Source organism: Rhinatrema bivittatum, chromosome 8 (assembly GCF_901001135.1).
Source record: "Rhinatrema bivittatum chromosome 8, aRhiBiv1.1, whole genome shotgun sequence".
NCBI classification, from domain to species: domain Eukaryota; kingdom Metazoa; phylum Chordata; class Amphibia; order Gymnophiona; family Rhinatrematidae; genus Rhinatrema; species Rhinatrema bivittatum.
In genome coordinates, this window is record NC_042622.1 from 68624765 (window position 1) to 69112351 (window position 487587).

Here is a 487587-nt window from a genome sequence, read left to right on the forward strand (position 1 = left end):
ATATATTTTAAATCGTCAAAAATCGTTAGAGGCGATATACACTAGGAATTCCCCTGATTTATCGTCAAAAATCGTAAATCGGGGGAAGGGGGAGGGCGGGAAAACCGGCACACTAAAACAACCCTAAAACCCACTCCGACCCTTTAAAATAAATCCCCCACCCTCCCGAACCCCCCCCCCCAAATGTCTTAAATTACCTGGGGTCCAGTGGGGGGGTCCCGCTGTGATCTTCCACTCTCGGGCCACGGGTGCGTTAATAGAAATGGCACCGGCGCTACCTTTGCCCTGTCATATGACAGGTCAAAGGTAGCGCCGGCGCCATTTTGGTTCCTTTCCCCCGACATCACGAGCGCAGGAGATCGCTCCTGGACCCCCGCTGGACCCCCAGGGACTTTTGTCCAGCTTGGGGGGGCCTCCTGACCCCCACAAGACTTGCCAAAAGTCCAGCAGGGGTCCGGAAGTGACCTCCTGCACTCAAATCGTATTTGCCGTATTGCAAAATGGCGCCGGCCATACGGCCAGCGCCATTTTGCAATACGGCAATATGGCCATACGGCCGGTGCCATTTTGCAATACGGCAATATGGCCATACGGCCGGCGCCATTTTCAATTCGGCAATATGGCCATACGGCCGGCGCCATATTTGTATGGCCATATTGCCGTATTGCAAAATGGCACCGGCTATATGGCCATATTGCCGTATTGCAAAATGGCGCTGGCCGTATGGCCGGCGCCATTTTGCAATACGGCAAATACGATTCGAGTGCAGGAGGTCGCTTCCGGACCCCCGCTGGACTTTTGGCAAGTCTTGTGGGGGTCAGGAGGCTCCCCCAAGCTGGCCAAAAGTCCATGGGGGTCCAGCGGGGGTCCGGGAGCGATCTCCTGCGCTCGTGACGTCGGGGGACAGGAACCAAAATGGCGCCGGCGCTACCTTTGCCCTGTCATATGACAGGGCAAAGGTAGCGCTGGCGCCATTTCTATTAACGCACCCGTGGCCCGAGAGTGGAAGATCACAGCGGGACCCCCCCACTGGACCCCAGGTAATTTAAGACATTTGGGGGGGTTCGGGAGGGTGGGGGATTTATTTTAAAGGGTCGGGGTGGGTTTTGGCGCTCTAACATACCCCATTGTTTTCCTAATGGAAGCACTAGAGTGTCTGGATTTCAAGTAAATTATGACAAAACAGCTGCCTTAAACATTAATTTAGGTAAATATTCTCTGGCCTTAACGCAAGCTAATTTCCCATTCAGGTGAGCAAAGCATCCCTAATGTGCCTAGGAATACTAACTCTAGAGAAATAGTACCGGAAGCTAACTTCCTGGGATTGATATGTGCATTGGATCGCAATTTGGAGTTGTGACCCTGCTATATAGTGTGCTGGTTTTCCCGCCCTCCCCCAATTTACGATTTACACGATTTAAAAAAAAACAAAACCGCGACGATCCGATTCCCTCCCCCCCACCCCCCAGCCAAAATCGATCGTTAAGACGATCGATCACACGATTCACATCTCTAGAAATCAGTAGACTTCAAAAATATTATAAGAGATACCGCCCTGCAATTCCAAAATAGTTGTTAACTGATGCCATACTTTCCCCCACATGGGATGAACAAAAGAACAGTAATATAACACATGATCTAACATCCCTGTTTCTTTATTGCAAAACATAATTATGAAACTGAGTAATCAGTTTTATGTAATTTAACTGGTGTCCAGAGTGACTGACGAGTAATAAAAACTAAGGACTATGTCTAAGAAGAGAGAGAACTTCTTAAACATTGCGACCAAAAATAATTCCATTGTTTTTCAGATAGATTCCTTGTATCCATAAATTTTCTCAATCCTTTTACACCCAGAAGAATTAACATTGTTTAATAGTTTATAGAATCTAGCAGCAGAGTGATCTACAGCCATAATGTTCCATTCACTGTAATTGATTCTGGCACCTCTACCACTTTGGAAACTTCTTGAAAATTGTTTGTAAATAGTAAATAATTCATTGCAAATAGTAACATAGTCATGTAAAACCCTATGGGTGGAATATGAGGAGGAGAACTATAGAAATAGTCACGGCGCCACTTTTCCTCTCATGGAAGTCACAAAAAGAGAGCATCTCTTTTCTGTATTGTAATTAGTGATAATCCAAAGGGTTTCCCAATAGGTAGGGGACAAAAATATGTGCCATATAATTGATTGTAAATAATAATCAATGATGATAAATTGTGATTTAAACAATTTACAATAATGAGTGCACTAACTCAAATTATAAAATGAAATAAAGATTATTCTAAGAACTAGCATTAAAGATAACTTCTTTAATTAACAAGTAGAAGTTGTATTCCCTTTTATACCTTCCAGGAACACCTTTAACAATACTTTGGACTAAATCTTCAAAAGGTAAATATACTTCTTTTAACTTTTTTCATCTTATAAATGTTATCTAATTTCTGTTTCTCACTTTCAAAGAACTTCACATTTCAAATATTAAGTTTTCTATTTCTCTTACCTTGCAGATACAAGAGCTGCAGCCTTTGCCCCTCATCATGGTGGAAAAGTATATAATCATCCAATTACTGCAATCAGTGACATTTTGAAAAATGGTGGTGCCAGGCCCAGAGCCCTAGAGGGAGCTCCAGGCCCCAGTGGACCACGAGGACTTGTGAGGTAAGGAAGGATAGGGGTTAGGGGTTGTGCTAACATGGGGGCCAGATCTGGTTGGGGACATTTTTTTTCCTTCCTTTGGGAAGGAAGGGAAGGGGCCAGGAATGGGATATATTTTCTCTTTTTTTCTTACTTTTTTACTATCTGTTTATTTATTTAGGCGTTTTATATACTGTCGTTCCAAAAGAAGATAATAAATGAAGGCGAACCGGGCTCGTCCCGGGACGCCGTGGGTAACATGGGCTCGAGCGGCTGTGAGCATGCGATGCAGCAAAGGGGGGGGGGGGGGGGGATCTAGTTGGCCAATGGTGGCGTAGCAAGTTCAAATTGCTGTGCTGCCATTGGACATTTGAGTAATAACAAAACACGGGTGGGGGAGAGCGGGCAGTTGGGAATTTGGCAGCGGAGTAAGCTGCATGTTTTTTGCTTTGCTGTGCTCAAAATCCCCAACTGCCGTTCTTCGTGGTTTTTTCCGTTTGGCGGTGCATTTTTGTCACATCGTTAATTTAATATGAGGAGAGCCAGGAACAAACCTGCTTCTAAGGCTCAAGGGAGAGTCTCATCCCGTCCTCCGGCGAGGGCTACGCGTGCCGGTCGGGTGCCTGGTTCGACGGACTGCATTCGCCGGTCTCCAGTGAGTTCACGAGGGCCTGGTGGCTGGCCGACCGTGTCGTCCCCCCCCCCTCCCTCTTAACCCCCCTCCCCCCTTTTTCCTCTGACCGATTTGGGTGAAAGCGGGCCTGAGCCGGCCACCCCGCTTCCCCCCCCCCCCCTGCTCAGCCAGCCCGCCCCCTCCCGGGGCCGTTGAGCAGCAGCCATCCTGCAGTTTTTCCTGCACCTGTTTTTAAACCTGCTCTGGGTCCGGGCAGGGCTGTTGAGCCAGGGGTATCTGGTGACCTAGATGCTGACGGTAAGGCAGTGCGCCCAAGGCCGGTCCGGGTGCGCGGCGGGATGTCCTCCCCCTGGCAGTGCAGCCCAAAGCGCGTGGGCAGAGAAGGAGAAGTCACATCCGGCTCCGTCGCGACCCCTTTTTTCTCGGCAGGCGCAGCTTCTCCGTTTCCCCTGTTTCCCCTGGGTTTCTTAGACATGGGCCTGGCCATAGTCATACGGGGTCTGGTGCCAAGGGGTCTGGAACAGGGAAAAAGGGAAATACAAGTTTGCCTGATCCTCTCAGGATAGGTAATGTGCCAGTTAGCAGCCCCCCCATACCTAGGGACCCCCCTCACACCTCCCCGGGATCGGGCTCTTCCAGTACTGCGGCATTAATTGCTGACATTTTAGGCCACATGGCTAGATCCGGGTATGGTTATCTCCCAACAGCAATTGGGACAGGTGCTAGTGTAAGTCAGGGAATTGGTGGTTGGCCTGCCGGGTTAGGGGCCTCTATGGGGGAGCAAGTTTTTCCTTCAGGTTTAGGGTTGCGAGGTGATTGTACGGCAGGCTTTCGAGCGGGTGGCATGCAAAAGGGGATTCTGCAGGGCAGTGGGGTACATAAAGGCAGATTGGGGATAGGTGGGGGACAAGTTAGGGATACGGGTTTTTCCACAGATGAAGCAGACGATGAGATTCCAGGTCCGTCAAGTCGAGAGGCATGGAGGGAGCGCGATGTTTCAGCACAGAGCTTTGCTGCCGGAAGCCAGAAGAAGGAAGTTAGAAGAGATACGGCAGAGGGCGCGAGCGGCGATGCTTCGAGAATGTGGGACAACAGCACCTTAAGAGCTGAGCAAGGTATGGGTACTGCAGAAAGTGCAAGGGCGGGGAAGGGGCATGAGAAGAAGAAGAAGAGGTCTCGCACCAGCACTAGTTCGAGTTCTTCTACCTCTTCTTCGAATTCTAGTGACAAGAGATCGAGTCGGCTGGCGTCTTTAGATGAGGGTCCTAAGTGCGACGTTGGTCACCCGGCATTGGCCTCACTTACAGAATTGTGGGAGGAAGTGCCAACACGCTTAGTTAAACGAATTAGGCGAAGGAAATTTGTAAATATTTTCAAATTATTAGAAGGCAGAAGGGGTGGGAGGAAGGCGCCCAAAAAGGCCAAGAAAAGGAATAAGAAAGATGGTTCAGGGCCCAGAATTGCTAAGAATATAGTCAATTGGGTCCATGGATTTTTACGCTTGGCAAGCGTAGTCAGTCACTTTGATCCTTCCCAGTATGGAGCGCTACTATCATATGCAGACAGTATTTTAGGAGCTTTTAAGGACTACGAAGGTTGGGCATGGCTCAACTATGATGAAAAGTTCCGGGACAAAATGGCTGGGAATAAATTTATGTCCTGGGGTACTCAGGATATACATCTGTGGTTAACACAGATGACCAACAAGGGTATCAGTTCGGGCAGGAGCAGGGTAGCTGGGGTAGGGGTTAGTGCTACTACTGGAAACCTTCCAATGGGCGGTCGTAAGGGTACTTCCTTTCGTCCCGGACCTTTTCGCAAGATTGAGTCAGGTACCAAGAGCGTTGGAGGCGGATCTGACATTTGCTGGAGATTTAACAAGCTTACATGCTTATTTCCCGAATGCAAATTTAGACATGCCTGTGCCACATGCAGGGGAGCTCATTCCACCATTAAGTGCCAACAAGGACAGAGTGCTACGGTTAGCAAAAGTACCAAGTAAACTTTCTTTGCAGTCCAAGGCCGAATCACCCATAGTGCTGGCTGCTTTAGTGGAAGGTCTGAAGTCATATCCTGACAGGAAGGCAGCTTTTATGTTTAAATTTGAGTTTAGTTGTGGTTTTATTATTCCTTACGAAGGCCCGGGTTGGGGAGGGAGAGCGAGGAATTCTAGGTCGGTTTATAGGATGGCTAATGTTGCGCGAGCTAAATTACAAGATGAAATCCAGTTGGGTAGAGTAGCAGGCCCATTTCCCAGCAGACCTTTTGAGCGCATGCATTTATCACCATTGGCGGTCATTCCTAAAAAGATTCCGGGAAAATTCAGATTGATTCTTAATTTGTCTTATGCAGAGGGTTCATCGGTTAATGATTTCATCCCCAAACATGCATGTGCAGTAAAGTATGCATCTTTTGATGAAGTCATTACCTTGGTTCACAAGGCTGGACCTGGTGCTTTGTTAGCCAAGGCCGACATTGAATCCACTTTTAGGTTATTACCTATTCATCCGTCGTGTTTTCCCTTGTTGGGTTTTTATTTTGAGGGATGTTATTTCATAGATCGTTGTTTGCCGATGGGTTGTGCTGTTTCGTGCGCCTTTTTTGAGGCTTTCAGTACTTTCAGTCACTGGGCTACAAAATGTTTTAATGCTTGTGATGATTCTTTGCATTATTTGGACAATTTTTTGTTTGTTGGGCCTTGCGATTCGAGATCTTGTCAGCGGCAGTTGACCGGTTTCATGAGGATGGCCCAGCATTTTGGGGTACCTATTGCTCATGATAAAACGGAAGGGCCTTCTACCAAATTGACTTTCTTAGGCATAGAGTTAGACTATGTTGCAATGGTTTTTCGGTTGCCTTGCGATAAAGTAGAACAGTTAAAAGAATCGATTTAAACTGTCAAGGGATTGGTTAAGGTTACTTTGAGGCAGTTGCCATCTTTAATTGGTTCCCTTAATTTCGCCTGTAGGGTAATACCTATGGGAAGGGCATTCATTCGTCGTTTGTCAGCCAGGACAGTAGGTATACGAGCAGGTCATCATTTTATTAGGGTGACGAAAGCAGTGAAGGATGAATTAGCAATATGGGAGAGTTTTTTTAAATCTTTTAATGGTCTTTGTATGATGCAGGAGGAAAAGATTTCGAACATCAATTTGGAATTATATTCAGATGCTGCGGGTGCAACGGGTATGGGTTTGTACTTTCTTGGGAAGTGGTGTGCCGAGCGGTGGCCAGAGCAATGGGTATCGGAGGGTATAGTGAAAAACATAACTTTCTTAGAACTTTTTCCTATTATTGTTGCATTGACTATTTGGGGCACAGAGTTGTCTAATAAGAAAGTAGTGTGGTGGTGTGACAATTTGGGTGTTGTTCAAGTAGTAAACAAACAAGCAGCAAAATGTCCTAGAGTTTCAGCGTTGTTACGCGAAATGGTGATGTTATGTTTAAGATGGAATGTTACTGTTAAGGCAAGACATGTACCAGGGACTTTGAACCTCATTGCAGACGCTCTCTCGTTTCGAGTGGGATGTCTTCCGGGCAGAGGCTCCTCAAGCGAATTCGCAGGGAGAAATTGTCCCAGAACACCTTTGGAAACTTGGCACCAAGAAAAGTGGAAACTGATCAGACAATCTTTGGCTCCAGCTACATGGAAATCGTACATAGCAGGCAGAGGATCAGTGTCTCGTTTTTTGTTATCATTGGGATGGGCGGGTGGGGAAGTGCGTGAGTGCGAGGTGGTACAGTTCATTATTTGGGCTAAGAAAGCAGGTTACTCATTGGCGTCGGTTAGGAGTCAGTTAGCGGGTTTTGTTTTCTTTCAGAAGCTCGGGGGCTGGGGCAATCCAACCAATAGTTTTTTAGTGAAGAAAATGTTAGAGGGTTGGGGTCGAGTGGCTGGCAACAGCAAAGATAGACGACGGCCCATTCGGTATACGGAATTGATAGGTTTAGCTGAAGGCTTGCGATTGGTGTGTAGTTCGGAATTTGAGACCTTGTTGTTTCATTTAGTATTTTCTTGGGCTTTCTTTGGTGCTTTTAGGATTGGTGAATTGGTTGCTAAATCTAAATCAGACAGAGACGCATCGGGTTTGTTGGTTGATGATGTACGAGTTTATGAGCATCGGGTGACAATACGTATTAGGAAATCCAAGACGGACCAAAAAGGTAAAGGTGCTTGGATTTCATTGATACGAGCGTGCAATGAAATGGTCTGTCCTGTGAGGAATGCGCTTGACTACATACGGGTCAGGCCGGCTATTGAGGGACACTTCTTAGTTCATGATAATGGTTTCCCGCTATGTATCATGTGCCCCATGCTAACTTCATGGAATGCCCCCTAGTCTTTCTATTATCCGAAAGAATAAATAACCTATTCACATCCACCCGTTCTAGACCTCTCATGATTTTAAACACCTCTATCATGTCCCCCCTCAGCCGTGCTGAAAAAGTATGAAAAGCAGAATATAAATCTAAATAAAATAAAATAAAAAAATAATAAAAACAGGGTTCATTTCGCCATCTGTATGACTCAAATTGTTGAACTCACTAAATAAATTAGAGTGACTGACCCTTGCCCTATTGGGATAGATCCTCTCGACATTTTATGTGCTCAGTAGTTTGGAATTACATATGATTTACAGTTATTTCCAGCTATGCTGTGCTATTGATTTTAACATTATTATTCACTAAGGAATGTTTCATAGGGAGATATTGAGGAGTAGGATATTCTAGAGGTGCCAGACTAGTCATCGATGATCTTAAATACTGTGCTTCCTGGATGTCTTAAGTAATTAAAAAATCCCGGAGCCTTGTATGGTATACTTGAGTTGAGATAGCAAGGCTATTCTTGAACATTGCCGATGCATTAACATGAGAGCAGTGGAGTAGATAATCAAATTTCATGTGGTCTGGCAAACCCAGTGGGTAGTGTTTTACCCACAGGATTTTCTACAATAAGCAAAGAAAAACTACATGGATAATTTTTCTTTCTTTATTGCCCCCTCAAAAGTACCTGCACAAATTTGCACTTGCTTTTTAGGTAATGACTTTTTAAAGGCAAAATGTGTGGTTCCGAATATTCATAATTAATGCGTAATTGTCTCATACGAACTCACCTCGTCTCTGGGAATGCCTATAAAATACATGGGTAAAAGTATGCAGTATTCACATTGTTGACATATGTGCGACTTTTACTCATGTAGAAGGTTGACAATAATCAAACAGCCCATTTCCATGGGTAAAATAGTATATTACCCAAGTAATTTCAAGCTGCTTCTCAGCTTCCACAAACTGTCCCTACTCAGGGCCCACTCTCATGTTCATTCAACCTTATTATCTTCTCCTTCTCCTCCTCCTTTAGTCAACTTCCCTTTGGACTGAATCCCCTCAAGGCCACCTCTTTCTACCTGCACACTTTGTTTCTTTCCTAGTTATGTTTATTCCAAGTTATTCTCCTCCTTGTTCTTTGTAAGACATATTATTGTCATTATTTATTGCCTGTTAGAATGTAAACCGGAGTGATAAGTAACTCTGTTACCTGAACCTCGGTATAAAAAAGTTATAAATAAATAAAATAAATGTATCAGTTTGCTTCGGTATTACACAGGGCGGTGGAATGTTTGGGGTGGGATGTTAGACAGTATACATCGCATTCCTTTAGGATTGGAGCAGCCACGACAGCTGCGGAATTGGGGTGGTCGGCCCAAAGGATTCAAGCGCTCAGACGTTGGAAGTCTGAAGTATTTCGGGGATATGTGCGGAAGTAGTTCTGTAGAGAGGCAGGGGAAGAAATTTGTCTGCCTGAAGGTAATTCAATTTTTTGCTTGCAGAAATGGAAGGGATGGCGTTGAATAGTGAATGTGCTTGGATCGTGGGCCATTCTTTTGTTCATCGAGCACAACGGAGAGCTTGGAAGAGGCCTTACGGCGAGAATTTGAATCTTAATCCTAAGGACTTGATTGTGCGTTGGTTCGGAAAAGGGGGAATGCGATGGGGAGAGTTGCGTGACTTCCTACAAGGCAAAATATTAAGATGGGGAGTTCCAAAATTAATTATTATCCATTTGGGGGGCAACGACATTGGCAATGTAGGGAATTAATTAAGATAATACGTAAGGATTTGGCTTTTCTCATGAATCGCATGCCCAACACAAGATTGGGTTGGTCTGATGTTATAATTCGGATCAAACACCGTAATGAGCCTATATGGCGCAATGGTGTCAAGAAATTGAATAGACAAATTGGTAAATGGTTGGTCAGCCAAGGTGGCTTTTGGATTAGGCATCAATGGTCGTGGGAAATCTTGGGAGGTTTCTTTCTAGGTGATGGGGTTCACCTTTCAGAAGTCGGAATTGACTTATTTAATAATGCCTTGGAAGAAGGTCTCAAACAACAAATTTAATAATTAATGGCCACAGTGGGGAAACAAAGGCAAACAGGTTGTCTTTGTTTGTGGCGGAAAACCCGAGCCATATGTTGTAATGTATTGTTTGGAATTGTGAAGGACATTTTGGAGGGGGGGAAAATGCTCGTGTAGTTTGGGGCTGCTACACGAGCCTAAAGAGCAAGGGGGGGGCCGATGCTCAGGCCGCAAGCTTACCCTCGCTGGTGCCGTGGCAGGGTAAGTGATGGGGGGGGTGGCAAAGCTGGCTTACCATTGGGACGCGGTGGTAAGTGAGGAAGGGCCTGCGGTGGAGGTGGCGGGGGGGGGCGGGAATTTACTTTGGATTGATGTTAAGTTGGTGGCTCGGGTTATGTTTAATAAACTGCGGCCTTTTGATTTTAATGCCACATAGTTGTCGTGTGTATTTTGTACAGGGAGAGAGGGGAGATGGGGTGTAATTGCGTAAACGGCTGGTCTCGAGTACCTATGTTACAGTTTACATTATTAGGGTTCATCTTCAATGTGAACAATCATATGTTTTGTGTTAATCTTCACTCTTTGAATTCGACACCATAGAGAATACATATTTTCTAGTTCATAATTATACATCATCATGGTTATCATAGTAGTTCCTATCTAATTTAGTTCATATTAATTCATTTTAGGTCTACATAGCAATGAAAATAGATTCTAATCATACTGGTAATACCTTTATGTCATTTATTATATAATGATTGTTCAACTAGCATTATCTCTTGTATTGTTAATGCAATTATCAGCATTATAGATGTTTACATTAAATCGTAAGCCTTTCTAAACAGCCATGTTTTCAGTTCACGCTTGGGGCCTGCTATGGAAAACATTTGATCTCTTATTAGCATTAGATATGTGTTCCGAGTTGTGGGTACCATTAGGAGACCTTTGTTTTGTGATCTTAGGTTTCTCTTTGGTGCATAGTGTTATACTGTCACTACTAATAAGCATGGACCAATATTGTTGATGATGTTGAATATTAGTAACAACACTTTATAATGGATTCTAGATTGAAAAGGAAGCCAGTGCAGACCTATTAGCAAGGGGATGATGTGTTCGAATTTCCTTATCCCTAGAAGGAACCTTGCTGATGCATTTTGAAGTAACTGTAGTGGTTTTAGTAGACTTGCAAGGAGGCCTAGCAACAGGGAATTACAGTAGTCTAAGTTTGAGAATATAAGTGTCTGTAAGACAGTGCGGAAGTCTTGTATTGTTAACAGTCGATGTAGAATTCTCAACTTGGAGTATCCTTTTTGATTAATTTGCTTATATACTTTTTCATAGTGAAGCTCTCATCAATTTGAATTCCCAAGTCTCAAACTACTGTTGCTGTCTCATGGGTCAGTGAAGAGCAGTGAGACAGGGGTCTCTCAAGACCCTTGAAGTTTGGTGATACTAGGTGGGGGGTGGGGGGGGGGCTGGTATTCTCCAGGCCATTTGTGCCTTTTAAGAAGATGGTGATCCCCTATGTGCATTTTTTGATATATAGGAGGTATATTTAAGGTTTAAGGTTTATTTTATTTATATATCGTCATCTCAGCGGTAGCCTTCACGACGGTTTACATTACAATAAAAAACATAATAAGAAAGTTACAATCGTTTATAAATAAAAATAAAATAAAATTACTAGCTTACAGAAATAGCTTAAAAGATAAGATTACTAAAAGACAGAATAAAACTATACATATTAAACAAATAAAATTTTAAAATATAAATATATAGTTCCAAGATAGACTTAAGATCCCTAGAGATGGTATAAAACTAAACATCTGGCTATTTCTCCACATCATTGTATGCCGTGTTAAACAACCATGTTTTAAGGTCCATTTTGAATTTACTTTTATCTTGCTGCATTCTTAGTTGGACTGGGCGTGAATTCCAAAGTTTTGAGCCTGCGATCGATAGGGCCCTCTCTCTGACTTGACTGAGGTGAGCTGACTTGATTATAGGGATCGATAACAGTACTTTACTAAGCCATGGTATTTTACTGCCAGGAATAATCCCATGGTATTTTCCCCTCTGGGAAAAACACTGCAACCTAGTAAATACAACTCTTTTTTTTATTAAAAAAAAAAAAAAGGGACTGGATGGGTGAGAAATAGGGTGGGCAGGGGACCAGATACCAATGATTAATTTTCCAGGAACCAGCTCTTATACTTCTTCAAAGAAGTCAAGTGATTTTTGCAAACTCTTAAAATTATTCCCCCCAACACTCAAATATACATTCTGAATTAAAATTAAACCTTAAACTACAGAGAGGATTATTTCAAGCTCTTAATACTTTCCACCACACAGATATAGAAACACATTAATAGTTCTCTCCCTCAATTTATGTGATATTTCTTATAAGGAGACTCAAAATATTAATTTAGAAATATTGGGAGCTAACATTTATTTCTCCGATAATTTTGGAGATAGCTCCCTTGAAAATCAGGTTAGTATCTGGAATACAGTACTGAAGGATGCTTTTGAAAAACAACTCTTTTAAAATATCTTATTAACAGGGTCATTTATTAAATCGCGTTAGAGCCTTATTGCTACCTAGTTCGATGCACTCTGTACTTAGCTGCTATCAAGCTAAGTCAAGAGTACAATCTACAAATCTCATCTTTGTGTACCTTTCCTCACCTCAAATCACATCAAATCTTCACTGATGTGCACTGTGCTGTTCGTACCTCTGATTGTGCATGTAAAACTGCCCCCAAACCCTAGACTACCACCAAAACCTCACCTTGAATTACTGGTTGACCCTCCTACAGTGGAATAAATAGTTTCCTTATATAAGAACCTTATAAAGAGTCTCTCTTTTTCTCTCATGTGCCTTGTGGTATCTCAAAAATTTACCTAACCATGCCCCTTTTTTTATTGCAGGCACTATTCCTGCAAAATGATACATCTAGGTCTAAATTAGCTAGTAAGCAATCATTTATTTAATTTATTTATTTAACACTTTTTATACTGACATTCGAAGGACATCACATCGGTTTACATGGAACAATTTGAGAAAAGGAAATTACAAAGAACTCGGTAACTTTACAGAGATAAATATGAAATAAGCCTAGGAGATACAGAACAAATCTACGGGCTGATACAGTAAAGTCCACGGAAGAGCGGGCAAACGCCCGCTCTCCCAGCGCGCACACAAACCACTCTCTTGTGCGCGCGATTCACTATGCAAATTAGGCCCGGCGGTAAAAACAGGCAAATAAAATAAATGATTTTGGACCGGAGTGGCGGCTGTCAGCGGGTTTGACAGCCAACGCTCAATTTTGCCGGCATCAGTTCTCGAGCCCGCTGACAGCCACGGGTTCAGAAACCGGACGCCGGCAAAATTGAGCGTCCGGTTTTTGACCCAAGGGCCGACTTCAAAATTTATTTATTTTTTTTTTACTTTTGGTAACTTTCGGGATCTCCAACTTAATATATCTATGATATTAAGTCGGAGGGTGCACAGAAAAGCAGTTTTTACTGCTTTTCTGTGCACTTTCCCGGTGGCCGAAGAAATTAGGGCCTACCTTTGGGTAGGCCCTAATTTCTGAAAGCAAAATGTGCGGCTTGGCTGCACATTTTGTTTTCTGAATCGCGCGGGAATATCTAATAGGGCCATCAACATGCATTTGCATGTTGCGGGCGCTATTAGGTTCGGGGGGTTGGACGCACTTTTTCAGCCCCTTACTGAATAAGGGGTAATGCTAGCGCGTCGAAAACGCGTGTCCAATAGAGGGTTAACAGTGCTCTCCATCAGAGCGCACTGTACTGTATTGGCTCGCTAGATAGGGAGCGAAGGTGAGAGGAATTAGAACAGATTAACCTGTAAAACTTGATAAGAATATACTCATACTAATAAATACAATAGGTGTAGGGGAAGAGAGAGTGCTGGGTAGCTGGGGGGAGAGGAATTATGGAAAGACCTGTTTGAAGAACCATGTTTTAAGTTTTTTTTTTAATTTTTGTGAACAAGGCTCCAACCGCAGTTCAGGAGGCATGGAATTCCAGTTAGTGGGTCCTGCAATGGTTAGTGCTCTCTCTTTTGTGGCGATAAGACGGGTAAGTTTTGAGGCGGGTGTGTGTAAGGTACCATTGTAGGCGGGTCTGGTGGGTGTATGGTAATGAAGGGAGTCATTAAGCCAGTGTATGTCTCGGTTATGTATTATCTTGTGTAGGATGGTGAGGCTCTTGTAGCGGATTCTGAAAGTGATTGGGATCCAGTGGAGGTCTTTTAGGATGGGGGTAATATGGTCTGTTCTGCGTGTGTTGGTGAGTATTCTGGCTGCGGCATTTTGTAGTATCTGGAGGGGTTTAATGGTAGATGCGGAGAGGCCTAGAAGGAGGGAGTCACAGTAATCCAATTTGGAGAATATCAGGGCTTGAAGGACAGTACGAAAGTCATTAAAGTGGAGCAGGGGTTTAAGTTTTTTTAAGACATGAAGTTTGTAGTAGCATTCCTTCATGGTGGTGTTTATAAATTGTTTTAGGTTCAATTGGCTATCGAGGATGTCTCCTAGGTCTCGAACTTGTTGAGCGATTGGAATTGAGAGGGGAAGAGTGTTGATATTTGTGGCAGTTGAAGTGTCGGGGTTTCATCAGGAACTGATAGTGTTAAGAAAACAAGTATGTCACTATGAAACAAAGTGGATAAAGACCAAGTCAGAAGAATTGGTTATTATTAAGTATCAAATGCAGCATTATCAAACTGAGGTTAAGAAGACAACAAAAGCTTTTCTGAGCTGAAAGCTGACTGCAGCAGAAAACAGGCCCAGACAATTGTTTCAATCAATTCAGCAATCTGCATGTAAACAAACATCTATTAAGACAGATTTGGCTTTAATTACCACAAAAACTTTTGTTACTTTCTTTGTTAATAAAATTGAGAAAATTTCAGCATGATTTTTTCCCCTGTTCAATGTGCAGTACTTGTGGTGATACATCAGATTTCTGAGCCAGAGAATTGTCTTCTTTCAACATAGTACAAGAGATGGGGGCTTTGAAACTGTCGTCCTCTATTAGTAACAATACTTCAGTTTTAGATTTGATGCCCTCTAAACTAGTTAATTCACAAGTTGGGATTAGTGAAGTATCTGACTATCTTAACTAACTCTGGCCTGCTGTAGGGCCATACAACACCTTGTTTGAAAGTCTCAAGGGTACAACACTTATTAAAGAGAATCTTTAGACTCAGCTAATATCAACATTTTTCATCCTATCTCCAATCTACCTTTTGTAATGAAAGTCATTGAAAAAGTAGTGGTAAACCAAGTGAATTATTATTTTTGCAGAAAAATAGTGACCTATACCCAAAATGTTTGGGTTTCCAGAAATACTATAGTACAGAAACATCATTGGCAGCTCAAAATAATTAAATTAGAATAAATTTAGATAGAGGCAAGACCGCACTCATGGTGATCACAGACTACGTCTACGTTGTTTATCAGAGCTGGTGTTTAGAAGGAGTGGCCTTTAACTGGTTTAGGTCTTTTTTTATCTGACTGATCCTTTCAAGTCAACTGATGAAATCAACTCTTAGAGGTTAGAGTTAAATTACGGAGTTCCATAAGGTTCTGTTTTATCTCTGGCTGCATTTCATCTGTATATGGCCCCATTGGCTACGTTGATTCAGGACTTGGGCTATAGCTGCATTATATATGCTGATAATGTGCAAGTTTTAGCATATTTTATTGCAGACAATTTACAAGATTTAGGGAATTTTAACCTATCCCTGAGTAAAATATCAGAATGACGTGGGTCACATAAATGTGAACCCACAGAAATCAGCAGCTATTTAGATGACTAATATAAACCTTTCCTTGAAACTTAACCCTCAGATGAATGGGATGGACATTCCCTTAAAAGAAGTGGTAACTGTTGGGCATTAAAATAGATAGTAAGCTGATGATGTCTAATCAAATTTCTACCTTGACATGCTCTGCCTTGTTTTATCTGAGATTTCAAGAAACAAATAAATAACTGCTTGCCACTGTCATTAACACACAGGATAAGGACATATGTAGTATGACAGTCAACACAGAACAGTCAACATAGACAGTCAACATAGAACATCCAGGCCTGATACTCAGGCCTGGATGTTCTAAAATCGCAGGCCTTGGAGAATCGCGCATACCAGGGGGCGGGGGGGTGGGCCTGTGAAAGCCATAGCGATCGCACCACCGCGGTGTTATCGTTGCCGGCTTTCGCAAACCAATCGCACCACCGTGAAAGGTGGCGCTATTGGGCGTGTTACTGATGGCGATAAGGGTTCTTACCTTTTCTCCGCCAGCGATGTCTCCACCGCGTCTGCCCCGGTGCCGCCCCGACTCCTCCCCTTCCGGTGCTGATGCTGCCCTGACTCAGCCCCGATCTAGGTATCGCGTGCGATCCCGTTAGAAAATGACCCCCTCAATTAGCAAAAACTGTTGAAATCTTTATTATAGAATGTCATCAAACCCATTTAACAAAATGGGTTTGATGACATCATCTCACTTTTCTAACCTGTATTTATTTATTTTATATACTGACATTTGATCTCAATTGAGATATCACATCTGTTTACATTCAGATACTGTAGGTATTTCTCTATCCCCTGAGGCAATGGAGGGTAAAGTGACTTGTACGAGATCACAAGGAGTGACAGCAGGACTCAAACCCTGGTTTCCTGCTTCATAGTCCACTGCTCTAACCACTAGGCTATTCCTCCTCCCCGTATTATAGCCCCATACAAAAAACAAACTAGACATGACAGACATCACAACAAAAAAATTCTACCTCCACAAGGCAGGGGGGAAAAAAGGAAAAGGAAGAAAAAGCAAAAAAATAGAAAAAACTAACATGAAAAATCAAGAAAAATCAAATAAACACATTTACAATAGACTTCACATGACAAAAGTCCCTGGCAACAAATTTGATTTCATTTGGAACCACTCGCTAGCATCCCCAGTACATTGGATCTAATTTGAAAAACAACAAATTTTATGAGATGCTGCTGTACTTCTTATTACCTGCTGTAAGCTTATCTGATTCCTCCGCAGGGCTCCTACATATTCGTCACTCCCACATTACTGGCCTTACCGTTCATCCTTTGGGCTTCTGTCCTTCCCGACGCAGCCCATGTCGCGAAACACGGTCCGTGTCGAGGGACCAAAAAACTGTTTCTCTTCAAGCAACTGTGAATAAACGATGAATATGTTGAAATTAATTCTATGCTAAGTCTTTTCTATTGAATTCTGTAAGACAAGGTTCCATGAACGTAACCAGCACTATACTATCTATTATTGTGTCTTGTACCTATTACTGTATACTGCTCACCACCTCTACTTTTATTAGCTTTTAATAATTGCTATGTTTACATGAGTCAACTTCTATTATTTTGGAGAGAATTTTAATGGTATATGATACATGTAATGGTGCTCTGTAGGAATCCTATTAGCACTTCAGCATTAATTAATGTATATGTATGTAGTTACGAAACTATTATGTTAATGTATATGTATGGGTTTATAACTATGTTATATGTTTATGGCATTGGAAATTGTTATGATTTTGTTGAATGGCAGAATATATAATTTTATTAAAATTAATTCAACATGCAAACAAATTCCTTTGCAAAATTTAAGCACACTATTCCAGCTAACCAATACTCAGTCCTGCTTACCAAACAGCAGACCCAGCTTCTGCTAACAGTACTCCCTCAGGACTGGCACTCAGTTTTTGTCTTCCCCTATATCTTTGCTTCTAAGGAATTATTTTAATCAAAATACTTAAAAAATAATCTCCACTGAATGATTCACACTGCAAGTAGTTTAACAAAGTGTCCCTGTCAAGACAATCTCCCTACTTATCTCTAACAATACTTGTAGTTAATACCTTTTCAAATCAGATACCAGTGATTACTTGTCTAGGAACCAGCTATCACACCTTCTCAGAGCAGACAAGTGACTTTTGCAAAAACTCAAAATTACTTTCCCATCACTCACATATACACTCTGAAATAAATTTAAACCTTAAACTGCATACCGGATTAATTTCAAGCTCACAATTTCCCACCACTGAAAGAACATAAGCAATGTCATACTGGCTCAGACCAAAAGTCCATTAAGTCCAGCATCCTATCTCTGACAGTGGTCAATCTAGGTCACAAGTACCTGGTAGGATTCCAGGGAATAGGTCCAATCCTTCTTGCTCATAACCAGGAATAAGCAGTAGCTTTCTCAAGTCTATATGGCTAGAAGTCATTAATGTACTTTTCCTCCAAGAACTTGTTTAGACCTTGGGAAGATTGCTGCCCATCTGCATACTTCTCCCAGCTGCCTTGGTTGATTCAAGAAGTCACCACAACCCACTTCAGGCCTTAGCTGCTCCCAGGGCTGGATCTAGGGCAAATGGTGCCCTGGGAGATAAGTATCTCTCATTGCCGCCCCACCAAAATTGCCACCCCCATGCTCATGCAGCCAGCCAGGTACTAGAGAGGTTGCAGTCCACTAGCATACTTTTCCCAGCTGTTTCAGAGGATATTCCAACTCCTCTGGCTTCCACCCGCTGCTGAGAAGATAGCATTAACTGAGGTCAGTGTAAGATTTGTGGACCCTTGCTGCTATGGTAAGATTGACACAAAATAAAGGGTAGGCCCTGTGAGGGCCAGCGGAAGCACTAGACGAGCTAGGCCTGAGCCTAGAGTGCTGACCATTAGGGAACACAAGCGGTGGCGGCAAAGTGGAGTGGAGATTTGAGTCCGAGAGGAAGGAGTCAGGGCAGCAACCAGGGGGCAGGTGGTGTGTCAGTACAACGGGGGAGGTGTGACCGGGGCAGGGGGGTGTCGGTGCGACCGGGGTGGGGGGGTGTCGGTGCGACCGGGGTGGGTGGGTGGTGCAAGGCAGAAGGTGCCTAGGGCACCTAATTCCCTTGCACTGGTCCTGGACCCCATGAGCTCTCACCAACAGTGGGAAGAGCTAAGAAAGGAAGAGACTGGATAACCCCTTTCCGCTTGGGTTGAGCCCTCGGGTTCCGGGGAGCGGCAGAACTTAGGTGAAAGTCATTCTTGTAGAAGACCCTAGTTTTTCCTTTTATAAGACTGTTAAAAATATTAACTCAGACAGTTCATCAGATATTGGTAAACCACTTCCCTTTTATTTAGCATGGCAATCCATAATGATAAAGCCAGCTAGTTACAGAGACCTCTGACCCCTAGCAACTCCACCAGGAATCTCCGCTCAACCAACACAGGCCTTCTCACCACTCCCTCCATTAAGGAAGTGCATCGAGTCACCACAAGAGAACGCGACGCATCTATAGCTGGCCCTCACCTCTGGAACAAATTTCCACCCTCTCTCAGAACGGACCCCTCTACACCATCCTTCCAAAAGAACCTCAAAACCTGGCTCTTCCGGAAAGCTTTCCCTCCAGATAAATAATCGTCTCCTCATACCACCCATCCCCTCAGATAAAATTCTCCCCCCCTCCCCCCAATCCTGCCATCCCCCCTCCCTGCCACTGTACATAAGTTAAATCAGAACATATTCTGTTATAAAAGTTATTTCAATATATTTACTATTAAGTTAATTCGTTAAGCAAGTTATAAGTACCTAGTTAGTTAATTAATCTGTTACAATGTACAATGTCATCATAAGGCTTGCCTTTGACATCATGTTATATGTAAACTGATGTGATATGCCAAATCGAATGTCGGTATAGAAAAGCAAATAAATAAATAAATAAATATAATACATAAATGTTTCTACAGAGGCTTGCTGCCATCAAAAATCCAGAGAGCAAAGCCTGGCTATGCAGATATAATGCAGACTTAAATACATCTTTTAACTTCTGCTTTTTACAAATAAGGTAAAGGATTGAGATTTAACCTATAAGGTGAGGGATTGAGAATTGTCCTATAAAATGTCAGTATCTATCTATACTCTCTTAATAATTAATCTCTGTTCATTGGTTAAGAAAAAGCGGAATTGCAGTACTTTGCTGATTAGTATTCATTAAGCACAAGTGCAGTGAGGCTTATGCAATCCTAACGGTCTTCTAATCTGTAAACAACTTTTAGTTAACTGGTTATTTCTTACTTATGCTTACGTGGCTTGCTGCATAGCCTTATTTTTTATTTATTTATTTAAGAGCATTTCTATACCGGTATTCGTGGGTACATCATATCGGTTTACCGATAACTTAACGTATTACAGAGAATAAGGGTGGGGGAAACAAGGGAACTATAGAGGAACCAAAGAACAAGGGGGTGAGGAGGGATAAAATGGAATAATAGGAGAAACTAATATGAACGGGGAAGCTAGAGGAAGGTAACACGGGAAAAAGGGTACTAAAATACACAGGGGAAGAGGATTAAGACAAAAAGTGGCGTAACTAATAAATAACGGATAGATGGTACAGGGGTAACAAGGCTTAGAAAATACTGAAAAATGGGGCAAAAATATATTGAGATACAAGGCGTAAGAAATACTGAAATACAAGATGTAAAATATACTGAAATTCAAGGCATAAAATATACTGAAATACAAGGCATAAAATATACTGAAATACAGGGAGAATAAAGTACAGGATTAAAAATATATAATATAAAATAGGTGAATCTAGTACAAAAGGCAAAAGATAAACTGAAATACATGAGAGAGAATTTACAGGACTAACACTGGATGATATAATATAAGATGAATACAGTAAACTATATAAAATATGATGAATATAGTGAAGTAATGGGTATGAGGATCGGAAGTAAGGGGGGGCCCAGGGGGAAGGGAGGAGAGGAAGCAAGAAGAATAGAGGGAAGGAAGGGGAGGAAATGGACTCTATTCAGGGTATGCCTGTTTGAAAAGCCATGAATTCCAGAGGGACGGGCCTGCCAAGGATAGGGTTCATTCTTTAGTAGAAGAGAGGTATGTAATTTTCGGGGAGGGAGTGAATAGACAACCTTTATAGACGGGGGGACGGTTAGTGGAGAGGAAGCGGAGGGAGTAGTCGAGCTAGTAGATGTTGTGAGCGTGTAGGGTTTTGTGGATAATGGTGAGTGTTTTGTAGAGTATGCGAGAGGAGATAGGGAGCCAATGGAGTTCTTTGAGGATAGGGGTAATGTGGTCGGACTTGCGAGTGTTGGTGAGAATTCTAGCTGCAGTGTTTTGTAGCATTTGGAGGGGTTTAATGGAGGTGAAAGGGAGGCCTAAGAGAAGGGAGTTGCAGTAATCCATTTTAGCAAAAATAGTCGCTTGGAGGATAGTGCGGAAATTGTGGACATGAAGGAGGGGGTTTAAGTTTTTTGAGAACCTGTAGCTTGAAGAAACCATCTTTTAAGGTTGCATTGATATGTTTTTTCAGATGTAGTTGTTGGTCAATAGTGGTGCTGAGATCCCGTACACTGTGCTGGAAGGGGAAAGGGGGGAGGAGGGGATCACTGGTGAGGCGTGATATTATGTTATGGTTAGAGGATACGATGAGTAGCTCTGTTTTAGAAGTGTTTAGGGCTAGGTGAAGATTATTGAGAAGGGTATTAATGGATGAGAGACAGTTATCCCAGATTTTGAGGGATTTGGATAGGGATTCTTGTATAGGGATAAGTATTTGAACATCGTCTGCATAGATAAAGTGTTTGAGGCCAAGTTCAGAGAGGGGCAACAGGTATATATTGAAGAGGGTGCTGGAAAGGGAAGATCCTTGGGGGACACCTTGAGTTAATTGGATGGGTAAGGATTCTGAATTGCCAATTTTGACTATGTAGTCTCTTTTCTCAAGATAAGATTTAAACCAGAGATGGGCAGTGTTAGAGATGCCAATTTCTGATAGCCGGTTCAAAAGGATATTGTGGTTTATGGTGTCAAATGCAGCGAGATGTTGAGTAGGGCAAGAATGTAGGTTTGACCCTGGTCAAACCCTTTAAGAATGGTATCAATAAGGGTAATTAGGAGGGTTTCAGTATTGAAGAACTTGCGGAAGCCGAATTGGGACTGGGAGAGGATATTATGATTTTCTAAGTAGTCTGAGAGTTGGGAATTAACTACCTTTTCCATGACTTTGGCAAGGAAAGGAAGGTTTGAGATGGGCCGGTAATTGGCAGGATCAGCGGGGTTGAGGGAGGGTTTTTTGAGGAGGGGTTTGACTACGGCCTGTTTTAGTGAGTCAGGGACTTTGCCTAGGGAGAGGGAGCAGTTAATTATTTCAGCTAGGGGTTTAGCAATAGCAATTAGGAATGGATAAGAGGGATTTGGTAGGGATAGTGTCAGATGGGTGGGTGGCAGGTTTAGTTTTCTTTAGAATAGATTCTATTTTAGTGGATGAGGTGAGATCAAGTGTTTCTAGTTTGGCACTGTGGTTTTTTGGTAGAGGGTACGTGTGTTTGGTTGTAGGAAAATGGAGCAATAAGTTTTGAATTTTATTGTTGAAGTACTGGGCAAGTTCTTCACTTTTTCTTTTGGACTCCTCATTGGAAATGGGAGGAGGGTTGTTTTCGTGAGATTTGATACAAGTGAGAAAAGGGCTTTGGCATTGTACTGGTAATCATGAATTTTGTTTGCATAGTAGTCATGTTTGGTCATGAGGGTGGAGTTTATGTAGGTATGGAGAGCATTTTTATATATGGCTGAATTTTTGGGGGAGGGGTGTTTATGCCAAGTTCTCTCTTTTAGTCTAAGGTCAAGTTTAGGTTTTTTTAATTCCGGGGTGTATCGAGGTTTCTTAGATTTGTGTGAATGAGATATTTCTTCGCTGATAATGGGGCATAGTGCATCAGCAATATTGTTGGTGAAGTTCTTCCAGGAGGAGAGTGCGGCATTAGGACTGGTAAGGTCTAGTTTATTGAGGTTGTTGGAGAGAGAGGAGGTTAGGTCTTCTTTGGAGCAGGGTTTTTTGAAGTGTATGGTGTTATTGTATGTATGGATGTGTGTGGATGAAGTCTTAATAGAGACAGAAGCTTCAACAAGGGAATGGTCTGACCAAGGAACATAATTATCAAATAAACATGTTTTTATTTCTAATTGACATTCATTTTACTCCATATAGAATCAAATTTTCAACCCCATAAATAATATCGCATAATACACCATATATACATTACCCACCATTCATACTATATTCCACACATACTCATTCATACTTAATACCCATCCATATCTTACAAAATCCACATCACAAAGGGATATTAATCCCCTGACACATACTAAAAAACATTCCGGTGTTCTATTGAAGACATTAGTGCTGTTTTGACTGCCCAAAATTGCCTAAAGATAGCCCTGTATAGGGTGAAACGAGGGTCCTCATCGGGAGTTTAAGGAATCTGGGAGTTCAAGGAACCTTATTGAGGAGTTGACTTCTTGACTAAATACCAGCAGAGTATTTGTTAAACACTATCTTTAGGCAATCGGGATCTTTAGGCAATCGGGATCTTCCCCCGGGGGCGTGGTCATCTGCCACCGGCCCAAGGATCCACTCACAACTACCTCAAACACCAACAGATTGCTAACTCCATGGATCCGGTACAACTCAGTGCTATGCAGGCTATACCGGGCCTGGCCCAGCGCATTGTGGAGCAGCGAGACGCCTTGGAGAAACTTACTTCAGCGTTTCATCAGCTACACACACAGAAGATTCAAGGAACAGCTTCCAACCAAGAAGGTCAGTTACAGGAGGTAACTTTAAAAACTGCTGTACCATTAGCGGCTCCTATCTGCTTTTCCGGTGAAATTCAGAAGGCCCGGGGCTTCTTAAACCATGCTGCATGCACTTTGCCTTACAGCCATCTTTATTTCCAACGGCTCTTTCTAAGACCACCTACATCCTTTCGTACCTGGATGGTAGGGCTTTGTCTTGGGCATCTACCTTGTGGGAGCACAAGGACCCCATTTTGCAGGTCATAGAAGGATTTATGGATTTGTTTAAATCCGTTTTCAACTACTCTGCTCGTACTGCTGTAGCCGGTTCTGCTTTGGTGGAATTGAAGCAAGGCAGCAGATTATTGGCTGAATTTGCTATCGAGTTCAAAAATCTTGCGGCAGAACTTCGCTGGGACCCCAAATGTCTCAAGACACTCTTTTGCAGAGGCCTGGATACCCGTTTAAAAGATGAGCTGGCTGCTCGCAAAACACCTGACTCGCTGGACGAATTAGTAGCCTTGGCCACTCGGAATGATCACCGGCTCCGGGACAAGGTGAAGGAACTCCGGCCCAAGGTGTTACCTAGGTTGAAACAGGCTACTGCCATTTCTTCACCTCGGATGGTTCCAGTAATTCTTACTGCTGAGAAAGATGAACCGATGCAACTTGGTCGTGGACATTTAACTTCCAAAGAGAGAAGACTTCGGAAGAAGCATGGTCTTTGCATGTACTGTGGTCAGCCCGGCCATAATGTCTCTACATGCTCCATTCGTCCGGAAAATGGACGGGCCTAAGTCCTGCAGCAGGACTGTTCTTAGGCCATACCGCGCCCATTCCTCCACCTTCTCTTCCAGTTTCTTGGACTTACAGACCGGTCATGGTTCAGACTCCTGCCCCGATGGACCCAGGGGCAGAAGGCAACTTCAATCTCAGACGTCCAGTGGAAGACGTGAGGAGTCCCTCCATCAATCTGGAAGATCCACTACTGTGTCATCTTTTGAAGTGGTCTATGGACGTTCCCCAACACCGCCACTTCCACTGAAGCTCAGTGACGTCCCAGCAGCTAATTCACTGCTGCTGATATTCATAACTCTTTCCACGTTTCATCTGAAACCACTCATACTTAGCGAATTTTCTTCCAAACCTCAAGATCCACCTGTCATCAATGCAGAAGACGATTTAGAATTCAAAGTCGAAGAGGTCCTGGATGTTCGTAAGAGAGGCAATACTTTTGAATACCTTCTGAAGTGGAAGGTTTTGGCTCCAAAGAAGATCTTGGGAGCCTCAGACCAATATCCTGGACAAAGAGATGCTTCGTCAGTTCCACCTAGTGCATCCTTCAAGATCTAAGCCTGGTACCCGAAGAGGAAATCACCCTTTGAAGGGGGGTACTGTTGCGACCGTCGCTGCTCAACGTCTCCACTCCGCCCTCCTCACCTCTTTGGTGACTCCCTCTTGCTCAAGTGGAAGGTTGGCTACCACGGTGTCTCTCTGCCGTCTTCCTCCAGCGTCCCCGGAGCGGCTCGATGCTGCAATCCGCCATGATTCACAAGGGCCTAAGGGCGCGCGCATGGCGCGGCCCCGACTGATGTACCAGCAGTGGCGTGAACCTCAGGGGCATCCCCCTGAGATGACATCATCAGTACCAGATATATAAGGTCTTAGAAATTGCTAACTAATCGAGTTAGCAAAGGGTTACTCTACCTAAGCTGCTCTGCCTCCTCGGACTTACCAGGGGTACCCGCTCCTCAGGAGCCTTGCTCTCTCTTTGTTTTTCAGGTCACAGTCAGGAACCGGCACTCGCTCCTCGAGGGTCCATGTTCCCGGACTGGTTGCTGAATACTCATTCTGCCTGAAAGTCATCACTGCCTTCTACACCAGTGAGTTATCTTCTCTCTCTCAGAGCTTTCCCTGGAATCAGGTACTCGCTCCTCGAGGGCCTAACCTATTCCAACACCTGGACTATTTCTAGAGACTATTGTGTGAGTGTTACCATCAAGGCTCTGTTCCTGAACTCTACATACCTTGCCTACTCACTATATTCAGTTTCTCTACAGCTCAGTTATCCAGGATCGCTATTCTAGTACCTGAGGGACTACAGCCCTGCCGGGCACTTCCAGCTCACTACTGCCACCTCTGGTGGTTCAATATATTGTTTAATAAAAGAACTAGTGTATGTCTGACTCCATTCTCTGAGTCTGACCGGTGGTCCCTCTCGGGATCCACCCACAACTACCTCAAACACCAACACCACTAACTAGTTCTAAACAAACAGAATGTAACACTGGTTATCCCACTTGCATCTTTGTTGATGCTAACTATTTTCTTAATATGATTAGACTATAAGCTCCACAGAGCAGGGGCTGTTTCTTATGTTTTTGTGCAGATCTGCAGTGAAGGGTAGCAGGTATGTGAGCCCTTAGGGCTGATGGGTAGTTGACATAGCTTTGAGGTCGAACCCCCAAAGTCTAAGCTGGCAGCTGGCAAACATGCACTGTAGTGGGATAGAATGGATGTTCACCTTCACCAGTTATGTCTCCCACAGGTTGAGCTCTTGGATTCTGGTAGCTGGCAGGACTTAGGCGGGTCCCTAGGGCAGTGGTGATAACTAGAGTCCAGAGACATACCAAGGTCAGGGCAGGCAGCAGGCTAAAAGAGTCAGAGAAGGGCTAAGGTCAGGGCAGGCTGCGAGCAAGAGGTCAGTTCCAGGCAGCAGGAAAACGTGATCAAGTCCAGACAAGAGGTTAAAATCTGGAGAGGCAAGCCAAGGGTGGACGAACACACTGAATGAGACAAGTAAGGGAGACAAGGTGAGGCTTGAAGACAAGGCTGGATGAGGCAAGGTTGGAAGGCAAGAACCAGGAATGCAGGAAGTAGCAACACATACTGCAAGCAGGAGACCATTTGCTAAGGCATTTGATGCTCCTCCAGAGGAGCCTTATATGCAGAGGAGGCTGTGATGTCATCAGAGGGCACCACGGCCAAGTTCTCGCTGCAGGACCTTTAGGTGTGCCGGGCACCCATATGCCGAAAGGAGGCTGGGAGGAGCAGCAGTCAGCAGTGTCACATGAGTTTGTGGAGCTGTGTCTGGGCCTTGCTGCTGGTGGTGTCTCTGCCGCATGGGGACTGGCTGCGGCATGCAAGTCACGACAAACTTGTCGGCATCCTGGGGTGAGTCCCGCAGCTCAGGGGGCCTACTTGCGAGTCGTGAATCCTAACAGCTGCTTTGTCAAGTAGCATTATAGAAGTGAATAGCAATAGTAGTAGTAAATCCAACTATGCTGCTTTCATCACATGTTCTGGCGACTAATTTCACAATTTAATAGTGCGCCAAGACAGGCTGAATAAGGCAGGGAGACTGTGCACTGAGTATTGGATGTGACTTATTCTGAGTGTTGGGAGTCAGCAGCATTAGAGGAGCTCTGGCTGTCACATGAGGCAGTCAAATTAACTAACCCTGTCACACCAACTTCTCCCTTTTCCTGCACCTATATATAGAGGGAGCTGCCCATTGTGACTCATTCATGAGTGTCTGCCTCCTCTCTCCCTTTGTTTTAAAATTTGAAAAAGAGCTGGTGGGGCTTTTGGTGCCTCACTGAATCTTCTTCTAACCATATGAGTCCTCTGAAACACTGCATTGCCATCCCCTGGAGGCTGATGTACCACAAGGTGTGCCTTGGGCTTGAAAAGGTTGGAAAACACTGTCTTAGTACTGTTGTAACAGGTAAATAACTGTTCCCTATTTACCCATTTTCCCCACTCATGATTTTATAGATCTCTATCATATCTCTATTCAGCTGTCTCTTCTCCAAGCTGAACAGCCCTAACTTCGTTATCTTTTTATTGTAAGGCAGCTGTTCTATTCTCTTTATCATTTTGGTTGCCCTTCTCTGTAGTTTTTCTAGTCAGGCTAGTTCCGCTATGCATTTAAACTACAAACAGATTTAATTCAAGCTCTCAAAACTATTTTCCACCAATCAAATAGACAAACACAGTAACAAACAAATTCCTTTGCAAAATTTAAGCAACACTATCCCAGCAAACCAATACTCCAGTCCTGCTTGCCCACCAGCAGACAGAGCTGCTTACTGCACACTCTCAGTACTCTCTATGGAAGAGGAATTCATAAATCTATTTCAACATGCTTTAGTCTACTTTAAGAATTCAATGAGTTTGAAAGAGATTGCTGAAGCAGTGACTTGTAATAAATGACAATGGCTCAGTATACTTTTAAATTTAACTTTGTAGAAGGAGTTTTAATAAAATGCAGTTTGATAATGTACCATCATCGCGCCAGTTCCTGTGCTCCCACGAATATCTACTGGTGAGATATACTGTAGGAGCCCTGGGCCATGGCATAGGAAAGCAAAGAGCTTTATAATAAATGGCCCTGGAAAACCAAATTACAACTGCAGCAAATGAATAATATGTAGAAATTATTCTTGGGCTTTGTGAAGATAACAATATTACTGTAGATGTCTGCTAGATACATCTGCAAGCCTGCAGTGCCACCTGGAGATTATATAAGGAAAAACACTGGCTTTGTTTTCATATTGGAAGAGGATGAAGAATGAGGAAGACAGAGAAAAAGAATAATTTATAGTTGTTCATTGGATAAAGGATTTCTCGTCATTGTTTATGACTGAGGGGAGAGGTGGCAAAGCTACAGATTAGCTTTGGAGACCCCATTAAGAAATGTATGCAAAATACTGGGTGAGTTAATAATTTTAGAGAAATACATTTACATTTATGGAGGTCGATATTCAGTGTCATTTAGCCAGATAAGTTTGGGTTCTGCTCTTGACTATTGGTCAGTGCTGAATCTGAAGAGGAGAGGAGCAGCACCGGGGGCTGCGGATACTGTGCCTGGCAGGGCTCACACAGGACTTTTAACTCTGTCACATCACCAGATAATTCTTTTTGCCATACAATTTTAATCGTTCAGTTTTATCCTTGTACGTTATGACCCCTAGTTCTCTGTTATTTAATCTTATGCGCATTGTTCTCTGTTTCACTGTAAAGCTCTTTTAGCTGCATTGCATTTATTGTGAACCGATGAGATGTTCCCAATGTTCATCGGTATATAAAAGTTTCTAAATAAATAAATAAAATAAATAAAAATATAGCCAGTTAAGATGAATGTTATCTGGCCACAGGCGGCTGGATAACTTTAGGATTACTTTTAGGCAGCCCTAAAGATATCTGAATACATTAGCCAGATAACCTTACCCTGCCATGGAATGAATTTGAACCTCCTCTTTTTTTTTTTTCTTTATCCAGCTAAATTTTAGTCAGATAATGAGTTATCCAGCTAAAATCTAACTGTATTATTATCCCAGTATTCAAAAAGTTGGCATTTAGCTGGATAACTTGTGAATTATCCTGCTATATGCCTCTGAATATTGCCTCCAAAGAACTTGCCCCAAAGAGCTTACAATCAGGAAGCCTAACTTTCAAACCTATCCTTGGTGCAGCATTTACCCATGGAGATTTATGTTAGTATTTTATAAACTGTAGTTCTGCTCCAAAAGTACTCATATGTGTTTCAGTATGCACAAATATTTTCAATGCAAGAAAACACATAATTTCTCTATGTATTTTAAAAACATACACATGTATATTTACGGTCCCACTAAAATCATGGAAACAAATCTTTCCATATGTGTTATAAACATCATGAATCAATATGTCTCAACTTTCTTGCCCTCAGTGAATAAAAGGACCCTTTGAAAAATGTAGTGGCATCTCCTCAGGCTAACAGACAGGGTTCTTCTGTATGGTGATTCCTGTACACATATTTAGGTTTTGTTATATGATTTCCAAGCAGGCATATTAGGCTGCATGCAGAGCTCAGTAAGAGAAGACAACATCTAATATCCAGCTTGCTCCAAATAATTGTAAATGAGACAGGAAAAGACAGCATCCAGATGTCTGCTTGGGATTATTACATGCCAAGCATTAGCTCCAGCAAATGTTTCCATACGGTGCTCCTATCAGACTCTGGATCATGAGGTTATGAAAGCAGATGGGCATCTTCAAAGATGATACTCTGGAAATCATGAAAACACACATCAGCAGAGAGAAGATCCAAGAAAGGGCCCTGATTACCACATAACAGTAGGTCTGGATTCATAAAATCTGGGGCCAGGAGCTCTTGCTTAAATAATATTAATAGAACTATACAATATACAGCTATTAAGAAGTAACCTGAAATAATGATTAGGGCGACTTCAGAATTAGTACTAAGCACTGTGGTGTTGATGTTTACATACACCATCTGTGTACATTTATACATAAGAACATAAGAAATGCCATACTGGATCAGACCAAAGGTCCATCAAGCTCAGCATTCTGTCTCTGGCAATGGCCAATCCAGGTCACAAGTACCCAGTAGAATCCCAAAGAATAGATCCCATCTTTCTCGCTCATAACCAGGGGGAGACAGTGGTTTTCCCAAATTGACATGGCTACTAAGCCTTATGGACTTTTCCTCCAGGAACTTGGCTAAACCATTTTAAACCCAGCTACACTTACTGCTTTTACCACACTCCATAGTTTAATTGTGTGTTGAATGAAAAAATACTAACTCCAATTTGTTTTAAATGTGCTATTATCTTCATAGAGTGTCTCCACCATGGCACCAATGTCTGTCTGTTAGGAGATGCTCTGGCATCTTAAAATCAAAACAAGTGTTGTAAGTTGAATAATGGGTGTCAGTTTAGAAACTTTTTAACTCTGAATCATAACTTGAAATGCCTTAAGTCAAGGATTTGCTAAAATATGTTTTATTCAGGTCTCCATACCCTGTGTGAAACAGTATTTTTTGTCTGACCTGAGCAGCCAGGTAGTACAAAAATAAAGTTGGGACTAGAACTGGTACATAACCATACCTATGTGCAAATCACTGAGAAAAAATACAGATCTGTAGAGTCATGAGCTACTGTCACAGCTGCAGCTTAGATGTGGGGTGTGCTTTCCTTCAATTTTTTATTTGATCTATTTATCCTTTACAGTTTGCAAAGTAACACAGTAAATGACAGCAAATAAAGATCAATTGAACTATACAGTCTGCTGAGTTGAGATTCTTAGTCTGATTGTTCTACCACTTTGGGAAAATGAGTATATAAATTCCTATATGCAAGACAACACCATTTTCCCATCCCTTGGTCCATCCCCATCCCTATTCACCTTACCTCTCAAACCTTTAACTACCACTGGCTTCCATGTCTGTCCAAACATGTCCAAATTCTATGACACTACTGATCTCTATTATCTCCAGGGGTAATCAGGTCAGGCTTTGTTGTCATCATTTGATTCTTATAAGACCAATACTTACTCCAACACTGAGCTCCTCTTCCATATCTTATTACCATGGATTTTCTTTTTTATTTATAAGAATGCAATACAAAAGAAAACATAAAGAAAGCAATTAATCCTAGAAATCAAACAATACAATGTCAAAAATAAGAACTTGCAATTCATGAGGCATACTATTGCATTACATTATTTTATTTATGAATAAACAAGCAACTGCTGCAACAGACAAACATTAAACACAGAACTAGACTCAAACCCATTCATCCATCCCTCAAACCCATCTTGGAGCACCATATACCAACTCAATCTAAGTCCATTTCACTAAATATTATATATCTTTCAGTCTTTCCCCAACTTGCACACTCTCTGATAATCTTTAATAACTTTCCTTTGCACATAGAGAGGATCTAATTGCCTCAATTGCATCCAGTCAGTTGTTGATACCATAGAATAATAGGTGGCAATTTCTTTTTCATCTAAAACTTTAGAAGACAAAATGTTGCCAATAATATAGCTATTTGCAGAAACTGCATATACCCTTTAGATAAAGATGTTGACCAGGATGGTTATCCAAATAAAAGCAACTCATCTTGAAAAAGTGATTTAATGGCAATAACCTGATCTATGGTAGATAATACCTCTTCCCCAAAACTAAAATGTTTTGTGCCTAAAACAAAGTTATGACCCATAGTACCTCTTTCTATATTACATTTAATACAAACATCTGTGCTTGCTCCACCCATTTTATTGGCCTGAACCGTATCTATATAACTGTGATGTAATATTTTAAACTGCATTCAGAGTCATAAAAGTGCATCATGTCAATATCCAAATATCTGATCCCAACTCTTTGGGCCAGAATTCCACCAAATGAGATAGCACTTCAGGGGAACTGCACGCTGTACCAATGTGAAAGTTTATTGCTATTTTTCACTTCATATCTTATCATGTTTTCTAATGAATCTGGGCGAAATGAAACAGAAGATTGCTCTTTTAACTGTCAAAAAGCTTGTATATAGGCATACAAATGTTTGGGAGATAAACCATATTGTCTTAATTGTTCAGACGAGTATATTTTATCTTATGCTGCATAATAAAGTTTCCTGCACTCTTGAAAAACCACACTGCTTAATCCTGAAGCAAAGTAAATATTACCAACCAAAAGCACCCCCAGCACTTACAAAGAGATCTCTAGGTCTATATGACATTTTAATAGAAGATAAAATATCACCCTACATGGGATATCTGAATCATTAAGATGTAAAATGCCCATAGATGCAGAATTAGATTCCAACAAACTCATGGTACAATATTTATAATCTTTTATATGCCATTCTCAACAAAAACACATCTGGCATATAATATTATAAAATAAAAAAATATTTAAGCCACCATAATCTTTTCCTCTTGTCAATGTATAATAGCTAATTATAGCGCTCTAAATAAATTGAATAACCAGAGAGTAAAGTCTATCCTTATTGATTGAAATCTACTGAGATCATTATGAAAAAAAAGTGGAATACCAAATGTTTGGAAATAAATACATATTATTCATATTTTTAGCTGTCATCCAAAATGGGAGCATCTGTAATTTATATAACCTAGGCAACAATATCATTTTAAACAAGGCGCATCTACCAAAGATAAAAGCAATTTAGACCATGCTTTTAATTGACCCTGAATACAAGTAAGAGTTGAGCTAATATTTAATTTATATAGGGTAGTGGCCTCACAAGGGATTTGCAACCTTAGGCCTGGATTCATCATTCATCGCTGAATGATGAATCCAGCGAAAACAGGGGGCAGGGGGACGAAGGGGGGGGCGGGCCTGCTAAAGCCCACAGCCTTCGCACTACCGCGGTGTGCCGGCTGCCAGCTTTCGCACCGAATAGCACCACCGTGAAAGATGGTGCTGTTCGGTGCGCTACTGCGACGATAACGTTGGTAATGTTTTCGCCAGCAGCGAAGACACCACCGACTCCACCCCTCCCCACTCCAACTCCTCCCCTCCCCCTAATTTGCATGCTATCGCACGCGAAAAGGGCCTTAAATAGGCAAGATGTGACAGCCTATCTCAAAGAAAAAACTCCCTGCCAACCTAAATGAGTAGATTTTGGAAGAGACATTGCTTTTGATTTGTTGAGGTTAATCTTAAGATCAGCAACCCCACAAAACTCTTAAATAAATTCCAAACTATAGGTAAGGAATTTTGTGGGTTTGTAATAAACAACAACGTATCTTATGTTATTTTACTTCTAACTGTAATCCCTTTAATTGCATGTCTATCAATACCTTCTTGAATTTCATCCAAGGACTGCAGTTTACTCAGTCTGTCTTTTAAAACTGCAGAGATATCCCTAGAGATTTTCTTTGATCATTTCCTCTTTGATATCTATGAGCAATTTTCTCAGCTTGTCACCAATTTGTTTTCCAAGGTTTTTGATTTATCACATGTAGCTCACAATGGTTTCTGATATGTCACAATCTTCTCTTTTAGCATCAGACAGGACTATACAGCATCTAAATTAAAATTTTAAACTTAAGCCAACTCAGTTTGGTATCTTGAGAGGAAGAATTTGCAGATGCCTAAGCAAATCTCGGCAGCATTCCATCAGCCCATGATCTCCCGGTGATGCAGGGCAGCTGAAAATCATTACCAAATTTCTAATAAACCACACGGCAACCAAAATTAGTGACACTGTTGTTCAAAACATTCAGTTTCCCATACTCACTGAAGTGTGGGTTTTAACCATGATCACACCATGCAGGACACTCAGCTTTCTTGGAAACCCAATGCAGCTATTCCACTGCTCATAGGATTGTAACCAGTGCTCCATGCAGGTTAAGCCAGTGCCTTCTTGGAAGCCTGATGCAGATATCTTACTACTGTTTAGAGACATAACCACTGCTCTAAGCAGGTTACCATAATGCTTCTTATATAGTAACTGCCGCTCCGTGCAGATTACCCCAAGCCTTATATTAAGCGTAGGAATATTAGAAAAATTAATATCTTTTACATTGGTAGCAATCTGGGAAATCTGAGAAGACAAATATTCCCTGAGGTCTGCAATCGCCAGCCAGAGTGGATAGCCCATTTGGTCTTTTTCTGTCGTCATTACTATGTTACTATCTTGAAAAGATAAGCATATAAGATCTCAGTACAACCCCTCTCTTCCTCCCCCCAAGTCTGATACTACCGAGCTGTATAATAATATAAATAGTTATCAAAAATAATAAGGCTCTTGCCCAAACATCTAGTATCCTAGGTGCCAGGAGATTTACTGGGTAGTACCTGCTCACCACCAACCTCATGCAATCAACCCAGGTGTTTCTGGGGAGTTGAGGCATACTAGTGCCAATCTGGACACCCAATGGATTGGCTACCCAAGGACAATTTCCATAGTTTTCACTTGAGTAAACACATTTACCTAAGTAAAAACACTGTTTGAAGATTGGCCCCTGTGAAAGCAGCTAAATGTAAGTGCGCTGAATGACAGCACATGTCATTTTTTTTTCAATTTAAAGTTTTATTATAACCATAAAGAACAATAACATTCCTTGTATATCCATACATTAATCAAAAAGTTGGTGACAATAAACGTATAGCATACAAAGTGTTTTGTTTATCAATCTAACAGTCCCATTTTCCACCTTCCCCTCCCTCCCCCCTCCCTAGGTTGTTTGACATGGTTGCGTATTTTTATCCTGTTGTATCTTCATAGCTCAAGACATAATTGTAACAATAAGAACATGTGAATTATAATATACTGTGATATATATAGACATATGCCAGTGCCGACATCATAACATGAATCCTGGATTTATGAACCAATCATTGTCCACTTAAAAAGAATAAAGCAAACTAAAAATAAACAATGTGCTTCTGTGTGTTTTTGTCTGCCGTCACGTCTCGCTAATGCCCAATGATATCCGTTGCTCATACATCTTCCAGATTTTATGGAATTTGTCCAGCATGTCATGTTTCGTGGCCGTCAGTTTATTGAGGTAGTAAACGTGGACTAACTTCCATAGAACTTCTGCCAGTCCTGGCCATTCCACGTTTTTCCATGTTGCGGCAAGAAGTAACCGGGTGGCAATAATCACTTGAGTAGTAAAAGTCTGTTGGTGTCTATCCAAGGGCGGAGTTAGGAATGTAAGCAGCTTTTAATGTCTTTAGAGACTGTTGTCCCTAGTGTGTCTGATACATAATGAAAAACAGAGTCCCACAATTTGGCAACAACAGGGCACTACCACCACATATGAAAAAAAGTCCCATCCCTCCCACAAGCACATGTAATTTTAACCACACCACAAGGGGATCGTGCTGGAGATGGGCACAGGAAAATTCACTCAGGGATTTTGTTTTGAAATCCCTGTGTGTACTTTATGGGGTGTTCTTTGCACCTAAGAGCATAAGAACATAAGAAATTGCCACATGTGCCAGACCAAGGGTCCATTAAGCCCAGCATCCTATTTCCAATAATGGCCAATCCAGCTACAAGTACCTGGCAAGTACCCAAAAACTAAATATATCCCATGCTACTGGCTAGTAATAGCAGTGGTTATTTTCTGTCAGCTTGAATTTACTAAACTATGCACAAGCAATGAGCTTATTGATATACTTCCGAACAAACTAAAAGCCCTGGACAAGAAAGTCGCAAACTCCGCCACAAATTCATGGATCTCCATCAACTCCGATGTAGCAAAGATCAAGTGTCCAACTATCAAAAAAGAAATCAAGACTATTACACTCCAGAGTTAAAAAACATCAAACACCTACTAAGGCAAGCCGAGAAAAAATGGAGAAAAGACCCATCTCCCCACTTAAAAGATAGATACTGAATCATTCTATACATATACAGAACTGATACTGAAAAAGCCAAATGAGACTACTATGCCAAAAAGATTCATGACTACCAATTTAATCCTAAAACCTTATTTGCCTACATCTCAGACTTGACACAACCAACCACCATCATTCCCCCTCAAGAAAACCCTACCAGAACCTGTGAAGAACTCGCCCACTTCTTCAACGACAAAATTACCAAAATAATCACAACCAACCCAAACACTAACAACACTACACCTAAACTACCACACACTTAACCACATCCTCTTGGACTCAATTCGAGACAGTTGCCTCAACCGAAGTCGAAACTATCATCCAAAATCTAAACCCTGCCGCACACCCCCTCGACCCCATTCCTATAAAACTCCTAAAACAAATCCCCAACACCATAGCCAGACCCATAGCAGACATAGTTAGCATCTCACTTGAACAATGCACCTTCCCAGACATGCTCAAATGTGCTGTCATCAAGCCAATCCTCAAAAAACCTCAGCTTGACAAATCTGACCCATCAAACTACAGACCCATCTCCTACCTCCCTTTCATAGCCAAGATCCTCAAAAAAATTGTCTACCACCAACTCACTAAACAGCTGGAAAACTATAACCTACTATCTCCATCCCAACATGGCTTCAGAAAATACTTCAGCACTGAAACGCTTCTTCTCTCCCTCACTGACTACACCCTCAGAGGCCTTGACACTCCTACCTCCTTATCCTACTTGACATCTCTGCTGCATTTGACACCATCAACAATGAAACATTATTAAACAGACTAAACGAAATCGGCCTATGCAACACCACACTAAAATGGTTCAAATCATACCTATCAAACCGATCCTACAAAGTCAGAATAAATACTGCAGAATCCAAACAAATTCCCCTCACACACGGTGTCCCTCAAGGCTCATCCCTCTCATCCACCCTCTTCAACATTTACATCCTACCCCTATGTACACTCCTAACCGGATTAAACCTAGCTCACTTCATATATGCAGATGATGTTCAAATCCTTCTCCCCATAAAAGAGACCATTGCAAAAACCTTAAAAATCTGGGACACCCACCTTCAGAAGATAACACAGCTACTTTCGCAAATGTCACTCAACCTCAACCACAAGAAAACTGAAATTTTACTTATAAATAACAAAGCCATCACAATACTCAACCACAACAGCTCAACACCCGAAACAGACAGAAAAATAGTCACCACAGTCAAAAACCTCGGCGTAGTCATAGATAGTGAACTTAACATGAAAAAACACATCAACTCAATAATAAAAGACGGATTCTTCAAACTTCAGATCCTTAAAAAAGTCAAACCACTTCTCTACATCCACGACTACCGAACAGTCCTCCAAGCACTACTATTTTCCAAACTCGACTATTGCAATGCTCTCCTCCTGGGCCTACCATCCAACTCCCTCAGACCGCTGCAACTGCTTCAAAATGCAGTGGCAAGATCACTCACAAACACCAAAAGATCTGATCATATCTCACCAATTCTCAAAAATCTTCACTGGCTACCCATCCCACACAGAATACAATACAAAGTCCTAACGCTCATCCACAAAGCACTGTACAATGAAAAGTTTGACTGGCTGAGCTCTGCCCTGCATTTTCACACCTCCCAAAGAACACTCCGCTCCACTAACACGGGACTCCTTCCAATACCCTCACCAAAAATGGCACATTTGACCACAACAAGGGATCGCACCACAACGGTAGCAGGACCCTTGCTCTGGAACAGATTACCACTGCAAATCAGGCTGGACCACACGACCCAATCCTTCAAAAAAAACCCTCAAAACATGGCTCTTTAAAAAAGTCTTCCTAACAGCCACTTAATGCCCACCTCCACTAGAACTAATAAGAATCTTCCTCCCCTATCTGTATATTCAACACTATGCGAATCCATCAAATTATCATGGGGCAATTCCTTCTTTAAAATTATTTAAAGTGGAAAGTGGAGGTTTCATATATTTTTTTGATCATCATTAGGTGATTGGTTGCCATGGATACCTTTGCCAAAAAATATATGAAACCTCCACTTTCCACTTTATATAATTTTTAAGAAGGAATTGCCCTGTGAAATTTATAAATAGTTTACACGAGGTTGCCTTTTTTTGACTTATGGAATATTTTGAACCTTTGTTGATGATCTGTTAATTGATTTGGTTTAATCCATCAAATTATACATTTAAATTAATAAACACTATGTTACTCAATTAGTGTTTTACAGTTAAATCAATGTTGATCCTCTCTCAGTTTAAACTTTATCGCTGACAATATCTCCCAAAGAACCTTTCACCCCAATTGACTGCCCTACACATTCTGTATTATACAGTTAATCTATCATACCATATGTTATTCATCAAGGGGTAGATTTTTTTAAAAAGCGCGATCGCGTACTTTTGTTGGCGCAGCTGGCGCCAACAAAAGTACGCTGGATTTTATAAGATACGCGCATAGCCGCACGTATCCTCTAAAATCCTGGATCAGAGCGCGCAAGGCTGCCAATTTTGGGCAGCCTGCGCGCGCCAAGCCACGCAGCCTGCCTCCGTTCCCTCCGAGGCCGCTCTGTAATCGAAGCGGCCTCGGAGGGAACTTCCTTTCGCCCTCCCCTCACCTTCCCCTCCCTTCCCCTACCTAACCCACCCCCCCGGCCCTATCTAACCCCCCCCCCCTTACCTTTGTCCCTAGATTTACGCCTGCGAGAAGCAGATGTAAATCTACGTGCGCCAGCAGACTGCTGGCGCACCGTCTTCCGACCCGGGGGCTGTTCTGGAGGCCTGGACCATGCCCCCGGGCCGGCGCCACGCCCCCAGCCCCGCCCCCGAAACGCCGCGTCATCCGGTCCCGCCCCTGACATGCCCCCTTCAGAAAACCCCGGGACCTACATGCGTCCCGGGGCTCTGCACGCGCCAGCGGCCTATGCAAAATAGGCGCGCAAGGCCCTGCTCGCATAAATCCGGGCGGATTTACGCGAGCAGGGCTTTTAAAATCCGCCCGCAAGTGTTATACAGTTAAATCAAAGTTAATCCTCTTATTATAATCTATATCGTGCCTACTTTTCCTTCTACATTTATGTTCTTACAGATGTTACGAAGTTACAATGTAAAATAAGAAGCCTATTTCTTATAGAATCCTCTGTTACTCTGTAAACCGGTGTGATATGTCAAATTGAACATCGGTATATAAAAACAAATAAATAAATAAAAATAAAATAATAGCAGGTAATGGACTTCTCCTCCAAGAACTTATCCAAACCTTTTTTAAACCTAGCTACACTAACTGTACTAACCACATCCCCAGGCAACAAACTTGAGTTTAATTGTGCATTGAGTGAAAAATAATTTTCTCTGCTTAGTTTTAAATGTGCTACATGCTAACTTCATGGAGTGCCCCCTAGTCCTTCTATTATCCAAAAGAGTAAATAACCGATTCACATTCAATGCTGGTACTTTGTACCAGCAATATGCACACCTGCCTGAATTTTCAAAGTAAACTCTACTGGAAGTTTACCTTTGTATCCACAGGCCTGCAAACTCCCCATGGGTTTGAAAATTACCCTCTGGGTTGTGCTTCCATTCCCTACCTTTTTGGTTTAATCATCTCTGGCCTTGCCTCTGCTTTTGAGGGAGTAAAGAGTAGATTATCAGCAGTGCTCCTCCCAGCCCTGTTCCTATCTGGGGCAAAGAACAGGAGAGCAGATAAGGAACTTTAGGCACTCCAGAAATCATATTGCTTTGCTCAGAGTGAATTCCATTTACCACTACCCTTTGTTTTCTATCACTCAACCACGTTCTAATTCAGTTCACCAGCAAGGGGCTCAGGCTCATCCCCAGGCTGCTCACTTTTGGGTAGATTTTCAAAAGATGCACGTGCAAAAAAAGAGCCCGGGTGCATGTAAAATGGCACATAGGTCAGTAATGCTATTTTAAAAACAGCAACATATGCATGTAATTCAGGGACCATGAGTAAAATTGTGCATACGATAAAGGGGTGGGCCAGGAGCACTGGGACCAACAGTATATACATAAGTTGCTATTTTAAAACTTGTCAAATGACACGCATAAGTCTTTTACATGCATATAATACTTCTGCCCAATATCAGGTGTAAGTGTGTTACCTTTGCCAGTTACGAAGGCTTACTATGACAACTGCCCTCACCCTAGTCTTTCCCTGATGCTGATGATACTTCCGGGCTGCTGACTGCGCAGCTGACCTAGGTGCATGCGCATGATGTGCAGCGCCTCTTGAAGGTCCCATCATGGGAATCCCCTCAGTGAGCACCTCCTGATGACATCATGGGTATTTAAACTCAGCTGTGCTGCTCTTCTTTGCCTCAGCAACAGGTCCCCTGCATTGCAGTTGTGCCTCATGCAGCCTTGCTCTGTCCAGTCTTTCAGCCTTGCCTTGTCCAGCCATCCAGGCTTGCTTTGTCCAGCCTTCCAGACTTGCCTCATCCAGTCTTCCAGCCTTGATTCATCCAGCCTTGTTTTATCCAGCCTTCCAGTCTTACCTTGTCCAGTCTTCCAGACTTGCCTCATCCAGCCTTCCAGCCTTGCTTCATCCAGTCTCCCTTCCAGCCTTGCCTCATCCAGTCATGCCTTGATCCAGCTTTGTCCAGCCTTTCCTCTCTCTACCTTGTCTTGTTCCTATTCCTTCCCTGTCTCTATTGCCTTGACTTGTCCGTGTCCTGACCGATCCCTCTGTGTCTTGTCTGTCTTGACCTGATTCTCCAGGTTTGACCTTGACCTGGATCTTGACCATCCCCTTGCTTGCTGCCTGGACCTGACCTTTCCTTGAAACCTGACTACACCCTGTCTGCTGCCTGCCCTGTTCTGGACTTTGTCTTAGATCACCCTCAGAAATACTTAAGTCCTGCTGGCCGCCAGAACCCAAGGGCTCAACCTGCAGGGGAAGTGGCTGGTACTGGTGAAGCTTCAGCCTGGCACACTTCAAGGCGCATTCTCCAGCTGTCATCATAGGCTTCATGGGCAACCCCACGAGGCAGCATCAACTATGCTGCAGCACTAAGGGCTCACATTCACTCCACTCATCAAAAATTGCTGAAACCATGAGCTCAGCAAATGTGTTTTCAGTTCAAGCCTTTGCCGGATTGGTCTCCCAAATGCAGGAGCCAGAAGGCCAGCTGAATTCCCTGGCTGGTCTCCTGCAAGGTTTCACCAAGCATGCCCAGCAGCAGCTTGACCATGTGACTGGTTTACTTCAGACTCTGGCCCAACAATTGGATGTCATGCAGGTCCAACTACCAACTCCATCTCCAGCACCAGCTCTGGTGAATCCTCCACCAGTGCCCGTTCTGAACTTGGAATCCATAATGCAGCTTCCACCACTTCCAAGATACAGTGTTGATTCCAAAGGATGCAGAAGGTTCCTGAATGTATGCAAAATGCATTTTGAACTTCAAGTGACTCATTTTTCTTCAGACCTTGCCAAGGTAACATATATACTCTCCTTGTTGGATAGCCTTGCCCTTGCCTGGGTTTCTCCCTTGTGGGAATGAGATGATCCTCTCTTTAGGAGGTTGGACAACTATGTGCAACAGTTTTGTCTGATTTTTGATAAGCCCGATAGAGTTTCCTCAGCAGCCACAGAATTACTCCATTTTTGTCAAGGCACTTGCACCATAGGTGACTATGCAATAGAGTTTCATACTTTGCCTCCAAGCTTGACTGGGGAGAAGATTGTCAAAAAGGCCATCTTCTGGCAAGGACTAGCTGGGAGAATAAAAGATGAGTTGGCAGGCCAAGATCTTCCCCATTCTTTGGAAGCTCTCATTGCTCTGAGGTTCCAAGAACAAGCTCAGGAGAAGAAGGCATCTCACCGATCTACTCATTTGAACCCTGACTTCCAGTATCCCATGAAACCTGCCATGGACCCTTTGATGGTTATTGCCTCCAAAGAGCCCATGCAGTTGTGTAGGATCCGGCTCTAGGAAAAAGAGAAACAGCAGCAAAGACAGCATAAATTCTCTCTACTGCGCGGCACAGAAATTTCGCTAACCTTTGCCCAAAAAGCCAGAAAATCCTCGGAATGGGGGCTTAGTGGGCAAGACAGTACTAAGTCACCTAGCTCCCTCCCTACAGACAGTGGTACCGGTATGTCTAACCTTCATTGAACACACCATAAAGACTGAAGCTTTATTTGATTCTGAAGAGAGGAGCAATTTTATTTAGGAGTCACTATTTCGCCAGTATGGCTGGCCCACACAACCTTGACCACCGTGTGCATCATCTCTTCAGTTTATGGCGAACCTTTGCCCTGCTGCCTGACTATGGCCACAGTTCCCATTGCCATGAAGATCAGTTCACACCAGGAAAACATCAAGTTTTATGTACTATCTAAAGCAGTCAACACTATCATTCTGGGGTTGCCTTGACTCAAATGCCATCAACCTTCTATTAACTGGTCTATTTTGCAGATTACTCAGTGGGGTCCCTATTGCCAGGAGCACTGTTCTGCCCAGATCCTGCTTTCAGTCATGGTGACCCTGACCATCTTGCCAGATCTGCCAGGTCCACCATGCCAGTATACAACAATCAACAACCTGCATTATAAATAGCAACCTAGGAATATGTTGCCTTATGGCTCTGCTGACCACCAGGATTCCTGAAGCCCTTTGTCCTGGAGGTAGAAGCCACTGCCATTGAGGCAGGGGCTGTTCTTACTCAACATGATGACTTTGGGACTTATAAGCAATGCGTGTCTTTTGCCAAAATATCATTACCTGCTGAAGAAGGGTATCAACTGGTGAATCTTCCATTTTCATCGAAAATCAAAAAATTCTCAGGATCCTCTGGAACTCATGACGAACTTCCTAGGCCCCCAGATGGTGAAAGGATCCCATTGATGTTCTCCCCAGAAACCGAAGACAAGAGGCCTGGAGAGGAGGCTTAGAAGCAAGGGGAGCGGGGTATTGTTATATTTGGCAGTCGTGGCAGCTTACCACGACTGACTGAATTCACCCTAGTCTTCCCCTGACACCACAGACACTTCTGGGCTGCTAAATGTGCAGCTTCCTTAAGCACGCACACCAGTGAGCACTACCTGATGATGTCATCCTGGGTATTTAAACCCAGCTATGACTGCTCTTCTTTGCTTCAGCTACAGATCCCCTGCATTGCAGTTGAGCACCATCCAGCCTTGCTCCACCCAGGCTTCCAGGCTTTCTTCGTTCATCCTTACCTCATCCAGCCTTCCAGCCTTGCCTCGTTCGGTCTTCCAGCCTTGCCTCATCCAGCCTTCCAGCCTTGCCTTGTCCAGTCTTCCTTCCAGCCTTGTCTCATCCAGCCTTGCCTTGATTCAGCCTTGTCCAGCCTTGCCTCTCTCTGTCTTGTCTTGTTCCTGTTCCTGCCCTCTCTCTTTTGCCTTGTCCTTGTCCGTGTCCTCGGATTCTGCCTTACCTTGTCCATTTTGTCCTGACCTATCCCTCCATGTCTATTCTGTCTTGGCCTGATTCTCCGGGTTTGACCTTTGCCTGGATCTTGACCATCCCCTTGCTTGTCGCCTAGACCTGACTTTGCCTTGAATCTTGACTATGCCCTTTCTGCTCCTTCCCTGACTCTAGGCCTGTTTCTGGACTTTATCTTAGATTACCCTCAGAAGTACTTAAGTCCTACCGGCCACCAGAACTCAAGGGCTCAACCTACAGAGGAGGTGACTGGTACATGTGACGCTCCAGTCTGGCCTGCTTCAAGGCATGTCCTCTAGCTATTGGCATAGGCCTCTTGGGCTCGCCATGAGGCCTAAGAGCTCACACTCATGCCACTTGTAACAAAGTTATTGTAAACATAGAAAAAGTAGAAAAATGTCAGGGTAGAGGGTCTGGTTGCAATGGGGGGACTTCAGGCTGAAGAGCCAGGAGGGTCTTTATGATGGACAGGTCAAATGGTAGACTAATTGATAAAACTGGTTATTTCATTGCCACGCCCATGTTATAAAATGGTCTGACCTACACATATAAAAGCATCAAATTAACACGATTAAAATCTACATGCGTATCCTTGTAAAATTGGAAGTACAAATACATGGCAATAAGAGTTGCATACCCTTATGCGGCTAATTTCCAATTTATTCGGCTAAGTAGTGCCTTTCCTGCAACTTAGATGGACAAATTTGAACTTATTCGGATAAGTAGCGGCATCTATCCCACTATATTCTGATTCTTCCAGCTAAGCAGCAGCAGGTTTGTGTAGCTGGATAAGTCTGAAAAGCACTACTTGTCCATCTAAGTAACATTTTTCAGACTTATCTGGCAACATGTTGCAATTTAGCGCAGCTTGTGGTTGTAGATATGCAAGTATATGTATTCATATTTTACAATCTGTGCATATCATTTGTGTGCAGGTTATAAAATATAGTAGTAAATTACTGTGTGCCCATATACACATACATATGGGTGCAGACGAGCCATTTTGAAAGTTATCCTTATGATGTAGGAGTCTCCTATGTGAGACAGAATCAAAAGCTTTGCTGAAATACAAGTAACTTATATTCAGCGCATGCCAGTGATCTAATTGTAAAGAGACAAACAGCACATCAAAGTTTTCACCCGCAGTCTTTGCATCAATTTTCAAAGTGAAAGTATGCATGTGCTTTAACTTTGAAAATTACCCTTTGCACCTACTTTTTGTGTGGCTGGAATTTTGTTTGAAAAGTGCATGCAATTGCAATATATACTCATACTTTTCCTGATCTAAACACACCCCTGGGAACACCTTCTTCTCTTGCAGCTAAAAGCAAACACATTCAGGGCCGGTTTTAACATTTTTGTTCCCATAGGCAAAGTGCCGCAGCAGGACCCCTGTGAAGCTGTGCCAGCATAAGGCTTCAAAAGAAGCAGAAATAGGCTCCTCTTTGGCCTTGGACTTTTGGCGCCTTCAAAATGTGGCATCCTAGGTAATGGTCTATGTTGCCTGTGTCTAAATCCCAGCTAGCACACAATGTCAAACATATATTTTTCCACCATATTAAGGGTGGGCAATTTTCAGACAGCCAATTAATGTGGATAAAATGCTTTTCACCCACTTAAATCACTTTGAAAATTGCCCAACTAGTCACACAATCAAAATACATTGATCAGATTTGTTTGATGCAATCTCAATTTGGTAAAACCATACTGCCTCAGATCCTGCAGTTACTATTCAAATTGATGGTTTTGTTAAAAGGTCAGATTTAAAGATTGGTTTGCTGCAGTTCCATATTTTAGATTAAAATGATAAATTTATGGTTGCTATTATCATTCATAGTAATGACTATACTGCAAATTATTTTTTAAGCAAAGATTAGGGATGCGCATTCATTTTATTATTTTACATACAGCAATTTGTTATGCATGTAAAATCATATTTGAATAATAATGATTTTATGTATACATGCAAATGCATACAAAAACACATTTTATGTGCATAAGTAATGAACCAAAATGAAATTAAAAAAATGCACACCCTTCAAAAAGATCCATCTGTGGATTTTGAATTAAATATATGTGTATATAGAAACAGACAGACTACTACTTGCTGTATGTGGCCTCAATTTATATACTATATGGGATAGATTTTAAAAAGGAGTGCGCAGGCGTACATGTGCACGCACTACCTGGCGCGCACACTTGTACACCCGATTTTATAACATGCGCGTGCAGGTGCGCGCATGTTATAAAATCCTGGGTTGGCGCGTGCAAGGGGAGCACAATTGTGCACCTTGCTCATGCCGAGCCACTCGGCCTTCCCCCATTCCCTCCTAGGCCACTCCGAAATCGGAGCGGCCTTGGAGGGAACTTCCCTACCCCCCAACCTCCCCCGCCCTTCCCCCCCTACCTTTGTTGACTTCTTTTTTTTATTCCACAACTTACTTCAGCCCTGGGGCTGAAGTAAGTTTCGTGCGCCGGCCAACTGCCAGCGTGCGATCCCTGACACAGCGGCAAATGGCCACTGTGCCTGGAGCCTCCAACCCCACCCTCGCCCCGCCCCCACACCGACCCACCCCGCCCATGCCCACACCCCGCCCCGGCCTTGCCTCGCCCCTTTAGTAAAGCACCGGGACTTACATGCGTCCCGGGGCTTTACGCACGTCGCTGGGCCTTTTGAAAATAGGCCCGGCACGCGCAAGCCCGGTTACACACGTAACCTTTTAAAAATCCATCCCTAAATACCTAGAAAAAGTCACTATTTATGTCATAATGAGATTCTTAAATATTATAGATTTTATATACCATGGATCGCTTAGACCTGGGCCTTTTGTTCTTAGATGTTTCTATGTAACAATAAAGATTTATGCCCCTTTAGATCTTGACACTTCAGCTTTTCCATTACTGCATAAACCTGCATTTCATATTTCCAGGAGCAGAATGTAGGTAATGTATCAGTGTTCCAGCAAGATAAAATGACATTTATAGCAATAGTAAATGAGATACTCAATAATTTTATACATCCTACTGGAAAACCCAATGATTTCTCGAACCAGTGCAGATAAATCATTTTACTGTCCCATAGAATTGTTTTCATCAACAATCGCTCTAATGGAGCAGGAATTTCCCTCTAATATGGTCAACCCATGTTTTAAGTTTGTTAAACTTAGGTATGGTTTCAAAAAAGGTTTCATCCTCATCAGTAAATGTTATTGTTTTAAGATCCCCCTTGTAGCAGCTTAAACAGTAATGCCTGGTTTGGTAGTAGGCAAACAAACTATTTCTAGGTACATCCCAAGTTTCCTGCAACTGTTGATATGTATATATCTGAGCAAGATCTATGAACTGTCCCAGACAGTACGGCCCAAGTCATTTCCATGTCTGAAATATCCCATAATCCATTCCCCCTGGAAAAACTGGACTCCCCACTAAAAGTATAAATGAGGAAATGTTATAAGCATGCGTGTGTGCAGCCCTCTCCACCATCGCCATATTCTTCTAAAAGCAGGGCACCAAAATCCCCATGCTCCCCTTGTGGGTAATTTTACTCTTGCAAAGTGCAAAACGATTTACCAGATGATAAGGTCGAGCCATCTCCTCCAACAAACTGTCAATGTGGAATTTGTTGTTGAGGGTTACCCGATCTTGATTGTAACATACTAAAGAAGTAAATGTTGTAAACTCGCAAATCCGGGAGAGCCAAACCTCCCTGAGTTCTAGTCCTGCACAAAGCTTTGTAGCTTATTCTTGCTCTTCTCTTGTTCCAAAGAAACAATGTTACTAAAGATTTAAAATTTTTTAGTTCCTTTTTGCATTTTCACAAAAGAAGGATTGGCAGATCATATAACAATTTTGGCAGAATTATCATCTTCACATTGACACACCTTACTATTATCAACAATGGATAAGACACCCATTTACCTTACAGGGCAGCTATAGAGTCTACAATGTGTGTGATATTCTTTTTATAAAGCTCTTTCTCTGTACAAGTCACCCAAATCTCCAGATACCACAAGCAATCAACATTCCATTTAAAGGGGAAAGCATCTTACCATTTAGCTGATTGAGATAGATCAATGGGATATGCCTCTGATTTATTTTATTTTATTTTATCTTTAAGTCCAAAAATCTGCTAAATGTTTCTAGTATTGTAATTATATCATTTAGACAATTCCTTGGATTTTTAATAAAGAGTAGCGTCCATAGCGCATCCTTTTAGCCCGGAGCGGCAGCTGTCAGCGGGTTTGACAGCCGACGCTCAACTTTGCCGGTGTCGGTTCTCGAGCCCGCTAACAGCCACAGGCTCAGAAACCGGACGCTGGCAAAATTGAGCGTCCGGTTTTTGGCCTGACAGCCACGGGCCGAATTCACATTTTTTTTTTTTTTAACTTTTTTTACTCTTCGGGACCTCCAACTTAATATCACCATGATATTAATTCGGAGGGTGCACAGAAAAGCAGTTTTTACTGCTTTTCTGTGCACTTTCCCGGTGCCGGCAGAAACTAGCGTCTACCTTTGGGTAGGCGCTAATTTCTTAAAGTAAAATGTGCGGCTTGGCTGCACATTTTACTTTCTGTATCCCGCGCGCATACCTAATAGGGCATTAACATGCATTTGCATGTTGAGGGCGCTATTAGGTGCCGCGGGTTGGACGCACGTTTTCCGCCCCTTACTGAATAAGGGGTAAGGGAAAACGCGCGTCCAAGAGCAGGCTAACAGTGCGCTCCGTCGGAGCGCACTGTACTGTATCGGCCTGAATGTAAGTGTGGACATCAAGGGTTGGTAGTAGTACACTTCTTTGTATTGGCACTGTCTGGCCTCTGCAGATCATCACCCATCCAGAAGGCAGCTTAATTTGTGGTATGTGGTAAGCTCTTCACATCTGTACCTAACCTATATGACCAAAATACCTATTTTTCCCTTGTTATACAAACTTGGGAGGCAGTGCTGCATCATCACTACCATCGGTGCCTCCCTGCTGCCCCCAGCTGTTCAGAAATGAGTAGACAGTGTGGGGTTCTGCTATTCTACTGCCTTTCTATATTCGTTGTATGAATGTATAGCTGTACACGGTGTGAGTCTTCCTCCATGATGGTGACTGTGCCCAAGATCCTTCTCTCACACCTGTTTTGCTGCTCCTTCAACGTTGGGCATTTATTTTCCTTGCCCATATGGCCATACACCCTCCTCTCCCTCACCCCCTCCCTCCCTTCCCCCTTCCCCCTCACACCCTCCCTCCCTTCCCTCTCACCCCCCCCCCCTTCCTCTTCCCCTTCCCCTCACCCCCTCCCTCCCTTCCCCCTTCCCCCTCATCCCCTCCCTCTCCACAGCATGCCCTCACTTAGAATGAACACACCAGGTTGTTAGGGAAATAAATTTGTATTTGCAATTATAAAACCTATGTACAGATATTGTAAAAGAAAATTGAGGGGATGGGAACTGCTATAAACTAAACATATTTACAAAAATAAAAACCCCAGAAAGTTAGGGAGCCAGGGACAGGAGAGTATGGTCACGCCTGATGGACCAGATTCCCCAGGATCGATTCAGCTGGGCCCAGCAGCTGTATCGCCCTGAGGATCTTGTCCGTCCGGCGCTCCAACCTCTCCAGGTGGGCCATGAGGGCCCCTCGTGCCCCACACGCCCCCCTCACATAGGCCCGGAACTCCCTCTGCGGCCTCCCTCTACAGCCTCCCTCACTTGGGCCTCTGCCTGGCCCAAGTGAGGGGGACCGTAGAGGCACCAGAGGGCCACCAAAGCCTACTGGGGCCATGAAAGGCTGGCCCCTGGGTGCCCCCGCGTCCCTAACTCCCCAGGCAGAATGGGGAGGAGACCCTACAGGGGGGGGTTGGGAAGGCCCAGGCTGCGCCTCGCCCTCAGGAAGTGGCAGGCTCCTGCGGTGTCATCTGGCGCCGAGGGGGGGGGGGAGAACGCCACTCCTCCCCTGGAGCGGCTACTGCTGGTTGGGGTGCTGGAGCTGGTCCCACCTCCTCTTCCTCATGTGCTGGAAAAGAAACAAACTGTTCAAACTAAGCAGTACATGTAACTCCAAGCACATGTCTTTAGGGCATGATCTTCTATGGGTGCTGCATGGCCCACCTCTTCTACACATGCTGTGTAACGGTGGTGTGGGAATGGACTGGGCACAGGGTGCTCTAGGACCCGGAGACAGCTCAATGGCTCCTAGCATGCCACCCAGTTGGTGCTGTGGTGGAAATAGTTTGCTTGCTGGGAGCCAGCAGCCACAACTGGTGGTAACTATAGTCGCTGACTTAAGTTTAGGCCTTGGGGTGCCATGGAGTTAGGGGAAGGTGGTTCGGAGGGGTAGGGACGTTACCTCAGAGGCTACTCATATATAGGAGCTGTTCCATACCCCAGCATTTCATAACAGACACATGCATGTGGCCCTTTCTACGATGGGTAGGTCACCCATCGTACAGTATAAGGGATGTCTACTTACCACCAGCCCCAGCACCCACCACATGCAGCCGTTCCAGCCACCTCCTCTTCTTGAGGCGCAGCCAACAGGCCTTCTTCTTCATATCCTCTATGACAACAAATGGAGAGAATACCATGATCTGACTGTGCAGGTCCAGCACTCATGAATGTGAAAATGACTGTTAGATAAACATTTCGGACCACTGAAGAGTATTGAATGAGATAGAGGTCCTTCACAATGGCCTGTCAGATTTTCCTTTGCACCCTCCACCCCAAAACATTCTCCTGCTACACTTTGTTTGTCAGTTTGTTCCCTCCTCCCAGTCCCAAAGTGCTGTAGTACAGTAGGTAACACTTACCCCACGTGGGTGGGAGGCCCTGCCATTATATATGGCCTGGAGTCTCCTCCAGGCCCTCCGCAGCACTGGGAAGTTTGTCCGTTGCCCTCTTTGGGGGAACAGGCGCCGTTCCCGAGCCACCACCAGGGACCCCAACAGCTCGATGTTCCTGGTGGTGAAGTTGGGCTGCCTGCTCCCCCTGGCCGCCATGTTATCGAGTGTTTCGCACATTCTGGCGCACCCATGCGGTCACGTACGCACAGGGGGGTGCACCCATTGCACGGGGCGCGCAAGTGTATTTGCGTGCATAGGTAATGCTACTGCACACAAATACATTTGTGTGCGCCCCCATGCAAACATCTTTGGGCCAAAACTTGCTCGGATTCTGCATAGCGCATGCACAAATGCGCACGCTATGCAAAATTCAAGCGCCCACCTACGCAAACACCGACGCGTGCCAGTAGACACCGACGCGCGCAGGTCTTAAAACCTACCCCTAACTGAGAAGGTTCAAAATACAGATAATTAACATTCTGATGTTTCACTAGACATTTACATGGATATCGTAGTATAAACTGTGCACTAAGGGGCAGATTTTAAGACCTGCGCGTGGGCGTACATATGCGCGTGCTACCCGGCGCGCACACATGTACGCCCAATTTTATAACATGCACGCACACGTCGTCCGTCCTCCCACGGGGTACCGAGTCCTTGGTCGCATAGGGCTCCACCATAGTCCAGGGTCTCAGTCTGCTCCGAGTCTTCGAACCGCCTCTTGGTTGGGACAATTGCTGTGGATCTCTACAACACTGCATTCTCTGTCCTAACCAGCCCAAGGGTCCACGAACATAACAGATAGGACCTGTCATGAAGGCCGGTATATAAAAGAATTAAATAAATAAATAAACAAATAAATAAATATATAATTATATATCTGTTAATTCAATTAATCAAATTCTAAAAACTATTGGATTTTGATTTTCATGGCAATAGCAAATTAAACACAATAGTACAGAATCTTTAGTTTTATATGTCTCTTGGAATATGCAGATTTTTCCTGAATTTCTATTTTGAAGAGAAGTGAGTCCAGTACCTTTATAGTTTGAGAGAGTAATTGTCAAAGCCATTTACTGTAAGGTCCCCCAGGCATGCTGATACTTACTGGTAGGAGTTTAGTCCTGAGGCAGGAAGAGGGATCCCAGCTTAGTGGAGCAAGAACTGGAGGATGAGTCTTGGCACTGGAACTTGGAGCAGGAACTGCAGCAAAGGTTAGATCTGCAGACTGTAGTCAGGACTGGAGCTGGAAACTTGGCAGAATTGGAACAAGGCACTGCAGTTAGAGTTTAAAGCTTGGCAGGCTGGAAATCTGGAAAGGACTGGAACAGAGAGCTACAGTCTGGAGCTTGGCAAACTGGAGACAAAGTAAGGCAGTGAGTGACTGCCGCTGAAGTTTGGGGGCAAGGCAGAGTGGATATGAGGCGAGGCAAGGCAAGGCAACTGGAACAAGAGAAGGCTATACATATTATTTTGCCTACAGATTCTATCCATGCAAAAAGCAGGTGCAAAATCCACTGATACTTTGTAAACATAGCAAGTTTCAAAGTGAAAAAAGTATATGTGTACTTTCCATTTGAAATTTGATGCAAGGTCCACAGGTATAAAGCACCTGCAGACCTTGCACAAAAGCAAACAGTTTGCAAATTTCCTTTTGAATGTTTTGTGGCATCCTGTAGTGCTGACAGACTGGGTCTCAGATCCTGAAATGTTTTGTGGAACCTCCTCAGTCTGTGGTGAATTGTATTCCTCGCTCATTAGTATCACACCATGTCACTGTCATGCCCGCAACACCTCAGCATTACACCAGGGGTGGCTGCGTGCCAAACATTTTAAAGCGACAATGCCAAGAAGTTGCTCAAAATATACTTGAGCAGCCCAGGTTTCCTCTCAGGAAGTGCCTGCCTTCCTGTCTTGGATCTTAAAATAATTTGTAACAGCAGTTTTTGGTAGGAGATTAGTGCAGAGAGATTAAAGTTAAAACCTGTTACTATCTGCCCCTAATGAACACGATGGCTTCACACTGCATTGCTTCACCACCATACAAATGTTTACAGCAATAGAAAGCCTTCCCAGTCTTTTCTATTGGAGGGGTGATGTCTTGCATTGAAATGCAATGTAGTTTATGTTACACTTGCGTCAACTTTTGGGCTGCACACCTTGACAGAAATGCCACATTCGGGCTTGATTTTCAAAGCGCTTTACACATATAAAACCCAAGCAGTTCCTAATTGTGTGGCTTGGTGGCGAAGTTTTGAACTGCTCTATTGCCCCCAAAATAGGAAGGCCCCCTAGTTAAAATGTATTTATTAAAACACAATGGGGTAGATTTGATAACATGCGTGTGTGGCCTGGCGCGCGCTATGCCCAATTTCATAACATGCGCGCGCAAGAGCATGCATGTTATAAAATCCTGGGTCGGCGCCCGCAAGGGGGTGCACAATTGTGCACCTTGCGCATGCCGAGCCACACTGCCTTCCTCCGTTCCCCCTAGCCTGACCTTCCCACCCCTTTACCTAACCTTTCCCTCCCCCCCCCCCCCTTGCCCTACTCTAACCCCCAAACGTTTTATCCTACCTTTTGTGTCTGCCTCCGGGCAGGCGAAAGTTGCACGAACCAGCAGGCTGCCGGCGTACGATCCCTCAACACAGCAGCAATGGTCGCTGTGTTGCCGGCCTCTGGCCCCGCCCATGTCCATGCCCCCACCCCGGACCGCCCTGCCCGTGCCCACGCCCCGCCCCTTTTGAAAAGCCCTGGGACTTACACGCGTCCCAGGGCTTTATGCGTGCCGCCGGTCTTTTTTAAACTAGACCCGGTGCGCGTAACCTTTTGGAAATCCAGCCCAATAAGTATTAGATTACTCAAAGTGGTGCATATAGCCAAACAAGTGGCAAGTTTGGATTTGGATTTTATATTCGCCTTTGCAAATCTGAACACAATGTGAATTACAAATCAGGTACAGCAGGATTTTTACTGTCTCAGAGAGTTTACAACCTAAGGACCTCATTTAATAAATATTTTTCCCATAGACATAGAATGGGAGAAGAGCCTTTGTAAATCAGGTGCTAAGTTTGTGCCTTGGGCAACAGAGGGTGAACTGAGGGGCCGATGCAATATAGTGCGCTCAGCTGAGCGCACAGTGTTTAACCCACTGTTGGACGCAGGTTAAATAGGCGCTAATCCACCCCCTAATGCAATAGGGTGATTAGTGTCTATTTAATGTGCATCCGAAGCGGAGTGACTGAGTTAGCGTTCATCACGTGCAAATGCCTGGAGCAGGCGTTAATAGCTAAGTGCACTGAAAAGAAGTACAGAAAAGCAGAAAAAAATGCTTTTCTGTGCTTCTTTTTTAAAGTAAAAATAAATAAATAAATAACTCGGCAGCCCGCCGAGTTGTGAAGACCGACGCTGTTTTTCATAATTGGCCGTCTGCCAGTAATGAAAATGGCCACCAATAAACTCGACGGCCGTTTTCATTACTGGCAGACAGGCAGATTATGAAAACCGAGGCCGAGTTTACCGGCGTCGGTCTTCATAACTGGTAGCCGTGGCGGGTCGCATTAGCAAGGAGGCGCTAAGGTCGCACAAGTGACCCTAGCACCTCCTTCCTAGCACGACCCTCTAATTTACATATTGCATGGCGCCCCCTTGCGGGTGCCATGTGTGCATTAAGAAAGCGGGCGCTGAAAAGTCAGCGCCCACTTTCCGTGAAGATTATTGCATCGGCCCCTGAGTTAGTGGAATTTGAATCCTGGCTTTCCTGGTTGTCAGTCCTCTGCTGTAACCACTAGGCATAACATAACAATTAAAAACAAAGCCATCCCAATCAACAATCAACACCAGCAGTAGCAGCCACTAATCTGCCCCTTCTAGGATGTTTACTCCTGGGGGAATTCTGCACAAAAAAAATTAAAAATTCTGCGCACAAAAGCTTAAAATTCTGCAAACTTTATATTGGTCAAAATAACACAATTTACATGACAGTCTTTAAGTAATTATCGTATTTGCCGGTGTATAGGACACACTTTTTCCCCCTGAAAATAGATGAAAAATAAGGAGTGTGTCCTATGCGCCGGTAATCAAAATTTACAGCGTCTGGTGGGGGGAGAGAGATGCGGTGGCATCGGGAAGCGATGGTGCACCGCCCAATTGGCCGGTGCTGGGCAAAAGGGGCTTGCCGAAGCTCCTCATAGGAAGAGCATTCCCTGCCTACTTACTGGTACTTAGGAGGGCCCATTACGGTAACTTTAATTGTTATGTTTTGGTACGGTGTAATGTCCTGAATGCTCTAGCATTCCCCGCGCCTTCGCTCCCTGACGCCAGTGTGACACTCCCCCCCCCCCCCCCACCGGACACTGTTAGTAATTTTGATTACCGGTGCATAGGACCTGCAGAATCACTCCCCGAATTGTGTGGCGCGTCACTCCCCCCCCCCCCCCCCCACCGGACGCGGTTGATTTAGTGCCCCAAAATCAAATTATTTTTTTCCTTAAAGATATGTATAAAAAACAGGGTGCATCTTATATGCCACTGCGTCCTACACGCCGGCAAATGCGGTACATTTTAAATTAATACAGAAAAAAGTTATTACTTAGAGATGCTGAATTTTTTATATTTTGAGCAGAATTTCCCTATAAATTTACTCTAAGAGTGTCCCACTCACTCTCCCTACTCCCCTGACCACTTTGTCCTCTCAGGCCCTAACTCTTCTACCTGCCAGAATCTCTCCCCTCCACCTCTAGGCTCAAACCCTTCCACTCTATCGCCAGTCCCAGAGTTTGACCCCATTCTCAGTACTCCCCCTCACACAGGCTCCCTCTGTCCCTCCCTCTCTCACACACATGCTCTCTCTCTCTAGTATACATACACACACCCTCATACAGGCTCCCTCACTCTATCACACACACACATCCCCTCATACAGGGTCCCTCTCTCTTGCATTCACACCCACACAAGCTCCCTTTCTCTCTCACACATACATCCTCACACAGGCTATCTATGTCTTTTTCTCATGCACCCCTTCACTAGGAATGTGCATTCGTTTGAACGAATGCACAATCCGCAACATATAGGTCCCTATTCATTGCATTTGTGGGTCCCCCACGAATGCAACATATCATACGTTTCCATTCTTTTGGTTCGCGTCGCGGTGTTTTAGAAATAGAAGGCCATGTGAGAGTAGGGGCAGAGTGGCCTATCGGGGGATCAGACTTCCCCCGATGGGCCGGACTAGCGGATCACGTGGCCTCCTCTACTCCAGACCATTGAGGGCGCCGGGCCAAAGAAATGAAGAGACTGGCGTGGCCGAAGAAAAGAAGATGGCTGCTGCCAGCCGCCGCCGGAGAAATGAAGACTGGCGCAGTCAGTCGCCGACGGAGAGCAAGCCGGCAGGGCCGAAGAAAACAAATCGGGGCAGCCCGAGACTAGGCCAAAGAAATGAAGATGGCCACTGCCAGCCGCCAATGGAGACAAGCTGTTCAGATGGGGGCCTTTGTGTGTATATGTATTTGAGATCGGAAGGGTGCTTTTGTGTATGTGTATGTGAGAAAGGAATGGTGCTTGTGTGTGTGTGAGAAAGGAATGGTGCTTGTGTGTGAGAAAGGAATGGTGCTTGAGTGTGTGTGTGTGTGTGTGTGAGAAAGGAATGGTGCTTGTGTGTGTGTGAGAAAGGAATGGTGCTTGTGTGTGTGTGTGTGTGTGTGTGTGAGAAAGGAATGGTGCTTTGTGTGTGAGACAGGGAAGGTGTTTCATATATGTGAGATAGGGAGGGTGCTTCTGTATGTGTGTGGTGTATATGTGAGTCAGGGAGGGTGCTTGTGTGTGTGTCAATGTGTGTGTGCGAGAGAGACATGGACATGTTTTTGGCTGGCTTGTGGCATTGAGAGAGGGCATGTGTGTGATTGAGCCTGTTAGTAAGTGATATAGCCCACAATCGCAAAGAATACCAATAGTGTCCAGATTAAGTTTTTCTTTTACCAAGAACCTATACATTGATCATATATGTTAGGCTTAATTGACCTTCATAATAGGTGTCATTATATAGCTTCATTACACTTTAATACTCCACTTTAATACTTCATTACACTTTAATATGGTCCAACACAAAAATAGAAAAAAATTCAAGGACTGTGGTTCTAGTATTGGTGTAAGTGAGATAGAACATGTGTGTGATTGAGAGCTTGTGTGTAAGTGAAATAGAGAAAGCCTGTGTGTAAGTAAGAGAGAGCAAGAGCATTGTGTGATTGAGAGAGACTGGCCAGAGAGGTGATGTGTGTATGTGTGAGAGAGACTGAACAGGGAGATGACTGGTGTGTGTGTGTGTGCGTGTGTGTGTGAGAGAGAGAGAGACTGGTTGGGGAGATGATTGGTGTGTGAGAGACAGAAACTGGTCCTGAGGGTGTGTCTGGTGTGTGCGTGTGTGAGAGACAGAAGAGACTGGTGGATGTGGTCCCTAAGGACTACTGCTGCTTCTGGTGTGGCCTGCAAGGGAAAGGAGTAGGACAACTGCTGGAGAGGGTAAGTAAAGGTGGCTTTTTAAGTTCATCTTTCTTGATTGACTACCATTTTAACTATTGGGTAGTATGTGATGTGTCTACTGTTTGAAATATTTTATTGGTGTTTGGTAAAGCTTTCAAAATTTACATGAGTCTTTAACTATTGGATATGCTATTCATCAGCTGTTTTGAAATTATTTTATTAGTATGATTTTACTATTATGATTAATGGTTTATATATCTTGATTTTATTGATTGTTTCATGAGGAATGGTTAAATTTTTGTTTTTCCATTGTTGCACTGTATAGAGTCTGGCGTGATGCGTTTTACAGTTCAATTGTTGTCTGCACATTTCTATTTATACTTTATGTGGCTTTATTCTGTATTTGGTGAGGGTTTGTGTTTTGCATGCGAAGACTAAGATGAAGCATTCTTTTAATATGTGGTTTTTCTGTAGCGATCTGTAGTAGCTTTAGCTTGGCCTGTTCTATTTTCCTGATAGGAGGTGTATTGATATTTTAGATTCTGGTGTAATATTTGTGGTATTCTTTTTCATAGGTAGGGTTGTTATTCTTTGAGTGTTGGCAGATAGTACTGTGTTGATATGGGAGGATTCATGCCGAAATATATCACAATAGGTATGATATCATATGAATTCCAATTTGCAAAGGTTTCTTGTTGGCATCACAACAGTGCATGAAATTATCACAATAACGTATATATTAATTTTACCTCAGAATGTCACATTTCAGGTAAAATATGTGTTAAATGCATAATTTAAAATTGTGTATGGGGAGGAGGGGGTTGGATGCAGGCTGTAAGGTTTGCCTAGGGTGCCTAATACCCTTGCACCGGTCCTGTGCACAGCAGCAAATCTCCACCCCACCCAGGCATAGTTCATCATGTTTCAGGTCCTAGCAAGCATGTTAGACTCCTTGGTCCATGTTTCAAGATGGGTCAGGTGGACAGTACACCTCAGATGACAGTCGCACCACATGCTGAACCTCGTCTTGTCTTGCCTCCTTGTCTTTCCCCTATCAACACCACAGTGACCTGACTATCTCCGCTCTGCTAGCCTGTGTTGCCCCTATCAACACCACAGTGACCTGACTATCTCCGCTCTGCCAGCCTGTGTTGCTCCTATCAAAACCACAGGGACCAGACTACCTCCGCTCTGCCAGCCTGTGTTGCCCCTATCAAAACCACAGGGACCAGACTACCTCCGCTCTGCCAGCCTGTCTTGCCCCTATCAGCTTTCTGCCATTCTGCCTTGCTGCCATACACCAGATGACTCACTCAGCAACTTGTGGTGTTCTTGCCACTATCATGGTTCCTCAGTGTGTTGGTGCTAGTCTTTCTGCTTGCTATGTTCCCCCTTCATTGTGCTGTAGGATGTTGATGCCACTTGTCTTGCCACTTTGCATGTCATGCTGCCTTTGAGGGTTCATGCATCTGTTATCGGTGCTCTCTTTTGAAGCTGTGGTGTGTTTTTGATACTCTCGCTGCTGCTTTGCACCTCTGTTAAAGCACTCTTGCCACTCCTGGTACCCCTTTGCCCCTTTAAAGTGCCTTAGGCTATTCATGCCACTTTGGTGCCACTTTGCCACAGTCTAAGTACCTTGGAGCTCTTTTCTTGTTCTGATGATTGCTCCCCAGAAGTTTCATCAGAATTGATAAGAAAGCCCCAATTCTGCAGCTAAAATAGGCTGCAAATACTTCCCCCATTGACTTTAATGGGAAATCGGAAAAAGAATCAAACTAATTGGGTTTTTCCCCATGAAACGAATGCACCAAATTTGGGTCCTGGCGAATCGAATAAGAATAGAAACAAATTTTTTCCTTCTGCACATCCCTACCCTTCAAACAGGCTCTCTTTCACACATACGCAATCCCTTCACATAGGCTAGCACCCTCACATACACACAATCCCTTTTTCATACACACCAGCTCCCAATCTCTCACACACATACACACTCCTTCACAATCTCCTCATATAGGCTCTCTCTCTCTCTCTGGCACCCACACTCAAATATCCCCCCTCTCACCCCCCTGCTCTCTCACCCCCCTGCTCTCTCTCACACGTCTCTCTCTGCTCTCTCACCCGCCCCCCTTTCCCTGCGCTCTCACCCCCTTTCCTTGCTCTCTCACCCCCCTGCTCTCTCTCACATCTCTCTCTCTGCTCTCTCACCCTCCCCTCTCTCACCCTCCCCTCTCTCACCCCCTCTCCGTGCGCTCTCACCCCCTTTCCTTGCTCTCTCACCCCCCACTCCCTCTCCTCTCTCACACACACACATTCACTGTCACTGGGACCTTCATCTTCGCCGTGAGCGGAGAACACTCCATTCGCGGCACATGGGGGCCTTCATTTTCGCAGCATAGGGCGCACATCCCACAGCACCATGGGCCTTCATTTTCACTGCGAATGGTGGGCATCCCGTGGCACCGGTGGCCTTCATTTTCACCATGAACAGCGCATGTCCTGCAGCACCGGAGGCCTTCATCTTCACCACTAGTGGAGCACGCCCCACAGTGCACGCCCCACAGAGCACCCCACAGTGCGAAGAAATTGGCAATTCTGCGCAGGGGGGGAATTCTGCGCAAATTCTGCACTCCGCAGTAGCACAGAATTCCCCCAGGATTAGATGTTGTAGTGTACCCAAGATAATACCAGATCCTTAAACCCAGGTCTCAATCCTCCCCCTTATCCCAAGTCCCTACCTATGACTCTGTCCTCTCACTGGAAGAGATTGGAGATTTTGGAGATTTTCTTAGGGAAATCAATGGGAAAAATCAGAACTACAAGCCTATGTATGTAATGGAGTAAAGCCAATACTGTATTAGCCTGTTCCTTATGAAATTAACATTATTATTTCCTTCCCCGCAGGCTTGTTGGGAATCAGATCCCCTTTACAACTGTCCCATGCATTTGTCCCACTAACAATTGCTTACCTATGGGATTTGGGGGCAGGACTGCTAACAGAAATAAGTATTCTTTTAACTCTTTTGCAGTCCTGGTAATCCTTTCAAACCCTATTTACAAGATGCTCTATTACCTTCTTCAATGTGTCTAAATATTTATGCTTCTAGCCTTGTTATGTTTTTCACCATCACCTTGGTAAATACTACCTTTACCTTGTTGCTGAACCCTCACAACATCTAAATCAGAATCAGCCTTCAACTTCAATGAAAAGTCAAAGTCACTTGAGGCAGATGACTCTGTTGCGTCGGAGGTGGACCCTTGGGCTGAGGTGGGATTGCCACAACCCGCAGGCCAGGTCCTACAGGTCCCCACCATCAGCAGGTGGAGTGGGCTGAAGCTAGAGGCCACTGGAGCTTCACCTATACCAGCCCTTGTTCCCCTCGGGTTCAGCATTTGGGTGCCGGGGCTAGCAGGACTTAGGTGAGCCTCGAGGTTAACTAGAGGTGGAAGGTGATTCAGCCGAGAGACAGCAGCCGGTAGATGGCGTAGTCCTATCCTGGACAAGATGCCTCTGCTAGACTCTTACTAGGGACATGGAAATTTGACCACATCACCCCCTCGCTGGTAGCCCTACATTGGCTTCCTCTACAATCCAGAATTCACTATAAAGTATTAACTCTAATTTTCAATATCATCAATAATATTAATTAGTGATGTTCATTCGTCTAGGACTCCCCATTAGTGCACAGTAACATGTTAGCACGCGCTAACCCGAAATTTGGGGTGGCCGAAAAAAAAAGGACCAAACCGCGGGAAACCGAAATTTCCTGCGGCGGGCCGATAGCGAAGGCTGAACCAAAAGGTTCAGCCGAAGCACATCTCTAATATTAATCCATGCTTACTAGGAGTGACACTACAACATTACACACACCACAGAGAGCTCTAAGATCACAAAATAAAGGAATTCTAATGGTGCCTTCTACTCGGAACACACACCTAATGCAAATAAGAGACCGAGGGCCAGATTTTCGAACCTACGCACGGGTGTAGATTTGTGCGTGCAACCCAGCGCGCACAAATCTACACCCGATTTTATAACAGCCCCTCCCCCAGACTGCACCTCCCCGCCCAAATCCCGCCCCCTTTTTCAAGCCCCGGGACATATGCACGTCCCGGGGCTTGCGAGCATCGCCAGGCCTATGCAAAATAGGCTCTGCGTGCACAGGAGGGGTTTTAAAGGGTTACACTCATATATTACGCGCATAACCCTTTTAAAATCCGCCCCCGAATGTTCTCCATAGCGGGCCCCAAGCTGTGGAACTCTTTTCCAGAGTCATTACGTCAAATAACAGAAAGAAAGAGTTTCAAGCGAGAACTGAAAACATGGCTCTTTAGAAATACATATGACTTAACATAAAATACCAATATGCTGATAACTTCAATGTCAGTTCCAGAGATAATGCTAGTGGAGATAGCTATAAACAATGAATGATGTAAAGTGTATTGCTAGTAGAATTAGAATTTATATTTGATCGTGTATTAGAGATATGAATCGGTGCCGGAATCGGTTCTGGTTTCGGGATCGTGGACCCGCGGGAAATGGAATTTCCCGCGGGTCAGGATGGTTTTTGTTTTCGGCTGTCCTGAGCCGAAAAAAAAACACCCCACCCCGACCCTTTAAATCTAATTATTTAGAATCCCCCCATCCTCCCGACCCCCCCAAAACTTTCCTAAAGTATCTGGTGGTCCAGGGGGGGTCCCGGGAGCGATCTCCCACTCTTGGGCAATCGGCTGCCAGTAAACAAAATGGTGCCGATGGCCCTTTGCCCTTACCATGTGAAAGGGGCTATCGGTGCCATTGGCCGGCCCCTATCACATGGTAGGAGCAATGGAGGGCCAGCGCCATCTTAAAAAATAGCACGGGCCATCCATTGCTCCTACCATGTGATAGGGGCCGGCCAATGGCACCGATAGCCCCTGTCACATTGTAACCATCCTTTCCAAACCCAAGGCACACCTATATTAATGAAATATTGACAGGTACACCAGCCTTGGTGGAACATGCAATGTAAACATGGAAAGGACTCATTTGGCCAAAAAAAGAGCTTAGGGAAGCAATTAAAAACCTCACCGGTGTCTCTTCCAAATTCTAAAACATAGGAAGTAAGCGACACATTGGCCTGTCACAGAGGTACAGTGTTCCTTTTTAATTAACAGATGTGCCTATTCATTGCAGGAGGATTCAGCTTTGTTCCTCCAGTCCTTTCCTTAGAATTTTCCCTGCTGTCTCCTTGGCTCTCTGCTACTACAAAATAAAGTATAAATTGCATGTTTTTCATTAACATTTCCTTAGGCTTCAGCCACAATTTGGGCCTGCTTTTGTGTGGAGAGGGATCGTTCCTCAGACATAGTCTTCTCTCCTGTTGCTTTCTGCTTCGCTCTCAGCTGTTTTTTAAGTTAGGCCCATCACCTACTGCCTCAGTTCCTCACACTACAAATGTTCCTGCCCCTCTATTCCTTACTGCCTTTGGACTCCTGCTCCTTCTCTAACCTCAGCTTCTCACCATGCATGGTCTTTTCTTTTACCTCATCCCCTCAGCTCCTCATCACGAGCAGACTCCACTCTAGGGCTCCAACTCCTTTGAGCTATATGTACAGGAGAAGGCAGAAATCCATGTGGTATGGGGAGTCAAAGCTCTGCTACCACTGCTTCAACACTAAAAGTGAGTTGCATAAGGTGCTCAGTGCATGCTATCCTCATCTCACTCAGCCTAGATATAAGAGAGGAGAAGAACTCTAAGGAGGAGGTGCTGTGTTCTCAATGTACGTGTTGCACAAAGCAGGGCTTGGCTGCCCATGGCCTGCATGCTGCCCATTAATTCCTATGTTCCAGGGCTTATGTTGTTTCTAGGAAGGAGAAAGAGATGTGTTCCTACACATATGCTCAGAAAAGTGCTTCTGCAGCTTTGAGAGCTGCTGCTGGTATCTCTTGTTGCAAAGTGCTGGGAGTGGAGGTCAAATATTGGACCTGAGCATCAGGCAGTGATGACTTTTTCATGGCACACCTGATCGGGTCTGAAGGTACACTAGATGGGAAACATTGCTATATGTACCTGACTTAGTCCACAATCTCATATCAGTTTCCAAATTAACATATGCTGGATTTAAAGTGATTTTTGAAAAGTACAGTATGAGATAAAAAAATGGCAAAGAGTTTTAGTTCACTGCAAAACAACCTGAGGCATTTCGCGGATGAACACCAAGGTTCCGCCAGTAAGTGATTATGCAAATACTGTGCACTCAATTATGCCAAGTTGTGGCATGAACACCTTGCACATTTGAATTATGGCACTATAAAATTTGGGGTAAATTTTAAAAGTAGTGCGCGTGGCGTACATGTGAACTACAAACTTTATGTGAAACGGTGTTACTGGAGAAAGTGGGACTACTGATGGAGCATCTGCCTTTGAAGTATGACTCAGAGTATAAGCTAAACATATTTGCTGATGACATATTGCTATTAGTTAAGGAACCTAAACAATGTATTCCTGTAATTCTTACCATTTTTCAACAATATGGTGCGTTTGCTGGTATGTAGAGTCAGGAAATGCAGCAGATTTTAATGAGTCCCAAGACAACTTCAGCGTTGTGAAAAACTTAATTCTTTATTGGCGGCAACTCCATTGCTTCAACAAAACACATATTTTAACCAAGGTCCCCCAACACGGACCCATGTTTCGCCAAACCCGGCTGCATCGGGAGGGACGAATTTAAAGCGGAGTTCATATGCTTAGAAGCTACGCGTTTGAGGAAGTAAATTTAGCAAGGAGAGCCAACGGTTCTCCTTGCTAAAATATGGTTAAAATATGGTTAAAATATGTGTTTTGTTGAAGCAATGGAGTTGCTGCCAATAAAGAATTAAGTTTTTCACAACGCTAAAGTTGTCTTGGGACTCATTAAAATCTGCTGCATTTCCTGACTCTACTGTAATTATATGCTTGAAGTGCAGCATCTTGCTCCAAATTTTGTTTTGTGCGTTTGCTGGTATGGCCATAAGTTACCAAAAATCTGAAATAATAGCTGTCAGTTCTCAGCAACCTGTATCTAGAGATACAAATGTCCCATTTTTGGAAGCAACTAAAGAAATTAAATATTTAGAGATTTATATGACAAAAGATGATAAATTGCTATATGAGAGAAATATTAGCCTTGCACTGGATAAAATTTATGTCCAAATGGACAATTGGCAACATCTGTATTTAAATTAATGGGTAGATGTGTATCATATAAAATGGTGTTATTCCTTAAGATTTTATATGTTCTACAAATGTTACCATGTTGATTACGTAGAAGCAATGAACTCCTTTTACAGAAAAATTTAAAATCTTTTATTTGGATAAACAAGAAGGCATGGATACCTTTGCAGAAGTTGTTTAGGAAGAAGGAATTGGGTGGTGTCAATCTACCTGATGTTTGTATGTATAATGCTGCTTGTCAGTTATGATTTTTGGGAGATTGGATACTGAATACTGAGCGATATATAAATCTTAGTTTAGAAATGGGATTTTTATTACTTTATTATCCCATTAATATAGTGCAAATTGCTGGGAATTGTTTTATCTAAAAATGTAAAATTCAATCCGTTGTTTGCTCCAGTATGTTAGGCCTGGGCATGTCTGAGAAGTAAATGGTTGCTGTCTAGAAATTTCTCTTTAGTAGTCACAAACAGTCACAATCTGGCATTGCATGATTCTGGAGAAGGAGGTTTTTGGCAGTGGGCTGTGTCTGGTCTCTTGTGTTCCTGATCTTATGACTACTGATCTCACAATTGAGTCATTTGAGAACCTAAAGAGAAAATATGGTCTTCATTCTCATCACTGGTATGCATATTTACAAGCAAGATCTTATACTTTGTCACATACATATTCAGAGATTCAGCAGAAAGCAGAAAAAAGCTTTATTCAGGCTTATAGAAAGGTATTAAAGAGTAAAAACAACATAACAGGATGGTATAATTTTTGTAGGGATAATTTATCAGATGATTATATTGTTACTCCAAAGTAGATTTTGGTCCAACTTATTACAAACGTCTGTGCAAGCAACAGATAAGTCTTATTTTTATACACATCTAAAGAAAATAAGTATAGATGAATGTCTGTGAGAAATGCAATTTAAACTATTACATTCTGCCTATATTAATAAAGTTTGATTATTTCAAATGGGACTTACAGAATCTGATATATTTCTTAATTGTGAGAGAGATAAAAGTACATTATAACATGCTTTGTTTGCTAGTCCGAAAATTTTAACTTTTTGGACAACAATTCTGCAGAACATTAATTATATTTTTATGTAAATTTGACAATAAATAAACTATTAGTAGTTTATGAGTGTTGGGATTGTGGACCCTTGTGTTGAGGTGAGGTTGACACAACCTACAGGGAAGGGCCTGTAGATCCTCACCGCCAACTGGCAGAGCAGATGTGCAGAGACTGAATTGGAGCTTCGCCTGTACCAACCCCTTTCCCCTTGGGTTGAGTCTTTGGGTTCTAGGGCCAGTAGGTCCTAAGTGGAAGTTTCTGGGAAGCAGGCAGAAGAGTAGATTCAAGGTCAGATTGAGATTGAAGGCAGGCAGCAGGCAAGGATAACGAGAGTCCAGGCTATGTTCAGCGGCAGGCAGGGATATCAAGAGTCCGGGCTAAGGTCAATTACCAGGAATCCATCTGAGGGTAGGAATGTGGAAGCTGAAGAGGCAGGAGAGACGAAGGCAAGACTGTGCAAGGCTGGAGACCAGGGCAGGCTGAGGAGATGAAGACAAGGCTGGATGAGGCCGAAGAGATGAAGGCAGGCTAGATGAGGTTGTGAGACATGAAGACAGGCTGGATGAGGCTGAAGACATGAAGGAAGGCAGGACTGAGGAGATGAAGACTGCAGCAACTCTCCCTACCTGGAAGATAGTCGACCCATTGCTGAGGCACTGCTGTGTTGTATAGCCAGGGTTTAAACACCTGGCCCTGTGATGTCATCTGAGGGCACCTGCAAGCGCTGCTTCCACCATGGGTCCTTCTTAGACCAGCATGCACCCTGCACATGTGCCTAGAGGGAAGTCCTAGTGGTTTATGGCAGTGACGTCTAGCTGTTAAGAGAGGCGTTAGCGAGACTGGCGGCATGGGATAAGTGAGCAGGCTCATGGGGGCAGCCTGAGAGAAGGCAAACATAACATTGAGATTATGGAAATGGACGATACTAGGGATGTGAATCGTTTTACGACGATTAAAATTATCGTCCGATAATTTTAATATCATCTTAAACCGTTATGAAACACAATACAATAGAGATTCTAACGATTTATCGTTATAAATCATTAGAATCGTGAGCCGGCACACTAAAACCCGCTAAAACCCACCCCCGACCCTTTAAATTAAATCCCCCACCCTCCCGAACCCCCCCCCCAAATAACTTAAATTACCTGGTGGTCCAGCGGCGGTCCGGAACGGCAGCGGTCCGGAACGGGCTCCTGCTATTGAATCTTGTTGTCTTCAGCCGGCGCCATTTTCCAAAATGGCGCCGAAAAATGGCGGCGGCCATAGACCAACAGGATTCGACGGCAGGAGGTCCTTCCGGACCCCCGCTGGACTTTTGGCAAGTCTTGTGGGGGTCAGGAGGCCCCCCCCCAAGCTGGCCAAAAGTTCCTGGAGGTCCAGCGGGGGTCAGGGAGCGATTTCCCGCCGCGAATCGTTTTACGTATGGAAAATGGCGCCGGCAGGAGATCGACTGCAGGAGGTCGTTCAGCGAGGCGCCGGAACCCTCGCTGAACGACCTCCTGCAGTCGATCTCCTGCCGGCGCCATTTTCCGTACGGAAAACGATTCGCGGCGGGAAATCGCTCCCTGACCCCCGCTGGACCTCCAGGAACTTTTGGCCAGCTTGGGGGGGGCCTCCTGACCCCCACAAGACTTGCCAAAAGTCCAGCGGGGGTCCGGAAGGACCTCCTGCCGTCGAATCCTGTTGGTCTATGGCCGCCGCCATTTTTCGGCGCCATTTTGGAAAATGGCGCCGGCTGAAGACAACAAGATTCAATAGCAGGAGCCCGTTCCGGACCGCTGCCGTTCCGGACCGCCGCTGGACCACCAGGTAATTTAAGTTATTTGGGGTGGGGGATTTAATTTAAAGGGTCGGGGTGGGTTTTAGCGGGTTTTAACGATTTTAGCGGGTTTTAACGATTTTAACGATTTATCACGATATTTTACCCCCCCCCCCAAACGGCAACAATACGATTCCTCCCCCTCCCAGCCGAAATCGATCGTTAAGACGATCAAGGACACGATTCACATCTCTAGACGATACCATTCTGGTTGAGCATTGTACTATAATTGATATGTCCTTGTTAATTGCAAGAAATGTATATTATTAAAGTGGATTAGCACAGAAGCACCTGACGTAGAAATGTGTTTTAGATTATTAGCAGAAATTTTCCAAATGGAAAAACATGAGTTATGGAGTTCCTCTCTAATGGAATTTTAAAAATGTATGTTTAAGTGGTGGGTATTTGTTCAGATTATTCCACCTGAGATAAAAGAAACTTTACAACATTTATGTAAAAAGCATAGTTGTAAGCAAAATTAAAGGTTTTACTCAGCTATGTTGGTCTGTATGGTTTGTTGGTCTGTATGGTGTATGTGTGTGTGTGTGTGTGTGTGTGTGTGTGTGTGAGTAGATGATTAGGAAGGTGTATATGGGAACAAACTGGAAATATAACTGGAAGAAGCTTTGGTGCTCTTGTGACATTTATAAGATTGTAGGCAGCTATACACAATTTGTATGTTAACTGATGATAGGAGGACATACAACATGAAAATACTGTCTTGCACTCTGTAATACTTGTGCTGCATTGCACTGAACCTGTACTGCTTGTATCTTACTTTTTTATGTTAATAAACAGTTTATCAAAAAATGTATTTTTCCTTAAGCACAAAGATGATGTCCACATTTTAATTAACTATTTATGATACTCAGAATGCCAAACAGGCAGGAAATTGAAACAAGTTCATACCGATGATGGGAGTAAGTTTATCACACACCAAGACTGAGGATTTCAAGGAATATTACAATATTCATCATGGAAAAACAGTTCCATATTTACCATCCCAAAATAGAATTGCAGAACATACTAATCAAATGCTATTAGAAGCAGCAGCAGATGCTAAGATCTGGACTACCAGTCGAGTTTTCTCCTGAAGCAGTATATATTGCTGCTGATGTAAGAAACTATTGTAACAATAAGTTATTGAAAGAAAAGTCACCAAAAGTAATATGAATGAACAGGTAAAAGGCAATATCAGAAGATGATGATGCTAAGAGCAAACTTACAATCTTTGTTGGTTATTGCAAAAGCAGGAACGATTATCCCTTGTATGATCCCAAAATGAAGATGATTCTAACAGAGATACAAAGTTTCTTGAGTCAAAAAAAGGTGCTAAAATTTTAGAAAATGTGAGGTGACACACTGAGGGAATATGATCAAGTCAATGTTGCGTCCGTCGGTCCTCGACGACTTCACCCCGTTTGCCTCACCTTATTCACGGCTCCTCCCGCTTACCTGGGAAAGATGGCTACCACAGCATCGACAAGCCGACCTCTCTGGCGTCCCCAGAATGGCTATGGTGCAGCCTCCCGCCATTGCTCCTCCCAGGTACCTACTAGGGTGCCCGCGCACGCAACCCACGTCTTTGTACTACCCTTGGTGTGAACCTCTAGGGCGTTCCCTCATGCTAACATCACGCCATCCGGGTATATTATCTTCACAGATTTGCTAGCTCATTGAGTTAGCAAGGACTCGAATCCTATCCTGTCTACGCTACTCTGCCGCTTCCGTGCTGCTGCAGGAAGCTCTCTATCTGCCTTTTGGGGTAATTGCTAACCTGGGTACCCGCTCCTCGGGGGCCCTCTGCTTTATTTCAGATGCCTTAGAGGGAACAGGTACTTGCTCCTCGAGGGCCTGCTCTCCTTGCCTCGGTGCCTGTACCTTCTAAAACATACCTGGTGGAATTGCATACCAACAGCTAACACCTAGTGAGTACTCTAACTCTCAGTCTATCTCATCCACAGTATCTCCTCGCTGGAAGACCTGCTGCGGAACCTCCTGATGTCATCAAGGAGAGAAGGGCTCCCTCTGCCAAGGTCCCTGAGACTACAACCCCAGACTGCCTCACTACTGCCACCTCTGGTGGGGATCTTCAAGCTGTCTAATAAAGAAATTTCCTGTGTTTTGGTGTATGAGTCTAGCCCAGTGCTGTGGCTCCTCATGGGGCTCCTCCCCGTGGGCTTGGTCATCTCCACAACACCCAAGGATCCACAAAACTCATATTATCATAACATTCACTTATTTTCCAAATACAAAGAACATTGGGCATTATTATATTGATGAAATATTGAAAAGCGATGATAAGAAGTCAATTGATAATGAAATAAAGTCACCTCATGAACTTTCATCAATGTCAGAAATGCACGGTGAAAACTCATTAGCACAAAAACAACAAGACAAGCAGGAAATACATCATTCAATACATAAGTTGTGATCCCTCTGATAGACTAGCACAGGAGTGACCAATTCTGGTCATCAAGAGCCATAAAAAAGTTTGTTTTTCAGGATATCTACAATGAATATGCATAAGATAGTTTTCCATATAATGGAGGCATTGTTGTAAATCTGCTGCTTGAGTTAGCAATCTGTTATGGGTTAGACTGCGTAGAGGCAATCTGTTAGAGATCTGATGCTTGATGGGAGGAGCAGTCAGATAGGAGGAGCAATCTGTAGAGAAAGCTCTGTGTAGCGGGCTTCTGGAGAGGGAGGAGTCAGCAATCTTGTAGTGTCTCAGATATCGTCTTGCTAAGGAGTAGCAATCTGTAATGAATCTGATATAGTTGTGGGTGGATCCCTGGGCCGATGGCAGATGACTACGCCCACGGGAGGATACCCTGAGAGGGACCACCGGCTAGGCTGGAGTATGGAGACAGACACACATTAGTTCTTTTATTAAACAGGTTATTAGAAACCACCAGAGGTGGCAGTAGTGAGCTGATATGCCCGGCAGGGCTGTAGACCTTCAGGTACTGGAACAATGATCCCAGGATGGCTGAGCTGTTGAGAAACTGTAGAAAGTGAGTAGGCAGAGTAGGCAGAGTTCATGAACAGAACTAGATGACAAAACTCACGTAAGGTCTCAAGTAAGCTCAGGAGCTGGAAAGGATTAGGCCCTCGAGGAGCGAATACCTGGTTCCAGGGAAAGCTCTGAGAGAGCAATGGTAACTCACAATTGTTTGTAGCAGTGATAGCTTCCAGGCAGTAGAGAATCTTCAGAGTATCCAGCAACATGGAGCCCTCAAGGAGCGAGTGCCAGTTCCTATCTGTAATCTGAAAATAAAGAAAAGAGCGAGGCCCCCGAGGAGTGGTTACCTCTGGTAAGTCCGAGGAGGCAGAGTAGCTTGGCTAGCCTAAGCGAGTACATAGCTATATGCTTATCCTTGCTAACTCAGTTTGTTAGCGTTTTCAAAGACCTTTAAATATTGGAAGCAGATGACGTCATCTCAGGGGGACGCCCCTGAGGTTCGCGCCCTTGCTGGTACAAGAGTCGGTACGCGGGCACGCGCGCCCTAGGCATCAGGACAAGATGGCGGATTTGCAGCATTGAGCCGGTCTGGGTTCGCCGGAGGGAGGTGGCATGGAGACACTGCGGCAGCCAGCGTCCATCAGACCCGGAGGGAGTCGCCACAGAGGTAAAGAGGGCGGAGTCGAGCAGCGACGGTCGCAACAGGCAGTGGGGTAGATTTTTAAAAAGAGCGTGCGGGCATATGTGTGCTGCCTTCCCCTGTTCCCGCCCAGGCTGCTACGAAATCGGAGCGACCTCGGAGGGATCTTCCCTACCCCCCACCCCACCTTCCCTTCCCTTCCCCTCCCCTACCTCCCCCGTCCTTTCCCCCCTACCTTTTCCTTCTTTGTTCTTTTATTTCAAAACTTACTTCAGCCCTGGGGCTGAAGTAAGTTGTGCGCGCCAGCCGACTGCCGGCACGCGATCTCTGACACAGAGGCAAATGGCCACTGTGTAAGAGGCCTCTGGTTCCGCCCCTGCCCCCGGACTGCTCATTTCCCGCCCATTCCCCGCCCCTTTTTGCAAGCCCCGGGACTTATGTGCGTCCCAGGGCTTTACGCCCGGCGCATGTGCAAAACTATCTCATGCATATACATTATGGATATCCTGAAAATCAGGCCTGTTTGTGGCTCTTGAGGATCAGAGCTGGCCATCCTTGGACTAGTATCTAAACCAAAGGCAAGTCTTATTTAATAGTGTGCATCATAAAGTAAAAGAACTAATATGCATTGAAGATGCAATGAAGACCAACTAGCATGATAAGTGGGCAGAGGCTTTGCTGAAGAACTTTCATTTCACAAGATGAAAACTTGGAAACTAGTTCCAAGAAAGGAGGACATGAATGTTAATAAATCAAAATGGGTATTTAAATTAAAGTCCTAAACATGGTATGGTGACAATCCAGTGGGGAATAAAGTTTAAAATCTTGACTTTAATTCATAGAGCATGAAGAAAAGCACTTCCATGCATCTGCTCCCTTTTAAAAATCTATAGTCCGACTAGAAATCTAAGATCTGATGGCCATTACCTTCTCGATCTCCCCACTGCGCAGTCAGTCCAGCTCACTGAAATTCCATAAAAAAAACATTTGCAGTCACCGGCCCTTTACTATGGCGTGCTTTGAAACACCTGAAAATATTTCCTGTGTAAGAGGCTTTTAATTTGTACAAGACCTGCTGCTCACTGTCAGCTTTCTGGTTAGTGTAACATTTGAACACTGCAGTACTTGTTTCTTATCTGATCAACATAGTACTTTGTTAACAAAGGTAGCCCTTTTTATCCTCATGCTGTGAGCTATATAAATATTCCTGCAGGTTTGTAATCTCAGGGTGATTGTGTATGTTTTAATTTAAGCCACTTAGAACATTGGGTGGTGTGGCCTATAAATCCTTTTTAAATTAAATTAAATAAAGCATGACTAGTGACAATTGGTTATGATCAGGGATAAGGAATAGACTATTAAGAAAGATATTCACTGGTAATGAAAATGACAACTCTTAGATTTTTATTGGCTTTAGCAAATGAATAAAATTTAATTATGCGACAATTTAATGTGAAAACAGTGTATCTTCATGGAGAACTACAAGAATTCTATATGGAGATACCTCCAGAGAATGGTGAAGCGAAAAAGACGGCTCACAATTCAAATATCAACAGCGGACTGGATGCAAGTTTACTCAATACAATGTGTTAGACGTTTTGAACCTAGATGTGTTTGGACTAGACTAGTGAAAATATATGAGACTTTTGAGAGCACGGGTGAGCCTGAGGAAAAGTAGAAGATTTGAAGGATTTCTAAGGGCAACACCGGTATATCGCCATTTCACCATTTATAACTGCAGTGTGGAGATTTGGAAACGTTTCAGGACGACAGTGTGGACAACATAAGGCAGTTTCATTTCCTGGATGACAGACATTTTTATGGTGATTTTTTTTTGGTCTTTGGTTATCTGTTTTTAATGTTATGTATATGTGGTTTGGTGTTTTTTGTATGTGCTTTGTCTTTTTGGGTTGTATAAATGTGTATATTTATGTGAGTTTATACATGAGAGGATTGGCTTTGGGGGAAAGCTAATTGATAAATTGACAAATTCACTTCAAGTATAAACATTTTAGTATAAACAATTAGATATTGGATTTTACTCATTTTGATAATGAATAAATTAAATTGATATTTGAATTGTGAGCCAGATTTGGAGACTGTATTATAGATTGACAGTCTGTAGCAGTGCTTTGCTGTCTTTTTGAAGAGAAAAAGATGACAAGAGTCCTCCTAAAACAATCAGGTTATTCATGGCACATGACATTAGACCTAATACAAGGGTTACAGTTAAATAGAATCAGATCAATACATCTATATACTGTAATAGGAACAATATGCTACACTAGCTATTTACATAGATGACATGCTAGTAGCAATAAGTGACAAGTTTCTACAAGAAGTAAAGACTTTTCCAGAGGCCAAGCTTAAACTAAAAGATTTAGGTGAGCCAAGTCAAATTTTAGGCATTGACACACAGAGAAATGCAGATAGAAAAAAAAAAAACAGTGGCGAACATATTTCTTATATCTTCTCATACAAACAATTAAAAATATTTGTTAAAAAAATAATGAATTACTTCCTGTTAGTCACAAGACACCAATATACTATAAGCCAGTATCAAGACCCATTGACCAAACCACTTTAGAAGAATAAGAATCGATTCTGTAAGCAAGGATTTGGACTTATTAAAGAAAATTACCATGGCATGTGACATTCATGCAAGTAGGAGTGTGTTGGAAACATGTAACTATGGCAAGAGCCAATAAATTTGACCCTTGGAATCATGGGAGACTAGGAACCAGTTTTGAGATGGGGGATAGGCAAAATGGTTGAAGCTATTCTTAAAAACAAAATTACTGACCACATAAACAGACATGGTTTAATGGTGGGGAGTCAAAATGGGTTTTGCAGAGAAATCTTACCTTACCAATTGACTAGAATTTTGTGAGGGTGTAAATAAACATGCAGACAAAGGAGAGCTGGTTGACATATTTATTTATTTGATTCATATTCTGCTTTTCAAAGCAGGTATTTCCCTATCCCCAGAGGGCTTACTCTCTAAGGCAATGGAGGGTAGGGATGTGAATTGGGTGCCCAATCGTTCCCGCTTTTGGGATCGTCTGGCAGCAGGAAAATCTCATTTTCCCGCGGATCGCCATTTTATTTTTTAGTGAAAAATCGTTTTTCAGGTTAGTGCGCGCTAACTCATGTTAGCGCGTGCTAACAAAAATAGCAAAAAGTAACAAAAAATAACAAAAATAAACGTTTTTTTGTTAGCGCGCGCTAACATGAGTTAATACATGCTAACCCGAAAAATGATTTTTACAAAAATTCGGGGGGAAAAGTGATCGTTTCTTTTTTTTACCCGATATATTAACGAATGTAGAAATATCATACGATATTTCAATTCGTTAGAAAAACGATTCACATCCCTAAGGGAGGGTAAAGTAAATTACCCAAGGTAACAAGGAGTGAGAATGGTATTTGAACGGTGTCTTCTCTGGTTCATAGCCTGCTATGCTAACCACTAGGCTATTCCCCCATTCCACTCTATAATGAATTTTGATTTTCAGAAGGCATTTGACAAAGTCCCTCATGAGAGTCTCCAGTCAATCAGCAGGGATCAGTCAATCAGCAGGGATCAGAAGCAGTGTCCTTATGTGGATTGGTAACTGGATAAAAGGCAGGAAACTGAGGGTAGGACTAAATGGTCAGTTTTCTGAATGGAGAAAGGTCATTAGTGGAGTGCCCCAATGGTTTGTACTGGGACCTGTGCTAGTTAGCATATTCATAAGTGATCTGTACGACTGAAGAATTGCGGAACTTTCGCACTGTGAGAAGTGACCAGCAGCTCTAGGAATGGGGGACCCCAGAGATCCAGAATCAGCTGAAATGCCTCATCTGACAAGGCCCAATCTCCTGCTGAGAAAGTCTTCCCTTACATTGTCTTTTCCTACATTGTATGAGGCTGAGATCATCTGAAGATGCACTTCTGTCCATTCCATAAGCTGATCTATTTCCTGTGACACTTTCTGGCTCTTGGTTTCTCCCTGCTGATTGATGTAAGCCACAGTGGTTGCATTGTCTGACATTATCTGGACTGATCGAACTTGCAGCCTGTCACTCAACTGCAAACATGCCAACCGCGCTGGCTTCCAGACATAAGAATGTAGGAACATAAGAAATGCCATATTGGGTCAGACCAAAGGTCCATCAAGCTCAGTGTCCTGTTTCCAACAGTGGCCAATCCAAGTCACAAGTACCTGGCAAGTACCCAAACATTAGATAAATCACAAGCTACTATTGCTTATCAATTACCGTAATAGCAGTTTATGGATTTTTCCTCTAGGAACTTATCAAAACCTTTTTTAAACCCAGTTAACACTAACTGTGGTAACCACATCCTCTGGCAATGAATTCCAGAGCTTAACTATGCGCTGAGTGAAAAAGAATTTTCTTCAATTTGTTTTAAATGAGCTACATGCTAACTTCATGGAATGCCCCCTGGTCCTTCTATTATGTGAGAGAGTAAATAACCGATTTACATTAACTTGTTCAAGTCCTTTCATGATTTTGTAGACTTCTATCATATCCCCCCCCCCCCCCTTAGTCGTCTCTTCTCCAAAGTGAACAGCCCTAACTTCTTTAGCCTATCCTCATAGGGCAGACGTTCCATGCCCCTTATCATTTTGGTCGCCCTTCTCTGCACTTTCTCCAGTGCAGCTATATCCTTCTTGAGATGCAGTGACCAGAATTGCACACAGTATTCAAGGTGCGGCCTCACCCTGGAGGGATATAGAGGCATGACATCCTCCGTTTTATTTGCCATTCCCTTCCTTATAATTCCTAACATTGTGTTTGCTTTTTTTGATCGCCTCAGCATATTGAGCCGACGATTTCAATGTATTATCTACTATGACACCTAGATCTCTTTCCTGGGTGGTAACTCTTAAGATAGAACCTAACATTGTGTACCTACAGCAAGGGTTAATTTTCCTTATATGCATCACTTTGCACTTGTCCACATTAAATTTCATCTGCCATTTGGATGCCCAATCTTCCAGTCTTGAAAGGTCCTCCTGCAATTCATCACAATTCGCTTGAGATTTAACTACTCTACATAATTTTTGTCAGCCGCAAATTTGATCACCTCACTCGTCGTACCCCTTTCCAGATCATTTATAAGTATATTAAAAAGCACTGGTCCAAGTACAGATCCCTGAGGCACTCCACTGTTTACCTTTTTCCACTGTGAAAACAGACCATTTAATCCTACTCTCTGTTTCCTGTCTTTTAACCAGCTTTCAGTCCACAAAAGGACATCACCTCCTATCCCATGACATTTAGTTTTCTTAGAAGCCGCTCATGAGGGACTTTGTTGAATGCCTTCTGAAAATCCAAATACACCACAAGTTTATTCACCCCTTCAAAAAAATGTAGAAATTTGTGAGGCATTACTTTCCTTGGTTAACTCCATGTTGATATGTCCCATCAAACCATGTCTATCCAAATGTTTTGTGATTTTATTCTTTAAAGCAGTTTTCACAATTTTTCCTGGCACTGGAGTCAGGCTCACCAGTCTATATTTTCCTGGATCACCCCTGGATCCCTTTTTAAATATAGGGGTTACTTTGGACATCTTCCAATCTTCAGGTACATCAGATTATTTTAATGACAGGTTACAAATTAATTGAAATAGGTCTAAAATTTCATTTTTTAGTTCTTTCAGAACCCTGGGGTGTATACTATCTGGTCTGGGTGATTTACTACTCTTTGGTTTGTCAATCAGGTCTACCACATCTTCCAGGTTCACCATGATTTGGGTCAGTTGATCTGAATCATCACCCATGAAAATCTTCTCCAGAATGGGTATCTCTTCAACATCCTCTTCAGTAAACAGCGAAACAAAGAAATTGTTTAATCTTTCCGTGATGGCTTTATCTTCTCTTAGCACCCCTTTAACCCTTTGATCATCCAATGGTCCAACCAACTCCCTTGCAAGCTTTCTGCTTTGGATATATTTTAAAAGGTTTTTATGTTGAGCTTATGCCTCTGTGGCCAACTTCTTTTCAAATTCTCTCTTAGCCTGTCTTATCAATGTCTTATATTTAACTTGCCATTGCTTATCCTTTATCCTATTTTCTTCTGATGGATCCTTATTCCAATTTTTGAATGAAGATCTTTTGGCTAAAATATCCTCTTTCACCTCACTTTTTAACCCTGCTGGTAATCATTTTGCCTTCCTTCCAACTTTCTTAATACGTGGAAAGATCTGGACATGCTTCTAGGATGGTATTTTTTAATAATGTCCGTGCCTCTTGCACACTTTTTACCTTTGTAGCTACACCTTTCAGATTTTTCTAACTATTTTTCTCATTTTATCAAAGTTTCCCTTTTGAAAGTTTAGCGCTAGAGCCATGGATTTATTTACTGTCCCCCTTCCAGTCATTAATTCAAATTTGACCATATTATGACTACTATTACCAAGTGGCCCCACCACCATTACCTTTCTCACCAAATCCTGCACTCCACTGAGAATTAGATCTAAAATTGCTCCCTCTCTCTTTGGTTCCTGAACCAATTGCTCCATAAAACTGTCATTTATTCCATCCAGGAACTTTACCTTTCTAGCAAACCCTGATATTTCACTTACCCAGTCAATAATGGGGTAATCGAAATCTCCCATTATTACTGCACTACCAGTTTGGTTAGCTTCCCTAATTTCTCTTAGCGTTTAACTGACGTCTCACCATTTTGGCCAGGTGGACGGTAGAATACTCCTATCACTATACTCTTCCCCAACACACAAGGGATTTCTACCCATAAAGATTTGATTGTGCATTTAGTCTCATGCAGGATCTTTATCCTGTTGGACTCTATGCCATCCCGGACATAAAGCACTACCCTGTCACCTATATGCTCCTCTCTGTCATTGTGTTATAATTTGTACCCCGGTTTAGCAGTTAGCACTATCCCATTGTTTATCCTCTTTCCACCATGTCTCTGAGATGCCAATTAAGTCTATGTCATCATTCACTATTATACACTCTAATTCTCCCATCGTACTTCTTGCATTAGCATACAAACATTTCAAAGTGTGTTTTTTGTTATGGGTGATGATTTATCTAATGTTTGGGTACTTGCCAGGTACTTGTGACTTGGATTGGCCACTGTTGGAAACAGGACACTGAGCTTGATGGACCTTTGGTCTGACCCAATATGGCATTTCTTATGTTCCTATATTCTTATGTCTGGAAGCCAGCGTGGTTGGCATGTTTGCAGTTGAGTGACAGGCTGCAAGTTTGATCAGTCCAGATAATGTCAGACAATGCAACCACTGTGGCTTACATCAATCAGCAGGGAGAAACCAAGAGCCAGAAAGTGTCACAGGAAATAGATTATGTTTTTCAGTTGACAGGGACAAATTGGAATCTTTTAGCTCAGGTGAGTTTTTAATTATAGTCACTTTGACTATTTTTCTTATTATTGGAACCTCTCTGTTGGAATGCCCTAACTCTAATGCTTCATAGATACCTCCCTCCGAACCATGGGCTGCTGAAAGACTGTTGGCTTTCCCCTTTGTTCTAGTTTAAAAGCTACTCTATCTACTTTTTAAAGGTTAGTGCCAGCAGCCTAGTTTCACCCTGGTTAAGGTGGAGCCCATCCCTTCAGAAATAACTCCCTCTTCTCCAAAAGGTTCCCCAGTTCCTTACAAAACTGTATCCCTCTTCCTTGCACCATCATCTCATCCATGCATTGAGACTCCAGAGTTCTGCCTGCCTCTGGGGACATGCGAGTGGAACAGGGATCATTTCAGAGAATGCTACCCTGGAGGTTCTAGATTTCAGCTTTCTACCTAAGAGCCTAAATTAGCTTCTAGAACCTCCCTCCCACATTTTCTTATGACGTTGGTGCTCGGATCCTCCCCAGCACTGTCTAAAATCCTATCTAGGTGACACGTGATGTCCATCACCTTCGCACCAGGTAGGCATGTTACCAGGTTATCCGCACGCCTACCAGCCACCCAGCTGTCTAAATTCCTAATAATCGAATCACCAACTATAACGGCTGACTTAACTTAACTCTTCCCTCCAGGGCAGTAGCCCTGGGAGATACATCCTCGGTGCGAGAGGAAAATGAACCACCTGGAGAGCAGGTCCTTGCTACAGAATCATTTCCTGCTGCTGCAGGTTGATGCTCTCTGATCATGAGACCTTCCTCTTCCAAGGCAGCACCAGGGCTGCCAGACTGGAATTGGGACTTGGCTATTATGTCCCTGAAGGTCTCATCTATATACCTCTCTGCCTGCCTCAGCTCCTCCAGGTCTACCACTCTAGCCTCCAGAGATTGGACTCATTCTCTGAGAGACAGGAGCTCTTTGCATCAGATGCACACATACAATTTCTCACCGGTGGGTAAAAAATCATACATGTGACACTTGACGCAAAAGACTAGGAGGCCCCCCCTCTTGCTGCTTGACTGCTGCCTTCATCTTAAATTTGTTCAGGTCCTTGTTAAGTTTTAGGTTGCTATGGGAGTAAGAATGCGTACAATTAGGGTTCTTTTTTTCAGTTTTATTTCAATTTAATATTATTATTCAATTTACATTGAATGCAAAAGAAAGGAAAACTTTCACTTTACAATTCTCAAAATTACAAATCAAAATATAATTATTCCTTGCATTCCTTATTACAAAACAAAATTAAGGGAGATCCAATACTAGAGCAATTTTAATTCAAACATTTTTACTCAAAAAATGAGAGATTGCAAAGTTAATTTTAAATCCAACTATTCAGGAATTGATGTTCTAGGCTCAGTTCTTTGGTTCCGACGAGCTTCCAAAACTGTTTCCAATTGGTCTGGATCATAGTAGACATATCTTGTGCCATCAACTCACATAATACACTTGCAAGGAAACCTGATCACTAATTGTATACCAAAAGTTCTTGCTTGGTTCGCTAAAACCAGAAACTTTTTACATCTGGTCTAAGTATCTTTAGAGACATCCTGATAAATCCAAAGTTGTTGTCCCAGGTATTGAGAGGTTCTATTAGACAAATACAATTTTAGAACTTTGTCTCTATCCGATAGAGCAAATTTAACCAAAAGAGTACCTCTTTTTTCAACCAGAGAGCTATATAAAGACTCAATTAAATCAGTCACATTCAATGAAGCTTCGTCTACTAGTTGATTTTCTTCTTGTCTTTCATTTTTCCATGAGAGAAAATATGTGTTTAATACCGAGGGTAAATTTTCAGATTGCATTTGTAATACCTCCCGAAAATAGTTCTTCAATTGCTCTTTTGGAGAGACTAATTTGCATTTCGGAAAGTTTATAATCCTAAGATTAGTATATCTGGTAACATTTTCTAAATTTTCAATTTTCCTATTTAGCAGAGATTCTCCCTGAATCTCTGCTAAATAGCTGTACTTTTTAAATATGGTTTATCTCTTGTTCTACTTTTTCCAGAGTCTCTGTATGTTGAGTCACAGTTGGATTCAGGTTATATAAAGCTGTTTGCATTTCTTTTATATTCACATTCAAGTTCATTATATTATTTTGTAACGAAACAATTGCTTGCCATAATACATCCAATGTAATAGTTTTAGGTTTCTCAGTCAATGAAAAAGGTGAGAAAGTTACCGGTTGAGGCAAGGATAGCCCATGCAGGTCGCAGGTCCTCAGAAACTGGGCCGGCTTCCTTTCTGCGGCAGAAGTTATTTCTCCGCAGCTAGATACTCGGCTTTCTCCAAAAAAGCCCTCCACCTGAGGGGAGGAGGTTGTCAGTCCTCCTGCCGTTTCTAGCGCCACCATAGCCACCACTAATCCCTCCTCGATCGGGCCTTCCATCGATGCGGTAAGCCTGGGTCTACAGTGGTTGTGACGCTCGTGGGTGGTAAGGGCATAGTTGGAGCCCTGAGACTTAGACTTGTCCCAGGGGCGACGGTGCTTGCTCACCACCAGTCACTCTCACAGGATTCTCCGGGGTCATGGACTCTGCATGTGGGTAGAAGCTCGGTAACGTTGCCTGAACCAGCGTAGGTCTCACAGGGGTCGAGGCTTCCTGCCTGACCCTGCCTTTTCGTTTAGTGTGAGGCATCGTTTGCACAATGCTCAGATAAGAGGAAAAAAGAAACTGCAAGACAAACAGTTTAGGAGCTCCTAACACCAGCTCCTCTCATACCGACGCCATCTTGGATCTCTCCCCCCCCCCCCCCCCCCCCGAATTAGGGTTCTTTAAATGTATTAGTGTATTCACCATATATCTGGTAGTGACCTACAAGGGAATGAGCAAACTCTTGATAAGGTGTGGGGAAGTTCTGAGTTTAAGTTAAAAGGCTGATTTAGCCTTTCACACTTAAAACAACTTTTAAGTGTGAAAGTGACACCTGCCTATAACTTAAGGGATGATCTAGAAGTGGGTGGGAGAGAGGTGGGAGGGTTGGGACATACAATCACAGAGACTTCTGTTTGTTGCCTGCCTTTCTGACTACCTATTTAAAACAAAACACTCAAACACACTAAATAATGTACCCCAATAGTTTACTTCTCCCCAATACTTTTAAGTTTTAAAAATTTCTCCAAGCAGTACTTACTAATAGGGATGTGAATCATTTTTTGACAATTTAAAACAATCGTCAGATATATTTTAAATCGTCAAAAATCGTTAGAGCCGCGATACAATAGCAATTCCCCCGATTTATCGTCAAAAAATTGTAAATCGGGGGAGGGGGGAGGGCGGGAAAACTGGCACACCAAAACAGCCCTAAAACCCACCCTGACCCTTTAAAATAAATCCCCCACCCTCCCAAACCCCCCCAAAATGTTTTAAATTACCTGGGGTCCAGTGGGGGGAGAGCGGGAAAACCGGCACACCAAAACAACCCCTAAACCCACCTCGACCCTTTAAAACCAATCCCTTGCCCTCCCCACCCTCCCGACCCCCCCCCAAATGTTAAATTACCTAGTGGTCCAGTGGGGGGGGGGTGTCCTGGCGTGATCTCCCGCTCTCGGGCCATCGGCGCCATTTTGGCTGCCACTAATATAAATGGTGCCGATGGCCCGATAAAAAAAAAAAACCCACCCGACCCTTTAAACCGACCCCCTTAGCCTCCCCCACCCTCCCAACCCCCCCCCCCAAAACCTTTTAAAATTACCTGGTGGTCCAGGGGGGGCGCGGGGAGCGATCTCCCGCTCTCGGGCCATCGGCTGCCACTCATAAAGATGGCGCCGATGGCCCTTTGCCCTTACCATGTGACAGGGTATCCGTGCCATTGGCCGGCCCCTGTCACATGGTAGGAGCACTGGATGGCCGGCGCCGGCCATCCAGTGCCATCCGGCGCCGGCCATCCAGTGCTCCTACCATGTGACAGGGGCCGGCCAATGGCACGGATACCCTGTCACATGGTAGGAGCACAGTTAGCAGGCACAGTTAGCAGGCACTCCTGGCTGAGATGCCCGAATATGACAGGCAGTGCAAACAGAAAGGCGCTTAGGTTTCTTAGGCATAGGCATCATAATGGCCGACAGTGCATTTAAGCAGCGGCCGGAGACGTGCGATTAGCTTTTTGTTTTTTATGTCCAAAAACACTAGGCATCCAACCTAGGCATTCAAAAATTAGGCGTCCAATACTTAGGCATCTCACACCTAGGCGTTCCAATGCCTAGGCATCCAAAACTTAGGTGTCCTATATCAAGCACTGTAAAAAACAATTTAAGTGCACAATGAAACTTGGGCACACAGGAAGGCACCACTTAACTTAGATGCACGGATTACAAGGCCTGACTAAGCTTCCAAAAACTGGATGCATAACCTGGATGCACAGCTAGACACACAAGGCGAACTGACAATCCTGTAGAGGGCAGCCTAAGAAAAGCGCGTGAAATGCCATTGCAGCCTACCTTGCGACGTGCAGCAAAAAAGCCTCAGAGCAGAGCCTAGTCTATAGAGGCTGCTCAACCCGCTAGGCTGCCCACATCCTCGACCTCCCATGGAGCAGGACGAACATCGGAACAGCGTGCCGAGCACAGAGACTGGAAAAAAAGGAGGAAGCCCTATGCTACAAAAGCCTCCTTTTACATCTCAATAAATATATATACATATATTTTTTTTTTTAACTTATCGGAGTTCAGCACCACTTGGTTGAGTACAGAAACAGTCTCCAGCTGCGGGAGAAGATGGCATATGCTGTCACCGCTGCACTCGGCTTCCTGAACCCGCTGCCTTTCAGCCGCTTAAGCAGCTAAGTCCACACTGGCTGAAAATCCAGCTACCAGACCAAGGCACTTATCTGAGGGACCACTGAAATCACCTCAGGAATTCTCAACTGGGGGAGGAACCTTTTGGCATCATCGAGGAGAGCGGGGCAATGTAATATCCTTAATTCTCCTTTTACAAAATGAAGCAATCCCCAGTAGGGAAATGCACGTCCACCATCTGCTGGAGATGGAGAATACTGGCAGTCTGATGTCACTCCAGGAGTATATGTACTGTGACATCAGTTTGCTCTGTCTCCATCTGCTGGTAGAGGTGCATAACCCACTTGTTCTAGATTCATCTAAGTGTTCGCTAGGAAAATGAGACAATATGGTGTATCATATTAACTGAGATATATCTGCTTGTATCCTAAAATTTGAGATGGTATTTCTAAATTACCTTTACAATTCGCAAATATCAGGAATAAAATAAAGATGCATTGTGTTAAGTTAATTAGCCCTTCAGTACTGTTCTGTGTACTTGCTTGCTTCTTTTTTCTGTGTGAGTTGAGTTGCTGGTTGCTTACATCTCTGTTTTACTTTGTTAAGAAAAGCAGTGCTATTTTACTGCTCTTGCAAGGAAGAAACTCCCCTAGCTTGTTTGTTTTTCCTTACAAGATAGTCTCTTATCTAAACTAACTCAACTGTGCCACAAATCTCTAACAGAAGCTGGAGGTGGTCCAGAGAACGGCGACCAAAATGGTGAGGGGATCGTCGTCAAATGACTTATGAGGAGAGGTTGAAGGACCTAAATAAGTATACCCTGGAAGAGAGGAGGAGCAGAGGAGATATGATACAGACCTTCAGATACTTGAAAGGTTTTAATGATGCATGATCAACCACAAACTTTTTCCGCTGGAAAGAAACCAATAGAACTAGGGGTCACGAAATGAAACTTCCGGGTAGGACGACTCAGAACTAATGTCAGGAAATATTTCTTCATGGAGAGGGTGGTGGATGCCTGGAATGCCCTTCTGGAGGAGGTGGTGAAGACAAAAATGGTGAAAGATTTCAAAAGGGCATGGGATAAACATTGTGGATCCCTAAAGGCATGGGGGAGGGGAATGTAGAAAGAGGCATGGGGGTAACTTCATACTGTTGATGCAACTCAATCATTGCTTGCTGCTTCAATGGCAGGGGGTTAGGAGGAAAAGAGCGATTGGATTCAGACAACAACCAACAAGGACACTGAACTGTAAAGTCTGGGAAAACAAATAAGCATGGGGGTAACTTGCTTGATGCGGCGGTTACTACCTTCAACCAAAAAGCCTAATATTACACTTCTGCTGCAACTCCAACATTGCTCTCTGCTTCAACAGCAGGGGGTGAAAGGAAATTGGACACAAACAGAAACCAACAAGAGCTCATGACTTTGGCGGTCTGAATAACTGATAAATATGGGAAACTGATAACTATGGGAGCTTGCTGGGCAGACTGGATGGGCCATTATGTCCCTTCCTGCCGTCCCTTCCATGTTTCTGTTTCTATATTTGAACTGTGTGGCAATATGGTGTCCTATATGGTTCAGAATGTGAGTCAGGCACTGAGCAGCAGATGAAAAGAGTGGCCCAAGGCACCACCTTCTCCTCCTCTTCTGGCCAAGATTGTCACTGAAAAGGCCGGTATGATGAAGGGGATGCAAGGGTTGAGGATCAATGGGGGTGAGAGGTGGGTTAGGCTGAGAGGGTGGTGAATTGGTTGGGGTGAAGAGGAAGGTGAGAGTGGTGAATAAGCAAGGGAAGATTGTAGGGGGTTTAGAGGGAGAGGTAGAAAATATGAGGCTTGATGGGAATGGCAGGGTAAAATGATTGGCTGAAAGGCGAGGGGAATAGCACAATGAGCAGTCGAGAGAGGAGCTAGGGATGGGCAGGAGGGATGGAGGGTTTATTCCAGTTAGGAGGAAGGCAGAGGGTGATGTTTTAAAACTCCGGAGGGCGTATGAGATTGCGGTTGTGAGTCTGTGTGTCTGCTCTCTCACTTGATTCATTAAGTTCATTGAAAATGTTCTCCTCACTATTCTGTTATTCAACTACTAAGAAAAAATGTTTACTGTTCCCAAAACTCTACTGTTCCCAACTACCATGTTAACTCCATTTGATTGTATGCTAATTGCATATTTTGTACGATAATTGCATATTTTGTAAACCGTTATGATGGCTCTACCGAATAACGATATATAAAACCCTACAAATAAATAAATAAATAGGGGGAGAGCAGGGTAGGGGTGTGTGAAGGGAAGCTAGAGAGGGGATTAATGCTGGGGGTGTATCAGCATGTGTGTGAGAGAGATCTGCACTTGGGATGTGCAGGAAAGGGAATCTGCATTAAGTGGGGTGGGATTGTGGGAGAAGGGATCCCCGTATTTGGCAACTTTTGGTCAGCCCTAACCCCTGCTCAACTCTTAATTTTTGCTGCGACAGTTCCTTTGTTTTTTGCATGACCCTTTAAATGTAACACGGGTCAAATGGAATGATTCCCCAGGAGGTATTAGTTTATCATAGCTTACCACTTTTTCAGTCAGCCGCAATAAAATATTAACATGAAATTGCCTAATAATGACATGCTTTGCATGCATTTGCATTATTCATGCATGAAAAAATCGCACGCAAAGCTGGCCATTGAAATAGAGGAGGAAACCAGAGCAAGGCCATGCAAAATATCACATATGTATGCTGTTTAACCCGTGTTAGAGCACTATCATGGCTTGATGCTTCTCTCACTTATATTGTAAACCCTCTGGGGAAAGGGAAATACCTACAGTACCTGAATGTAATCCACTTTGAAGTGCCAGAAAGTGGAAAATAACGACAAAAAAAGATAAATAAGTGACACTGAAAGAGGACAATTAGTGTAATGGCCTCCAATCAATTACACTCATAGAAATTTGATAGTGACCATTATAATAGGCAGTATTGGCTACATAGCCTTCTTTTGCCTTTTAAATAATCATTGGTCACAGTCCATAATTTGCCGTCAACACAACTTTTAAATATGATTTTTATACACATAAAAGCATAAAACTTATCTGATTTAGAAACTTGCTTTCAAAAGTAATTACACAGCATATCTCCAACAACCATTCAGAAACCCAGAGAGTTCATGGTCATCCTCCATTCCCTTTCATTCCCCATCCCTATTCTGGATCCTCCCTCTGGCCCTTCCTCTCCTCTCATATTTCTTTTCCTTCCCTTCTCCCCTTGTTGATTCCCTTTGCTCATTTCACATCTCTTTTCCTTCTCTCCTCCTCCTGTCGATTTCCTTTTTCCTATCCAAACAACTGATATCAGGGGTAATTCTATAATGGGGTAGGAAGAGGCGGCCACCTCAGGCGGCAAACTTTTGGAGCAGCAAAAACTGCCCCCAAAACACTCCAGCAACCACCTCACCTTGTCACCAAATTTACCAATATGCCTGCAGGTTTCCCAACTCCCGCAGGCCAGAAAAAGAGCCTCACAGTGACACAAGAAAATGACACGCCCACGAGGACAAAAAAAAGATAAAAGTCCCCAAGGGCTGCCAGCGTGTCGCCGGTGGAGTCCAACCCTCCAGCAGCAAAAAATGGAAGAGACCCAGCGGGCTGGTGGCAGCCAAAGATTGGAGAAGGCCAGGTTGGCCGCCAGCAGAGCCAAACCCGCCAGCAGTGAAAAAGGAAGGAACGTCAGTGGCCTGCCAGTGGAGGCCAACCTGCCAGCAGCTGGCATATGTGGAAACTCTGGATTTGACACGGAGACTCCAGAATTCCAAAGGAATTGCTGGGTCTCTGGGTCAAAACTCCGGGTTCAAGCTCCTGCATGGGCCAGATGAGGAATCAGCTGTGCCTGCGCAGATGGAAAGAAGGTGGAGCTTCAGGCCCATGCCAGAAGGAGCAAGGAGAGCGTCAGGTACGCGATGAATCAGAGCAACGCATCGGTGGACCTTCGCCTGAAGAAGGAGCATAGGGCATGTCAAGGCAGGATGAGCTGGAAGCGGCCATGTAGAAGGAAGCAAAGAATGGAAGGCCATGCAAGAGAGGTGTGAAAGTTATTGTGTGTATGTTTGGAACAATTTGTATAAGGGAGTAAGTGTGTAAATGGGCATGTGTATGTGGAAGTGTTAAAAAGTAGGTTTGTGTTTGTGGAAGAGAGAAATATGAGTGGGCATGTGTGCGAGAATATGCATGTGTAAGTGTGTGACAATAAGCACATATGTGTGCGTGTGTGTTAGTGTATGCTCTATCCTCCCCAGTCCCCTTGCCTCCCCCCTCCAATCCACAACATTCTCAGGGCGACTACATATCAAAGTTCCAGATATGTCAGCAGGCTGCCAACGAGGTCCAACTTGCCGCTGGAGAAAAATAGAGGCGGCCCGGCAGCTACCTGCATGAGAAGACAATGAGTCCTCCAGCTGCATGCAGAGCTCATCGGCCCACAGCTGAAAGGTAAAATGTGAGTGAAGTAGAGGGAGAGCGTGTGTGTGTGTGTGTTTTTGTGAGATAGCATGTGTATATGTGTGACAGCATGTGCATTTGGGTAAGAGAGCATGTGTGTGTGTAAGAGCATGCGTGAGAGCATGTGTGTGTGAAAGAACATGTGAGAGCATGTGTGTAAAAAAGCATTATGTAAGAGCACCTGTGTGAGCATACATATATGACAGCATCTATGTATGTGTGTGAAAGAGAATGTTATTTATTTATTTATTTATTTATTTATATTTTCTATACCAGTGTTGGTACATAACTTCACACCAGTTACCAAAGTTTCTTAAATTAATAATAACATAAAATACATAAAAAGAAAAATAAAATACAATAAATTTCATAAAAAACAGGAAAATCAGTCATAAAAATACTAATACATATGTAAAATTAAATTGTAAAATGCTCACATTTAAAACCAAACCAATTTCAGGATGACCGGAAATCAAAAGTTCCCAGGTATGGAAAGTGGGGATTTTTAAAATCTTTCTTAGTTTTAATTATTGGGTGTTATTTGATGTATTTGCTATTTTAAAATATTTTATTGATGTTTCAGAAATTTTGTATAATTTTTATGAGTTTTTAATAGCTGTTATTCTATTCATCAGTTGTTTTTGAAATATTTATTCTTTTTATTAGTATGTTTTTACTATTATGATAATTTATATTCTTTAATTTTATTATTTTGAGGAATAGAATTTCTATTTTTCCATTTTTGTACTGCATAGTGTTTGACTTGTTGTGGTTTCCAGTTCAGTTTTTTGTTTACATGTTTCTGTTTATACTTTATGGTCTCTTTATTCTGTATTTGGTGAGGATTTGTCTGTGTTCTGCATGTGTGACTGAGAAGAGGCACTCTGCTGGCATGTAGCTTCTGTGTAGGGATTTATAGCAGCCTGGCTTGTTCTGTTTTCCTATAAGGAGGTGTATTGCTATTTAGGGCCAGGTGTAATATTTGCATCGTTGCTTTTTCTATTTAGAATTTTTACTGTTTGAGTATTGGCAGTTAGTTCTCTTTTTCCATCAGCTGGAGGGGGGGGGGGGGGGGGGAAACCCAGGAGTCTGGACTGATCCGGGTACGTACAGGGAAAGTTCTCTTTTTAGTATGGAAGGTTTACTGTAATGTAATTGTAATTCAGTTTACTCTGGGCTTTCTGCGGGCAAAGCCCACATCTGCATTACAATAGGCCTAATACCATATGCACTTCAAGTGTGTTTATTGCAGGGTTGTGATTTTTATCTCAAAAGACTATACTTTCAATATCCTCTTTCTTGTAAAATTGTTTATTTTAAATGCAGAATTTTTAATGTGCTGTAGTGAGGGCGGGGGTGAGGACACAAGGCTGTAAAGTTCACCTATGGTGCCAAATGCCCTTGCAGATAGTTTGCCACACATAGACCTCCACCATTCACCCATCTCCCACTTCTGCAGGGGAGAATGCTGAGGGGAAAAGGTGATAGGTAGGTTTTAAGGTTCCTGGGAATGTGGCAGGGTTGCCAACTTCCTAGAAATATTATCAATTCACTATCTGCCACTCCTCTGGGAACTCTGACTCCTGCTTTCCTCTTTTCATAGCATTTGAAATAACTGAAAGGGTGCTGTGTCTTGGGGGGAGGGGGGGGGGAGAAGATGGGGGCGCTATCTCATCCCTCGCCTTAGGCAGCAGATTGCCTTGAGCCGCGCCTGACCGATATTACCCAGACGCATAAAAAAAATTAGAAATCAACTATTTTAGAAAGTAAAAAACAAATTGCATAACTTAATATGCAAATCTACATAAATGTGCCATAGAATACTAGCTTTGCACATCAGAGCTCGACTAATATGCTGAGTCCGTCAATGTTCTGGCGGCGCATTCTCCAGGCGCCATCTTTGTTTAGGGAAGTGCATCAGGTTCACGTTCTGGACCGGATGTGTTATGTTTGGGGCCCACAGAAGTCGCGCGGCCACCATCTTTCTGAGGGGCATCCGGCCGTGGGGCGGGAGCAGCTGTGCTGCCCGCTCGGAGGGGGGCCACACTAACGGCTCTGCCTCTTTCGGTGGCGAGTATCTTGTTGGCCGGAGCCGGGACTGCAGCGAATATAGTTCCTTCAGCTCGCTTCTCTCGGTGGACAGCCTGCCGACGAGCGGGTGGAGCTGTTGACGGAGGTGATTCGGTACTTGGGCCTGCTACTGTGAGTGAGCTCTTCCTGCTATAGCTCGGACTCCTCCGACGCCCTCCCGTTCCAGTTTGTCAAGCGATCGCTGCGTTCAGTACTGCGTTGTTGCGATCTGGGTTTATATATACGCCCAGGTATAGTTGTGAGTTCAGAGATCATCGTATACAATCCTTTCTTCCTTAGGTGAGCAATCATTAAACTAACTTCCAGTAGTTAATCCACATATATATTTTTTTATTTATGTACGTCGCTGCCCTTGTGTTTGCGCTGCAGCAGGTGCACATAGGTATTCAGTGGTACAGGGCACAGCTGATAGTTCATGCGGGGTAAAAGGAGTTTCCTTCCTCAAAGAGTTTTACATCTATATGGGTTGAAGGACAGAACAGCAGATGGTAGACTTGCACAGGAAATATATATTTAAAACAACTAAAACTCAGTTTTAATGTCTTCTCACCTACTAGTTGTATTCTTACTGAATGTCAAATACCCAAAATGAGCAAGGTGCACAACATATATAAGGTATCATTTTGTGTCCTATAAGTAATGCCAAGTTTTGCTGTAAATACCAGTCAGCTTACCTGCACTCAGGTATAATCATACACCCTTAGTTCAAACTCTTTATCTGGCAGTTATACATTTCTCTAATATTTTACAAATATTATAAACATTTTTAAATTTTTAAAAATATTAGAAAAATGTATAACTTATACCTTAGTGCATATAGTCTTACTGATATTTACAGTGAAATTTGGCACTGTTTATATGACATCAAATGTTACATTGTATATGTTGTGCATCTTACTCATGAGTGTTTGATGTTACCTTTGTAGGCACACAAGCGCACTATTTGAATAAATTTCTCAGTGTTTGGCTTCTTAATGAATGTGATACTTTCATTTGACTGCTGTCTTCCTTTCAGATATTGTTGGGATTGGTAAACAGATGCCATGTACTCTGAATGGAGATCACTGCATCTTGCGCTTCAAAATGACCAGGGTCATACAAGTGTCCTGCACAGCTACCCTGAAAGTGTGGGGCGAGATGTGGCCAATGCCGTGGTGCGTCCACTTGGACAAGCCTTAAATACTCCGTCTGCAGCAGGAAATGAGAGCATATTAAAATCTGATAAAGAAGTAAGCATTTATATTCAAGAAGATTTTGTTAGGAACAGTCCACATTCTTGTGGCTATTTTAAAAATAATCTGTGAGTGGATGAAATGTGCCAGATTGGTGACATTGGAAAGTGAAGTCCTCTATTCTAAAGTACAGGCAGCAGTCGTACAAACTTCCCTTAAATGTCAGTTTGTCTGAGTGTTGTTTTAGAAAGAGTAACCTTCAGCCTCTATACTCATTCAGTCTTTGGCTTTACTGCTGAGATTTTCAGCTGTTGTGATTGTGGGAATGTTTATGTGAATATCGATCCAGTAAGATATCTCTATTTACTATTCTTTAGGACACACAAAGGATTTCATATGGTCATGATTTTTAGTAATTAGTGGCTGGAATTCATAGCAGTTTAGAACCAGGGGTTCATTACTCTGTTCTCGGGGCACACCTAGCCAGTCAGGTTTTCAGGATATCCACAAGATAGATTTACATGCATTACCTCCATTGTATGCAGAACTATTTTATGCATATTCTTTGTAGAAATTCTGAAAACTTGACTGGTTAGGTGTGCCCCAAAGTCTGGGTTGAGAACCACTGGTGTAGGGGTGACATTTTTCTAAGCACAAAAGAAGAGTGGGATCAGGGGGTGATTGTATCTGATCTTAAGGTGACCAAGTAGGTGAATAAAACAATGTCAGAATAACCAGAAAGATGCTTGGGTATATAGGGAGAGGAATGGCCAGCAGAAAAAGGTACTTATTTAATCCTCATTTGGAATATTGAGTACAAAAGATATATAAATAGAATGGAGTCTATCCAGAGGGTAGTTACTAAAATGATCAGAGGTCTTCCTTTTAATGCATATAGAGACACTTACAAATCTAAGCATTTAAACCCTAGAGGAAGGATGAAATAGGGGAGATATGATAGAGACATTTCAATACGTCCAAGGTTTCATGCTCAGGATGTGAGCATCTTTCAAAGGAAAGGAGGCTCTAGAATGAAGCTGTAGGATAAGAGTGAAAGGGGGTAGACTCTGGAGTAATCTAAGGAAATATTTCTTTACAGAGAGAGAAGTAGATGCATGGAGGTAGTGGAGACAAGGACAGTATCTGAGTTAAAGAAGGCATGGGACTAATACAGGTTACCTCTGAGAGAGTGGTAGGAATTATAAAGCTGAATTATTTGGGTGGATGGGCAGGCTAGATAGGCCATATAGTCTTTTTTTTTTTTTTTTTTTTTTGCCACCACGTTTCTATGTTTGTGTGACTCAGGACTAAGTTGAAAAAGCATCTACATCTTTCAGAAACAAAAACCCCTCCAGGGAAAATAATGTTGAGAAATGGTGTTGTTTGTTGTTAAACGTTATATAATGTGTTTTCAGGATTCTGTTTAACTTGATTCTGCTTTTTAGGTGAAATGGACCATGGAGGTGATTTGTTATGGATTAACACTCCCATTGGATGGAGAGACAGTAAAATACTGTGTGGATGTGTACACCGACTGGATAATGGCTCTTGTGTCTCCTAAAGATTCCATTCCACAGCCAGTGATTAGGGAACCAAACCTTTACATACAGATCATTCTCAAGCACCTTCAGAATCTCTTTGCACCAAGGTGAATTGTGATTTCTAGAAAACCATAATCCTTTATGTAGTCTGCATCTCGCTTACATTGATATTTTCACCAAGTTTGTCTTTTAAGCATACTTGCAGTTACATGAGTGCTGTCCAGTGTTTTAGGAGGAATAGTGGTGGGGTGGTTATGCAGCTTTCCTGGAGTACGTTTGAAAACCTAGTTATTGGAGGATTGACTGTGATCATATTGAGGCACTTAGTGTATGGATATTTTGGGGGTACCTTAGTTTTTTGGGGTTTGTCTGCCTGTGTATTGGATGCACTACTCACATTTAATCACAGTCTCCAAAGTGCATTATGCAATCTCATCAGTAGCACTGTGTAATCTCAGGTGTAGTATGGAGAAGCCTATTGAGAATTGTTTCAACTTTAGCACACTTGTATTTTCAGCTCTAAACAAAGAAAATGGCATCCACTGTCGTTAATTTATAAAAATATGATCTTTGTTGTACTGTAGCTTGTAAACAAGTGTAGGCATTCTCGGAATACCTAAATTACCACTGTTTACAATGCCCCACTCAACTGAATGAGAGAACGTATAAGCGGTTTACCCAGATTCATGGAACAGGGTTTTATCTCTGGAGTTCACTGCTCCATGAACTGAGCCACACCTCCCGCCTTATGTAGAAATGTGTTACAAAAGTGAGAGGTTTTTCATTTCATTTGTCTTAGGATTTTTGAACCAGTAGTTTTATCTAGTTTGTATTTCATGTAGATGGCTGTAAAAATGAAGCCTGAAGCATTTTTTTGCTGCCGCATCACAATTAATACTACTACTTAACATTTTAATAGCACTGCTAGAAGTATGTAACATTCTAAATATACATAAGATTGGAGCTTGCAACCTAGTTGAGAGACACTAACAAAACTTATATAATTAATGTTATCAAGCAACAGAATAAGTTTTCTCTTTCAGAGATATAAACTGGAAGTTGCAGTCTGGCCACACACAGTTGTACATGTTTTTATTTGCCCTTAAGTGATTTTTATCACAAGAAGATTACTTTGTTTTGTGAAAGTAGGGAAGGTAATTTACAATATACCGGTTTTCAAAGCAAACTTATGCACTTAAGTTCACTTTCCAAACTATCCCTAAGAGTGTGCATAAACTCACCTGCATAAAGTTACACCTGTTTGATACAGGGCGTAGCTTGTGCAGGTTAATTTACACGCATACTTTTTAAAATCAAAAGTATGTGTGTAAATTCCACCTCTGCCTCCCACACAATGCCTTTTTATTTTGTGTGCATAAACACAGAATTGGATTATGCACATAATTTTAAGCTCACAGGCCTTGGGCAATTTTATAACAAGCCATGTATGCACAAAAGCCCATGTTTTATGCGTGTAAATTGCCCTTTAAGAGTCTAACAAAGTACCTGTCAAAAGCAAGAGACTTCGGGCCTATGTATTATGCATTTTTCCCCAAAATGGGAAATTCTTTTAGTACATCAGGCTCTTTGTTCAACAGTATTCTAATTTTAGCAAAGTAGTGTGTAAGTTTCTCAAATCTTGTTCCCTAGGCAAGATCAAGGCCCCAACCAGATTCGACTCTGCATGCAAGTTCTCAGGTCTGTGCAGAAACTGGCTCGGGAGTCTTCCATCATGGCTCGGGAGACTTGGGAAGTGCTACTGCTCTTTCTTCTGCAGATAAACGATACTCTTTTGGCAGCTCCAACTGTGCCAGGTTTGTTTTGTTTTATTTGCAAATCTGAATTGGACATTTGGGGAGAAAAAGGAGGTTGTTCTGCCTGCTGGCAAATTGTCAAAGCATAGACAGGATTGTATTTAACTGGGGACACCAGCATCCTTAATTTATGAAACTCTCTAGAGACATCCCATTACTTTATTGCTATTTGACCACAGAATTTCTCAACCCCTCTGATGCCATGAGAGAAGAATTAGGTTGTACAGAGAGATAAGCACCCACTGTCTCTTTCTCCTGAGTAGCCTTTTACAGAGGGGAAAGGGCCTATCCCGGGCGCGTGAAGTGTCCATATTTCTGTGACCACTATTCACGAAAATGAACAGTACTAAATAGTAGCAGGGTCTAATCTCTAGTTCCCTGTACGTACCCAGATCAGCCCAGACTGCTGGGTTATGCCTCCCTTCCAGAAGATGGAGACAGAGAAAATTTTGAAGGACACCCCTGTAGGTAGGATGTGCACCACCTGCAAGCTCCTTCAGTATTTCTCTGTCTCCAGCAGATGAAGGTGGCAGAACCTGCAGTCCTGGCTAATTGACTCTAAACAAAAAAAAAAAAGTTGCAGTGACAGGATTCCTTTAAATTTGTTTGGCTGAAACAAAGTTTCCAAAAAAAAAAAAAAAAAAAGCTAGGCCTCCCGAGGAGCAGTCATTTCTCCTCAGTGGTAGGCCTGCTTTATACTTTGCCTTTCACTCCAGTGTACTAGGAGCAGCAGCCGCTGAGTGATGGGGGGGATTTACCAGTGGGCCGGTCCCTCCCCCCTGGTCCAGAGACAACCGCAGGTTGTGCTCTGGTGAGGTCAATGCGAATTAAAAAAAAAAAAAAAATCGGAACATGTTGTGTGGTTTTTTGTTTTTTGTTTTTTTTTTTGCAGCTGTGCTGCTCTTTTTCAGCCTCCTGGGCTCTGGGGTTTATTTTCGCAGCCTCCCCTCCTTGTTCAGCGTGGCAATGCTGCGCGCTTTGGCCTACAAATCCTGTGGGGAGCCGGCAGCTCGGCTTTCCAGAGATAGCCTCTGCTCCCGATGTCTTCCCGCGGGCGAAGGCCCACTCCCGATGTCTTCCCGCGGGCGAAGGCCCATCATCAGTGGGGGCAGCTGATGGCAGGGGGAGGCAGGTACATCGGTCCTGTGGTGCGGGTGCCCCGATGCTGACTTATGAGACTCAGGAACAGTGGCCATTTTAGGAGCTTTAGATGCTGATGTAAACAGCTCAGCTGGGGGAGGGGATCTCCCTCAGTTATTTCCATAGGATTTTTGCCCCGGGTCTCCCCATGATTTATTTCCTGCTTTCCATGCTCCTTTGAGTATCCCCCCTCGGGAAAATTTAAAGGACCAGCATCCTTTTTCGGCTGTTTTTATTTTACTGTTACATAATGCTTATTTAGCTAGTATTATGCCCATGGGAGATCCTGAGCCCCCTCCGGGACGGCCTGGGGATGGGCCCCTCTCCTCCTGTGCAGGTTCCTAGGCCGGATTCTCCTGAGGTCTCCCGGATTAGGGTGGTCAGGGAAGGGTCTGGTTCCAGGAACCAGGGGGCGGTGCTGCTGGCGGATCCGCTTCAGGTGGACATGGATGAAGATTCCGAGAGTGTGGCCCCAGTGGAAGGGGATGATCCTCGGGTCCTTAGGCTCTTTCGTAGAGATGAGTTGGAGCCGATGATTCCACGTGTCCTAGCGGAGTTGGGCATACCGGCTGGTCAGACGTCGACACCTCAGGATTAGGGCACGGTGGATCCGGTGCTGTCTGGTCTTCGTCCCCCGGCTAGGAGTTTTCCTTTTCATCCTATGTTGTTCCAGCTAATGTTTTGGCAGTGGGATACTCCGGAAGCCAGCCTTCACGTAGGCAGAGCTATGGAAATATTGTTCCTGCTGCCAGATGACTCTTTTGACCTCCTTAAGGTTCCCAAGGTTGATGCGGCCGTATCCACAGTGACCAAGCATATGACTATTCCTGTGGTTGGGGCGGCTTCCCTTAAGGACCCTCAGGATCGTAAGCTGGAGGTGCTTCTCAAGTGTATCTTCGAAGTGTCGGCTCTGGGGGTTTAAGCAACCGTTTGCAGTAGTTTAATGCAGCATGCGAGTCTCCGGTGGTTACAGCAACTCCTGAGTGCCAGAGAGCTCTCCATGGAGGAGTCGGAGCAGGCTGATCATTTGGAGGCAGCGGTAGTGTATGGGGCGGATGCCTTGTATGATCTCCTTCATACGTCTTCGTATACTATGGCTTCTGTGGTGTCAGCCTGCAGACTTTTATGGCTCTGTAATTGGTCAGCTGATGTTTCCTCCAAGTTGCAGCTGGGTGCTTTTCCGTTTCAGGGGAAATTACTTTTTGGAGATGATTTGGAGCAGCTCATTAAGTCCTTGGGGAACAATAAAGTGTACAAGCTCCTGGAGGGTAGGCCAAAATCTTCCAGAGGTTTCGGCCCTTCCTGGTCGCGTTTTCAGGGGCAGCGCCGTTTATGCCAGTATAAGCCGGCTCCGTTTGGCCAAAGACAGTCGTCCGGCAGGTTGCAGACCTGGTCTCATTCCTTTCGTGGCCATAGAACCGCCCAAGATGGCGGTGCCACAGGGGCAACGGGAGTCAAGTCTTCCTAATGAAATAGCGCTGGCCCACTCCCCTGTTCCGGTCCTTGGGGGGCGGCTGTCCCTGTTTTACGAGGAGTGGGCCTAAATAATGTCGGACCATTGAGTTCTAAACATTATAGAACACGGCTACTCCTTAGATTTTGCTCGTCCCTTACGCAATCTATTTTTGGTGTTGCCCTGCGGGTCTCTGGAGAAAAGGCGCCAGGTGTCTCTCATGCTTCGCTGGTTGTTGGACCCTGGGGGCGGTAGTTCCGGTTCCTCTGAACGAACTTCGAACCGGCAGGTATTCGATTTATTTTCTGGTTCCGAAGAAGGAAGGGTCCTTCTGTCCGATTTTAGATCTGAAGAAGGTCAACAGTTCTCAGAGTGCCCCGTTTTCGTATGGAGATGCTACGTTCCGTAATCACCTCCGTCAGAGCAGGGGAGATTTTAGCATCCCTCGATTTTGACGGAAGCGTACCTACACATTGCAGTTTGGAAGGACCATCAGCAGTATCTCCGGTTTATGGTCCTCGGCAAGCATTACCAGTTTCAGGCACTTCCCTTCGGGCTGGCGACCGCTCTGCGCACATTTACCAAGGTGAAGGTGGTCGTGATGGCGGCTTTCTGTCGCCAGGGGATCCTGGTCCATCCCTACTTGGACGACTGGCTCATTCGAGCAAAGTTAAAGGAACTATGCGAGGCGGCGGTCGCTAGGGTTGAGCAGACACTTCACGCTATGGGTTGGATCATCAATGCAGACAATAGTCAGTTGTCCCCCACCCAGGTCCTGGTTTTTTTGGGGGCGAGATTCAATACTCTGATTGGGAAAGTCTTCCTGATGCAGGATCGGATAGATAAACTCATGTCGCAAGTTCGTCGTCTCTTGTCCCTGCCAGTTCCCAGGGCGTGGGACTATTTACAGGTTCTTGGTTCTATGGCGTCTACTCTGGAGTTGGTCCCGTGGGCTTTCACTCATATGAGGCTGTTGCAAAGGGCTTTGCTCTCATGTTGGGATCCCAAGTTGGAAGCTTTTCAAGTTCCCTTACCCCTCCAGGAACCGGCCAGTTCCAGCCTAGCTTGGTGGCTGACCCACGAACACTTGTCCCGGGGGATGGATCTGGAGGTCCCTCAGTGGACTATTGTTATGACGGATGCCAGTCTTTCCAGCTGGGGGGCAGTTTGCCAATCTCAGGTAGCCCAAGGCCAATGGATGCAGCAGGAAGTGCAATGGTCCATCAGTTGTCTCGAGACTAGGGCAGTCCGCTTGGCCCTGCAGAAGTTCTTGCCTCTGGTTCATCGTCGGTGAGAGTGCTCTCCGACAACGCGATGACTGTAGCATATATCAACTGGCAGGGAGGCACATAGTCACCCCGTAGCGGCAGAGGCGGACGAGCTCATGGCCTGGGCAGGAAACTCATCTGCTCAGGATAGTGGCTTCAACATTTCCGGGGTAGACAACGTACAGGCGGATTTTCTGAGCCATCAGAGATTGGATCCTGGAGAATGGGAGCTGTCTGACGAGGCGTTCGCGTTGATATCTCATCGCTGGGGGATTCCCTGTTTGGATCTACTTGCGACTCGAGAGAATGCCAAGGCGCCGTGCTTCTTCAGTCGCAGAAGAGAGCACGGAGCGGAAGATGTGGATGTTCTTTTCCTCCCATGGCCTCGCGACATTCTGCTTTACGCATTCCCTCCTTGGCCTCTGGTAGGCAAGGTCTTGAGAAGGATAGAAGCCCGTGCTGGTGGCTCCAGAATGGGCACGAAGGCTGTGGTTTGCGGATCTCCTCAACCTTGCAGTGGACGGGCCGCTCCGTCTGGGTCATCTTCCGAATCTCCTGCAGCAGGGTCCAGTATTTTATGACCAGGTGGATCGCTTTTGTCTAACGGCTTGGCTTATGAGAGGCGGCAGTTGAGAAAGAAGGGGTATCCGGATTAGGTGATTTCCACTCTTTTACGGGCTCGCAAAACTTCCACCTCTCTTACGTGTCCGAGTCTGGAAGGTTTTTGACTCTTGGTGTAGTAGGTCGAATGTTTCCCCTAGGTGGGCCTCGATAGTCCACATTCTAGTCTTCTTGCAAGAGGGTTTGGCAAAAGGGCTAGCTTTCAGTTCTCTCCAGGTTCAAGTGACGGCATTGGGATGTTTACATGGAAAGGTGGACAGTGTGTCCATAGCGGTTCATCCGGATGTGGTTCGTTTCCTTTGGGGTGCTAAGCATTTGCATCCACCACATCAAGCTGTTTGTCCATGCTGGAGTTTGAATTTGGTCCTTAGGACGTTGTGTGAATCTCCTTTTGAACCGCTCAGGTGTGTCACTCTGAAGGACCTTACACTCAAAACAGTGTTTTTGGTAGTTATCTGCTCGGCTTGGAGAATTTCGGAAATTCAGGCCCTATCTTGTTGCGAAGCTTTTCTTAGGTTTTCCGATTTTGGCGTTTCTCTTAGAACCGTGCCATTCTTTCTGCCTAAGGTTATTTCTGCTTTTCATGTGAACCAGTCCGTTGAGTTGCTTGTTTCCCGGATTTGGATCAGAATTCTCCACATGCTCGTGAATTGAAGTGTTTGGATGTCAGGCGGGCGCTGATGCCATTACTTGGAGGTCACTAATGATTTTCGCCTGTCGGATCACCTTTTTGTCTTGTGGAGCGGTCCCAGGAAAGGGCATAAAGAAACATAGAAGTGACGGCAGAAGAAGACCAAACGGCCCATCCAGTCTGCTCAGCAAGCTTTTGCACTTTTGTTTTTTTCTCATACTTATCTGTTACTCTTGGCCCTTAGTAATCTTTTGGTTCTATTTCTCTTCCACCACTGCCATTAATGTAGAGAGCAGTGTTGGAACTGCATCTAAGTGAAATATGTAGCTTAATTAGTTAGGGGTAGTAACCGCCGCAATAAGCAAGCTACACCCATGCTTATTTGTTTACCCAGACTATGTAATTCAATCCTTGTTGGTTGTTGTCTGTATATAGATCCACTTTTTTTCATCCCCCCCTGCCGTTAAAACAGAGAGCTATGCTGGATATGCATTGAAAGTGAAGTATCAGGCTTATTTGGTTTGGGGTAGTAACCGCCGTAACAAGCAAGCTACTCTCTGCTTTTTTGTGAATGCAAATTCTTTTTTCCACATTTCCTCTTGCCGTTGAAGCTTAGAGCAATGCTGGAGTCGCATTAACAGAGTGTAAGGTTATTGAATAAGGGTATTATCTCCAGGTAGTAGCCGTCATTCCCGCGAGCCACCCACTTTTCATTCACTTCCTCTAGACCAGGGGTGGGCAGTTCCGGTCCTCGAGGGCACAAACCAGTCTGGTTTTCAGGATATCCCTAATGAATATGCATGAGAGAGATTTGCATGCACTCTGCCTCAGTTGTATGCAAATCTATGTCATGCATATTCATTAGGATATCCTAAAACCTCGACAGGTTTGTGGCCCTCGAGGACTGGAATTGCCCACCCCTGCTCTAGACGTTATGGATCCACAGTGTTTATCCCATGTGCCTTTGAAGTCCTTCACAGTTCTGGTCTTCACCACTTCCTCCGAAAGGGCATTCCAGGCATCCACCACCCTCTCCGTGAAGAAATACTTCCTGACATTGGTTCTGAGTCTTCCTCCCTGGAGTTTTAAATCGTGACCCCTGGTTCTGCTGATTTTTTTCCAACGGAAAAGGTTTGTCGTTATCTTTGGATCATTAAAACCTTTCAAGTATCTGAAAGTCTGTATCATATCACCTCTGCTCCTCTTTTCCTCCAGGGTGTACAGATTTAGATTCTTCAATCTCTCCTCATAAGTCATTTGATAAAGACCATCCACCTTTTTGGTCTCCCTTCTCTGGACCGCCTCCATCCTGTCCCTTAGGAGATACGGTCTCCAGAACTGAACACAGTATTCCAGGTGAGGCCTCACCAAGGACCTGTACAAGGGGATAATCACTTCCCTTTTCTTACTTGATATTCCTCTCTCTATGCAGCCCAGCATTCTTCTGGCTTTAGCTATCGCCTTGTCACATTGTTTCGCCGGCTTCAGATCGTTAGACGCTATCACCCCAAGGTGTCTCTCCTGCTCCGTGCACATCAGCCCTTCACATCCCCCCCCATCGAATACAATTCTTTTGGATTTCCACACCCCATATGCATGACTCTACACTTCTTGGCATTGAATCTCAGTTGCCATATCTTAGACTACTCTTCCAGCTTCCTTAAATCCCGTCTCATTCTCTCCACTCCTTCCGGCGTGTCCACTCTGTTGCAGATCTTAGTGTCATCCACAAACAGACAAACCTTACCTTGTATCTCGTCCGCTATGTCGCTCACATAGATATTGAACAGGACCGGTCCCAACACCGATCCTTGCGGCGCGCCGCTTAACACCACTCTCTTCAGAGTAAATTCCATTTATCATCCCACATTGTCATCTGTCTGTCAACCAGTTTGCAATCCAGGCCACCACCTTGGCACTCACTCCTAAGCTTCTCATTTTCTTCACCAGCCTCTTGTGCGGGACCATATCAAAAGCCTTGCTGAAATCCAAGTAGATGACATCGAGCGCTCTTCCTTGATCCAATTCCCTAGTCACCCAGTCGAAAAAGTCAATCAGGTTTGTCTGACAGGATCTTTCCCTGGGGAATCCATGCTGCCTCTAGTCCCTCAATTCTCCTGACTGTAGATAGTTCACTATTCTTTCTTTCAGCAGCGACTCCATTCACTTTTCCCACCATTGAGGTGAGGCTAACCAGCCTGTAGTTACCAGCCTCCTCTCTGCTCCCACTCTTGTGAAGCGGGACCACCACCGCTCTTCTCCAATCACTCGGCACCAATCCCGTTTCTAGGGATCTATTGAACAGGTCACACAGCGGACCCGCCAGCACATCTCTGAGCTCCCTCAGTATCCTGGGATGAACCTCATCAGGCCCCATGGCTTTGTCCACTTTCAGTTTCCCCAGCTCTTCCCACACATTCTCCACTGTAAACTGAGTTACATCTACTCCACTCCCTTCCAGTTTCTTGTTAACTAGCGACGGTCCTTCTCCTGGGTCCTCTTTAGTGAACATCGAACTGAAGTATTCATTTAATATTTCTGCCATTTCTTCGTCTCTCTCTACACATTGATCCTTTTCACCTATACAATTTCACTATACCATTTTGAACTTTTCTCCTTTCTCTGATGTAGCTGAAAAATGTTTTGTCACCTCTCTTTACCTCTTTGGCAATCCTTTCTTCCGCTTGACTTTTTGCCGTCTTGATTACTTTCTTCGTCTCCCTCAGTTGTACCAGATATTCTTCTTTGTGCTCCTCCCTTTGGGATCCTTTATATTTCTTGAATGCTGTTTTTAGCTTTTATTTTGTCAGACACCTCCTTTGAGAACCAGATAGGTTTCATTTTTTCTTTTGCTTTTCTTTACTTTTCTAACATATAGATTAGTTGCCTTGGTCAAGCTGGGTAGAGCAGGACACTTTCTGGAACTTTACTTGTCCTTAGCTATTAATTGATCCCACAGCACTTTATGCCCAATATTAGTATCTAAATAGAGATTATTAGTGACAGCTAAATACAAATAAGAGAGGGATACTAATTAAATGCTAGAATGTTGTTTTTTTTTGGTGTTTTTTTTTTTTCTCTTGAATCTTCCAAGCTTTCAAGGCTACTATTGCCCCGTGATTGAAGGATGCTATTGCTTCAGCATACATATGTCATGGGCGAGCAGTTCCTGAGGTCTTAAGGCTCATTCGCTCTGTTCTCAGGCGGCGTCCTGGGCGGAAAGTCAGTTGATTTCCCCTGAGCAGATCTGTAGGGTGGCAACCTGGAAATCTTTGCATACCTTTGCTCGGCATTACCGTTTGGATGTTCGGGCTCCTGACTCGGAGAGTTTTGGCAGTGGTGTGCTTCGAGCAGGGCTTTCTAGGTCCCACCCCATGTAAAGCGGCTTGGGTACATCCCAGCAGTCTGGGCTGATCCGGGTACGTACAGGGAAAGGAAAATTGGTTCTTACCTGCTAATTTTCATTCCTGTAGTACCACGGATCAGCCCAGACACCTGCCCAGTTTTTTTGATTCCGCTCGACAGATTATCGTTTTTTTTCCTGTCATACTATAGCAGGATGAAGATTTCACATTTTTTACATAGTTGAGTCTCCTAAATTTGGTTTAACCATTTAAATTTTTGGATTCCTGTTACCACTTTAATTCTGCTTTGATATTTTTTATACTGAAGGGGCTGCAGGTGGCGCATCCTACTTACAGGGGTGTCCTTCAAGTTTTTCTCTGTCTCCATCTGCTGGAAGGGAGGCATAACCCAGAAGTCTGGGCTGTTCCGTGGTACTACAGGAAAGAAAATTAGCACATAAGAACCTGTTTTCCTATGCTGGTGCTAAGCCAGGATCTAAAGATTAAAAGAGCATTAAAAGTCAGGAGAAAGCCTTGAATTTGAGAGTTTGAATGCCGGCTAAATCACTTCCACTTTGTGACTTTGGACAGCTCATTGTGCCTAACTTAACCAGTTCATGATTTACATAGTCCTGGGGGAATTCTGCGCTACTGCGGAGCGCAGAATTTGCTCAGAATTTCCCCCCTGCACAGAATTGCCAAACTCTGCGCAGAAAATGTCAGAGGAGACCCCAGCATGCCGCGAATGGAGCACGCCATTTGCGGTGAAGGCGGCCCCCTGCACACCATTCGTGGCGAAGGAGGCACCCTCATGCCTTGGCACCCGCTCCACTTGTGGCAAAGATGAAGGTCCCGGTGAGAGTGGATATATGTATGTGTGTATGAGGAGGGGGAGGGGTGTGAGAGAGCAAGAGCAGGGGGGACGGAGAGAGAGAGAGCAGGGGAGGTGAGAGAGTGTGTGTGTGTGTGGGGGGGGTGCTTGAGTGTGAGTGCCAGAGAGAGCCTATATGAGGAGGTTGTAAAGGAGTCTGTATGTGTGTGAGAGATTGGGAGCTGGTGTGTAGGAAAAAGGGATCCTGTGTATGTGAAGGTGCTAGCCTGTGTGAAGGGATTGTGTATGTGTGAGAGGGAGCCTGTGTGAAGGGTCATGAGAGAGAGACATAGGTAGCCTGTGTGAGGATGTATGTGTGAGAGAGAAAGAGAGAGGGCCCTGTATGAGGGTCTGTGTATGTGCACTAGAAGAGGGAGGAACAGAGGGAGCCTATGTGAGGGGCAGTACTGAGAATGGGGTCAAACTCTGGGAGTGGCAATAGTGTGGAAGGGATTGAGCCTAGAAATGGAGGTGAGGTAGAGGAGTTGGGGCCTGAGAGGGCAAAGTGGCCAGGGGAGTAGGGGGAGAGAGTGGAAGGGACACTCTTACAGTGAATTTCTAGGGAAATTCTCAAAATATTTAAAATTCTGCATCTTTAAATAATTACATTTTAAATTAATACAGAAAAAAGTTATTACTTAAAGACTGTCATGTAAATTGTGTTATTTTGACCAATATAAAGTTTGCAGAATTTTAAGTTTTTGTGTGCAGAATTTTACATTTTTTTGCACAGAATTCCACCAGAGTTACTTACACAATAGAATTGTTCTTTTGCCCTTTGAAGTCATCCTTTTGCCAGTAAGGTGCTACTTGTAAGACATGCCCTCTAAAAATCCTGTATAGCTAAAATGTATATTGACCAGTCCACCAACAGGAACCTACCAGACTATATTACTTCTGGATTGTAAGACCTCATAGCTATTGGATGTTAACAAACTTCAGTCAGTATAAACATAAAATAAGTACAGCTTTTATTGTTTATATATGAGATATAATAGTGAATGATCCAAACAGCACTAGATTGCTGCTCAGCTATTTGAAAAATATTAGGCATGAGGTCTCTCTCCATTTTTATTGCATATCTTGATCTTGACAGTGATGGATCAGTGGAACCATGTTACCTGCATGAGCTGAGTGCCAGATTAATGTTGTATATGTCTGCTGTATGTTAATTGAGATTTGTATTTATCATAACACTAATTTATTGGAGAAAATCAATACTAAAAAATATTGACTGCATAAACATACTTGAAAGTAGGACCCTATTCCCTGATTTGTGAGCTGTGATTTTTCTCCAGAATGGTTCTGTTTAAAAGTCTGCCCCCCTGTTGGCTGCTGTGTGAATGGACTTTGCTGGGCTCAGGTGTTGCTGGAGAGCAAATTGGGCAGACTAGATGGGCCTTAAGGTCCATGTCTACCATTAGATTCAGTGTTTCTGAGAGGGAATATACAGCATGTTTTGGCATGTTATTTATTATGTTAAAAAATTCTCTCCCAAAAAATGCACAGCGTTGTCACTTTATAGATTTAGACAAGCATGGTTAAGTAGATTCAGTTTGCAGTTTTGTTTAAGAAAAGATATATATATATATATATATTTTTTTTTTTTTTTTTTTTTTTGTTAATGTTTAGGAGGCATTGCGGAGAGCCTGGCAGATAAGCTGATTGGTGTCTTGTTTGAGGTTTGGTTCCTGGCTTGCACCCGGTGTTTCCCCACACCGCCCTACTGGAAAACAGCTAAGGAAATGGTGGCCAATTGGAGGCATCACCCTGCCGTGGTAGATCAGTGGAGCAAAGTGATCTGTGCCCTGACATCTAGGTAGGTGAAAACCATGCAAGAGAAGGCCATATGAAAAGTGCCAGCACTGTAGACTTACTAAAACCTTTTTTTTTTTTTTTGTAATAACAGAAGGCATAGTGAGTTTATGAATGCCATCTTGGTTCTGAAACAATACCCAAGACTTCATAATTTCACAAACTCAAAAATACCTTTGGACAATAGTTACTACTGTTGCCCTAAATAGAAGCAACTACTACTTCCAGAAGATTTGCTGTTATGGGAGAATCATATTGAAGTTAGCTAACTTATATTTTTTTTACTGTGGATCGTATTCTTCATAAGGCTGGTAAACATGTCCTGTTCAGTGTCTGCAGATAGAATGGTGGGGTAATTGGAAATCTAATCAGAAATGCATCCAGTATCTCTCTCCTTACCAGACCCTATTTTCCCTTGAAAGGAAAGAAGAGGAACTCAGTAGTGCATAAATGAAGCTTAAGCTTCTGTATTTATTGGTTTTTCATAGCAGTCCTGCTTCTGCTACCCTTACTGGTGTCTCTGTTTCCTTGTTATGTGGAGGAGAGGAACATGCAAGGCACAGTTGACCCTGAGATATTAAGGGCCAGTTTTCTTCCTTTGTATGCTTTTACCAATTCGGAAAGAGAATTCTGATTTTTAAAGTTTCTGGATAGGTTTTACTTTTTACCTTTTTGACATTTTTTATAACAATATAAATCCTTGTCATGTTTCCTTAAATTATAAAACCAGCGGTATTAGAAATAGTCTTTAAATTATCAGTGTTCTGTTTCTTGGCACTGTGCCTTCCTTTGCTAATCTTATAAACAAGATTAAATTGTTTTAATCTAATATTCCTCTTCTGTGATTCAAAACAAGTCTCTGTATTTTAAAACTGGCACCCCTGGTAATTGCTTTTTTTTTCTATTTATACCAGAATTATAGCTTTGGTGTCTCATGATGGTGCTTGCAGATGGCAAGCTCAGCAGTGTCATGGTTTACTTTGATGCATGAAGGTGACTATGTTGAAAGAGATGTCAAATGCTTGAATACTTATTTAGCCCTGAAAAGAAATGAGAAAACAAAAGTTGGCATATGCAGATTTTTATTTTATTTTAAGTGGTTTTGTGACACCAACTTGATTACTTATAAAACAATGGCCTATACCTGCTGATTTATTCATTCTCCAAGCTGTAGTGCAGGAATGTGTCCGGGAGCTTGGAGGTGCTCCTAGCGTGCAGGTTGCTAGCTGACTGCTGATGGCTTCCTAATTGTCTTCTGTTTCCTAGATTGGTGCGTTTCACCTATGGTCCTTCATTTCCTCCATTTAAAGTTCCTGACGAGGATGCTGGACTGATTCCTGCAGAGATGGATAACGAATGCATCACACAGACCTGGTTCCGATTTCTTCATATGCTGAGGTATTGCATGTGGGGCTTTTTCCAGGCTCCCAAAACTCCAGGAGTGCTGCAAGGGCACTGGGAATATTTTTCACTAAATGAGAGCGGGGGTGGGGGGGAATGGAGGGACGACTTAGAGTTGGATCACACTGGCTGCATTCTGATTGGCTGATTTGTTGATTTTAATGTTTTATTTTAATTTTAATTTTTATGTTGATTGTTCACAAAACCCTACTGTTCCCAACTACTATGTTAACTCCATTTGATTGTAAGATAATTGCATATGTTGGATGATAATTGCAGATTTGTAAACCGTTATGATGGCTCTACCGAATAACGGTATATAAAACCCAACAAACAAACAAACAAATAAATAAATAAATAATGTGCACAGCACTATGCTGGAAAGCAAGTACCGGTAAATCAACTGGTCACTGTTTCACTTTAGCTCTTTACATGCATCGGGCATTCAGCAGTGCACACGCATAACTTCTTAGGTAGAACCTTCCTGGAGTGGGTTTGTATTTGCTTTCTCCTTACTGCAGAGGTAAACAAAAACTGCTAAATTGGTGGTGAAAGTGGATAGAGGCGCCCCCTCCTGATATTAATCCATGGAGAGAATTACTTACAACATAAAAAAAAACCCAGTGAAAAACCCCTCAAACCACAAAATTGAAGAGAGAAAAATCCCATTTGGTAAATCCCCACTCAACACAGAAGTGATTTTTTTGTGTGTGTGTATATAGATAGATACACAATACCTCAAAAAAAATTTATTGTTGTGTGGATATACTCACTGGGATTATTTTGTGATATTTAAGATATTTGTGATGTTTAAGAGCAAAGTAACGTAAGATTTGATACAGAGATTTATGTTTTATGTGTCATTGTTTTGTGAGTCTCCACTTTTGTGCTTGTTCTTTTTGTATGCCACTTAGATTTACATTAAGGGGCAGATTTTCAAAGGGGTACGCGCATAAGATACGTGCGTAACCCCCGAAAAGCTGCACCTTCCACACCCTGTGCGCGCCGAGCCTAAGTCCCGGGGCTTTCCTGGGGGGCGTGTTGTGGCAGACGCATCATCGGGGGCGTTCGGGGGGTGTGGCCGCAGCCACCGTACTGGAACATGGTGCGCCGGCAGCCGGCCCGCACGTGCAAGTTATGCCTGCCTTGGGCAGGCGTAACTTTTGAAATAAAGGCAAGGGGGAATTAGTTAGGGCCGGGGGGCGGGTTAGTTAGGGAAAGGGAAGGTGGGTGGTGCAGGAAAGAAAGTTCCCTCTGAGGCCGCTCCAATTTCGGAGCGGCCTCGGAGGGAATGGAGGCAGGCTGCGCGGCTCGGCACGTGCAGGCTGCCGATTTGGTGCAGCCTTGCGCGCGCCGACCCTGGATTTTAAAAGATACGCGTGGTTACGCGCGTATCTATTAAAATCCGGCGTACTCTTGTTTGCGCCGGGTGCGGGAACAAAAGTACGCGCTTGCGTACTTTTTAAAAATCTACCCCTTAGTGATTCACACATTTTAATAAAGTTTAAAGATATTTTCCTCCACCTAGCTGTGGATTTGTGGACTTTTAATACACATTTAGTAACTCTAACATTTACATTTTGTGGTGGCATTTTTACCGCCCTCTCCCCTCATCCAAAAGAAGTGGATGCCTTTTGTTGGTGGTGACTGGGGAGTGGTAGAATGTGAGAGTAATGACCCCCACCTGTCACTCACCTGGTACGTTTTTGTGCCTTTGGATAACAACTTGTTATTCAAACGGATTTTAAGATGAGAGGGAAGTTTCTGAATAATTATTTTGGGAGAGTTCGCCATTCATTGTGGTATGCTTTATATTAAAACAGAATTGAGAGGCCAATTCTCTTTGAGAATCTGTAGCAAGCCAGTGCTGTGGAGAGTCTAGTTTGCAGGTGCAAAGTATGTGGTGTAAAACTGCTAATTATATCCCCAATGATATCCCTTTCCATTTCAAAGGATCCCCTTTCTTTGGATAAACACAATTTCCAAATGGAGAAGCCCTCTGAAAATTGGCCCCTAATAAGTAAGGATGCCTAGCATTCTGCCTCTGTATACAAAGTTCCCTCTAGATGGCACATGATAACTTTTATGAGATGTGGTATAGTTATTTTCATTCTTCAAAACTTTAAAAATGATCTACGACAGCTAAAACTGATGACTTGTCCTAGGGAAGACAATTGTCTGAGCGACTAATGCAGGTAAAAAGCGATAATCAGACCATTGTCCTTTGTCAACATGACTTTTCAGTGCGGCTAAAAGTCCGTGTGTCGTTTCACAAAGTACTAAGATTAGCCACATTGAGAGGTTGTTAGATCAGAGTGGGAAGACTACGTCTGTAGAATGCACTTTCAAATCTATGCATGCGCTTTGCAAACAAAATTTTGCTTGCCTACAAAGCAGGTGCAAATGACCACGGGTTCTTTGTGCCTATGGAGGTTTTGAAAGTGAAACACCTCGTACACTTTCCTTTTGAAAATTGGTACAAAACATAGGTAAAATGTTTGCACGGACTTTGAAATTTAAGGGTAGTTTGAAAATTTCCCCCTCTATTTTATACAAAAGGCACATTTTTGCTACAGGAAAAAGGATAGGGATAAGAAAAGGAAAATGAATAAAAGTCCCATTGTTTGACACTCAACTCGCCCACATCTAGCAACAAAGCTTTAAAAAAAAATAAAAATTAATATTGCTTCTGAGAAGGTTTAAACCGAATGCTAATCAAAATTCGGGAGCACAGTAGCTGTTCTGTGCTCGATTCACTCTTACATTACCACTTCCTCTCCTTTCCTTGCAAGAGATTGGAAGGGAGATGGTTGGATTAGGGAGCCAGAGTAGCTTTGCTCTGCTCTGATCTGTTCTCTGTGCACTCCTGCATCACTTCCTCCCCATCTGTACCCGTTGGGCTACTGCATGCAACAGGAAGCAGGGGGCACTCAGATAACAAGAATATTAGATTTACCGACATGGACAATTCCCTGTGCATACTGGATAATGGAGCTTTTGCTGTGTTAGAGGTGTCAAAAATCTTAAGTTTTTCTTTGCATAATTGCTTTACTTTGGTATGTGGTTAAATGTTCACTGAACAAAATTCCAGATGATTATGTTAATAATTTAACTTTTATTAATGTTATTTAGCTTTTTGCTTTGTTTAAAATTATTTCATTATTGATGTTTAAATGTATTAGACTAAGGAATTTTACTTCCTGCTCATTCTGTTTCATTGTAAACCGGTTTGATATGCATTTTATGCAGGAAAATCGGTATAAAAAAACTTAAAATAAATAAATAAATAAATAAATAAATGATTAGTTCCTTATAATTCTAGATATGTTTATTTACACCAGATCTCTATTTTTTATGATCCAATTACCTCATTGATTCCTAATGATTTGTTATGTGTCAGTATTTTTTAAACCAGTGAGGTAATTAGAATGTGGGCAAGCATTTTTGGCTTCGTGTCCTTAAAGTGAATTGACATCGCATTCAGAGCATGTTTGGTGCACGTCTTGTGCCCAGTCCAGAAATAAGTGTTGCTTAGGAGAGTGATAATGCACATCATGAAAGGGATAATGAGTCCTGCATATTTTAAGGAAGCTAATGTTATATTGTATGATGTAAAAAAAGGCCCATTTTCAAAAAAGAGAATACAGAATAGGTTTACATGACTTACTGTACCTATGTGGAAGGGGGGGGGGGTGTGTGTGCAGATAAACATTAAATGGAACTAGTTTTATTTGCCAAATAAACTTGTAACTTGTCCATACTTTTTTCTAAGTTTTATATTTGGATGAATTGAGCTGTATACTTTAGGAGAAAGCCAGGCCACTTTTTTTAAGCCTTCCATGTATTGTCTCCTCTCCCCTTGTCCCGTATCCCACTGGAGTAGGGTGGGTGGACTTCCTGTTTCTTTCTTAAATTACTAGAACTCACTTTGCATGCATCCTAATAAGGGAGTAGTCTGGTCTCCCTACCTTCCTTTTGCTTTTCTGATGTATAAGGCCCTGTTGGGCAGTTTTTACAGACCAGGTTCCAATATATTAGACAGGATGTTCAAGCTACCTCAACCAGGGTTCTCCTTTCCTGTACACCCTCAGAAGCTTGAAATCCAGTCTCTTAGCAGAACTTCGAACATGCCAGCCTTTACATAATAGATCAGGAAGGCCTTTCAAACCTGCAGCAAGATTGCTGAAGTTTGGAGAGTGAGAGGGAGGGAGGCTAGATGAGGAGATAGCTTAAAAACAGTCCTGGAGATGAAGAGGCTATTTGAAGACCCAGAAAAGACACATTTCCTTTTGCTTCTTATTATTTTAAGATGCTGCTGGTTTTTTTTTTTTTTGTTGTTTTTTTTTTTAATGGTGTTTGCCCCAGGTGTAAGGAAAAACAGAGTTCAAACAGATGTAGCCTAAGGTTCAAACTTTGGTTGCTGAATTTTGTTTTATATATCAGACTGTATCTGGGTCTTAATATTTAATTAAATCCCTTAGAATCTGCCTGCTGTTGGCAGGGTTGAACTTAGCATCTTTCAACTTTATTTTACTGATGTAAGCAATAGTGTGTAAGCCTTTGTGATGCTGAATTTAAAGTTGTAGAACTATTTTTTTTTAAACTTCGCAACTTTCTCTCCCTTGTTCTGTATGTTTGTTCCATGAGTCATGCTGACTTTTGTTTAAAGGCCTCTGTCTTTTTTTTTTCTTTCTGGTGTGTGGCCTTCTTGCCTTTAAAATCCACAGGAAGAGAGATTAAAACACCATGCTACCCTTTTAAAAGTACATCAGGGTGTTGTTTTTACAACTTTCCAAGTGCCTTGCAGGCCTGCAGATAGGTTTATTTACATTCCATAAGAAAACAGCCTCATAGCCCAATCAGGAAGTCAGACCGAGCAGTGAACTGTATCGCCAGCACAAGTCCTTGGGAGTTAAAAATAAAAGGCAGTGCTTCTGGTTGAAGCAGGGTGAGAATCTGCTTTTTGATTGCACTCCTGTGCCATCTTATAGAGCTGAATATTTCTAAGTGGGGAAAACCTTTTCTACAATTCTCTCCTGATAGAGTGCAAACATCCTGCTCAGCCAATCATTTATAGTTGGTGATGAGACTCCAAATTTCTGGCTTGGGATCCCAGGAAACATTAAAACTAACCGATTATTTTTTTTTCTCATAGTGATTTTCACTTTTAAAGGGAACATTGAAAACACCTCATTTGGCTGTTTTGAAATACTGTTTTTAATCTCTTTAAGAATGCCTCTTCTTTCTTTCCTTTTTTTTTTTTTTTTTTTAAATTAGAGTTGGAGGTCTGTGGTGGGTGAAAGCAATTATTTAAACTCAGTTCTTCCAAGTTTTCTGATACGTATATACCTCACTCAGTATTTTTTCTGGCTCTCTGTCCCTCTGATCCTTAAGCTCTTTTTATTGTCCTTCTTGTGTTCATGTTTTTTTTTTGTCTGATTTCCTACTTATTGTCTCCTTTTCTCATCTGATTCACCTTACTACCACTGGTCAAACATCCCTGTCTACTTTTTATTTCCTTTCATCTGAATTTGATGGACTCTGTCTAATTCTGTTTCTTCCTGCTTTTCATTTGCTCTGGACCAACATGTCAGCACTTCCAGCAATCCACAGTAACCATTTCTTCTGCTGAATGCACTCGTACTACAATATATAGCCAGCCTGTATACACCACCTTGGAGAAAAGCGTGTCTGCCAAAATTAGAGAAAATGCCAATTAGTTACTGTTAAATTCATAGATGCGTCAATTAGCAGGTCAACTTATTTGTGTTTTATCTCTTTCTCAGTGTATACTCTGTAGTGTTCTGTGAAATTCCTAGCAATTTTAACATTCTTGAAAATTTCTCTTTTTTTTTTTATAGTAATCCTGTGGATTTAAGTAACCCAGCAATCATAAGCTCAACCCCCAAATTTCAAGAGCAGTTTCTGAATGTGAGTGGAATGACCCAGGAGTTGAACCAGTATCCCTGCCTTAAACAGCTTCCTCAGATCTTCTTCCGGGCCATGCGCGGAATCAGTTGTCTTGTGGATGCATTCCTAGGTAAATGTCTGGACTAGTGAAGATCTGCACTTTTGGTTAGTGCTAGAAATTGTGTCCTTACTAGGAGCTTTCAAAGTGATATCATAAAAGTTTGAGCTCTGCTCTCATTCCTGTTGTTTGTGATGTGTAGCCAGCAGAGGAAGAAGTCTTGTGACTCAACATTTACACCCTAGAGACCATATCTATCCAGCATTTTAAACATGTTTTATGTAGAATACAAATTTAATTACAGTTGTAAACTGTATGGCATTTTGACTCTGTACTAACCTCACAAAGGGTCAAAAATAGTTTGGAAGGCCATGGTGCTATCGAAAGTGACTAGGAGCGGTTAGTTAGAAATACAAGGGATTGAGGGATTTATTAGCAAGTCACTGTTTTTGGAAGGGGTGACTTAGATTTTGCAATAAAACAAGGGTTTAGTTGGAATGGAATTCAGGAAGCAAAGACTAAAATTGGCTGATAATATGGCTCTTTGTCAAAAAAGGGGCAGGCTGAGCCAGTCCTGGATTTACTGTCGTATCTATAGTCTTCTTGTTAAAGATTCTTGGTGAAGTGAGGAGAAAGCTAGAAGTTAAAGTAGTTATGTAGTAGGGGCGTGCAAATTTAGTCCTTGAGGACACAAAGAGATCTGGTGCTCAGGGCAACAAAAATAGGAAAATTAACTTGTTGGATCAAGTATGTATTGTTATAGCTTATCATGATTTATTATGGATATTCTGTAGGCCAGACCAGTGCACAGCACTGTAGGACTAGATTTACATGCCCCTGGTGTGTGGTAATAGAGTAGGAAGGGATACTAGATAGATGAGATGGGTCCTGTGGTTGCTTTCTACCACCAGTTTGTATCACTTTTACTTCTGGGTGGATTCTATATCAGTTATGGTATCTCTTATTGGATCAGCATAGGAGTTCTTCAAAGATGATGAGACCTTTCACAGTCACATGGGCCTTGTCTTCAGATATGGCTAGAGCCAGCTCAAACAGTGGCAGTACAAAAGACATGGGTTGGATTCTTGGATAGATTTTCCATTTCTTGAGTTGGCCAGAGCTGTTGGCATTCTCAACCCCCCCATGGGGGGTTGAGAATGCCATCTCTCAGCAGTGATACCTAGTGGTCATACTTAGGGTATGTAATGCCACTCTCTAGAAGAAACTCTGATCTGTACCCCCTTGCCAAGGACGGTCACTGCAATAATGAGGCTAGGTGGGGGTCATGGAAGATTATTAAACTAAGTGGAAAGCCCCCATATAGTTGTAAATGAAGGCTCATCATGACACAGCCTGCTGGGCTTCCACCTCTGATTGAGGTGGAAGCCCAGCAGGAAGAAATTGCTGGGCAAAAAATGCAATTAAGAAAAAAAGAAAAGCAGAAATATTTTTAAATTGTTTTAATGGTGGTTCAATAAAGGATATTGTAACCTACAAAGAATCACATTTTCTTCTGAACAAATGCAACTGCTGTTAGCATTTAACAAGCCTTTTGCTTCAGGGAAGAGTTAAAAATGCTTAGTTTGGTTGAGAGTAGGGGCTTGCAGTTTTTATGCTTAGAGCTTGATGTTTGGGGCAGAAGCAGCTCCACTGATGTTGGGTAACTTCGCATATACATATCTTTCCATTCTTCCCATTACCTTCTCTTTCTATAAAAATGGGAAATTCTTTCTTTCATTCTAAAATTGTTCCAGCTCCAATCTTTCCCTTAATAGTAAAAGAAAATGAAGCCCAAGTTATCTCAATAAGATCTGCATTTTTACGGTTTCAGGAAACTCAGTACATGGTTCAGAGCTTCCACTGAATAATTGGTTAATATTCTGCCAACATGAGTGACATCTGGGGCAGGCTAGAGTGGTTTTCCACAGGCAGAGAATGAGAGGTCCTTGTTCTCGGCACCCACTACCTTGCAGGTTACAGTTCTGGGTATTTAAACTATCTAAAGTTAGCAGACTTACCCAGTTAATGTATTTATTATATGCAGTAGATGATTGTAGACTTCAGGTGCCATTTCCTGATGGGTAGTGGTTTTACGTCAAGTGTCTGAATTATTTGTCCTTCATATATGGAAAGATCCGAGTAAAATTCCAGATGGATTGATTAAAATCAAGCAGAATGCCTTGATTTTAAATAATTGATTTTAATAAATATATCCATTTATACCTTGATTGGTATGTATTTTATAGTATATCCATATACATGGACACATTCTCATTGGTTGCTGCCACCATGCAAATGAGTTATTTGTATTTCTGTTTGTGTACAAGTGCAAGGATGCAACATTTTTAAGATGTTTGCTTGAAGTGGCTATAGAACATCCAGAAACTAAGGTTGGTAGCATCTGGACAAGTTAATGGCTTTCTGTGAGCTGCAATGTAGAGTCCTGAGCTGAACAGCACTCCCAGTAAGGAGAAGCTGTTTTATGGAACATGAGACCAAGTAGCTGGGCTCATGGTTTAATCACAAGAATGATGGGGGTCATCTTGCGTTACAGCTGGGTTCTGCCTAAGGCCTTCCATGACTTTATTTTCCAGGTTGTTATACCCAAAGTCAGATTCAGTGCAGTCTGAGATCTCTTGTGGCCTGTTAATCATTTCCTTTTGGAGGGTAAAATTTTATAATGTATTTCTTTGACTCTTCATAGAGGACAAAAACCTTTAACTCAAGATTTTTGAAAGGCACTTCAATTAAGCCCCTCTGCTTTTGTTTAAAATTTTAAAATTACATCTTTTTGTACCTTAAAACATGTTATATTTAATGCAGATTTTCTTTTAAACCATTTTATGTTTAAAAATATTAATACAAAAATTCTGATTTTTTTTTTTTTTTTTTTTTTAGTTTTTAATTCTTGGATATTTATCCATCCTGGAATTTTCCAAATTGCTGGATTCCATAGAACTAGATCACTTTCTACAGTGCTTAAGGAAGTGTTTTCTATTTCAAAAACTATAGCAAAAAGGATGTTTGAACATTTAAAAAAATTAATCCTGTTAATACTGTTTCATTCCATTTGTCATATTTGTGAAATGTTCAGTAGCAAATTAATTTTTTTCCTTCTCTAGGAGTTGCAGTCTTTAAGAAAAAAGGGTGTGAAAGATTACCCACATATGGTACTCAAATCTGATACTTGATGCACTGTGGTAGAAAGAATCTGGGCTGATGGGGATAATCTCTTTAAATCCAAATGATTTTAATCATGGTTGTGGCTAATGGTTAAAAAATGTTACAAAGCTGCAGCATTCTGTGCGATTCCATTGGAGTATATAATATTTTTAATTTGAACATTGAATTTTATTTTGTATTAATTGTTTGTATATATGTACATATACATACATATGTATATACATTATAATTTTCAAATTTTACTGTAGTTTCCATTTTGAGTGCTTAATGTATAACAGAATACTGCTTCTTGATTTAGAGGGTGCTCAAAAGTCTTTATGGAATCAGTAGTCCTTTGTCCAGTCACCTTTAAAATCCTGTCTTCCATTTAATATATGTATATCACACAGACAGCGTTAGTCTGGACTCACCAGCAGAATGAACTGCAGAGGTGTTAGGTGGAGGGATCTTTCTCCATGACCTTGGGAATCTGAACTAGCCTTTCTCACAAGCTTCAAAAAAAAATTCTTCCAGCATCACTAAATTTATATTTAATTAGATTTGCATGAAGCAAGGCATTTTACACATTTTAATTCAAATGTTTGAATATATTAATTAACCACAACATGAATGATGGCACACAGAATTTGCAGATGATACGAAATGGGGAGGAGATGTCAGTGTTAGAATTCAAACTCATCTTGAAAAATTTTAGAAAAGGTCGGAAATAAGATGAAATTCAGAAAGGACAAATGCAAGATACTATACTTATGAAGAAAACATCAAATACATAAATATAAAATGGAATTATTGATGAGGCAGTGGTACTGCAGGTAAAGGTTGCATGGTTTGTGGCTTATAGTAGACCAAACCATGAACATGAGTTAGCTATGTAGTATTAATTTTTCTTGTAATAACACCGTACTGGAATATATTAACAAGAAAAAAATGAAGGAATCATCCCATTGTATTCAGCATTGGCAAGATTGCTATTGGAATACTGTGTCTAGTTTTTGAGTAACAAACTTTGAAGAAAGATGTAGGGATTCTGCACAGTGTTCATTGGAGTGCAACAAAAATTCTGTATTCTTGGTAATATGACTTATGAAGAAAGGTTGCAGGAGTTGGACTTATTTAGCTCAGGGGAGTGAAGATAGAAGCAGTAGTAGTAAAATACATACAAGGTATTAGAATAAAACCATCATGTCTTCTATCTCCAATGGAAAAGGGCCAGAAATAACAGGCTTAACTTTCAACCGGGAAAATTTAAGTTGGACAGGAAAAAAATTTCGAACTAGAAAGGTAACTAAACAGTGTTACCTAGGGTCCGATGTAAATTGACACACAATTTCTGTGCATATATTTTTTTAGCATACCCGGCAAAAGCAGGGGCCTCCATGGACTGTAATAAGGGGACGGCATGTAAATTAAATGTATGCAAGACCAAATACACGTGCCAATACCCACATAAAATCCAGTATGTAGAAAGTTGCGGGAAAAACCCACACTAAAATAGGTGCAATTGAAAAAATGTTGTAGACATGCACGGGGTATTAAGAAAGGTAGAAGGAAGGCAAAATGATTACTGGCATGGTTAAAAGGTGAGGTGAAAGAGTCTATTATAGCCAAAACAACTTTTCCTAGCGTGTAGCAGATGGACTCGGGACCAATGGGTATACTGTGCTCCTGATAGCAGTTGGAGACGGAGTCAGATTTCAATCTGACGTCAGCCCTCGTACATATACCCCTGCAGGAAGCTCTGCTCTTCAGTATTTCTCCGTCTCCATAGCAGTTCGGGACTTTATACACGCTTGCACAGCATTAGAGTATTCTAACCAAAGAAATCTAAAATAAAGAACAAATCTTACCTCTACAGACAAGCCCCACTCTCCTACGGTGATACTTACGGGTCCCTCCCCCAGTTGAGAATTCCTGAGATGATTTCAGCAATCCCTCAGAGGTAGGCCTCTGTTCGGCAGCCGGTTCCCGGCGTGGACTTAGCCCCAGGCAACGGATGCGGCACGCAGAGGCAAGCCGGGCGCACAAATCACTTGTGCGCAAAACAGTGCGCACATAAGTGCTGTGCGCACAGTGATGCACGTGAGGGTGCCGGGTGCACAGCCACACGCTCAATGGTGCCGGGCGCATAAGTTAAATCTGTGCGCACAGTGGCACGCGGATCTGACCTACACGCACAACTTCGCGGCCGGAGCACATAACTAAGCCTCCCAGCGTACACTTGAACGTACAACCCGGGGGTTTCTGCAATTCTACACACACAAGCCATGGCGCCACCGGACAAGAAGCTCAAGGCTTAGTTCCTCTGCCCAGCATGTCACATAAGAGCTGCGCAGCACGAAGAGGCCACGGCTCTGTGTCTACAATGCGAGGAGGCCCCGGGTGAACCAGGTCAAGGTGCTCCTCAGCCAATACTGGGATCCGGATCCACCGACAGTACACCAGACCTCTCTATCCCCAGCGGGAGCCTCCTTCAATCGGGGCTCACTGGGGATGCAGCGCCTCTCAATTTGGACCCAGCATCTTTCTCCTGGTTAGAATTCTCCAAAGGCCTACATACCTTTGTCCACATGCAACTAGCACCTCCAATGTCACAGCCACAACCTCCCCCAGAGGACCCTGACATCCCGGGACCCTCTAAACCCAGAGAAGTACCTCTCCCGCCCAAAAGCCCCAACATTGGGAACTCTGACACCTCTGACAAGGATCAAGACTCCCTGGAGGAAGGGGAAATTCCCCCAGGAACAGAACCTTACCGAACCATGAGGCGGTTTTCGCCAAAGACGAATTATCAGACCTCGTGGCTCACAGCTTGAAAGAGCTCGCTATCTCGGGCACGAGTGCCACAGGGGAACCAAAGACGAACCCCCTCCTCGAGGGACTCTGTCAGGCCTCCCGCCATTTCCCTTTGCTGCAAGCCGTTCAACAGCTGATTGACCTGGAATGGGAGGCTTCGGAGGCCATGTGCAAGGTGGGGGGGATGGACCCTGGTAGCCCTATACCCCCTGGACTCCGCTGCCAAAGATTTCCTGGCATTCCCCAAAGTGGATGCCCTGGTCTGTGCGGTCTCAAAGCGCACTACCATCCCAGTCGAGGGAGGAGTGGCACTCAAAGATGCCCAGAACAGACGTCTGGAATCCATCCTCAAACAGTCATTCGATGTATCAGCTATGTCACTACAGATCGCGGCCTGCTGTGCCGTGGTGACACGCGCCTGCTTATCAAAGACCAGGAACGCCACCACACCCATCGAAGCACAACCTCCCGACTTGGTGCGCACCGCAGCCAGAGGTGTTTCGTCCGTTGTAATAGCCAGAAGGCAACTCTGGCTCCGAAGCTGGTCAGCCGACGCAACGTCCAAGACAAGATTTAAGGGAATGCCCTTTAAGGGAACCCTCCTGTTCGGAAGTGAACTGGAAAAGTTAGCCGACAAATGGGTCGAATCCCCAGTACCGTGGCTACTGGAGGAGGACAAGAACAAGAGAAGCCAGTGCCCCTCCCCCCGAATATCTAAGGGAAGGGAATCACAGTGCTTCAAACCGTACAAAAGTACATATCAAGCATCTCACCCCACAGGCAGAGGCCAGTCCTTTCGGAACAAACACAGCAAAAGGGAGCCGGCGCGGGTCCAGGCCTCAGCCGCACCCCGCAATGAAGATCAGCCGACCCATCCACAGGCAGAAGCCATAGGGGGTAGACTTGCCTTATTCTACCAAAGATGGGTCGAGATAACTTCAGACAAGTGGGTCCTAACCATCATTCGAGAGGGATATTATCTGGACTTCCACAACATTCCTCCGGACAAATTTGTGAAATCTCCCTGCCACGACCCAAGAGGACAGCAGTGGAAACCACATTGACTAAATTGCTAGACTTAAAGGCCATGACGCCGGTGCCCACGCATCAACAAAATACTGGGCACTATTGCATCTATTTTATCGTTCCCAAGAAAGAGGGTTCATTCCGGCCCATCCTGGACCTCAAGACCTTCAACTGCTACCTGAGGGTACCTCGCTTCCGCATGGAAACCCTACCCTCGGTCATAAGGGCGATACAGCCGGGAGAATTTCTCACATCCCTGGATCCGCCAGAAGCCTACCTTCACATCCTGGTCCATCACGAGCATCAGCGTTTTTTTACGCTTCGCGATCCTGGACCACCACTGCCAGTTCCGGGTACTACCCTTTGGGCTAGCCACAGCACCCCTAACGTTCACCAAAATCATGGTTGTAGTGGCGGCGACACTGAGGAAAGAAGGAATCCTCGTACACCCATCTCTGGACGATTGGCTGATCAGGGCAAAATCACCAGAGAAAAGTCATCAGGCGACCACCAGAGTCAAAACTCTACTGGAGAACCTCGGGTGGGTTGTCAACAGAAATAAGTGCTGTCTGCAGCCCTCCCAATCTGTGGAGTACCTGGGAGTCCGATTCGACAGCAGACAAGACAAGGTCATTCTGACTCCTACAAGGAGAACAAAACTGATGAACCAATTGCGAAACCTGTTTAAGCAGTCTTCGCCCCAAGGTGTGGGACTACCTTCAAGTCCTCGTTCTCATGACATCCATACTGGAAGTGGTTCCATAGGCAAGAGCTCACATGCGACACCCCCCCCCCCCCCCCCTAACAGTGTTCCCTACTGTCACGATGGAATCCGATGTCCCAGAACTACTCCATTCACCTCCAGCTCCCGGAGGAAGTTCGAACCCAGCTACAATGGTGGCTACAAGAAGACCATCTGAGCAAGGGAGTAAGGCTGTCCCCGCAGACCTGGATCCTGCTCACCATGGATGCAAGCCTCCGAGGGTGGGGAGCCCACTGCCAGGAACTGACTGCCCGGGGCAATGGGACAAGGAAGAGTCGGGATGGAACATCAACCGACTGGAAGCACAGGCAGACAGGCTAGCCTGCCTATGGTTCAGTCACAGACTCCGGGGCGAATTGGTCAGAGTCATGTCGGACAATGCCACAACAGTTGCCTACATCAACCGCCAGGGAGGAACCATAAGCCAACAGGTGTCCCTGGAAATAGATCCTCTAATGGCGTGGGCGGAATCAAAACTACAAGAGATCTCAGCCACCCACATCGTGGGAAAAGACATCACTGCGGATTACCTCAGCAGAGACAGTCTAGACCCAGGGGAATGGAGGCTGTCGGCCTCAGCCTTCCAGTTGATAGTAAACTGCTGGGGAACACCAGCCATGGACCTCCTGGCAAACCTGGTCCAACGCCCAAGTTCCCAACTTCTTCAGTCACAGACGGGAACCGCAATCCAAAAGGATCGATGCCCTTGTCCAGGCCGCAACACCATTTATTCAATTTAAATGCAGTCCTTCCGCATGCTCCCGATGAGACAGTTCAGGCACACACAGCTGCACATATATTTCCTTAGCAAAATGAACTTCGGTAAGAGGATAAATATAATTTCAGAGTAAAATCATTAACGCCAATCCAACACACCATGCTGTAGATATGAGCTAACGAGTCAAGTTGAATCATGACCCAAAAAGCTAAAATTATTAATGGAGAAATTACTTACCTGATAATTTTGTTTTCCTTAGTGTAGACAGATGGACTCAGGGCCTTTGGATATAGTGTGCTCCTGATAGCAGATGGAGACTGAGTCAGATTTCAATCTGACATCAGCCCTAGTACATATACCCCTGCAGGAAGCTCTGCTCTTCAGTATTCTCTTCAAAAAGCAATTGTGGATATATGTGTGACTGAATAACTTGAATAATTTGGTTAACGTGATTAACTTGAACTGGTTGATGTGGTTATAGCTGGAGACCGCCAGTGCACTCAACCGAGAAACGCCAACACCCGGTAGGTATGAGTGTCTTAATTAGAGGGAAGCTTGGCTTACCAGTGTTTGTCTTGCTCTCTGGGATTGTCACCCAAGGTTTCCGTGTTTGTCTGCAGCCGTGGGCGGGATGCTGAGTCCATCTATCTACACTAAGGAAAATGAAATTATCGGGTAAGTAATTTCTCCAATCCTTCAAAAATTTGAAGAAGGATTCATCTGAAGAAAATAGGAAACAGCGTAAGCATTGTCAAGTTAACTATAAAACATTGATAAGGCAGGCTAAGAGAGAATTTCAAATGAGGTTGGCCTTAGAGGCAAAAACTCATAATAAAAACTTTTATAAATATATCTGAAGCAAGAAACCTGTGAGGGAGTTGGTTAGACCATTAGATGACCTAGGGGTTAAAGGGGCTCTTAGGGAAGATAAGGCCATTGCAGAAAGTCTAAATGAATTCTTTGCTTCTGTGTTTACTAATGAGGATTTTGGTGAGATACCGGTTCAGGAGATGGTTTTCAAGAGTGATGAGTCAGACGAACTGAACCAAATCACTCTGAACCTATAAGATGATGTAGAAGGCCAGATTGACAAACTAAAGAGTAGCAAATCACCTGGATCGGATGGTATGCATCCCAGGATTCTGAAGGAACTAAAAAATGAAATTTCAGATCTATTAGTTAAAATTTGTAACCTATCATTAAAATCATCCATTGTACCTGAAGACTGGAGGGTGGCCAATGTAACCCCAATGTTTAAAAAAAAAATTAAAAAAATAAAGGGCTTCAGGGGTGATCCAGGAAACTATAGACCAGTGAGCCTGACTTCAGTGCCAGGAAAAAAATGGAAATTATTCCAAAGATCAAAATCACAGATCATATAGAAAGACATGGTTTAATGGAACACAGTCAACATGGACTTACCCAAGAAAAGTCTTGCCGTACACATCTGCTTTATTTTTTTGAATGGGTTAATAAACGTGGATTAAGGTGAACCGGTAGATGTATTTGGATTTTCAGAAGGCATTTGACAAAGTCCCTCATGAGAGGCTTCTAAGAAAACTAAAAAGTCACAGGATAGAAGGTGATGTCCTTTCATGGATTACAAACTGGTTAAAAGACAGGAAACAGAGTAGGATTAAATGGTCAATTTTCTCAGTGGAAAAGGGTAAACAGTGGAGTGCCTCAGGGACCAGTGCTTTTCAATATATATATATATATATATATATATATATATAATGATCTGGAAAGGAATATGATGAGTGAGGTTATCAAATTTGTAAATGATTCAAAATTATTCAGAGTAGTTAAATCACAAGCAGATTACAATAAATTGCAGGAGGATCTTGCAAGACTGGAAGATTGGGCATCCAATGGCAGATGAAATTTAATGTGGATAAGTGCAAGGTGTTGCATATAAGTACAAATAACTAGTGCTGTAGTTACATGATGTTAGGTTCCGTATTAGGAGTTACACCCAGAAAAAAGATCTAGGCATCATAGTGGATAATACATTGACATCGTCGGCTGAGTGTGCTGCGGCAGTCAAAAAAGCAAACAGAATGTTAGGAATTATTAGGAAGGGAATGGTGAATTAAACAGAAAATGTCATAATGCCTCTGTATCTCTCCATAGTAAGACCACGTCTTGAGTACTGTGCACAGTTCTGGTCACTGCATTTCAAAAAAAGATATAGTTGCACTGGAGAAGCTACAGAGAAGGACAACCAAAATGATAAAGGGGATGGAACAGGTCCCTTATGAGGAAAAACTAAAGAAGTTAGGGCAGTTCAGCTTGGAGAAGAGACAGCTGAAGGGGGATATGATAGAGGTCTTTAAAATCATGAGAGGTCTAGGATGGGTAGATGTGAATCTGTTATTTACTTTTTTGGATAATAGAAAGACTAGGGGGCTCTCCACGAAGTTAACAAGTAGCACATTTTAAAACTAATCAGAGAAAATTCTTTTTCACTCAGCGCACAGTTAAACTCTGGAATTTGTTGCCAGAGGATGTGGTTAGTACAGTTAGTGTAGCTAGGTTTAAAAAAGGTTTGGATAAGTTCTTGGAGGAGAAGTCCATTAACTGCTATTAATCAAGTTGACTTAGGGTATAGTTACTGCTATTATTAGCATCAGTGCATGGGATCTACTTAGTGTTTGGGTACTTGCCAGGTACTTGTAGCCTGGTTTGGCCACTGTTGGAAACAGGATGCTGAGCTTGATGGACCCTTGGTCTGACCCAGTATGGCAATTTCTTATGTTCTTACTAGCTGTACCCGGCCACGCGTTGCTGTGGCAGAGCCTGGTTAAGTGGAAAAGAAAGAAAAGAGAAAGTGCATGGCTGTAATATGTTTAATTTCGCAATGCTTGTGGGTATACAATATTTTTAATTGTTCCATTGTTTTTGCAGATATAGAGATTGTCAGGTTTGCCAACTCTTGAACACGCAACATATAATTGTCCATGTGAGAAGCAATTGGTTTCTAGATCTAAACCGCAGAGTTGTAAAGATTGTCCTTGAGCTTTGTTGATGGTTATTGCAAACGCCATTCGAATTGGGAATTGCAATCTCTTAAATTGAAATGGCAGATCTGTTGGAATGATAGGGATGCGAGGAATGAGATCATCTTCACCTTTGAAAGGTTCTGTCAAGATTGTTGCTTCTATGACGTTGCTCACCAAATTTTTGACAGCAAGTCGTGTGCCGTTGCAAAGCGTTGGCTGGTTGATATTTCGTAACATGATAATTGGTACGCCGATTTTCAATTGTAGTATGTGAGGTGGCATGCCTGGGAGGTCGAGTGAATTCAAAAATTCTGTGGGATAATTAACTGCTTCATAAAGTTTGATCTTTGGTGAGGCATTATTTGTCTGAAGTAAAGCAGATGGCTGAATGGTCTGTTAAATGACCGAGGTGAATGGGACCGCAATGTCCCAAGAGAGTGAAATGCAAATGAAAGTAATGTATTTTTTCCTAGCTAAGACGCCCCAGATCATAAGACGCACCCAGGATGCAGAATGTGAAAAGAAAAAAAATGAAAATAGTTGGTGCTAAATGTGGTCTGTCCCTGGGCGTCTGTGTGTGTTAAGTAGTAAAGTAGGGGAGTGGCTAACCAATTTTTTACTCCCCATTTTGTTTTGCGGTCTGGGGATGGCTATTTCGGAGCCTTCCCCAGATCATGCAACTTTTGTCTTTGTTTGTGTGTGAACCCTCCTGCCCCCCCCAGCCCAGTGAAATAGTTACCCACCCTCCTGCCATCCCCAACAGTTGCCGAATGAATGAAACATCCCCCTCATCGTGACCCCTCCCCAAGATGTTTGCAATTAAATCAGTACAACCCCCCACCCTCCAGACCCCCCGAGACCTGATACAAATCTCTGTTGGTGGAGTGGGCGTTCAGGAGCTGTCTGGGAGTGATGTAATGGCATTGTGCCGTCGGCTGCCAGCAATGAAAATGGCTCCGATGGCCCTTTGCCCTTACTATGTCACTGGGGTCCAGCAATGGCAGCGGTCGGTCCTGTGACATAGTAAGGGCAAAGGGCCACCGGCTGCCAGTCCTGAAAATGGCACAGACGGGCCTTTGCCCTTACTATGTCACATGGGCTACCGCTGCCATTGGTGTCCCCGAGTGGCATAGTAAGGGAAAGGGCCGTCAGCGCCGTTTTGATTGCTGGCAGCCGACCGCCGTAGTCCAGGAGATGTGTCCCGGACCGCTCCTGGCCCCCCGCTGGAGTAGCCAGGACTTTTATCAGGTTTTGTGTGTGTTCGGAGGGTGTGGGAAGTAAAATAATTTGGCATGTGTGAGGAGGGTGGTGGGTGTTTCTTAACTGTAAAGGAAATTGTTATCTTCGCTGTATAAGACGGCCATACATTTCCCCCCCACTGTTGTGGTGAAAAAAGTGGGCAAATGTGTGAAAAAGGAAAGGAAACATGGACCCTGAATGGCGAAAGGATTAGTGTAGCGTGTGTTTGTGTAAGGTGTAACAGATGGCGCTTACGTCCAGCAGATGTCGCTGTTTTCAGGAAAAAATGTTTGAACCTTTTTTACCTGTCACAGGTGTGACATATCAGTAAGGTAAGTACAGAACCTTCCCGTATGCGAAAGGAAGGTTGTGTCCAAATTTGAAAGCAATCGGTGCAGTGGTTTCTGAGATCAGCGATTTTGTACAAACTATTTAACATTTTTATTTATATAGATGGGTATTTCTAGCTTACTGTTATTATATTGGCCCCACGTTATTCAAAAATAAATTCTTTCAGCTCCTACTGGTCCTTTTTACTCCTTTGCTTGCATTGATATGATTGTGTGTCCGTGCAGCCTTTTTGTCACTGGGCACCCGGGGCTGCCCAGCATGGATCAGCCCTACCGGGCGAGAGCAGAAGCCAGGATGGCAATCTCTGGGGGCTACAGACAAGCGCTGACATTGCCCGGAGCTACTGTGCTTTCACTTAACTCCTGCTCTGACCCAGGCTCTAAAAAACCCATGCTAATCAATCTGTCTGCTAGTGCGGCTCCCTACATAGCCTGTAAATAGATAATTCTTTTGCATGCACTTGTGCAAAACCTGCTGTGGATTATTGTGTGGTCATGTGCATGCATTTTTTCCACGCTAAACGCATTATTATATACGAACATACGTTTAGTGTGGAAAACCATATGTAATCACCTGAGCAAAAACCTGCAGCAGGTTTTGCACAGCTTATTATATTGGTCCCCATGTGAGGAGGTGGAATCACTGACCTCTTTTAAGACTAGATTAGATACACTTCTGTCTGGAATTTTTTAGTTCCCTGTACGTACCCAGATCAGTCCAGACTCATGGCTTTTGCCTCCCTGCCAGTAGATGGAGACAGAGAAAGTTTTACTGACACTGCAACATAACCTTGTGTGCCACTGCATCTCCTCTGTATTTCTCTGTCTCCAGCAGATGACAGATGGTTCAAAACCTGCAGTTCTGCAGTGTGGATACTGTTTGATTTTTGGAGCCTTCCTCACAGGGGGTTTTTGGGTCCTAGTGGGTCCTTCCCTGTCTGTCTGAGGTGGATGAGCTGGGGGTTGGTGACCCTTTTTTTTTTTTTTTTGTAATTATCTTTTTATTAAGGCAATAACAACCATATATCATACATAAAGAAAAACCCAATTCCATAATAATACATTATGAACCATACAATGCAATCAAACTCTAACATGGCATTCTCCGATGAAAGCGGAAAAATATATGCCTTCAGATCCCTTTCCTCCCCGAATACCTTCCCTCCCCCCCCTCCCTTGCACTAGTCTGTTCTTATGTCTGTGTTGCATCTTGAACCTGTAGCCAGCTCTTATAAGCCTGCCAAATGTCATTGTATCGAGATAGTCTGTCTCTTCGGATCGCTGTGATATATTCCATGTGATGTATCCATTTAAGTCTCTGAAGAACCTCAGTCCGAGTCGGAGCTCTTTCATCCTTCCAGTGTCTCGCAATTTCTCCGCGCACCGCATGTGCCACCGCTCTTAAGAAATGTTGTTGTGGCTTTGTCACATTTTCCACTGAGGCATGTAGCAGAGCCCCTTGCATTGTCCAAGTCATCTTTTTTAGAAGAGAATCATTACACCATTTCTCCACTTGACCTCACAACTGTTGAATCACAGGGCACTGCCCCCACATATGCTTAAAATACCCTACTAACCCACACTTTTTCCAACATAAATCATCTTTTTTGACCTTCATTTTACATAATTTAGATGGAGTATAAATCCATCGGTACAAAATTTTATAACTTTGCTCCACCATTTGTGCAGAAATGGAGCAACGGCTCACCGCATGAAAACATACATCCCAGTCCCTTTCTGTCCATGAGAGCCCCATGTCTTTTTCCCAGGCTGCTATGTGTCCCAATGGTTGAGGCAAAATCCCATTCAGTAAACTATATAATTTTGATATGGCACCAGACACCAAGTGCGCTTTCTCGCAATAACCTTCCAGCAAAGTTTTCCCTTTGATCAGGTCCGCTTTTACCGCTTTGGATGTGAGAAAGTGCCTAACCTGTAGGTAAGTGTAGTGATCTTTTCTACTGAAGCCATATGTAGTTCTTAACACCTCAAACGATAAAACCCCCTGCACTTGCCATAGTTTCCCCAAGGTAGATAGCCCCTTCCCCTCCCACTCCTGAAACACCTTCCCGTCTACCCCAGTGGAAAAAGCTGCTGTACCCCATATGGAGGTAGAATGTAAAAACCTGCGGTCTCCTATAAGCTATTTTCCAAGCACGCCATATAGTAAAGGTGGTGATCGTACATGGAGAGAAGCTGTCCATCGTCAGCGCTTGCCCCCCTTCCTTCCAAAACAACTGCGATATTTGCACTCCCTGGGCCATGGCGCTCTCTATTTGTACCCACTGTTTAACCGTCACCGAATTGTGACAGTCAATGATCGCTTTTAACTGTGATGCGACATAATATTTAGCAATATTTGGTACCCCCAAACCTCCATCCATTTTATTTTGGTAGAGCAGTGCCCTCGCCACTCTTGGTGGTCTGCGTTTCCAGATAAACGAAAATATTTTAGATTGCAATCCCTTCAAACATTTAGCTGGAATAAGACATGGTACTGTTTGGAAAAAATACGCTAACCTTGGTAGCGGTCATTTTTACAGCGGCTATTCTACCTAGCCAGGACAGAAATAGTCTGTTCCAAGTGTGCATATCCTGGTCCAATTTCTTAAATAAAGGCAGATAGTTCTGGCGAAATATAGCTCCATAGTCTGCTCCTATGTGAATCCATAAATATTTCACCGTCTGCTTAGCCCACTGAAAGGGAAAGAGAGCCTTTAAATGTGAAATTTGTGTGGTAGATAAGGAAATTGGAAGCAGCTCTGATTTAGTTTGGTTCACTTTAAAGCCAGATACTTTCCCATATCCATCCAATTCCTCTAATAACCTATGCAGTGACTGTTCTGGGTGTGACAGCGTGAACAAAACATCATCTGCATATAAAGATGTTTTGTACATCTGCTTTCCAAGTCTAATGCCCTGTATGTCTTTTGCCTGCCGGATTTTCTCCGCCAGCGGCTCTAGACATATGGCGAACAAGAGCGGGGAAAGTGGGCACCCCTGTCTGGTGCCACGCTGTACTGGAAAAGTATCCGAATAGCCCCCATTGATCTTGATACAGGCAGCGGGATCTGTATACAATTCCCGTACCCACCCTAAGAATCTGTCTCCCAGACCCATCTTTTCCATTACTTTAAACAGGAAGGGCCAGTGTACCCTATCGAATGCTTTTTCAGCATCCACTCCAAATAATACAGATTGAATTGTATTCTGTTTTGCATAGTAAATGAGATTAATAACCTTCCGAACATTATCTCCTGCCATTCGTCCCGGCATAAATCCAGCTTGATCATCATGTATTAGGGACAGTATAACGACCTTTAACAGAGTAGCCAAAATTTTAGCCAACAACTTGAGGTCGACATTAATAAGAGATATCGGCCGATAAGAACTAAATTGGGTTGGGTCCTTCCCTGGCTTCGGGATGATTGTAATGCCGGCAACATTCGCTGCGGCAGACAGGTGTCCCCCCACTCCTAAGCTGTTAAACACCCTCGTCAGTGGGCCCACCAACACATCTTTAAATTTTTTATAAAAGAGTGGGGTGTACCCATCAAGACCGGGGGCTTTCCCTGGCTTCAATTCCATAATAGCCGCTAAGACTTCCGCAGCAGTGATAGGTTGACCCATCCCCTCGGTTACTTCATTGTCTAAACAAGGTAACTGAATTCCCTGGAGGTACGAGTGTATGTCTGCGTCTGTGGCCCTATCCTCCTTAGCATAAAGCTCGGCAAAGAAAAGATTAAATTGGTCCCGAATCCCCGCCCCATCCACTACCAAGGAGCCATCGTGTGATTTAATTTTAGTAATCAGGGATTGTGGTGACCCTTTTTATATGCTCGGTCTTTGCGTCCATGGTGTGTAAATCTGGTGATCCAGATCCCTTCCCTTCATGAGGCCACTGAGGCAGCTACAGGCTCAGGGAGTTTTATTCTTGGAGGCGATTTATTCCTCTGGCAGCTCTATTTTACAGCCAGGGGAAGAAGAAGCTTCATAAAATTACATTTAAAAAAAACAAAACAAAAAACCACAATTAAGTTAAGCTATACTTTGCCGATAACGTCCTCCTTGCTAGTTTTGGTGGCTGGGGTGTTGAGGTAAGCAATCGACTGCGATGGGATGTGGGTTGGTCTGCCGTGCTTGGCGCGATCTCGGCTTAATAGAGAAGGACTGTGTTCCGGCTGTGTGTTGGGCAGGGTGGGCCGTCTGAGGGCCGGGTGAGCATGAAGAGACAGCAGCTGGCTTCCCCTTTGTCTCCCTCAGCTTATCGGGATTTGCAGGTGGGAGACTATCCCTTCCCACTCAGTGTGGGAACGGCAGCCATCTTGAATTCCTTGTCGACTGTTCGCATGCTGTCGGGGGGGGGGGGGGGTGCAGGGAAGAGGATGTTCCCCTGTGTTTGGCCCCGGCTTGCTCCGGAGGGGAACAGGAAGGTTTGGAGGGGGAAGAAGTTCACAATATACCCATGTCTGGTCTAAAATGACTTTTTCTGCCAACTTTGTTTTGTTGCTGCATGAGGCCTAGTTGGCTAAGCAGCAGGTGGTGTCATCCACTCTGGAGTGGATTCGACCACTGGCAGGACGTGGTAAGGGGTCCAAGATAGCTCAGTTCACTAGCAAACAGGTTTCCCTGTCCAGAGGTTGGTAGGTCCTTCTCAGTTGGGATGTGGTGGAGATGAATCTAGGATGGTTCCCCAGAGGGGATGATCCAGAGGAGGTTCCGGTCTTCAAGGGTGATGACCTAAAATGGTCCTTCTTTTTCAGGTCGAAGAGTTAAGGCCCTTAATTCCTCAGGCTCTTCAAAAGCTTGGGGTCAAAGTGCCTCAGGAGCATTTGGAGGGGGCTGATGCAGGCCTGGACGGGCTGAGGGGTCTAGCGAGAGCCTTCCCATACCATAAGTCTGTTGAAAGGGATTGGGGGACTCCTGATGCAGGCCTGAAGGTGGTTGAAAGGGATTGGGGGACTCCTGATGCAGGTGGTTGAAAGGGATTGGGGGACTCCTGATGCAGGCCTGAAGGTGGGAAGGGCTCTGGCGAAGCTGTACTCTTTATTCGAGCCGACATTGGAACTTTTTGCCCTTCCCAAGGTTGATGCTGCAGTCTCAGCGGTTATGAAGAAGACAACTATTCCTGTGGCAGGGTCTGCAGCGTTGAAGGACGGGCAGGATTGGAAGTTGGAGGTGCTCCTTAAGAGGATTTCTGAGGTGTCAGCTCTAAGCTAATGGGCTGCTATTTGTACTAATTTTATGTAGCAGGCTTGTCTGCACTGGGTGCAGCAGCTACAGGAAAATCAGCCAAGCTCTGGTGAAGAGGAGAGTAGGGCTGAGCTTGTAGAGGCGGCAGTGGCTTAGGGGGCAGATGCCTTATATGACTTGGTAAGGGTGTCGTCTAGAATTATGGTATCTGCGGTCTCAGCCAGTAGGTTGTTAATGGTTGCGTAACTGGTCCGCAGATGTGTCCTCCAAGTCTCAGTTGGAGTTTCAGCCTTTTTAAAGGTAGACTCTTGTTTGGAGAGGACCTGGAGCAGTTGATGAAAAACATGGGCAAGAATAAAGTGCACAGATTACCTAAGGATAAGCCTAAGGGCAAGAGTTTTTTTTTTTTTTTTTCAGGTACGGCCTCATTTTTAGGAGGTCTTTCCTAACTAGAGGAGCGTCAGGACCACAGAAGCAGTTCTTGTTCTGGGGTCTGTCCTGGTGTCAGTCCTTTCGAGGGGGTTGAAGACTCTTCTGTGACACTGCAGGTAGTGGTGCAGCAGGAGCCAAGTCCTCCCAATGAGACGAGGCTGGTCCACTCCATCATTCCTTTCATAGGTGGTCACTTAACACGGTTTTACGGGGAGAGGGCCAAAATTACTCAGGATCAGTGGGTCCTTAGTGTAGCTGGAGACAGCTACACGTTAGAATTTGCACAACCCGTCCGAGATTTGTTTCTGCTTTCCCCTTGCGGATCATTAGTCAAGCAACTCCATGGTGCAGAAAATGCTGAGCTGCTTGTGGCAGCTAGGCGCGGTGATTCCAGTTTCTCACGACAAGCGAGGTACAAGAAGGTATTCCATTTACTTCATCATTCCGAAAAAGGAGGGCACCTTTCGGCCAATTCTGGACTTGAAAAAGGTGAACAACAGCGCTCAAGGTATCGCATTTCCGCATGGAGACCCTAAGGTCGGTTATAGCGGCAGTTCGCAAAGGAGAGTTTCTGGCTTCCCTAGATCTGACGGAAGCATATCTGCACATACCCATTCGGCAAGAACATCAGCGGTTTCTGAGGTTCATGGTTCTGGGTCAGTATTTTCAGTTTCAGGCCCTTCCCTTCGGGTTAGCCACAGCACCATGACCCTTCACCAAGGCTATGTTGGTAGTGGCGGTGGCTTTGCGTCTGGAAAGTGTTTTAGTGCATCCTTATCTAGGCGACTAGCTTATCAGTGCAAAGTTGGAAGATCTGTGTCATCGGTTGGTTTAGAAGATGACTGGTTTACTCAAGTTGCTCGGCTGGGTAGTAAACTTGGCATAGTCACTTGGTTCCTTCGCAGTCCCTAGAGAATCTAAGTGCCTGTTTCAAGACACAGAAGGGCAAGGTGTTTTTCACAGAGGAGTGTGTTCAGGAGCTACAGGGACAGATTCGGTGTTTATTGGTGTTGCCAATACCCAAGGTCTGGGATTATTTGCAGATTCTGGGTTCAACTGCATCAACCCTAGAATTAGTACCATGGGCATTTGCTCATATGAGACCCTTACAGAGGGTTTTTTTGGCTTGGTGGAACCCGCTCTTGGAGGAGTTTGATCTTCCCTTGCCACTTGAGGGAGTCGTGCGAGACAGCCTGTCTTGGTGGCTTCTAAGTTCCAATTTAGTGCATGGTGTAGACTTAAAGATTCCGGATTGGGTGTTGCTTACAACCGATGCCAGTCTATCTGGTTGGGGAGCGGTTTGTCAGCAGCAGTCCGCTCAGGGCTGCTGGTCCATGAAAGAGGCTTCCTGGTCAATCAATCGATTAGAGGCCAGAGCAGTGCACTTAGTCTTATGGGCCTTTCTCCCGTTGGTGAGAGGTCGGTCGGTGAGGGTCCTGTCAGACAGTGCGATGACAGCAGCCTATATCAATCGACAGGGTTGAACCAAGAGTTGAGAAGTATCCCAGGAGGCTCAAGAGTCGATTCGTTGGAGCATCACCTGGAGCTAATAGCGGCATTGCACATCACAGGGATTGAAAACGTCCAAGCGGATTTTTTGAGTCGCAAGATGTTAGATCCATGGGAGTGGGAGATGTCAGACAGCGATGCAGCTCATCCGCGAGAGGTGGGGCTCCCCTCACATGAATCTAATTACAACTCGCCGGACTGCCAAGGCAGTTCATTTTTTCAGTCAAAGAAGAGAGCGCGGGACTGAGGGCATCGATGATCTGGTGATACCTTGGCCTCGGGAGGTGCTGCTTTACGCCTTCCTTCCCTCCATGGCCAGTAGAGGCAAAGGGTTGCAATGAATAGAGAGACATCAAGGCGAGGTAGTGTTGGTGGCTCCAGAGTGGCCGCGGTTTGCAGATCTGGTCAACTTGGCCATGGACAGGCCTTCTTCGTCAGGAACCCATATTTTCAGACCAAGCTGCTCAATTTTGTCTAGCAGCATGGCTTTTGAGAGGTGGTGTTTGAGATGCAAGGGCTTTCCCGAGACTGTGATTGCTATGATTTTGCAGGGTAGAAGAAAGTCAACCTGTCTTTCGTGTGTGAGGGTCTGGAAGGTTTTTGAGTCTTGGTGCACCACTCACGGGGTCCAGGCCCTGAAATCTTCCTTGTCAGATATTTTATCCTTTCTGCAGGAAGGTTTGGTCAAGGATTTGGCTTTAAACTCTCTGAAGGTCCAGGTGGCAGCTATCTGTTGTCTTTTTGAGGCAAGGTTGAGGGTTCCTCCTTGTTGTCTCATCTGGATGTGGTTCATTTTCTCTAGGGGGCTAAGAATTTGCATCCACTGGTGCAGGAGTTTGTCCATCTTGGAATCTCAATCTTGTTCTCAGGGGCTTAAGAAGAAGAACATGCCATACTGGGTCAGACCAAGGGTCCATCAAGCCCAGCATCCTGTTTCCAACCGTGGCCAATCCAGGCCATAAGAATCTGGCAAGTACCCGAAAACTAAGTCTATTCCATGTTACCATTGCTAGTAATAGCGGTGGTTATTATCTAAGTCAACTTAATTAATAGCAGGTTAATGGACTTCTCTTCCAAGAACTTATCCAATCCTTTTTTAAACACAGCTATACTAACTGCACTAACCACATCTTCTGGCAACAAATTCCAGAGTTTAATTGTGTGTTGAGTGAAAAAGAACTTTCTCTGATTAGTTTTAAATGTGCCACATGCTAACTTCATGGAGTGCCCCCTATACTTTCTACTATCCGAAAGAGTAAATAACCTATTCACATCTATCCGTTCTAGACCTCTCATGATTTTAAACACCTCTATCATATCCCCCCTCAGCTGTCTCTTCTCCAAGCTGAAAAGTCCTAACCTCTTTAGTCTTTCCTCACAGGGGAGCTGTTCCATTCCCTTTTATCATTTTGGTCGCCCTTCTTGTGTGAGGTTCCCTTTGAACCGCTCAGTAAAGCAACTCTTAAGGACTTGACTCTTAAGGTGGTTTTCCTGGTGGCAATATGTTTAGCTAGGAGAGTATGCGAGTTGCAGGCTTTGTCTTATCGTGATCTATTCCTTCAGATTTCCAACTCCGGGGTTTCCTTGCATACAGTACCTTCCTTTTTACTGAAAGTGGTTTCGCCATATCACATGATTCAGACAGTGGAGCTTCCAGCTTTTCCAGAGATGGATGTGTCTGTTCTTCACGCGAAGAAGCTTAAGTTGGATGTACGCAGGGCATTGTTGAGATATCTCAAGGTTGTTAATGACTTTAGAAGTTCGGATCATCTTTGTTCTGTTGAGCGGTCCAAGAAGAGGTTTACAGGAATCTAAGGTTACTATTGGGCGGTGGCTCAAAGAGGCCATTGGGTCGACTTACATATTTAAGGTTCATCTGCTTCCTGGAGGTTTGCATGCTCATTCTACACGCTGTCAGGTGGCCTCGTGGGCAAAGGCTCAACTAGTTTTTCAGCAAGAAATGTGCAGGGCAAGACTTGGAAGTTGCTGCATACCTTTGCAAGACACTATCGTCTAGATGTGGGAGATGCAGGGTCCCGATCTCTTGGCAAGAGTGTTTTGCGAGCGGGACTCTCCAGGTCCCACCCAGATTAGGGAGCTTTGGTACGTCCAAGGAGTCTGGACTGATCTGGGTACGTACAGGAAAAGGAAAATTGGTTCTTACCTGCTAATTTTCGTTCCTGTAGTACCACAGATCAGTCCAGAACCTGCCTGATCTATAGAAAAGGGAGAGTCTTCCACTCGTTCTATTTTCTTGGTTTGGGAAAGGCAGACAATTTATAAAAAAAAAAAAATAAAAATTGGTTATTGGTTGGTTTTTAGGCTTAGGTACAGGTCAATACTGAGGAGCTGCAGGTCGCATACAAGGTTACGTTGAAGTGTCAGTAAAACTTTGTCTCCAGCTGCTGGCAGGGAGGCAAAACCCAGGAGTCTGGACTGATCTGTGGTACTACAAAAACGAAAATTAGCAGGTAAGAACCGGTTTTCCTATACAGTGGATTTTGCCTGGAGGCATGGGTTTGGACTAGATGACCTCGTCAGGTCTCTTCCAATCATGTCGCTTTGTGACTGTCAGAACTGGAAATAAGTTTTGAACTAGCACAGGCCATTGGCTCTTAAGTATGTAGCACTGTCTCATAGTACTTTGTTCATAATACAATCAAAGAAAAAGGGTTCCCACTTCTACCATTGAGCAACATGATCTTCCGAAGGCCCACCTATAAGCAGGTCAAAAAAGAATGTACAGCATGCCTTTATATATTTATTTTATGTTCTACTTAATTTTGTTTAAATTGTATAGTGCTGTATGTCAGGGCTCTGTACACTTTATAAAGAGCAGTCCATCCTGTCAGAATCTATTTTTGGTTAACATGGAACTGCAGATTTAGACAAGTTAACCTTCTAAACCATGATTTGTTTCAACCTTGTAGCATTAAAGATATTGCCCTCTTTTTGTTTTCAACATTCACAATTTTCTGTTTTGTAGTTCTGCTTGTGTAAAAGAAATCAATAAATGGTTTGGCCTTTCATTCTTTACGTTATTGATGGCATTCAGGCTTTCCTGACATACAAATGTGAGAGGAATCTCCATTGTATTTATGTAAAGTAGGCAGTAGTAGTGACTTAAAGGATAATTTTCAAAAAGATTTACACACATAAATATAACTACTAATTTTGCAATTTTTAAAAGCCATTTGCTTGTGCAAAGTATACTTATGAGGTAAATCCTATGGATAATTCAATGCCATAAATTCTAGCAATTTTCAAAAATCCACTGAAAACATGGCTCTTTAGAAATGCATGCAATTTAATGTAAAGAAAAGCATATGATTTAAAGTAAAAGACAAAACACTGTGAATAGAGAGCACATTAAGTAAAGAATGATGTCAAGTGTACTGTTAGAAGGACCAGAACCTTTAATCTCTGTTAGGTTAATTTAGAAAACCCATTAATGTGTAACAGATTATATATTAGCTAGCTAGTGCAATTTCCTAGAATATTTATTATAAATTAGAATATTATTATGAAATAGAATATATATATATATAAAGCAGAATCAAACTATAAGGTGAATACTAAACACACAGTATATGACCACTGACCATGAATATATGTATGAGGATTTTGTAAACTGTTGTGATCATCTCTTGGAATGATGGTATATAAAACGCCTAAATAAATAAAAGAAGATGGACTGGCCATCTTTCCCTGTAGTCTGTATTAGTCAACTAGTCTGCTCATATTGTAAATGGAAAGCCCTTTTGGCAGTTGACTCTATAGTGATTAATGAGTGTCAGTATAGAGATATTTCACATACACACCAAAAGGTGAATTTTAAAAGCCTAACGCGCACTGAAATTAGGGGATGCGCGAATATGTTGGACTTGCGCGCGCTGAGTGGATTTTAAAAGCCGCCAAGATACCCGTGTAAATGCTACTGCACGCACATTTCGGAACTTCTCAAAATTGGCGAGGCATGGTCTGGGTATGTTAGGAAATCCAGATTTAGGTGCATGTAAAGCATCCCCCAATAGCCCAATATGTTTTCCCTCAGCTTTCTTATGACACCATCCACTGCAAAACTGAGTGACTTAAAAAACATTAGTACTGAAGCCAACTTTAAATGTTACAAAAATCTTAAAATGGCCATTAACCAAATAGAAACAGAAATACAGAATATGATGAGGATCAGAAGGCTCACCTAGCCTATCCACTTTCCCTTTCTGTGGCAAAACCCATAGGATTGCATACTGAATGTGAACACAGTAAAAAATGAAATAGTTATTTCATGGTCTTGGCACACTTTAAAATCACTGTACTGTCAAAGCAAGGGATATCTTGGGGACAAGCAGGGAAGTAGAAATCAAGGTATGCGAGACGTGCCTTCAACTATCTGATTTTACTTGAATGTGTTCCAGTGAACTGTAAAATACTCTCAAAGACAGTAACTTTCATACTGGCGCACATTCATCTGCCTGCGCACAGGGTCGCAGCTATTTTATAACATATGCACATATATGCATGCATGTTATAAAATAGCCTAGCTGCTTATTCAAGTAGGCCCAAGCGAAAGCTGCTTCTACCAAGTGGGTACATTTCAAAAGAGATGCACGCCGATAGTCTGTATCGGCATGGGCGGTACATGGGTGTTTTGAGATTTTAACCAGAAATTTGCACACGTGATCTGGTGCTCACTGAGGCCCCCTGCCACATAACTTTACCTCTGCTATGGATGGCGTGTAAGTCCAAAAAAATATAATGAGCCATTTTTGAGGGATTTAAAGAGTCTGGGACAACTGGGGCATGTACAGACTATCAAACCGGGGGGGGGGGGGGGGGGGGGGGGGTTTTGAAGGACCTATCTGTTAACTGGCCAAACTGGGAAAGAAATGGTTAAACAGGCAAAGGCGTCGGCGTGCATCTCTTTTGAAATGTACCCACTTGGTAGAAGCAGCTTTCGCTTGGGCCTACTTGAATAAGCAGCTAGGCTATTTTATAACATGCATGCATATATGTGCATATGTTATAAAATAGCTGCGACCCTGTGCGCAGGCAGATGAATGTGCGCCAGTATGAAAGTTACTGTCTTTGAGGGTATTTTACAGTTCACTGGAACACATTCAAGTAAAATCAGATAGTTGAAGGCACGTCTCGCATACCTTGATTTCTGCTTCCCTGCTTGTCCCCAAGATATCCCTTGCTTTGACAGTACAGTGATTTTAAAGTGTGCCAAGACCATGAAATAACTATTTCACTTTTTACTGTGTTCACATTCAGTATGCAATCCTATGGGTTTTGCCACAGAAAGGGAAAGTGGATAGGCTAGGTGGGCCTTCTGATCCTCGTCATATTCTGTATTTCTGTTTCTATTTGGTTAATGGCCATTTTAAGATTTTTGTAACATTTAAAGTTGGCTTCAGTACTAATGTTTTTTAAGTCACTCAGTTTTGCAGTGGATGGTGTCATAAGAAAGCTGAGGGAAAACATATTGGGCTATTGGGGGATGCTTTACATGCACCTAAATCTGGATTTCCTAACATAACTGGAATAGTCATGGATGGCAGGCTTCTGATTAGTACTTCTCCCATAGTGATCAATGACACATCCATGTGTACACATTCATTTACAGCTTTTGTTCCTCACTCAAAAGCTGATGCTGAGCATCACATATATGGAATAGTTTTATGTAGATTATAATTAGGCAGCATTGAAAAATACCTTAGTTGGCAAGTTGTTATACCTCTGCACTCACCCTGCTGTGATCTAGCAATATTCCCACACCTGATACAGTACAAGTGCATTTTAATTCAATATAATCATCCCTGATTCTTCATGTGGCACTTTTCTCATCCTAGAATAGATTTTTATCCATTCACCATGATTTGGGAATATAAGTGGGGATTTCTTAATACTAATTCAGAGCACCATAGATTCTGATGTCTAGAACCACTTTTTGCCAGGAACAAGGGGTTATGAGAAGGTATGGCATAGTCTGATCTTTCTACTTTTTTTCTCTCCAGGTATTTCAAGACCTCGATCTGACAGTGCTCCTCCCACACCAGTGAATAGACTCAGCATGCCTCAGAGTACTGCCACAAACACAACTCCACCTCATAGTCGAAGACACCGTGCTGTAACCATGAACAAGCCCACAATAAAAACTAGTATGGTAAGATGCATGTCTATATGTGTGCAAAGAACAATTGTGCTTAGGAGAGTGCACCTAACATTCATAGATGAGTGGCCATGAAAGTCCCAATATGTTTATGGGAACACCTTTGTTGAAAGTGATGTGACATCTAGTACTGTACAGTGACTATGTTTTGTGTGTTGACACTTGTGACATTGACTAGATGGATCAATTGAGTTCTTCACTCCCAGCCATCTAATGTGTGAGGTCAGCTTTGAAAATACCAACATTTAAAGACCAGTGTGGGAATAGAATTTTGGAGGAGGATAATTATCAGTGCAATGTACTGTATTAATCTAGCAAAACATTATTGTGGTATCACCAGGGTGGAACCATATTTAGAAAACTTGTGAACTGGTCAAGGACTTCTAGAAGCCAGGCACATTTTTTTCCTTAACTTTATTTTTACCTTTTTTGGTCTGGGTTTTTTTGTTCTTTTCTTTTTGTTGCTTTTTTCCTCTCTCCTTTTGACTATTTGCTTTGTATTCTTCCAACTCATCCTTTTCTTCCCCTCATAAGCTGCTTCCTTCTCTTCAGCCGTCTACCCCTCAGCTTCTTCTCTCTAGCTGCTCGCCCTCTTCCCTTCCATCCCTCACAGCTGTTTTCCTCCAACCTCTCTACATGCAACAGATCCCCATGGCCCAGCTGCAGCAGTGGTGGCCTTTCCAGGCAGGGTCTGGCTGTAGTAGCTGTGGTTCTTCCAAACCCATGAAGTACCAGATTTTAGGTGCCTGGTTTACCTGTTGCCTAGGGATTTTCCAGCACTGGATATCACTAATGCAGAAAATCATAATAGCATTAAAGCAGAAACTCCAAAAGTCAGATATGTGAAATGTTGTGAGATGGGAGCTTGGCACTATTTTATAGTGCTATAAATTGGTGGGAGATAAAATTAACTTTCAATTAAAATGGTTTCCTTCTGGAAGTAATTGTAGGTTAGCATTTGTCAGGAATTTTTACTTCCATCATTTCCAATCTTTTCTGGGTTCAGTAGTGGTCACTTGCCAGATAGTGCATGGAAACTGAAACTAACCTCACCTAAAGTCAAGTCCACGTGCTTGATAGTGCTCTAGTTGTGAGGAGAGGGAAAGAGAAGACAAAAACCTGTTTGCTTGCTAGGGTCTCTGTGTGCTGGTTCCAGAGGCTATTTGAATCTTAAAAATTTGTGTGTCCAAGTCCTATCCCATGGTTTAATCCCTTTCTGCGTATTTATCGCCCAACTTGTACACTCAGGTCTATTAGTGAAAATCTAGAGATCCCATCATCAAAGTTCATGCATCTCCGTGCGATTAGGGAGCAAGCATTTTCAGTAGCCAGTCTATCTGGAATGCTTTCCCCGAGCAGCTTCAAACAATGTCTTGTATAAAAAGAGTCTTGTTTGTTTGTTTTATTTATTTATTTATCTATTTATTTATTTAGACATTTTATATACCATCGTTCCATGTATAGATCACAGTGGTTTACAAAAGTGACATTCATAGCTCTAAATCAACAAACAAACGATTGGTTATATAGGAAGTATTCATAGTCGGGCACTAACATCTGTTAAGTGAAATTTTTTATTACATGTTAATGATCAAGTAAATAAGGCGAGGAGTATGGAAAATTAGAATAGTAAGTTTCCCATCTTGGTTAGTGTGTTGCATTGAGGATCTTACATTCTCTTGTTAAGTTTATTCTTCATGATTTGATTATTATCTTTTGTCTTTGTAGCTCTCTACATTCTGATGTTTTTAAGTTAATTTGTATGCATTTCTGAATAGCAATGTTTTTAGCTCACATTTAAATCTTTCTTTTAACATACGTAACATCTCAAGTAGAGAATTCCAGAGCTTTGGACCAGCTATGGAAAACACATGATCTCTTATTTGCGTCAGATGTGTGCTTCATATTGTGGGAACCATCAATACTTCTTTATTTCGAGATCTTAGTGCTCGCTGTTAATTCATCATGCAGAGATTATGGGCTCTAGGGTCTGGCCCAGTCGCTGGTGTGCCTAGCAGCCGACTTCGATACCAGGTTAGCCAAAAGTGTTTCTCAGAAATCAGAGACCTCTGTTGGCAGTTGGTTCAGAAGTACTGAGGCGGTTCATATCTCTAAGCTGGGTGGTGCGTTGAGCGAGGAGTCTTCCTTCTCAGTCACTGAATTTTCTGGGAGTTCAGTTCGACTCATTGTAGGGGAGAGCATTGCTCACGGAAGTGAGGTTGCTGAAGGGGCAAGAACAAGTTTGGCACCTGTTAAATTCTTTGATACCCAAGGTCTGGGATTATTTACAGGTAGATCGACGTAAGAACTGGTGCATTAAGTAATTGCAAATTTGCAGCCTCTGCATATGCAGCCTCTTCAGAGGGCTCTTCTCTCCTGCTGGAATCTGTTATCAGATGAGTTCCATTTCCCCCCTTCTTCTCAAGGAGGAAGGTAGTGACAGCCTTTTGTGGTAGCTTATTCGGGTCGATCTGGAGCTTAGTGTGGAATTAGAAGTTCCAGATTGGGTGATTCTCACCACCAGTGCCAGCTTTCCAGTTAGGGAACAGCATGGCAGAATCAGTCTACACTGGGACAGTGGTCAAAAGCAAGAGGCATTCTGTTCAGTCAGTTGGTTAGAGACCAGAATGGTGTGTTACTTTACTCGCCTTTCTGCCCCAGTTTTGTGGTTATCCAATGTGGTTCCTATCGATCAGTGCAAGGGCAGTGACCTATTTCAACCAGCAGGGAGGATCCAAGAGTCTGACAATGGCTCAAGAGGCCCAGGAGTTGATTTGTTGGGCGGAACAGCGCTTGAAGAAGATAGTGGTATCTCATAACACTAGGGTGAACAATGTTCAGGCAGATTTTCTCAGTCTGAGGAAATTAGACCCCGGGGAGTGGGAGCTGTCAGAGATGGCGATGCATCTCATTTGCAAAAGATGGGGATCTCCTCATATGGATCTAGTAGTGACCAGACAAAATGACAAGGCATCTCATGTTTACATCCGGCGAAGAGAATACGGTGCAGAGGGCATCGATGCTCTGGTTCTCCCATGGCCTTGAAACATTCTGCTGTATATCTTTCCCCCATGGCCACTGGTGGGCAAGGTGATACAGCGGATAGAGAAACATCCAGGCAATGTGATTCTGGTGGCTCCGGAGGGGCCATGCTTTCCATAGTTCGCAGATCTTGTCAACATGGACTTACATGGTCCTCTGAGGTACGGCCATCTGTCGAATCTTTTCTGCCAGGGCCCAATATTTTAGGACCAGGCAGCTCAATTTTGACTCGCAACCTGGCTTTTGAGTGGGGACAGTTGAGTTGGAGAGGGTATCCTGAAGTGGTTATTACCATCTTGTTGCAGGCCAGGCATACTTCCACATCTTTAGCATATGTGTGAGTTTGGAAAGATCTTTGAAACCTGGTATTTCGCTAATGGGGTGCAGTCTATTCATGCTACTGTATTACATATTTTCACTTTGCTTCAGGAGGGTTTGGTTAAGAGTTTGGCCTTTTACTCTCTGAGGGTACAGGTAGCAGCTTTGGGCTGTCTTTGAGGTAAGGTACAGGGTTATACTATGTCTAGGCATCCGAATGTCATACGTTTTCTTCGGTCCTCCAATGAGGAAGGCTTGTCCATCTTGGAATCTTAATCTGGTGCTCAGATGTCTGGGTGAGGCTCCTTTTGAACCACTGAAGGGGGTAACTCTAAAGGACTTGACTCTTAAGTGGTTTTCCTAGTGGCTATTTGTTCAGCCAGGAGGATTTCGGAGCTCCAGGAGTTGTCGTGCCGAGATCCTTTTCTGCAGATTTCAGTCGGGGGTGTCTATACGCACCCCTGACTGCCTTTTCTGCCTAAACTGGTATCTGCGTTCTTTGTTAATCATACTACCAGCCTTTCCAGATTTAGATTCCGCCATGCCTTATGCAAGGGAGCTTAGGACCTTGGACATGAGATGGACATTATTAAGGTATCTGAAAGTTATTAATGAATGTTGTAGATGAGATAACCTTTTTGTTTTGTGGAATGGTCCAAAGGAGGTGTGTCAACCTTCTAAGAACACAGTTGCATGTTGGATTAAGGAGGCGATTGGTTCAACATACATATTTAAGGTTGACTAGTGCCTGAGAGTTTGAGGGTTTACTCGACATGTTCTCAGGCGACCTTTGGGCCAAGGCGCAGCAGGTATCTCTGCAGAAGATTTGCAGGGCCATAGCTTGGAAGTTGCTGCACATTTTCACCCAACACTATCACTTTGATGTTGGGACTCTGACTTCCGCGGGCTTTGGTGAGGGTGTTCTGTGAGTGGAACTCTCGGGGTCTCACCTAGTTTAGGAGTACTTAAGTACAGACTAGGAGTCTGTACTGATCCGGGTATATATTGGAAAGGAAAATTGATTCTTACCTGCTAAGTTTGTTCCTGTAATACCACAAATCAGTCCAGAGACCCACCCAATGAAGGGGGAGAGTTGGCTGCTCATTCTGATGGTTTGTTTCTAATGCAGAGTTGTTAGTGGTTTTCTACGCTGTTTGTTTACCTTAATTTCTGGGACAGGGTTTCCAGTTGGTTTCAGCGACACCATTCTCCTGCTTGTTGGGGGAGGGAGTTGGGTGTTTATCATTTTGGCATACAGCATAACACTGAGGGAATGCAGGTGGCACACTAGCGGGCCGATACAGTGCAGTGCGCTCCGATGGAGTCCACTGTTAACCCTCGATTGGACGCGCGTTTTCGATGTGCTAGCGTTACCCCTTGTTCAGTAAGGGGCCGAAAATGCGTGTCCAAACCCCCCCCCCTCCCCGAACCTAATAGCGCCCGCAACATGCAAATACATGTTGATGGCCCTATTAGGTAAAAGGAAAGGAAAATGTGCAGCCAAGCTGCACATTTTACTTTCAGAAATTAGCGCCTACCCAAAGGTAGGCGCTAATTTCTTCGGGCACCGGAAAAGTGCACAGAAAAGCAGTAAAAACTGCTTTTCTGTGCACTCTCCGATTTAATATCATGGCAATATTAACTCGGAGGTCACGAAAGTTACCAAAAGTAAAAAAAAATAAAAAATAAAAAAAAATGTGAAATCGGCCCAGGGCTCCCGGGTTAGAAACTGGATGCTCAATTTTGCCAGCGTCTGGTTTCCGAACCCGTGGCTGTCAGCGGGCTCGAGAACCGACGTTGGCAAAATTGAGCGTCGGCTATCAAACCCGCTGACAGCTGCCGCTCCGGTCCAAAAGGAGGCGCTAGGGAAGCCCGCTCTCCTGCGAACTTTACTGTATAGGCCCGTAGGTTATGTAGCAGTGTCAGTAAAACTTTCTCTCTCTGTCTCCATCTGCTGGCAGGGATACAAAACACAGGAGTCTGGACTGATTAGTGGTACTACAGGAATAAAAATTTATTTATTTATTTATTTATTTAGAATCTTTTCTATACAGTCAAGTTAGATGCCATCACAACTGTTCACAATAAGGCACATAAATCGCTGTTGATAAATGTATTAAATTATATCAACTAAACAGGTGCCATCAAGATACGGTAACATAGTTTCATAATAAATATTAATTGGTGGTTGTGATAAATCATGTCTATTCTTATCCGTATCAGCTGTAAGAATGAATTAATAATTATATCTTATCCTTTGGTGTTGAAACTAAAATATAAATTAAAATACACACATATTGAATAAGGTGGTGTGTGTGGGTGTTCTACTGATCGCTTACTACACTTCCCTGGATTCTACTCTCCATTCTCTTTGTGAAATGCTTGCTTAAATAGCCATGCTGTGCTCGGGGAACAGGTTCCATGGCCCTGGCGCCCAGAAGGGTGGACAGTTCTGACTTGTGATCTTCTTGCATCCACAGAGTATTTGGTGGTAAGTCCAGGGATACCATGAGGAAGTTTAGATGGTATCCCTGGGTTATGATGGATAATAACCCATTGGGTCTGTGGTTATGTTGAGCCAGTTGGTCATGAAGTGGAAAAATCGACCTACTGGCAAATCTGGTTTTGGATTTATGGAGGGACTGCTGTTCTCTGGATATGTCTCAAAATCCGGAGGCCAGGCCTGTTTGCGGTAGTGGCTGAGGCCTGGATGTCTTGGGCTGTTGAGGATGTGTTTTCTGAGATGGTCTAGTTGGCCTCACGCGAGATGCCGGTGGATAGACTCTGCATGGGCGATAAAATTGTTTCCTAGGGTCCCTTCTAGTGGATCTTCGTGCAGAAGAAGGGGCCACGGTAGTCACTGTGGATAATTGTCTCAGATCTCATTATGGTCTTTTAATTGAGCCACTGCATCTTGTATCTTGTCGCCGAATAGGTTTTCACTGGTACATGGCAAATCGGCAAGTTTGTCTTGGACTTCAGGTTTCAAGTCAGAGGCATTTAGCCAGGCCCACCTCCTGGCGCTGATTCCTGTTGCTGACATGCGAGAAGCTGTTTCAAAGGAGTCGTACACAGCACGAACCTCATGTTTGCCAGCCTGAAGGCCTTTATGTAGTATGGCGTTGAGACTATCTTGTTGCTGTTGGGGAAGAGAGTCGGCTATTCCCTGAACCTGCTTCCAGAGATTTCTTTGATACTGTGTCATGTAAAATTGGTATGCAGCTATGCGTGACACTAGCATAGAACCTTGAAACATCTTGTGACCTAAGATATCAAGGAATGTTTGGTCCTTGCCAGGAGGTGCTGAAGAGTGTGATCGCAGTCTTCTGGCCTTCTTTAGTGCAGATTCAACTACCACCGACTGATGGGGTAGTTGCGGTTTTTGGAAACCAGGAATATGTTGGACAAGATAAGTCGCATCTGTCCTCTTATTCACAGGCTGAACAGCACAAGGATGTTCCTAGAGACAATGTTGCAGATCTACTAGCACTTCGTGTACTGGTATAGCCATCACTTCTTTTGGTGCATCCACAAATTGGAGAACCTCTGTGTCCTCCTCTGTAATCAGATCAAAGGGAATTGTCTCTGACATTTCCCCAACAAAACTGGCAAAGGAGAGATCTTCTGGGGGAGGAGATTTTCTTCTTTCTTCCAGAGGAGATGGTTCTGATAAAATATCCTCCATGGATGTGTCAGTGTCAACATCTTCCCATTTGTCAGAAAAGTCTCTTGTCGAGATCCTGAAGGAGGGAAGAAGATTGGTACAGTAGGACGGGTTGGCACCGATGGTTCCTTTGATGGCCTCGAAGGAAGATGCGGTGGCACGATGCGGGTTTCGGCGGCACCGGAGGAATCGATGGAAAATGAGGGCCTCTCGGTCCTGAGAGCTCCGATGAACCAAGCATTGGTTCTGGCATCGGTAACAGAGGACTGGAATCCGTACCTTCGTCATCTGAGGACCCAGGAATGGGAATCAGGGATTTCAGAGGCTTTGCAGGTTGCTTTGGCATCGGTGGCCCAGGTTGTGTTGGAAGGGCACTGATGAGCGTATCCAGCCTGGTTAGCAACGGAGCAAATATTGATGGCTCCGGTGTCTGTATGGTGGCTGGCATCGATGGCGGTAGGTCTCAGAGTATTGAGCACTGCCTGGCGGATGAAACCGTCCAGTTCCTCCCTGAAAGCTGTTGTAGATATCGCAGCTACAGGGGATGGCAGGCTAGGCACTACTGGCACCTCCACAAGGACCTGTGGGGGCTCAGTACCCGGTACCGATATCGGTGGGGAGCGCCTTGGTTTTTCGGGTGGAAAGGGTGTTAGAGGCTCCTCTACCCATGTCTTCTTCGCAAGCGGCTCGATAGTCATCGAAGCCGATGCAGGATCGGTACCGGCACCGGAAGTCGTGTCCATGCTTCCCTCAGTGCTCGGTCCGGTCTTTCCCCAGAACTCAGGTAGATGATGTGGATGCCTTAGAAGGAGTTGGTGACGGACGGTCACTGCTGCCCTGGTGCTCCCGGCGAGGTTTTATGACTAACTTTTTCAATGGTCCTGCCAGTGACGATTGGGTGGATGTCGATGGAGTCAACTTCATTTTGAACAGAGTCTCCATCTTGTCGAGGCGAGCCCGCCTACCCTTAAGAGTCACCTTGGCACAACTTGGGCAGTTAGACATGTCGTGTGATGAGCCGAGGCACAGCACACAGACATAATGTGGGTCGATAATCAACATGATTCGGGGGCACTCCGGACATTTTCAGAAACCTGTTGCCATAATGGCAGAGGTTGAGGCCCAAAAACGGTCGATTGCCTGCGGACACCGAAAAAGATGGGTGTGGGAATCAATCGGAAATAGTGAACTTACTCACCGAACGATGGAAAAACACTATCCCAATGGGAGACCCCTATGAGGGAATGTTTTTTGAAATAAAATATTTATTTTTTCTTGAGGAATTTTGTGTGAGAAATTCTCACAGAGCTCCTAACCGAGAGGCAAACTGCAGTGCGGAAAAAAAGAGACTGAAGGGAGACCCCTGTGGCTGCAGGGATCATGGCATGCTGGGCATTCTCAATGTGCCAGTCAAAAGTTCTAGAAACTTTGACAGAAAAGTTTTCTGTGATAGGGCTCCGTCCAGTGACATCACCCACATGTGAGGACTACATCCTGCTGTCCTGGGAGAACACCTGTTACAGGTAAGCAACTCTGCTTTCTGGCCATTCTGTCTCTCTTCAGAAGGGTCTGGTCAAAGGGTTCCCTTATTTCCTGGTTCCTTAATGGGATCTTAGTCTGGTAATTAGCGTTCTGGTGGATCCTGCCTTCAAGCCAGATAAATATGCTTCTCTCTAAGATCTCTCCTTAAAGATGGTACTTCTAGTGGCCATATATTTAGCTACATGTATTGCAGAGTTGGAGTAGAGGAGAAGTCTAGTGGTTAGAGTAGCAGGCTGCGAACTAGGGAAGCCAGGGTTAAAATCTCACGGACACTACTGACTTTGGGCAAATCACTTCACTCTTCATTGCCTCAGGTACAAAATTAGGGGTCATTTACTAAACTGCAGTATTTTTTCCCAAGGGATAAATGAACCACTCAGCCTCGATAATACCTCTGTCCCCCAAAGTAGTAAACCCCCCCCCCCCCCCCAGGGTCTGCATAAACCACCCATCTTATCACCATCCCTCCCCACCCCCATCCTTGCAGGCAGCCTTTTGTAAAGATTTTTTAAAATCTTTTTTAAGAATGATGCAAGCTCCATCCCCCCAACCCTATTCTTTCTCACAAAAAATCTGATCCCTGATGGTCTAGAGGACCCCTGATGCCCACTTCTCTTGACACCACCTTTACCTAAAAAGGTCACCCTGATGGTCCAGTGGAAAATGGCCACTGCCCGGGCCTGGAGTCTAGGAGGAGCTTCAGGCCCCCTCTGGACCACCAGGGTGACTTTTTTAGATACGTGGGTCCAGGTTGGTGGTCCACTAAACCACCAGGGATCTTTTTATGCAGAGGGATGGGGACTGAGGGTGGTGGGTGAGGCGGCTCACTGGACCATTAGGGCAATTTTTTTTTCCCCAAAAAAGGGTGATGATCTGAAGCGGTGGGCTCAGGTGGTATCCTGGCTTCCGAGTACCGGATTTCTATTTATTTTACAATTTCTAGACAGTTTATCAACATTACAAGGCGGTTTATAAGAAACATCCATAAATAAAAACAGTGAAAATCATATTGGGCTCTGCTGGGCTATTTTTGCTAGGATATGATATTGGTTGGGTGGGTTAGGAAAATATAAGAATGTTTCCAAATAAAAGCTGTCTCATTGGGAAACTGTATTTTATTGAAATTGTTGCTATCGGACCCTCTTAATTTAAGTCTATGACGTACCAAAATGGTAAATGTTGCTTTCTTTAAACTTCAGATCAATTTTGTTCCATCCCCAATCATATGTAAGATCTTTTGTTCAAATATGAAAATGTGAAATGGTTATTTACTCTTTTGGGTAATACAAGGACTAGGGAGCACTCCATGATGTTGTAAACCAAATTGGAGACAATTCTTTTTCACTCAGTGCACAATTAAACTCCGGAATTCATTGCCAGAGGATGTGGTTAAGCCAACTAGTATAGCTGGATTTAAAAAAGGTTCAGATAAGTCCTGGAGGAGAAGTCCATAAATTGCTATTAGTCAATGGGGAAAAGCCACTGCTTGTTGCCGGCATTAGCAGCATGTGGGATCTATTTCATGTTTGGGTACTTGCCAGGTACTTGTGACTTGGATTGGCCATTGTTGAAGACAGAATACTGGGTTTGATGGACCCTTGGTCTGACCCAATATGGCATATCTTATGTTCTTACAGGGGGGTGTTCATAGATTCCCTACCAGGAAAACTTTAGTTGCAATTCAAACACCTATATCAATATTCTTAGTGCTCCCTGTACTACAGTTATTGATCAGGAATGATAAGAGTTTTTATTAGTCTTATTCACATATGGTGGGATCATAGAATCTAAGATGTCCATGGGGTAGGAGAAAATGTTGTTTGTTACTATGGCTGTGATAAACTGTAAGTGGTTTGTTTGTAAATAAATAAAGATTATGGCAAAAAAAAATCTCCTGTTTAGGTGGTAAATCAGTATTCTGTTAAAACAAACACACAGTGATCCATGATAAAAATAAAAAAATTAATAATAATAAATACATAATACTTAAACAACATACAAAACTATAAAAAAAAAATATTGCAGTGCCCCTATATATTTAAAACCATCAAATAGTGCAGGAATAATGCTCGAGGTAGCCCAAAAAAGTTCATGAAATTTCAAAGGCCTGTTTAAGCGAAAGGCGGGACTTGCATCATTTCTTTTTTTCTTTGTTAAATTTTTAGAACAGTGGGCCACCTCGCAGGTGCTTGTGTGAGGATGGGGCTCTATGCAGACCCCCAGGGGGGTTTTACTACCCCGAAGGGAGAGCATTCTTTGGACTGAGCAGCCCCTTTGACAGTGCCCTAGGAGCCTTGAGATGTGTGTTATTGTCTTGAGACTCCAGGGGAAAGTTAACTACAACTCTTGTAGTAGCTAACTTCATTTCAGTAACATGACTTCCAAGTTTTTCAGCAAGTAGCGTTATTTGATTTACGTAGTGTTATGGTAATTTAGGGTCTTAATGAGCAGATTAGCATGAATTTGCAATCTAATGAACTCATTTTAATACGCATAGTGGTGGGGCTTCTTTAATGCAAGATGTTTCAAATATTTTATATTATCCCCCTCATTATAGCATTTACTGTGCCAAAAATTGTGCATTTTTTGCATGATAAATGGCCTAACTCAGCTTAGTGAATGAGCTCCTTAGATTGTACATCCTTTGGGGATAGGGAAATACCTATACTACCTGAATTTAATCAGCTTTAAAGTGTTATGAAAGGTAGAATATAATTTAAAAATTATTTTAAAAAAAGTTATGGCCTTATCCTGAAGAGTTCTTTGCTAGTATCTCTGCTTAGTCGGACTTTCTTAACCAATGGCATTCCCTAAGGTGGAATGTCATGGTAGGGTAGGTCTTCATATCCTCCTCTTGGAAGTAGATTAGGCAGCTTTGTGTATTCAGCATTACTTGCAAGAGATAGGTGGTTTCAAATTCATCTGGCTATCTTGGTTTCTTCATTCCTTGGATATTTATTGAATCCTTCTCAGATATTTAGAGGTGACTAATTTGTTTTAGAAAGTTGATAGGCTTTTGGTTATTTAGCAGGTCTCATTGGGGATTGTCATTTACTAGGAGGATTAAAGAGGCAATCTCTTCAACATGCTTTCAGAAGGCTCTGCAGGTTCCAGAGACACTTTGCTCAGGCTTCCCCTTGGGCAGTTACAGTGGTTGCTCTGGAACACATTGCTTGGTCTTCCTTACATTCATTAGTGAAGCAGTACAGAGTAGATCACCAAGCCAAGGGAGATGCGGCCTTGCAGCAGGTATTCTCATGGCAACTCTCTCATCTTCCCACCCACGTTAGAAAGGGGCTTGGGTACTTCCCATGCATCTGGACTAATCTAAGAAGATAAGGAAGGAGAAATTTAGATTTAAATTTCCTTTCCTTGAATCCTGCTAGACCTGTCCAGGACCTCCCTGGGAAGTCAGCTGCTGCACTCATGTCCTTGGCTGAGAGTCCTTTGGGTTCTGTAGAAGAGTCACAGGCTCTCTCTATGGAAAGGTCTCAAGGCTTCTCTATATCTTCCCTTCTTGCTGTTTTCTACCTTTATTCTTCCCTTCTTGTCTGTTGTAATTTTAAGAGGAGAGTTATTAGATTTCCTCCTGTTTTCCAAGGTTTTCTTAATTATTTTATAGTTTCATAGCGGTTTCTTACGCCATTGTTTTGACATAAAGATACTGCTAAGTGTTCATCCTGCACATAGGCAGTCAGGGTGTCACTGAAAAGATTGTGGTTCTCTGACTTTAGCTGCTGACCAGATGGTTTAAACCTGTATATCTGGACTGGTATAGCAGGATTCAAGGAAAGGAAATTTAAAGACTAAATTTCTCCTTTTTGTTCACTTTATTCTCTTGTGACTTGATATAAATTGCTGCTCGGAAATTGAACTTTAGTTTTTTATTCCTGCGTATGCCATTTTGTTTCTCCCTTAATTTTCTATGGGCAGGTTACCTTTCCTGTAAGAATTCTCATTGGTGCAAGTCACATCTGTTCATAATTCCTCTCTTGATTTTGTTGAAGGTTATTAGAACTCTTAATTGCTGAGTTTTAGATAGAAATTCAATACAGTTTTGGTTTAATTGCTTGGAAATTTTCAGTCCTTTTCTCAGATTAAAAAAAAAAGGCAAGATACAGACAGTAGTCTAGCAACATGATGGGGGCTATCCCTTGTTTTGCACTGAGTGCCACATATATGCTTCTATATGTGCACCTGGATCAAACCTCATAGGGCTCAGGGAACAAGTACAGTCTCTGGAAACTAGAGTGGCCGACCAAGAGGGACTGAGGCAGACAGAGGGATATTTAGAGAAGACCTTCAGGGTTATAAGGTGGTTCCACCTCCATTCTGGCAGCCTTCATGCTGCTTTGGAAGAGCAAGGTCACTAGGAACTGAGAGGGGCAGAGACCATCAGGGACATAGTATAATCCTTTGTATTTATCTAAAGTAAGCAGTAACGGTGACAAAGTTCAATAAAAATGTTAGGCACCATTTCAGTATCAAGTTGCATATACCCAGATTATGTCTAGCCATCTCACTGTTGTACTTCACTTTCAGTGAATTTCATATTCAAAAAATGAATAATTAATTTAGTTAATACATAAATAATAGAGCGATCCCATCTATATTCTGGGAGCCTGTGTACTGCTTGGAGGAGCAAAGGCACAAGGAAGGAGACAAAGGGAAACAAGACCAAAGAACATATGACTTTTGGTGATGCTTTGGGCTAAAAGCAAAAACTGGCAGCATATATAAAATGGCACATACTAGGTATCATTACCTAAAAAAATAATCTTGTGCAAGTGAGAAATTTTGGTTAAGTGAACACTCTAAAAAAGCAAAACAAATGGGACTTGGAGAAGGAAATTCAAATCTGATAATAGTAGCAAACCCTAACCTGGCTTTTCTCTTCATAGGTTAGTACTGCTCATGCCTCCAAGGTTCAACATCAGCCATCTTCGACATCCCCACTGTCCAGCCCAAATCAAACCAGCTCCGAGCCTCGGCCTCTACCTGCCCCCACAAGGCCAAAAGTCAACAGTATCTTGAACCTCTTTGGGTCGTGGCTGTTTGATGCAGCGTTGGTGCACTGCAAGCTCCATAACGGAGTAAATCGAGACAGCAGTATGACTGGTAAATGTTGATGACCAGATCTGTAAAATTGTCTTTACTATATTTACTTGATATTTCCTACCTGTAAGATTAACATACATAAATGAAAGAAACTTGGAATGCTTTTCTGTAATAGATCTTTGAATTCAGTTTAACCCCTTCCAGCTTAACAAATGCATGCTGTATCAGCTTTGTTGTCCAGGGAGGGAAACTTATTTATCTATGAATAATACTAATGATTCCATTATTATCTTTTTCAATAAGAAGTCATTTTCTTGGTGAAACAGTATGCATTATGATAGGTACCAGTGTTGAGTACAAGCCAGAGTTTGCTGCATGGTGCCATGTGCAGAACCCCTTGTTTGGTGTTGAATACTGGGATAACTCGCTATAAGGTTTTGGGAACTTCTGCCATTGTCATGCATGTGATTTCCAGTTTAGTTTATTTATATTAGTTTAGTTTTTGGTAATTTTATACATGGAAGTTGCGTATTGTCAATTCAGATCTAGATCATAAAACATCAAGAGTATCTTTGTATATCAAGCTTATTAATACTTTAATATGTGACAAATTTGGATGCTAATGGTTGCAGCCCACCAAAGTCCGGGTATGCCCTAGATTGATACAGGTTTATCCTGTTAATTCAGCACCTCTAAAACCTTTCCTTTGAGTGGCATCATGTTTTTGCTGGACAAAAGCTAAAGTTTTGTTTGGCACTATTTCCTACTAATCTTTTGCTTGGTAAAAGCAAAACACTTACAGGCCGATGCAATATGGGCATGCTAAAATCGGGCACTCACATTGAGAACCCTTTTACCTAACACGCACCCATCCACCTCTCCTGGGCACGCGATGCAATAAGGAAACTTGGGTTGAAAAGGAGCTGCTAGGGGAAATTGTGCATCCCTAGCAACTCCTTGGCAACGGGCACCTGGGAGAGATGGCTGTAAGTGCAAGTTAGAGAAACGGACCCTTAGTACAATAGTCAAATTTCTCTTGCTACTGGCACAATATACACGCACAATATACATGGCATGGACCTTATGTATTGTTATTGTATATTGTGTGACCTGAAACATTTTTTTTTTCCCTGTCGGGTCTTTTTTTTTTTGGTCTCTGTTTCCTCCTACTTAGTATCGTGACGATACTTTGTAGGAGGAACCAGAGAGAGCATTTTTTTGGGGTTTTTTTTTTTTTTGTTGAGCCCTTAAGTGAGGCATGACCTAATGCCACCCTGGGGCTGGCATTACATTTTCCATTTAAAATAGGGCGAGTTGGGCGTGCAGTCAGTTTTTGCATCCTGGGGTAATGGCTAATAGCCTCATATACATGAATTTATATGTGATGAATGCTGTTGGCTACGTGCTCGATTAGACATGTGTTTTGGATGCACTAATCCCTTTATTGCATTAGCTTAGCGCGTCCAAAATGTGCATCCATTATAGAGATAACCAGTGCGCTAGCCTGAGCCCCCAATATTGCATCAGCCTGTTTAAAGTAGAGCTGAAAAAAATCCCGGATGCCTAACATTTTGAAACTGCTGCCAGCCCGGACCGAGAGTTGCTCTAGTGCAGTTGGCCCATGGCTAATTGGAGCTGCTGCTACCACCATAGCCATTTAAGTGGCTCCCTGCCACCATGCTGCACAAAAGAGGAGGAGGGGTTGGAGAAGGGGAAGGGAGGGAAGGTGGGAGGGGGAGAGAGAAAGTATGGAGCAAAGAAAACAGAAATAAGTCCAATTAACAAAGCCCTACAAAAGATAACATGAGAGCATAACATAAGATATGCCATACTGGGTCAGACCAAGAGTCCATCAAGCCCAGTATCCTGTGTCTAATAGTGGCCAACCAAGTCAAATGTACATGGCAAGTACCCAAACATTAAATGAATAGATCCCAAGCAACTAATCCTTATTTAGTAAGAGCAGTTTATGGATTTCTGCTCTAGGAACTTATCCAAACCTTTTTTTAAACCCAGCTGCATTATCTGCCTTAACCATATCCTCTGGCAATGAATTCTAGAGCTTAATTATGCATTGAGTGAAAAATAATTTTCTCCGATTTTGATTTAAAAGAACTACTTGCTAACTTCATGGACTGCCCCCTAGTCCTTGTATTATCTGAAAGAGTAAATAACTGATTCATATTTACCTGTTCAAGTCCTTTCATGATTTTGTAGACTTATATCATATGCCCCCTCATCCAACTGTTCTCCAAGTTGAACAGCCCTAACCTCTTTAGCCTTTCCTCACAGGGGAGCTGTTCCATCCCCTTTATCATTTTGGCCACCCTTCTCTGTACCTTCTCCATCACAACTATATCTTTTTTGAAATGCGGCAACCAGAATTGTACACAGTCCTTAAGGTGCATTCTCACCATGGAGCGATAGAGACATTGACATTTTTCGTTTTATTCACAATTCCCTTCCTAATAATTCTTAACATTCTGTTTGCTTTTTAGACCGCTACGCACTGAGCCAACGATTTCAATGTATTATCCACTATGACACCTAGATCTCTTTCCTGGGTGGTAACTCCTAATATGAACCTAACATCGTATAATCAGAGAAAGGGTTATTTTTCCCTATATGCATCACTTTGTATTTGTCCACATTAGGTTTCATCTGCCATTCGGACATCCAATCTTCCAGTCTCACGAGGTCCTTCTGCAATTTATCACAGTCCGCTTAAAATTTAACTAATCTGCATAATTTTGTGTCGTCAGCAAATTTAAACACCTCACTCGTCATGCCTCTTTCCAGATCATTTATAAATATATTAAAAAGCAGTGGTCCTAGTACATATCCCTGAGGCTCTACACTGCTTACCCTTTTCTACTGTGAAAACAGATCATTTAATCATACTCTCTGTTTCCTGTCTTTTAACCAGTTTGCAATTCACAAAACAATCTCTCTTCCTATCCCATGGCTTTTTAGTTTTCATAGAAGCCTCTCATGAGGGACTTTGTCAAACGCCTTCTGAAAATCAAAATACACCATAACTACCAGTTCACATTTGTCCACATGTTTATTCACCCCCTCATTAAAATGTAGATTTGTGAGGTAAGACTTCCCTTGAGTAAATCCGAGCTGGCTGTGTCCATTTAACCATGTCTATCTAAATGTTCGGTGATTTTATTCTTTAACAGTTTCCATGATTTTTCCCGGCACTGAAGTCAAACTCATCAGTCTATAGTTTCCCGGATCTCCCCTGGAGCCCTTTTTAAATATTGGGGTTACATGGCCACAACCCAGTCTTCATGTACAATGGATGATTTGAATGATAGGTTTCAAATTTTTACTAATAGGTCTCAAATTTCTTTTATGAGTTCTTTCAGATCTCTGGGGTGTATACCATCTAGTCCAAGTAATTTACTACTCTTCAGTTTGTCAATCTGGCCTACTACATCTTTCAGGTTCACCATGATTTGGTTCAGTTGATCTGAATCATCACCCTTTTGAATCATCATCCTTGAATACCATTTTGGTATCTCCCCAACATCCTCTTCAGTAAACACTGAAGCAAAGAATTAATTTAGTCTTTCCACAATGGCCTTATCTTCCCTAAGTGCCCCTTTAACCCCTCGATCATTTAACAGTCCAACTAGCTCCCTCACAGGCTTTCTGCTTTGGATATATTTTTAAGTTTTTTTTTTATTATGAGTTTTTGCCTCTGTAGCCAACTTCTTTTCAAATTCTCTCTTAGCCTGTCTTATCAATGTCTTACATTTAAATAGCCAATGCTTATGCTTTATCCTGTTTTCCTCTGATGGATCCTTCTTCCAGTTTTTGAATGAAGATCTTTTGGCTAAAATAGCCTTTCACCTCACTTTTTTAACCATGTCTGCAATCGTTTAACCTTCCTTCCACCTTTATTAATGCGTGGAATATATCTGGTCTGCACTTCTAATATAGTATTTCTAAACAATGTCCATGCCTGTTGCACACTCTTTCTTTGTAGCTGCACTTTTAATTTGTTGGGTTTTTTTTAAACTACTTTCGTCATTTTGTCAATGTTTCCCTTTTGTAAGTTTAGTGTTAGAGCCATGGATTTACTTACTGTCCCCCTTCCTGTCATTAATTCAAATTTGATCATGTTATGATCACTATTGCCAAGCGGCCCCACCAGATCCTGATCTCCACTGAGAATTAGATCTAAAATTGCTCTCTCTTTTGTCCCTCTCTGAACCAAATGCTCCATAAAATTGTCATTTGTTCCATCCAGGAACTTTATCTTTCTAGCATGTCCTGATGTTACATTTACCCAGTCAATATTGGGGTAATTGAAATCTAAAAGGTGTCAGCAAGCCTGTCATTGTGACACTTAGCAAAGTGACCAACCGGTCTACACATCACCCACCTTGGAAAGTCCTTTTTTAATGAAAATGAATTTTTTTAGAATTTTTGATTTTTCATAAAATTTCTTCCAATATATATTAGTGAAAGACTCTTCACATTTAATTTTGCCAAACCCAACACGGCCCATGTTTCGCTGTGAAGCTTCTTCAGGGGCATGCAATGATATCAATATATAGCGAGTCACATCACTTTACCATTTTGAATTTGGACGTGGCATCTCAATGTCTCTTCGCCTGGAAGCCTTTGCTTCCAGGCGAAGAGACATTGAGACGCCACGTGGTAAAGTGATGTGACTCGCTATATATTGATATCATTGCATGCCCCTGAAGAAGCTTCACAGCGAAACACGGGCCGTGTTGGGTTTGGCAAAATTAAATGTGAAGAGTCTTTCACTAATATATATTGGAAGAAATTTTATGAAATTTTATGAAAAATCAAAAATTCTAAAAAAAATTCATTTTCATTAAAAAAGGACTTTCTAAGGTGGGTGATGTGTAGACCGGTTGGTCACTTTGCTAAGTGTCACAACGACAGGCTTGCTGTCACCTTTTAGGCTATAATACCAAATCATTTTGGTTTCCACTATTTTTTTGTTGATTATATTTGTGTGGTATACCACTGACTCTCCTATTTGACTAGGTAATTGAAATCTCCCATTACTGCACTACCAATTTAGTTAGCTTCCCTATAGCTTCCCCAATTTCTCTTAGCATTTCACTGTCTGTCTCATCATTTTGGCCAAGTGGACGGTAGTATCTTCCTATCACTATACTCTTCCCCCCAACACACAAGGAATTTCTACCTATAAAGATTCTATTGTGCATTTAGTCTCTTGCAGGATCTTTATCCTGTTGATCTCTATGCTATCCCAGACATAAAATGCCACCCGCCACCAAGTTGCTCCTCTCTTTCACTTTGTACCATGGTATAGTACTATCCTATTGTTATCCTCCTTCCACCATGTCTCTGAGATGCCAATTAAGTCTATCATCATTCAGTGCTATTCACTCTAACTCTCCCATCATACTTCTTAGAATTCTGACATTAGCATACAAACATTCAAAGTGTGTGTTTTGTTTGTATTAACACTGCTTTTCAGTTGTCAGGGATAATTTTGGAATCTTTTAGCTCAGGTGATTCTTTACTTATAGGCACATGAACTACTTTTCTTATTATTGGAACCTCTCTGTCGGGATGCCCTAACTCTAATGCTTCATTAGTATCTTTCGAAGATACCTCCCTCCGAACTATGCACTGCTGAGTGATTGTTGGCTTTCCCCTTTGTTCTAGTTTAAAAAGGAGATACAGCAGCTTTTAAAGGTTAGTGCCAGCAGCCTGGTTCCACCCTGGTTAAGGTGGAGACCATCCCTTCGGAAAAGACTCCCCCCTTCCCCAAAAGGTTCCCCAGTTCCTTACAAAACTGTATCCCTCTTCCTTGCACCATTGCCTCATCCTTGCATTGAGACACTGGAACTCTGCCTGCCTCTGGGGACCTGCGCCGTGGAGCAGAAAGCATTTCAGAGAATGCTACCCTGGATGTTCTGGTTTTCAGCTTTCTACCTAAGAGCCTAAATTTGGCTTCCAGAACCCCTCTCCCACATTTTCCTATGTCATTGGTGCCCACTTGTACCACGACAGCCGGCTTCTCCCCAGCACTGTCTAAAATCCTATCTAGGTGATGGGTTAGTTCGCCACCTTCGCACCAGGTAGGCATGTTACCAGGTGATCCTCACGTCCCCTAGCCACCCAGCTATCAACATTCCTAATAAACATAGATAAGCATGAAACTTGTGGGCTGAGGATCATTGGTGCAATGTTTTAATCTACATCTTTCAGTATATAACTTTAGCTCATGTACTCCTATATTCTAATCTTTGTATTAAGCAAAGGTGTACAATTATTAGAAAAATTGGGCACCAGCTAAAATTTTTAGGGGACAGGGAAAACATTTTCTTTAGCATTCAACTATTTTATTTGCTCATTTTTAGCCTAGTTTCCTGGTCTTATAAAGATTGTCCCGTCCCCCCCCCCTTTCCCAATAAACTCCGAATCATTCTCCCAGTTCCAAATTTGTCTCATAGATTTTTATTTTATTTTATTTATTTATTTAGCAGTTTTTATATACCGTCGCTCAGAGTCCTTCGAAACGGTTGACAACTATATGGAGATCTCCCCTTTTTAACTCAAAACAAAACCTAGAGCTGAACTTTCTTCTCCTTGTGGCAGCTCTTGTAATGTTCTTCATCTGTTTCCCAAACACTGTTTGCACGATGCCAGTCCTTAGTAATGACTCTAAACAAGCCAAAATTCAATTCCCCAAATTCTGTTTATTCAGTAGCAGCTATCACTCAAGCATAGCACTAATAGTTTGAAACAAGTGTTTAGCAAGACATAAGACAGCTCAAACGTTAAGCTTCCAAGCAAATTCAAGCATAAGGAGAAAAGTACTGCTCATAATCCTACTAATCCTCGGCTGGTTTGCACAGATTAAAAGGATTCCATGCCTGAGATTCCAACTGATTTGATTAGAGTAAACTTTACAGTCTGGAGTTCTACTTATATAGCTTGCAGCACAATTAACAATTAATGACAAAGTGCATTTCAAACTTAAATGTTCAAGGTTTTCTAAATACCACAGTTTCCCCAAAAGCATACAGGAACAGAGCTGATCAACATGGTTGCAAAGTACTGACCTTTCACTACATGGCTTCAGCTTGTCCAACGTTAGGGGTTTCAAAGTGCAAATTAACCAAATAACATACATGTAAACTGCTCCAGAACCGGTTAAGGTAACTTCAGCTTAAAATGTTGATGTATACAACGCAGCCTTTCTGCTGCCTCTGATATTGAGCTTGTCTCTCTCTCTCTCAAATTATGTCTAGCCAATAACTTTAAACTTAAAGTAGAGCAAACATTCTCCTCGTTTCATCTTTTTTCCTTTTAGAGCTGTCACTCTGTGGCTTTCTCATGAGTTGTACTATATCAGAGCTAGCGTGCCACATGGCTTTGATTAAATTGATGCAGAGTCTAACCATCTGCTGCTTTCTTAGCATACAGACAGGTGGATCCAAAACCAGTGGGTTATGCACCTCTACCAGCAGATGGAGATGTAGCAAAGATGACATCACGGTATATATACCCCTGCATTGACATCAGCCCACCAGTATTCTCCATCTTTAGTAGATGGTGGACATGCATCTCCCTACTAGGTATTACTTAAAAAAAAAAAAGAAATTTTTCAAAGAAGAAGAAAAGAATTATCCGCTCCGCTCTCCTTTCCCTGGCTAAGAAATATAAAAACTGAGAGCAATGGGGCTGAAACCAAAAATAGTCCATTGTACGAGTCCAGAGAACAACTATAGCCAGGGTCCAAGTCAAGGCTCCCAAGTTAAATGAAAAAAAAAAAGAGTTCAAAGCCATTGTGCAAACTGTAAAGTCCAGACCTTCACGGAGATCAACAGGACAAGGAGGAGCACGTGGCTTGTGTGAGTGGAGTAAAAAAGGAAAATCATGGATGCGGCCTTATGAGTGAAAGTTAACAATGCGGCCATGTTGAGGAAGGTCCGGGTCACCTCACAAAAAGTAAATGAAAAACTAGTTAAATATAGCTAGGGGGAAACTCCCTTTGAATAGTATATGAAAAGGACAGAACGAACCACCAAAAACAGCTGGGCTCAAAGAGAAGTAGCAGGTGAATGAAGTTGAAATACCCACATGGCCATCACGATAGTTTAGAGGCAGAGTTGCAGCTTTTAACCTCCGACTGCAACTTTTCAGCCTCTGCCATAGACATGCACAAAATCGCTTTGTTATTAAGTCACTTTCAATTTAGCGGGATAGAGCATAGCGGGATAGAGCATAGCGTAAGGCACCCCTAAGTTTCCCAATTCTCTTTTAACGGTTCAAAAGGCCTGCCATTGTTGAAGTTCTGGTAAAAGATCGGCAAAGATCATAATTTTCGACCCAGAATGGGTCATAGATTTTGCCTCTCGCAGCAATCAAAATTCGCTGCTTATCTGTAAAGTTGTGCAGCTGCACAATTAAAGCTTTTGGTGTTCTACCTCTTGCCGATACTGGTGCAGTGATAAGATGCGCATGGTCAATTTTAATGACGCCATCCTTATTAGAAATATTTAGGAGCTGAGGGAGCCATTGAGTCACGAAAGGAAAGGCATCCCAGCCCTCTGCACATTCTGGAAGCCCCACGATGTGGATATTGTTGCGCTGCGATCGGTTTTCAAGGTCCTCTAATTTGCCAGTCATGGTGACATGTTGGCGCTCCAGCTTTTCTGACTTGATGCTCATTGATGTAAGCGAGTCCTTGAGATCTGAAATCCGGGTTTCAGCCTTGTCAAGTCTGCCTGAGTGTTCCCGTACCGACTCGACAATTTGGGCTATTTTGTCCATGACGATACCAAGTTGTTGAGCATCCAGGCGCAACATGTTTTTGGCTGCGAAAGCTTCCAGTAAATCAGAAGCTGAATCCAGGCCACCAGCAATGTTTGTTAAGGCTGCGTCAGATTCATCCTCCAGCATGGAGACTGCAGAGTCACTCTCCTGATTGGGCAATTTACCTTTGACTTTTTTCTTCACATTAGACCTCTTTTCAGCCCATAGTACAAGCAGAGAACATTGAGAGGTGTCTTTACTCCTACCAAAGGATAAATTGAAGGATCTGAGTAGGTAAAATCGGGTAGGCCCAGTGGGAGCTCAGCAGCAGGCGTCCACCCTCTTCAAAGTATAGCCGGAAGTCATGCCCCAGCCATTCTTGACAGGTCAGAATTGCAGGCTGCAGATTCCTGAACACCTGATGCTTCAGGTAGGCATTGGAGGACGTCTAGATCTGCTACGGGTCTCCCCCGATAGGGACCCAGATGGCACGGATGTTGAAGCAGATCCTTCTTCCTTGGAGGAAAGGGAAACTCCTCCATGATTGGAGCCGTATAGGACTATTTTGCATTTCTTTTGTAGAGATGAGTTACCGGCTTTGATTTCCCAGACATTGAAGATGCTGAGAGTACCAGGGGCTGAATCCATGTCTGAGCCAAAGAAAGATCCCATATTGATTTCTTGCGTAAAGCCTCTTGTTTCTTCCCTATTATGGGGGCCATTCAAGAATTGATTGATCTTGAATGGGGCACCCCGGAAGCTAATTTTAAAGGGGGAAGGATTGTACTTCCTGGATGCAGCTGTAAGAAGCCAATTGAACTTTCCGAAGGTAGATGCGCTTGTGTGTGCCGGTACCAAGCGGATGACTATCCCTGTAGAAGGGGCAGTGACCTTAAAGGATGCACATGATAGGAGAATTGAAGCTATCCTTAAGCAGGCTTTTGAAGCAATCACAGTGAATTTGCAGATGGCATCCTGTTGTTCCCTGATGACTCGCTCTTGTTTACTTCTCTCTCAGAAGGTTGATGAATCTGGTGTGAATTCAGGGCAGTGATGGAACCAGCAGTTGCCTTTTTAGCAGATGCAGGCTGCGATTTGTTTCGCATTTTGGCCAGAGGGGTGGCTTCGATAATATTGGCCAGGTGCCGGCTATAGCTGAGAAATTGGCTGACCGATACAACCTTAAAATCTAACCTTATGAATTTGCCCTTTTAAAGGCTTGCTCTTGTTTGGGAGCTCACTGGAGAAAATGGCCAATAAGTGGGGTGAGTCCCAGGGTCCTTGGTTACCAGAGGATAAGAAACAAACGCCGCACTGCTTCAGCATGAGAGTTTGTAATAGGGGGTTCAGACATTTTTGACTCTACAGAGGAGCGGCCTTTCAGAGGCTCGACCTGTGGGTATGTCTCAGTCCTTTCATCCCAGGCAGCTCAGGCAGAGCGCAGGCTCGAGTAGTGGAGCACCCTGAGCCTTCCAGTGAAGGTGTGCAGATCTACCTACGGGAACAGGAAATAGTATGCTGCCTCTCTTTTTTTTTTTTTTTTTTTTATCTGAGGTGGGTCAAGATCACGTCAGACCAGTGGGTTCTGGAGGTGATGAGAGATGGCTGTGCACTGGAGTTTTGCAGTATTCCTCAGGACCTTTTCATGGTGTCTCCCTGCAACTCTCCACAGAAGAGACAGGCAGTGGAGTGTACGTTGTCAAGACTCCTCAGCCTGCAGGCTGTAGTGCCAGTGCTCATGTCTCAAGAAAATATGGGCCGATATTCCATTTATTTCGTTATGCCCAAGAAGGAGGGCTCTTTTTTTCCGCATCCTAGATCTCAAAGGAGTTAAGAACATAAGAAAATGCCATACTGGGTCAGACCAAGGGTCCATCAAGCCCAGCATCCTGTTTCCAACCGTGGCCAATCCAGGTCATAAGAACCTGGCAAGTACCCAAAAACTAAGTCTATTCCATGTAACCATTGCTAATGGCAGTGGCTATTCTCTAAGTGAACTTAGTAGCAGGTAATGGACTTCTCCTCCAAGAACTTATCCAATCCTTTTTTAAACACAGCTATACTAACGGCACTGACCACATCCCCTGGTAACAAATTCCAGAGTTTAATTGTGCATTGAGTAAAAAAGAACTTTCTCCGATTAGTTTTAAATGTGCCCCATGCTAACTTCATGGAGTGCCCCCTAGTCTTTCTACTATCCGAAAGAGTAAATAACCGATTCACATCTACCCGTTCTAGACCTCTCATGATTTTAAACACCTCTATCATATCCCCCCTCAGTCGTCTCTTCTCCAAGCTGAAAAGTCCTAACCTCTTTAGTCTTTCCTCGTAGGGAAGCTGTTCCATTCCCCTTATCATTTTGGTAGCCCTTCTCTGTACCTTCTCCATCGCAATTATATCTTTTTTGAGATGCGGCGACCAGAACTGTACACAGTATTCAAGGTGCGGTCTCACATGGAAACTTTGCACTCAGTGATAATGGCAGTACAGTCGGGAATTTCTGACTTCTCTGAACTTGTCCGAGGAGTACCTTCATATTCCCATCTGGCTAGAGCACCAATGATTTCTGCGTTTCGCGATTTTGGGGGATCATTATCAGTTTTGAGTGCTACCTTTTGGTTTGGCTACCATGCCCAGAACTTTTTGCAGGGTTATGGCAGTGGTGGTGGCAGAGCTGAGAAAAGATGAGATTCTGGTACTCCTGTACTTAGAAGACAGGCTGATTTGGACCAAGAGTCTGGAAGAGAGACTTTGGGTCTCGCACAAGGTGATTTCCTTGTTGCAGGCGCTAGGTTGGGTGGTGAACCTGGCCAAGAGCAATCTTCAGCCATCGCAGTCATTGGAGTATCTCGATGTTCAATACAACACGAAGCAGGGCAGGGTGTACCTGCCGGAGGGCCGCATTCAGAAACTTAGCGTAGGTGTGCCTATTGATGAACACAATACGTCCGACAGTGTCGTCTTATATACAGGTGCTCGGATTGATGGTGGCAACCCTGGAGGTGGTGCCATGGGCGAGGGAACATATATGTGTCCTTTTCAATGCACTTTGCTGTCTTGCTGAAACCCACAGTCTCAGGGCTATTTAATTCAGCTCCACCTACCAATGGAGATCTGCATACACGGTGGTTGCAAGCGGATCATCTAAGAAAGGGGGTTTTCCAAAGATCACCGGACTGGCTAGTATCACAACAGATGTGAGCCTCCAGGGTTGGGGAGCTTACTGTCAGGAGCTGATAGTGCAAGGGTGCTGGAGTACAGAAGAGTCTCTCTGGAGTATCAATCGACTAGAAGCCTGTGCTATCCGGTTGCCATGCTTGCAAGTTGGCAACCAATTGCAGGGTCAAGCAGTCCGGATAATTTTGAAGAATGAAACGACAGTGGCTTACATCAACTGGCAGGGAGGAACCAAGAGCCAGCAAGTGTCGCAGGAAATAGCCCAACTTATGGAATGGGCAGAAGTGCATCTTCAGGAGATCTCAGTTTCCCACATTGTGGGAAAAGGCATTGTAAGAGCTGATGTTCTGAGCAGACAGAGTCTGGATCCAGGAGAATGGGAGTTGTCAAACGAGGTGCTCCAGCTCGTAGTAGATCGCTGGGGCCTTCCATTTCTGGACCTGCTGGTGACTTCTCACAATGCGAAGGTTCCTCGTATCTTCAATCGCAGGAGAGATCAAAAGTCCTTGGGCATCAAAGCCCTTGTGCAGTAGTGGCCAGAGGTCAAGCTACTGTATGCCTTTCCCCTGTGGCCCATGTTGGGCAGAATGATTCGGAGGATCGACAGTCACACGAGGATGGTGCTTCTGGTGGTACCAGATTGGCCCAGAAGACCTTAGTTTGCAGATTTGCGAAGGCTTCTGGTGGACTCTCCTCTCCAGTTTCAGGCTCACAGAGGAATCTGCTTCGGCAGGGGCCGGTCCTCCAAGAGGATCCGATTCAATTTTGTCTTACAATACAGCACTTGAGAGGGCTCAGTTGCTGAAGCGTGGATGTTCTGCTGCAGTGATTGCCACCTTGCTACGGGCAGGAAAGTTCTTCTCTTCCTTAGCCTATGTGCAGGTTTGGTGAGTGTTTGATGCTTGTGTGAAGATTGAGGGGGTTCCACCTCATTTGGTTAAGATCCCACTCATTTTGGAATTTTTGCAGGATGGATTGAGTAAAGGGTTGGCCCTTAATTCATTAAAGGTAGAGGTGGTGGCTCTTGCCTGTTTTGAGGTCAAATGAATGGTGGACCTTTGTCAACTCATCCAGATGTGGCCCGTTTCTTAAAAGGAGAGCAGCATCTTCGTCCCCCCTTGCAGTTGCCGGCGCCCTTGTGAGTGTTAATCTAGTTTTGGATTTTTTGTCAGGCCCTACTTTACGACCGATGTATAGTCTTTCCTTGAGGTTACTGACCTTGAAATCAGTGTTTCTTGTGGCAATTTAGTGCATAGGGTTTCCGAACTGCAGGCCTTATCTTGCTGGGGCCCTTTCTACTTGTGACTCTGGGGACGATACAGCTGCACACTGTTCCTTCGTTTTTGCCAAAAATGGTCTCAGATTTTCACTTAAATCAGTCAATTTCCCTGCCATTTCTGGACAGGGAATGAGATGCAGTGGCGTATCGCCTGTTATGGCCTTTGGATGTCAAGAAACATATCTTGAGGTATTTGGAGGTTTCTAAATCCCTCAGGAAGACAGATTGTCTGTCTGTTCTCCACGGCGGGAGTAAACAGGGCGAGCTGGCGTCGTGGGCTCCAGTAGCCCGCTGGATTAAGGAGGTAGTCACAGCTGGGTATGTGGATGCTGAGCAGCTGTTGCCTAGTCAGGTTAGGGCTTATTCCACTAGGGCTCAGGCAGTGTCATTTGCGGACATTAGATTGTTGTCTCCCATCGACATTTGCTGAGCTACGACGTGGTCCTCCTTACCTTTTCCAGGCATTACTGCCTATATGTGCAGGCCCGGGAGGACACAACCTTTGCATTTGCGGTGTTGATTAACTCTTGTTCGGTAATAGCTTTTGTACATCCCACTGGTCCTGGATCCATCTGTCCGTACGCTAAGAAAGGAGAAATTACTACTTACCTGATAATTTCCTTTTCTTTAATAAGGATAGGTGACTCCACCTTCCCGCCCTTGGCTGCTGGATGGTTGTGCTATTGTCCTCCTGCATGGCTACATGTTCTAGGGGTTACTGGTAAGTGTTACTCCAGTCCCTAGGCTAGTGTTGTTACACTTTTTGCTTGAGTTCAGTGCTTTCCTGTTGGCTGAGTGCTGGAATGGTTATCTGTTAATAATCAAGTTTTTGTTAGTTTGTCCATAGTTGGCTTTTGCAGAAAATACTGGCAGGCTGATGTCACTGCAGGGTATATATACCATGATGTCAGCTTTGCTTCATCTCCATCAGCTGGTAGAGGTGCATAACTCACAGGTTCTGGATCCACCTGTCCTTATTAAAGAAAAGGAAATTATCAGGTATGTAGTAATTTCTCCTTCCTAACCATGTTCCCCCAAATCCCCAGAAAATAACCAAGGGTTTCCCTGCTGTTTTCTGGGCAAGAGACTTAGCTTAGAAATGGGAATGTCCATCTGGTTATGTCTCCGTCTCATCAGCACTGTACTTCATAATTAGCTCAGGGGCCCTTCTCTATCTCTCTGCACCTTCTTTTCTCCATGTCTGCTTGCTGTTCCCCTCTGGTTCCTTTTATGGGAACTAGCAGCCTGTTCATAAGCTGAGGGAGCCTTTTTCTGACTAGGCCCCTTTTTTGCACCATCTGTCTCAAATTAGATGATTGGAATCCTGGGATTTGTAGTCCTGTTAGAGTAGCCCACTTAACCTTAGCTTCAAGCTATTCCTGCCTTTTGCTTATGGCTCTTCTGTTGCGCACAGAGACCACTACCAACATGCCTAAATCATCATAGTTGGTCAAGGCTGGGGATGCTACAGACACAGCATTCACTTCTCTCGGTTAGAGGACGGAAATCCTAGCTATTGATCAGTAGTGCTACCTGGTGGATGGACAGAGCCCAAAGTGTGGTCTCTGTCCAGGGAGTGTCTCTGCAGTGTCTAAGAACATTAAATGGAGGTAGAAAATAGGAGAAGAGGTCCAGGTGGTTGTGAGTGGGCTACGGCTCATGGTGCCATAGCCCAGTAGAGGCCAGTTCAGTTGACTTGCAAACCCATTAGAAGCAGGAGAAAACTGCCAGGTAAAAAATACATTTTAAAAAAGTGTTTTTGTTCAGTCAATTTCTCCCCATAATTGCCCTGAATTAGTCAGTTTTGGCGGCATTTACACTGGATTTTATTGTTCCATAGTGGTTTTAATGCCACAAGTGACATTCCAGACCTGGTATAAACCGTGATCCCATTTAGTTTGTGGCATCATTCCATACACAGCTAGGCTGTCTGGAGAACTGCAGAGGGTTCAGCTGAAGAATTTTCAAATTAATTAAAATAACATTGATGTTATCTGCTGGGTGTGTTCCTAAAATATTGATCAGTCAATACAGAAAGGATGTGCGGCTTTTTATAAAGTAGGACTTTTCCAGAGATTGGAGCTGGGCTGGCTTTCGGGGTGTGCGACCTGTGTGACTGCACAGAGCACCATGCATGAGGGGGCCACTACCATGCTGAAACCTTCTCACCCATACCCTTTCACATCATGTAAACAGAGGGAAAGCTAGAGGAACTTGGGTATTAATGGTGCTAAGCTAAGAGTGGGGGGATAGGAAGAGAAGGGAATACTGGAAAAGAGAGTGAAAGATTGCCACCACCAAAGGAGGGAATGCTGTGCCAGAGCTGCCACCACTGAAGAGGGGAGGAGAGGAGTGCCAGATTTAGGTTTCACTTTAGTTAGCCTAGAGCTGGTCCTAGTTGGTGTAAAGGATTATGGACTGAATGAAAGGTCCATGAAGAAAGCCAGATTGCAGTAAGGAGAGGGATCTTACTGTGAAATACACACATGCATGCCCACACCCACATTCGCAGACTGACCTACATATATTGGAGGGGAATTCAACAGCCCTGGACACATCTAGGTCAGATCTAGAATGTATCTCCCGAATGTAGGAAACGATGGATCTATTTCTAACTTTCCCTCAACTACTCCCCATCTGTAATGAACTCACACACTTCACTTAAACCCTACCAGCTTGCTGTTACTCTGTGGATCGTGCATTAATCAGATTGCATGAAAAGATTTGAACATCAGCAGTAGTGGCAGATAATGGCTGGCAGGAGAGAGAGGTAGGTTGCTGCACTCTTCTGACAAAGGGAAGGATGTGGGGCAGCAGATCCTGGGTGTCACAAAATGATTCCCAGGTTCTGTGGTGATCTAGTGCCTGAGATTTGTCCAGCCCTGGTATTAAAGCATATAAAATATAAAATCATAGCAAATTCTAATTTAATGGGAAGCTGACTATTTTAAGTGCTAAAAATGTATAATCCTTTTTTTATATTTGTTTAGCTTTACAAAATCGATGAATAGTTAGGAGTCTTAGGGATAGTGTGACACTAAAACTTCAGGTAAGAGACTGTGGGAATGTTGTGGAGATGGCATTCAGTCATAATCAATGGGGGGAAAAGTCTGGAATTATGTCTGATAGTGGGAGGACCTAAGGGCCACAATTGCAGGGATCCAGAAGGAGTCCTGGTGTGTGGTCCCCAGCTGAGGTCTGTCACTCCAATGGCTGGGCTCAGTGAGTTGGAGGTGGGGGAATCCCCCAGTAGTTGTGAATCACTGCTTTTGGCCTCTGATCCCATTCCTGGTTTTCATTGACTTGGAAGCCCAAAGTAGCAGGTGGAAACTGGGGAGGGCCAAAAATCATTAAGAAGCAAAACCTACTGTTTTCAGCATGGTGTTGCCCAGCCTTGCTAAAACATCTAGAGGTCAATATTCAAAGCCATTTAAATGTATCCATTTAAATGTTTATTCTTAATATTGACTTCCTAGAATCTTTATAAAACCACAATTTTGGATATTTTGGAAGACAGCTTTTTGTTTTTGCCCAGAAACTTCCTCCCATTCCTTTAAGCTTCCAGCTAAAATGAAGTCTTTGGCACTAGGAGTTCTCATTTGTAGCTATCCAGAGTTTTTTTTTTGTTTTTTGTTTTCCTTCTAGCCTGGCCATTTTAGCAACAGTCCATTAGCTGAGAGCACAGATGGAATTCTTTCTGCTATCTGGTACCAATGCCTTTTTGACCCAGCTAATAGGGGTTTGTGTTATGGAATGGTTAATTCTCTTCTTTTTGGGATTTTTGAAGGCTAACTGCACAGAATCCCAAGTCCTTGCCAGCCCAAGGAGTAAGAGCTGTTTCTGGCAATTGGTCTGTTGGGCCAGCCCAGAAGGCAGAATCTCTACATGTATAAAGTTCACCATAAGTTACCCCTGGATTCTGAAGGCAGAATGAAATGGTTCAAAAATAGGGGACATGGATTTAATAAGGAGATATGGGCAAAGCTGTTACTTGGGGTTTGAAAATATGAAGACATGTTTTATTTGGCTGAGTATATGGTAAATTATAGGGAATGAAATTAAAGTTTCAGTGTTCAATATTATGTAAAGAAGCTGGGTTGCAACTACAAAATGTTGATGGAACTTGAAAAAGATTGTGAGATTGTACCAGAAATGGTAGGTAGTGATATCTCTGGAGAGCTGATAACTTTCTAACCACAAGCAGGTTTGACTTGCAAATACATAATAGCATAGGCATGAAAAGACAGTCTACTTTTTCTGTAATTAAATGCAAAAATAAGTCAACAAACAAAAAATATAGGATGATATATTTTTATAGGTCTAACTTGATAAATTTCTTGACTACTTTTTGGGAGCTATACCCCTTCACCAGGTCAAAGCAAACTGAACAAAGGCAGAGGTTGATGTTGGAATATGCATCTGGTGGGAAGGGGGATAACAAGAGTGCTAAGAAAGTGACAGAGAGACAGTCAGATTATGTCGGTCGGTGAGTGAGTTAGAAAACCCATGCCTCTATTAAGTCCTTATTAGGGCAATTTTTATGCCGTTGCAGGGGCTTGCAGACTCGTGGGTACATGGTAAGCCTGCAAGCTAATTTTCAAAGAGAAAACCCTCATTGGATTTCCTTTTGAATCTCAGGCTGGTAGCTTACAGCAGCTACATCATATCCATGTACATTTGCATCTGCTTTTCAAGCAGATGCAAACATAAAGTGGAAAGTATGTGCAAAGCTTTCAAAATAAAAGCCCAATGCATGCTTTCCCTCCTCTAAACTCACTATGCCTCTTTTTTTTGCTGTGAATAAAAGTGTTCATCATTGCTAATTCCGAACCACACTCCACTGCAATGAGATACCAGAAAGGGCAGCAAAGAAGGCATTTCTTTCTATCCAGGCAGCAGCATTGCTTGAGGCTTTGTCCTCGTGAGTGCAACAACTCTAAGCCCCACATAGTAACCCAGTCAAAACCAGGGTCAGATTTTTGACTGGATTCAGAATGCATAGCCAGTGTACTAATCTCCATCCTGAATGACCTACCTGTTGGGGAAGGCTGAAGTTTTACATAAACTGTTGACCCCTAATAAACTTAGACACCTGGTTTCACGAGATTATAAAAGACTGTTACAGATTGTAGTTTGTATTATTTACTTACATATATTTCTGTGCTGCTTAGCCAAAAGTACATACTCCTAGCAATCCCACTAAATTACTTTTCAAATGGATTTTTACCATTTTCCTATTTTCCAGGAGTTGCTGTAAATGGACTTACCTTCTTTCTTAAAGGCCAGAAACCTGTTTCACCACAGGAAAGAGTGCAGAAGAAATGTCTCTTAAAATAAAATTGATTTCCCTCTGTACCATTATTCTCTTTCTAAGGAAAGACTGGTTATGCTATCTGGATCAAGGATCCCCAGTCAAAGGAACTATCTCAGATTTGTGGTAGGGAATCTCCACCACAAATCCCGCATATTGACTTAAGAACATAAGAAATTGCCATGCTGGGTCAGACCAAGGGTCCATCAAGCCCATCATCCTGTTTCCAACAGAGGCCAAACCAGGCCACAAGAACCTGGCAATTACCCAAACACTAAGAAGATCCCATGCTACTGATGCAATTAATAGCAGTGGCTATTCCCTAAGTAAACTTGATTAATAATGTTAATGGACTTCTCCTCCAATAACTTATCCAAACCTTTTTTGAACCCAGCTACACTAACTGCACTAACCACATTCTCTGGCAACAAATTCCAGAGCGTTATTGTGCGTTGAGTGAAAAAGAACTTTCTCCGATTAACCTTAAATGAGCTACTTGCTAACTTCATGGAATGCCCCTAGTCCTATTATTCAAAAGTGTAAATAACCGATTCATATCTACTGGTTCAAGACCTCTCATGATCTTAAAGAGCTCTTATCAATTCCCCCCTCATCCATCTCTTCTCCAAGCTGAACAGCCCTAACCTCTTCAGCCTTTCCTCATAGGGGAGCTGTTCCATCCCCTTTATCATTTTGGTGGCCCTTCTCTGTACCTTCTCCATCGCAACTATATCTTTTTTTGAGATGCGGCGACCAGAGTTGTACACAGTATTCAAGGAGCGATATAGAGGCATTATGACATTTTCCGTTTTATTAACCATTCCCTTCCTAATAATTCCTAACATTGTTTGCTTTTTTAACTGCTGCAGCACACTGAGCCGACGATTTTGATGTACTGTCCACTATGATGCCTAGATCTTTTTCCTGGGTGATAGCTCCTAATATGGAACCTAACATTGTGTAACTACAAAGGGTTATTTTTCCCTATATGCAACACCTTGCACTTGTCCACATTAAATTTCATCTGCCATTTGGATGCCCAATCTTCCAGTCTTGCAAGGTCCTTCTGTAATGTATCACAATCCGCTTGTGATTTAACTACTCTGAATAATTGTGTATCGTCCGCAAATTTGATAACCTCACTCGTCGTATTCCTTTCCAGATCATTTATATATATATTGAAAAGCACCGGTCCAAGTACAGATCCCTGAGGCACTCCACTGTTTACCCTTTTCCACTGAGAAAATTGACCATTTAATCCTACTCTCTGTTTCCTGTCTTTTAACCAGTTTGTAATCCACGAAAGGTCATTGCCTCCTATCCCATGACTTTTGAATTAGTATCCCCACCATGAGTTTTCATGAAATATATGGCAGTTTTTACTGCATTTTTATACAGACTCTGGGTTCACATATTGGATATTCCCTGTACATACCAGGATCAGTCCAGACCGTGGGTTATGTCCCCCTTCCAGCAGATGGAGTCAGAGCAAAAACTGAGAGGGTGGTCCCTGATAACTGGTGCGCCCTCTGTAAACCTTCAGTATTTCTCTGACTCCAGCAGATAGCAGTTGCACCTTCGGTTCCCCAGTTCATTTAGAGGATAGTTTACAGAATGTATTTATTCTTTGTTTTCCTTTAATTATGTCCTTGGATGGATCATAGTTATAAAGTTAAAAAAAAAAAAAAGCCAAGCCTCAGTGTTCAGCTTCTCTGGAGACTTGCAGGCAGAACTTTGTTTTCAGTGACAGACCTGTCTTGTACATTCCTTCTGTCTTCTGTTGTTTTTGGGGTAAGTGTTTACTTATTTCTTACAGCCAGTATTTCAGCTGCCTTATGGGTGAATGTTGGTGGTCCAACCTCTCCCCCTTGACCCCCTGCTGCCCTGAGATGCCTTTTCTTCCTCGGGGCAGCCTAACAGTTGCAGAGACGCGCCATTCCTCTGACTGAACGGGAAAGCGGGTCGTTTCTGACAGGTAGCATTGCTGAATTTCTTGTTCCTGTGAGGAGCTGGGTGCAGGGGGAGGGGTGGTCCAGTCCCATCCCCGTGGAGACCCCTGAGAAGTCTCATACCTCAGGTCTCTCATTGTCAGAGAAGTAAAATCCCTCTGTCACTTTCACATCCCTGAGAAGCCACATTCCTCAGGGGTCTCAGAGAAGTAAAATCCCTCTGTCACTTTAACTTCCCTGAGAAGTCACATTCCTCAGGGGTCTCAGAGAAGTAAAATTCCTCTGTCACTTTAGGCTGCCTAGAGGGGAAAAGAAAAAGGAAAAAGAGGAAAGGTTTTTACTTTTTATTAATCAGTACCCTGTACAAGGACCAGCAGCTTATGGGGGAAGGAGCGGAGAGCAGTTCTCTCTCTCCCGCTCGCAGCAGCCAGGCACAGAAGGACTTTGCTGTTCCCGCAGCAACTTCTCACCCCTCTCCCTCCCGATGCCTCGATTGCCATTTTGTATTCACATATGGAGAGCCAGCTTGCTGCATCTGTTTCTTTGCCAGACGGGGGAAGGGAATTCTCATTTTCCTACTGATGTTGTACTTTTATTATACCTAATTTAAGCCCTGTGCAACCGGCTGACCTAGAGCCTGCCTCTCCTCCCGATGCGGCCCCTCCCCCAGGGGGACCTTAAAGAGACAGCAGGCCTTTTCTTCTAAGTTTGTGATTTTAATGCACAAAGCTTTTTTAGAAGCGGAAGCTGAATGGCAGGAGGAGGAACCTTTACCAGCAAAGGTCCCTAGGCCATCAGGGGTGTTGGATCCCTCTAGGGCAGTGGTTCTCAACCCTGTCCTGGGGACCCCCCAGCCAGTCGGGTTTTCAGGATATCCACAATGAATATGCATGAGAGAAAATTTGCATACACTGCCTCCATAACATGCAAATTTTCTCTCATGCATATTCATTGTAGATATCCTGAAAACCCGACTGGCTGGGGGGGTCCCCAGGACAGGGTTGAGAACCACTGCTCTAGGGGACAGTCAGGACGGACAGCTGTTAATTCTTCGGGGTCTTTAGCTCCTAATCTGCCGGACCCTGGGTTGCAGGACCTTCTCCCTGGGGATGCAGATGGGGACATTGATGGGTCCGCCCCAGACGAGTTGGACCAGATCATTAAATGGCTTGGAGAGAATAAGGTGCATAAATTGCCGGAAGATCGTCACTACGCAGACCCAGTTCAGAGGCCATCGGCGTTATCGTCAGACTAGACTAGTGCCTCTCAGGACTCCCTCTTCGAGGTCGCAGCCCAGGTCTCATTCCTTTGGAGGCCGGAGACCGGCTCGGAACTCCTCTACGCACAGAGCTTCTGCTACATCACAGTGAAACGTTGCCGGTCCACTCTTCAGTTCCCAGGATAGGAGGACAACTTTCCCTCTTCTATGAGGAGTGGATCTAAATTACCTCAGACCGGTGGGTCTTGGATATTCTACGGCATGGTTACGCTTTAAAATTTGCTCGACCTCTCAGAGACACTGTTTGTCTTCTCTCAGTGCGGTCTCAAACAGTGCGCAGTGCGACAAACACTGGATCAGCTCCTGGATTTGGGTGCCATTCTCCCGGTACCGGAACAAGGGTTCGGCCATTATTCTGTCTACTTCGTAGTCCCCAAGATGGTCAACAGGACTCAAGATACCACACTTCAGGATGGAAACCCTGCGCTCAGTGATTGCCGCGGTACACTGGGAACAGTTACTCACGTCCTTGGCCTTGACGGAGGCTTATCTTCATATCCCCATCCTGTAGGAGCATCAGCGCTTCCTCTGCTTCAAGATTTTAGGGCAGCATTTCCAGTTCCAGGCCTTGCCATTTGGCCTGGTGACCGCTCCTTGCACCTTCACCAAAGTCATGGCCCTGCGGAGGGAAGGGATTCTGGTCCATCCCTATTTGGACGACTGGCTCATCTGGGTGAAGTCCACGGATTTGTGCCTGCACTCAGTGGAAAGAGTATTACTTCTCCTCCAGTCGCTAGGCTGCAACGTCAATTTTGCCAAGAGCAGCCTCACTCTGGCGCAGTCACTTGACTTTTTGGGAACTCATTTCTGCACCAATGTGGGCACAGTCTCTTTTTGTTGGATCGGGCCGAATCTCTCCTCTCTTAGGTTCAGTGCTTTCGGAACCTCTGACTTCCCACTGCTTGGGACTATCTCCAGGTGCTGGGCTCCATGGCTTCCACTATAGATGTAGTGCCTTGGGCGTTTCCCACATACGTCCCTTGCAAAGAGCATTACTCTCCCGTTGGCAGTCGGTGTTTTGGGAATTTCAGATTCTTCTGCCGCTATCATCTCTAGCCAAGGACAGCCTGACCTGGTGGCTCAACCTGGATCACTTGCTAAGAGTGGTAGAGGTTCCGCAGTGGGTGATCATTACGACAGGTGCCAGCCTCGCTGGCTCGGAGGGCTGTGTGCGGACGCCAATCGATGCAGGGGCAGTGGACGCCAGTTCAGTCAGCGTGGCCCATCATGGAGATGAGTGGTTCGTCTGGTGCTGAAGTGCTTTCTGCCTCTAGTCCAAGGTCGAGCAGTCCGAATCCTCTCCGACAGCGGCGTACATCAACCGTCAGGGAGGAACAAGGAGTCTCCATGTCGCTCAGGAGACGAACAAGCTAATGCCGTGGGCGGAACTCCATTTGTCCCATCTGGCAGCGTCCCACATTACAGGCATAGAGAATGTTCAAGCGGACTTCTTACGTCGCCAACGCTTAGATCCCGGGGAGAGAGAGCTGTCCCAGGAAGCAGTGTCATTCCTCTTCACGCGATGGGGACTCCCCATCTCAATCTGATGGCCACTCAAAGGAGCGCTCCGCGCTTCTTCAGTTGCAGAAGAAGAACAAGGCGCAGAGGGCGTCAATGCTTTAGTCCTCCCATGGCCACAGGACCTCCTGCACTACGTTTTTCCGCCTTGGCCCCTAGTGGGAAAGGTGCTCCGAAGAATAGATTCACCAGGGGCCCATGATCCTGGTAGCTCTAGAATGGCTTCGACAGCCGTGGTTTGCAGACTTGGTCAACCCTTGCGGTGGACGACCCTCTTCGACTGAGACATCTGCAGAACCTTCTCAGACAGGGCCCAGTATTTTTCGACCAGGGAGATCGCTTCTGTCTAGCGGCCTGGCTTTTGAGTGGCGCCGGCTGAGAAGAGGAGGGTACCCAGAGGCTGTTATCTCCACTCTTCTGAAGGCTAGGAAGTTTTCCACCTCCATGTCCTATGTCTGGATCTGGACAGTTTTTGAGTCTTGGTGCCAGTCCACACAAATTTTTCCATGTCATGTGACAATACCTCAGATCTGATCTTTCTTGCAGCGAGGTCTGGAGATGGGATTAGCCTACAATTCCCTCAGAGTACAGGTGGCAGCCCTTGGTGTCCTCCATCATCAGGATGGAACTACTCTTTCTTCGCACCCCGACATAGTCCGGTTCTTAAAGGGAGTAAAGCATGTGAAGCCACCGATAAGCAATTTAGGTCCTTCGTGGAACTTGAATTTGGTCCTTTGAATTCTAGGCGGTCCACTGTTTGAACCTCTGAAGAGAGCTACCCTCAAGGACATCACTCTCAGGACAGTATTCCTGGTGTCTCTCTGTTCCGCTCGCAGAATTTCGGAGCTTCAAGCCTTGTCATGTAGAGAGTCTTATCTACGCTTCATGGATTTAGGGGTATCCTTGTGTTGGTCTCGTTCTTTCATTTGAATCAGTTGGTGGAGCTGCCGTCCTTCCAGGACAAGGATTCCAGAGAGCTTAGACGCCTCAATGTCAAGGCGTCTCCTTCGTTCTGGAGTGGTCCCCAGAAGGGGAAACAAGGCTTCTAAAACCACCATTGCCCGCTGGCTAAAGAAAGCAATTTCTACGGCGTACGTTGGTGCTGGGCAGTCCACTGCCAGACGTTATAAAGGCTCATTCTCTCCGAGCTCAAGCAGCCTCCTGGGCAGAAAGCTGAGTGGCCTCTCCGCAGGAGATTTGCAGAGCGGCTACCTGGAAGTCGTTACACACATTCGCGTGTCACTATCGCTTGAATCTTCAACCACCGATCGTGGGCTCCTTTGGGGCTCAGGTCATTCGAGCTGGGCTATCAGTGGCCCACCCTACTTAGGGAAGCTTTGGTACATCCCACGGTCTGGACTGATCCTGGTACGTACAGGGAAAAGAAAATTATTCCTTACCTGCTAATTTTCGATCCTGTAGTACTATGGATCAGTCCAGACGCCCACCCTATGGATTGTTGGGGGTTCTTTGGGATAATCTTTCAGCTCGACTGTGTAATTATTTCAGGATAGGTTTTGGACTGATTAAGAGTTCAGGTTGCAAGTGTTTTGCTTAGCCTTGTTTACAGTTGATATTCAATTTTGTATTGATCCATAATATTCAATTTGTATTGATCCATCCAAGGTGTGTTTTTCCTTATTGCTCGGATATTCTTAATACTGAAGGTTTACAGAGGGCGCACTAGTTATCAGGGACTGCCCTCTCAGTTTTTGCTCTGACTCCATCTGCTGGAAGGGGGACATAACCCACGGTCTGGACTGATCCATGGTACTACAGGAACGAAAATTAGCAGGTAAGGAATAATTTTCTTATTGGTTGGTCAGGAGCACGTCTCAGGCTGAAGTAAGAGAATCCATGTGCAGCACCATCCAGAGTACTGGAGTTTCTAGGGTTTGTCATAAATTCCCAAAATTCCAACTGGGCCTGTCACCTCCATTGGAGGACAGTGGGGCTCTGCTAGGCATAATTCCAAGAAAGCCTATCTCCCCACTATTTAGAACATTGAATTAATGTCTACGGTGAATGGGATTTTGCGGCATTGAGAAGGTTGGGCTATATGACTTCATATGATACAAGCCCAGTGGTCCTTAAATTCCTAGTGGAATCAAGCTTCTTGGAAACTAAAGGAATACATCTGTGTCACTGGCAGCTCAGATATTTCCTGTCTTGCTGACTTTCCCGTGCCAATCTGGCCCAAGGGTTACCATTCCAAATTCCTCCTCACCAATTTGTTCTGAAAATAGATGCCTCTGACCTGGCCTGGCAAGCTCATATACAAGGACTTCACACCCAAAGCCATTGATCTATTCAGGAAATGAAGTATTGCATCCATTTCCTAGAATAATTTATGAGCAGTAATAGCATTCTAAGCACGTTCAGACAGTTAGTGACCAATGACATTTTCCTGGTTCAACAGAAAATCAGGCATTCACTGTCTACATGAAATAGCAGGGAATAACAGATTAATTTCTCCTGTATCAAGAAAATGTCAGGGGTGTGGAACCAAGTCATTTTTCATGGGAAATCTTAACAGCCATGGACCTCTGGCAAAAGAAGAGTACATCTTGGCATACAAAACCAATCAGATCTTAGACCTAGATCAGAATGAGATAAATAAAATATTTCTTGTATAGGGTACATCTAAAAGAGATCTGTTACAATTTCCTGAACAAGGAAGTCCAGACATTCTATGCCAGACCAGAGGGTAGACTAACATCAGACACCTTTTCCCATCATTAGGGAATAGGTCTTTTGTATGTATATCCTCCCTTTCCTTGGTTTCAAATACCATAGTAAAACTAGTAGTAAAACTCAGAAAGGACCAGAGAACTATAATTCTTTTATCTTTTTCTTGGTGGCAACAAGTTTGATTTCCGCTCCTTCAAGAGTTGTCCATCGGTAATCCACTCAAGTTGGGTAATTCACCAACCTTGAATGTGCAGAAAAAGGGAATGTTACTTCATCTCAGCATAGTCTCTAGCCCTCACTGCCTAAATGATGAGAGGAAGTTCAATTCATTCTTATGGATTCTCAATGTAGTATCCCCTTATAGATTCAAATGGAGGAGGTTTGCCATTTGGTTTGAGAACAGGACCCAGATCCCTTCTCTTGCTCTGTGTGAATACCTTCCATGTCTTTCAGAGTCTGGCCTCAAAGCTGACTGTTAAGTTATACCTCAATGCAATTAACTACATGTTGGTAATAAGTATTATCAAACCTGCTATAAAACTGCCCGCTATATCATGGGATCTCATCTTGATGAAAGCCTCCTTTGAGTTTCTAGAATACCTGGCCTGGAAGTTTATATTTTTTGCGATAATCACTTCAGCCCCCAGAGTTACTGAGTTGCAGACCCTAGCGACTTATCCATCTTATAGTAAATTTTAATACAGTTAGAGTGCATGCTCATCCCATGTTCCCACCTAAGAGGGTGTTAGACTTCTACCATAAATCACTGTAATTGTTCTTCCAGCATTTTTCCTTGACCACATTCATAAAAGTGAACAGCTCTGCATAGTTTGGATTGCAAGAGAGCATATATTTGGATTTTAGATTAAATTACTTACCTTTTCCACATCTGAGCTCAAGGTGATTTACAGTTCAGGTGCTGTAGTTATTTCCCTGCCCAAGAGGACTTGCAGTCTTAGTTGTACCTGAGACAATGGAGTATGAGGTGATCTGCCTAAGGTCACAAGAAGTATCTGTGAAAGAAGCAGGATTTGAAACTTGGCTTCCTTGGTTCTCAGTCTGCTGCTTTAATTACTATGTTATTCGTCCACTCCAGTTGCCTTATTTCTGAAGTAAACTTAAAGCCCTTAGAAGATCCATTCTGCATGTTGTATCTGTGGATCCTAACAGACTTGGAATCATTGTAGCTAAATAAATAGTCTCTAATTGGATAGCAGATTGCACCTCCTTTTGTTTTGACTAGGTAGGTCTGACTATAGAAGAGCATGTCAAGGTTCACAGTATTGCGTGTCATGGCAATGTCAGTGGCCCATGTATGGTTAGCCTTCATTGAGGTGATTGCAAGGCTATGATGTGAAGTTCAGTCCACATATTTGCTGTCTAGAAGTTGACTCCCAGTATGACTGCAAGTTTGGTCAGTCTGTCCTTCTCCATCCCTCCAACAGAGCCTATTATCTTTCTTTAGGGTTGTCATTCCCCTACAAAAAAATTAAAAACCTAAATGGGTTTTCACGCAATAAAAATATTCTCCACCTGTTGGTAGTTGCTAGTTGTTACATTTTTTGATGAGGTAGGCATTCTCACTGAATGGATGATATATGCTGCTGTCTTCAGAAAAAGCAGTTACTTGCCTATAATTTTATGATTTTATTTTTGTATTGTTAATTTTATTATTGATTTATGAATTGTATTTTTATGTGATTATGATTATTTCTGTGTACCATTCCAGGCAGTATTTTTCTTAATTAATAGTATACTAAAGCTTGGAAATAAATACATGTTTTCTCTGAGGTTAGCAGAATAATCTGCTACCCAAATTTTCCCCCCTTCTCTTATGGAGTTGTTCAAATAGGCTGTATTATTTTACTGAGGTGGTATGCACATGAGAAGTTCCAGCTATGTTTGGAAAAGCTTTACTGCAAGCCTGTCCATATTGTGCCATCAGATGACATCACCCACTTGTGTGGCTGATTATCTTGCTGATCTCGGAGAACACCTGTTATGGGTAGGCAACTTTGTTGTCCCTTCCTGTAACATAAACCAATGATGGAGCAATTCTGGAACACACCTCTCCCTGGGTCTTTACACAGTCCTTTCCTGCAGTATATATAGTCTTCCTGAATTTGGCCATCCGTTTTCCATTTCATCTTATGAGAGGAGGGAGCCTGGGGTCAAATAGTGAAAGAGAGAGGAACTGAGCCTGCGAGAGACCAATGATTGAGCCTGGTAAGTGGGATGGGTGTGTGAGAGAGGGGAAAAACCAGTGGTACAAAATTGTACTTCCTAGTTTCTTCGAGGACAAGTAGGATGGCAGTCCTCAAACATGGGTGACATCATCAGATGGAGCCCTGCACAGAACATTTACTTCAGAGCTTCTATAAACTTTGGACATGACCCACTGGCCATATGCAACCTGACCTGCATCACTGTGTCCCATATGAGGCTCCTCAGTCTTTTTTGCTGAGCATGCTGTCCTAGTTTGTTTTTCTGTCTCAGCTGATGCAGTATGAGTTTTCTTACTCCTCAGGAGCTGCTTCCTGCAAAGCTCTGCTGTTGTATTTCATCCTCTGCTTCTTTAGGTACGTTTTTCATCCATTTTTTAAGTTTCCTTGTGTTTTCATCTGCCACATAGTGCACTGATGTCTGGGTTTTTGCTCAGTATCAAGTTATTTGATTTCCCCTTAAATATATATATATTTTTTTGCCCAATGCCCCCATAAGGAGAAGGCCAGTGGCTTCAGTAAGTGCTCCTGTGTGAACACATTATCTGTCACTGTTTCTCATGATAGATGTGTGCTTTGCCTAGGGGATGACCATGATGTCTTGGGCTGTATCCTGTGTGTGACTATGAACCCCAGAGGATGTCATTCCTGGCTGGAGTTTATGGAGAGTCTCTTCCGGGAGACTTCAACCCAACCCATCGGCATTAGAGCCATTAACATCGAGGAACCAAGGAGGTGCACCAACTGCTGGTAGTGCATCAACACTGAGCACCAGGAAGGGCACCCACTTAAAGAAAGCACCGGATTCCGCTTCTTCACTGCTGGATTTGCAGAGCTCTGACATGCGAAGAAACGTAAATATTGATCTCTGCCAGTGCATGATGCTGGAAGTGGTGACATTGTAGCATCTGCCTTGAATCCCCTTAAGATTTCCTGTGGGGAGGAGAGTTCATGCCTGCTACAAGCCCAGGAATCATAAGTCTCCAGGAGTCCAGATGTCAGCTACCAATTTACCTCTGGTGTCCCAGGAAGATTTGGCCTCTCCTCTTGCCTCCCAGACTGTTTTGGCTTTGGCATTTTTGAGGAGGAACTGGATAGAAAGATCCAGGAGGCCCTGAAGCATTAGATGTGAAGCATCGGTGCATTGGCATCAATGTCATATGTGTCTTTGCAGACTGATATCCAGCCTTTACTGGAAACTGGCACACCTAACAGAAGTGCCTAACCAGGTCTGGTTTCCAGAGGGAAATCTGCATAAGGAACCACCGTGCTGATGCTCATGTCTTGCTCATCAGCAGAGGAAGCTTCACCAATGCGTAGGAGGTCATAGGGTTCTAAGGCCTAACAGACAAAAGCTGTCTTCACTGAAGCCTTGTCGGCTAGCTTGGTGAGATCTCTGTTCACACCTCAAACATATGCTTGCCCCAACAGGACTTAAACTTGGCATATTCCTATGAATCTGAGGACTTCTCTGATCAGGAGAGGTCTACAGGTCCCCTCTGAACCTTCTCCTCCACAGGAAAGGAGAAAGGTCCATCCTGAGGACTCCTTCACCGAGAGCATGGCAGATTCCATTCCATTTGAGTTGGTTTAAAGTGGAGGAGGTTTGCTGCATGGTGTGAGGGAAAGGCTCTAGATCCTTTCTCCTACTCCAGACAGAAACTACTTGAATGCCTTCTACATCTATCTGAGTCTGGTTTGAAGACAACTAAGTAAGGGTTCATCACAATGCAGTTACTGCTTATCATCCCCATGTAAAAAATAAACCCATTCCCATATAGCCTTTAGTTGTCTATTTCATGCAGGGCTTGTTTCAGTCGAAGCCTCCTATTTATTTATTTTTTTATTTAACATTTTTATATACCGAGGTTCTAGAGATAAAATCACTAAGCACTTCGGTTTACAGACAACAGATGAAATGACTGACGAGAGTCTTACAAAGAACAGGAGATAAGAACTGGGATAAAAACAATAAATGCGTAATGACTTAAAATCCTTAAGTAACAGAGTTAGTATAAATTTGGTAGTCAATACATGTAACAGGTGATTAAATGAGACTAGAATATTATGAGATTAAGTCTATGGTTGTGCAACAGGTATGTAGGAATGATTACGTCTGTATTAGGCATAGGCTAGGGTGAAGAGCCAATTCTTTAGTCTTTTTTTGAAAGTAATTGGACAATGTTCAAGTCTAAGTTCTGACGGGAGAGAGTTCCAATGATTCGGGCCAACTGTAGAGAAGAAGGCTCTTTTATTTGAGAATGCTTTGATTGGAGGTGTTTTAAGAGAGCCTTTTTGGGCAGCTCTCATCGGACGGGAAGATGAAAATAATTGTAAAGGGAATCTGAGGTCGAGGGGGGAGGATTTGTAGATGGATTTGTGAATGATAGAACAAGATTTATAGAGAATTCTATATTTTATAGGGAGCCAGTGGAGATACTTTAAAATTGGCATGATGTGGTCCCTTTTTTTTGCTTTTGTAAGAATCCTGGCTGTGGCATTTTGTAGAATTTGTAGAGGTTTAAGGGCAGTCGCTGGGAGACCAATTAAAAGGGCATTACAATAGTCGATTTTAGAAAAAATGATCGCTTGCAGAACTGATCTGAAATCGTGGCACATCCTATCAAGCCTTCTACTGTGTAATGGGACTTCAAATTGATTTTGACCCAGCTGATGAAAGCTCTTTAAACTATTGGACTCGTGAGCTTAAGTACGTGACCTGGAAAGTCATATTTTTGGTGGTGGTCACTTTGGCATATAAGGTCAGTGAGCTTCAGATCCTAATGACTTATCCAAATTACACTGTTTTTCAACCCTAGAGTGGTTCTGCATATGCATCCTAAGTAAGTGTTGGATTTCAACCTTAATCAGTCAATCGTCCTTCCAAAATCTTTTCCAGACCACATTAGAATTGAATGGGTGTTGTACCATTTGTATTGCAAAAGAGCCTAAATCTTCTGTCTTGTGCAGACTGAGGCCAGTAGAAACTTCACCCAGTTTTTTGTTTCTTTTGACCCCAACAAACATGAGATTGCTGATGTCAAGTACAATCTTTTTAATTGGCTAGCAGATTGCATCTCCTGTTATGTCCATGCAAGTCTGGTGGATCTGGTGGAACATCGAGGCACATACTCTCAGAGCAATGTTGGCATTGGCAGCCCACCTAAGGTCAGCCTTCATAAAGGAAATCTGCAAGTCTGTGACTTGGAGTTCTCTGCACACATTCACATCACACTATTGCTTGGACAGGGAATCCCAATACGACAGTAGATTTGACCATTCTGTCCTGCGGAGTCTCTGAGATGTAGAACTCAACTCCATCCCTCCTAGGACCTATTATTTTGGTTCCATGCTGCTCTGCATTAAAAAAAAAATAAAGAAAAAAGAAAAGAAAATTGTTTTTTGCCACCAGAAACCATTTTCTTCCTGTTGGCACTCTTTGGTTGTTTTCCCCTTTTTATTGTTTCCCTCACGTGTGAGAAATGCCATCCTGCTTGTCTTCAGAGAAAACAAAGTTGTTTACCTGTAGCAGGTGTTCTTCAGGGCGTCAGTCCTCTCAAAGCTCCCACCAACCTTTTAGAGTTGGTTCTCCAGATCTTTTGGCTTTATGTAGAATGAGTTGCCTCATGTAGGATGCCCAATGGCGCATGTCCAAAGCTGCTAGAAACTTTGAAGTAACACATCCGTATCAGGCTCCATCTGATGATGTCATCCACATGTGAGGACTGACATCCTGCTGTCTTCAGAGAACACCTGTTACAGGTAAACAACTTTGCTTTTCTATTGGTTTGATTAGTTTCTATAGGTCTTAATTTTTATTTTGTTCATTTTGTACCAGCACAAATGTTAATGCTATTTTATGTATTTTTGTTTGTAATGTCTTATTTGTTGTATCTCACATTAGCATTTTTATAGGAAAGGATTTGATAAACATGATTGTGAGAGTGGAATGGATAGGGGTGAAACAAAGGGGATAAGCGGATTGGCAGTGGAGCATATAAAAGACTGGGGTTTGGAGTGATGTGAGACAGGATAATTGCAGTGTGTGTGTGTTTGAATGAAATATCAATCATGTACTCATAAACCCTACTATAATTATCATAAATTTCACTACAATGTTGACATGTATTTTCTTTATATATATAACTCATATACCCACAAGTTGGGAAATTTTTTTTTTTTTTAAATGAAAGGTGGTTTCATACACTGTTGTGGCAGTAAGCATCCAGGTTATCCCATCCTTTGATATAATCATAAACTCACCAACCAACCTTCCTCTTATCTTATCAAATTTGTGCCACATGCTGTGAAATTTGTCAACTAATGTTATGCTCTATAGCCTAAATTAACTTCTTGTGTTCATACTATGCCGTGCTCGGCTTTCTTATATTCAAATGACCGCCAAATAAACCATTAATTAACTGAAGGTTATGGTATCTTTCTCATCTCATTCATGAATAAATTGCTGAACCCGACTTGTACAAGTTTCGAATGAAATCCTTCTTCAGGGGTTACTGTATCGCTACAACCCGTTGTTCCTGTTCTGTTGCCACGCCTTCTTTCTTAGTTTCAATATGTGTGCTCAAAAGCCTCATCTTCGGCATCTTGAATGGCGGTCTTAACGCCCAACAGCTTCACTTCTGAAATATAAAGTCACCTGGGCCTACATGAAGAACCAATCAGTGAACAGTCCTTCAAATTAAAGACATCCAATCAAGTTCCTCATTCAACCCATAGGATTGTTCCGATCTTAACTTATGGATCCAGAACTGCTCACGATAATTTAATTTGACAGACAAATCCCCCTCTCCAATCGGTAAATGTTCTATCACTATCCATTGTAATTGCTCAAAAGCATGTTTAAACTCAATGCAATGTGCCACAATTTGTGCTGTCACGTTCGAAGTATTTAATCATGAACGATGTTCCATGATTCTCAATTTTATTACTCTACTGGTTCAACCAACATATACCTTCGGACAGGGGCATATTATCACATTAACAACAGTGTCAGATAAACAATCAGTGTCATGTTTCCTCCTACCAATGTACCCTGTAACCGGGTCCGTCCAGGTGGCCCCTTCAATGGTATAATCACATACAGTGCACAGACCGCTCCGACTATGGGTTTCCCTCTCTGGTTGGAACTGAATCTCTCAACCTGGAATGGCCTAACTGGTCCCTGATGTTACGGACTCTCCTGAAATATCTCGTGTAACGCCAGAATGTGCCAATGCTTTTTGATGGAAGCTATGATCGTTCTTGTAGACGCACTATGAGGCAACACACCTTCCATCGGGTTACATTCCTTTTGAATTTTACATTGTAACAAAGAACTCTGGTCACTATATTTAGCTCGTTTATAGGCCTGTTTAACGGCCTTTTTTTTTTTTTTATATCCCCTAGAGAGAAATTTTTGACTGAGTATTACAGATTGTTTTTCAAATTCTGTGATAGTTGAACAAATACGTCGTATACGGGAAAACTGGGAAGCTGGCAAACCTTTTTTAAAGAACGTAGGATGATGGCTTTCATATCGCAATAAATTGTTTCTATCCATGTCCTTTGTGTTAACTGTGGTTGAAAGCACGTTGTTGTTCAATTTTACTCGGAAGTCCAAATATGATACCTGATCACGACTACATGTTGTGACGTCGCTGCCCGACGTCTCCACTCCGCCCACCTTACCGCATTGGCGACTCTCTCCGGGGTTGATGGAAGGCTGGCTGCCGTGGCGTCTTTCAGCCGTCTGGCGTCCCCGGACCGGCCCGATGCTGCAATCCGCCATGTTGACCTGATGCCTAGGGGCGTGCATGGCACGGCCCCGCCTCAAGTACCAGAAGTGGTGCGAACCTCAGGGGCGTCCCCCTGAGATGTCATCCGCTTCAGATATTTAAAGGTCTCTAATTTGCTAACAACTTGAGTTAGCCAAGGATATGGATTTGTTCTATCTACGCTACTCTGCCTCCTCGGACTAACCAGGGGTACCCGCTCCTCGGGGGCCTCGTTCTCTCTTACTTTGTAGATTGCAGTCTGGAACCGGTACTCGCTCCTCGAGGGCCCTCGTTCCCGGCCTTCTTCGAATTCACTTCTTCCTGGAAGTCATCGCTGCCTACTACATCTGTGAGTTACCATCGCGCTCTCAGAGCTTTCCCTGGAACCATGTACTCGCTCCTCGAGGACCTACTTCATTCCAGCTCCTGGGCTTCTATGAGACATTGTGTGAGTGTTACCATCAGGTTCTGACCATGAACTCTGCATACCCTGCCTACTCACTATATTTCAGTTTCTTTACAGCTCAGCCTCCAGGGATCGCTGTTCCAGTATCTGATGGACTACAGCCCAGCCGGGCATTCCAGCTCACTACTGCCATCTCTGGTGGTTCAGTATATTGTCTAATAAAAGAACTAGTGTGTGTCTGTCTCCTAACTCTGAGCCTGACTGGTAGTCCCTCTTGGGATCTTCCCCGGGGACATGGTCATCTGCCATCGGTCCAAGGATCCACCCACAACTCTCCTAAATAAAAGCACTACAGCAGTATGTAAACTTCAGATGCTTATCCAAAGTGTAATTCCACTCCACAAAATGATGTAATTCTTCCTCTGACCCCCTCCAAATCAGGAACACATCATCTATATATCTGTACCACTGGTCCACATGTCATCCATTCAGCCTGGTACTTCACGTTCAATGCATATCCAGCATAGCTCTCTAATTCAACAGCAGGGGAGAAAGTCTCATAGTTAACTTTCAATGCATATTCAGCATAACTCTCTGCTTCAACGGCAGGGGAGAAAGTCAGATATTTCACTTTCAATGCATAGCTCTCTGCTTCAACGGCATGGGAGAAAGACTGATACATCACGCATATCCAGCATAGCTCTCTGCTTCAACGGCAGGGGAGGAAGTCTCATAGTCAACTTTCAATGCATATTCAGCATAGCTCTCTGCTTCAACGGCAAGGGAGAAGAAAAACTAATACTTCATGCATATCCAGCATAGCTCTCTGCTTAAACAGCAGGGGAGAAGAAAAACAACCAATAAGGGCTGAATAACATAGGCTGGGTAAACAAATAAGTATGGGTGTAGCTTGCTTATTGCGGCGGTTACTACCTCTAACTAATCAAGTTTGATATTTCACTTGGATGCAGCTCCATCACTGCTCTCTACATTAATGGTGGGGGTGAAAGGGAAATAGAACCAAAGGTTACTAAGAGCCAAGAGAAACAGATAAGTATGAGAAAAAAGAAGTGTGAAGCTTGCTGGGCAGACTGCATGGGCCGATTGGTCTTCTTCTGCCGTCATTTCTATGTTTCTCTGTTTCTATAGATACGTATAAGTTGGCAAATGATGGTGCCAATGAGGATCCCATGGGGATTCCATGGTCTTGATGATATATGACGTCCTTGAACTTGAAATAATTATTAAACACCATCTCTGTTAATGTTATTATGAAATCCTTTGGCACTCTTTGGGACACAGATGAGTTGATTATTTCCTGAGTTACTACATTCAACGTTGCACGCTGTGGGATTTGTGTATACAAGAATTGAATATCCATAGTTACTAGCAGAGTAAACCCCTCCACCACTTGGACCTCAGATAATTTATTAAGAAAATGGATGGTATCCTTTAAGTGTGAAGGTTTCTGAACAATCAAAAGTTGTAAAAATTGATCCACAAAAATTGCTAATGGTTCTAATACCAATCCATTCAATTTATTTATTTATTTAAATAATTTATATACCGGAGGTTCCTGTATAATATACATATCACCCCGGTTTACATATAACAGTAACAATCGCTACATTTTGCGGTTTACATAGAAGTTTTACATTGAGCAAAAAGAAGTAAACAAGTTTTAACATTGAAACAAACGAAGTAAAGTTTTTACTTTGAAACAATTCAATGAAAGAATGGGTCTAATTGGTGGATCCTGGAGACTCTTATGAATTTTTGGAAGGGAATATATCACTGGTATCTGGGGGTGTTTTTGTATCAAAAAGGCTTTCTCTTCAGCCGTCAAAAATGGTACCAGTTCCACTTCACATTTAATCTGTTCTTGCAACTCCTGTGTCAGATCATATTGTATAACATTATAATAGCCCTCCTGGGCTAAATGATCTAAAAAGCTCTTTAATATTTGACCCGATCTTGGAGCACGATAGCTCCCCTTTTGTCCACAGGCTTTAAGATTAGCTGTTCCATATCGCCTCCCTTTGGTTAAATGTCAGATTGTGGTGTCCAAAAAATCTCTTTTCTTCCAGTTCTTGAATATCCTTCATTATCAAATTTAGAAATGTCTTAATGTATGTATCCATTGCACCTGGTGGATTCCACTTCGATGTGTGTTTAACTATAGATATGTCCACCTCCTGATTGTTATTATATTGAAAAAACAACTGCAAATTGAGTTTCCTAATAAATCTATAGATGACTATCCTACTTTGAAAAGGATCATGAAACATGGTGGGCACAAACAATAATCCATTGTGTAATACTTGTTGAAATTCAGTTAATTGTATGGAGGACAAATTAATTATTGGTGATAATTTTTGGGACCCTGTGATCTCATCATGCATCTATTGTTGAATGTACTTCTTGGTATTTTTGTCTTCCCTTCCTAGTGTAAGTTTTTTGTAATCATTTTTGATTGTCCTCCTCTAAAAAATTGGAATCACCTTGTCACATCTCTGCCCTCCTCATATTCATCCGATCCACTTGAACTTTCCCCCGATGAAAAAGCAAAATGTACTCTCTTGTTCACTCCATGTTTTTTATTATCCATCCATAAATAAACCTTATTCACAGCATAATCATGTTGATCCCTCTTGAACTTTTTTTACTTTTGTTTCTTTAATAGTATTTTGAAATTGATCTAATGTAGTTTTAAACTCAGTTAACTTAGTATCAAAATTGGTTAACAACTTGACTTAGAAAATAGCCACTGCTATTGATTTAGAAAATAGCCACTGCTATTACTAGCAACGGTAACATGGAATAGACTTAGTTTTTGGGTACTTGCCAGGTTCTTATGTCCTGGATTGGCCACTGTTGGAAACAGGATGCTAAGCTTGATGGATCCTTGGTCTGACCCAGTATGGCATGTTCTTAACTTAGCCGCATTCTGTACCTCCTCAATCTGAACATTCAATTTTTCGGTGTATCTCTTAACTCGCTTGATGTTCAATAGCATTAAGTCCATTGAACACTTATTTAAAATGGCTGTCCATATTCCCACAAACTCTTGATCATCTGCAAACAGCCTAGGATCCTTTTGTATGCGCAATCCCCTCGGTATAATTTGCTGCTTTATGTACTCTATCAATTTATGCCATGTAAGTCCGATCTTATTAACTTTTTATTCAACCTCATAAAATCATCCCAATGTTATGTTGCAGTAATAGGATCATCTTCTGAAAACAGAGAAGACTCTCTTTTGATGTTCGCTATCTGATCTTCAGTATAGCTGAAAATGTTCTTCCAAGTGTCCATGGTGACCACTCACTTGAAAATGATCAACATATAATTAACAAACCCAGTGTTTTAAAGATCATTGGTATGGGTTCATATTTGAAACGTCAATCATGTTTGAATGGATGACACGTGGACCAGTGGTACAGGTATATAGATGATGTGTTCCTGATTTGGAGGGGGTCAGAGGAAGAATTACATCGTTTTTGGATAAGCATCTGAAGTTTACATACTGCTGTAGTAGTGATCATGTATCATATTTGGACGTACGAGTAAAATTGAACAACGTGCTTTCAACCATAGTTAATACAAAGGACATGGATGGAAATAATTTATTGCGATATGAAAGCCATCATCCTAAGTTCTTTAAAAAAAGGTTTGCCGGTTTCCCAGTTTTTCTGTATACGACTTATTTGTTCAACTATCACAGAATTTGAAAAACAATCGGTAATACTCAGTCAAAAATTCCTCTCTAGGGGATATCCAAAAAAGGCCATTAAACAGGCCTATAAACGAGCTAAATATAGTGACCAGAGTTCTTTGTTACAATATAAAACTCAAAAGGAATGTGACCGGATAGGTGTGTTGCCTCATAGTACGTCTAAAGGAAAGACCATAGCTTCCATCAAAAAGCATTGGCACATACTGGCGTTACTCAAGATATTTCAGGAGAGTCCATTAATAGCCACCAGGAGGGGACGTAACATCAGGGACCAGTTAGACCATTCCAGGTTGAGAGATTCGGTTCCGACCAGAGAGGGAACCCATAGACTGTGCGGTCGGTGCACTGTATGTGATTATATAATTGAAGGACTGACCCGGTTACAAGGTACATTGTTCGGAGGAAAAATGATACTGATTGTTTATCTGACACTGTTGTATATGTGATAATATGCCCGTGTCCAAAGGTATATGTTGGTTGAACCAGTAGAGTAGTAAAATTGAGAATCATGGAACATCGTTCATGATTAAATACTTCAAACATGACAGCACCAATTGTGGCACATTGCATTGAGTTTAAACATGCTTTTGAGTAATCACAATGGACAGTGATAGAACATTTACTGATTGGAGAGGGGGGATTTGTCTGTCAAATTAAATTATTGTGAGCAGTTCTGGATCCATAAGTTAAGATCGGAACAACCCAATGGGTTGAATGAGGAACTTGATTTGGATGTCTTTAATTTGAAGGACTGTTTGCTGATTGGTTCTCCACGTAGGCCCAGCTGACTTTATATTTCAGAGGTGAAGCTGTTGGGCGTTAGACTGCCATTCAAGATGCCGAAGATGAGGCTTTTGAGCACACATTGAAACTAAGAAAGAAGGCGTGGCAACAGAACAGGAACAACGGGTTGCAGCGATACAGTAACCCCCTGAAGAAGGATTTCATTCGACACTTGTACAAGTCGGGTTCAGTGATTTATTCATAAATGAGATGAGGAAGATGCCATAACCTTCAGTCAAGTAATGGTTTATTTGGCGGTCATTTGAATATAAGAAAGCCGAGCACGGCATAGTATTTATTTTATTTAAAAAACTTTTTTTTTTATACCGGCATTCGTAGGACACATCATGTCGGTTTACAAATAACTGAGAAGGAAAGGAAATTACAATGAACAGGGAAGGGGAAAACTGGATGAGTACACAAGTATAAGAGAGGAGAGTTTACAAGCAGCGTTACAACTATTTGCATTCAATTAGGATTAGATATGCAAATGAACTAATATACAATGTTACATGGCATGTGCACTTGATACACTTAGCATACGCAAGAAGTTAATTTAGGCTATAGAGCATAACATTAGTTGACAAATTTCACAGCATGTGGCACAAATTTGATAAGATAAGAGGAGGAAGGTTGGTGAGTTTATGGTTATATCAAAAGATGGGATAACCTGGATGGTTCCTGCCACAACAGTGTATAAAACCACCATCTTTCACTTTAAAAAAAAATATTTTTCCCACTTGTGGGTATATGAGTTGTGTATATATAAAGAAAATACACCTGTCAATATTGTAGTGAAATTTATGATAATTATAGGTTGGGTTTATGAGTACATGATTGATGTTTCAAATTTAAACCCATACCAATGATCTTTAAAACATTGTGTATGATTGAAGGCATGTAGGATTCTGAGGAGAGACTGGCTAAAGGAAAAAGGGGAAGAGAGTAAAGCAAGGCAAAGTGTATAATGAAAAAGACATAAACAAGTAGGGAAAGCATGCTTTCCAACATGCAGGGAGATTTAATAAAGCAAGGAGGAGGGACACAAGGGTTCATGACCTTAAGCTTTATTGCATTGTGTACAGGCAAGCAGATAGTTCAGTTGTCAGCATCAAACCAAAGGGTATATCAGTAGATTCATCATCCCCCGACAGGGGCCATGTTTTGTAGAGACTGTAGAAATTAAAAATAAAATATTCAAAAAAGGACATGCATATCTGGAAACACAGAGGAACAGAGCATAAACAGGATACACACAAAAAAATTGTTTAAAATTAAAATCCACAAGTCAGATATGGTACATATATATTTAGGTAAAAAAAAGAGAACATTTCTTCATTGTCTTTTCACTCTGACACAAGTGCAATATATAAATTGTAAAGCCAACAAAGGTCTTACCCACAAGCAGTTGCATACATAGGTGCATATATAGGTAAAAAAAGGAAAAGTCTTTGTTCTCTTTTCATTCCTATGTTGACACACGTCTCGGCAATATATAAATTGTAAACCCAACAAAGGTCTTACCCACAAGCAGTTGCATATGTAAGTGCATATATAGGTAAAAAAAAGGAAAATTCTTCATTCTCTTTCCATGTTAACACACATCTAGTGTAATATATAAATTGTATAAATTATAAACCCAACAAAGAGGGGGTAAGTTGCTTGACAACTACTTGTGGGTATTTAAACTTTAAGGACATCTTTGAGCCTTTGTGTCCCCCCTCCTTGCATTGATCACTCATCTTTGATGGTTGGACTTTTGCCTATTTGTTTTTCAGGAGATTTACTAAGCCACAACAGTTTATTGTGGAAGAGGATGTCCCTGCGAAATAAATCCCCTCCGTAACAAATGTATGACAAAATTGCGGCATGGTATAGGAACTTGCCACATATGGCGGCCCTCCCAGAACCACCATTGCTAAAAGGGCTTGAGACAAAAAATTAGGCCCCCCACCCCAAAGTATTTTTAAAAATCACCTGGGAGTCATTGGTGAGCTCTGCCCCCTCACCACCATCTTCTGATCCGGCTCTAGCCTCTACAAGAAAAAAAAATAAGGGAAATTGCAGTGATGGTCCTCTCCCTTATCTGACACCCTCCCCTGAATACAAAAAAATGCCCCCCTTAGCCATACGATCCCTCATCCAATCAGGCAGATCCCTTCCTCATCCCGCCCATCCCACAACCCCCAAAAAATGACTCGTGTCCCACCCACCTAAAGTCTCTGTACCTCTAAATAAAGACATTGATAGTCACTGGGGGCAGAGAGCATTCCCCCCTAGCTCTGGGTCTGTCAAACTTTAAAATGGCGTCAACCTGATTTTTCCCCTGAGACATGACCACTAGACCCCAGGGATATTACAATATTTGGATTTGTGATGGAGAAGAGATTTTCCTAATTGTAAGTGGGGAATTGTTTGGCTAAGGGGCAATTTTTTTACATTCGGGAAGGGGGTGGGTATGGGAATGGATCATCACTGTGCGATCGCCCTTATTTTTTTTCTTTTGGGGGCCAGAGCCATCTTAGAAGGTGGCAGGGGGTTGGGCGGGGGTCACCATTGACCTCCAAGTGAATGTTTTTAATACTTTGGGTAGGGGTGGGTGGGGGTGTTTCGGGCACCTTGACTCTTTAGTTTTCATGTGGAACCATCCGAGACCTGCATTAGCATCTTGATGCTTCCTCAGGAAAAGAACTACTTCTCCCTCAAACACAATAAAATAATGGTGATGACTTTTTCTTAAGTCAACCGCATTATTTTATTACCATAGAATTGCCTATGCATAAGCTGCTTTGCATGCATTAGGCAAATATATGCATGCAAAGCAGCTTATTTCTGTAAGGGGAGGAAATCTTCAAATGTATCATACGATAGTGCCATGATATTGTGTGATAAACAGCATTTAACGTGTGTTACATGCTGTTTAATTCACGATATCGCCTTATCGCAACTTAGTAAATCTAGGCCATGAATTTGTAGAAGAGATGGTGGAAGTGAGTTTGGGAGGAATAGAGGATGGGGTTAGGGGAGGATGTCTGTGCATGCAGATTGTTGGATGTGGGATGTGGGGTTGTGTATGTGGGGAGTATGGGGCTGCGTGTAGGGGAGGTATCCGGGGCGATGGATGAGTGGGGTGTGTTTGGGTAGGTAGGGGATTTGTGAAGGTTTATATATTTATGTTACTGAAACTTTTTAAGAAACACAGTGAATATACTGCTTATATTGTTTGAGTAATTTGTTTTCATTATCTAGGTTGGTGTGACTTTTACATTGCTAAAATGGGGTCACATGGGAGAAAGGTTTGGGAAACACTGACCTATAGTATATTACTTGCTGGTTTTGCTTGCCCTGAGGCAATCTTAATAGGATACATAATAGTTATGGATAGGCTCAGCAAGTTGTTAGAGGGAATTGCTTTCCGTCACACCTATAAGAACACCCCATAAAAAGTAACATATTTTGAAGATTACTTCCACTATCTGACACTATATAATCCTGTACAGAAGTAAATAAAAGCCCCAAAGTATTTTTACAGAACCAGAAAAGCAACGGTATGTATTTCAATTAAGAGAATGCTTCAGAAGTCATTTAGTGCTGTCTCCTCCTTGAGAAAGCAGTGAATCCAAGATCAGAAATGAAATGTTTTAGTCCTATAGACTATAAAATGTAGTATACCCATGTGGCATCAATACCAAAAGATAACTGCACCAGTCATACAGATGACATGTGCTATTTATCACTCTTCTTTTTTTTACATAGGAAGAGACCAAAATCAGAGAAACAGGATACATGTTAGCTGCTGAATTGCCTGTTTCCCAGTGAAGTAGTGCCTATATAGCTCCTAATTTCCAGTTCTGTATGCCTGCTGTGTGTCAGACTAGTAGACTAGTTGAATTTTTTTTTTTTAATTAAGTTCAAGTGCTCCTTTAGGTTACAGAGAAAAAAATTATCTTCATTAGAGTAACAGATGGCTAATAGGATTCTTACAGAAACGAGATATACATTAACCATTATGATCCAGGCCCCTAGTTTCCCGTGGATCTCTGAATACAGAATCTGTTCTGTGCTGCATAAACTCTCTTAATGTTCTTATCCAGATCACTGTTAATATTTGAGTGAAAATTACATTTTCCTATCTGGAAGCAATATAAATGATCATTAAAGTTGCATTGGTCATGTTTGGATACTAGCTCTATGGCATCAGCTGCCCAGAGACGTTGAGATGAGCTATAGAAGTGATACATAGTAGTAGTAGTAACATTATGCATGTATCAAACAGGCAGAAGCACCAACGCCCAGAAAGAGAGTGCACCCACAGCCATCCAAGGGGCACATATGTGTAACTTACATTTCTCCAAGGTCAAGTAGGAGTCACACACATGGGTGACTTCATTGACAGAACCAAGAACAGTATCTTCTTGGAAAGATTTCTAGAGCTTTCCATATCACTGAGCATGTATGTGTTATCCTTGCATCATCAGCATCGTGGGGTCCCCCTTCAATTTCTTTTCATCCATAGTTCCTTAAGGATGCTTTTGGGGATTTTTTTTCATCTTTCCAGTGTTTCATGCTATAATAACCCTTTCTTGGCTGAAATTCTTCTGGCCTCATTCAGTCTTCATATTCTAGCTGCTCCTAACCCCAGTAAAGTCCAGGTTAGGCTTTTCCGATGATAGCTAAAGATTCAACACCACTGGTACCAACATTGGGGAATACAGATGTGATGCATTGGGTGAAAGCTAAGAAACTTTGCCATCAGTCTACATCGAAGCACGTTGCTGTAGCCATATGTCCTCCCAAGCAGCCTCATTGGGAGGGCTGCTTGCCCTTCAGAGAGATCACAGAACTTTATCAGTTTTCACAGGACTGTACTATAGCTACTGATACATCTCAGGTGACCCAAGATGTGGCCTTTTCTCCTGAATACTATTCTTTCTGGGCATCAGCAATTTTTGAGGAAGAATTTAACAGAAGGATCATCAAGTCCATAGTTTTCCACCTGCCTCATACTGATGCATTGTTGTCATTGGTAGCTATGCTGATGATGGTGCAAGCAGCTCTTGAGATCTTAGCACCAAGCACCATCAGTTCATTCACACTGCCTCAAAAACATTGTGAACTATCCTGACCACACTGTATGTACTGCAGATGACATTCTGGGGGAAGAAACTTCAGGGGTGTCCCTCAGTGCATCAGATCCTAGGCGCCTCCCCAGTCATATAGAAGTCTTACCAAGGATATGACTGGGATCTCTAGATCATATAGTTAATATCTATTTTTTAGGACCTCTCTGTTGGAATGGGAAGGCTGAGGTTTTTTCTAAGCCACTGGTTCAGTATAACCTCATACAGTTGGGTCCTTCACATTATGGAATGCATATAAACTATATCTACTGGGAATCCCATCAAATCACCCTGAGAGGCCCTTGGTGCACCTCTTATCAGGGATGCTGAAGTGGAGCTCTCCTCCCTCTTACAGACCAGAGCCTACTGAGCCTGGGTTAGTGCAGGAGAGATGGCATGTATCTTACTCCATGTATCTTCTGGAGCCCCGAGAAAGTCAGAAGATTCCATCCCATTCTAAAGTATGAACTTTGAACAAATTTCTAATAAGAAATGATTTCCTTGGTCATCTTAATTCCATTTTTATCAAAATGGGAATTGATTGTGCACTCTGGACCTCTAGGATGCTTAGACCTTCATAGGGATCCATCCAGTCAATGGAAGTATCTTAGATTTGTAACATAGTAATGATGACAGAATAGGTCCAAATGGACCACCTAGTCTGCCCAGCAAGCTTCTTATGGTAGTAGATTTTGCCATCTATTCAGGTTACTCCCATGTTTCTCTTAAGGATAGTAACTGCCATTCCATGCGGTTATCCCCCAAGACTTATGATAACCCATAAAAAAATTTCTGCTAGCAACATTTTTAATGGGTGATGAGCCTTCTCAAAAATTCAGACAGTGCTGCTTGATGTGCTTTGCTTATGGACTTGCCTGTAGAAGCAGTCCTGTGCTTTTCTCTCCTCATGTCTGCATATCAGTATTCCAGACTGTAGAAATCAGGGTCCATGTTGGTTGTCATCTGAATCCAATTCCTGTCCCCCCTGCCGTCAAAGCGGAGAGCAGTTGTGTCAAAAGCATCAAGTCTTATTGGCTAAAGGTAGTAATTTCCATGTCTTCTGTTAAAGGTAGTAACTGCTGCAACAGCAAGCTACTCCCATGCACCCTTTTCTTCAATTCTGTCCTCTAGCTTCTAGGGATCTACAGTATTTTCCATGCCCCTTTGAATTCTTTGACTGTTTTCATTTTCACCATCTCCTCCAAAGGGCATTCCAAGCATTCACCGCTCTCTCCGTGAAGAAATATTTCCTGACATTAGTTCAGAATCGTTTTTTGTGATACCCCTAGTTCTACTGGTTTCTTTCCAATGGAAAAGGTTCGAAGTTTGTGCATTATTAAAAGCTTTCAGGTATCTGACGGTCTGTTTTATATCTCCCCTGCACCTTCTCTCTTCCAGGATATACATATTTAGATCTTTCAGACTCTTCTCATAAGTCTTCCAATACTGAACCCATACCATTTTGGTTGCCCTTCTTTAGACCACCTCCATGCTGTCCAAGTGCCTGTAACTAAAAACTCACCTGAGCTAAAAAATTCTAACTTATCCCTATCAATTAAAATGCAGAATGAAAATACAAACAAAAACCAAACTTTGAAATGTTTGTATGCTAATGCCAGAAGTCTAAGAAGTAAGATGGGAGAATTAGAATGTATAGCAGTGAATGATGACAAAGACTTAATTGGCATCTCAGAGACATGGTGGAAAGAGGATAACCAATGGGACAGTGCTATACCGGGGTACAAATTATATCGCAATGACAGAGATGAGCACCCGGGAGGAGGTGTGGCGCTTTATGTCCGGGATGGCATAGAGTCCAACAGGATAAACATCCTGCATGAGACTAAATACAAAATTGAATCTTTATGGGTAGAAATCCCTTGTGTGTCGGGGAAGACTATAGTGATAGGGGTATACTACCGTCCACCTGGTCAAGATGGTGAGACGGACAGTGAAATGGTAAGAGAAATTAGGGAAGCTAACCAAATTGGTAGTGCAGTAATAATGGGAGACTTCAATTACCAAATTATATCAAAAAGAGTCAGCACAGTAACCCGATAGGAAAACTGTAACAAATAAGGGAAACCGAATAGTGATTTAAATTGTAGCCTATAGTGACGGTGTCAGCAAGCCTGACGTTGTGATTCAAACCCAAATCCAACCGGACTTTTAATCATTCACCGTCACTTGAAATTCTTTTAATTATTTATTTGAAAAATGTTTTGGTTATTTTTTCTTTTTCTTTAAAACATGAGCTTTCACTCTATTAATGGTGTTATTCACTCCATTGACAATATTTCACATATTTTTTCTTTTTCTTTAAAACATGAGCTTTCACTCTATTAATGGTGTTATTCACTCCATTGACAATATTTCACACTCCGTTATCATAATGTGAATAGGAGGTGACTAGCACTCTCTCAGACTAATATATGGAAAAATGCCCTATTTGTATGGTGGCTTCCTGAGGGATTGACGTATAGAGGCCTCGACATCCAAAGTGGCTAATTTCACATCTGAAGTGTCCATAGTAAGGTGTTCTAAAAATTGTACCATGTCAGATGAATCTCTAATGAAAGTGGACATTTGAGGTATAAAGGGTGCCAAAAATTTGTCAATAAATCTTGACAACGGTTCTAATAAAGATCCACATCCCGATACTATCGGACGACCCGGCGGGTGTTCTAAGTTCTTATGAATCTTTGGTACAGTATAAAATACTGGTACTTGTGGATGTGTATTTATCAGAAATTTAGCTTCTTTTGCTGTCAGGAACCCTGACTTTGAACCACTTTCCACCAATTTTGTAATGGTGTCTTGTAATTTTTTGGTGGGGTCTTGTTCCAAAGCCTTATAAAAACGGGTATCATTCAATTGCCGAAGTATCTCATTTTCATAGACATCTCGATCTTGGAGGACAATTTTTCCACCTTTGTCGGCTGATTTTATTATGACATTGTTATTGGCACGTAATTCCTCAATTGCATTTTTTTCATTGCGTGTTAAATTAAAAAAGGAACCAGATTTTGTATCAGAACCAGTGTTGAGTGCTTTAATTTCTTTTGACATCAGTTGGTAGAAAATCTTTATACCCAGATCTTCCGGTCCCGGTGGAATCCAAGTCGAAGGATTGGCAATGATTGAAAAATCTGGTATTGAAGGTGTAGAATCAAAAAACAAACGTAATTTTAAATTGCGAACAAATCGATATATTGCTACTTGTAAGGAAAAAGTATCAGTGCGGGGGGTGGGTACAAAAGACAAACCCCGTTCCAATATTGATTGCTGAACTGAGGAAAGAACTGTCGATGAAAGATTTAATACTATTGATTCTTGTTGTGCTGTGATCGTGTGATTCGCATTGATGTTGTAGGTTGGTCTTGATTGGTGGTCGGAGGATATTGTTGATATCGTTTGTTGAACGGACGGCGAGTGTTTCGCCCTCTCTGGCCTAAAAAACGGGCCTGTCTTGACGATGAGATGTTCTCATTTCGACGGGGATGACTAGATTGATCATCATCTCTGGATAATTCTTCCCCACTTGAATCGAAGGTGACATGCCTACCAGGATTCTGACCATCATTGCTGACCATCCAAGGGTAAACGTACCCTTTATTATAATCGCGCTCATCTCTGTTCAATTTTTCCAATTTAAATTGCATTAAATCGGATCGAAATTTATCAATCATTTCCTCAGTTGTTTTTAATTGTGTTGAAAAATGATCTGGTTCTGATATTGAAGCAAGTGTGGTTTTAGCCAATTCAATTTCTTCCTGGATAATGATTTTAGTGACTTGAGCTTTTTTTTATGATTAAAATCATTAAGTCCAAGCTGCACTTATTCAAAACTGCATTCCAGTCTGATATGAATTCTGGATCCTCTTTGTACAAATGCGATGCTTTAATAACTCGAAGGCCACGAGGGATGCGCTGTACTCTACAGTATTCTAATAAAGTCTCTTCATGTAAAGCAGTGCGAACTGACCGATGTAATAATTTTTGCAAAGAAAACCACTGGGTATCAGGTGATGAATTACTAGAATTTGTAAACGTTGAAGTTTTTCCTAGTAGTGCTTGTAAGTCAGCATCTGTAAAACTCAAGGTTTTTAAAGGAACTGTAGCCTCAGATTATTACGTCGGTCAGTTCGCACTGCTTTACATGAAGAGACTTTATTAGAATACTGTAGAGTACAGCGCATCCCTCGTGGCCTTCGAGTTATTAAAGCACCGCATTTGTACAAAGAGGATCCAGAATTCATATCAGACTGGAATGCAGTTTTGAATAAGTGCAGCTTGGACTTAATGATTTTAATCATAAAAAAAAGCTCAAGTCACTAAAATCATTATCCAGGAAGAAATTGAATTGGCTAAAACCACACTTGCTTCAATATCAGAACCAGATCATTTTTCAACACAATTAAAAACAACTGAGGAAATGATTGATAAATTTCGATCCGATTTAATGCAATTTAAATTGGAAAAATTGAACAGAGATGAGCGCGATTATAATAAAGGGTACGTTTACCCTTGGATGGTCAGCAATGATGGTCAGAATCCTGGTAGGCATGTCACCTTCGATTCAAGTGGGGAAGAATTATCCAGAGATGATGATCAATCTAGTCATCCCCGTCGAAATGAGAACATCTCATCGTCAAGACAGGCCCGTTTTTTAGGCCAGAGAGGGCGAAACACTCGCCGTCCGTTCAACAAACGATATCAACAATATCCTCTGACCACCAATCAAGACCAACCTACAACATCAATGCGAATCACACGATCACAGCACAACAAGAATCAATAGTATTAAATCTTTCATGGACAGTTCTTTCCTCAGTTCAGCAATCAATATTGGAACGGGGTTTGTCTTTTGTACCCACCCCCCACACTGATACTTTTTCCTTACAAGTAGCAATATATCGATTTGTTCGCAATTTAAAATTACGTTTGTTTTTTGATTCTACACCTTCAATACCAGATTTTTTCAATCATTGCCAATCCTTCGACTTGGATTCCACCGGGACCGGAAGATCCGGGTATAAAGATTTTCTACCAACTGATGTCAAAAGAAATTAAAGCACTCAACACTGGTTCTGATACAAAATCTGGTTCCTTTTTTAATTTAACACGCAATGAAAAAAATGCAATTGAGGAATTACGTGCCAATAACAATGTCATAATAAAATCAGCCGACAAAGGTGGAAAAATTGTCCTCCAAGATCGAGATGTCTATGAAAATGAGATACTTCGGCAATTGAATGATACCCGTTTTTATAAGGCTTTGGAACAAGACCCCACCAAAAAATTACAAGACACCATTACAAAATTGGTGGAAAGTGGTTCAAAGTCAGGGTTCCTGACAGCAAAAGAAGCTAAATTTCTGATAAATACACATCCACAAGTACCAGTATTTTATACTGTACCAAAGATTCATAAGAACTTAGAACACCCACCGGGTCGTCCGATAGTATCGGGATGTGGATCTTTATTAGAACCGTTGTCAAGATTTATTGACAAATTTTTGGCACCCTTTATACCTCAAATGTCCACTTTCATTAGAGATTCATCTGACATGGTACAATTTTTAGAACACCTTACTATGGACACTTCAGATGTGAAATTAGCCACTTTGGATGTCGAGGCCCTCTATACGTCAATCCCTCAGGAAGCCACCATACAAATAGGGCGCTTTTCCATATATTAGTCTGAGAGAGTGCTAGTCACCTCCTATTCACATTATGATAACGGAGTGTGAAATATTGTCAATGGAGTGAATAACACCATTAATAGAGTGAAATCTCATGTTTTAAAGAAAAAGAAAAAATATGTGAAATATTGTCAATGGAGTGAATAACACCATTAATAGAGTGAAAGCTCATGTTTTAAAGAAAAAGAAAAAATATGTGAAATATTGTCAATGGAGTGAATAACACCATTAATAGAGTGAAAGCTCATGTTTTAAAGAAAAAGAAAAAATAACCAAAAAAATTTTCAAATAAATAATTAAAAGAATTTCAAGTGACGGTGAATGATTAAAAGTCCGGTTGGATTTGGGTTTGAATCACAACGTCAGGCTTGCTGACACCGTCACTATAGGCTACAATTTAAATCACTATTCGGTTTCCCTTATTTGTTACAGACTTCAATTACCCCAGTATTGACTGGGTAAATGTATCATCGGGACACGCTAGAGAGATAACGTTCCTGGATGGAATAAATGATAACTTTATGGAGCAATTGGTTCAGGAACCGACGAGAGAGGGAGCAATTTTAGATCTAATTTTCAGTGGAGCACAGGATTTGGTGAGAGAGGTAATGGTGGTGGGGCCGCTTGGCAGTAGTAATCATAATATGATCAAATTTGATTTAATGACTGGAAGAGGAATAGTGTGCAAATCCAAGGCTATCATGCTAAACTTTCAAATGGGAAACTTTGATAAAATGAGAAATTGTTAGAAAAAAACTGAAAGGAGCAGCTACAAAAGTAAAAAAAAAAATGTCCAAGAGGAATGGTCATTGTTAAAAAATAATATCATTCTAGAAGCACAGTCTAGATGTATTCCACACATTAAGAAAGGTGGAAAGAAGGCAAAACGATTACCGGCATGGTTAAAAGGGGAGGTGAAAGAAGCTATTTTAGCCAAAAGATCTTCATTCAAAAATTGGAAGAAGGAACCACAGAAGAAAATAGGATAAAGCATAAACTTTGGCAAGTTAAATGTAAGACATTGATAAGACAGGCTAAGAGAGAATTTGAAAAGAAGTTGGCTATAGAGGCAAAAACTTACAGTAAAAACTTTTTTAAATATATCCGAAGCAGAAAGCCTGTGAGGGAGTCAGATCGAGGGGTTAAAGGGGCACTTAGAGAAGATAAGGCCATCGCGGAAAGATTAAATGATTTCTTTGCTTCGGTATTTACTGAAGAGGATGTTGGGGAGGTACCCGTAATGGAGAAGGTTTTCATGGGTAATGATTCAGATGGACTAAATCAAATCCTAGAAGATGTGGTAGGCCTGATTGACAAACTGAAGAGTAGTAAATCACCTGGACCGGATGGTATACACCCCAAAGTTCTGAAGGAACTAAAAAAATGAAATTTCAGACCTATTAGTAAAAATTTGTAACCTATCATTAAAATCATCCATTGTACCTGAAGACTGGAGGATAGCAAATGTAACCCCAATATTTAAAAAGGGCTCCAGGGGCGATCCGGGAAACTACAGACCGGTTAGCCTGACTTCAGTGCCAGGAAAAATAGTGGAAAGTGTTCTAAACATCAAAATCACAGAACATATAGAAATACATAGTTTAATGAAACAGTCAGCATGGCTTTATCCAGGGCAAGTCTTGCCTCACAAATCTGCTTCACTTTTTTGAAGGAGTTAATAAACATGTGGATAAAGGTGAATCGGTAGATGTAGTATACTTGGATTTTCAGAAGGCGTTTGACAAAGTTCCTCATGAGAGGCTTCTAGGAAAAGTAAAAAGTTATGGGATAGGTGGCGATGTCCTTTCGTGGATTGCAAACTGGCTAAAAGACAGGAAACAGAGAGTAGGATTAAATGGACAATTTTCTCAGTGGAAGGGAGTGGATAGTGGAGTGCCTCAGGGATCTGTATTGGGACCCTTACTTTTCAATATATTTATAAATGACCTGGAAAGAAATACAACAAGTGAGATAATCAAATTTGCAGATGACACAAAATTGTTCAGAGTAGTTAAATCACAAGCAGATTGTGATAAATTGCAGGAAGACCTTGTGAGACTGGAAAATTGGGCCTCCAAATGGCAGATGAAATTTAATGTGGATAAGTGCAAGGTGATGCATATAGGGAAAAATAACCCATGCTATAATTACACAATGTTGGGTTCCATATTAGGTGCTACAACCCAAGAAAGAGATCTAGGCGTCATAGTGGATAACACATTGAAATCGTCGGTTCAGTGTGCTGCGGCAGTCAAAAAAGCTAACAGAATGTTAGGAATTATTAGAAAGGAAATGGTGAATAAAACGGAAAATGTCATAATGCCTCTGTATCGCTCCATGGTGAGACCGCACCTTGAATACTGTGTACAGTTCTGGACGCCGCATCTCAAAAAAGATATAATTGCGATGGAGAAGGTACAGAGAAGGGCTACCAAAATGATAAGGGGAATGGAACAGGTCCCCTATGAGGAAAGACTAAAGAGGTTAGGACTTTTCAGCTTGGAGAAGAGACAGCTGAGGGGGGATATGATAGAGATGTTTAAAATTATGAGAGGTCTAGAACGGGTAGATGTGAATCGGTTATTTACTCTTTCGGATAATAGACTAGGGGGCACTCCATGAAGTTAGCATGTGGCACATTTAAAACTAATCGGAGAAAGTTCTTTTTTACTCAACGCACAATTAAACTCTGGAATTTGTTGCCAGAGGATGTGGTTAGTGCAGTTAGTATAGCTGTGTTAAAAAAGGATTGGATAAGTTCTTGGAGGAGAAGTTCATTACCTGCTATTAAGTTCACTTAGAGAATAGCCACTGCCATTAACAATGGTAGCGTGGGATAGACTTGGTTTTTGGGTGCTTGCCAGGTTCTTGTGGCCTGGATTGGCCACTGTTGGAGACAGGATGCTGGGCTTGATGAACCCTTGGTCTGACCCAGTGTGGCATTTTCTTATGTTGAGATATGGGAAATACCACCACCCCATGCTTATTTATCAGATGTCTAGCTATGCACGTTCAGTTAAGAAATAGTCACTTCTTATCACTGTGTGATAACAGCATTGGATCTTGCCAGGTACTTGTGACCTGAAATGACCACTGTTGGAAACAGGATACTGGGCTTGATGGACCATCAGTATGGCAAATTATTATGTTTTTATGTTCTTGCTAGGGGCACATTTGTTTCCCTAAATAGATGTTTCGCTGATCAAGAACATATCTCGGGAAGATGCAAAAGAATCATTGAGTCTAATCATCCAGGTGTTGGAAGTGCTAGGGTTCTACTCAGCGTAGGAACCTGGGGCACCTCAAAGACCATAGGCAAAGGGAGGGTTTAAAACTTACTCATCACGACAAACTTTAGTCTTATCACACAGATAAGACAAGAACTAGTCCTAGACCTGACCCCCCCCTCCTCCCCTATTCCCAATGGGGTAGATTTTAAAAGGGTGCGCAAGCTACCCGGCGCACACACTTGTACACCCAATTTTATAACTTGTGCGCGCAGGCACGCGCAAGCTATAAAATCAAGGGTCAGTGCACGCAAGGGGGTGCTTAATTATGCACCTTGCGCATGCTGAGCCATGCTGCCTTCCCGCATTCCCTTCCCCCTAGCCTGACCTTCCCACCCGCACCCCTTGTCTTATCTTTTGCGCCTGCCTCCAGGCAGGCACAAGTTGAACACACGGGCAGCCTGCCGGCACACGATCCTCTGACACCGCGGCAATGGCCGCCGTGTTGGAGGCCTCTGGCCCCACCCCCGGACCGCCCCTTTTTGCAAGCCCCGGGACTTACACGCGTCCCGGGGCTTTTCAAATCTGGCCCATTGATACTAAACTTTCAAACAAAGTGTCATGTATCAAGTGAGTCAAAAGTTGAGATATGGTTCAGTAAAACTGAACTGTGCTCACCTCTGTCTCTTGCAAATCATAGATCATTTGATAAAACAGTGTGGTTCCGGTATTTTGGTTAGGTTACTTGGGCCACAAAACCCTCCAAAAACAGAGATCTCACATGTAAAGTACCCCAGGGCTCAGTTCTCTCTCCAGTCCTTTTTAGTATTTACGTTCGCCTAACCTTTAACCTCATTCAGACCTTCAACATCAAATGCCACCTTTTTGCGCATAACAATCAATTCTGTAGCTAAACTGGATTCAACCAACCTTCCTCCATTACTAATCTTAATAATTGTCTTACAGCAGTAGCCCAGTGGCTTAGCGATCATAAATTCAAATTGAACACTTCCAAATCAGAACTCTTCTGGATCAGCCATCAAGGTTGCCCCCTACAATCACTTCCTTCTTTGTCAGGTACCTCCTTCCCAAGAAATCATTTCGAAGCCCAGTAGTTCAGGTCAGTGAGAAGCTCAGCATGGAAACTCACATCACTAATGTGGTAAGAACCTCATTCATGCATTTGCGCAACTACCTTGATAAACAGTCATGCCATGGTGATCCATACTTTAATTACCAGCAGAATTAATTTCTGCTAATCTCTGTTCAGTGGCAGCCCACCATACAGTATGAAGTGCCCCCAGCTACTATAGAGTACAGCTGCTGAAATCCTGGTAGGAACCAAAGCAACAGACCACATAAAACCAATACTCCGTCAACTACACTAGCTTCTAGTAGAAAGGATTAAATTCAAGACTCTCTGCTTCATCTTCAGGTACATGAATAAACGGGCCCCAGAGTACCTGTTTCAACTTCTCTTACATGCCCACGAGAACTCCAATCCTTCCAAATGACTCTTCTTTCCTTCCCTCATTTGGCCTCTGCCAGACTGTCCTGCACTAGTCTGAGCAAAAATTTGGAGCAAGATACCATTAACTCTACCCCTTGAGCCCTGCTACATCACTTTCAGAAATAAAGCTAAAGGATGGCTTTTCACCCAGACCTTCCTGTCCTCTGACCTAACCACCTAATTTGAATAAGGACCACAAATCATACACCATTGGATTCTTAATGCAGTACTAGCTGTGAAGTTGCCAACTATGAATTTGACTCTTAACTGTATGGGCAATTCAAATGATACTGTCTGTTTTCTTTTTTTTAAATTTGTTGTAATCCACCTTGAGGCTGTTCTTGGTAAAAAGCAGAATATCAAATATCTACAGTATAAATAAATAAAATATTTATTCTCCACTAAAAAAGTAAGTAAGCCAACCCAAAACTCTCTTCATAATTTTCCTGAGAAAATGGTAGGTTAACTATTGCCAATAGTTACTGCTATCTTTGGAATCCAAATTCCACTTTTTAGGCTTAGGAGTAGAAAGTGTTTACTTTGTAATACAGAACCAGTGAATGAGAAAATAGTATAATGATATACCTGTTAGGATAGGCATTGAAGGGAAAGTAGGACTAGAAATGAATCATCTAATACTGTATGTATATTCAAACCTTTACCATTGCACAAAAGTATGTCTGAATGTAAAGTGTTCTAATTGGACAGGAGTCTAAATAGTAGAGATGTGAATCGTGTGCCAGATCGTCTTAACGATCAGATTCGGCTGGGGGAGGGGGGGGGGAATCTGATCGTTAAGATATGTGAATTGGAATCTTTTCCAATTCACATCGCTAATTTTTTTTTTAGGGAGGCCCGCACCGCTAAAAAAACAAAACCCACCCGACCCTTTAAATCGACCGCACCCTCCCGACCCCCCCCAAAACCTTTTAAAATTACCTGGTGGTCCAGGGGGGCCTCGGGGAGAGATTTCCCGTTCCCGTTCCTGTTCTAAAAAAAAATGGTGCCGATGCCCCTTTGCCCTTACCATGTGACAGGATATCCGTGCCATTGGCCGGCCCCTGTCACATGGTAGGAGCACTGGATGGCCGGCCATCTTTACTCATCAGCCCCTATTATAGTGGGTGGGTTTCTTTTTTTGCGCGGCGCGGGCCTCCCTAAAAAAAAAGGGTCGGGAGGGTGGGGGAGGCTAACGGGGGGTCGATTTAAAGGGTCGGGTGGGTTGTTTTTTTTTATCGGGCCATCGGCGCCATTTTAATTAGTGGCAGCCAAAATGTCGCCGATGGCCCGAGAGCCGGAGATCGCGCCGGCCCCCCCCCCCCCCATTGGACCACCAGGTAATTTAACATTTTGGGGGGAGTTCGGGAGGGTGGGGGAGGGTAAGGAATTGGTTTTAAAGGATCGGGGTGGGTTTAGGTGGTGTTTTGGTGTGCCGGTTTTCCCGCCCTCCCCGGTAATTCCCGTGCCCTATTTAACGGTACAATACAAATGCCCCTGATGATAAATCGGGGGCATTTGTATTGTATCGTGCACTCTAACGATTTGGGACGATTTTAAAATTATCTGACGATAATTTTAATCGTTCAAAAACGATTCACATCCCTACTAAATAGTGTATTTGACAGAAAAATAATATCCAGTTAGAGCTCTAGTGTTTGATTATATTCAAGTAACTCAAGATGTGACCAAGTACAGAGTTGAAGTTGGGTCCAAGAACATGCTCTCGGATAAGTTTAACCTTAACTGACTATATTCAGTCAAGTAGTGATGGAAATAAAAAAATAAATAAATAAATTTGTGCCTACCAGCCCATTCCCCCACCCTCAATGAAATAAATGTCAGCCCTTTGCAGTTGATCCCTCCCAAGCACCCCCAAATAGTTAAAAAAAAAAAAAAAAAAAAAAAAAAAAGTTGCAGGCCTGTAGACCCAAAAGGCCTTCTTCCCCACACTAGCCACCCTCTCACCCCTTCGAGTTGACAAAATATAATGATAAGGCCACCTCTAGATGCAACTCATGAATATTTGGTGTGGATATCTTGAAAACCCAACCAGCTTGCAGCATTTCAGGGCTGGAATTGCCTAGCCCTCTGTTATGATATAGGTAAAAGCATTCTGAACCAGCTGGGGTTGCTGAACAATCTTTAGTGGTAAACCATATAAAGCACATTACAATTATCCAGTCTAGAAGTAATTAAGGTATGAAGGACAGTGGCCAAACCTGATCTGCTGAGATACATCCACAGCAGGCAAACCAACTGGAGTTTAGAAAAAGACTCTCTGGAGACCATTGAAATGTGGGATAACTCATTAAGGAGAATCCAGCATAAAAGCAAGGTAACAGATCTCAGTTTTTCAGGCAAGGACTGCTCCATCAATTAATAACTGGACCCTCCCACACCGGGAACCCATTCAAATTAATTATTTATTTACTTGTTAAAAAAATATTGCATGCTTATTTTGATAAATTCTAAGACAGCAGCAATACTTTAAAAAGGACAGCACATATCTGCGCACATTACAATTAAACCAACAATACAATAAAACATTCAAATACAGAGTATCCATGTTCTTTCACAGAAACAATGTCATTAAAATACTTGTGAAAATTACTGTGGGATCAAAATTCAAAAGCATTTAGCCAGATAACTCACAAGTCATTTGTCTAAATGGCAACTTTTTAAATATGGGGACACTCATCCTGCTTTCAGCATTGCTCACATAGCAGCACAGGAAACACTGACCAGGATCGAGGTAGTAGTGCCTTTAACGCTGGCTGAAGAAAGTGATGTTAAGGGATAGGATGGGGAGGAGGGAAGCAGAGGAGGGCTCATTCTTTCCAAAGTATGCTGGACCAGGGGACAGAGGGAACAGCCTGCACCGCAACCCCCAGTCAGTGTTATAATTTAAAAGCTGGCAGAGGGGTTTGGGGGCTGAGGGCCTGGCCTGACAGGGCAGTTTTTGCATATATTGGATGGGGACCAGGAATTTGGGCTGACAGACCCACAGTGCACTTTTGTGGGGGTTTGTTTGTTTTTTTTTGGGGGGGGGGGGGATTTACAGAAAAGCCACTTAACCAGCTATATGTCTATATGCCACCAGATAACTTAAAACCTAACATATCCAGTTCGTTTTGGTTTTTTTTAAGTTGTCCATCTACATGAAGTTGGAACCAGTATAGAAAAAGCCCTTTGATGAATTGACATTAAACAAACTTCTCGTATAGAGGGGACCAACAGCAAGCTGTCTCCCTGACATCATAGTGAATGATTCGAACACACAAAACTTAATCTAAAGGTAACCAGGACCAATACCCCTCAATGCTTTAAATATTAGGCAACAAACCTTTAACTTAGTGCAACAATTTATTGGAAGCCTCAGATTTACTAGGATTTAATTTCAGTTTGTAATATCCAGGTCGATATTTCATCTACACACAGATTCAGTAAATTTACAGTCCCATTTTCATCAGGACCTGAGCCTAGTAGAACACAAAGTTGAACTAGATATCAGCATAAAGATAAAATTGAAAAACAAATGTCCTAATTACATCGCTCAAAGGTCTCATAAATATTTCTGAGAAGGTAGGGAGAGAGAGAATTAAGCCCTGTGGAGCTGCATAAGTCACAAGGCAGGGACTGGGAGGGGGGAGAGGTCTAAACAGGAAGCTAAAACCACTTGTAGGTATCTTCCTTCCAATAAAAGAGTGGAGCCAGTTTAGTGCCATAACACCCAGATCAGGATGTTATGCTCAATAGTATGGAGGGCAGAGGAAAGATCTAATAAAATTACAAGGCATATACTGCCCTCATCAGACACATGGTACAAGTCCTCCAAAAAAAAAAAAAAGCCACCAGAACGATTTTTGTACTGTGAACATTTATGAACCAGATTGTAATAGAAACCATTTATGTCCAGCAATAAATTCTGCATTTGTAACCGTGCCACCCGTTCAGTTGCTTTTGCTAAGAAAGGGGTGTTAAATGCAAGCCAGAAATTCCTAAAGTACTAGAGTCTACATTTATGAAAAGGAAGTGTTGTTGGCAACAAGAAAATGAATTGCACGATTCCTTCCCATCCAATCTATGGCCATGTCTTGAATTTCAGTCCTTTGCACTAACCCATGACTCTTTATTTTGGTCTTATTTGTTTGTTTCTTTTTTCCCCTGTAAATAAATTGTTTCTAAATGCTTTAGCTCCATTTTTGCCCCCATGCCATACTCCTGGCATTAGCCAAGAACCAGTGTAGGACTTCAACAAAAACATTTTTCTTTATGGGTACTTTTTGTCCCCATTTTTTTTTTTTATGGGCAAAGGAGATCTTTTTAAGGGAGAAAGAAGCTTTAATTTTAGGTTACTAAAGTTAAGATATAACTTTTTGTTATTTTTTTTTCTTTAAATAGACATGAGTGGATATATCTTCAGGTCTCAAGTGGTATGGTACCAGCCATTAGGAGATAGACTGTTCATACCTTTTACTTAAATCTTTTGTGAGAATCCTGGTGTAGACTATAAAATAGTACACACAGTCTCTGACACGGCCACTGTTGCTTGTGCCACTCCCATCCTACACTGTAGGTGTCTAATGATGCCCTGTGGCCAGCCAAGGTTAGGCCTAGCCCTTGTGTGCAAGGTGTGCTCACCCAAACATTGTGGGAAAATGAGGCATCAATACTTTTTAACTGATGGTGGCAACCCCTGGGACAAAAATGTAATGTTACTAATGTGGAAATCAAGTTTAATTCTGGTACAGTGTGCACGCTGTTGTTTTTTAGTTTAGCTAAAAGAGCTGGGAAGGGTTAATACATTTCATTAAGCTTCTAATGTACTGATCTGTACAGCTTTAAATCTAGAATCAGTAGCTCTGTATTTCTTTGTTCATTGTTTTGCATGGTAATTTCCTTTTCAAATTCACAACTTTGAACCTGATTGCCAGTTTCCTATAGGCCCAATTCAGATCTTTGCTACAGGCCTCGATCTCCCACATAAAGGGAAGCTCTGCACCAGGAGAAGCTAGCGCTGCCATGCTTGGCCTATTTAGATTTTTCTAGTTCACGTCTCCTTTCAGAGTGGGAGAGAAGTACCTGTGGGCAAAGGTTAGAATTGGGCCCTGCATGTACAGATAGTTTGCTTTGTCAGAAATCTTTTAATGTATTAATTCTTTTAAAAACATAAAAGCAAATCAACTTTTAACATAGATTAAAATTTCACAATCTAAAGTATTTTATAACCACTGCTGTCCTTTGATTTCTTTCCATTTTATTTCTATTATCTTGCAGCATCTTTTATCCAAATTCTTCTTTCTTATAAATCTTGTAAGTAGGAACCAGTAGCTTCTCCTTAATTGCAGTCATGTTATTTTAATTTTTCATAATCCTCCCCCCCCCCTTTTTTGTTTTAACATTTTATAACATTATCATCATTGTCTCTTGTAGCTTTTGCACCTTTACATGGGGGAAGAACCTGTGTATTTGTTTTGTTTTTTTTTATTCTGTGTTTTTGAATGGGGAAGATTGTTGGCGATAAGCAAATTTAATCTGCCTGAATCAGTCCCATCAGTTTTGTACTCCAGTCTGTGACCATGCCATGAATTCCAGGACTGTACTAACCCATGTCTTTTTTTTTTGTTTTGTTGTTTTAATTTAAAGTTTTTTTTTAATGCAGATCTAGTGTTTGATTTGTGTGCATTCTGCATGGAGTGTATTTTCCAGCCATGGCACATTATCAGCGTCTTCTGGCTAAACAAAGTGGCTCATGGGAAGATACATATACATAAAGATTTATGCTTATGTGTTCTGTATGCATGCGCCATAAAATGCCTTAAAAATATTAGTTACGAAACAAGTTGATTCTCTAAGAAATTTTTTTCCATAAGCATAAGTAGTACCTTTGTAGATTGCATAGTTTTCTAGTCAACTTGATCAATAGGGTTGTTCAATAAAATCCAAAAATAATTTATATGGGTGAACACATTTATTGTGTTTACTGAAGGAAATCAGAATAGCATAAGAGTTTCAGAAAACACATAGTTCTATGAGTTTTTGGTAGGTTTTCAAAACTTGTAACAAAAGTTGTCACCATCAAGATTTCTTTTTAAGATAGAACACTTATTTATGTATTTATTTACATATAGCATAATTAAGTTTCCTTTTCCCAAAGCTGTATATAACTCCTATGGGGGTAAGCAATCTGCTCTTCCTTTAGACTCTATCTTCTAAACTCTCAACCTCCTTTGTAGGTTTAGGGGCTAGTTCAGGCCTTTGCCCTCAGCACATATTACCCAATAATGGAAAATGTTGAATTAGCTAATTGAATTTGCCAATTTGACCCTTTCTATGAAGACAGTTTGCACTAGGTGACAAGGTTTAGCTCTGGCCTCTTTTGTTGTCCTAGTCTTAGGGAGAAGCTTTAAAGAAACAGCGATTGTATTCCAGATTGATGAAAATCTGTTGGCAAAGGGATGTTATGTTACGCTTGGTTGGAAATGTGCATACTGTGGTTTAGGAGAGTTTCAGAGCAGTCGCAAAGCGAGGCCTGAGGCAAGCCCATTCGTCACCTTCATCTCTTGCATGCAGAAGCAGTTGCTACCCTTAAAAACTTAGGCCTGGATTTTCTAAGGTCGCAGACCTTAGAAAATCCAGCAGTAGCTGGGGGCGGGCCTGCCAAAGCCAGCAGCGATTGCACCTCCGCGGTGCGATCGCTGCCGGCTTTCGCACCCAATAGCGCCACAGTGAAAGGTGGTACTATTGGGCGCGCCTCGACCCCTCCCCTTTTCGCCCCTTTTCTCATGCGATACCTTTGGAACATGCCCCCCTTAGTGACTCTATATTTAGTAGTGTATTTGTAGTTACACAATTTAGAAAATATTCATTTTCCTGGCTAAACATTATTATGGCTATGATTTTTTTTAGAGTCAATACAAAAAAGCACAAATGTCTCTTATTCCCAAAATGTAGTATGGCTAAGAAACAGTAAAAAAAAAAAAAAAAAAAAAAATCATCTTAGTACATGTCTGGCCTGTGCAAATCCTTCTAGAAGTACATTCAACACTCCAGAGCTCAAGGGTACTGAAACACAAAACTGGCCAGCAATTTCATCAGAGGAGGTATAACTATCTCAGTATGTTTGAAAGAAAGGTCCTAGGCTGTGCGGGGTTAAAATATGTACTCTACAGGATGAATTCAGTCATCTAAAAACCATGTTGCCTCCATTTCTTCTGTTGATCTAATGTACAAGTTAGTTTTGGTAAAGTGCTGTAAGCAGCTCTCTAATGCTGATATATTGTTCTACTCACCCACATGTTGTCAGCCAAGTTGAAAAGCACTTCACCCTGTCCACTGAAAAATAGCACTTTGTAACAGCTTTTAAATGAAAAGTTATTTTCTCAATAGGAGTTTTTTTGACAAGAGTGCTGCCTCTAGCTGCTCTCTAAACACTCTTCTTCCTATCCCTCACCCACCAACCCCAGCTCGATGTTCCAGTGACGACGTACATCTGATGGGCTCTGTGGAACTTTAAAGTACCACCAAGGAGGGAGCAGGCACATCCTTGGCATTTGCTAAGCCCATGCCATGTACAAAATAATTTTTCTTTTTTTGGGTGTGGGTTCTGTTACACAGTTTTACTGTATACTCAGGTGAAGGGAATGCTTTAACTCGACTGGGTTTTGAGCTATTTAATAGCAAAATCATTTCAGTTGAATCAGTTTTGGGGTTATCTGTGATAGCATTTGGCTGTTAATACTGATCCAGTAAGAGTTTTGGAGTATTACACTTTTTCTGTAGAACACCAGTCCTGAGACTTGGTGCCACTGTGTGCCAACCATTCAGGAAATCTTTTTGGGTGTGTAGCTGAGAGAATGTGCTCAAGACTCTTATAGAAGCAGCTCATTTTGATAGGGAATAGACACTGAAAGAGTCAACATTTTGGTCAACAATAGGTCTTGAATCACCTAGATGACCTGTACCAATTTAAAGAGAGGCTTTCTACATGCATATTAGACCTGATTACGATAGTGCCTTTTATCCGGAAAAGATTGAGACCATGGCTGTTCCAGATAATGGATATTTATGGATAATGGGAGCTCCCACCATATGGTGTAACAGGAACACATAAACAATGACTACACAAAACAATGGTTCAGTTTCCACATAATGCACAATACAGTGGTAACAGTCTGTTATGTAGTCAAACAGTTTAGGCTTCATTTGGACTAGAAGAAGCCATTGCATGAGAGATTCAAAGGTGGTAACTGGGGTGTCAAGCTGGTCACTTACTTGATGAGTTAGATGTTATGGTAGACTGCTGCAGCACATTCATTTGAAGTCTTCCTGAATAATTCCATCAGTGTCATCTGCTTCATACAATTAGCCTTGTCCTAAGCGTCTTCTGTCGAATGTACATTTGCATGATTTCCTGCTGGATAATAAAATTTTTCTGCTTCAGGAAGTTTATCAGTTGGCTCACACTGGATATAGCATCATCTATTGTCATTTTCTGTTGTGGATCTATTCTAACATCATCTTCCCTATCATTTAATATTTGCTTTCTCAGGGTTCAGAACACTGTTAGTAATTTCAGAGTCAGAGTGTGATGCACAAGAACAAATCGCACTCAGTTCATTTCTCAATGTCATTCTCATGAAGTTCTGGAGCAATGTCACTTAAACCGAGTATCTCATTAGTTCCTTGTCAGCCTCTCCCTCTGTTGACTTAAGTACTTTAAAATCAATGTTGTCGTCCTTTTCCTCTAAGAATGTGGTAGAAGACCATAGATGCGCCATGCATTCTTCAAAGTTGAAAACATGACAGCTTCCTAGGCACTGTTAATGTACTAAATTGTACCCTTGATAGTGAAGATATTTCTGAAGCTTTTGTAGCTCTCAGACTTTCTCATGAATTCTCTGTGGCATTGCTATTTCATGTTCCAGAATGCCTTTTGATCCCTTGGCAGAATCATTGTGTGCAATCAGTGTTTAAGCAGCAACACAATCTTGTAATTTTGTAGGATCCAGACATTTCTGCTGTGCAAAAAGAGAGTTGCCTGGCAAATATCTCCAGAACGATCCAATTTCGTTGGCATTGTAACTTTGTTTACATAGTAACTGACAGCAGAAAATGACCCAAGTTGCCCATCCAGTCTGCCCAGGAAATTTTTAAGGAAAGTAATTTCTTCTGCATGCAGGTTAACCCATTCAGAAATGATGCATTTAGTTAACATGGGTTACCAGTTTTCTTCATTTCCATTCTTCAACCACTAGAGATCTTCTGTGTTTATCTCATACCCTTTTGAATTCCATTACTGTTTGCCAGTTAAATTATTTTCAGAGATGAACTGAGCAGAATTTTTCACATACTTCCCTGTAGCTTTTTTTCAGCAGCAGCTCAGTGGCTGCAAATATCATGGCAACATTTTTAACTTATGAAGCCAACTAGTGGAATAGTCACATTCACATTCAGTCTGTATTTCTATATGAAAAAATATGGCCTTCTCCATTAACATAGGCCCAGACATGGCGCACAGTAACTACAACACTGGCAGAAGCATGTTACCAAATCAGAATTCTGAGTTCCATGTAATATTTTGTATTTAGCCATTTCTGTTAAGTCACTTTCAGCTTAAATATTGTCTTTTTTTTGTGCCTTTAAATATAAGGGGTGGGCAATTCTGGTCCTCGAGGGCTAGCAACTAGTCAGGTTTTCAAGAAATCCTTAATGAATATGCATGAGATAGGTTTGCATGCATGTCGCCTCTGTTATATGCTAATATGTCTCATGCATATTCATTAGGGATATCCTGAAAACCAGACTGATTAGTGGCCCTCAAGAACCAGAATTGCCCACTGCTTTAAATGACACTGTTTGACCAACCCCATGCGCTTGCTGGAGTTTAGCCATGCTTGCTCCATGATCAAGTGTTTTAAGCACCTCCACTTTCTGCTGAATGGATAGCACATACCTTCTTTTTCACTGCAGCATTTGATTTTCCACCACTTTTCTTTGACGTTTACATATTCTTGCATGGCAGGCTCACTCTGACATTTTCCTCAACATTAGCAGCAGTGCCCCTAGATCTTTTGGCCCTTTTTCTACCATTATCACTACTATCAGAGTTGCTCAAAAGATTAAGAATAGAGCAAAGCTGCAGATTAGCCATGGCCGCATCTGCAGACAATTGGCTTAAAAACTGGGCAAGATGAAATTGAGGTGCTTTGTTGTGATATCCACATGGATCATAGACATTTTTTCAGATAATGAAGCATGGGCCAAATCCCCAGAAATTCTCTGCATAATGGGAGTTTTTTGGTACTGGAACTTTGTATTTCAGGTGCTTTTTTTCTTTTAGGAAAAGAGTATCAGAGAACGAGAGAGTTGTGTAAAGCTGCTTTTGACTTCTGATAAATGAAACTATCTTTTAGGTAGCTGTGGAACAGTTACAAAGAGATAGTATTTGGGTTCTTTACTAAGTGTGCATTTATGGAGAAGATTTGTATTATGACTAGGTTTAGCATGTCGTCCTGCTTGTTCAAGTTGTACCAGGACAGAAGTGTTTATTTGGAACATGATTCTTTATAGGCTGTGACAACTTCTGTAACACCAACATAAGAATTCTTCAGAAATGTGCATGAACTTTTGAGACCACCTAGGTCCCTTCTTTAGAAATGGAACAAGAAATAAAACATATATTCCTAGAAGGGGGTTTGGTAGAACAGAAATTACAATGCATGGGGCCTTTATCTGGTAAGTGGATTAGCATGAGTTTAGTCTTTGAAGATACCAGAAGTATTGTAAACAAAGGAACGTGCATAATTGTGTTAGAAACATAGATCTTGGCAGTAAAGGACCAAGGAACTCCTTGATTAAAGCAGGGTCCTCCAAGGTCACAGGCCTAGTTTCCAGAAAATAATTATAATTGTATAAATAATTAAAAAAAAAAGATTCATTTTCATTTTTTGCTTACCCTTAAAACCAGACTGGTTGTCATACTTGAGAACTGGTGATGCACTCTTGTATTATAGTAACTCTTCTTCATAATAAGGAAGGTGGGTGAAGCATGAGGGAATATTTTATTATTCAAATTGTATGAAATTGCTTGCCAGTTTTGCCTGCCACTGCCCTTGGAGATGTAATGGCTTATGCATACAAACACACCCTGCTTTGGGATCTCTCTGAGAGCTGAAAGTTCAGTTCAATAAAATCACTAAATCTGCTTTAGCACTGAATTTGTACCAGTGTCTTTTTGCATATAATACTGAAATGTGTGCAGTGAAACTTTATAATATTTAAATGTTTGAAAATTAAAAATAACTCCAACATTTGTCAAAATAAATACACTTTATTTTTTTTTTTTGTAATTTGAAGTCAAAATAATAAGTTTCCAGATATATAAATCACTATGTGGTGATCAAAACATGACTGAAGGTAAAGAGCATGCATGGCCCCTGTTTTCAATTTTCCCATTTATCAGTAAATTACATTTTAATCACAATTGTTCAAAAACAGTGCTACTTTAAAAGACATCAAAATTGGAATAGATGAGTATCAATCTTCCTCCTGTATCTTTATAAGAATTGACTGAGTCTGAAGAATTTTTAATATATAAAGAAAAATAACTAAAAAATGTGATGTATAAAATTAAAGTAAGGTGACCCCATACCATATATGAGTCTGTGCCACTATACAGACCCTTAGAGTGAGGGGCCCACATATATATACCTGGCATATTTTCTATCATTTATTAATTGACCGGTGGTACTACTGTTTTGATTTTGTGGTCTACTTTAAAAGAAGCCATTCCCATGACCCTTCTCCTGTGCTGCAGTTGAGATTCTCCTACTATTCACTCTACATTCTGACACAATTTAAATACATTTCTGCTTTAAGCAAGTCTCATAATTTTTGCCAGCTCAGTTCTTTCTCATCTTGTGGGTGGTTTTCAAAGTGAAATATTTTGAAAGTACACATAAAAAGTAGTAGTATTCATCCAAGTTCAGTTACAAAATTAATATCTATAATCAGATCCTCTATTTTCTCTGCTTGGTCCATATGGGCTTTGAGGGCCCAAATGGCATCAAACATGCTATGACCCAATCGAATTCCATTCCATGTGAGGTAACATATGACCCTATTCCAAACATGGCTGCTCCCATGGAAATTGAACAGTTTAAGAGGGTAGTTTAAATAATTTCAGAAACCATTATTTAGCAGCAACACTTAAATGAGAAAAAGTAGCCAGAGTAATCCACAAGCTCCATAAAAATGGATTTCACAGTGTGAGACACTGCAATATCCAATGCATTAAAAATAGGAAGCCAGTGATTATAGCTAATTACCTATGAATTACAGCAGAGGATTACTTAGCTGTGCTGTTTTGTGTATCAGAGCCATTTTTCCTTCAATAAGCAGGCTAAATTAGCCATGATCTATGGGTGATGTCATCCAGCAACACCAAACAGACTGCTCTGTTCAAGCTAATAGAACTTTGACTCTCCTGAGCATGTGCAGGAATTCCCATATGGGCATTGCCTCAGAGCCTCCTCAGTCTTTTTTTTTTTTTTTTGTCCAAGCTGAATCACGGATAGTTTTCAGGCTCTCAAAATGTTTTTCTAAACTCCTCAGTTTCTAATTTTTTTGGCTTGCCTCGCTGCCTTAGCAACCACACATACAGCACTTCTCAGTGCTAACCAAAAAAAAAAGGCAGAGGACTTTCAAAAGACACAAAGTCAAGAAACTTCTGGAATGTTAATAAAGAAAAAAGCGATGGTAAGTGTTTTTAAAGCCTATGAATGTGGTCAGCTCAAGTTAGTGACAGATAATCATGAGCACTGTTAGCATTGCCTAGGCCCGGAACATGATCAACCAAACTGCTTAGTGTGTGGCAGGATGTGCCAGAGGGCCGGAAAGCATAGTGTGTTGGCCCTCTCAAAGCATCAAGCATCACAGCTCCGGAAGCATGGCATGTCAGAAAAATCGAAGTGCACTGTGCCAGAGAGTTCGACGCATGGTGCATCAAAGTGCACCAAACATATGATGCATCAGAGCTTCCTAAAAGTAGCAGATCAGGACAGCCTCCCCACAGTGACCTTGGACAAACCAGTTACCATTTCCTCCGTCTACTGTGAACCCTCCCTGGCTGGCTGTCCTTAGTTACCTGCCACTCTCACTTCAGGCTGGGCTCCTGAACACGGAGAGCATATCCTTCTACGTACTATCCAAAGCTGTTAATACAGTTATCCTTGGCTTACCCTGGCTGATGCTACACAACCCCAAAATAGACTGGCAGGCTCTGCAAATTGCCTACTAGGGGCCCACCTACCAGCAACAGTGCCTTACTTGAATCACCCCACCTGAGCCACTAGCCCAGACTTAGACCTCTGCCCTTCCCGGTCTTATTCCTCAATTCACGCTGTTTGCAGATGTCTTTAGTAAAAAAAAACAAAAAAAACCACACACACACACTCACAGAGACACTGCCACCCCACAGGTTCTATGACTGTCTGATCGACCTGCTTCCAGGGAAGATGCCCCTAGGGGCAGGGTCTACCCCTTATCCGCTCCTGAAGCAGCTGCCATGTCGAGCTATATCGAAGACTTGGAGCGAAGATTTATCCACCCTTCATTGTATCCATCAGGGGCAGGCTTCTTCTTTGTTGGAAAGAAGGACAATTCCCTCAGGGGCCTCAACACCATAACCCTCAAGAGCAGGTACCTGCTGTGCCTAATTACAGAATTTTTTGACCTTCTGTGTGGAGCACAAATATTTACTAAACTGGATCTCAGAGGAGCCTACAACTGCATCCAGATACAGGAGGGGGATGAATAGAAGACAGAATTCAGTACACACAATGGACATTATGAGTATCTAATAATGCCATTCATTCATTACAATGCCCCCCTATTGTCTTCCAATACATGGTCAATGAAATATTCAGAGACCTTCTCTACTCTCACATCTGAATTATCTGAATGATGCTCTAATTTTTTCATGCTCCTTGATTCAGCATTGCAAGCATATTAAACAAGTGCTGCAGAGGCTCCGGGAGCATCAACTATATGCCACACTTGAAAGTGTCCCTTCAAGCAGAATGTGCTAACTTTCTTGGGCTGTACTCTCCCATTGTGGCTTACACCAGTGTGCTGATGCCTTTTCGTGGTCCTTTGAAACAGAAGACTTGACAGAACCTCCTTGTCACGTTATCAATCCTGCAAGAATTGTGATAGCCACAGTAGTTCTAGTACCACTGGGGATGACAGTCCCCAGACGCCTCTGAGAGAGTGGGCCCATGATTGCCGCCTAGCAGGCTGTCCCAGAATAGCCAAACAATGAAATTTCTCATTTGGCACTCTTTGGTAGCCTCGAGTGAGATATTGTATGCGATGCTATGTGGTGTCCTGTCCTAAATATGCACTTAATAAGAGCTCCCATGCTCGCCCTTGGGGTCTGTTTAAAGCCATTGCCAGGTCCCAAGAAACCATGGATGCATGTAGCCATGGCTTCATAATCAACCTCCCTCCTCCCAACAGCTGTACTACCATCTGGGTCGTGGTAGACCAGTTTTCAAAAATGGCTCACTTTAAACCTCTCTCCAAGCTCCAAAATTGGCATGTCTCTTTTCCCGTCAGCCTTCCAACTCTGCATCTTCCCCAAGAACATTCTTTCTGACCGTTACGTGCAATTTACAACCAGATTCTGGAGAAGCCTGTACAAAAAATTTGGAATTTCCCTGGAATTCTCTTCAGAAAAGCACCAACAAACTAATGGATAGTCTGAGAGGACCAAACATCTAAATGGCAGATGAAATTTAATGTGGACAAGTGCAAGGTGATGCATATAGGGAAAAATAACCCATGCTATAGTTACACAATGTTAGGTTCCATATTAGGTGCTACTACCCAAAAAAGAGATCTAGGCGTCATAGTGGATAACACATTGAAATCATTGGTTCAGTGTGCTGCGGCAGTCAAAAAAGCGAACAGAATGTTGGGAATTATTAGAAAGGGAATGGTGAATAAAACGGAAAATGTCGTAATGCCTCTGTATTGCTCCATGGTGAGACCGCACCTTGAATATTGTGTACAATTCTGGTCGCCGCATCTCAAAAAATATATAATTGCGATGGAGAAGGTACAGAGAAGAGCTATCAAAATGATAAAGGGAATGAACAGCTCCCCTATGAGGAAAGACTAAAGATGTTAGGACTTTTCAGCTTGGAGAAGAGATGGCTGAGGGGGGATATGATAGAGGTGTTTAAAATCATGAGAGGTCTAGAACAGGTAGATGTGAATCGTTTTTTTACTCTTTCGGATAATAGAAAGATTAGGGGGCACTCCATGAAGTTAGCATGTGGCACATTTAAAACTAATCGGAGAAAGTTCTTTTTCACTCAACACACAATTAAACTCTGAAATTTGTTGCCAGAGGATGTGGTTAGTGCAGTTAGTATAGCTGTGTTTAAAAAAGGATTGGATAAGTTCTTGGAGGAGAAGTCAATTACTTGCTATTAATTAAGTCAAGTTGTTAATAACTACCGCTATTACTAGCAATGGTAACATGGAATAGACTTAGTTTTTGGGTACTTGCCAGGTTCTTATGGCCTGGATTGGCCACTGTTGGAAACAGGATACTGGGCTTGATGGACCCTTGGTCTGACCCAGTATGGCATTTTCTTATGTTCTTATGCTCAAGGGGTTCCTTAGAGCCTATGTCAATGAACGACAAGATGATTGGACATTCCTCCTTCGATGGGCAGAATTCTGCCATAATAATCACATCTGACTCTAAAGAGTCTTTCCCCTTCCAGATTCTATATGGCAGACATCCAGGGGTCACACTTCCCATATTGGTGACAGTTCCATGCCATGCAGCTAACCATGGCATAAGACTCAAACTTCTTACTACGGCTGCTGACAGATACAAGAAGCAGACAGACAAGAAATGCCGACTGGCACCCCATCTTAAGCCCAGAGGCTTGCTATGGTGAATGCCTGCAATCTCCAATTAAAAAATCCCTTTACAAAGTATTCACCTTGCTTTATCAGCCCATTTCCGATCACTCATCAGATGGTGCCAATGGCATACCAATTGAGATTGCCTCCTACCCTCAAGGTTCACAATGTTTTCATGGTAAGGGCGAGTCCACCTACACTCGCATTGGCCTAGTAGATTCGGTTGCTAGGCTGCATCAACCATGCCACAGCCCAAGGACTCACTTCTGTGACTGCTTAGACCATCTACAGATGAAAATATGTGAAACACCCACTTCCATTATAATGGCAGCAAGGAAATTAGACCTCAAATTTCATATGCAAAACTCACCAGCTTACAGAATAGTCAAATTATCTCATCATTTGGTGGTAGTCGAATCAGCCCTGAAAAAGGCCAAAAAAAACAAGACTTCTCTCAAACTCTTAATGAGGAAAAGGCCACCATCTCCTGGATTCCCTTGGCAAGAAGATTTTTCAAGGAAATATGCTGGTCATGGATCGTCCATCACAAATTTTACATGGTACAGTATTTACATAGCTGCAAACAAGATCTAAAACCCTTCATTAAATCAGACTCTGAGGAGCTCTTCTCTCTGCAATCTCTGCTTGATCTAGAGCAGTGGTTCTCAACTCTGTCCTGGGGACCCCCCAGCCAGTCGGATTTTCAGGATATCCACAATGAATATGCATGAGAGAAAATTTGCATGTTATGGAGGCAGTGCATGCAAATTTTGTCTCATGCATATTCATTGTGGATATCTTGAAAACCCAACTGGCTGGGTGGGGTCCCTAGGACAGGGTTGAGAACCACTGATCTAGAGGAAGCAGTTTACCATCTCATAAAAGTGGTATATGAGTCCTTTGACACCCTGGCCAGAACATTGTCAGCATCCCATGGAGCCCGAAGAATGACATGTCTGCAAGCCAGTTCCAGTAGGGAAGAGGCTCATGAAAAATTAGCCAACTTACCATGTCTCAGAGATAACTTGTTTGGGGAAAAGCTATGAGAAACTGTTTCACAAATTAAAGAACAGAATGAAGTAGTTCAATCGTTGTCCACATCCGACCAACTGACTCATCACCAGCGTCCATACTACTCCTTTAAAAGACTTTATTATCCATGTCAGTTTTATAGATTGCTGCAATATAGCTGACTGCTATCTCTTCAGTTACTGAGACAACAATATACAAATGCCTTCTTGCAATTGTTCATGAGAATGGCTTCAAACAAAGACCACACAGCAGATCCAGCCAAAGCCTGCCCAGAGTTTTTAGTACAGCTGATTCTGGAGAACCCTGAAAGAGTAGGGGGCAGAGTAAAATCTTACTTGAAAGCCTGGAGGTTGATTACCAGGCATCAGTGGGTCCTGTCAATAGTGTGTCAGGGACACCAACTGAATTTTTCCAGAATTCCATATCTTCCACACCACACCTCAAGGATGGCCAATCCATCTGCAGCTGCAGAAAGAAGTTCAATATTTTCTTTATCAGCGGGCAATCTCTATCACCATATCTGGAGTTGAGATTGGACTGCTGAATACCTATCTTCTGTGAGAAAAATTAAGTATGAGCTCCCTCAAAGCTATTCTGCCATATATTCAGAAGGATATCTTCAGGATGCATATGCTCATATTCCCATTCATGACTCCTGCTGGTGCTACCTCCGGTTTTAAGTGGGTGAAATTCAATACCACTACAGAGTGCTTCCTTTTGGGCTCTCGGCTGCCCTTAGAGTGTTTACCAAATGTCTGGTGGGGGTGGCATGTCTTCATTGTCAAGGGATTCATGTCTTGCCATACCTAGATGATTGGTTGATAGCAGCAGCCTTATACACGGAAGCACTTCAGACCCTACTCAAGACAATCAAGTTTCTCCAGAATCTTTGTTTTCTCATTAGTTTCGAAAAGTCTCACCTAACCCTGACTCAAAATCTTCAGTTTAGAAGGGCACACATTGACACCCTCCAGGTCAGACATTCCTGCCATATGGCGGGCAACTCACACTTTGATGCCATATCCATCAGCTACTACCCAACCGTATCGTAACAGCCTGTGACGTTTTGGTAACTCTGGGTCATAAGGCAGCTGCAATACGTATAGGCACTCCCTCACTGTTTACAGTGGGGACTCAAATCTCAGTGGGATCAACTACTTCAACACTCCATTCTCTAATAGTCATATCGCACAGAGGTGGAAGAAGAACTATGTTGGTGGTTGCAACTACTGCAAGTTTTGTCAGCTGGAGCACCTTTCCAAGCTGTATTTTTCCAAATAACATTGGTACAGATGTCTCCATAAAAGGCTGAGGGGTACATATGCTATCTTACCAAACCCAAAGAACTTGTTTGCCATATGAATAGAAGCTTTAAATCAATTTGCTTGAATTGAGAGTAATCAAAAATGCTCTGAAAATGTTTTCTCATTTTCTTAAAGGAAAGGGCATCTTGAAACAAATGGACAACCAAGTCTCAATGTTTTAATGACAACAAGCTGGGGAGGCAGAGGTTCCTGGCCCCTGTGTCAGGAAACACTCCAAATTTGGAAATGGAAAATCGACCATCAAGCGAACCTGCAAGTAATGTATCTGCCTGGGCTAGCCAACACGGTTGCAAATTGCCTCAGCAGAATATTACAACCACATGAATGTTCTCTCAGGCAATCTACTTCCGACAGACTCTTCAGGTAATGGGGCCATCTGAAGATAAACCTCTTTGTAACAGAAGCCAATCAGAAACTAGATAGATTCTGTTCAGTACTACTGAACCGCTCAAGACTCATTTCTGCTCAATTAGGCAACAGATCTTCCATCCACTTTCCACCAATACCACTCATTGCGAGGACAGTCCAGAAACTCATTTGAGACCAAGCACAAATTATTCTCATTGCACCAGCATGGCCAATACAAATATCTAGTTGTTGTCTTCTTCATCCAGACCTGACATTGCTGTATTTGACAATGTGGATGTTGAGCACAAAGTGATTGCAGGCCTCTTCCTTCCACAAGAACTAGAAAATATCCTCCTCTCGGCCAGGAAACCATCAACAAGGCAGAACTACACATTCAAATGAAATGTTATGCCAGTTGGTGCTCATAAAACACCTTAAAATACACACGTAAGCCTCGATTGTTCCTCACTTACCTTCATCATCTCTCAACTTCTGGTTTAGCAACTTCCTTAGTTTGAGTCCACCTAAGCCCCATAGCGGTGTATCATGATCAGATAGTTAATAGCTTGGTATAATCTTGCCCTCGGATCTCTCGTTTCATGAAAGGACTGTTAAAAATTAAACTGCTTTTCAAAAGACCAGCAGTCCCCTCAGTATGGTCCTAATTCAATTGATGAGGATTCCATTTGAGCCATTAGATTCAGTTCTTCTTAAGTTTCTCATGTGGAAAGTGTTGTTCTTAGTAGCCATCGCTTCAGCACAAAGGATTATTGAACTTCAAGCTCTAATACACTATTCACCTTGCTTTCAATACTTCCATGATAAAGTGGCCCTTCACACTAATCCTAAATTCCTTCCAAAAGTGGTCTCGGCATTCCACATCAGTCAATCAATTGTACTACCAACTTTCTATCCCTATCCTCATGCACATGAGAGAGATAAGGAGCTACACACACTGGATGGTAAGCGGGCATTAACATACTACAGATGGAGAGCTCAGTCTTATTGTAAGGCATCACAGCTCTTCGTATCCTATAATTCCAATTGCATGGGAATTGCAATGTCAAACTGGATAGCAGATAGTATTCACTATTGTTATGTGGCTGCAGGGTTGTAGCTTAAAAGCCTGGTCAAAGCTCACCAACTTCAGACTATGGCTTCATTCATCACTAACCTCAAAGAAATGCCTCTCGAACATCTACAGAGCAGTGACGTGGTTATCCATATACATTTGCACTTCACATTACTGCCTGGGCACGCATGCAGCATCTGATAGTGCTGTAGGAAAGTCGGAACTATCTCAAGTCCTTACGCAATAGTCTTGTCTTCATGTAAAGAAAAAAAGAAGATAATCCACTGCAACGTTATTCTTGGGACTCCCCACAGATCATGGCTAATTCAATTTGTTTATCAATAGAAAAAGCAGGTTTGGTTACCATAAATGGTGTTTTCCATACATAGCAGGATGCATTAGCTATGAGCTACTCTCCTTCTCCCTAGAGCGTAGACTATGTTTAACTTAGCTATATTATAGACTGAGGAAGCTCTGAGGCAACGTCTGCACAGGAGTTCCTGCACATGATCAGTAGAGTCAAAGCTCTACTAGCATGGAGAAAAAAGTCTGTTCAGTGCCACCGGATGATATCACCTACAGATCATGGCTAATTTTTCTTCCTATGTATGGAAAACACTGTTTACGGTAAGCAAATTTGCTTTATTTACGGAGTATTTCTATCCTCTGAAGATTTAATTTTGTGGTTGTCCATGTTAATTGGTATGCACCTTTAATTAATACAGTGTGTACATTATTTCTCATTGGGGGGGGGGGGGATTTTAAGTGTTGCACCGCTAAAAGGCCCATATATGCGAGTATCTGGGCCATGCACAAGCAACACATTTTAAAAGCTGCAAATTATGCACGTATAAAAAAAAAAGGGACGGTGCTAGGGTGTGTCAGAGCGATCCGTAGCTGGCCCAACAGTTACATACATAAATCTGTGTTTTAAATCTGGCGACTGCAGCATGCAGCAAATTGTTAGCCACGTACATTTACTGCTGCTCCTGATGAAGTGCAAGTCTGCAGAAATTGTTTTGTAAGCTTAACATGACAGGATCAGGGTTCTGGATCAACTGGGGGGGAGTGCAGGCTGAAGAATCATAGGGTCTAGATGACCTCAAGAAAGACTGGGCAAACTGGTGGATTAAGTGGTAAAACTGGGAATGTCCTTCACACAAGCATGTTTTAAAATCCGCTTACCTTTGCGTGTTAAAACCAAAAAGATCTTAAGGAAGGTACGTGAAGTACATTTGTTCAAGTTACGATTTAAAATTAGGAGTAGACATGCGTGTAGATGTATTTTAAATCATATGCACGAAACTGCACACATGATTTAAAATTCCAAATTATGTCTGCTTGCACACCCATATACGTATGTATGGGTGCCCAAGTGCTTGTTTTAAAGTTAGTGTATGTGCACTTTCAAAATAGGCCATCCCTTCCTCACTTCTCATCACCATCATCTGGTTGACACAAGAAGAGAGTTTAGTTCATGCTAGTTAATACTTCTCATATACGGGCCGATACAGTAAGTACATACATGGATATGCCACACTGTGGATTCTCTGGTGTACAGTTTGACTGGCAGCACATAAAAATTATGTAACAGTACATACATGGATCTGCAACACTGTATTCTCAAGTTTGTATTCTCAACTCAGCTATGCATTCTTATTTCAGCGTCTACTACAGCCTTATTCTAGACGCAGGAGGAAGGCTGCATATAGGCGTCCGTAGAGGCGTCCATATCTCCGCTGGACCCCGGAGCCTAAGGCGCCTAGCGGACGCCCATCTCTCCGGTGCCTGTAGAAGCGTCCATGTCCAGAGCCTCAGAGACATACAGTTTTAACCCTAGCCTGGCGCGGCTCCCATCTAACGCCAGGGACAGGGTAGGCGGTAAATATTCAGGTTAAAGACGCGGTAAATAAGCTGGTTAACAGGACGATAATTTGGGTGCACATTACTGTATTGGAGGGAATAGCTAATCCGATCATTAACATGTCATATACATGCGGCGGGCGGAAAGGGATATGCGTCCTTTTCGGCAAGCGGTAAGGACGCGTAAAAGCAGATACTGAATCACAGGTACGCCTTTCGCGTCCAAGATGTGCGTCCAAAGCGGGTTAAAAACCGGGTAACCATGGCTGCGCTTTACTGTATCGGCCCGAAAGATGGGATTTATACATCAACAAATGCCACATTGGTCAGTTTGACAGCCCATAGTGCATCTGTGTAGGTGGTCTGTGTTAGTTTTACAAATGTGAATCCTTCCAAAATGTTAAATCAGCAGTAGTTAACTGCTCCTCAAAAGCCATCAACTGCTTTGATTTTCAGAATATTTGTGATAAACATTAATTAGATATATTTGATAGGGATGTGTATAAATTTGAAATAAAAATGGAAAATGGGATGAATGTGTCCGTTTTCATTTTGAATCAAAAGAAATGAATTGGACCCCAAACCTGAAAATTTTGTTATGATTTGTTTTCAGCAAACTGTGCACACTATTTGCCAAAAACAAATCAGAACAAAAAATGAAAAAAATAAACATATAAAAAAACATTAAAAAGAAAAATGAAAACATACATTTTTTTGGCCATGCACAACCCTAATATGTGCATATATTTAGTTTGTTAATTAGACTGATTTGCATATTTCTTTTACTCTAAAAAACAGACTTCTTTACAAGCCTTGAAAAACCAAGTTGCCTATCTCTGGTTTAAGCTCTTCTAGAGGTAAAGAACAAGTGCTGCAGCCCTGCGGCAGTGGTTTTCAACCTCTGGATTGTGCTACAGGTGTGATTTATGATCATGTTTGAGCTTTGAAGAAATTGTCAGTTATACACCTGCATCCACTACATCAGTTTTAGGTTAAACATTTATGGTAGAAAACTGGAGGTATGGAGATTCCAGAGTTGTGAATTTGAAGTGATGCGATTTTGAGTTGGGTTCCATTACTTTGATCATTCTTGAGTGTATCTTTAACAGAAAGTTGGAAACCATGTTTTTAGGACATTCTCTGAGACCCCCCACCTCCATCACTGCCATCACATATACATGCTGAAAACAAATGGATATAAAAAAAATACAAAGTACTTTTGAGGCAAGACAAATAAAGGCAGACTTACATTAGAGAAGAAAAAAATCTAAATTGTTTTTTGTTTCTTTTCTCATTTGCTAATGAAAGAGGAATGCCTGTTTTACTAAAATATAACTAGAAGAAATAGGTGATAAATGATTTAAATACTGGAGGTAACTCACCAATGATCCTTAAAAAGGGAGGAAATCTTTGTGTGTAAATTCCCATGAGCCTGAGCCTCTTGCCTTCAGATAAAATGAAGCCTACTCTTCTTCTCTCTGCAGCTTTAGCAACACAAGCTGGTGTGGAATTTCGTCGCAAGGGCTCACAAATGTCCACCGACACCATGGTCTCCAATCCCATGTTTGATGCCAATGAATTTCCTGAGAATTATGAAGCAGGAAGGGCAGAGGCCTGTGGGACGCTGTGTAGGATATTCTGTAGCAAGAAGACTGGGGAGGAAATCCTGTCTGCATATTTATCCAGGTACTCTTAAGAAACAAGCTCTGTATTTTTGCTCTTCGATTTTATTATAGTGTTCCTCTGGAGGAGGAAGCCTCTATGTAAGACTGACAGATACCGTTTTCCTGTATGAACTGCTCTATGATTTTCCGCTCATGTCAGCCACTTCAGTGGTTACACATCATTTCTTACAAACAAAAAACCTTAGGGGGTAATTTTCAAAAGCCCATTTACATACTTAAAGTGAACGTACACATGTAGAACTTATTGATAATTCAATAACATATATTGCAACAATTTTCAAAGGTCCAGTTATGCGCATAAAATGCAATTTTAAGTGCGTAAATCCTTTTGAAAATTACCCCCTAAGAGTATGTATCCATTTAATGACGACATACACAGGACACTAATGAAAGCCATAGCCATAGTGTTTTATCTGTGGAAATTAGCTATTTGATTATTATCCACCTTCTGTGTGGGTAAAAATATGTGCTTGTAATGACAATGTGTGTTCTTTTAGTTATGTATTTGTATAGGTGGTCCCAGGATGGTCCAAAGAAACAAACCGGAAACCGATCCAATATTGCGAAGACGTGACCAAACGAAGAAGATCGGTAAAACACCAAGGATGCTTTATTAGCACAAAACATCGTAAAAAGCCCGACTCAGGCCGAGTTTCGCTCTTATGTCGAGCTGCTTCAGGGGCTATAATGGTCAATATGATTTAAAGGTTGTCTCCTTAATAAATATTTTGTGAACACAACTTCATAGTTAGACCAATGGATGCCAATTTTCAATCCTCATGAGATTCTATCGAACTCAGAACATCACTTAAATGGATGAAAGCGTTAGAGTGTGTTCAGCTACTTCAAAATTACTTATGTCCATCGGGATTCACAAAAGCTTAAGAACGCCGTGACCAACGCTCAACACCGGAAGTCTACGTTATGTCCCAATAAACATAAGTAATTTTGAAGTAGCTGAACACACTCTAACGCTTTCATCCATTTAAGTGATGTTCTGAGTTCGATAGACTCTCATGAGGATTGAAAATTGGCATCCATTGGTCTAACTATGAAGTTGTGTTCACTCTGTGAGAAACGCACAAGACTTTATTAAGGAGACAGCCTTTAAATCATATTGACCATTATAGCCCCTGAAGCAGCTCAACATAAGAGTGAAACTCTGCCTGAGTGAGCTTTTTAATAAGACCTTTTGTGCTAATAAAGAATCCTTGGTGTTTTACTGGTGGTCCCAAGCTGGAATTAGGTTAGGGGAGGCAATTATACAAATAATTTTGCCTTAAAAAACATAGTGCTCAAAAAAAGTGTAAATGTGTGTGGGTACTTCTAAAGAGGCAGTAATCATTGCCAAAACTACCCACAAAGTTTTGCTTTGATTATTGTGACAAACCCAATGGGTAAAAACTACCCACAAATTTTGTCAGATCACTGGTAGTTGATAATTGCCTCTACAGTAACTTAACTTTTTTTTTTTTTTTTGATAACATCTTGAGTTTCATATTCTATTTTGTGTTTGCAACACTTTATTTTTATTTTTGTATTTAAATGATGCCTTATATAGAGCATCTTACAAAATGATGTAATCTATGCTCCTGCCTCCATTATATGCAGATTTATCATATGCATGATCATTGTGGGTTACAGTGAAAAACCAACTAGCTGGGTGTGTCCAACTGAGTTGAGAACCACTGTTCTACAGTGTTGAATTGAGTTTGTGCTTAACCAACTAAGCCAGTATACCCACACTGGCAACCCAAAGGTCTTACTTTCCGCAGTGATTTTTATCATTTGAAAGAACTTTTAACGTCTGTCAGGTTAGTTGCCTACTTCAGTGAATCTGTCACTTGTCCAGTACTGAGCATTATGAGGATAATTTTATAACTCACATAGCTTACATTGCACAGACAGACTTTACAGCCAGTTTGAAAATCCTTGGGTAATTGAATGAATATGCACATGTATTACCTCTCATGGAATTATATGTGCTGCACGCAGGATGTAACTTGTGCAGAGTAACTTACAGTTGTTTGCAAAAGCTTAGTTAACCCGTCAGATTGTATGTTTCAATAAATTTCTAAGTAAACTGAAGCTGACACAGTCTCTACATTTTACAATGTTAAACATATTTTTCTGCAGTTTTTAATGCAAAATTACTTTTTGCTGATTTTTTTTAACAGATTGAAAATAATAAAACTGTGAATGTTGTTCCAAAGTTTGGACACCCTTCCACTTGATTTGTTACTACTTTTTATAAAAAAAACAACCCAGTTGTTAATAAAGCCCAGAAAATTAATTGACTTATTAGGTCTTCAGTTAGTTGAAGGCAATTCCATGGTTGACCAAATATTATGACCCTTCTAAACTCTCACGTTATGATTGTTGTATCTACTTTTAATGATCATAGGCTTCTCTAAGCAGCTGTCTGGGCATTTGAAAATAAAACTAGTTCAATTTTACAAAGCTGGGGAAGGTTATTAAAAAAAAAAAATCTCTAAATTCTTCCAGCTAGCAATTTCAACTGTCAGAAACATTAAGAAACAGTTACTTGTAACTGTTGAAGTCGAGGCAAGATCTGAAAGTCCGAGAACTGCCTGAAAACTTGTCAGATCTGCAAAACAGAACCCACAGATTATTGCAAGCAATCTGCTGAAAAGTTTAGTCGCCACTGGAGTAGTTGTCTACAAATCCACAATATAGTGTTGCTTACTCAACAATGATGTGCATGGAAGAGATGTCAGAAGGAAATTTATGATTTTATAAACTTCTTTCATGTCCCCTCTCATCCCTATCTTTTCCAAACCAAAGAGCACTAACCTCTGTAGCCTCTCATGATAGGGGAAATGTTCCATTTCATTTATTATTTTTGTCATCCTTCTCTGGTAATATTTAATCTGTTGTTGGAATCATCTGCTGTGCCTGAAGACTAGAGGGTGGTCAGTGTAACCTTGACCTTTAAAAAAGGCTCTGGGGTTGATTGGGAAACTATAGACCAGTGAGTCTGACTTTAGTGCTGGGAAAAATCATGAAAACTATTCTAAAGAAAAAGATGACAACATATAGAAAGACAAAGTTTAATGAGACACAGCTAGCATGAATTTATACAAGGGAAATCTTGCCTCATCAATCTGTTACATTTTTTTTGAAAGGGTTAATAAACGTGGATAATGGTGAGCTGATAGTGTAGTGTAGTGTTTCCTAACTGGTGTCCCACTTCACACTACTGTGCCGTGGCTGCAGTCTTCATTTTGTATGACACCCCCTACAGGATGTTCTCCCACCAGCAGGGGGTGTCATAGAGCAGCGCTTATCAGCAGCTGCACCTGTTTTCCCTCTGCTGGCTCTCTGCAATGGAACCTGCAAGGAGCTCTGTAGGCTTGGGAGATTTGCTGTCCCCATGCAGTTGAGATTGCAGAAAGAAGCTGGCAAAGGTGGAAGAAGCAGCACTGAGCAAGCCTGCTCCCAGACGTCTGCTGTTCAAGGATTGGGGGTGGGGAAAGGAACAGCTGACTGTGCCACCAGAGGTGGGAGAGGGAGAAGGGAAGTTGATGCCAGGAGAGGGCGTGAGGGAAAATGATGATGCTTCAAAGAGGTGAGGAGGATAACTGGAGGGAGTGGGAAGAAAAGGTAATAACTGGGGATGGGGGAGATAGAAGAGTATGATGATGTTGGTGGGGGACAGGAGCGGAGAGGGAAGGTGATGATGCCAGGGGGTGAGGGATAGGGAAGGTGATGATGCCAGGGGGTGAGGGAGCAAGCAGGTGATTCCAGGGGGTGGAGGTTAAGGGAAGAGAATGTGATTGGCATGGAGGGGGGGTGTGTGGAGAGAGAAGGAAGTTAATGATTTCAAGGTGAGGGACAAGGGTGGAGGGAGAGGGATAGTAATAATGCCAAGGGGTGGAGGCAGAGGGAAGTTGATGATGCCAAGGGGTGAGGGAGAGGGTTGGACACAGAGGGAAAGAGATGGAAGGTGAAGATGATGAGGGGTGGATAGGGAAGGTCATGATGATGTGAGTGGGTGGGGTGAAGTTGTGGTGGAATATGATGATGATGATGATGCCTGGGAGTGGGGGGAGAGGGATAGATGGAGAGGGAAATTGATGAAGTCGGGGGGTGGGAAACGGGTAGGAGGAATGGGAATGTGGTGATGATTCCAGGGGTGAGGAGGTGGAGAGAGAAGATGACAGAAAGTGAGGAAGGAAGGAAGTGAGGGGGAAGGTGATGATGATGCCTGGGGAGGAAAGAGATAGAGAGAAATGGAAGGTGATGGCAGGGTGTGAGAGAGAGGCATAGAGGGGAAAAGCATGATGATGATAGCAGGAGAGGTGCAGAAGATAGGAAGGGAGAGAGAAGTGATGATTCCATGGATTTGAGAGAGAGGGATAGAGGGAAAGGGAAAGGTAGTGTTACGGCTATGGCTGCTGTGCAACTGCCTCACCACCAGGGGTCCTTCAAGAGCAGGCTCTACTGGCTGGCCCAATCCATCTTCTCTATGTCTTGGATGTGCCTTTATAGCCCTGCCTACCCTAGACTCCAGTGCTTCGGCATCAAGCTCGTTGGGCTCCCTGCTCTAGCCTTGCCTTGCTGTGTGTGGCCTTCGGGCCTTATGCCTTGCCTTGCTGTGTGTGGCCTTTAGGCCTTCTGCCTTGCCTTGCTGTGTGTATGTGTGGCCTTTGGGTCTTCTGCCTTGCCTTACTGTGTGTGTGTGTGGCCTTTGGGTCTTCTGCCTTACCTTGCTGTGTGTGTGTGTGTGGCCTTCGGGCCTTCTGCCTTGCCTTGCTATGTGTGTGTGGCCTTTGGGTTTCTGCCTTGCCTTGCTTTGCTATGTGTGTGTGGCCTTTGGGTCTTCTGCCTTGCCTTGCTATGTGTGTGTGGCCTTCGGGCCCTCTGCCTTGCCATGTGTGTATGGCCTTCGGGCTCTCCGTCTTGCTATAAGGTTCTTGTGACCCTGCCTGGACTTTGACTCTGTTGCCTGCCGCCTGCCTTGACCCTGCCTGGACTTTGACTCTGTTGCCTGCCGCCTGCCTTGACCCTGCCTGGACCTTGTCTTGTTCCCAGCCAGTACTCTGCTCCATATATCAGCCATCACCCAGTTCCATACACTCCTGCCGCTTCACATTCCTTCCCAGCCATCATCAGAGACCTTCCAGCCATCCCTGTCTCTCTCCACCTGGAGTCACTCCTGAAGGTGGTGTTCACTACACCGGATCACTGCCCAAACGTAATAGGTAGTAATGATGATGCCAAGAGTAAGGAAAAGAGATGGAGGGAGAGAGGGAATGTGATGATGCCAGGGGTCAGAAGGAGAGAGAGAGAGATAATTCCAGGGGATGGGGGAGGGGTGGACGGAGAAGGAAGGTGATAATTTTTTATTTTTTATTTAAATTCTTTTTAATATACCGATGCTCAAGACCATGTCTTATCGTACCGGTTTACATCAAAACCAGGGTAAAACCATAAATAATAAGAATGAAAGTTACAATGAACAGGGAGAGTTGATGAGATAATGATGAGAGGGTAGGAGGGGAGGGGTGGTGGTGATAATGTGAGGGGAGAGGAAGAGATGGTTGGAGAGAGAAGGTGATGATGAAGATGCCATGGGGTGGGAGAGGGAGAGAATGAGGGCTAGAGAAAGTGATGATGATGATGCCAAGGGGTGGTGAAGAGGCAAGGGAAGACTATTATGCCAGGGGAGAGGGGTGATTATGGTGGTGATGGAAGGGAGAAGGTGAAGGTGATGATGATGATGCCAATAGGATGGGGGTGAGGGAAGAGAAGAGGAAGTGGTTAGTGTGCCACAACAAAGTGAACCCTGTACTAGGTGTGCCGAGAGAGGAAAAAAAAGATTGGGAAGCATTGGAGTAGTATACCTGGATTTTCAGAAGGCATTTGACAAAGTGCACCATGAGAGACTCCTGAGAAAATTTAAAAAGTCATGGGATAAGAGGCAGTGTTCTATTGTGGATTGCAAACGGGTTAAAAGATAGAGTAGGACTAAATAATCAGTTTTCTTAGTGGAGAAGGGTAAACAGTGGATCTGGAAAAGGGAGCAATGAGTGAAGTGATCAGATTTGCAGACATTACAAAATTATACCTAGTTGTTAAAACACAAGTAGAATGTGAAAAATTGTAGGAGGATCTTGCAAGACTGGGAGTCTGGTCATTTAAATGGCAGATGAAAGTTAATGTGGACAAGTGCACAGTGATGCACATGAGGAAAAGTAACCCACATTGTAGTTACTTCGTTAGGTAACATTTTGGGAGTTGCAACCCAGGAAAAGGACTTACTTGGGCATGGAAGTGGACAATAATTTTAAATCTTCGGTTCAGTGTGTGAAGGTGGACAAAAAAGCAAACAAAATGTTAGGAATGATTAGGAAAGGAATGGAGAATAAAATGGTGAATGTCATAATGTCCCTGTATTATTCCATGGTGAGGCTTCACTTAGGATACTGTGTGAGTTCTAGTCAATGCATCTCAAAAGTACACAGTTGAATTGAAAAAGGTAGCGAGAAGGATGACCGAAATGATAAAGGGGATGGAATGGCTCCACTACAAAGAAAGGCTAAAGAGGTTAAGGGGTAGCTTTTCAAAGAGTTACGCGCACCGGGCCAATTTTCAAATGCCCGGTCACGTGCGTGAGTCCCGGGGCCTCTGGAAAGGGGTGGGGGCGGGGGTGTAGAGACCTGAGGCAGGTACAAAAGGTAAAATAAAGATTTGGGAGAGGGCTAGGTTAGGGCTAGGGGACAGGTAGGTTAGGGGAAGGGAGGTTAGTATAGGGGGTTGGGAAGTTCCCTCCCAGTCCCCTCCGAAATTGGAGTGGACTGGGAGGGAACTGAGGAAGGCTGCGGGCGTCGGCGCGCGCAGGATGCACAAGTGTGCACCCCCTTGTGTGCGCCGACCCCTGATTTTATAACATGCGCGCACCTGCATGCGCATGTTATAAAATCGGGCATCCATGTGTATGCGTGCCGGGTAATGCGCACGCACTCTTTTAAAATCTACCCCGAAGTCTGTTCAGCTTGGAAAAAAGATGTTTGAGGGGTGGAAGATGATAGAGATATATAAAATCATGAATGGAATAGAACATGTAAATACAAATCAGTTATTTACTCTTTCAAAAAATATAAAGTCTAGGGGGTATTCCATGAAGATAGTAAGTAGCATGGTCAAAACAAATCGGAGAAAATATTTTCACTGAACGCACAATTAAGCTCTTGACTTCATTACCAGATGGTGTGGTTAAGAAGTTAGTGCAAGTGGGTTTCAAAAAGGTTTAGACATATTCCTGGAGATGTCAATGAACTATTAAGAAATAGCCACTACTTAATCACTGCACAATAGCAGCAAGGGATCTGTTTACTTTTTAGAGTCTTGCCAGGTGCTTGTGATCTGGATTGACCACTGCTGGGAACAGGATACAGGGCTTGTTGGACCCTCGATCTAACCCATTATTGCAAGTTCTTATGTTCTTATGTTTTTAGTTTCGCTATGTCTTTTGAGAAGATACAACCAGAACTATACACAATACTCAAGTTGCGGTTGGATCAATACAGAGGCAATACATTTTCTATTTTATTCTTCATTCCTTTTCAGATCATTCCTAATATTCAATTAGCTTTTTTGACCACCACAGCACACTATGCTAAGAATTTCAGTGTATTGTCCACAAAGACTCCAAAGTCCTTTTCCTGGCTGGGAACTCCTAATATGGAAGCCAGTGACTACTTCCCCCGGAACCTAGTTCTCTTACCCTTTCAGATCAAGCAAGTGACCTTTGCAAACTCACAATTATAAATGTAGAATTAAATTCTAACCTTAATCTATATTCTGGATTAATTTATACTGTCAAACTACTTACCGGCACACAGACTTACACAGACAATGATAGTTTAATCTTCCAACAATTTCCTTTGCGTATTTAAGTGCTCTTTCCCAGCAAGCCCAACTTGCCAGCCAGCAGATAGAGCTTCTGCTGTAAGCAGTCCCTCAGGACTCCGTCATCAACTGTGCACTTTGTCAAAAATGCTTAGAATGTAATCCTGGACCCAAATGTATAGTATGGGTAAAATATAGGAAGGCCTGAAAGCAGTGTCTCCACAGCCAGAGGCTGAGTGCATGGGGATGCAGTCTTTCAGTGGTACATCTGTGGCATAATTTTAGAATCCTGTAGTAACATCCTGAAAAGAAGCCAAACAAAACTACTTTTTAGGAAACAATGAGCCATTTTTGCTAAAGTTCACTTTTGATGACCTGCTATTTATATGCGGAGATTTTTTTGCTTCTGCTTAGCCCCATGTTTAACAGCAAGTTTAATAATAGGTGCATTTTTCTTATTTGGTATTTTCAAGGAAGAAGAAAATGTCCCATTTGGGTACCATGCAATACTGCAAAACAACAGCAAGACAGATACAATGTATCTCGTACACACACCAAGGTTTTAGAACCCATATGATACCAACGGCAAATTTCACTTAGTGTCACAAATGACGTTCCATGGAACGGCATCTGATTGTTGTTTGTGATAGCACACTTATATGGACCAATCGGATCCAAAGGAAGCAAAGTAATTTGTGACTCTTTAACATAATGAGCCCACTATTCAATGCTATTTAACTGAATAGATATCAACTTATCTGGCTAAGTGGTGGCCGCTGAATATCCATGTCCATTCAGCGGCCGCCTCTTATCCAGCTAAGTAGATAGTTGTGAGTGGGCAGTGGGTGGGTCAGGATAGTGCTACTTATCCCTTAGATGGATAAGCAGCAATATTCATACATATCCAGTTTATTTAACTGGACAAGTTAGACCTCCCATACAGCAAGTTTGACTTAGCTGGATATAACTTATCTGGCTAATTTTGGCAGGGATATTCAGCAGCATAGCTGTGCTGCTGAGTATCCCATATAAGTTAACTGGATTAATCTTATCTGGCTAACATACATAAATGTTTATCTTTTAATATTGGACCTAATATTCAATAAGTCTTAGTTGAGAAGAATTTGGTGGGAGTTCAAAGAATTAGAAAAATTGCTCAGTGAAATCAGATCCAAGAATGGATGACAGATCCAGGCATATAGTGTACAGTGCAGTGGGAAGTGGCACAGATCCCAGAATATTAATCAAAATGAGCATGATACACATCCTAGAATGATGTGCAGTATAGGCATGAAACAGATCCAATCATATGGTACCGTAAGAGTAAGTGGTGGCTAAAGACCCATCCTAGTGTACAGATCACAGAATGAGGTACAGTCTAGGAATGGAACAGGTTCCAGAATGAGGTACAATGTGTGCTGGGGATGAACCAAGCACAGATCCTAGAATGGAGTAGGATTGATGCTGATAGTAAACAGTGATGAAAAAAAGTCCTCATGTTCACAGAAAAAATTGAATACAAAACATCTCTTCATTAAAATAAGCTCTTCATTGCTCAATGGATAGGTCATAAAAATCCAGGAACCAGTTTCACATTTTTTTTAACTGACTCCTAAACCAAACTGATCAGTCCAGAAGGTGTTATGGGCCCTGCGCCCACAAGTCAGTCTTGAAGGGAGGAACAGAGGCAGTATTCATGAAATATGGCTTATAAATCTTGTCTTATGGGCCAGCCACAACCTCTCCATTCAGAGTTTTCAGTTATAATTATTTATTTATAAATTTATAGCCCGCCTATCTAAAATACTAGACTATACCCTTGGTCTGTCCCAGCATGGCAATTTCTTTTGTTCTTATGTTCTTACTAGGCAAATTACAATGGTACATATACAATGATCAATTATTTTTTATTATAATTATCTTAACTTACTTTTTATGGTAATTAATTTTTATTTTAATTGATCATTGTGTATGTACTATTGCAATCCCCCTAGTTAGGCAGACTATACATTTATAAATAAATAATCATAACCAGTCACAAATAATTATTTGTCTGGTGAGCAGAAATAAAATTCCTCTATTTTTGCGAAATTTATTTGGTAGCTGTAAATCAGAATGCAGCCTGTGGGCAATCTAGTCTCAGTTTGCATGAGCACAAAGTAACCTTACAAGCATAAAAATACTTGTGCAAAATCCAGTCCCATAATTTTTACCACTGGGAGAACTAAGTGGTCCTTACCTGCTGACATTTTATATAATCAGAAGAGGGAAGGAAACTGAAAGTATTTTACAATGATGTCTTTAACATATCTAAATGCTAGGAGCATTTTCTTCCCTATCCCCTCTCTGAGAGCTCCTTTCATTAGTGTAAGAGTGTTGTTACTTTATATTCTTGAAGTGCCAGAATTGTTTAGCTTTTCTTTGCAGGTCTCTTGCTTTATAAAGAAGCAAAACCTCTTATAACATTTGTATGTATGGAAAGAGAATATTGTTGACTTACATTGCTGAGTGTTTGTATGTTTCCACAGCTGTGACTCTTCTTTTTTTTTTTTTTTAGGTTTTACATGGTTTTAGTGCAAGGTTTGCAGATATCAGATTTTGTTTGTCACCCAGTTTTGGCCAGTATTATTCTGAACTCCCCTCCGCTGTTTTGCTGTGATCTGAAAGGAATCGATGTGATGGTCCCTTACTTCATCTCTGCACTGGAGACTATTTTACCAGACAGGTAAACTCTTGTGTTTAATTGCTGTGTGTTGTTGCTTTGGGAGGACTATAGGATCTTACGGTAGCCAGGGAACGAGGAAGGGTCCCGTGCAGTTTCAGCCCAGTTATCCCTTTTAACAATGCCAGCCAATAAAGTGTTATTCAACAAAAAAACATCATATGTGGAAACAAAATTATCTTACTGAATATGAACGGAAATCTGATAAATTGTTGTTTGTAGAAACGTTAGCTATGCAAGCTTTGGACAGTCTATTACATTAAGACTGTTGTACTTTTTTAATCATTGATTTCCATTCATTATATTAAAGGACATGGGACACTTCTTTAAACCTGGCTTTCTCTTGCCTTCTTAGTGTCAAACCGTCAAAAATTAACTAGTGTCGCCGCTCACCCCTGGAAATTCGTTCAAGAGCCACTGCTCTTTTGTTGGGGGGCCGCTGCTCTGCTGTCTTTTGATTTTGAAACAGGCTCAATGTTGTAAGAGCTGCCGCTCTGCTTTAGAGGCCCCAATGGTGAAACATTGTGTTCAATACAATCATGTGTTTGATCAACTAAAATGGTCAATTTTGGAACAACTACAGAGTCCCAGTCGAGGAGGAGATCTTCAATATCAACTTAATTATAGAGAGCAGTGGTGGATATTTAAACTATCCGCTCAAAACCCTTATGATATGAATGACAGTGTGGAATGGCAGTCCCTCATTTGAAACATAACACGAATGTGATTGGTTTACACTTGCTTGTCTGTGATTGGTGGTGACTTAAGTGAGGTTAAAAATATAAAAAAAAAAAGGCAAAAGAAAAAATGGTGGATCCTGGACGGAAACGCTGTACCTGAGAAGAGGACACAGAGCCACGCCACGTTGCAAGGACCGTATGTAACCAAAGATTCGATTAATATCCTTAATATAAGGTAAATAATGAATAAGACATGAGAGACAATGTTTTATCTTGTTTATTGTAGAAAAACACACATACTGTCACAGGTCCCTGAGGAAGTATTCATACGAAACACGAGCCGTGTTGGGCAAGCTGAGCGGCGGCTCTTAAACAGAGCGGCAACTCTTAAAACATTGAGCCTGTTTCAAAATCAAAAGACAGCAGAGCAGCGGCCCCCCAACAAAAGAGCAGTGGCTCTCGAACGAATTTCCAGGGGTGAGCGGCGACACTAGTTAATTTTTGACGGTTTGACACTAAGAAGGCAAGAGAAAGCCAGGTTTAAAGAAGTGTCCCATGTCATTTAATATAATGAATGGAAATCAATAAATAAAAAAGTACAACGGTCTTAATGTAATAGACTGTCCAAAGCTTGCATAGCTAACGTTTCTACAAACAACAATTTATGAGATTTCCGTTCATATTCAGTAAGATAATTTTGTTTCCACATATGATGTTTTTTTGTTGAATTGTAATTGATTTACATCATATTTAACATCAGTTATAATAGTAGCAGCCAATAAAGTGTGACTGCTTGTAGGATATCACTCCTTATCCAAGACAGTTTTTGTTGACTTCTTCCTTTCTATTCCATCCTGTTGGGTAGATGAGCCTGCAAGATTCCATATTTAGGTTACACCAGCACTCCTTCCTTCCCAAACCTAACCACAAGGCCTTTTAATAATCTTAATAGCTGTCAATACTGGCAGGGCTGTTGCCCAAACATCTAGCCTTCTAGGCCCCTGTGGACTTTCCGGGTTATACCTCTCCACCAACAACCTGCACTGACTTGGTCAACATGAAGATGAGAACCCGCCAGACATGAGTGCCTGCATTTCTGCTAGGAATTCAAATTATTTCTGTACTTGCAATCTGCCAGAAAAACCCAACTTCTAGTTAATTCTGTTATCGCAGTGGCTGGATCTGTTTGGCAGGCTGCAAGTACAAAGATGACCAGAAGTCCTGGAGAATATGCAAACGCTTATGGAGCAGTGTTTGGTGGGCTCCATTTATAAAGGTACTTGTAAAAATAGAATTCTACAACTATAACCTTTTTATTTTTATGCATATCTTTGTACTCAACATAACATTTTGATATTTTACAGCATATGTTCTAATTTTCAAGCAAAGTGTTTTCAAAAAGACTCATAAACTTTATGTACAGTTGGAAGAGCGAAGTAAAATGTCAGTGTAAGCCCAGCATTTCATGGGCAGGGCACTGTTATCAGTGATGCATGACCCACTGACAGTGTTATCCTTAGAAATGCACTGTACCTGGCAGTAGTTGGAGAAGCCAAGAAGAGAACAAGAACCATGCACCTTTTCTACCTTTCTAGGCAGGCATTTTTACAAAATAAGGCCTGGAAAAGTTAAGACCCTTTTGCCTGATTTTGGCTTCAAACTCTTCTTAACCCTATATTTATTTGGTAGGACATGCCTGCTCAGCTGCTTATTACTGCTCTGTTGAAAGCATGCTTCCTCTTCATCCAGTCAGACCAGTCCACCAAATGAATTATGCCACCTGACCAGCAGATGGAAATAGAGATCAACAGGCTCGCTGACTTTGCCCCTTATAGGCATTTGTGCTGACCTCAGCCTTTCCAGTATTCTCTGTCTCCAGCAGATGGTAGGTAAGCAGTCCTATACTGTGAGCTATGGCCTGGTTAGGCTGGGTAAAGAGGAATTATTAGAGAGCAGCTCTTGAGTAAAAGATGGGCATTATTCTCCGGGAACCAGGTTAATTTGCTTGCTAAGCTGCTCCTGAGGTGAACATTTGTGCTCCTCTCTGTTGAGCAGGGCCTGGGCCAGGGAGCTACCAGTTGGGCTACAGACTTCACCTTACTTGCCTGTTTTGGGCTTCCCATGCTTTGTACCCTCACTCCCACCCCTTTCTGCCATTTAATTTCAAAGAGGTTAAATCAAGGCAGCAGCTTGTTTTTCTTTGGGTGTCCAATTAAAGTTAATAAATAAATAGATAAACAAATAAGGCAGCTACTGACGAAAGAAGGAAAGAATATTGCAGCAGGACAGGACTGTCTGAGTGCCTAAAGAACAGCTCTCCATAGCATCAGATGAGTTTTACTATCTTCCCTGGGTTCCCATGTCAGTAATGGTGTCAGCAGGACAGCTCAGATATGGTGGCATCTGCAGATCATGGGAACAAGGCCATGCACTTCTTCCCATGCTCTGCAGATGTACACTGTTGTAGGACATAGTGATTGCAAGCAGGAGGACCAGCATAGGTTTGCCATGCTTTTTGGAGGGAGAAGGAATGCAGCCAGGAAGTGATTATGGATCTCGGGAGGCAGAACGGAAACAGTGGGACCATCAGGCATTCAAATCCCACTTGGGAGAGGAGCTCCATGGCAGGAACGGCAGCCATTTTGAGACCACGACAGGATGGAGAGCTGGAGCCTCCATTCCTTACCCTTGCGGAATGGGATTCTGGTGTTCCAGCATCTGTGGTTGCTGGACTCAGGACATTTCTAGTTCCATCTCTATAGAGATTTATTCTGTGGTCTCAGCTTCTGTATCTCAGGAATTTATGAAATGCATGCACAAGGCCTTTCGTATGGGACAGGTTCTGAAGTCTGCTCCAGATTTTTCTTCTTCCTTGGATTTGGTGAAATGGAGGAAGACATCCAGGAAAGAGGAGGATTTGGACTGTGTTAATATCTCCAGTTCAGATGATTCCTTGGAGGAGTTTAAAACCCTCAAGGGTGTTGATTCTGAAGAAGAGCTGGAGGAAGGAGAGTTTCCTCATGATTGAGAGGATTCTTCTTCAGTGGTCCAGTTGTTTCATAGGGAGGAACTTCCTGCCATAATTGTCCAAGCTTTGTGTATATTGTATATTTTAGAGGATAAGACAGAGGAAGCTACAATTTCCAATGAGGAGCCTATTCTGGTCAGTATAAGGAAATGCCAAAAAGCAGAATATAAATCAAAATCATTTCCCCTGCGCAAAACGATTAAGGATTTGATTAATCTAAAGCGGATCTCCCCAAGAGTGAATTTTAGAGAGGGATTTTTCTTATCTAAATTGTACCTTTTAGTTTAAGAGAGGGTGAAAGTTAAAATTCCAGATGTGGACACACCATTCCAGGCATGGTCTTATAGGAAACACAGGATAGAAGGATTGAGTCTGTGTTGAAATAGGCCTTTGAAGCTGCGAATATAGCTCTTCGGATAATTGACTTTAGCTGCATAATAGTGAGATCTAGCTTGCGCCTATCACAGTGTGTTCAGGAATAAATGGTGGCAACCAGTTGGAAGACACTTGGAACCAAGGGCAACATATTTGGCAGATGCTTTCTTTGACTTGGTCTGTGCCACTGCAAGATATTTGGCTTCCATAGTAGCGGTGTACGATTGCTGTGGTTGCATATAACTGATCCACGGACTCTATTTCTAAGACTAATTTAACAAAGCTCCCCTTCAAGAGGAATTGTTTTTGTTTGGAAAAAGACCTTGAAAAGATGGCCAAAGTTTGGAGTGATTCCAAGATTCCAAGGCTGCCAGAGGATAAGCCTAGGAATGATTTGCAGTTCTCTCAAGCTCCTAATAGGTTTCATGATTCCAAGAGACTTGAGCAAGGGAGAACGTCCTCTGTTCAAAGATCTCAGACATTTGGTAGATTTCAGTCTTTTTGGTCTGCCAGAAGAGGTGATAAAAATAGATCCTCCAGCCCTCCCATAGTTCCCCATGAGTTTCTGGGGACCCACATTCCATGTTTTATCAGAGTTGGGTCCAGATTATTTCAGATCAGTGGGTCTTTTATATAATTTGAAAGGAGTATGCACTAGAAGTCTCCTGTCCCGTTTCCAATGCTTTTATGGCTTCCTGCTTTCATTCTGCCAGAAAGAAGGAGGGGATATGGTTAACTTTGGACTGTTTGCTCAGTATACAGGCAGTCATATCTTTTTCAAGACTCCAAAGGAAACAGGGCAAATATTCTGTCTACTTCGTGGTTCCCAAGAAGGATGGCTCCTTTTATTGTATTCTGGTTTTGAAGCACGTTGTCAAGTTTCTGAAGAGTGCTTCATTTCTGTATGGAGATGTTGAAATCAGCTATAATGGCAGTGAAGGGGATGGAGTTTCTGACCCCCAAAGATCTTAAAGAGGCCTAGATATGCATTTGAATAAGGCTATGGTATCAGAAGTATCTTCGCTTTGCAGTGCAAGAGGGTCATTTTCAGTTTCAGACCCTGCATTTCAGGCTAGCAAAGGATGCCAGAACCTTTTCGAAAGTAATGGTGGTGGTGATTTATTTATTTGTTTGTTTGTTTGTTTTTCTAAACCGATGTTCATCGGACATATCACACCGGTTTACAGCGTAACGGAGGAGCCTATTAATGTAGACTTCTTGTTTTAGATTGAACTTTGTAACATTTTGCATCGGACTTTGTAACATTTTGCATTGAATTTCACATAATATTGCATTGAACTTTATAACATTTTGCATTGAAACTTTGTAGCATGCGTGGTGTTTGGTCTGTGAGGAGTCATTATAAATTATATTAGCATCTAGTGTAGTAAGAAATCTTGGATTGTGGGGTTCATTACATTATGTGGTTCTATGGTGGGTGGTGTGGGGCGGGGAGGGGGGGAGGTGTAAGCACCGGTGGGGCATGTCTTCATGTGTTGGATGGTGGGTGGTAGTTGGGTATGCTTTTTTGAAGAGCCATGTTTTGAGGTTCTTTTTGAATGATTGGGTTGTGGGGTTGAGCCTGAGTTGAGGTGGTAGGCTGTTCCAGAGTATTGGGCCTGCTACTGTTAGGGATCATTTCCTTGTTGAGGTTAGGTGGGCCATTTTTGGTGATGGTGTAGGAATGAGACCAGTGTTCGTAGATCAGAGTGTTCTCTGAGTGGATTGAAAGTGAAGGGCAGGGCTCTGCCAGTCGAATTTTTCAGTGTATAGTGCTTTGTGTATGAGTGTTAGAACTTTGTATTGAATCCTGTGTGTAATGGGTAGCCAGTGTAGGTTTTTGAGGATTGGTGATATGTGTTCAGATTTTTTGGTATTAGAGAGTGATCTTGACGCTGCATTTTGGAGCAATTGGAGTGGCCTGAGGGTGTTGGATGGGAGGCCCAGGAGTAGGGCATTACAGTCGTCAAGTTTGGAGAAAAGCAGAGCTTTGAGAACTGTTCTGTAGTCTTGGGCATAGAGGAGTGGTTTGATTCTTTTGAGTCTTTGCAGTTTGTAGAATCCATCCTTTATTATTGATTTGATATGATTCTTCATATTGAGTTCATTCTCGATGATTACACCGAGATCTCTGGCTGTGGAGGTTATTCTGTTGTCTTTTGCAAGTGCTGGGTTATGGTCTTTGAGGGTTGAGATGGTCTTGTTGATGTGAAGTATTTCAGTTTTGCTGTGGTTGAGGTTGAGGGACATTTGAGATAGTAGTTGTGTTATCTTCGGGAGGAGGTTGTCCCAGGTTTTTAGTGTATTTGTGATAGTTTCTTTTATGGGGAGGAGAATCTGCACATCATCTGCGTATAGGAAGTAGTTTAGATTTAGTCTGGTTAGAAGCATACAGAGGGGGAGGATGTAGATGCTGAAGAGGGTGGAGGAGAGGAATGAGCCTTGAGGTACACCATGTGTAAGGGGGAATTGTTTGGATTCGGTGGAGTTAAGTCTGACTTTGTATGACTGGTTTGTCAGGTATGATTTGAACCACTTGAATGTGGTGTTGCAATGACCGATGTCACTTAGTCTGTTTAGTAAGGTTTCATGGTTGACAGTGTCAAAGGCAGCAGAGATGTCTAGTAGGATGAGGAGGTATGATTGGGAGCAGTCCAGGTCTCTGAGGATGTGGTCTGTGAGGGAGAGGAGGAGCGTTTCGGTGTTGAAGTGTTTTCTGAATCCGTGTTGGGATGGGGATAAGATGTTGTGATTTTCCAGATGTGCTGTGAGTTGACGGTTGACGATTTTTTTCAAGGATCTTGGCGAGGAAGGGAAGGTTGGAGATGGGTTGGTAATTGGATGGATCGGCTTTGTTGAGGATTGGTTTGATGGCAGCAGCCCTGCGGAAAGAAGGAATCTTGGTGCACCCTTACTTGGATGATTGGCACATGAGGTGAAAATGGAGTGGGTGAATACCAGAAGCCACCAGAAGAGTGGTGGATTTGCCTCAGATGTTCAATGGGTAGTGAACTTCTCCAAGAGCAGTTTACTTCCTTCTCAAACTCTGATCAAAGGGCTCTGTTTGACAGAGCAAATACTTCAGAAATTTCAATGGCAGGGTCACACCTTGATGTCTTTCCAGAATCCAATGGTATGAAGTTATTTACAGCTTTAGGCTCCATGGCTGCAGCTTTGAAGCTGGTGCCCTGGGCAGGGTGCATATGAGACTATATCAGAGAACATAAAAACATAAGATATGGCACACTGGGTCAGACTAAGGGTCCATCAAGCCAGGAAAAATTATGGAAACTTTGAATGTCTCCACCAGTGGCCAATCTAAGTCACAGGTACCTGGCAAGTACTCACATATTAAATAGATCCCATGCTACTAATGCCAGCAGCAAGCAGTGGCTATGCCCTATTGATTAATAGCAGCTTATGAACTTCTCCAGTAACTTATCCAAACCTTTTTTAAACCCAGCTACAATAGCTTCCTTATCCACATCCTCTGGCAAAGAATTCCAGAGCTTAATTGTGCATTGAGTCAAAAAGAATTTTCTTTTGATTTGTTTCAAATGTGCTACTTGATAACTTCATGGAGTTGCCCCCAAGTCCTTGTATTATCTGAAAGAGTAAATAACCGTTTCACATTTACCTGTTCAAGTCCTTTCATGATTTTGTAGAATTCTATTATAACCCCCCTCATTTGTCTCTTCTCCAAGTCGAACAGCCCTTAACTATTTAGCCTTTTCTCACATGGGAGCTGTTCCATGCCATTTATCATTTTGGTCGCACTTCTCTGTACTTTCTCCAGTACAACTACATCTTCTTTGAGATGCAGTGACCAGAACTGCACACAGTATTCAAGGTGTGGTCTAACCATTGAGCGATACAGAGGAATTATAATATCCTCTGCAATTATTTGCCATTACCTTTACTTTTTGACCGCCACTGCACCCTGAGCTGATGATTTCAGTGTAATAGCAACTATGATGCCCATATTTTTTCCCTGGGTGGTAACTCCTAAAATGGAACCTAACATTGTGTAGTTAGAGTATGGGTTATTTTTCCCTATGTGCATCACCTTGCACTTGTCCACATAATATATTATTTGCCATATGGATGCCCAATCTTCCAGTCTTGCGTGGTGGTCCTGCAATTTATCACAATCCACTTGTGATTTTACTACTCTGAATAATTTTGTGTCATCTGCAAATTTGAGCACCTCACTCGTCATACCTCTTACCAGATCATTTATAAATATATTAAAATGCTTTGTTCCAAGAAGAGATCTCTGAGGCACGCCGCTGTTTAACTTTTTCCACTGAGAAAACAGACCATTTAATCATACTCTGTTTGTTTGTTTATTTATTTATTTAAATTCTTTTAATATACCAATGCTCAAGACGAAGTCTTATTGTGCCGGTTTACAGCATAACCGGGGGAAAACCATTTAACTAGAAAGAAAGTTACAATAAACAGGGTGTACAATTCAGGGCCATTAAGAGAGAAAGAATTAGTTTAACTTAACACTACTAAAGGAGTAGTGCAAAAAAGCAGAAAACAATTGACTAGCTTGGGGTGCTGATTTAGCAGCTAGTTTAAATAAACAGTTCGAGCATAACAGTTCCTTTGGATAAGGGGCAGAGGAAGCCCCTTATCCAAAGGGGCCTGTCTTTTAACCAGTTTGCAATCCATAAAAGGCCTTCTTTCCTGTCTTTTAACCAGTTTGCAATCCACAAAAGGCCATTGCCTCTTAGCCCATTACTGTTTAATTTTTTTAGAAGCCTCTCATGACAGACTTCATCAAATGCCTTCTGAAAATCCAAATACATCACCTTTATTATTATTATTAATAATAATAATAATAATAATAATAATAATAATATAGACACAATAATAATAATAATATAGACACAAAAGGTATCGCCAGATACAATCATTTATAGTTGACACCGTTTGTCTGATCAATTGTATTTTTCACAAACGAAAAAAATGAAAAAACTTTTTTTTGAAAAATTATTTAGGGAAGACAGGACTGCATCAGCAAGCCATCGTCGACGTGCTCAATGTAACCACATTGAGCCATCCGGTCTTATCAATCATTTGCAGCCTGTGTGTTGAAATCACACTCTCCGATGTTGTTTGAATTTATATGTTGATATATGCAGCTTGTGTGTTCACAGCTTGTTTTATCAGAGAAATTGCAATGAAAGAATCCCACAGTGCAATTGCCTCAAGCACTAATCTCTAGCAAGATGAATCATCAAAAACCTTGTAATGTCGCAAACTATAATCCGTTTGATATGAATACCTTAAATGCATGCAACTTATATTCAGTATATATTGGGTGCTGACTCGACAGCGGCCGTGTTTCGCAGCCTACGGCTGCTTCTTCAGGAGTCAAAAACTCTTAATAAGCGATCTGTGAAAGAAGAAACATACCATTGGTGCTCGATGAAAATATAACATAATTGAAAATGTACTTAGCTGACAACGGTGTAGCCACCTATTTAGAGCAGGACATAGAGTCTCGATGTCATCCTGTCCAGCAACGCCGGGCTAGAGACCACATTCAACCGGTTTGTAGGATTAAATAGCCCGCTCTTTTGCGGACGTAATGACGTCAGATGACGTTTCCGATTGTCATAGAAACAAGACGCTTGCTCAGAACTGCATAACTAAACGAAATGGAGGCAGAAACCATCAGAAGAAAATGTGTTCTGCGTTAGGGACATCAGATTGATGAATGAAACTCATCATAGAAAAACATTATATTCCAGATTGTTATTAAGCCCCCGTGGGTGAACTGTGTCCAATCGATGTATCCATCTTTGTTCAGCTTGAAGAAGTCTTTTATCAAAGTCGCCACCCTGCCAAGATGGAATCAGCTGTTCGAGTACACAGACTCTCAAATCATCAAATGTGTGCAAAAATTCTAAACAGTGGGTAACTAGAGGAGCAGTGATTCTGTGCATGTTGATGCAAGATCGATGTTCAATCAGCCGTGTCTTCAATGTCCTCTTTGTTTTGCCCACATAACATAGTTGGCAGGGACATTGTATGATGTATATGACCCCTGATGATAAACAATCTGTATTGTGGTGTAAGATCACATTTTTATTCAGTCTAGAAAAGTGTACCACTGAAGTCGAAATCATGACGTGGCAAACAGTGCGAGAGCCACACTTTGTGTGTGAACCTGAATGATGAGTCGTATCGCGTACTGAGGAGTCAGAATGTACCAGCTGATCCTTTAGGTTGGCACCACGGGTGTATGTAAATCTTGGGATCTGTTGAAATTCTGTGTGTAATTGCAATATGTTCCAATTGTGGGAAATGATGAACTTCATTTTTGATGCCATTGATGAAAAAGGCAGGATGCAGGTAAGTGTATCATCCTTGTCATCAGTTTGGGGCAAGAATAACCATTCTCGATGAGTGTATTTCGCCCTCATGTATGCTTTCTTAATACATTTGGATGGATATCCTCTTTGAAGAAATCTCGTCCACAGATCTTTCGCTTGGTATTGGAATTCAGATAATGTGGTACAAAGACGCCTCAGCCTAAAAAACTGACTGGTGGGCAGACTCTCTTTTAATGACCTAGGATGGGCGCTTGTGAAGTGTAGAAAAGTGTTGCTTGCTACTGATTTCCTGAACAGGGTGGTTTCAAAACCTGTTGCTATTTTAGAAATATGAATATCTAAAAAATCGATCTGTGTTCTGTATATTGGCTGAAAATTTCAAATGTTTATTGCGATTGTTAAGCCATACCAAAAAATCTTGAAAAATCTCCACTGTTCCAGTCCAAAATAGAAGAATGTCATCAATGTACCTTCTCCATGTGGAAATATATTGAGAAAAAGGATTATTCATATATATCCATTCATCTTCAAAATGGCCCATAAACAAATTGGCTATATCGGGGGCCATTGTGGCCCCCATGGCCGTACCACAAATTTGTTGATAGAAAGTCCCCTCCCATGCGAAAAAATTTTTTGTCAGTGCTAGGCGTGTTAAAGTTTCTAGAAAAAAGGAAGGGATCCTGTGGGGTCTCAATCTTTTTTCAAAAAAAGGCTTTGCAATGTCAATCGCTTGTTCCTGGGGAATGTTCGTATACAATGCTTCCACATTAAGAGTTACCAAATGTATTAATGAGATGTCCACACGATCATCATGGTAATCATCGAGAAATTGTATTAGTTGTTGAGAATCTCTTATGCATGATTTTAATTGTAGAACAAAAGGTGCCAGAAAAAAATCCACAAATTGTGACAGTGGTCCCAATAATGAGCCTTTACTCGAGACTATTGGTCTCCCTGGGGGGGTTATTAATGTCCTTGTGGATCTTGGGCAAGATGTAGAAAATTGGGACCTGGGAGCACTTACGAAGAAGAAAAGAAGCTTCTTGAGATGTTAAAAAAACCAACTTCTATACCTTCTTTTACTAAAGATTCAATCTCATTAAAAATGGATTCCGTGGGATTATGTGATAATCTTTTGTAAAAGCGTGAATCATTTAATTGTCGTTGTATTTCTGTTGAATATTGGGTACGATTCATCAGGACTATCTTGCCCCCTTTATCTGCAGGTTTAATCACCAGCTGTTCATTGGTGCGTAAGGATTTGAGAGCTAAGGCTTCTGCTTTTGTTAAATTTGAATAGGATCGTTGGCTAGAAAATTCTGATCTTAAATCAGCGAGTGTCCTTTGATAAAATGTGTTAATTACCGCATCCGGGGGCCCGGAGGACACCAGGTGGATTTATTGCGAAAAAGAGACAGATCTGGTCCGCTTGGTTGTTGTGCAAAAAAATGTTTAATGAAAAGTTTTCTCACAAATTTGTAAAGAGCCACCTCTAATTGAAAAAGGTCTGCCTTCGGAGTAGGTATAAATGTCAAGCCTTTATTTAGTATTTGTGTTTGACAAGGTGATAGAGATGTCCCTGATAAATTCAGTATCAAAGATTGCGTTGGGTCTGCGACCGAGTCTGGCGGGACTGTTGCGATTCGTCCGTCCACACGCCTCTTCTCCCTCGTTGGAACCATGTGCGTCCTCGCCCCCTGCCTAAAAAACGATTGTCTGTTGGAATCTCTCGTCTTTGCACACTGCCCCGAGGCTTGTTTAACAACTCGTCACCAGAGGACTCATCACTCCCTGAATCGAAGGTGACTTTATTGGGTCTGGTCTCGTTCCTGGTTTCATCCATCCAAGGATACACGTATCCCTGTGTATAGTCACGTTCATCACGTTGAATTTTTTCAAATTTAGATAGTTTAAGATCGGATCGAAATTTGTTAATTGATTCATTCAGTTTATTGAGTTGTTCGGTATATTTGTCGGGCTCAATGGTAGCAGATAATTGTTCTCTAATTCCTGTAATTTCAGCCTGAATCTCCCCATCTTTTTTCTGTGCTGTTTTAATAATCAGGATCATTAAATCCAGGCTACATTTATTAAGAATAGCATTCCAGTCTTGGATGAAATCGGGATCCTCCCTATACAGATGTGGTTCTTTTATCATCCTTAAGCCCCGTGGAATGCATTGTAACCGACAGTATTCCAAAAGGCTATCTGCATGTAGAGAGCCTCTCACAGAACGTCGGATCAATTTAGAAAGCGATGCCCATTGATCAGAATCAGATTGAGTTCTGATGAATGGACATCTGATCATGGGCATCAATGGTTCACCTTTATCCATATGTTAATTTACCCCTTCAAAAAATGTAGCAGATTTGTGAGGCAAGACTTCCCTTGGGTAAATCCATGCTGGCTGTGTCTTATTTAGATCATGTCTGTCTATATGTTCTGTGATTTTATTCTTTTGGATTCCACGATTTTTCCTGGCCCTGAAGTCAGGCTCACCGGTCTATAGTTTACCGGCTCACCACTGGAGCCCTTTATATCTATCGGGGCTATATTGGCCATCTTCCATTCTTTCAGGTACAACGGATGATTTTAATGATAGGTTACAAATTACTTGTAATAGGTCTGAAATCTTATTTTGGAGTTCTTTCAGAACCGTGGGATGTATACCATCCGGTCCTGGTGATTCGCTACTCTTCAGTTTGTCAATCTGGCCTACTACATCTTCCAGGTTCACCGTGATTTGGGTCAGTTCATCTGAATCGACACCCTTGAAAGCAATCTCTGGAACGGGTATCTCCCTAACATCTTCCTCAGTAAACACCGAAACAAAGAATTCATTTACTCTTTCCGCAATGGCCTTATCTTCCCAAGTGCCACTTTAACCCTTTGATCATCTAACGGACCAACCATCTCCCTTGCAATGCCTTGTTGTCCAGGTGGGATCCTTGGTCTCAAGATTATTGCAGGAGGTTGTCAGTGCTGATAAGATCAAGGCAAGTCTGGAATAGTGGATGCATTCCAAGAATTTTCAGAAGAGAGTGGAACTCAAACCTCCAACCTGGGTAGTTGTGACAATGGATGCCAGCCTTTGAGGTTGAGGAGCTTATTGTCTGGGTCATGTGGTGCAGGGATTTTGGTTGAAGGAAGAAACAAAGCAGTCAATCAGTTTGGAAACCAGTGTGATTCGATTGTCTCTCTAGAGTTTTATGTCACTTCTCTGGAATTAGGTGGTTAGAGTCATACCTGACAACTCTATAGCAGTAGTATATGTGAATCATTAAGAGAGAACCAAGAGTCCTTAGATATCAAAGGAGATAGACTTGCTGATTTGATAGGCAGCAAGAAATCTGAAGATCTCCACCACTCACATAGTGAGCGTGTAAAATATTCAGGCAAACTCTCAACTGTCATGTAGTCAGTCCCGGCAAGTAGTCTCTATCCTCCGTGGCATTCGATCTGATAGTAAGCAGACGGAGGCTTCCGTTAATGGACTTCATGGCAATTGATAAGAATGTAAAGGTTCCACAGTTTTACAGAAAGAGAAGGCTGAAAAGATCATTTGGTCTAGATGCCTTGCTTCAGCATTGGCCATCAGAAGAAGTTCTATAAGTGTTCCTTCCTTTGCTGTTAGTGGGTGGAGTTATTCAAAGAATTGCTTGTCATCAAGGTCTTGTGATCCTGGTAAATCCATACTGACCGAGATGTTCTCGGTATGTCGATCTTGTCAGATTGTTAGACGGAAAGCTGATGCAGATACCTCAGCACAGAAGTCTGCTCTAATGGACCTATTTGTCACGAAGATCCAGGATGATTTTGTCTTATGTCTTGGCCCTTGAGAGATCATATTTAATCAAGAGGTTGTTCACTGGATGTGGTGAACAGTCTCCTGAAAGCTAGGAAATTCTCTACCTCTTTGGAATATGTTCAAATCTGGAGAACTTCTAAGCACTGGTATTCCAATAGGTGGATAGTTCCCAGGAGCACTTTCGTTCTTTCTAATTTGGATTTCTTATGATACAGGCTGGCCAGAGGTTTAACACTAAATTCTTTGAAGATTCAGGTTGTAGCTATTGGATACTGTAGGGGCCAAGTTATCAGGAGACCCTTATCTTCTCATCCGGATGTTTCTCATTTCTTGGGAGGGGTCAAACACATTAGATCGCCAGTAAGGGATCCTTTGCTCTCTTGGGATTTGAACCTAGTGTTGTCCTTCTTGACAGGTTCACAGTTTGTTTATTAGGTTGCTCTCCTTGAAATTGCTCTCCTTAAAAGTGGTCTTTCTGGTGGCGATTTATTTGGCAAGAAGGATTTTGGACTTGCAAGTGCTTACTTGCAGGGAACTGTTATTGATAAATGCAAAATATATGGTCAAAACTTGTACCGTGCCTTCCTTCCTCCGAAAATGGTGTCTGTCTTTCATCTGAAATAAGTAGTCTGTTTACCATCCTTTAGTAAGCAAGTTAAGGGGAAGTATTATAGTTTGCTTTACTCCTTGGATGTAAGGAGAGTAATGCTGAGATATTTTAAGATCACAAAGAAGTTTCATAAATTAGATCATCTTTTTGTGTTATTCAATGGAACAAAGAAATGTGAAGCAGCTACCAAGGCCTTCCTGGTGATTTGGATTAAGGAGGTAATATGGTTGCTCACATTAATAAGGGCAAGCCATTCCTCAGAGCTCATTCTTCTAGAATATAAGCACCTTCATGAGCAGAGTTGCATTTGATTTCTCAACAGGAGATCTGTAGGGTGGCGACTTGGTCCTCTTTGCATCCTTCTTTGAGGCATTATCACCTAGATCTCATAGCTAGGGAGGATGTCTCCTTCGCTGAGGAGGTTTTATGAGAAGGGTTGGCAGTGTCCTGCCTATTCAGGAGTAGCTTGTTTACATACCACTCGTCTGGATTGGTCTGACTGGATGAAACGAAGATTAAATGTATTTTTTATTTTAACTCATCCTTCAGTAGCTTTTTTCAGACATACAACATTCTTGTTTATAACTAGCCCTCAAGTAAACAATATCAGGCCCGCTCTCCTGGGCACACGATTCAGTAAAGAAACTTTTGACAGAAGCGGCGCTGTCAGCCACGGGTTCGGAAAATGGACGCCAGCATAATTGAGCATCTATCTTGCGGGCCGCAGGCAGATTTTAAATTTTTTTTTTTTAATTTTTGGGGCCTCTGACTTAATATCGCTATGATATTAAGTCGGAGGGTGTACAGAAAAGCAGGTTTTTTTACTGTATAAGGGGTAAAAATAGCGCGTCAAAAATGCGCGGCCAGACGGGGGCTAACAGTGCGCTCAGCCTATATGAAAGTAGAGAGTAAAGGAAGCCATTAACAGAAACCTCTATCCAGATTAAAGAGTACATAAGATATTTAGCCCAGTATGCAGGGATGAATAATCACTCCTTAAGCCAGACTATAATATTTTCTAGTCTAGATGAGGTCCCACCTTGGACGGCGAGTCCAAGGTGGGACCGCATCTACATTATTTGATGGAGACAGCTATTGGAGATTAATCTATTGGTCGTTTGACGATTGCCCTGGGAGTGTCACGGAACAAGAATAGAAATCGTTTCCCCTGAAGCAGGACCTTAAAAGTGGGGGTCCGAAACGCGATCGTGTTGGGCTATGCAGATGAGTATCACTGCTGGATTACTTTGAATTGGGATTAAGAAAGTGACATTTAGTTTGACTGTAATCTGAAATGTCATCTTGGAGCTCTCATTAGGGTGATGGAAAGAAAGAAAGAAAACTATAAAAACTTATAAAAATATAAAAAAATATATATAAAGTAAACCGGACCCAAACCATAAAAAGAGTCTGGTAAAATACAGTGACCCTATGAGTAGTGGTCCTACAAAATTATATAGTCATCGGATGGGATAATAACTGGTATAAATTATTTAAAGAAGAAACCAGGTTTACTGACATTAGAGATATTGTTTACAATTTGGTGCCTGGAGTACAGACGGTGTTTGAGAGCCACAGGGTGTGATTGCTATTATATATCTGCCAGTAAAAGTTGGTACATAGAAATAATGGCAGAAAAGGACCAAACGGTCCATCCAGTCTGCCCAGCAAGCTTATGGTAGTAACTGCTGAGCTGTACAGGTCAGCCCCATATTTATCAGTTTCCCAGACAGTAAAAGTCAGGGCCCTTTCTTAACCAGTGTTCTCTGCTTAGAAGGATTTAAAGATCCTTGAGGCCTAATAAAGGCTGAACATATAATGCCAAAAATGACATATATTTCCTCTGTGACCCCAGATCAGAACTGTCTCACACTCTGACAGTGCCACCACATGTGTATAAATGTGCCTATTTCTCCGCAACCCTTATAACAGACAGTGTTTACATCAGAAAAGAATGGAGTAGAAAGTGGGTGTTCAGTAAGTTCTATGTTGAAACTTAATCATTAATTCGTCCCTTCTGTTGGGAATAGATAGGTGTTGTGCAGATGTTCACATACCTTTCCAGTTTTTAGTATCTATTGTCAAACCCAAGTCTGTGTTCCATTTGTCTATTTAAGTGTTGCGGTGTGGTACTCCCAACGTTTTCCTTAAAGATATTCTAGTATATTACCGCTATGCCTTTAGCATCAGCATCAAAGTCACTCAAAAAATATCCTCCATATGAGACAGCAGCCGCAAAGGCCCTGCTATAGCCACCAGACAAGCTAGTGCCCTCTTCAAGTGAAGGTAGTTGACGTTTATGATTATCGAGCCTAAAATCCCACTTCAGCACTGCAAAAGGTTGAACACCAGTGTTCTTCCATAGCTGGGCCACAAAAATGAGACCCTTGTGTGAAATTTATTCAGTCAGACAAGCCAAGAACCCACCGTGGGTTAGTGCCAAATAAGCCTCTCGTTCAGTCTTTTTACAGTGGTTAATGCTATTTTGGACAGTCTTCCTGGTAAACAGATAGGTCAATGTCAGAGTTGATGTATAGTATGACCGTTGCATTTTTCTGTTTATTCTGGAAAGCCCTCTGATTTGTAAGGGATTTAAATTGTTGGATAGTTAGCTTGTTACAGGTAATATTGATAAGCTGAGGTCAGCACGGATGCATGTAAGGGGTGACATCAGCGAACCAGTTGATCTCTTTGCCCATATTCTGGGCAGGGAGCATAACCCATTCATCTGGACTGATCTGACTGGATTCAAAAAAAGGAAATTAACATGTTAAAGAATACATTTCACCATATGCATCCATTTCCCACAGTGCACTAAGGTACCGTGTAAGTGAATGGTTATAAATGTGAAATTAAATCTCTCGCACACATGTCCTGCTTTCTGTGCTTTCTGCTTGCAATTGTTAGAGCATGGGCTGGCCAAGATGAACTTTTTGATATGATCCTTTTTGGCAGTTCTTCTGCTTTTATTCATTAAATATTTTGTAATCTTTCCCTCTTTCAATTTCAGGGAACTCTCAAAGTTTAAAACGTATGTAAATCCCACAGAGCTGAGGAGATCTTCTATCCACATCTTGCTGTCCTTGCTGCCACTCCCTCATCATTTCGGCACAGTAAAATCGGAAGTAGGTTGTTATTTATCAGCTGTATATAGGGGGCTCAAATGTTTTCAGTTGAACACACATGTTCGATGAGGAGGCCAATTTTCAGCCTCCCCTGCAAGCCAGTACATGTTTCCCGTACATGTTCAACCCATGGTCCTGCAAGCCAGATTTTGAAAGGAAAGTCCCAGTAGAGTTTCCCTTTGAAAATCAACTCAACTGGGACCATGAGTACATATATACCAGCAAAGTTGTCAGATACAAACTTCATACCAGGAAGTATGTGCAGGGAGGTATAAAATAAACACCCCATGTGTACCTTGCCAAGCCAACCCCGGTTCTGCCCCTAAGAAAATTGCTATAATATATGCTATTGAATTGTCAATAGGTTTTCTCCTAGGACAAGCAGGATGGTAATCCTCACAAGTGGGATAACATCATCCGATGGAGCCCAGGAAAACTTTTGTCAAAATTTCTAGAAGCTTTGACCAGCACACTGAGCATGCCACTATCTGTACGTCCACGCAAGGTCCCCCTTCAGTCTCTCTTCTTTTCCACGGTGCACTTGCCTCACGGTTTGTAGAACTCCACTTTTTTATTGTTTTCCCATTGTTCCATCGTTGGGTCCTCCTTTGTGATAGATTGCCTCCTCAGCGTGGTAGGTTAAATTTCTATTTTTCACTCCTTGCGGTCGATTCCAGACACCTCACCTCACAATGACTGCCAGTCATCGATCGCACGCCAGGTAGCTTTTATGGCGTTGTCCATTTTTCGTCAGTGCCCCCAGTACCCGTGGATTGTGTCCAACACGGATCCGCATGAGATATGTATCCTCTGCCTGGGGACCTCACACGATGTCCGTCGGTGTCGTTTGTGCACGTCTTGATAAGATGGAAAAGCTTTTTGGTTCTTCCAAGTCTGTTCCATCCACACCAGTGTTGGACCCCTCAACACCAAGAGGTCGTGGGAGCCCCTGGGTACGCTCCCTCTCTCCACCTCTTCAAAGGATCATGGGGATGGTGACAGATCCTCCATGATCTCACCAGTGTCCCGGACATCAGGGTCCTCCGCCTCCTCGGTGCCACGGAGAGGCTGGGCCGAGCACCATGGAAGATCCCGCAAACATCGTTACCAGTCACTGTCTGTGCACGGCTCCTGTTCCAGCGCAGTACTGTCGGTGGCCATACCCTGGCCATCAGAGACCCCATTCTCTGATGCTCCCGGGAGTCTGAGGCGTTCCCCATTGATATCTGTGTCGGGCACCGTGCCACCTCGGAAACCTGAGGAAGAGCTGGTGATATCTCGTCCCCTCCCTCAGTCCTGGCCTCACCGGACTTTCAGGAGGAGTTGGACCTCAGGGTTCAGACCGCGGTGCTCAGGGCACTTCAGAGCGTCGAGCAGCCTCCACCGTCAATTCTAGCACCCCTGCTGGAGCATCTGGACATCCTTTTAGGTGCCCTACTGACCATCCGGTGCCCGAGGGGCCTTCGATCCCCCAACGGGCACTGATGCCCCCCCACTGGAGCAATCCCGATCATCGGGTCCTTCGAGGAGGAAGATGTGGCCAGTGTCGTATTCCCGAGGCCTCGGTTCCCTGAGCCCTTACTGGGTTCCTCTGGCCTCCCGCAGCCTCCGGCTCCCTCGATGCCAAGGGAGTCGTCAATTCCCACGGTGTCCTTGAGGCCTCCAAAGCCATCAGAGCCCAGGGCTGATATCCCACACGGGCCTCGCCCACGCCATGCTGGCCCTAGTACAGTGGATGGGCCTTATGACCCTTGGGGGGATGACTCCATGGAATCTTCCTCTGACTACGCAGACGACAGCCTCTCGGAGCACTCCCCGCCGGTGGAAAGGCATTGGTCGTTCCCCGAGGATCTGTCCTTTACGGGGTTTGTCATGGCCATGGCCAAGGCTATCCCCTTCCAATTGCTCATGGAGGAGGTTACACATCATAAGATGCTGGAAGTACTTCAGTTCTTTGATGCTCCTAAGGCGATCGTGGCAGTTCCCATCCACGACATTTCAAGGACCTCCTCCTTCGGATGTAGGAGCACCCGATCTCTTTTTCCCCTGTCAATAGGAAGGCAGATGCCACCTATTTGGTGCAGCAAGCTGTGGGGTTTGAGAAGCAGCCCCTCCCCCACCAGTCAGTGGTCGTAGAGTCCGACTTGAAAAAAGCCAGGCAAGCACTCCCATACCCACGTTTCTGCCATCCGGCCCCCCCACCCCCCCGGGGCAAGAACATAGGGAACTTGACATCTTGAGCAGGAAGGTCTTCCAGGGCGCTATGCTGGTCGCCCGTATTGCCGTCTACCAGCTATACATGACTCAGTACAACTGAAACCTCTGGAAGCGAGTCCAGGACCTTGCAGAGGGTCTACCTCAGCAGCAACAGGAGGCGCTCTCGGCCATTGTCGTGCTGGGTTTAGAGGCTGGCAAGCATGAGGTGCGATCCACCTACATTGTCTTCGAGACAGCAGCACGCGTCACTGCAGTGGGCATTTGCAGCCGTAGGATGGCCTGGCTCAGAACTGCTGACCTCTGCCCAGAGGTACAGGAGAAATTAGCTGACCTCCCCTGCACAAGTGACTCTTTGGGGATAAGGTCCGAGATGCGGTAGCGCAATTGAAGGACCTCCACGACACCCTTCAACAGCTCTCTGCTAGTGCTTCCGATGCCCCGTTCTCGGCGAGAAATCCTCCAGACCAGGATCCCGGAAACCCTTATATAGGCAGAGGAAGTATTTATTTATTTTTATTTATTTATTTAAAGTTTTTTATATACCGACGCTCGTTAAGAAAACATCACATCGGGTTCCATACAACATGAAAATAGCCAACGGGGCTTTACAGTGTAACTGATGGAAGAACAGGGGGGGGGGGGGGGGGGGGGGGGGGGGAGTTGGATACAAGGGGGTTTTATTGCACATTCAGGGAACGCGAAACGAAAGCAAAAATTAAAACCATTTATACAAAATATATACAATCAGAGTACAAGGTGAAGGGGTAGGGGGGTGTGTGAGGAGGCTAAGGTTGGAGGGGAAGGGGGGAGGGAGTGGATAAATGGGGGAGGAGAGGGGGGAGCGGGGGGGAAAGGGGGGATCTAGGAGGGGATGGAAGAGGGCATTAAGAATAGATATCAAGGGAGAGGAACTGGAGAGAGAGGGGGGAGGGGAAGGAGGTGGAGGGAGAGGAAGTAAGGAGGATGAGAGGGCAGGGAGGGGATCATGAGTAGGCATGTGTGAAGAGCCAAGTCTTAAGTTTCTGTCTGAATTTCTTAGAGCAGGTTTCGAGGCGTAGCTGGGTAGGCATTGTGTTCCATAGCGAAGGTCCAGCTAGAGATAGGGCGTGTTGTTTGGTGGCAGTAAGTTGAAAGAGTTTGGGAGAGGGCATGTGTATAGTTGCTAGATATGGCGTTCTGGTAGGTCTGGAAGTGGAACGGATGTGTAGGGTGTCTGTGAACCAGAGCATGTCTGGATTGTGGATGGCTTTATGTATGAGGGTAAGAGTCTTAAATTGTATTCTGGAGACGATGGGGAGCCAGTGGAGTTGTTTAAGAATGGGTGTAATGTGTTCTTTTCTGCATGTGCCAGTTAATATTCATGCAGCTGCATTTTGTAGCAGCTGTAATGGGGCTGTGGTGTTCTTAGGTAGTCCTAGGAGTAGAGCATTCGAGTAGTCAATCTTAGATAAAATGAGGGCTTAGAGGACTGTTCTAAAGTCGCAAGCGTGCAAGATAGGTTTGAGTTTTTTGAGGGTATGTAGTTTATAGTAACAATCCTTGATGGTGGAGGAAATAAATTTCTGGAGGCTGAAATGGGAGTCAAGAGTTACACCTAAGTCTCTAACGCTTTGTGCAAAGACTAAGGGGGCATGGGGGGAATTGGCTGTGGTAGGTAATGGGTTGAGGTGTTGGGGTGCGATGATCATAAGTTCGGTTTTGTTGGTATTTAGGGCTAAGTTGAGTTGGATTAATAGGCTGTTAATAGAGGATTCGGCACATTCCCATTTTTTTAAGGCATTGGAGATGGTGTCTGTGATACGTATTAGAATTTGCACATCGTCGGAGTATATAAAGTGAGGGAGACCAAGATTTGAGAGGAGGAGGCAGAGGGGTAGGAGATATATGTTAAAGAGTGTGGAGGATAGTGAGGAGCCTTGGGGTATGCCCCTGGTAATGTCGATGGGTTTGGATTCATGGTTTTCAATTTTTACCTTGAAGTGCCTGTCGCTGATGTATGATTTGAACCAGCGAAGAGGGGTCCCAGAGATGCCAATGTCAGAAAGCCTATCGAGCAGTATAGAGTGATTAATAGTGTCAAAGGCTGCAGAGATGTCTAATAGGGCTAGGATGTAGGAGTGACCTTTGTCTAGACCTTGGATGATGTAGTCAGTGAGTGTTATTAAGAGAGTTTCGGTACTGAAGTATTTTCGAAAGCCGTGTTGATGGATAAAGGATCTGGTGCTGATCTAGGTAGTTCGATAGTTGTGTGTTGACAGTTTTTTCAAGAACTTTCGCAAGGAAGGGTAAGTTGGAGATGGGGCGGTAGTTGGATAAGTCGGCTGGGTCAAGTTTTGGTTTCTTTAAGATGGGTTTTACTATCGCTAGTTTGAGTTGTTTGGGAACATCTCCGGTGGACATAGAGGTGTTGATAATGTCGGCTAGGGGTTGGGAGATGCTGTCTGGGATAGTTAGGAGAACTTTGGAGGGCATCATGTCAGATAGGTGGGTAGCAGGTCGCATTTTCTTAAGTATTGAGGAGATTTCAGAGGTAGATGTGAGTTCGAATGTGTCCATTTTAGAGTCTGAGCTTTTTGGGATAAATTTGGTGGGTGAGGGTATGGTGGGAAAGCACGTGGCAAGTGAAGTTATTTTATTATGGAAAAATTGAGCGAGCTCATCACATTTAGTTTTAGAGTCTTCGCAGGGTATTATCCTATGGCCTCCTGGGCTCGCATGCCACGCACTAGCTCCAGGGGCTGCCCCCGCCAGCAGCGATTGCCTAGGCTTCAGCCGGCACCCCAGCAAGCCCCGGCTACGGGCTTTTGACTGGCGGTGAGGGAGCATGAGTCAGTCGAGCGCACCCCTGACGACGGATTCCCCAGTGGGAGGCAGGCTCCTTGGCTTTGCCCATCGTTGGGTGGATGTCACTTCGGACCGATGGATCCTTACCATAATCCGTCAGGGATACCGTCTCAACTTCAGTCGGCTCCCAGGGACCTCTTCCCCCATGTCCATCATGCGGTTTGTCCGCCCAGCAGGTCATACTTCAATCAGAACTCTCCGGCCCTTCTCGCAGCAGGTGCGGTAGAGCCAATCCTTCGCCCCCAGCAGGGCCAAGGGTTCTATTCGAGGTATTTCCTAATTCCGAAAAGGAATGGCGGCTGATAACCCATCCTCAACCTCAGGGCATTAAACAAGTTTCTCTCGAGAAAAGTTCAAGATGGACTCACTGGGTACGCTGATTCCCCTCTTCAAAAGAGGAGACTGGCTCTGCTCCCTTGATCTGAAGGAAGCTTAAGCTCACATTGCCATTTTCCCTGGCCCCAGAAAGGGGCGGATTTTCAAAGGGTTACGTGCGTAACCCCGAAAACCCGCTCCTGCGCATGCTGAACCTATTTTGCATGGGCCCGGCGACGCGCGCATGTCCCGGGGCTTGAAAAAATGGGCTGGGAGTGGGCAGGGCAGGGGTGGAACCAAGGCCTCCAGCACAGCGGTCATGCCGGGGGCTCGCGTGCCGGCACTCGGCCGGTGCGTGCAACCTACACCTGCCCAGAGGCAGGCGCAACTTCGTCAGCAAAGGTCGGGGGTTTTTAGATAGGGTTGGTGGGCGGGTTAGGTAGAGAAAGGGAGGGGGAAGGTGGGGGGGAAGGAAAGTTCCCTCCAAGGCCGCTCTGATTTCGGAGTGGCCTCTGAGGGAACAGGGAAAGCCATCGGGGCTCCCCTAGGGCTCTGCGTGCACACGCAAGTTTCTAGAAACTTTGACAACAGTTTTCCATGCTGGGCTCCACAGCAGATGATGTCACCCCACTTCTGAGGACTAACATCCTGCTGTTCTAGGAGAACACCTGTTACAGATAAGCAACTGCGCTTTACCCACATTAAATGCAGTTAACATGGGCAAATGGGCTTTTGAAATTTGCTATGGTAGGAGGTTACATTTATATTTTTCTTTAAAAATATGTGTATTAGTTGTTTAATATTGGACTCCTTAAAGTTGTCTTTCAAGTTTTGTACTCTGTCATCTTTCAAGTTTAAAAAAAAATTAAAATAAAAAAAAACAAAAAGTGAAAATACCTGTGGGTAGGAAAAAACTACAAAATTAAGAGGAAGGATAGATACTAGGAATGTGCATTTGTTACATCTGTTTTGACGGGTGCGTGCATACCTTGACGTCTTTCTAGTACACACGAAAAACAGATATTATCTATATATTTTTAATAATGAAATACATGCATATTATTCATTTTCCTGTGTACTAGAAAGTCTGCGAGGTATATGCATACCTGCTGAAACGGATGTAACAAATGCATATCCCTAATAGATATTAGGCTGGTTTTCTTTTTGACCAGTAGCACCATTGTAAATCTTACCAGCTCTCCCTCTGAATTCTGTGATATCACCAGGCTTCCCTATTGCTGGGTAATTATAATAGAAATGTATACATTTCCAGCACTAAAACAGATTTTTTGCTTCATCTTAGCATGGTTTGGGTGTTTGTGCTATTTTTAGGTAGTGAAAATGATGAAAGTTTCAGTAACTTGTACAGTTCCTCGGGACAATAATCTAAAAGTTTATGTGGGCAAACTTGTTTAGCTATGTAAAGATGTCATTTTATTGTTACCCCTTAGTTCAGGTAAATGTTTGCATGCTGTTTCATGGCGCACATACTTTTGCCTGCAGGAATAAAAGTACCAAGGTTAGGTCGGGGGATGGAAAATATGCTTCGTGATTTCATTTTCAAATCACTGTGTGTACTTCTAGCACATACCTTACACCTGCTTCCATGCAAATACAATTTAAGCGAGAACAAATAAACATGCGGTGTGTTTGCTGCCCGAAATGTCAAAGGCAAATTTCAGAGGGCATTTCCCTTTGAAAATTCACATGCAGGTCCGCAGGTACTTTACAAGCTGCCTGTGGGATTTCAGTATTGTCCTCCTAATGATCAATTCTTTTTCCTCCTAAAGGTTCTTCTAGAAGGAAAGTTTAGCAATGATGAAAGCTCATTATGCGATAAGCCTGTAACATTCCTGTCTTTGAAGCTGAGGCTTGTCAATATACTAATAGGAGCCTTGCAAACAGAGACTGATCCCAACAACACCCAGATGATACTAGGTATGTATCATCTCTCAGTTATGGTTTAGCTTTATCAGATTTGTTATTTTTGCATTGTACTATGTCACTGTCTTGATGTAGGGAATTTTAAAAAAAAGCAGTCACAGTGGGAGCCCCATGGTCAAGGAATCAGTCTGACGATCTTTTACAAAGGAGCTGCATTGACTCCCAGTGAAAACCAGAATTAGATGAAAGTCTTTTCATTAGTTTTTAAATCTTTGAATCAAATGGGCCTCATAATACATATCGGAAATTTTGATAAAATAGTCTCCTTCACGAGCATTAAGGTCATCTCAGCAAGTTTTGCTGGCAGCACTAATGGTATCACAAAGAAGGCTAATAGAAATAAAGTAGAAGGAATGTAGTTATTATGGGCTGATTCTTTGGAATAAAATGCCTTTGAAAGCCCATAGAGAAGAGACTTACCTTCTATTAGAGAAAAAGTTAAAACCTGGTTATTTAATCAGAATTTAACTAGATGACAAGAAGTCTTGTATTTTTTTATTGTGGTGGAACTCTGCGTTTAATTATGCTGAGCAGTTTTTCAGAGAAAGCATAATCAGTATGGTCTTTTAAAAGTTCTTCAGGGTATTTATTTCTTCATATTTATAGAACCCAAAATCACTGTAGTTTCACAGTGGCTACCTGCCCACCAGAGCTTTCAAACACAGGCACTGAAATTAACTGCAGAGTGCTGAGATATTTAAACACAACTGAACCAATCTAGTGAACAGGATTTCTATCAAACATCAGGCCGATACAGTAAGGATGCATAAGAGAGTGCGGCAGTGCCGGGCACACCCGCATTTGCCACACGCACAGTTTAGATCACATACCGTTGATACAGTATTTAAATGACACGCAAATACAAGCCGCGTCCATGAAGCGCAATCCGTTTTACTGTATAGAGCGCTATACAGCGCCTATACAGTATCCTGGGTGCGCTGGTACCTGTCACCTAACCTGGTACCTAACCAAGTAACCTGTAATTTGCAATCAGTTTTTATCCTTATATATAGTAACAGGTAACCGGTATTCTCATCACTTTCTTATTTGGTTTCCAATTGCTGTTCCCCCAAACAGCGCTTCATTGGAGGGAGTCCTCTGCATTTTCTCTCCAGCCCCCCTAGTTTCCCTGTCCTTATGGGAATGCACCCCTATTTCATATGTTATATGTTATTTATATGTTATTTTATGCTGTATTGAAGTTTCTTTACTCTATGAGTTGTTAATATACCTTGTTTTCAAATGTTCCTTGTATCGCTCCCACGCGAAGGTTCTGTTGTACTGTAAACCGGTGTGATCTGTATACTATACAGGAATGTCAGCATATAAGAATTTAAAATAAATAAATTTCAAATGACATTTGAAATGACAGGTATCAGGAAGCGGATGGTTCACTTGTGCACGCAGCTCCGATTTTCCGCCTCCTTCGGACGGGCAAGAGACGAAATTTCACGAGCAAACTTTCCCCCAGCCCCCGCTCACCTGCCCTGGCCACGTCCACGCAAGCCCCCAGCAGCAGATGGGCGTCCATGGGTGCCGGTCTCCCGTGCGGGCGCGCTGACAGCTCCGGAGCAGCCCCAGTCCTCTCTCCCCTCCTCCTGAGGCGCGCACCGCGGCTCCCCTGCCTCCCGGGGGCAACCGGCGGCGAGAGCAGCTTTAGCAGCCCGGGGCGGATCAGGCGCTCCCCATGCGAGGGCCGGCTTCCAGCAGCCCCCGCTGGCGAAGGTGCATGAACTCCCGCCTGTACGTGCATGAGTGCACGCTGTGACCTCGGATGTCCAGCCGGGCGCTCAGGTCACGGCGTGCACTCATGCACCTTCACCGGCGGGGGCTGCTGGAAGCCGCGCCTCGCATGGGGAGCGCCCGATCTGCCCCGGGCTGCTGAAGCCGCTCTCGCTGCCGGCTGCCCCCGGGAGGCAGGGGAGCCGCGGTGAGCACCTCGGGAGGAGGGACGAGAGGACTGGGGCTGCTCCGGAGCAGTTCTTGTTTCTGCTGGCGACATATCTGTTTGTCATTCAAAAGAAAATTCACATGCAGTAAGTTTGTTACAATTTATTCACTATTTGCTTTAATAACATGTCGAGTAGTTTTCTCTCTCTTGTTCCTGGCTGACAGCTTAATAACATCATTTCAGCTTTAGTATTGCTGCCACTTTAATAATTATTTCTCCTTTGCAGTGAGCTTTAACACTGTTCATTTTTTAATTTCATCTCTCTCTGCTAAGTTCACCACACTAACGCCAGGGTAAGGGTAGGCGGTAAATTAGCAGGTTAAAGACGCAGCAAAACAGCGGGTTAAAAAGGCGATAATCGGGCCGCACGTTACTGTATCGGAGGGAATAGCTAATCCGATCGTTTATATATCATATACATGCCCCGGGCGGAAAGGGATACGCGTCAGTTTCAGGAAGCAGTAAGGATTGGTAAAAACGGATAGTGAATCGCGGGTTAGACTTACGCGGTCAAATTGTGGGTACAAAGCGGGTTAGAAACAGGGTAACCGCGGCCGCGCTTTACTGTATCGGCCTGAAAAAGAACAAGAAGCTTCTTTAACCTATCTTCTCATTCAGCTTCTTCATCTAATTATAGCTGCATTTCTTGGCGTCCAGTCAGATGAATCCAGAACAAGTGGGTTATGCATCTCTGCCAGCAGATGGAGACGGAGCAAACTGACGTCACAGTACATACACCCCTGCAGTGACATCAGCCTGCCAGTATTCTCTGTCTCCAGCAGATGGTGGATGTGCATCTCCCCACTGGGGATTGCTTCGAATTGAAAAGGAGAAATAAGGAAAATTTGCCCCACTCTCCTGCGGTGATACCAAACGGTCCCTCCCCCAGTTGAGATTTCCTGAGGTGATTTCCGTGGACCCTCAGATGAGTGCCTTGGTCAGGTAGCTGGTTTTTCAGCCGGCATGGACTTAGCTTTTTAACAGCTGAAAGGCAGCGGTTGCAGGAAGCCAAGCACGGCGGTGACTGAATATTCTCTCTCCCTCCACAGCCGGAGACCATCTCTGTACTCAGCCAGGTAAGGCTGAACTCAGATAAGTTTAAAAAAAATATATTTACAAAGACAGAGAAGGAGAGTTTTTGGTGTAGGGCTTCCTCCTTTCCCTGGTCTCATGCTCAGCATGCTGTTCTGTCATTCATCCTGCTCTGTGGGAGTCTAAGGGATGTTGGCAGCCTGGCGGGTTGAGCAACCTCTGAGGGCTAGGCCCTGCTCTAAGGCCTTTTCACTGTGTGCCACATGGTAGGCTCAACAGCTTTTTTCGTGCTTTGTCTGTGTGTTATGCTGCTCTCTTCAGAATTGTCTGTTCAGCTTGTGCATCCAGCTGTGTATCCAGGTTGGGCATCCAAGTTAAGCGGTGCCTTAGTGACCATCCCGCTTACCTGTGCGCACAGGTTGGGCGTTTTGCCATGCACCTAAGCTTTTTGTGGCGCCTATCCTTAGGGATGCATTGGTGCTGGACGCCCAGGTTTGGAACACACAGATTTTTGGAAACCTAAAAAAATAATAATAAAAACAGCTGGACACAAACCTTCAGTCGCTGCTTAGAGTACTGTCGGCCTAATGGCGCCTAAACCTAAGAAACCTAAGCGCCTTTCTCTTTGCGCTGCCTGTCATATGCAGACATATCAGCCTGGAGTGCCTGCTAACTTGTGCCAGTGCTGTTTGGAGGCTCAAGGAGAATTACCTTCTTCTGATTTCACTAAGCTTGGTTCTTCCTAGCCGAATGTGGATCTAGGTAAAGATGCGTCAGGTGGGGTGCCTGATATTGAAACTCCCCTAACTGGTTCGTCAGCAGAGGAAGGTAGTTCAATGAGTATGCCTGACGTGCCTTCTGGCTTTGGCATGGATCCTTCAAAATTTTCATGGGTAGAATTTTTCCAGGGATTGCAATCCTTTCTTCAGGCACAGTCCTCAGCCCCATCCAATGCTCACAGGGCAGAGTTGCAGGTAGAAACCTTGCTTGGACCTACTGCTAAGCGCCGGAGTACTCCGAAATCGGCAGCAGGTCTGCCAGACAGGGATTCAGATGGCACAGATTATGAGGCCGATCCAGACTGTCTAGAGGATGGAGAAATTCCTCCGGAACTAGAACCATATAGGACTATGCTACAGTTTTTCCATAGAGATGAACTGCTGGCCCTGATTTCCCAGACCTTGAATATGCTGGGAATACCTGAAGCAGATTCCATGTCTGAGCCAAAGAAAAATCCTATTTTGGTTTCTTTGCGTAACGCCTCTTGTCTTTTTTTCCCTGTGATGGAGACCATTCAAAAATTGATTGATCTTGAGTGGGACGCCCCGGAGGCTAATTTCAAAGGAGGCCGGGTTTTGGAAGGCCTGTACCCTCTGGATCTGGTGGTGAGAGAGTGTTTATATTTTCCGAAGGTGGATGCACTTGAATGTGCAGTCTCCAAGCGGACTATTATCCCCATAGAGGGAGGAACGGCCTTAAAGGATGTACACGATAGGAGGATCAAAACTATACTTAAGCAGGCATTTGAGGCAGTGGCAATGTCTTTGCAAATAGCTTCTTGTTGTTCCCTGGTGGCTTGCTCTTGTTTACGTCTCTTGGAGGAGGTTGATGACTCGGGTGAATTCCAGGGCAGTTAGGGAGCCAGTGGCCACCTTCTTGGCAGATGCAGGCTATGATTTAGTTCGCACCTTAGCCAGAGTGATGGCTTCGGTAATAATGGCCAGGCATCAGTTATGGCTGAGAAATTGGTTACCCCAATGCGACCTCCAAGGGTAACCTCACGAAATTGCCCTTTAAAGGCTCACTTTTGTTTGGGAGCAAGTTGGAGAAATTAGTAAGTGGGGTGAATCACCGGTCCCTCGATTTCCAAAGGATAAGAAGCAGACACTATTCTCCTTTAGCATGAGAGGTCGTGTTAGGGGCTCCAGGCGTTTTCGACCCTATAGAAAAGCGACCTTCCAGAGGACTCGGCCTTTTGGTATGTCTCGTCCTTCTGAGACTCCAACCCCCAGGACCAGGAGATAGGGGGATGCCTCTCTGTCTTCTTTCAGAGGTGGGTCGAGATCACATCGGATCAATGGGTCCTGGAGGTGACACAAGAAGGATATTCGCTGGAGTTTCGCAGTGTTCCTTGGGACGTATTCATGGTCTCTCCCTGCAAAAGAAGCAGGCAGTGGAGGAGACATTGGCAAGGTTCCTCAGTCTGAGGGCTGTGATTCCCATGCCCACATCTCAAGAAAATATGGGGTGTCATTGTGCCCAAGAAAGAGGGATCTTTTTGTCCCTTCCTGGATCTCAAAAGTGTCAACAGTCATCTGCAGGTGACACATTTTCTCATGGAGACCTTGTGCTGGGTGATAATTGTTGTGCAGTTGGAGGAATTTCTGATCTCTTTGGACCTGTCCAAGGCGTATAGTCACATTCCCATTCGACTAGAGCATCAACTCTTTCTGTGGTTCGCATTTCTGGGACGTCATCAGTTTTGGGCACTACCTTTTGGTCTGGCCACCGCTCCCAGGTCTTTTTCCAAGGTAATGGTAGTAGTTGTGCAGAATTGAGACAGGATGGGATCCCAGTTCAACCATATTTGGACGATTGGCTGATTTGAGCTGCCTGGTGACCTGCAAGGTGATCTCCCTGTTGCAGGAGCTCGGCTGGGTGGTGAACCTGCCAAGAGCCATCTTCAGCCTGCTCAGTCATTGGAATATCTCAAGGTTCGGTTCAACACCAAGCAGGGCAATGTTTTCCTGCTGGAAACTCGTATTCAGAAGTTGATGGCACATCTACATCTATTGATGAGCACTCTGTACCCGACCATATGGTCCTATCTTCAGATACTTGGTTTAATGACGGCAACCCTGGAAGTGGTACCATGGGCAAGAGCGCATATGCATCCTCTTCAGCACTCCCTGTTGTCTCAGTGGAACCTGCAGTCTCTGGACTATTCGATTTGGTTCCATCTGCCAATGCAGGTGGTCTGCTGACTGCAGTGGTGGCTATGGCTGGATCATCTAAGGAAGGGAATTTCCCTAGCACCACTGGACTGGCTAGTACTGATGACAGATGCAAGCCTCCATGGTTGGGGAGCTCATTGTCAGGAGCTGAGAGTGCAAGGGTGCTGGGATGCGGAGGAGTCTCTCTGGAATATAATTTGGAAGCCAGGCAGTCCAGCTGGCATGTTTGCAGGGTTGAGCAATCCAGATAATGTCAGATAACACGACGACTATGGCTTACATAAAACAGGGAGGAACCAAAAGCCAACAAGTGTCGCAGGAAATAGATCAACTTACGGAATGGGATGAACTACATCTCCAGATGATCTCAACTTTCTCAGCAAGGAGAGTCTGGACCCAGGAGAATGTGTGCTATCAAATGAGGCATTTCAACTGATTCTGAATCGCTGGGGTCTTCCATTTCTAGACTTGCTGGCAACTTCTCACAATGCGAAGGTTCCAAGATTCTTCAGTCACTGGAGAGATACAAAATCATGGGGGATTGATGCCTTGTGCAGGAGTGACCGGAAAACAAATTTTTGTACGCCTTTCCTCCATGGCTCATGTTAGGCAGATTAGTCCGAAGGATTGAGTGCCACAGAAGAAGGATAGTGCTCTTGGTTGCTCCAGATTGGCCCAGGAGACCATGGTATGCGGATCTGCGGCGGCTGCTGGCGGAATTGCCCCTTCCACTTCCAGCAGATCAGACTTCTTTTTGTCTTATGGTATGGCCCTTGAAAGGGCTTGCTTGCTGAAATGTAGATACTCTGTAGCAGTGATTTCCACCTTGCTAAGAGCTAGAAAGTTCTCCAATTCCTTGGCCTATGTTGCGGGTTTGGCGAATGTTTCAGGCCTGGTGTGAGGATTGAGGTACTCTTCCTTGTTTGGTCAAGATCCAGCTCATTTTGAAACTTTTGCAGGATGGCTTGAATAAAGGCTTGGCACTTCATTCCTTAAAGGTACAAGTAGCGACTCACCTGTTTCAGAGGTCAGGTGAATGGTGGTTCCTTGTTGGCTCATCCTGATGTGGCCTGTTTCCTGAAAGGAGTGAAACATCTTCGTCCTCCTTTGTGGTTTTCGGTGCCCTTATGGAGTCTTAATTTAGTATTGGATTTCTTAGCGGGCCCTACATTTAGATCAAAGCATAACTTGACCTTGTGGTTACTGACCTTGAAAACAGTGTTTCTTGTGGCAGTTTGTTCTGCACATAGGGTTTCCAAACTGCAGGCCTTGTCTTGCCGGAAGCCATTCCTCCAGGTGACTCCAGGGTCGGTACAGCTGCGTATTGTTCCTTCTTTTCTACCGAAGGTGGTCACTGACTTCTACTTGAATCAGTCCATCTCCCTGCCGTCTCTGGACAGAGAGAGAGAGATGTTGTAGAAGAATATCGTCTGTTGCAACCCTTGGATGTTAAGAGACATATTGTCAGGTATCTGGAGGTTATTAAGCCTGTTTGTCCTTCACGGTGGTACTAGGCAGGGAGAGCCAGCCTTGTGGGCTACCATAGCTCGCTGGATTAAGGAGGTAGTTATGGCTGCATGCATTGATGCTGGGAAACCGTTACCTAGTCAGGTCAGGGCTCATTCCACTAGGGCAGTGTCATGGGCGGAAGTGGAATTGTTGTTTCCTGTCAACATTTGCTGAGCTACAACATGGTCCTCATTACACACTTTTTCCAGGTATTACGTCTGGATGTGCAGGCCTGGGAGGACAGCCTATGCCTGTGCATTTTTGACTGGACTACGGGCAGCCTCCCGTCCTATTCGGGAGTAGCTTGGTTACATCCCACTTGATCTAGATTCATCTGACTGGACGCTTCATCCCACTTGTTCTGAATTCATCTGACTGGACACTTCATCTTTAGGCCAGTCAGATGAATCCAGCTTCCCTCCCTTGGCTGCCGAATGGTTGTCTTATGGTCCTCCTCCATTGCTACATGTTACAAGGATTACTGGTAAGGGTTCATCTAGTCCCTAGACTGGTGTTAATACATTCTTGTCTGAGCTCAATGTTGCCTGTTGGCTGAGTATTGAAATGGTTATCTGTTTAATCAAGTTCTACTAGTCTGTCCACAGTTGCTTTTGAAGAGAATACTGGCAGGCTGATGTCACTGTAGGGGTGTGTATATATATATATATATTGTGATGTCCGTTTGCTCAGTCTCCATCTGCTGGTAAGGGTGTATAACCCACTTGTTCAGGATTCACCTGACTGTTCTAAAGAAAAGGAAATTAGCAGGTAAGTAGTAATTCCCTGTATGTACCAGGATCAGTCCAGACTGCTGGGTTATGCCTCCCTTCCAGCAGATGGAGTCAGAGAAAAGCTGAAAAGCACCCCCAGATAACCCGGTGTGCCACCTGCGATCCTTTGGTATTTCTCTTACTCCAGCAGATGAAGGGTGGCATAACCTGTGGTCTTGATCCTTTGCAAAATTCTTTATTTGATTAATTAATAAGTGAAGGGGGTCTCCTAACCTTAGTACCTCTGTCTAGATCAAGTTGTAGTAAGTAGTAAAAAAAAAAAAAAAAAAAAGGGAAGTCTGAGATCACTTTGTAATAGATATCTTAATTCTTCTGGTGGGAGCTACAAATTGCATATTAAGCCTAGGGACGTACATCCCCCTGGTTGAGTAGCTCTGAAAAAGAAAAAATAAATACATAAATAAAAGACAAAGATAAGCTTTTTAAACAGAGCGAGCCTGCTGAAATCTCCTGGGACTCTGGAGAGGGTGAATTGCTTCACTCAGCTGATTTTCTATTTACGGCTTAGATTGCCATATCACGAGGATCGCGATGTGCAGCGTGTGGAGAGTCGGCAGCGCGGCTCTCTCGCGAAGGCCTATGCTCCCGCTGTATCCCCGGGGGTGAGGGGCCTTCGCAGCTGCAGATTGCAGGGAAAAGATCAGCATTGCCGTGATCGCGCGGCTTAGGCCGCAGTCAGACAGTTCACAAGGAGAGGCCTTCCCCGACAAGCGCTGGAACAGTGGCCATTTTGCCCGATTCGGGCCCTGATGCTTCCGGACCCCTCCCCGGTGGATACGAGCGATGATGTTGACAATGCCGCTCCGGTGGAGGGGGATGATCAGCGGTTCCTCCGGTTATTTCGTAAGGAGGAGCTAGACCCTTTGATTCCTCATGTGCAACAGGAACTAGATATTCAGGCTCCGCAGCCGGTGACGGATCCTTCTTCAGAGGATCCTGCTTTGTCAGGTTTGCGGGCCCCTCCTAGAACTTTTCCTTTCCACCCGATGCTTTTACAGCTTATGACCCGGGAATGAGATGCGCCTGAAGCCACCCTAAGGGTTAGTAGGGCCATGGAAAAGCTTTACCCGCTGCCGGATGAGTTCTTGGATCTTCTCAAGATCTCTAAGGTGGACGCGGCTGTGTCAGCCATCGCTAAGCGCACCACGGTTCCGGTAACGGGAGGAGCAGCTCTCAAGGACCTCCAGGATAGAAAGCTGGAGGTTCTACTCAAGAGGATATTTGAAGTATCAGCCCTCTGAGTTAGGGCAGCCGTCTGTAGTAGTCTCATGCAGAGAGCCACCCTCAGATGGGTTCAGCAATTACTCACAACTCAAGAGCTCCCTCCAGCAGAGGCAGAACAGGCTGACCGCAAGGAAGTGGTGGTTGCTTATGCAGCAGACGCCTTGTGCGATCTTCTTTGTACTTTTGCGTGCACGATGTCCTCGGCAGTTTCGGCAAGGAGGCTTCTTTGGCTCCGCAATTGGTCGGCTGAGGTCTCTTCTAAGTCTCAGCTGGGCGCCTTTCCATTTAGAGGAAATCTATTTGGAGATGATCTGGAACAACTGTTAAGTCCTTAGGGGACAATAAGGTTTACAAGCTCCCGGAGGATAAGCCCAGGCCGTCTTGCCCTTTTGGTGCGACCCAGGGTCATTTTTGGGGTCAGTGCCATTTTCGACTTGTGCCCCTCGGCAGTCGTCGGCAAGGTCTCAAGCTTGGGCTCATTCCTTTTGTGGTAGACGGCCTTACCGCGATGGATCCTCCCAAGGATTTTCCTTCAGCAAGGCTTCCCAATGAAGGTGCGCCAGCCCATTCTTCCGTTCCCAAGATCGGAGGTCATCTCTCCCTATTTTGCGAGGAATGGGTCAAGATTACTTCGGACCAGTGGGTTCTAGATATCATAGAACACGGTTACGCTTTGGATTTTGCTCGCCCGCTTCGGGATCTGTTCCTGGTGTCTCCTTGCAGGACTCAGGCAAAGCAACAGCTCATATTCCAAACCCTGTCTCGGCTCAAGGCTCTGGGAACGGTTGTCCCGGTGCCACCGAAGAATGTTGGACCGGCAGGTACTCCATTTATTTCGTAGTCCCCAAGAAGGAGGGCTCATTCCGGCTGATATTGGACTTAAAAAAGGTCAACAGAGCACTACGGGTCCCTCGTTTCCAAATGGAGACATTGAGGTCCGTCATTGCGGCCGTCCACATAGGCAAATTTTTGGCTTCTTTGGATCTGACGGAGGCTTACCTTCACATAGGAATCCGAGAGCATCATTGAAGGTTTCTGCAGTTCATGTTCTTGGGCGAGCATTACCAGTTTCGTGCACTGCCGTTTGGTTTAGCGACAGCTCCCCGCGTCTTCACCAAGGTGATGGTGGTAGTGGCAGCGTGTCTGCGGCGGGAGGGGATCTTAGTTCATCCCTGTCTGGCTGACTGGCTCATTCGGGCGAAATCGGAAGAGCTCTGCAAGGTGGCAGTGCAGTCTGTTTTGCATCACCTCCATTCGCTCAGATGGGTTGTCAATTTTTCCAAGAGCCAATTGGTACCGTCCCAGGTGTTGGAATTTCTGGAAGCACGGTTTGATACGCCTGTGGGCAAGGTTTTCCTGCCTTGAGAGAGGATGGGCAAAATAATGTCTCAGGTTCGACGTCTTTTGGCCCTTCCGTTGCCCAAGGTATGGGACTATTTGCAAGTTCTTGGTTCTATAGCATCTACTCTGGAGTTGGTTCCCTGGGCGTTTGCTCATATGAGGCCTTTGCAGAGGGCGTTGCTTTCCCGTTGGGACCCCAAGTCCGAGGAGTTCAACTTGCCCTTGCCCCATCTGGATCCAGCCAGGACCAGTCTAGAATGGTGGTTGATCCCCGATCACTTACAGCAGGGAATGGATCTAGAGAATCCACAGTGGATGATCGTGACAACGGATGCCAGCCTTTCCGGTTGGAGGCAGTCTGTCAGTCATAATCAGCACAAGGTCAATGGACAGCACAGGAGTCCAAGTGGTCCATAAATCGGTCGGAGACAAAGGCGGTTCGTCTAGCATTGCGCCGTTTTCTCCCGCTAATCCAGCATTATTTGGCAAGGATCCTATCCGATAATGCGACAACCGTGGCTTACCTAAATCATCAAGGGGGAACAAAGAGTCGGCTGGTGGCCGCAGAGGCGAACAAGTTGATGGTCTGGGCGGAATGCAATCTGCTCCGGTTGGCGGCGTCACACATAGCCGGAGTGGACAACGTCCAGGCAGATTTTCTCAGTTGATAAAGGCTAGATCCCGGCGAATGGGAACTGTCCGAGGAGGCCATGCAGCTCTTGACTCGCTGGTGGGGAGTCCCCCAGCTGGATTTGATGGCGACTCTGCTGAATGCAAAAGCGGCTCGTTTATTCAGTCGCAGAAGGGAGCACGGGTTGGAAGGGGTGGATGCCCTGGTCCTTCTGTGGCCTCACGATGCGTTCCTCTATGTGTTTCCTTCTTGGCCGTTGGTGGGGAAGGTCTTAAGGCGAATAGAGTCCCACCGGGGGCCGGTTATTCTCATAGCTTCCAGAGTGGCCGGGGAGGCCGTGGTTCGCAGTCCTGATCAACTTGGCTTTAGATGGTCCCTTGCGTCTCGGTCACCTACCAAATTTACTCCGACAGGGTCCAGTGTTTTTCGATAAGGCGGCTCGCTTTTGTCTAGCGGCTTGACTTATGAGAGGAGACAGTTGAGAAAGAAGGGCTATCCGGATGCGGTGATTACCACTCTACTGCGCGCACGAACGACCTCTACTTCTGTCACCTACGTTCGGGTGTGGAAGGTTTTCGATTCCTGGTGCAGTGGGTTGAAGGTGTCCCCGCGCCAGGCCACTATTGTGCACATTCTTGCGTTCTTGCAGGAAGGCTTAAAGAAAGGACTGGCATATAGCTCGCTCCAGGTTCAGGTAGTGGCGTTAGGCTGTTTAAGAGGTAAGGTTGATAGTACATCCATTGCAGGACATCCGGATGTGGCGTGTTTATTGAAGGGAGCCAAACATTTACACCCGCCGGTGCGTGCAGTGTGTCCTTCGTGGAGTTTAAATTTGTTTCTCCGTGGGCTCTGCGGTCCTCCCTTTGAGCTTATCAAGCAGGCTACGTTGAAAGATTTAACACTCAAGGCGGTGTTCCTTGTGGCTATCTGTTCGGCCAGACGAATATCGGAGATTCAAGTGTTGTCCTTGCGAATCTCGGACTCTGGGGTTTCGCTTCGGACGGTGCCGCCTTTTCTGCCGAAAGTTGTATCAGCGTTTCACGTAAATCAGTCAGTTGAGTTACCAGCTTTTCCAGATTTGGATAGGAATTCTCCTCAGGCTCAGGATTTGAGGAGACTGGACGTCCACAGGATACTTCTGCGGTATTTGGAAGTGACTAATGCTTTTCGATTGTCAGATCATCTTTTTGTCTTATGGAGTGGTCCTAAGAAAGGGTGTAAGGCTTCAAGGACTACTATTGCCCGATGGTTGAAGGACACTATTGCTTCGGCATACATATGTCACGGGCGGCAAGTGCCAGATGGTCTTAAGGCTCATTCGATCAGATCTCAAGTGGCATCTTGGGCAGAGAGCCAATGTGTTTCGCCACAAGAGATTTGCAGGGCAGCTACTTGGAAATCTTTGCACACTTTTGCTAAGCATTATTATTTTGACGTCCGGGCTCCGGATGTTGATTCTTTTGGCAGCAGTGTGCTTCGAGCGGGACTGTCCGGGTCCCACCCCATTTATGGAAGCTTGGGTACATCCCAGCGGTCTGGACTGATCCTGGTACGTACAGGGAAAGGAAAATTGGTTCTTACCTGCTAATTTTTGTTCCTGTAGTACCAAGGATCAGTCCAGACGCCTGCCCAGGGGTATAGTGTTCAGGAGAGTCCAGTCGGTTGGTTTTGTTTTTTCTCTCTGCAGTTTTTAGACGAATCTGAAGATTTTCAAGCAAGCTTATTCATTGAAGCATTTCAATCCATACTCTTGTCCTGTACATAGTTTTCACAGGTTATTGTTCAGCTAAATTCTCTTGATCTAGTCATTGGTTGTTTAAATTTACTTCATTCTGCTTTGATAGTGATTATAATACTGAAGGATCGCAGGTGGCACACCAGGTTATCTGGGGGTGCTTTTCAGCTTTTCTCTGACTCCATCTGCTGGAAGGGAGGCATAACCCAGCGGTCTGTACTGATCCTTGGTACTACAGGAATGAAAATTAGCAGGTAAGAACCAATTTTCCATTTCTCATTTTCTAAAAGTAATTTCAACATTAAAAAAAAAAATGCCATTCCGTATTAGCATTAAGTCCATGTGGTTCAACTGATTATAGGGTTGGGTCCCTATTTTTGACGTGGATGCCATGATTCTTTTAAAAGTTCTATGAGGGCTCCTACAGGCTTCATTAATCAACTCTGACAAGTTGGTCTAGTAAACGTGAACAGCACATTGTTTAGAGTATGATAGATGGTTGACTGATAACATTTTATATTTGCCATTCTCTTGGTAGGAAGAATACTGGCTTTCTCCTGCTGGTGAAGACTTAATAGGAACCTAGAGTGGGTAAATACTAGCAAGGAGGGGAGTTGCCTGGTAACCCCCACCAACACCAATACTAAGGAAAGCTTTTTGGTGAGGGGGAGTTGGGAGGGAAATGGGGGTCCTGTCCCAGCCCAGAGGCTTAGGCTTTTTGTTCGGGTGAGAGGGGGCCCAGAGATCTAGACTTTTTTGTTGTATGGATGTTAATTTTCCTGGCATTAGGAAGGAGCTGCATTAAACCATGCAGGTTTTAATGCTGTTAAGTAAATCCAGCATTAATACCTAACGAGGTCATTTACATTTTTATTTTATAATCATTTGCATGTGTGTTAGCATTACCTTCAGCAGTACCATTAAGACACTAGCAAATTACGCTTTCTTCTGTTGTTCCATGTTTGTGGAACAGTCTACCTCTGGAAGTGAGAGAAGCGGTGAATTTAAAGAAATTTCGGAAGAAATTAAAAACTTGATTCATGTCCATTAATACTTAGTGGTATTGCTCCTATAGTTCTGAGATAAAATATGATTCCTTTGGCAGAATGTGTTTTTAAGGTAAAAGGTGGGTGGAGATGAAATTCATTGATGAGCTGCATTGTACATGTTCGTGCTGTTTATGTATTGTCATGTGTTTTAATTGTCCTTATTAATTCATGGTGTTACTGTAGTAAACTTGCTATGTTAATTTTTATGTTTTGTACATCGCTTTAGGCGATAGTTTTATCTGTAAAGCGATAAAAAAATGCTAATAAATAAATTACCCACATACATGGGCGATATTTGACACCCATTGGTAAGGAAACTTCCAATTTTTTCTCAAATGTTTCTATGGTGGTATCAGTTGCTGTGTAAATTGTGACCTTTGGATAGCCTATTGCCTGCTTCTGTATGTTTATTTATTTCTTCAGATTTGATATTCTGCCTTTTGTAAACCATAAGGCAGATTGCTATACAATTTATTGTAATCATAGGGGTAGATTTTAAAACCCCTACGTGCGTAAATCCTCCCGGATTTACGCGCGCAGGGCACTCGCGTGCCGGTGCGTCTATTTGCATAGGCCGCCGGCGAGCACAAAGCCCCGGGACGCGCGTAAGTCCCGGGGCTTCCTAAAAGGGGCGGGAGGGGGCGTGGTGACGGTTCGGGGGCGGGCCGGGAGGGCGGTCCCGAGTCCCCCGGCACTGCAGCCTGTGCCGGGGCGGCGCGCGCAAGTTACGCCTGCTTCAAGCAGGCGTAACTTGCCCAACAAAGGTAGGGGGGGGATTTAGGTAGGGCTGGGGGGTGGGGTAGATAGGGGAAGGGAGGGGAAGGTGGGGGATGCGGAAGGAAAGTTCCCTCCGAGGCTGCTCTGATTTCGGAGCGGCCTCAGAGGGAACGGAGGCAGGCTGCGCGGCTCGGCGCGCGCAGGCTGCCGATTTTGCTCAGCCTTGCGCACGCCGACCCTGGATTTTATAAGATACGCGCGGCTACGCGCGTATCTTATAAAATCTGATGTACTTTTGTTCGCGCGCGCGTATTTTTTGAAGATCTACCTCAGCGTGTATTAAAAAATTTCATAATTTAACCCAAATAACTAAAACAAGCAATAAAATCAGGTCTCCCAAAAACCCAACAATAAAGTGCATGATCATTGATAAAGAATTCAAATCACAAGAAAGATAAGCATCCTTGTTCTGGGAATGCTTGTGAAAAACATAACCAATAATTTCCAATAATGGATATAATGTGATTTGTTGCAGACCTCTAAGGGCCACACATTCCAAAACATGTGTATGTTGTAGCTAAAAGCTGTATTTTAAGTAGTTAATTTTGCTAAAGTCAAAGATAAGGTACTCTATAAAGCCTGCTGAGAAGATTGAATGCCCTGCTTGATACATACAGCTTAGGCACTCCTGGTTAAATTGTATATTTCAATAAATCTCTAAAAGGTGGATTTTCAGAGGGGTTCTACAGGTAACAAAAAACATGAGTGTAAGTAGCACGTATGCATGTATATGGTTTTTTTTATGTTGAAAATATGTGCATATTTTCGGTTTTGTGCTTACGTTTTACAAACAAAAAAAAAAGATGGTCTAGGCGTGTGGTTCAGAAGTGCATGTGATAGTTGCTGATTTAGATTTTATTGATTTATGAATCGCCTAACACAAAATGGACTGGGCGATGTACAATAAGAACATACATAATATAATATAAAAACAATGCATTAAAAATAAAAAGATAAAAAATAAAACAATAAATAAATCATAAAAACTTCAATATAAGCAACACGTAAAACAATGTTTAAATATAATTGCAAATAAAACAATTAAACACAAAAATTAAAAATATGCAAGACTAAAGATAAGTTTTAATTAGCTTTTTGTAAGAGATCTCCACGTATACATTACTGAACTTGTGCATACAATTTTACACCTGCTAATTGACTCACACAAGTGAAATTGGATATGTCTGTTAGCAGTTTTTGGGAAGAAGGAGTGGGCAATTTGGTAAGAGTTCAGTATGAAGTGCTAGAGGGTTTAGATGAACTGGAAAAGGACTAGGTGAACTGGCGATTCCAAGTTGTATTTTCAAAACAGTATACACATGCACTTTATAAAATACTTGCCTCTGCATTTAATTCTGGATGTTTATTCATGCAGTGTCTTGATTATTTTGCGTGCAAAATATATGTGCATATATTTATAAAATGGGTAGAGAAAATCTGCTTTTTTTTTTTTAGATTGCAAATATATGCACGTACTAAAACATATTTCTGCTCAGAAAATACTTATATATATGAGATTTTATTAACTGCTCAGCTCCTGCTGCACAGTTTATAAAATACCTACTTACACGTACAAATCCTGAACCACAGATAGCTTCTGTTCAGTCAGTTTAACTTTCAAACCTGACACAATCTCTAGGCGTTAAAGGGGCACTTAGGGAAGAAAAGGCCATTGTGTAAAGATTAAATTAATTCTTTGCTTCCATGTTTACTGATAAAGCTGTTGGAGATACTGGTTCCGAAGACTGTTTTCAAGGGAGATGATTCGGATGAACTGAACCAAATCATAGTGAACCTGAAAGATGTAGTAGGCCGATTTGACAAACTGAAGAATAGAAAATCACCTGGACTGGATGGAATACACCCGAGGATTCTGAAAGAACTCAAAAATATTTCAGGCCTATTAGTAAATTTTGTAAGCTATCATAAAATCATTTCTTATAGCTGAAGTCTGAAGAGTGGCCAGTGTAACACCGATATTTAAAAAGGGCTCTAGGGGTGATCCAGGAAACTATAGACCGGTGAGCCTGACTTCAGTGCCAGGAAAAATAGTGTAAACTATTCTAAAGAACAAAATTACAGTACATATAGATAGACAAGGTTTAATGGGACACAGCCAGAATGGATTAACCCACAAATCTGCTACATTTTTTTGAAGGGGTTAATAAATGTGGTAAAGATGAACCCAGTAGGTGTAGTATATTTGGATTTTCAGAAAGTTCCTCATGAGAGGCTTCTAAGAAAACTAAAAGGTCATGGGATAGGAGGCGATTTCCTTTTGTGGATTGTAAACTGATTAAAAGAAAGGAAACAAAGTAGGATTAAATGGTCAGTATTCTCAGTGTAAAAGGTAAACAGTGGGGAATGCCTGAGGCATCTGTGCTTGTATTGGTGCTTTTCAATATATTTATAAATGATCTGGAAAGGGAAGCGACGAGTGAGGTGATCAAATTTGCAGATGATATAAAATTATTAATCACATGCTGATTGTGATAAATTACAGGAGGACCTTTCAAAACTGGAAGATTGGGCATCCAAATGCAGATGAAATTTAATGTGGACAAGTGCAAGATGATGCATATGGGGAAAACTATCAAGATTCCATATTAAGCTTTACCACCCAGGAAAACGTTCTAGGCATCATAGTGGATAAATTGTCAGCTCAGTGTACAATGGCGATCAAAAAAGTAAACAGAATGTTAGGAATTATTAAGAAGGTAATAGTAAAAAAAACAGAAAATGTCATAATGTTTCTGTATCGCTCCATGGTAAGACTACTGAATACTTGAATACTGTCTGCATTTTTAGTCACCGCATCACAAAAAAGACATAGTTGCACTGGAGAAAATACAGAGAAGGTTGAACAAAATGATAAAAGAGGATGGGACAGCTGCCCTATGAGGAAAGGCTAAAGAGGTTAGGGCTATTCAGCTTGGAGAAGAGATGGCTGAGGGGGGGATATGATAGAGGTCTCTAAAATCATTAGAGAACTAGAATGGGTAAATGTGAATTGGTTATTTACTCTTTCAGATGAAAGGACTAGGGGGTACTCCATGAAGTTAGCAAGTAGCACATTTAAAACAAATCGGAGAACATTCTTTTTCACTAAACACACATTTAAGCTCTAGAATTCATTGCCGGAGGATGTGATTAGAACAGTTAGTATAGCTAGGTTTAAGAAAGGTTTGGATAAGTTCCTGGAGGAGAAGTCCATAAACTATTAATCAAGTTGATTTGGGGGTAAATTTTAAAAAGGACACTCGGGCGTCCATGTGTGCGTGCAGTTCCTGGCACTTGCACATGGCCGCGTCAGTTTCATGATGTGTGTGGCAACACGCACATGTTATAAAATCATCAACCCACGCGTGCAAGGAGGGGGGGAATTTTGTAATCACCACGTGCCGCCCCGACCCATATCCCCACCCTAATTAACCTAACTTTTTTTTGTTTCTGAACTCACCTGTCTCCTGAATAGAAGTAAGTTCCGGCCAGCTGCCAGCATGCGCTGCCCTGCCCTCAGTCTGCCCCTTTTCCAGAACCTGGCACTTTTGCACATACTGGCAGATACATACATTTATTTATGTATTTATTTTTCTTTTTTCTATACCGATATTCTTGTAGTGATACAAATCATACCGGTTTACATTTAACATCAATTTCGTCATGTAGCGGTACAGAGAACTAAGTTAGAAATTCAAGAGAAAAAAATTTAACAGGAAAAAAATGTAACACTCTGGTCTAAACATAGCCTTATAAGATCAAGGGAGATTATTTAAAACATGTCTGATACTAAGCTCATCGAAAAACAAGAGGACTTGAAATACTCATCCTAAAGGGATGAGAATAAGGTTAAATAAATTAAGAGACGGATGAGGAAAGAAAGGGGGGATCAAGGCGTAAGTGGAAGGGGCCGGCAGCAGAGGGAGGGGTGGATGGGAGGGTTAAGTTGAAGAGATAGCTAGCAGAGAGTAAAGTTGCATGAAAGGTGGGTTAAATGTCCTGAAAGGCTTGGCTAAATAGCCATGTTTTTAGTCTCTTTTTGAAGACAGCCGGGCAGGATTCTCGTCTAAGGTCGTGGGGTAGCGCGTTCCAGTGGTGTGGGCCAGCAGTCGAGATGGCTTGTTTTCTGATTGACGTTTTAGCTTGGGGAGCGAATAGGGTGTCTGGGTAGGCACTCCTAATAGGTCTGGAGGAGGTATGCTGTTTTAGCAGAGTGGAGGTATTGAGGACAGTGAGGTTGTGGATACATTTATGGATAATCGAGAGTACCTTGAATAAGATCCTGAATTTGACTGGAAGCCAGTGTAGGTTCTGAAGAGTGGGGGAGATGTGTTCCCTCTTTTTGGTATTGGTGAGGAGCCTAGCTGCATAGTTCTGCACCATCTGAAGAGGTTTTAAAACAATGGCTGGAAGACCTAGTAGCAGAGAGTTGCAGTAGTCCAGTTTTGGCAAGATGATTGCTTGAAGTACCAGTCTGAAATCTTTGAAGTGCAGAAGTGGCTTGAGGTTTCTGAGTACTTGAAGTTTGAAAAAGCAATCTTTAGTGGTGGTGTTCACGAACTTTCTAAGGTTGAACTGGGTGTCGAGGATGATCCCAAGATCTCTGACAAAAGGAGAAGGTTTAATCGTGGTGAAGGTTGGTTGGGATGAGGTCGGGTCATCTTGAGAGTCTTGTTGGAATTCAACACAAGGTTGAGAGAGGCGAGTAGGTGGTTGATTGTTTGCAGACAGTTGTTCAAGTGATTTATAGTATTTTGTATGGAATCGGTGATTGGAATAATTATTTGAACGTCATCTGCATAAAGGTAATGTGAGAGATTTAGCTTCTTAAGCAGGTGGCAAAGTGGGAGTAAATAAATGTTAAATAGTGTAGGTGAGAGGGAGGATCCCTGGGGAATACCCATGTTGGAGCGGACGGCGGGAGATACTTTGTTGTTAATCTTGACTTTATAGTACCTATTGGAAAGGAATGACTTGAACCAACTGAACGCTAATCCCTTGATGCCTATTTATGCTAGTCGTTCCAGTAGAGTTGAATGGTTGACCGTATCAAATGCTGAGGATAGATCAAGTAGTACTAGTAAGTGCTTTTGACTTCTTTCCATGTTGATAAGGATGATGTCAGCGAGTGATAGCAGTAGAGTTTCTGTGCTGAACGCTTTCCTAAATCCGTGTTGTGATGGGAAAAGGATATGATGATCCTCAAGGTACTCCGATAGCTGTTTGTTTACCACTTTTTCCATTATTTTAGCGATCATGGGAAGGTTGGCTATTGGACGGAAATTAGCTGGATCAGAGGGGGACAAATTCAGTTTTTTTAATATGGGTTTGAGAATAGCAAACTTTAGTTGGTCTGGTACTCGACCTTGGGCTAAAGAGAGGTTATTGATATCCGAGATAGGTTTAGAGATGGAGTTTGGGATGTTGAAATGTAGATTGGTCAGAATTGGGTCAATAGGGTGCATTGCTGGCTTCAGCTTTTTAATGATGTTTTCAATTTCCGTGTCTACATCCGACAGGTTGAGGTGAGGTATTTCATTTTCTAGGTGAGATTTGATGAGGTCCGAGGAGCAAGGTTTTCTGAAATGAATGGTGGTTTTAGGGTAAGAGAGAGGAGGATGTTCTTTCACCATAAGGTTAGAGTTGATGAGTCGGTGGTCCGACCAAGGGACCGGAGTAATTGTTGGGTTGGAGGTGGGAGAGATACCATTGTTGATGAAGATAAGGTCTAAGGTATGGCCTGCTTTGTGAGTAGGACTGTTAACGATTTGTGTAAAACCTAGGTAGTTAAGTGAAGAGAGTAAGGTTTCACAGTTATGAGATCGGTGGGGGGGGCGTCTACATGTAGGTTAAAATCACCTAATATTATCGCTGGTTTGGCTGCGTTGATGTGTTTAGTTATAAGTTCAATGAAAGGGGAGGGATTGGATTCTATGGTTCCGGGTGGGGCGTATATCATATACGTGTGTGTGTGTATGTATATATATATATATATATATATATATATATATATATATATATATATATACATACACACATGGCTGGGCTGCTATGAAAATGCGCTTGACGCATGCGCGGCCTGGCCACACATGTATCTGCTAGTATTGGTGTGCGCCGAGGATTTAAAATTCCCCCATTAGAGAATAGCCACTGCTATTACTGGCATTAGTAGCATGGGATCTATTTAATGTTTGGGTTCTTGCCAGGTATTTGTTACCTGGATTGGCCACTGTTTGAAACAGGATGTAGGGCTTGATGGACCCTCGGTCTTACCCAGTATAGCAACTTTTTATGTTCTTACGTACATGATACAAAGTGAAACACAACATCTTTATGCAATTTTTAATGTTAAATTACTTTTTATTTGCTGATTTTAACAAATTGAAAATAAGAGTGAATATCAGGAGTATAAAAGTTTGGACACCCTTTAATTGATTCATTACTACTTTTTTAAAGAAATTTTAATAAGTATTAAAAGTTTCATTGACTCGTTAGGTCTTCAGTTACTCAGATGAAAACAATTCCGTAGTTGAACAAATACTCTGACCTTATAAACTCTCTTGTTGTGATTATTGTTCTGTCTACTTTTAACAACCATAGGCTCTTCTAAGCAGCACCTGTCTGGGCATTTGGAAATGAAAATAATCCTCTTACAAAGCAAGGGAAGGCTATAAAAAAAATCTCTAAATACTTCCCGCTAGCAATTTCAACTGTCAGAAACATTGTTAAGAAATGGAAGTTATGTGGAACTGTTGAAGTCAAGGCAAGATCTGGAAGACCAAGAAAAATCTTTGATAGAACTGCCCAAAGGCTTATCAGATCTGCAAAACAGAACCTAAAAATCATTGCAAGCAACCTGCTGAAAGTTTTAGCTGCTCCTGGACTAGTTGTCCACAATATACTGTTGCTTTTTTTTAATTTTTTTTAATTTTTTATTTATCAGCTTTTTCATCAAATATACAACAAAATATATTGTATCAGAATATACAGAAATTATAATCTTGAATATTGGGCAATTTCTGCCTTTAACATTGAAACAAAATCCATATATTCTTATTACAAACATCGTTTTCTTATTACATAGGAAACACAGGGGGGAATGAAACTATACGAGGAGTAATGAGAAGAAACAATTGCAAATTACTAGCCCTGATACTACCGCTATTTCCAAATAGACCTCATTATATCTCCTCAGGTGGTCTCCTACCAGATAAGAAATCCTTAAGTTGGGCCGGTAAAAAGAAAACATATGTATTCCTGGCCAGTTGTATTATACATTTACAGGGGTAGTGTAATTTAAAACTACCCCCTGCTGCTATGGTCTCAGGTCTCATAAGTAAAAATTCTTTCCTACGCTGCTGCGTAGATTTAGCTAAATCGGGGTATACCCGAACAAGACCTCCACAAAAAGAAACATTTATGTTTTTAAAATAATTCTTCATGATCATGGATACAGCTGTTTCTTCAAAAAAGGTCACAAAGAGCTTTGCACGGTCAATAATTTCAACATTAGTATTTTCTAGGTAATCAGTCAGATTATGGAATTCTGACATTTGGGGGGAAAAAGTGATCGGTGTGCTACTTTTCTTTGGAAGAAAAAAAAGCTTTTTAGTAGCTGGTATCTCAGACTGAGGAATCTTCAAAACCTCCATTGCAAATTTTTTGAAAGTTAACAAGGGTATCTCCCCTGCAATTATGGGAAAATTCAAAAGTCTCAGGTTTAAATGTCTCATATAATTCTCTGTCAATTCTATTCTTCTCAAGGAGGAAATCCTTTCTGAGACCATTGTAGCATTAATGCTTTGGAGGTTTTTTATATCACCACTTATTTTCTTTATGGAATTATCTTGCTCCAAAAACTTTTGATTTGTGTCCTGTTCAAGTACACCAACCTTTACCGCTATCTCGTCCAATTTCAGGGTTTGGTTATCTAGTTTGGTAGACATTTTCACCATTAATTCCCAGATGTTATCCAGGGTAATAACCGCCGGTTTATTCAATTGCTGGGAGAGGGTTCTTACCCCGGTTCCGACGAGTCCACTCGTCTCACCCGTTGTCCTGGGTCCATCCGTAGCCTTCTCCACTCCTCTACTCGGCTCCTCAGACCTCCGGGGTTCCAGGATTTCTCCTGCCTCTCCAACAGTTCGATCTGCGTCTGAACCACCCAGCTGAGCATGCCCGATGATCTCATCAGCCTGCGACTCAGCTCCTCTGTCGACGAGCGGGGGCAAAGCTCTAACCGGCGTCCTGAGGTCAGGAGGGCTCAATGATAACTCCCCAGGTGAGTACGGCTCTCCTCCCGCCTGCTCACCAGCGGAGATTGCTGCCCTCAGTTGCGGCGTTTGGAGGGAGAATTCAGTTATTAATCGCTGACCGGCAGCAGTATCAGGGTCAGGTGGGAAGACCCATATCTTGCCTTTCCTCTTGTGGGGCATTGGATGCAGGAAAATAGCGCTGTTAGCTTGAAAAAACTAGCGTGGGTCCGGAGCGATGCGAATTCACTTCCTCTCAGGGCGCCATCTTGGTTCCCCCCTTGGTCTACTGTTGCTTAAACAGTAGTAATCTGCATAGGAGACTGGTCAGAAGAAAAAAAAAATTTTTCTACACTGTCATCACAAAAGTCATTGTCTAAAATATGCAAAACTTTGATAAGTCTGAAACTTTTTGGAACAAAATGCTTTGGACTAATGAAATGAAAATTAATCTGTTGAGCATGGGGATGGATCTATTATGCTTTAGAGTTGTGTGGCACAGAAAATATTGAGAAGGTGAAGGAAGAATTGATTCAACTAAATATCAACTTGTGCTAGAAGCTAATGTCCCACAGTCATTAAAGAAATTGAAGCTGAAAAAAAAAAAAGTTGGATATTTCAGGAAGTCAACGATCTGAAACATATCTACTAATCAATCATGAAGTACTTGCAGAAAAAAGATGAATGAATGTTTTATTTGACAGCAAATTTAGTCACATTCATTGTTTTGATTGATCCATAGTATTTTATATTGGATTTATTTGAGGTGGGTTCATCAGGTGATTTGTTTTGTTTTTTTAAATAAGCATTTAATTTTGTACCATGTAGAAGCGTGTCAGCTTCTGTTCACTTAGAAATTCATTGATACACACAATTTGTCCAGGAGATGTATAAACTTGTGCATACAGCTGTAGTGTGTCAACAATTTAGTCACATAACTTGGGGCCACTTTATGGTAACACTTGAAAACAATTGAAAGTATTTTAAAATTAACCCTCCAGAGAATTGGTAGTGAAATCCTAGCAGCTGTATTCTGCAGCAGCTGAAAATATAGGGGGCAATATTCAGCCACTGAGCGGCTTGGCTAGCAGGATATATTCAGCAGCACAGTCACACTGCTGAATATAGTGGGCTATCTTAAAGTTAGCTGCATATGTCCCTAAATTCTAGCTACATAACTAGTTATCCAGCTAGAATTTAAGCTCATAAGTCTTTTAATGTTTCAGTTTTGACATTTAGACGGATAACTTTTGAGTTATCCATCTAAATGGCTTTTGAATATGGGTCTCATCATAACAAGCAAGCTGGTAAGACTTGATAAAAAAATATTAAGATAAATCTTGCTTATAATGAAAGTACTAGATAAACAGCACTTTTTTTTCATTCTTAATCCTTGTACAAAGAAATGGAGCACAGAGCTTAGAATGTGTTCTTTCCTAGTGTGTGGCAGATGGACTCAGGACCAATGGGTATAGTGTACTCCTGATAGCAGTTGGAGACGGATCAGATTTCAATCTGACGTTAGCCCCTAGTACATATACCCCTGCAGGAAGTGCAGCTCTTCAGTATTTTCCGTCTCCGTAGCAGTTAGGAACTATCTGCACGCTCTTGCAGCATTAGAATCAATTCAAGAAGAAAACCCAAATTTGAAGATGAAACCTACCTCTGAAGATGAGCCCCGCTCTCCTGCGGTGATACCCTTGGGTCCCTCCCCCACTTGAGATTTCCCGAGGTGATTTCCGTGGTCCCTTGGAGGTGAGCCTTGGTCCGGCGGCCGAATCGTGGCAAGGACCTAGCCCCCAATCCCGGGCGCGGCTGAGAGGCAGCGGGTGCCACCTCAAGCGCGGCGATGAAGGTATTTGCCCTCTCCCCTCGCAGCCGGAGACCGCCTGGAACGAAACCAGGAAGCGCCGAAGACAAGGTAACGTAGAAATCTTCAGCGCCGACTCGGGTCTCTGAGGTTCGAGGAGTTGCACAGGTCGCCAGCCGGGACCAGTGCCGCCGGGTTGATCCGCCCTAGCAGGGCCAGGCCCCGGTTAGATCCAAGGGTTTACCCACGTGGAGACCCTTCGAGGTAGTCACCATATTGCCCGCGTGGTCGCCGTCGCCACCTTGGCCCTATTCGCCGCTCCGCTTGTAGTCTCGGGCTGGGCGCACAAGTTTATTTAGGCGCACAGATTACATGTGCACATAAGTTACACGCACAAGGGCCGCTCGCACAAGATATACGCGCGCCGCGCACCTACCGGGCTAAGCGCATAACACGACTTGGGCACACAACCCACACGCACATCTAGACGCACCGGAGCGCATAAGGGTTTACGCCAACGCCCTGTGCGCTCAGTGCAAAGAGGCCCTGGGAGATCCAGCCCAGGGCCAGTCCCATTCAGGGCCAAGTAATAGCTCCTCAGTGGGAACCCCAGACCTTACAATTCCCAGCGGGACACCCCCACAAATGGGGACCCCCAGGGACCCAACGCCCCTCAGCTTGGATCCAGCGTCTATCTCATGGGTAGAGTTCTTCAAAGGGCTACACACCTTTGTTCACATGCAAAAGGAACCCCTGGCTGACCAGCCACATCCTCCGCCAGAGGACCTTTATGCCCCGGGCCCCTCGAGGCCTAGACAAAGGTTTCCACCACCCAGGAGCCCCACCTATGGGGACACAGACAACTCTGAAGAGGAAGCAGAGCCCCTAGAAGAGGGGGAACTCCCCCCGGGGACAGAGCCTCACCGAACCATGAGACGCTTTTTCACCAAGGACGAGCTCCCTAACCTGGTCACCCACAGCCTGAGGGAGCTCGCTATTCCGGGCCCAGATGCTTCAGGGGGACCCAAGCCGAATCCCCTACTGGAGGGCCTTCGCCAGACCTCCCGCCATTTCCCTCTGTTACAAGCCATCCAGCAGCTAATTGACCTGGAATGGAGCGCTCCAGAGTCCACATTCAAAGGGGGACGAGCTATGGCAGCCATGTACCCCCTGGAGACGGCGGTCAAAGATCTTCTCACATGCCCAAGAGTTGATGCCATGGTCTGCGCGGTCTCGAAGCGCACCACTATCCCAGTGGAGGGAGGAGCAGCGCTCAAAGATGCACATGACCGGCATCTGGAATCCATCCTTAAACAGTCTTTTGACATGGCTGCTATGTCCCTACAAATAGCGGCCTGCTGCACCGTAGTGACACGTGCCTGCTTATCTCAGACCTGGAGAAGTCATGGAACCAGCAGTGTCATTCCTTGCAGACGCTGCTTCCAATCTGGGGCGCACGGCGGCCAGAGGAGTGTCCTCTGCGGTGGCTGCCAGGAAGCAACTCTGGCTCCGAAGCTGGTCGGCCGATGCATCTTCCAAAACCCGCCTCACAAGGATGACCTTCAAAGGATCCCTCCTGTTCGGCAGCGAGCTAGAGAAACTGGCCAACAAATGGGGGCGAGTCCCCATTGCCACGCCTACCGGAGGACAGGACGAAGAGGAACCAGCAACCCTTCCCCCTAGCCCGCCAGGGGCAGAAGTACACAGTGCTTCAATCCATACAGAAACAACTATCAAGCGCCCCGCCCAACGGGCAGGAACCAGTCCTTTCGGACCAAGCACAACAAGAGGGGGAACCAGCTCGAGTACAGACCCCAGCCGTACCCTAGAATGAGATTCAGCCGACCCGTCCAAGGGAAGAAGCCATAGGGGGCCAGCCTAGCCCTATTCTACCACAGATGGGTCGAGGTAACTTCGGACAAGTGGGTCCTAGCCATCATTCGGGAGGGGTACTATCTGGATTTTCTACGAACCCCTCCTGACAAGTTCGTGGAGTCCCCCTGCCACGAACTTACCAAGAAGGTAGCAGTGGAAGCTACACTAACCAGACTACTGGCCCTTGAGGCCATAACCCCAGTGCCTCCACAAGAAATAAATACTGGCATTATTCCATTTATTTTATTGTCCCCAAGGAAGAGGGGACGTTCAGGCCCATCCTGGACCTCAAGTCTGTCAACCGCCACCTGAGGATTCCCCGCTTCCGCATGGAAACCATACGCTCCGTAATAAAGGCAATACAACCGGGAGAGTTTCTCACATCCCTGGATCTTTCAGAGGCCTATCTACACATCCCAATTCATCAGGAACACTAGCGCTATCTACACTTCAAACTCCTGGATCGTCACTACCAGTTCCGGGCACTACCCTTCGGGTTAGCCACAGCACCCCGGACGTTCACCAAGATCATAGTGGTGGTGGCGGCGGCAACATTGAGGAAGGAAGGAATCCTCGTACATCCTTACCTAGATGATTGGCTGATCAGGGCAAAATCCCCAGAGGAAAGCCGCCAAGCAACCAACAGAGTCAAAACTCTACTGGAGAGCCTAGGATGGGTGGTCAACACAAACAAAAGTTGTCTGCAGCCCTCACAGTCTCTAGAGTACCTAGGAGTCCGATTCGACACCAAAGAAGACAAGGTCAGCCTGACTCCCACAAGGAGATCAAAACTGTGGAACCGGTTACAAAGCCTGTTGAGCGAACCTCGCCCCACAGTATGGGATTACCTACAAGTCCTCAGTCTGATGGCATCCACACTGGAAGTAGTACGATGGGCGAGGGCTCACATGAGACCCCTGCCTCGCTCACTTCTATCACGACAGAATCCGCTGTCTCAGAACTACGCCGTACGTCTATCACTCCCGGGCAGGGTTCGAATCCAGCTACGGTGGTGGCTACTGGCCAGCCACCTGAGCCAGGGAACAAGACTATCCTCCCCAATCTGGACCCTGCTCACCACAGACGCCAGCCTACGAGGATGGGGAGCTCACTGCGAGCAATTAACCGCCCAAGGACAGAGGAACGCAGAAGAGTCGGGATGGAGCATCAACTGCCTAGAAGCCCGGGCAGTCAGACTAGCCTGCCTACGCTTTGCCCACAGACTCCGAGACAAAGCGGTCAGAGTAATGTCAGACAACGCCACAACAGTGAGCTACATCAACCGGCAGAAGGGGAACCAGAAGCCAACAGGTGTCTCTGGAAATAGACCCCCTAATGACGTGGGCGGAAGTAAACCTCCAACAGATCTCGGCCGTCCACATCGCCGGGAAAGACAACATCTCGGCGGACTACCTCAGCAGGGAAAGTCTAGACCCAGGAGAATGGAAGCTGTCGTCCGCAGCATTCCAAATGATAGTGAACCAGTGGGGGACACCAGACATGGACCTTCTGGCAAACCGGACCAACGCCCAAGTACCCAGGTACTTCAGCCGCAGGCGGGAACCTCAGTCCCAGGGGATCGATGCCCTGGTACAGACCTGGCCACAGGGGACCCTATTATACGCTTTCCCACCGGGGCCCCTGCTGGGCGCAATCATTCACAAGATACAGTTGCACAGGGGACTAATTCTTCTGGTGGCCCCGGACTCGCCAAGAAGACCGTGGTATGCCGACATGAGAAGACTACTGGCAGGGAAACCCCTACCACTGTCTCCACACGGAGACCTACTCCAACAAGGACCGATCCTCCACGAGGATCCAGCTCAATTCTCTCTTACGGCCTGGCCTTTGAGAGGGCTCGCCTGAGAAAGAGCGGATACTCAGGGGCTGTATACTCAGGGGCTGCAATCGACACCCTGCTCCGAGCACGCAAGTTCTCCACATCTCTAACGTACCTAAGGATTTGGAGAGTTTTCGAAGCCTGGTGCGAAGACCATGACATCAAGCCACGCTCAACTAAAGTTCCCGTGATCCTGGAATTCTTACAGAACGGGCTACAGAAGGGGCTGTCCCTCAACTCTATCAAGGTACAGGTGGCCGCATTGTCATGCTACGGGCCCAAGAGCGGGGGCGACAGCATAGCTTCTCACCCGGACGTGTCACGTTTCCTGAAAGGAGTCAAACACATCCACCCACCACTAAAGTGGCCGGTACCTCTGTGGAATCTCAACCTGGTCCTGGATTTCCTAGCAGGAACCTCCTTCAGACCCCTCCAAGGTCTGTCCCTCCGTCTGTTAACTTTAAAGACAGCCTTTCTGCTGGCAGTTTGCTCAGCCCGCCGCATTTCAGAACTACAAGCACTGTCCTGCCGTGAGACGTTCCTCAGGCTCACCCCGGGATCCATCCAACTACGCACGGTCCCTTCGTTTCTTCCCAAGGTGGTATCACACTTCCATCTTAATCAAACCATCGCGCTACCATCGCCGGATGACTTGAAGAATTCGGAAGAAGCTCTTAGTCTACGCCACCTCAGTATAGGCAGACTCCTGTCCAGATACCTGGAAATGTTGGAACCTGTACGAAAAACGGACCACCTTTTCGTCCTTCACAGTGGGAAGAGACTAGGGGAAGTGGCCTCGCGGGCAACCATAGCCCGCTGGATCAAGGAAGTCATCAAGGCAGTCTACGTAGAAGCAGGCAAGCCTCCGCCTCTACAGGTCAAGGCCCATTCTACCAGAGCCCAGGCAGTATCCTGGGCAGAAACCAGAATGCTGTCACCCGCCGAGATCTGCAGGGCGGCAACATGGTCCTCCATCCACACTTCTCCAGATTCTACCGTCTGGATGTTCAGGCTTGGGAGGACACGGCATTTGCAAGGGCAGTACTAAGTGGGTCATGGGCAGCCTCCCACCCGATTCGGGAGTAGCTTTTATACATCCCATTGGTCCTGAGTCCATCTGCTACACGCTAGGAAATGGAGAAATTACTTACCTGATAATTTCGTTTTCCTTAGTGTAGACAGATGGACTCAGCATCCCACCCTTGACTGCCGTTACGCATGGAATTTCGAATGATTCAAGGGTAAGCCATGTTTTCATTCACCTATGGCACCCACCCTACCAGGTGTCGACGCTGTCCGGTTGAGTACACTGGCGGTCTCCAGCTATAGTATAGTATATATATATATATAACCTTCCTTCCCCCTCCCCCCCATTAGCAAACCTCCCTCCCTATGCGCTTAGTCTCGCTCTAATAGTGCATACTGCTACTGTTCCTAGTTATGTTATGTTATATTATCCAAGTTGTTCACTCCCTTGTTCATTGTAAGACATATGTTGTCATTGTTTTCTACTTGTTATAATGTAAACCGGAGTGATAAGTAATTCTGTTACCTGAACGTCGGTATAAAAAAAGGTATAAATAAATAAATAAATAGTCGTTCCAACCAGTTCAAGTTAATCAAGTTATGAAGTTAGTCAAGTTAATCAAATTAGTCAGTCACACATATATCCACAATGCTTTTCGAGGAGAATACTGAAGAGCTGCACTTCCTGCAGGGGTGTATGTACTAGGGGCTGACGTCAGATTGAAATCTGATCCGTCTCCAACTGCTATCGGGAGTACACTATACCCATTGATCCTGAGTCCATCTGTCTACACTAAGGAAAACGAAATTATCAGGTAAGTAATTTCTCCATTTCTGTAGCAGCCATCAGGTCTGGCAACTTTGAAGAGAGAATCAGAACATAGAAACATAGAAGTATAGAAGTGACGGCAGAAGAAGACCAAACGGCCCATCCAGTCTGCCCAGCAAGCTTTCACACCTATTTTTTTCTTACTTATCTGTTACTCTGACCGCTGAGGTCAGGGCCCTTATTTGTAACTTTTTGGTTCCAATTCCCTTCCACCCCCACCATCGTTGCAGACAGCAGTGCTGGAGCTGCATCTAAGTGAAGTATCTAGCTAATTGGTTTGGGGTAGTAACTGCGGTAATAAGCAAGCTACTCCCATGCGTGTTTACCCTGCCTGTGCAATTCAGTCCTTGTTGGTTGTCTGAATATAAATCCTCTTTACTTCATTCCCCCTGCCGTTGAAGCAGTGAGCTGCGCTGGATATGTATTCCAAGTGAAGTATCAGGCGTAACTTATTTGGGGTAGTAACCGCTGTAACAAGCAAGCTACACCAGATTCTGTTCTCATTCTATAATTGTAATAGTTAAATATAACTTTAACTGCAAAATAAAGAAATGCTGCATACTATCTCATATAATGTAGTGAAAAAAATCTGAAAATCTTTGTTACTTAGCTTATAAATACAGTATAGCATATTTAAAATCTACTAATTACTCAGATGTTTATCTTACTAATATTTAACTTGATTCTCTTTGTTACTACAGGTGCAATGTTAAATATTGTTCAAGATTCAGCATTTTTAGAAGCCACTGGCAATGAGTCAGAAACGGTAAGAAGTACTTGTGTTATAAAAAATGTATCTAACAGTTACACTTGTGAATCGCTCTGAATAGGACTGACATGTTTATAAGAATGCTCTTAGGCTTGCCCTTTCTGGAGCTGGAAGCTTGTGCAAGTTTGACATTTCAAACAAGGTAATCAAAACCAATCTTACAAATTTCCACATCACAATATAGTTCATACAGACTTTCAGACTCTTAGATTAATGGTTGGTCAGTAAGTTTTGTTTGTCTGCTGTCTCTCTCTCTCACTTTTTCTCACTCTGTTAACCACCCCATCTCCCACTTGCTCAACAGCATCAGAGCCCTCAATTTTTTCCCTCCATCACATCACATAAATTGCCTCAATATAGCCATCATATATTGACTACTTTTCCCCCCTCATCTACCTGTTCCTGTTCATACACCAGATCAGTCCAGACATGTGGGTTTTGCATCCATACCAGCAGTTGGAGGCAGAGAATAAAAACTTTTCAGGCACTGCTACATAACAGAGAGTGCCACCTGCAGTCTCTCAGTATTTCTCAGTCTCCAGCACATGGTAGAGGTGTAAACCTGCAGTTTGAGAGAAACTGAAAAAGAAAAAAAATAAGAAAGTCAGTAGTTTTAGAAGAATTGTTCCCTGAGGTGTTAGGCACCTTCATGGGCTATCCCTCAGGTAGAGCCAGGCGAGCAGAGGGTTGGTGATCCCTGTCTGGTCTCTGCCTGCTGCTTACAGAGGGATTGATAGCCAAGGGTCTGGCTTTCTCTCTCCTTCCCTGGTCTCCTCCCCAGTGCCATCATCTGGATTCAGGGAAGTATATCTGTTCTCAAGGGTTACCTTGTTAAAGAGAGCTGTGCCTTTAAATTGTTAAAAAGAAAAAGAAAAGGCTTCAGCAGCTTGAAAGGCCAGATGAGTGGTACATGTTTTCAATGGGAGCTGTTAGTGCCAGAGGGAGAGAGTAAAAGTCCCTCATCTGCCTCAAGGTCTGGAGCAGTTCGAGGAGGGTGAACTTGCACCGGTGACAGAGCTCCTTCAGTCACGCACCTCTGTGAGCCTGCTTAACCATGCAGCACTATGCTTGGGCTACGGTTGCGGATACAATGGCACCGACATCTCAACATGAGGGATCCTGCAGGGCATGCAATTTGCAGCGCAGCCAGCTTAATTCTTCTGCACTTTATATGGACTATAACTCGGGCACAGAGGGAACGTTCACTGAGGCAGACAGCAGGAAGAGTCACCAAGTCGGCAGGGCCTGCTGCAGAGGTCCCTGGGGGGATCGGGAGTGCAGCTAATTTGGCTGAGGCACGCAGTAAGAAGCAGAGTGCTTCCAGGGGACCCAGAGACTTCCCTCCTCCTCTGTCTCCTATGGTCCAATCTGTATCAGAGGACCAGGAACAGGGGGAAGAATCTGAAGGGAATGTGCAGGCCGAGAATTCCATGAAGCTGGAAGATTTCTCAGCGGATTTTTCTGCTCCTTCACAAGGTCTATTTAGCTAGGAAGGGAGCAAGGAGGAAGCAGCCCCTGGGCCAGCAGCCACAGCACTTCTCTTAGAGAAGATCTCCTTAGCTGGGGGTGTCTAGAGGCTTGCTCAGATGCCTGGGTCTTGGGTATGCGGCAGGAGATGACTAGGATGATTCCAATGACCTGCAGGAGGATCCGGTGGATGATCCTGGGGATAATGGTCCACATGGGGATCCAAAAGTCAATCCAGATATTGATCTGGATACGGGCAAGGACACCCTTGATCCAGATGAGGTGGCAGAAGGAGATTACCCGAGGGTTGTCCGAATATTCAGGAAGGAGGAGTTGGCAGCATCTTATTCCACAGGTCCTGGAGGAGTTAGAGATTAAGGTCACCCAAGAGGAATCTGATAATGAAAGGGTACATCTGGTTCTGGATGGACTGCCTGGTGGTCCTATGGCTTTTCCAGTGCCCAATAAAGGTGAAGAAGTTGGTAAATCAGGAGTGGGATTCTCCTGAGGCGGGTCTCAAGGTCAGTAGGACAATGGCAAAGTTATGCTCTTTGTCGGAGGAGACCATAGACCTGTTGATTCCAAAAGAATATGTATCAGTCTTGGCAGTGACCAGGAAGATGGCTATTCCAGTGGCAGGTTCGGCCACACTGAGGGATGCTTGGGATTGTAAAATGGAGATTCAGTTAAAACATGTTTGAGGTTTCTGCCTTCAGTCTGCGAGCGGCTGTCTATGGTAGCCTGATGCAGGGGGCTTTTTTTTTTTTTTTTGAAATTTAAATTTTATTCATTGGAAATGACAAAATCGCAATAAACCATGTTATGAACAAGATTATGCATCATCACACATCTGTTCTGGACAAATTGGGGGCTTTTTTATGCTGGGTGCAGAAGGCTAAGAAAAATGATTCCTTCCATACAGCCAATTCCACGTAGGCGGCCCGGTTGGAGATTGGGACATCCTACATGGAGGATGCACACTATGATTTGGTTCGTATGTCAACCAGAAGTATGTCTCAGCAGTTACGGCTTGCTGGATATTGTGGATGTGAAACTGATCAGCGGATATGTGGTCCAAGACCAACTCTGTAATCTCCTCTTTAAGAGGAAACTGCTGTTTGGTGAAGATCTCGACTAGCTGATGAAGCATCTGGGGAAGTCGAAGGGAAATAAGTTTCTGGAAGATAAGAAGAGTTTTAAGAAACAATTTTTGCCCCATCCCTGTTTTTGGGATATGAAGAGGTTTTGCTCTGGCAAGAGTTCTTCAACCTCGGGAAGACAGCAGACCCTCCAGAGACTTCTCCGGTCAGCGGACCGGAGGACGAAAGTCTTCGCAGTGAGGCCAGAGGGGTCCATTCTTCCATAGAGCTGTAGGGGGAAGATTAGCCTGCTTTTACGGTGATTGGACCAAGATCACATCAGACCAATGGAACCTGGAAGTGGTAAAGGATGGTTATGCTTTGGAATTTTCACGTATCATCAGAGAAGCCTTCCTGGAGTCTCGCTGCTCATCTCGAAGAAAGCGAGAGGCGGTTCAGGGCATGCTACATCGGTTGCAAAGGCTGGATGCAATTGTTCCAGTCCTGCCAGCAGAGCATGGACAAGGGAGATACTCTATTTATTTTGTGGTTCCCAAGAAGGAGGGCACAGTTTGGCTTTTTCTGGATCTTCAGAAGTTCAATTTGGCGTTGCGAGTCTTGCACTTTCATATGGAAACATTGCATATGGTGATAGCAGCGGTCCAGGAGAAAGTTTCTGGCATCATTGGACATGACAGAAGTCTATCTGCATATCCCCATTCAAGCGAAACAACAGAAGTTTCTAAGGTTCATGGTATTAGGGCAACTCTTCCAGTTCCGGGCTCTCCCTTTTAGGCTGGCGACAATGTCATAGACATTCATGAAGGTGATGGTGGTGGTGGCAGTAGTCCTCAGAAGGGAAGGGATTCTAGTTCATCCTTACCTGGACGACTAGCTCATTCAGGCAAAGTCAGAAGAGAAAATGCTACAGGTCCATTTGACAGGTCATGGTAAGTTTGCAATCACTGGGTTGGGTGATAAACCTGGCGAAGAGTCATCTAGTGCTGGCCCAGTCTTTGGGAATGCAATTCGACACTCAGATTGACTAGGTGTTCCTGACTTCAGACAGGGTAGTGAAGTTGCAGATGCAAGTGACTCATCTAATACATCTCTCAATGCTCAGGATCTGGTATTATTTGCAGATACTGGGCTCCATGGCGTCCACACTAGATTTGGTGCCATGGGTGTTTATTCACATGAATCCACTGCAGAGGACACTTTTATCTTGTTGGGATCCGTTGTTGGAAAGTATCATCTTCCTTTACCTCTGCAGGAAGAATCCAGATCCAGTCTCTCATGGTGGCTGTCTCACCACAATTTGGAAAAGGAAGTGGACCTTGAGACTCCAGACTGGGTGGAGGTAACCATCGATGCCAGCCTCAAAGGTTGGAGGGTGGTCTGTCAGGGGCAGATGGCCCAAGGTCTGTGGGCACCAGTGGAATCATTCTGGTCTATCAATAGCCTGGAAACGAGGGTATTACACACAACGTTGTTCCTTCCGCAGGTTCGAGGAAAAATGGTAAGGATCTTCTCGTACAATGCGACGACGGTGGCATGCATCAGTAGTCAGGGAGAGACAAAGAGTCACGCAGTGGCCCTGGAGGCTTGGGAGCTGTTTGCCTGGGCAGAAATGCATCTGGAAGGAATAGCAGTGAAACATGTTGCAGGAGTCACCAATGTGCAGGCAGACTACCTAAGCAGGCAACAGCTAGACTTGGGGGAATGAGAGTTATCCTCGGAGGCCTTCGACATCATTTGTGCCAGGTGGGGCAACTCGCAGCTAGATCAGATGGAGTCACATGGCATTTGCAAGTCGACTCGGTTCTTCAGTTGCAGGTGGGAGGTCAGGTTCAAGGGGATGGATGCTCTGGTTCTTCCTTGGCTGAAACGGATCCTGCTCTGTGTTTCCTCCATGGCTTTTCATAGATTGTGTCTTTCATTGTATAGAGGACTACCCAGGGAAGGTGATTCTGGTGGCTCTGGAATGGCCACGCCATCCGTGGTTTGTGGATCTGGTACATCTCGCAATAGATGGGCCTCTCAGATTGGCTCATCTGCAAGGGCTACTTCGGCAAGGACCCTTCTCGGATCAGGCAGATCATTTTGTCTTGCGACTTGGCTTTTGAAAGGCAACGCTTGCAGCTGAAAGGGTATTCTGAGCCGGCTATTGCCACCTTGCTGCAGGCTAGGAGGCCTGCTACTTCCCTTTCATATACCAGGTATTTGAGTCCTGGTGTTTGAAGGAAGGACTGGATCAGTTGCAGGTGGACGTTCCCCACATCTTGGCCTTTCTGAAATGGAGTTTGTCAATGGGACTGGTCTATAATTCACTTCAGGTTCAGATGGCAAACTCGGGATGTCTTAAAGGCAAGTTGCGGGAGAGGTCATTGGCCTCTCATCCGGATATAGTTTGCTTTCTGAAGTGGATCAAGCATTTGCAGCCTCTAGTTTGGAAATTGTGTCTGGAGTAGAACCTTACTTAGTTCTACGGCTGCTGTGTGGTCCTCCTTTTGAGCCTTTGCTGGGGGCATCTATGAAGGATCTCACCTTGAAAATGGTTTTTCTAGTGGCAGTTTGTTCGGCCAGACGGATTTCAGAGCTTCAGGCTTTGTCATTTAGAGATCCTTTCTTGAGGATGGCAGATGACAGGGTGACGCTGCATACAGTCCCCTCTTTTTTTACTGAAGGTAGTCTCCTCTTTCCATGTGAACCAGATGGTGGAGCTTCCAGCTTTTTCAAATTGGTTGCAGGAGACAGCGCCTGCAAAAGAACTTTTTATTGGATGTTTGCCGGATTCTGTTGCAATATTCTCAAGATCACAAACAGTTTTCATTGCTCAGATCATCTCTTTGTTCTGTTCAGTGGTGTAAAGAAAGGATGTCAGACGCTGGTTGAAGGAGACAGTTTTTTCAGCCTATCTTTGTAAAGGCCATGCAGCCCCAGTAGGATTGCAAGTGCATTCTACTATGGTGCAAGCAGCCTCCTGGGCAGAGTGTCAGTTGGTGTCACCTCAGGAAATATGTAGAGCTGTGACATGGTCTACACGTCACACTTTCACTAGACATTACTGACGGAATGTTCAGACGAAGGAGGAGTGACGTTTGGTGAGAGGATCTTTTGGGGTCCCACCCAGTTTAGGGGAGCCTTGAGTACATCCCACTTGTCTGGACTGATCTGGGGTATGAATAGGAAAGGGAAATTGGTCCTTACCTGCTAGTTTGCATTCCTGGAATATCACGGATCAGTCCAGAGGCACGTCCCCTTAGTTCTGAAAGACTATTGTAGCTACAATTAGGATCTAATTCAGAGCTTTAATTAGATCCTAATTGTGTGTGTGTGTATGTATATGTATCAAACTGTTCCTTCTAGGCTGAACAGAGAACCCAGGGTTGGAGCCCCCTGAACTGGAGCCCTCACACCTGAACAAGGACCGCTTAGCTCCCTTGGTTCAAGAGATATATATATATATATATATATATATATAACCAAAAAGTTACCAATAAGGGCCCTGACCTCAGCAGTCAGAGTAACAGATAAGTATGAGAAAAATAAGTATGAAAGCTTGTTGGGCAGACTGGATGGGCCATTCGGTCTTCTTCTGCCATCATTTCTATGTTAGTCTTTCAGAACTAATATATATATTAGTCTAGAGGATGTGAATGAAATGAAGACAAGAGGCATGGGGGTGGCATACGGGAATGACAACTACTACCCTTATTCAATAAACATACACACGGTTAATTGACTCCAGCATTTCTCTATGCTTCAATGGCAAGAGGAAATGTGGGAAAAAGGATCTGTATTCACAAATAAGCATGGGAGTAGCTTGCTTGTTACGGCGGTTACTACCCCAAACCATATTAACCTGATACTTCACTTTCAATGCATATCCAAGCAGATCTCTGCTTCAACTGCAGGGGGGAATGAACAAAAGAGCAGTCAGAGTAACAGATAAGTATGAGAAAAATAAGTATGAAAGCTTGTTGGGCAGACTGGATGGGCAATTCGGTCGTCTTCTGCCGTCATTTCTATGTTAGTCTTTCAGAACTAATATATATATTTATCTATATATCTATGCCATTGAAGCATAGAGAAATGTTGGAGTCAATTAACCGTGTGTATGTTTATTGAATAAGGGTAGTAGTTGTCATTCCCGTATGCCACCCCCATGCCTCTTGTCTTCATTTCATTCACATCCTCTAGACTTTATGGATCCACAGTGCTTATACCATGCCCTTTTGAAATCCTTCACAGTTTTGGTCCTCACCACTTCCTCCGGAAGTGCGTTCCAGGCATCCACTCCGTAAAGAAATACGTCCTGACATTGGTTCTGAGTCGTCCTCCCTGGAGTTTTAAATCATGACCCCTGGTTCTGCTGATTTTTTTCCAACTGAAAATGTTTGTTTTTGACTTTGGATCATTAAAACCTTTCAAGTATCTGAAAGACTGTATCATATCACCCCTGTTCCTCCTTTCCTCCAGGGTATACATATTTAGATTTTTCAATCTGTCCTCATAAGTCATTCGATGAAGACCCTCCACCTTTTTGGTCGCCCTTCTCTGGACCACCTCCATCCTTATGAGATTTGGTCTCCAGAACTGAACACAGTACTCCAAGTGAGGTGTCACCAAGGCCTGTACAAGGGGATAATCACTTCCCTTTTCTTACTCGTTATTCCTTTCTCTATGCAGCCCAGCATTCTTCTGGATTTAGCTATCGCCTTCTCACATTGTTTCGTCGACTTCAGATTCAATGCCAAGAAGTGCAGAGTCATGCATATGGGGTGTGGAAATCCAAAAGAAATGATTTCGATGGGGAGAGAAGGGCTGATGTGCACGGAGCGGGAGAGAGACCTTGGGGTGATGTATATATTGAACCAAGGGAGCTAAGCGGCCCTTGTTCAGGTGTGAGGGCTCCAGTTCAGGGGGCTCCAACCCTGGGTTCTCTGTTCAGCCTAGAAGGAACAGTTTGATTCAGTTGGAGAGTTTTTCTTTTACATTGGCTTGGGTACAGGTCAATACTGAAGGGACTGCAGGTGGCACTTTGTTACGTAACAGTACCTGAAAGGTTTTTATTCTCTGTCTCCATGTGCTGGTAGGGATGCAAAAGCCACTTGTCTGGACTGATCTGTGATATTCTAGGAATGAAAATTAGCAGGTAAGAACCAATTTTCCTTTCTTTTACTCCTGCTTTATTCCTTATCCATTAGATCATCTCCCTTTTTTTCTCCCCACCTTCTCTGCTTCTTCACCTCTAGTTCTTCTCATCAGTTCTTTTCCTCATCACCTCGCCTCCACTTTCAGGTCCACTTGTTTTCCCCTCTTCTCCAACATTTGCTTGCTTCTCCTTTCTACCATTAGGGTATTAAGAATCCTTTAGGTACATCCTCTCCTAAGTCCTGATCATCTGCTGGTTGGACGTTAAGGGGCCAATTTGCAAAGAATTTAGGCTCCTATCTTTTGGAGTTAGGCTCCTAAATAAGGCCTTTTGAAAATTATTAGGGTTAATTTAGGTTTCTAATAGTGGTTGGCTATAGGGGAAGAGTTAGAGCAGGGAAAAAAGTTTGGAGCTTAACACTGATTTTCAGAACTGAGCACCTAATTTAGGAGTCTGAATTTAGGTAAATGAATAACATGCCTAAATTTAGGGGCCTAACTTTTACACATCTAAATGTGCGAATTTTTAGCTGAAAACCCGTTTATCTTCATTGGGAAGAGCCGCTACTGCGGTGAGACTGAAAGACCAGGTAGTCTTGGGGACTGTGCTTTTGGGCTTTCCTCCTCCATAAATAATCAGTGGGAGGAGGTTTGAAACTCCCTTTGCCATCGAGTTGTTAACACCACCCCCTTGACCTGATGCTGTCGACCCATGCCTACCTCCTCTCATGTCATCTGCTAGGACCATTTATCCTTGCTGGAAAGAGCTGCTTCTGTGGCGAGTCGAAGAGGGTCACCTCTTGGGGAACCTTTTTGGGAACTCTTTGGGATTGTAATGAGAGGAGAATTAATAGATGTTTTATGGGGTAGGGGTAGATATAATCTAAGAGGAGGCCGCAGGAGAAAAGGGAGAGGGCTCATTCCTATTAATTAAGAGTTATTTGGTTAATTTCAGTTGTGGTACTTGGTTTAATATTGATATTTTGGACAAATCTGAGTTTGGAAGGAGGCCTTTAAGTGCCGCATTGATTAACACTCGCTCAGCTTATAAAAATTGGCTTTCAGTTCACGATATTATCCTAGAGGATAATATTGATATTTTATTTATAACAGGGACGTGGTTTTCAGAGGTCTGTAAAACTCAAATTTGTCCAAATAGATATGAAATGGTCAGTAGCGATAGACAAGGAAAATAGGGAGGGAGAGTAGCTGTAATTTACAGAAATTCTATTCCATTGAAGGTTATATTTACTGACCAAATTCCTGGTTCAGACAGTATCGCTTTCAAATTGGAATTGTCAAAACCTGTGGGTTTTATCTTTGGTATTGTCCCCCAGATTTTGTTGTAGCTCATGGGGAAGAAGTTAGAGAAAACATGTTTGTCTTAGCTACTAAATATTCGCATTTAGTAATTTTAGGGGATTTCAATTTATATAAAGATCCTTTATCTGGTTTTAAATTTTAAGAATTTCTAGATGTTTTATATGTAGGGGGTTTACTTCAAATTATAGTAGGAGCTACTCATGTTAAGAGGCATTTATTAGATCTGATTTTTGGTTCCTATGAAATTCTGCTTATGGGTGATCTGAGATTTAATGGGAATAAAGAGCTGCCCTGGACTGAACACTTTTTGATTAACTTTAGCTTTACACTCTCAAAGAAAGTAGATAGGATAAGACAGGATACAATTCAAGTTTCCTGTAAATGGAGAAATATGATCCTACTATGTTTTATGCTTCAGTGGATGAAAGTGTAGAACTTTGGGGGGGAGGGGAGAGGATGACAAAGATGTTGATTCTTTGTATCAGGGGTGGGTTGGCTTGTTACAATATTAATGGGAAAGGAAGGGGTGAAAATTAAGAAAAAGAAATTAAATGGGAAAAGAAGGGCTGAAAATTAAGAAAAAGAAATTAAATGGGAAAGGAAGGGCTGAAAATTAAGAAAAAGAAATTAAATGGAAGGTTTGAGATTTCTCCATGGTTTACCACAGAACTAGCTGATCTTAAAAGAAAGTGTCATCATCTTGAGAGAAAATGGCATAGAAATGTTAGTTTAAAAGACAGAAAGATTTGGCAAAATGCTAATTCTATGTATTTTAAAGTGATTATTTTAGTGAAAAAAAAAAGATTTTATATGAATAAAATCTCTCTGGTGGCCTATAATCCTAAAGTTATTTATAATACGGTAAAGACAATAGTTGAGAAACCAAGGGAAGGTAAATTGCTGTTTGAGGATAATCCAGATTGGTACTTTCTTGCTAAATTTTTAAAAGAAAAGATAGACCTTTTGGTGAGTCAATTGGATGGAGGGGCTTTATGTTCTGAAGATGTGTGGATAGACATTGATGATGATGATATGAGGACTAAATTAGTCAATTTTGAAACTCTGTCTGTTTTTGAAGTAAAGCAACTGGTTTCTCAGATTAACTCCTCTAATTTTTACTCTGACACCTACCCAGTTTGGCTGCTTAAAGGCTGTTCAGACAAGGTTCTGTCTTGTTTGCAGAAAGTGATTAATAAATCGCTATCCCTAGGCATTGTCCCAGCTCAGTGTAATGCAGCATTAGTTTCCCCTTTGTTAAAAGATTAAAAGTTGGACCCGAGATTATGTAGTAATTGTAGACTATCTCAAATTTACCATTTATTTATTTATTTAAAGCTTTTTTATACCGGCATTCATGATAGAATCACATCATGCCAGTTTACAAGTAACAAGGGGAGTGATAACCTAGAACATTAAAAAAATACACCACTTTATATTCGACTCAAAGGCTCTCTTCTCTTACGTCTCCTCTTTAACCAAACCATCTCCTCTTACTATCCCAGACCACCAAGCTCTCAACAAAGCAAACGAACTAGCCAACTACTTCAAAACAAAAATCACCAACCTTACCCAAGCAATCACATCCAACAGCCTTACCCTAACACACCATCTCACATCCTTGCCGCAACAAACCACAAGCCTGGATTCATTCGAGCTCACTTCTTCACTGGAGATTGAAAACACACTCAAAAAATTCAAACCTTCCTCCCACCCATCAGACCCAATACCAACAAATCTCCTCATCGCCATACCAAACACCATCTCAAAACCAATTGCAGAAATTATCAACACATCCCTTTCTCAAGGTTTAGTTCCTAACCAGTTAAAATTGGAAATACTGAAACCATTACTAAAGAAACCAAATGCTTGCCCATCAGACCCAGCTAATTTTAGACCCATCGCAAACTTACCACTTATTGCCAAACTGATGGAAAAAATTGTCAACAAGCAACTGTCAGATTATTTGGAAGATCATAACATTCTATCCCCAGCTCAATATGGATTCCGAAAACGCCTAAACACCGAATCGCTCTTACTATCTCTCACTGACACAATCCTCGTTAATCTGGAGAATAAACAATCTTACCTGCTCATTCTTCTGGATCTTTCCGCTGCATTTGATACGGTAAAACACTCCACTCTAATAGACCAACTAGCCAACATAGGGATCAAAGGCACAGCCCTTAGATGGTTCCATTCCTTCTTAAGCAACAGATTCTACAAAGTAAGGATAAACAACAAAGAATCGCATCCAATCCTGACAGAGCAAGGAGTCCCACAAGGATCATCACTTTCACCCACCCTCTTCAATATCTACCTCCTCCCTCTCTGCCATCTACTCTCAAACCTTAAGCTTACCCATTACCTCTATGCAGACGACATACAAATCCTCCTTCCGATCACAGAATCCCTTCAAAAAACCATCACGTACTGGAACGAATGCCTACAGCCCATCAAAAACCTACTCTCAAGCCTCAACTTAGTATTAAATGCTAATAAAACCGAAATGCTCATTGTCTCCCAGGATCCATGCACAATCTCTTCCAGCCTTTCTCTACCAAACACAAACAACTCGTTTTCATCTGACGTCAGAGACCTTGGAGCATGGCTTGATAATCATCTAAACCTAAAAAGGTTCGTAAACAATACCACAAAGGACTGCTTTTACAAACTGCAAGTCCTCAAAAAACTTAAAACCCTCCTTCACTTCTCCGACTTCAGGCTAGTACTACAATCCAATATTCTTTCTAAGCTCGACTATTGCAACTCCCTGCTACTAGGTATACCCGCCAACACTATCAAACCATTACAGATGGTTCAGAATTCAGCGGCAAGAATTCTTACTAGCACTAACAAAAAAGATCATATCACCCCAATCCTTCGGAACTTACATTGGCTCCCCATTAAACAAAGGATACTCTATAAGGTACTCACTATCATCCACAAAGCGACAAACAAACTAGCTCCCATCACATTAAGCTCTCAACTCCAACCGCACACTTCCTCCAGACCAATCAGAAGCGCATACAGAGGAACACTGCATGCTCCGCAAATAAAATCATCATTGAGCAAACGAGCGCTATCTTCAGCAGGCCCACACCAGTGGAACACGCTTCCCCCAGATCTTAGACTAGAACCCAGTCATCAAGAATTCAAAAAAAAGACTGAAGACATTTCTCTTCCAACAAGCTTTCCCAGACGCTTAATCTTACTGTGACGGACAGACTTCCTAATTACTAGGTATCCCTTAATTATGGACACTTTATCAAATACTACTTTTAAGAATCTGCAACTGGACAATTATCTTTGAGCTCAAAAATTCACTTTATTTCATATATATATTTGGCATTGCTTATATTTATATTTATTGCTACGTTAAATAGTTAAACTTCTCATATAAAATATTATATTTCTTTATTTATTACCAGTTAAACTATTATTACTTTATTTAGCACTATGTTAAATTGTCAACCAGTTATACTGTTCCATATGTTCTACGGTTCCATGTAAAGCTCCGCTCTCTGTTGAGCAGTTCTTCGTTTTATGTAAACCGGAGTGATTTGTAGTCCCTACAAGAACTTCGGTATATAAAAAGTAAAAATAAATAAATAAATAACATTTAACAGGTGAAGAGAAGCAAGAAAGTTACAATAAAACAGGGGAAGTAGGAACTGGGAGAAGACAAGCCTGAACAGTTTTAGGAGTAAGGGGAAAAAAACAAAAACCAAAAAGGAACAACTATTTTACATAGTGCTGGAATGTAACTTGATGGTTGTTGCAGTCAGTCCGTTAGGTCCATTGGAGGAGTCAGTGAGATTCATTTGTGGCTAAAGTCCTGGAAAAGCTGTAACAAAACAGATTTCAGATGTTTTAGAATCAGCTGAACTTTTAGATACATCTCAGGCTGGTTTTAGAAGAGGTTCTAGTATGGAAACCTTGTTGGTTTCTTTGATGATGCTCTTCCGCTAATTGATAAAGGAGAAGGGGCATTATTGGTTTTGTTGGATCTCTTTCAACATTTGATGTGGTAAACCACCAACTTCTTTTGAGACGCTGTGAATTATTAGGTATTGGTGGTTTTGTTTTGAAGTGGTTGGGAACTTTTTTGACACGGAGAAAACAAGTAGTGGTTTTTCAGGATAATTTTTCTCTAGTGACTGAGATGGGAGTTGGAGTACTAAAGGGCTCCTCTATCTCACCAATACTGTTTAATATTTTTATGAGCAGTATCGATGAAATTATTTGGAAAGCTGAGTATTTACTCCTGGGGTAATTCTGTGCACAAAAACTTAAAATTCTGCATACTTTATGTTGGTCAAAATAACTCAATTTACATGACAGTCTTTAAGTAATGAACCACAGAAAACCAATTATAGAAAGGCTTCAAAATCCTCCTTATATAAATCTATCAATCAAAACACCTCTCCAAAAAAGGAGGAATTATACTTTATCCTTACTACCTCAAGACAAAATCTTTTTGGGAAATTGTATCAGAATAAATGTGCCTTCACAGTTGCCTGGCTCTTGCCCACATAGGGCTGCAACCAGTATCGTGTATATAGCACACAAAGTCACCTCATTTACTCTTTCCCAACTAACTTTTTTATGTTTTAAAACCCCATCACGTGACCCACTACTTTCTAATTTCAAATTTCCCAAAAAAATTTTGTCTTGAGGTAGTAAGGATAAAGTATAATTCCTCCTTTTTTGGAGAGGTGTTTTGATTGATAGTCTTTAAGTAATTACATTTTAAATTAATACAGAAAAAAGTTATTACTTAGATGCAGCTCCCCTAGCCACTTTGCCCTCTCAGGTGCCCAACATCTCCACCTGCCAGTATCTCTCCCCTCCAACTCTAGGCTCAACCTCTTCAACTCTATCGCCACTCCCAGAGTTTGACCCCATTCTCAGTACTGCCCCTCACACAGGCTCCCTCTGTCTGTCTGTCTGTCTCTCTCTCTCATATACACATGGCTCCCTCTCTCTAGTGCACAAACCCACACCCTCATATAGGCTCTCTGTCTCTCGCACGCACACATCCCCCAATACAGCGTCCCTCTTTCTTGCATACACACCTACACAGGCTACCTATGTCTCTCTCTCATAAGAGCATAAGAAATTGCCATACTGGGTCAGACTAAGGGTCCATCAAACCCAGCATCCTGTTTCCAACAGTGACCAATCCAGGCTACAAGTACCTGGCAAGTACCCAAAAACCTAAGTATAACCCACGCTACTGATGCTAGTAATAGCAGTAGCTATTTTCTAAGTCAGCTAATGGACTTCTCCAAGAACTTATCCAAACCTTTTTTTAAACCTAGCTACACTAACTGTACTAACCACATCCCCTGGCAACAAATTCCAGAGTTTAATTATGTGTTGAGAGAAAAAGAATTTTCTCCGATTAGTTTTAAATGTACTACATACCAACTTCATGGAGTGCACCCTAGTTCTTCTATTACCCGAAAGAATAAATAACCGATTCACGTTTACCCGTTCTAGACCTCTCATGATTTTAAAGACCTCTATCATATCCACCCTCAGCCATCTCTTCTCCAAGCTGAACAGCCCTAACCTCTTCAGTCTTTCCTCATAGGGGAGCATTTCCATCCCCTTTATCATTTTGGTCGCCCTTCTCTGTACCTTCTCCATCGCAACTATATCTTTTTTGAGATGCAGCGGCCAGAATTGTACACAGTATTCAAGATGTGGTCTCACCATGGAGCGATACGGAGGCATTATGACATCCGCCGTTTTATTCACCATTCCCTTCCTAATAATTCCTAACATTCTGTTTGCTTTTTTGACTACCATAGCACACTGAGCACATGATTTCAAAATATTATCCACTATGACGCCTAGATCTCTTTCCTGGGCGGTAGCTCCTAATATGGAACCTAACCGTGTAACTATAGCATGGGTTATTTTTCCTTATATGCATCACCTTGCACTTATCCACATTAAATTTCATCTGCCATTTGGATGCCCAATTTTCCAGCCTCACAAGGTCCTCCTGCAATTTATCACAATCCGTTTGTGATTTATATACTCTGAATAAGTCGTATTCCTTTCCAGATCATTTATAAATATAATGAAAAGCATGGGTCCTAGAACAGATCCTTGAGGGCGTCCACTGTATACCCTTTTCCACTGAGAAAATTGTCCATTTAATCCTACTCTCTGTTTCCTGACTTTTAACCAGTTTGTAATCCATGAAAGGACATCACCACCTATCCAATGACTTTTTACTTTTCTTAGAAGCCTTTCATGAGGAACTTTGTCAGATGCCTTCTGAAAATCCAAGTACACTATATATACTGGTTCACCTACATGGTTTTTTTTTTTTAACTTTCTTTATTGAGGTTTTATTGTAACAACGTACAAATGAACAAAACTTTTCCAGGACTAACATCTTGTTCTAACATCATCCCCATCCCCACCCCCTCCAGGACCCATCCCCTTCCCCCAACCCCCATACCCACCTCACCACAAATAGTTAACCGTACAGACATAGCCGTGTCATACCATCCATATCCCACCAGCCAAACTCAATGTAAGGTCCCGCAACTGCATCCTGCTTCTGAAACCGTGTAGGGACCGGACAGTTACATAAACCCTACTTCGAACTGCCACCGCTCCTGGAATGCGTATACTTGTAACCAGTGGTGGTTAAAATAAGACTCCGCCGAACATCCGAAAGAGACCACCAGAGTCTGTTCCATATTGCCGAGCATAAAATCTGTTTCGCCATAGACTGGGTCTGCGCAGTCCAAAGCTCCTGTTGCAACAGCGCCACCAGCCGCTCATGCCACTGACCCGCCGTAGGTCGCTCCGGTGAAATCCAGTGACACATAATGGTCTGTACCGCAATTACTAAGGCTTTTTCCAGAAAAGTCCAATCCGCGTCTGGTAAATCCTGCAGAGAAGCCGTATGCGGCAAGCGAAACAGACATAGTTTTATGTCCTTTGGAATGGAGACAGTCAGTAAAGACTCCAAACGCAACAAGATCTCTGTCCAAAAGAGTTCAATTTGATCACACTCCCAAATCCCATGAAAGAAAGTACCAATTTCCCGCTTACACTTGATACAGGTGGGAGAGTCACATAGTTTCGCTGCATATCTTTGCGACTGAGAAATGTACATACAATGCAAAAGCTTGAAACCCACCTCTTGAAGAATCACATTTTCTGACACTTTAGCGCTTTTTTCTAGGATTTCACCTATTGCATCAGTAGCCAGATAGACATTGGCCACCCTCACCCACTTATTTTGTATCTCCAGTATAGCCAGCTGCACAGGGATTTCCCGCAAGGCTTGAGACAACGAGGAGCAGGAATGCCCTTTATTGGATCGGGGCCCAAAGAACCCCCTTAAACTCTCCCAGCCTGGGGCCAAAGTATAAGTGCCCATCAGGGTGTATATATAATGCCTAACCTGTAAATAAGCGAAAAAATCTTGCTTCGGAATCCCATATACGGACTGCATCTCTTGGAATGTCCACATTATCCCTGTCCCCGGGGCAAATAAATTATAGACATTCTGTATCCCCTTAGCTCGCCACCCTTGGAACACCCCACCCTGTACCCCACTAGGGAGCATAGGATTACCCCAGAGAGTAACATAAGGCGTGGTAATGCCACCTAATTTTAATTGTTGAAGACACAAGAACCTCCATGCCTTCCTCCCTGAAGCAATTAGCATATGTTGATGGTACCCCGTGGGCAATTGTGCCCCAGGCACTTGTATCAACGTTTCCGGATTATAGGGATAAAGCCAGGCTAAAAGAAATTCTCTGGGAGTAAACTTCCCTGTATTCTCTAACCAGTCTTGTACGTGTCGTAATATGCACGCTAAGTTATATACTCTCCAATTGGGACAGGCCAACCCCCCCTGCGCCAGGGTTAACTGCAAGGTCTGCAGGGACAGTCTTGATTTACGGCCCCCCCCATAAATAATTGCGGATCGCCCGACGGATAAGATCAAGATCAGTCTTTTTGATCCACAATGGGAGCTGTTGTAAGACATACAACCAGCGAGGTAATTCCAACATTTTGAGTAATGCAATTTTCCCCTTCAGGGATAACGGTAAAGTACCCCATGTTTTAAGCTTTTTAGACAGATTGGTGAGTAACGGACGAATGTTCACTTCATAGAGGCGATGAACATCTCTAGTGAGAAAAATTCCTAAATATCTCATGGTCTTGTCTACCCAGCGCAGTTTAAACTCCCCTATCCAATTTTCCCGTATGTTCGGGCCCAGCTCCATAGCTTCAGATTTATCTACATTTATTTTTAGCCCTGCAAAAGCCCCAAACAACTGTTGATGTGCCAGAACTCTATCCAATGATGGTTGCGGGGATGTTAAAAACACCAAAACATCATCGGCGAACACTGAAAATTCCTGCCTCCCCCAGACAAACCCTTTTATCAGGACATCCGCCTCAATTTTCCGTAGCAGAAGATCAATGGATAAAATATATAACAGTGGGGACAGGGGGCATCCTTGTCTCGTGCCTCTGAATAAGCGGAAATCCTCAGAAACCTGCCCATTCGCTCTAATCGCAGAGGTTGGTGCGTGATAGAGCATCTGAATGGCCTGGACAATTTCCCCCTCAAAGCCATATCTGTGTAACACTGAAAAAAGATATTCCCAAGAGACCCTATCGAATGCCTTCTCCGAATCAAATCCCACCACCACTGCCTCTACCCCTTGTTTATGGCATTCCTCCATGGCAATGATCAGTTTAGTGACATTGGTACTTATCGCACGCCCTTTAACGAACCCCACCTGATTTGGTGTGATAATATCAGGGAAAACACCTCCCAACCGATCCGCCATAATTTTGGCAAACAATTTTGCTTCGAAGTTAAGAAGAGAGATCGGCCTATATGCCGCTGGGGTAGACAGGTCCTTTCCCGGTTTCTCCAATACCGTAATATAAGCTCTGGTGGTTTCCTCAGGAAAACGACCCCTCCTTTGTGCCTCCCGGTAAAAAGCCAGTAGGTCACTCCCTGCCCTCAAATGCAAACACTTATAGTATTCGGCGGAAAGGCCATCTGGACCTGGGGCTTTGTTAAGCTTACTAGCCCGTATAGCGCTCTGCAATTCTTCAAGCTGGATAGGTCTGTTTAGATATTCCAACTGGTGGGCCGTGATCTTAGGAATAGAAAGGCCAGAGAAAAACTCTTCCTCTTGTAAACGACCCCCCTTCCTGTCCTCCCTATATAACTTCTCATAAAATATGCGAAATTCTGCACATATCTCGTCCCCCGTTACCAGTGGGGTCCCATCTGCCCGTCTCAATTTGTCAATCACCGTGCTGCCCCTCGCTAGCCTAACCATGTTTGCCAAAACCCGGCCCGATTTATTCCCATACCTAAAAAAATTATGCGCGCCTCTCTGCATCCCCCTCCGCGCCCTCTCATGAAGTAAAGTATTGAGCGAGCGCAGTACACCATTATATTGCTCTAACGCCTGAGGAGATTTCAGGAGAGCCAAGCGTTGCTTCGCCTGTCGCAGTTGTTGTTCTAAGAGCACTATACTCTTGCACATCGCTTTGGATTTCGCTATGGTGTAGGACACTATTTCCCCCCTCATGACTGCCTTACTGGTCTCCCAGTACAGCCAGGGGTCAATTTTATGAGCGTTGTTATGGAGTGCAAAGTCGTCCCACTTACTCAATAGGAAGTCCCGAAATTTTTCATCAGTATACAGATGACTCGGAAACCGCCATGACGTGCCTCATCCCCCCCAGCCCTCTCACCGATATCCACCCAGATGATGGCATGGTCTGATATTTCTATAGGACCTATTTTGGCTTGTCCAATGCTGGAAAGTAAACTAGTCGAAATCAACACATAGTCGATTCTAGACATAGTTGCATGCGCCTTCGAAACATGCGTATAGTCCCTCTCAGTCAGATTCAAGGTTCGCCATATATCAATAAGCTGAAGTTCTTCACACATATATGCGACCCCTTTTCCCCTCATATTTTGTGTAGACTGTGCCCTTTGGGACCTGTCCACCTCAGAATCCCTTACACAGTTAAAGTCTCCCAACATCACCACGGGACCGCGAATAATACCCACCAACTCGGCTACTACTCCTTGGAAAAAGGCATGAGTATACACATTCGGAGCATAGATATTGCATACTGTTATATCCATGCCATTGACCTTGCCTATCAGAATAATATATCTGCCCCGCTCATCTGACACCTGTCGTATTAACTCAAACTTAATAGATTTATGTATTAGTATCGCGACTCCTGCCTTCCTCCCCACCGCAGGCACAGCATAGCACTGTCCCACCCAATGTTTTTTTAGTTTCAGACTTTCAGCCATAGACAAGTGGGTCTCCTGAAGTGCTGCGATTCCCACTTGCTGCCGTTGAAGGGCACTCAGTATTTTTTGTCTCTTAATCGGCGTAGAAATACCCCCCACATTCCAGGATATATACCTGATCCGTCCTATCCTGTCGTTAAAGCCGTCTCATACCACCCAGTCCATTGGTGCCATCCACCGGACGGCGGCCTCCCAGCCTGAGCCGCCACCTGGAGAGGTGGTATGCCACTTTCCTGCCTCAGTGTGGTGAAGTGTGTATCATCATCCCCCCCTACCCCCTCCCGAACTCCCTCCCCTCCCCCCAAACCCCCCCCCCCAGGTAAAGAAAAACAAAGGATAAGCCCCACATATAAGTGGGTAAGAGGACCGTGTATGATGCAACCAGGTGTGAGCCAACCCCCGCACCGTTCTAAGCCTCCCGTATCATACCATTATTGAACACATGTAATCCGTCCTGATGAACAGTTGAGAAAAAGATATTTGAGAAAAAGATACAAGGTAGGGAAACATGACACAGCAAAAAAAAAAAAAAAAGAAAAGAAACATGCACCAATGTAACTTAGGTAGTTTTAGCCCCTGCAAGACGTTATTCTGCGGCCCACCCTCAATCCAGATCATACATGGCAGCCCAGCAGAGTCGTAACTGTGCCCCAGCTCTCCGCCTCCAATCCCGCTCCGTCTCGTGCAAGTTTCGCGGGCAGGAGCGCCACTGGGCATCGCTGCACTGCGCAAGCGCTAAGCATGGCATCCGGGGCAGGATCTCAGGTGCCCCTAACATACTTCCAGAAGAAACCTCGCTGCTATCTTGAGTCCCCTCGTGGCCGAGGTACTAATGTCTCTGTGGTGCAACCATCGCAAACAAGTTATAATCCAATAACACTGTACATGCCTCCCAAAGCCGTGGCTTCCCGGCTGGATATGCTCTTCAAAAACTTAATCATAGCTTCCCATTGCTCCTCCATCGGCATACCATAAAGTCGCTGTCAGTCAGTTCCCGGATCAATTACTATGAATCCAAGGCCTTGTCACTTCGCACCGCCATTAGTTTGATGCCACTCCTTCGCCTTATCAGGCATGTCAAAGGTGAACACCTTTCCATCCCGCCACACTTTTAAGACCGCGGGGAACTGTAGTGCAAAACGAACATTGCTGTTATAGAGATCATTGCACAGAGGGCCAAACAGACGCCTCTTCGCCGCCACTCCCGCCGAAAAGTCCTGAAACATCACTACTTTGTGGTCTTTATATCGGAGGTCACGCTTCTTGCGAAAGGCAGTGAGGATCAAAGATCTTTGAGCCCAGTTCATAAATCTGGCAATGACTAAACGCGGGCGGGTTTCTGACTCCCTCCGGGGCCCCAGTCGGTGCGCTCTCTCGACAACCAGCTTTCCCTCCAAACTATCCAAGTTCAGCGCCCCGGGCAGCCAAGTTTCAATTAAGGTCTGTAACTCACCCTCCAGGATCTCTTCGGGTAGGCCCATAAACTTAAGATTATTCCTCCGCGCCCGGTTTTCGAGATCCTCTAATTTGGTGTCCGCCATGCTCACTGCCTGCTCGAGGGCCGTCACCCGGGCCGTAAGGGTTTGCTGGTCCTCCTCGACCGCGGCTATCCGGCCCTCCGCGATCTCAATCCGGTTTCCAATGCCTCCTAACGACTCTTTAATGGTCGCAAAGTTTTCGGCAATCCCCGCGAAATTAGGTTCAAGCGCTTCCACCACGGCCGCCGTCATTCGGGTGATCGCAGCTTCATCAAAGCCAGCGTTTTCAGGCTCTTTCGCGCCGTCGGCCATTTTGGGCTCACTTCCACCACACTTCAGCTTTTCTTTCTCCTTTCGTGGCGGTCTTGCCGACATACCCTTCAGCCTACAAAGCTCCTGGTTGGTGCTTAGAGTCTTCCGCAATCTGTCAAGATCTTCTGGCAGCGCGGAGCCTATCTTTAACACTTCAAATTGTTAGCTTTTAGCTGGCTCACACCCGGAGCTCTGGAGAGCACGTCTCACCAGGCTAGTGCATCACGTGACCTCCACCTACATGTTAACATATTACATGTTAACCCCGTCAAAAAACTGAAGCAGATTTGTGAGGCAAGACTTACCTTGGGTAAAGCCATACTGACTTTGTTCCATTAAACCATGTCTTTCTGTATGTTCTGTGAATTTGATCTTTAGAACACTTTCCACTATTTTTCCTGGCACTGAAGTCAGGCTGACTGGTCTGTAGTATCCCAGATTGCCCCTGGACAGTTCTTCTAAGATGGTATTTTTTAACAATGTCAACGCCTCTTGCACAGTTTTTACCTTTGTAGCTGCTCCTTTCAATTTTTTTCTACAAAGTTAAAAAGTGTGCAAGCGGCGTGGACACTGTTAAAAAATACCATCTTAGAAGCACAGTCCAGATGTATTCCACACATTAAGAAAGGTGGAAGAAAGGCAAAACAATTACCGGCATGGTTAAAAGGTGAGGTGAAGGAGGCTATTTTAGCCAAAAGATCTTCATTCAAAAATTGGAAGAAGGATCCAACAGAAGAAAATAGGATAAAGCATAAGCACTGGCAAGTTAAATGTAAAACATTGATAAGACAGGCTAAGAGAGAATTTGAAAAGAAGTTGGCCCTAGAGGCAAAACTCAGAGTAAAAACTTTAAAAAAAAAAATATCCGAAGCAGAAAGCCTGCGAGGGAGTCAGTTGGACAATTAGATGATCGAGGGGTTAAAGGGGCACTTAGAGAAGATAAGGCCATCGCGGAAAGATTAAATGAGTTCTTTGCTTCGGTGTTTATTGAAGAAAATGTTGGAGAGATACCCGTTCCAGAGAAGATTTTCATGCGTAATGATTCAGATGAACTGAACCAAATCACGGTGAACCTAGAAGATGTGGTAGGCCTGATTGAAGAGTAGTAAATCACCTGGATCGGATGGTATACACCCCAGGGTTCTGAAGGAACTCAAAAATGAAATTTGAGATCTATTAGTAAAAATTTGTAACCTGTCATTAAAATCATCCATTGTACCTGAAGACTGGAGAGTGGCTAATGTAACCCCAATATTTAAAAAGGGCTCACACACCCTTCACACAGGCTCTCTCTCACACATATACACAATCTTTTCACACAGGCTAGCACCCTCACATACACACGATCCCTTTGTCATACACACCAGCTCCCAATCTCTCTCACACATACACACTCCTTCACAATCTCCTCATATAGGCTCCCTCTCTTTGGTACCCGCACTTAAGCACACCCCCCCCCCCCCCCCCCCGGTTCTCTCTCAACCCCTATTTACCCCCCCCTGTTCTCTCTCCCCCTCCCCTCTCTTTCTCCCCCTCCCCTCACACATTCCCTCCCCCTCACCTCACACATTCCCTCCCCCTCACCTCACACACACACACATCTCTCTACCCTCACTCGGGCCTTCATCTTCACCGCAAATGGCGCGTTCCATTCGCGGTATGCCAGGGTCTTCATCTTCACTGCGAATGGCGTGCACTCCGCAGCATGCCGGGGGTCTCCTCTGCCCTTTTCTGCGCAGAATTTGGAAAATTCTGTGCAGGAGGGGAATTTTTCGCAAATTCTGCACTCTGCAGTAGCACAGAATTCCCCCAGAATTCAGGATTGTCCGCATATTTATGCAGATGATCTCCAAATCAAGGGACACTGGGCCATGTCTTTTGGACATGTGAAGAAGTTAACAAGTTTTGGAATGGAATTAAAGGGTTTGGGGGTTTTTTTTTGTTTGGGTTTTTTTTTAGCAAATTCTTGGACAGAATATCTCTTTCCTGCCAGAGGGAGTCTTATTTGTTGACCCCTCATCATTCCAAATTCAAGGTAAAGGTAATAGGCTATTAAAACATAAAGCCTGTCTAATAGGGAAAAAGAGTATTCTCAAGGTGTGGAAAGACAAGGGAGCCCCTTCTTTCTGATGGTGAAAGGAATGTCTTTCACAATTCAATGTTAATGGAATAAACAGCGACTGACTTGACGCGTCAGCGTCATTGGATCTTTTTGGAGGTTTGGGATGCATATCTTCAAGCTTTGCCTAATAAGATCGGAAGTGTAGTGATAAATGATTTGTCCATATAAGTAAGCTTTGAAGTTTTGTTCACTTGAGGAATGAGCTCTATCATGTGTAAGATTATTAGGGTTAATGCTCCAAATTGATGTCGTGCTTTGCTGTATGTTATTTTACTTTATTGCTTGTTTCTAACATGTCTTTCCTCCTGATTGTACTGGTTGTTAGTTGACAAGGGATGGGTTTGGGGATGGGGGGGAAAAACAGAAAATGAAACTATGAAAATGCCTTTGCTGTTTCATATTGTATGTGGCGGGTGTAAGGGTCTCCACATGCTAAATATTGCTGTATTTGTTATTGATTTCTTCACTAAAAATGATTAAACATTAAAATGGTAGAAACTATTATAAAGAACAAAATGACTGTACATGTAGATAGGCATAATTTAGTGGGACAAAGCCAACATGGATTTAGCCAAGGAAAGTCTTGCCTCACCAATCTGGGGCATTTTTTTTTTTTTTAGGGCTTTAATAAACGTGGATAAAGTTAAGCCAGTTGATATAGTTTATCTGGAGTTCCAGAAAGCATTTGACAGAGTCCTTCATGAGACTTCTTAGGAAATTGAAAAGTCATGGGATGGGGGACAGTGTCCTGTTGTGGATTGCCAACCTGTTAAAAGGTAAAAAGCAGAGTATATTTTACATGTGAAAGTATAAAATAGGACTCATCCACTTAAGTCCCGATTTATGTGTAAGTTGGTGTGTTTTATAACATGTGCGCATCAGTGAAATTATCAGTTTTACCATTTAGTCCACCAGTTTCCCCAGAACCTCTCCAGGTCATTGACACCCACCTTGATTCTTCATCGTGAACTCCTCCCAGTTCATTCAAACTACCCACCTAGTCAGTATTACACAATAAACACGATCAATATCATTTAAGCCAGATAATTATCAGGTGCAACAATACATGAGTAAGTTGGAAAAAGTACACATATAAGTGTCTTTCCAAATAGCAACTTGCGCACGTAACTGTTGGTCCCGCTCGGGAATGCCCTTAGATCACCCCTTTATTACACACGTATATGTGCACATGAAATTGAAAATATGTGCATAATTTATACTTTTATAAAATACGGAATTCGTGAGTAGAGACTGTTTATGCATGTATATGATAATTTTTATGTGCATGCCGGTATGAAATTTCACCTTTAAGCCAGCAAGCAGAGAAGTTATCCAGATAAAATTATCTGGATAACTTGAGCCAAATATTCAAAAGCACTTTTCTGGATAAAAATGCGCCAAAGATTCTCTTCTAAAGTTATCTGAGTATTTGCTGCTCAGTAAGCTATTGACTATTATAAAAAATAAACAAACAGCAGGACTTCATCCTTCTCCCTGCCATCTCCCACCAAAGTTTAGGGGGAAAAAAGTAGCAGGCCAAGAGAGCCAATCCCACTTTCTTCCATCCCCTACCTGAATTAAAAATAAATGTAGCTGCCATTTAGACTGCAGCCCAGTGGGAGGAAGTAAAACCTCTTCTCCCGCTGGAGTTCCTCAGCACTTTTTGGAGTGGGAACAGGGGATAGGAATTTGGTGCCCCATAATTTTTTAGTCATGGATATGGGGAGTACTTCTGGTTGCTCTGCCTGCTACTTTGTTTTCTCTTTTGAGTGGAAGGCATACCTACCCACCTTACACTAAACTTCTGCAGGACCGGGCAGTACTCCGCACTCACCCTAAAATTCTTACTTAAGGTAGTTTCGGAGTTTCATCTCAATCAATCCATCATACTACCTACCTTTTTTCCCAGGCCCCATTCCAATCCAGGAGAGCAGGCTCTGCTTACCCTTGACTGCAAACGGGCTCTAGCGTTCTACCTAGACCGTACAGCTGCCCACAGGAAAAGCACTCAATTGTTTATCTCTTTCCATCCTATCAAATTGGGGCAGCCTGTGGGTAAACAGACTGTCTCCTCCTGGTTGGCAGACTACATATCCTTTTGCTATCAGCAAGCAGGATTTCCACTTCAAGACCGTGTTAAAGCACACTCTGTGAGGGCCATGGCGACTTTAGTAGCACACCTACGCTCGGTGCCGCTTCCTGACATTTGCAGGGCTGCCACCTGGAGTTCTCTCCATACCTTTACAGCCCATTATTGCTTAGACAAAGCCGGAAGACAAGATTCCATCTTTGGCCAGTCTGTCTTGTGCAACCTATTTACAACGTAACGTACCAACACCCTTCCGCCTGCCCAGTGAGGTTCAGGATGCCCTCGGCCAAATTTCATCCCAGGCCTAGTGCCTTGCATGCCTGAATACATTTGGTGCATACTAGGACATCCTCAGCTCTGTACTCACCCATATGTGAGGACAACCATCCTGCTTTTCATGAGAGAAAGCAAATGTTGCTTACCTGTAACAGGTGTTCTCACAGAACAGCAGGATGTTAGTCCTCACGAAACCCGTCCGCCGCCCCGCGGTGTTGGGTTCGTAATGTTTTCTTATTTTATTTTCGGCACTACCTGTAGCTTTTTAACAAGACTGAAGGGGGACCCCTGCTGGCTGCAGGGTTAGTGCCATGCTGGGCATGCCCAGTAGGGGCCAGTCAAAGTTCTGGAAACTTTGACAGAAGTGTTCCGTGATTGGGCTCCATCCTGTGATGGATTTGGGGTGCTGCTTGCCTGTTGCATTTATTTTTAATTTAGGTGAGGGGTGGGAAAGAGGAGGATTGGCCCACTCAGCTGGCTACCTTTTTTAAAATTTGGATGGACTCTACTCAGCCCGTTAGGTTTTGGGGGGGTTTTTTTGTAATAATCCAGGTAATTTTAGGAGTGCAGTTTTTCTGACCAGAGTTAGCCGGATAACTTGATCCTGCTAGTGCTAAATATTAGCACTAGCCAGATAAACTTAAGCCATGCCCCCAAAACGCCCTCGCACCACCTCTTGTCTTATTCAGCTAAATTTTAACCCAGTAATCACTAACTCAGTTAAAATTTCATTGCTTGGTGGGGCAGGAAATGTAAACCCTGGTTTATCCCGCTAATCTGGGGAGTTAGCAGAACAAACCACTTTGAATATCAATCTCATTCTCCTAGTTTTGCATTTAATATTAATTTCCAATTTCTTAGGATGGTGGAGAGAATGACTTAAAAAGCCACAGTCGCACTAATAGTGGCATCAGCACTGCAAGTGGAGGAAGCACTGAACCAACCACGCCAGACAGTGAGAGACCAGCACAGGCACTGCTCAGGGATTATGGTAGGTGCAAAATTCTAAGAAAAGCGTTTAACTTTGCGTCTGTGTTAAAGATGTGGGGTTTTTTTTCTATAATTACACAATCTGTATTTTTAGGAAATCCATTTCACAATGACAGTCTCTGTCTAAAATTGAAACCATTAGGTTAATCTAGTACAAGTGCTGCTGACTTATTGTTCATATCTGCAGAGTAGTGGAAACAGGGTACATACAGATCTTTCTTCAGCTGAATTTACTGACAATTTGCTGATGCCACTTGACATTAATTAATGCAAGATACAGAAAACACACATACTGAGCTTCATATGAAGACAAGTTGAATCACTAATAACATTGATGGGTGATTTGACTGTTACAGAATCATGGAACATGTTTCCAGTGAATCACCAATCACATTGATGGGTGATATGACTGTCTCAGAATCACGAAATATATTTCCAGAGCTTTCTTTTAAGAGACAGTGGTCCCTTCTGACTTCACGTGATAGCTCCTGCATTAATTCGGTGGTACAGCATGCCCCAGTTTCCTTTTTTCCATTAGCATCAAAGAACTTATTTGTCAATACTGTATTTCCCCAGAGCTCCACTATTAGCTGATGTTTGCTGCTGAAAGTGTGCTCTGATGCTTTATTTTACTCTTTTAAACTCCTAGTTAGAATTTTCTGTGTTTTCAAGTTTTCTTCAGTTTTTCTACACCTCTGTCAGTAGGCCTGTTTTAAGAACATAAGATGTGTCTTCTGGGTCAGACTGCAGGTCCATTGAGGCAGCATTCTGATTCGGACAGTGGCCAATTTGGGTTACTAGCAATTATCTGATAAATTCCAAAGACTAAACCCAATTTGTTGTTGCTTACTCCCAGGGATAAGCATGTTGCTCACTTCCAGGATCTTTATTAGCCAGGTAGACTTGGCTTTTGCAAGAGTATCTGGTTAATAATTGATTATAAACTTTTCCTCCAGAAACCTGTCCAAACTGCTTGTAAACCTAGCTATGCTAGAAGCGTTGATCATATCCTCCTGCAACAAATTCCACAAATTGATTGTGCATTGGGCGAAAAAAATAATTTCTCTGTTTTAAATATGCTACTTGTTAGTTTATGGAGAGTACTGTTAGAAAGGTAAATAACCATTCCCTATATACCTGTTCCATCACAGTCATGATTTTGAAAACCTCTATCATATCCCCTCTGTCTCCTCTTCTCCAAGCTGAGGGGAGCCAGCCATTCCATCCCCTTTATCATTTTTGTTGCCTTTCTCTGTACCTTTTGTAGTTCCATTATATCTTTTTTTGAGATGGAGAGATCTGAACTGTACACAGTATTCAGGGTTCAATCACACCATGGATCAATACAGAAGCTTTGATAATCATAATTCTCACAGGACAAGCAGGATGGTTGTCCTCACAAATGGGTGACATCGAGGATGGAGCCCAACCACGGAAAACTTCTGTCAAAGTTTCCAGAACTTTGACTGGCCCCTACTGGGCATGCCCAGCACGGCACTAACCCTGCAGCCAGCAGGGGTCTCCCTTCAGTCTTCTTTTTTCCGCGCAGCAGTAGCCACGCGGTGAAAGAGCTCTTAACCACGTTCCTGACAGGAATATAGAATTTATTATTCTGAAGAAAATTTGCCCCTCAGGGGTCTCCCTTCGTTGAATTTTTTCGTCTGCGGAACTCCGGTAAGTTTTTGCCGTTGTTTCATCGACTTTCGTCGACTTGGCCCTCGGGGCCCGTTAGCAGTCAACAGTCACGCGGCTAAATTTTTGGCCTTCCGCCATGGCATCGGGTTTCCGACGGTGCCCGGACTGGACCCAGACTATGTCTATCACAGACCCTCATGGAGTCTGTGTTTTATGCTTGGGTAGTGAGCATGATGTCCTGACTTGCACCAAATGTGCCTTAATGACACCAAAAGGTCGCAAAGCAAGAATGGAGAAGATGGGGCTCCTCTTCCATGTTCGCACCCCAACGCCATCGATTGCATCGACGTCATCGGAACCGGCACCGTCGAAGTCTTCCTACCATTGACAGCCCTCCGGTGACCGTCCGCCATCGACACCTTCTCGGCCATCGACTCCTGTCCCTTCCCCCGATCATCGAGGAGATAGGAAGGAGAAACATCGCCATCGACATCATAAGTCTCGGCCCGTCGAGGAATCGACGTCATCGACCTCTGTACCGACCGAGCCTCCGCAGAAAAAGCCTCGATCAGAGTTGGCACCGTCCACTTCTGTTTCGCAGGCACCGAGGCAACCCTCACCCCTTCGGGGTTTGGGAGCCGCGATTCCACCGGTGACGGTGGTCCCTCCGGCTCAGCCTCAGCCTCCCTCTCCCGTTGAGCCGGGTCTAGTTACTCCTGGTCTCTGGGCAGAACTGGACCGGCTGGTCCAGGAGGCCATCGATAAAGCGATGCAACGGTTCCAGCCTCCCCCGGCACCGACTCCGGCACCGAGAGCGGAACCGGCCACCGAGCCGATTGCGGCTGCACTGGCACCGCTGTTACACCGGATGGAGGCACTAATGACAGCCCTTCCACCGGTGATACCTATGTCACCGACACCGGCAAGACCGCTCTCACCGACAGATATTTCCTCGGGTGGAGAAACACCGTATCGGATCCCACCTTCGGGTATAGTTCCGTCGGTTCCAGGGCGTCCCTCGCCACTGATCTATCCCTCGGCACCAATACGCCCCTCTGCTCCACCGATGTTTCCGATGCCGGCATCGATTCCATCGAGACCGACACCGGTTCCTTCGATGCCGACCCCGGCACCGATCCCGACATCGATTCCATCGAGGGTTTTCTCGATGCCCCCGGTGGCTCCTTCCAATTTCTCGGAGCCTCAACCAGGGCCTTCAGGTGTTCAACCCCCTAGTGGTCGTAAAGTTCACCAACCTGATCCTTATGACACTTGGGGTGATGATACCTCCTCTGATACTGATGATTTGCCTTCACCTCCCTCTCCCGCAGGGAGTAGAAAGCGTTCTCCCCCTGAGGACCTCTCTTTCATAAATTTTGTGAAGGAAATGTCAGAGTTGGTGCCTTTCCAGCTCCAATCTGAACAAGATGACAGGCACCAGATGATGGAATTACTCCAGTTCCTGGATGCCCCTAAAATTATAACATCTATACCAATCCATCAGGTTTTCCTAGATCTTCTAAAGAAGAATTGGGAATCCCCTGGATCTATTGCTCCAGTTAATAAGAAAGCTGACACTACATATCTTGTACAGTCAGCTCCTGGTTTTCAAAAACCACAATTGGACCATCGTTCTGTAGTCGTAGAATCAGCTCAAAAGAAAGCTAAACGACTAAAACCCCACTCTTCTATGCCTCCTACCAAGGAAAACAAATTCCTAGATAGCATAGGTAGAAAAGTATATCAAGGAGCTATGCTGATCTCCAGAATAGCTTCCTATCAGCTGTACATGACCCAATACAATAGGGTCATTCTCAAACAAATACAGGACTATTCAGATTCCTTGCCAGAACAGTTCCAGCCACAGCTCCAATCCCTCCTAGCTAAGGGATTTGAAGCTGGGAAACATGAAATTAGAACATCTTATGATGTATTTGATGCTTCCACGAGACTTTCTGCTACAGCAATCTCTGCTAGACGCTGGGCTTGGCTCAAGTCATCTGATCTGCGTCCAGAAGTTCAAGACAGGCTATCTGATTTGCCTTGTCTTGGGGATAATCTCTTTGGTGAGCAGATTCAGCAAATTGTTGCTGAACTTAAGGATCATCACGAAACCCTTAAACAACTCTCCTCCATTCCTCCTGAGGTACCTTCTAAACAGTCGTTTAGAAAAGACTCCAAGAAGCCTTTCATTCGGCCCAGGAAATATTATCCCCCTTCATCTATGCCTAGGCCTGCACGGTCTTATCATAAGACTCAGTCTCGCCAGACTCGAAAGCAAAAACCTGCAGCAGCTCCACCTCCGGGCCCTGCAGCAGGTTTTTGACTTCGACTTAGAGAGCACATACCAGACCCCTCTTCCAGCCATACCAGTGGGAGGTCGACTATGCCACTTCCTGGACAGATGGCATCAGATCACCACAGATCAGTGGGTATTAGCAATCATTGCACAGGGTTACCATCTCAACTTCCTGACTCTCCCTTCCGACTCCCCACCCCTGCAGGTGTGGAGTCTCACGGATCACTCGGTTCTTTTAGAGCAGGAGGCTTCTCTTCTCCTACAGTCAAACACTATAGAACCCGTTCCTCTCTTTCAACAAGGACAGGGGTTCTATTCCAGGTACTTCCTGATCCCAAAAAAGTCAGGGGGACTTCGTCCCATCCTGGACCTAAGGGCCCTCAACAAGTACCTCCACAAGGAGAAGTTCAAAATGGTGACCCTAGGCTCGTTGCTCCCTCTGCTACAAAGAGGGGACTGGTTATGCTCTCTAGACCTAAAAGACGCATATACCCACATTGCGATAACACAATCTCATCGCAAATACCTCCGTTTCCTAGTAGGCCAAAGTCACTACCAATATCGAGTGCTACCTTTCGGCCTCGCATCCGCACCACGCGTGTTTACCAAGTGCCTCGTGGTGGTTGCAGCATTTCTTCGACAGGAAGGTGTCCACGTCTACCCCTACTTGGACGATTGGTTGATCAGGGCCCCAACCCAGCAATTAGCTCGGTCCTCCCTGACCCTAACAATTCAAACTTTGCTTTCGCTAGGTTTTCTAATCAATTACGAAAAATCCTGCTTAGTCCCATCTCAAACCTTATCCTTCATTGGGGCAGACTTGGACACCTTACAGGCAAAAGCCTTCCTTCCTCATCAACGGGTCCAGACCATAGTGTCCCTAGTTCGCCAGCTGCGCTCTCAACACACAGCCACAGCTCGCCAACTCCTGGTTCTTCTTGGACACATGGCCTCCTCAGTTTATGTGACTCCCACAGCCCGCTTAGCCATGAGAGTCACACAATGGACTCTGAGACTACAATGGACTCAAGCTATTCAGCCTCTGTCCTCCATAGTCCACATCTCCAACACCCTTCGTCTCTCTCTTGCATGGTGGATGAATCCGTTCAACCTCTTACAGGGCTTACCCTTTCTTCCACCAGATCCTCAGGTAATTCTCACCACCGATGCTTCCAACATCGGTTGGGGTGCCCATGTAAACGATCTGCAAACTCAAGGGCACTGGTCACGAGAGGAAGCCAAACACCAGATAAATTTCCTGGAGCTCCGAGCGATCTGCTACGCTCTCAGGACTTTTCAAGATTGCCTTTCAAATCAAGCAATCTTAATTCAGACAGACAACCAGGTGGCCATGTGGTACATAAACAAGCAGAGAGGCACAGGTTCCTTCCTTCTGTGTCAGGAAGCTGCGCAGATCTGGGCAGAAGCCCTCTCCCGCTCCATGTACCTCAGGGCCACCTATCTGCCGGGAGAAGACAATATATTGGCAGACCAGCTGAGCCATGTCTTCCAACCACACGAGTGGTCACTCAATCCTTTGGTAGCGACCACTCTGTTTCACAAGTGGGGTTATCCCCACATAGACCTCTTTGCGTCCCCTCAAAACCACAAAGTGGACAATTACTGCTCTCTCATTCGGAGCCAGCACTCTCGGCCGAGGGATGCATTCTCCCTCTCTTGGACAATGGGTCTGCTTTATGCATTCCCTCCACTTCCTCTTCTGTCGAGGACTCTCGTGAAGCTCCGCCAGGACAGGGGAACTATGATCATGATAGCACCGCACTGGCCTAGCCAAGTGTGGTTTCCCATACTCCAGGATCTCTCCATCCGCAGGCACATTCCTCTGGGAAAGGACCCGCATCTGCTCACTCAAAACGACGGATGCCTCCTCCATCCCAACCTCCAAGCCTTGTCCCTGACGGCATGGATGTTGAAAGGTTAGCCCTTCAGCCTTTCAACCTTTCAGATTCAGTTTCTCATGTCCTGATAGCTTCACGAAAGCCTTCAACAAGAAAATCTTACTCATACAAATGGAAAAGGTACACGTCATGGTGCACTTCTCAGTCCCTTGATCCCCTTTCCTGTCCAATCTCTAAATTCTTGGACTATTTATGGCATCTATCAGAATCCGGTCTAAAGACCTCTTCTATAAGGATGCATGTCAGTGCGGTAGCCGCCTTCCATAAAGGTATCGGGGGTGTCCCTATCTCAGTACAACCCCTGGTAACACGCTTTCTTAAAGGCTTGCTCCATTTGAAGCCACCCTTACGTCCTCCGGCCCCATCTTGGGACCTTAATCTGGTTCTTGGTCGTCTAATGAAACCACCTTTTGAACCTCTGCACTCCTGTGAATTAAAATATCTCACATGGAAAGTGTTATTCCTTTTGGCTATCACTTCAGCTCGCAGGGTTAGTGAACTACAGGCCCTAGTTACCTATCCGCCTTACACTAAGCTCCTGCAGGAACGGGCGGTACTCCGCACTCACCCTAAATTTTTACCTAAGGTAGTTTCGGAGTTTCATATCAATCAATCCATCATACTACCTATCTTCTTTCCCAGGCCCCACTCCAACTCCGGGGAACAGACTCTGCATACCTTAGACTGTAAACGAGCTCTAGCTTTTTATCTAGACCGTACAGTTTCTCACAGGAAGAGCACTCAATTATTCGTCTCTTTCCATCCTAACAAGTTAGGACAACCTGTGGGTAAGCAGGCTCTTTCCTCCTGGTTGGCGGACCTCATTTCTTTTTGCTATGAGCAAGCTGGCATTCCTTTCCAAGACCGTGTTAAAGCACACTCTGTGAGGGCCATGGCGACTTCAGTAGCACACCTTCGATCGGTGCCGCTTCCTGACATCTGCAAGGCTGCAACCTGGAGTTCCCTCCACACCTTTGCAGCCCACTATTGTTTGGATAAAGCTGGAAGACAGGATTCCATCTTCGGCCTATCTGTCTTGCGTAACCTTTTTCCAACTTGATGTACCAACACCCTTCCACCTTCCCAGTAGGGTGCGGATGTCCTTTACCAAATTCCACCCCAGTTGTTGTGCCTGTTGCACGTTGTTGGGTGCATTTGGTGCAAGTCAGGACATCCTCAGCTCGGTACTCACCCATTTGTGAGGACAACCATCCTGCTTGTCCTGTGAGAAAGCAAATGTTGCTTACCTGATGTAACAGGTGTTCTCACAGGACAGCAGGATGTTAGTCCTCACGAAACCCGCCCGCCACCCCGCGGTGTTGGGTTCATTTATTTACTTTTTCGGCACTGCCTGTAGCTATAAAAACAAGACTGAAGGGAGACCCCTGCTGGCTGCAGGGTTAGTGCCGTGCTGGGCATGCCCAGTAGGGGCCAGTCAAAGTTCTGGAAACTTTGACAGAAGTTTTCCGTGGTTGGGCTCCATCCTCGATGTCACCCATTTGTGAGGACTAACATCCTGCTGTCCTGTGAGAACACCTGTTACATCAGGTAAGCAACATTTGCTTTCTTTTCTGAATAATTCCTGCTTGCTTTTTTGACCACTGCCACACACTAAGTTGTGGATGTCAATGTTTAGGGCTGGTGGAAGCATTAGGCAGGGGAGGCAGTGGCCTAGGGCACTGAAAGTGGACAGGGCAGCAGAGTAGCCAGTAAGAATGGTAGCTTTGAGAGGTGTATAGGAGGGACAAGACGAGATGTGGGTGAGTCAGAGAGCTGGCGATCCTTTTCCTGCTTTGATTATGTATTTATTGGAGGAGCTGGGGCTATTTCTGGTGTGCAGTTTGCATCGTGGAGAAGAGAGATCACGTGACATGACATCATCACTGCCTAGGGCAGCTACACACTCTTGCACCGGAACTGTCAGTGTATTGTCCACAATGATTCCAAGATCCATTTCCCTGGTGGGTGACTCCCAATACAGAACCGAGCATTGTGTGCATATGGTTGAGATTTTTTCCCTATGTGCATCACTTTACACTTTAAGTTTCATCTGCCATTCAGGTTCCCCGGATTATCAAGGTCCTTCTGTAGTTCTTCACATTCTGCTTGTGTTTAACAACTTTAGTTTTGTATCATCTACAAATTTGATCACCTTACCCATTCTCTTTTTAGGATCTTTTATATAAATGTTAAACAGCACAGCTCCCAGTACTGATACTTGGGGCACTGAACTATTCCTGAATTTCCTAGCATGTAGACAGATGGACTCAGGGACCAGTGGGTTTATGCTTCTCTGCCAGCAGATGGAGACTGAGCAAACTGACGTCACAGTATATATAACCCTGCAGTGACCCCAGCCTGCCAATATTCTCCATCTCCAACAGATGGTGGTCGTACATCTCCCTGTGGGGATTGCTTTGAGCTTTTTGAAAGGAGAACTTTGAAATTCTAAATACTGGAAGAGAAAGTCGCTCTCCTGTGGTGATATCTAAAGGTCCCTCCCCCAGCTGAGAATTCCTGATGCAGTTTCTGTGGTCCCTCAGAGGTGGGCCTTGGTCCAGTAGCTGGGTCAGCTGCTAGTTCAGCTGAAAGGCAGCAGGTGCAGTAGGCCGAGCATGGCGGTGATGGCAGATGCCCTCCCCCACCTCCCCCCCGCAGCCGGAGACCGTCTCTGTTCTCAGCCGGTAAATGCTGAGCTCAGGTAAGGTTTAAAAAAAAAAAAAAAAAAGTTTTACCTGATTCAGAGAGAGTTATAGGGGTTTCAGGACTTCCTCTGGTCTCCATTCTTTGTGCACCGTGCCGATGTTCGTTCCCGCTCCCGTTGGGGTTGGGGAACTGGGCAGTCTGGTGGGTTGAGCTGCCCCCAGTGGGCTAGGCCGTCAGTGTGTGCAGTGTGTCAGCTCTGCGCACACAATGTACGCTCTGTTTTTGGGTGCACTTTTTATGCACACAAACCTTCTTATGCACTTAACTTGGCACACAGGTTGTGTGTGCGCCTTGCCACACTTTCTTCTAGGAACTTATTTTTTGGGTGCATTCCATTTTTGAGCATGAGCCATTCCAACGCACATTTACTGCAACGATTGCGCCAGTAAGCAAGAATCCTAAGTGTCTTCCTATTTCTGTTGCCTGTCATATTAGGGCTTCTCAGCCTTACCTGGCTTCTAACCTATGTCACTGCTGCTCAGACACTCAGGGAGAGTCGTCTTCCTTGGATTTTGCTAAGCCTGACTCTTCCCATTCTGATGATGTGTTGGTCACGGCCTTGACTGGAGGGACGCCAGATCTTGGTTCTCCCTTGACTGACTCCTCCACTAGCGAGGGCAGTTCTGTGGGACCAGCTCCAGTTCCTTTTGGGCTTGGTCTGGACCTGGCTGCTTTTTCTTGGGTGGAATTTTTCCAAGGCTTACAAGCCTTTCTTCAGGCGCAATCATCCGCTTCCCCCATTTCTGACCGGTCAGACCCTCAGCCATTGGCTTCTCCCTCTTCCAGTCCTATGCTTAAGCACAGGGGCTCGCCTCGGCTCCCTGACATGAATCCAGATGGCACTGATGATGAGGATGATCCTGATTCCCTGGAACATAAGAATATGCCACACTGGGTCAGACCAAGGGTCCATCAAGCCCAGAGGAAGCCAAACATCAGATAAATTTCCTGGAACTTCAAGCGATCAGATATGCCCTCAGAGTCTTTCAGGATTGCCTCTCAAGCAAGACCATCTTGATTCAAACCGACAACCAGGTAGCGATGTAGTACATAAGCAAGCAAGGGGGAACGGGCTCCTACCTTCTATGTCAGGAAGCTGCACAGATATGGGCGTGGGCTCTTTCCCACTACATGTACCACAGAGCAACCTACTTGGCGGACGTGGACAATGTTCCGGCAGACAGGTTGAGCCGGACCTTTCATCCGCACGAATGGTCTCTCAACCCCAGAGTAGCGGACACAATCTTCTAACGTTGGGAGTATCCACAAATAGATCTCTTTGAATCCATTCACAACCACAAAGTAGAGAACTTCTGCTCGTTCACTCGCAGTCGCCACTCACAGCCGAGAGACGCCTTTGCCCTCTCGTGGTCCAGTGGTCTCTTCTAAGCGTACCCTCCACTTCCACTCATAGCGAAGACTCGTGAAGTTACGAAGGGACAAGGATTTAATGATTCTGATAGCCCCTCACTGGCCACGCCAAGTCTGGTTCCCATCCTCCGGGACCTATCAGTTCGCCAGCGCATCCCTCTAGGGAAGGATCCGCTTCTGATAACTCAGAACAACAGGTGCCTACGCCACCCCAACCTCCGGGCCCTGTCGCTGACGGCCTGGATGTTGAAAGGTTAATACTTCAACCCTTTAACCTTTCAGAGTCTGTATCCCGAGTCTTGGTAGCTTCACGAAAGCCTTCCATGAGACAGTCTTATTGTTCTAAGTGGAAAAGGTTTACGGTCTTGTGCACGTCCATGTCCATAGACTCCTTCTCTTGTTCCACCGTGAAGTTTCTGGACTATTTCTGGCACCTGTCCGAGTCAGGCCTGAAAACTTCCTCTATAAGGGTGCATGTCAGTGCAGTAGCCGCTTTCCACAACGGCATGGGCAATGTCTCTATTTCGACACAACCCTTAGTCACACGCTTCAGGAGAGGTTTGCTCCACCTGAAACCTCCATTGCGCCCTCCGGCCCCTGCTTGGGACCTTAACGTGGTCTTAGGACGGCTCATGAAACCTCCGTTTGAGCCTCTCCACTCCTGCGATCTCCGCTATCTCACTTGACAAGTGATTTTTCTTCTCGCTATCACATCCACTTGCAGAGTTAGTGAGTTACAGGCATTAGTCACCTACCCACATTACACTAAAATTCTACATGACAGAGTGGTCCTCCATACATACCCTAAGTTTTTACCAAAGGTAGTGTTGGAATTTCATCTTAATCAGTCTATCATCTTACCTACTTTCTTTCCAAGGCTCCATTCAAACCCAGGAGAACAGGCTCTACATTCCCTGGACTGCAAACGTGCCCTAGCCTTTTATCTAGAGCGCACGTCAGCCCACAGGAAGTCCACTCAATTATTTGTTTCTTTTGATAACATCAAATTGGGAAATCCAGTGGGAAAATAGACCCTTTCCTCCTAGTTGGCAGACTGTATCTCCTTTTGCTACCAGCAAGCAGGCATTCCGCTATAAGACCGTGTGAAAGCACACTCCTGTTAGGGCCATGGCAACCTCAGTGGCACACCTTCGTTCGGTGCCACTTATTGATATTTGTAAGGCTGCAACCTGGAGCTCTCTCCAGACCTTCCCAGCCCATTATTGCTTAGATAAGGCTGGCCAAAGATTCCATTTTTGGCCAGTCTGTTCTACGCAACTTAATATCAGCTTAACTACCCAACATCCTACCAGCGACCTGTTCAGCATTTTCAGGATGCCTTCCTATCCAAATCCACCCCTGTTGTTGTGCCTGTTGCACGTCTTTGGGTGCATTTGGTGCATCGCTCGGGCATCCTCAGCTCACTACTCACCCATATGTGAGGACTACCATCCTGCTTGTCCTGTGAGAAAGCAGAGTTGCTTACCAGTAACAGGTGTTCTCACAGGACAGCAGGATGTTGGTTCTCACGAAACCCGACCGCCACCCCGCAGAGTTGGGTTCGCTTGCGATTTATTTTATTTTTCGCACGTACTTCTTGCTATACACGAGACTGAAGGGGGACATCTGCTGGATGCAGGGTTAGTGCCATGCTGGGCATGCCCAGTAGGTGCCAGTCAAAGTTCAAGAAACTTTGACAAAAGTGTTCCGTGATTGGGCTCCATCCTGATGATGTCACCCATATGTGAGGACTAGCATCCTGCTGTCCTGTGAGAACACCTGTTACAGGTAAGCAACTCTGCTATCAGAGATTTATCCAGCAGCAATACCACCTCCTTTTTCCTAGTCCATATTCCTCTCCCTATGCACCCAAGCTGCCTCCTGGCTTTTGCTATCTCCTTATCTGCCTGTTGGCCACCTTAAGTTCATTAAATATGATCACTTCCAGATTTCACTCCTGTTTTACGCACAGATGAACTTCACTCTATAATCTGTTCTGTTTTCTTGGTTTTTTTTTTCAACCCAAATGCATGATCCTGCACTTTTTAGAATTAATTCTTAGCTGCCAGGCTCTTGCCCATTCCTCAAGCTTTATTAGATCTCTCCTCATATTTTCTAAACCTCCCATGGTGTCTAGCCTGTTGGAAACTTTGGCATCACCTGCAAAAAGGCAGATTGTTATAGCCCTTCTGCTATTTAGCTAACATAAATGTTGAAGAGAATCAGACCAAGGACCATTCCTTGTGGCACACCACTGGTAACCTTCCCTTTCTTCAAGGTAAAATTGTTTACCACTACCCTTGATTGCTTCCCACTCAACAGTTTCTAACCCCATTGGTGCCTTTAGGGCTCATTTGTAGGAAACTCAGTTTATCAATTGCTTATGTGGAACTATTTCAAAGGCCTTTCAGAAATCCAAGTACACTACAAATAACGCTGTTCCCTGATCTCTCTAGTCCCCTGTCAAAGAAATGTATTACATTTGTTTGACAACACCTACGTCTACTAAAATCATGCTGCCTCAGATCCTTTAATCAACTGAATTACAGAAACTGCACCATCCTGTGATTTAGCAATAGTTCCTTTAACTTACCATTGAGGTCAGACTAACCAGCCTGTTGTTCCCAGACTCTTTCTTTGACTTTTGTCTTCAGTCCTTTGGAACCACTTATGACTCTAAGGAAGCATTAAAAATGTTAAACAGTGTAGCTGCCAGAATTTCTCTACATTTTCTCAGTATTCTTGGTTGTATCTTGTCCTCCTGTGTGGTCCATTGCTTTATATTCTTTTGGTTTTGCTTGCTTTTCATTAACACAGTCTTCTGAAAATTATTTGAAGTCTGTCTTGCTTCCATTTCTATTTGTGATAGTTTTCTGCGGTCCCAACTCCAAAGCCTTTATTAATGAATACTGAACAGAAATATTTGTTGAGCATTCTCACTTTCTCCTTATCAGTTTCTAAATATTCCCCTTCACGTTTGATTCTTACAATCCCATTTTTGCACTTCTTCCTGTCACTCCGTGAAATTAACAACTAGTAGATTTAAAACAAATCATAGAAAGTACTTTTTCATTCAACGCATAATCAAGCTGTAGAATCCTCTTGTCAGAGGACATGGTCAAGGCAACCAGCATAGCAGGGTTTAAAAAATATTTGGGCAATTCCTGGAGGAAAAGTCCATAAAACATTATTGCCCAGGAAGACTAGGGAAAGTTTTTGCTATCCTTGGGAGTGTGTAAAAAGACAAGTTCTGATTGGACTGGAAACTTGGGTATTGAATGAGATCACATCTCTCTTGTCCCTCCAAAACCATTCATGGGAAAGAAGAAGCCTTGAAGATCTGGAATATGAATGCTGAGCCAAATTGTATTATGACTGTAAATAATAACATAAATGAAATATTGAGTGACTTTTTAGAAAAGTTTTGATTTGCTCTGTAAACTTATTAAAGCTACTGCAGATGTAGAATAGCATTAATTATATATCCCATGTGAACAGTATGCTGTGGTGGTTCTGGATTTAGATTGCAACTAGTTTTGAAGGCTGTCTTTTCAGAAGATGCTCTAACGCTGCATGCTTAGCCTAGCATGGTATTGTACCCATCTGAGCACCTTTGGCATACATTGGGCATGATATTTATATTGTATCTATGGTTCATAACAAAGTTTTAAGGAAACAGTTGCTATTAAATAGTTAATTCATGAAGTTGAGAGGTTTTATATTAATCAGATTAGTTCTTTTATTACTAAGTTAATTTAAAATGAATGTTTGGGAGATTGAGGGATGGGCATTCCTCTTCTGGGGCTTCTAGGCTATTTGTCTAAAAAGACATGTTACCATCTGAAAACCATTTGGTGTCTTCTGTCCATACTACTAAATATCACCTTCAAATGTGGCACCATTTCTCTCCCTTGAGATGGTCCTTCAGGTCAGAGTTGAAGCATGCTGTAGAAGGCATTGTACTATGCACTACCTGTAGTGTGTTGGGTTATACTTGTGCTCTCCCTGCTACATCTGCTATCTATACAATTGGAGGGCTAATCTTTTGCTTTTGACCTGACACCTTTCATTCAAATTGCTAAATTACTAAATTTACTGGTAACCAGCTCCCAAAATAACAACCTGTTTACCTATGCAGATTAAAGAAACATTGTAAGAAAATAGCATGAAATGTGCAAGTAGTCTGAAGCTATCATACTTTTATCATTAATTTGTATTTTTTTAGCACCATATATTTGTACAGTGCTTTTTTAATTCTCGAAAAAAAGAGATGAGAATTGCACATTGAAAACCATTCCCAGGAGTCTAGCACACTCTTGTATCTGCTGCTGATTATAGCTTCAACTGAATGTCTGAAAGCCTGCACAGAAAAACAAACCCGGTTATGGAAAAGTTTTTATACTATTATTGAATCTTGGATTCTGTTGGTGCAATTTAATTAGTATTTTTGAGATGAAAAACAAAAACCTTTACAAGAAGTAATTCATAAGATTTTATGTAGAAAAGTGATAATTCAGTTATAAACCAAGAAAGCTGAAACATGCCCAGTGTTTGAAGGGGTGACCATTGGGAATGGTTGGATTCTTACCACTCCTTATTGTTAGAGTCCAGTAGACTGTTACACTAAGAAGGCCGTGTCTGTATTGAAGTTCATTGCATGGTTTGTAATGTAACTGTTCATTTTCTGTTGTCATTCCCCCTCTTTCCCATAGGATTTACAGGTATAACTTCCAGCAGTTCTCCTGACCCTAATCTTGTTCTCTTTCTTTTATACATAATTTTTACAGATTTAAAATTTCCCTTTGTTTTAATCTGTCCTCTTTCCATGGGTGGTAGTAAAGAAGCTAACAAAAACCACACAGGAGTCTTTTCTTTGCCTTTAATTTCAAGCAGTCTGAATATCAGATGTAGAGCAACTCGGCAATAATTGAGGTGCCATTGACTAATAATGGAAATCTCACACTTGACACGCAAAGTAGTTTAAAGCCCTCCAAAAAGGGTTACCTATTGAAAACACAGTGTCTGCTAAAAAATATATATATATATATATATTTTTTTTTTAAAAGCTAGTCTGTGGCAACCTAAAGCTTCACTGGTGCAGGTAGCTGGCAGTTACAGCTATGGCCAATCTCAGCTCTGTGTCTTCTAATAGTACAGCATTAGAGTAGAGCGAACTTTATATTTTAACACGCTAAGCTAGGGTTGGCAACAACTACAATTGACAGCCAGCCGGATTTGTAAGGTTAGCAATTTTTAGCTGATGATGATTGGTGTTGATGGACAACACTTGGCTGCCCAGCAATACCTTACAAAAAAAACCCTGTGTCAAAATGGGAACTTGTACATGAAAAGATTTCACTCACACTGGCTTGGTATTAGCCTTCCAGGATTTGAGTGTGACCTTTGAGATGTCTCCCATGGAGGAGAGATGACAGCCACTCGCTGCAGGGGTAACCTTTGTTAGAAGGGGATAGGGTTTTGAAGGGTTCAGGCTTGGTGGATGCTTCTTTTTCAGCCTTCCGCCAACCAGAGGAATTTCTGTTTTACCTGAGAAAGACACCTTAGAAAGTTGTGGGGAAAAATATTCTAAAAACAGTAAAATTGTATAAATAGTGGGAAATATAGCGCAACCTGCTATGTTTGAGGGACTGACATACGCATGTACAGACAATAACGTATTACAGAGCCATTGTCCACATTTTTTCTGTGGTTAAAATTGTATTACAAAAGGCATAGAAGTTAAAAGAAATGTTGATTCCATCCCACTTCAATAAGAGATGACGTTTCAGAGCTGCAGTACAGAATTGTTGAAAGAGCGTTTGCTACATTGCGCTGCTGGTGTAGAGTACTAAAAATGTTTAACCCGCTGGGGTGGGGGGGGGAGCTGAGGGAGAGTGGAATTTAGTATATAACACCAAAAACTGCCTGAAAATTAATCCTGGCATATGCTAAAATTAGATCTCCATTTCCAGTGACTCTTGAAGCTCTGTAGGAAGTTGATCAGACATCAGAGCAGAGAACACAGAGCCCTCTGATTTTTATATCTGCATGGATTTTGAAGTCAGCAAAGTATAGAGAATTGCATATCTAGAAAGAAGGGGCTTTTGGCCATAAGTCCAAAAGTTCATTTTTCTTCCAAAGTACACAATATTAATACATAGCAGCCTGCACACTAACTGAGTTAGCTTAGTATGGCTGATTTTTTTTTCATATACATTGTGCTGCTGCTGCTGCTGCTGTAGGAGAGAACACAAATTCAAATCTAGTCTTTTTTTTTTTGTGATGTATTGTATTTGTGCAAAGCCTGCTTTGAAATTAGAAACTAGCCTGGCCATACATGTATAATCTGCTAGAACCGTAGTCTGTTAATTAACCTTTTGAAGAAATGAATAACTCATTCTCTCTGGGATGGGGGTACCAGCCTTTTCTTTTTCCTTGGTGCTGGTTGTGGCTGCTGTGGTTTCTGCCTGGTGGAATGCTTTACTTACCATGACTAATGCTTAGTTGTTTTCCCTCCCTGTGGTTTGTGGTATTGGGGTTACATCCTAGCTCTTCATACAGATACTGCAGCCGGGCTCCTCATGCGCAGCATCCACTTGGTGACCCAAAGACTCAATTCGCAGTGGAGGCAGGACATGAGCATCTCGCTGGCAGCGCTGGAGCTTCTGTCTGGTTTGGCAAAGGTTAGCATTTCATTGCTCTGTTTACTTTGGTCGGTTATAAAATCACATGTATGCTATTGCCCAGGAGTGGAACTCATGGATACTAATGTTTGATTATAATGCTCTTAGCACATTCCTATGCTATGATATTACTTCTGTATGCCAAATCAAAGACTATACTGTGTCTCCTTAAGTTAATATTCTCCGAGGACAAGCAGGATGGCAGTCCTCAAATCTGGGTGAAATCATCCCGTGGAGCCCAGCTCTGAACATTTGTCACAGTTTCTAGAACTTTGACTGTGCCTCACTGAGCATGCCACTATACCACACATCCACGCAGGGAGCCCCTTCAGTCTCTTCATTTCCACGGAGCCCACTGGTCGTGGTTCATCATGCTTCTAATTCTGTTCCTTTCAGGGGTATTGTCATAGGGATCATTTGTCATAGAGCCCCATCAGTCATATTTCATCTCTCAGTAGTTTCCTAGGGTGTTTTTTCTAAGTTTTTGTTCCATCTTGGTGCCAGGTCGGCACGTAGTCAGTGCCCAAAAAAGCATCAATTGCCCATAGACATCAATTTCTATTTTACCTCCCTTATTTTCTGGCTTGCCATGTCTAATATTTTCCAACACCACCCTCTGTACACATGGGTTATGTCTATCATGGATTACCATGATAGCTATTTCCTGTGCTCGGGAGCATCTCAAGATGTCCGGAGGTGTCGCCTATGCGCTATCCGTGCACATCAGCCTTTCTCCTCCCATCGAATACAGTTCATTCGGATTTCCACTCCCCATATGCATGACTCTGCACTTCTTGGCATTGAATCTCAGCTGCCATATCTTCGACCACTTGTGAGATTTATTGAAGCAAATGCTGGGGGTAGCCAAGCAGCTTCTTCAAAAGTAGCAGAACACCTTCTAGTCACAGGTGGGAAAGGGAATGGAATATGGAAAACATATGTTCCCTGTACGTACCTGGATCAGTCCAGACAGTGGGTTATGTCCCCAATCCAGCAGATGGAGTCAGCACAAGCTTTGAGGGGGCGTATCCATATATACTACTACCCCCTCTGCAGGAGTTCAGTATCTTCTGACTCCAGCAGATGCGAGTAGGGGAATCAGGCTTCCCCTCCTTTTCCTTCACTTTCTTGCTTGATTATGGCTTGTTGTTGTCTTTTTCTGTGGATCAAGTTTGTATCAAGTTTGTATTAAGTTTAAAAAAAAAAAAAAAAAAAAAAGGCAGAGTTCTTTCAACTCCTGGGGAGTGGCTTCTCTTCCTTGTCTCTTCTCTGCGGCCTTGCTGTTTATTTCTCGTTGCAGCCAGGGGTAAGTTTGTTTTTCCTTTGTAGTTTTTTCCTTCACAGCTCAGCCCCCGGTGCCCGCGAAAGCCGGTGGAGCCGGCCTCTTCGCTCTTTACTCCCTCACCCGCGGCCATTTTACAGCTCCTCATGGGCTGCTGAGCCATTTAGGGAAAGATGTCTGGGGCGGGTCGTGTGGCCAGGAAGGCCCCCCCGCGGCACCCTCCTCTATTTTCAGACAGCGGGCAGTGCGGGCCGACCGGGCCCCCCCGCAGCGGCGCCTTTGTGCGCGTGGCCCCCCCCCCCCCGTGGCTTTTTTTTCTTTTCTCCTGCAGCGATCCCGATGCCGCAGCCGTCCCGCTGTGCGGCCTGCGGAGACCCGGGGTCCCGGATTTCCCGGGAGGGCATCTGTGCACGATGCCTTCCCGGGGGGGAAGGTACCTCACAGTCCCTGACTGATTTCTCTTTTTTGCCCGGGCGGTGCGGGCCGGCCACTCCGCCATTTTTGGCGGGAACGGCGGCCATTTTACATTCTGAGCGCCCTGAGGCGCAGGCCACAAGGGGGAACGGATCCCTGGAGGCCACGAGGGAGAACGGATCCCTGGAGGACTCTACCAGCGGGGGTGTTCCCCCGATTTTGGTGCAGGAACCAAGCACCCAGAGCCAGGGAGCAGGAACCACGCCGCCCCCGAAGCGCACCCGAGCAGGCCGGGGTTCTCTCCGGAGTTTATCCTGCTCATGCATACCGCTTATCTGCAGGGGCTGGAAGCACCTGTGGGACCCCCCCCCCCCTCCTAAGATCCCTCGGATGTCGCCCTCGACGCCGGCCCCCCCCGACCCTCCGGGAGTGGGGGCCTCCCGCCTTCCTACCCGGGTCCGATCCACGCCCGCGGCAGTGGGGGCGGTGCCAGACCCAGCGGGACATGGACTTGACCTCCCGGACGGGGGACAAGGGGACGGCACACAGGAGGGGGATGATCCGCGTACCCTACGCCTCTTCCAGAGGGAAGAGCTGGACGACCTCATCCCGCAGATCATCCAAGAATTAGATTTGGATCCGCCACCAGACCCGCCTGCCCCAGTAGCTCCCGCTGTCATCACTTCTTCAAGGAAGGGAGATCCTGTCCTGGCGGCACTCCGGCCGAGGGCTTGGGCTTTTCCCATTCATGACTCATTTTTACAACTTCTCACCAGGGAATGGGACACCCCGGAGGCCTCCCTGAAGAGCAGCCGGGCTATGGAAAAGCTGTACCCGCTCCCCGAAGATTTTCTGGACCTCATCAAGGTCCCAAAGGTGGACTCCGCAGTGTCGGCGGTCACGAAGAGGACGACTATCCCAGTGACGGGAGGTGCGGCGTTGCGGGACACACAGGATTGTAAGTTGGAAGTTTTCCTTAAGCGGGTTTTCGAGGTCTCCGCTCTGGGTATGCGGGCGGTGATGTGCAGTTCGCTTGCCCAGCGGGCTAGTCTCCTTTGGGTGCAACAACTCCTCACGTCTCAGAACCTGCCGTCCGATGAGGCTGCCCAGGCAGATCGGCTAGAAGCCGCAGTGGCGTATGGGGCGGACGCCTCGTACGACCTTTTTCGGGTCCTCACAAGATCCATGGTTTCGGTAGTGGCAGCACGCCGACTACTGTGGCTACGCAATTGGGCGTCTGATACGTCCTCTAAGTCCAGTCTGGGCTCTCTTCCCTTCAGGGGCAAGTTCCTCTTCGGGGAGGATTTGGACCAGATCATCAAGTCCCTGGGGGAGAACGCTGTTCATCGGCTGCCGGAGGATAGGTTTCGACCATCCAGAGCGTTTTCTTCTTCTCGGACCAGAGCCAGAGCGCAACGGCGCTACAGGGGTTACAGACAGACGGGCTCCCGGCCATCCGCCCCCAGGTCTCAGCCCTGGTTGCGCGCCTTCCGCGGGCATCGGCCCACACGCACTACTCCCGGAACCGGGAACCCCTATACCAAGTCTTCACAATGATGCCAGTCTCGCCCACTCCCCTGTCCCCAGGATTGGGGACCGACTAACGTATTTCTAAGCGGAGTGGGCACGGATCACCTCGGACCAGTGGGTCCTGGATACCATAAAACACGGCTACGCATTGGAATTTGTCCGCCCCCCGCAGGGAAGGTTCATCTTTTCCCCCTGTGGCTCGGACCTCAAGAGAGGAGCGGTGCAGCTGACTCTGGACAGACTCCGGGAGATAGGCGCTACTGCGCCCGTGCCCTTCGGAGAGGTGGGCTCGGGCCACTATTCCATCTATTTCGTCGTACCAAAGAAGGACGGTTCCTTCCGGCCTATCCTAGTCCTCAAGGAAGTCAACAAATCCCTTCGAGTCGTTCGGTTCCGCATGGAAACGCTCCGGTCAGTGATTGCGGCGGTGCATCGGGGGGAGTTCCTCGCCTCCCTGGACTTAACGGAGGCCTACCTGCACATTCCCATCCGCCCGGACCACCACAGTTTCCTTCGTTTGAAAATTCTGGACCAGCATTTTCAGTTCACGGCTCTCGCGTTTGGATTGGCGCCGGCGCTGCACACCTTCACCAAGATCATGGTAGTTGTGGCGGCAGCTCTCCGGAAGGAGGGCATCCTGGTTCATCCTTATCTGGACGATTGGCTCCTCCGGGCGAAGTCATTCGATCATGGACGCTCAGCGGTGACTCGAGTAGTACGGTTTCTACATTCCCTGGGATGGGTAGTGAACTTCTCCAAGAGCTCCCGCATGCCCTCGCAACGCTTGGGTTTTTTTTTTGGGGGCAACTTTCGACACCCTACTGGGCAAAGTTTTTCTGCGCCAGGACAAAGCTCAATCCTTGCGGGATCACACACGACGGTTCTCTGCGTTACCAGAGCCCACCTCCTGGGACTACCTGCAACTCCTGGGAGTGATGGGGTCCACCATCGACCTTGTACCTTGGGCTTTCGCGCACCTCAGGACCTTACAGTGGGCGCTCTTCTCCCATTGGAAACCAGTATTGCAGGACTATCAGATGATTCTCCCGCTCCCACAGAATGCCAGGGACAGTCTGGGCTGGTGGTTGGATCCGCCGAACCTGGCCCGTGGCATGTCCCTCGATCTGCCAAATTGGGTGGTGGTGACCACCTATGCCAGTCTAGCAGGCTGGGGTGCAGTCTGCGATCGAAGCGCCACGCAGGGGACGTGGTACAAGGTGGAGGCGAAGTGGTCAATCAACCGTCTGGAAACCAGAGCGGTCCGGCTAGCTCTGCGACATTTCCTCCCGCTTCTTTGGAACCGAGAAGTCAGAATCCTATCGGACAACGCTACCACCGTGGTCTACATCAACCGACAAGGAGGCACGCGCAGCCCGCAGGTCGCGCTCGAGGCGGCGCTGCTGATGCAATGGGCGGAGCGTCATCTCGTCCGGCTAGCGGCCTCGCACGTCGCCGGTGTGGACAACGTCCAGGCGGACTTCCTCAGTCGTCAACTGCTGGACCCGGAGAGTGGTCTCTCTCCGACAAAGCAATGCAACTTCTCGTCCATCGGTGGGGGGCCCCCCACTTGGATCTGATGGCGTCCGCTCTCAACGCCAAGGCTCCACGCTTCTTCAGTCGCCGGAGAGAGCGCGGAGGGAGTGGATGCCCTGGTCCTCCCGTGGCCGCCATATCTTTCTTTTCCACCATGGCCCCTGGTGGGCAGGATGCTCCGCAGAATAGAAAGCCATCAGGGGACCGTGGTTTTCGTCACCCCAGAATGGCCCAGGCGACCCTGGTTTGCGGACCTGCTACAGCTGGTGATCGACAGGCCAATCAGGCTGGGGCACCTCCCCCAGCTCCTACATCAGGGCCCGGTATTTTTCGAGCAGGCAGAATTCTTCTGTCTTGCAGCCTGGCTTTTGAGAGGCGCCGCCTCCGGCGTCGGGGCTACCTGGAGGCGGTAGTATCCACGCTATTGCGGGCACGAAAGACATCGGCCTATGTTCGAGTCTGGAAGGTGTTCGAGCTGTGGTGTACCAGCCAGGCCACGAGACCCGCTAAGGCTTCTGTACCTCAGATCCTTCAGTTTCTACAGGCGGGGGTGGAAAAAGGGCTCGCCTATAATTCACTACGGGTTCAGGTGGCCGTCCTTGGTTCGCTGTTGAGCGATGGGGGCTCTCTTCTACAGTATCCTGACATTGCTCGTTTTCTCAAGGGTGTCAAGCATATGCGTCCTCCGTTACGGGACCCTTGTCCCTCCTGGAGTCTTAACCTTGTGCTTTGCTCCCTGTCGGGACCACCGTTCGAGCCGCTGCGCAGCGCAACGATAAAGGATCTCACTCTCAAGACTGTATTTCTTGTGACCATCTGTTCCGCTCGACGCATCTCGGAGATGCAGGCTCTGTTGTGTAGAGAGCCCTATCTCCGTTTCTCCGACTCTGGAGTTTCGCTTCGCACCGTTCCCTCCTTCCTTCCGAAGGTGGTTTCTGCATTCCATGTGAACCAGACGGTGGAGTTGCTGTCCTTCTCTTCCTCAGAGCCGAAGTCTCTCCGTCTCTTGAATGTCAAGCGCACTCTGCGCCTCTATCTGGAGGCTACAAATGAGTTCCGAACCTCTGACCATCTCTTTGTACTCTGGGCCGGTCCTAAGAAGGGGTCTCAGGCCTCGAAGACTACCATTGCCAGATGGCTGAAGGCCGGCATTGCTGCTTCTTACATTGGGGCGGGTCGGACTCCCCCACCCGGAATCGTAGCGCATTCTACACGTTCTCAGGCGGCTTCCTGGGCGGAGGTTCGCTCGGTATCCTCGCAGGAAATTTGTAGGGCAGCCACCTGGAAATCGTTACACACGTTCTCGAGGCACTATCGTCTGCACCTCGCCTCTTCGGTCTCTGGACACTTTGGCGAGCAGGTTCTCCGAGCAGGCCTCGCAGGACCCCACCCGATTTAGGGAAGCTTGGGTACATCCCACTGTCTGGACTGATCCAGGTACGTACAGGGAAAAGAAAATTATTATTTACCTGCTAATTTTCGTTCCTGTAGTACCATGGATCAGTCCAGACGCCCACCGCGTTTGGGTTCTTGATCCTGCTCAGCTCTGCGCTGCTTCTTGCTCGCAGTGTTCTGTGTCTTCACAGTTGTTTCTTTTCGCTGTTTTTCACAGCTCCCTACAAGTTGGTAGGATGTTTGCAGTTACTTGTTGCGGTTACAATTGTTTTCATTATCTGTTTCCACAAACTTGATCCTTCGGGGGTTTCTACTCGGGCTTTGATATACTCGATACTGAACTCCTGCAGAGGGGGTAGTAGTATATATGGATACGCCCCCTCAAAGCTTGTGCTGACTCCATCTGCTGGATTGGGGACATAACCCACTGTCTGGACTGATCCATGGTACTACAGGAACGAAAATTAGCAGGTAAATAATAATTTTCTTTTGTACTTGACCTTTGCTGGGGAAGGGGGGGGGGGGGGATGGTGCCCGCTGACTCACCTGGCTGCAGACCTCATGCCTCTGACCTGAGGTCCAGGAAAGACACGCAGAGAGAAACTCTTTGGAGAATAGGGTAAAGGAAACAATGGTGCAGATATGTGAACACTATGCAATGCTTCAGCAATTCTCCACTGGAACTCAAGACATGCCCTTCTCCAAGAGGCTTTTGAGGATGGGGCAGAGGAAGCACTTTTTTCAGCCAAGGCGGTGCTATCCTCCATTCCTGCTGTCCCGTAGTCAGCAAGCACCACATACCGTTCCAAGACAGCAGCAAGCCCTTAAGCCACAGCCAGCATCCCAGTCAACACCTAGGATGGGATTTAGACTGGATCACTGAGAGCATAGCCTGCATCCACATACCTGTGCTGGAGGACCTTCCCATTGAAAGCAGGCCTAGGTTTTACATAAATGACCCAGTGTAATTTCAGATGTGTGGGTCCTTAGCATCATAAGAAGAGGGTACAAATTGCATCTATTGAGATGCCTATCAAATTGGTCCCCAGACCCAAGTTGGGGGTCACTTGTCAGACCAGAACTGCTTCAGAAGAAGCTCTCCTCCCTCTTGGAGACTAGTGCAGACAAGCTCGTTCCAGCAGGGGGAAAAGGGTGGTGATTCTACTCCCAAGTATTTCCTGATACCAAAGAAAATGGGAACTCATCCCATTCTAGACCTAAAGGCCTTGAAGAAATTTCTAAAAAGAGAAACATTCAAGATAATTACTCTGGGCACCCTGATTCGTTTTCATCAAAAAGGGGTCTGGCTATGCTCTCTCAATCTCAAGGATGCTTACACCCACATAGAGATATAACCCCTTCACAGAAAATATCTCACATTTGTTATAGGAGACTGGCATCTCCAGTATTGCTAGTCACGAAGACTCTGTTGGAGCTGAAACAAGACAGGGAGACCATGATACACATAGCCCCATTTTGGCCGTGACAGATTTGGTCCTCAGGGAAATATCCATCAGGGAACCAATCAGGCTGGGGACTTCTCCAGATCTCATCACTCAGGATCAAGGCAGGTAGCACCATCTCAGCATCTGTCCCTGGCTTTCACTGCCTGGATGTTGGGAGGTTGACTTTGCAACCACTTGACCTTTCAGAAGATGTCTTGATTTCTTTTAGCTTCAAGAAAGGATTCCACTAGAAAAGCCTATGGATGAGTTTTTCTTATCGTGTGAGCAAAATGCCCTAGATCTTTTCTCTTGCTCCACACAAAAACTACTTGATTATCTTCAACATTTATCCAAGTTGGGTCTCAAGACCAATTCAATAAGAGTTTACCTCCATGCAATTGTCATGTATCCTCAGCATGTAAAAGGTAGAATCATTTGTTGTCTATTTTATGCAGGATTTTCTTCCCATCAGGCCTCCAGCTGTGTCTTGTGACCTCAGTGTGGTTCTGTCCCAAATGATGAAAGCTCTCTTTGATCCATTACGCTCCTTTGACCTGAAGTACCTAACCTGTAAGATCATATTTTTAGAGGTAGTAACTTTAGTACACAGGATCAGTGAGTTTCAGACTCTAGTAATTTAGCCACCTTATACCAAATTTCATCATAAGGTTTTTCTGCGCACCCATCCTAAGTTCTTGCCTAAGGTGATATTGGACTTCCATCTTAACCAGTCAGTGATCCTAACATTTCTCCCAGGTCACATATCCACCAAGGTGAACAAGCACTGAACGGTTTGGATTGTAAGAGAGCCTTGGCCTTCAACCTAGAGTAGGCTGAAGCCCATAGAAAGTTCACCCAACTTTTTGTTTCTTTTGACACCAACAAAATGGGGACTGCTGTTGCCAAACAAACTTTATCCAGTTGGCTAGCAGATTGCAACTCCTTCTATTATGCCCAAGCAGAACTGAATCTTGGTGGGCCATGTCAAGGCTCCCTCTGTCTGAGCCATGGCAGCATCAGTGACTCAACTAAGATCTACTGTTTGAACAGGGATGCCCAACTGTCAGTAGGTTTGACTAGTCTGTCCTGCTGAATTTGTTTGTGCTGTAGAAAATTATTTTCCCTCATAGGACAGATTGTTTTTGTTCCAGGCTATCCCTCATAGATAAGACTTAAAATTTAAAAAAAAATGCTTGTTGCCAACAGAAATATTTAGCACTTCCTTGTTGCTTCCTCATTTTTTTTTGGGGGGGGGGGGAGGGGCAGTCTGTAGCTAGGGATTATCTACATTTGAGGACTGCTATCCTGCTCATTCTTGGAGAAAGCAGAGTTGCTTACCTGTAACAGGTTTTCTCACAGGACAAGCAGGATGGTTGTCCTCACAAATGGGTGACATCGAGGATGGAGCCCACCACGGAAAAACTTCTGTCAAAGTTTAACAGAACTTTGACTGGCCCCTACTGGGCATGCCCAGCACGGCACTGACCCTGCAGCCAGCAGGGGTCTCCCTTCAGTCTTCTTTTTTCCGCGCAGCAGTTGCCACGCGGCGAAAGGAGCTCCTATCCACGTTCCTGACAGGAATTCGGAAATACTTATTCTGAAGAAAAATTTGCCCCTCAGGGGTCTCCCTTCGACTAATTTTTCATCTCGTGGAACTCCGGTAAGTTTTTTGCCGTTTTTGGCTGACTTACGTCGAGTTTGGCCCTTGAGGCCTATCGACAGTCATCAATCCCGCGACTAAATTTTTGGCCTAAGGCCATGGCGACGGGGTTTCGTCGATGTCCGGATTGCACCCGGACTATGTCAATCACAGACCCTCACAGGGTCTGTGTTTTGTGTTTAGGCAGCGAGCATGATGTCCTGACTTGCACCAAATGTGCCTTAATGACACCCAAAGGTCGCAAAGCCAGGATGGAGAAGATGGGGCTCCTCTTCCATGCTCGCACCCCCACGCCATCGATAGCATCGACGTCATCGGAACCGGCACCGTCGAAGTTGCACCATCATCGTCAACCCTCCGGTGACCGTCCACCATCGATGACTTCCCGGCCGTCGACTCCAGTCCCTTCCCCGGATGGACGAGGGGATCGACCAGAGAAACATCGCCATCGACGGCACAAGTCTCGGCCCGTCGAGGATCCAGAAACATCGACCTCCGTACGGACCGAGCCACCGACTAAAAAGCCTCGATCGGACCTGGCACCGTCCACGTCTCGTTCGCAGGCACCGAGGAAACCTTCACCCCTTCGGGGTGTGGGAGCCGTGATCCCACCGGTTACGGTGGTCCCTCCGGCTCAGCCTCAGCCTCCCTCTCCCGTCGAGCCGGGTCTTGTTACCCCTGGTCTCCGGGCAGAACTGGACCGGCTGGTCCAGGAGGCCATCGAAAAGGAGATGCTGAAGTTCCAACATCCTCCGGCACTGACCCCGGCACCGACTCCGGCACCGACTTCGCCACCGAGTACGGAACCGACCATCGAGCCACTAGTGGGAACACTAGCACCGCTACTACACCGTATGGAAGCGCTTCTAAAGGCCCTTCCATCGGTGATTCCAGTGGCACCGACAACATCACCATCTCCGACTGGATTATCATCGGGAGGGGAAGCACCGTTCTTACTTCCCCCTTCAGGGGTGGTCTTATCGGTGCCTTCTCATCCCTCGCCACCGATATATCCTTCGGTTCCACCGATTCCAAGGCCGGCACCGATTCCATCGACAGCACCGATGCCCTCGATGCCATTTACAGTTCCATCTTCTGCACTGGTGCCATCGAGATTATACTCGATACCCTCGGTGGTTCCTCTTACTATCCAGGACCCTCAACCAGGACCATCAGGGCTTCAAGCTCCGCGTGATCCCTATGATACCTGGGGTGATGATACCTCTTCTGACACGGATTTACCTTCACCACCATCCCCTACAGAGAGTAGAAAGCGTTCTCCTTATGAGGATCTCTCGTTTATTAATTTTGTGAAGGAGATGTCAGAGATAGTCCCCTGTCAGCTACAATCAGAAACAGATGACCGACACCAGATGATGGAACTACTCCAGTTTCTGGATGCTCCCAAAATCATCGCTTCCATCCCTATTCACCAGGTATTTCTGGACCTTCTTAAGAAAAACTGGGAGTCTCCTTCATCAGTTTCTCCAGTTAATAAGAAAGCTGACTCCACATACCTTGTCCAGTCAGCACCGGGTTTTCAGAAGCCTCAATTGGATCATCGCTCTGTTGTAGTTGAGTCAGCTCAAAAGAAAGCTAAGCGCCTGAAGCCGCACTCTTCAACTCCGCCTACCAAGGATAACAAATTCCTGGATAGTGTAGGAAGAAAGGTATATCACGGAGCTATGTTAATTTCACGCATAGCTTCGTATCAGCTATATATGACTCAATATAACAGAGCCATCCTAAAACAAATGCAGGAATATGCAGACACCTTACCTGAGCAATATCAACCACAGCTTCAAGCCCTCCTTAACAAAGGGTTTGAGGCTGGGAAACATGAAATTAGGACTGCATATGACATCTTTGATGCTTCCACAAAAGTTTCAGCCACAGCCATCTCAGCCAGACGTTGGGCTTGGCTAAAATCATCAGACCTTCGCCCAGAGGTCCAGGACCGGCTATCTGATTTGCCCTGCCTAGGGGACAACTTGTTCGGTGACCAAATTCAACAAATAGTAGCCGAGTTAAAAGATCACCATGAGACGTTGAAACAACTCTCATCTACTCCTTCTGAGGTGACCTCCAAACAACCCTTTAAGAAAGACTCTAAAAAGTCGTTCTTTAGGCCACGTCAGTATTACCCTCCATCGGCTAAGCCTCGACCTGCACGGTCTTCCAACAGAGCTCAGCCACGTCAACCGTGGAAGCAAAGACCTACAGTAGCCCCTCCCCCTGGGCCTGCGGCGGGCCTTTGACTTCCCTGTAGAGAGCACGTGCCAAACCCCTCTTCCTGCCATCCCTGTGGGAGGTCGACTGTGCCACTTTTTAGACCGCTGGCTACAGATCACCTCAGACCAGTGGGTACTAGCAATTATAGCACAGGGTTACCACCTCAACTTCACTACTCTTCCTGCAGACTCCCCGCCTCTACAGGCATGGAGCCTGACCAGCCACTTGGTTCAGTTACAACGAGAAGTATTACTTCTTTTGCAATCAAACGCTATAGAACCCGTCCCTCCCTCTCAGCAGGGAAGAGGATTCTATTCCAGGTATTTCCTGATACCAAAGAAATCAGGAGGGCTTCGTCCCATCTTAGACCTCCGAGCCCTCAACAAGTACCTTCAAAAAGAAAAGTTCAAGATGGTAACCCTGGGCTCGCTTCTCCCTCTGCTGCAAAGAGGGGATTGGCTATGCTCTCTAGACCTCAAAGACGCTTATACCCACATTGCGATTACACAATCACATCGCAAGTACCTGAGTTTTCTGGTAGGCCGAAACCATTACCAATATCGAGTACTACCTTTCGGCCTGGCATCTGCACCATGGGTCTTTACCAAATGCCTCGTCGTGGTAGCAGCATTCCTCAGGAAGGAAGGTGTCCACGTCTACCCCTACCTGGACGATTGGCTAATCAGGGCCTCCACCCAACAGATTGCTCAATCCTCCCTAAAATTGACAATTCAAACACTCCTTTCCTTAGGTTTTCTTGTCAATTACGAGAAATCTTGCTTAGTCCCATCTCAAACCTTATCTTTCATTGGAGCAGACTTGGACACCTTACAAGCAAAGGCTTACCTTCCTCATCAAAGGGTTCAAACCCTGATATACCTAGCTCGCCAGCTTCAGTCTCAAAACACTGCCACGGCTCGCCAATTCCTCGTTCTCCTAGGTCACATGACATCCTCGGTTCAAGTCACTCCCATGACCCGACTAGCCATGAGAGTAACACAATGGACTCTGCGACACCAATGGATTCAAGCTCTTCAGCCTCTGTCCTCCATAGTCACAGTTACACAAGCGCTACGCCTGTCTTTAACCTGGTGGACGACTCAAGTCAACCTCCTTCAGGGCTTACCTTTTCTCCTACCAGACCCACAAGTAATCCTAACCACCGACGCTTCCCACATCGGTTGGGGGGCCCATGTGGACAATTTCCAAACCCAAGGGTTATGGTCACCAGAGGAAGCCGAACACCAGATAAATTTCTTGGAACTACGAGCAATACGCTACGCGCTCAGAACTTTCCAAGATCATCTATCGAATCAGATAATCTTAATCCAGACAGACAACCAAGTGGCCATGTGGTACATAAACAAGCAGGGAGGCACCGGCTCCTTCCTTCTGTGTCAGGAAGCTGCGCAGATTTGGGCAGAAGCCCTCTCACACTCCATGTACCTCAGGGCCACTTACCTGCCGGGAGTAGACAATGTATTGGCAGACCAGCTAAGCCGAGTCTTCCAACCACACGAGTGGTCACTCGATCCTCTGGTAGCGACCTCTCTGTTTCGCAAGTGGGGTTCTCCCCGCATAGACCTCTTTGCGTCCCCTCAGAACCACAAAGTGGACGATTACTGCTCTCTCATTCGGAGCCAGCACTCTCGGCCGAGGGATGCCTTCTCCCTCAAGTGGACGACAGGTCTGCTCTATGCATTCCCTCCACTTCCTCTTCTGTCAAGGACTCTCGTGAAGCTTCGCCAGGACGGAGGAACCATGATCCTGATAGCACCCCACTGGCCAAGCCAAGTGTGGTTTCCCATACTCCAGGATCTCTCCATCCGCACACACATCCCTCTGGGAACGGATCCGCATCTGCTCACTCAAAACGGCGGATGCCTCCTCCATCCCAACCTCCAAGCCTTGTCCCTGACGGCATGGATGTTGAAAGGTTAGTCCTTCAGCCTTTTAACCTTTCGGATTCGGTTTCTCGTGTCCTGATAGCTTCACGAAAGCCCTCCACCAGAAGATCCTATTCATATAAATGGAAAAGGTACACATCATGGTGCACTTCTCAGTCCCTTGATCCCCTTTCCTGTCCAATCTCTAAGTTCTTGGACTATTTATGGCATCTATCAGAATCAGGTCTTAAAACCTCTTCCATCAGAATGCATGTCAGTGCAGTAGCCGCCTTCCATAAAGGTATTGAGGGTCGTCCTATCTCAGTACAACCCCTGGTAACACGCTTCCTCAAAGGCTTGCTCCATTTGAAGCCACCCTTACGTCCGCCGGCCCCATCTTGGGACCTTAATCTGGTTCTGGGTCGCCTTATCAAGCCACCTTTTGAACCTCTTCACTCCTGTGACCTAAAATATCTCACATGGAAAGTGTTGTTTCTTTTGGCTATCACTTCAGCTCGCAGGGTTAGTGAATTACAGGCCTTAGTCACCTATCCGCCTTACACTAAACTCCTGCAAGACAGGGCGGTACTCCGCACTCACCCTAAATTTTTACCTAAGGTAGTTTCGGAGTTTCATATCAATCAATCCATCATACTACCTATCTTTTTTCCCAGGCCCCACTCCAACTCCGGAGAACAGACTCTGCATACCCTAGACTGTAAACGGGCTCTAGCATTCTATCTAGACCGTACAGTTTCTCACAGAAAGAGCACTCAATTATTCGTCTCTTTCCATCCTAACAAGTTAGGACATCCTGTGGGTAAGCAGGCTCTTTCCTCCTGGTTGGCGGACTGCATTTCTTTTTGCTATCAGCAAGCTGGCATTCCTTTTCAAGACCGTGTCAAGGCACACTCTGTGAGGGCCATGGCGACTTCAGTAGCACACCTTCGATCGGTGCCGCTTCCTGACATCTGTAAAGCTGCAACCTGGAGTTCTCTCCATACCTTTGCAGCCCACTATTGCTTGGACAAAGCTGGAAGACAAGACTCCATCTTCGGCCAATCTGTCTTGCGTAACCTTTTTCCAACATGATGTACCAACACCCTTCCACCTGCCCGGTAGGGTGCGGATGCCCTTTCCCAAATTCCACCCCAGTTGTTGTGCCTGTTCCACGCCGTTGGGTGCATTTGGTGCAAGTCAGGACATCCTCAGCTCGGTACTCACCCATTTGTGAGGACAACCATCCTGCTTGTCCTGTGAGAAAGCAAATGTTGCTTACCTGATGTAACAGGTGTTCTCACAGGACAGCAGGATGTTAGTCCTCACGGAACCCGCCCGCCACCCCGCGGTGTTGGGTTCGTTTTATTTTACTTTTTTGGGCACTGCCTGTAGCTTTGAAAATCAGACTGAAGGGAGACCCCTGCTGGCTGCAGGGTCAGTGCCGTGCTGGGCATGCCCAGTAGGGGCCAGTCAAAGTTCTGTTAAACTTTGACAGAAGTTTTTCCGTTGTGGGCTCCATCCTCGATGTCACCCATTTGTGAGGACTAACATCCTGCTGTCCTGTGAGAACACCTGTTACATCAGGTAAGCAACATTTGCTTTCTCCAAGGACAGCAAGATGTCAGTCCTCATGAAACCCACCTACCTCCCCTTGGAGTTGGTTTCTTCTTATAATGCTAAAGAATAAGGGGTCCCCGCATGGAATAGTGGTATACTGTACATGCTCAGTGAGGCACAGTCAAAGTTCTAGAAACTTTGATTTAAAAGTTCCAGGCCAGGCTCCATCAGATGTCACCCACACACACGTAAGGACTGTCATTCTAATGTCCTTGGAGAATACCTGTTAGAGTAAGCCACTTCTATCACTTTGGGCAGTGAGATATTTGGAGAATGGGATGTTGGTAAGGGGATTTCACATATTACAGTCCTGAGGTATGCCTTGTCACGCCTCCACTTTTACAGGGAAAGAATGGATGTAGTTTTATAACACATATCCTTTGTTGTCTGATTGCTTAAAAATAGGGCTGCAGAAATATTCTAGTTTCTTTATTGACAATTAGATGCAGTAGAGCTATATAAGTATCATTTTACTCCTCCTTATTCCAGTGCAGAAGATGTTTCCAGAGCATTCTAGGAAAGCTTTCTAGGCATGTGTAGTGGTTTTCCATGTGTCGTCAGTCATCATTCCCCAGGCTACTCCAAAGTTGTCTTTTATCTCAGGATTTCTTTCTGCAGCAAATGTTAATAATTATATTAATCTAAGCCCCCTTTCTTTTCAGTACTTCTTTAGGGGCCGAAGCAATACAGTGCACTCAGCCGAGCGCACTGTTTAACCTGCTGTCGGACATTTTCATTACTGGCAGACAGGCAGGTTATGAAAACTGAGGCCAAGTTTACCGGCGTCGGTCTTCATAACCGGCAGCCGCGGCAGATCGCGTTAGCAAGGAGGTGCTAAGGTCGCGCAAGCGACCCTAGCGCCTCCTTCTTTGCAAGCGCCATGCATGCGTTAAGAAAGTGGGCGCTGACTTTTCAGTGCCCACGTTACACGAATATTATTGCATCGGCCCCTTAGGGTTTTCATTGGTGATGCCACTCACAGTCACTGAAAAGCAACAATTCTTTTCTATATACAGTATCTTGGCCTAGACAAAGTTTTTCTCCTAAGTGTCTGTCTTGTGAAGATTTCTTTTGATTTTATATAAAAGTAGTATAGTATCTATGTTAGTCCAGTTGCATGCATGGAAATAAAAGCTAGCTAACAAACAGGTCGATACTGTAACGTGCGGTTGAAGATTTCCCGTCTGTAACGTGCTGGGAGCGCACAATTCGGACGCGTAAGGCGATCCAGCGATACAGTCTCCAGTTTCACGCGTCCTTAGCGCTTCTTAAAACAGACGCATAACCCTTTCCGCACGCAGCATGTATATGATATGTAAATGAATGAATTAGCTGTATAATGAAGGAATTAGCTATTCCCCTCCGATACTGTAACGCGCGCCCCGACTATCGCTGCCATTTTGCCCCACGTTTAACCTGCTAACTTACCGCCTACCCCTACCCCTGCGTTAGAGGCAGGGGTAAGGGTAGGCGGCAAGCTTTCCCCCAGCCCCCTCTCACCTGCCCTGGCCGCATCCATGGATGCTGGCCTCCGGGACAGCCCCAGTCCTCCCCCCTCCTCCCGAAGAAAAAAAACAGCGGAAAAAAAAGTTGCGAGAAAGAGAGAGGGGAGAGGATGGCAATCCTACGCTCGGTGACTTACTTTTGCAGCCCCCCTCCTCCGGACATCGTGGCTTCCCCCGTGCCAGTTCCCCCTCCCCTCCTCCCGAAGCAGGGCGCGAAAAGCAGCCTTGCTCCGGGAGGAAGGAAGAAGGGACTGGCAGTGTAAAGCGGCGAAGCGACTTACTTTTTGCAGCCCCTTCCGGACATCGGACGACCTCTCCTGCCTCCAGCTGCTCGCGAAGATGGACGCCTGCACGGCCGCTGAAGACGTGACGTCACGACGTTTGGCGTCAGGCATGTGACGTCACGTCTTCAGCGGCCGTGCAGGCGTCCATCTTCGCGAGCAGCTGGAGGCAGGAGAGGTTGTCCGATGTCCGGAGGGGGCTGCAAAAGTAAGTCACTTCGCGCTTTTCGCACCCTGCTTCGGGAGGAGGGGAAGGGGAACTGGCACGGGGGAAGCCACGATGTCCGGAGGAGGGGGGCTGCAAAAGTAAGTCGCCGAGCATAGGATTGCCGTCCTCTCCCCTCTCTCTCTCGCAACTTTTTTTTTCACTTTTTTTTTGCTTCGGGAGGAGGGGAGAGGGGACGGCAATCCCGACTTCCTGGTATCTGTCATTTCAAATGACATTTGAAATGACAGATACCAGTGTGGCCGTGAAGCGTTAGGCCCGAGCACCCAGGTTACTGTATAGGCGCTCTATACAGTAAAATGGGTTGCGCGGGCCTAACGCTTCCCTAACACTTCGCAGACGCGGCATGCATTTGCATGCAATTAGAAGAGAGTATCGAGCGGTAGGTGACGAGAACTGTGCGTGCGGGGAACGAGGGTGCGCCAGGCACTGCCGCACTCTTTCTACCGCGGCCTTAGAGTATCGACCTGAAAATACTATTATAAGGTGATATCTTTAATTCCCTGTACATACCCGGATCAGTCCAGCCAGTGGGTTGAGCCTCCTGTCCAGCAGAGGGAGACAGAGAAAAACTGAAAAGGTATCCTATATCAGGACAGTGCTCACCCTGCGTCCCTTCAGTATTTCTCTGTCTCCCAGCAGAGGCAGGCAGTTGAACCTGCAGTTCCCTAACTTTCTCTGTTTTCCATACTGTGGTGATTTCTTTCTTTCTCCTTCTGATTGTTTCCAGGATCAAGCAAGTATTGATTTAATTTCTATATGTAAAAAAAAAAAAAAAGAATTTGAAGGAAATCAAACTGCTTGTCTATGTGAGACAGCTCTGTCTCACAGCTCTTACAGGGTCCCATGGGGGGATTTTCCCCTTGAGTACTCAGCTTGGGACCCCTCTTCCTGGTGACCACTTGCCTGGCTTAAAGGGGTGATACTGGTGGTCCAGTCACTCCCCCTTTTTGCGCCTGCCTCAGGTCTTTTAGCAGAGAGGCTCCCATTCCTCTGCTCGTTTCTTTGAAAAATAAAAAAGACCATCGGAGGCACAGCTTACCCACGCTTTTCATTGTAGGCTCCAGCAAGGTAAGCAGCCGGGGAAGTGATTACTGGTTGTCCAGTTCCTCTTCACCCGTGTGTGTCTAAGCACTGTGTAAAAAAAAAAAAAATTTTTTTTCTTTTTTGGTCAGCTGCAATCCAGGACCCCTGCCCACCTGAATCGCTGCGTTTTTGGCCGATTTCGTGTTTGTGAGCTGTTCCCCCCCCCCCCCACCATGCCACGGCCATCCTGGTGTATAGCATGTGAGGAATCGGCCACACGGTTTTCTAGGACTGGGATTGGCTCGAGGTGCCTTCCAGGGGAGGTAGGAAGCTCTTTTTCAGGGTCTGCAGCAACTCGAGGCTCCGCAGGAGCTCAGAGCTGGTCCTTTCTCCCTCAGTGCAGGGACGACAGTCATCTTAAGCACATGTCATGCAGCTCAGGCAAGGGCTGTGGGAGAGGGGGAGCTTCCTCCAACATTGTATCCAATCCCTGCAACTCCTGATGAGAATGCAGCTCAGGATCAGGGTTTTTTTTACAGGAGGACCCTGCTTTTCCAGGAGATCAGGGTATGGATTCTGATTCCTTTACTTTAGACTTTGTCCTCCTTATGCATAAAGCCTTTTTGGCTTCCAGGTCTCTGCAAGGTGGTGCCTTGTCAGTCGGACCTACGCAGGGACTGCCCCCCAAGGTAGCCAAGCATGCTGATGTTCCCGCGTCTCTAAGGGTCGCGAAGTTAAAAGACACGGTGGTTTCAGGAGGGTCTGCCACTCTGGACATGCCAGGCAGTGCGGCTGCAGGTGCAGGAGCCTCTCCTCCCCCTCCCGCGGGAGAGGGGGGGCATGGATGAGGAGCAAGGGAAAACATGCTTCTTTGGAGGGTGATGACCCTCAGGTGGTACATCTGTTCCAGAGGGAGGAGTTGGAACCCCTCATTCCTGCAGTCCTAGCAGAGCTCAGGGTTCGATCTCCACAGTCTGTAGCAGTCTCATGAAGCAGGCAAGCCTCAGGTGGGTTCAACAATTACTCAGCACCCAGGACCTCCCTACTGCAGAGGCGGAACAGCAGAAAGACTGGAAGGCGCGATTGCGTATGGGGCTGATGCTCTCTATGATCTCCTCAGGGTGCAAGCCAGAGCTATGGTCTCAGTGGTGTCAGCCAGGCGATTAGGCTGCAGACTCCTCTTCTACATCGCAGTTGGGCACTCTACCCTTCAAGGGTAAGTTACTTTTTGGCGAAGACCTGGACCAGCTTATCAAATCCTTGGGTGACAATAAGGTTCATGAGCTCCTGGAAGACCATCCCTAGCAGTCCATATCCTCTTTTTCTGTCGCGCTTTCGTTTCCGGGGGCAGCGCAGGTACAACAAGCCGAGTGGAGCTTTTCAACGAAACACCTCCACTTGGTCTCTAGCATGGCCTCACTCTTTTCGGGGCAGACGGCCCTTCCGAGACTGTACCCATCAAGGCACCGCCGCAAATGAGTACCTCACAATGAGATACGGCCGGCCCATTCCTCCGTTCCAGACTTGGGTGGTTTTCTGTCCCTATTTCTTATGGAATGAGCCAAAATTGCTTCGGATCAGTGGGTCCTCGAAGTAATCGAAAGAGGCTACGCGTTAGTTTGCTCGGGATCTCTCGGACCTCGACTTGATCTCTCCCTGTGGAACTCTGAAGCACTCAGCGGTGTGCCAGACTCTCAATAGGCTTCAAGCGCTCGCTGCCATAGTCCCGGTCCCCCTCCAGGAACAGGGATCTGGCAGGTATTCCATCTACTTCCCATTCGGTCTCGCCACCGCACCAAGCACATTTACCAAGATCATGGTGGTAGTGGCAGCCTTCCTCCAGAGGGAGGGAGTCCTAGTCCACCCGTACCTGGACGACTGGCTCATTCGGGCAAAGTCTGAGGACCTGTGCGTTATAGCGGTCAACTGGGTCTTTTCGGTTCTCACCTCCCTCAGGTGGATAGCCAATTTCTCAAAGATAAACCTCAAGCTCTCTCAAGTCCTCTAATTCTTAGGAGCACGCTTCGACACTCGTGTGGGCAAAGTTCTGTTACCAGAGACCTGTGCACTCAAGCTCATGGGTCAAGTCCAACATCTATTATCTCTCACGGTCCCCTCGGCCTGGGATTATCTCCAGGTTCTGGGCACTATGGCTTCAACTATAGATTTGGAGCCCCTGGGCCTTTGCGCATATGCGTCCTTTGCAGAAAGCTTTGCTATCCCGCTGGAAGCTGGTCTCAGAGGAGTTTGACACCCTTACCACTTTCCAATGTTACCATTCACAGCATGCAGTGGTGGCTCTCTCTTGCCCACCTGTTGAAGGGGGGATGCTCTTGCAGACACCTCAGTAGATTGTTGTGATAATGGATGCCAGCCTCTCCAGCTGGGGAGCGGTGTGTCAGAATCAGTCTACCCAGGGATGATGGACCCCCAATCCAGTCTCAGTGGCACATCAATTGTCTGGAGACCTGAGCGGTCCGTCTGGCTCTCAAGACTTTTCTGCCCTTGATCCATCGCAAAGCTGTGTGAGTCCTCTCCAACAATTCCACCACAGTTGCTTACATTAATCACCAGGAGGGCACCAGGAGTCATCCGGTTGGCTTGGAAGCCAGCAAGCTGCTAGCCTGGGCGCAGAGTACCATCTGGAACGGCTAGCGGCCTCCCACATTGCGGGAAGGAGAACACTCAAGCCGACTTCCTGAGTCGTCAGCATCTAGACCCTGGAGAGTGGGAATGGTCCGGAGAGGCGATGGATTTGATCGTGCACAAGTGGGGGGGGTCCCTCACTTAGACCTGATGACTACTCTGAGGAATGCAAAGGCCCCCAGATTCTTCAGCCGCAGAAGGGAGCACTGCTCAGAAGGAGTGGATGCACTGGTCCTACCCTGGCCTCACGATGTCCTCCTTTACATGTTCTCACCTTGGCCTCTGGTGGGAAAGGTACTCAGAAAAATAGAACTCCACAGGGTGCCGGTCATCCTCGTGGTGCGGGAGTGGCCTCTGAGACCGTGGTTCGCGGATCTGGTTAACTTCGCTACAGACAGTCCTCTCTGCCTCGGCAATCTGCCAAACCTGCTCCGACAGGGTCCAGTATTTTTCAGTCAGGCAGATCGCTTTTGTCTAGCGGCATGGCTTTTGAGCAGCAGCGAATAAGGAAGAAGGGGTTATAAGGCAGAGGTTATCTCCACTTTGTTGCGGGCCCGTAAGACTTCTTCCTCTCTGGCTTATATTCGGGTATGGAGAATGTTTGAGAGTATTTGCGCTGAGTCCGGGGTTCCAGCACATAAGGCTTCAGTGTCCCAGGCTCTTTCCTTCCTGCAGAATGGTCTATCCAAAGGTTTGTCTTTCAATTCCTTGCGGGTACAGGTTTCGGCGCTGGGTTCCCTCCTTGGGCGGGTCGATGGTTACACGTTGGCGAGCCATTCAGATGTCATTTGGTTCCTCAGGGGGGCTAAGCACTTGATCCCGCCTGCCCGGGCTACTTGTCCGTCGTGGAGCCTTAACTTGGTTTTCCGCGTTCTTTGCAAGGCGCACTTCGAACCTCTTCGGCGAGCCACACTTAAGGTTCTGACCCTTAAGACTGTCTTTCTGGTCTCTATTTCCTCAACCAGGAGAGTGTCCGAACTCCAAGCCCTGTCTTGTAGGGAGTCTTTCCTTCGCTTTTCTGATTCATGTGTTTCCCCTCCAAACAGTCCCATCCTCCCAGCCAAAGGTTGGGTCCTCCTTTCATGTAAATCAGTCAGTGGAGCTCTCTGCTTTTTCTCCAGAGGACATTGCGAACACGCCTGGCACGGATCTGATGTGAAGAGGGTCCTACTGCAATATTTGCAGGTGACAAATGATTTTCGAGTCTCTGATCATCTCTTTGTCTTATGGAGCGGGCCGAGTAAGGGGAATAAGGCTTCTAAAGCTACTATTGCTCGCTGGTTAAAAGAGGCGATTGCGCCTGTGTATATTTGTCGGGGCCGGTCGGTTCCGGAGGGCTTAAAAGCTCACTCTTTACGTTCTAAGGCTACCTCTTGGGCGGAGAGTCAGTCAGTCTTGCTGCAAGAAATCTGCAGAGCAGCTCCTTGGAAATCCCTATATACCTTTGCGCGTCATTATCTCCTCGATGTTTAGGCGCCAGTCTTTGGCTCTTTCGGCAGACAGGTACTTCGAATGGGACTGTCTCGGTCCCATCCTGCTTAGGGAAGCTTTGGTACATCCCACTGTCTGGACTGATCCGGATATGTACAGGGAAAGGAAAATTGGTTCTTACCTGCTAATTTTCATTCCTGTAGTACCACGGATCAGTCCAGACTCCCACCCTGAATACATCTACATTGCTACGTCTGCTCAGAGTTTTTCTTTCACAGGTTCTTTTTGGGATTCTCTACTTCCTATTTGAGCTTTAAGACACTGGAAGTTCATCCGAATTGAAAGGCACCGGAGGTATCTGCTATATATATTTTGATAGCTGTGTAAGAGCATTTTTCATACGTTTGAATTTGTTACATTTTGGTAGATAGTTGTTTACTTGCTTGATCTTATCCTGGTTCTCTATGCTATTTTGGCTGCTTTGATATCGATTATACTGAAGGGATGCAGGGTGAGCACTGTCCTGTCAGTTTTTCTCTGTCTCCCTCTGCTGGACAGGAGGCTCAACCCACTGTCTGGACTGATCCGTGGTACTACAGGAATGAAAATTAGCAGGTAAGAACCAATTTTCCTTTGGAGTAACTTTGAAGTCAATATTCAAAAGCCATTTAGACAGCGCCTCCAGCGCTGCACTTGATAGACAGTGCTGGAGACACTGGGAATGGGACACAGGGTCCCTTGCTCTTAGGTCACATAAAAAAGGTATTGAAGAGAGTTGCGGAGGGTCAGGGGGATGGAGGGCAGACGTCACTAGTCTTTCTTGTGGGTGGGGGAAAGAGGGGGAGGCCACCCAACGTTATTTCTAAGTAAGAATCAAGATGGGGTCGGCGTACAATACTGGCCCCTTCCTAAGTTATTAAAAAGGAATGGGGGGAGGGTGGTTGAAAAGCACAGCCTAACAGGGCCTTACTAATATGCTTTGGGGTGAGGAGGGAGGGGATTACCCCAATTGATATCCTATCAACTTGGGTAAGGATAGCACTGCTTAGCTGGATATCTTTTAAAGATATCCGTTTAAGTGACGTGTTATCCAGCCACACAAGGGTGGATAACTAAAAACCCTTTCTGTCTATATTCAAACATAGCCAAGTAGGTTTTTAATTATCCGGCTACTATAGCCAGATAACCTGTCCGCTAACCAGCCTCCTGAATATGGACCCTTTTAATATATTTGTTGACTAGCTTTCAGGAGTTTATGTTCCCTTTTTAGGTCCCATAAAAAAATGAGCAAAGGATGAAATTTTATAAGAGGTTCATGTCCACGCCATGACCAGTTTGCCCAGTCTACAGCTAGGTCCTCCAAACCTCCCTGGTTTTTTAGCCTGTTCTTCCCCTAGTTGCCCGAGTTCCTTTAAACCCCTTAGATTTTTTAAAATTTACACCACCTCCGTAGCAGAGGTAAACTTATACAGAACTAGATCTGGGTGCGTATCCAGGTGGGTACGTACTTGCACGCACATCTCTTGGCTCCGTCTCAAAATGCCCACACCCCTTTTTTATTTGAAGTGAGAGGTGCGCGCATCAGGACTTTGCATGCAGGTGGGCTTCTTTTAAAATCAGGCAGACATGCGCATGTCCTACACATACATACATCTAATTTTTCCATGCGCATTTCTTTTAAAATTCACCTTTATGTGTATAAAAGAGATTTTAACTAGTAAAATCAGCAAGCATAAGCTGGAAGTCATTGAACGACTGGCCTCCCTTTGTGCAAACCAAAGTGCTCAGCCCTGTATGATGACTCACAATAGGCCTGCTGTATGGATCATTTGTAGGGCCATTACTATGGTTCAAATTGTTCAGCTTCTCCAATCCCAGAATTGTTTAATATGAAAAGCTAGGGTTGAATTTTCCTAACACTGTGTATCTTAGGTGAAAGTCGGAGTGGACTCAGCTGACCGGAAGAGAGCAATCAGCTCAGTGTGCACATACATCGTATATCAATGCAGCCGACCAGCTCCACTGCACTCCAGAGACTTGCACTCTATGATTGTTGCAGCCTTTCAGTGCCTTTGTGTCTGGCTCACCGAACATCCTAACATGCTCAATGAAAAGGTGAGTAAACCAGAGTGCAAACTTAGATTGTTGGTGGGGGGAGGGGATTCCAATTTTTTTATCCTCAAATGTCAGGAAATTACTAGCTTACATCAATTCCCTGTTTATCTGATGTCAAGCAGGGAACGTGAGCTTTCTAGCTGCATCACGTGGCCTGCATCGAATGCTAAGTCAGGGGACTGTTCTAGAGCTGTCAGGGAAGTTTGGTATCTCTCGCTCCACCAGTTCCACTAATATTCAGTTCTGATTGTGATCTTTTGAAGAGGAATCTGGACTGCTGCCACCATTTTTCTGATCTTCAGCTTTTTTTGGACTTCTTGTTTTTATCAGTGCCCTTGCAGTCTTTTTAAGTCTGGAGTTTATTTTTCTTCATTGACCCCCCCCTCCCCTCCCCCCAGTTAAGCATTTCAGCACTTTAAATGTGGTTTTTTTATCTCTCTTACTTCCCACCGTTCAGTGTATAATCACAGCTTGAGCTTCACTGAACCATATTTGACACTTGCAACCTAGTCATTTTTTGATTCCTTTCTTGGCGTGTCTTTTTCTTCTCAGAAAATTTTTCTTTCAACTTCATGTCAGTTACTGTACAGCCATGGTCAAGAAGCAAACTAGTGCAAATGATTTTTCAACAGGGTTACAGAGATCTCATTTTCATGAAATGGTATGAATTGGGAATACATACTTTGGGAGATTGGATGGATGAAATGAGTTATGAGTTTTTGTTCTTTGAAACTATAAACAAAAATGGGGACTGTGGAGTTCTTTTTTTTTTTTTTTTTTTTTTTTTTTACAAGCTAGATACTATTTTATTACTCTCCACTCATAAATTTAGAAAACATCAAAAGAACAAGGATAGATGAAATAATTCAGATAAAAATAAACTCCCAGATCTGCAAGCCCTAATGGTGGAGGCGGACTTGGATGTTGTTGCTATCACAGAGACATGTTCACAGAATCTCATGATTGGGATACAGCAATACCAGGCTATAACTTGTTAAGGAAGGACAGAGTGGATAGGAAAGGGGGAGGTGTGGCTCTTTATGTCAGAACAATATCCAAGCATCTGAGCTGCAAGGAAGATGGGGCAATGAAGAAGCACTATGGGCTAACCTAAAAAAAGATGGTGCATCCATTTATATTGGAGTGGTTTACAAGCCACCAAACCAAAAGGAAGAGCTGGACAGAGATCTGGTTGAAGACATACAAAAGATAGGAAAGAAGGGAGAAGTGGTGATCATTGGAGACTTTAATATGCCAGATGTAGACTGGAGAATCCCATCTGCAGAATCTAATAATAATAGAGAAATAGTGGATGCCCTACAAGTCGCTTTGTTCAAACAAATGGTAATGGAAACCACGAGAGAAGGAGCTATACTCGACTTAGTGCTCACTAATGGAGATAACGTCTCTGATGTCCAGGTGGGCGCCCATCTCAGCACCAGTGATCATCAAATGGTATGGTTTAATATCACAAAAAGGATACAGAAAAGAAGCACAAAGACCCAAGTTTTGCAGTTCAAAAACACGGACTTTGATGAAATGGGGAAGTACCTGGAGGAAGAACTAAAAGGCTGGGAGAACGAGAGAGATGTGGATCAACAGTGGACCAATCTAAAAGGAGCAATTACCAAGGCAACTAATCTATATGTTAGAAAAGTAAAGAAAAGCAAAAGAAAAATGAAACCTATCTGGTTCTCAAAGGAAGTGGCTGACAAAATAAAGGCTAAAAGAACAGTGTTCAAGAAATATAAAAGATCCCAAAGGGAGGAGCACAAAGAAGAATATCTGGTACAACTGAGGGAGACGAAGAAATTAATCAAGTTGGAAAAAAGTCAAGCGGAAGAGAGGATTGCCAAGGAGATAAAGAGAGGTGACAAAACAGTTTTCAGATACATCAGTGAAAAGAGAAAAGTTCAAAGTGGTATTGTGAAATTGAAAGGAGGAAAGGATCAATGTGTGGAGAGAGACGAAGAAATGGCAGAAATATTAAACGAATACTTCAGTGTTCACTAAAGAGGACCCTGGTGAAGGACCGTCACTGCTTAACAACGAACTGGAGGGGAGTGGAGTAGATGTAACTCCATTTACAGTAGAAAATGTATGGGAAGAGCTGGAGAAACTGAAAGTGGACAAAGCCATGGGGCCTGATGAGGTTCATCCCAGGATACTGAGGGAGCTCAGAGATGAGCTGGCAGGTCCGCTGTGTGACCTGTTCAATAGATCCCTAGAAATGGGAGTGGTGCCGAGTGATTGGAGAAGAGCGGTGGTGGTCCTGCTTCACAAGAGTGGGAACAGAGAAGAGGCTGGTAACTACAGACCGGTTAGCCTCACTTCGGTGGTGGGAAAAGTAATGGAGTCACTGTTGAAAGAGAGAATAGTGAAATATCTACAGTCGGGACTATTGCTGGAGCACAGGCAGCATGGATTCACCAGGGGAAGGTCCTGTCAGACAAATCTGATTGACTGGGTAACCAAGGAATTGGATCAAGGAAGAGCACTCTGTCATCTACTTGGATTTCAGCAAAGCCTTTGATTCGGTCCCGCACAGGAGACTGGTGAATAAAATAAGAAGCTTAGGAGTGAGTGCCGAGGTGGTGGCCTGGATTGCAAACTGGTTGTAGGACAGAAGAAGACAATGTGTGATGATAAATGGAACTCTCTCTGAAGAGAGAGCGGTTTTAAGCGGTATACCGCAAGGATCGGTGTTGGGACCGATCCTGTTCAATATATTTGTGGGCGACATTGCGGATGGGATAGAAGGTAAGATTTGTCTTTTTGCAGACGACACTAAGATCTACAACAGAGTGGACACGCCGGAAGGAGTGGAGAGAATGAGACGGGATTTAAGGAAGCTGGAAGAGTGGTTGAAGATATGGCAGCTGAGATTCAATGCCAAGAAGTGCAGAGTCTTGCATATGGGGAGTGGAAATCCGAATGAACTGTATTCGATGTGGGGGGGGGGAAGGCTGATGTGCACGGAACAGGAGAGAGACCTTGGGGTGATAGTGTCTAATGATCTGAAGTCTGCGAAACAATGTGACAAGGCGATAGCTAAAGCCAGAAGAATGCTGGGCTGCATAGAGAGAGGAATATCGAGTAGGAAAAGGGAAGTGATTATCCCCTTGTACAGGTCCTTTGTGAGGCCTCACCTGGAGTACTGTGTTCAGTTCTGGAGACCGTATCTCCAAAGAGACAGAGACAAGATGGAGGCGGTCCAGAGAAGGGCGACCAGAAAGGTGGAGGGTCTTCATCAAATGACTTATGAGGAGAGATGGAAGAATCTAAATATGTATACCCTGGAGGAAAGGAGGAGCAGAGGTGATATGATACAGACTTTCAGATACTTGAAAGGTTTTAATGATCCAAAGACAACGACAAACCTTTTCTGTCGGAAAAAAATCAGCAGAACCAGGGGTCACGATTTGAAACTCCAGGAAGGAAGACTCAGAACCAATGTCAGGAAGTATTTCTTCACGGAGAGGGTGGTGGATGCCTGGAATGCCCTTCCGGAGGAAGTGGTGAAGACCAGAACTGTGAAGGACTTCTAAGAGGCGTGGGATAAACACTGTGGATCCATAAAGTCTAGAGGACGTGAATGAAGAGTGGGTGGCTCGCGGGAATGGCGGCTACTGCCTGGAGATATCCTTATTCAATAAACATACACACTGTTAATGCGACTCCAACAATGCTCTAAGCTTCAACGGCAAAAGGAAATGTGGAAAAAGATTTGCATTCACAAAAAGCAGGGAGTAGCTTGCTTGTTACGGCGGTTACTACCCCAAATCAAATAAGCCTGATACTTCACTTTCAATACATACCCAGCATAGCTCTCTGCTTCAACGGCAGGAGAGAAAGACCGATGCTTCACGCATACCCAGCATAGCTCTCTGCTTCAACGGCAGGGGAGAAAGACTGATGCTTCATGCATACCCAGCATGGCTCTCTGCTTCAACGGCAGGGGGAATGAAGAAAAGTGGATCTATATACAGGCAACAACCAACAAGGACTGAATTACATAGTCTGGGTAAACAAATAAGCATGGGTGTAGCTTGCTTATTGTGGCGGTTACTACCCCTAACTAATTAAGCTAGATATTCACTTATGTAGTTCCAACACTGCTCTCTACATTAATGGTGGGGGTGGAAGGGAAATAGAACCAAAAGGTTACTAAGAGCCAAGACTAACAGAAGTATGAGAAAAAAAAAATAAAAAGTGCGCAAAGCTTACTGGGCAGACTGGATGGGCCGTTTGGTCTTCTTCTGCCGTCATTTCTATGTTTCTATGTAATTTGGGATACCATAGAGACAAAAAATATGATCTAATAGTGGCATTTAATACCAGAGATAATTATGAAGAAACTTATCTGGATAGACTTGTGACACAGTGAACAGAACTGGTAAACAAAACGGACAAAATGTTTGAATGTCCATATAAAATGATAGTACCCGTAATGGAGAAGGTTTTCATGGGTAATGATTCAGATGGACTGAATCAAATCACGGTGAACCTAGAAGATGTGGTAGGCCTGATTGACAAACTGAAGAGTAGTAAATCACCTGGACTGGATGGTATACACCCCAGAGTTCTGAAGGAACTAAAAAATGAAATTTCAGACCTATTAGTAAAAATTTGTAACTTATCATTAAAATCATCCATTGTACCTGAAGACTGGAGGATAGCAAATGTAACCCCAATATTTTAAAAGGGCTCCAGGGGCGATCCGGGAAACTACAGACCGGTTAGCCTGACTTCAGTGCCAGGAAAAATAGTGGAAAGTGTTCTAAACATCAAAATCACAGAACATATAGAAAGACATGGTTTAATGGAACAAAGTCAGCATGGCTTTACCCAGGGCAAGTCTTGCCTCACAAATCTGCTTCACTTTTTTGAAGGAGTTAATAAACATGTGGATAAAGGTGAACCGGTAGATATAGTATACTTGGATTTTCAGAAGGCGTTTGACAAAGTTCCTCATGAGAGGCTTCTAGGAAAAGTAAAAAGTCATGGGATAGGTGGCGATGTCCTTTCGTGGATTGCAAACTGGCTAAAAGACAGGAAACAGAGAGTAGGATTAAATGGGCAATTTTCTCAGTGGAAGGGAGTGGACAGTGGAGTGCCTCAGGGATCTGTATTTGGGACCCTTACTTTTCAATATATTTATAAATGATCTGGAAAGAAATACGACGAGTGAGATAATCAAATTTGCAGATGACACAAAATTGTTCAGAGTAGTTAAATCACAAGCAGATTGTGATAAATTGCAGGAAAACATTGTGAGACTGGAAAATTTGGCATCCAAATGGCAGATTAAATTTAATGTGGATAAGTGCAATGTGATGCATATAGGGAAAAATAACCCATGCTATAATTACACAATGTTGGGTTCCATATTAGGTGCTACAACCCAAGAAAGAGATCTAGGCGTCATAGTGGATAACACATTAAATCATCGGTACAGTGTGCTGCGGCAGTCAAAAAAGCAAACAGAATGTTGGGAATTATTAAAAAGGGAATGGTGAATAAAACGGAAAATGTCATAATGCCTCTGTATCGCTCCATGGTGAGACCGCACCTTGAATACTGTGTACAATTCTGGTTGCCGCATCTCAAAAAAGATATAATTGCGATGGAGAAGGTACAGAGAAGGGCTACCAAAATGATAAGGGGAATGAATCAACTCCCCTATGAGGAAAGACTAAAGATGTTAGGACTTTTCAGCTTGGAGAAGAGACGACTAAGGGGGGATATGATAGAGGTGTTTAAAATCATGAGAGGTCTAGAACGGGTAGATGTGAATCTGTTATTTACTCTTTCGGATAATAGAAAGACTAGGGGGCATTCCATGAAGTTAGCATGTGGCACATTTAAGACTAATCGGAGAAAGTTCTTTTTTACTCAATGCACAATTAAACTCTGGAATTGGTTGCCAGAGGATGTGGTTAGTGCAGTTAGTATAGCTGTGTTTAAAAAAGGATTGGATAAGTTCTTGGAGGAGAAGTCCATTACCTGCTATTAAGTTCACCTAGAGAATAGCCACTGCCATTAGCAATGGTAACATGGAATAGATTTAGTTTTTGGGTACTTGCCAGGTTCTTGTGGCCTGGATTGGCCACTGTTGGAAGCAGGATGCTGGGCTTGATGGACCCTTGGTCTGACCCAGTATGGCATTTTCTTATGTTCTTAAATGCAAATTTAAGAGAAATACAATTTAAGATATTATAAATACAGTGACATAAGGAGTTTTAAGGAAGTTCTGGGAGGATGATTTATGTAATATGTGGAAAGTTAAAACTGGCATTGTGCCTGAAAGGTGGAATATAAATCAAATAAAAACAAATGTTTATTGGATGTGATAAATTGAAAGATCTGTGGCATTTAATATCACTTGATGTGGAATAAACATTGGGAAAATGTGAAATGGTCAAAATATTCCATATTAGGTATAGAAAAGAAGAAAACCTCAAAATACAAGACTTGAAGCAGTTTGCAAGCTGTGAAAGTACTACATATTCATTAGAAAAAATAATATATAGAACTATCAAATGTTGTCTGAGTCTGTCTTCTGTCTGGGGTGGTGTTTCTGTGTTTTTCTGTCTAGGTGTGGTATGTCTGTGTGTCTGCTTGGCTGGATGTTTAGTTTGTATCTTTCTCTGGGGTGTTTGTATCTTCGTGTGAGATAGCTTTGTCTGTCTGTGCATAAGATTTCTGTGTCTGGGTATCAGTTTCATTCTGTTGGTCTTGGTGTGGGATGTCTGCCTGGGTATGAGGTATCTATTTCTCTCTTTGTCTAGGTATGGAGTATCTTCCTCTCTGTGCTCATGTGTAAGCTTACTCCTTTCAGAAACTTGTGGAGAAACAAAATGGGGTTTTGAGCCACTAGTTAGCAGTGTGACAGTTAGGTGAATACACTTCACATATATATATATATATAGAGAGAGAGAGAGAAAGAAACCCATCTTGGGACGGGGAAGGGGGGGGGGGCGTGGCTCAAAACATTTGCTTGCCCCGGTATACATCCATGATATGACTGTAACTTGAGTATTGTATGCAGTTCTGGTTGCTCCATTTCAAAAAAAGACATAGCGGACATAGAAAAAGTACAGTGAAGGGTGACAAAAATGATAAAGGGATGGAAAAGCTCCTTTATGAAGAAAGGCTAAACAGATTAGGGCTCCTTTGCTTGGAAAAGAGACTGAGAGGGGATATGACTGAAGTTTATAAAATCCTGAGTGGGGTGAAGTGAGTAAAGAGGGAAGGGTTATTTACTTTTTCAAACTACCTAGGAGTACAGAATACTCCATTAAATAGCAATGACAGTTTTAAAACAAATTGTATGAAGTAATTTTTTCTGGGCTCAATGGACCTTGGTCTGAGCCAGCATGGTTCTTCTTATAGATAGATAAATATGAATGTGGTTGAATGTTAAATGGAATGAGAAATTGGAGCAGGTAGTTTTTAAAAAGAATGAGCCAATTGTTAAAATACTGTAATTTAATAATTGGAATTTTTGTGTATACATTTTGTATTTCAAATTACATTTTATATTGTACTGATAACTCAGATAAGAAAATATTTACAAAAAACTGTAGCAGATATAGAACAAATTGACGAAAGTATATTTTTACTTCAGCGCACAATTAAGCTATAGAATTTGTTGCCAGAGGATGTGGTCAAGAAAACTAGCATAACTTGAGTTTTAAAAGGATTTGGACAAGTTCCTGGAAGAAAAGTGTAAAAACAGTTATTAGCCAGATAGACTTAGTGAAAGCCACTGCTTATCACTGGGAGGGGGAAACCAAGAAATGGATTTACTTGTTTTGGGTATTGTAAAGGAGCATACATGAAAAGTAATGCTCCCAAATATCTGGTAGTGGGTGACTCCCAGAGCAGGATATAATGTAGACTCAGAGGGGAGTAGGAGAGAGGCTTGGGAACCTAAAAGGAACCGTGAGTAGAGAAGGGAAGCAGCTCCTGGAAAGTAAGTGTATTAAATGTTCCTCTGCACTCAGGCAGGCCAATCCATATGAGTGGATCATACACCTCTACCAGCAGATGGAGTAAAGCTGGTGTCACAGACATAATAGCCATGCCCCAACATCAGCCCGCCAGTATTCTCCGTCTCTAGCAGATAATGCACATGCATCTCACTACCTGGGACTGCTTGTAGTAAAAATCAAATAAATAAGAAAGGAGAAGTTTGGAAGCACCGCTTGAGCTCCTGCGGTGATACCAGTTGGTCCCTCCCTGGGTTGAGCACCTTACATGTGACAGCCTAGCCAGGCATGGACTTTAAAAGAAAAAAAAGCAGTTGGAAGACTGTAAATGTAAAGACCGACTTTCTCAGTAGGCAGAGCTTGGACCCAGGAGAGTGGGAGGTAAGGATGAAGCTTTTCAACTCATAGTGGCGCGCTGGGGTAGCCCATATCTGGATTTACTGGCAACTTCCAGCAACACGAAGGTTCCGTGGTTCTTCAGTGGTCGAAGGGATCCAAGAAAACTGGGTATCAGTGCTCTCGCTCAAGTGTGGCCATGGGGCGAGGTGTTATATGCCTTCTTGCCATGGCCACCGATAGGCAAGATCGTTCAAAAGATTGATTTGAAGCACTTTAAATTTTTAAAAAGCACTGAGAAAAGCCTTGACCGCTCATGTGTTGTGCCACAGCGATCTGCTGGGTACTTCCTAGAGATGCCTAATCCCCTAGTCTTGCAATTCCTCACAATTGGCTAGTGATTGACAACTTAAAACAATTTTGTGTCTTCACTCTCTTTTTCAGATGGTTTATAAATATTTTGAAAAACACCAGCTCAGAACAGAACACCATTATTTACATTTCTCCATGAGAGAAAAGACCATTCATTCCTACTCTTTCCTATCCTTTAGCCGTTTACCAATCCACGATATTTCATGTTTTTTATTTCTACTTGATTTTCTAAGGAATTCTGGAAAATAGTTTTCACTTGGCAGCTGTGGGATATGATATGTGGATACATGGAACAAACAATTTAATGCATTTTACTTTCAGACTATAAGGCAACAAAAGGTGAACATCTTGGGAAGGGTTATATTCTTTCTATAGGCAGTTTTTAAATTTCATAAACTGCAATATCCTCTTCCTTTTAATTGCGGAGTAAATGCCTCTGATGTTCAGCAAGAAAATGTTAATTTTATTAATTTTATGTTAATTTAATACAGGACTTACAGTTCTCAATTCTGCCATGAACCTGTTCAATGCAGATTACAAAACAATATTAAAATATGAAAAGAGAAGGAAAACTATACCTTGACAGAGATAAGCACACACATGCCCATATACGTGCATGCAGATGTAGGTGTGAACACACATGCACTTGAATTTTATAGAAATTGCATAATATTTGCTTTGAATATTATAATGATAAACATTTATGTAATTTTATACAACTTGATATAACTTGATATAACTCAACTTTATATTAGCAAATTTCATTAAAAATACATGGTACCAATATTTCTATTTGACAACTCTGGATAATCACAAAGTGCTTAACACTGATGTTGTTATTAACAGTTCTAATCTATCCCAACAGGGCCCTAGTTTCACCTTCTGGCTTCTTCAGGGGAATTTATATGCTGTTGAATCAATGGTCTATCTCTCACAACACTCCTATATATTCTTTGCCATTCCAATAAGGGTACCCATGATCTTCATTACATCTGCAACTATATATTGTATCTGTATCTTGTTTGTCTGTGTCTACTTTCATGAACCGCTGTCATCACTATCCACGAGAGCCAACTTTTATATGATTATGTCTCGCAGTTCTCACCCTTTAAAAATTTTTTCAGAACCATTGGAACTTCCCTGTTGTATTTAAACACCTGGTATCTAACCAACATGGCTTTTCCTTTTTGAGTTAACAATTTTTGCCGTTTCAGTGGCGCTAAATGAGCTTCACATTCAAATTCCACCGATGACTCCGTTACTCCTGCGAAATTAAAGACCCGGTGCCCATATTGGAATGGCAAAGAATATATAGGAGTGTTGTGAGAGATAGACCATTGATTCAACAGCATATAAATTCCCCTGAAGAAGCCAGAAGGTGAAACAAGGGCCCGGTTGGGATAGATTAGAACTGTTAATAATAACATCAGTGTTAAGCACTTTGTGATTACTGAAATTTGCTAATATAAAGTTGAGTTATATCAAGTTGTATAAAATTACATAAATGTTTATCATTATAATATTCAAAGCAAATATTATGTAATTTCTATTTTGAAAATATTGCACAAAGTGAGAATGGTGTGGTTGAGTATGAATGAATGGTGATTTTAGTGAGGCAGAGATGAGATGTGTCATTTTATGAAAGTCTGAATTTGTGATAATTGTTGATATAAAAATGAAATAAAGGAAATATCAGAGAGAACAAAATTGTGCTTTTATTCCACTCTTAAATGAGTGTTTGTGGTTGTTATTATTAAATAGGCACAAGAAGAGAGAGTAGTATTGCCTAATATTAGGATTGCTATTTATTAGGTACTATATATATATATATATATATATATATATATATATATATATATATATATATATATATATAATTTATTTATTTATTTTTGTGTGTATATTGTAACAAAGTCACTTCCACAACGGTGCAGGTTCCCTTCTCTCCGAGCTCCTGGTTGCGTCTTGTGCTCGCTCCAGGGTCTCTTTATCCCTGTCTGGTGGCCTTTAAAGTCCGAGGCCTATCCTCCAGCTTCCGCTGTGCTGGCCAAGTTCAGGCATCAGCTCTGAATTTAGCTGGGCCACTCCCAGCCTCTCTCTCAAACAAATGTCCCACAAGAAAGAAAAAGGCAGATTATCGAAACAGTCTATATTGAAACAGGTTAGTTTGCTTCTCCCCTTACAGTTTATCCCTGGAGTTTTCAACAATTTCTCCGGTTCTCTGGAACATTAAAAATACTGATTTGGCTTTGCCGCTCACTGCTACTGTTCCTTTTGTGGGAACAGGGCACAACACTCCCCAGCTCCCCTCCGTTGTGCAATGGCTACCAGCCTTCCACATCCACAAACTTATAATGTGCTGCAACATTTTAACTCTTAGAAGTAGCAACAAAAATAGGCTTCACACTTTTAAACCCAATATTCCAAGTTACTCACTCTACCTCCATGTCTGAAGTTGAGGACTCTTCTGTCAGGAAGTCTACCTCCATCTCATCCTCCTCCAGCTCTGAGGAGCTGGGTTTTTCAGCCCACTCCCACCAGTCTGGCACGCTCTCCTCCTCCAAGGTCATGGGCTCAACTGTGTCAGATTCACTCTCCCTGACGTCATCCAGCATTTCCTGTTTCTCCCAAACCCTTAGGTCAGGTGGTGGCTCTAAGAACCTGGGAGTTGTAGTTCTCATGGTTGCTTTTAGCGCCCTCTGCTGTCTAGAGGGAGCATTCCAGAATTCTCTCTGAGGAGAGAGCTGCTTTCTCTTGCTTCTCTTCAGGGGACCTTTTCCCCTGGTTCTTTCTCCCCTAAGCAGGGGAGAATCTCCTTTTTTTTTCCCCCAGGGAGTTTGGACTCACTGTTGCTGATACTGCCTCACCCAAGGTAAGCCACGTTATACATTCTGCTGAGGTTTTCCCCAAGCCAGGCACCTGGGTGTGGCAGGAGCAGCTTCAGTTTGTTCCTTCTCCCGTCCCCCGTTTTCTTTTCTTTGTTCCTATTTCTTTAGAGTTTAATTTGGTAGTTTTAATTTAGTTTGTTCCTCTGTTTTTACATAGTTTGTTTGCTTGTAGGTTTGTGGTTGTGTGGTTTTGTTTGTAAGGGTGTTTGTTTCTTGTTCATTCTGTTGAATTGTTTGTTTGTGGTTCATTTGTTCTCTTGTGTTTTAGTATTGTGGTTTGTTTTTTTGTGTTCCTCAGTTGCTGGTTTTGTTGTATTCTCCCCCCCCCCCCTCCTTTTTTCTTCTGATTTCCCTTCCCCCCCCATATAAGCTGTTCCACCGTGCACAGCACCGGCTAGGCCTGTGCACAGCCTTCTTCCTTTAAGCCTTCATTGACTTCTCCGTAGTCCCTAGTCTCCTGAGCTTTCTCTCCTTGTCCCTCCCCCCCCCCCTACTTTCCCCCCTTCCCCCTTCCCATCCTTTTTGTTATTTTAGTTTTCTCACTTTAGTTAAGCCCAGGAAGGCTGGGAGTCTTAGCGGAGGTTCCTTACCTGAGAAAATTAAGGCCACTAAAGTGTAGAGAGGCCCTCCCTTCTGTCACCATCGGCGGCACCACCAACGTCTAGGGGCCCCTCTGAAGTTCATCATGCCCCGGAAGGGTCCAGCCCGGTGGAGGAAAAAGGACTCAACTAGGCCCAAGCTCCAGAAGGTGAAGGAGCCTGGGAAGCCTGTCCAGGAGCCCTGTGAAGAGCTAGGGCCCAGGAATGCGGGAGAGGGTACCTCTAAAACCTTCCGGAGACTGGCGTTGCGCAGCTGGTCCAGAAGGTGCAATGGGCCCATCACCTGGGGCACACTGGGCCGACAGGAGCCACCTCCGCTCCATACCCAAGCAAGGCACCTGCTGGGGAGGAACCCCCTCCCATGATGCGCCCCGGGGACAGTTCCAGGCTCAGCCAGCGGAACCTGTGTGCGACATCCAGGCCGGGACAGATACCACTGACCAAGGCAGGAACAGCGAGGGTGGGTCAGCTGAAGGAACCCCCTCAGCCAGTAACACAAGTGACCGAAAGAATCCCCCCCCCCCCCCCGAACGGACCCCGTACGAGTTCCTGAGCTCCCCTTACCGCCGGACGCTGACATCCTGGCAAGAAGCACAGAGGCTGGAGGTGGACCTATCCCTCCCACCACCATATCCCGCGGTGTAAGTAGCGGAAATGCCAGAGGTACCGAGGGAGACGCCTGAGGCGGGGGGAAGAAAAAGGCAAAAACGAGGCGGGAGGAACCGGATCTCAGTCCACCACCCAAAGCTGCCCGGTCTTATGCAGCCGTTGCAGCTGGTACCCTCCCCACCCCTCCTGTTGGACATGTGACAAACAGGCCACACCCCCCACCCTCAAGTGTCATCACAGGGGGGTGTTGCAGCTTAAGCCGTATATAATCAATTTGTTGCAAGATGCTGGCCACTGGCAACATCCATGATTACACCCTGGTGACGGCACAGGTCGTGGGGGAGGAGAGTGTCCACTCTGCGAGCAAGGAGAGCAGCAGGGCAGTGATTTATTTCCGCTCTCTGGTCGCTACCCCCAAGGCCCTGGTCACCGAGCTTGTGGTTGGAGATCTCTTTCACTCTCCGGAGCCGTTGGATGCGCAAGGGGTGTGAGTCGTGCTGTCGAATGTGCCACCCTTCCTGACAGAGGCTGGGCTGAGGCAGCAGCTCAGTACCCTAGGGGGATGTGCGATCTTCCTTCACGGTCCTGCCCCTAGGGTTCAAAACAAAGGCGATGAGGCACGTGGAGTCTCACTGGCGACAAGCATGGATCATGCTTCCCAGAGGGAAGGAAGGCGTTGAGGGATGGTTCCCTGTGTGGGATGGGGACTGCTCGTATAAAATCTTTTATACCACCATGGAGGGACCGGTGCTACCTCTGCAAAGAGGTAGGGCACATCAGGAAGGACTGTCCTCGGCGGTGAGGACAACCTCCGAAGGGAAGTGAGAATGCCACCCCCGCAGCCGGTCCTCCCAGAACCGCAGAGCTCAAGAGCGGTACCCCAGACGCCAGGGCTCCCTCGCCCCTGGGAAAGCCATCCGTTCCATCTGCTCCGCGTGCCGAACCTCGGACGCAATGAGCTGTATTGCCCCGGCAAGCCTTGGGGGATATTCCCCCACCGTCAGAGGCGACTAGCCGCCGACACGCACCATCTGTTGCCGGAGGATCGATTACGAAACACAGCACTGGACACAGCGGCCGAGAGAGAAAAACTAAGCCGCCCCGTGCTGGTAGAGTGGACAATTCTCCGCCCCCTCCTGGCGGTGAGTCTGAGGTGGCTGGGCCCCCACCGAAGAGGGGGAGCGGAACTCGCATCCACCAGGAAAAAGCCAAGACCAGAGCAACTGTGGGACCGGATCCTCCATGTCCTACCGGAGAAGCTGTGAGACCGGTTCCTCCATGTCCTACACAAACCTCTGAGGATTCTGAAAGGGGAAAGGATGGGACGGTAGCATCCAGAGGGGAGGTGGGAGAGAAGAGAGTCATCTGCAACAGCCCACCATCATTAGGACAGGCAAGGCAGGAGACTTTGCTTCCTGCTCACCTTCCACCCGTCAGCACTAACAGGAAGAGGGGACTTCCAGAACAAGAGTCGGGTCACAAGGCGATTGCGGATGGGTCAGTCTGGACCTTTCATCCAGAGGTTGGCCCTTACAGCCCGAAAAAGAAGGCCCCACTGCAAATATTCGGGCTGCCTGCCCTCGATGCTTCAGGGGTTCTAGGCAGATCTGGGATGCGGACAGCCTCCTCGAGCTCGTCTGCGATGGGCCTCTGGAGTCCCTTTTCCCCTTCACTCCCGTACTGGACCTCCCCATGTACAGCCCGCTCCCTGATGATGGCTCTGATGAGGCGAATGCTGTAACATCTGCTTCTCCCCACCTGCGGCAGGAGGTGGACATGCTCTCCGGGGATGTGATATTGGGGAGAGGAAGGCCTCCGGAGTCTGAGCCAGGGACTAGCAGAGACGCAGAGCCTTTACAGACTGTGGCTGAACATTTGCAGGCAGGAGAGGACACATGTGGAGGAGTGGCTTCCCCCTCCCCTCCAGAGTGCGCAGAGGTCCCCTCTGCTGTTCAGGGTAACATCCAGGAGGAGATGGATATGGGAGCTCCTCCTCATTGCCCACCTCTGCCTGCTGGCCCATCTGATCCTACCCCAGTTCTCAGGGGGAGGTCCAGTTCCCAACACAGGGAGGCAGGGGATGAGGGTCACTCCCTGATGGGAGGGCCTGCAGATTCTTTAGAGTCACATGGCCTCCCTGGACCCCTCATTTCCTTGGCTGAGCTGACCCTTCTCCTGTCATCTGAGGAGGTGCTCGGCCAGCCTGACGGGCTGGAGAAAAAGGACCGACATGGGGCAGGTGACCCCCTGTAAGTTGCCACCCCGTGTGACCGTTTGCATTGCTGACAGAGAATGGCTTTGACATTTGGCACTTTGAACGTCAACGGCTGCAGGAGGGGTCTCCGAAAGCACTGGGTGCTCTCCTTCCTCGAGGCGGGGGGGGGGGTACTCTGTGTCCTTCCTAAAGGAGACCCTTTCCACCCCAGAGATCGAGGCAGCTTGGCTCCTTGGGTGGCGCGGCAGGGTGGAGCTCAACCAATCCGGCGGGGTGGCCATCCTGTTAGCGGAATCCCTGCAGGCCGAGGTGCTGGATGTCAGACCTGTCGTGCCCAGTCGCATACTTCACCTCCGGGCCCGGATCGAGGGCTGCACGATTAACCTGGTTAATGTGTATGCCCCGAACGTGAAGCATTTTTTCTGCAGATGTCAGCCTATTTGGACACACTGGACGCCGACGAGGAGGTCGCACTCGGGGGTGATTTTAATTGTACCCTCGAGCACGGCAACCGTGCAGGGAGCGAATGGCAACCCGCCTTGTCGGCCGTCCTGAGCGAGGTGGTCCGTCGCCTGTCCTTGGCTGACGTCTGGCGAAATCAGTACCCTGGGGCATCTGACGGCCACACCTTTATCAGGGTGCAGCTCGGACAGGTGTCTCGCACTCGGATCGACCGTTTTTATTTCTCATTCAGGTTGATGTCACGAGCCCTTTCTAGTGCCAATGAGGTGGCGGCCTTCACAGACCACCATGGGGTGACCGTGAAGGTGAGGTTCAACTCCGAGCCTCGTGCTGCCTATTGGCACTTTAACAACTCGCTTTTAGAGGAGAAACGGCTCAAGACGGTGGTCCGGGTGTTTTGGGGAGACTGGCGCGAACTCGAGTTGGACTTCTCGCTCGCTGAATGGTGGGATGTGGGGAAGATCCGCCTCGGGTTTCTCTGCAGACAATATGCTAGAGACGTTAATGGGGAGCGGCATCTCGAGACGGAGCGGCTCAAGGGGGAGCTGCTCGCTCTCGAGGCGGAGCTTTCTGACGCCAAGCACCAGCTACAGGCAGAGTATGAGGAGAAGAAGCGCACCCTTCGGGACCTCGAGGAGCGGCGAGGCCGAGGGGCTATTGTACGCTCGTGAGTCCAGTTCCCCCGTGACATGGACTGCAGCTCGCACTTCTTCTATGCACTCAAGAAGAGGAGGGGGAAGAAGGGGCAGATGACATGTTTACTCTCCACCGACGGAACCCCCTTCACGGAGCCGGAAAGGATCAGGGCGAGGGCATGGGAATTTTACTCTGCCTTCTTCTCTCCGGACCATGTCGATCCCAATGCCAGCAGGGACTTGTGGGATGGGCTTCCTGCGCTCAGTCAGCGCGACAGAGAGAGGCTGGAGAAGCCCTTCACTCTGGCCGACCTCTCTGCCACGCTGGGTCAGATGTCCAACAATAAGACACCGGGCATCGACGGACTGAGCGTTGAGTTCTTCACCCATTTTTTTGATCTCCTAGGACCTGACCTCCTGCGGGTCCTAGAGGAAGCCTGGGAGACCAGCGCCCTTCCTCTTTCCAGCCGCCGCGCGGTGTTGACCCTCTTGCCCAAGAGCGGTGACCCGCGCAACATTTGGAATTGGCGTCCGGTCTCCCCGCTCTGCAGAGACTATAAGATCGTAGCCAAAGCAATGTCGCAGCGGCTGGGGTCTGTGCTGGCAGGTGTGATTCACCCCGATCAGTCCTACACCGTCCTGGGCCAGACCATCTTTGACAACATCATTTTGGTCCAGGACCACCTTCTTTTTTTGCCGTAGGGCCGGTCTGTTGGTAGGCTTTTTGTCCCTTGATCAGGAGAAGGCCTTCGACAGGGTGGATCACACGTACCTCATGGGAACCCTGCAGGCATTCGGATTCGGCCCCCATTTCGTGGGTTTTCTCCGTGTCCTGTATTCTTCTGCAGAGTGCCTTGTTAAGGTCAACTGGTCCTTGACTGCGCCTCTGGCATTCGGTCAAGGAATGCGTCAGAGGTGCCCGCTCTCCGGACAGCTCTACGCCCTGGCCATCGAGCCGTTCCTGTATCTTCTGCGCAGGCGGCTCGTTGGCATGGTGCTGCGGGCGCCGGAGATGTGGATCACCCTGTCTGCCTGTGCTGACGACGTACTCCTCATGGTCCAGGACCCACTTGATTTGGAGAGGGTGAGAGCCTGCCAGCGGGTTTTTCATCCGCATCCTCAGCCCGAATCAACTGGGCCAAAAGTTCCGGACTTTGGGTAGGGCTGCAACAGGTGGACGCACCCCCTAGCCGGATTGATAATTTTTCTTGGGGCAGGGGGACCCTGAAATATTTGGGTGTCCACCTCTCCGCTCCGAAGTCTGTGGCCCCGGCGAACTGGAAGGAGTTGGAGAAGATCGCAGTTCGTCTGGGGGTGTGGAAGGATCTGGTCAAGCTCATGTCCTTCCAAGGGAGGGCCTTAGTGGTGAACCAGCTGGTGTCCAGCATGCTGTGGCACTGGCTGGCCGCCCTCGGTGTTCATCTCCCGGACTCAGAGGAAGTTGCTGGACTTTTTCTGGGCCAGGAGGAAGGCACTGGGTCTCCGCAGGTGTCCTGGGGCTCCCCCTCAGGGAGGGAGGGCAGGGGGTGGTGGACATAAGATGCAAAGTCCACACCCTGCGGCTCCAGGCCTTGCGTAGATTCCTGTGCGCAGACCTGCCTCTGCAGTGGCGCCCGCTGTGGGCTTTTTTTCCTCCAGCAAGTGGGCGGGTTGCGGTATGACTGGCAGCTTTTAGTGATCGATACGAAAGTGTACGCGCGCGACTTACAGTCACTGCCAGTCTTCTACCAAGTTATTTTCAAAGCCTGGAGTGTGGTCTCCGGAACATGAGATCCCTCGGCACCCCTGAGTTTGGATACGCCAGAAGAGCCCCTTATTCACAACCCCACTCTGGTTGTGAATGCCCTGGAGTCCCCTCAGGTGTGCCGATGCCTCATAGAGTCTGGGACCACACGGGTCGGAGATCTCCTGACCGCAAACCGGCGATGTTGGGTGTCCCCAGAAGTGCTGGTCCAGCGCATGGGGCACCCGTACGTAGCCGGTCAATTGCTCAGAGAGATACGGGGCCTTTTTACCCCCCCCCCTCCCCGGCCCCTCCAGCCCGTCCGAGGGGCTCCTTCAGGCCGGGAGTCCCCGCCCCTGCCCATCCCTCCCCCTGTTCTCCCAGACCTGCTTATCGGCCCCCCACAACAACAAGGGCCCCCTCGACCTCCCTGTTCCCCCCCAACACACAGCCATGGCAGGCTGGATGCGCTCCAGCGGGTGCCTTTTCAAGATGCCCCGATGGTGGCGCTGACCGATCTGGTACACCACTGGGTGCACCAGGCTACCCTCTCTAGCCACCCAGATACACCATGGCGGAGGGTATTGGGTGGTGCGCAAAAGCCCCGGTGGGAGCATTTCTATTCGGAATTGATCCCGAAGCCCACCGGGGACTTTAGCTTGCGCATCGCCCACAGGGCCATCGCAATGGGCAGCCTGCTGGCACGCATCCGGGGATCAGGAGGAGGGTGTGAATTCTGCAGGGAGGAAGACACGCTGGAGCACATCTTCCTTCGATGTCCCCGGTTAACACCATTTCTCGTGGAATTGAAAGCGCTCCTCCTACGTTTTTAGTTACAATTCAGCCCTCACCTGTTCATCTATGGCCGCACCACCTCGAACAATAAGAGATTGCGGGCCAGGAACTGCCTAGTTAACTACCTCGTAGCCACAGCAAAACATGTCATCCATCGGACACGGACTGTGGCAACGGAAGGTGGTGCTCTGGAAGACTGCATGGTCCTTTCTCGTTGCGTGGTGCGGGCCAGGGTGAGGGCTGAGTTTGAACACGCTGTGGCCAAAGATACACTAGATGACTTCATCTGGAAGTGGGCAATAGCGGACGGGCTCTGCGAGGTTCTCTGTGGACCCCAGCCTTCACTTCTAGTCCATATTTAGGTTTTTGTTTTCGGGCAGTGGCACACGCCCTCCACGGAGCGCGTGTACGGGAGAAGTGAGGCGTTCCCACCCTTAGCCACAAGCCTCTGGGTCCCGCTTGGGCAGACGGGAGCAACCCCGAAGCCTCCCTGCCAGGGTTATGGTCCCCTTCCCCACCTTCCCAGCCTCAGACGTTGGCCAGGGGAGAGCACCCTGGCAGTGGAACCCCCTGCCCCTCTCCCCCCCCCCCCCCCCATTCTACTCTCGGAATTTGGGAATGCACCTCTGAACTGCTATGTCACCGCAACATCTTGTGTGACTCTGGTTCAAGCCAATTAGTGTGGCCCTGCGGGGGATGAAGGCCACAGTCGTAAGACGTGTTTTGCATATTGTCGGGAGTAAGGCTAATACCATTCTCCCAGATTGGAACGGGATGGCCAGAAATAGTCCCTCTGCTGTTTACCCGGGTTCTGTGTTACTTTTTTTTCTACAACTCCACTGTTCTTGCCTCTGACTATCTGGGACTTCATCACAAGATATATATATATATATATATATATATATATATTTGTATTTATTTATTTTGCAGTTTATAGCCTGCACAATCCAAAGTGCTTAGGGGGTAACAATTTACATGCATAATAACTATGTAAAACCATAAAACAATATCCCAAATAAGACATAACTAAAAAAAAAAAAGTATAAATAAATTAAATCACTCATTCATTACATTATATAAGATGAATAAAATAATGTAAAAACAAATACGAATAGCACACTCATTACATTAAATCAAAGTAAAGAATAAGGAAAATAAAAAAAACCAAATAGTTCTTGAAGTTTATTAACTTTGTAATTAAGCATCCATGTCAAATGATGTTTTGAAGTAAAAGGCTTTTACATGCTTCCTAAAAGTGGTATAACATTGGATATTCCAAATGGCATCTGGCAAGCTGTTCCATAGCACTAGGCCTGCGACATAAAAGTTCAAGCATGGACTCCTGCAGTATCCCATTATTCAGCAGGTGCCTGTTAGACTTTGCTTATATTCAAGGTAATATGCTCTTGTTAAAAAGTGCTATTTGTTTGTTAGATATCCTTCAGAGTATCTTAAAAGTAAGTTCCTGATGCCATACAATATCATATGCTATAGTTAAATGCATAAAGAAGACACTACACTTTTCCCTTCCTCAAAGACTGCCCTAGTAACTGTGGTTAAATTAAACACTTGGTTGACAGTGGACCCAGCTTGTTTATCAGGTAGTTGGGGCTCAACAATTAGTTTAAAACCAACCAAAAGGAAGCTATTAGGCCAGGATCCTCTGTTGAAATTTTCAATTTGTTTTTTATCCAACAGTTTAGAATATTGCCAAATTTTAGGCATTTTCAATCAGCCTAGGAGTTTGAAGCCATGTAAGGGAAGGCATGCAATAATGGATAAAAATTCTGAGGTCAATATTCAAAAGGATTTGTCCAGACAAGTTGGAACTTAGTCGGTCAGCTCTAGGGTTTAAATGTTTCTTCCTCTCCATCTCCCCCATCCAACTAGTCAGCTAAAATTTAGATGGCTAATACCCAGCTAAAACTTTGCTAGATAAGAGGCATTCTAGGGGCAGGATTTAAACTTAGCGGGATACAACTGAATATCAGTGCTATGCAGCTAAGTTTAGCTATTTAAGTCTAGTTGTCGTCAACTTTAGACTTTACATCCTTATCCTCCCAAAGCACCAATTTTTTAAAAAGAAGCAGCAGCAAAACAACCCCGAGGACAGCCATTTCTCCTACATTATTTTTTGGACAGATAAATAATTTGGTGGGGTGGGAGTGATAGCACGCTAGCCTGCACTTATTTCAAAGTTTTGTTTGGTTATTTGGTAGCCATTTAACCAGCCTTAGCCTATTCAGGTTAAATTTATCTGGGTACACATTCCAGGATAACTTTAAACCTAACCATTTATATTCAGACATACTCAGTTAAGTTTAAAGTTACCTAGCTAAAGTTAGATAATTTTAGCAAGTATATTCAGTGGCATGGTTATCCCGATTAATAGCAAGGATAAGTTATCTGGCTAAATTTATCTGGATAACTTCTCCACTCTTCAGCTTACTGAATATGAACCTATCTGGATGGATATAGGATTTCCCAGCCTTAAGTGAGCTTATAACTTTGATTCCTTCTCAGAATTGGAAAGCATTATTGAATTCCATATCATCTGAGAAAGCGTTCCAATCTTCCTTCATTTTAATATTGACAGTTTTAGAAACCCCCTGGTCTAGTTCTCAAAATGTACTATTATGTATGTTATCTTGCTATGTCTCAGCCCTTTACTGGGGCTGGTATAGATTAAGAACATAAGAACAAAAGAAATTGCCTTACTGGGTCAGATCAAGGGTCCATCACGCCCAGCATCCTGTTTCCAACAGTGGCCAATCCAGGCTACAAGTACCTATCAAGTACTCAAACATTAAGTAGATCCCATGCAACTCATGCCAGTAATTGCAGTGGCTGTTCTCTAAGTCATCTTGATTAATAGCATTTAATGGAATTCTCCTCCAAGAACTTATCCAAACGTTTTTTAAACCCAGCTACACTAACCGCACTAACCACATCCTCTGGTAACAAATTCCAGAGTGTAAATGTGCATTGAGTGAATAAGAATTTTCTCCGATTAGTTTTAAATGTGCTACTTGCTAACTTCATGGAGTACCCCCTGGTCCTTCTAGTATCTGAAAGAGTAAATAACCGATTCACATTTACCCTTCTAGACCTCTCATGATTTTAAAGACCTCTATCATATCTCCCCCTCAGCCGTCTCTTCTTCAAGCTGAACACCCCTAACCCCTTTAGCCATTCCTCATAGGGGAGCTGTTCCATTCCCTTTATTATTTTGGTTGCCCTTCTCTGTACCTTCTCCATTGTAACTATATCTTCTTTGAGATGCAGCAACCAGAATTGTACACAGTACTCAAGGTGCAGTCTCACCATGGAGCAATTCAGAGGCATTATACGTAGATTAGACGCCAGAAATAGTCCAGGTTTGAGCTTTATTTAAATGGAGACATAAATATGTGCCCGACTCAGGCCGAGTTTCGCCCCGCCTGGGGCTGCCTCAGGGGCTAAAATTAATAAATAAAAATTATATGTAAACAATACAGGACATACTTAAATAAATTAAAATAAAACATATAAACATAAGCACATAAAAATATGTAAAACCAGGTAACACTTGAGGAGACAAATCATAAAAAACACTCAAATTAAAACAAAACAGAAGCAAGACAAAATGTATCAAGGAACAAAAAATACAGTGAAAGATCTTATTTTTACCTGTGTATTGATACCAGATTGTTCTCAAATTAAGTGCATCTAAAATAGTGGTCAAGTGGTCTGCAGTGAGTAAATAAATATGTAGCAAGGCAACACTAAGCTGAATGTAAAGTTAAAAAATTAAAAATTAAACAAATGAAATAGAAATAAATTGGTAACTGATTATTAAATTAATAAAATTAAACTGAACCATAAACAAAATATTGTAGTAAACTATAGCTAGCAAGCATAAAATATATAAAGATTTATATTATAAACTGGAAGAAGTGAATCTGGTTTACAAATATTAAAATGTGTAAATATCCTCTAAGGGGTCACTAATTATCCCTTACTGGTACATCCTAGCTCTCAGAATGAGGTTTTACTCTACTCTGTCAATAAGTGAACTGAGCCACTCTAAAAAAGTGCCTCTACTTTATTAGTTCAATGTTCCTTAAAAAAACGCACGCATGTGGAACTCTGCCTCTCTGGTTAAGGCTGTAACTTTACTTTATTATTAAGTAAACGGAGCCGCTCTGAGAAAGTGCCTCTGCTTTATTAGTTAGTAAACGGTGCCGCTCTAAAAAAAAAAACACCAATACTCATTGGTTAAATGGCTACCAAATAACCAAACAAAACAGTTTAGATCTGGTCGTGGGCCAGTTTCCACAGGATAGTGCTCAAGGCTATGTACCTGGCCTGGACGGAGAACTTAATGGACAGGCTAGTCGAGCCTTCAGACCCCGCGAATGGTCCCTGGACCAGGGGGTAGCAAATTGGATATTCCGCTTCTGGGAGAGCTCGGATATAGATCTATTCGCATTCCCCTTCAACAGGAAGGTGCCTTGGTTCTGCTCTTAAACAGGTCAGATGGCAAACCAGCCTCGATGCCTTTGCCCGTCATTGTGGCAAGGGTCTTCTGTATGCATATCCTCTGATTCCCTTAGTGGCAAAGACTCTCTTGAAGCTTCACGAGGATAGGAGAACTATGATCCTCCTAGCCCCTCATTGGCTGAGATAGGCCTGGTTTCCACTTCTACTGGAGTTGGCCATCCGGAAACTGATCAGTCTTAGGACTTGCCCAGATCTATCATGCAAGATCAAGGCAGGCTGTGACATCCCAAACTCCAGGCCCTGTCGCTCACAGCCTAGATGTTGAGAGGTTAATCCTGCAGCCACTTGATCTTTCAGAGGATGTGTCTCGGATCCTGGTGGCTTTTAGAAAGCCTTCCACTAGAAAGTCCCATGGACTGAAATGGAGGAGGTTTTCTGTATGGTGTGAGCAGAAGGCCCTAGATCCATTCTCCTGTTCCATACAAAAATTGCTTGACTATCTCCTACACTTATCGGAGGCTGGCTTAAAGACCAACTCCATTAGAGTTCATCTCATTGCAATTGGCACATACCACCAAGGTGTCAATGGTATGCTCATCTCTGTACAGCCTACAGTTGTTTGTTTCATGCAGGGCCTGCTTCAATTGAAGGCTTCCCTAAGGCCTCCTGCTGTATCTTGGGACCTCAAAGTGGTGTTAGCTCAGCTGATGAAAGCTCCTTTTGAGCCACTGCGCACCTTTGACCTGAAGTACCTGACCTGGAAGGTCATATTTTTGGTGGCAGTCACTTCAGCGTGCAAGGTCAGTGAGCTCCAAGCCTTAGTGACTTACCCACCTTATTCAAAATGTTTCATGATAGGGTGCATATGCAAGACCACTCTAAGTTCCTGCCTAAACTGGTGACTGATTTCCTTCTTAACCATTCAGTCATCCTGCCAATATTCTTTCCAAGGCACCATTCGCACCAAGGTGAACAAGTACTGTACAGCTTGGACTGCATGTGAGCCTTAGCCTTCTATATGTAGCTAGCCTTCTATATGTAGCTGACAGAAGCCTATAGACAGTCCACTCAACTTTTTTATCTTTTGACAAGAATAGGTTGTACTTTGTCATTGCCAAACAGACAATATCCAATTGGCTAGCAGATTGCATCTCCTTCTGTTATGCCCAAGCGGGACTGCATCTTGGGGGTCATGACAACACTCATTCTGTCAGAGCCATGGCAGCGTCTGGGGCCCACTTATGAGCAATTCCCATGGAGGAGATCTGCAAGGCTGCGATGTGGAGTTCTCTCCACATGTTCACATCTCATTATTATCTGGATAGGGATGGCCAACGCAACAGTAGGTTCGACCAGTCTGTCCTTTGGAAACTGTTTGAGATGTAGAACCCAACAGTCACACCTAGAGCCCATGCATGAGATATATTTGCATGCACACTCTCCGTTGTAAGCAAATCTTTCTCAAGTATATTCATTGTGGATATCCTGAAAATCAGGCCCTTTTGTGACTCTTGAGGACCAGAATTGGCCACCCATTTTATATACAAAATTATCTTTTGCATTCAGCATCACAGTTTCTTTTGGATTCTCCTTCTTTAAAACAAATGAGGCTCACAAATACCAGAAATCGAGCATTTTCTGGAGTGGGCCCAAAATATGGAACTCGCTCCCTATTGTTTGGCTGGAGAGTTATTAGCCTTTAAAATTATTTAAATCATGGCTTTTGGGAAGACCTTGGATTATGATGTTACTTAGTTTAGGGGAGTTCAGCGCTATCCCTGACTTTTCAGAACCATTGACCCTCATGATGGTTGAATTTTTTTTTATTATTTTTTTTTAAACTGTGTGGTGGATTTGCTGGTAGTTCTACTCCAGTGGAACTAAACTCCCATATTTCTTTTTTTGCACTCTTTTTGGGCATTTTAGCCATTGTATGTTGATCTATGTAAACTAGTGCCATGGTTTTTTTTATTTTACACACACACACACACACACATATATATATATATATATATATATATATATATATTCCTATTAATGAGAAACAAAAAAAAATATTGTATCAAAAAAATATTTTTTTTATTTTTATTCATTCCATCATTTAATACAAAAAATATAGATTAACCATTTATTAAAACCACTTTCCAAGAAATTTTTAAGGTTTATCTTCAAACCCTTTGAAGTTAATCTTCAAACCCCGATATGGAGACCTCGATGTTTCACCACCAAACGGCTTTATCAGGGGGAGAATAACATCAATTCACATGCTGCCACAAAAAACAAAAATATCGCAAATGTCATATGCAATATTTTATATGCTACCTCTTAAAACATTAATAAACAGTACTAAACTTAAAATATTTACAAACTAGTACAGTCATTAATTACCCATAAATTCAAACTGGTTCATATTGTCTACTTCAAAGACTGAAAATGTTTCATAAATCTAAAAATTAAAATATATAAAAAAATCAATAGTATCAAGATACAACTTTTGAAATACACAAGAATATCATCTTAAATAGCTGAATCTGCACAGAGTTTACCCCAGCCTTCCTTTTCCTTCTATGTTACCGAAAAAAAAATTTGAAACGGAGGCAGAATGCAGTATGGTTTAAATACCCAATGGAACATCCGGGTTTCACATCGAGGCCTCCATGTCTGGGTTTGAAGATTAACTTCCAAGGGTTTGAAGATAAACCTTAAGTTTCAATTTTGTTCTAAGATTCTTTGATAATAGAAGAGTGCTTGGAATGTTCATCAGGGTTTGAAGATTATAAAGGGACACTTTTAGGATAATATCCTGTAAGGATGAGATGGACATTGTTCTGATTCTTGGTTTTGTTTAAAAAATTCTTAGAAAGTGGTTTTAATAAATGGTTAACCTATATCATTTTTTGTATTAAATGATGGAATGAATAAAAAAAAAAAAAAAAAAAAGATTTTTTTGATACGATAATATTTTTTGTGTTCCTCATTAATAGGAATGTATTTTTGTAATAGGTGGGGACTATTGAATTAAAAACAGTTCTTTTCTGTCTTTACTTGTTTGACTAGATATATATATACAGGGAAAACAAGCAAATTATATAGATATGCAATGCTGCTTTTTTACATTCATTGTTTGTTAATTTGAGTTGTGTAATTATATATTCTCTAAACAATTTTAACTTGCTTTGTTTCCCTTCATGGAAAGCATGCATTAAATAAACATAATGATGATAGCATTTCAGAAGTTTTGCAGATGCTCAGCAATGTCTTTTCTGCATATGTGCTAATAAATATTTAGTATACCACTGGCATAGCAGAAAGGGCTAACTCATAGATCTTTTGGTGCACATTTCTTATTTCTTCACTAGAAAGTAGTGAGCAGCAGCATATGAAATATCACTGGTACCTTCACAGTAATACCATTTAAGTCTTGATCCACAGTCTACAAGTACTGAGATTTCTGGCTCATATTATACTACTTGTTCTTCTTTTATCTGTAGGACTGTCTGAAAGAGGTCCTGGAGATCGTAGAGTTGGGTATCTCAGGGAGCAAGTCTAAAAACCATGAGCAGCAGGAAGTTCGATACAAAGGAGATAAAGAACCAAACCCTGCTTCCATGAGAGTGAAAGATGCTGCGGAAGCTACATTAACATGGTATGCGACATCATAAAATATGAATGTAGTGCAGAGGGGAAAGGGCCACTAAACAGCGCTGGAAATCTTCCCCAAAGCGCCACACACTGCTGTGCTACAGCTTCATGTATTTCATTCCATTATTTTTACAGTTTGACTATGTAATTGACAAGATGGTTTGTTTGGGCTTTTCTGCAAATAAGTCAATTTTTCTCCCAAAAAATGTCCTTGTTGCATACCATTTGTAGTGCCCTACGGACAACAAGAGGCCTGTATCTGAGGCAGTCTTGTACAGTACTAAAATGTCTCTGTAACTGAGCTCTTTAGCATGCTATGGCATATAACAGATACAGGATATGCTGCCAATTTTTTGATTGCTAGAAACAAATTGTTCTGGAAACATGATCTTTTGTCTTGTTTTGCAGCATCATGCAGCTGCTTGGAGCATTTCCTCCTCCCAGTGGTCCTGCTTCTCCTTGCAGCTTGGTGAATGAAACCACATTAATTAAATACTCCCACCTGCCCACCGTAAGCAAGTCCAGTTTCCGCTACTTTGTCCTAGATAACAGTGTAATCCTTGCAATGCTGGAGCAGCCTCTGAGCACTGAGCAGAGTAAGTTCTTCACAGCCTGTTGGCTGTCTAATTGTTGCACTTCTTGTGGAAATGAATCTTTCAGGTTGCCTAAATTATGCCCTTTTAATGAATTCTGGTGCTTGTATTCATTTTTCTTCCATCTCACTGCACTATGAAAGGGGATCACTCAGTTCATGCTCTCTTCTGTCTCTATGTGCAGCTATATAATTTATTTTAGTACAGCATTGTGCACAGAGCCAGTGTTCTAAAAATAAACATGCCTTAACAGAAGGCATGGGAGTAACCTGCATGGAGCAGCAGTTGCTACCAAATGCAACTTACTGGGCAGATTGGATGAGCTGTTTGATCTTTATCTGCCATCATTTACTATATTACTATGTTAAACTAGCTTAAAGGCTGGTCAAAACTAATGGAAAAAGAAGGCATTTATGCAGTATCGTTCCCCTGCTTCCCTTTCCCTTAAAACTCCCTTTTTCTCACTGGTGGAAAGTGCATGCTCAATTACTTTCCCAGCAGGTAGAAGTTCATGTGCTGTTACATAGCGTGTGTCCTTTTACCCACACAGAAGCCGATTAATATTCAGAAGCCCGCTTTAGGTTGTAGACAAGTGCTTACCTGCATGAAATTTACAGAAAATTGCTGTCTAAGTGTTCTGGGAGAAAATCATTCTAATTGTATTTTTTGTTCAATTAAGGTTGCAAAGGGTGGAAAATAACCCTAAGAAAACAAAATCAGTTATTACATCTCCTGAAAAAAAAGCACAAATTTGATTTTTGGAGCATGACACACAGAGTGACCAACACACACACAACAAATTATAGAGAGATATTGGTGTTAAATTTAATTGTAGAATTAGAGCAAATTGAATCATAGGATGAACGAATAATTGTGTCAGTTCACAATGATGTGAATGTTACTGATCTTCAAACCAACGACTAACATATGATATGAAATTATTTGAAATTAGCTACTTAAAATAGGCATTCATGTATCCAGTAGGTGAATAACCAATCATGAGTGCCCGTTTTACGTGAGCTGATATTGCATCAGCCTGACTTTGTACTAAGTTCACTAAGCAATACTTAAATTTAAATTGCCATTTTAGTACTTTAAATTTAGCGTGTGTCAGGGGCTCGAGTAAACTACTAGAGTGCTAATCTGAAAGGGTAGTAGTTTACTGCAGGGGGAGGCCATATTCTCAGCTTCCCCACCCCAAAAGAAAGCCCCTTCACTCCCCAACAATGACAAAACAACTTCACACACTGCCTGCCCCAGTTCACCTCAGACATGCAATCCCAATAAAATGACACCCCCTCCTGATGACAAAACCCTACACCCCTTTGACCCCCCCCACCCCCAATCACAAAAAACAACCCTGTGAGCCCCCCTATGATAATTTAAAAAATTGGATTTCCCTCACTTCTAATGATGACAAAACTCCATCAAAAATGTATTTCCTAGTGCCAAATTAGTAAGAAAAAAGCCAGTCTCTCCCCATAATCCAGCAATTCTGAGGCCCAGCCTACCAAGAGCCTCAAGACAAGTTAGGCAGGGATAGAGTATCGCTGGAGGCTTCAATTGTGGGCAGTAAAGAAATCTCCTGTCAGCTTGATATTAGGAAATTAACCTAGAGCAAGCAGGATGGCAGTCCTCACATGTGGGTGACTTCATCCGATGGAGCCCATCCTGGAACTTTGTGCTTTTCTGGGCATGCCCAGCATACCATCATAACACGCATCCACATGGGAGCCCTTTCAGTCTCTTCTGTTCCGTGAAGCCTACTGGTTACGGTTCTCTGTCTCCTGTTTGGGCTGCTTATTTTCAGCTAAAGTTGGCAGGTTTCGTTCATTGCAGGGCCTATGGTCTTCTTTTCCCCTCTTTAAATCTTAGAAAATGACCAAAAAAACCTAAGTTTCAGTTTTGGTTCCCTGCACCCCCAACGGTTGCACCAGCCTGTGCTCCAATAGGCATTAACTGTCCTTCAGTCATCAAGTTTGATTTTGTTGCCCTTGTGTTCTGACCAGCCTTGGACAAAACCCGTAGCTTTCAACATTTCCCCAGGAATTTGTCTATCATAGATCCTCATACTCAATGTATCCTGTGCCCGGAGTGATCGCATAACATCTGAAGGTGTCGTCTCTGCATGACCATGATCCCAAAGGGGTGACAATCCTGTCTGGAGCTGATACAGAAGCACTTCAAGTTCCCACATCAAGGAGAGCCAGGAGCTGCACCAAATGATGGTGATGCTTTGGAATTGAGGGGGCATCAGACTCCCTCAAGATTGAGCATCAAGAAGGACCAGGAAGACGGCCCGTCACCTGCCTCATTTCACTCAAAGAAGGTGTCAGGTTCCGCCATCTCGATTCTGGTGTTCTAGGCATCGAGCAAAGGTGAAGAAGCACTGGCATTGGTCTCTATTGATGCGTTTTTCCAGGAGCAGGGACATTCTGGCTTCCGCCTTGAATTCCCTGAAGCAGTCCCATGTTGAGGAGAGCATGTTGTCCTAGCAATCCTGGGAACTATACTGGTCTCCAAGGGTCCAGCTATCAGCCTCCAATAAACCTCAGGTTACCTAGAAAGACTGGGCCATTTCTCCTACCTCCCAGTCTGTTTTGGCATCAGCTGTCTTTGAAGAGGCGTTGGACAGAAAGATCCAGCAGGACTTGGACGAGACGCTGCAGAGCCTTTATGCTCCAGCATCAAGGGTATCAAGGCATATGCAGACTGAAGACCAGCTGCTGCTTGATTCTTTCTGGTTGATCAGTAGCCCTGCACCAGTGCTGTTGCCAGTTCCCGGAGGGGAATCAGAGTTAATGGCGACTGCCCTGATGATGATTTCCAGTCCATCAGGGGGAGGAAGCTTCCCTGAAGGGCAGGAGTTGAGTTCCAGGCCCCAGCAAACAAATGTTCCCCTCTTTGGCTACAAGATGAGCACCATCTTACCAGCTTACACGTTGGGATCTTATTTTGAGTATTCTTGAAGGTATGGTTACAGATCTGATGATGTATTTCTAAGGAAGAGGGATCAACTATTCTCTCCCCTGATTCCTCTCCTCCACCAGAGAGGAGGAAGGTCCCCTCCTGAGGGCCTCTTCTTCACAGGTTTTATTAGGAGAATGGTCAAGTCCATTCCATTTATTTTACTGATCGAGGATGAGACCAAAAACAAAATTCTGGATATCCTCCAATTCATGGAGCCCCTAAGGAGGTGGTTATGGCAGTCCCAATTCACGAAAGCCATCAGGAGGTACAGTAAGGATGTGGGAGAACACCCTCTCTGCAGTTAATAGGAAGGCAGATGAATTGTATTGTGTCCAGAAGACTGGTGTGCTAACTGCCTCCTATCTGACAGGCCAATACAGTAAAAATCGCGGGAGAGCAGGCAAGCGCCCAGGCCACTCTCCTGTGCGTGTGATTCAGAAAAAAAAATTATTCAAATGAGGGCCCGCGGTAAAAAGAGGCGCTTGGGACACTAGCGCGTTCCTAGTGCCTCTTTTTGGACAGGAGCGGTGGCTGTCAGCGGGTTTGACAGCCATCGCTCAATTTTGCCGGCGTCTGTTCTCAATCCCGCCGACAGCCACGGGTTCAGAAACCGGACGCTGGCAAAATTGAGCGTCCGGTTTTCAAGCCGCGGGCCGATTTAAAATTTTTTTAATAATATCAATTATTTTTTATTTTTGGGACCTTCGACTTAATATCGCCATGATATTAAGTCGGAGGGTGTACAGAAAAGCAGTTTTTACTACTTTTCTGTACACATTCCCGGTGCCAAGAGAAATTAACACCTACCTTTGGATAGGCGCTAATTTCTGAAAGTAAAATGTGCGACTTGGCTGCACATTTTACTTTCTGTATCGCGCGGGAATAACTAATAGGGCCATCAACATGCATTTGCATGTTGCATCGCTATTAGTTTCGGGGGGGGGGGGGGTTGGACGCGCGTTTTTGATGCGCTATTACCTCTTACTGAATAAGGGTGAAAGCTAGCGCGTCGAAAACGTGCATCCAAATGCAGGTTAACAGTGCGCACTGTACTGTATCGGCCTGTATGGTGGTCGAATCTGCTCTCAAGAAAGCCAAGAAGACTAGAACCCATTCCTCGATGCCTCAGTGAAAGGATACTTTTGGGAGAAAGTTTTTCCAGGAAGCCTGGATAGCCTCCTACTAGGAAGCCTGCATAACCTCCTACCAGCTCTTATGGGCCAATATTTGTGGAACATCCTAAAGCAAATGCAAGGGCTGGCTGAACAGCTTCCTCAGAAGCAGCATGATGCCCTCTTTGGAGACAGGATCAAGGAAACGGTAGCACAGACCCCATGAACACTGTACGATGCTTCAGCAGCTGTCCATAGCCACTCCAGTCCCACCCTCCTCATCCAGGAGATACCATAGTATGGGACCAAGGAGATGCTTTTTCTAACCAAGGAAGTGTAATCCTCTGCCCCTTCGGTCTTGCAAGTGGCTGACCTCTTCATGCCCACATGCGGCAATAGAGGGCTTCTAAGTCACAGCTAGCACCCCCTTAAAATCTGGAATGGGATTTTAACTGGTTTGCAGAGAGTATTGCTTGCATTCCCATACCTGTGCCTTTTTTGTCAAGGGCAGGCTGAGATTTTATGTAAATTGTTGGTCCAGTGTAACTTTGGACAAGTGGGTTGTCAGCATTGTGAGAAAATTACATTATTGTGTCTTCCTTCAAATTGACACTAGACCTCAGCTGGCTTCACTCTCCAAATCAGGAACTGCTTCAGAAAGTACTCTCCGCCCTCTTAGAGACCAATTCAGTCGAACCTATCCCACCAGCAGAAAGAGGGTGGGGATATTACTCCAGGTAATTCCTGATCCCAAAGAAAACAAGGGAACTCCATCCTATCCTAGACATAAAGGCTTTGAACAAATGTCTGTAAAGAGAAAAGTTCAAGATGGTTTCCCTGGGTACCTTAATTCCCTTCTTGCAAGAAAGGGTCTGATTATGCTCTCTCTATCTAAAGGATGCTTATACCCATGTAAACATATTCTCAAGTTACTGGAGATATCTCAGATTTGTAATAGGGGACCATCATCTCTAGTATTGCATGCTGCCTTTTGGCCTAGCATCAGCCCTGCATGTCTTCACCAAAAGCCTTACCATAGTGGGCAGCACAATTGCGCAGGCTAGAAGTGCATGTGTTCCCCTTCCTTAACAATTGACTAGTCAAGATCACATCACAGGCAGGTGCTGTAGAGATCTGCAAAGCTGCAACATGAACTTCTCTCCACACATTCACATTGCATTACTTCTTGGATAGGGATTCCCAATGCAACAGTAGGTTTGACCAGTCTGTCCTGAGGAATCTTTGAGGTGTTGCACCCAATTCTATTCTCTCTTAAGGCCTCCTGTTTTTTATTACAGGCTGCCCCTTAAATGGAGAATAAAAATAATAAAAGGCCTGTTGCCAGCAAAAACAATTGTCGTGACCATTGATACTGTTTTTGTTTTCGCCTTTTTATGTTTGGGGTACACTTTAGCTTTGGATTCCCCACATGTAAAGACTTCTATCCTGCTGGGCCCCAGAGAAAGCAGAGTTGTTTACCTACAACAGTTGTCCTCCAAGGACAGCAGGATGTCAGTCCTCACAAAACCCACCCACCTCCCCTTTGAGCTGGCTTCTCCTTGTATTGCTAAGAACAAGACTGAAGGGGACACTGCAGTGGATGCCGGCTATGATAGCATGATGGGCATCCCCAGAGAGGCTCAGTCAAAGTTCTTGAAACTTTCACATAAATGTACTGAGATGGGCCCCATTGGATGATATCACCCATACGTGAGTCTTACATCCTGCTATCTTTGGAGAACACCTGTTATGGGTAAGCAACTCGGGGGGGGGGGGGGGTTCATGGAGGATAGGAGGTTCTTTTTCTTTTGCAGATTGATGGGTGAGAGGGGACATTGAGGTAGGGAGGTTTTTTTTTATTTGCAGATTTGGAGCCAAGAGGGGATGTCTATTTTAAATGTGTGGCAGGTTGGGAGGGAGAATCAGGGGTACATTTTTCTTGTATTGGATATCAGGGAGTGTATTTGTTTGGAATTAGGTGCTGGGAGGTGGGATTGAGGGGGTTTATTTAAATTGTTCTCTACCACAGGGCCTATGAAATAACTCCATACATATGATAGTGCACATATATTATGCTTAGTGCACTTTTCATAGTGCTCATGACTATGCATTTTATTACTGTAAAGCATTTGTAGTGTTTTAGAGCGCTTTTAGTTCATTGGCCTCACAGAACAGTCATCATTCCATGTTGCTTTATAATGAATGCAGCAGACATTGGATACCAATTTTAGAAAGAAAATACAGTGGACTAAAGTCAGTGGTAGAAGAACCTATAGTTTAAATAAGAGTTATGAGTCCGATTTTAAGAAGATTTATTTATTTATTTATTTATTTGTTGGTTTTTATATACCGCCGTTTATCAAGATATCACGTCGGTGTACAGAGAACATATTAACATATGCCTTGACGTTATAAAACGAACGCCTTAGCTTTATACATAAAACGCATTAACTTTCTACATAGAACAAGATAGTATGAGTTAAAAACTATACGCCAAAGAATTATATATAGAACAATTATGTAAAACTAAAATTAATACAGTGAACAACTTATTAATGCGGGGGGGGCAATCAAGGCTTAAATTAAATATGCGTGGCAAAGGGTCAATAATGGATATGACAAATTAGGATTACATATAGCTTAGGATTAGTATTGGTGAAAGTATATTAGTGTGACAGGGAAAGGTGGGGAGGGGGATAGAAGGAGAGAGAGGAAAAGTTGGGAGAGGGAGGCTGTAATAGACGTTACATGTAAAGGGGAGGCGATAAGTGTGAAAACATGAGGGCGTCAATAGGGCTGGGTGTCGAGGCTATCCCGGGAAGTGGATACCTATGTGATCAACTAGTGTTATAGGGTGAAGGGAGGAGAGGGTGTGAGAGGCTGGATATAGAATGAGAGGAGTAGCAGATGGAAACTATGGCGGGGGAGATTGGAATCATGTGTAAGCTTGAGTGAAGATGATTTTCACAAGTAACTAGGCAGTGACCCAGGTAATTCCCTAGCCAGATAATTGCCTTCCTATCTGCACTATTTTACAGCATGCATACTTTTCATTGGGAGGTGGGGGGAGATGTAAAGTACACTCAGGAATTTCATTTTGAAATCCTTATGTGTACTTTGCACCTGCTATGAAGGAGGTACAAATTTTAAAAAGGAAATTATCAGGCGTATCCCTTTGAAAGTTAGTTTGTTGTACACACTGACCTGCAGGTTCCCCATAAATTTTGAAAATTGAACCCCAAGGACTGGAGAGAGAGAGCAGAGTGGGCAGAAGGAAGGCATGATTCTAAAGCAAGGTGATACAAATCGGTGGTGGGAACCCTTTGTAAATGAGAGGCTGAATATTTAGGGGCAGGGGTTGCTAGTGAGAGCAGTGCATTAACGGGGGGTGGGGAGTATTTGTAAGTGAGAGCACCACATGGCGATGAGAAGTGAGGTCTAGAAGTAGTGCCGACAATAGTGATGGGAACAGAGCTGGAGCTCCCACCATGTATTCTTATTGTGGGCCAGATGTGGCCCACAGATCAGAGGTTTCAGACCTCTGATCTGTGACAAGAAGGTCTAAAACAACATGGGTGAAAGCAAACTACTTCTAATAAAGTTGTTGATTGTTTCCTGATCCTTCTTGAACTCTCCTCTTGACCTGGTACTATATTGCTCAACTTTTTTCAGATAACCAATGTCCATCGATCACAGTTCTGATCCGAGGAATGTCTGGGAGACATGCATGGGCCATGCAACTCTGCCACCTACCCAGATCAGCAAGAGCCAATCAAAAGGTAGCAAGCACAAGAGAACAAAAGAAATATGGATACGTTCAATAGTACATGAGATAGCATGCCTCTGGAATATATAGAAACAGGGCCATAACTCATTTTCTCCATCGATAAAAATGACAAATTTCAGCCACACAAATGGGTGACATCACTCGATGAAGCAATACGACAATGGACAGGAGAAACAGTGAATACCCAAATTAGTGTAGATAATGGAAGTGAAGGGTATCACAATAAAGATAAATTCCCTATAGAGAGTCTGATTCAAGGTTTATTATTTGAGAATGTACCAAAAGTGTCACATTGTATAAGAACAAGATTCAAAGGTTGCTAGCAGAAATCCTGAACCATGACACGAGCCTTGTTCCACCACAGGGCTGTCTCAAGGAGGGGGAGCAACTGTCTACAAAGCAAGGAGTAAAGGAAAAACAGTGAAGTAAAACAGGCAGAGGAAAAATGATCCCATATATAAACAGAGTACTAAAAAATTAATGAAATAGAAAATAAATAAATAAATAGACCGCATGCCTGAGCAAATGAAAGGAATCATATATTAAAGGCAACTTAAAAACGTGCCACAGAAATGTAACTATTTCAGTAATCTGCACAACAAGGGGTAAATTTATTTATTTATTTAAAAATGTTTCTATACCGTCATTCAGTAAATTAACCATCATGGTTTACATAAAGGTACTTATAGTAATAGAAATAAATTATGATAGCTAAGACATTATGAATGTGCCAAAATAAGTGGTAACAGGATTCTTTCAATATAAAACTGTTTGTTAGGTATTGATTTTGTTAGGTTGAAGTTACTATTGCAGTTAATATATAAAGAAAATAATCTTAAGTGTATATAAAGTTTAGGAAAGAAAAGGAAATTAAAAACTATGTATTCGGTGCTGGGTTAATCTCTTATTTGCTCTCTTCATTCTCTTTGTAAAAAGCCTGTTTAAAGAGCCAGGTTTTAAGGCTTACTCTGAAAAGTTTGAAGTTTATCTGCAGTCTTATCCCCAGAGGCATTGTAGGACCAACTTAAAGCTATACATAACAATAGATTCCTATATTAATATTGAACCATCAAAGTGGCCAGTCATAATAGGCACTTCCCTACACGTAGCCGGATCAGTCCAGACTCCTGGGTTTTGCCTCCCCTCCAGCAGATGGAGACAGAGAAGTTTTGATTGAGCTGCCCTATATCCTGAGGTGCCACCTGCAGTCCATCAGTATTTCTCTGTCTCCAGCAGATGGTGGAGGTGCAAAATCCTGCAATCTGAGATAAAAAAAAAAAAAAGATGAAGAAAGAAGACCAGCAAGGTACTGGATTAGACTTCTAGCCTCCCAGGGGGGTTGTCAGGTCCTGGTGGGACCATTCCCCCTGGTATTTGAGGCAGATGAGCAGCTGAGGCAGATGAGCAGGACACGTAGCTTATAGGGGACCCTATAAGCTACGTGTCCAGGATAATACTGGGGGTCCCAGCTCACTCTTCCTGGGAGGGGTGGACTGGGGCCACTTCAGAGCCTGGTTTTGTTTGGTGGTAGGCAACAAAGATTTGTTTAAAAAAAAAACAAAACAAGTGCACAGGGAAAAGCACATCTCTCAGGTAGACAAGGATTTCAGTCCTCCTTCAGCTCTCTCCCCGCTAATGGGGGTGGGGGTGGCTTTTCTCTTTATTCTCACTGCAGTTTCTTGCTTTTTCCCCAATCTTCCATTGCTGCATGGTGCAGCCTGTGGCACGTGCGGTGACATGCGCGTCTTTTACGCACCAGCCTCTGTTCCAGGTGCCTCCCTGGTGTGGAGGGCACCTCGAGGAAATCATCCGGGAGCCAGGTGTTCAAATAAAAAAAAAAGAGAGAGAGGACTGGAAGTCTGCCACTTGTCAGATACTGACAGCAGATCCCCTCCCAGGAGGAAGTCAAGTCCTGGTGGGACCATGCCTCCTGGTTCTAGGGCCGAACAAGCAGGGGTTGAGGACCCTAATCTGCTCTTGGTGACCTAGTGGAGGTCAAAACTGGTGGTCCAGTTCCCTGACCTCCAGGAGCTCGAGGAGGATCCCTCTGCCACTCTTCAGCTAAGCTGCTCTGTTTTCTTCTTATAAAGTTTAAAAAAAAAAAGTACAGAGGAGGCAGGGCCTGATCGGCAGCCAGGGATCGAGTTTCCTGTTTTCTCCTTTCAGTGGGGCTGTGAGTTTTTTTGGGGGTTGGTTTGTTTTTTTCGCTATTCCTTCTCACGCTTGCTTCCTCCGCCCGTGTGGTCCCCGCTGCAGCCCGGCATGTGTAGTAAACTTCGATGCTCCATCTGTGGGCCCGGCCTCTCCGCGCTAGTCGCGTACAGGCCCCTGTGTCCGATGCCCCTGTCCCCTCTGCTCATCTGCCTCAAATACCAGGGGGAATGGTCCCACCAGGACCAGTGGTGAGGGCACATCGGGGGGGAGGGGGCCACGACAGCGTGAATCGGGTGGTTCTTTTTTTTTTTTTTTTTAATTCTTTATTTTAATTTTACTTAGATTATAACAGGCAAAAATAATATACAATATTGCATATTTATCCAATGAACAGAAGAAAATGTCAATAATTACCCTTATAATCAAATATCAGCAATGTCTTAAAGAAAATTGTAAACCGTTGAAAAAATCAAACTGAGCGAAAATGACATGGTAAATATGGTATCACCATTATACAAGGCAAATAGAGATAACAATTTCTATATTTATTTGCTCTCACACATTTTCTGCACTTTGGGGGTGTGAGTCCAGGAATGTCTGTAATGCTGCAACCTCAAAAAAGACATACTTTTGATCTTTGAACCAGATTTCGCATTTACATGGGTATCTTAACAAAAATCTGGCACCCCTAGCTAGGGTGGCAGACTTCAATCTGAGAAACTCTTGTCTCCTTACTTGAGTTGCCCTAGACAGGTCTGGATAAATCCAGATCTGTTGGCCATGAAAGTGTAATAATCTATTGCATAAAAATAAACGCAGGATTGTATCTCTTTCTTGAGGAAACATAAAGGAGACAAATAGAGTTTCTCGTGATGTTATCTCGGTATCGTGAGTTGTTTCTAAAATATCTGATAAATCAATGGATTGCTCTGGCTGCACTTCTCTTGTAGTAGATTTCTTAACTATGTAATAAATCTTGGCAAAGGTAGGCATAGCCTGTTCTGGTATCTTTAGTATATGTAGTAGATATTCTTTAAACATATCTTTCAGGGAAATCATTCTTAAAAATGGAAAATTTAGTACTCTTATATTAGAATACCTAAAATTATTTTCCATAAATTCTAGTTTCCTCGTACTTGAAATTTCACTTTTAACGTTGTTCTTGCATATCTAATTTAACCTGATTTGTTGTAACTATTTTCTCTACTTCTACTGTTTTCTTTTGAACTTCTACATGTGTCTTAGTCAAATTTAACATTGCATTCTCAAGTGATTTGATTGCAGCCCAGAGTATATCCATTGTTATTACTGATGTCATTAGAGTTACAATTATTTTATCTTCAGACTGCCCCATCTCACCTCCCCCTGCTTCAATGTTTCCCATCCCAAGTCCTTCTTCATTTAATTTTTTATCAGGAAATATTAAATCATCAATTTTATCTTGTAGGACTGTTGGTGGGGATGGGATATTGGGAGCTATGGGGCTTAAAGAGATAGCTTCGGCCAAAGAAACAGATTCTCGCTCTAAATCTGTTTCTAACGCGGCCCTGTCCTCCAGATTAGTGGTTGTTGTTGCCACAAAGAATGATGGAATATGGGATTGAGTTGAGCCTGGTAGGGGAGATGAAGATATAGCCTCCCTTACTCGGGCCTTTCGTTTAGTATGAGGCATTATCAGTTCAAAAAATTTCCTCTCCTTTGCGTATATATCTCAGTTTGGTCCTTCTAATATCAACGGTTAACAATGTAGAGGTTGAGAGAGAGAGGGTATCGCGGCTTACTCACGAAATGACTTCATGAAGATCTTGCTTCAATGGGAAGTTTTTAGGCATGGATTCCATCCAGGCAAAGCCACGCGTCCCTTTGGCAGCACGCCGGCGTCATCTGCGTGCCGCGGGGGGGGGGGGCCGATTTTGTCCTTACCTGTCCCACCCCTCGATGACGTCAGCGGCGCGACAGACAGGAAGGAACTCAGGCAGGAAAAACGTCTCAGCAAGAAGCTTCCAAACAGGCAAAGTTAAGAGGAAATTCAGGTAAGACCCGAGTCCCTTCTCCTCACCTCGCGGTCCCAGCTCTCTCTCTCTCTCTCTCCCCCGAATCGGGAGGTTCTAAGGCTGCTCAGTGTGCAGCTCTGTTCCCGCCGAGCGCGGGAATGGCTACCATTTTGGGGATATTCGCGCCTAAGGCACTGATCGCATCTGGGGAAAGGGATCTCCCCCCCCCCCCCCCCCCCACACACACACACACCTTTCCCAGCTGAATTAAGAGGCCCAGGGGGCCTGCAGGGAGCAATTTCAGGGGGAGTTTGATCCTCTGGAGAAGGACACTGATTCCTTTCCCTCCTTTTCATCCGAGTTTGTGCTCTTAAGGCACAAAGCTTTCATTGCCTATGAGGCAGTGAGGCAGCCCTGTCGTGAGCGCCAGGCCACCAGTCTTCCGAAGGTGAAGAGGTCTAAGCTCTCTGGGACTCTGGGGGGCCCCGAGGAGTCATTAGGTCCAGGGGTCTCAAAAACCTGGAAATTTGGACGGGGCTTCCTCCAGGGTGTCTGAGGGAACGTTCCGCTGAAGGTTGGCACCTAAGCCACTGATCCTGAGCAGAGTCCACAGGATCTGTCCAGAGAAATGGAGTCAGTCCCCGCTCTGGAGGGCAACGTTCCCCAGGTCCTTCACCTATTCCACAAGGAGGAGCTGGGTCCCTTGATCTCACAGGTCCTGGCGGAATGGGGCATAGCGGCTCCCCATGTAGATGTGGACTGCAAGGAGGTAGACCCAGTCATTGCGGGCCTGCAGGACCCAGCCAAGACTTTTCATTTCCACAAGTCGGTGCAGCAGTTGGTGGTCCAGGAGTGGGATACTCCAGTGATGGGCTGAAGGTGAGCAGAACTCTGGACAAGTTATACCTGCTGCCCGTGGACACTTTGGAGTTGCTTCAGGTTTTGAAGGTGGATGCCTCCGTCTCGGCAGTCAGAAAGAGGACTACCATCCTAGTGGTGGGAGCCGCATCTTAAGTGGATTTTAGAGGTGTCTGCGTTGGCATTCAGGCGGCTGTCTGCAGCAGTTTTATGCTTCGGGCTTCTCTGAGATGAGTGCAGCAGTTACAGGATCGGGTGGACTTGTCACCTGCTGAGTATCAGCGGGCAGAGTGTCTGGAAGCTGCGGCGGCTTACGGCGCTGACACCCTTTATGACCTCATTCCTACTTCGTCCCGTTCAATGGTTTCTGCAGTTTCTGTGGTTGTGGAACTGGTCTGTGAATGTTTCTTTTAAGGGCAAGCGCCTGTTTGGTGAGGATTTGGACCAGCTGATCAAGCTGCTGGAAGAGAATAGGATCCACTAATTACCAGAGGACAAGCCCAAGGGCTCCAAGGGTCCCTTTCCATCTCACTCATGTTTTCATGGACAAAGGCGGTACAGACAGAGCAAAGCTCCGGCATCTGGTTTGGACAGGCCTTGGGAAGGCTGCAATCCTGGCCTCAGTTCTTTCGGGCCCACAGGTTGAGCAAGGTTGACTCCAGTCAGGGGAGTGGCGGGGCTAAGCCCTCCCAATGCAATGAGGCTGGCCCTCATTTCGGTCCTAATGATTGGGGGTCATCTTTCTCAGAGGAGTTGGCCAAGATCATGTCGGACCGGTATGTTGTAAGCGTGGTCAACCACTGTTCGCTTTAGAGTTTGCTCGTCTGCTGCAAAGGCTCTTCCAAGTCTCTCTCTGTTCCGCTGCGCAAAAGCAATGAGTTGTGCTTCGGACTCTTGATTGACTGCGTCGCCTGAGCCATAGTTCCGGTTCCTCCGTAAGAGCAGGGAACAGGTTGTTACATCTATTTTGTGGTACCGAAAAAGGGCAGAGCGTTTCGACCCTTGTTAGACCTAAAGAAAGTAAATCTCGCTGTCAAAGTTCCTCGTTTTCCCCATTGGGACCCCTTCTCGGAGCAGTTTCAGCTACCTCTTCCTCTCACTGAATCTGCATGCTCTAGCCTCTTTTAGTGGCTTCTCCCGGACAAGTTGCGCCGGGGGTGGGTTTGGAGATTCCCACCTGTTCAGTAGTAACTACAGATGCCAGCCTTTCCGGGTGGGGTGCAGACTGTCAGGACCGTTCGGTACAGGATCGGTGGAAGAGGCATCATGGTTGATCAACAGGTTGGAGACCAGAGCAATGCGGATGGCCCTGCAGACTCTCCCTCCTCATGAGGGGGAGATCAGCAAGTATCCTGTTAGACTATGCGACAGCAGTGGCCTCCATAAACTGCCCAGGGAGGTACCAAGAGCCGGGCAGTAGCCTTGGAGGCCCAGGAGTGGATCAGCTGGGCGGAACAGCGTCTGGAGAGGATCCCAGCCTCTGCAGGCGGGTTTCCTTAGCCGTCACCAGCTGGATCTCAGGAAGATGGGAGCTTTCAGAGGAAGCTTTTCGCCTTATATGCCACAAGTGGATCCAGCCCAGCATGGACTTATTGGAACTTTCGAGGTTCTTCGGTCAGCATTGGGAGACAGGAGCGGAGAGGGTGGATGCTGTAGTCCTCCTTCGGCATTGGACATTCTGCTTTACATAATTCTACTGTAGCCACTCATCGGCAAGGTGGTGCACCTCGTAGAGGTCCATCAAGGGGACTAATTCTTGTAACACAGGAATGGCCGAGGCGGCCGTGGTTTGTGGACCTGCTCAACCTAGCGGTGGAAGGCCTCTTGCAGTTTCAGCTCCAGTCAAATCTCCTCCGTCAAGGTCCCATTTGTTTGGAAGGGGCAGATCGCTTTTGTCTAGTGTCCTGGCTAAGAACCAAAGGTTATTCGGAGGCAGTGATTGCTACTCTTGCAGTCCACGAAAACCTCTACTTCCCTGGAAAATGTCTTGGTATGTGGACCACAGTGTGGATCCCACCCGGACCTCCATTGCTGATGTCTTTGCCTTTGTAAAGCTTTATCCTTTAATTTCCTGCGAGTTCAAGAAGAGGCTCTAGGTTACCTTTGTGATAGAGTGCGAGGAGTTTGGCTACACATCCGGACATCATGCGCTTCCTTCGAGGGGGCGAAGCATTTGCGTCTTCCCATCCGGAATCCTTGTCCTTCCTGGAGCCTCAACCTGGTTTTTGAGGGCCATGCATGTGTTTCCACTGCCTTTAAAATATGAATCTTTTCACTTGCATAAGCATGTGTTTTATTTATTTGTTTACTATTGAATTAAATTTTTAGTACTCTTTATACATGGGATTGTTTTTCCTCTGCCTGTTTTGATTCACTGTTTTTCCTTTACTTTTTGCTTTGTAGACATTTGCTTCCACCTCCTGGAGACAGCCCTGTGGCGAAACATGGCTTGTGTCGGGGTTCGAGATTTCTGCCAGCAAACTTTGAATCTTATTATACAATGTGAAACCTTTGGTACATCCTCAAATAATAAACCTCAAATCAGATTCTCTACAGGGAATTTCTTTTTATTGTGATACCCTTAACTTTCATTCAGGCCGATTTAAAAAAAAACAAAAACTCCGCTGGAGAGCCAGGGCTCCGTGTTGAGCGCCCGCTCTCCCGACGCGTGCCCAGGCACCTCTCCTGGGCACGCGATTCTTTATTTAAATTAGGGCCCGTGCTAATAAGGAGGCGCTAGGGACACTAGCGCATCCCTAGTGCCTCCTTATTAGTGGAAGCGGTGGCTGTCAGCGGGTCTGATAACCGACGCTTAATTTTACCGGCGTCTGTTGTCGAACCCGCTGACAGCCATGGGTTCGGAAAACGGACACCGGCAAAATTGAGCGTCCGTTTTCCAACCTGCGGGCCAGCGGACAGCTTTTTTTTGTTTTGTTTTTTTATTTTTGGGACCTTCGACTTAATATCGCTATGATATTAAGTTGGAGGGTGTACAGAAAAGCAGTTTTCTGGCCACACATTTTACTTTCAGTATCCCGCGGGGATAACTAATAGGCTCATCAACAATCATTTGCATGTGATGAGCACTATTAGTTTCGGGGGGGGGGGGGGGTTGGCCACGCGTTTTCCACGCGCTATTACCCCTTACAGTAAAAGGGGTAATAATAGCGCATATAAAATGCATGGTCAAACGGGGGCTAAACGGTGCGCTCGGCCGAGCACATCATTCTGTATCAGACTGATTATCACTTGATGAAGCCAATGCAGGTGTAATGTCTCAGAATTCAGAAAGACCTGGAAGTTTTTTTGAGCATACGCAGATGTTGCTGTGCTTCCACTGCCATGCGAGTCTCCTCGGCCATTTTTCTTCTGCCAAAGCAAAAGTATGTTTGCTCTATTTCTGTCAATCATTCAATGATTTCTCACCAAATAACTTTTTTTCTTCTGTTTGTTTTATTATGTTTTCTGTCGTTTTTGTTTTCATTTTCATATCTCCTTAAAAAAGTTTTTAAAAAGTAGGGTAGTTACTTTTCCTCTTGTTTACTCCCTTTAATTTTAATTTTCTTCATGTTGGGGATAGAAACCCTTTAAGCCTTTTACTAAATGCAGGCATGAAATAGCATTGGGTTTACTTAATCTCTGCCTCCAATGCTTGGGCCCATCACACAGCTGTATCAGGTGCAATTCTGTCATGATCTCTGCATCTGTTGCTTGGGCCTCTCACATGAAGTGATTAACTGCAAAGCCTGTGGATGAATGTCCCCACAAGTGCTCAAATCCCATCTTCCTCATCAGAGGAAAGATGTTCAGAGCACTACCTAAAAAAAAAGGTCAGTTTTTCCTCAGCACTGAAGCCATAACTCATCAGCTTCAGGTTCTAGGTGCAACAAAGTAAGGAAATCATCTCTTTTGGCACCAAAGACTTTGAAGCATCCCCATAGGAGTCACTTTGCTGAGGTGACATTGGCACTGTCAGCTTACAGGTCTAGAAGCTGTCAACTTCAAGTGTCACATTGCTGAAGCTTTTCAGTGCTAAACCATCAACTTCTCAGTACAGAGATTCCATATATAAACCACCTGCTAAAAACAATGTACTCCTCCCATCTTGGTGCCAGAATCAGACACAATCTTGGTGCATCTTCCTGAATAATAGCCATGTATTCAGAAGCTATTGTTGAAGTTTGTCCATAATTATGACTCCAAGCATAAAGAGGATTATAAAATAGCTCTAAGACAGTACAGGAAGTCGCTTAGTCTAGCAAAAAAATATATATTTCCCCTAGACTTCAAGAAAATTTGATTCGCCTGCAAGAACTTTTGGCAGGGAAATCTATTTGACCTGTAGTCGCTGAGACACTAGTTGAATTTTTTCTTTAAAGATTAATCATCTTCAGGCAAGTTTTCAAAATGTACCATCCTATTTAATGAATGAGAGCTGCGACAGTTTATTTATTTGTAGTTTTTTATATACCGATAACCGTTTTCACATCGTTTACAAGGAATATAGAGATAGAAAGACAAATGCATGGCACAACGAGTACTTGGAACACAAAAGAATAAAATAAACTTCAAATACATAGTAAACAATAACATGGACTATCTGGGAAACAGGAAAAATGAAAAACAGGAAACCGGGTAATCAGATAGCATGGAGAGAAGGGCATTGGCATATGGGATGCATTATATAAAGTTGGGAGGGAGGAGAAATAAAATGGAAGGGAGACCCGACTAAGTACCGTTTGGAAGTCTGAGTTTAGTGGAGGAATAGTTCTGTGTCCTGTGGAGGTGAAGTGTGGAAGGATTAGGGGAAGGCCTGTTTGAATAGCCAAGTTTTCAGTTTCTTTTTGAATTTCGTTGTGCAAGATTCTGGGTGGAGATCAGCGGGCATGGCATTCCATGTTGAGGGACCTGCTATTGAGAAAGCTCTCTTCATAGTGGAGGCACGTTTGGTGAGTTTCAGGGCAGGTAACTGGAGGGTTCTTTGGTATGCTGTTCGTGTAGGTCTGATGAAGGAGTGGAGTTGGAGAGGCTCGTGAAGCCATTGCGTATTTTCGTTTACAAGGGATTTGTGTATATGAGGGCTTAGTCAAGTCTTGCTGATCTGAGTTTGATCAGATTAGTGAGCCAGAGGTAGCCACTTCACTCTCATCAATGAAATTAACTTCTCCATTGCAAATAGAATGTTAGGAATTATTAGGAAGGGAATGGTTAATAAAACAGAAAATGTCATGATGCCTCTGTATCGCTCCATGGTGAGACCGCACCTTGAATACTGTGTACACTTCTGGTCGCCGCATCTCAAAAAAGATATAGTTGCGATGAAGAAGGTATAGAGAAGGGCAACCAAAATGATAAAGGGGTTGGAACAGCTCCCCTATGAGGAAAGGCTGAAGAGATTAGGGCTGTTCAGCTTGGAGAAGAGACGGCTGAGGGGGGGATATGAAAGAGGTCTTTAAGATCATGAGAGATCTTGAACAAGTAGATGTGAATCGGTTATTTATACTTTCGGATAATAGAAGGACTAGGGGGCATTCCATGAAGTTAGCAAATAGCACATTTAAGACTAATCGGAGACAATTCTTTTTCACTCAACACACAATTAAGCTCTGGAATTTGTTGCCAGAGGATGTGGTTAGTGCAGTTAGTGTAGCTGGTTTCAAAAAAGGTTTGGGTAAGTTCTTGGAGAAGTCCATTAACTGCTATTAATCAAGTTTACTTAGGGATTAGCCACTGCTATTAATTGCAACAGTAGCATGGGATCTTCTTGGTGTTTGGATAATTGCCAGGTTCTTATGGCCTGGTTTGGCCTCTGTTGGAAAGAGGATGCTGGGCTTGATGGACCCTTGGTTTGACGCAGCATGGCAATTTCTTACTTTCTTATGGACTCCTGTCTTTTTGGATCTTACACAGTTTAAGGGAGGTATTTTTGAGACCAATTATTGAGATAATAGATAATTAGCTGTGGGAAGTATACCACATTGTCGGAAAACAGTGATTGCTAGACCTATTTTGAAGGGTCATCCTTTAAAGATCCTTGAACCAGTGATCTATCAACCAATTTCTATTCTTCCCTCCATAACAAAAATTATTGAAAAATGTTTTTTCCCAGCTAGAGGAGTTTTTGGTGGATCCCAAAGTGCTGGACATTTGCCAGTGTGATTTTTGGAAGGACACAGCATTGAGATTTTATTAGTCTCACTGTTTAATTCATTACTGTGTGACATTGATTGGAAGAAAGCAACTTTGCTTGTTCTATTAGATGTTTTGGCAGCTTTGGATAGTATGCCATAGGACAATATTATCTCACTTGAAAACCATTAGAATTGGAGGAGGAATTGTACACTGTTTTGAATCTGTCTTAACTGAGTACTCCCAACAAGTGAGTTCTAGTAATTGGTTATCTTCAGTAAGGAAGATTGTCAGGAGTTCCCCAAGGATCAGCGCTGTTCAGTATCTGTCTTCTTTCTGGAAGATTATATCATCTTTTGGGGTATACTGGAAGATATATGCAGACAGTATACAACTGTATAATCCAGTGATTATCTACCATGTAATTTGCCACCACATTGATAGATTGTATTTCGAGAGTTGAACAGTGGATGCAGGCCAATAAATTGGTGCTTAACTTAAAAAGAAACAGAAGTCATACCCCTATTCCATCCGATTTACAGAATATCCAGCTGAAGAGTGAAGTTTATCATTAATATCTGAAGTGCAAGATTTGTGGTTTATAATTGACTCTTCTTTGTCATTTATGCCACAAATAAATGCTATCCTGAAGACTGCTTTTTACAAGCTGTGGCTTGTGCATTACTTTAAATATGCTTTGTCAAGTAGTGATGTCCGCTCTGTGATAGAAGTGTTGGTTCTTAGCCTGCTGGATTACTGTAACACCATGTATGTCGAACTTCCTAAACATTGTTTATGAATATTACAGTTTATCCAGAACGCTGCCACTGGGCTATCTAGATTTTTTGAAGGACCTCCACTGGCTCCTGGTAGCCTTCTGGATACAGTTTAAAGTGTTGACCCTAGTTTTTAAGGCACAATACAGGGATGGTCCTGAGTTAAGAGTTCTTGCCTACATATTTCCCAGAACCACAATTCCAACCAGCTAGATTGTTTGTTTGTTTATTTATTTATAACCCACTTGCACAACAAGTCCTAAGTGGCATACAAAGAAGCAGACAAAGAAATATAACCACCATCACATTACGGACATACACTCACAATATCCTGTGAAAGAGGGAATAATAACACAGCCACTGGGTCAGTTTAAAATGCTTGCCGGAACAAGAACGTTTTTAACATGCTTTTAAAAATGTTTGTAGACTTTGTCAAATGTAGCTCCAATGGGAGGGAGTTCCAAAGCACTGGAGCTACCACCGAAAATGCACATTCCCTGTTATTTACAAGATGAGCCTGACAAACGGAAGGTACATTCAACAATCCTAATTGTGAAGACCGCAAAACCCTAGTTGGGTTTTAGACCCGAAGCATTGCATTAATCCAAGGAATAGTGTCCATTGATAGCTACAAGAACCTGGCAAGTACCCAAACACTAAGACGATCCCATGCTACTGATGCCAGTAGTAGCAGCAGAGGCCATTCCCTAAGTCATCTTGATTAATAGCAGTTAATGACTTCTCCTCCAAGAACTTATCCAAATGTCACTAAAATTTCATAACTATGTGCAATAATACATAAAAACAATACATAATATTGCAAATAAAATAATACAATAAAAAACATTAAAAAAATTAAAACAGCATAGGTATTGAGTACAGATGTTTCCAGTCAAGACTGGGGGGCACACCTCAACAATATGGGCTCTCCAAGGACATTGAGCACACAGGAACAAAAACTGTTTACTTTCTAGAGCCAACAACTATTTTCAAGGCTCTTTTAGCATTCAAACCATGGCTTTAAGGGAACAGTTCAAATCCAAATAAATAATAAACAGGGAGGAACAGGATCTTCAAATCTTTTCAGAGAAACATGTACTATGGGGTCGATTTTAAAACGTCTGTGTGTGGCCATATGTGCGCAGTTCCCAGTGTGCACACATGGAGGCGCTGATTTTATAACATGCGCACGTTGCCCCACGCATATTATAAAATGCGATATCCACGCGCATGAGCCCCACTTGGGCACGTAGGGAGGGGAATTTTTCAATTACGCGTGGCTACACAATCAGCCTTTTTCCCAGTTCCCTCCCAGTCCGCTCCAATTAAGGAGTGGACTGGGAGGGAACTTTCCTACCCCCCTACCTAACCTTCCTCTCTTTTCCCCTCTCCACCCCAACCCCTAACTCCTATGTAGCTACCCCAACTTTTTTTGTTTTAATATTTTCTGCTCCTTGAAAGGAGAAATAACTTCCATTGCGCCGGCCAGCTGCTGGCCTGCGCTTCCCTAGGACAGCATCTAATGGCACTGTTCTGACCTGCCCCCCGGCCCACCCCTTTTAGTTGGCCCAGCACTTCTGCGTGTATCGGGGGCCACGCACATAATCCCTGATTTTTACGCGTGCAGGACTTTTACAATTTTGGCCAATATGAATTGGGCAATTCCAGGAAAAATAGTCTTTAATGCCATTCATCTCCTGGGCAGAGACCATGTCTTGTGGACTCAATAAGTCATCAACTATAACGCCAGCACAGCGCTGTTTCGCTCTCAACTCTGAGGAACTCCACAAGTGGACCGCTTTGCAGCTCCATTCAACCGCAAATTCCCTCTCTATTGCTTGAAAAGGCCAGCACCCGATCTGTGGTGTCAGACAGTTTTTGCAATCCATGGTATCAAGGACTAATTAATGTATTTCCACCAATACCACTGATATCCAAGACAATCTTCAGATTAAGAAGAAACAAAGGAAGCATGAATGTGGCTGCTCTAATTCTGGTTTCCATGGCTTCAACACCTGGTCGTTGCTCAACTGATATGTCTACAGATATTTCTGAGTCTCTTAACATAATATGACAGAACAATTATCACCCAAACCATCCATTTCTGGCACTTAAAGCTTAGATATTGAAAGTAGGGTAGTGCAAACCATGTCTCTGCCTTTAGAAATAAAGGAAGGTATTATTGCAGCAAAACAGACTTCCACCAGAAGTTCCTATAAATTTAAATAGAAACATAAGAACAAAAGATATGCCATACTGGGTCAGACCAAGGGTCCATCAAGCCCAGTATCTTGTCTCCAACAGTGGCCAATCCAAGTCACAAGTATTTGGCAAGTACCCAAATATTAAATAGATCCCATGCTACTAATGCCAGCCACAAGCAGTGGCTATTCCCTATTGATTAATAGCCGTTTGTAGACTTCTCTTCCAGGAACTTATCCAAACCTTTTTTAAACCCAGCAACACTAGCTGCCTTAACCACAACCTCTGGCAATGAATTCCAGAGCTTAATTGTGCATTGAATGAAAAAAGAATTTTCTCTGATTTGTTATAAATGTGCCACTTGCTAACTTCATGGAGTGCCCCCTAGTCCTTGTATTATCCAAAAGAGTAAATAATCATTTCATATTTACCCGATCAAGTCCTTTCATGATTTTGTAGACATCTATCATACCCCCCCTCAGCAGTCTCTTCTCCAAGTTGAACAGCCCTAATCATTTTAGCCTTTCCTCATAGGGGATCCATTCCTTGCCCTTAATCAATTTGGTCGCCCTCCTCTGTACTTTCTCCAATTCATCTATATCTTTTTTTGAGATGCAGCGACCAGAATTGCACATAGTATTCAAGTCTAACCATTGAATAATACAGAGAAATTGACATCCTCTGTTTTATTTTGCCATTCCTTTCCGCATAATTCGTAGCATTCTATTTGCTTTTTTGACCGCCACAGCACACTGAGCTGACGATTTCATTGGTAATACCAGATCTTTTTCCTGAATAGAAACTCTTAAAATGGAACAAAACATTGTGTAACTACAGCATGGGTTAGTTTTCCATATTTGCATCACCTTGCACTTGTCAAAATTATATTTCATCTATCATTTGAATGCCCAACCTTCCAGTCCCCCAAGATCCTTCTGAAATTTATTACAATCTGCTTGTGATTTAACTATTCTGAATAATTTTGTGTCATCTTCAAATTTTATCACCTCACTAGTCGGACCTCTTTCGAGATCATTTATAAGTATATTAAAAAGCACTGATCCAAGTACAGATCCTTGAGGCACTCAACTGTTTGCCTTTTTCCACTGTGAAAACAGACCATTTAATCCTATGCTCTGTTTCCTGTCTTTTAACCAGTTTGCACACCATAAAAGGACATCTTCTCCTATCTCATGACTTTTTAGTTTTCTTAGAAGCCTCTCATGAGGGACTTTGTCAAACAATTTTCCATATAAGTACGTCAGGGAAGGAAGATCTGTTCAGCTTGCTCCATTTCACCCTATTATGGTATCTTCTTGATCTCTCCACATCAGGATTGATGACTAATTCCATCAAAGTACACTTGAATGCAATTGCAGCATATCTCCACCACTTAGGTCTAATTCCTGAACATCTGTTAATATCAAGAATCATTAAAGGTCTTTGCCATATAGTGATCTAAATATAGTTCTTTCTCAGCTAATGAATCCTGCCTTCAAAACCTTATCATTTGTGGATCTCATTTCTTTCCTGGAGAGTGTTGTTTTTGATAGCAATTACCTCAGCCTGCAGAGTAAACAAACTTCAGGTCTTAATCGTACATACGCCCTACACACAAGTCTTCAAGAATGGGGTAGTTTTAAGAATTCACAGTTCCTCCTTAAAATAGTTTTCACAACTTCACCTGAATCAGTCTTTAGTTTAACCAAAATTATTTCCCAAACCTCATTCTAACAAAGGTGAACAAGCCCTTCATACTTTGGACTAAGAAGGGCTTTGTTATTTTACATGTAAAGGTCTAAAATGTATAGGAACTCTTCTAATCTATTTGGGTCTTACAACCCAAATAGGGACTTCCAGTTACAAAACAAACAGTCTGTGCCTGGATATTGGACTGCATATCCCATTGCTTTGCTGAATGTGGTAGGCAACTTTGTAGCAAGGTAAAGGTTCACCAAGTACGAGCAACTTTGATGTCTCCGGTGTATCTTCGCTAAGGTTACATTCATCAAATTTGCAAAGCAGCAACGTGGTCCACTAACCACACTTTTTTTTTTTTTATATTACTGTCTTGAAGAGGACGCTCATAGAGATAGTGTCTTTTACCAAGCAGTACTGAAGAGCTTGTTTAACTAGATGCTATCTCCTCATTCCTGCTTATTACTGGATTGGAATGCTTCCATCACTTTTCAAAGAAGTAAAATTGTTCATTGCACCCTCAGTTTGGGAATCCCCATTTGTGTGGCTAAAATTAATTCTGCTTGACCACGGAAAAAAGCAAAGTTACTTGCCTGTAGCAGGTGTTCTCCATAGATAGTGGAACAATTCAGCCACACAATCCCACCTTCCTCACTGTAGAGTTGAAGCTTGGCTTGTGAAATGACTTAGGAGGCTCTCACAGTGGCGACAGCTCAGGAACACCTAGAAGTTTTTCTAAGCTCTGAGAGCACGTCATCACTATTAGAGGATGTCACCTGCTTGTGTGGCTGAATTGTCCTGTCTACGGAAAGCATTTATTACAGAAAAGCAACCTTGTTTTCTTCTACACACATCCCAAATGATAGCAAGCTAGAGCTGCTTGCCTCTAGCAAAAGCATCCTGGATTTTCTGAACAGTAATATTTGAATTTTGAAGAGGTAGCAAGACAGAGACAGGGCTAGTAATCACTGCAGAAGATATACCATATTGTAAAACCCATGAAGAAAAATGTCATTGTAAGGTTTTTTTAAGACATAAACCCACAAAAACAAAATTGGCTAAACCCAGAATTTTCTTAAACCTTAATTCTGTGTCATCCTCCATCCTATATCAGTTTGTGGACATATAGAGATTTTCAGCCTCCATTGCTGTCAGTTTGGCATCTGTGTATGGTACTAACTAGAAAAATTCAGAAATGCAGACAATAACAGTAAATGAAACACATCCCTGATAGACTTAGCTTGTTTTTCATTTAAGTAAATTATGAAGTTGAGGTAATGAGTTGTGTGTAAAGGTCTTATGTTTGTGCTAGCTGTTCTTACCAGAGCCACGGCCTGAACCAATGAACAATGTGGGAATTAGGTACAGTGTAAAGCACCGGCCATTTCCCGAGGAGGTGGATAAGATCCCTTTTGTGAAAGCAGATCTCAGCATCCCAGACCTGCATGAAATCGTCAATGATGAGGTAAGATGACTAATCTGACTTATCCATCTCTGTCTCCTGTCCACTATACTTGTCAAATTTAATTACTATGTAGCACATAGGGCCTGATTATAGATTTTAATAGCACGGAATATTCTAAGTAAGGCACCACTATGACTTGACAGTGTGTCACTGGATCCCTTGTGAGTGCAAAGGGCAATGGTATCATTGCTCACTGTGAGACCCAGAGTCAAGATGTCACTGGGTATCTTGCTATTAGGCAGGAGACAGTATGTCACAAAGTGCCTCACTCTGAGGGAGAGGGGCAGGGTTGCTGTGAGTATCTTACTATGAGGGTATATGACAGTATACCTGTGTGTGTCCATGCTAACATATGCATTGTCTCAAAGATCTATTATCCCACCCTTCCCTACTCCTCATTTAACTCCATATTAGGCAAGATTCACATGAAGCAACCAAATACAAAAGATAACAGCGCAATAGGTTCACGGTGAAATAGCTGAATACTTAAGATATACAGTATGTGTGTACAGGTCAGAGAGGGGCAGAGCAAAGATGGTGGCTGCTGCCAGGAGGTTGCTAACCTACTCAACAGTTCTTTCATTAAAATGCATAAGCACAGACTGAACATTTGTACTTTTCCTGGTAAGCCTGCCTTACTTGGCCTATAGATAGATTTTTCTGCCCAAAAGAGCTGAGATCAAGAGAAACTGTGGGTGGCATGTCTAAGACCACATCGACACTGGGTGCTTTACCCAACCTAAATGTCTCTCTCCTCCCGCAAATTCATCCCTAGCAAGCAGCAATGTTCCTTCCCCCGAATTGGAAGGGACAGAAGCTGTGAAAAGCTCCTCGCAGCTATTGTGGGCTTGGTGGGGCCAACAGTGAAGTGAAGATGCCAAAGGGTGTATTTTTCTGTTCTCCGGTGTGCCAGTCAGATGATACCATGGAGGCCATAGGCTTTTGTTAGACTAAAAGATATCGGTAAAGGTGTTTGTAAACAAGTACAGATACTAGAAAATTATTTTAAGATTGCCAGGTACACCCATCTTTTGTGAGTCCCCAGTTGACAGTGACCATGGAGGAAATGTGGGGAGTGATAAAATATTTTCTAATCTCTGGTTTCAATGCTTTACAAATTAAAGGTGGTGGCTTATGCCAGAAAATAGTAGGAATATGCATTTTTGTTACGTGAGCTTTGTTTCATTTTAATGTGAACTAGAATGAAATGGCATTAATTGAAAGTTTATCTATCTTGTTGGGGTTTCATATTTACCTTGACTTTGTATGCTTCAGTGTTTTATTTAATGTTCAATATTATTTATTTATTATTATTTGTCATTTATTTATTATTTATTGACATTTGATATTCCGCTTTCTTAACATGAATGGCCTCAAAATGGATTACATTACATTTAAAGTAGGTTACAATATTAGATCAAATAATATTGGTTGAGGATCTATATATTTAAAGATAGATTCAGTTTGGATATTTTGTTGTTGCTGTAGAAATAGGAGTACTGTGTTAACTAGGTTGTTGTACAGGAAGTCTCTGAAATGCTTGGCTAAAAATCCATGCTTTAGCTTCTTTCCTGAAGGTGAAGTAGCTGAGCTCTAAGGGGCAAATTTTAAAAGCCCTACACGCGCCGAGCCTATTTTGCATAGGCCCAGCGATGCGAGCAAGCCCCGGGATGTGCATATGTCCCAGGGCTTTGTGAAAGGGGCGGGGGCGGGACCAAGGCCTCCAGTACAGCAGCTGTGCCGGGGGATTGCATGCCGGCACTTGGCCAGCAGGCGCAACTTATGGAACAAAGGTTTGGGGGGGGGTTAGGTAGGACAGGGGGGCGGGTTAGGTAGGGGAAGGTGGGGGAAGGTGGGGGGGGAAGGTGGGGGGCGGAGGGAACAGGAAAAGCCATCAGGGCTCCCCTAGGGCTAGGTGCTATTGTGCTCGCTGACCCCGGATTTTATAACATGCGCACAGCTGTGCCCGCATGTTATAAAATCGGGCATAGATTTGTGCACGCCGGTTGTGCTCGCAAATCTACGCCCGCACGTAGGTATTAAAATCCAGCCCTAAGTGTAAGGATAATGAAAGCATGTTCCAGATCTATGGTGCGTTAACAGCTAAAGGTGTGAAGTCTGATGCAGGGCAATCTAACAGAGGCCAGAGGCGTGGTGGAAAGTAGAACCACTTGGGAAGATCTGAGTTCTCTCTTGGGGGCATAAGGGAGAAGGAGCTACAAGAGTTATTCTGTGGCCTGTTTGTTCGTGCATTTGAAGACAAAGCAGAGTATTTTGAATTTGATCCTGCTCTCTATTGGTAGTCAGTGTTGTTGAAATAGGATAGGCTTTATGTGGTAAGATACTTTTGCTCTTACTAGACTTCTTGCTGCTGTATTATGTAGGAGCTGGAGGCATTTTGAATTGTATAGGGAGATGCCATTGAATAAAGAATTGCAATAGTCTATTCTTCTTGGGAATAGTGCATGGATTACTGTAGCCAAATTGAGTTTGTCTAGGTAGATCTATGATTGGTAGATCTGACACAGGTACATGAAAGAGGTTTTTACTAATTTGGAAATGGGTGTTTCCATACTGAGGTTTTGATCAAGTAGGATCCCTAAACTTTGTACTGATTCTTTGGGATTTAATGACGTGTCTTACAGGTAGGGTGGTAACTATAAAGGATGACCTTGGCAGCTAATCCAAAGAAGTTCCGATTTAGAGGGGTTCAATTTGAGTTTCTGGTTGCTGAACCATTGTAAGATTTGAAATGGAAGATGATTTGCTGGCTTCGAATTTGATGCAAAGTTGAATGTCATCTGCAAAAAGATGGCTCAGTTTTGAAGACTTGAATAAGATTTCATTTCGGGCAGATGTAAGTGTTCAAAAGAATTGGGGAGTGGACCAATCCTTGAGAGACTCCACACATGAGAGCTTGAGGTTTTGAGGATTTATTGGCCCAAGGGGTCAACTGGTTCTTTTAGAGCGAAAGGATTCAAACCAGTTTAGGGTGGTACCTTCAATGCCAATGTCTCATAAGTGCTGGGTCAGAAGTTGGAGGTCGACTGTGTTGAAGGCAGCAGAGAGATCTAACAAGCCAAGGAGGAAATCACCATCTTGATTAGCATGCAAGTGGATGCTATTAGTGATGGCTAGTAGAACAGATTCGGTTCCATGGCCTTTCCTGAAGCCGGATTGTTGACAGTGTAAATTGTTTTCCTCAAGATGATTGAGGAGTTGGAGATAAATTACTTTTTCTGTTAGATTAGACAGGAAGAGAATGCTAGAAATTGAGCGATAGTTGTCTAATATTTTTTTAACTCTTTATTTAACAATTTTTCCAGTGACAAAATAAAGCACTAAAAGCAAGTTTGACAATCACATATTATACATATCAATATCTTAGCAGTAAAGTTATAGGAACATACATTCTGGCCAGCAGTGTTTACTGATTATAGTATTCCAAATAAGGACCCCAGATTTGCCCATATTTACCACGGGCATTCTTCAAATCATATCAGAAGTTTTCGATAGTAGCAATGGTAAATCTGGCAGCCAGCAGCAATTGACCCATTAATGCCCTATGTATTTAACCGGCATGATAGAGCCAACCCAGCTACCTAACAACCCCAGCTTTGCCCCAATAAAGATGGGGAAATCAATATCAGCAATTTCTTGCGTTACCAAGGACCAAAAGAATTGAGTGCCTTGACAGTACCACCACATGTGTATATAAGTGCCAATTTCCCTGCAGTCCCTCCAGCAGAAGTTACTAGAGTCATGAAAAATTTGGGAATAGAAGACAGGGGTACAATATGTTCAATTCAGTAATCGTATCATTAAGGCAACCCATTTTGCTGAAGCCCAAATAGTTTTCCAGTCTCAGCTGATCAAAGAAAGACCAAAATCTTCATTCCAAGTGTCAATAAGGGTCTTCGGCGTTTCTATATCATATTTACCTTCCAATATACCGTGATATATAAGTGCAACACCCCGAGTCCGGGTATCAGGATCACTGACAAATTTCTCCCTTCTATTCAAAGTTTGAGAGTGGGTTTTCTACACTCACCCGTTTGCTAAAGTCTGATGAATTTGCAAATACTGAGCATGTGAATCAGGGCTAATATCATAGTCTTCAACCAAACATTGGAACTCAACATTCCAGACTCCTCGTCCCACAGTTGGGCCAAAGTAATCAATCCCTGCTCCTTCCACCCTTTAAATACTGGGGAAAAAGTACATTCAGACAGTATCGTTGAAATATATAAAGAAATGACACTTCTTCCCTATCCAGTCCAAAGAATTTATGAACCTGGCACCATATTTGTATCGTATGCGCCAGAATCAGACTGCGCTTGCAAACTCTATGGCACTGCGGCAAAGCAAGAGACATAAAAGGTAGTGCAGCAAGATTAATTATATCAGTGTGTACCTGCTCCAAAGACAGCAATGAGGTATTTGAACTGCATATCCAGGCCTGAATACATAACAGCCTAGCTGCCCAATAATAGAGAGGTAAATTAGGCAAAGCCACGCCCCTTGTTGCTTACCCAACCATAACCAACTCAACTTGATTCTAGCCGGTTTGTAATTCCTTATAAATTTCGACATCACACTATGCAGATCAGTAAACACTTGTTGAGATATATTGCAGGGAACATGTTGAAAAAGATAAAACAATTTTGGAAGAATACTCATTTTCAGCAAACTAATTCTCCTCACCCATGAAATTGGCAAGTCCCCCCAAACCTGTAAACTTCTCTTGATTTTAACAATTTATCCACTGTAATTTTTGGAAAACAAAAAACTGGGCATCTCTTTTCTAATATTTTTTTATCTGACCCAGGTTTCTGCAAAATTGACTTTGAGTGTACTTTTTAGTGAGTGAGAGAAGGTGCCTTGAGATATGATGACATTTAAAATAGCCAGGGGGTTAAGTCTTGCTTCAAGTTGCAGATGAATCTAGGTGGAATGGGATTTAATGGGCTAGTGGATTGACTGATTCTTTGGAGAATCATCTCTGTTTCTTGTGGGATGTCTTTCCTGACATCATATAGTCTGAATAGTTTGGCTAAAGATTGGTGGGCGGTAGTATCTTTGATTGGGGGATGTAGTGCATGATTGGTGAAGATAAGGAAGGAAGAGCATCTAAGGAAGATCTAATGTGTTGGATTTTTTCCTATGAAGAATTGAGCTGTCTTCCACTGAAAGATTATCGATGGCAGTGGTGGGTGTTTGAGCTTCATATTTAGAAAGTTTCTGTACAGGTTCAAATACTTTACTCAGGTGATTCATCTCTAGTTCTAGTTGTTTAGAAATATAGTCATTTTTTGCTTGACAGATGGCCGCTTTATATCTTTTGTAGTGTCCTTTGCAGACCTGATTGTTAGAATGTTTTCTGTTTATGCCAAGCCCATTCAAGTTGTTGTTTCAGTAAGCGGAGGCCTTCATGGAAGCAAGGAGAATTTCAGATAGTTTTGATGGGATTTAGCTTGAAAGGTGCTAGTGTCTCAATGGCAAAAGTAAATGTCTCATTCCACTGCTGAATTAGTAGTTCAGGCTGGTCTTGAAGTATTGATGGTAGTTAGTATTTTTAGGTGTTCTCTTAGGGTGTCATTTGTGACTGTGGACAAGTTTCTGAATAGAAGTCACAGTGCTTGGGTGATAGATATCTGCCTAGAGCTTTGTAAGATGATCCATATCAGATTATGGTCTGACCAGAAGATAGGAATCTGATAATGAAGCTAGATCTTGTTTGATATTGAAAGAATGGAAAATTAGGTTGAATGTGTCTGTTTATGGGTTGGACTTTGATTATTTGGGTGAGATCAGATCATGTTGCGCTGGAACGTTGAAGTGTAGCCTTTAAGGGGGACCTCTGCATAGTAACTGAAGTCACCTAGAACCAGCAGGTTGGGGGAAGTGGTAGCAATGTCACATATGAATTCAGATAATTTGAGGAAGGAATCAGGGTGATTTTACAGAGGACGATAGATTAGCATGAGTTTTGGGGGTTATAAATATTAAAAAATGTAATTGTTTTTAAAAAGATGTCAGCAGTTTCTTAAAGAAGTTAATTCTACATGTGCTAAGTAAAATATACTCAGTTTGAAGTCCTTTGCGTAAAGACTGTGAGTAGAGCTAGATCTTTGCGGTTCTATAGAGATGAAAGAAATCAACACATGTTCCCAGTGCTAACCATCACTTCGGGTGATACAGTACAGTGCTCCGGTGGAGCGCATTGTTAGCCCACGTTTGGACGCGTGTTTTCAACGCGCTAGCTTTATCCCTTATTCAAGCATTAATTTTTTAAAGTAAAATGTGCGGCTTCGCTGCACATTTTGCTTTCAGGATCGCGCGGGAATAACTAATAGGGCCATTAACATGCATTTAAACGAAAGTTGTCGAAAACGCGCGTCCAACCCCCCCCCCCCCCCCCCCCCCCCGAAACTAATAGCGCCTGCAACATGCAAATGCATGTTGATGGCCCTATTAGTTATTCCCGCGCAAGCCAGAAAGCAAAATGTGCAGTGAAGCCGCACATTTTACTTTAAAAAATTAACATCTGCCCAAAGGCTGGCATTAATTTCTGACAGCGCCGGGGAAGTGTACAGAAAAGCTGAAAAAACTGCTTTTCTGTACACCCTCCGACTTAATATCATAGTGATATTAAGTCAGAGGCCCCAAAAATAAAAAAAAATTTAAAAAAAAAAATTTAAAATCGGCCCGCGGGTCGGAAGACGGACGCTCAATTATGCCGGCGTCCGTTTTACAAACCCGTGGCTGTCAGCGGGTTTGAGAACCGACACAGGCAAAATTGAGCGTCTGCTGTCAAACTCGCTGACAGCCACCGCTCCTGTCAAAAAAGAGGCGCTAGGGACGCGCTAGTTTTCCTAGCGTCTCTTTTTACCGTGGGCCCTCATTAGCATATTCTTCCCCCTGTATCGCACCCGCTCTCCCACAACGTTTACTGTATCGGCCCAAGTGAAGGGGATGTATGGCATTCAGTATCTTACAGCCTCTCCTATAAAGTAAAAACTCAGTCCATGTTATATATACAGACCAGCAGGGAAGAGCTTTGCATTTGACAAAGTCGCTCATGAGCAACTCCTCAAGAAATTAAAAAGTCTTGAGATAGGAGGCAATGCTCCATTATGGATTAGTAACTGGTTAAAAGATAGGAAACAGTGAGTTGGATTAAATGGCCAGTTTTCCCAATGAATTGAGGTGAATAGTGGAATACCCCAGAGATTTATACTGGGACCAGTGCTGTTTAACATTGACATAAATGAAGTGGATGATCACAGATGATACAAAAATATTGAAAGCAGTTAAAACACAAGTGGACTTTGAGCAACTGGAGAAGGATCTGGCTAGACTGGGGAACCGGGCATATAAATGGCATATGAAATTTGTGGATAAGTGCAAAGCAATATGCATAAGGAAAATAACTCTAACTCTAGATACATAATTCTGGTTCCCTGTACATACCCGGATCAGCCCAGACTGCTGGGTTATGCCTCCCTTCCAGCAGATGGAGACAGAGAAAAACTTGAAGGGCACCCCTTGTAAGTATGGTGCACCACCTGCAGCCCCCTTCAATATTTATCTGTCTCCAACAGATGAAGGTGGCAGAACCTGCGGTCCTGGTAGCTTGATTCTTACAACAACAAAAAAAAGAGAGGTTCAGGAATCCTTATTTGTTTGGCTAAAGCAAAGATCCTATAGCTTAAAAAAAAAAAAAAAAGGGGGGGGGGAGCCTCCCGAAGAGACGATTCATTTTCTCCTTCCCTCCTTGATGGTAGGCTTGCAATCTAGCAATCCCGGAGCAGCTGAGCGGTGAGTGACTGGGGGGGATTTACCGGTGGGCCAGTCCCTCCCCCCTGGCCCAGAGACAACCGCGAATTGTGCTCTGGTAAGGCCAGCGCGCGTCGTTTTGCCAATCTCAAAAAAACAAAGATAAAGATAGTGCTGCTTTCCTTTGGCCTCCCGGGCTCCAGTCTTCATGGTTCCCTGTACATACCCGGATCAGCCCAGACTGCTGGGTTATGCCTCCCTTCCAGCAATCCCGGAGCAGCTGAGCGGTGAGTGACTGGGGGGGATTTACCGGTGGGCCAGTCCCTCCCCCCCGGCCCAGAGACAACCGCGAATTGTGCTCTGGTAAGGCCAGCGCGCGTCGTTTTGCCAATCTCAAAAAAACAAAGATAAAGATAGTGCTGCTTTCCTTTGGCCTCCCGGGCTCCAGTCTTCATTTTTTGCGGCTTCCCCTCTAGACAGTGGCGATGCTGCGCGCCTCGGCATGCTGTGCCTGCTGGGAGCCAGCAACTCAGCTCTCCCGCAACAACCTCTGCTCCCGGTGTCTTCCCGGGGGCAAGGACCCATCGGCAGCAGCGGCCAGCGGGAGAGGGAAGCAGGCAGCTCGGTCTCGTGGTGCGGGCAACCCAATGCTGCCTTGTGGCACTAGGCCTGCTCCGCTCCCGTGGAACGTGGGAACGGCAGCCATTTTAGGGGCTGCAGATGCCGATGCAGATTGCTTGGCAGGGGAAGGGGATCTCCCTCCTCAGCTGTTTCCGCATGATCAAAGCCCTGGGTCTCCCTGCGACACCTTTCCCACCTCCCCTTGCTCCTGCAGGAGAATTTAAAGGGCCAGCCACCTTTTCGGCAGATTTTGATTTACTGATGCATAAGGCATATTTAGCTAGCTTTATGCCCACAGGGGATCCGGAGCCTATTCCGGGTCGGCCTGGGGCTGGACCCTCTCCTCCCGTGAAGGTTCCAAGTTTGGATCCTCCTGAGGTCTCCCGGATTCAGGTGGTCCGGGGAGGGTCTGGTCCAGGGACCAGGGAAATACCGCGCTGGCGAATCCACTTCAGGCAGATGTGGATGAAGATTTCGAGCATATGGCGCCAGTGGAAGGGGATGATCCTCGGGTCCTTAGGCTCTTTCGTAGGGATGAATTGGAGCCGATGATTCCGTATGTCCTTGCGGAGTTGGGCATACAACCGGACAGGCGCCTCAGGATCAGGGCACGGTGGATCCGATACTGTCTGGTCTTCGCTCCTCGGCTAGGACTTTTCTGTTTCATCCTGTGTTACTTCAGCTGATGTTTCGGGAGTGGGATACTCCGGAAGCTAGCCTTCGGGTAGGCCAAGCTATGGACAAATTGTACCTGCTGCCGGACGACAACTCTCTCGATCTCCTTAAGGTTCCTAAGGTTGATGTGGCCATATCAGCGGTCAAGAAGCTTACGACTATACCGGTGGTTGGGGCGACTGCCCTTAAGGACCCCCAGGATCGTAATCTTGAAGTTCTTCTTCGAGGTGTCAGCTCTTGGGGTTAGAGCAGCTGTTTGCAGTAGTTTGATGCAGCGTGCGAGTCTCCGGTGGGTACAACAGCTCCTGAGTGCCATGGATGTTTCCCCGGAAGAAGCGGAGCAGGCTGATCATTTGGAAGTGGCAGTGAAGTATGGGGCAGATGCTTTGTACGATCTCCTCCGTACATCTTCGCGCACTATGGCTTCAGCAGTGTCGGCCCGCAGGCTTTTGTGGCTCCGTAATTGGTTGGCCAATGTTTCCTCCAAATCGCAGCTGGGAGCTTTTCCTTTTAGGGGGAAATTCCTTTTTGGGGATGATTTGGAGCAGCTCATTAAGTCCTTGGGGAGAATAAGGTGTACAAGCTCCCGGAGGATAGGCCAAAAACCTCTAGGGGTTTTGGTCCTTCCCGTTCTAGTTTTAGAGGGCAGTGCCATTATCACCAGTCTAAACCGGATCCTTTTGGCCAAAGGCAGACGTCCGGGACGTCTCAGTCTTGGTCTCATTCCTTTCGCGGCCGTAGGCCTGTCCGAGACGGCGGCACCCCGGGTGCAACAGGAGCTAAATCATCCCAATGAAATAGCGCCGACCCACTCCCCCATTCCAGTCATCGTGGGACGGCTGTCCCTGTTTTACGAGGAGTGGGTCAAAATCACGTCGGACCACTGGGTTCTAAGCATTATAGAACACAGTTACGCCTTAGATTTTGCTCATCCCTTGCGCGATCTGTTTCTGGTACCTCCCTGCGAGTCCCTGGAGAAAAGGCACCAAGTGACTCAAATGCTTCGTCAGTTGATAGACCTAGGGGCGGTGATCCCGGTTCCTTCGGACGAACTAAAGAGGGGCAGATATTCGATTTATTTTGTGGTTCCCAAGAAGGAGGGGTCCTTCCGTTCGATTTTGGATCTAAAGGTCAACAGAGCTCCGAGTGCTCCATTTTCACATGGAGACGCTACGTTCCGTAATTGCCTCCGTCAGCGGGGGGAAGTTTTTAGCTTCCCTCGATTTGACGGAAGCTTACCTGCACGTTGAAATTCAGAAGGACCATTCCATGAATTCTCCAGTTCATGATCCTCGGCAAACATTACTAGTTCCAGGCCCTTCCATTCTGGCTGGCTACCGCCTCCCCCCCCCTCCCCCCCGGACCTTCACAAAGGTGATGGTGGTAGTGGCAGCGGCTCTCCGCTGTAAGGGGATCTTAATCCATCCCTACTTGGACGATTGGCTCATTCGAACAAAGTCAGAAGAACTATGCAAGATGGCGGTTGCCAAGGTAGCCCAGACCCTTCACTCTTTGGGGTGGATCATCAATTCTGCCAAAAGCCAGTTGTGCCCTACCCAGGTCCTGGATTTTTAGGGGGTGAGGTTCGATACTCGGATCGGGAAAGTCTTCCTTATGCAGGAACGAATGGACAAGTCTCAAGTTTGTCTATTGTCTCTACCAGTTCCCAAGGCATGGGACTACTTGCAGGTGCTTGGTTCTATGGCGTCTACTCTGGAGTTGGTTCTGTGGGCCTTCGCTCATATGAGATCATTGCAGAGGGCTTTGCTTTCACGATGGGATCCCAAATCGGAGGAGTTTCAAGTTCCCTTGCCACTCCAGGAACCTGCCAGGTCCAGTCTAGCTTGGTGGTTGAGCCCCGAATACTTGTCTCGGGGGGTGGATCTGGGGGTCCCTCGGTGGATCATTGTGATGGCTGACGCCGGTCTTTCCGGTTGGGGGGCAGTTTGCCAGTCTCAGGCGGCGCAAGGCCAATGGACACAGCTGGAAGTGCAATGGTCCATCAATCGTCTGGAAACAAGGGCGGTACGGTTGACCTTGCAGAAGTTCCTGCCTCTCGTTCATCATCAGTCGGTGAGAGTGCTCTCCGACAATGCAACGACAGTGGCATACATCAATAGGCAAGGAAGAGCAAAGAGCCGTCCCGTGGCTGTGGAGGCAGACGAGCTCATGGCCTGGGCGGAGATAAATCTGCTCAGGACAGCGGCTTCTCACATTGCCAGGGTAGACAACGTTCAGGTGGATTTTCTGAGCCGTCAGAGATTGGATCCCGAAGAGTGGGAGCTGTTCGACGAGGCGTTCAAGTTGATAATTCATCGGTGGGGGGATCCCCCATTTGGATTTATTGGTGACTTGGGGGAATGCCAAGGTGCCGTTCTTCAGTCGCAGAAGAGAGCACAGAGCGGAAGGAGTGGATGCCCTTGTCCTTCCGTGGCCCCACGACATTCTGCTCTATGCATTCCCTCCTTGGCCCCTGGTGGACAAGGTCTTGAAGAATAGAAGCCCATCCGGGGGCGGTGGTGCTGGTAGCTCCAGAATGGCCACGCAGGCCGTGGTTCGCGGATCTCATCAACCTTGCAGTGGACGGCCCACTCCGACTGACTCATCTTACAAATCTCCTGCCGCAAGGGCCAGTATTTTTCGACCAGGAGGATCGCTTTTGTCTAGCCCCTTGGCTTATGAGAGGCAACAGTTGAGAAAGAAGGGTTATCCGGATACGGTGATTTCCACTCTTTTGCGGACTCGCAAAACTTCAACCTCTCTTACGTATGTCCGAGTCTGAAAAGTTTGACTCTTGGTGTAGTAGGTCAAAAGTTTCCCCTAGGCATGCCTCAATAGTCCACATTTAGCCTTCATACAAGAGGGTATGGCGAAGGGCTTAGCTTTCAGTTCTCTCAGGGCTCAAGTGGCAGCTTTAGGATGTTTATGAGGGAAGGTGGAAGGAGTGTCCATAGCAGCTCATCCTGATGTGCATTTCCTTAGAGGTGCTAAGCACTTGAATCCGCCACTCCAGGCTGTTTGCCCATCTTGGAGTTTGAATTTGGTCCTTCGAATGTTGTGTGAACCTCCTTTTGAACCACTTAAGCGTTTTACTTTAAAGGATCTTACACTCAAGACTGTGTTTTTGGTGGCTCTCGGCTCAGAGAGTTTCTGAGATTCAGGCTCTATCTTGTCACGAACCTTTTCTTAGGTTTTCCGATTCTGGCGTTTCTCTGAGAACAGTGCCATCTTTTCTTCCTAAGGTTGTATCGGCTTTTCACTTGAACCAGTCCGTGGTGTTGCCTGTGTTTCCGGATTTGGATCAAAATTCTCCGCATGCTCATTAATTAAGAGGTTGGATGTCAGACGGGCACTTCTGCGTTACTTGGAGATCACTAACGAATTTCGTTTGTCGGATCATCTCTTTGTCTTGTGGAGCGGTCCTAAGAAAGGGCATAAGGCTTCCAAGACCACCATTGCCCAGTGGCTGAAGGATGCAATTGCTTCGGCGTACATATGTCACGGGCGAGCGGTTCCAGACGGTCTTAAGACTCATTCGCTTCGGTCTCAGGCTGTGTCCTGGGCAGAAAGTCAGTTGGTTTCCCCCCAGGAGATCTGTAGGGCGGCGACTTGGAAATCTCTGCATAATTTTGCTCGGCATTACCACTTGGATGTTATGGCTCCCGACTCAGAGAGTTTCGGAAGCAGTGTGCTTTGAGCAGGGCTTTCTAGGTCCCACCCCATGTAAGGCAGCTTGGGTACATCCCAGCAGTCTGGGCTGATCCGGGTACGTACAGGGAAAGGAAAATTGGTTCTTACCTGCTAATTTTCATTCCTGTAGTACCACGGATCAGCCCAGATGCCCGCCCAGGTTTGGATCTGCTCGAAACTTTTAATTTACTGTCGCATTATATTGCAGGATGAAGATTTCACAAGTGCTCTTATTTTGTACATAGTTGATTCTCATAGATTTGGTTTAGCCATTTACATTTGGATTCCTGTTACCAGTTAGAATTCCTTTTCTGCTTTGATTCTGTTTATTTTATTTATTTATTTATTTATTTAAAATTTTTATATACCGACATTCATCCAGGATATCATATCGGTTCACATTGTAACATAAACTGGCGCTAGGCATGGCGCTTTACATTGAACGATTAAAACATGCGAACAAGGTATTAAAAGGGGGTGGGAGATAACATGGGAAAGTTTGCATTAAATTATATTATAGCAACGTTTGCAAATATATACATATGTACAATGGAAAATAAAGACTAAGAAGTGCAGGCAGGCTAGTGAGGGAGAAAGGGGAGGAGGAGAGAGGAGAGCTGAGAAGGAGGGAGGAGCGGGGAAAGAGGTAGGAGGGGGAAAGAGGGAAAGAGGGAGGGGAGAGAGGGAGAGAGGGACAGTGAAGGGGAAAGTAGAGGGGAGAGTGGAAGGTGGATATAATGGATAGGAAGAGTGAAAAATTAGGTGTATGCTTTAGCAAAGAGCCAGGTCTTAAGCTTCCGCTTGAAAGATTTGAGGCATTCCTCTTGCCGTAAGTCAACTGGCATTGTATTCCAGAGGGTCGGCCCGGCTATAGATAATGCACGGGCTCTCGTGGAAGTAAGTTTGTAGAGTTTAGGAGAAGGGATAGGCATGGTTGCAAGGTGTGCATGTCTGGTAGGCTTAATAGACTGGTGTAAATGGAAGGAATCGTTAAACCAATTCATTTCAGGGTTGTATAAGGCCTTATGGATTAGAGAGAGCGCCTTATATTGTATGCGGGAAGCTATTGGAAGCCAATGTAAATCTTTTAGAACAGGGGTAATATGGTCATGTTTACGTAAGTTGGTCAATATCCAGGCTGTGGTGTTTTGCAGGATTTGAATGGGATGGATGGCATTGTTGGGTAGGCCGAGAAGTAGGGAATTGCAGTAGTCAGTCTTGGCGAAGATTGTAGTTTGAAGCACTGTACGGAAATCGGGGGGATGTAGTAGGGGTTTGAGTTTTTTTAGTGTGTGGAGTTTAAAGAAGCCGTCTTTGAGTATGTTATTGATGAATTTCTTAAGTGTGACATGACCATCAAGGATGATTCCCAGATCACGGACATGTTGGGCAAATTGGAACTGCGTAATAGGGGGGAGGATTGGTTGGTTTTGGGGTGAGATGAGCATGATTTCAGTTTTCGTGGTATTAAGGGCTAGGTGGATGGAAGATAGGAGATTGTTAATGGAGAGGAGGGTTTCATTCCAGAAATCCATGGTTTTCGATAGAGAGTCGGTGATGGGTATGAGCAGCTGAACATCATCAGCGTATATGTAATGAGGGAGATTTAGACTGGAAAGGAAGTAACAGAGAGGTAGGATGTATATATTGAATAGGGTAGAGGATAGGGAAGAACCCTGAGGGACACCTCGGTTGAGGGGGATGGCCTTGGATACGTGATTTCCTAATTGAATTTTGTAATCTCTGTTGCTGAGGTAGGAATTGAACCAGTTGTGGGCAACGCCTGTAATGCTGGAAGAGAGGCATAACACAGCAGTCTGGGCTGATCCAAAGTACTATAGGTACTACAGACTGGTTAGCCTCACCTCGGTGGTGGGAAAAGTAATGGAGTCGCTGCTGAAAGAAAGAATAGTGAACTATCTACAGTTGGGAGAATTGCTGGACCAGAGGCAGCATGGATTCACCAGGGGAAGATCCTGTCAGACAAATCTGATTGACTTTTTTGACTGGGTGACTAGGGAATTGGATAGAGGAAGAGCACTCGATGTCATCTACGTGGATTTCAGCAAAGCTTTTGATACGGTCCCGCACAGGAGGCTGGTGAGTAAAATGAGAAGCTTAGGAGTGAGTGCCGAGGTGGTGGCATGGATTGCAAACTGGTTGACGGACAGAAGACAATGTGTGATGGTAAATGGAACTTACTCTGAAGAGAGAGCGGTGTTAAGCAGAGTGCCGCAAGGATCGGTGTTGGGACCGGTCCTGTTCAATATCTATGTGAGCAACATAGCGGACGAGATAGTGTCAACCGCAAAAAGACAAACCTTACCTTCTAAGATCTGCAACAGAGTGGACATGCCCGAAGGAGTGGAGAGAATGAGATGGGATTTAAGGAAGCTGGAAGAGTGGTCAAATATATGGCAGCTGAGATTCAATGTCAAGAAGTGCAAAGTCATTCATATGAGTTGCGGAAATCGGAAAGAACTGTATTCAATGGGGGGTGAAGGGCTGATGTGCACGGAGCAGGAGAGAGACCTTGGGGTGATAGTGTCAAACGATCTGAAGTCGGGGAAACAATGTGATAAGGCGATAGCTAAAGCCAGAAGAATGCTGGGCTGCATAGAGAGAGGAATATCGAATAAGAAAAGGGAAGAGATTATCCCCTTGTACAGGGCCTTGGTGAGGCCTCACCTGGAGTACTGTGCTCAGTTCTGGAGACTGTATCTCCGAAGGGACAGAGACAGGATGGAGGCGGTCCAGAGAAGGGCAACCAAAAAGGTGGAGGGTCTTCATCGAATGACTTATGAGGAGAGATTGAAGAATCTAAATATGTACACCCTGGAGGAAAGGAGGAACAGAGGTGATATGATACAGCCTTTCAGATACTTGAAAGGTTTTAATGATCCAAAGACAACGACAAACCTTTTCCGTTGGAAAAAAATCAGCAGAACCAAGGGTCACAATTTTAAGCTCCAAGGAGGAAGACTCAGAACCAATATCAGGAAGTATTTCTTTACGGAGAGGGTGGTGGATGCCTGGAACGCCCTTCCGGAGGAAGTGGTGAAGACCAAAACTGTGAAGGACTTCAAAGGGGCGTGGGATAAACACTGTGGATCCACAAAGTCTAGAGGATGTGAATGAAGAGAGGGTGGCTTGCGGGAAAGACAGCTAATACCTAGAGATAATACCCTTATTCAATAGACATACACACGGTTAATGCGACTCCGACAGTGCTCTATGCTTCAACGGCAAGAGGAAATGTGGAAAAAAGGATTTGCATTCACAAAAACGCAGGGAGTAGCTTGCTTGTTATGGCGGTTACTACCCCAAACCAAACAAGCCTGATTCTTCACTTTCAATGCATATCCATATCCAGAGTAGCTCTCTGCTTCAACGGCAGGGGGGAACGAAGAAAAGTGGACTGAATTGCACAGGCTGGGTAAACAAATATGCGTGGGAGTAACTTGCTTATTGCGGCGGTTGCTACCCCTAACCAATTAAGCTAGATACTTCACTTAGAAGTAGTTCCAGCACTGCTCTCTACATTAATGGCGGGGTGGAAGAGAAATAGAACGAAAGGTTACATTAATGGCGAGGGTGGAAGGGAAATAGAACCAAAAGGTTACTAAAGGCAAAGTGTAACAGATAAGTATGAGAGAGTAAAAAAAATAAAAAAGTGTGAAAGCTTGGTGGGCAGACTGGATGGGCCATTTGGTCTTCTTCTGCCGTCATTTCTATGTTTCTATGAAAATTAGCAGGTAAGAACAAATTTTCCTATTCTGTATTAGGAGTCATTACCTGGGAAAGGAACTTGGAATCATTGTGGACAATACATTGAAATACTCAGTTTATCCTTATGTTAGTATTTAAGGTAATGCCTGATGTAGTACCAAAGCACCTTAAAGATAAGATTCATTGTATGTTCCTTTGAGAAATTTGAAATCTTCCAAAGATGAATTATTACTGCTCCTTACAAAGCTCGTTTATAAGATGTTCGGTGTTTTCAGTCATGGTGCTGGCATTGTGGAACCTTTTGCTAATTAAAGCTTGCCTTCTCAATGACTATGCTGCTTTTCATTAAGCTGTCAATACTTGCCTGTTGCAGCAAGTATATTCATAATGATCTGGCTCAACTAGAGGCAAGGCTTAATGTCTGCAAGATATAGGAGGGTTTATATTTAGAAGGGGCGTGATGGGATTTTAATTGTATAATTGGGAGTGGGGAATGATTTTAGGAATCTAAGATTTTATGATTGTTATTGTGTGCTTATTTTATTATGTTTGTAAACCACTTGCTGGATATAGACGGTAAAAAAAACAATCTGAATTATAATTGAAATACTAAAATGCAACAATGCAAGCTATTGAAAATTGCGCACACACCTTTATCCCCCCAAATGTATGATGATATATCTGATGAATATTCATTATGATTATCCAGTTTATGCCTTTCAAGTGCAATAGTTGCCTAACTGCCTGAAACCTCTTCCGTCCTGACACTGGCAGTGTGTTCTGCAATAGAATTCACACATTGATATGAATGGAATGATGCTATCTTGAAGGAGCAGGAATGGAGGTTTTAATCCAGGCAGCTTATTTTCTCAATTTTCGTTTATGTATTACAGCAGAGAATATCTTATTCTTTGAAATGTGCTGGACTAATATTTAGGCCCGTGGACTGCCACTGACTTGCATCAGTCTTCTAGTTTTAATCTTAATAAATTAGCATATAAGAGTGAATGTTTCTAAAATATTGCATTTATATTCTGATTAACTTTTGTTCTCTACTGCTTCCCAGGTTTCCTGTCATTTCTGCATTGAAATAGCTGATACTGGATTTCTCTGAGGACAAGTAGGCATAATCAGCATCACAAGTTGTGAGATCATTTGATGGTGCTGATACTGAATTTTTTCTCCAGAGTTCTGGAAAAGCCTAGAAGATTTGTCTGGACTTGCGCAGAACTTATCACATAGCCTCCACCATGCAGGTCTATTTTTGTCCATGGTGACAATGGATTTATTTTTCTCTTACTCTTGCAAAAATGTTCTGTTGCACAGTCCTCTATCCAATAGCTGATTAATCAAGTTTTTCTGCTCTTCTTAATCTTCAAATCTTTTACTGCTGATCACTTGGCCCAGAAATCTTTTTCCCCCCCTCAGTCGGCCCTCTTTTTTGCTTCTTCTACAATATTAACCTGTCCCTTGGTAAATCATCACAAAATGTGCATGCACTACATGTAGGACGTGCTGTCCTTGCATGTGTCATCAACTCAAAGATAAAACCCAGGGCCATCAAGATCTAGCAAAACTGAAAATCATCAAAACCATGGGGCCAAATGGGATGCATCCTACAATATTTAAGGAATTTGGAAGTTCTGGTGGGTCATGAAAGACCTGTTTAATAAATCTTTGGTGATGGCAGTGGTTCTGTGGGACTGGAGAAGGGTGGATATAGTTCCTCTTCATAAAAATACTAGCAGAGAGGAGGTTGGCCAGTTTCTTACTTCACTGGTGGGAACATTAATGGAGACACTTCTGAAGGAAAGGATAGTGAACAAGCTACAATGCAGTGGGTTGCAGGATTCATTGTAGCATGGTTTTACCAGAGTCTGATCATAGGTTTATGAATAAACTGAGCAGCCTGGGGAGTATGTCCTAAGATAGAAAACTGGTTGAGTGATAAGATAACAGAGGATGGTAGTAAATGGAATTCGTTCTGAAGAGAGAACATTGATTTAATGGAGTGCCTCTGGGGTAGGTCCTGGGCCGGTTCTGTTCAATATTTTTGTGAGCAATATTGCTACTGTTACAGATCATTGGTGAAGCTTCATCTGAAATACTGTAGTTTTGAAGACCACATCTGAAAAAGGATAGAGAGAGGTTAGAGCAGTTCAGAGAAAAACAGCTAAAATGGTAAGGGGACTGCATCAGAAGTGATATAAGATGAGACTTAGGGATCTAAAAAATGCATACCCTAGAAGAGAGGGAGAGACAGGGGTGATATGATATAGACTTTTAAATACCTAAAATGTATTAATAATGTACAAGAGATAAACCTATCTCATTGGAAAGTAAGTTCTAGAACTAGGGGTCATGATATGAAGCTCCAATGTCAGGGCCAATGTCAGAAAATATTTTTTCATGCAAAGGATTGTGAATACTTGGAATGCCCTCCCAGTGGAGGTGCTGGAGAAAAAAAAACCAGTACTGGACTTCAAAAAGGGATCAAAATATGCAAATAATCCCTAGTGTGATAATAAAGCACTGGGGTAACATGAAAAGAGCAGCAGTCATTGGTAATGTGGGGAGATTTATATCCAAATATAGTATTTTTTGATTTACATAAAGTTAGTTTTTAAGGTACCCCATTTTATTTGCCAGTGCTGTAAACTGATTTTTTTTGTTGTTCTAATCTGTGATACACCCTTTCTTTTGTAAAAGTGCAATAGACCTCTCTTTATAATATTGCTATTCTAATTTGTTGAAAACGGTTTTGAGAGAATTTTGAACTTTCTCTCAAATCATCCATCTAGTGAGGCAGTTGCCTTGAGTGCTGCTACTAAGGGCATGCAGCAACAGCCACTCCATGCCTCTGCCTCACTTTATCACAGCCTTCTACAGCCCACCCCTACCATTGTCTGAGCACCTCTTCATTTTAGATCATTATTATCCACCCAGGATGCACACCCCCCAACCCTATTAGAGGCTTGGATCACTCAAGTGCTAAAAGTCAGAATTGGCCCAGGCACCCCCTGTCAGCGCCCAATCAATCTTACCGCCATGAAGTGGAAGAGTAGTCTAGTTGGAGCAGCAGCCTGAGAACCAGTGAAGCCAGGATTCGAATCTTACTGATGTTCCTTGTCACGTTAGTCAAGTCACTTCACCCGCCATTATCTCAGATATAAACTTAAATTGTAAGCCCTCTGGGGACAGGGAGCTACCTACTGTACCAGAATGCAATTCGCCTTGAGCTAGCAATGAAAAGGTGTAAGCTAAATATAAATAAATAAGTTGTACCCCCTTTTCTATGCCAGTTAGGCGCCACAACTATCAATAAATCTGACTGCTTTTCCCATTGCTCCCTGCCATTCCTTCTGGCACTTGATCCTTTCCATTTCTAGGGAGTGGTGAGAGGGCCCTCTGCCTGTCAGTTCCCAGCACGATGACACCACCCCCTCCTCCCTCCCAGCTCCCCTTGGCATTGTTTTCTGAAAAGCTAGTATAGACAGCTGAAGAGACCCCACATGGTGGTAGCTGCTTTTTCAGAATCTCTGGAGAAGATGCTCCACATGAGTGTCCTGAGATGACATCACTACTTATGTGGCTGATTATGCTGCTGTCCATGGAGAACACCAGTTACTGGTAAGCAGCTTGGTTAATTCTGTACATTTTACATTTCAGCTAGAGGTTAGGCATGAAAAGCTGAAACAAGCTATGTCCAAGCAAATTGCATACGAGACATCACTAGAGCAGCAGAAAGAGGAGGAATGGCATAGAAAGAGCTACCCAGATCCCATCACTGAGTGTAAACCACCAGCTCCTGTGAAGGAATTCCAGACAGCGCGCCTCCTCCTCTCCCACTTTGGTTTCCTCTCACTAGAAGCACTGAAGGTAAAGCCCAAGTCTGACGGGGCCGGTGGACGGTATGGGGGGAGCATTGTGACATAAACAGTTTTATGTATGAATATAGCAGGTCGGAGGTTCATACTGAGCTGAGCAGCGAGTGTAAAGTCACCCAGAAAACTTTAACTGGGATATTTAATGGAATTTACCTGGGTATTCTGCCTTAATATACCTGGCCAAAGTTACCCAGGTACTGTTAGGATAATGATTTCCCTGACCAGACTTATCTGGCTAATTTCATCCGCATAACACTAAATATCAGCACCTCAGATAAGATAAATGTAGGACGTGCCCCTGGAATCACACACACACACACACACACACACACACACTCTTTCGCTTAATGTCCAGCTAAAGTTTACCCAGGTACAATTTTGGCAGGGTTGGAAATTTTAAGTCTGAAAAACACCCTTTTCAATACTGACTTCTATGTGCAGTTTATATGAAAGACCTGAACTCATCCAAGAAATATGCAGAGCAGTTATAGAGTAATGTGTAATATATATATGTATTCCATCTCAAGATAGTGGGGGAGGTGTATTGTATAGATGGTTAATCTGTAATCTTCGGACACAACCTCAAATTTCCTTCATCATTTACTTTGTGGCATTTAGTAGGTCTTTCTCTTTGAAACAGTTTATCCAACATTGTAATAGCATTGCTCCTTTTCTGTGTTAGAAGCTTTCATGTGACCAGTAGCAAAATATGCTGCCAGACCATGCACTGCAGAGGTGGCTGCATGTATGTTTCTTTTTTTATAATTTTATCTTTATTACATTTTCCAATATAGTTACATTTATAGAAATAAAAAGGAAAATGAAATGCAGCAATACATATCAAAGCATACAATGCATCAGGAAAGAGCAAGTTTCTGCATAGAAAACCCATAATCATGGGGGGGGGGGGGGAGAAAGGAAAATACATTACTAACCCATAGTATACCACCATGAGTACATGCGTATATACTAATAATAAAAAAATATAAAAGGTGTGAGGAGTTTCAAAATCAAAATTTACAGGTCGTCATTCTTTATTATCCCAGCTGGATTCTTTTCTGATAGAAATGTCTCTAAATGCATAGGGTCAGAGAATCTAAATTTCTTCCACTGAAAAGTAACACAACAAAAACAGGGAAATTTTAAAAAGAAAGTAGCTCCCATAGCCACAGTCCAATCTTTCAGAGACACAAAATGCCTCTGTCGAGCTTGTATGACTTGGGAGACATCGGGGAAAATTTGGATTTTCTATCCACAGAATAAAGCTTCTTTGTTTCTGAAAAAATTTTTAAACACATTATCTTTATTTTGTTCAAGCAGGAAAGAGATGAAGTGTAGATCTATTACTAATAATGTCAAATGATTCTTCCAGAAAGGTAGACACTCCCAAACTGGAGGATTCAACCATATCTTCATTTTGGATCTTATCTTTTCTAACCATTCTCTTAAGAAAATAAACTATTTTTTATAGCTTTGGTAAATTATCATCATCATATAATATTTCTCTCAAAAATGTTTTAAACATTTCATATGGTGATAGCAACAGTGTTAGAGGGAAGTTAACCAAACGCAAGTTTTTTGAATGCATCATATTTTATCTGTTCTCAATCTCGTTATGTATAACTAAATTATTCTGTAATAACTGAACTTTAGAAGATAATACACAAAGATAGTTCTCTAAACTAGAAATTTTCTTAGCCTGCTCATCAATTAATAACCTGTTTGAATTAACTATAGAAGACAAGGATGCATTCATTAAGGATTCATTAGAATCCAATTTGGATATCATCCTCCAAAGATCAATAAGAGTAACATTATTCGGAACACTGACAGATTCCCTGTACGTACCCGGATCAGTCCAGACAGTGAGTTATGCCTCTCTTCCAGCAGATGGAGACAGGAAAACTTGAAGGGCACCCACTCATAACACGGTGTGCCACCTGCGTCCCTTCAGTATTTCTCTGTCTCCAGTAGATGAAGTGGCAGAACCTGCGGTCCTCTTCTAGCTTATAAAAAAACAGTTTCAGGGGGATTCTCAATTGGGATATTCTTCTCTTGTCAATAGTTTTAGATCAAGCAAGTTAAAAAAAAAAAAACAAAGGAATCAGCGGTGCCGTTCCTTCCGGGGGGCAGGCAGGTTCTAGGTGAACCTCCCCTTGATTGTAGGGTGAGCTGGGTGCCCAGGAGACATTTCTGGCTGGGGTGAGTACTGGTGGTCCAGTCCCTCCTCCCTTGTTTATTTTCCCTTCAGAGATGTTCCATTGTTATTTCACATCTGGCTTCCTGCTCTCCCTCCCAGGCTTCTCAGGCAAATTTAGTTATTTCCAGCGAGTCGCTGTGCTCCGGGCCCATCCTCCATGCCGCGGGCATCGCGATGCACTTCCTGCGGCGAGTCGACAACTATGCTTTCCTGTGACATGTGTTCCGAGTGCCTCCCCGGCGGGGAAGGCACTTCCAAGGCAGCAGGAAAATCGGGAGCTAGATCCCGTGCTTCTACCTCGATGTCGGGTGCCCGTACAAGCAAGCCTGACCCGTTGTCGCTGAGCGTGGGAATGGCAGCCATTTTAGATACACTGGCTGCCGCAGCAGTGCAGGCAGCTGGGGGAGGGGAAATTTGTTCTCCTCTTTCGCCCCATGTTCTCAGTCTCTAAAACCCTTAGAACTTGTTGCAGGACCCTCCAGAGGATTTTTTGACCCCTTTTGCTGTGGCTAGAGCTCCTCAAGCCCCTTTCTCTGCGGATTTTGTACTACTTATGCAAAAAGCATATTTGGCTAGTTTCTTTCAGCAGGAGGAGGCACTAATGCCCAGTGCATGCGTTCAGAGTCCGGAGCCCCCTCCTCCTAAGATCCACAAGGCGTCAGCGCCGCAGGATGTTAACAGAATTTGCAGGATCCAGGGGCCCCTGACCCGCCAGACGCCATTCTCGCACACCCCTTGAACGTTGCGGCTCCGTATCAGGACAGCGATCCTCAAGCTTATCTTCCGGTTGAAGGGGGTGATCCACGAGTGCTTCGTCTGTTTCTAAGGGATGAGCTGGACCCATTAATTCCCCATGTGCTGAATGAGTTGGGAATATCCCCCCCTCAGGAACTTCCAAGCGACAGCACAGTGGATCCGGTCCTGGCAGGCTTGTGGGATCCGGCGTGTACCTTTCCTTTTCATCCCATGCTTCTGCAGGTCATGTTGCGAGATGCGGGTCTGCGCGTAGGGCGAGCGATGGACAAACTATATGATTTACCAGGAGGAGTCCCTGGAGTTCCTCAAAGTTCTGAAAGTGGATGCTTCGGTGTCCGCGGTCACCAAAAGGACAACTATCCCGGTTGCAGGAGCAGCGGCTCTTAAGGATCTGCAGGACTGGAAACTTGAGGTCCACCTCAAATACATTTTTGAAGTCTCAGCTGTGTGTAGCAGTTTAATGCAGCGGGCAAGCCTGAGGTGGGTACAACAACTCCTCAGTGCAAGAGATCTTTCTCCCTCAGAAGCGGAGCAGTGACCTATGTTGCTGATGTCTTGTATGATCTTCTTTGGGTATCTTCTCGGACTATGGTGTCAGCAATTTCAGCAAGGAGACTCCTCTGGCTCCGCAACTGGTCGGCCGACATGTCGTCGAAATCCCAGTTGGGAACTCTCCCTATTAAGGGAAAATTTTTATTTGGGGAGGATCTGGAACAGATGATAAAGTCCCTGGGAGAAAATAAGCTTCATAAGCTCCTGGAGGACAGGCCTAGGGCCTCCAGGATTGTCTTCCCTTCTCGCTCACACTTTAGGCGTCAGCGGTGTTTTCGTCAGAATAAACAGTCTTCCCTTGGTCAGAGGCCCCCTTCGGCACGATCTCAGGCTTGGGCTCAATCCTTTCGTGGACGCCGATCTTTTCACAATGAGGCTTCTCACGGCCCATCAGGCCCCAAATCCACCCAATGAGATAACACCGACCCACTCCTTGGTTCCTATTATAGGGGGTCGGCTCTCTCTGTTCTACGAGGAATGGGTCAAGATCACTTCAGATCAGTGGGTTCTAATCATCATCTAACACGGTTACGCTTTAGAGTTTGCTCGCCCACTGCGAGACCAATTTTTGGTTTTTCCATGCAGTTCCCCAGCAAAGAAGCAGACGCTCCGCAGGCGAACAAATCTTGGAGCTATTCTCCAGGTTCCTCCAGAGGAGTGCGGGACAGGTAGTTATTACAGTGCAACATTTTCGGATGGAATCTCTGCGCTCCGTCATTTCAGCTGTGCGAAGCGGAGAGTTTTTGGCTTGCTTGGATCTAAGTGAGGCATATCTGCATATTGCAATACGCCCAGATCATCAGAAGTTTCTGAGATTCAAGGTCCTCGGGAATCATTACCAGTTCTGGGCCCTCCCGTTCGGTCTGGCGACCGTTCCCCATACATTCACCAAGGTGATGGTTGTGGTGGTGCGGCTTTTCGGCGGGAAGGAATCCTGGGCGAAGTCAGAAGATCTTTGCCGGCTGGCAGTTCAGAAGGTGCTGCATCTCCTTCACTCCCTCGGTTGGATTGTCAACTATTCCAAGAGCAACCTCGTACCTTCCCAGGTTCTGGAATTTTTGGGTGCACGATTCGATACTCAGGTCGGAAAGGCTTTTCTCAGACAAGACCGCTCTATCAAGCTAATGTCTCAAGTGCAAGATCTCTTGTTTCTACCACTTCCCCAAGCCTGAGATTATCTGCAAGTTCTTGGATCTATGGTGTCAACTCCATTGGTTACCAATTGAACAGCGAATGCAGTTTAAAACATTATGTATTCTTCATAAAGCAATACATGGAGAAAAAGTCGAATAGCTGAACGCCGCAATACGGGTACACACACCCCAAAGAAACTTAAGATCTGCCAACAAAGGCTTACTATCTAACCCTTCGATGGTTTCAGCAAAGTTAACTTCAGTGAGAGAAAGAGGTCTATCACTTGCAGCCCCAAAAATCTGGAATAATCTACCAGTCGAAATTCGACTGGAAACAAATAGAATAACATTCAGGAAAAAAGTCAAAACATGGCTTTTCCAACAGGTATTCAATGATGGTAACAGTAATGGTGAAATAAAAAAAACTAAATGCTGATAAATGCAAAGAGAAGATGAGTCAGACATAGTGTTGAATGTTATTGTTTATTTGTCTTTGTTTGTTAGGCCATTTTTACAAATTGTAATGAAGCTTTTAATTTTATCATTGTTGGTATACTGCTGAAACTGAGATTCTGTTATAAATGTTTTTAAGAAACTGTGTAAACCAATATGACGGTCCCTACCAAATACCGGTATAGAAATTTTAATAAATAAATAAAATAAAACTCTGGAATTGGTACCTTGGGCCTTTGCTCACATGCGGCCCTTACAGAGAGCTTTGCTTTCCCGTTGGAAACCGATGTCGGAAGAGTACTATATCCCTTTGCCACTCCTGATTTCCGCCAGATGCAGTCTGAGGTGGTGGTTCGACCTCGACCACTTGCAGAAGGGGAAAGACCTCAAGATCCCTCAGTGCGTGATAGTGACCATGGACGGCAGCCAGTCCGGTTGGGGAGCAGTATGCCAGTATTAATCGGTGCAAGGTCAGTGGTCGCGGGAACAGGCACAATGGTCTATCAATCACGTAGAAACCAGGGCAGTACGCTTGGTGCTGCTAGAGTTTCTTCCCTGGTCTGCCATCAGGCAGTTCGAATATTGTCCGACAATGCGACAACAGTAACCTACATCAGTCGTCAAGGGGGAACGAAGAGCCAGCAGGTGGCCTTAGAGGCAGACAGTTTGATGGCCTGAGCAGAACGCCATCTGACGTGGCTGGAAGCCTCCCACATAGCAAAAGTCGACAGTGTACAAGCGGATTTCCTAAGTCGTCAGCGTCTAGACCCCGGAGAGTGGGAGTTGTCAGAGGACGTGATGACGCTCCTCTCGTGCCACTGTGGCATTCCACACCTGGACTTGATGGCGACCCAGAAAAACGCAAAGGCCTGAACTTTTTCAGTCACAGAAGAGAGCACGGGGCGGAAGGAGTGGATGCCCTGGTCCTAACTTGGTCTCAAGACGTGATGCTTTACGTGTTTCCCCCGTGGCCTCTGGTGGGCAAGGTTCTCAGAAGAATAGAGACTCACCCAGGCCTGGTCATCCTCGTCACTCCGGAATGGCCACGGAGGCCATGGTTTACGGATCTAGTCAACCTTACAGTAGATGGCCCTCTTCGCCTCGGGCATCTTCCCTGTCTGCTCCGTCAAGGTCCGGTATTTTTCGACCAGGCGGATTGCTTTTATCTAGCGGCCTGGCTTTTGAGAGGCATAGATTGAGGAGGAAAGGGTATCCAGAAGAAGTCATCTCCACTCTCTTCCAAGCAAGGAAGTCCTCTACTTCTCTCACCTATGTCCGAGTTTGGAAGGTTTTTGATTCCTGGTGTAGTGAGCGGGGGATCTCACCACGGTGTGTTTCCATAGCTCAAATCCTGGCCTTTCTGCAGAGTGGATTAAGAAAGGGCTTGTCCTTCAGTTCCCTAAGGGTGCAGGTGGCAGCCCTAGGCTGCTTGCATGATCGCATTGAGGGGGGATCCCTAGTGGCTCATCCTGATGTGGCACGTTTTCTGAAGGGAGCGAAACACTTAAATTCTCCAGTCCAGCCTATTTGCCCCTCTTGGAATCTCAATCTGGTTCTTCAAATACTGTGTGAGCCTCCTTTTGAGCCCCTCAAGCAGGCTACCTTGAAGGATTTAACTCTCAAAACGGTGTTTTTGATGGCTATCTCTTCCGCCAGAAGGATTTCGGAAATTCAGGTTTTGACTTGTAAGGAACCTTTTCTGCGTTTTCCGATTCCGGAGTGTCTATCAGAACGGTCCCGTCCTTTCTTCTGAAGGTTGTCTCTTCGTTCCACTTAAACCGATCTTTTGAGCTTCCGGCCGTTCCTGATTTGGATCAAGATGCTCCTCATTCGATAGAGTTGAGACGCCTTGATGTCAAGCGGGCGCCGTTGCAGTATTTTGAGGCCATGAATGATTTTCGTTGTCGGACCATCTCTTTGTATTCTGGAGCAGCCCAACCAAAGGTCATTCAGCATCCATAACTACGATTGCGCGGTGGTGGAAAGAGGCGATCGCTTCAGTTTATATCTGCCATGGGCGTTCAGTTTTGGAAGGGATTAAGGCGCATTCGCTTCGTTCACAGGCGACTTCCTGGGCAGAGAGTTTTTCTGTGTCGCCGCAAGAGATCTGCAGGGTGGAAACTTGGAAATCACTGCATACTTTTGCTAAACATTACCGCCTGGATGTCCAGGGTCCAGTATTCTGGTCATTTGGGAATAAGGTCATTCGAGCAGGACTCTCCAGGTCCCACCCTATTTAGGGAAGCTTTGATACATCCCACAGTCTGGACTGATCCGGGTATGTACAGGGAAAGGAAAATTTGTTCTCACCTGCTAATTTTCATTCCTGTAGTACCACGGATCAGTCCAGGTGCCCATCCGTCATAGGCAATGCATTTCCTGGAGAGTCCGTTTGATTGTGGTCTTCTATCTGCAGAGCTATTCGTGTATTGTTCTACAGTGAGAGTAGCATAATATTGTTCTACAAGAAGAGTCAGCATAACGAAAGATAATTTTTTAGAATTTTCAGGGTCATACTTCTGGTTGATATTAATTCTATTCTTGCTTGTTCTATTTATCTTTTGGTCTATGAAGGCTTATTCTGCTCTTAATACTGAAGGGACACAGGTGGCACACCATGTTATGAGTGGGTGCCCTTCAAATTTTTCTCTGTCTCCATCTGCTGGAAGGGAGGCACAATCCATGGTCTGGACTGATCCGTGGTACTACAGGAACGAAAATTAGCAGGTAAGAACTAATTTTCCTTTGCTGAGCCCTGTCTATTTCTGCAAATGTAACTATATTATCAAATGAAATTGACTGATTAGATGTTAAATTACCAGCCAGCAGGGAGCCATTATGCTTTTAAAAGCCTATGCTAGCTACAGGCATTATATCAGTTACCTTATTTACATCTACTGATGGTATTGTCAATGGTTAAGGAGGAGAAGACAGACCCCCAACAGAACTCAGAGAAGCTAAAGAAGTAGCCCTCTCACCGTCCTCATTAGGCGACCCAATCACTGTAACAACGTGATTGTCCACTGGGCCTCTTGGATTGTGTGTGATAGGAGAGGAAATTGTAAGTTTTGCCTTCCTTTTTTTCCCCATTTAAAGGAAAAAGGAAGAGGCAATGTAATCCAGTCCACCAATCTCACCCGGAAAAAGCCATGCGTCCCTTCAACGCTCACAGCTTAGGCGGTGCGCCGCACTGCCGTGTGTTTTAAGGCCAGCAGTCGCCTCTCAATGATGTCACCCGCCGCGCCTCCTGATGGCAATCACCAGCTCCAGCTGGGTCGGGCATCGGGGCAAGTCCCACAGATCACAAACTTCCCCCGGCCAAAACCGGGAGGCAGGGAGACACCCAACTCCTCTCACCTCCAAAGTCTCCCCAAGCGGCTGCATGTATGTTTCTAATGCATGAAACTAATGTGCATTAGCATCTTATATAGACAGAGTGCTATAGAAGTTGTAATTAAAATATATCAGTTATAACTGGAATTTTCATGGGTGAAGATCTAGTCACTTGAGTAAACATAAAGATGGCATCTTTGAAACCCTGTCAGCAGCTTCATAACCACAGGCCTGCATGCAAATCTTCAAAGGAACAACACCCCCCCCCCCCCCACTGGAATTTCTCTTTGAAAATTTGGGCAGTGCTCACAGTATGAATTCTTTTGTACCCATGTAATTTGCACTCACATGGGAGCGGGTGCAACAAAATAAATGTGGTAGACTACATGCGATGACTGGAAAATGCAGTCCCTACATGTATTTTCTTTTCCCTCCCCTAACCTAACTGCCCATTACTTTATACGCATCACAGTACCTGCATTTTTACCTGCATACAGGGGGGCAGTAGAAGGGACAGTTTTCAGATTGCATTGATACACGTATAAACCTGGCTTGACCCATTGAAAACTTTGTAATATTGCTCCCAAAATGAAGTGGGGGGGGGGGTTAGACAAAATGCAAAGATATATTTAAAAAAAAAAATTACACATGAAGTTTCTTCCCAGAAAATTTTAAAACCATGTGTGTATATAGATACAGATATATTTTTTCTTTTTTTGTAGTTCATGTCCACTCACAGTACCTAGGTCTTAGGCAGCAAACATGTTCCCAGGAAGTGTTGCATTTTACAGTCTATTTATTTTATTTATTTATTTATTATTTTTATATACCGATGTTCCTGTATAGAATACATATAGCACCGGTTTACAGAGAACTGAACTGTCGCCCCCGGAGGCGGATACATGGAACAGAGTTGATATTTATTTATTTAACATTTTTTATATACCGACAACCATTTGCACATCGTATCGGTGTACATTTAACTCAGAACTAATAGGCGGAGCCTTTACATGGAACAGTAACTATAAAATTAAAGTTAACAGGTATTACAAGAGACAAAGTAAACAAATTAATAATAATTGTGAACTAATGTACAATATATTTACAAGAGAGTCAACAGTCATATGGACAAATGGTTTTCATACATCATGTGGAGGGAGTAGAGGGAGGGTAGGCTTGTTGAAAGAGCAATGTTTTTAGTTTCTTTTTGAATTTTGGGGTGGTTTTTTTGGGAGTTTTTTGGGAGTTCCAAAGAGTGGGGGCGGCGAGGGAGAATGCTCTATTCATTGTATAGATTAGCTTGTAGGGTTTGATAGAAGGGGAACGGAATGTTCCTTGGAGGGCAGGACGTGTGGATCTAGTGGAGGAGCAAGGAAGGGGGGGGGGGGGGGGCAGAGCCAATTGAAGTTTTCATTGGTGATACTTTTGTGAATGAGGGATAGAGTTTTGAACAGGATACGTGATTGGATTGGTAGCCAGTGGAGTTCATTGAGGGTAGGAGTGATGTGATCTCTTTTTCTAGTGTTAGTAAGGATACGTGCAGCAGCGTTCTGTAGGAGTTGTAAAGGTTTGGTGTGGTTGGAGGGGAGGCCGAGGAGGAGAGCATTACAGTAATCGATTTTGGAAAAGATGTTAGATTGAAGTACCGTGCGACAGTCAGAGAAGTGCAGGAGGGGTCTGAGTTTTCTGATAGTTTGTAATTTAAAATAGCAGTCACTTAAGATAGCTTTGATGTAGGGTTTGAAGGAGAGTTGATTATCAAGAAGAACACCAAGGTTACGGATGTGTGGGTGGAAGGTAGTGGAAGAGTAAGATAGGGGAGGAGAAGGAAGGGGTAGTTTAGTGGAAATGATAAGGAGTTCAGTCTTTTGGGGGTTGAGAGCAAGGTGCATGCCAGTGAGGAGTTTGTTGATGGCGGTCAGGCATGATTCCCAGTTTTGGCGAACTGAGTTAAGAGAGTCAGAGAAGGGGAAGAGGATTTGCACATCATCTGCGTAGATGAAGTGTTTGATGCCAAGATTAATGAGGAGGGTGGTAAGAGGAAGCATGTAAATGTTAAATAAGGTAGAGGAAAGAGAGGAGCCCTGGGGAACGCCCTGATCCAGTTTAATGGCATCAGATTCGTTGTTATCTAGGAGAACTGTGAATTGGCGATTTTGTAGGTAGGATTTCAGCCAGGAGAGTGCAATTCCAGTGATACCAATACTGTTGAGGATGTTAAGGAGGATGGTGTGGTTAACAGTATCGAACGCTGCAGAGATGTCTAACATAGCAAGGAGGTAAGAGGTACCTGTGTCAGTTCCCTTGATAATGGTGTCAGTAAGGGAGAGGAGGAAGGTCTCGGTGCTCAGATGCTTTCAAAAGCCATGTTGCGTAGGGGGTAGAATGTTGTGTTCAATGTAATCAGAAAGGCGAGAGTTAACAAGCTTTTCTAGAATTTTAGCGAGGAAGGGAAGGTTGGAACTGGGTCTGAAATTGGAGAGGGTGGAGGGGTCAAGATTAGGTTTTTTTAAGGATGGGTTTAACTACCGCATGCTTGAGTGAATTGGGGACCATGCCCTGTTCTAGTGAGCAGTTCAGTATGACTGACAGGGGTTTGGAAATAGTTTTGGGAATGGAGAGAAGAAGTTTAGACGGGATAGTTTCAGCGGGATGGGAGGATGGTTTCATTTTTTTTAGGATGTTTTCTATTTCCAGGGAGGAGGATGAGTCAAAGGTAGACAAGGTAGCCGAGAATGAGTTGAGGGGGGGTAGGTTCACATTATTGGGGTTAGGGGAGAAATGTGCGGTGAGGGAGGAGACTTTGTTTTTGAAGAAGTGTGACAGTTCATTGCAGCGGTTCTTAGAGGTGGGGACTTGGGATTGCGTTGAGGAGGAGTTGGTAAGGTCTGTGATCAATGTAAAGAGGGCTCTGGGATTGTGTTGGAAACCATGTATCTTTTTGGAATAGTATTCTCGTTTAGTGACGAGGATGGTGTTCCTGTATTCATGCATAAGTTGGTAGTAGGTTGTCTTGTGTGCTGGGGAAGGGGAGTTTGCGCCAGCATCGTTCAGCCTTTCTAAGGCGGGACTTGAGATTTCTAAGTTCGGGTGAGAACCAAGGTTTTTTATTTGGATGGGCTGTTTTGATTGTTTTTGTCGTAATGGGGCAGAGAGTGTTAGCGATGTTTAGGGTAAGGTTGTTCCAGGAGGAAAAGGCATTGTCTGGTGATGAGAGGTCAAGTTGGTTGGTGATGGAAGAGCAAACCTGTGAGAGGGAATCTAAGGAGCATGATTTACGGTATTTGAGGAATAGGGGCATGGTAGGGGTGGCAGGAGTGGGTGGGGGAAGTGCAAGGGTGGTTCGAATGATGGAGTGGTCAGACCAGGGTACAGGAAGACATGTAGGAGAATGGATGGTTTTGATGGGTGAGTTTGTAAAGATAAGATCTAGAGTATGTCCGGCTTTGTGTGTGGGGGCGTGTATGCTTTGGGTAAAGCCCATTGCTTCGAGGGAGGAGATGAAGGCTTCACATGCCGGGGATTGGGGGGTGGCATCAATGTGCAGATTAAAGTCTCCTAGGAGGATAGTAGGTAGGTCTGGCGAGAGAGAGTTGGCAAAGAATTCGACCAGAGGAGAGGAGTCTTTTTCTAGCAGTCCAGGGGGGGTGTAGATAATGCAGACTTGGAGAGATTTAGATTTAAAGAGACCAATTTCCTATTCCTATTTAGATAACTTTGGCAAATATCATTGAACAGTATAGACTGACTGATCTGTTTGCTGGGCAGGAACCTACTAATAGCCGTCTACCTCCTCACCTTATTGCACTTGACTCCACCATCCTGGGGTTTTTCGATGATATTGGATACCTGGACCTGCTGCCATGTCGTCCATTTGATACAGTTTTCATTTTCTACATGAAGGCTGGTCAAAAAACAAGTCAAGAGGTAAGAATGTCAGGACTTCTGTTGTTCATTTTAGAGTATGACTGTTAAATAATGGTAAACCATTAAATGCTGCCTGACTAATGTCCAGTCCCACTGCCAGGCAGGAGACCAAGCTTCTATTCCTGATGCATGCCTCTCTGTTCAAGTAGGTTTCTCAGCCCTGTGGTACCCTCATACTTCAGTAATCCAGGCATTGGTTATTTTGAGGCGGGAGTATTGCAGTGCCCATTGCAGTGCCAGTAGAGACTACTCGACACCTTCAGATCTGCCAGAATAATGCCACCCACATCATTGTAGTCCTTGCTATCTTAAATCGCATCTATCCTACCTTGTATGATTTACACTGGCTCCCTGTGATGGTTATGTTTTCAGTATAAAGTTCTCGTTTGAGTTTTAGAATATTATATCAGGTTGGGCCAACTTAACCTAGCAGATTATCTGAAATGTTATATTCCATGCAGGTCACAATGCTCAAATGAAGAAGCTCTCCTCCATCTTCCTTCTTTGAAGGATTGTAAATTGGTAGAAACCAGGAAATGAGCATTCTCATTCACTAGCTCCAGGCTTTGGAATTCATTGCCTTAGGACCTGTGTCTGGTGGAACAATATCTGTCTCTTCATAAGGCCATTAAGACCTGGCTCTTTTGCTTTGCTTTTCGATAAACTTGTTCTCACAGGACAAGCAGGATGGTAATCCTCACATGTGGGTGACATCACAGGTTGGAGCCCAATCATGGAACACTTTTGTCAAAGTTTCTAGAACTTTGACTGCACCTACTGGGCATGCCCAGCATGGCACTAAACCTGCAGCCAGCAGGGGTTCCCCTTCAGTCTTCTTTTTTCCGCGCAGCAGTAGCCACGCGGGTCAAGGAGCTCCACAGAGATTCCTGACAGGAATTTTCCTCACGGAATTACTAAAAACTTTTATACCCCACAGGGGTCCCTCGTTTGAATTTTTGACTCCACGGTACTCCGTTAAGTTTTTTACCCGTTCTCGGTCGATTCCTGTCGAGTTTGGCCCTCGCGGCCCACTGGCCGTCGACCACACCACAGCTCAATTTTTCAAAGGCCATGGCATCGGGTTCCATTTGTGCCCGGACTGTACTCACACCATGTCCATAACAGACCCTCATAAAGTCTGTGTAATGTGTCTTAGGTGCGAGCATGATGTCCTGACTTGCACCAAATGTGCCTTAATGACACCAAAAGGTCGCAAGGCCAGAATGGAGAAAATTGAACTTCTCTTCCGTTCTCAAACTCCGATGCCTTCTATTGCATCGACGTCGTCTGAACCGGCACCGTCCACTTTGCGCCAGTATCGGCCACCGGCCTGTGACCATCTGCCTTCCCCGCTTACCCTGTCATCGGGAGGAGAAACACCTTTCCGCATTCCTCCATCGGGAGTCCTGCCGATGCCTCAACCATCGATGCCGATGCGCCCATCGGTGCCACCGATCCAGCCCTCGATGCCTTCATCGGTGCCTCCAGTACTTCCCTCGATGCCTTCAGAGCCTAGACCGGGACCTTCAGGAATACCATCGTCCCGTCCTCCTCAGGTTCCTAGAGGGGCAAGTGCTGATCCCTATGACACTTGGACTGACGATTCATCTCAAGACACCGATGATTTATCATTGCCACCTTCTCCTACTTGAAAGTAGGAAGCGATCTCCTCCAGAGGACTTGTCCTTCATAAATTTTGTGAAGGAAATGTCTGAATTGGTTCCCTTCCAGTTGCAGACTGAGCAAGATGATATCACCAAATGATGGAGCTGTTACAATTCCTGGATGCTCCCAAGGAAATAACCTCCATCCCTATTCACCAGGTTCTTTTGGATCTTCTCAAAAAATTGGGAACACCCTGGTTCTGTAGCCCCAGTCAACCGAAAGGCAGATACCACTTATTTGATACAGTCAACCCCAGGGTTCCAGAAACCTCAGCTGGATCACCAATCTGTGGTTATAGAATCTGCCCAAAAGAGGGCACGACGCTCAAAACCCCACTCCTCCTTCCCCCCATGTAAGGAGCAGAAATTCCTGGATGCCATTGGCCGGCATGTCTTCCAGGGTTCAATGCTCATCTCTCGGATCACCTCTTACCAGCCCAATATAATAGGACCCAATATAATAGGGTCTTATTCAAGCAGATACAAGACTTTGCAGAGTCCCTGCCTCAGCAATTCCAGGAACAGCTTCAAACCCTGGTACACAAGGGTTTTGAAGCATGAAAGCATGAAATAAGATCCTCTTATAATATCTTCGACACTGCTTCTAGGGTATCTGCAGCTGCTATTTCTGCAAGAAGATGGGCCTGGCTTAAGTCTTTGGACTTCTGCCATGAAGTACAAGACAGATTGTCTGATCTGCCCTGCATAGGAGACAATCTGTTTGACGAACAGATTCAATGGACGGTGGCGGAACTCATGGAGCATCATGAGACCCTTCGCCAGCAATCTCTGATGCCTTCTGAGTATTCCTCCAAACAACCATTCAGGAAGGATACTAAAAAGTCATTCTTCCATCCAAAGAAGTCCTATCCACCACTGTCTAGAACTCATTCCACAAGACCTTTCCAAAAGACTCAGTCTCGTCAACCTCGGAAACAAAAGCCGCAAGCAGCTCCTCAGCTGAGCCCTGCTTCCGGTTTTTGACTCCTGCATAGAGAGCAGCAGCCAGCCCCCACTGCCTCAGATACCAGTGGCAGGTCGATTGTGCCTTTTCCACAACAGTTGGCACACAATCACCTCAGACCAGTGAGTCCTTGCCATAATCTCTCAGGCTTATCACCTGAACTTTCTCTCCATCCCACCGGACTGCCCACCTCTGCTGACGTGGGTAACATCCGACCACTCACCACTCCTGGAACAGGAGGTCTCCCTCCTCCTCCAGTCCAGAGCAATAGAACCAGTGCCCTACTCCCAACAAGGCCTAGGATTCTATTCCCAGTTCTTTCTAATCCCCAAAAAATCAGGTGGCGTTTGTCCAATTCTGGACCTACGTGCCCTCAAGTACCTCCACCGAGAAAAGTTCAATATGGTAACCTTGGGTTCCCTCCTTCCTCTTCTGTAAAGAGGAGACTGGCTCTGCTCTCTAGATCTCCAGGACGCGTACACACAAATTGCGATAACTCCATCTCATTGCAAATTTCTGAGATTTCTGGTAGGCCCCAAGCACTATCAGTAGCGAGTGCTACCATTCGGCCTGGTATCTGCACCACGAGTCTTCACCAAGTGCCTCGTAGTAGTAGCAGCCTTCCTCAGGACTCAAGGTGTTCACGTCTACCCCTATCTAGATGATTGGTTGATCAGGGCTTCCATTCAGTAAACTGCTCTGTCGTCCCTACATCTTACCTTACACACTCTGATTTCGCTAGGATTTCTCGTCAACTACGAGAAATCCTGCTTAGTTCCATCTCAAACTTTGTCCTTCATAGGGGCAGACTTGGACACCCTTCAAGCAAAGGCATTTCTGCCTCAACAGCGAGCTCTCACTCTCATTTCTCTCACACACCAGCTACAGTTTCAGCACCGCTCGACTACATGCCACTTCCTTATCCTGCTGGAACACATGGCATCCTCAGTACAGGTTACCCCAATGGCCTGCTTGGCCATGAGAGTCATGCAGTGGATGCTAAAGTTACAATGGACTCAGTCCATCCACCCTCTATCGACCATTGTCCACATCACCAACCTGGTGGAAAAATCAGATCAATCTCCTCCAAGGCCTACCCTTCCAGGCTCCAGACCCTCAAATAATTCTCACCACCGATGCTTCCAACTTCGGCTGGGGAGCTCATGTCGCCAATTTGCAGACAGAAGGAGCTTGGTCTCCATAGGAAGCCAAATACCAAGTCAATTTCCTGAGCTGCGAGCAATCAGATATGCTCTCAGGGTATTTCAGGATCAACTTTCCAACCAGGTCATCCTGATTCAGACGGACAACCAGGTGGCAATGTGGTAAATCAACAAACAGGGAGGGTCGGGCTCCTACCTACTGTGTCAGGAAACTGCGCAGATATGGGCGGAGGCCCTCTCCCATTTGATGTACCTCAGGGCCACCTACTTGCCGGGAGTGGACAATGTGTTGGCAGAGAAGCTGAGTCACGCCTTTCAACCGCACGAGTGGTCCCTCGACCCCACAGTGGCGGACTCAATATTCCAACATTGGGGTTATCCTCACATAGACCTCTTTGCGTCACCTCAAAACTGCAAAGTAGAGAACTTTTGCTCTCTCACTTGCAGCCAACACTTTCAGCCAAGAGATGCGTTCTCCCTCTCATGGGCAACCGTTCTCCTATATGCATTCCCTCCACTTCCACTTCTCTCGAAGACTCTCTTGAAGTTACATCAGGACAAGGGAAGCATGATCCTGATAGCACCTCACTGGCCTCGTCAAGTGTGGTTTCCAACACTTCAGGACCTCTCCATTCGCAGGCACATTCCCTTGGGAAAGGACCCGCTTCTGATCACTCAGAACGACGGGTGCCTACGCCACCCCAATCTTCAGGCCTTGTCCCTGATGGCCTGGATGTTGAAAGGTTAATTCTTCAGCCACTTAACCTTTCGGAGCCAGTTTCCCGTGTCCTGATTGCTTTACGGAAGCCTTCCACGAGAAAATCTTATCTTTACAAATGGAACAGGTTTAAATCATGGTGTTCTTCTCAATCCCTTGATCCCTTTACCTGTTCCACCATGAAGTTTCTAGACTATCTCTGGCACTTGTCAGAATCAGGTCTAAAAACTTCCTCCATCAGAATGCATGTCAGTGCAGTGGCTGCCTTCCATAAAGGTATCGGGGACTTTCCTATTTCTGTACAACCCTTCGTAACACGTTTTCTGAAGGGCTTGCTTCACCTCAAGCCTCCAGTGCGCCCCTCCGGCCCCTTCTTGGGACCTCAATTTGGTTTTGGGGCGGCTCATGAAACCACCATTCGAGCCTCTCCAATCCTGTGATCTTCGCTATTTCACATGAAAAATGATTTTTCTTTTGGCAATAACATCTGCTAGCAGAGTTAGCGAGTTACAGGCCCTAGTTACCTAGCCACCTTACACTAAACTTCTGCAGGACCTGGCAGTACTCCGCACTCACCCTAAATTCTTACCTAAAGTAGTATCGGAATTTCACATTAATCAATCCATTATACTGCCTACCTTCTTTCCCAGGCCCCACTCCAATCCAGGAGAACAGGCTCTGCATACCCTTGACTGTAAACGTGCTCTAGCATTCTATCTAGACAGTACAGCTGCCCACAGGAAAAGCAGTCAATTGTTTGTCTCTTTCCATTCCATCAAATTGAGGCAGCTTATGGGTAAGCAGACTCTCTCCTCCTGGTTAGCGGACTGTATATCCTTTTGTTATCAACAAGCAGGCATTCCGCTTCAAGACCGTGTTAAAGCACACTCTGTGAGGGCCATGGTGACTTCAGTAGCACACTTACGCTAGGTTCCGCTTCCTGACATTTGCAGGGCTGCTACCTTGAGTTCCCTCCATACCTTTACAGCCCATTATTTCTTAGACAAGGCTGGAAGACAAGATTCCATCTTCGACCAGTCTGTCTTGCACAACCTTTTTACTACTGATGTACCAACACCCTTCCACCTGCCCGTTCAGGATGCCCTCTTCCAAATTCCACCCCAGTCCTTGTGCCTGTTGCACATCTTGGGTACATTTGTTGCATTTCTCGGACATCCTCAGCTCGGTACTCGCCCACATGTGAGGACTACCATCCTGCTTGTCCTGTGAGAAAGCAAATGTTGCTTACCTGTAACAGGTGTTCTCACAGAACAGCAGGATGTTAGTCCTCACGAAACCCGCCCCCAACCCGCAGTGTTGGGTTCATTACATTTTCTTATTTTATTTTTCGGCACTTTCTGTAGCTTTAAACAAGACTGAAAGGGGATCTCTGCTGGCTGCAGGGTTAGTGCCATGCTCGGCATACCCAGTAGGTGCCAGTCAAAGTTCTAGAAACTTTGACAAAAGTGTTCCGTGATTGGACTAACATCCTGCTGTCCTGTGAGAACACCTGTTACAGGTAAGCAACATTTGCTATCTCCATTAATTTGTATTTCCATGGCCCAAGCTAACCAAGAGGCAAACCTGAGGTCCCTAATTAATCAACAGATGCCTCTTACATTCCCAGCAAATATGTGTTTTGGAGCATGATCAACAGAGTGGCAGGAACAAGACCCTTAAATCATATTTATTGGATATTTTTTCTCTTCTATTTTTTTAGCCACATTATGTTCTTTGTTAGCACATGTACCAATTGTTATGACAATAAAGTTTCCTGAATTTGAAGGGCAAATAGGAGGGACCACTCATCAGGAAGGAAGAAACATAAAAGAAAGCAGGGGAACAATGCAGAGGGTAGACAGGGAGGGGAGAGATTCACTGAAAGAAATGTTTTTTTCTGTAACATTGTAATATTTTCAGATCCTGAAGAATGTAGAGTCTTCCAACAATGTTCAGCCTCATTTCCTCGAGTTTCTGTTGTCTCTTGGCTGGCCAGTCTCTGTGGGCAAGCATCCTGGCTGGACAGGGCATACATCAACCAGCTGGTCAATTAATAGTTGCAGTGACCTTGAAGGGCAGGAGCAAGGTAAGATTATTCATCAGAATGCATTCATCATGCAGGTGGGTTGAAGCAACTCCCCGAAAGTATTCCTTACCCTACCTTTGCTTAAGGTGGGAGAAAGAAGCTTAAGGAGTTTGCAGAATTTCCAATTTAAGGAAAAATGGTAAACGTTGTATTAAAATTCTGTGTCCCACACCACCAGTAGTGACACAGGGAATAGAGATGGCCCTGCAACATTATGGAAGTGACTTCTCTTTGGGAGCCTACTGTGACATCTCCCATGATGTGAGACTTAAATGGGTCCACACATAACTCTTTCACCAGTTTGTAAGCATGTTGCTACTGTAGGGTGAGGGAGCCATGCAGGAGATACAAAATAAATAAATACAATAAAATACTAATCTTCTGGTATTCCATACATGCTATGGGACACACCAGGTGACTGTTTATCTTACTGAAAAGAATTATAATCACTTCCTGATTTATGGGTTTCTTGAAGAAACTAAGCAACATTGTTAAAAGAGCAGAACTCCACTGCCAAAGACTTTGCTCTTTAGCTGTTGCTAGTGGAGAAGGTGACAATGGAAGGAAGGTGTAGTTTGAGCCATTCTCTTAGAATACTGCAATAGACAAAATGTGGAGTTTGTTTAAAATAGCGTAACACAATACCCTCCTGGAATATTTGAAATGTAAGGTGCATGCTTGTGTCCACAGCAGAGCTGAATACTGACTTTCAGCTCGTTTGAGTAGTAACATTCTTCAGAGATGCTGCTTTATAGGACTCCTTGTACACTTTGGCCAGTTGAGGCAGTTGTACTGTGCTCTGAGGCTTTGATATTGTGGCCAGATCCAGGCATATCTTAAACACAATGCATTTTGTGCCCTTGGAACCGCCTCTGCATTTGCATACAACTTGGGTATTTGTTAGGTATGATCTCAGTTTGTCAAATGTACTAAAAGGGCTCTTAATACTTGCACTGTGCCAAAGAAAGCTTCCTTCTGGAGTTCACAGGATGTAATCTGTGCAGACAATGTATCAAGATAATCTTGGAAGTTCTTTTTAACTTGGATATCACCAGTTGACATCGGAGAAACCTTAAAAGGGTTGTTCCTGTAATCCACACTGAACATAATATTGGATTCTGTGAAATAGGAGCATACTAAATAACAAATCCCTTCCAGTCATTGGTCAGTTGTAGAATCTGCTATGGCCGGTATGTTCACTGGGAGAGGGAGGTGGATGACTAAAAACTATCAAGTGATCTATGTTTTTGCTCTCGTTCCAGATGAATTAGTTGTAGCAGACGACACAAGTGGAAGTATTTTTAATGGTGAGAAGAAGGTGCTGTATTATGCTGATGCCCTCACTGAAATCGCCTTTGTGGTTCCATCACCAGTGGAGTCCTTATGTAAGAGCAATGAGCATAGATGTGTCAGTTGGTTGTTCAGCTGTGTATGACGTGACACCGAGGTAGATTGCAGCGATTGCCTCTCTTTAGATTGATGTTAGGCTTCCAGAAATATTCCTATATATTTAGTGTATCTGATGTATTGATTATTTAACGTGGGATAATCTTGTAACATTGTGCACAAATTAATCGGCAAGCGCACACATAAATTACACAGATTTTCAGAGTGGGCTTATGTGCCACTCCCAACCCTGCCCCCAAGAACACTTCCGCTCAGTCCTGAACAGGATACATACGCTTACATTTATCTCACATCAGGCGTCTGTTTTTAAAAAGCCTATTTCTGTGGGTAAAGCACTATGGAAATGCTTTTGAAAATTACCCTCTATATTGTTTAATTGCTGCAAATTGTTACAATATAATGAATCTGATGTAATGGTTATTTACTGTTTCTAATTGCTATAAACCGCTTTGGATTTTTCCTCAGTCCAAAAGAGGCAGTCTGTAAGTGCAAAATTAAATACCAAAACACAAGAACATCTTTCTGTCTATACAAAAGATAATTCCATGCCATTCTGTGCCCTTCCAGTTTGTGTGTTTCTCCCAAGGTCTGCTGGAGGCAATTAATGCAAGCCATTTGCAAATAGCACACACCAGTTGCCTCCTGCACATGCACAGTCCACGGAAGAAACACACCAACATGTTGGGCAAATGAAACTCAATCTACCCCCCCCCCCCCAAACCAGAGTATCCAGTACTGAGGAACCTCAGGTCCCTGCCACCCGCTCCAACCAACCCCCACTATCGTCTTTATCTCCAGACAGATCAAGGTCTGATGAGGCAGGAATGATAATTCTTCGTACAGAAATATCCAGTAGCATGAATTTAGGGATTTATGCACACTCTTGATACATATATATAATCATGTGGACAATCAAAAATAGACAAGGAGTGTTTCAACCTAGTGCATTTCACGTTCCTCAGAAAAGCTGTGGATTTGAGGAGTGTGAAAAAATAGGAGAGTCTTGGCATTATCCCCTTCTTCCCTCTCAGAGTTTGTGCTTGCACTAAAAGCTTCCAGGATCATGGCTTGCGTGGTGGTACTGCAAACCTTTTGGTGTCAGTCTTACCTGTCTTGAAACCCTGGGCTCCAAATGAACTCTGCTTTGTTTATTTCCACTCATTTTTTAAAGTTTGGCCTTTTGCAAGTGGTTGAACTGGTGCTTGCAATGATGCTGCCCAACCTTGCAAGCTTCTACTCCTGGGTCTCTGAAGCCACAGAAATGGGCTCAATTTCTCATCATATATTGTTCTGTTATATTTTTATGCACACATGGGTGACATGTTGCTGTGGTACAGTTGACCATAAGTATTGTTATAAATAAATCTGTTTATATGAATCCATATCTTATTACAGACAATAAATACGGTCCATATAATCTCACACTCCTTTTAATAATGCAGATTGTACCTAATGTCTCTCTTAAAGGCAATTACTATATCATACCTGTAAAGCAGAGATTGGATTCTATGCAGGAGTGTTCTTGTGTAAAAAGAATTGAGGTCTCCATCCAGTAAGAGCTGAAGAGTAAACTGGTCGTGTGTCTGTCCCTTCATTTCACAGCTGATTCCTTAGAAAGTACAGTCTCTGACCTGGAAGGGGACTTAAATATGGACCTTCTGCCTGGGATACTGAAACAACCATCACTAACACTGGAACTCTTCCCAAATAACACAGACAGTCTCACTTCTTCACAGCGGGTGCGTTTTATTTTTTATTGCATTTAATTACATTTATAACCCATACAATTGTAACCAAGCAGCCCCCTAGGCTGGTCACAGCAAAATAAGAACATTGAAAAAGATGTGAAAATAACAGGCAAATATAAAATATAGTTATAAAAATAAGAGATATACTATACACAAAGCAATATCAGCATAAATACTCAGTAAACTAAAACTTGTAGGGGTCAATTTTAAAAAGCCATTTAAATGGATAACTCAAACGTTATCTGTCTAAATGGCAAATGAGGTATATTTAGCCATTTATCCGTCTAAATTATAGACAGATAAAAGAGGTGCTCTTCGAGGGCATTCTAGGGAAGGGCAGAGATATCCAGCTCAGAAGCAGGTCTAAAGTTAACCGGCTTGTGTGGCCGGATAAGTGCTACTTAACTGGATATATTTAAAAGATATCCAGCTAGGTAGTGCTGCCCTCACCTAAGAATACAGAGTATCATCAGAGCAAGCCCCTCCCTCCACACCCCAAAGCATTATTAGTAAGGCCCTGCTAGGCCATGTTTTTCAACCCGCCACCCCCAAATCTTTGTAGCAGCTTTGAAAGGGGCCGCTATTATATGCCGACTCCGGTCCCATTTCTGACTTAGAAATACATTTGGGCTGCCTCCCTCCCCTTCCTGCTCACCCACAAGAAAGACTAGTGGTGCCTTGCCCCCCCCCCCCCCCAATCCTCCTGCCCCTCCCCATCTTTCCCTGATACTATTTTTTATGCGAGCCAGGAGCTGGATAATATTAGGCTGGTATGTTCAGCATGACATTTATTCTGCTGAATATATAGGACAATTTATCCGGCTATCTTTAGCCAGATGACTTGTCCACCAACCAACCTACTGAATATGAACCTCATAATAAATAAACAGAACTAAAACAATTCAAAGTTTAATCCATGGAAAATTATATGGATTATACAGAATTCAAAGTTTAAAAAAAATAAAATTTTAAATAAATGAATTGCTGTTTGAATCAGCCAAGACTTTTATAAGTTTATGAAACCTTTAGGCCTCAGTCCTTAGGAAGCATAATATAAAAATTAAATTAAAGTTATAGTTGCAGTAAAAAGTCATCCACAGCACATCAGTGTTAGTAAATTAGCTTACGTAGATTTGGGACTGGAGATAAAATTAATTTTCAGCTTCAGTTCTGGTGATCCCTCTTCAGTAACATGTTTTCCCCCCTGCATTTTTCTATGTGTAATGGAGATGTTCTTTCTCTTGGGTTTCCACCAGCTGAGTCCTACATCCAAGGTGAAGAAGGTACCTTCTGGCCGGACAATTCCTCCTATGGGACCTGAGACCAAAGTGGCTGTAGTCTGGATCGAGCAGTATGATGATCTAGGTAGCTGATAGTTCTTTTTCAAATTAATGTAATTATTCAGTGGTTTCCATTGTAATTATTGCTATTCGTGATCAAGGGCATTACTCTAAGTGAAAGCAGAAAAACTACTAAAATCATTTTTTCGCTTAATTGTCATTGGTATGAGCCAGCTAAGATTCTTCCCTTCAGAATAAGACAAAAATCACAATGGAGGTGAAGTAAGTAGGTTGCTTTGAAAGTTCCTTCTATTTAATCTCTTCCACAAGCTGTGGTGCTGCAGCACTGTTTGCAATCAGAAGCCCATGCTAAGACTGCTATATATGCATATGTAGGTATGGGACTAGCATGGTAACAGTGACCTCAGTGGAGGAGAAGGCAATGTCCTCTTACATCTGCATATGAGACTGTGGGCAGAAATAATGGGTGTATACTATTTCCCAAAATATAAAAATATGTGAACTGTTTTGGGAGAAATAAAATGAATTAATACTAGTTAGTAGAGAAAACAAGCCAAGAAAGGCAAATTGATATTTTAAGACAATGTGTAGTAGTCTGCTTTTCTGTGATTCCTGTAAAATGACTGCTACTAAATTCAAATGTATATGTTTATTTTCCTGCAGAAAACTTTCCCCTCTCTGATCTGTTATCAGAGACCAGTACTGGCATAGAAACAGCAACTAACAGTAATGCTTCAGTCAGGTATGGGTTGTAATGTGTCTGCTAATGATTTTTTTGTTGGGGTTTTTTTTTGAGTGCTATAATGATATGACAGAGGTGATTCTGGTATGTATGTATCAAACCATTAGGGAAACACTAGTAACTAATAACAATTAGAACAACTAGCTAGTGTTATAAAGAATAATGTCTTGCTTTTACTGAAACAAATTGTTTTTGAAAAGCTGCATATTTCTAGAAAATCAAACTTATATTCAATATAAAGGTTTTTAATGAAAATGTCTTCTTTTGAGTGGAAAAGACCTTTAGCACTGGTTCAGACCTTATGCTTTTTCTTATGGTCAACACCAGTTGTTACAGTCATAGGTCCCAAAAACCTCTGTTCTTTTATTATCAAAATCCTTATTCCCTTTTTTTTTTTTTTTTTTTTTTAATTTTTTCATGTATTTGAAATGTAAAATTTTCTTTGTCTCCTTATGTCTTGGAGTAGCTTGTTTAAGGCTTATCCTTCTTCACAGCTTAACTAAATCTCTCATTTCATGTGATGCAACAATTCGGCCGTTGGAAAAGACATGAACATTATAGGATTGTACTTTTCTCACAGGACAAGCAGGATGGTAGTCTTCACATATGGGTGACATCACAGGAATTATCCCAATCACGGAACACTTTTGTCAAAGTTTCCAGAACTTTGATTGGCCCCTACTGGGCATGCCCAACATGGCACTAACCCTGCAGCCAGCAGGGGTCCCCCTTCAGTCTTCTTTTTTCCGCGAAGCAGTAAAGGAGCTCTGCAGAGATTCCTGACAGGAATTTTCCTCATGGAATTACTAAAATTTAATTTAGCCCACAGAGGTCCCTCCTTCAACTTTTTCAAGCTGCGGTACTCCGGTAAGTTTTTACCCATTTTCCGTTGATTATAGTCTAGTTTGGCCCTCGCGTCCTACTGGGTGTCGACCATACTGCAGCTCAATTTTTTCATGGCCATGGCGTCGGGGTTCCGCCGGTGCACGGACTGTAATCGCACCATGTCCATCACAGACCCCCACAAAGTCTGTGTAATGTGTCTCGGATGTGAGCACGATGTCCTAACCTGCACCAAATGTGCCCTAATGACACCAAAAGGTCGCAAGGCTAGAATGGAGAAAATGGAACTTCTCTTCCGTGCTCAAACCCCGACGCCGTCCATCGCATCGACATCGTCAGAACCAGCACCGTCAACTTCGCGCCAGTATCGAACTCCGGCCGATGACCGTCCGGCATCGACAACTTCTCGGCCTTTAACACCCTCTACTCCCCCTCAGGACCGTGGGGATCATAGAGATAAACATTGCCACCGGCATCGAAAGTCTCGGGCCATTGAAGGAGCGAAATCATCGACCTCGCCATTGTCTGAGCCACCGTCGAATAAACCCCGTCCAGAAAAGGCACCGACCTTTTCGGCGACCGGGTTACCGAGGCAACCCTCACCCAACAGGGTATCGGGAACCGCGACTCCGCCTTTAACGGTGGTCCCTCCAGCTATGCCTCTGCCTCCTTCTGTTCCGGAGCCGGGGCTGCTTGCTCCAGGTCTCCGAGAAGAACTGGACCGGATGGTTCAGGAGGCCATCGACAAGGCGATGCATTGACTCCAAGTTCCTCCGGAACCGACCACCGACCCAATTCCAGCAGCGTTGGCACCACTGCTCTCGAGGATGGAAGCACTCATGGCCGCTTTTCCCACCGAAGGACCCTGGGTCACCGATGGCTCTAGTGCCCTCCCCGCTTAGTTTGTCATCAGGAGGAGAAACACCGTTCCGCATCCCTCCATCAGGAGTTCTACCGATGCCAGAGCCATCGGTGCCGATACGTCCGGCGCCACCGAGCCATCCATCGATGCCCTCGATGCCTGCACTGGTGCCTTCGATGCCTTCATCAGTGCCTCCGGTTATTCCTTCGAGTCCTTCGGAGCCTAGACCAGGACCTTCAGGGATCCCACCGCCCCGTTCTCCTCTAGTCCCTAGAGGAGCAGGCGCTGATCCCTATGATACCTGGACTGATGATTCTTCACCAGACACCGATGATTTGCCTTCACCACCTTCACCTACTGAAAGCAGAAAGCGTTCTCCTCCAGAGGACCTTTCCTTTATAAATTTTGTGAAGGAGATGTCTGAATTGGTTCCCTTCCAATTACAGACGGAACAGGACGATAGGCATCAAATGATGGAATTGCTACAATTCCTGGATGTTCCCAAGGAAATAACCTCCATCCCTATCCACCAGGTTCTTCTGGATCTCCTCAAAAAGATCTGGGAACCATCCTGGCTCTGTTGCTCCAGTCAACGGGAAAGCTGACACCACCTATCTCGTACAGTCAGCTCCAGGCTTTCACAAACCTCAATTGGATCACCAATCTGTGGTTGTAGAATCTGCCCAGAAAAGGGCAAGGAGATCAAAACCTCACACTTCCTTTCCCCCAGGCAAGGAACAGAAATTTCTAGATGCCATTGGTCACCGTGTCTTCCAGGGATCAATGCTCATCTCCAGAATTGCCTCTTATCAGCTCTATATGACCCAATATAATAGGGTCTTATTTAAGCAGATACAAGACTTGACAGACTCCCTGCCTCAGCAATTTCAAGATCAACTCCAAACCCTAGTAAACAAGGGTTTTGAGGCAGGCAAGTATGAGATCAGATCATCTTACGATATCTTTGACACTGCTACCAGGGTATCTGCAGCTGCCATCTCAGCAGGACGATGGGCCTGGCTCAAGTCTTCCGACCTTCGCCCTGAAGTACAAGACAGATTATCCGACCTGCCTTGTGTAGGAAATAATCTGTTTGGCGAGCAGATTCAACAAACGGTGGCGGAACTCAAGGACCATCATGAGACCCTAAGACAGCTCTCTCTGATGGCTTCTGAGTACTCTTCAAAACAGCCCTTCCGAAAGGACTCTAAGAAGTCATTCTTCCACCCAAAGAAATCCTACCCGCCATCAGCTGTAACCCATTCTACGAGACTGTTTCAAAAAACCCAGTCTCGTCAGACACGAAAACAAAAACCGCAAGCACTTTCTCAACCAGGTCCTGCTTCCGGCTTTTGACTCCTGCTTAGAGAGCAGCAGCCAGCTTCCACTGCCCCACATACCAGTGGGAGGTCGATTGTGCCATTTCAACAACAGGTGGCACTCAATCACCTCAGACCAGTGGGTCCTGGCGATAATTGCTCAGGGTTATCATCTGAACTTTCTCTCCATTCCACCGGACTCCCCACCTCTACCGACATGGAGAACATGTAAATGCACTTTACTTGTGTAAGTAGGCTTTTGAAAATTGCTGTAATCTATGCCAATAAATTGTCAATAGGTTTTATGCATGTAAGTGCAATTTAAGTTCATACATGCGCTTTTGAAAATTGCTAAAATGGTATTTCCCTGTACATACCCAGATCAGTCCAGACTCCTGGGTTTTGCCTCCCTTCCAGTAGATGGAGACCAAGAAAGTTTCACTGATACTGCCACCTAAGCCGAGGTGCCACCTGCAGTCCCTCAGAATTTCTCTGTCTCCAGCAGATAGTGGAAGTGCAAGACCTGCAGTTTGAGACTGATAAAAGAAGAAAAAATAAATAAAAAGGAAAAAAGATTCTTGGAGATTGCCTCCCAGAGATTTGTTAGGTCCTAGTGGGCAATTCCCCCCCCCCCCCCCCCCCCCCCCCCCCCCCGGCTATTGAGGCGGATGAGCAGGAGGTTGGGAACCCTTTATTGCTCGGTCCTTTATCCCTGGTAGGGGCAGATAGCTGGTGGTCCAATTCCTTCACCCCCAGAGGACGGACAGAGCCCAAGGCCAGTCTTCTGTGTCAGGGAAGTGGTCTTTTTCTTTGCTTGTTGCGCTGCTAAGCCTGATTAAAGTTTAAAAAATAAATAAACTAAAAACTTCTGTCAGACAGTAAGCCTCTGGAGTTCGGTGAGTGCTTAGACCGGCTCCTTGTTTTTGCAGCTCTTTCTTATTGCAGTACAGACGGTTTTCTCTTTCCTGTTCCTCTAACGGCTGGCGATCATCATGGCTTGGCGCCCTGCTACAATGCTATGCGGCTTGAGCTGCTCTATATATAGAGACTCAAGCACACATCTTTCCAGGGACGGTAAATGCTCTAAGTGCCTCTCTGGGGGAGAGAGCACGTCAGCGATAGCAACCATTTTGGGCAGGTGCCGCAAGCCCAGTAGGCTCGCTCGTGCAAGACAGCCGGCAGACGGCCCGTTCCCACTATAAGTGGGAACAGCCATTTTCTCCTCCTCGGCTGTTTCGCAGGCTGCGGAGGGGAAGAGGATTTCCCTCTTCCTTTGTCCCCGAAGGTTAGGACCTCTGGGGGAGGTCATAACACTGTGGAAAATCACTTAAGCAGTGAGAAAGACCTGCTGGGAAAGTCAGGTGGCTCTTCTGAATTTTCTGCCAATTTTGTCCTAGTGTTACACAGGGCTTATAGAGCCTGGAAGGCCGCAGAGCGGCATAGGACTGCGCAAGTGGTGCCGGTGTGCCCTGGGCTTTCTAAGAGGGTTAAAACTCTGGGGGCTACAGGAGTTTGGAGAGTTCCTGCAGCCCCGGTTCTGCCGGACGCAGCAGATAGTTCCTCTGAGGTTTTAGAGAGTGGGGAACCGCCAGTGCAGAAGCAGCAGGACGTGGATCCAGATTTTGTGGATTGCGATCCGGATGAGGTGCGGGGGAAAGCCCCAGCCATGGAAGGGGATGATCCTAAAGTGGTGCGGCTCTTTTACAAGGAGGAGCTGAGTCCTCTGATACCCTATGTTCTGGAGGAATTGGGTTTAAAAATTCTACAAGAGGAATCTGATCAGGAAGAGGTGGATCCAGTCATGGACAGCCTTCAGGGTCCAGCGAAGGCCATCCCCTTCCACAAATCAGTCGGTAAGTTGGTATTTAGGGAGTGGGATACTTCTGACACCAGCTTGAAGTTTAGCAGAGCCATGGACAAGTTATATCCCTTACCAGAGGGTACGCTTGAGCTCCTGAAGATCCCAAAGGTGGATGCCTCGGTTTCAGCTGTTATTAAGAATACGATCATTCCAGTGGCAGGTTCTACGACGCTGAAAGACCTTCAGGATAGGAAGCTAGAAGTTCACCTCAAGAAGATATTTGAGGTCTTGGCATACGAGTGGCGGTGTGCAGCAGTTTTATGCAGCGAGCAAGTCTGCATTGGATACAGCAGAGACAGGCAGAAAATCCTCGTCGGACTCTGAGGCAAAGCAGGCAGCATGGCTGGAAACTGTGGTGGTCTATGCAGCTGATGCATTATATGACCTTATTAGAACTTCATCCAGGACCATGAAGTTGGCGGTCTCGGCCTGGAAACAACTGTGAGGAATCGGTCGGCAGATATTTCATCCAAGTTGCATTTGGGAGCCTTGCCCTTCAAAGGGAAGTTGCTCTTTGGTCAGGACTTGGAGGAGATGATTAAACTTCTCAGGGAGAATAAGACTCACAAATTGCCTGAAGATAAGCCGAAAGGGAGAGGATCCTTTCCTTCATGCTCTCGTTTCAGAGGGGATAAGCGTTTTTGGCCTAATAGATCTTTAAGTGGCTCCCAGAGGCAGTCTTTGGCAAGGCAACCATTCTGGAACCAATCCTTTCATGGGCGGAGGTGGGGTAGAGATGGCTCTGCCCAGAGCAGTGGTGAATCCAAGTCTGCCCAATGAAGCAAGGCTGGTCCATTCTTCGATTCCTCTTATAGGGGGTCGGTTGGCCTTTTGTTACGAGGAATGGACCAAGATCATGTCAGACCAGTAGGTCTTAAGTGTGATAAAGCAATGTTACGCTTTAGAATTTGCTCAACCCCTCAAGACTTGTTCATCGTCTCCCTGGGCACCTATGAGAAAAAGAAGATCGTAGTGCAAGAAATTATCAGTCATCTTCGCACGCTGAGAGCCATTGTCACAGTCCTTCTGGAGGAATGGGGGGCAGGCTGCTATTCCATTTATTTCATCATTCCCAAAAGGAGGGCATGTACCGTCCCATCTTGGATTTGAAAAGGGTGAACATAGCTCTCAAGCGGGCCGATACAGTAAAAACACGGGAGAGCGGGCGAGCGCCCAGGCCACACTCCTGTGCGCGCAATTCCCTAGTTGAATTTATTAAAATTAGGCCCGGTAGTAAAAAGAGGCGCTATGAACACTACCACGTCCCTAGCACCTCTTTTTTTGACGGAAGCGGGTGCGGAAACCAGACGCCGGCAAAATTGAGCGTCCGGTTTTCGAGCCGCGGGCCCATTTTAAAATTTTTTTTTTATTTTTTACTTTTTTAAACTTTCAGGACCTCCGACTTAATATCGTCATGATATTAAGTCGGAGGGTGCACAGAAAAGCAGTTTTTACTGCTTTTCTGTGCACTTTCCCCGTGCCTGGAGAAATTAGCGCCTGCCTTTGGGTAGGCGCTAATTTCTGAAAAGCAGCTTGGCTGCACATTTTGCTTTCTGAATCGCGCGGGGATACCTAATAGGGCCATCAACATGCATTTGCATGGTGCGGGCGCTATTAGGTTCGGGGGGGGGGGGGGTTTGGACCCGCGTTTTGGATGCACTATTACCCCTTACTGAATAAGGGGTAAAGCTAGCACGTTCAAAACGCGCATCCAAATGCCGGCTAACAGTGCGCTCCGTCTGTACTGTATCTGTACTGTATCAGCCTGAAGGTTCCTTCTACATGTTTTTGAAGAGGTGAATAAACATGTGGACAAAGGTGAACTGTTAGATGTGGTGTATTTGGATTTTCAGAAGGCATTCGACAAAGTCCCGCATGAGAGGCTTCTAAGAAAACTACAAAGTCATGGGATAGGAGGTGATGTCCTTTTGTGGATTGCAAGTTGGTTAAAAGACAGGAAACAGAGAGTAGAATTAAATGGTCAGTTTTCACAGTGGAAAAAGGTAAACAGTGGATTGTGATGAAATGCAGGAGGATCTTGTGAGACTGGAAGATTGAGCTTCAAAATAGAAGATGAAATTAAACGTAGACAAGTGCAAAGTGATGCATATAGGGAAAAATAACCCTTGCTGTAGTTTCACAATGTTAGGTTTTATCTTAGGAGTTACCACCCAGGAAAGAGATCTAGGCATCATACTTGAAATTGTCGGCCCAGCATGCTGTGGCAATCAAAAAAGCAAACAGTTGTAATACCTCAGGGTTTGGTTTGACATGAAGCTGAGCAAGGTTTTCCTGCCAGAAGCTCGAATTCAGAAGTTGCTGACGCAGCTCCATCTGTTGATGAACACACTGCGCCCAACTGTGTGGTCTTACCTGCAGGTACTTGGCTTAATGGCGGCAACCCTAGAAGTGGGACTGTGAGCAAGGGTGCATATGCATCCTCTGCAATGCTCCCTGCTTTCTCGGTGGAACCCACAGTTTCAGGACTATTCGATTCGGCTCCACTTGCCGATGGAGGTGTCCTTCCCAACTGCAGTGGTGGCTGCAGGCGGATCATCTAAGGAGGGGAGTCGTTCTAGCCCCACTGGACTGGCTAGTACTGACAATAGATGTGAGTCTCCTTGATTGGGGAGCTCACTGTCGGGAGCTGACAGCACAAGGACACTGGAATGCAGAAGAGTCTCTCTGGAACATCAATCGACTGGAAGCCAGGGCGGTCCAGTTGGCATGTTTACAGTTCAGCAACAGGCTGCAGTGTCAATTGCTCCGAATAATGTCTGACAATGCAACGACTGTGGCTTACATCAATCATCAGGGAGGTACCAAGAGCCAACTAGTGTCACTGAAAATAGATCAATTTATGGAATGGGCAGAAGTTCATCTCCAGATAATCTCAGCCTCACACGCAGAAGGAAGAGTCAACGTACGGGCAGACTTTCTCAGCAGGGAGAGTCTGAATCCAGGAGCATGGGCGTTGTCAGATGAGGCATTTCAGCTGATTCTGGACCGCTGGGGTCTTTCATTCCTAGACTTCTTGGCAACTTTGCACAATGTGAAAGTTCCACGATTCTTCAGCCACAGGAGAGATTCAAAGTCATTGGGGATCGATGCCCTAGTGCAGGAGTGGCTGGAAGACAAGTTACTGTATGCCTTTCCTCCATGGCCCATGTTGGGCAGATTGGTTTGGAGGATCAAGCGCCACAGAGGGATGTTGCTCTTGGTAGCTGCAGACTGGCCCAGGAGACCATGGTATGTATGCAGATCTGCGGAGGCTCCTGGTGAATTTGCCTCTTCGACTTCAGGCGCACAGGACCCTGTTGCAGCAGAGACCTGTCATTCATGAAGATCCAACTCGATTTTGTCTTAATGTATGGTCCTTGAAAGGGCTCACTTGCTGAAGCAGGGATACTCTGTGATGATGATTGCCACCTAATTGAGAGCTAGAAATTTCTCCACTTCCTTGGCCTATGTGTGGGTTGGAGAAGTGTGTGAGACTTGGTGTGAGGATTGCAGTACTCTTCCTTCCTTAGTCAAGATTCTGCTCATTTTGGAATTTTTGCAGGATGGCTTGAATAAAGGCTTGGCTCTCAGTTCCTTGAAGATGCAATTAATAGCTCTTGCCTGTTTCAGGGATCAGGTAAATGATGGATCTTTGTCGACTCATTCTGATGTGGCTCGTTTTCTGAAAGGAGTGAACCATCTTCGTCATCCCTTGCAGTTTCCTGTGCCCCTTTGGAGTCTTAATTTAGTATTGGATTTCTTGGCAGGCCATACGTTTAGACCACTGTGTACCCTGACTTTGAGGTTACTGACCTTGAAAATGGTGTTCCTTGTGGTGATTTGCTCTGCACATAGGGTTTCTGAACTCCAAGCCTTGTCTTGCCATGAACCTTTCCTTCAGGTGACTCCAGGAGCTACGTACTGTTCCTTTTTACCAAAGGTGGTCACTGAGTTTCACTTGAGTCAGTCCATCTCCCTGCCATCTCTGGACAGAGAGAGAGATGCAGAGCAGTAACATCTGTTGCGACCCTTGGATGTCAAGACACATATTGTCAGGTATCTGGAGGTTTCTAAGCTTTCTGGAAGTCAGATCACCTATTTGTTCTTCACGGTGGTACTAGACAGGGAGAGCCGGCCTCGTGGCCCTCGATAGTTCACTGGATTAAGGAGATACATACGGCTGCATACGTGGATGCAGGGAAGCCATTACCTAGTCAGACTAGGGCTCAAGCAGTGTCATGGGCAGAAGTTAAATTGTTGTCCCCTGTCAACATTTGCCGAGCTGCATTGTGATCCTCCTTACATAACTTTTCCAGGTATTATCGTCTGGATGTGCAGGCCCAGGAGGATGCGGCCTTTGCATGTGCGGTATTGAATGGACCGCGGACAGCCTCCGGTCTTATTCGGAAGTAGCTTGGGTACATCTCGCTTGTTCTGGATTCATCTGACTGGATGCTAAGAAATGAGAAATTACTACTCACCTGATAATTTCCTTTTCTTTAGGACAGTCAGATGAATCCAGCTTCCCTCCTGTGGCTGCCGAATGATTGCATTATGGTCCTCTTGTGTGACTGTGTTACAGGGATTACTAGTAAGTGTTAATCCACAGTCCCTAGTCTTATGTTTATACATTCTTGCCTGAGCTCAGTGTTGTCTGTTGGCTGAATATTGAAGTGGTAACTTGTTTTTAATCAAGAATTTTGCTAGTCTGTCCACAGTTGCTTTTGAAGACAATACTGGTAGGCTGATGTCACTGCAGGGCTATACGTACTGTGACATCAGTTTGCTCCATCTTCATCTGCTGGCAGAGGTGCATAACCTACTTGTTCTGGATTCATCTGACTGCCCTATAAAGAAAAGGAAATTATCAGGTAAGTAGTAATTTCTCATTCTGTAATACTGTGGGCTAGTATCTTTTCAGCTTCTATCTAACATCTCCCCTTCTGCGGCATCTGCCCTGTTTAGTATAAGCAAAGTACAAAACTGAAGCATAAATGCTATAGAATACTTATTAATTATAAAGCTACTTATGATCAGAACCCAAAAAACTTAGAAGAACCTGAATAATAACTTTTTGTGCAACTTGTCAAAAAGTGTTTCACTGAGTCTTTGCTGCTCTTTATCACAACTCATGCCTACAATTGGGCCTTGTGCACCCACATCAGTACTTTAAAATAAAAGTGCAATTATGTATGTTAAAATACTTTTCATGTTCCCCCTCACTGTAAAGACATGTTGCACCATTACTTTGATAAAGTATATTTTTTTCCCTTTCCAGGACAAACATACCTGAAAAAGAGGTTCCTGTTATTTTTATCCACCCCTTAAATACTGGCTTATTCCGGGTAAAAGTGCAAGGAGCTACTGGGAAATTCAACATGGTCATCCCACTGGTGGATGGGATGGTGGTCAGCAGAAGAGCTCTTGGTAGGATCATTAACTATTGTTAAATCAGTTGCATAGTGCATGTCCGTAGCAAGGTTGGAGGCTTCACGATTGACTTCCATCAGTAGTCACATTCTAATTATAGAAAAAAATCTTTGGAACACAGTGTTATCCATGGAGAGAATATCACATGGTTGACATAGGTTTCATTGATCCACCACGTCCACACATTATTCATTTCTTTTATTTCTTTTACAAAAGTTTCTATAACTTTCTGTACTCTGCCTTGTGTTCAAGGAATTTTTTTTAGAAGTCCCAGCAAGTCATAAACTAAGAGATGCTGATCCCGAATATGCCATTACAAAGCATTATCTTTTGTGTATGATTCAATATTTCAGAAGTATATGTGAAAATGTAATCCTTACCTCAGCATCAGTTAAATTTAAATGGTGGTGCTAATGCTTAAAATGAGAGGTTAGTGCAGGGGCAGCCAAAAGAGCAGGAGCAGCTCTCTATCTAGCCCAAGGGAGCTCTGTTCTGCTTTCTCTCTTCCATAACTAGATCTGCCTTCATTTCTTTCATAGGTTTCTTAGTACGTCAGACTGTAATTAATATCTGTCGGAGGAAACGACTTGAAAGTGACTCGTACAACCCTCCCCATGTCCGCCGAAAGCAGAAAATCGCGGATATTGTCAATAAATACAGGAATAAGCAGCTGGAGCCAGAATTTTATACGTCATTGTTCCATGAGGTTGGACTCAAGAACTGCAGTCCTTAGATCCAGGGCTCCTACCCAAGGCCATTGGATCAGAGACATGGTGGCTGTGGTAACTAAAACAAAAAAAAAAAAAGTGTTGGGCAACCAAAATTAGAAAGTCTCGCCATTGGGCATTCTGCAGAGGAAAGGCCATATTTCTGGGGCTCACCCCTGTATCTCCATGCCAGGTGGGAAGGAAAAAGGAATACCAGTCCATGGAACCCAACCCATGGAGAGATCATGGTCAAACCCACGCCCTACTTTGGCTGTATATTCATTCATTCCAAAAGGCAGCCTCCCTGCTGGGGTCCTTGATCCCTTCAAAGAATCAGCATTTGCAGCAGGGACCAGTGAAAAATGGACGGTTACTGTTGTCGTTGATCACCTAAGATTTCTGACAAGCAAGAGCTGAAATATAATTTTCCTTCCTCGTTGTTCTAGAATAGTGGGGTAATATCCAGCGCCTCTGGATACAGGCCTCAGGCCTTGTAGTAAATATGCATACATCACAACATGCTAAATTGATATCTATTTTTGTTAAATTATATATAATAGTGTGGTGAAATTTGCAATTCTTTGTGAGCAGAGCATGCCAGGAAGGCGAGTCTGGACTGCTGTGCAGTCAAGAATGTAGAAGCGAAACGGATAATCGTGGTTGTAAACCTCGCCTCTAATCAGGGTGTTTGCCCATGCACGGGATTTCTTGCAGCACGATTATCAATCACAGTGGTACAAACCTGAAATTAGGGGGAAAACCACAAAGTTTCCAGCAGTTTCTGGGAATTTGTTAGTTTTACCACGATTTCCAGGGTTTGTCTTCTCACAGTCAATCACAATACAATAAACCGCTCCCAGTAGCAAATACCGAAATTAAAGGTGGTGTTTATATCGTGATTAATGGGTCTCGAAAGGAGTGTAAAACTCTTTGCTCTGATGCCACAGATGATAGGATTGCTATTTTATTGTATTTATATTTATTGCTTTTTTTCAAAGTAAAGAGCACACATTTACTTCAGCATAGAATGCAGATCAGCGTTTCCTGAAGTCTCCTTTCCTTCCGATGTATCTTTATGTAACATAAACCCTTTTGTAGTGAATGATCACAGGGCATCACTGTGGATGAGTGTACAGATTGCCTTTTTTTTGTCCTGGTAGTTTCCTTATGCTCCTTTTGGGCTTCCAACTCAATCAGAACCAGCCAAAATTGAGTTACAGTACCAATAAGCCTACCTGCGGATTGTCCCCTATTTTATATCCCCTCTCTGCTGACTTAGCCCAGTCATTGCAGTGTGACAGTCCTTGGATGGGGGGGGGGCACACACCAGGACTCCTTTTGGAACCTGCAGTCATGGGTCCTAAGTGCTGCCACTAGATGTCGCCATTATGCAATGAATGGGACTCCATTCCGTCGAGATTGTGAATACTGCTTCCACAACTTCACCAGCAACAGCTGATCCAGGGCACAGAAGACTTGGCCTGGGAATGTGAACCCAGATCTTCTGAGTGACCAGGCTGGCCCCATACAGACTGCTTTTAAAGACACCTATTCTCTAGTTAAGTACCTGTTTTGTTTGCATGTTCCCTAGACCATGCAGTATATATCTGTTATGTTTTTGCCAATACATCAGATGCAAATATTAATACGAAAACAATCTCTAGAGATAAAGCGAATTTTTCATGCAGATGCATTCCCTAATTAAGTATCCCACTGTATGGAAACTCCAAAGAAGATAGATGCCATACACTTTTCTCCATATTTTGAGATTATATTCCAAGTAAAGGATTCAGGTTAATATTGCTGTTCAGTACCTGTCAAGTGCTATTGAGTGGATGTGGCAGTTAAGGTTGTTCCTCGAGGAGGACGAATTGGGGCAATCACCCCCAGCCGTGAACTTCAACATCACATCAGCCAGCAATCCATCCCACTTAATCTTAATGCCCTTCCTCCTCTTAAACCACCCCCCAGCACGGTCATCTCCCCTTCTGCCGAGACAAGAAGAGCAGCATTGCATAGCCATGTCTGCCGCCTCCTCTGTCAGCTTCATTTTGAAGTCTGAATATATGCAGTGCTGGCAGGTCCCACCCATTCAGATTGAATCCAGCAGAGGGGGGAGCAGACTCAGGTAAAGATTGCCGCTGTCCTGCCACCAGCAAGAAGGGGGGGGCGGTGAGGAGAGGAATGCACAAGTGTATGGGAGGGGAGAGGAAGGGGGGAGGCTTTGTCCCTTGGGTTGACCCTGGTGGCAGTATCCACAGTTCACCATGTTCTGTGCATACAAATGAAATCATTGTGCAGACAGCTGGGAACAGCAGCAGTGCGTGTCACAGGAAAGAGCTAGGAAATGTGCAGAAGTCCAAAAATACAATCAAACAGATGTGCCCAGCACTGGGCTTCCAGCAGTAATTAAAGGGCTATTCGCTTATTGGACATGTTACATTTGTTTTGGCGTCTCCCGAATGGACTTTGTGTATACTCCCGATCCAGTCTCAGCTTTGCACTCCCAAAGGTTTTCCACCAGCAAATTTGTTTTGTTACATAGATCAGAACATTCATTTTTTCTGACAGTTAAACATCCTTAACAGGTTTGGGATTACACTAATTCTGAATTACTTGCAGTTTAGTGAAAATGTTCTTTATTGAAGGAAAAAAAAAATCAGTCTTTTAATGGAGTAATCTGATATTTGAGGGGATGGTCTTTGAAGTCTATGGAGGGAAATGATGTCACAGAAGAGATGCTTTCTTACAATTGGGGCAAATGGGAAAAAATTGAGGCTCTGACACTCGTACAATGCTGATGGATTTCTAATGAGTTTGCAAATAAAGGGCCAGGTTCACTAGTTTTTTTTTTTCCCTATAGACCCAGAACGGGAGACAAGCCTTAGTGAATGAGGCCCAAATACTCCATGAAAATGGGCCGTATGTTACAGATAAATGTTCTGCTAAACTCATCCTAGTGGCACCCATCCTTTGTAATTCAGCAGCAAGCCAAGCTTGCATAGATGTGTTTATTGGCTTAATTTGATTCCGAGCTGTTCTATGGGGCAAAAGGAGAGCTTCAGGCTCTGGAGCACCCTGGCCTCTGAGTGACGCCGTGCTATATCATCATCCAGCATAAAATGGTTTATGGATACCATGCACTTGTTTATTCTAGATACCATCAACAGTGTAGCTATGTTCCATGTAATGTGCTTATTAGCTTTTCTTTATTTTCATGCAGTTCAGTGGCCACTTGCCTTTGGAGGCTTTTTATACTAAGACATTTTTCTTTTGTATTGCCATACTTGCTGCACCCTGTGATGACCACAAGCATGGGTGCCCTCCTCCTCCCCAGATTTTAATGACTAATTGGTTTTGTAACTGTTTCTCTGATTTAGTTTTTTGTACATCCATTTCTTTTTTGTTATTCCCCCCCCCCCCCCCCCGCTCCTTGAAAACATTTCTGCGTGTACTTGTAACCACGAGGGCATCCTTGCCTTCTCTTTCTCATTCTCCGCATCGTGATCTTCGCCTCCTCCTTACCCTGGAGAAGAAGAAGTCAGGTAAACTGACAGCTGTAATGCAGAACCTTTCCCAGCCATCACATGACAGAGAATAGTTGTCCTGGCTGCTAACAGCCATGCTCTGAAACTGCTCTGATATTAGAAGACTAAACTATTGCCACAGTTTCTTTTTAGACAGCTGTGACATAAAATTTTTCATTTTTAAAAAAGTGCCGCTTTGGCGGTTGTTAATAACCATTCTGTTTCTTTCCCTAACCATGTGAGATGAGGGTTCCCTCCTTAACACCCCGGGGAATTGTGCATAGAATCAAAATGAAATGATTTTACTTTTTATACAGTACATGAAATAGAACAGTATTTGAACAGTTTTAGAAATATATGCAGGCACTTAGCATATTATAACAGTGTAATAATGCTTATATTGTTCCAATGAACAAAGAATACTTCCAGGAAACAAATGCCTCAGACCCCTTAAGTAGCACGGAATAAACATTTTGAACCTCTGTGTCTGGTGTTTTTCTTTACCACTGTTTCTTCACAGCTGCCCTCTCCCCTTTCTAACCCTGCAGCTGTAGATGGCTCTCTCCCTCCTCTTGCTTCACCCTCCACCCCCAACCAAAGAACCTGCTCTGCTGCTACTGACCCCTCAGTCCCCCTCTCCCTATTGCATTTTTCTCCCATTAGATCCCTCTCCTCGGGCCTTCTGCCCTCAGTCCCCTTCCTCCTGTTGCCCCTTTCTTCCCTTAGACATGTCTCCTGGTCCCATTGCGCCCCCTCCCCATATCATAATTAGCTAGGCAAAGGTAAAAAGTGGAACTGGATGCATGGAACAGGATGCAGATTAGCTCTACCTATTACCCTATCTCTGGTACCATTTGTGACATCACTGTGCTGCTATCTGGCCTGCTCCCAACCACACTCAGGAGTCCTGGATCCAAGCAACACTACCTCCTCACCATAGGAGCAGGTAAATAAAATGGATGCCAGTGATGCAGCTTGCATTCAGGCTTCACACACTGCTGCTTCTGCACTCTCCTTCCTCTGGGGACACCATCCCATGCTTTTCCTCCAACCATCAGGCTCTGCATGTGCTGTTCCACCTGCTTGCTTTCTTCCTCCCCTCTGCATGCTCTGCTTCCATACTGTTCTTCCTCTAACCTGCATCCAGCCCCCACACACAAATCTTTGTTTTCCCTGACTAGGGCATCTCCTGTGGCCAACATGACCTCAGAGCTGAAAATATCCTGTCTCCGAAACTGAACATCACTTGGTACTGCGTGCCTTCATATACTACAAGAGTAAGTCTTTAACCCCAAATGGATAAAGTACCTCAGATGGGAAATTATGCACACTATGATCAATTATGTGAGCGCATAATTCCCTGAGGTGTACATCTTGTATGGCCTTTTGCTCCATTTATGCAGGATCACACTAGGGAGTTGTCCCATACTGTCTCCTTGCTTTATCTTGTCCTTTTTCTCCAGCCTTTCATGATATGGTATAGATTCCTTATTCATCACTCCTTTCCCCTTAAATACATCTGGAGGCATGCTTACAAACCCTATGTATATTTAAAAAAAAAAACCATCCTGCTAACAAATATGAAGTTTGTTAGTTGCCCCTTTGACACTAGAAGGCAGTTTTGAATTGGATCCCTAATGGCTTGGGGTGAACCTTTTAATGTGTTGTCTTGCTAGGTTCGAAATTGATCTGCTGGTGCAATAGCAGCTGATACATTGCACATGGAGAGGAGAAAAATCCAACTTTTGCCTGGGTCATAATGGGGACAGTAATGCTTCAGAGCTAAGGTGTCCTTGTAAAAGCAGACCTTGACTTTGTAGGTGCAGTGCTGGGTCAGGTCATGGGCTGACTGCAGACTTTGCTTATATGTTGGTGAGCTGAAAGATTTCTGTAGATGAGGGGACATACTGGTGCATCATTAGTCTGCTTGGTGGCATCCTGTATATTGGTTTGTTTCTGTTTTCAAGAATATGGTTTTACAATCTCAAGAGCAGAGAAGGGCTGCAGGTTGCTTATATGTTGAAGTGCTTATGCTAACTATAGATTATTCAGACATTTTATTGTAATTTATTAACACAACAGGTCTGAAATCCAAAGATGTACAGTATCTGAACCCGGTTTTGCATGCCAGGAACAAATCCTGAAAGCCAAAACTTCCAGGTCTGCTGCTGTTCGTTTCAGAGAGGATGTTGCTATATTTTCGGTTGTGCATATAAAAAATTGTAATTTGTAGCACTAAGCACTTTTAAGCTATCCAAGACATTTTGCTCTTAGTTTGAGTTTTGCCATGGTCATGCGGTTTTACTTGTTTTAGCAGTCTTCTGTATTTGTATTTGTGAATAACATACCCAGTGGTTTCACAACCATTGTAATGCACATACGTGTTTAAAAGAACACCCTACCCGCTGTGATGTGTACAGCATTTCAAATGTGTTATTAAATCATTTGTATAACATATTGGGGGATGCAGCATTGTACAGGTCCTTGCTGTTTGGAGTTTACAATCTAGTCAAGAGGGAAATACAAATGTATTATGGGGACAGTTTTCAAAAGTGCCTGTGTAGATACAAGGTCTGCAAGTAATTGCACCCTTGGGCTTTGCCCAGTTATCAAAAGAAAAGTATGAGTATCCCTTCCCTTTGAAAATATCCCTGTAAAAAAGCACTTGCACAGATTCACTCCTGTGTTTTTTTGTGTGTACTTTTTTCATACAAAACAATGTGCATCGGTTGAAAATCTGCATGCACTATTTCCTTCCCACAATCTAGCCATGCCAGGGAATGCCCACTCTATGTGAGTGAGAGCATGCTTTCATTCGGGTTAGGGGATAGGTAGTTTTCAAACAGTCAGTGTACCTGGGTAAATGGCTTTTTCTATAAATTGCCCGTTAAACGTAGCAGTGATTGCCTACTGTCCATTCAGGGAGTCATTTCCTAATAGCCTACATAAGTTACAGTGATTTTCAAGCAAACTTACATGTGTCTATTCACATTGAAAATTATCTCACCAAAACCACCCACACACAATTACACCTGCTAAAAGATATGCAAAACATTGGGGGGGACATTTTATATGTATGCTTTTGAAAATCAAAAAGTCTGCGTGTGACAGGCCTCCCCAGCTCTGATCCCCAGGAACGCCTTCACTCAGCCTAGGTAAATTTACGCATGTGCACACAGGTTTACGGGCATATCGGGCAGGCAACACAATAACAGGACATTTTCATAGGTAAAGCACTGCTTTCCCTGCGGAAATGCCTTTGAAAAGAATCCTCTTAAAAATATTAAGCATCTGTTTAGGAAATTCTTTAAATAACTCCCCCCAACAATCCTGGGAGCATCTGTTGCTGGGTCCAATTGTCTTCTGTACAAGTGAACTTCAGCAAACATGGCTGCTTCCAGGGAGCAGCTTATAGAATTTCAGCTTATAATGCTTTAGCAGTAAACCTTTTGCTTAAGATAGGATGCGTATTAGTCCTTGAAGTGGTTTCCTGGCATTTAAAGAAAGTGATGCCTCAGCTAGAAAGGTTATTTTCTCAAGGTGGTCATTCTTCTACCCCTTTGTAGTACATATGCTCTTTTCCAGTACCACTTTTAGACTTGGCTGAGTAAAACAGAAGTAGTAGACCCATTTAGCAGCAAGGGGAGGCTGAATAAGAAGGTGGTAATGCCCATAAGTTAAACATGGAATGCCATCATGGATAAAGACCATAGGGTAACACTCCATGACTTACTCTGGAGGAGTAAGTCCTCTGAAATGTAGATGTTGGGCTTGCTGTTGTATGTGTGGCAGGCTTTTCCTTACACCAATAAGGCAACAGCTGAGTGCCTTAAGTATCTGTTCAACAACACAAGTAATACTTGTAAGGTCTAGGACCTTATCTGGTACTGCTAGGGCTCTTGGAAAATTGCAAAAAATGCCCATAAGAAGTAGAAGTTTATTCAGATTTCTTGAAAATGTCTGGCATTTCTGTTCTTTTAGACTTGTTTGACCAAGCTGTTCCATCTCCTTGTAATCTGAGGCATGAGCAGTCTTTATGGTTTCAGGAAGGACAGCAGGCCTGGAGCCAGAACCAGTGGACATAGGATGCAGTTCCCAAGACAGAATACAGCATAAAAGTAAATATACAAATTTCAGGAGAAAATAAATACAGAAAAATCAGGGAAGTGGAAAGCAAACTCCCCCCCCAAATGCAATTATATCGTACTGCATTTTATTTGTTTAGGGATATGGGAGCAGTCACTCCACCCCATACAGCAAGGTGGGCTGCATTTTGCCTGGTAATGTTCAGTAGCCCACTTTGGTGTGCAGTTTGTGGTCAGATTTGTACATGTGGACCATGTGGGCAATTGTCAAAAAGAAACTACATGCATAGAGCTTTGAAAATGTATGTACCGTTTGCACCTCCTTTTTATGCAGGGGGAGGGGGGTGGGACATCCATCATACTGATTTGAAAATTTTAATTCTTCATACGTACTTCACTCCCATGACCTAAAAATGCCCTTTTCAATGTGGCAAAAAGCACTCAAATACGTTTTGGTTGCTCTAAGGGGAATGGTTTTCAGCCTGAGCAATCTGCTTGAGTAAATACCTTTTTACCCAACTAGACACTTCTGTCCTCCACATGTTTTCATCCCACTGCTTCAGCATGAGCTGTGTTTTCAGCACGGAAACCTCTTCCATTCAGCCTTTCACCTATTAGTGTATGTACTCTAAAGACAGCTGCAACTGAGAGATTCCCGCTTTGTTATGCTGGTTTTGTTGTATACTGTAAGGAACGGGCATTATTTAAAATGATCTGTTTCGCACATAACTTCATACAACAGAGAGAGAGGACAAAGTTGTTTTTGACAGCCAAATAACGAACATTGTAGGGAGACAGTGTCATACTTCAAGTGGATGAATAGAAACAGTACAGAATGAGTCTATTTATAAGCAGAAAATACAGGTATTAGGCTGTAACCTCGAGGCATTGAACTCGCACTTCAGCCATCAATTCCTGATCTGGGCCAGTATCGCTACTTTTTGTACATCTCCAGTCCAGCATAAGTGCAGCTCTCTGGCAGCTCAGACTGACCTGTCATGTTGTAGAGCTCTTGTACAACTGTAGCAAATCATTGGCCTTGATATATATTCAGAAGTATGAAGAATAGAATTTTCTGGATATATATCTGAAAATGCCGTAGTACTGGGAAACCCAATTGCAGTAAATTATTTTTTTTGAGTGCTGTGTATCAGGCTTATTAAGAGAGTGATGTGTATACAGTATGACATATACCACAGCTGAAACGCTCTTCTTGGACTATTCAGATGTGGCTTCAAACACTGTTGACAGCCATCCTGTGCTTCAATCATGGACAATTTGTATGAATTTTCTGCCAAAATATAGCCTTTTTCTTACTGTATTTTTCTGTAAATATTGCAAGTTTCAGTTTGTAAAAAGGCAAACTGTAAATAACAAGGTGTGAATTTTCTGTCTCCTGTATGTCATCTCTTTCATAGGGAAGGCATAAAAAGTTTGTATTCATGCCAATACATTGTCCAAGAGAAACAGAAGAAATATTGAATGTAATACATTTAGTCAAATAAATTCTAAAGAAGTTCTTGCCTAAGTAAGTCATTCTCAAATGGGGGCTTGTAGCAGAAAATGTATTTTTCCTTTATAAGAGAAATCAACAATTGTGGAAATGTAATGCAAGTTTCCATAGTGCAGAAATGTATTTTTTAGTCAACATACAATCAAGCTATGGAATCTGTTGCTAAAGGATGTGGGCAAGGTGACTAGCATAGTGGGGTTTAAAAATGTTTGGGCAAGGAAAAAAGTCCATAACACATTATTAGCCAAAAGAAAGAAACTATTGTAGTCTCTAGGAGTGAATAACAGATCTACTGTCTGGGTATGGCCGAGTACATGTGACCTGGAGTGGCCACTGTAGGAGACAGGATGCTAGACTCGATGGATCTCGCTGTAACCCGGTATGGCATTTCTTTTATGTTCTTATGTAATAGTAGCAATGCAAGACCCCCCTCACTGCCCTACCATAGAACAGATACTGCATGAGCAGCAGCGATGAACGATTCCTCACAGGCGCACACGCTGCCCCACCACAGAACAGGTATAGCATAGGCGGCAGCAGTGCAAGCTTCCCTTAAAAATACATGCATTGCTCCATTACAAAACAGGTACAGCACAGGCAGCAGGAGGGCACATTTCCCTCACACACTACTGCCACAGAAAAAGTGCAGCATGAGCTGCAGCAGCAGTCTAAGCGTCCTTCCCAGATGTACACACACTGCCCCAGCCCTGCACAAGCAGCGGCAGTACGAGATTCCCTCGCACACGCTGCCCCGCCACAGATCAGGCAGAGCACATGCTGTAGCAGTGCTAGCTTTCCTCTCACATACACACTGGCCCACCACAGAACAGGTATTGGATAGGCAATAGCAGTGCAAATTTCCCTCAACATATGCACACTGCCTTACCAGGGAATAGAGATGAGACAAGCAGCAGCAGTGTAAGCTTCCCTCACACACAGTGCCCCACTACAGAGCAAGTATAGGACAGGCAGCAGCAGTGCAAGCTTCTCCCTCATACACAGCTCCACCACAGAACAGATACTGCATAAGGAGCAGCAGTGAAAGCTCTCCCCTCAGTTACTACCATACTAGTGTGTCCAAATTCTATTCTGGATAGAAAACTTCAAGGTTAAAAGGTGTCCATGCACCTGAAGTCCTTGACCACTCTTCTAAGACTGTTAGTTGTGATGATTTTAGAACGGTTGATGTTTATTCCTTGAGAATGTGCTGGAACACCAAAGATATGCAAGCAGCCACTGTAGTATCAACGTTTTGTCACTGCAGGCCATTGCATCAGCATCCCACTATCCCTGTTCTCAAATATAGAACATGTCAACCATACAAGGGCAATCGGTTATAAATTATAATGCAGTCGCTTTAATTTTTCATTTCTTTTGATGATGAAAGTCAAAGATAAAATAGCAAGAGCACTCTAAAAGACTATCCAGAACATTGTCAGGGTTACAGACACCTTACTAAGCGCCACCCCTTTATGGCCAAAACCGAAGGTGTATCCCCAACATAAAAATATAACAAAGTGTCTCTTTCAAGAAAATAATATGGACAAGTAGTGTGGTAATCACCCACACAAATGGGCGACATTATCCACGACACCAAGACAGAAAAACTCTCAGTGCTCAGAAAAAAAAAAGTTTTCTGGAGAAGATGCCTGAGAGGAGATCTGATAGAGGTCTATAAAATCTTGAGTGGGGTGGAATGGGTGAAAAGGGAATGGTTATGTACCATTTCCAGTAATACTAGGACCAGGGGACACTCTATGAAGCAAGTAGGTAGCAGATATAAAACAAAACAAAAAAAATGTTTTCACTCCGTGCACAATTAACTGTGGAATCTGTTGCCAGAGGACATGATCAAAGTGACTAGCTTAGAGGGGTGGAAGAGGTTTGGAGAACTTCCTGGAGGAAAAGTCTAGATTATACTATTACAACGGGTTCTATCTGTAACCCGCCTTGAACTCCCTGGCTAGAAAGGCATGCCCTAAAGAAATGATGATGATGATGATAAACAATTATTAACCAAGTAAAAATGGGAAAAGCCATTGCTTAACACTAGGAGTGGGCAACAAGAATTAGATCTACTTTTTGGGATCTGTTGGGTACTTGTGGCCCGAACTGGTCACCATCAGAGACAGGATGCTGGATTTGATGGACCTTGGTCTGACTCAGTAGGTGTTCCCATGTAGCAATGCAAGTTTCCTCAGGCTTTTTTTCTTCCACTTATGGGAAAGGATGTGTTTGTGTTTATCCTTCAGATACTTGTTGAATCTCTTGTTTGCATTGATCTTTCTTTCATGTTTTCTTTTCCCTTTGTCCACGTATTATTCTTTTTGCTTGTCACAAGTCTCCAGAAAAAAAAAATAAGAAAGATTTTTGGTTACTTCAAATTGTCAAAATTGAGTTTGACATAGCTTCTGCGGTCTTCACAATGCAGACAAGAAACTAGGCTTCAAAAGATATCCCCAATGTTCCTATAAGATGTCTTTATTGAACCAGCATGACCACTGTATTCACTGCTTAGATCTGTTGCTGCCTAACTGCACTACCAGTGCCCGAATGTGACCCAGAGCCAAAGGATCCAGAAACTACACTAAAATAATTTTAAACTTCTATTCAAACCTCCAGATCAAAGAGGAAACTTTCACAACTGAGAGACTATTGCCTAAATCAAATCACTAAATCAATGGAGAATTTTCACTGACACTGTCAACAAGTAAAAGTACCATATCTTTGTTGACATCATGAACTTATTGTTACCAAATTACAAATCTTGGAACCAATCAAGCCCGAATGAAGAGGAGACTGTATGTGTGTATGAGAGAGCCTGAATGGGTCTGTGTGAGAGTGTGTGTGTGTGCGCGCGCACCCCTGTGATAACATATGTGTCTGTGAGGGAGACAGAGCCTGTGTATGTGAGAGAGAGGGACTGTGTATATGTGAGAAAATGAATGGGTTATTGTGTGTGTGAGAGAGGTTTGTGTGGCCATGTCCCCCAATCCATGACAATCACAGGGTGACTAGAAATCAAGATCCTAGGTATGGCAAGTAGATTTTTTAATCCTTATTCATTTTAATTATTGGGTGTAATTTGATGTTTCTGCTGTTTTGAAATATTTTAGTTTTTTGGGGAAAATAGAACCTTTTTTTAATTCTTGGATTTTTTATTAATCAAATATTTGGAAAATATTACAACAAATTTATGCAAGTTTTTTTTAATTATTGGATATTTGTTGGCTGTTTTGACATTCTTTTTATTAGTATGGTTTTAATATTATGAATGATATTTTATATCTCTTGATTTTATTGCTTGATGTTTTGCATGGAATGATGCTTCTGTTTTTCCATTACTGCACTGCAAAATACAGTTAGGCTTGTGGTTTCCAGTAGTTTTTGTTGGCACATTTCTATTTATACTTTATGATCTTTCTATTCTTTATTTGGTGAGAGTATGACTGTATTTTAAAGGATCAGTTCTTGTGAAACTTTAATTCTTGCTGTGAAAATCATGGCAGTTAATAGCTTTTATGGCATTATGGTCATTTTTTCCCCATTTCTATCTTAAACAGAGGTTTACTCTATTAATTTCACTTGCACGCAGAAAACAGTTTTCAATGTTCTTGCAGAAAATATTGTTTTCATACACAGATTTTATTGTAACTGCTGTTAGTAAATTAGGTGATCATTTTAACGCATGGACTTAGCCAATGTTCCCTCTAAGGACTGGGTTGCTGCGAGTATAATCTTGTTAGGCTTTTCACATCAAAGTAAGTAGTGCTCACAGGGTAATGTATCCAAACTTTTTGCTCACAACAACCCAATCCTTAGAGAACACAAGCCGCCAGCAGAGCCCAACCCATTAGCAGCTGAAAATGAGAAGAGGCCACTGGCTACCATGGAACATCCTGCCTGCATGGGTGTGTGAGAGAGAGAAAGCTTGCCTTTATGCGTGTGAGTGAGTGTGTGTCTATGTGTGTGTCTGAATGGGGAGCCTGCCTGGGTTGTGTGTGTACGTCTTCCCCTCCTCTCCCCCATTAATCCATAACAATCTGGAAATAAAAAATTCCCAGATATGGAGAGAGGAATATTTTTATCTTTATTTTAATTATTGCTTGGTGTTTGATATGTCTGCTGTTTTGAAATATTTTATTGATGTTTAACAATTTTTGGGATATTCTGTTCGTTAAATGGTTTGAAACACTTTTTCTGAATATGATTTTACTATTATGATTTATATTTCTTGATTTATTTTATGAAGAATGGTAATGTTTATGTTTTTGTATTGTTGCTCTGCATATAGAGACTGGCTTGTTGTGGGTTCCAGTTCAGTTTCTTCTTTCTAGTCTCCTTATTCTGTATTTGGTCAAGGTCTATCTGTGTTCTGCATATGTGACCAAGGTGAGGTATTTTGCTGGCATGTAATTTCTGTGAAAGGATATATAGCAGTCTGATTTGTTTTGTTTTCTTAATAGGAGGTCTATTGGTGTTTTAGTACCTAGTATAATATGTGCAGTGTTGTCTTTTCATAGATAAAGTTATACTGGTTTGACTTTTCAGCTTGGAGAAGAAACGGCTGAGGGGGGGGGATATGATAGAGGTGTTTAAAATCATGAGAGGTCTAGAACGGGTAGATGTGAATCGGTTATTTACTCTTTCGGATAATAGAAACACTAGGGGGCACTGCATGAAGTAAGCATGTGGCACATTTAAAACTAATCGGAGAAAGTTCTTTTTCACTCAACGCACAATTAAACTCTGGACTCTGTTGCCAGAGGATGTGGTTAGTGCAGTTAGTATAGCTGTGTTTAAAAAAGGATTGGATAAGTTCTTGGAGGAGAAGTCCATTACCTGCTATTAATTAAATTGACTTAGAAAATAGCCACTGCTATTACTAGCAACAGTAACATGGAATAGACTTAGTTTTTAGGTACTTGCCAGGTTCTTATGGCCTGGATTGGCCACTGTTGGAAACAGGATGCTGGGCTTGATGGACCCTTGGTCTGACCCAGTATGGCATTTTCTTATGTTCTTATGTGTATAAGGCTCAGACTTCCTGCTGCCGTTAATATTGAAATTGTCTCTTTTCTAAACTATGTTCTAGCCAGTAATTTTAAACTTAAAGTGGAGCAAACATTCCTCTCCTTGTTTCATCTTTTTTCCTTTTAGAGCTGTTACACTTTGGCTTTCTCAGGAGTTGTACTATAACAGAGCTAGAGTGCCACAGTGGCTTCTATTACATTGATGTAAAGTCTAACCATGTGCTTCTTCCTAAACATTGTTCCCCAAATCCCCAAGAAAATAGCCATAGTTTCCCTGCTGTTTTCTGCGCAAGCAACTTAGTTTAGAAATGGGAATGTCCATCTTATTCTGTCTCCGCCTCATCAGTACTGTACTCCATTGTCAGTCAGGTGCCCTTCTCTGTCTCTCTCCACCTCCTTCCCTTCATCTCTGCTTGCTGTTCACCTCTGGTTCCTTTTATGGGAACTAGCAGCCTATTTATGAACTGAGGGAGCCTCCCTCTGACTCAGTCCCTTTTTTTTTGCACAACCTTTCTCAAACTAGGTCATTGGAATCCTGGGATTTGTAGTCCTGCAAGAGTAGCCAACTAAACCCCAGCATCAACCTGTTCCTGCCTTTTGCTTAAAGGCTGCCTTTTCACACACAGACGATTATCAAGACACCTAAATCATTATACTATCCTGCTAGTCAGGGCCATTTTAAGCCTCCTCACCATATAAAACTTTTGTGCAATTTACAAACCATGGACTCAGCCAATCTTTGTAAAGAACTGAAGAAGATGATATGGCAGGTTAGCTATCTTATTTTACCTTCTCTTATTTTTTATTCTTTTTTACCATTTTATTCTTCAATTTTTTTTGGGGGGGGGGATCAAGTTTGGTCCCATTAAGGCTTTGGGCACTGGGCAAGTGCCCCATTTGCCCTATGGATAAAACGGCCTTGCTTTATTGTCCATGGAGAAAGCAAAGCAACTTATATTTAACAGGTGTTTTCCGTAGATGGCAGGACAAACCACAGTCCCACCCTCATCCCCTAAGAGCTGAAGGTTAGTTCGCTAAAAAGACTTAAGAGAAACACCCGCACATGCTCAGAAAACCACCTCGGTTTTTCTGAATTCAGAGAGATTTTCTGTCTCAGTGCCATCAGATGATGTAACCAACTTGTGTGGCTGATTTTTCCTGCAATCTAAAGAGAACACCTATTAAAGGTAAGCAACTTTGCTATACATACTGGGGCAGATTTTAAAATCTGCGCGCGCGGGGTACGCACAAATGTACA

General features: G+C 44.0%; 1 protein-coding gene and 1 long non-coding RNA gene across 7 annotated transcripts; one reads left to right on the forward strand and one right to left on the reverse strand.

Moving 5' to 3' along the window:
• Positions 1–29241: 29241 nt before the first annotated feature.
• On the reverse strand, positions 29242–32961 carry LOC115097261. The gene is made up of 3 exons (XR_003858248.1): positions 32885–32961; positions 30612–30655; positions 29242–29324 (listed from the first exon to the last, which is right to left on the reverse strand). It is a non-coding gene; the product is annotated as an uncharacterized LOC115097261 (long non-coding RNA).
• A 55482-nt stretch (positions 32962–88443) lies between these two features.
• Positions 88444–481302, forward strand: RALGAPB (Ral GTPase activating protein non-catalytic beta subunit). 6 transcript variants are annotated; one of them, XM_029614592.1, is made up of 32 exons: positions 88444–88864; positions 89601–89814; positions 91203–91405; positions 92949–93112; positions 104073–104259; positions 105522–105653; positions 111518–111696; positions 114747–114794; positions 137853–138001; positions 151475–151691; positions 211379–211414; positions 229168–229369; positions 239801–239968; positions 257827–257941; positions 265108–265255; positions 296589–296653; positions 323166–323295; positions 339774–339907; positions 363949–364131; positions 390733–390887; positions 391292–391479; positions 399231–399337; positions 416469–416621; positions 436785–436994; positions 449198–449356; positions 455786–455951; positions 457214–457336; positions 458961–459097; positions 460363–460471; positions 461071–461149; positions 471313–471461; positions 472004–481302. In XM_029614592.1, the coding sequence occupies exons 2-32, from the start codon at positions 89629–89631 to the stop codon at positions 472195–472197; spliced, it is 4575 nt and encodes a 1524-aa protein (XP_029470452.1). In that variant the 5' UTR covers positions 88444–88864; positions 89601–89628; the 3' UTR covers positions 472198–481302. The 6 variants fall into 6 exon arrangements, with proteins under 6 accessions (XP_029470452.1, XP_029470454.1, XP_029470456.1 ...); XM_029614594.1 differs by having other exon boundaries at positions 88444–88696; XM_029614596.1 differs by lacking the exon at positions 114747–114794.
• The last annotated feature ends 6285 nt before the right edge of the window (positions 481303–487587 follow it).

Excerpts from the sequence above, each read along its gene's own strand:
- RALGAPB (XM_029614592.1), top strand. The coding sequence starts at position 89,629 with ATGTACTCTGAATGGAGATCACTGCATCTTGCGCTTCAAAATGACCAG. Across the intron at positions 105,654-111,517 it reads CGATTTCTTCATATGCTGAG|TAATCCTGTGGATTTAAGTA; the intron begins GTATTGCATGTG and ends TTTTTTTTATAG. Across the intron at positions 436,995-449,197 it reads TCTCACTAGAAGCACTGAAG|GAACCTACTAATAGCCGTCT; the intron begins GTAAAGCCCAAG and ends TTTGCTGGGCAG.